This window comes from Stenella coeruleoalba, assembly GCF_951394435.1.
Source record: "Stenella coeruleoalba genome assembly, chromosome: 15".
Lineage (NCBI taxonomy): Eukaryota > Metazoa > Chordata > Mammalia > Artiodactyla > Delphinidae > Stenella > Stenella coeruleoalba.
This window is the reverse complement of record NC_137161.1, coordinates 66102784-66565384: the sequence shown is the minus strand read 5'-3', so window position 1 is coordinate 66565384 and position 462601 is coordinate 66102784. Positions and strand designations below refer to the sequence as shown.

General features: G+C 41.6%; 11 protein-coding genes across 33 annotated transcripts in view; 5 read left to right on the top strand and 6 right to left on the bottom strand.

Annotated features, from left to right (window-relative positions):
* The window catches only part of MOSMO (modulator of smoothened), a gene marked incomplete at its 5' end in the record, with an annotated part of 54354 nt that extends 18394 nt beyond the window's left edge, over nt 1-35960 (bottom strand). Inside the window, one exon of the mRNA XM_079945065.1 lies at nt 35855-35960. Within this exon, the coding sequence (XP_079801191.1) occupies nt 35855-35960 (106 nt within the window). The remainder of the gene's footprint in view (nt 1-35854) is intronic.
* A 5940-nt stretch (nt 35961-41900) lies between these two features.
* Nucleotides 41901-56164, top strand: PDZD9 (PDZ domain containing 9; the record flags this gene model as incomplete). Its single annotated transcript, XM_079945468.1, has 4 exons — nt 41901-41931; nt 43801-43980; nt 50306-50495; nt 55153-56164. 4 exons carry the CDS (start codon nt 41901-41903, stop codon nt 55547-55549), a joined length of 798 nt encoding a protein of 265 aa, XP_079801594.1. The 3' UTR covers nt 55550-56164.
* A 573-nt stretch (nt 56165-56737) lies between these two features.
* Nucleotides 56738-88237, bottom strand: UQCRC2 (ubiquinol-cytochrome c reductase core protein 2). The gene is made up of 14 exons (XM_079943849.1): nt 88129-88237; nt 85277-85360; nt 85030-85179; nt 84010-84074; nt 82595-82651; nt 82254-82378; nt 80193-80290; nt 70692-70749; nt 66154-66249; nt 65650-65849; nt 62808-62888; nt 60461-60537; nt 58235-58388; nt 56738-57061 (listed from the first exon to the last, which is right to left on the bottom strand). Exons 1-14 carry the CDS (start codon nt 88159-88161, stop codon nt 56978-56980), a joined length of 1362 nt encoding a protein of 453 aa, XP_079799975.1. The 5' UTR covers nt 88162-88237; the 3' UTR covers nt 56738-56977.
* A 12043-nt stretch (nt 88238-100280) lies between these two features.
* LOC307198501 (apoptosis-associated speck-like protein containing a CARD) lies at nt 100281-101550 on the bottom strand (the record flags this gene model as incomplete). Its single annotated transcript, XM_079945467.1, has 2 exons — nt 100281-100630; nt 101235-101550. 2 exons carry the CDS (start codon nt 101548-101550, stop codon nt 100281-100283), a joined length of 666 nt encoding a protein of 221 aa, XP_079801593.1.
* Nucleotides 101551-112746: 11196 nt separating this feature from the next.
* On the top strand, nt 112747-129951 carry CRYM (crystallin mu). Of its 2 annotated transcripts, XM_079946076.1 has the most exons (8): nt 112747-112986; nt 113489-113642; nt 115542-115604; nt 118811-118912; nt 123119-123302; nt 126666-126787; nt 127503-127587; nt 129648-129951. In XM_079946076.1, the coding sequence occupies exons 1-8, from the start codon at nt 112817-112819 to the stop codon at nt 129710-129712; spliced, it is 945 nt and encodes a 314-aa protein (XP_079802202.1). In that variant the 5' UTR covers nt 112747-112816; the 3' UTR covers nt 129713-129951. The 2 variants fall into 2 exon arrangements, with proteins under 2 accessions (XP_079802202.1, XP_079802203.1); XM_079946077.1 differs by lacking the exon at nt 118811-118912.
* ANKS4B (ankyrin repeat and sterile alpha motif domain containing 4B) lies at nt 129658-141399 on the bottom strand. Of its 2 annotated transcripts, XR_013831699.1 has the most exons (3): nt 141184-141399; nt 133530-135682; nt 129658-129701 (listed from the first exon to the last, which is right to left on the bottom strand). XR_013831699.1 is itself a non-coding variant. In XM_079946064.1 (2 exons), the coding sequence occupies exons 1-2, from the start codon at nt 141345-141347 to the stop codon at nt 134608-134610; spliced, it is 1239 nt and encodes a 412-aa protein (XP_079802190.1). In that variant the 5' UTR covers nt 141348-141399; the 3' UTR covers nt 133253-134607. The 2 variants fall into 2 exon arrangements, 1 of the variants encoding a protein (XP_079802190.1); XM_079946064.1 differs by lacking the exon at nt 129658-129701 and having other exon boundaries at nt 133253-135682.
* Nucleotides 141400-159286: 17887 nt separating this feature from the next.
* Nucleotides 159287-171010, top strand: ZP2 (zona pellucida glycoprotein 2). The gene is made up of 18 exons (XM_079946058.1): nt 159287-159368; nt 159463-159542; nt 160390-160473; nt 160879-160973; nt 162500-162652; nt 163410-163451; nt 163604-163768; nt 164536-164632; nt 164725-164906; nt 165625-165751; nt 166591-166778; nt 166859-166950; nt 167050-167174; nt 167361-167550; nt 168701-168836; nt 168913-169009; nt 169436-169519; nt 170383-171010. The coding sequence occupies exons 1-18, from the start codon at nt 159307-159309 to the stop codon at nt 170526-170528; spliced, it is 2145 nt and encodes a 714-aa protein (XP_079802184.1). The 5' UTR covers nt 159287-159306; the 3' UTR covers nt 170529-171010.
* On the bottom strand, nt 159318-195985 carry LDAF1 (lipid droplet assembly factor 1). Of its 7 annotated transcripts, XR_013831700.1 has the most exons (7): nt 195893-195985; nt 193253-193444; nt 186926-187094; nt 184518-184656; nt 178876-183235; nt 178303-178547; nt 159470-159605 (listed from the first exon to the last, which is right to left on the bottom strand). XR_013831700.1 is itself a non-coding variant. In XM_079946096.1 (6 exons), exons 2-5 carry the CDS (start codon nt 193346-193348, stop codon nt 159503-159505), a joined length of 507 nt encoding a protein of 168 aa, XP_079802222.1. In that variant the 5' UTR covers nt 193349-193444; nt 195893-195985; the 3' UTR covers nt 159318-159372; nt 159461-159502. The 7 variants fall into 7 exon arrangements, 4 of the variants coding, with proteins under 4 accessions (XP_079802222.1, XP_079802220.1, XP_079802221.1 ...); XM_079946096.1 differs by lacking the exons at nt 178303-178547; nt 178876-183235 and adding an exon at nt 159318-159372 and having other exon boundaries at nt 159461-159605; XM_079946094.1 differs by lacking the exons at nt 178303-178547; nt 178876-183235 and having other exon boundaries at nt 159423-159605.
* A 4820-nt stretch (nt 195986-200805) lies between these two features.
* DNAH3 (dynein axonemal heavy chain 3) lies at nt 200806-390082 on the top strand. The gene is made up of 61 exons (XM_079946098.1): nt 200806-200847; nt 204950-205054; nt 205597-205819; nt 208607-208679; nt 208947-209121; nt 210943-211132; nt 212606-212801; nt 216839-216964; nt 218149-218344; nt 220049-220228; nt 224441-224577; nt 227279-227384; nt 227576-227754; nt 246433-246617; nt 247821-247944; nt 254601-254754; nt 255543-255687; nt 266859-267070; nt 271072-271163; nt 275252-275366; nt 278576-278692; nt 279637-279816; nt 280495-280631; nt 281625-281826; nt 283458-283550; nt 285401-285511; nt 288890-289004; nt 290982-291180; nt 292428-292536; nt 292765-292878; nt 293643-293819; nt 295871-295962; nt 297738-297957; nt 298547-298681; nt 301528-301639; nt 303261-303502; nt 306551-306651; nt 308343-308448; nt 310685-310814; nt 315650-315895; nt 330277-330380; nt 332543-332837; nt 334395-334574; nt 342074-342197; nt 342279-342435; nt 342681-342824; nt 344014-344680; nt 345876-346041; nt 347952-348168; nt 350384-350566; nt 354474-354672; nt 365484-367625; nt 372648-372873; nt 375819-376063; nt 377636-377752; nt 381128-381282; nt 382146-382313; nt 384251-384393; nt 387222-387426; nt 388140-388277; nt 389701-390082. The coding sequence occupies exons 1-61, from the start codon at nt 200809-200811 to the stop codon at nt 390052-390054; spliced, it is 12219 nt and encodes a 4072-aa protein (XP_079802224.1). The 5' UTR covers nt 200806-200808; the 3' UTR covers nt 390055-390082.
* A 2987-nt stretch (nt 390083-393069) lies between these two features.
* LYRM1 (LYR motif containing 1) lies at nt 393070-420522 on the bottom strand. 10 transcript variants are annotated; one of them, XM_079946088.1, is made up of 6 exons: nt 420421-420476; nt 418546-418743; nt 417718-417820; nt 400525-400683; nt 395628-395720; nt 393070-394500 (listed from the first exon to the last, which is right to left on the bottom strand). In XM_079946088.1, the coding sequence occupies exons 4-6, from the start codon at nt 400681-400683 to the stop codon at nt 394384-394386; spliced, it is 369 nt and encodes a 122-aa protein (XP_079802214.1). In that variant the 5' UTR covers nt 417718-417820; nt 418546-418743; nt 420421-420476; the 3' UTR covers nt 393070-394383. The 10 variants fall into 10 exon arrangements, with proteins under 10 accessions (XP_079802214.1, XP_079802213.1, XP_079802216.1 ...); XM_079946087.1 differs by lacking the exon at nt 420421-420476 and adding an exon at nt 420097-420353; XM_079946090.1 differs by lacking the exons at nt 418546-418743; nt 420421-420476 and adding exons at nt 401710-401755; nt 420097-420353.
* On the top strand, nt 420098-456590 carry DCUN1D3 (defective in cullin neddylation 1 domain containing 3). 6 transcript variants are annotated; one of them, XM_079946078.1, is made up of 4 exons: nt 420098-420226; nt 425134-425225; nt 451254-451789; nt 453080-456590. In XM_079946078.1, the coding sequence occupies exons 3-4, from the start codon at nt 451359-451361 to the stop codon at nt 453561-453563; spliced, it is 915 nt and encodes a 304-aa protein (XP_079802204.1). In that variant the 5' UTR covers nt 420098-420226; nt 425134-425225; nt 451254-451358; the 3' UTR covers nt 453564-456590. The 6 variants fall into 6 exon arrangements, with proteins under 6 accessions (XP_079802204.1, XP_079802209.1, XP_079802208.1 ...); XM_079946079.1 differs by lacking the exon at nt 420098-420226 and adding an exon at nt 420732-420776; XM_079946081.1 differs by lacking the exon at nt 420098-420226 and adding an exon at nt 420931-421092.
* Nucleotides 456591-462601: the final 6011 nt, after the last annotated feature.

The following is a 462601-nucleotide window of genomic DNA, read 5'->3' as shown; positions in this document are numbered from 1 at the left end:
CTTCACTTACTGTAGCTTAAGAGGGGTTTTCCTTTAACTTCCAAAATTAAACTGTTTGAAAATACTTCCACAGAGTGCTTTCTTTCCAAGGTAAACTCTCTAGCCACAAAATAGATGCATCAATCAATAAAACAGAATCAAATACACCTCAACAGGCCAAATATATATATGATGGCATTAGAAATCAATGGAAATAATGGATTATTTAGTAAACTGTTTTGGATAATTGGTTTACCATTTAGAAAAGAATTAAGATAGATTCCGACTTAATACCATGCATCAAAATAAGATGGCAGAAATATAAAAAATGAGAATCATAAAATAAAAGGAAAATAGTCTAGTTGTGTGGTCTTAGGAATGGGGAAGACCTTTCACCTATATATACAGTCAGATTCTATAAAGAAAAAGACCATGACTGTAATTTAAAAGTAAACAATAACCATCGTGCAATACACATGAAGGGGTAATATTCTTTATATATAGTGAGTCCTTTCAAATCAATGTGAAATCAACACCAAAATTGAGAAAAATGGACAAAGGATATGAAGATGGCACACAGGATATCAAAAGGATATATATTTTTTAAAGTTCATCCTTTCCAGTAATCAAAGAAATGCAGACCAAAACAACAAAACTGTTAGTGCCTTTAAGATTCACCTAATTTTTCAAAATGGAGCCACTTTTTCCTCAGACAGCCTCCGGTCAATAACTGAGCATGAAGGAGTTCTAGAGCCTAGCCATTTCTTTCCAACACAGTACTACTCCTCTAAGAAGTAATCTTTACTTCAGAGTATCCTGCTGAGTTGGCTGAGACTCTGATAGATCTGTATCATGATCTGACCACTTTCCCTCTCCTTCAGCTTCTGCCCCTTGTCATTCACAGGCACTAACCCTTGAATACTATTTGCAGTTCTAACTCCATCTCAGTGTCAGCTTCCCAGAGGATCCAACTGATTCAACTGCCTTCCTAACAAAATTTTAAGTGCATATACCCTTCTATCCAGCAATTTCATTTTTACATATGTAATCCAGAGAAAACCCTGCACATATGGATAAAGAAACAGGTACAATGATATTCACTGCAGAACTGATGAGGATGATTATAATTTTTGTGACTTTCTGTTTGAATAAAAAATTTAAAAATTAAAAAAAAAGATGTTCACTGCAGTATTACTTATAATAATGAAAAAACTAAACATGGATCAATAGAGGAATGGTTAATTAAATTGTGGTACATACACACCACAGAATACTGAAAAGAATGAGATAATTCTGTGCATACTGATATGAAAAGATTTAAGACATCATGAGAAAAAAATAAACCATAGAACAGTATGTATCATGAGATCCACTTATTTAAAAATATTTATTTCTGTAAGTACACATATATGTAGATGCATAGGAAACTGAGTAACCACTGTTACTTCTGGAAAGGAAAGATGGAGCTGGGGGTAGGAAAGTTAGAGATGGGCAAGAAAACCCTATATTTTCCCTTTTTTTTTTTGGTTGCACCTCACGGTTTGTGGGATCTTAGTTCCTGGACCACGGATTGAACCTAGGCTCCGCAGTGAAAGTGCCGAGTCCCAACTACTGGACCATGAGGGAATTTCCCCATTTTTCATTTCAAAATTTAGAATGCATTCATATACAGTTGATAAATTTAGAATGCATTCATATACAGTTGATCCTCATTATTTACAGATTCCATACTTGCAAATACGTCCACTCATTAAAATTTATTTGTGGGCTTCCCTGGTGGCGCAGTGGTTGGGAGTCCGCCTGCCGATGCAGGGGACGCGGCTTCGTGCCCCGGTCCGGGAGGATCCCACGTTCCGCGGAGCACAGGCTGCGCATCCGGAGCCTGTGCTCCGCGACGGGAGAGGCCGCAGCAGTGAGAGGACCGCGTACCACAAAAAAAAAAAAAAAAAAATTTTATTTGTAACCCTGAAATCAATAGTTGTGGCACTTTAGTGGTCATCCAAAGACATAGCACATGTGCGGTATGGCAAAAAACTGAGTCAGCTGACACACACACTTTCATTTGAAGTCAAACCAGGTGATGCTCTGCCTTGTTTCAGCTCTCATACAGAAAACAAGGGTTCTTTCCATGGTCTCTTTATACTGTCTTTTTTACATTTTTGTGCTTTTTCTTGGTGATTTTGCTGTTTAAAATGGGCCCCAAGTGTAATGCTGAAGTGCTGCCTAGTGTTCCTAAGCGCAGGAAGGCTGTGACGTCCCTTTCAGAGAAAATATATGTATTAGATATGCTTCATTCAGACACGAGTTATGGTGCTGTTGGCACGATGTCATTATATATTATTAGTAGTATATATGATATTATATATTAATATATAGTTGATTCATCGAATCCTTAAGGTGTCTTTAAACAGAAACACTCAAAAAACTAGGTTACGTATTGACTAGTTGATGAAATGTGACCATAGGCTCGCAACAACCTAACCCCTGAGGACAATAATCCACTATTTACTAATCCAGTGTTCACAGTGATTTTACAGAACATAACTACCACATGAGAATCAAGTGTGTTATTAAAGTTAAAAAAGAAAAAAGCACAAGAGCTATGTTAACCAGAGTCCTTTAAAAATAGAGCAATAAAGTCATCAATAGGGGTCAAGTGTCCTTTTAGCTCTCCTGTGCACTCAAATTCCACACCCCTGAGCTGCCTGCTTTTTACACGGTGATGATACAGCTGTTTGGACTTTTATTAACTCAAATTTTTCTTCACAAGGCCCCACAAAAGATTAAAGAAATCAGAAAAAATTACTATTGACACCCTGGGTTCATCCAAAGAGACTTAAGATCTTACTACATAAATGACCCCTTGGTCAGCTTGGACCTAAACTAATATGATAGCCACTAGCCACATGTGGCTATTAAGAACTTGAAATATATGTATCATAAACTTTTTTTAAAAAAATTAATTAAAGTCCTTTTAAATTTAAGAAATGCAACGAGCAGACAAATTTTTATTTTCAGGATCCAATAACCACTAATTTTTATCAGTTTCCAATTATTTTACTACCCACCAATGCCCACAGCCAACATTAGAGAATGCAATACATTTTATTTACAAAGATCATGGAGATCTATTCCAAATACTACTCTCCTGGGAATTCCCTGGTGGTCCAGTGGTTAGGACTCAGCACTTTCACTGCCGTGGCCGGGGTTCAATCCCTGGTCGGGGAACTAAAATCCTGCAAGCTGCGCAGTGTGGCCGAAAAAAACAAAACAAAACGAACACTGCTCTTCTTATGCCTTTCCCACTCTGGCAAAGTGTCACGAGAAAACATGTTGCATTCTTCTCAAATACCCAAACTTCACACTATGAATTAAATACAGACGTTAGAATCTTGACTGTGCATAAGAGATTATAGCGAAGACCTGATTCTTTCTTTTCACTTAGTTATATTATTGCTATTAAACATAAGGTCATCAGATGATGCAGAATAACTTGCTAAGCTGTTTGAAAAGTTATCCTTATTTAACATGAGGGCCAGTGAAAGGCAGCACAGAATACTGGTTAAGAGCATAGTAAGCTGGAGAGCAAGTCTGTCTGGGGCTCTGTCACTTACTAGCTCTGTAGCTTTGGGCAAGTTATTTATCCTCTTACTTTCTTCATCTGTAAAATGAGGATGATAAATAGTACCTACCTTATAGGGTTACTGAAGATTAAATGAGTTTAATCTTGCAAAAAGCTTAGAACAATACCTGGCACACAGAAGGGCTTAATGAATTAGTTACTATTATTAATATTGAGAAGGTGTTTCAACAATACAAACAAAACACTTCTGGCTACCTAACTTGGGGAATAGGTAACTAAACAATCATGGGTTGCATTCTTTACAACTATTTTCTATACTATTTTCAGACAACTGATATTTCAGAATTTATCAAACCTACCTCAACTGATCATATATTTGAGGCAATCTAGGCACCTTAGCCTATTTCCTTATTTGTAAATAGAGATCTTCTATTATCTATTATACAGATTGTTGAAAGTATTTAGTAAGATAAGTATAGTATGAACAGTATAGTGCCTAGGTGTTCCTCCCCACTTAGTTCCAACTGATTCCTATTTATCCAAATCTACAGAAAGCAGGTTGGTTTCCTTTGCCCTGAGCCAGGGCCCTACATTCACTTGGTAACTTCTGGTGCTCAGGTGAAAACATACACCTTCCACAGAGCTGGCCTTAGAAACACCAATCTGTAATATGACAGCAAGCATCACATGAATTGTAATCAAAGTCCATAAAAACTTGAAGAGTATGGAGAAAATGAATGTAATTATGTTTTAGCAAATCACAGGAACTACCTTTTGAGTTGAAAGTCAGCTAAATTTTAAATACTTATAAAGTAAAATACCCTGTATATGTAGTTCATTATTCCATAAAGTGTGAGACAGGGTAAAATCGTCAAAAAAGGTGTAAGTAAATCTACAGATGACAGAGTCATGACGAATTACCGAGAAGAAACATGTTTTTAGGACTATTCCTTACTTTGAAAACTGTCAGGTAACTGCTGACTGGGTCTGCCAGTCATGCCACCTAACTTAACAGAAGCCTAATGCTGCTCAGCGGGGCTTAAGTTCCTCCTTGGTGCCTCTGTTGCATCTCCCACAACAGCTGTTTTGGACCTTTCCACTCTCCTCAAATTCTCTCTTGCCTGCCCAGAGTAGATAACCTTTCTTCCCACTTAAAGGAAAAATCAAGGTCATGCAAATGAAGCAAACTTATTTGCCCATCTCTCCACCTGAAAACATCTTTGAAGCTCAGTGTACAATCTCAGAATTTCTCTGTACCACCTCTTCCGATTTTTTGGTTTTTGAGAGCTTAATAGTAACTTTCACAGTGATTCTTTTTTTTTTTTTAATTGACGTATAGTTGATGTATTTCCTGTTTCTTTTAAAGGAGATGAACTCCTTCTCCTTCCCACAGCTTAACCCTTAACTAATTCCCTTCCTACCCTTTCTTTTGACTTCAATTACTCCCTGGACCAGTGTTGGTCAGAGTGTGGTCTTAGTATTTAAACATATCAGAATCTCTTAAATGGGTACGTGTGCCTGTGTGTCTTGGGGGTGGGGGTGGGCGTGGGAGTTACTTGTTTTAAAATGCTGATATCTGGTACCCAGACCTATTGAATCGGGTTCCCCTTATACGTGCCAACAACTTGCATTTTAAACAAAACCTTCTTTTTTTTTTTTTGGCCGCATGGCATGTGGGATCTTGGTTCCCCGACCAGGGATTGAATCCACACCCCCTGCAGTGGAAGCACAGTCTTAACCACTGGACTACCAGGGAAGTCCAGGCAAAAGCTTCTTGTTATTCTTGTGCACACTAGAATTTGACAACTGTCTTAGACTGTCGATCTTTCTTCTGTCTACAAGATGTTTATGTCTTTATATAAAAAACAAAACAAACTATACTTCCTTTAAATGATTATCTCAGATTGCCACATTGCCTCTTCCTTTAGCTCTGTGGGGGAAATTTATCTCATTATCCACTCATTCCTCACACCCTTTGTAATATGATTTTCACTTCATTGCTCTATGTAGGTTGCTCTTTCCAAGGTCATTCTTGTCTTCTCCAGTCCTCATTTTCTTCAGCTTTTCCGAAGCATGCAACATTGGTAGCTCCTTCTTCCTGGCTCTGTCTTTGTTATCTTGAAACCATACTCCTGTTGTTCTCCCATCTCTGGGGCTGCCTCTTCTGTTTGGTTGGTTCTTTCCCCTTAAATGTTGTAAATCCCAAGGCTCTTGATTCTTTACAGAATTTTAGCCTCATCTTCTACCTTATTGGGTGTCCTACTGTTACTTCAATCACACAATGCATATAAGATGGAACCTTCTGATTTCCCATTTTCCTTCCTTCATTCAAATATTTACTGCCCATCGCTATATGCTAGGCACTGTTCTAAGTATTGGACATAAAAAGTTGTAAAAGGAGATGGAGGCAGACACTTTCAATAATGAAACTGTCACTGCTCCAATCACCCAGTTTGGAAATCATGGAACCATCTTGTTGCTTGCCTCATTCTGTCCCTTCTAATACATTAAAAATCATTCTTTCTTTGTAATTTTTATTTGTTCCTTCCATTTCCACTGCTATCATCCCTATCTAGATCTTCATACCCTAATGTTGAAATTATTCTAATAATTTTTTTAATGTAACCTTTTTAAATATTTTTTATTTTTTATTTATTTTTGGCTACGTTGGGTCTTCGTTGCTGCACATGGGCTTTCTCTAGTTGAGGTGTGCCGACTCCTCATTGTGGTGGCTTCTCTTGTTGTGGAGCACGGGCTCCAGGTGTGCGGGCTTCAGTAGTTGTAGCACGCAGGCTCAGTAGTTGTGGCTCACGTGCTCTAGGGCGTAGGCTCAGTAGTTGTGGCACACAGGCTTAGTTGCTCCACGGCATGTGGGATCTTCCTAGACCAGGGCTCAAACCCATGTCCCCTGCATTGGCAGGCAGATTCTTAACCACTGAGCCACCAGAGAAGCCCTCTAATAATTTCTTAACTAGTCTTTCTCCTTCTAGTTCCTTCTTATATTTCATTCATTCAACACATATTTACTGAATGGCTTCTATGTGCTAGGCACTCTTCTGGGTAATGGGATACAGCAGTAAGGCAAACAGCATCCCTTTTCTCATGAAGCATATATCTCAGCAGAGGGAGACAGGAAAAAAATAAACAAATAAATAAGGTAATTGTAGATAGTTACAAATGTTACTATGACATTGGAAAATGATATAGGGTAAGGGGTTAAAGAGGAGGAGGAAGCAAATCTTAGATTCTCAGGGTGGTTATGGAAAGCATCTCTGAAAAGGTGGTATCTGGCTTAGATTATAAATCCTATCACACTACTAAGTTAATATTCTCAAAACACCACTTTCATGTTATCTCTCTGCTAATGAACTTTTAAAGGCTACCTATTGATTATAAAACAAAGGTCAAAATTCCCACCTAATTTCCAATTTAATTTTCTAAAAAATCTCCTACAGATTCTGCTTCAACTCAAAGTTACTAAGTAGTGAAAAAGATATGCCTGGCATAGTGTTCTTTTTTTTTAAAATTTATTTATTTTATTTATTTTTGGCTGTGTTGGGTCTTCGTTGCTACATGCAGGCTTTCTCCAGTTGCGGTGAGAGGGGGCTACTCTTCGTTGCGGTGCGCAGGCTTCTCATTGTGGTGGCTTCTCTTGTTGCAGAGCATGGGCTCTAGGGTGTGTGGGCTTCAGCAGTTGTGGCTCATGGGCTCTAGGGCACACAGGCTTAGGTGCTCCGAGGAATGTGGGATCTTCCCGGACCAGGGCTTGAACCCCTGTCCCCTGCATTGGCAGGCATATTCTTAACCATTGCACCACCAGGGAAGCCTTGGCATAGTGCTTTTCTCCCTTCAAGATATCCAAATGAATACATACTCCCAACAAGTATTATAATGTCCTTTTTACAAATAAAAAGAAAAGAAACTTGCCTAAAATCATTCAGCTAATAACGGACAGGCCTGGGCCACAAATAACAATAAAAGCTGCTATTTATTAACATTTATGTGCCAAACTATGTGTTAAGGGACTTACTTGTTTGTCTCATTTATTCCTCATCACTGACAGAGATAGGTATTATTATGACTAGGAAACTGATATGGTTAGGTGTGGTTTGATTATTAGGAAACTGAAGCTTAGAGAAGCTTAAGTAATCTTCCTAAATCACTAAGTGGTCAAAATAGGATTAAAACTGAGACCCGTCTGATTTAAAAGTCTATTAGACAACTATGCTTAATCAACTCAATGTTATGTGGAACAAACTCCAACCCTCAATCAACACAATGATCTTTTCCCATATCTCCACTTAGTCTGTTGAACTCTACTGGAAAAAAATATATTACCAGAAGACTGGGATCATTAAAAAAAATTTATGCCCCATAGGCCCAGCTAGGCCCTCATTATGACCTAGAAATCTTCCTACTTTTCTAGCCAGCTCTCTCTCTCCCATTCTCTATAGCAGCTGTCTCAACCTTTTCCACTCTCCTCAAACTTCCAACCTTATCATCCCCTTTTCACTCCTAACAAATGACCCCTTCTGTTATACCACAGAGAAAATATAAGCCATCAGAAGTAAACTCCCTCAACTTTCTACCATCAGATCTAGAAACTAACTTAATCTACTTGCCCCTTACTTCCTTTCCTCTTGTCTCCTGAAGTCTGTTTCTCTGCTATGCTCTGTCTACCACTCTGCTTTGTATCATTAGGATCCTTACTTAACCAAGAATTCCTTCTCTTTGGTGCATTATCAACCCCTCCCTTTCTACCGACTCCTTATTACCATCAAGATAAGCCCAACTCCTCTCAAGCTAAAACTGACACACCCTGGACCCCACATTCTTTTCTATTTAACCTCCCTCTCCCTTCCACTGGCAAAATTCCATCTCCATTGCTATCTTACTTCACCTAGTCACTTCTCAACCCACTGTGAATGAGGCTCCTACTCTACCACTTCACTGAAACTTCTTTCATCAAGGTTATTAAAAATCTTTTTAAAACCAATTTCATTTTACTTTGGTAACACTGCTGACCATTTCTTTCTTCTTGAAGGCACTTTCTCCCCATGGTTTCCACAATATCAAATTTTCTTTTGGTTTTCCTCTTAAGTCTAGCTCTTTCTCAGCCTCCTAAAAATGTTGGTAATCTTCAGAGGTTTGTCCCAGGTTCTGTTCTCTTTTTTTCTCCCCTCACTCCTTGTACTCTCCCTGGGAAATACCATCCCTACACAGAGCTTCTAAAATAAATCATATACTAATGACTATTCTTTATCTTCACTCCAAGTCTGATTTATCAGTTTCAGGTTCACCTATATACCTGCCCAGCAGGCATATTCTCCAGTTTGACAAGCTCTTCAAATTCAAAATATTAAAATTGGGATTAATATTAAAATGGCCCCCTAATGCCCTAACAATCAAGTCCAAGTTCTTCACATAGCTTAAAAGTTTCTTTAGAAAACATGTTGGCAGTTTCTAAACTAATCATGCAACTACTATATGACCCAGCAATTGCACTCCTGGGCATTTGTCTCAGAGAAATGAAAACTTAGGTTCATATAAAAACCTGTACGTGAATGTTCATAGCAGCTTTATTTGTAATAGCCCCAAACTGGAATTAGCCCAGATGCACTTCAGCAGGTAAATGATTAAACAAACTATAAAAAGAAATTAACTATTGACACACACAACTTGGGGTGTCTGATCCTGACTGTGGTGGTGGACACATGAAACTACCCAAGTGATAAAACTGGGTAGCACTTATTAATACATAAACACAAGTGAGTACAAGTAAAAGTAAGTAAATCTGGATAAGATCTGTGAAATACATCGATGTCAATAACCTAGTTGTGATATTATACTATAGGTTTGCAAAAATGTAGGTATAGAATAGGAATAGGCTAGGAATAGAAATGAACTTCCTCAACCTGATAAATATCATATATATATAACACATTATAACAGTGGGATGTATATATCCCACCGTAACATACTTAATGGAGAAAGACTGAATGCTTTCCCCCTAAGATCAGGAATAAAGCAAGGATATCTACTCTTGCCGCCTCTATTCAACACTGTTCTAAAGGTTCTAGCTAAGGCAACTGGGCAAGAAAAATAAATTCATGGAAACACTATTAGAATAAATGACTTTAAAAAGATTGCAGGATATAAGATCAATACATAAAAATTAATTGTGTTTCCATATACTAATAATGAGCAATCTGAAAATTAAGAGGTAATGAGGGACTTCTCTGGTGGTGCAGTGTATAAAACTCCATGCTCCTAATGCAGGGGGCCTGGGTTTGATCCCTGGTCAGGGAACTAGATCCCACATGCATGCCACAACTAAGAGTTCGCATGCCACAACTAAGGAGCTCTGGAGCTGCAACTAAGAAGCCCACGAGCCACAACTAAGGAGCCTGTCTGCCACAACTAAGACTCCATGCAACTAAATAAATTAATTAAAAATTTTTAAAAAAGAAGGTAATGACTATATTTACAATAACAGCAAAAAGAACAAAATACTCAGGAATAAATTTAACAAAATAAGTGGTGGGCTTCCCTAGTGGCGCAGTGGTTGAGAGTCCGCCTGCCGATGCAGGGGACGTGGGTTCGTGCCCCGGTCCGGGAAGATCCCACATGCTGTGGAGCGGCTGGGCCCGTGAGCCATGGCCATCTGGAGCCTGTGCTCTGCAACGGGAGAGGCCACAACAGTGAGAGGCCCGCGTACCGAAAAAAAAAATAATAAGTGGTAACTTCTGGTTTCTAGACCAGTATGTAAGGAGCTTTGAAGCTGTCATTCTTGCCCACAGAACAAGAAAAGTGACGAACAAACTGAATATCAACAACTCTTCTTAGATCCATCTGAGAACTGAGGACACAGGGCAAACCACCACCTCCAAAATTAGAGAAACAAACAGGCAGATATAGAGAATTACAACCTACTGGAGCAGAAACCTTGAAACTTCCATGGGAACTGATACCAGGGTAGGAAAATCTAAACTGTAACTTATGAATTCTTGGAGGCTCAGTGTGATCAAGTTTAAGAGTTAAAAATTCCAGGAGTGTCTAGTTTTAGAAGGTCTCCCACACTTTTGTGAGTTTTACCTCTGGGAGCTCTACAAGGTTCTCACAGTGGAGATAAGAGAAAAATTTCCTTTTGCATCCAGCATGTAAAAGGAGAAAACAGCTATTTTAAAATAAACCCAGAACATTCTATTCTTAACGAGGCTTGGCCTCAAAAGAAACCATTTCACCAGAGCCTAACAGACTGGGGTTTTTACCAGCGCCTAATGGAGCTGGAGAAAGAGAAAGAGCCAACTCCAGCCCTTTTTAGCCTTAATGTCTCACCTAAGGAGGGCAGGGGGACTGAGAAATACTTGCAAAGGTCACAGCCCAGGGGCACAGGCTCACTAGAAGACTCACTAAAAGACCTGACCACAGAACTGCAAAATGCTCTCCCTCCCTACATACCTTGACATCACCTAAATAGGGTTCCTGTATAATAGCAGAGGAATACAACTCAAATAACTGCATGTATCAGATCTTATTTAAGAAGTCTCTAGAGAACCTCCAGACAACACTGAAGACAAAAGACAAGAGACAAAAAAAAAAGAAGACAAGACACCAAAGGAAATTTTAGCCACTGACACTACAGCTACAGTAAATACAGCCAAGCCCCTAGCCAGATAAACATAAAACCTCACACTAAAAGGCCTATTTATCTTAGTTTCCTTTTACCCAATATATCATGTGCAGCTGTCAACAAAAAATTACAAGACATACTAAAAAGATAAACAGTTTGAAGAGAAAGAGTGAACAGGCATCAGAAGTAGACTCAGATAAGAAAGACACTGGAATTGTCAGACTCGAAATTTAAAATAACTATGATTAATATGCTAAAGGTATATCTAATGGAAAAAGTGGACATCATGCAGAAATAGATGGGCAATGTAAGCAGAGAGACAGAAACTCTAAGAAAGAAAATGCTAGAAATCAAAAACCCTGTAACAGAAATGAAGACTATCTTTGATGGGTTCATCAATACACTAGACACAGCTGAAAAAAGAATCAGCAAGCTTGAAGAAATGTCAATAGAAACTTCCGAAACTGAAATGCAAGGAGAAAAAAAGAAAGAAAAAGACAAAACAGAATATCCAAGAACTGTGGGACAATTACAAAAGGTATAACATAGTGTTGCGGGAATACCAGAAGGAGAAGAAAGAGAAAAAGGAACAAAAGAAATATTTGAAGCAATGACCAAGAATTTTCCAAAATTAGTGACAGGTACCAACCACAGATCCAGGAAACTCAGAACATCAAGCAGGATAAATACCAAAAAACATACAAGTATATATATTATATTCAAACTGAAGAAAATCAAAGAGAAAATCTTGAAAGAAGCCACAGCAAAAAACACCTTACCTATAGAGGAGCAAGGGTAAGAGTTATATCAGGCACCATGCAAGAAGACAGTGGGGTGAAATATTTAAAGTCTGAAAGAAAAAGCCCCATCAATCTAGAATTCTGCATCCAGTGAAATTATCCTTCAAAAGTAAAGGAGAGAGGGACTTCCCTGGTGGCGCAGTGGTTAAGAATCCACCTGCCAGTGCAGGGGACACAGGTTCGAGCGCTGGTCTGGAAGATCTCACAAGCCGCGGAGCAACTAAGCCCGTGCACCACAACTACTGAGCCTGTGCGCCACAACTACTGACGCCCATGCACTCTAGGGCCTGTGTGCCACAGCTACTGAGCCTGTGTGCTGCAACTACTGAAGTCCACTCGCCTAGAGCCCGTGCTCCACAACAAGAGAAGCCACCACAATGAGAAGCCCACGCGCTGCAACAAAGAGTAGCTCCACTTGCTGCAACCTGAGAAAGCCCGCGCGCAGCAACGAAGATCCAACGCAGCCAAAAAAAAAAAGTAAATAAAGGTAGTCTTAAAAAAAAAAAGTAAAGGAGAAATAAAGACTGTCTCATACAAACAAAATTGAAAGAATTTTCCACCAGTAGACCTGCTTGTAAGAAATATTAAGAAATTCTTCAGAAAGAAGGAAAATTACATAGATCAGAAATTTGAATCTACAAAAAGAAAGGAAGAGCATGAAGGAATAAATGAAGGTAAAATAAAATCTTTTATTTTTCTTATTCATGATTGATCTAACAGAAAACAGTTTGCTCAAAGTAATAATAGCAACGATGTATTCAGTGAAGTGAATGACAGCAATGTTACAAGGAGGAACTGGGAATTGAATAATACTTTATAATTAGGTAGCTGCACTACCTCTGAAGTGGTGTAGTGTTATGTGAAAGAGGACTTGGATTAGCTATAAATACATACTGCAAACTTAAGGTCAGTCACTAAAAAAAAATTTTTTTAAAGTATAACTCTTTTACACTGAACACTACAAAATGTTGCTGAAATTAATGAAGTTTTAAATAAATGGTAAGATATTCCATATCCATGGATTGGAAGACTTAGATAATACTCCCCAAATTGATTTATAGATTCAGTGTGATCCTTATCAAAATCCCTGCTGGGTTGTTTTGTTTTGTTACTGTTGCAGCAATCGACAAGATGACCCTAAAATTTATATGGAAATGCAAGGGACTTAGAATAGCCACAAAAATCTTGAAAAAGAACAAAGCTGGAAGACACACTTCTTGACTTCAAACCTACTATAAAACTACAAGTAATCAAAATGGTGTAGCAATGGCATAAGGACAGACATATAGATCAATGGAGTAGAATTGAGAGTCCCAAAACAAACCCTCATATTCATGGCCAATTGATTTTTAACAAGGGTGCCAAGACTATTCAATGAAGAAAGAATAGTCTTTTCAACAAGTGGTGATGGGACACATGTGAAAGAATAAATGTAGACCCCTGCTTCACACCATATACAAAAATTAACTCAAAACTGAAGAGAAATCTAAATGTAAGCGCTAAACCTTCTAGAAGAAAACTTAGGAAAAGACCTTCATGACAGTGGATTAGGCAATAGTTTCTTAGATATGACACCAAAAGCACAAGCAATACAAGAAACAATAGATAAAATGGACTTCAAAATTAAAAGCGTCTGTGCATCAAAGGATACCATAAAGAAAGAGAAAAGATAACCTACAGGACAGGAGAAAATATTTGCAAGTCATATGTCTAACAATGAGTTATCTTTTATAACTCAATAATAAAAAGATAATTCAACATAAAAATGGGCAGAGGATCAAACAGACATTTTTCCAAAAACAGAAGAGAAATGGCCAAAAGCATATGAAAAATGCTTACCATTATTAGTCATCAGGGAAATGCAAATCAAAACCACAATGAGAACTACTTCATATCCACTAGGATGGCTATAATCAAAAACACAAATAACAAGTATTGGTGAGATATGGAGAAACTGGAATCCTCATACATTGTTGGTGGGAATGTAAAATGGTGCAACCACTTTGGAAAACAGTCTGTCAGCTCCACATAAAGTTAAAGATACGATCCAGCAATTTCACTCCTAGGAAAGCAAGAGAAATGAAAAGGTATGTCCACATAAAAATGTGTACATGAATGTTCACAGTAGCATTACTCATAATAGCTACAAAAGGTAGAAACAACCCAAATGTTCACCAACTGATGAAATGCTGAATATTTAGCTTATCTATACAATGGAACATTATTTGGCCATAAAAAGAAGTGAAGTACTGATACATGCTATGACATGGATAAACCTTGAAAACATTATAGTGAAAGAAGCCAGTCACAAAAGACTACATATTATATGATTCCATTTATATAAAATCTGCAGAATAGGTAAATATATAGAGATAGAAGGTAGATTAGTAGTTGCTTAGGGCTGGGATAGTTGGTGGGGGGTTAATAGCTTCAGGGTATAGGGTTTCTTTCTGAGGTGATGAAATGTTCTAAAATTGACTGTGCTGATGGTTGTACAACCCTGTTAATATACTAAAAACTGTACACTTTAAAGGGATGCACTATGTGGCATGTAAATTATATACCTCAATACATCTGTTTTTTTAAAAAAAGGAGGAAGAGAGATGGAAAATATAAGCTCTTCATGATCTAGTCCCCATTTCCCCACCATCATCTGATACCACTCCTCCCTTCAAACTACTGTTATCAGGCACACTGAGCTTTCAGGTTCCCTAGATATAACTTTTTTTTTTAAACCTCTGAGGCTTTAAACTTGCTTTTCCTTCTACATGAAACATTCTTACATTCTTCCCTTCTTTGGCCAATTTATTCCTTAGATCTCAGGTTGGATGTCATTATTCCATGTAGCTAGCCATTTCTAACATTCCAAGCCTGAATTAGAGGCACCCCAATGCACTCCCACAGCAATATGCATTTACTACTATTTCAGCACTCTTCTTACTGAATTCCAATTAACTGTTTAATTGTTTGTAGTTCTCACTAAAACTGGGTCTTATTTATTGCATCGTGCTCTACAGTAGGTAAAAAATACTTTGCAAAGAATGGAATAAACTAACCATAAGCCAGAATCACTTTTGTGATCATTAGTCAGCTCAATAGAATACTTCAAAAAAAAAGACCTGAACTACTGGAAATATTTAATTGTAAAGAGAAAAGCACTGGCGCGGGCTTCCCTGGTGGTACAGTGTTTGAGAGTCCGCCTGCCGATGCAGGGGACACGGGTTCGTGCCCTGGTCCAGGAAGATCCCACTTGCCGCGGAGCGGCTGGGCCCGTGAGCCATGGTCGCTGGGCCTGCGTGTCCAGAGCCTGTGCTCCGCAAAGGGAGAGGCCACAACAATGAGACGCCCGCGTACCGCACAAAAAAAAAAAATCACTGGCGCACAATTTGCCTAGAAATATGCATGAAACACTTAATGTTCCAACACTCTAAGTTTTCAAATGGAGAAATACTGACCTGCCTTAGCTGGTTAAGCTTTATACAGATATACACGTTTAACATGACTGTTTGGAAAATACAGTTTTGATTTTCACATACTTTGACTGTATTTGAATCTTTTCCTGTGGTGATGCATGATAGGTTCTGAATCCCAATGAGTATCTATCCACAGGTAAGTCTGCAAAATAAAAGACCCAAGAGAATACTAAGGCTCAGAGCACTCATCAGTTCTGAGTCTGGGTCAAGTTTGAATAGACAGTATAGATTCCATATATATGGAAGATTATAACAGTTCCTAAAAGAAAGAGGTTCAGTAGAGTAAAAGGTAAGTAAAAAAGGAAAGAGTCACGGATATAGAAAAACTAGTGGTTACCAAAGGGGAGAGGGGCAAATGAAGGGTATGGGATTAAGAAATATAAGTCTAGGGCTTCCCTGGTGGCACAGTGGTTGAGAGTCCGCCTGCCAATGCAGGGGACGCGGGTTCGTGCCCCGGTCCGGGAGCATCCCACATGCCGCGGAGCGGCTGGGCCCGTGAGCCATGGTCGCTGGGCCCGCGTGTCCAGAGACTGTGCTCCGCAACGGGAGAGGCCACAACAGTGAGAGGCCCGTGTACTGCAAAAATTATATATATATATATATATATATATATATATATATATATATGTCTAAAACAATGTGGTGGTGTCCTTTGTATAGATTTCTTCTAACTTAAGAACGGACTTCAGAAAAAATTTTGCTAGGAAACGTTCTGAATCTGGGGGGTTGGGTAGAGAAACATGGGTTTATGGGGAAGGAATCTGAGAAAATGGTCTTTTTAGCCAAACATTGTTTTGTGTGAAGTTGTTTAGCAATCCTGTAATTTAGAAATTTCTATGAGAGGTCCAAATAACTGCTGAAAAGCCTTTAAGAACACAACAGCATTTTCTGTCCAGAAGATTTAATTGTCTGAAGTTCCAAGTCAACTGATTGCCAAACTACATTTTGGTGACACAATGAAAGGAGAGGTAAAAGCTTTAAAACTGGAAAGGAGATTGAAGAAAGGAGAATTTTCTCAAACCATAAGATCTATGATAATGACATTAAAGTATGTTAGATTTTTTTTTCCGTAGACAGATGATAAGGCTAGAAGACTATAAATGTCAACTCAATTAAGAAAGAAAAACAGGCAACCCTGTTTCATGTTATGAATCATACATGTATCTAACAGCCTTGAAAAAGAGTACTTTTGAACTTGTAAGTATTTAAAATGCTAGGAATGTACATTAAACAATCTGCCTTTTATAACTTTTAAAAACATGAACATTGCAGAAAGTGTAAAGGAAACAATGCTCTGATCATATACACTCATCCACATATACGATAGTGAGGGAGTGCTAAGCAGAATGTAAATGTAGAACACGAAATATATAATTTATCACCTTTGGGAAAATAAGGTTTTAGAAAAGGAAAAATTAAAGGAAATATGACTGAGAAGGTTATATATAATAATTCCTAAAAGAAAGAGGTTCAGTATAGTAAAAGGTAATTAAAAACGGAAAGAGTGGGCTTCCCTGGTGGTGCAGTGGTTGAGGGTCCACCTGCCGATGCAGGGGACGTGGGTTCGTGCCCCGGTCTGGGAGGATCCTGCATGCCGCGGAGCGGCTGGGCCCGTGAGCCACAGCCACTGAGCCTATGCGTCCGGAGCCTGTGCTCCGCAGCGGGAGAGGCCACAACGGTGAGAGGCCCGTGTACCATTAAAAAAAAAAGGAAAGAGTCACAGATATAGAAAAACTAGTGGTTACCAAAGGGGAGAGGGGCAAATGAAGGGTATGGGATTAAGAAATATAAGCTGCTATGTATAAAATAGATAAACAACAAGGATATATTATATAGCACAGGGAATTACAGCCATTATCTTATAATAAATTTTAATGGAATATAAGCTGTAAAATACTGAATCAATATGCTGCACACCTGAGACTAATATAATCAACTATACTTCAATTTAAAAACAAGTTGTTTTAGAAATAAGTTTAAGACACCCTTCTGATATTTACAAAGTATTAATTATTATGTGCTTCTGATGTTAGGATCCTCTCTTTTTTTGGGCCATGCTGTGCGGCACGTGGGATCTTAGTTCCCTGACCAGGGATCCAATCCGCACCCCCTGCATTGGAAGCATGGAGTCTTAACCACTGGAACTCCAGGGAAGTCCCGGAGCCCCTCTCTTTAAAGTCCAGGGACCAGCAGCTTATCCATGACATTGCTGAAATGATTATAATCAAACAAATATCATAACTTCTACTACTTAAAGCAATTGAGTAATCACAATAAAGGAAAATTACATTTGTATGTATGGGTATATATGCATATGCATGTATGTGTTTGGTGTAATGCTTATATTCTGAAACTGAGATAAGAAGGGAAAACTCCAGTAGTTTAATTGATAATAATTTTTATTGATAGTCAACTACATTCTTTGTATTTTCTGCATAAAAGATATACAGCTCTTAAAATGGATGGGCACAACCTAGGAAAAGAACTGAAATCAATAATTTAGAACTACAGAAATTTAATGACATAAAATATGATAGACTTTAAAAGCTGAAACTGCATCCAGATGTTCTTCCAGAAAGTTATGGTTAGCTAGCCATACTAAAACTCCTGGAGACTGTTCTTTGTTGTTTCAGTCAGACAAGAATCTCCAAACGAATACAGAAATTTTCATACTGAGACAAAGGAACTGAAGGCAAGGGCTTGAGGCAGGAAACAAATTAGAAATTCAATCTTCTTGTCACTGCACAAGTAGAGTAGATATTTGGCATCTGTCTTTCTCATTTCCCAAACAGAATCTCAAGTGTTTGGGTTCAGAAAAATCTGGTTTTGTCCTAAACTCTCCTTTAAAACCTTGACATTAGAATAAAGGGTGCTCAAAATAAATTTTGTTTCCCTATCACTCATAAGTCTGGAGGAGGAAAAAGGATAAATAATAATAGCTGTCACTATATTCTGGGCACTTATTTAGTGCCATTCATGGTATTATTAAGTGCTTTACCTATGCTCATTTAATTCTCAAAACAATACAAATGAAGGAACTGAATTAACAGGCTAAATGAATAGGTACCAGCATGAAAAAGGTCTGATTCGACACTGTGCTCAAAGTTTACTATTTAGTAATATTTTGGTAGAACAGTTTAATTTTTTTGTATGTTTGTCCAGAGAGTTAAAACCTTAGAAACATCAACAAAGAGGTCTCATAGACCCTGTTTCCACAGACAATGGCACAATCTCCACAAACAACTTTGCACAGGAGATACTAAATTAATTTTCTCCAGGTGTTTAGAAACTCAGTTAATCCAATAAAAGACTATAACACTATTTTACTTTCTTAATTCTAATAAAAAGCAATTTTTAAAAATTAATCTGATTGCCAACCTTACTTCCTTTTAAAATTATATTGAAATTCTGGGCCTAGATCTTCTGGACAATTTCTCTGGTATATTATTTAAAATTACATTTTAAAGCCATGCACTTTAAAGATAGTAATGCATGAGTGATTAAAAAATACACTGAATTCCATTTTGATTCTGCTAATTCAAGAAGTTCTTTAAATTCTGTAATTTATTTTAAAAGTAAGTTTGGAGATTTACAACACGAAGTACTTTAAGCAAGATCCAACTAAATTCTTGTACAGTTTAATTCTTCCTATCATTTTTACTCTGCAAAATCTCAAATAGCAGCTTGTGTACTCAAGTTATTTACATATTTTCTCCCTTAATCATTCGCTTTTCAAAGGACAGAGTTCATTTAACAACCAGTTATTATGTCTTTGTTTCGTTGCTATTTTTGTTTGCCTTCTTTAATGAATGAATCATTTCAAAATCACAGTTTATAAAGTGATACTTGTTTCTACTACCTCTCATGGAAAAAATGCACGTCCAACAATTGCATTCTTTATCACTCTCCCCGCTACATGTCTCACCACCAAATCCCCAAAAGATATGTTAAATTACAAATAGATATATGTCTTTAAGAAGGCACGTCTCTCATTTACAACTTTCAGGCTCAGTTATCAATAGACTATGCCCGTAAGTAATCATGACTTTGACACTAGCTATAATTCAGCAGGAGGAATGAGAATCAAGTAGGAGGAATGAGAATCAAGAGAAAGATGTGTCAGGCTACCTTAATTCGTAAAGAAAAGGGTGGGAAGTGTCACATACCCTTTAATTTAGGAAGGCAGATTTCAAAAAGGTAGGCATGATTGCACGGAATGAAATTCTTGAAGGAAAAGAGATGCGAGAGGTTAGGAAGCTCTTGAAAATGGGGTTCTGACTAATATTACAGATGATGCCAAGAAAAGGGAGGTACTAAAGAAACCAGGGACTCACCTGAACAGCACGCTATAAAAATAAAAAAAGTAGTACTGCATAAAGAACAGAGCATGGGCTTTTAAATCCAGTCTACCACCTAATTAAATGATGCCAAGCAAATCCTTCTCTAAATATGCTTCTTTTTCAGCAAAATGGGAATAACATTTCTTGTGAAGAGCTACTATAGGGGGTTTGCTAAGTTCAATATTTCTTTGCTGGTCTCTTTGCCCTTAGGCTATATACTATTAAGAAAGCACTATGTTCAAAAGTTACTTAATTCTTTTTTCCTTGATAGTTACATTATCAATCTGACATATAGTCAGGCTCACTGGTTTCAATTTGTATTCAATACTAGGATTTACTTTCTTGCTATCATTTTTAATTTATTTTTTTGAATATGTGACACACACATGTGGTTCAAGCAAAGCGTCCTCTTTGCCCTTCATTACAGTAGTGGTACTATTCTTTATATAGGGTAAAAATTTGACCATTTGTCCACGGGCTAGAATCTATATTCTAGTATGGTGACATTTATATCTATAACCTAAAACTACATAGCATTTATGATCAATTTTAAAATAACTGCCTATGGCTACTGAAAAGATTATAGCAAAGAATCTTCAAAAGTTAGTCCCATTAATTTTAGTTGACACACAGTGCTACGTGCCAAGCACTGTTTTAAATACATGAACGTTTTAACCTTCAAAGAGACCTCTGAAGTATGTCGGCCAAGATCATGCTGCTAGCAAGTGGTACAGGTAGAATTTGAATCCAGACTCCAGAGTCTGTGTTATTAGCCACTTAACTATAATGTCTCCTGCATCCTAACCAGTCACACAGATGTTCTTGCCATATGGGGACTACAGAATTTAAACCTTTTCTGGCTTACCTTAAAAAAAAAAGTGTGACTGGGCTTCCCTGGTGGCGCAGTGGTTGAGAGTTCGCCTGCCGATGCAGGGGACACGGGTTCGTGCCCGGGTCCGGGAAGATCCCACATACCGCGGAGCGGCTGGGCCCGTGAGCCATGGCCACTGGGCCTGTGCGTCCGGAGCCTGTGCTCCGCAACGGGAGAGGCCACAACAGTGAGAGGCCCGCATACCGCAAAAAAAAAAAAAAAAAAAGAAGTGTGACTTAGGAAAATTACTGTATCACAACTTTTCCCATTATTAATAAAAATTTAAAAGATAAGCAAATATGGACTAAATCTCTTTTGATTTCTCTCATTCAATTAACATTTATTAAACACCTCTGGGAGATAAAGTGAATCAATTTGCTCTCCTTCCTTCTCCAAATCCCACTGAAATGACCCAAGCAATATATATGTAGAAAAATTCTATAACAGCATGGGAAAATGTCAACAACAAAGCAGAATCACTAAAGAATTTCTGGAATGTAGAAAAGAATAAGTTCACAGAAAAGGAGTAAGTGTCTATGTTGCTTATAATAATACAGTTAAAAGACAGTCCTCTTCCTCAGAGAAGTGGATGGATTTTCCTTTTTAGTTTTTTAACTCAGAAAAACCCCAAGCTCAGAAGATTGGAGCCCTCAACCATAGTAGAGGGCTCTGGGTGATATCTAAGGGGATACAAGAAGTCAGTGGGAACTGCACCAGTGTCCTGACCATTTGGGATGGCTGATGACATTTGCCAGCTAGACTTTTTCACCTGGGTGTGAACTGCTTGAAGTCAAGGTGGAGATTTGCCACATCAAGTTCCTAAAGAGGGAGGGCAGAGGGCAGTAGGAGGTGATATATGAGGGATAAAGTATTTTTGTTAACTCTAGGCTAACAAAGAGAACAAAAGCACCGGCCAACAATTTATAGAGGTAAAAATTAAAAATAAAAAAAAAACAAAAGAAATAGCACAGTAGGGAAAACCCATAATGCACCCAACCCCCCTGATAACTCTGAAGACATTCACAATAACATTAATTAAAATCTTAAAGGGGGAGGGATAAATTGGGAAATTGGGATTGACATATATACACTACTATATATAAAATAGATAACTAATAAGGACCTACTGTATAGCACAGGGAACTCTACTCAATACTCTGTAATGACCTATATGGGAAAAGAATCTAAACAAAGAGTAGATATATGTGTATGTATAACAGATTCACTTTGCTGTACAGCAGAAACTAACACAACACTGTAAATCAACTATACTCCAATAAAAATTTTAAAATAAAATAAAACTTGAAAGTCAAAACAATAAAATAAAATGAAATCTTAAATACAGGGTGGTCCACTTAAAGCAGACATCTTACCGGCTACTGGTGTGATTGTAAATGGTTGATGGATGATAGCTACCTACTGGATGGCTAGTAGGCAGATACTAGAAATAGTCCTCCAAAGCTCTGGGGGTTAGTCCTATATCAGCCACACTTCAACATACATGAGTTTGTCTTCTGATCCTAACACATTAAATGTTACTGAGAGCGGGAGTCCTAAAGGTGATCTAACATGACTGTCTACATCTGTTTTAAATAAGATTCATTGCTATGGTTTTTTAAGTGATTCAATTAATGATTTTAAAACTTTAAACTCTCAAAGTAATTATTTTATCTACAGGATAAGAAAATATAAAGAGTTTCTCATTTTATGCTCATAATAAGCAAATGAATAGGACTGTAACAAATTATCTTACAGGCTACCTGTGATTATCAATCACCCTTTACTTTTAGAACTCTTTATACTTGGTTACTGACTTCAACTAATGAGGTCAGCGTCATGACTTATATACTTAGCTGGTTAGGGAGAAATCTACTTTAGGACGGCAGACTACATCCATAACCCACTTAGCAAATGTTAGCTAGAGTAAGAAGGTTGACAGAATATTAATGGTTTAGTATAATATGTCATCATTACTGGAAAATCCCCAAATACATGTTACCTTTGATATGCAGAACAGAACTTGTATAAAAACATTTAAATAGGCTTCCTGGTACTTTTTTCTCTTAGTGCACTAAGGTGGAAGGAAGAAGGCAGCAATCCAGGTTAAGCATCAGGGGCATCGTACAGCGTGTATGGTAAAAACGATAGGGTCAACCAGGTCTAACACAGTGATACACCCTAGTTTAAAAGAAAATCAGGACTTCCGTGGTGGCACAGTGGTTAAGAATCCACCTGCCAATGCAGGGGACACGGGTTCGAGCCCTGGTCCGGGAAGATCCCACGTGCCGCCAAGCAACTAAGCTCATGTGCCACAACTACTGAGCCTGTGCACTAGAGCCCGCGACCCACAACTACTGAGCCCACGTGCCACAACTACTGAAGCCTGCACACCCAGAGCCCGCACTCCACAACAAGAGAGGCCACCACGATGAGAAGCCTGTGCACTGCAACGAAGAGTAGCCCCCACCCGCCACAACTAGAGAAAGCCCGTGTGCAGCAACGAAGACCCAATGCAGCCAAAAATAAATAAATAAATATTTTTTAAAAAAATCAGATTGCTTTTGGTGACTATATGATGGGCAAATAGCCAATTGCAACATTATATTTTATGTATCACATGTGATTAACAGATTAATCCATTTAGTTGCTTAACAACAGCTATCTATCATAGGTGACTGTACTGTGGTAGGTGTTTCAGGTATATTAACTTTGACTCGTACAGCCACTTTGCAAGATAAGAGGTATTATCCCCATTTATAGATGAGGAAACTAAAGCTCAGAGGCCGAACAACAAGTCCAAAGCCACATAGTTGGGAAATGGCAGAGCCAGAATTTGAACTGATTTCTGGCTTCACCCCCATACTCCTTTCACTATAACTTTCTTAATAAAATAATTTTCTAAGAATTCAATGTATCATATATACCCACTTTTATTTTAAATCAAGAGATGGGATTCATGAGGGTGAAGGAGGAACACAGAACTATTTTTTGGTTGGGGAAAATAAAGAATAAACATTTAGGTAATTTTTCAAGCACAAACAAAACATCTACAGCAAATCCTAAACTAGAAGCCAAGTTTCAATGGAGGTACTCCTCAAGTTAAAAATACTTAATTTGTACCATTTTGTACCCCAATTGGCATAGAAAATACTGTTTTCCTCCTCCTTCCATCCATTCACAGGGCCCCTCAACAAACAGTGACCATACTAGCCAGGACTCACGGCCCCTCCCATGGAGGTTGAATGAGGAGCATTGGATCTAGCCTATTCTGTATCACTTTGCTTCCCCATGGAGAGATCATTTATCCATTACAAGTTCCTTATCTTCCCCATGTCCACTCACCACCACCATGCACCATACATATCACATGCACATTCATGCACTCATACCAATCTTCCTCATCTCCACTGAGTTAATTATATCTCAGGTTATTCCACTTCAGGAAATCTCTTAAACATACATTTTCTGCAAGTCCTTTTTCTTCCTTTGACAGGGCAATTTGTAAGTAAAAAAATGACCGAAAATATTGTTGACAAATGTAAGAAGAATCTCAGTGAAGCACCTATATCACACAGAAGAAATGTCATAAGTTTTAAAGTCAAATTGACAAATTAAAGGATCAGAGAAATAAGCCACCATTTCTTATTCCTTTTTAACTTTTTAAAAGCTATTTATTAGTAATACAACTGTATTGCTTTCTACTATTTTTTTTTTGATGCAGAAGTAAATGTTTCAGTTATAACATGGCCTTACAGACTTGCTTAGGAATCTAATTTCTGTATTGACCCAGAGAATCAACTAATCAACCTACAAATTAACTTTCATCTTATAATATCTTTTCAAAGTTGGGAATAACTAGATGGTTGCTGGACCTTACTTTCCAAAATAAAAACCAACTGATAATCTGTCAAAAAAATTAAGAATGAATTTTGTGGACATGCAGTTATTGAACAAAAATTTGGCATATGTAACAATGTAAGTATCGTGTTTGTGAAAATGAGATAAGACAACTAGGAATGCCAAATAGTCCTCTTTCCTGACTAGCTCCTTTCTGCTTTGATATTCGAATTCTACTCTCACTTCAAACATAACGTCTAAACCAAAATCATCACTTTTGCCCTTAAAGCAGCTCACTCTCCAAAGTTCCCAGTTCTATTCCCTACTCCAGGTTCAAAATCTTAGTGTCAACCATAACACTTCCTCTTTCCTACCATGTGCAAGCTTGGTGTGAGTGCTACCTAAGGTACGGAGACCAATAAATTTTATGCCCTGTTCTTAAGGAACTTTAAAAATCTACATTAGAGGGACTTCCCTGGTGGCACAGTGGTTAGGAATCTGTCTGCCAATGCAGGGAACACGGGTTTGAGCCCTGGTCAAGGAAGACCCCACATACCATGGAGCAACTAAGCCCGTGCGCCGCAACTACTGAAGCCCGCGCCTAAAGCCCGTACTCCACAACAAGAGAAGCCACCACAATAAGAAGCCTCCACTCGCTGCAACTAGAGAAAGCCTGTGCACAGCAACAAAGACCCAACGTGGCCGAAAATAAATAAATTTATTAAAAAAAAATCTACACTAGAAAACAGGGCAAGTAACACACATATAACCATGATATGGATACGCTACCATGAAAAACATGCAAGAGGGAAAAATCACTTTAGGTAGGGGATCAAAAAAGATTTTTATGAAGACAGCAGTTGACACACGCTTGGAAGATGGGTAGGATGCTGATACAACAGGAACTGCGAAGAGTGAGAGGGCATTTCAGACTGAGAATAAACAACATAAGCAAAGATTTAGAGATGAGACTATAGATCGTATTTAGGAAACATCAAGTAACACAGAGGGGCTGGAATGTAGATCCACATAGGGAAAATGTAGGATCTAAGGTTGGAAAGGTAAGCAAGAGCCATATTGTGAAGATCCTTGAGTGAGTGCCTTCTGTGCTATGGCAGATGAAGAGTCACTGAAGGTTTCTGTTTCAAGCATATGCAGTGGTTAAGAGCCAGGACTCTGGAGCTAGAGTTCCTGGATTCAAATCTCAGCTCTTCCACTTACCAGCTATGTGACCTTGGGCAAGTTACTTAATTTCTCTGTATCTCTGTGGGGCTAACAGCACTTAGGGATGCTGTGAGGATTAAATTAGTTCATACATGTAAAGTGCCTAGAAAAGTATCTGTCATAAAGTAAATGCTATATAAGTATTTGCAATTATTACTATCCTTATCCTTTAGAAAGATAAATTTAGCAGCGATGTATAGAAATGAACTGAAATGGAAATTTCCCTGTCTTCTATATATGTTTACTCATGCCATTCCACTTTCAAGCACTGCCCAAGTCTTCCTAATTATTTAAATACCATCATTGGTACTTCCCTGACGGTCCAGTGGTTAAGACTCCGTACTCCCAGTGCAGTGGGCATGTGTTCGATCCCTGCTCGGGGCACTAAGATCCCACATGCCGCAGGACGCGGCCAAAAAAAAAAAGAAAGAAAGAATTGAGTTTCATAAATACTCATCATTAAATGTATAATCTATTAAGCTCAAATTCTACCTCCTCCTCAACCACCTGGGCAGAAAGTAGTTTCATCACCTATGACACTTATTTCTTATGTATATAACTTTATCTTCCCAAACACAGTACAGGTTCCTCAAGGATAAAATACTTTTTCATTTGCTTAAAGGCAATCCCTCAGAATATTTAGTACAGTTCCTTACAGACCACACATACCTTAATAAACATCTGTTGTGAGACTGTCTGGAATAAAGTACAGTGGTATACGAAATATCTACGGGAAGATTTACAGAATACTCATAGTAAATTAAAGATTTATTTTATTAAAATGGATGGTACTTTATAAATGAAGTGGTCATATAAATGAAATGGCTTTGGAAATCTCTGCCTTAATTTGAACATGTCCTATCTATTTTTGAAAAAAATTTCTATTATTATAGCTGAAAGTAGACCCAATAATGTTCCATGTGAATAACTTACTGTGAATAGACCACAAGTGGGAAGACCTAGTGAAATTCTCCTCTCCCATTTTCTTACTTGACCCAACCAACTGCATTTTCTTTACTCTTTTTAAATCTCTAACGATAGCAGTATATGGTCTCTGGTTGAACAGATCTATATTAAAAGTCAGCAGCTGCCTTTTTGCTCAATATACACAACAGCAAGTGTCAAAATACCAAATGTGACCTTTTATTTATAGCAAAGCTAGTATAAAGAGACATAAAAAGTGCAGTCTTTTCCTCCCAATTAAAAAAAAAAATTCAGCAATTCAAAGAAATGTTTGCTTCAAAACTGAAGTCATATACTGAAACTTCATGTAAGCAAATTATACTTGCTGGTTTATATATACTCATAAATACATGTAAGTATCATTAATAGCAATACCCAAATCTTTATTTTGTCAACTCTAAGGTAATAAATCCCAAAGGACTACTGCATCCTACTTGCCCATGTCATATTCAGTAAGGATATGTAATTTAGCTATAATTTACAGCTAATGAGAGAATACATAGTAAAGTTTACAGAGGTATATTATTGAAAAGTGATTTTGATCCAGATATTTACTTTTAGGTACCTTGATTTTTAAGGATCCTTAGGTTCCCTCATGCTCTTATCTAACCTCTCTAGCATTTCAACAATAGCTTTGCTAAATATTACTTTTTCATCAGTCTACAGTCAATAAAGAATAAAATAATGTTACCACTACCCCCAACCTGTTGTTACCAGTGGACCAGGTTTTATAAGTATCAAACTTTTCAGCAGCTAGCTGCTAGTTGGGCAAAGAATTCTAAAAAGTACTTGGAAAAAATGTGTAATTTCAGTGCTTGAAAATAAAACATTCTGACAGCCAAAAAGATATGAATGTCATGTTTACATAAATCATCATAAACAAAGTTATAAATATGAAATTTATACCTATACATTGTCATTGCTGTCACTGTACAACCTAATTTCTTGGGTTACTTAGAAGATACAAAACAAAGTCACTATGTAAACAATTATCCATTCAGGTTGCACGATTAAGCTCTTATTTATAATTCAATAATAACAATTTCATAAACAGTAATACTTTACTACATGTCTAAATTTCCCCTATAAGATTATGTAATATGGCCCACTGCTTAAGTATGCATTGAAATGGGGTATGAAAAAATTCAAAGACTCACAGTTGCACTGAGGAAGCTAATGACAACTAGAAGAAATTTTATGCCATAAACAAAAACTACATTTTCAGTTGTACTATTTGCTATTGTACAGTTGTACTATTTGCTATTCAGTTGTACTATTCTATTAAGAAACAACTATCTCATATATTTCAAACTCATTTTCAGCCTTTGAGGTGAGACTAATTGACTCTCTATACTCCAACTGTAAAGCTTTACAGACCACTATATCCCTTTAAAAATAACTTCCGGGACTTCCCTGGTGGTCCAGTGGTTAAGAATCCGACTGTCAATGCAGGGGACACGGGTTCGATCCCTGGTCCGGGAAGATCCCACATGCCACGGGGCAACTAAGCCCATGTGCCACAACTACTGAGCCCATGCGCCTAGAGCCTGTACTCTGCAACAAGAGAAGCCACCGCAATGAGAAGCCCGTACACCGCAACGAAGAGTAGCCTGCCACTCACCACAACTAGAGAAAGCCCGCACGCAGCAACGAAGACCCAGCACAGCCAAAAAAAAAAAAAACTTACGAAATAAATGATTTTCACAGTGCGCTGCAGATATTACTCTTAATCTACAGAAGAACAGAAAGTTGGGGTCTGAACCTGCATAACAATTGGAAGTACTGCAAGAGGTATTAAGTACATCTGAATGATATAATTTTTATTAATAAAAAACCCTCAACGACAACTTGTCTAAGATCAATTACATGGCTAGCAAATAGTGGGACTGGGATTTGACTACATGTTGATTTAGCCCCCAAAGCTGTGAGCCCTTTCCACTATGCCAGGCTGCCTTTCATTTAGAAAACTTCTTTAGTCTGTTCCAGAAACATATAAACCCAATGCATTCCTTGGTTTTGGTACTTACGTGTATCCCATTAAGCTTATATCACCACTACAACTGACCTCAAAGTCTGTCTTCCCAGAGACCTCCCTCCCCCAAGTAGGACTTCAGAAATATTCAATACAGACACATCGTGTTGCCTTAAATCTTTTTTAGAACAAGGCAAGATATAAGTAAATAAATAACACAAATAATACAAAAGGGAAATATTTTTAAACTCAGATGTTTTGATCTTTCATATAATAATACTAACATTTGAGCATTTGCTATGTATTAGACCATGTGCCAATTCTTCATATGCCACATTTTATTTTCTCACAAGCATCCTCTGAGATAAATATATCATCCCCATTTTACAGCTGAGAAATCAAATTACATGCCCCAAATCATAAAACTCATAAAAAGGGAATCCAAGAATCAAATCTAGATATGTCTGACTCAAATCCCATAGGACCATTTTACTACACTGCAACTCCAATACAAACTCAATATTTATGAGGAAAGGGGTTAAACAACAACACTATTTTAGGACACACTAAGCTGAACAGTGGAGGACTGACGTATACGACTCCTACTATGCCAGCTTTGAAAGGGGCTCAGGCAGTCGAGTGAAGAAAAATTCAACAAGTCTGGTTGCGTCTAATAAATGCAACAGCAGTCATCACTCTGTAATATCTTTTTCGGAATTTCCTTCCTCTTAGATTTTTCCATTCTCTCATGGCTTCTGTCCATGTTCTTGGTCCCAAATTCCCCTTCTCCAAACTTTTAGGCCAACTAGCTTACACCCTTCATCCTGAAGTGGCTACATCTCTGTTGATAATGGTAAAAACAGAGGCTTTCTGGAACTAAGGTTGTAAAGGGAATAAATGCTTTGTTCAGGAAATATAATCTCATATTGGAAAATCTGGCCTATGCTGTGAAATTCACAGTATTATAAGTGATTTCAAGTTTCGAGTATGACCTGTGAGCAGTGTAAAAAGACTGGCCTTTGATTTTGGGGGTTCTTTTTGGCTGTACTGGGTTGTGGCACGTGGGACCTTCCTTGAGGCATGCAGGATCTTTCATTGTGGTGCGTGGTCTGTTCGTTGCAGTGCAAGGGCTTCTCTCTAGTTGTGGCGTGCGGGTTTTCTCTCTCTAGCTGTGAGGTCTTTGAATTTTTATTCAAAGTTCTTATTTGATATGTTGAAATAAATAATACTGATAATGTTACTTTTTAAAAAACCAAGGAGGACTTCCCTAGTGGCGCAGTGGTTAAGAATCCACCTGCCAATGCAGGGGACATGGGCCTGAGCCCTGGTCGGGGAAGATCCCACATGCCGCAGAGCAACTAAGCCCGTGCGCCACAACTACTGAGCCTATGAGCCATAACTACTGAGCCTGTGTGCCACAACTACTGAAGCCCATGCTCCTAGAGCCCGTGCTCTGCAACAAGAGAAGCCACCGCAATGAGAAGCCCGCACACCGCAATGAAGAGTAGCCCCGCACAGCAACAAAGACACAACGCAGCCAAAAAAAAAAAAAATCTTCCATTAAAAAAAAAAAAAAAACAAGGAAAAAATTTTATACCCCTTTACCATTATGAAGAAATGTTATTCTTGGAAGGCAAAGAAATTTACTGGCCCAAATTTCCATCAACTGATGAATGGATAAATAAACGGGGATATACCACACTAGTTGGCAATAAGAAGAAATGAACTGCTGATACTTGCTATAATATGGATAAACCTTGAAAATGTTATGCTAAGTGAAAGAAGCCAATCACAAAAGACCACAAATTGTATGACTCCATTTATATGAAATGTCTAGAATAGGCAAATCTACCAAGACAGAAAGTAGACTGACTAAGAACCAGGAAGGTGGAGGGTGATAGCTAAGGCATCTGGGGTTTCTTTTTGGAGTACTGAGAATATTCTAAAACTGACTGTGGTGATGGTGGCACAACTTTATGAATATACTAAAAGCCACTGCACTGTATACTTTAAATAGGTGAATTTTATGGTTATGTGAATTATATCTCAATAAAGCTGTTTTTAAAAAAGAAATTTACTGGAAAAAGACTCAAAAGGCCATTGAAAAAGTTTTGTTAATGCTTTTTAAATTAAAGAAAAGCACAATCTCAAGATTTTTGCCCTCTTAGGTAACCCAATTATGTCCTTCTCTGTAAGTCATGTCCAAGATGATTAACAAGACAAAGTTATAGATAGGTTTGTTTGTTTAACAACTGATGTTACAGAGCTCCTTCACACCAAACCAACTTTGTGATTACTGAAGTTGTCACAGTTCAGGAGAAAGGGCTTGTTATTTAACAATTTTCTAGTATTTAATAAACGGGTCTGCTTGGGAAGCTTGTAATTTTAATGCTTTAAACCAAAGACTCCCAACTTGTAGGCTAGGATCTACCTAAAGATCTTGAACTCTTATGTGATAGATGTCAAGCCCACAGTCCCCTATCTGAGGTTTACCAGCATTTCCTGTGGAGAGCATAGTGAGTAACAGAATGGGAAATGAAACCCTCCCCACAAAGTCTTTTATTTCCCCAAGCATCTGCCAGTCTTTGTACTTGAGGAAAAAGAAAATTCTTCCTTGCAAAATGCCAGCCATATCCTGGGTTTCAACCAGGTAATGCTTTTTTTCCCATTTCTGATGTTTCTATCCATGAGGGGCGGGGTAGAGGTGTGGCTGTTAGAATATTTTAGCTTATCTGCGTCCCCTCACTCAATCCTTCTCAGATCAGGAGGAATGACTTCATCTGACTGACAGTTCAGGAGAAAAAACTGGGCATAAGTGGTCCAACTTTTTGCCCTTGGGAGCAAGTTGCCTAAAGGGAGCATTCATCTCTTCTGTTCTTTCATGCTGGAAGTCTTATAGGGCAGGTCCCAAGTCCTGCCTGGGATTGGACAGTTAAGTCTGTTCAATTTTGAGGCCCAGTAAGAGGAAGCGACTTGTCCAAGGATATAAGCCACATTCTCCAATATCCTCTTTATCAATAATATTTTGGCTCCTAATTATCTTATTCTTTTTTTTCTCAATTAGTTCAGAATATAAGTAGGGAAGAGGGTGTTATTGAGACTCCTTAAACACCCTAACATCCAATCTAAACAATTTTAAAAAGAAAAAGAATGAGAGTAAAAAAATAAATAAATAAGGTGGCAGTCATTATATCTTTAAAAGTTTGTGCATAATCCGCAAGCTATTAGAACAAACTCAGGAAATGCTATCACACACAGATGAAAATTAAAGCAACACGCTTTCTCTGTATTGGGGCCAGTACTATAAAAACTGCTGGTATGAAGCACGGTCCATAATATTATGGTAATATAGTTTATTAGTTGGGATTTTAGGAAGTTCTTCTACTCAGCTTTTTGTTTTAGGATATTTCATTTCCTTTTGTGGTAGTTCAAGTAGAAGCTGAGGAGTAGAGACACTAGAATATGGAGATGAGAGACTGAAAGAGGAGAAACAGTGATGGAGAAGTCCAAAGCCAAGAGGGAAGACAAATTTATTTGACTTACACTAAGCCTGGCTATATTATTCTTGATGTTTCTTCATTTCCAAGAACATCTAATAAAGAAACTGTGCCAGTTCTCACAGTAATAAGTTCTGAGCTTTAGTTTCAAAATTGGGATTCCGACACCTGTTATAAACTAGAACAGCAATATAACAATATCTAACTTTTACTGAGCACTTCCTATGTGTCAGGCACTGTTCTAAATGTTTTACATGGATTAACTTAATCATCACAACAACCCATTGAGATGGATACTATTATTACCCTTATTTTACAGAAGGGGAACTATAAGGAGAGAGGCTAGGTAACTTTTCCAAAGTAACAGAGTTAGTAAGTGATAAAGTCTGGATCTGAATCCTAAACTTTCCCTTACTAGTTTACTGCAGTGGTTTTCAAACTACATTCTACAGAACCTTTCAGGCTCCAGGAGTTCTATTTTCAAAATATATTTTGTTCATTTAAAAAACTGCAGTAAAAACATCACAATCAAGACTTTTGTACAATGTATAATGCACCAAAGGGAATCAACACATTAACTTTTTGCTACCAGGTGAAGTCACTTTTATGCAGATCTTAGCATAAAGCTAGTCCTGTCACCTCTGAGATCTTAACTGAACTTCCTGTAAATGTTTCATTGATTTGGAAAGTATAACTCTGCACTGATTTTTTTTTTTTTAAACTCAAGACTGGATCTGTCCAGGTAAAAGTGTACAGTGAGCATACAAGCTCAAACACTAGGCAAAGTTCAGGTGCATCTTATCACAATGCAAAAGCACAAGAGTGAGCAAAGGAACATACCATACCATCTCATTCATTTTACATTTTGGGGGGCTTATTGTCTGACATATTTAGCCGCAAGAAATACGGGTTAGGGAATTCCCTGCCAGTACAGTGGTTAGGCCAAAAAAAACGGGTTAGATACGATTTTGAACAATTTCCCCCTGTTCTTACTATCTCCTCCTATTCCTCTTTCTAGCCACAGAATATTTAACTGAAGATATCTTGAGATGGCAAGGGAAACTGTTAGAAAAAAAAATCACCGCCTCCACGCCACTTCAGCCACACATCACCACTGTCACACTCTGGACCTTGTGCCCACAATGCCCTGCCCTTCCATTCTGCTGTATCAATCACTCCCAGTCAAGTCTTCAGCTCCACTGGGCCCAGGTCAACTATTCCACTGACCATATACCAACTGCTATTCAATGACCAATATACCAGCTTTTTCCCTTTTCCCTTTCACTCTTTATCCAGCTAAGATTTCATGAGCCATCATTACAATATTTTGACTAACACCCTAAACACCTTTGCTCCTCTGTCATTCTGTTGCATGTATCTGGCAAATCCCAACCCTGAATGAAGCCTTCTATTGGCTTTCACCACACACTGGTGACAAAGTAGTTGAGCACTACCAGAGACAGTCAACAAAGCAGATCCGTTATCACACTGTATGTTCACGACCACTGACTTCAATGAAGTGTCCACACTGCTAGATAACCCTACTGTCTCTGGTTGGCATGCTTTCTCTCACAACTATTTATTTCAAACATCTTCTACTTCTTTCAAACCTTGGACTTCTGTCCCTCCCATCTCCAAGGCAACTCACAGCAGATGACTTTGCCTAATTTGAAGGAGTTGTATTCATCCTATTCTTGCTTTCTTTCAAATATAATAGAACATAACATCTCAGGAATGTTATGCTATTACTTATCTCTCTCTTCCCTCTCTCAGCTCTATCTTTCCCATGGACATTTAGTCTATTTTATACATTGGGATTCCACTTGAAACTTCTTTACAAAAAAAGATCTGCTAGAACAGTGAACCTCTTTGCCCCTAAGTATGTTAAGTCTCAAAGAAAGTCTCATAAAAGGAGTCATTGCACACATAATCAGGATAAAAACAACAACAGGTCATGAACTGGACATCACACATATAACTATAAACTAGTACTAACAATGACATCACCAGCATTTTCAGAAACAAAGCCCATAGTTTCATCAAATTCTAAATCATTGATATTTTCTTTATATGCTTTACAGTTTAAAAAATTGAGATATAATTAACATATAACATTGTGTATGTTTAAGGTGCACAAAGTGTTTGATACATTTATATATTGCAATATTACCACTGTAGCATTAGCTAACACCTCTATAGGGTCACATAACAATCATATATGCTTTACAATTAAGAGCTCTGCTAAGACTATATAGGCAAGAAAAGGAGCAGAAATTTTTAGAGTGTTATTTTAATAACCAGTAAATCTGACGGCATGATTTTGTGTTACTAGGTCTAGATGGGGGAGAGAACGGAGGAGGAAGCAACAAATGTCCCAGCCACAGCTTTTTTTAAGGGCTAAAAATATTGCAGGATAAATACAGAACCATAAGTAATACTTAAGAAGTAAGTTTGACAGCATAGTGATACATTCTTACAACAAATTATTCACGGAGGGAGTCTGACATTCCCACCCCCCATTATTCCCTTCATCTGCACTGAACAAGCAGTTAGAAAATAAGCTCATTCCTTTATTCCCATCAGCTCTCCTGGCAGCTGTTACATTAATTAAAGGTTTGGTCTCACAGGTCTGGGTGAGTGTGAGTGAGTGAGTGTGTGTGGGAGGGTGGAGGGTGGCCCGAGCTGAGAAAAATCGTGCAAGGGCATTCACCTAGGATACCCTTCAGAAAGATGCCTGCCTCTTTCCCGAGGGCGCCACCTTGTCTCTGCTGCCCACAACTCCGTGGTGTTACAGCAGGCACTGCTACTGGGCTGCCTGCAACTCTAATGTGTTATTTAATTTTGAAACTACTATTAGGATCGCTAAAGCGTTTTGTGATGCTCCATAAAATGAAGTTTATTATTAAGGTTATTACAGCTCCGGGGCCTAAAATAAAGCAAAATTATAACCACACAGGCGTCAAAGGGAAACTCGGAAGCCACATGCATCTCAAACACTGCCAAGTGGGCAGGGGCTGGGCGGGGGCGCGGGCAGGGGGCTCTCATCCGGCGCCCTCCACCGGCACCACTGCTCCCGGCACCATGAACCCGGCCCCGCCCGGACCTCTCCCCCGGACGCCGCTTCCTAGGGAGGGGTGGGGGGACGTCAGCGGTCGGACCCGACTCCTCTTGGTCTCTCATCGACCATCAGCTCTCGGGTGTCTCTCACACTCCATAGGCTGCCTCGCTCCCGGCCCCCGCCTCCCCGGCGGGTTTCTAATTCCTCACAGTGCGCCTCAGTTTCCTCCCGTCTCCCACCTTGACTTTTGTTTGTTTAAGTCCAGGACTAAGCTCGTTCCTCCACGGTCCCTCAAGTCGCCGGCTGTCTCCCCTCACTCTCCCTCCCCGGTCCAGGACCGCCAGCCCTGCCCAGGTCTCCTCGCCCTTCCGCCACTTAGCACTCAGCCTGGGGCGCGCTCCCCTCCGCCCGGGGGTCCCGCTAGCGACCCGCGAGTCCCCTTCGCCATCCCCTCTGCCCCTCGGCCACCCGGCCCGGCAGCCCGGATCGCCTCTCCGCCCCCTTCTCCTCAGGCCGGCCTCCGCCTCGCACCCTCCAGCCCGGTCTTCTCCTCAGTCGGGTCTCCCTTCCCCTCCCTTCGCCCTCAGCCAGTCCTCCATCCGGCCCCGCGCGCCCGCCGCTCACCGGCGGACTCCCCGGTGTTGATCCAGTCCGGGTTGGCGATGCTGGCGATGGCGAAGATATCGGCGGCCAGAAAGAGACATCCTGAGATGATGGTCAGTTTATCCATCTCCCCGCCCCGCTCCCCCCACCCCCCGAGCCCCGGGCAGGCCGCGGCCTCACGCCTCCCGCCCCATGGGCCGCCGCCGGGGCCAGGAGACCCCGCGCCGCCGCCTCGCGCCCCCTCGGCCCCCGCGCGCCGCTCGCGCCCTCCGCGCGCCCGGGACCAGCAGCCGCGGCGCGGCCCGCACAGCCGGAACCGCCGCCCGCCCCGGAACTGCTCGGCCCGCCCGCCCCTCACCCGGAAGCGAAGCCGCGGCGCTGGCGAGGCCGGCTCCGGGTCCCGGCCGGCGACGAACCCGTTCCGACCTCTCGGTCTTGCCCTGGCACGCGACCCGGACCCTCCGGCCCTCCCGCCTGGGGCCCCGATCCGCCCGACTTCTCCTCGGCCGCCCGCCTCGCTGTCCTGGACAGGGCAGGAGCCGCCTGTCTTCAGCAGGAGGCGGCCCCGAGCCCGCGGAGGGAGTCGGTGACAACGCCTTGTCACCTTGTGTTACCATTGCCTTTGCCCTATCTGTCAGCCCCGGGACTGCGCCTTTTAGGAAATGGCTATGGACACCTGCTGTGCGTCAGGCACTGTAGGTGTAGGTGCTGGGGCTGCTGGAGTGGACCTGTGAGAGAAAGTTTTCGTTCTTAGGAAGCTTACCTCCTGGTGGGGAAGAAACGGAAACTGTTAAAAACTGATCTTTAAAATAAAAATAATGTTAGGTGTTGATCTATTAAGTTGGGGGTCGGTCTGATGGGGGGTTTAGGGGGCGGCGATGGTACATAGGATAGTCAGGGAAGGAAGGTTACATGGAGAACGCCAGGTTCATAAAAACCTGATCTATGAAGATCTGGGCAAGACTGTTCCAGACAGAGGGAAAAGGAAGTGCAAAGGACATTCGGGGAGCGGGCAAGGAAGACGTTGGCCTGTTCAAGGAACCGCAATATATCCTGTGTGGCTGGAGAGTGGTAAGAAAAGACAGAGGTGGGCAGAGACCAGATGCAGGACTTTAAGAGCCATGATAAAGAGTTTGGATTTTGTTCTAAATGCAACGGGAAGGCACCGGAGGGTTTAGAACATGAGAGTGACAAGGGCTTATTTAATCTGTAAAGAGAGTGTTGATTGTAGGTGGGGAGGGCCAAGAATGAAAGCAGGGATACCAGTTAAGAAGCACAGTAGTCCAGGAGAGAGAGAAATGTAGCTTTAGCTAGGACGAGAGTAGTGAAGATAGGGGATGATGGGCAGATTGGATGTTTTGTAGGCAGAGGGAAGGACTTGCTGATAAACGGGGGAGGGGTTGAAAGAAAGAGAGGACTCAGGGAATGACTCCTAAATTTTTGGCCTGAGTAATGGGGTGTTTGATGATACTGTTTATTGAGGTGGGATGTGGGGAGGGGCTTAGCTTGGATGGAGAATCAGAAAATAAACAAGACATTGGCATAATTTATTAGCAATACAGATGGCCTACCATATACAGTTTTGCTATCTAGTGGAGATTTCCTTATCTTCCATGGCTCATGGACTAAACCACCATTAACCCTGACTTTGAGTTCAGCTCTTTCCTTCCCAGTTAGTTCCCCATGAGACGCTCATTTTCTCCATAAACGCCACCTAGGTCATCTCTAGAAAGACCTAGAAGAGTGACATCTGTCTCTATTTTTGGAATGCCTACATGTCCACAGAACTCAGCAAGTTTCAAATTCCACCAATCCAACAGCCTTGCAGAAGTGCACAGAGTTATCAGTATCACCACATAGATTGGGCAAGGAAGTTTGATTGCTAGCCTGCAGACTTTCCTGTCCAAACATTGGTCTCTTGGGGGTGGGGGGGTAGTTTTTTATTATTATTATTAAACCATTCATTTTTCCTCTGCCACAGAAACTGATACAAGCTGATTTATATGTTCCAGGGATTTAGACATAATGCATATCACATTACTGCAGGAGGTTTCACTGTTTATTGTTGTTTAAACACTGGAGAAGTTTGGTGGAGTCATATTCTTGGCTTCTTTCTGGTGTTTCTGTTGCCAAGTAATAGAAGAAACTCCAACTATACAGTCCTGAATTCTCAAATAATGTCCACTGATGTTCACTACTGGGCAGTTGATGAGAATCCTAGGGTGAAATGTTGGAACATTTACCTATTCTAACTCCAGCTAAGTGGAACTATTACTTGATTCTTGTGTTTAAACAATACAAGTATAAATCCCTCCTTCTACCCAGGCATCCATTCCTGGTCCCTCCAGCCTTTGCCCCTCCACGAAATGTTCTGGATCTAAGATTAAAGCATAAAAACAACCAGTACACGGTTAAAAGGATTTAAAACATTTTTTTAACCAGGTTAATAGCTGCAAATCACTACAGACAATAGTCACCTATCCCATTCCTTACCAACCAGGATGTGGGGTGGGTGGCATGGGTAGGACCAAATACTCTGTTTACAGATTTCCCGTTAATCCCATTAATTTGGGGCTGTTTTTAGCCCCAAGTCTCATTCTTGCTTGCCAATGTACCTAGTGTTTCAAAGTCTCAAGTCTCTCAGGACAGGACAGATCAGTTCTGTTCTCCTCTATATCTCAATCTAGATTTTAATAGAGACAAACCCTAGGAGTTAGGGACAGGTGGCGTGATGGAGTAAAAAGAATACAGAACCATATTTTAGTCCCGCCTGTGCTACTGACTTGAACTTGGGAAAGTCATGTCACCTCTCTGGGCCTCTTTCCCCTATCTGACCAACAGACTCCTAGAGTCAGGCACTCTACTTCAGTGATAGAACTTCCCCATCCTCTCACCCCTAAGCAAACCAGCTAGGGCTTTTCTATTCAGAGAGAGGATGAGCCATGAGGCTACTTAAGGCAGAAAAGCCTTGAGGACCCGGAAGAACATAGAAGGCCCCCAGGAGGGAGCTATGCTGGCAGCCTGAAGTCATAAATAGTCATTCCGTGGTTGTTAAAGGGCCGTGAACACAGCGTGCTTTATGGTGATGGATGGTAGGCTTCAGCCCAGCAGAGGCTGAATCCAAATGGGACCTCAGGGAGAGCTGTGGAGGGGAGTGTGCAATCACTCTTCTCTTTAAGGAGGATCTTTGACCTGACAGGACAGAGAACACACTACCTCCCTGGAGGTTAAGTTTACCATCCAGGCCAAGAATGTGGTGGATGCACCACATGTGTTCACCTGGGGTTTCTGGGACTCGACAAAACAAAAGAGCTAAATCCAGAGGTTAATAGTTTGTGCCTTGAGCTCAAGTCTCATTTAGTCTCACGGATTGGGTTCTGCGGGAGCTGACTTGGAGACAAGAGATTATTGTCTACTGTGCAGGAAATTTATTAGGGTGTGCTCTTAGGATCGACTCCTGTGGGGGAAGGGAAGGAAGCAGGATTGGACAGAGGGAGCAGTTTGACTGTGGTGCAGTCACAGGAGGCTTTGGCAGAGCCCAGGGGGAGCTCTGAAGCTGGGATGGCTGTTCTGAGTTGTTCTGAGTTGGAGTAAAGGGGCCAACCAAGCCTTTGTATCTCTGCATGGACCAGTCATTGGATGTTAGTCATGGGGCATGACCTTGGGTAAGGCGGCTCTCCAGCCAAGGACAGTTCCTTGAGAGAGCTGACAGCTGGGAGCAGTCAACCTACAACCTCCCCAAGAGCTGGGGCCTAGGTTCTCCTGTCCTGAAAGGGGACTAGGCATGACAGTGCGGCACTTGCAACAGTGCACCCATTGTGCTGCACAGAGCCACTTGCTTCTTTTTCTATTCTGAAAGCAGCACCTTTAGGACCCTGGTGGACGTCTTTTCCTGTGGGAAACTTATAAGAGGAAAGTTAGTGGGACAAAGTATAGCTCTTGCTGCTGCTGCTGCTGCTGCTGTAGCTCACCTTAAGGTGTAACTGACATACTCATCATTTCCCTCCTCTCCTATCCATCCTAGGTTCCTCTCACCCTCTGCTAGCACCTCTATACTTCTCAGGCTGTGGCTACTGTTTTTGTCCATTTACTGTAAAATAGGCCAAAGGAGAACTAAGAGACACCAGGTGGATCATGTGGGTGCCACATCATTCCATTTTACTACTCGTGAAAAACTGAACAATCTTAGTGCCTCCCTGTGCTGAAGGCTACATATGCTTCTCCTCTACTGGGGATGGGGTCCTCATTATTACCTGGGCAGCAGGTCCAGCTCCAAAATCCCATCTTAGCATCTACTCTTTCCTGTTGTCCCTGGCACAAGCTGTTGCAGGTTGGGTTCTCTGGGAAATACTCTTGAGTTGCAGGACATTTATTGAGGAGTGCTCTTGGGACCCACATCTGTGGAAGGAGAGAAGGAAGCAGGATCTGGCAGAGGGAGAAGTCAGGTTGCAGTGCAGCCATAGGAGGACCTCAGCAGACCCTTTAGGGAGCTCTGAAGCTGGGATGTCCCTCTAGAGTTGTTCAAGTTGGGCTGAGGGAGCCAGGTTTTTTACCCTGCATTGATCAGTCACTGGATGCTAGCTGCCCCGGGTAGGTGTGATGTTGGGCAAGGGGTTCTCTTCAGCTAGTGGCAGGGTTGGGGTGGAGGGAAAGGAATAGGTTCTTCAGTCCTGAAGGGGGAATCTGGGCAGCACAGTATCCTTCAGCTCCACCAATCAGTGTGATCTTGGCATTCACAATAAAGAGCTTTCAGTCTGGGATGGAGGGAAGGTGGATGGACCCTGTGTGCCAGGCACTGATATGCTCCCCTCATAGGACCTTAAATGCTGATGTGCTTTATTCCTTCAAACTCTCACCATTCTCTACCGATAGGAAAATGGAGGAAAAGGATGCATTTCATAATAGAATTAATTTCGTGTCTGGACAGAAGCCTTGCCAGACTGGAGGAGGAAACAGGCGATCTATCACAAGGCGCTACCTGCAGGAGATGCCTTGATGTTGAGAGTAACAGGGAATGGGATGACTCTTTGCATTTCCTCTGTCGCAGCCACTACAACACAAGATTTATCCAACCGGAAATCTGCCCTGGTTTATTGTCTGGGTAGAGCCACAGAAACAGCTGAATAAGCTGGGACCTCCCAGTTTACCATGGAAATCTTTGCACACTAATAGGTGCTTGATTACTATTTGCTGAAGGCATGAACACAAGAGGCTTTGCCTTTCTGTTTCATCAGAGTGGGGATGACAATAGGACCTACTACATTACATTGTTTTCTATTTCTTCTAGAATTTATTTTTGATACTTCATACTTTCCTAAAATTGTCCACTCCATCTGCTTTTTAAATCTAAGTTCCAAGAGCATAGAGCCCTTGCTTGTTTTGTCTACTGTTGTGTCCCCAGCATCAGCAAAAACCACAGAGCGGGCTTCCAGTAAATATTTGCTGTATGAGTAAACGTGTCTGGGGGAGGAAGAATTATTTTGGAAAAAAAAAGAAAGAAGAATTAATTCCTCTCCTAATCGTGACTCATTTTCTTCAGGTCACCCTTGGCCTTTTCTTATTCAAAACATCCGCGAAAAAAGCGCAGTTCCAAAGCAGTTGGCGCGGTTGATATAACAGTATTTGAAAACACCATTATCGGGAGCGCAGCAGGGCATCTGTGCTCTTGTATGAACTAGCTATGATCTTCCTCCGTAGACCATTCACATCTTTGAGACACCCTCCTCTGGGCTTCCTCCACCGTCTCCATTTCCGTTTCCCAAGAATGGGTGAGGAACCCACTGAGCCAGGCACTGTGCTAGTCCGTAGAAGTTTTGTTTTTCTGCACCAAAATTTTCACATACTGCGTTTTCCAGGGTCCACTGGAGACCTTGTGGTGACCGCACTGCAGCGCAACGTCTGGGCGACGTTGTCGCAGCGTCCCCTGGGGGCCAGCCCGAGATCTCCTCGCCGCCCGCGGTCGGCCTTCAGTGCGCCGGCTCCCGGAGGGTTCCAAACAGTTGGGGGTTGGACTGACTCCAGCTTCGGTTCCGGGAGACCCTCCTGATCGGCCTGCCGTCCCGGGGCCATGAAGAAGGCCGTCCACAAAAGCGTTAACGGTAACTGGGTGATGTCCTAGGGACCAAGACTTCTTCACTTTTCCTCCTCTGTAAAATGGGAAAGTCACACTCTTGGGCCTCTCACGATCATTTGTTTACCAAATTATAATTTACATACAGGAAGAGCCCCCCCCCCTTTTTTAGTGTACAGCTTTGTGAGTTTTGATAATCATATATCCACGTTTAACCACCACCACAATCAAGGTGTGGAGGTCTCACCACCCCCAAAATTACCTTGTGATGAAGCCCCTTTGCTGCCAGTGCCTTTCGCCACCCCAGTTCCTGACACTCCTGATTGTTTTCTACAGTTTTGCCCTTTCCATGGAGAATGTCACAAAAATGGAATCATATGGTATGGAGTCTTCTGAATCTGGCTTCTTTCACTTAACACTGCTGTCTTTTGAGACTGGGCTTCATAGTAGATTATATCATGAGCACTTTAATTTGCAAGCTGAGGTTGGAACTCAGACCCTGTCTATGATGCCAGTTCTCTGTTTGCTCAGGAGCCAGAGGCTCGAGGAGGGGATGACCTGTAATCCTGGAAAGTCTTGAAGATGGTACCTTCTTTATACTAGGTTACTTATTTTCCAGACAGAGAGCATCTGTGGTTTGGGGGGAGGGGGAGGTTGGAGATAGGCAAGGACACTTGCTTGGAGTCGGAAGGGCCATGAAACCGCCCAGCTCCCTGCAGCTGGAGATGTGGGAGCATGGGAAGCCCCTCCCGCAGGAGTGGGGAGGACTCCTGGGCCCCCCAAACACCACAGTCACATGGATTTGGCAAGGTAGCAGTTTGTCACTTCTCCTTAAGGGAAAGTGTTGTGTGTGTGAAATGCTGGAAGAGTGTGCTGAAAACAAGTTTCCCCAGAAGCTTCCTGTAGACTGAAAATGAGTCTCCTCAGAAGCTTCCTCTTGGGGGAAAAGAACTTGTTGTTTTAAATCACTCCTCCATCTTTGAAACTTTTCTTGTGAGATTTAGTTTTGTAGAAAACATACTTCAACACCTCCCTACCCATTTTTCCTGGATTTTCCTCCCAAATGCTTTTTTTCTACTGTCCATTTCCACTGACATTGCTTGGGTGACATGCTCTGGGTGAACGCAGTAACTCATTTCTCACTTCCACTCTGGACTCCACAATCCATATAAGAGCCAGAGGTTTTTGTTTGTGTGTTTCTTTGAAGGCAGACCTTAGCTTGTCCTGCTGAAATTGCTTCTAAGCTTTTCTGTGAGGTAAACCTGCCAAGCAGCCTGTCTGCTCTGCCTTTGCCCCTCCTGCCTGCCCCCTACTGGTCTCCTTTATGTTCTTTCCTGTCTCAGAATCTTGATCTAATTTGCTCTCTCCCATCCTACTTTGCTTACAGCTTTCCTGTTGGTCTTTTCGACCTCAATTCGGATTTTACCTCCTCTGTGAAGCCTTGGCCCGCCTTCCTCACGGGAGATGTTAGCCTGTTGGTCACCCTCAGAGCTCTCTGAACTTTTCCTTCATAGCATGTGTCACAGTTTGTTGTTCTAAATATGTTTACATGATTCACTGATATTTGTCTCAGCCACTAGGCTAGAAGATCCATGAGGGCAAGAAACACTTACGTTTCCTAGCACACTGCCCGTATCAATAACTATTTGTTAAGTGAATGGATAATAATAACTAACATTAATTAAACATTCACAGTGTGCTAGGCACTGTGCAAAAGCCCTTTAACTATCTCCTTTAATTTTCATAACAACCCTCTGAGTGGACATTTTTATTATCATCACTTTACTGATGAGGAACCTAAGGAAGAGAGAGGTTGAGTAACTGCCCCAAGGGTCTGGCTTTCTACTGTCATGCTGATGTCTAGGTGAAGGACTAAAACACATCTCTCCTTTTTTAGAAAGACAAATCGGCCTCAAGGTCAAGCCATCTGTACACAACTTGAGCAAAACTCAGGAGACCAGACTCACTGTGGGCAGCCTGGGATTAGGCCTGATCATCATCCAGCATGGGCCCTACCTTCAGATCACCCACCTCATTAAGAAGGGGTCTGCAGCCAGGGATGGAAAACTCCAGCCAGGTGACTGTGCTTTCCCCATGCCTCCCAAACACTCCACCGCTTTCTCTCTCCCATCTGCCTTCAGGGAGACTCAGGTTTCACTGTAACAATGATAATGATGACATTGTTTGAGAGCTTTCAATGGGCAGGCCAGTTGGTATTACTTGTATAACCTTCGCTGTTGGGCATTTTTATTCATTGAATTCTTACAATAACCCTCTAGGTAGGAGCTATTATTGCCCTTTTACAGGTGAGGAAACTGAGGCTCAGTGAGACTGAGTTCCTTGTCGAGGTTCACCCCCATCTAGCAGGTGGGATTCATATACAGGCACAGCGTCACTCCAGCGTTTATGGCTCTCTGTGGATAAAGCTTTCTTCTTTTGTAGGCAGTATTAATCATCATTAACATTTAGAAGCATGATCTTATTTCACCTTTCTGGCAATCCCTGAGGTAGAGTCTACATTAAAAAAAATTTTTTTTAATTTTTTAATAGACCTTTATTAGAGTATAATTGCTTCACAATACTGTGTTAGTTTCTGTTGCACAGCAGAGTGAATCAGCCATATGCATACATATATCCCCATATCCACTCCCTCTTGAGCCTCCCTCCCATCCTCCCTTTCCCACCCCTCTAGGTCACTGCAAAGCACGGAGCCGGTCTCCCTGTGCTATGCTGCTGCTTCCCACCAGCCAACTATTTTACATTCGGTAGTGCCTATATGTCAATGCTACTCTCACTTCACCCCAGCTTCGCCCTCCCACCCCATGTCCTCAAGTCCATTTTCTATGTCTATCTCTTTATTCCTGCCCTGCACCTAGGTTCATCAGTACCTTTTTTTTTTTTTTTAGATTCCATATATATGCATTAGCATATGGTATTTGTTTTTCTCTTTCTGACTTACTTCACTCTGTATGACAGACTCTAGGTCCATCCACCTCACTGCAAATAACTCAGTTTTGTTTCTTTTTATGGCTGAGTGATACTCCACCGCATCTATGTGCCACATCTTCCTTATGCATTCATCTGTCGATGGACATTTAGGCTGTTCCATGTCCTGGCTATTGTAAACAGTGCTGCAATGAACATTGTGGTACATGTCTCTTTTTGAATTATGGTTTTCTCAGGGTATATGCCCCGTACTGGGATTGCTGTGTAATATGGTAGTTCTCTTTTTAGTTTTCCAAGGAATCTCCATACTATTTTCCATAGTGGTTGTATCAATTTACATTCCCACCAACAGTGCAAGAGGGTTCCCTTTTCACCACACCCTTTCCAGCATTTATTGTTTCTAGATTTTTTGATAATGGCCATTCTGACCGGCATGAGGTGATACCTCATCATAGTTTTGATTTGCATTTCTCTAGTAATTAGTGATGTTGACCATCTTTTCATGTGCCTCTTGGCCATCTGTATGTCTTCCTTGGTGAAATGTCTATTTAGGTCTTCTGCCCATTTTTTAACTGGATTGTTTGTTTTTTTGCTATTGAGCTCCATGAGCTGTTTGTATATTTTGGAGATTAATCCTTTGTCAGTTGTTTCAGTTGCAAATATTTTCTCCCATTCTGAGGGTTGTCTTTTTGCCTTGCTTTGGTTTCCTTTGCTGTGCAAAAGCTTTTAAGTTTAATTAAGTCCCATTTGTTTATTTTTGTTTTTATTTCCATTACTCTAGGAGGTGGGTCAAAAAAGATCTTGCTGTGGTTTATGTCAGAGAGTGTTTTTCCTATGTTTTCCTCTAAGAGTTTTATTGTGTCTGGTCTTACATTTAAGTCTTTAATCCATTTGGAGTTTATTTTTATGTATGGTGTTAGGTAGTGTTCTAATTTTATTCTTTTACATGTAGCTCTCTGGTTTTCCCAGCACCACTTATTTAAGAAGCTTTTCTCCATTGTATATTCTTGCCTCCTTTGTCATAAATTAGGTGCCCATATGTGCATGGGTTTATCTCTGGGCATTCTATCTTGTACCATTGATCTAGATTTCTGTTTTTGTGCCAGTACCATACTGTCTTGATTATTGTAGCTTTGTGGTATAGTTTGAAGTCAGGGAGCCCGAGTCCTCCAACTCCGTTTTTCTTTTTCAAGATTGCTTTGGCTGTTTGGGGTCGTTTGTGTTTCCATACGAATTGTAAAATTCCATATGAATTTTTTGTTCTAATTCTGTGAAGAATGCCATTGGTAGTTTGATAGGGATTGCATTGAATCTGTAGATTGCTTTGGGTAGTATAGTCATTTTCACAATATTGATTCGTCCAATCCAAGAACATGGTATATTCCTCCATCTGTTTATGTCATCTTTGATTTGTTTCATGATTGTCTTATAGTTTTCTGAGTACAGGTCTTTTGCCTCCTTAGGTAGGTTTATTCTTAGGTATTTTATTCTTTTTGTTGCAGTGGTAAATGGGAGTGTTTCCTTAATTTCTCTTTCTGATTTTTCATTGTTGGTGTACAGGAATGCCAGAGATTTCTGTGCATTAATTTTGTATCCTGCAACCTTACCAAATTCCTTGATTAGATTCTACATTAAACCACCTTACAGAGAAGGAATCAGATATTTAGTAACTTGTACCTTGTCACACCAAGGAGTGGGGATTTGAACCCTCTCTGTTACACTCTTTGTCAGTACTGCCCTGCTTCTCTTGGCTTTGGGTGAATGAATTTTCCATCCAATTCAAGACGTTTTCCCAGTGCCTACTCTGGGCCTGGTGCTGTGCTCAGGAGTCAGGGACGCACAACGGGATGGTAAGGTGGTGGGAAGGAAAGACCATTCAGTGGGAGCTGGCCTGAATTCAGGCCCAGGCTCTGCCACTTTCTAGTTCTGTGACCTTGGACAAAGTCCCTTAACTTTCCTGGCCTTAGTCACCTCATCTCTAAATTGGGATAATACCACCTTTGTCAGAAGTTGCTAGGATTTGATGAGATAATCTTTATGAAAGTGCTTTGAGGACTACAGTGCTATGGAAATACTGGCAGTAATTTCTCTTAGGCTGTTCTTACTTAGAGATTCTTTAGACTGGTATCTTTTTCGTTGTTAACCAAAAATGATTGTGGTACAGGAGCCCCCAGTGGATTAAACCACTGGTTTGCAACTCTGGTTACCTATTAGAATCGCCTGGAGGCCTTTTAAAGCAAAAATGCCTTGGCCCCATGTCCCCAGAGGTTCTGATTCAATTGGTTTGGCTTTGGGGATAGGGCAGTTCATGGTTTAAAAGCTCTTCAGGTGATTCTAATTGCAGCTAGGGTTAGAAGCAATGGATTAAAGAATTAAGTAGATCAATGATGCTATTACAAAAGTTTACCTCACCTTAAAATCCAAAGCATTTTCTCCACATAGAAAATGGTGCTGGGGAACAAACTGACAGAAAGAGAGTTCTGGATGCTCCAGACCAAAAGAACTCTAGGCCAGGTCCCATGGGCCTTTTCTGCTTGTTCTCCTTAGCTTCTCTGGGGTCAGGGGACAGATGCTGGTTGATAGCCGGAGTGCACACTCACTAGAGTGGGACAGGAGTATGCTTTCATGCACATGAAACAGGATCTCCTGGTGGGGCTACAGTTAGTGGGCTCCTGGAGGTCAGAGGCAGTCTTGAAATCACCTTTTAAATCCACAACTTACCTACAGCACTGGCACATTTATTATGTCTGTGTTTGATAAGTGAATAGCAAGTGAGTATTTGTCCTAGGCATTTTGCAAGGTGTTTCCACATCTATTATCTCATTTAATCTTTGCAACACTCCTGGAAGGTAGATAACAAAACATAGAGCCTTAGAGAGATGAAGTAATTTGTTCAATACAGAGGTAAGTGGGTGGTCAGAGCTGAGACTTGAAACCATATCTGCTTAGAAAGCCCATACCTTTGACTAGAAAAGAGATTTCAATAGAGAATAAGTCCAGGGCCCCAAATCTCTTCATGACAAGTCAGCCACTTCTCTTCAAGGTCTAGGTTTCAAAGACTCTGTAACTCAGTCCTTTTGACAATAATTATGAGATTCTGAGAGGTGATGAACCTGATGTTTTTTTGACCCCATTACCTCCCAGCCCCATTATTTCTCATTCATGTGCTTTGAATTTCTCTCTTTTTGGTGTTTAATAATAGGGCTTCATCTTGATTTCCTAATTAGTTTATTCTGGCTAAACTTTAAAATCCTTTTGGCTAGTATAGCTTTAGTATAGCTTTTCTCCCTTTTCGTGGAGAAATTAATATAGCTTTGAAGGTAAATACAAGTCATGCACTGGTCACCACCCTCACTAGGCCACATTCATTCAATAAGCCTTTCCTGAATGCCTGCTCTGTGTAGGCATCCTGCTAGGCGCTGTGGTATAATGATGAACCAGACATACATGGTCTCTAACCACACAGAGCTTATGGAATTTACAGCCTAGTTTGTAGAGATGGTAGTGGCTTGGCTGCTGCAAAGTTGATTAAATACAGGTAATCGAGACAGTTTATATAATGTGGTTCCTATAGCCCATTAAATCAGAAAGAAAATGTGTAATGTTGATATACATAAATACTAAATTGGTGTTTCTTTATGAAAGGCAATGTTAATGTCTATTGCCGGAGTACTCACATTCACACAAAGATATGTCTGGTTTACGGCCAGGAGGGTCAGGGAATTAAGCTGTTTATTTTCTGCCCTCATGATAAAAGTCACCCTTTAACAACATAATTAAGCAGAATGACAAGCCATAAACACTCCTTTTAAGATTAGGCAAGTAAGCTCATCCAGTGACGTTTTCTTCCTCCCCCCACCATTTTAATTAACCTCCATAGGGTGAACAGTTTTAGATCACACAATCTGCAGGTTGCCAGGAGAAGCCCTATTTCATTCTGAAGTTAGCCCCAGCTATTTTTAAAGACCAAAGCAGAAGGTTTTCTTCACCCTTCTAAGTATTCATTTTCTTTAATACTGTGAACTTTTGTTGCTGATAGGATCTAGCACTATGGAAATTTGTCCTTGGCATTCCTTGGAGGCTTCCTTTGGGATCAGCATAATTCCCAATTATAGCACAGTGGGGAGTAGTATCAGAACATGTACTTCATCTTGACTCTTTTCTCCTCTGACGTTAGGCTTCAGCTGTCTTTGAGGTTGATTGAGGGGTCTCTAGCTTCCCATGCACAGAGAGGTGAACATGTCCTTTGGGACTCATTGGGGTCACTTTATCCGATGTTAGCTATAAGGTATCCATGACCATTTGGCAGGATGTTGGCAAGAGCTGATGACTAAGATTTTACCCAATGTGAGTCTGTCTGTCCTTAAAAAGCAATTTCCCTGTATTCCTTCCTCTCTTGCTGAATGCCCTTGTAGTAGTCAGAGGTCTTCAATGCAAGCAATAGAAAAGTTCTGTTAAGGCATTGGATTTAGAACACTGAGTCTGACAGAATTGCCAGAAAGCCTGGAGAACCAGGTTTGGAAAATGGTGAGAGAACAAAGGGCCATGGAAACTGGGTGCTCCTGTCACCTCTCTGCATCTCCCGCTCCAGGTTCAGTGACCCAGGGAGACTGACAAATAACTGGACCTAGTTTACATGTTCATGCCCTAGCTGCTGCGTACAAGTGAATAACTGGGCTTTTTAACATCCAGTTTGGAGGTCCAGGAGCTTGCTGTCAAGATGTGGTTCTCTTCCTATCTGCTGGGGGCTCAGGAGCTCCATGGTTGGCCATCACCCTCCCCTGTCTGTTCAGCACTGTGCTATGGTAGGGGACCTAGCTGTCAAATCCCTTTGAGCTGACATACTCTCTGTATACATAGCTTAAACTTAATTAAAGCATGCTAATTGTCCAGTGTTTCATGTAGAATTACTTGCTCAACGAATACTATGTAAGGGCAAACATTAAACTGAAAGGCTTGATGTTTAATATGGTCTGCTTACTGTGAAGGGCATTGGAAATGGCCAGGCAGGTATAATAGAAAGGTCATTTATTCACTTAGTGTTAAGTGGTTTTTTCTTTAATAGTAATAGCCATTTATTTTACTTGAAACACATTTTTAGAATCCTGAAGGATGATTCAGATTATAAATGGTTTTTAGCCTCTGTCACACCAAGGACTTTAGAAATGTTGTAAAAACGTGCTACAATATCTACCACCACACTATTAAGAAACATCTTGCATGTATTCTTCATTATTCAGAGGATACTTATGTCACTAAGAGGGTCATTTTTATTAAATAAAGGCTGAAGCCTGGCTTTGGTTCAAAATGAACCAACAATATGAACCCATAAAATGAAATACCTCACCCAAAAAAAAAAAAAAAGAAAAAAGAAAAACATCGCACAATAAAGCCAGAAATGGTATGATCCTTTTAAACCATTATCTTAATTTTACCAATTTTTTTTCCTTTTTCAGGTGATGTTTTGATTACTGTTGGCTATGCCAATGTGTTAGGATATACTCTTCGAGAATTTTTAAAGCTTTTGCAACATATCACCATAGGAACAGTGCTACAAATCAAGGTTTACCGAGATTTTATTGACATACCCCAAGAATGGCAAGAAATATATGATTTAATCCCTGAGACCAAATTCCCAATTACACAGTAAGTAGTTAAGTTTAGGAAATCTTTGTTATACTACAGAATTCCCAGGGTCTATGAAGTAGAGTCTTAGTTTAATGTGAGAACTATCAGTTGGACCATGTAGGAGGGATTGATGACAGTGCCACAATTTAGTGGGTTTCTAAGTCCTTTTGCAAAGTACAATCTGTAGGACCTAATATGAGGCAGAATGATAAAGGCAAGAGCCTTGGACATGGAGTTTAAAAAAAGACCAAACTATCCAATGGCAACTCCACCTCCAAACTTACATGCGTGACTCCGCCTTTTCCAAAGTTAGCCCTTAAACATGTGCTGTGAATCCCATTTCCTCGTTTGTCTCCGGCATATTCAACTTCTCTCCCTGGATCCTTCCCAATAACATTTAAGCCCTTTTAAAACCTCTACCATCTTAGCAAACCCCACCTAATTCCACTCTCCTCTCCTTTCCCTTCCAGCCACTGCCCTGTCCCTTGACTCCAAACCCATTGAAAGAGCTGTACTAGACTTTGCCATTTCCTCAGGAGACACCATTTCCCCCCTCAGTGCAGGCCTTGGCTGAGTCCTTTTTCCCAGGGTCACCTACAACCTTCATGCTGCTGATTTCAGTAGACTCTTCTCAGTCTTTATTTTGCTTGGCTTCTGAGCAGCATTAGACACTGTATACTCAACTCTGGTTGATACATCATGTTCCCCAGACTTCTGGGATACCATACTCCCATGATTTTCCTATTTCCTCTAGTCACTTCCTCTTGATCTCCTTTTACCCAACCTCGGAGTTCCTCAAGGTTTAATCTTTGGCTTTCTTCTCTCAATCTCCTAAGCAAACTCCTTGATTTCTCTAAAAACAGAACTACCATATGACCCAGCAATCCCACTACTGGGCATATACCCTGAGAAAACCGTAATTCAAAACGAGACATGCACCACAATGTTCACTGCAGCATGGAAGCAACCTAAGTGTCCATCGACAGATGAATGGATAAAGAAGATGTGGCACATAGATACAATGGAATATTACTCAGCCATAAAAAGAAATGAAATTGAGTTATTTGTAGTGAGGTGGATGGACCTAGAGACTGTCATACAGAGTGAATAAGTCAGAAAGAGAAAAACAAATACTGTATGCTAACACATATATGGAATCTAAACAAAAAATGGTTCTAAAGAACCTAGGGGCAGGACAGGAATAAAGATGCAGATGTAGAGAATGGACTTGAGGACACGGGGAGGGGGAAGGGTAAGCTGGAATGAAGTGAGAGAGTGGCATGGACATATATACACTACCAAATGTAAAACAGATAGCTAGTGGGAAGCAGCCGCATGGCATAGGGAGATCAGCTCGGTGCTTTGTGACCACCTAGAAGGGTGGGATAGGGAGGGTGGGAGGGAGATGGAAGACAGAGGAGATCTGGGGATATATGTATATGTATAGCTGATTCACTTTGTTATAAAGCAGAAACTAACACAACATTGTAAAGCAATTATACTCCAATAAAGATGTTAAAAAAGAACTTGATTTCAGTGGTTTCTATTAGTATCCATAAATTAATAATTTTCAAATTGTATTATCTCCAAACTTGTATAAACATCCACTTGATATCTGCATTTGTATGTATCATAAACCCCTCAAACTCATTATGCCTAAAATCAAAAGCCAGCTTGCCACTGTCCTAGTGGAAGAACACTCACATAGTCAAACAAGTCAGAAATTTATGGGTTGTGCTTGATTTCTCCATCTCCCTTTTCTTTAAGTGACAAATTCAGTGCTCTGATGCAAGAGTGGTCCTTATTAATTCTGACCAGATTACTGACCACTAGTTGCTACAGCTGTGCACCTTTGCTTATTGGGATAGGCTCAAAGAAATATGGCTAGGGGCTTTACTAAGACTAAAAAATGGCCCATATTCCATAGACATTACTTTAGAGTCCAACTTGTGGCCCTAGGAACTGATATGGCCAGCACATGTGCTTTGCTTGTCTTCCTCAGTGTTTTAAACACTGTAGAGAGAAAGGAGGATACGTAGGGGGGGCTTTTCCAGGGGGCAGTAATAAGCTATTTCTTGACCTAGGCAGTAGCTACCAAGGTATTTATAATTTTCTTCATTCAACTTTTTTGCTTTTTTTTGTGTATTTCAAAATTTTTTTTTTTTTTTTGGTGGTACGTGGGCCTCTCACTGCCGTGGCCTCTCCCGTTGTGGAGCACAGGCTCCGGACGCGCAGGCTCAGCGGCCATGGCTCACGGGCCCAGCCGCTCCGCGGCATGTGGGATCTTCCCGGACTGGGGCATGAACCCGTGTCCCCTGCATCGGCAGGTGGACTCTCAACCACTGCACCACCAGGGAGGCCCTCAAAAAATTTTTTAATGAAAAAATATTTGAATCGCTAAATTTACAAATCTAAGATTTCATGCAAAGAGTCTTTATCTCTGGTTTCTCCTGAAAAAACTAGAAGATGGGCTTGCATTCCCACACGGTGACAGTGGACTAGAGCTGGGCAGTTGTCCCCTTCAGATGACAGATTGGGGAAAAAATTCCCAATAACTAAGCCAATCCTGATTTGATTAAAAATCATTAATGATAATAGTGATAACTGCTTACTATGTGGTGGGCACTGCTTTACAAGCATTATACCATTTAATCCTCATGCCAATTCTTTTTATTTATCCTCGTTTTACAGATAAGAAAACTGAAGGCAATAGAGTGTATAAATTTGCCAGAGGCCACAGGGCTAAGTGGTATATGTCTGTCTCCAGAGCAGCAATGTCCAATAAGAACTTTCTGTGATAGTGGAAATGTTCTGTATCTGCGTTATCCCATGTGGTAGCCACTAGCCACAGGTGTCTACTAACCTCTGAAATGTGAAGATTTGTAACTGAGGAATTTTAAATTTTATTCAAGTTTAACCAGTTTAAATTTAGCAGCCACACGTAGCTGGTGGACCTTGTATTGGGGAGTTCAGCTCCCGAACTTGAGCTCTTAACCATTTGCTTATAGAACAACTACATTCTAAGCTGAGTTTGAGATTCAGAATATTAAAAATCTAAGGACGGCAGTTTGACCATTCAAAAGCAAACACAGAACAGCACAACTTAAGTATGAGGCTAAAATCCACAAACTTAGGAACAATATCAATCATGTTCTGAATCCCTTTCTTAATAAAGCAAAGTGCTTGCAGCTAAGGCATTTTAGCATCTTACGTGGAAGAGGGCGGGGAAGGGGCAGAAGTGGAAGGAAAAGGCTTATTTGGTATGACTTCCTTCAGGAGCAAACAGCACTGTGTGCACAACGGAGAGAATACTCCATATGCTGCTCTGGGCAGGCCTAGTCGTATAAAAACTGTTTCCAGCTAACCATGACCTCTGCTGGCTTGTGGCGTCACTATCTAATGCAGTTCAATAAGAACCTGGCTCTGCCGCCTGTCCTTGATGGTTATCTAATACAGTTACAAAGGATGTCCTTTGCACTCTGAAGGCAAACTGTTCTAGTCCTGAGATCTGAATCTCCTTGCACAGCACTAAATCAAGGATTAAAAGAAAATAGTACAATTAAGACTAGTGGCCCTTTGTAAAATTGACTCCACACCAACTGTCATTTCCAGAAGAGATAAACTTTAGGAAAGGCTTCAAAAGCTTAGGAGCAAATAAAACAGGCAGGCCTCCAAGGATGTTAGTGAAAACACCAGTAAGTCTGATAGCTTGGAGGGACTGGGGTAGGGAAGAAATCTATTTCCTATTAGCAGCACAGAAAGTAACAGAGAAGGTAACCGAGGTTCATAATTACAAAGGTCTGGTTTTGGATCTGCTGGCAAATCCAGCACCAGAATGAGAGGTAGCAGGTAACAGACAGCATTTGTTCAGGAAAATAATAGCAGGTGCACGTGCTGCCATTAGAAAAGTTCATTAGAAAAGTTTGCTGTTGGCAAATTACAAAAAAAAAAGTCTTTACAAGTTTTTGGATGGCAACAGCGAGATGGAATAGTGAATGATGAGACACCTGGATAGAAGGGTATTCTACAGATCCACATATGTAAACCCAGATGAGAAGCAAAGAATGATGCTCAGGGGAGGAAAGAAAAAGACTCAGATTAGCATGTTGAAGGTCTTTGAGGGCCATTATTTCTGGACGTCCCCTTGGAAATCAGTAATATTCTGTTATTGCCGACCCCATGTGACCCATGAAAACTGAGTTCTGTGGAGGAGATGGCCACATTGACCTGTCATTCTGTGTGAAGTGAAATTAACCCACCGTTAAGGCCTGCTAATATTCTGGTCAATAGTCTGGCTTAAGTCTGTGCAAAGCTTTTTAAAGTAATGTGAAATAATTTAGGGCAGAATTTGATTTCCATTTAGGAATGGAAACAAATTTAAAGGTAATTTTTTTTTTGGCCGCATCTCGTGCCTTGTGGGATCTTAGTTCCCCTACCAGGGATTGAACCTGTGTCCTCGGCAGTGAAAGCTCAAGCCCTAAGCACTGGACTGCCAGGGAATTCCCTAAAAGTAATTTTAAAAAGAGAAAATTTTCAATAACACAGAAAGGTAGTGTTAAAGCTAAATTGTATTCTTTCTTTTACGAACCAAAGCAGGTTGTAAGACAATCTCTTAGGTGATAATGAATGTTCAGACATTAAGAATCCATTTCATTCACTATTCTTCTCATTTCAGCACAACAAAGAAAACTGAGGAGGCAAAAGATGACTCTTTCACAAGCAGTGATGACAATGAAGATGCAGTTTTAGATAAAAGACTTAAGTACTATAAATATCCACGGTCCACTGGGCATTACCCTGCAAGGAGACCGATGTCTATCTCCAGAGAATGGCATGGATATAAAAAGAAGAACTGTACTTTTAGTGTAGGAAAAGACAGTAACTGTGACGTGATGATTCACAGAGACCACAAGAAAGAAGTGAGGGCCCCTTCTCCATACTGGACAATGGTGAAGCAAGACGACGAAAGCTCCTCCTCCTCCTCGGCCTCCTCTACCTCAGATGCATTTTGGCTCGAAGACTATGCCCATGCTGAAAAGGGCAAGAGTGAACCTGTATCAAAAGTTGGTTAGGAGGCGACTTCCCTGGCCCCTTTCTCTCGGACCAATGAACCTCGCCCGGGAGCGTTCCCAAATAAAGCTTGCTTAAGTTCAAAAAAAAAAAAAAAAAAAAGTTGGTTAGGCAGCAGTTTGCAAATCTGTGACCACAGGAGCATTTGTCTTGAAAACACCCATTTTTTGTGCACTGCCATGTATACATTTGCTATACTTACAGGAATATGTACAGACTTAACATTTCTCTTTCACGAGTGTGTTGTAAAGCCTTTAGAGACCTTCTTTAGTGTGATATCCGAAGATTTCCTTGGGGTTTCACAGGCCTCACAATTATTCAGATCCTTAGGACGCTCCTTTCTGAGAAGAATGTCTCATCATTTAGAAAATGCAGCAGAGGAACCCAATATCAGAATGTGTAAACACAGTAGAGAATTTTACTCTTCAAGTATCACATTTTACTTTAGTTTCTCGTTTGTAAACTTCAAGTGCCCTACTTAAAAGAAATGAGATTTTTGCCTAGTTGTTCACACTAGTTTTTTTCCCCCTTTTCAGCCCCACTTTTACCTTTTTTTAAAAAATATTTATTTATTTGGCTGCACCGGGTCTTAGTTGTGGCATGTGGGATCTTTCATTGTGGCGTGCAGGCTCAGTAGTTGCGGCACAAGGGCTCTCTAGTTGTGGCACATGGGCCCTAGAGCGCTCGGGCTTAGTTGCCGCACAGCATGTGGGATCTTAGTTCCCCGACCAGGGATCCAACCCGTGTCCCCTGCACTGGAAGGTGGATTCTTAACCACTGGACCACCAGGGAAGTCCCCCTACTGTTACTTTGAATGTTGGGTTGATAGTTAATTACTTGAAAGAGATAGGATAGAAACAGATGAGGGAGAAGGCGAGGAAAAAAACCCACAAAATTCTGCCACAGTGAAGATAAAATGAAGCAGTGCGAATACAGGATATGACTGGCAGGGAATTTATATTTTTCACAAATAACTCTTTCGCAAAAAAGGCAAAAAAGGGGGTAAAACCCAGACCATTTAATTATTCTTACCCAAGAAGACAGACTTTTAACTGTGTTTATCTTAAAAAGCCACCAATAATAATCTGGAAATAGTTACTCTGATAGCCACTTAGCCTTAATTTTTAATAGTTTCTCATGCTTCTGTACTTATTATATTCCTGTTCTCCTTTAAAGCATCTAAAACAAAAACTCAGCATGTATCAAATACTTGTTGATTAACTGATTAGGAAAAACACAAGAAAAACATTTAAACAGAAGTTTTATTGACTTTAGGTCAGTTGGGAACAATTACCTGCATTTATGCTTTTTGATATTTCATCTCACTGGAAAAAAAGATAAATGTTACATTAAAGACTTTTCACTTTCACATACTTGCTGCTCTTAGTTGAGAAAATGTTCAGCTCTTTCCTGCAATATGTGTTTCAGTACTACAACTCATCAACGAAAGGTGTATGCCCCAAATTTCCACTTGCTGCCATTGACTTCTGGCCAGAAACAAACTTCTTTGCAGCCTTTAAGTAAACAAACAAAATAAGACAGAAAGTTAACAGAAATAAGCAAGTAGATAAACTTGTTCCTTTGAGTATTTCATCCTACGTGTGACTGAGCAAGTGTGGTGCTCTAAATAGGAGCGTAGCTGTTAAAGAGGGAAAAGGAAAACCCTTCTGACGTTGCAAAACAGGGCAGAGTCTCCTTGAGCAGAGCTGTACTTCCCTGCTTTGGTATTGCAATGGCAAATAGTCTGAGTCAATAAAAATAAACTGATTGTTAACTTAAAAGTTACACTTTATATCCTAGTATTCCTTATGCCGCTACTTTGAGTCCAAAGGCTGGTTGTTTAGGTTAAGTGCAATACCACGAGGAGCAGTCCCACATTATCTCAGGCCAGCTTTTTTAATAGACAGTGTTGCAGGCAGCTGGGTTGGACTCACATGATAGTATGGTATATAAGATGAGCACAGCCATTTGGAAGAGTATGTAATGATGAACTTATGGTTCAAGTGAAATCAAGTCAGGGCTGCTATCTTAAAATAGCCTGCTTCTTTTTTCTATCCCCAAGGGGAGACCCCTTGGTGAGAAGATGGTTAAGACCTCGACCATGGAAGGGGAGTTGGCATTTTTAATACAGAAAGGACTGATTTTGGGTTCATTCTGTAGTTCATGTACTTGTTAGGCATAGCAGGGAATACAAAGAGGTATAAGACATAGTCCTTGCCCTCAAAACAACTCAATTTTATAGGAAACAATATATGTGGGAAAAAAAAAATAGAGCAGGGGCAGGAGAAGGTCTTATGTTGAGAAGACTAAAGAAAATCTTGAGATGGTAGATTGCGAAAGATTGGCAGGATAGAGTTTATTTCTTAGGAGTGAGGAGGAAAATACCAAACTTGACAATTAGGTTGAATCGTATGAAACTGCCAATATTTGACTCTTCTTGACCTTTAAGAATTTAAAATGGTTTAACCTAATGGTAATTTAGTTGCATGAGGAAGATACATCACCCTGAGTTGACAAGGAAGCTATCTGCAGATATGGGGATGAGCCCTTCTGCCTCCACACCAGGTACATAAGCACCAAACACCACGAGAACAGCATATACAACCCAAGGAAGGTTACGCATTCCTTCTGAAACTGGATCATTAAGGACAAGTTATTTGATGTTAAATAAATTTTCATTTGCTTACATTTATGACATCAGCGTCAGCTACCGAGTCAATCTGCTGAAGGACTGTGGATGGCGGCACATATGAACCAGCAACTAGAGCCTGGGACCCAACTTCATCCAGGAAACCCTCAGAAGACTCCACTGACATTAGGTACCCAGCTTTCAGCTTGTTCCTGTCCAATAAAAGGTGTGCAACTAAGGCAGATGCCAGTTTTACAGAGCAAGGCAAAGTATGTTCCCACACCTTAAACATGTTTGGGTAAATATACAAACTAAATAACAGCTTTGAAATCTTACAGTGCTAAAGGTCTCCATTCTATTTCTTCAATTCACCAACTATTTTAGATACATTTTTGGTGATGGTTTTAGGTATCTCTATTAAAGAACATCCCTATGTGGGCTCTTCTCACTGTCCCTTTAGCAGAATGCTGTGTGCTGATAATATAACTTCCCTTAACCCCACCCCTAGTCCATTTGTGTGCTGGGATTTGTCTCACTGAGGGTAGGGAAAGTGGGGAAGGACAGTATAGGTCTTATAAGTCCCTGTAGCTTAAATATGGGCACAAAAACATCAATTTGAAATAAAACAAAATCCAATTCATTCTTATCCCAGGAAGAAATTATGTTCAATAAGGCACTTGAGTTATTTAACTCAAACTAATCTCCTTGGCACTCTGTAGCAAGACTTCCATTTAAACATAATTACAATTTAATGTAGCAATTTTACCACACTGTCCACTTAATTGAAAAAAGATTTTACCTGCAATAAACTTTACCAAGTGATTATTAGTTTGTCCCTTCAGCAATGACACCTCACCTTCTCTTTTTCACTATAGGAGGAGTAAGAACCTTACAAAAAAAGTATCAACTCCATCAAAATGGCAGAAAATAAATATATCTTGACATTAACAACCAAAATTCCATTTTCTAAATGTTGCTGTACCTGATAAGAACTGTGCCACACTTATTAAGAAAATACACTTTCTTAAATAAATTACATTTGAAACAGATTTCTCCTAAGCTTATCCATTGTTTCAATTTATTATAAGGTTTGTTTCTGATGCAATCATGCAGAGCTGCATCCTATCGATCCTTGGTTCCATGTATACAATATTTAATAAATTGTGTTGTACTTATTTGAGAGATGCACTTCTTAGTGTGTTCAGTATAACAAAAGTAATAATACTAATGAGAACAGAAATGGTAAAAGACTGTTCCCTCCTGGGTTGTAATTCACCCTGTCATATTTCCTTTGTGGGCAATACTAAATGATCATAGAGGCCTCCGGAGTTTTAGGATTCACATTCTGAATTGTCCTAAATGGATGGAGTCAAATTTAAATGTTTTAAACTCCTGTATGAAAATGCAAGCTGATTTCCAACTCTGTCCAAAGCCTGTCTCTTTTAGAGAAACTCCCAGAGCTACTGAGTTAAGAGGAGTTGTTAGCACTTTCAATGTGGGAATTTAAAAATCACCAAATAGGAGACAGATATTGCAATCTTTTAATCAGATACATTTTTTGGTCTATCAAATCAGTAAAGAGGAAAAAGTTGCCAATGGTTATGGTGGAACAGGCACTCTCATATATACTGACAATGTGCTTATCAACTGGTAAAACCTTTCAACATTGTGACTCCAAAATATAAAAATAAAAATATTACATAAACACAAACGTATATTTTAACACACAGCCTTTCATTATAATGTTTATAACTCTTGGCCCAGTTGCGAATCTATACCAAGAAAGTAATATGAAATACAAAAATGTTTTAAAACCCAAAGATATCCTTTATAGTTTATAATTTCAAACTGCCAACTTGTTGAAAATGTCCAATAAGTATATTTTGACACACCAATTAAAACTGTTTATGACAAATTTTTAGTAATAAAAATAAATGGAATAAATGCAAACAGCATTATAATGTTAAAAAAACAGAAGAATCATTGGTAGGGAATGAAAAATAATTTTTGTCTTTGTAATTTTCAATTTCTACAATAAACACTAATAAGTATTATTTATTAACAAGTATATATACAATATTAACAATTATGTTTAAAAATGGTCAAGAAAATAATCAAAATGTTAACAATTATATCTCTAGGGGGTAGGAGTATATTTCCCTTTCCTTTTAAATACTTTTCTGTGCCTTTCAATCCTTTTGTGTATTTATTACAATAGTGTTGTAACTAGAAAAAATACAACTTTCAAATAATTGAAACATGAAACATTAATATTGAAACTTACTTGGCAACTTGGACATCTGTATTAGAAAGGTTTCCTTGAGCAACTGTTTTTACTTGGTTATAGGCAGCCTTGATAACCTAGGATAGACAAGTAAAAGCTGGTCATCTTTGATCAGTGCCAAAGTCTGCTGCAGGGGCTTCTCTGGTGGCACAGTGGTTGAGAGTCCACCTGCCGATGCAGGGGACACGGGTTCGTGCCCCGGTCCGGGAAGATCCCACATGCCGCGGAGCGGCTGGGCCCGTGAGCCGTGGCCGCTGAGCCTGCGTGTCCGGAGCCTGTGCTCCGCAGCGGGAGGGGCCACAACAGTGAGAGGTCTGTGTACCGCAAAAAAACAAAACAAAACAAACAAAGAAACAAACAAAAAACAAAGTCTGCTGCTGCAGCATTCAAATGCTCCTCTACTGAGGCAAAAACAAAAGATGGAAGGTTAGTTCCAGAGAAACAGTACAGTGTCCATTTGGAATTCTTAATTCACTACGTGCTGCTTACTCTTCCAATGTTCCATAAAGCAGCTGTTTGTACAATATCCAAGTGGCCAAGTTTCTTAACAAACGTTAAGTGGCAGAGGGCAGAGGACGGCAGTAGGGTTTAGGAAAAGAAAACTCAGGGATTTATAATTGCCTACAAAGAATAAGCACCTCAAAATTTTCCCAAGACTCTCAAAGTATCATGTAATTAATCTGCTATCTCTTACTATTCACTAAGAAAAAAGTAGTAATCCATACATAGCCAATCTGAAAAGCCTGTCCATACCTGGAGTGCTAGAGTCATGAAGGAATCAACTTCTAGTGATGTGGGTGGGTACTGGGTAAATATATGTTGAATAAATAAATTAATAATAAACCTGGCCCATGATTTTCTCCCTCCCAACCCTGGCACCATTCTGGGTCTGCTACTTACTGTTCTTTCTAATCACCTAAACTCTAGGACCTTCATTTCCCCTCCAGGTGAGCTACCCATTTCCATGGCCATACCCCAGACATGCACATAACCTAGATCTGACCTACCTCTGAAATCCTCAATTCCAAGACCTCTGGCCTAAGTCTTTTATCACACTATCCTTATCTTCCATTTTATCAACATCTCTAGGTCCTTGATTTGCCCACTTTCAACCTATCAGGTCCCCCTGGCTTCACTTCTTTAGCCTAAATCCATGAATCATCTCTTCAATCACTCTTGCCAGTGCTTCCAACTTCCTGCCATCTTTTCATACTTCTGACCTGCCTACTTTGCAAGATTCCAGCCTGGGATCAACCCTACTGCCTGCCTCCTCTATTTCTGCATTAGGCTAGACGTCTGGCTGTACTATGCATTTGTGGTCACTTATCTCATGGAGACATCTGTACTGCTGTTATGCTCATTCTGTGTGCATCTAGCCACTCATCTGTCCCAAACCTCATTAGTTTCTTTAAACTCTCCTCCTCTCTCTTATTCTCAAAACATGACTTAGCCTCCTACCTTATCAGGGATGTACTTCCTCATCTTCCCGACATCCTCTTCTCCCATCAGCCTTTGTGTCCAAGGCTAAAATGTCCGATTGTACTTTGGATCCTGCTTGCTCTTGCTTTTTCAGACTTGATCCATCTATAATTTATCTCCTATATTCGCTCCAATTTTCTTTCCTTTCAGTGTGAATGTCTCTTCCTACTTAATCTCTCAGTGGAAACTCTCCTAAAACTACCACCCACCTCAAGTCTAAGCTCCACCTGCCTGCACCAACTTTGTATTTCTCTCTTCCCATTCATTCCTTAATATTATAAATTTTAGTTCACTTCCAATACTCTGATAAAAACTGATAGTATCACCAATATTATCCTAGTTTGCTAAAACTACCAGACCTGTCTGTGGTAACTAAACGGATGTTAATCCAGAGTATATCGAAACAGTGTTAACCATTCTCTCTTTCCTGGCCTCCAAACGTGCCAGTTTCTCTTCTTTTTCTTTCTGTTTCTTTTTGGCCATTTTCCTTAGCTTGACCTTCAGTTTTCTTCTCCTCCAACCTTTCACGTGTAACCCTGACTTCAACACACTCTTTATAATGATGACTCCCAGTATACATCTTGGCCTTGACCTCAACTGAGTTCTTCATTTAGATATCCCAGAGACAACTCAATGCCACATGCCCACACAGAACGAAAATACCAAGGAAACATTTCCTCCCTCTTTTCTGGAAGCATCAGTATATGCGTTTTTCATTTCTAACTTTCCTCCACAGCAGATAACACTTTAATGATAATACACTATACAGAACTCTGATAAATCATGGCATTCAAACATTCCATGTTCTTACTAAAAATATATTAATGGGGGAAAAAATCTTGTGAGAATTGATGAGTTTGCAACTTACATCTCCAGCAGCTGCAGCCTGTGAGATAGTGTAAATCCCAAAGAGTCCAGAATCTGAGTAACTGGCATTAAAAGCGGAAACCTGAAAATATAATGAAACTTTACTGTATGTCATTCTACCAGGTAAAACAGGGCACAATTTCCCTAAGGCTGTCTAGACAAAAACGTATACCTTCACAGTATAAGCAAAGACACAGATTAATATTTCACTTAAATGGTTCTATTAAGGACTGAAGTGTTCTATATACAGGTTACCTCTTTCACAACTGTAATGTTTTAGCTTTTCTCATTTAACTCTTTCTAAAATGACGGCTCACTTTCCTTGATATTTTCTAACCTTTTGATGATTAAAAGTTAAGGCAAACATTAACTTGTGAACATTACTACTGTAGATTCAGTACAGCTGAGTGGTATAAATCATGGGCTTTGGCATTAGATAAACCTGCTTTCTTCCCTCTGCTGTTGGTGGTGACTTCCTTTTCACCAATTCGCTTTCACTTCTCCTATAGACTAAAATTAAAGGGTTAGGAAAAAAATTTCTGCTTAGTATCTATTATTCAGATGTCCAAGGGAGCAAGAAGTTTAGCCTCTGGAAAACGGGTATTTCTGTCTGTAGTCTGAGTAGAGTGTTAAGTTCCTTAAGGTGGACATGACACCCTAGTAAAGTGCTTTTCAGTGTTTATGTGGACCGTTTACGTAAGGATCACTTGAGTTGTTATTAAAAATGTAGACTTTCAGGTTCCTACGACAGATCTACTCACTCAGATCACTAAAGATGCAGTCTGGGATTCCGAATTTTAAATTAGTGTTCCAGATGAAGTTTGAAAACCATTGGTTTGGCCCATACGAAGCATACAAAGATATGCACTTCAATCACCTGAAGTTTAATTACAATTCTGAGACTAACTAGTCATCCTCCAAATTTCTGGCCAAATTCTGAAGTAGGAATTTATATTAATTTTTTTTTGGTGGATTTATCTTTTAAATTTATTTATTTATTTATTTATGGCTGCAATGGGTCTTCATTGCTGCACGCGGGTTTCCTCTAGTTGTGGAGAGCGGGGGCTGCTCTTCGTTGCGGTGCCTGGGCTTCTAATCGTGGTGGCTTCTCTTGTTGTGGAGCACGGGCTCTAGGTGCACGGGCTTCAGTAGTTGTGGTGTGCAGGCTCAGTAGTTGTGGTGCATGGGCCTAGTTGCTCCGCAGCATGTGGGATTTTCCCGGACCAGGGCTTGAACCCATGTCCCCTGCATTGGCAGGCGGATTGTTAACCACTGCGCCACCAGGGAATTCCCAGGAATTTCTATTATATTATGTCACTGGATTAGATTAAACTCCAACTACCCAAAGCATCATTAACATTCAATGGTGAAGAGTAAAGCATGAAGAAAAGAAAACAGAGTAGACCATGAACCAGGAGAAAGAAAATCTGGAGGATATCTAATTAAGGACTAGGACTAATTTAAGATAATGGTTTTTGGGAATTCCCTGGTGGTCCAGTGGGTAAGACTCTGAGCTGCAGGGAGCCTGGGTTCGATCCCTGGTCGGGAAACTAGATCCCATGTGCATGCCGCAACTAAGAAGCCCACACGCTGCAACTAAGAAGCCCGCATGCTGCAACTAAACATGCCGCAATGAAGATCCCACGTGCCACAACTAAGACCCAGTGCAGCCAAAATAAATAAACTTAAAAAAAAAAATAAGATAATGGTTTTCAAACTGTGCTCCAGGGAACTCTAAGGTTCTGTACAGAAGATTCCAAGGGTTTCACTGTCAAGTAAGCCTTCTAAACTTCTTTAAAAGCAAGAACTTTTGTGTTGGGCATTGCAATTGGGGAATGGCACTGATGAAAAAGGCTCCTCTGCTAAAAAAAAAAAAAAGTCTGACACTACCACTAAAGTATTAAACAGAGGAATAAAAAGAGAAGATGACTGATTTTAATTTTCACCATTAAGTGTCAAATGGCCAAAGACTCAAGAGGCATAAACCTACCTGTGCCATGTACTATTGCTGAAATTATGAACGATACTTAATCCTACAATTTAGTACATTTGTTACTTTTTAAAGATATAATTGAAGGTCACATGGGGCATTACATTGGGCAAACTACCGTCACTCATTAAATATTTTGCCGGTTGACATTTTACATTCTCGATTTGAGTATCATTATTTTGAAAGCTTTAGCACTTTCCTCACTGTCATAAAAAGGTGTCTTCTAAGGCAACATAACTTTTGGTTATGGTTAAATGTCATTTTTTTCTTTTAACTTAATCACAAGCTGGAGGAGCAGGTCTGTAAGTAATTTCTTGCTGTTTATCTTGTACACTTGGTTGGAAAACATGAAGGGCAGTGAAATTCAGGAAGTAGCCACAAGAATAGAAGGGGACAGAAGAAATCAGAAAAAATGACTAATTAGAATCTAGGGGAATGTTTAATATCTAAAACTTTATTCTAAAGGGAACTGAAGTGTGAATTTCTGACTTTTTAAGCATTCGATTCTTCCTTTTATATTAGAATAACAGCAAGTTTTTGATAGACCCACTAAGGTACTAAAATTAAGCCTGGCTGTCTCTTCAATTTTACAAAGATTTTCTTTGTGTTCATCTTAATTTTGTTTTTTTTTTGGCCACACCGCGTGGCATGTGGGATCTTAGTTCCCTGGCCAGGGATAGAACCCGTGCCACCTGCAGTGGAAGCACGCTGAGTCTTAACCACTGGACCACCAGAGAAGTCCCTCATCTTAAATTTTAAAAGCAGATTAACATTAAGAGCAAGTTATCAGGACTACATCGTAAACACTGATCCTGTGAAAACAAAAGGAAAGATATCGACTGTTCAGACTCACATCAAATGGCTGGTGAATTCCCTTGGCAACAGCTTGGTATAGAGAGCTGGTGGCATTGCTGCCCCTCTTAACATGTGGTCCAGCACCGAGGACATGCTGGAGAACACTAAACGCATTTGCTTCTGCACTTCCTGCAGCAGCACTTTCTGCTACAAGAGCAGCATGGACGAGACTGTCTCCATTCTGTTCTCGAATTTCACCTGGGGCCAGGTAAGGCAAGAGCGAAGAAAGTGGCTTTTGGTTTTATTCTTCAGTATTCTTTACAACACAGTATTAACCCATTAAGATTAAGCTTTTCCCTAGCCTGGTGCTCTCCTTGCTATCCTGCCCTTCCCCCAACACATACACAAACATGTTTAATACATAACACTCAAGCAATCTAATTCTTTCTTTCCACATTGATACTATTTGGTAGTAAATAATCAGGCCTATTATACTCCAATATGCTACTGGGGGGAGAGGCGGCACCCTGGTAAATTAACCTTAATGGAACAAAACGCTTACCTCCACGGTACTTGGTCTTTGCACCAGATAAACCAAGCCCACCCCTCATGTTGAGAAACTGTTCAGCAACTTGCTTTAGAACAGGATGACTCACACCTATTTCAAAAGAAATAAAAACAAACTAGAACCAGAATTTCTAGAACACAATTGTAAAACGCTATTTTAAAAATACATCATTATACAATTCAAATATTACAGAAATAAACAGTAAAGAAAATAACAGCCTCCCATAATGCCACTCTTCCAGACATATGCATTTACAGCTTTACTATATATTCATCTAGAACTTTTTCTATGCAAATATTATCCTTTTTATTTTTAAAATGGTGTCATTCTATTGATATTGTTTCTAACTTGTCTTTTGTAATTTACATCTAAGTGAATGGACTACACCAAACATTTAATGGTTATAAAGAATTTTATTATACGGATATACCATCATTTATTTAATCAATCTCTTCTTGAGGGACATTAGTATGCTTCTAATAGTTGGCTATTAAAACAATATGGCAATGTGCATCAAAAGACATTTTCAAAAGAGTGAAAAGATAATCCACAAAATGGGAAAAAATCTGGTAAGGATTAGTATCCAGAATATATAATGAACTCTTATAACTCAACAATTAAAAAAAACAAACAACCCAATTAAAAAATGGGCAAGGGACTTGAATAAGCATTTCTCCAAATAAGATATATAGATGGCCAAAAAGCACAAAAAAATATGTTCAATGTTATCAATCACTACGGAAATGCATATCAAAACCACAATGAGACACTACTTCACATCCATTAGGATGGCCATAATCAAAGACAGATAATAAGTGTTGATAAGGATGTGGAGAAATTGGAACCCTTGTGCACTGCTGATGGAATGTAAAATGGTTCAACTGCTTTGGAAAACAGTCTGGCAGTTCTTCAAATGGATAAACGGAGAGATACCCTATCCTGGCAATTCTACTCCTAGGTATACACCCAAAACAATGAAAAAGATGTTTTGTTAAAAAACTTATATATGAATGTTTATATTCATAAAAGCCAAAACATTCAGGAATAACCCAAATGTCCAGCTAATGAATGAATAACAAAATGTGGTAATGAAATGTATTTTTCAGCCAGAAAAGGGAATGGAACATTGGTACATGTTACAATATGGATGGACTTTGAAAACATTATGCTAAGTGACTAAGTGAAAGAAGCCAGTTACAAAGACTATTATTGTATAATTCCCTTTATATGAGATGTCCAGAATAGTCAGCTCTATACAGACAGAAAGGAGATTAGTGGTTGCCAGAGGCAAGGAGGAGGTGGAACGAGGAGTGACTGCTAATGAGTATGGGGTTTCTTGTGGGGATGGTGAAAATGTTCTGGAATTAGATAGTGGCAATAGTTGCACAACTCTGTGAGTATACTAAAAACCACAAACTGTACACTTTAAAAGGGTAAATTTTATGGCATCTGAATTATACCTCAATTAAGCTGTTATTTATAAAACAAATGAATAAAAACCCAAATTGCAAATAATATTCTCACGCGACTATTTTGTAAACTTGACCAAATGTTTTGGCAGGGTAAATTCTTAAAAGTAAATGCTGGGCCTAAGAGTATAAACAATTACAATTTTAATATATTAAAATAGACCTCCAGGGACTTCCCTGGTAGCACAGTGGTTAAGAATCCACCTGCTGGGCTTCCCTGGTGGCGCAGCAGTTGAGAGTCCACCTGCCGATGCAGGGGATGTGGGTTCGTGTCCCGGTCCGGGAAGATCCCACATGCCACGGAGTGGCTGGGACCGTGAGCCATGGCCATTGAGCCTGCGTGTCCGGAGCCTGTGCTCGGCAATGGGAGAGGCCACAACAGTGAGAGGCCCGAGTACCGCAAAAACAAACAAACAAAAAGAATCCACCTGCTGATGCAGGAGACACGGGTTCAATCCCTGGTCCGGGAAGATCCCACATGACGCAGGGCAACAACTACTAAGCCCGTGCGCCACAAAAGAGCCTGTGCTGTAGAGGCCGTGAGCCACAACTACTGAGGCCACGTGCTTCAACTACTGAAGCCCGCACGCCTAGAGCCTGTGCTACGCAATGAGAGAAGCCACCGCAATGAGAAGCCCGCGCACCACAATGAAGAGTAGCTCCCGCTCGCCACAACTAGAGAAAGCCCGTGTGCAGCAACAAAGACCCAATGCAGCCAAAAAAAAAAAAAAAAAAAAAAAAGTCCTCCAAAAATGTACCATTTTGGGGCTTCCCTGGTGGCGCAGTGGTTGCAAGTCCGCCTGCCGATGCAGGGGACACGGGTTCGTGCCCCGGTCTGGGAGGATCCCACATGCCGCGGAGCAGCTGGGCCCGTGAGACATGGCCACTGAGCCTGCGCGTCCGGAGCCTGTGCTCCGCAACGGGAGAGGCCACAACAGTGAGAGGCCCGCATACCGCAAAAAAAAAAGTACCATTTTACACTCCCACCAATAATTTTTGAGAGTGCCTATTTCTCCATACCATGGTTAATACTGGGCAGTGTCAATCTTTTAATTTTTGTCAATTTCACAAATAAAAAAACTTTTAGTTATCTTTTACAATAATTGGCCACACACACACACACACACACACACACACTTTCCCCACGAATTGGTTCATGCCCTTTGTCTATTTTTCTACTAAATTGTACTTAAAACAAAGCAAAACAAAAACAAAAGCTCTTTGTAAAAGCTCTTTGCTTAGAGAAATCTGCCCTTTGTCATAGGTTTTGCAAATACTGTAATGAATTTGAAAGCCAGTGCTTTAAAAAGTTAAATGCTGGATTCTGCTTAAAAATAAAAAAGACTATTTTTGTTTTTTTAGAGTTGTGGAGGATTTATTTATATGCTATAAAACTGTGTTGGGGAAGTTGTATCTTTTTAAATTTTTATTGACATATAATTTATTTACAATGTTGTGTTAATTTCCGCTATAAAGTGACTCAGTTATACATATATATATTCTTTTTCATTATGGTTTATCACAGGATATTGAATATAGTTCTCTGTGCTATACAGTGGGACCTTGTTGTTTATCATTCTACATATAATAGTTTGCACCTACTAATCCCAAACTCCCAATCCTTCCCTCCCCCAGCCCCCTCCCCCTTGGCAACCACAAGTCTGTTCTCTGCGTGAGTCTGTTTCTATTTCATAGATAAGTTCATTTGTGTCATATTTTAGATTCTATGTGTAAGTGATATATGGTATTTGTCTTTCTCTTTCTGACTTACTTCGCTTAGTATGATAATCTCTATGTCCATCCATGTTGCTGCAAATGGCATTATTGCATTCTTTTTAATGGCTGAGTAATATTCTATTGTATATATGTACCACACCTTCTTTATCCATTCATCTGTCAATGGACATTTAGGTTGTTTCCATGAAAGACTAGCTATTAAAATCCTATCACATACTGACTTTCTTTTTTTTTTTTTCTTTTTCTTTTGCGGTACGCAGGCCTCTCACTGTTGTGGCCTCTCCCATTGCGGAGCACAGGCTCTGGACGCGCAGGTTCAGCGGCCATGGCTCACGGGCCCAGCTGCTCCGCGGCATGTGGGATCTTCCCGGACCGGGGCACGAACCTGCATCCCTTGTATCGGCAGGCGGACTCTCAACCACTGCGCCACCAGGGAAGCCCCACATACTGACTTTCTGACATAAACAGAGGATAAGTTCTGAAATTTTGTGTTCACATAATTATAGCTTAAAGAACTACTCTTTTTTTTAATGACTCACATTGAGACAGTGAAAAAATACTTTTATTCAGAACTATAAGTGCAACATTTAACAGTAGCACACCTTAGAGTTTCTCTTTTTTCAATTAACCACTTTCTAGAATGCGACAGAACAACATAATGGAGAATTGTATAATCAGAATTTAAGAAAATACCCAAGTGAGTATATTATAAATTGAGGCTGGTTACCTATATAGTGACAGAATTACAATGTACTGGAAAGGTGTCCCATCCCCTGCCACACCAAATTATAAAGGAAAAGTCAGCAGCCTCAGTGAATTTTCTGACTATCTACCACTTTCTCTGGGAGCCAAGAACCATGGAACTGTAAATTATCTAAATATCGCTCTATATATAACTATAAAAGATGTATATATACATAGTTACGTATGATAGTACCTGATTTTTCAGAGTTTCAAGGATAATTCTACCTCCTCATTGAATAGGTCAGTCACATGTTTCACTATCTGCCAAGTCATACTTCTTTTTTTTAACTGAAGATTTACAATGTTGTGTTAGTTTCTGGTATACAGCAAAGTGATTCAGTTATAAATATTCTTTTCCATTATGGTTTATTACAGGATATTGAATATAGTTTCCTGTACAATAGGATCTTGTTGTTTATCCATTCTATATATAACAGTTTATATCTGCTATTCCCAAACTTCCAATCCAACCCTCCCCTGTCGCCCTCCCCGTTGGCAACCAAAAGTCTGTTTTCTATGTCTGTGACTTAAAAAACTACTCTTAAAAGAAGCAAACTGACATGCAGGCAATTCCCAACTTACCAAGTCCAATCAAAGCCATTCTTGCACTTGTAAAATGATTCTGTACATAGTCATGTAACTGAGGAAGTAAAAACATTTATTAGGTTATATTGGTATAAATATAAAAAGCTATAAAAACGTGAAACCGCAGTTCAGCAGAAGATAAATACTCAGGCTTAAAAGCTGCTATAATGAACTATAAAGGACTACTTAGTACTGAATGAAACTGAGCTTTCAAAAACCATTGCTTAAAAAGAACTAGAACTTAATGTGGTGATGGTTATGTAACTCAGTGAATATAATAAAAACCACTGAATTGTGCATTTTAAATGCGTGAACTGTATGGTATGTGAATTACATCTCAATGAAGCTGTTAATGGAAAAAATCAGAATTAAAAATTAGAGCACACATTGGCTTGAACTTGAAGATATGGGACTAAGTATGATTTTTATTATAATGTGATTTAAGTAGTACATCAGGTTTCTTTTGTCTTTATACAGGTAGTAATAAAGCACTGTTATTAACATTCTATAGTAGGGCTAATAGAGTTATATCACTATACCCCTACTGTGCATCTTTGAAGGTTTTTTTGCTCTGAGGTTACTGTCTATACCAGGGTTTCCAACCTGGATGATTACAGAATTATATGGGGAGCTTAAAAAACAAAAAACAATGTCTCCCCACCCCATCCTATTCCTGTGCCCACTGTATAGACTGATATAGTAGATTCAATGTGAGATCTTGGAATCTTTATTTAAAACAAGCCACCCACCCATCTAATCAACCACCAGGTGATCTGAGGATCAGCGAGATTTGACAATCACTGGTTTATACTATCACTTTAGACCTAATATTCAAAAGCAGGGCTAAAACATGCATTCCAAACAGGCACACTATTGCTCCCACGGGAGTGAAATTTAGGTCTTTGGGGTAAGAAAAAAACCTTATTCCTTTATATATAAACTACAAATATACATACAGTACATAAACAGATATACAGTATATCCATGGCATTAAGTAAGAAGTCAGAAAAAGAAAAACAAATACCGTATGCTAACACATATATACGGAATCTAAGAAAAAAAAAAAAGGTCATGAAGAACCTAGGGGTAGGACGGGAATAAAGACACAGACCTACTAGAGAATGGACTTGAAGATATGGGGAGGGGGAAGGGTAAGCTGGGGTGAAGTGAGAGAGTGGCATGGACATATATACACTACCAAACGTAAAATAGATAGCTAGTGGGAAGCAGCCGTATAGCACAGGGAGATAAGCTCGGTGCTTTGTGACCACCTAGAGGGGTGGGATAGGGAGGGTGGGAGGGAGGGAGACGAAAGAGGGAAGAGATATGGAAACATATGTATATGTATAACTGGTTCACTTTGTTATGAAGCAGAAACTAACACACAATTGTAAAGCAATTATACTCCAATAAAGATGTTAAAAAAAAAATTCATGAGGGGTGGGTATTGGTTGAAAAGGCTCCTTGGCTAATGTTGAGAACTGTGAAGCTAAGGTAATAAAACTAAACTTTTATTCAATTTATCAGAATTTGTGCCCTAAAATGAATGGTGTCTCCATCTATGGAGCCACCTTGGAAAGTCATATTCTTTTTTTTTGATGTTGATGTTTTTCTATTGAATGCTGCCTTTGCTCAAATTATTCTAGCAACCATTTCTTTAGAATTTTCTTTAGCCTAGGGATACATTTAAAAAATGCTAATAACTTTGAGATAACCATGGTTAACATCTTGGTATTTGTCTATGATGCAAACACCTTATTTTTTTAAAAATGGGACCCCTTGGTACATCCTATTCATAAATTACCTTTCCTTTACTTGAAAATAAGCTATGAAAACTTCATTATCAATTAATATTTTTGAATGGTTGAATAGTATTCCATTCTACAGATATTTAATATATTATTTAACTAGTTCTCTAATGTTGGATATTTGATTTGTTTCTTCTAATTTTTCACAATTACAAACAATGCCACAATAGACATCCTTGTAGGTAAATGTTTTGTTATGTGCATCCTTTTAGCTACCTCAATAATATATCTTCAATAATATATCTTCACAAGAGTGCATTTGATTTCTGAAAAACTTCAAAAACTTACTAGAGGCCAGTCTTATGAAAAATGTTGGCTGTTCCAAGTTGGATGATATCAGTTATAATTTTGCTTAACAGTACCATATGAATGGTAGGCATTAAATTGATAACTGGATAGTTTTCTTAACCAGGAGATAAGTCAAAAGAGGAAAGGGATACAAAATTCAGTTTTCTGTAGTGGATAACCAGAAATGAGAATAAAAGCCTAATTTCTGAGTCATATATACTTTGAAAGTGTTGATAATTCCCAGTTTTTCTCTTAATGTCTCTTGGTAAAAAGTTTTTTTGGGGGTGGGTGAGGGGTAGGAGTGGAAATTAAGATTGTATACACATACCTACACTTGCAAATTTAATGTTCAATGTTTCACACTTCAGAAACAAAGTTCTATGATATATACATGGCTGTGACATACGACAAATGTGCACTGCCAGCAAAGTGAGGCAGGTGTGCTGGAGAAGGTAAATGAGCTGGTGAGCAGGCTGATGACAGAATGGGAGGCAAGAAAGTGGGGTTCATTTCTACCTATGTATTCAGAGTGGTTAAAGGAAGACTTTTAGTCACAAGATTATGGTATTTAAACACTTACATACTGTTTAAAAGATAGATATACATAGACAAGGGTCTAGAAGAAAAATACACCTAGGTGCTAACAATGAGTGACTTTAGGTGTGTGAGATATCTTTTGTCCCCCTTTATTTTCTGAAATTTCTGTAAGGAACATGTCCATTTTGTAATAAAAACTTTTTTAGTTGAAAGATACACAAAAATTGTTCAGATGGAATTTTAGTTAAAAAGCAAGCTGCTGGATAGGAAATTCCCTGGCTGTCCAATGGTTAGAACTCTGCTCTTCCACTGCAGGGGGCACCAGTTCAGTCACTGGTAGGGGAACTAGGACCCCACAAGCTGCATGGCGTGGACAAAAAAAAAAAAAAAAAAAAAAAAGCAAGCTGATGGAAAAAAAGCAAGCTAGAAAATTTCTTAAATTAGAAGATACGGGCTTCCCTGGTGGTGCAGTGGTTGAGAGTCCGCCTGCCAATGCAGGGGACATGGGTTCGTGCCCCGGTCCCACATGCTGCGGAGCAGCTGGGCCCGTGAGCCATGGCTGCTGGGCCTGCGCTCCGCAACGGGAGGGGCCACAGCAGTGAGAGGCCCGCGTACCGGGAAAAAAAAAAAAAAAATTAGATGATACAAAAAACTAGCAAACGAAACTGAAGTGGTAGATGAACATTCAATTTAATGTGAAAATAAGCACATTTTAAAATGTAATGTGTTGGAGCCTGAACCAAGATGGCAGAGTAGAAGGACGTGCTCTCACTCCCTCTTGTGAGAACACCAGAATCACAACTAGCTGCTGGACAAGCATCGACAGGAAGACACTGGAACTCACCAAAAAATATACCCCACATCCAAAGACAAAGGAGAAGCCACAATGAGATGGTAGGAGGGGTGCAATCACAGCAAAATCTAATCCCACAACTGCTGGGTGGGTTACTCACAGACTGGAGAACACTTATATCACAGAAGTCCACCCACTGGAGTAAAGGTTCTGAGCCCCACGTCAGGCTTCCCAAACTAGAGGTCTGGCAACGGGAGGAGGAATTCCTAGAGAATCAGACTTTGAAACCTAGTGGGATTTGATTGCAGGACTTCAACAAGACTGGGGGAAACAGAGACTCCACTATTGGAGAGCATACACAAAGTAGTGTGTGCATTGGGACCCAGGGGAAGGAGCAGTGACACCAGGGGAGACTGAACCAGACCTGCATGCTAGTGTTGGAGGGTCTCCTGCAGAGGTGGGGTGTAGCTGTGGCTCACAGTGAGGACAAGGACACTGGCAGCAGAAGTTCTGGGAAGTACACCTTGGCGTGAGCCCTCTCAGAGTCCGCCACTAGCCCCACCAAAGAGCCCAGGTAGGCTCCAGTGTTGGGTTCCCTCAGGCCAAGCAACCAACAGGGAGGGAACCCAGCCCCACGCATCAGCAGTCAAGTGGATTAAAGTTTTACTGAGCTCTGCCCACCAGAGCAACAGTCAGCTCTACCCACCACCAGTTCCTCCCATCAGGAAACCTGCACAAGCCTCTTAGATAGCCTCATCCACCAGAGGGCAGACAGCAGAAGCAAGAAGAACTACAATCCTGCAACCTGTGGAACAAAAACCACATTCACAGAAAGACAAAATGAAAAGGCAGAGGGCTATGTACCAGATGAAGGAACAAGATAAAACCCCAGAAAAACAACTAAATGAAGTGCAGATAGGCAATCTTCCAGAAAAAGAATTCAGAATATGATAGTGAAGATGATCCAGGACCTCGGAAAAAGAATGGAGGCAAAGATCGAGAAGATACGAGAAATGTTTAACAAAGACCTAGAAGACTTAAAGAACAAACAGAGATGAACAATACAATAACTGAAAAGAAAAATACACTAGAAGGAAACAATAGCAGAATAACTGAGGCAGAAGAACGGATAAGTGGCCTGGAAGACAGAATGGTGGAATTCACTGCTGCGGAACAGAATAAAGAAAAAAGAATGAAAAGAAATGAAGACAGCCTAAGAGACCTCTGGGACAACATTAAACGCAACAACATTCGCATTATAGGGGTCCCAGAAGGAGAAGAGAGAGAGAAAGGACCAGAGAAAATATTTGCAGAGATTATAGTCAAAAACTTCCCTAACATGGGATAGGAAATAGCCACCCAAGTCCAGGAAGTGCAGAGAGTACCATACAGGATAAACCCAAGCAGAAACACGCCGAGACACATAGTAATCAAGTTGGCAAAAATTAAAGACAAATTATTGAAAGCAGCAAGGGAAAAATGACAAATAACACACAAGGGAACTCCCATAAGGTTAACAGCTGATTTCTCAGCAGAAACTCTACAAGCCAGAAGGGAGTGCCATGATATACTTAAAGTGATGAAAGGGAAGAACCTACAACCAAGATTACTATACCCGGCAAGGATCTCATTCAGATTTGATGAAGGAATCAAAAGCTTTACAGACAAGCAAAAGCTAAGAGAATTCAGCACCACCAAACCAGCTCTACAACAAATGCTAAAGGAACTTCTCTAACTGGGAAACACAAGAGAAGAAAAGGACCTACAAAAACAAACCCAAAACATTTAAGAAAATGGTCATAGGAACATACATATTGATAATTACTTTAAATGTGAATGGATTAAATGCTCCAAGCAAAAGACACAGGCTTGCAGAATGGATACAAAAACAAGACCCATATATATGCTGTCTACAAGAGACCCACTTCAGACCTAGGGACACACACAGACTGAAAGTGAGGGGATAGAAAAAGATATTTCATGCAAATGGAAATCAAAAGAAAGCTGGAGTAGCAATACTCGTATCAGATAAAATAGACTTTAAAATAAAGAATGTTACAACACACAAGGAAGGACACTACATAATGATAAAGGGATCAATCCAAGAAGAAGATAAAACAATTATAAATATATATGCACCCAACATAGGAGCACCTCAATACATAAGGCAACTGCTAACAGCTGTAAAAGGAAATCGACAGTGACACAATAATAGTGTAGGACTTTAACAACTCACTTAAACCAATGGACAGATCATCCAAAATGAAAATAAATAAGGAAACAGAAGCTTTAAATGACACAGTAGACCAGATAGATTTAATTGATATTTATAGAACATTCCAACAAAAAACAGCAGATTACACTTTCTTCTCAAGTGCACCCGGAACACTCTCCAGGATAGATCACATCTTGGGTCACAAATCAAGCTTCAGTAAATTTAAGAAAATTGAAATCATATCAAGCATCTTTTCTGACCACAATGCTATGATTTTAGAAATGAATTACAGGGGAAAAAAATGTAAAAAACAGAAACACACGGAGGTTAAACACTACGTTACTAAATAACCAAGAGATCAATGAAGAAATCAAAGAGGAAATCAAAAAATACCTAGAGACAAATGACAATGAAAACATGACAATCCAAAACCTATGGGATGCAGCAAAAGCAGTTCTAAGAGGGAAGTTTATAGCTATACAAGCCTATCTCAAGAAACAAGAAAAATCTCAAATAAACAATCTAACCGTACACCTAAAAGAACTAGAGAAAGAAGAACAAACAAAATCCAAAGTTAGCAGAAGGAAAGAAATCATAAAGACCAGAGCAGAAATAAATGAAATAGAAACAAAGAAAACAATAGCAAAGATCAATAAGATTAAAAGCTGGTTCTTTGAGAAGATAAACAAAATTGATAAACCTTTAGCCACACTCATCGAGAAAAAGAGAGCGAGGACTCAATCAATAAAATTAGAAATGAAAAAGGAGAAGTTACAACAGACACCACAGAAACACAAAGCATCCTAACAGACTACTACAACCAACTCTATGCCATTAAAATGGAAAACCTGGAAGAAATGGGCAAATTCTTAGAAAGGTATAACCTTCCAACACTGAACTAGGAAGAAACAGAAAATATGAACAAACCAATCACAAGTAATGAAATTGAAACTGTGATTAAAAATCTTCCAACAAACAGAAGTCCAAGACCAGATGGCTTCACAGGTGAATTCTATCAAACATTTAGAGAAGAGCTAACACCCATCCTTCTCAAACTCTTCCAAAAAATTGCAGAGGAAGGAACACTCCCAAACTCATTCTATGAGGCCACCATCACCCTGATACCAAAACCAGGCAAAGACACTACAAAAAAAGAAAATTACAGACCAATATCACTGATGAATATAGATGCAAAAATCCTCAACAAAATACTAGCAAACAGAATCCAACAACACATTAAAAGGATCATACATCATGATCAAGTGGGATTTGTCCCAGGGATGCAAGGATTCTTCAATATACGCAAATCAATCAATGTGATACACCATGTTAACAAACTGAATAATAAAAACCACGTATCATCTCAATAGACGCAGTAAAAGCTTTTGACTAAATTCAACACCCAGTTATGATAAAAACTCTCCAGAAAGTGGGCATAGAGGGAACCTAACTCAACATAATAAAGGCCATATACGACAAACCCACAGCAAACATCATTCTCAATGGTGAGAAACTGAAAGCATTTCCTCTAAGATCGGGAACAAGGCAAGGATGTCCACTCTCGCCACTATTATTCAACAGTTTTGGAAGTCCTAGCCATGGCAATCAGAGAAGAAAAAGAAATAAAAGGAATACAAATTGGTAAAGAAGAAGTACAACTGTCACTTTTTGTAGATGATATGATACTATACATAGAGAATCCTGAAGATGTCACCAAAAAACTGCAAGAGCTAATGAATGAATTTAGTAAAGTCGCAGGATACAAAATTAATGCACAGAAATCTCTTGCAGTCCTATACACTGATGATGAAAAATCTGAAAGAGAAATTAAGGAAACACTCCCATTCACCATTGCAACAAAAAGAATAAAATACCTAGGAATAAACCTACCTAAGGAGGTGAAAGACCTATACTCAGAAAACTATAAAACACTGATGAAAGAAATCAAAGATAACACAAACAGATGGAGAGATATACTATGTTTTCGGATTGGAAGAATCAACACTGTGAAAATGACAATACTACCCAAAGCAATCTACAGATTCAATGCAATCCCTATCAAATTACCAATGGCATTTTTTTTTTTTTTTTTTTTTTTTGCGGTACGCGGGTCTCTCACTGCTGTGGCCTCTCCTGTTGCAGAGCACAGGCTCCGGACACACAGGCTCAGTGGCCATGGCTCACGGGCCCAGCCGCTCCGCGGTTGTGGGATCTTCCTGAACCAGGGCACGAACCCGTGTCCCCTGCATCGGCAGGCGGACTCTCAACCACTGCACCACCAGGGAAGCCCACCAATGGCATTTTTTACAGCACTAGAACAAAAAATCTTAAATTTGAATGGAGACACAAAAGACCCTGAATAGCAAAGGCAATCTTGAGGGAAAAAAACGGAGCTGGAGGAATCAGACTCCCTGACTTCAGACTATACTACAAAGCTACAGCAATCAAGACAATGTGGTCCTGACAAAAAACAGAAATATAGATCAATGGAACAGGATAGAAAGCCCAGAGATAAACCCACACACCTATGGTCAACTAATCTATGACAAAGGAGGCAAGGATATATAATGGAGAAAAGACAGTCTCTTCAATAAGTGGTCCTGGGAAAACTGGACAGCTACATGTAAAAGAATGAAATTAGAACACTCCCTAACACCATACACAAAAAGAAACTCAAAATGTATTAGAGACCTAATGTAAGACCGGACACTAAAAAACTCTTAGGGGAAAACATACGCAGAACACTCTTTGACATAAATCACAGCAAGATTTTTTTTGATCCACCTCCTAGAGTAATGGAAATAAAAACAAAAATAAACAAATGGGACCGAATGAAACTTAAAAGCTCTTGCACAGCAAAGGAAACCATAAACAAGACGATAAGACAACCGTCAGAATGGGAGAAAATATTTGCAAACGAATCAGTGGACAAAGGATTAATCTCCAAAATATACAAACAGCTCATGCAGCTCAATATTAAAAAAACAAACAACAACCCAATCCAAAAATGGGCAGAAGACCTAAATAGACATTTCTCCAAAGACATGTAGATGGCCAAGAAGCACATGAAAAGATGATCAACATCACTAATTATTAGAGAAATGCAAATCAAAACTACAATGAGGTTATCACCTCACACCAGTTAGAATGGTCATCATCAGAAAATCTACAAACAACAAATGCTGGAGAGGGTGTGGAGAAAACGGAACCCTCTTGCACTGTTGGTGGCAATGTAAACTGATACAGCCACTATGGAGAACAGTATGAAGGTTCCTTAAAAAACTAAAAACAGAATTACCATATGATCCAGCAATCCCACTACTGGGCATATACCCAGATAAAACCACAATTCTAAAAGAAACATGCACCCCAATGTTCACTGCAGCACTATTTACAATAGCCAGGTCATGGAAGCAACCTAAATGCCCATCGACAGAAGAATGGACAAAGAAGTTGTGGTACATATATACAATGGAATATTACTCAGCCATAAAAAGGAATGAAATTGGGTCATTTGTTGAGATGCGGATGGATCTAGAGACCGTCATACAGAGTGCAGTAAGTCAGAAAGAGAAAAACAAATATCACATATTAATGCATATATGTGTAACCTAGAAAAATGGTACAGATGAACCGGTTTGCAGGGCAGAAATTGAGACACAGATGTAGAGAACAAACGTATGGACACCAAGGGGGGAAGCCACGGTGGGGGTGGTGGTGGTGGTGAGCTGAATTGGGCGATTGTGATTGACATGTATACACTGATGTGTATAAAACTGATGACTAATAAGAACCTGCTGTATAAAAAAATAAATAAAATTAAATTTAAAAAAAAATGTAATGTGTTTTATCAGTACCTCATCTGGTGTCACTTTTCCAATCCTATAATCAGGACAATATAAGGAATTAGCCAAGGCATTTCGGTAAGCTGCAGCATGCAAATTTTCAATGACGTCTGTAAAATAAGTAAAGAAGCAGTTACAGAAGCGTGATTTAAATAAAGACAACACGACGTTTAGAGCCTAGAAAGCAACTAAACTACACAACTTTGGTCATCAAATTCAAGTATTAAGAGGACTGAAAATATAATTTCATTTAACCTCTAACAACTGTTAAAATTCTGCCACTCGAATGTGCTGAGAAAAATAAGAGTTTCTATGATAGCAGCTTCTAAATGTCAGAGTCCACCTAAACTCTTCTCTAACTTTAATCGACCTGGTATCATCTGGAAACCATATATGGATTTTAGATTCAGAAGTCTGAATCTAATTACAGTTCTGCCACTGATTTGCCATGTGACCTTGATTAAGTCATCTAATCTGAATTTTGCTTACTTCTAGGTTCCCTCTCGAGGTAACAAGGGAGTCGTCAGGGTAAGAGGAGATATGAAAGTATCAGTGTTAGGTCATATTACTAGCTTACAGGGGTCAAATGCTACTGACAAATTGTACACCTCCCTGGCACTGTTCCTACTTTCCTGGTTCAGTGCCTTTGCTTGAGGTATGTCTCTTTTATTTGCTTATTATTTGGGTGTTCCTCCACGCCAGGCACTGTGCTGGAAACACAGAGAGCAGTAAGACACATGTGTGCCCTCAAAATGTTGAGGGGGAAAAACTGTAAAATAAAGTATTACGGGTGTGATGTTAGTAGTATATCAAAAGTGCAGCGGGGGCACTAGGGAAGGGCAGTGGGAATTGGAAAGGAGTAATGAAAGTAAAATCTGGGATGAGTCTTACAGAATGAGTAGGTGTTTCCCAGGTGAATGATCTGGGAACAGCATTTGAGGCAGAGGACACAGACAAAAGCATAAAGTATGACAACAGTCTGATTCAAAGGGGAATTGCAGCTAGGAGAGCAAGAAACAAGGGAGGGAGGCAGGGGACAGATCATTAGAGTTACCATATATGCTAAGTTAAAGAGCTTGCCTTTAAAGGATTTTCACTGGATTTTCATGTCAGAAGGATCACTGTAATGGCGATGTAAAATGTACATTGCCATTGGTGGAAGATGTACACCTGGGGGCAGAGACACAAGCCAGGAGACTACAATAACTGTCCAGGCAGAAAGGATAAGGGCTGGAGCCTCACTGCTACCAGTGGGGAAGAAAGCTACTCTGGACACTGAAATCATCTTTTGTACAATTTTACCATTCTATCTATTTCTTTGGTAGAGGTGTGGAGTAACAAAGTTATCTCCGTGAAATAATATGAGCTAACAGGAACCAAGCACTCATTATATTCCAGACACTTGACAGGAGACCCTCTCTTGACAGGCCTGCATCTGAGAAGTCCATCCCATTCTAAGCCCCTGCAGCTGGTCACCTGCTTACACCTCAGTGGTCTACCTGCACACTTCCGCTCCTACCAGAAGCGCTATGACTTCTGAGAATCAGTGGTGCTTTTTTTTAAAGATTTGTTTTGCCAGATGTGCTTGTCAAGATTAGATAACTAAACGTTATATAAACACAAATATGAATATAAAAAAGTTTTTTTTTTTTAAAAATTAAGTTGATTACTTTGGAAAGACACAATAAAAGTGAGTTGGCTAAACAATAATAGCAGCAGCAACAATAAACTGCTGCCAGATTTAGTGTAAGCAAAACAACCACTGAAAAAACACCAGGGGTGGGGTGGGGTGGGCAGTAGGGTGGATGGGTGGGGAGATGGGGGGAGGGGGGCGACACAGGCAAAAGGCTAGGATTCTATAGTCAATTTACTTGCTATCAAAGATGAAAAATAACAATACAAATGTTTAGAAATGAACAATATGTTTTAAAAAGTGGACAAATTTTTGAAGAGGGTATTTTCAAACCCAAGGAGAAAAAGAATTTCGATAGCAATTTTATTCTTCTACAAATTGATCTTCTCAAAAACCCAGTATCTTAGAAACAACGGAATATAATCTAAAAGTGTACTTACGAGCCTGTGGATTCTGAAAAGCCACAGCTTTGTCAATCCTTAGCTGAGACTGAAGGGCAGCTACCTCCCAGCGATGAAATTCTGGTGCTGTGGTGACATTGAGCAGGAACTCCATTAGAATATCACTACAGAAGACATGAAGATAAGGGTTACCAGTCAAAAATTTAAAACCAACATCCATTCTACATAACTGTATTGCTCTCATTATTAAACTATAGGCAGTTTGTGAATAATAATCTGAAACCAACATCAGAGGTCATAATGCCACATTAAAAAAAAGACAACTGAGCAACTTAGTATTTCTTTAAAAGCAGATGTTCTAAACACACAAAGGTACTTACACATCATCCCGCAGGCATTCCACAGTATAAGCCATGTTTTCCCTTGTTGAAATCACACTGAGTCAAAAATAAATTACAGTGAATTATCTAAATCAGAAGAACAAGCTTTCCCTTATATCTTTGTTAAGTCAACCAATTCTTTTGGAAAAAATTATTTTGAAGTACATAAAGTATAAATAATAGTATAACAAAAATACACTCAACTAAATTTAAAAAATATTTTTAAAAATCTTAAGAAAACTGCAAATATTTCAACCTTAAAAAAAAAGAAGAAAATCCTGACATGTTACACATGGATAAACCTTGAAGACATTTTGCTAAGTGAAGTCAGTCAGTCATGAAAGGACAACAAACACTGTATGATTCCACTGATACGAGGTACCTAGAGTAGTCAAAATCATATAAAGAGAACACAGAATGGTGGTTGCCTGGGGCCAGGGGAAGAGGGGGATGGGGAGTTAGTGTTTAATAGCTACAGAGTTTCAGTTGGGGAAGATGAAAACATTCTGGACATGGGTGGTGGTGATGGTTGCTTAATGACACTTATTGCCATAGAACTTATACAACAGAAGATGGTAAATTTTACGTTAAGTATATTTTACCACTACTTAAAAAAAAAGGGCAACTTTAAAGTTGAAGGTCTCTTTGTACCATTCCCAGGCTAACCCTCACACTTTCTCCCACTCTAGAGACAAACATAATCATAGGCATTACATATTATTTTGTTAAAAACCTCATACCTTAAAAAAATCTTGAAACTTGTTTTTCCACAAAACATTTTGTTTTAAAGCCTGCTATGTTGAAACAGATTGAGTTCATTCTTAACTGCTGCATAGTAGTCCCAGCATATTACTATATCATACTTCACTTATGCATGTCTTTAAAGATAGGCATTTAGATTGTTTCCAGTCTCAATAACGATAAAGAATCCCTTTGTGCATGTGGATTAAAAACTGTTAGGTTGTAGAATATGCTCATTTTCAACATTAATAGATAGTCCTTGATTCTTTCCTATGTAGATGTATCAATTTATTCTCCCACCAGCAGTATAAAATGGTATCACACTGTTGATTATAAGTAAATATCATTGTTTCTGGCTTCCTCTTCTGGGAACAGCCTGTTCCTCTCCTATGTCTGTCCATTTACTCTTTGGTTGTTTTTTCCTAATTTGTAGTTCTTTATTTTTCCAAATAATCCTCTCCATGTTACATATGTTGCAAATATCTATTCCTAGTTACTTAAATTTTTACTTTAAGGCATAAAGATATTTTACATTTTATGCAGTCAAATTCATCAGTCTTTTTCTTCTTGTGCCTTAAGAAATTGTTAACCACCTTGATAACAGAGAAAAGTTCCTTTACAATTGATTACCTTCTGGTGTTTTCACTATTTCCGATTACTTATTTTTAACAAACCTTAATTCTCCACCAACTGCTTCAATTCCACGGGTTATCTTGAAAGATGAAGCTCCTTTTGTAGTCTTAGAAATGAAAAAACAATTGTTTTTAGTAGTTTTTTAATGCTAAGCTTGCCAAACATCACTTTATGTCAAAATCTAAAGTCTAATTGTCATTAAATTCAAAAGGAACGCTAACCAAATAGTGAATCCTTTTTAGTTTAAGAACTATAAAACAAAGTTGACCAAAAAGCACAAGTATAGATTTTTATACAAAGTACATTTAGGCAAAAATTCCATTATCAAATAAAGCTTACTGGATTCATCCATTTATTCTGAAAGAGATTTGCGTATGAGAAAGAGTAATTTTCTTTCCGTTTCTGGCACTTCTTTTTTAAAATTAAAAATTTTGTTTTTTACTGATTTCTTATGCTCTAGCACTAACATTAGGATGGACACTAATTTAATGCTTCTCTATGGTAAATATCCTGTGGTTTTTCATGATGTATTAGGGGACTGTACTGGGTTGGAAGTGTCCCCCAAATTCATGTCCACCCAGAACCCGCAAATGTGACCTTATTTGGAAATAGCCTTTGCAGATATAAATATTTAAAATGAGGTCATGCTGGATTAGAGTGGGCCCTAAATCTAATATGACTGGAAAAATTCAATAAGAGGGATATTTGGACACAGAGACACAGAGGGGGCCATGTGAGAACAGGGGCAGATATTGGAGTGATGCAGCTGCAAGTCAAGGAATGCCAAGGATTGCAAGCAACCACCAGAAGCTAGAAGAGACAAGGCAAGATTCTTCCTAGAGCCTTTAGAGGGAGCACGGCTCTACTGACACCTTGACTTTGACTTCTAGCCTCTAGAACTGTGAGAGGATAAATTCTTGTTGTTTAAGCCACCCTGTTTGCAGTCATTTGTTACGGCAGCTCCAGGAAACTAATATACGGATGTTGCTTTTAGTTTTTCTTTTCTGTAGGACCAAGGTGCCACAGATTTCTAAACACATTGAGGTAGTAAAGATGCTTACCAAACTGGATGCAAGACGAAGCAAATGAGAGGTTCCTAAATTGTTGGAGTCCTCATATCTGCTGCCTGCTTTAATGAACAAACCAATTCTTGATGCAGGAGCATAGTTTTCGAGAGAAGCAATCACTAAACCATTTGGTAATTTGGTAAACTGTATTTAAAATAAAATAGGGATGTGATTAATGTCTTTATATTACCAAGGACAGTAAGGCACGTATGTGTCCAGTGAGCAACTCAGTGGGACTAACCTCAAGGTCCTGAGGATGTGGAGGCACTCCTGCAGGGGCAGTTGTGGCTTTAGCTTTGGGAGCAACTTTGAGGGAATAAAATCTCTAAACACAAAAAAGACAGGTTACCACATTTCTCAAAAGAATAGTGCATTGTATCCAAGTGGGCCCAAGCAATAGAGGGTGTTCAGTGGTAAAAGAACTCCATGGGGGGATTTAGCTGATTAACTTTACTATGAAATTACTACCCACCAGTTTACCCATGCCACTCTTAAATCTCTAGTTATTTGTGACTTGTAGAGCCTGAAGGAATACTGAGTTGAACATGTTCATTTTGTACTATGTAAAGAATTACTGTATTTTCTTTTACCTTTTAACTACCTTATTAAAACTTCAAGTGGTCCTTTCTAGCTCTAATGCTTTGGAATTTTTTGAAAAAGTGTGGAATAGCCACATTCATACCCTTTTATAGATTTCAGCATTATTGTTTCCCTTATCTGCCCAAAGAGTCTCATCTTTTTAGTCTATTTTCCAATATGACTTCATTTCCTTAATCAGTTTAGTAATCTTTAAAAAAGACAAAGTATATCAAAGAAAACTTCCTCCAGCCCCCGATATTTCCCATAGTATCTTCACTCTCTTCTGTGCTACATTAAGACTACACAACCAAAGGTTTTATCTTCTTTGACTAATATACCCTGAGATTAACAATAGCTTCATCCATAGTAGATTCTCAGTATATATAATACGCAGCCACTGGAAAGGTAAAGGGGTCCTCTTAAATGTCAGATAATGGATCCAAAATGCATAACTTTATTCAGTTTTTTTTGGCAAATGATATATAATGCCACATAATTCATTCTGATTATGTCTAAGGATCTTAAGGTTACTAGTGGAGATGTTGAGAGTTAATCCTTGGTACTCCCAGGATCAAATGAACATGCTGCTAGAGTTTCCCAAGGACCCCCCTCAGAGGCTGCAATGGCTCTACTCCGTGTTGTCCAGGACGGTTTTTTGTTGTGCATTCAGCATCAGTGCTATACTATCGATAAGCTGGTTCCTAGTTTTCATTTGCTGTTAGTGCTTTCAAATTATAAATTCCAATTAGCTTTGCTTTATCATCATCAATTTCATTTCCTGGGTGTAGTATAGTTAACCCTACTATTGATTCTAGCTTTTGATTTTCCAGAAAGTAAAAAAACTGCTGTGGGCACAGCAGTTCAAATAATCCATAGTTCTATTGCTAAGGTACATTTAGGTGCTCTCCTCTCAAATGTGCCTGAACAGTGATACTTTGTTGGTTAGGTACTTCCTATAATTTGTCCCATTCAAATCTGTTGCAAAATATTATCCTAGTAATTGTCCATACAACTACTATTTTGTTTCAATAACAAAAGATGTATAAATTTATTCTTATGTAAAATAAGTGTTACAAGTAGAAACAATTGCTTTCAAGCTTATTCCAATTTGTTTACATTGGTCCTCTTCAACTCTGTTATCTTTGAGCTCTTTTTTCTACTGGAAGGTGGGGATGGATGCAATGGAGGAAGAGCTTTTGGGGCCTTTTGCCAGTCTAACCGGGCTTCTCTCTAAGGGTTATTAATCACTGGTTAGTCTAGGTGTGCTAAGAAGGGTAAGAGAATTACAGTCTAAATTACAGCTATTTGTAAATTCATATTTTATCTATTTAAACATTAAGCATAGGGAAACTCCATTCCCTGGTCTTCTGCACCTCCTTCTAGAAGGTTACTCAGTAACCCAGGTACTCTTGACACTTTGGGCTGGAAAATTCTTTATTGTGGGTGGCTTTGTGCACCGTAGGATGTTCAGCAGTAGCACTTCCCCCCAGGCTGTTACAACCAAAAATGTCTCTAGATACATTGCCAACTGTCCCCTGGGGGGCAAAATTGGCCTCGCTGAACTTTTTTTTTTTTTTTTTTTTTTTTTTTTTTGCGGTACGCGGGCCTCTCACTGTTGTGGCCTCTCCCGCTGCGGAGCACAGGCTCCGGACGCGCAGGGTCAGCGGCCATGGCTCAAGGGCCCAGCCTCTCCGCGGCATGTGGGATCCTCCCAGACCGGGGCACGAACCCGCGTTCCCTGCATCGGCAAGCGGACTCCCAACCACTGCGCCACCAGGTAAGCCCTTCGCTGAACTTTAAATCTCAGAGACTGAGACTGTCCCCCCTTGACAACCACCGGTTCACACTGATATAACACTGACCCTAGAGGAGTTTTCCCCAAGCGATAGCTGTGTTTCACTCGGGCTTGAAGGAGTCTTAAGAAGCTCTAGAGGGCACGCCAAGAAACCCTCCTGGATAAACTCTAACAAGAGATCAAGAAAAGCACACTTTATACAGCCAGGACACCACAGTAGCAATCAAGTTCCAGGCACAGTGAAAAAAGCTATAAAGGAATTAACTCATTTCTTCTTTATGATTTTACTCATAAGCCCACTTAACCGTTGGGGAAGCTGATGCTCCGTGATACGCCAAGAAGAGGCTGCAGTTGATAGGTTAGGGATGGGGGACTAGGTCTACGCCGGCCTCCTGCGGCCCAGATCTCGCGGTCTCCTTCTGCACACCAAGTGCAGCAGTGACCTTCAAAGGTGTCTCCACCCGAGTCGCTTCACCTCCGCTCTTAAGCCCTCCCCCTCTCTTCAGGTTTTCCAGCATTAAGTCTTCTCTGCTCAAAGCACGAGCTGGCCTTCCAACGCCCAATCCACCCAGCCTGCAGACCACTTGGCCGGCAGGATTCACCTGAAGGGCAGAACAAAACCCAAGGCCCCGGGAGCCCAAACCAGGCACCTGCAGTCCGTATGACCTTGCTGACAATCTGCTCCCCCACCCTGCCCCAAGCCCGCCAGCTGTACTCACCGAGAGGGACCCAGCTCTGGCTATTAGCCTCATGGCTCAAGATTGCTCTGAGCCGCGGTCACAGCCGCCTTAGAGTAAAGCAAGATGGCGGCGGACGGCGGGAGCGGCCCAGACTGCCCCGCGGCACTCTTTCCCACGCCTCCTACGTGAGGGGACTCTCTATACGACCGACCGCACTCTACTGCTCCTTGGAGGATGTTGGAACAGTCCAACTCCTCCAAGACGCAGGATAGGGAGACGCATAACTTCGTAACGCAGTTTTCAGAAGATAATTTAGATGATTTAAGTTACCGCTTTTTGAGTTCTCTTCCTGGCCAGGATATCCGCTTTTTAATCCTCTTCTGACTACGTCTGCGACAGCCCATCGCAACCCCCCCCCTCCACTTTGGATTCTTCCGATCCGGGCTGTCCAATGAAAGAGCCCCGGTTCGCCGGATCCCACCCGCGGCCTCTGGGCTCCAGTCTTCTGAACTTCAGGACTTCCTGCACTGTGGAAGCCGGCGGCTGTAGGAGACTATTCCATATCTGACCTTCTACAGAGACATAGGCCTTGAAGCCGGGTATGATCGCCTCTTGCTTGGTGAGGTCCTCACTAGCTCATTAGCTCCATAGGAACGGAGCCCTTGTCCAATGAATTCGCCGCTCTAACTCGCAGACCAGGCTTGGGACACACATAGGTGAGACCGAAACTTAGGAAATGCTTACGACTAAGGTCTCTGGTCTGATGGAGTTTATATTCTAGGCTGAGATTACGTAGAAAATAAAAACTGAAATATAGTTTTGTCTTAGAAAAATTAAAATGTTTTGTATAGTAGTGGTGTGTGTGTGAGAGACTTCTGATCTGAAGCCTGCATATGGAGAGTCACGTGACAGCTTTTGTGGGAAGAAAATTCCATGCTGTCTTCAACGAGTGTTAGCTAATAAGTTGCCTGTGCCAGACACTATACTAAAGATTAAGGCACGGTCCCTCCCCTTCAGGGAAGTATAATCTCGTACCTTGCAACGTTGCGTGGTTGGGAAACCAACATTAATGTCATTTAGGGGTTTGTTAGAAATGCAGAATCTTCAGATTACATAATGGATCAAAATCTGAGTTTTACAAGGTCCCGAGGTGATTCGTATGCACATTAAAATTTCATAAGGACTGGTTTTAGGCGTTACAGAGCATAGACAAAATTTATGCCCTCGGCCTGTGTCCGAATTTCTTCACACTTACAAGTGGTTCTCTAACAGGAGATTCCAGGTGACATCTAAGACCCGGTCATTAAGAATCCGGCAGGAGTTCCCTGGTGGCCTAGTGGTTAAGATTCTGCGCTGTCATGGGTTCAATCCTTGGTCAGGAACAGAGATCCCGCAAGCCACGGGTGGTGTGGCCAAAATATATTAAAACAAACAAACAGATCTTAAGACTCTGGCACAAAACTGTGGTAGATTTACATAGTGGTGCATGAGATGATTTAAAGTTGGTACATAAATGAACATTGTTCTACTTTAATAGTTATATATTTATTTTGAATATTTATTATGGCAAGCAATGGTGGTAATGAGTTTCCTCTTGACATATGTTTGTAAAAGAATAAAAGGTTAGTTTGAACAACATTAAGTAAATTAACTACAGGTGATATGAAGATAAGGCAAAAATCATGAAGGTGTTATAATGAGTGAAGTTTGAGAAACATTTTGCTGATCAAGTCACCCACCTGCTTAAACTTTTTCAATGATTTCCCATGTTTTTCAGGATAAAGTTCAAATTGATTAACATGGCATACAAATCTCTGTCTCCAGTACTTTTCTTTATTTTTTAATCCCACCACTCTCCCCCACTTTCCCCCCCTTGTTGTCCATTCGTTTGTTCTCTACATCTGTGTCTTTATTTCTGCCTTGCAAACCGGTTCATCTGTACCATTTTTCTAGATTCCACATATGTGTGTTTAATATATGATATTTGTTTTTCTCTTTCTGACTTACTTCACTCTGTATGACAGTCTCTAGGTCCATCCACATCTCTATAAATCACCCAATTTCGTTCCTTTTTATGGCTGAGTAATATTCCATTGTATATATGGACCACTTCTTCTTTATCCATTCGTCTGTCAATGGGAAATTAGGTTGCTTCCATACCCTGGTTATTGTAAATAGTGCTGCAATGAACATTGGGGTGCATGTGTCTTTTTGAATTATGGTTTTCTCTGGGTTATGCCCTGTAGTAGGATTGCTGGATCATATGGTAATTCTAGTTTTAGTTTTTTAAGGAACCTCCATACTGTTACCCATAGTGGCTATATCAATTTACATTCCCACAAACAGTTCAAGAGGGTTCCCTTTTCTCCACACCCTCTCCAGCATTTGTTGTTTATAGATTTTCTGATGATGCCCATTCTAACCTGTGTGAGGTGATACCCCATGTAGTCTTGATTTGCATTTCTCTAATAATGAGTGATGTTGAGCAGCTTTTCATGTGCCTCTTTGCCACCTGTATGTCTTCTTTGGAGAGATGTCTATTTAGATCTTCTGCCCATTTTTTGATTGGGTTGTTTGTGTTTTTAACATTGAGCTGCATGAGCTGTTTATATATTTTGGAGATTAATCCTTTGTCTGTTGATTCATTTGCAAATATTTTCTCCCATTGTGAGGTTTGTCTTTTCATCTTGTTTATAGTTTCCTTTGCTGTGCAAAAGCTTTTAAGTTTCATTCGATCCCATTTGTTTATTTTTGTTTTTATTTCCATTACTCTAGGAGGTGGGTCAAAAAAGATCTTGCTGTGATTTATGTCAAAGAGTGTTCTGCCTATGTTTTTCTCGAAGAGTTTTATAGTGTCCGGTCTTACATTTAGGTCTCTAATACATTTTGAGTTTCTTTTTGTGTATGGTGTTAGGGAGTGTTCTAATTTCATTCTTTTACATGTAGCTGTCCAGTTTTCCCAGGACCACTTATTGAAGAGACTGTCTTTTCTCCATTGTATATCCTGGCCTCCTTTGTTAAAGATTAGTTGACCATAGGTGTGTGGGTTTATCTCTGGGCTTTCTATCCTGTTCCTTTGATCTATATTTCTGTTTTTTGTCAGGACCACATTGTCTTGATTGCTGTAGCTTTGTAGTATAGTCTGAAGTCAGGGAGTCTGATTCCTCCAGCTCCGTTTTTTTCCCTCAAGATTGCCTTTTGCTATTCAGGGTCTTTTGTGTCTCCATACAAATTTTAAGATTTTTTGTTCTAGTTCTGTAAAAAATGCCATTGGTAGTTTGATAGGGATTGCATTCAATCTGTAGATTGCTTTGGGTAGTATAGTCATTTTCACAATATTGATTCTTCCAATCCAAGAACATGGTATATCTCTCCATCTGTTTGTGTCATCTTTGATTTCTTTCATCACTGTCTTATAGTTTTCTGAGTACAGGTCTTTTACGTCCTTAGGTAGGTTTATTCCTAGGTATTTTATTCTTTTTGTTGCAATGGTGAATGGGAGTGTTTCCTTAATTTCTCTTTCAGATTTTTCATCATTAGTGTATAGGACTGCAAGAGATTTCTGTACATTAATTTTATATCCTGCAACTTTACTAAATTCATTCATTAGCTCTAGCAGTTTTTTGGTGACATCTTTAGGATTCTCTATGTATAGTATCATGTCATCTACAAAAAGTGACAGTTGTACTTCTTCTTTACCAATTTGTATTCCTTTTGTTTCTTTTTCTTCTCTGATTGCCATGGCTAGGACTTCCAAAACTGCTGAATAATAGTGGCGAGAGTGGACATCCTTGTCTTCTTCCTAATCTTAGTGGAAATCCTTTCAGTTTTTCACCTTTGAGAATGATGTTTGCTGTGGGCTTGTCGTATATGGCCTTCATTATGTTGAGTTAGGTTCCCTCTATGCCCATTTTCTGGAGAGTTTTTATCATAACTGGGTGTTGAATTTTGTCAAAAGCTTTTTCTGCATCTATGAGATGATCATATGGTTTTTATTATGCAATTTGTTAATATGGTGTATCACACTGATTGATTCGCATATATTGAAGAATCCTTACATCCCTGGGATAAATCCCACTTGATCATGATATATGATCCTTTTAATGTGTTGTTGGATTCTGTTTGCTAGTATTTTGTTGAGGATTTTTGCATCCATATTAATCAGTGATATTGGTCTGTAATTTTCTTCTTTTGTAGTATGTCTGTCTGGTTTTGGTATCAGGGTGATGGTGGCCTTGTAGAATGAGTTTGGGAGTGTTCCTTCCTCTGCAGTTTTTTAGAAGAGTTTGAGAAGGATGGCTGTTAGCTCTTCTCTAAATGATATAATTCACCTGTGAAGCCATGTGGTCCTGGACTTTCGTTTATTGGAAGATTTTTAATTACAGTTTCAATTTTATTACTTGTGATTGGTCTGTTCATATTTTCTATTTCATCCTTGTTCAGTCTTGGAAGGTTATACCTTTCTAAGAATTTGTCCGTTTCTTCCATGTTGTCCATTTTATTGGCATATAGTTGCTTGTAGTAGTGTCTTAGGATGCTTTGTATTTCTGCAGTGTCTGTTGTAACTTCTCCTTTTTCATTTCTTATTTTGTTGATTTGAGTCCTCTCCCTCTTTCTTGATGAGTGTGGCTAAAGGTTTATCAATTTTGTTTATCTTCTCAAAGAACCAGCTTTTAGTTTTATTGATCTTTGCTGTTGTTTTCTTTGTTTCTATTTCATTTATTTCTGCTCTGATTTTTATGATTTCCTTCCTTCTACTAACCTTGGGTTTTTTTTGTTGTTGTTGTTCTTCTCTCTCTAATTGCTTTAGGTGTAAGGTTAGGTTGTTTATTTGAGATTTTTCTTGTTTCTTGAGGTAGGATTATATTGCTATAAACTTCCCTCTTAGAACTGCTTTTGCTGCATCCCATAGGTTTTGGGTCATCGTGCTTTCATTGTCATTTGTTTCTAGGTGTATTTTGATTTCATTTTTGATTTCTTCAGTGATTCCTTGGTTCCCTAGTAGCATATTGTCTAGCCTCCATGTGTTTGTATATTTTACAGTTTTTTTCCTGTAATTGATATCTAGTCTCATAGCATTGTGGTCAGAAAAGATGCTTGATATGATTTCAATTTTCTTAAATTTACTGAGGCTTGATTTGTGACCCAAGATGTGATCTATCCTGGAGAATGTTCTGTGTGCACTTGAGAAGAATTTCTATTCTGTTGTTTTTAGATGGAATGTCCTATAAATATTGATTAAGTCCATCTGGTCTAATGTGTCATTTAAAGCTTGTGTTTCTTGGGGTTTCCCTGGTGGCACAGTGGTTAAGAATCTGCCTGTCAGTGCAGGGGACACAGTTTCGAGCCTTAGTCCGGGAAGATCCCACATGCCATGGAGCAACTAAGCCCATGCGCCACAACTACTGAGCCTGCACTGTAGAACCCATGTGCCACACTACTGAAGCCATGTGCCTTAGAGCCCGTGCTCCGTAACAAGAGAAGCCACTGCAATGAGACACCTGCACACTGCACGGCAGAGTGACCCCACTCGCCCCAACTAGAGAAAGCATGCGGGCAGCAACGAAGACCCAATGTAGCCAAAAAATAAATAAATAAAGTTAAATTTAAAAAAAAAAGCTTGTGTTTCATTATTTATTTTCTGTTTGGATGATCAGTCCATTGATGAAAGTGGGGTGTTAAATTCCCCTAGTATTATTGTGTTACTGTGGATTTCCCCTTTTATGGCTGTTAGCATTTGCCTTACGTATTGAAGTGCTCCTATGTTGGGTGCGTAGATATTTACAATTGTCATATCTTCTTGGATTGATCCCTTGATCATTGTGTAGTGTCCTTCCTTGTGTCTTGTAATAGTCTTTATTTTAAAGTCTGTATTGTCCTATATGAGTATTGCTACTGCAGCTTTCTTTTGATTTCCATTTGCATGAGATATCTTTTTCCATTCCCTTACTTTCAGTCTGTATGTGTCCCTAGGTTTGAAGTGGGACTCTTGTAGACAGCGTACATATAGGTGTTGTTTTCGTATCCATTCATCCAGTCTGTGTCTTTGGTTGGATTGTTTAATCCATTTACATTTAAGGGAATTATTGATATGTATGTTCCTATTACCATTCTCTTAACTGTTTGGGGTTTCTTTTTGTAGGTCTTTTTCTTCTCTTGTGTTTCCTGCCTGGAGAAGTTTCTTTAGCATTTGTTGTACAGCTGGTTTGGTGGTGCTGAATTCTCTTAACTTTTGCTTGTTGGTAAAGCTTTTGATTTCTTCATCAAATCTGAATGAGATCCTTGCCAGGTTGAGTAATCTTGGTTGTAGATTTTTCCCTTTCAACACTTTAAATATATCCTGTCACTCCCTTCCGACCTGCAGAGTTTCTGCCGAAAAATCAGCTGATAACCTTATTGGGATTCCCTTGTATGTCATTTGTTGCTTTTCCCTTGCTGCTTTTAATATTTTTTCTTTGACTTTAATTTTGGTTAGTTTGATTAATATGTATCTTGGTGTGTTTCTCCTAGGGTTATCCTGTATGGGACTCTCTGTGCTTCTTAAACTTGGGTGGCTATTTCCTTTCCCATGTTAGGGCTGTTTTTGACTATAATCTTTTCAAATATTTTCTCAGACCCTTTCTCTTTCTATTCTTCTTCTGGGACCCCTATAGTTTGAAAGTTGGTGCATTAACTGTTTCCCAGAAGTCTCTGAGACAGTCATTTCTTTTCATTCTTTTTTTTTTATTCTGTTCCTCGGCAGTTATTTCCACCATTCTGTCCTCCAGCTCACTTATTCATTCTTCTGCCTCAGTTATTCTGCTATTGATTACTTCTAGTGTATTTTTCATTTCAGTTATTGTGTTGTTCCTCACCATTTGTTTGTTCTTTAGTTCTATGTCCTTGTTAAACATTTCTTATATTTTCTCAATCCATGCCTCCATTCTATTTCCGAGACTGTGGATCATCTTTACCATCATCACTCTGAATTCTTTTTCAGGTAGATTGCCTATTTCCTCTTCATTTATGTGGTCTAATAGGTTTTTACCTTGCTCCTTCATCTGTAACACGTTTCTCTGTCATCTCGTTTTTGTTGATGGGCGTGGCTGTGTTCCTGTCTTGCTGGTTGTTTGATCCGAGGCGTCCAGCACTGGAGCTTGCAGGCAGTTGGGTGGAGCTGGATCTTGGTGCCGAGATGAGGACCTCTGGGAGAGCTCACACCAATTAATATTTCCTCGGGCCTGAAGTTCTCTGGTAGTCCAGTGGCTCAGACTCAGTGCTCCCACCACAGGGGCTCAGGCCTGACCCCCGGCCTGGGAACCAAGACCCCACAAGCAACAAGGTATGGCAAAAACCAAACAAACAAACAGAAAAACCCTAAAATAGACAAAGCCCAAGGCAAATAATAAAAACAAAACCAACCAAACAAAAAAAAGAAAACACAAAACCTGAGACAAATAACAAAAACAAATCCAAGCAAACAAAAAGCAACCAACAACAACAAAACAACATGGTTAGGAAAAAACAAAACACCCAAGCAAACAAGAAGGCCCCCAAACCATAACCAGTAATAGAAATGAAACTAAACAGAAAACAAACAAAATAAAAAAACAAACTAAAAGAAAAGCTAAGAGAAAAGACAAACACTAAAATGACAAAAACAAACAAACAAAAGATAAAAAAGCAAAAAAATAACAAAATGAAAGAAAACAACACAAAAATATCAAAAGAACAAACCACCACCACCGAGAAAACAAAAAACAGACAACAAGTGGAAAAGAGCAGAACAATAACAGAATAAAAAATAAAATAAGAAAAATAAAAAATATATTAGAAAAAAATAAAAATGAAGCAATGACAAAACGAAAGAGGATAGCAACAAAAAATAAAATAAAATTGAAAAAATGAAAATTTCCCTGGTGCCTCTGCTATCAGTGTCCTTGCACCTACAGTGAGCTACATCCAATCCCCTCCTCCCCAGGAGGCCCTCCGAGACCTCTAGGTAGGTCTCTGGACCTGCTGTGTCAGCCCCACCTCTGCATGTGTTCCTTTTACCAGCATCTGCTCCTGAACCTGGCCTAAGCACACATGCTCGTGTAGGCCAGGTGGGCGCAGGCTTCCACAGGTGTGTCCACAGGGGCCGGGACAGCCAGAGGAGGCTTTGGAGGGTGGTGGCACTTGGCCCACCTGAACCCATGTGGCCGGAGGAGGCTTTGTCAGGGGCGGCCCATGGGCCACCACAGAGGCTTGGACGGGGGAGGGCTGGTGCTCGGGTCCGCTGGGACCGCGGGACCCTCAGAGGCTTTGGCGGACGCGGGGCTCAGGCCCGGGACCTGTGCAGCCATACTAAAATTCCTAATATGCTTGAGGCAGGAACAGACGGATGTCAGGAGTTTGGGTCTGGGAATAGTGCTCTGTGGATGGATTGTGCTCTCTCAGCTCCTTGGATTGTGGCCTTAGCCTTAAACCTTGGGGTTATAGTGCTAGCAAGAGGGGCTCCTTTAACAGGAAGGATGATTGAGAGCCACCAGTGTGGGGACTGGAGACAGGAAGGGAGCTTGGCCTACAGGGTCGATGATTGGGGGTTCCTTGCGTGTAGCGGGGAACCAAGCTTAGGCAGTTGCAGGTAGAGAATGTCAAGGAGGGTGGGGTGGGGTGGGTATGGGAAGAAGAAATGAAGGGAGCGGGAGCCAGGCTTTCTAGGTGGCGTCTTGCACATGCACCTCAGGGTGGCAGTGTTGCACAACTGCGCTGATTTTCTGTAGCTGTTTCTGCAGGATCCTTAGGGCCTCACTGCAGCCTGCTCACGGTAAGAACCTGTCTGTTAGATCTAGCCTGATGGCTGTTTTTTATTTGTTTGTTTGTTTTATTTTATTTTTTCCCAGAATTTGAGGGGAAGCAGGCCCATCCTGTGTACTCTTTCCCTGAGTGAAAAGCAAGGCAAATCCCCACGTAAGAAGGCTTCTGCAAACTTGTCGCAGTCTAACTGAGGTGGCAGAGCCAGATCCTCCCTGTAGCGTTGTGTGTCTAAGTTGAATACGTACCTGAATCACTTGGAAGTATGGTTAGCAGGTGGGTTCTAATTCCATGTGTAGGTCTTGGTGGGGTACAAGCTCTCTGGTGATGCTGCTGTTTCAGCAGCACACTTTTAGAGCCACGCTCTGAAGTTCTGCAGAGACTCCTTTTCTGCTCATTCCCCCACCTTCTCTGTGAAGGGGTAAGTGATTTGGTATAAAGCTTTCTGTGTAGACAATTTGAGCCAGGAGCTAAGAAAAAGGTCACTCACAGAAGGCTGGGTCTTGCATATGGGTTTTTGTTCTAATTAGCACAGGCCCAGTGAACATTGGGTATTGATCTGCTTGTTCTTTTTTCAGTCTTGTGATGCTTAGAGGTTTGGGCAGAAAATGGTGATTGTTTCAGATTGAGGGCCACTGAGGGGCCTAAGCCATTGAGCAGCTAGGAACAAAAACATCCTGGAGGGCTTCCCTGGTGGCGCAGTGGTTGAGAGTCCACCTGCCGATGCAGGGGACACGGGTTTGTGCCTCGGTCCGGGAAGATCCCAGATGCCGCGGAGCGGCTGGGCCCGTGAGCCATGGCCGCTGAGCCTGTGCATCCAGAGCCTGTGCTCCGCAACGGGAGAGGCCACAACAGTGAGAGGCCCGTATACTGCAAAAAACAAACAAACAAACAAAAACATCCTGGAGATCACTGTTGACACTAATGTGTGCTCACTGTGGGCATCTGCTGTTAGGTGATGAGCTGTGTCCTGTTGTCCGTACTTTATAGATGGGGATGCTTAGGTACAAACTGTCCTTAAGTCTCATAACTCGTGAGTGAAGTGGAGCAGGGATTTGAATCTATCCTTTGGCTGCAGAAGTTGTGTCCTTAACCAGTATGCTGTGGCTGGTAGAACTCTGAGCCTCGCCCTTCCTCCCCCTCCAATAAAAAGGAAAAATAAAGCCCCCAAGAAGTCTTTCAACTTAGTGGAGCTGTTTCTTGGAACCATACCTTCTGCCTCAGGCCTGCCCTGGTTTTTGTAGCTGCTCTGTTTGAGCATCTGCTGTGCAGGGAAGTGTTAGTTATGGCCCCATCTCATGAGAAGCACTGGGTTCCTGTGAAGTTTTTGAAGAAATCCTCTGTCAGACACTAGACATACACAGGAGCTGCTGTTTATTACTTTTCACATGCAAGGCACTGTACAGAGGTTGAAAATATGTCTTTTTATGGGGCTTACTCTAATGGGAGGGTCTTGTGTGAAAATAGACATGACAATATGGTTTGCTCTCCCACAGGGACAGTAGGTGAAAATGCCACTGGAGACCAGAGGAAGGCCACCTGTGGGCATGCTAGGACAGATGGGTTTCAAGGTGTCCAGAGTTAAGGGACCAATGTGTGCTAGGGCATGGGGTGTAAGTAGTGTTGGGATCCAGGGGTAGGTGAAAAGGAAGGTAGGAGAGGTTGGATGGATCATTGAGGATCAGGCTGGAAGAGGGGCTTAGGTGTCCTAGTGTTAGAAGGGAGTCCATTTCCATCATCAGTTTTGATCACTCAGGACCTTGAAGGTGGTTGACTAGAAGCAGGGAGATCAGGAAGCCTGTTGTGGGTAAGACATGAAGGCATAAGCCAGATGGGGGTAGTGAAGTTGAAAAGGAAGGTGTTTGGATATAAGCTGGAAGACTGACTAAATCTGGGCTTTATGGAACAGGCTAGGATTTCTTATTTTCTGGTTAGGCTGCTGCTGTTGCCATATGTCGAGATACAGGGGTAGTAAAAGGAAGACAACTTCAGTTTCGGAAATGGTAAGGTCCTTGCAGAACGTAAGTGAACAAACACATCTCAGGGATTGAATAAGGCTTGGTTTATAAGATTTAAGAAGACTTGGTAGAAAAGGGCTGAGGGTGAAATGGGGAACATCAGCATTTATTTTATGGAGTGCCTGACTAAAGAAGATAAGCCCAGGGGATCCTCAGTATTGGGGCTGGATCCCGATTTGGGGGAAGCTCAGCTTTCCTCTTGGAGTCCTAAATGGCATTAGGAGCAGTCCCATGTGACTGTGTAGCCTTGACAGTGGTCATTAGCTTATCTTCTTGGTAGCTTCCTCCTACAGCAAATTACTTGTTCTCTCCTGTTGCTCTGGTGATCTGGTCATCAGAATAGGGAAATGTTACACAGACTCTGTGTGTGTGTGTGTGTGTGTGTGTGTGTGTGTGTGTGGAGGGAGGCGGGGAATAAAAACTACATTTGCTAATTCTTGTGTTTAGGGAGGGTATTCCAAGTGAAGCCTTCATACAGCTTTGTTCATTCTGCACTGGTGTTATCATTGTGAATGGTACACCTTGTACCCTCATACCTGGATCCCTGAGTCTGATGATCTGACTCCTAAGGATAGGATAACTGGCCTCCTTGGGGCCTGCCTGTTGCTTTGCATCCGCCCCTTCTAAGCCAGAAAGAATTTGGGTGCAAAATGTACTCAGGAAGTGGTCCTAGGATCCTGGTTCCCTAACAGCCTCTGGAAAGGCCCCTTAAGTGCTGTTTTCTGGAAATAAATATCCGTATTTTCTTTTGTTGGTACAATTCCATCAAGAGAAGGAACAGCTACTAGCACTCATTTCCTAAAGTTCTGCTTTTGTGGTTGGCATGTTTTCTGGGCAAAGTGTGACCTAGAACCCCTCTTGCACTAGGTGGAAGGGAGCAGAGGGAGGAGTGACGCCTGCTGGTGTCCGTGCCAGAAGGAGCCCTAGGGACACTCGGTGGCTTGTGCTCTTCTGTCCTGTTTAGATGATACTCTTGTCACTTCCCCTGAAAATTGCTCTCATTTTGCAAATTTTTTTTCCTATGAAAAAGTGAGAGATTGAGAAGCTTGGTAGACGAGTCTGTTTCTAAGTGCATCTGTCAGATATGGCCCCCCACAGTTCCAGGCCCCTTGTACATACCTCTATTTTAATTTTTAGACCTTGGCCACAAGGCTAACTTGTATTCACAGGTCTCAAGGGCAGACCCTCTGGGGTGGCATTGAAGGAGCCACAAAATGGTGAGGGACTATTCCATGGTGACTGAGGCAGGAAGGATGAAGTGTCTGGGGAGCCTGCTGCCCCAGGAACAGGCGGAAACTAGAGCTTCACCTGAGCCTCTGTGGGGCTTGGATGTGTAGCTCAGCTCCGCATGTGCTTCCAGGCTGGAAGTAGGAAACACACCAAGTACAAGCTGGTTTTTCATATATCGTGTATAAAAAAAATCAGAGACTCCAGGTAAGATGGCTGGAACAGCCAGGGGTTGTCTGTGGGACCGCTGCTGGGGAAGATGCCTCGGCTCTGCTCCAGGTCGACCACCAGGTAGGGCTGGGTGTCCCTCAGGGCCTGGAGGAGCAGATCCTTGCAGGTCGGGTTCCAGGCTGGAGCAAAGCTGAAGAGCTTCCTCATCTTGGTAGGATTGGTGCGCTCCGCCCGCACTGCCTGGTACTGCTCCTCTGTCAGGACCTTCCCGTACAGGGCGTCCAGCACCCCATCCACGTCTGTGACCCGCGCAATGAGGGCCGCCCGATGCTGCTCCAGAAAGTGCAGTGCTGGGGCGGGAGGGAGAGAGGGGATGAGCTGGGACCAGGGTGGGTGCTGGAGCCTGTCCCTCTTGAACACTAGGCTTTCTTCAGAAATTGCCCTGAATGCAACCCTAAGCGGTCAGGCTCAAGGTGGGCATGCCACCAGGACCCTACCTATAGTGGGATGGGTTTAACTTTGTCTCCCTTTCTCCTCCCAACCAGGCTTGGGCCCTGGAGGTGTGTGAGTAGGTGGGTGGGGAGGGTTGGCCTAGCTTTGCACTCTCTGGGTGCTCTTGGCCTTGGGACAACAGATTTAGGCTGTGCAGGGGTGCAGTGGGGCGGGGCTGGTGAGGTGCCCAGGTAGGTGAGGTTGGGTGTTGAAGGCTTTACTTGGCTGCTGTCTGGCGAGGGGACTTCATCTCGGTTGGTACGGTTCCAGGGCCTGTAAGAAAATGTTAAGTGGTGTCTCCAAGTCTTTCTGGGGTCAGGGATCTCCTGGTCCGGAAGCCAAGGTCAGTACCAAGCCTCCCCAGCAGGAGAAGCTTTTATTAAAGGGTAGGAGGAACAGGAAGCGAAAGCGCGGGGAGAGGCAAATGTTGGGGTTGGGAGGAGGGTACAGATGAGGGCATACTGGTCTGGACCTCTGCGCGGAGGGTGGAGGAGGTGAGCTCCCCCTTGCCCCAGGTCTCCTGCAGCTGCTCCGCCACCTCCTGCATGCCCATGTCGCGAAGCACGAGCGCCGTGAGGTTGGCACCGTACGCCTCCAGGTAGTAGCTGACGAGCTTGTCGGTGAGGTCCACAGCATCCGTGGGTAGCAGCGTCCCCCGTGGGATGCGTGCATAGCCTTCATGCAGCGGCACTGAAAGCAGCTTCGTCTTGAACTTCTTGAACTCCTCTGCAGTCAGGGTCTCCAGCACATCCAGGATGGCATCACGCATGCACCCCATGGCTCCCGGGGTCCCCCACTGTAGCTCACTTGGGCTGTCTGCCAAGCAGGAGGTCTGCTCTGCGGCGGGACCTGGAACTCTCCGCCTTCTCTCAACTCCGGCCTCTGCCCCAGAACATTGCCCTCGGGTGTAAGGCTCCCGACTATCCCGTTCCTTCCCATCCTCTCCTGGCCATCAGGGGGCGCCCAGATCGCATCCTTTGGCTGGTCTGTGAGGTGGGACCCAGGAGACCGGGTGGAAAAGGGCTCATGGGTGGTGCCTGCCTCTCCAGGCTTGGACTAGCTAGCACACATCAGGAACCTGGTTTATTGGAGCGCTAAGGCTTAGAACTGTGGAATTTTAGAACCCTGAAATCTCCATGTTTCTCTAAACCTTAGCATCCTCTCTGACATGTCATAGAATCAGAGTCATAGAATCCTAACAGCCAGACCATGTAGCTTCCCAAATTCTGGGGAATACTAGGGAGAAATGAGGTGTCAAAAGAGTGTAGGGCTTCCCTGGTGGCGCAGTGGTTGAGAGTCCGCCTGCCGATGCAGGGGATGCGGGTTCGTGCCCTGGTCCGGGAGGATCCCACATGCCGCGAAGCGGCTGGGCCTGTGAGCTATGGCCGCTGAGCCTGTGTGTCCGGAGCCTGTGCTCTGCAATGGGAGAGGCCACAACAGTGAGAGGCCCGCATACGGCAAAAAAAAAAAAAAGAGTGTAGAGGGCTTCCCTGGTGGCGCAGTGGTTGAGTCCACCTGCCGATGCAGGGGACACGGGTTCGTGCCCCGGTCCGGGAAGATCCCACATGCCAGAGCGGCTGGGCCCATGAGCCATGGCCGCTGAGCCTGCACGTCCAGAGCCTGTGTTCCGCAATGGGAGAGGCCACAACAGTGAGAGGCCTGCGTACCGCAAAATATAAAAAATAATTTTAAAAAAAGAGTGTAGAGATAACTGTGTGTGCTTTATCTCTCCAAACCTCAGTTTCGTTAGCTATAAAATGGGGATAATAACACTCACTCTTCCACTTAGTAAATATTCCAACATAACGTGGGCTACCTGATGGTACCTGAGACCTTGACAAATGCTTCCTGGGAGAGCCAGAATTTGGTCCCCCAGAAATTGAATTTCTTGGGAAGTGATGACAAGAGACCCGTGCAATGGTTGAGAAAATTCTTGACTGGAGGGAAAGTCATGGGTAGAGAGCAATTCTGGGGTCAGAGGGCTTGACCCAGAAGAGCAGATGAAAGGTGGTGTGGGATGGCATTGGAGGCCAAGCTGTGCCCAGAATCATTAACTTGCCCTTAACATGGCTGGGAAGGCCCTGCTGGTCTGTCCCTGTGGACCTCACCAGCCTTGTCTTGCACCACACCCTGCCCCCCACTCCACCTCTGAGTTCCAACCACACTGGCCTCTCAGTTCCTCAAATCTGCCAGGCTCCTTTGCTTCTCCAAGCCTTTGCACATGCTGTTCCCTCAGCCTGGAGCTCTCTTCCCTCACTCTTTGCCTGACAAACTCTCAAGACTTTAGGTCTTAAGTTAAATGCTACTTCCTCTGGGAGGAAGTATATTAACGCGTATATGTGAAATCTAGAAAAATGGTACAGATGAACCGGTTTGCAAGGCAGAAATAGAGACACAGATGTAGAGAACGAACGTATGGACACCAAGGGGGGAAAGCAGGGGAGGGGTGGTGGTGGGATGAACTGGGAGATTGGGATTGACATATATACACTAATAAGTATAAAATAGATAGCTAATAAGAACCTGGTGTATAAAAAAAAACAAAATTCCAAAAAAATAATGATAAAGGGATCAATTAACTAAGAGGATACAACATTTATAAATATTTATGTACCCTACCTCAGAGCACCTATATAAAGCAAATATTTAAAGAACTGAAGGGAGAAGTAGACAGCAATACAATAATAGTAGATTCCCATCACCAGCCTCTAAGGCAGTGTGCATACCTGTAGCAATATCCTGCAGCCATGGAATTGCACACTGACAGCTGGGGCCCCCACAGCTGCCTGAGGGCTCAGCTCTGGCCTTATCTCCTGTCGCTGGCCTGCACCACTAGGCTCACCTGCAGCTGTCCCCATAAACTGTGCACCTGCACCCAGCCAGCTAGATCCCCATTAAGCCTCCATTGCTATGCGTGTCTGATGTGAGATCCTGCAGGCACAGAATGTACATACACCAACATCCAGGGCCTCTGAAGCTGCCTGTGTACCCTCACGTGGCCCTGGCCCTTGTTCCTGGCCCTGGCCCCTACCACTGTGTGTGTATCCACAACCAGCCTCTGCTATTACTTAGGCACCAGTTGGTGGTATGTACACACCACCACCAGCTCCATGCCACTGCTGCCTGCCCTTGTGTGTAGCCTCTGGACCTGGAGGCACCACAAGGACCCCAATAGCCCTTGTAGCCATTGCAGATACCCCACTATGCTCACCAAGGACCACATAGTTGTCAATGCTGTGGACCCCTGTGGCCTGACCGAGAGAGACATCATGCCCCTACCCCCCACCCTGGACCCAGAGCCGCCACATGCCCCTGCCCTTGGCAGCCTGCGCCACTAGATACAGAGTCACAACAGACTCCAGCATGCTCCCACCCACAGAAGGTCTTTCATTACCAGAGTCAGTCCATAAAGTCTAGAAGAGGTGACTATTTCTTCAGTTGTGCAGACACCTACACAAGACTACCAGGGTCACAAAGAATTGGGGAAACATGACACCTCCAAAGGAACATAGCAAACTTCCAGTAACTGACCCCAAACAAATGGAGATAGTTTAATTGCCTGGCAAAGGATTCAAAATAATTATTCAGAAGATGTTCAGAGAGCTCAAGAGAACACATAAACAATTTAATGAAATCAGGAAGACAATACAAGAACAAAACGACAGGTTCAACAAGGAGACAAAAAACAATCCCATTCACAAAAGCATCAAAAATAATAAAATACTTAAGGAGTAAATTTAAAGAAGTGAAAGATGTATTCACTGAAAACAAGATATTAATGAAAGAAATTGAATACACAAATAAATGGAAAGCTATCCCATGTTCATGGATCAGAAGAGTTATTGTTAAAATGTTCCTACTGCCCAAAGTCATCTATAGATTAAATGTAATCTCTAGGTTGCCATGGCTAAGGGGTGAGGGAGATGGAGAGAGGTTGGCAAAAAAGTACAAACTTTCAGTTATAAGATGAATAAGTTCTGAGGATCTAATGTAAAACATGGTGACTAGAGTTGATAATACTGTATTGTATAATTGCAATTTGCTAAGAGAGTAAATTGTAAGTGTTCTTACCAAAAAAAGGAGAGGGGGCAACTTTGTGAAGTGATTGATATGCTAATGAACTTGAATGTGGGAATTCTTTCACAAGGTATACATATATCAAATCATCATGTTGTACACTTTAAATATAGTACAATTTTATTTGTCAATTATACCTCAATAAAACTGGGGGAAGAGAAATTAAAGAAGACCTAAATAAATGAAGACAGCCCATGCTCATGAAAAATTCAATATTGTTAGCATTGCAGTACTCCCGAAATTGATCTACAGAGTCAGTCAATTCCCAGCTGCCTTTTTTGCAGAAATGCACACACTGATCCTAAAATTCATATAGAATTGCAGGGAACCCTGGATAGCCAAAAATTTCTTTAAAAAGAAGAACAAAGTTTGAGGTCTCACACTTCCTGATTTCAATACTTTCTACAAAAGCGACAGTAATCAAAGCAGTTTGGTACTGGCATAAGCATAGATATATCTTAATCTAATGAAATAGAATTGAGAATCCAAAAATAAGCCCGTACATCTATGGTCAATTGATTTTCAACGATAAATAACAGTCTTTTGAACAAACAGTGCTTAAACAACTAAATAGGCGTGAGACTGGAAGACAAGAGTACAGCCATTTTTGAAAAGGACCCAGGGAATGACCTTGCGCAAGCAGGCTTCACAGATCCCTTAAAACAAAGTGCCTAAAGCTTTCCAGTTCCCTGAAAGATATAGATAAAGGCCTGGCAGACATTCGCAAGTTGTTTTTGCAGGAGGCAGATCCCCACCAGATGAAAACTGCTGACCGCAAGTGCATAGACCCCCACACCAGTTGACGGTTGATGATTCTTGAAACTTCATCTTGATGCCAACCAATCTGAGAATCGAGCACAAGCTGATCGGGCACCTGCTGCCCCCTCCCTCACACTCGCTTTAAAACCTGTTCCCTGAAAGTCCTTGGGGAGTTGGCACTCTTTTCTGCCTTCTCCCCTGTGCACAAACTATCCTTTTAATAAAAAGCTTTGCTTACCTAAGAGCCTTGTGGGAGTGAAATTTCTATGGTATTGCTGTCCCAGAATCTGGAGAGGGTCTGGTAACAGGCACATGCAAAAGAATAAAGTTGGACTCTTACCTCACAATATATACAAAAATTAATTAAAAATGGATCAAACACCCAAAAGTAAGAGCTAAAACAATAAACTCTTAGAAGAAAACATAGGTAAATCTTCATAACCTGGATTCGGCAATGCATTCTTAGATATGACACCAGAAGAAAATATACATTAATTGGGCTTCATCAAAATCAAAACTTTTGAGCATCAAAGGACAAAAATGTGAAAAGACAAGTCATAGAATGGAAAACATTTTCAAATCATATGTCTGATAAGGATTTCACGTTATGAACGAACAAAGAACTCTTACAACTCAAGAACAAAATGACAAACCAATAAAATAAAGGGCAAAAGGATCTATAGACATTTCTCCAAAGAAATTATACAAATGGCCAACAAGCACATGAAAAGATGCTCAACATAGCTGTTAGGGAAATTTAAACCAAAACCACAATGAGAAACCATTTACCCACTAAGAGGGCTATAATTTTAAACACATTTTAATTTTTTAAACGGAAAGTAAGTGTTGGCAAGAATGTAGAAAACTGGAACCCTCACACACGGCTAGTGGGAATGTAACGTGGTATATAGCAGCTGTGGTAAAGTTTGGCCATTCCTCAAAAAGTTAATCATATAATTACCATATTGTAATAGCGGCCTCCCCAGCCCGAACCCAAACTGTGACGGGCCCTCTCCTCCTCCCTCTCTGGCGCCGGCGGCTGCGCGGTTGGGGCAGGGGCTGCTCCGCTGCTCCTCTCCGCGCTCCGGCTGGGCCTAGCCCACCGGCCTGGCCCCGCACCTGCCGGCCACCCACTGCGCAAGCGGGCAGGAGGGCGGGAGCTCCGCCCTGGGGACACCCGCTCCCAGGCCACGTCATCAGTCATGAACTGACCGGTGAGGCCAGCCGCGGGTTGAGCCCAGGGGGCCCGCCGCCTCAGACAGCGATCCCAGGAAAGGGTGTGTCAACAGCCTCCACGTGGCCACCGGGGTCTCAGCGGCTTCTGCGCCTCGCTTCACCTAGACCTGGAGGACGACGTTGCTGGAGCAACCTGGTACTTCTTCAGACCTGCCGGCTTTCTGGGGTCGCACCTCTCTACTCAGGGTGTGAGACCTGAGAGGCAGGCGCGAGCTGTAGCAGCCCCGCTCAGCCATTGGTCGGTGCCACAGTGGCCCCGCCCCCTCCCCCCTCTGGTATATAAAAGGAGCCCGAATTCGGACTGAGGTAAGGTGGATTTTTGAGACGCTAGTCTGCCGTATTCTCGGTCTGTTAGCTTTCCCATTAAAATCGTTATTCCTTGTTGCAACAACTCCTCTCCCGCTTTATTGGCCTGTTGTGCGATGAGCAGAAGGAGCTTGGGCTTGGTAACAATATGAAACAAGGTTTCTAGGAATGGAAAGCATATGTCAACACAAAAACTTGTACACAGTAGCATTATTCATAATACCCAAAAAGTGGAAACAACCCGAAAGTCCATGAGAATGGATGAACAAAATGTGGTGTTATCCAAAATGTAATACATGACACAACACTCATGAATCTTGAAAATATGCTAAGTGGAAGAAGCCAAACACAAAAGACCATATATTATAATGATTCTATATATAAATGTGATGGAAGAAATTTTCACATATTGAGTTATGAGGCAGTCATTCTAGCTTATACAGGATTTAACTTGAATTTTATGCTAGCTAAAACCGCCTGTTTGTAGCCTATCAAACATACATTGTACATCTGCTGTAATCATTAAAGAAAAGGGTACCTGAAGTAAAGAATGTCCTTTTAAAAAATAAAGATTAAATGCCTCCCTTCCTGGGATGTCAGTGCTACATACTTCTTCGATAAGACTCCCTTCCCAGGTGCCAAGGCCATACTGACTCACTGTATACATGCTGATCTGTTTTTTTTTTTTTTTTTTTTGTGAAATCTTGAAGGAATGTATTCCTGACTTGTTTGGTGTTCTTTGTTCTGATGAGATATAAAACTATGCAGAAAATCATGCTTCTCTGGAGTAGTTCCTCAGAGTTATCTGAGAGACCGTCTCCCGGACGATCATCCTCAATTTGGCTCTAATTGGCTTATTGATTATTTCCATCCACATAAGAAATGCCCAGAATTGGCAAATCCATACAGACAGAAAGCCGATTTGTGGTTGCCAGTGGGTGGAAATACGGGGAATGATGAATGACTGCTCATGAGTACAGGGTTTATCTTAGGGAAGATTAAAATGTTCTGGAATGAGTGGTGACAGTTTCACAGCATTGTGAATGTAATAAAAGCCACTGAATTCTAATACTTTAAAATGGTGAATTTTACCTCAATTTTTTTAAAAAAGAAAAATCCTATGGGATGGGTAAAATGATATTCCTACATAATAGCTGAGATTCAGAGGTCAACTCATTTGTCAAAAGTCAAATTAAAATTAAAGCTGACTGAACCTCCCAAAACCTTCCTTCTAATCACTGTTACAACCAAAATAAAAACAGTTAAAAATTAACTCTAAGTCCCTAGTGGGTTTTTGCGTGTTTGTAGGGAGTTGGGGCGGGGGGGAGGGGCGGGGGGAGGAGAGGAAGCACGCTCTTGGCCTGGAAGGAGGACGAGGGGCGGCGGTAGGCGGAGCATCCCGATTTGGAGGGCTTAGGGAGGAGGAGGAAGGGCGAGGAGGTCCGTACACTCACGGCCGAGGCCTTGGTAACTGCTTCCGCCCCGCCATTGAGGGGCGCCAGTCGAGCGAGCGCGGTACCTCCTTCCAACGCTTTACCCGAGCGCCCCGCCGGCGGCCCCGCGGACAGGTTTGCAGCCTCTTCCCCGCACGGACCCCTCAAAGGCGAGGCCCGACCCCGTACCAGGCGGGCGGGAGAACCCAGCAAGCGCTGCCTCGGCCCCTTTCCCGCCCACGGACCCTGGAGCCCCTACCTTCCGGGCAGCCTGCCGGCTCCTGGCTCGCCCAACCCACCTGTCTCAGGTTTCCCAAATATTTTACCACTTGCTCTTCCTGGCCCACCACACAGTCCCCCACTTCCCGAAGACAGACTAGGAGTGAGAGGAGTGAGACGCTTGCCTTGACATTATTAAAATAATGAAACTACTATTAGTAGTAATGACTTAATAGAAAGAATATTAATAAACTTATTAGTAATGTAACCAGGATGCCTTGCTTGCCTGTTTAAGAGGAAACCAACTCAATAAGCAAGATAAATACTTTAATATGACATTTAGAAATTTTTTCAAAATAAAAAACTTAAAAGTACCATGAGGTGCTATATGGGAGGCTAAAACAAAAGGAAAAATCAGTAATCCTGATCCTAGTTTTATTTAAAATGTTGGTAGTTTCGTTATCATGGAATTTTTTTAGTGTTTTTTTTTTCAATATTACATTAAAAAAAATTTTTTTAGGGGCTTCCTTGGTGGCACAGTGGTTGAGAGTCCGCCTGCCGATGCAGGGGACACGGGTTCGTGCCTTGGTCCGGGAAGATCCCACATGCCGCGGAGCGGCTGGGCCCATGAGCCATGGCCGCTGAGCCTGCGCGTCCGGAGCCTGTGCTCCGCAACGGGAGAGGCCACAGCAGTGAGAGGCCCGCGTATCGCAAAAAAAAAAAAAATCTTCAGTACTGAGTATCTTGAGTTCTGAGTATGTCCCCAAATTTTGCGCTGGAAGTGAGTACTTCAGTCACTGTGCTTGGCTTACCCTAGTGACAGCCCTGCCCTACTGTCAGCTTTAGTGTGGTAGTGGCAGTACGGAAGGGTAGGGAAGTGCAAGTGGCCACCTTCTCCCCAAAGTCTACGGAGGCTTAGCAAGGAACTTCCAGAGGTGCAGGCACAGGGGCCTGTAAACCCTCTAGGCGTGTCATTACTGCTAATAGTAGTTTCATTATTTTAATAATATAAACTAAAAAGCATCAATAATACTTATATAATATAATACTTATTAAACACCTACCAGCTAAACACTTCACAAAATGATTTCATTTATGCCTCACCACAACTCTGGGAGGTTGGTCCTAATATTACTAATACTATCTGATTTTACAGTGCAGGAAACAGGATCAGAGTGGTTAAATCTCTTGTTTAAGGTCATCCAGCATGTACAGTGGCAGAACTAGGATTCAAATCCAAACTGGCTGAGCAGAGAGCCTTTACTTGGGAATCACAAAGTACAAAGTTCCTAATCCTCTACCTGGAAATGACTTGGGGATTTCATCTCCAAAGCATTAGAACTCCAATAAAAACCTTAGAAACAAATTGAGATGTTAGGATATCTGCTCGTACAATGTATCACATCAATGAGTTAAAAAAAACAATATGATAATTTCCATGGAAGCTCCTTGTAAACTAAGCCTAGAAAGGTATTTATTTACATGTTATACAAAAGTATGCTAACTCCATAGCCCAGCCAAGTGGTGTAGCACCAGCAACCCCCTTCCCTCTGGACAATTTGGGCCAATGTTTGTTGTACACTGGTTAATCTGCTGTCAGTCCACAGTGCAAAACAGCTTCTAACCTATATTCTTGATCATTGATCTTCAGTTGGCCACCAGACCTGTGCTGCTCCCCTGGAATTCCTACCAGCCTCCCCAGAACCACTGCTGCTACCACCAGGCTGGGAAGGAGGAAGAAGGCTGCCCTCCCCTTTTATGATGACTTCTTTCCAGACCCTTGAGCTAAAACCAGACCACCATGTTTGGCAGCTAAAACTTTGCTGAGGACCTGGGTGATATCACCCAAAGCCATATGAGGAAGATGATTTGAGGTGACTCACAGACCTACTGTCTTTTGAATAATCATACATTTATTTTGATGCAAATTCAAAATGATTGAAATAGCATATTAAACTACAATAGCAGGCTCATTTTGCTCCTAGTGAAGCTAAAAAGAGTAGTAAAAATTTTAACACAATATATTTAAAGTAAATAATAAAAGATCTCAAGGAGGTATTAGGGCTTCAACAGAACATGGCAGTTGGACTCATAGCATATGTGATCACCTAAGAATTCCCTTCTACCTGCCCAGGTTGTACAACTTCTGACCCTAATCAGATATTGCATATTGCATAACTTTCATTTTGGAAAGGCTCTGGTTACTTGGGACCAGTTAGTTCCCTGGGCCTCCAGTCCCAACAGAATTAATTCAATCAAGACCAATTTTCCCAGCGCTACTTTAGTGAGGGCCTGGGTGATGGTACGCAAAGCTTTATAAAGAACACGATTTGAGGTGATTTACAGACTAGTCCTGTTCCTACAGGATTTGCTAGAAACAAATACAAAAGCTTTCTACTTGACCAGGGCTCAATTTTTAAATACACAATGGAAACAAACAAAAAACCATCTGGCTTTCCTATTTCATTTCTCTTTTAGTTGGTGAGTATTTGGTTTTGCTTTTTTTCCCTCAAGAATAATGAGACACACTGCTGTTTTCTTTATACCTCTGTCATTTTTTAAACCCAGTAATTGTTACATCATAATAATTATAACAACACAAATAATGAGCCGTAAACACTTCCGTAATCCCAGCAGCCCTGGGCCTGCATTTCTAAGGATGGTGAACTGAAGAAACAAATTTGTGTAATTGAAATAAGCTTTTCCAACCACCGCCACATCGTCTCTGTGTTTTGATGATACAAGAGGTTTTCATTTATTATGTGGCTACTCTGTGCCAAGCACTGTGCTAAGTACATTACATGTGATTTATTATTTCATTGGTACATATTTTGACACTTACTACACTGTCTTTCATTATGATGTGACCATTTCCTAAGAAGTGCCCTATGTAGCTCCCAGTGAAAATATCAGGGGAGCACAACTTACGCACTGGAGTCTCCTGACCTGTCTCCCAGGCTACGCTCTTGCTCCTTTGTTTCACCCTCTGCATTGGTACAAGACCCTTCTATCTAAATGTTTAATCTCTTTAACCATGTAATTCCCTTCCAAAGAATCACCCTCTTAGCTGCTTGACTTCAAGAAGCATCCCAGTTTTACGTCTTGGTGCTCCTAGATATCAGTCCCTGGTTCCAGTCCAACTCTGTCCTCAAGGAGGAGACAACATTCCTTCCACCCCTGGGTTTAACCTGGCCCGAAATGCCCTCTTACACCCTTTCTGCCAATGTAGCCTAATGGCTAGGAGTAGAGTTCTGGAGTCTCACTTCAAGGGCAGATCCCAACTCCTCTGCTGACATGACATCTTATGCATTTGGCGATTTGTGACTAAGGCCATTATATCTTGTCCTGGGAACTTCCTCCTTTTCTAAAGGTGAAGGTTAGTTCAATTAATTAGCCCAGGAGAATACTGTGCACTCGAAGCGGTCAACAGCCCGGGATCTGGGGGGGGGGGGGGGGGGGGGGGGGGGAAGGGGTTGGGGTGGGAGCGAGGTTGGGATAAGAGACTCCAGATGGGGACAGAATTGAAAGGAAAATGTTTTTTAATAACCTTCTATCTCCTTTCATCTAAGAGCTCCTAAAAAGCAGGCAATAATTTAAGAAATAAGGGAGCCCATCATTGTTTGCCCCCATCTCCCTCTGTCTCCTCTTTCCCAGGCAGCAGGACCTAGACAGCAAATAGAGGCGTTGGGGGGAGGGAAGAAGGTAGGGCGCCAAAGTAACATGTTTTGCAAGGAATGTGACTATAGCTAACTACAGGAATTGAGAAAGTGGAGCCAAGAATACTAACTCCCAGCCAGCCCGCCGCGTCAACTCCAATCTCGGGGAACCTGTGTCTGGAGCGGACCCAGCTCGCCCACCCCTGCGGATGGGGGTTGGAGGAAACCAGATTTGCTCCGCCCCCGGAGCTGGGCGGTGACCTGTAGGCGGCAGCGCGCCCTGGGCGCTCTCGCACAGGGCACAGCGCTGGAAGCGCGGATCCCCTTGAGCTCGCGGAGGTAGAAGGCCCGCGACGACATGAGCTCTGTGCCAGCGTTCCTGAGCGCGGCAGATGTGCAGGACCACCTCCGCAGCTCTAGCCTACTCATCCCGCCTCTGGAGGCGGCTCTGGCCAACTTCTCCAGCGGCCCCGAAGGAGGGGTCATGCAGCCGGTGCGCACCGTGGTGCCCGTGGCCAAACACAGTGGGTGAGTGAGGAAGGCCGGGCCAGGGTCTGGAGAAACTGGAAAGGAGGAAGAGGAGGGGTGAGAATGGAAGCAGCGGGAGGAAGGAAGGGAGGGCTTACCTAACCACTGCTAATAACAGCTCCCACCTGATTTTTGCAACCCACTGTGTCAAGTGGGCGCTTTACAGGAATTACCTTGTTTAATTCACTCCATATATAGGTAGGTATTGATGCAACATTTACTGATGGGAAAACCGAGACTCAGAGAGGTGAAGTGAAGTACCCAGGGTTACGCAGCTAGTAAGTGGCAGAACTGGGGTGACTTTTCTCATCCAGAGCCGGATTCTTGAACGTACTCAGCATACTGCCAAAGGGAATGGCAGACGGATGGGGGTGGGAGGTGGGCGAGGGAGAAGGCCAGTAGGGCATTGAGGGAGGAAAGAGAAAGGAAGGGACATGAGGACTTGATAGGATACCTCAGCATTGATCGGAAGGGGTTGAAGCTGCTCCCTCTCTTCTTGTAGTTTCCTGGGGGTCATGCCCGCCTACAGTGCAGCAGAGGACGCCCTGACCACCAAGTTGGTCACCTTCTATGAGGGCCACAGCACCACCTCCACTGTCCCCTCCCATCAGGCCACTGTGCTACTCTTCCAGCCGAGCGATGGCTCCCTTCTGGCGGTGAGCAACTCCCTGGCCAGGGGTGGGTCAGGGCCCCTGTGCACAGAGCTAGGCTCAGAAGTTAGTTCTCTGTCGACCAGGGGGAGTTTTGAGTGTGACCACCCATGACCCTCTCTGAGTGACTGGATGCCAGTGACAGTGAAGGTTATCTGTGACTGTGTATCTGATTCCAGAACTGCCTAAGGATGCATAACCCAGCACCAGAGCCCACTGCTGCTTTAAGTGTGTGACAGTGTGGAAGGAATAATCTCGTCATTCTTGTGATGTTCTTGTCCTCTACCGGTTACTCCAGATATACAGCTTGCACAAACCCAGTAGCCAAGGAAACGTTTATTTAGTGAATCTCTGCAATGTGGAGTTACGTGAGTTACAGACTAGGGGTGCTCTCTAATACCTGGGAGTTTTTTTCTAAGGGATACACAACGACCTGTTTTAACATTTAATGGTAATATCAAAAAATAGTAGTAGTCCAAATGTATTAAGCACCTTGTGTGCGTCAGGCACTGTTCTAAATACTTTGTATGTGTTAATTCTCTTAATACTTAGAACCACTCTGAGGTAAGTAAATTTATTACCTCCATTTTGCAGATGAGAAAACTGAGTCATAGAGCAGCTATGCCAAACTTACCAAAATTTCCATAGCTCATAGTGGCATGGATGGACTTCACACCTACTCTGTGTAAGTCCAAGGCCTATACTGTCTTAAGACTATGCTCTCTACTGCCTTTCTCACTGCTGTTGACTGAGCACTTATCATGTACCAGGCAGGAGAAATTGGTCTCATTCAATCCTGACAACACTCCTCTGTGGGAGTGTTTATTACACCCTCACCTCCCCACCTGCTTTCTTTGGAGGTTCCTGAGGCTCAGAGCATCAGAGTCACTTTGCTTGAGGTCACACAACTGGTTAGTGAAAGTGCTTTTTGCCCTCCAGCCTGGCGCTGAGGCCAGCCGGTTGAGTCCTCATCAGGGACGGACTCCTTAATCCAAACCGCCCCTGGATCCTTAGACTCTCCTTCTCAGAATTTCTGGTTCCCCAAGGAAGCTGCCCATTTATTCCTCCCCTGAAAAGAGTCTGTAGCTCTTCCCAGTCTCTGCTCATCCAATGGAAATGGCATCCATACTACCTACCAACAGTGCTTCCCCAGGAAACCGGGACCACCTCAGGCTTTGGAACTCAATGACAAGGCCTGAGATTCTTCCTGAATTCGATCAGTAGCCAAGCAACTCACTTCCTTGTCCATAAAATGAGAATACTCATACTACTTGGCGAGGACCAATTGAGATGATTAATATAAACAGAGAACAGTGCAAAGGATGGGAGTTATTACTGGCAAGGCGTAATTCAGAATCACCTGGGGAGCTTTTAAAAACAACAGTGTCTGGGTCCCATCCCTAGTGTTCAGATTCAGTCAACCTAAGGGTCATGTCTGGGCATCTGTATCTTCACAAACCTCCCCACATGTGCAGGAGGAGTTGAGAGCCACTGAGATAGAGTTTCAGGGCCCTTGCACGGATGTCAAGTGACTTACTCTTATTCCTGAAGTTTCTCCTTAATTTGATGTTTTGAGAATCCCAGGGCAAGTAAAGCAAATGGGCAATTCTTGAGGGCTCGCCATATGCTAGATGTTTTCACGTATGCCAGTGCATTTAATCTTCACAAAAACCCTCTGAGTGGTTGCCGTTATCTTTATTTTTACAGGTGGGAAACCGGTGCTTAAAGATTAAGATGTTTTTTCAAAGTTGTATTTCTTATAAGTGGAGGGATTGTATCCAGGCAAAGCATTCTCTTTATAGAATATTATGATGCTTCCTAGGGCTAACGCTTTTAGAGCGTCTTCTCTCTGCTTAAGTGGTGGATAGGGGTGCCCCTTGTTCACTGTCTCTCCTTTCCTCCAAGGTCATGGATGGAAATATCATAACTGCAAAGAGAACAGCTGCAGTGTCTGCCATCGCCACCAAGGTGAGATTAGTGCCTGGCTGTGCTGAGCTGGTGGGTGGGATTGAGTGTCTCAAGTTTGAATGTCTAAGGTAGAAGTGAGGAACTCATTTGGAACTTCTTTGGACATAGCTGGAACTTCATATGCCAAATATGGGATGTCAGCTGAGCACAGTGATTCACGAAATGATTGGCTACCATTTAATGAGCCCAAGATTCCAGGTACCTCACATGTGCTATTCCTGATCTTCACACCAACCTTGCAAAGTAGATATGATTATCTCCATTTGCCAGGTATAAGGAATGTGGCTCAGAGAGGTTGTGTGAGTTGATCAGGGTCACACAGCTAACAAGTGGCAGAGCAAGAATTTAAAACTTGACCTCTCTGACTCCCAGGACTGCTTTCTTTCCCCTCTACCACACTGCTCCTGGCACATCAGTGTGGTTGCCCCATAGGCTAGAGTCAGTACTGCATACGAAGCAGAGGAGGAGATAAACAGATCCAAGCCACACAGATGTATCCATTCAGCAAGTATTGACTGAGATCCTACTACATATCAGGCACTGTTCTAAATGTCAGAGATGTGGTAGTGCACGAAACAGAGTTACATGCAGAGGGGAGGTGAGACAATAAATAAAATAAAAAGTAAAATACATAGTATGATTTGCTAAAAAAAATAATTAACCAACAGCAAACCCCTTTTGAGTTTACTAATAGGCTAGGACTTGCTTTAAAAAAATAACACGCCCACCCCCACCACCAGCTAGAAGGATGAAAATAAAGCAGAATTGAGAGCACTGGGAAGGGGTGATATTTTAAATTATAGAGGAAAGACCTCACTGGGAAGGTGATATTTGAGTAAAGACTGAAAAAGAAGTGAGTGAGTGAAACAGGAAGAGGGGAGGAGCTCTCCAGGCAGAAGGAAAAGCAAGTGATAGAGGTGATGATATTTCTAAGCATCCTACAAGGGCATCCTACAAGAAGAACAGTATTTTTAGAGGCTAGGGCTAAGAAGACGAGGTATCTGTAGGAACAGTTAAAGGCTGGAACCTTTCACATTAAAGGTCTGGGAATGCTGGTTTATGAGGCCTAAGCATAAAGGAAATGTGGGGTCTATCGGAGGGTTGGAGGAGCAGAGACCAGGTGTTCAAATTGTGAGTGTGTTAAGGTCTTCTAAACACATGATGGGGAGGGAAGACTGTGGGGATAAATCTGGTAATTATATAGGAAGGGAGTAGACTACAGTGTGCAGCTTGATGAACTGGCTTTGAAAAATTATATGCAGACCCAGTTCAGATTGAAATGATCAAGGGACTCTGAAGTATGTTCCCTGGTAACTTAGGAACAGAGGGACTCTAACCATACTGCCCTACATTTGAAAAGGACTTTGATCTTTTCCAAAATAATTTCCAAACCATTGTTTGATTTATTTTTGGATTTCTGGGAGGAAGGCAGAGCAAGTATTACTGGCCTCATTTTGTGCAGAAGGAAATGGAGTCTAGGGTTTCCTGTAGTCAGACAACCCAGGTAGCTGTGGGTCTTCTCGTCCCAGATCAGTAGTTTCCAACCCAGGCTACGCAGCAGCAGCAGCATCTGGGGAATTTTTTTTTTTTAATTCAGATTCCCAAAACCACTGAATTGAAATCGCTGAGGGTAGGGCCTAAGAAACTAGGTGTTTTGGTTTTTTATGGTATCTGGTTGATTCTGATGATCAACCAGGTTAATTCTTCTATCAGAGGTTAAAGGTTACTTTACAGGATACTGCAACAATTTCTGAAGCCCACGTGTACTTCCAAGAATAGATTCTATTAACTGAGAACAGAAAAAAAAATTTAGTTAAGGAAAAATTACATAATTCTCCTTATTGGACAGGAGCATAAGATTACTAGTCTTGTGGATATTGTCATTTTGAAAACTTTTCAAATCAAGGTTCTTTGAACTATAGTTGACGGCACAAAATGCTATCTCTCCTTCTGCAGCTACAGGAGACATCATCTCTAATCACCTGCCAATATTTGAGGCTCCTTTCTGCAAGTGATTAATAATTAAGAATACTTTCATTTTTAAGGTTGCACTCCAGAATCTCAATAATTAGCACTGTAAGAAAGAGCAGCCCCAAGGAGCTCAATTTTTATTAAATGAAATAGAGGAAAGGCAGGAGATGGTCTTATTTAATATGGATGGTTTGAGGAGCAAGTGTTGTCATCCCTCAATGCCAGTTGTTCTTAACTGAAAACAATTTGGCCAGCTGCCCCAGAGACAATTAGCAATGTCTGGAGATAGTTTTGGTTGTCGCAACTGAGGACATAGGGGGTGCTAATGGACAGAACCAGGGATGCTTCTCAACATCCTATAATGCACAAGACAGCCCACCCACCTGCCAACAAAGAATTATCCAGCCCAAATATCAGTAGTGCTGAGGTCAAGAAACCCCGCTCTGTTTCTCATAGGTAATGGTAGATATGTGCCAATTCTGTGCAAATAAGACTGTCTCTGTTTTCCCGGGGCTTACATACCAGTACAGGAAAATAAATTTGTAAACAAACAAGTGCTATGAAGTGGTGAAATCTATCAGGGTGGTCAGAAAGACTTTACTGGAGAGTTGATCAGAGAACCTCACTCACAAATAAAGACACACATACACCCTTAGCAGGTGCCACAAATGCCAGCTCTACATCCCTCTTTAAAGGAAGACGGAGGCTGAGTCAGGATCAACAGAGAGTGGGCACAGCAAATATAGCTGAGAACCTAGGCTCGCAAGGATTCATAGATTCCAGAAGCAACTAACAGCTCTCAGAAGTAGGTGTGGCTTATCATGCCCCTGAGATAGGGTAGCACAGCAGAAAGCAAGTGGGCTTTGGAGAATGAAAGATGTGGTGTTAGAGCCTCACTGTGCCATTCAGTAGTCATAGGGCCCTGAGCAAGTTACTTAACCTCTCTGGACCTCAATTTCTTTATCTGTGAGAGGAGGATAACAATGGGAGTATCTAGCTCATAGGGTCAATTGTCTGGGCTAAATGAGATCATGAGGCTTAAGCACTGGCAAATGTTAGGTACCCAATGAAGGCTCCTTCCCTCCCTCCCCACTCTGTGGAAACGGAAATACACAATGACATCTCCTTGATTGCCTGAGAGGTCTTGAAGTTCACCTGATTCTCAAACTGTATTTGATCTTCTCCTGGCTACTAGAGTCTCCCTTGACCTTTTCTATCTCATTTCTCTCAAATAGTTTTTGAAACCCCCCAGCAGTGAAGTGTTGTGTATCCTTGGAGCTGGCGTCCAGGCTTATAGCCATTATGAGGTCTTCACAGAGCAGTTCTCCTTTAAGGAGGTAGGTCCAGGGAGGGTTGTGGAGGAAGTAGCAGTGACCTTTCTCTGTACTCCTTTGTTACAGTGTGGGTTATGCTGAAATTGTCAGGTTGAGAGTCCCACCATCTAGACCATTCTTTTTTTTAATATAAATTTATTTATTATTGGTTGCATTGGGTCTTTGTTGTGGTGCACGGGCTTCTCATTGTGGTGGAGTCTCTTGTTGCAGAGCAGAGGCTCTAGGTGCGCGGGCTTCAGCATTGTGGCGCACAGGCTTAGTTGCTCTGTGGTATGTGGGATCTTCCCAGACCAGGGATCGAACCCGTGTCCCCTGCATTGGCAGGTGGATTCTTAACCACTGCACCACCAGGGAAGTCCCTAGACCATTCTTTTTTTTTTTTTTTTTTGCTGTACGCGGGCCTCTCACTGCTGTGGCCTCTCCCGTTGCGGAGCACAGGCTCCAGACGCGCAGGCTCAGCAGCCATGGCTCATGGGCCCAGCCACTCCGCGGCATGAGGGATCCTCCCAGACCCGAGCAGGAACCCGCGTCCCCTGCATCGGCCGGCGGACCCTCAACCACTGCGCCACCAGGGAAGCCCCCTAGACCATTCTTTTAACAATTTGCCCAGAAGTCCCACTGGACGTGAAGAGTTGGGGGAAAGGCCTGAATCACCCCCTCCAGTTTCTCAGTTTGCAGGGTATGCCGAAGTACGCAGAGAGCCTACTCGGTTACTTAAAGGATTGTGTCATATCCATTACATACATTCAGGTGTTCTTTTGGCCCTTTCTATTTTCTCTTAGGAGAATCTGGGGTCCTTAAGTATTTCTCTTAGGAGAATCTGGGGTCCTTAAGTATTCAGGCTTAGGGATCCAGGAGCTGGGAATGAGGCCTAGAGAGCAGGAGGCCACAGCATGCCTTCTGCAGCCTAGATGTTAGTCTACTTTTCCCCATTCTGGCTGGCTCACACTTCCTATTATTTTTGATACATTTGATGCTACTTTTATTTTATTTTTTTCTATGTGTGTGAGAGGGGTGGGGTATATTTAAGGTATGATTTCTTGTGATAAAAATAATACTTCTGCTTTGAGAAATGAAGACTGTAATGAAGAAAACAAAAGAAAAATTCCCTTTTATCTGTTTTCAAAGACAAGTAGTTAACATTTCCAATCTCTCATCTGCTTCTTGTAACATAGTTGTATGGTTTTTCTCTGCTTTTTTAATTAAAGTATAATTGACATACGACATCTTATTAGTTTCAGGTGTACATTGTAGTGATTTGATATTTATATACATTTCGAAATGGTCACCATGATAAGTCTAGTTACCATCTGTCACCATACAAAGTTATTACAATATTATTGACTATATTCTCCATGCTGCACATTATATCCCCATGACTTAATTATTTTGAAACTGGAAGTTTGTACCTGTTAATCCCCTTCACCTGTTTTACCCATCCCCCAACCCTCCCCCCTCTGGAAATCACCACAAGTGGTTTATTTATTTATTTAACTTATTTATTTATTTAACATCTTTATTGAGGTATATTTTTTAACATCTTTATTGGAGGTTATTTATTTATTTTACAATGGTGTGTTAGTTCCTGCTGTATAACAAAGTGAATCAGCTATATGTATACATATATCCCCATATCCCCTCCCTCTTGCGTCTCCCTCCCTCCCTCCCTCCCCCTCCCCTCTAGGTGGACACAAAACACCGAGCTTATCTCTCTGTGCTATGCAGGTGCTTCCCTAGCTATCTCTTTTACATTTGGTACTGTATATATGTCAATGTTGCTCTTTCACTTTGTCCCAGCTTACCCTTCCCCCTCCCCGTGTCCTCAAGTCCATTCTCTACATCTGTGTCTTTATTCCTGTCCTGCCCCTAAGTTCTTCAGAACCTTTTTTTTTTTTTTAGATCCCATATATATGGTTTAGCATAAAGTATTTGTCTTTCTCTGTCTGACTTACTTCACTCTGTATGACAGACTCTAGGTCCATCCACCTCACTACAAATAACTCAATTTCGTTTCTTTTTATGGCTGAGTAATATTCCATTGTATATATGTGCCACATCTTCTGTATCTATTCATCTGTTGATGGACACTTAGGTTGCTTCCATGTCCTGGCTATTGTAAATTAATAGCCAGGACACAATGCTGCAGTGAACATTGTGGTACATGTCTCTTTTTGAATTATGGTTTTCTCAGGGTATGTGCCCAGTAGTGGATTGCTGGGTCATATGGTAGCTCTATTTTGAGTTTTTTACGGGAACCTCCATACTGTTTTCCATAGTGGCTTATCAATTTACATTCCCACCAACAGTGCAAGAGGGTTCCCTTTTCTCCACACCCTCTCTAGCATTTGTTGTTTGTGGACTTTTTGATGATGGCCATTCTGACTGGTGTGAGGTGATACTTCATTGTACTTTTGATTTGCATTTCTCTAATAATTAGCGATGTTGAGCATCTTTTCATGTGCTTTTTGGCCATCTGTATGTCTTCCTGGGGAAATGTCTATTTAGATCTTCTGCCCATTTTTTAATTGGGTTGTTTGTTTTTTTGATATTGAGCTGCATGAGCTGCTTGTATATTTTGGAGATTAATCCTATGCTGGTCACTTCGTTTGCAAATATTTTCTCCCATTCTGTGGGTTGTCTTTTCGTTTTGTTTATGGTTTACTTTCATGTGCAAAAGCTTTTAAGTTTAATTAGGTACCATTTGTTTATTTTTGTTTTTTTCATTACTCTAGGAAGTGGATTCAAAAAGTTATTGCTGTGATTTATATCAAAAAGTTTTCTGCCTATGTTTTCCTCTAAGAGTTTTATAGTATCTGGTCTTAAATTTAGGTCTTTATCCATTTTGAGTTTATTTTTGTGTATGGTGCTAGAGAATGTTCTAATTTCATTTTTTTACATGTAGCTGCCCAGTTTTCCCAGCACCGCTTATTGAAGAGACTGTCTTTTCTCCATTGTGTATTCTTGCCTCCTTTGTCAGAGATTAATTGACCATAGGTCTGTGCATAGTCGTCATGCCGAGGGAAATGGAGGTGATATCTTATTGTGGTTTTGATTTGCATTTCCCTATGTTCCAGTGGCGTTGAGCATCTTTTCATGTGTCTGTTGCCCATTGGTATGCCTTCTTTGGAAAAATATTTATTCAGGTCCTCTGCCCATTTTAAAATAAGGTTGCTTTATTTTTTAATATTAAATTTTATAATTTCTTTGTATATTTTGAATATTAACCTCTTAAAGATTTAATCATGTTAGATATACACAGTTGTATATACTGTATTTTCACTGAATGTTGTAATACCACTTTTCCACATTACTTAATTTTTGTATGGTATTTCATATTTTTCTATCAAGCAAGATGGTATAGTTAACCATTCTCTTATAAATGGACATATTGTATTGTTTTTCACCTTAGTTAATGAACTTACTCAGACATAACATTTATTTCCATATTTATTATATTTCCTTATGAGAGATTCTTTAGGCCTTATTTTCAGTTGAAGGCTGACAGCTGCCACCACAGACATCAAAATCTGTTAAGCAAGCTAGCAAGTCCCCACCTCCTGGTGATGCCAGTGACGCACCCTCTCCCACCAGCGCTTCCCAGGAATCTAACTGTAGCTATTACTCTTGGCCTTCTACTCTGCTGCACCATTCACTCCTGAAACCCTTCCAGATTTTAATTCCCTACATATCCTTCGGAGATCAACTATTCCAAGCACAGCCCTGCACATCCTGTTTGTGAATCTCATCCCTGTTATGACTCCTTTACAGACTCCCAAACATAAACTGTGAGTTTGATGCTGACTTTGCCTGTTATCATTTGCATTTTACAGACATGAAAACTTAGGCTGAATGAAGTTAAATATACTTCAGAAACAGTAAGTGACAGCAAGGATTGATTCTAAGCCTGTTTAGCTCCAGAACTTGCTCTGCTAATCATTAAGCTATATAGTAGCTATTAAGCTACTGAGGCTGTGTGTCCCAAGCTAGAAGTGAAAAACTTCCCCCCTTCTTGAAAGGGGAATGGGATAGAGAAAGGTCATTTTCAAATATCTGGCCCAGACAAATGTACATTCGCCATACGGAATGATTTAAATAACTACAGCCCTAACCCCAGAGTGGTTCAACTTTTCCTTGCACCCCTGGGCTTAATGAAACATAAACAGCCAGATAATCATGGCACCAATGTCCCTCTTGTTACCCCCAATGAAGGTGAGGATATGGAACCGCACCAAAGAAAATGCAGAGAAGTTTGCGAACACAGTGCAAGGAGAGGTACGGGTCTGTTCATCGGTACAGGAGGCTGTGACCGGGGCAGATGTGATCATCACAGTCACCATGGCAACGGAGCCCATTTTGTTTGGTGAATGGGTGAAGCCCGGGGCTCACATCAATGGTAAGCAGAGTGGCTCCATGAGCCTTGGGTGGCCAGACTCTCCCTTGGCTGGACCAAGGGGGCTGCATCTGCAGAGCTGTTTTACTCATGCAAAATGCTTGAGCGTTTTAATGGCCTCAGAAACATTTGAGTTCTGAAAAAAATGATACTCCAAAATATGAAACAAAAATCACAAACCTGAAACTAATAAATTTAATTAAAGTTTTATAAAGTGTATCATTATAGCAAATGATCAATTATAGCTCAGTTCTTAAATGTTATGAAATTTAAATTACAAAAGCCAAATGACTCGCTTGTTCTTTAACAACACTTGGAATTACAAAAACAAATCTTTTAAAATTACAACACCAAAGACATTTAATGTGACATGTGGGTGCTTTTTAATATGTGGGATAGGATGGTTGGGACTCTAAACATAGGAGTTCCTGGGGCCTTTGAAGATCCTCAAATGGCCCTGGGGGTTATAACAAGATCTGGTCTATATTGAATACTTACTATTGCAGGTGCTGTTCTAAATTCTTTGTATGTACTATATCACTGAATCCTCACAACAACCATATGAAGTAGGAGCTATTATTATCATGACCCCCATTTTACAGGTAGGTAAACCAAGGCATGGAAAGGTTAAGAAACTTGCCCAAAGTCAGAGGTTCTTAGAGGCAAAACTGGGATTTGAACTGAGGTAATACACCCTCAGAGCCCAAGATCTTAAATGATACCCTATGTTATCTTTCAATAAGAAGACTGGATTCTGATGAGCAAACAATTGAAGACTCAAGAATTTAAACCTGGTATCAGTGCCCCATGTTTTAGTGACAAGCACATAGTGTGAACTCAAAATCTAAAATGTCTGCACACACGTGCAAGGGCCAAGTTCATTCACAAATATGTATTGAATCCCTACCATGTGTCAGGCACTGTTCTAGATGCTGAGGATGCCACAGTAAACCAGCAATCAAGATCACTGCTTTCCCGCTGGTTACATTCCAGAGAAGGGAGGTAGACAACAAGTAAACAAATAGATGAGCTAGATAGTTCCAGCTGAAGATAAGTTCTATAAAGGAAACAAAACGTGGTATGATTGAGGAATGGGCCATAGCAAATTGAAGGTCTCAGCCTGTGTGGGACTGGTATTATGAATGTGGGTCCAGGGGGTAGGTCTTACTCTTCATAAAGCCAGACTCGAACAGTAAGACCATTTCTGGAACGACTTAGGGAATCAAGAGAAACCAGTTCTTGGTGAAATGGACAAGAGCTGAATCTTCAGCAAGACTGACTTGATATTTTTTCAGCTTTTTCTTTTTTTTTTTTCCAGCTTAAAACAGCACATACGTATTATCTCAGTTTCTGTGGTTAGGAGTCTGGGCATGGGTTAGCTAAGTCCTCTGCTCACACAAGGATGAAATCAAGGTGTTGTTCAGGCGGCAGTCTTATCCAGAGCCCGGAGTCTTCTTCCCAGCCCACATGGTCATGGCAGGTTCCTTGTGTTGTAGGACAAAGGTGCCCTTTTCCTTGGGGCTGCTCTCAGCTCCTAGAGGCTGTCCACATTCCTTTTCATGTGGACGCTCCACCTTCAAAGCCAACAACAGAGACTATCCCTCATGTTGGATCCCTGTCACACTTTGAGTCTCTCTCCAGGAAGGAGAGTCAAGCCATCTCATATCTTTCCCTAGCCTAAAGACGAAATTGGTTTATGTATTCACAGAGGCATTAAATATACTTAAGTATGTTGTAAGTGCAGTCAACAGGGAAACACCAACCACAGATTTTACTTACTTTACAGCTTGGCTAAAGATACGCCCAATTCCAACCTCCCCTGCACGTCCCTCATCCTATCCCTGCAGCCCAACAGCCAGCGTCTGACCCTCACCCATTCTCGCCCCACTGCAGGAAGGCCAAGGCCCAGCCCGAGTCAAGCCCCTCCCTTTGCTACCCGGACCATCTCCATCAGCCTGAGTGGCCTTATGCAGCCCTTCGAGAACTCACCCTGCCTCCAGATTGGGGGCAACAAGAGCAATCAGAAGAGGTGGCTTGAGAAGCTAGGGTTTTTCCCACCAGCTTATGATTTATTTATGAGCTTCATTAGTTGGTGCTTCTGTTCTATAGAACTTCTCACACAAACAGCCTTCAAGATGGACATTTTTACACCACTCTCTTTGAAAATTAGAGTGAGGGAGAACAGCAGGAGAGGGAACAAGTAGAGAAAACTGGATGGCAGTGAGAGAAGGCTTGTAAATGCTGCCTTATATTTGTATAAAGCTTTATAGCAGTTTCCAAAGACTGGCTGGCATGGGCCGGATCCAGCCAGCAGATGTGTTTTTTTCAGACCATAGAGTGTTCTGAAAATCAAGAACTAACACATGCAAAGAGATTTCCTGCTTCTCTTTTAAAAAAGGAGCAGGGATAGGGGAGGCTTTCTAACAGTGGCCCTGCATTCTCACATGGCAACAATTAGCTTGAGCTGAACAGTAACTGTCCGCTTTAGAAGGGTCTGCTTTCTTCTCTGTACCTCAGTCTCCACCATTTCCAATCCACTTCCTCTGACCAGTTCTGCTCATTTTCATTACCTTCCTGGCCCTGCAGGCATCTGGTTGCAGCCTCTGCGTATTCCTGTGTTCCAGCGCCAGGAGTCACGATTCCTTGGATTCATCATTATGGTTCTGGGCTCTGCAGAGGATGTGAAACCTTGGTGCCAGGGTGCAGCCAGTTTCCTCTTTATTGGGGCTTCTCTCTGACCCTAACACTGGGCTCTTTTCTCGTGAATTAAGAGAGAAGTGGTTGGGGGCGAGGGATGGGAATGATTGAAGAGCAAGCAGACGGACAGAAGATAGAGGAGTGCGGGGTCTGAATAAGCTCCAAGTAACGTCTCTGTTTTAGGGGTTTTGTAAGGAGGTCTCTGTTCCTGATAAGTGGAAGAAGCATGAAAGGCATGTACTGTCTCAGAGCCAGAGACGCACTTATTAGATACTTAACCTCGGCATGTACCACTTCTTTGAGCCTCAGTCTGTGTGCTTTTTAAATGGGAATCAGATGTGAAGTGTGCTTGTGAGGACTATAAATGGTATGTGTGAAACATCCCACAGATAGTAGGCACACAGCAAATTAATGCTAAGTTGCCTCGAAATCTTTTTTTAGTAATGAGAATGGATATGAAATGGAAAGGAAAAAATGCCCAGGTATCATTCTTATTAGTGAATTCAGTCTCGTCGATGGGGAGGGAGTTGGCCTGGGGAAATGGGGCATTCCACATCTGTTCCCATGTGTCCTCTGTCACCTCCTTTTCCCCACCCCTTTCCTTCTTTGGAGTGTTTGGTATCCCTTGTGGCCATTTCTAGGCTCAGGGTCTGTTTTGCTGTCTCTTAGCCATCGGCGCCAGCAGACCTGACTGGAGAGAGCTGGATGATGAGCTCATGACACAGGCTGTGCTGTATGTGGATTCCCAGGAGGCCGCCCTGAAAGAGTCTGGAGATGTCCTCTTGTCCGGGGTGAGCCTCCTTTCTGGTGGGCTGTTGCCTGGATGGCCTCACCTGGATCCCAGGGTTTCATTAACACCCCCTTCTGTCTGGCCTGCTTCAGACCTCGGTAACCCTTACCTCTTTGTGGGATGACAACTCCCAAACATCTCTCAACCTTTTCTAATCCCCTCCCAGAATAATGTGGCCATTATGTGGTGATGTGTTTTCCTGTCCCCTTTGCCTGAAGAGAGCGGCTTGATGGACTTTTCTGTTGGACTGGGCTGTCCTATAGAGCAGTAGGATTGGAAGATAGGAGCCTGTTACAGCCTGGAAACTTTCCCAGTGTGGCCAACAAATTAGGACTAGGGTTGGCCACTTTCTGGCCTTTTTTTTTGTAATCAGGGCATAGAGGCAAGAAAAGGGCTGCCAAAATGAGTGTTCAGATAAGAACAGGCCTATTTCCTCACTGACAGTATCCTGGCAGGACATTCCCCTGGCTACAAATTTGTATCTCTGCAATCACAGTATCACAGAGGCAGATGGCACCCGCGCCCGCCACCCCCCCCCCCCCCAAAAAAAAAGGTTTAAGGTGGAGGCTTCCTTCCTGACATCATCCAGTTTACAGAAGGTCCTTTTATCAAGTTTATCCCTTATCCAGTTCAGGGACACCCTGCCCTGGCTTCAGAAGCTGGCCCTGAGCAGACATTAGCCCCATGGCCTGGGTCAGTGTGTGTTCATTTCACAGGCCGAGATCTTCGCTGAGCTCGGAGAAGTGGTAAAGGGAGTGAAACCAGCCCACTGTGAGAAGACTACGGTGTTCAAGTCTTTGGGTAAGAGCCATTGCTCCCAAGGCACAAACTTAACCAGAGCACAAGGTAGGTTTACCCACGGGTGGGAAGAGGAATGGGTCAGCAGGCTCCACAGCTGAAGCATTGTGAAATCTATGACTCAGGTCAATTATTTACATCGGCATAGTGGTGAAGCCCATGAACTCTGGAACTGGTCAGTCCTGGGTTGGATTCCTTTCTCTGCCACTCCCTGGACACGCGTCCTTGGGCAAGTGACCTCACCTCTCTGAGCCACAGTTTTCTCACCACCTGTTCCCTGGAGTTTTTGTGAGAATTAAGTGAGATGTGTATATAAAACAATGTGAGGGCTTCCCTGGTGGCGCAGTGGTTGAGAGTCCGCCTGCCGATGCAGGGGACGTGGGTTCGTGCCCCGGTCCGGGAAGATCCCACATGCCGCGGAGCGGCTGGGCCCGTGAGCCATGGCTGCTGAGCCTGCGCGTCCGGAGCCTGTACTCCGCAACGGGAGAGGCCACAACAGTGAGAGACCCGTGTACTGCAAAAAAACAAACAAACAAAAAAAAAAACAAAAAACAATGTGCACACAGCAAGTGTCAGCATTAAGACAATGACACTCAGAAGAAGATATCCTTCAGAGATGGGAGGACAGGAGAAAAAGATGTTTAAAAACAGGGAGCTTAAGAGAAATAGCAGGGAGCCCCAACCTGACGGAGACCCAGACAGGAAGTACAGCCTGAGACCTTTTTTCCCCTCCTTCCCTACCTTTCTGCTTGCTGATTTAAGAAGGTCTTCAGTGGGGAGCCCCATTACTACCTGAGTTAGCACAGGCAGAAGCCCAACAAAGAAGGGGCTCCCAGCGGCTAGTTTGCCCCTCAGCCCAGCTCTCCCATCCCACCAGATTTAAGGAAATGGACACACGTGGTAACAGAGCAAATATTCAGCTCCTACACCTAAAATATTGAACTACTCTCAAAATGGCTGGTAAATATTTGCTGCCCTGAGCCCCTCAGCCTCACCAGACCTTACATATTTGTTAATGATTAAGCAACCAAAGCTTTAATGCCTGGCAGAGTATTAAGAGTACTCTGACCACCCAGCACCCATGCCTTGCCATCTGTTAAATATTTTTTTTAAATCTCATGCACAGAAAGACAGGCAAACACAGTATAAGCTTTATCTAGAGCCTGGTTCAAAGACATCACACTGGTCTAGTTGGGTCTGAAAGTCTCATTGTTCCTAGCAGATCAGAGGTCAGCTGGCTCCCTTCAGGAGACACAGCACCGCATAGCCCTGCCCTACACCTCTGAGCAATTTTTCCTTTCTCACTTCTGGGGACTGGTTTATCGGCACAGCCGTTCATCCAGCAGGTGCACATTAAATACCTGCTATGTGTCAAGCTGCATACTGGGTGCAGTGGTAGCTACAAAAATTAATAAAAACTGGCCCCTGGCCTTTAAGAACATATGTCCATTCAAGCTTAAGGTTTGTGCCCCAAACTATAAGACAAAGGGTCCGTTGCTGAAGGATTCAGGGTTTGGACTAGACCAGAGGGTCCAACAAACTGCAGACCACGGGCTAAACCCAACCTACCACCTGTTTTTGTACAGCCCACAAGTGAAATGGTTTTTACATTTTCGAATGATTGGGGAAAAAATTAAGAATGTTTTGTGACATGTGAAAATTTAAGAAATTCCAACTAGCGTGTCCATAAAGAGAGACTTTCCTTGGAGCACAGTCAGGCTCAGCTGTTTCCCTGTTGTCTGTGGCTGCCCTGGCACTCCAATGGCAGAGTTGAGTAACTGCAAGTAATTGGCCTGCAAAGCCTGAAATCTTTACCATCTGGCCCTTTACAGAAAGTGTTCTGACCCCCGAACTAACGTCTGAAGGATACGTAAAATTTCTTTGGTGGGCGTTTCTTGCCTTGTTCTGCCCTTTGCCAATACTTCAAGCCTGAACTCACCTCTGGGCATCAGTCCTTGTTACCCTGATGGACACTGTATCAGGGGACTGCCAGTTCTGGGATCTGGGCTGTTTGAGGAAAAGTTGTTCTGACAAAAGGTGAACCAAATTTCTGTCCATTCCAGGAATGGCGGTGGAAGACATGGTTGCAGCCAAACTTGTGTACGATTCCTGGTCATCTGGTAAATAAAACGAAGGAACTTTGTGTTGAATGGATGCTACAGCTCAAGGGGTATTAAACTAGTTGTCTCATAATCTCTAGATTAGATGAGGGAGCCCAGTGATCTATAGTTTCGTGCTTATCCTGTCTTACCTTAAATAATGAGATCCCCTTTTGTGTTTGTAGTTAGAAAGCAAAACTAAGTGGCCATTCTCTGTATGCCAGATTATATTAGCGCTCCCTTTCCCCTGTATTTCACTACCTTTTGTAATCCCTTGAAATAAAGCTTTTTCCCATTCTGCAGTTCTTGCTTTGGTAACTTCTGTCCCTCACAGCAAGGAAAGTGAGGGGATCAAATGCTCCCATTCACTCCCTGCAGGAGCTCCGATGGCTATAAATTTTTTTCTATTTTATTAATTGAGATACAATTTACATATCATAAAATCCACCAGTTTAAAGTATATAATTCAGTGTTTTCTAGTATAGTCACAGGGTTGTGCAACCATCACCACTGTCTAATTTCAGAACATCTTCATCACTCCAAAAAGAAACCCAGTAGCCATTAGCAGTCAGTCCCCATTCCCGCTTCTTCTCAGCCCCTGGCAACTACTAATCTACTTTCTGTTGTTATGGATTTGCCTTTTCTGGACATTCATATAAGTGGAATCATATATTACGTAGCCTTTTGTTTCTGGCTTCTTATAATTGAAATTTCAAGGAACAGCAGAGCTTCTCTATTGGTCAGAACTCCTTCAGTCACAATCGGTAGAGACCACAACTCAAACTACCTTAAGTTGAATGAATGAGTGAGTGAAGAATGGGATTCATTGGCTCATAATTAAGAAGTACACAGGTAACTGGTTTCAGCTATAGCTGGATCCAGGGGGTCCAAGTGTCATCAGGACCCAGTCCTGCTCTCTCTGTTCCTTGGCTCTGTTTTCTTTGGTGTTGGCTGCATTATCAAGTAAGCTCTCCCCTGAGAGTGGCAGGATGGGTGCCAGCAGCTCTTGAATCATAGTCTGTCCTCTTCAGCAACCTTGGCAGAAAGAGACATTCTCTTCCTTAACAGTTAAAAGTCTCAGAATGGAGACACACCGGACCATCTAGGGCCTGTGCCCATATGCATAACTAACATAGTGGCTAAAGGCAATGGAATATGCTGTTTGGCCAGGTCAGGCCCATATGCTTATTATCCCTGAACCACTGCATCATCCAGGGGGATCTAATTCCCCTATTATCCAAGCCTGGGTCACATGCCCCCCCTTGAAGCCAGTGGTGCAATCAGCCCATCTGACCACATTAGCTAACAAAAGGAAAGGGGTCTCTTACCAAAAAGGGGGAGGACTGTATGTTGGGTAGGCAAAATCTCAGGTGTGCCCTACAGTATCCGTGTTGAAGGGCCATTAGGAATCATCCAGTCCAACCTCTTCAACTTACAGGTGGGAAAACTGAGCTGCAGCAATGCTTTCCTCAGGTCCCCTGGGTTACTAGCAGAGCTGTGTTGTCCGTGTCCTGTCAAAGACCCATTCAAATACTCTCTCTCCAATCCCTAGGCTGGTTATAAGTCAGCAGCAAAGAGATGCATATTATTTTGCTTTGTTTTCTTACCCAAATTCCTCCTGGCAGGCCTCTTCATGCTGTAGGTAGCTTACCCAAAAGTTTATCATGTTTGCCAGACTGTCTAGCCTTTGTGCTAGAACAAAGTACCCACGTGATCTGCTCTGCACACCTCAAGTGACTATGGAGTCTTTCTGGGGATATTAATGGTCACAACTCTAAGGATGTGTAGAGAAGGGTGTGTGACGATGAGATTATCAAAAGCACCTTAATTTGTTCATAGATTTCTTCTTTCATTCATAAGAGTCCCTACAATAACTCACGCTAGGCTGCTAACAGAAAAGAAACAGTCCTCACACCAAAGAGCACAGATGACTCTCTCCACCTATATTAGAGTTAGGGCAGGAAATGGATCGAGAGTAGTGTTGCAATAAGAAGTTTTTTGCCTTTCAAAGTTAACTCTTTTCCATTTCACATCGCCCACCCACCTCAAATGCCGTGTGAACCCCTGAAGTCGGTCAGAATCACAGGAATCAACAGACCAGAGTAATCTGCATCCCGCCTTCAGCCTAGGCATCACATTCTGTTGTTCAGCAATATTTGTTGAATACCTGCTGTGTGATGGCTTGGCCCTTGGTACAAGGGATATATCAGTGAATACAGGACAGAGCAAATTCCCTGTCCTAAAGGAGCTTACGTTGTAGTAGGGCAGAACCTAGCTTCTCTGCTAGGGAAGTGGGCATAGGAGAATTCCCAGGAGCTGGAACTGTTTAATTTGCCTCCTTTCCTCCTTGATATGTAAGACCAAAGGTAATCCTGTTTGGTTCTTACACTTTAAGCCAGTCTTTGCAATAATCGTCAATATAGTATTTACCTTTAAATGGAACAGGAGTTATTCAGAGAATGGTAGATGAGCCTATGGAGTCTATAAGCTGGGATACCTTAATAAAAATAAAATGCAACTATTGGAGAAAAAAACCCCAACACCTTCTAACAACCCATTCTGGCCTCACTGTGTTTTATGTTATTCACTGTTATTATATAAAGGGATTATGTTTGCTCTCTCCTTTTTAATCCAGCAATGTTAAGGAAGTTTTATGTGAGGTTTTAAAACCCACAGAACACGTACTCGCTTGAGGTGTTCTTCAAATTCATATCCCTTTATCTCATCACAGAACTGACATAAAGTCCAATGGGATGGTCCTGGTGAGAACGTCCAGTCCTGCTGCGCAAACATCGCCTTCCCATATTTCTGAGCAAATTGCTACCCCTCCAGTAGGGCAACATGGACAAATTCCAACTAGAAATAATCAAATCCCATGAAGCAGGACTAAATCCTATAATGCTGAATTCCAGTAACGTTTTTGCTGGCCTGTCTTTTCTTATTTTCCCTAAGAGTACCTTTCCATTTACTATTCTATCATCTTCCAAGTAGCAATGCTGGTTGCCAGCTCAAAATGCTTTATGCTCTCATTTGCTAGAATACATATTATTTTTACCTCTGACAATGATGTACAAAGCACTGATGGAAAGCATCCTTTTTGTTAACAGTAGTACTTTCCTAGGGGCTTATACTTCTCCTATGTCCTAGCAATGAGTGTCTCATTAGGCAGATTCTGGGGGTTACTTGGAGAGAGGATCCTGGCATCTACAATAAGGACATACTAATAGAGAAAGACTGAGACACTACAAACTTTTTCTGAGTGCCTTCTGTGTGACTACAGCTTTCATGTACATTATTTCATGTACAACTGCAGTTTACTCCAGAACAATGAAATGCAGTATTTGTGAACATAATCATCCCCTAGTGTAGCATATTTATTCAATGACTGACAACCTTTTTGATCCATTCATTGAGGAAGAATGTGCCAGTTGTTCATCAGATTTAAGCATCTGTATCCTCCATGGTGCCTCTTAAAGTAACACAGACAGCTGTGAATCAGGAAGCATGCTGAAGCTTTTTCTATATTATACACATAATCAATGGTAAATTCCATTTATTGCAAGGCTGGCTATAAAAATCCAGTGAAGCTTAGCTATTCAAGTAGCGTTTCAACTTAAATTTGGGATTTCCATTTAAATAACATCAGCAGCAGTATTAGTGTTGACAGTTTATATTGTAGAACCTACATGTATTCAGACGTGCAGAAATGGTGATAGACAACAGTAAATAAAAGATATGTATATAATAAGCATAAAAGGTAAAGTTTACTTTTACAATTGAATTTTCCCTACAGAGAACCTAGATTTCTTTTTCCTTTTTTTTTTTTAAGTTTCAGGAGGCACTTACCCTTAGGAAACATCATCTAACAAGCCGGAGTTCTTTTCTGTATTCTTCTTTCTCTCCTCCCTGACTCTCTTGCTTAAGCACTGTATTAGTCTGCTAGGGCTGCCATAACAAAATACCACAGACTGTGTGGCTTAAACGACAGAAATTTATTTTCTTATAGCTCTGGAGGCTGGAAGTCCAAGATCAAGGTGATAGAAGGTTTGATTTCTCCTGAGGCTTTCCTCCTTGGCTTTCAGATGGCTGCCTTCTTGCTGTGTCTTCACATAGCCTATTCTGTGTGTGTGCACATCTCCAGTGTCTCTACCTCTTCAAAGGACAACAGTCATATGGAATTAGGGCCTCACCTTTATGACCTCATTTAACCTTAATCAGCTCTTTAATAAAGGTCATATCTTCAAATACAGTCACATTAGGGATTACGGTTTCAACATAAGAATTTTGGAGGGAGCAAATTCAGTCCATACAGGTACCCTACATTCTGTTTCTTTCTTCTCTCTCTCTACCTGCCATCCTCTCTCTGTTCCCAGGCAGGAGTACTATAGACCCATTTCTATTACTTGTAAACATGTAAACAGCTGTTGAAGGGTTAGACACATTTAAGTTGGGCATCACGCCACGGGCCAATGGAGGAACTTTAGTCTCCACCAACAGGTAAAGTCATAGAGCTAAGGACAGAACTGGAGTTCGAATCCCTAGCTATGAGGATCAGAAATTAAGCAACAGCTAATGTGATGAGAGATTATAATTTTAAATCCAGAGTTAGGAAAGTGAAGAAAGTTTTTTCCCTTCTCTGTCATCCATTTAATCCTTTCTGTATTCAAAAATATCAAAAAGATAATTGAAGAGAAATGTCATTTTCTTATTCCCAGGTCTCCTTGAGTTTCTCATTAGTGGTTTATGTGGACAGGTATAGAGTATTTCTCAGAGTAGAATTTGGGCCTCTTAGATGGACACCTCCAAAACCCTAGAAACCCAGTAGTCTGGTACTGGGTAGAGAGTGGGTAATGCCTGAAATGTTTCCAGTGGGCCACAGCATCACGCCACTGCTGCAGACTCACCCAGTTGACCCAACACTCCATCAGAGGCTGGTGTCGACCAACTGCCCAGGCTGTTGTAGCACCTGCTTCCTTCTGTTTATGGCACTAAGGACTTTCTTCCTGGGACCCAGCTGCATCTGTATGCTCTGAAGGTCCTCATCAGAGCAAAGCAGCAGAGCTTCCAGATCAATCTGCTCTCTCATGAAAATAGGAAGGAATTCTTCCAGGTAGTGGGACTGCAAGAACACTTCCAGGGGAGTAGCATCAACCACATCTTCCTCCCATTCCACTTCATCCTCATCCCAAGGCAGATCATCTTCATGGTGGTTTTCCGCTCCCTCTTCATCAGCCTCAGGTCCTCCTTGTCTCTGAAGCAATTCACTGGGCATTTTCAACCCCAACTCCCTCTTGCTGTCTGAGATGTCTTCAGGGCTCAATATTCTGTTCCTTCTAAAAACAACATTTCCTAGACCTGGACGGTTGAGAATGGATTCGTGTTGCACACAGCTGTCCGCCTTTACTGAGAACTGGAGCTTCTCTTTGAAGTCCCCTGAGAAGGGGTCTTCGTCCTCCTCTCTGAACACTTCCATCACATTCTTCGGCCCACTTGTTCTCTCCTTCCCTAACGGCTCTGCTGTATCTTTGTTCTTCTTGAACTTTAATTTAAAGGTGTCTTTAATGCCCTTAGACAGTGACCCAAATGTGTTGGAAGCAGAAACATTTGAAAGGGATGACCTGGAGAAAGTGCCCTTGGAAGAAGAAAGAGTCCCAGATTCCTCCTTGTTGTAGGTGCGGGCCATCTTATTTTGGTGCTTCTCCTGGAGCCTCTCACACTCTTTGATCTGCCTCCTGGCATTCTTCTGAGCCTGCTCCTTCAGCCTGGTGACCTTCTTGGGGTTCATGATGTTCTGGGCGGTGGCAGCATTATCCAAGAGACCAACACATTCACTCTGCTCTCTGCTGGCAGCAGCGTCCAGTGGAGACTGTAAATCGTTGTCCAGGGCAAAGATGTTGGCTCCAAAGTTGATCAGGAATGAGACACAGTGGGCATGACCATTGGAGGCTGCATAATGTAAAGGAGTATTTCCCCAGATGTCACATCTATCAGGATCCCCTCTAGAAGAGAAAATATAAAAAATACATGCTAATTTTTTTCTCTGAACATGAGGTCTAAAAAATAAAAACTAAAAGAACAAAATGCATGTTAATCCTGCCTTGACACTGTTACAAGATAACTTCTGAACGTCCACGTATGTCACATCCAGACATCACATGGCCAGAAACAGAAAGAGCCCATATCTACCAAGAAACTCCCAACATGAGCAACTTTCTTGTCTCATTGGCCAGAATTGGGCCACGTGCCTAAGGGAAAGGAAATAGAGCTACCTTGTTTATCTTAAATCAATTAGATTTTTCCCCTGTATAGGATTACCCCGTGGTGTGCTGGTAAATGTTAACAACCAGCTCACCCAGGATAGAAATCAAGCTCTGATTTATACAGCATGCGCCAATTTCTGTGATGTAAACACACCACCATAGCACATTTCAAGCTCCTAATGTGTCATTACTGGACACAGAATTTGGAAGAGGTACACAGTCAATTGAGTATAAATTATTCCCACCACACAGATATTTAATAGATGTGCGTAATCTTAAGAGCAAAGATAACAGTAAAATGTGGTAAAATAATTAGAAAGTAGTAAGTTTTGAGTATTACCTTTTTAATATAGTTTATTAAATTTTAAGTTTATATAATTTTATTTTTAATAATGGATTGTTTATCTGATTCAAACTTCCTAAAATTTAGCAGTCGTCTCTCCTGAGCTGGTAAGAGCTGGTTCTGAAACTATACCTTGTACCTTAAAGGATCTTGGTCCCTAAGGTAGAAACAGATAGAAACAAAAATCGTAACAGGGAGGACACCAAGCTTGTTTCGCAGAGTATCAGGGAAACCACAGATATGCAAACAACTTGCTGACAGCCCCTCCAATTGAGCATGAGCATCACACGGGCGCACTGAGGGACTAGAATGACTGAGAGCACACTCTGAATGCCACAGGCTGAAAATCCACTGCATGTTATGTACTGGACTCCTCCACCTCTGAAATTGTACATGCAACGCATGAAGAGGCATGAAGGATTGTCTGGCCTGTGCAGGGAACCCGTGAACTCTCGAAACTTACGTTGAAACTTGCACTTACTTTCCATCAATCATTTCTGAGCACCCTCCCCCTCTTGTTCCCTACTTTCAAGATAAATACTCCATTCAAATGCCAGTCAAGGAGCCAGATCTAAAGCAGTGCCTCTTGTCTCCTTGTTTTCAACCCCGCAATAAAGCCTTTTCTCTCTGCAAAAGACCATTGCCTTGGTCTTTCCATTGCACAGTGGGCAACGAGCCCACTTGCTCAGTTACAGTTCCAGTACACCACTGCTACCCTCCTCTGAGTCACAGGTAGGGAAGTGAAAACTGAACAAAACTGGTTCCCCATCAGCAAGAAAGAAGAGAAGAATGGGGCTTCCCTGGTGGCGCAGTGGTTAAGAATCTGCCTGCCAATGCAAGGGACATGGATTTGAGCCCTGGCCTGGGAAGATCCCACAGGCCGCGGAGCAACTAAGGCCGTGCGCCACAACTACTGAGCCTGAGCTCTAGAGCCTGCAAGCCACAACTACTGAGCCCGCGTGCTACAACTACTGAAGCCTGAATGCCTAGAGCCCGTGCTCCACAACAAGAGAAGCCACGACAATGAGAAGCCTGCGCACCGCAACGAAGAGTAGCCCCGCTCACCGCAACTAAAGAAAGGCCGCGACGAAGACCCAACACAGCCAAAAATAAATAAATTAATTAAAAAAAAATGTATTCCAAAAAAAAAAAAAAAAAGAGAAGAATGGATACTGGGCAGGAAGCAAACAGTGTCTAATACAACTAATATTTGTACAAAGAGTCTACTGATTCCTCAGTTTATTTCCACATAATTATGAGTAGTTCTGCAATGGTTTAAGGTAGAATTCGGGGCATTATTAGATAGCATTATGGCCAGGGACCCCATGCCTGACACAGAATCGGGTACATGGTAGATAAAAAAGATTTGAGGAATGAATATCTACTGGAATCCTGCCCCAGGCTCTAACCCCCACCCCTTGCCCTTCTCCTGTGAGGCCTTGAGTTACAAATAGGCACAAATGAAAAGTAAAGTAATAACTTATTAACTATGGCTCTGACCTCAAGCCACTGTTGAGAACTCTGATAATACAGGTACTAAAGGGCCTCTTCCTTTGCCCTAGTCTAGACTCCAAAATCAGGATCTCAGTAAACTTTGGCCAGGCTGGCCCCATGGGATGGCAGGAGAGAGAGCCTGAGAAGGCCTCTTAACATTCCTGGTAAGTATCAGGTGGAAACAGGAGAGAAGGTCCATGCCCTTGCGACTGGCATGTTAATGCACTGTGGCCCTTCCATTCCTTGCCCCTTAAATTTGGTCCCTGGACCAGCAGCAGCAGCAGCAGTAACATCACCTGCAAGTTGTTAGAACTGCAGAATCTTGGACCGCATCCCAGACCTCCTGAATCAGAAACTGAAGTTTAACAAGATCCCCAGGTTAGGCTCACTGCAGGTTGAGAGCTGTACTAGTTACGGTGACCCAACCAGTGTCCTATAATTTGGTGAATCAGATTTGTAATTCCTCCATGGGAATCCTTGGCTTCTTCATGCTTTTTGGTTACAAAGCACTTACACATTCTCTGCCCCCCACCCCACCACCACCAAGCACAATCTTTCTCTTAGAGAAGGAAGAAAAGAATAATTATCAGAGGGGTAAAATAAGACTCCAAGCATGTAATTGATTTTCCCACCAGTACACGGGCAATACACTTTGGATCAGGCCTGCCTCCAAGTCTACTGGTCTCCAACACAATATGGTCTTATGTTAACTCACCTCAGCTTTTCCCTTTTACCTGCTGTGAGGCCTCAAGTTCAACTTTTCTAGGACTCAGTGTCCTCATCTATAAATTTAGGATAATATCACCTACTCATACAACTATTACGTGAATCAGTCAACATACATACAGCATTAGAAACGTGCTTGGTACAGAATGAATACTCAATAAACTTTACCTGTTACCATTTCCCTTGTCTCTAAACTCAAAATCCTTAATTTCACATATTTATTTTTTTCTCACACCCATCTAGTAAATTCCTGCAGCACTGCGATGACTCTTGTGGCTTTTTAACACTTATAGTCGTAATTTGTCAAATATGCCCTGCCCCCCAACTAGATAATATGTCTCAGAGGGCAAAACCTGTGTCTTTTGTCCTTTGTGTCTTTTGTCCTTTATATCGTCCATATCTCATAGGAGATGTCTCAAACTCAACCTAAAGAAGCCAGGAATGTAATGTAAGTAACTTAATGGGGCCAGGTTTGTTCTTTCAACAAAGTCATAATTAAGTGCAAGTTCCATCTAAAAGAATAGACATTGATCAGCTGTGGCTGATTGCTACCTTGAATAAAAGCAGACACAATATTGCCAGAGTTTCCATTTTCCAAACAAAGCCAGAAATCCAGAATTTCATGTGAAGCTTTTTGATTTTTAAATGTTGGCTCAAATTTAAGAGAAAAATACAGTGAAGTCCAAATAAAACACATTTGTGGGCTAGATCCAGCCATAAGCTGGCAGTTGGCAACTTCCTTCTGAGCAGAGAGAACAGTGTAAGCAGATGCACATATAGGTGATGTTACATATTTGTGGCACCAGGAGTATACTTCAGTGTGACCAGAGATAAGGGAAGGGAAATAAGTTCAAAGAGGAAGGAAAGAAAATAAAATTGAATCTAAGGAAAGCAAATATATTAAATAACACAGTTCTGTTGCACAGCCTTTTTCCTGATTTAATTGTCTCGGATCAAAGGAAACCTCTTTCAACCTTAAAATAGCTGTATATCTTAGGGGAGCACAGTACCTCACCCCCAAAGATGGAGTTTCACTTCTTATTTATTTTAACCAAACACCACACTCAAAAGACATAAAAGAGGGATTGTAAAACATCTAAGACATTACTGTAAACATAAACATATGGATTAAGTTTGCCTGAAATTAGATTGGGTAAGTTAAAAGAGAAATTATTGAGAGGAGTGAACCGTGGTAAGGATGTTAGAGGTATTAAAAAGTTTGGGTTAAATCTACATGCTTCAGGTCATAAAACAGTGGAATTTTCTCATCCTGAGGGACCTTAAATGATCCTTCAAGATAGGAAGAACATGAAGAAAATCTGAGGTGACCCCAAAGACTGTTCTTCTCTTAAGAAACACAAAATTCCAAATTTAAAGATGAAACTGTCAGTAAGCTGATTCATGAGTTTCCCTGGTGCATTTAAGCTATTTCCACTTGAAATAAATTCTGTTTACAGACAACTTTCCAAATTAATGTACAACTTAAATCAAAATGTTTACTATTGACAAGTTGGGGGTCCTTCTAAAATCAGTCTTTGTCTTTCAATCCCTGATATCCTTCACATTTCTTGATAGAACCATTACACATACCTGTCCAGATAGTCACAAACTCATCTGATGATCTGAGTCCGATACTGATGTTATTCAATATATCGTTTCCTTCAGCTAAATTCATAAAATTTTGATTTGACATTTTTCCTATCCTTTTTTCCCAAAAGATAAATTCAATGAAAAGATTTTAAGTAATCATATTTTGCCCTTGCTTTTTTGTAGATTAGTACATTTGGGCAATAATTTTTAGAGCTGGATTGCTATTACTGTCACAAAATAGGCAATTTGCTTATATTAAATTACTCTGAGAATCTGTTCCATTTCAGTTTCTCCTTTTGAAGTTGATTTGATTTTTTTGGAGTTGTTCTCAGAAAATAAATCACTCTTTCAAGAAGTGTTTTTCTACATAGCAAGGAATATTTAGACTCACTAGTAATCAAATAAATGCAAGTGAAAACAACGCACCACCATCTATTTGCCTATCAGATAGGCAACAAATAAAAAGAATACTACTACTCAGTTTTGGCAGGAGTGTGAGGAAATGAACAATGCTGCAGGAAGCATAAAGTGGTTCAAATTTCCTGGCACAATATGTGCCAAAAGCCTGTAAAACATGGCACCCTTTTTTTTTTTCTTTGGCGGTACGCGGGCCTCTCACTGCTGTGGCCTCTCCCGTTGCGGAGCGCAGGCTCCGGACGCGCAGGCTCAGCGGCCATAGCTCACGGTCCCAGCCGCTCCGCGGCATGTGGGATCTTCGCGGACCGGGGCACGAACCCGCGTCCCCTGCATCGGCAGGCGGACTCTCAACCACTGCGCCACCAGGGAAGCCCGGAAAAGATTTTTAAAGACACAGAATTAAAATATCTTCCCCCAAGGCAAATAATAGTGCCTTAGAGTTCAGGATCTGTGTGTGTGTGGCTCATACAGGATCAGCCAACACATGGTGCCAGTTCTCAGAGTGAAAAGAGGGCATCTCTGGAGAATTTTCTCCTTTTCTCTAAAAAGACAATTTTTTACACAGACTAGAAAGAAAGCAAAGTATTTTCACTTTTTCCCTGCCTCTTGCTGCTGTCTGCAAAACCCTACCATAAACAGTTTCCAATCAAAACCACCAGGTTGATATTACCCTCTGCTGCAGATTATTTCTAGGGCTTCCAGGTTCCCATGGTAGGCTGCCAGGAGTGTGGGAGTCATGCCATCTTCATCAGAAAGATTCAGATCTCTCTTGGTGGCCTCTTTCAGAAGTTCCAGGTAGCTATCACTAGCAGCTTGGTGGTAGCGAGTGGACATCTTTTCTGCTCACCAAAGCTTTGTCAAATATCACTCTCCAGGCAGAGCAGGATGTCAGTGAAGCAGCCTTCCCACGAAGCTTGTTAATAAGTGACAAGGAAGAGTGTCAGCCCAGGGCAAAGCTCATTCCAACCTCCCTCCATGGAAGGCAGCCAGAAAGGTTCACAGCACTGAACTTAGACCTTTTCTTTCTGGAATAGCCATGACATTGAATACCAAGGACTGCTGTGTTCATCTTGAATGTTTTGAGGCACTGTTTTTTTTCTGTCCTTTAACAAGTCCTGAATGTAATATTGGTCATCTAGGCACAGAACGTAGAAAATAATTTCAAAACAACTCAGAACTAGTCTAGCTCCCTGGAGAGGTCTATTTTTTAAAGTGCTGTATTGAGGTATAGTTCACAAACTATGAAATTCACCCATTTTAAGTGTACAATTCAATGATCATTACTAAATTTAGAGTTCTGTAAGTATCACCATGAAACCAAGCAGGACCCTGTGGGGCCTTCCCAGGGACAGACCCCCTCCTCACCTAGTCCCCCATCTCTTGTTTATAGAAAAGCTGTAGGCTCCTAGGCCTTCCCCGAGTTCTAAAGAGCAAACTTAATCAGAGAAGGGAGAAAAGACAGAAACAAAGGAAAAACCATCAAGCAAAACAAAATAATAAGTTTAGCCATAAAACAAAGTCAAGGGCCTTTAGTTCCTTCTCAAGGACTATAGATAATATCCTGAACCATATCCTTGAGTTGTTTGGCAGATACTAAAACCCTCACCAGGTGAAAAAAGTTAACTGCATGCTGACCACCAGCACATAGACCCCAGACCAGTTAGAACCAGAAGGTTGATGATTGAGATTCCCAAAATATCACCCTGTTACCTCACCATCAACCAATAAGAGAATTGTGGATGAGCTGATCCCACACCCTGCAACCCTCTCCCTTACACTGTGTTTAAAAACCTTTCCCTGAAAGCCATTGGTGAGTTTGGGTCTTTTGAACAGAAGCTGCCCATTCTTCTTGCTTGGCACCCTGCAATAAATGCTGTATTTTCAGTAGATTGGCTTTGCTGCACTGAGGGTGAGCAGACCCAACTTCTGTTTGGTAACAACCATAATCCAATTTTATAACATATCCATAACCCCCCAAATAACCCTCATGCTAATTTGTAGTCAATCCTCATTCCTACTCCCAGCCCCAGGAAACTACTAATCTGCTTTCTGTCTCTACAGATTTGCTGTTTGTAGGCATTTCATATAAATAGAATCATACAATGTATAGTCTTTTGTGTCTAGCTTTTTTTCAGCTTAAAATAATTTTTTAAGGTTCATCCATTTTATAGCATGTAACAATATTTCCTTCCTTTTTGTTTCTGAATAGTGTCTACTATACTAATATACCACATTGGCTTTATTCATTCAACAGTTTATGGACATTTGAATTGTTTCCACATTTTGTTTTTATGAATAATGCTGCTATGAACATACAAGTCTTTGTGTGGACATATATTTTCATGTCTCTTGGGTATATACCGAGGAATGGAATTGCTGAATTACATGACGATTTGTATTTAACTTTTTAAGAAATTGCCAAACTGCTCTCCGAAGTGACTGTACGATTTTCATTTCCATCAGCAATGTATGAGGCTTCAAATTTCTCCATGTCCTTGCAGCATTTGTTATCTGTCTTTTCATTTTCAGCCATCCTAGTGGGTGTGATGTGGTATGATTGTGGTTTAAATTTTCATCTCCCTAATGAATAACAATGTTGAGCATGTTTTTTTATGTGCTTATTTAACCATTCTTACATCTTCTAAAAAAATTCTTTACTCATTTTTTCATTAGGTTGTCTTATTATTATTGAGTTATATAGGAGTTCTTTATATATTCTAGATACAAATTTTTATCAGATATATTTTGAACTTAATGAAAATGAAAGCAAACGTTGCAAAATTTACAGGATGCAGTTAAAACAAAACTTACGTGGGAAATTTGCAGTTTTTAATGCCTGTGTTAGAAAAGAAGATCTCAAATCCTTCACTTAAACTTCCACCCTACGGAAAGAAGGAAAAGCATAGAAAAATTAGTGTAAATAAAGAGCACAATATAAGACCAAAAACATGGTCCAAATTTATCTGCAATCAAAATAAATGTAAACAGATCAAATTCACCAGTTAGAAGACTGAGGTATGTCTTATTTACAACAGACATCTAAAATATAAAATTGCAAAAAAAATTGAAAGTAAAAAATGTAAAAGTTATATCAAGCAAATACCAACAACAAATTGGTACAGCTATATTTATATCAGACAAAAAAATAGTTTAAGCCAAAAATATTACCAGGGATAAAGAGAGATAATACATAATGATAAAAGGAACAATTCATCAAGAAAATATGATGCTCCTAAACTTGTATGTACCTAATAGCATAACCTCAAAATAGAGAAAACAAACAGTAGTAGAATTTAATGAGAAAGAACAAATCTGCAATCATAGTGGGAGATTTTAACGTAACTCCTTAATGTTATATATCAGTCAGACTAAAGATTAGGAAAGGTATAAAAAAATTGAACACAATTAAGAAGCTTTATCTAACAATCCTATATAGAACACTGCACTCAATAGAAAATGCATGTTCTTTTCAAGCACACGAGAATATTTATAAAAATTGCCCACTTAATAGAACCGGTGCAGGCCTCAACAAACATCAGATAATAGGCTTCATGTAGATCATGTTCTCTGAAGACACTGCAATAAAATTAGAAACCATCATCCTTATACAACTGATTAACTGTTCACATGTTCTCTTGTGATATAACTTTTACATGATTTTCATCATCAAATACTTACCATTTTGCATTGTAATTTTTCTTCTCTTTAATACGTCATAAATATTTCCCATATTGTTATAAAATATTTAATATGCTTGGATAATAGTCCATGTAATCGATGTGAGGAAGGTATATATTTGAAGTCTGTGACCATTTATTCCTCTTATCTCTTTTTGTCCAAGTCTTTAGTCCAAGATAAATTATCTGCCCACTCTGAAATAGTACAAAGCTTTCATCTGCAAATTCCTCACAATAATTAGCTCTAAAGGTCAATGTGTGTTCCTTTTTTTGGTTTCTATGAGAACAACAGTGGAAGCTGTAGAAGCAAAGCCTGGAAGGCAGCATTATTTGTTTGTTAAAAAAAAAAGGAATTTTTTTAGCCTAGAGAAAGTGAAATATCCAAACATGATTGTGGGCACTTTGAGAACAATGTAACACTGTTGCTCTATCATTTTTGCACGAGCCACTTTAATTTAGACACAATTGCATTCACTAATGTACTCTAAATAGAAAATCTTACGTAACCTGAGAAAGGGCTTCTCAAAGATGGATTAATAGAAGAGAACACTCTGTTCTATTATACAGTATTCTATTCTATTCTACAGTAATAGAATGCTAAGTGCCAATCAAACAAGGAGTCTGCTGCCAGACAGAGATGATGATGGTGATATTAATGATAATGATACCAATGATGAGAAGAGCAGAATGATAAGAATTAGGGTAGAAGCAAAGGAAAAGGAGGACAGAACAATTATAGAGGAGGGGAATAAGAATTGGAAATGCAAGACAAAGAGGAGAAGAAAGTTTCTCAACTCCAGTAGTACTTACGACTTGGACTTAAACTCTCCTATGAAATGTTAAAAAACTGAGCTTTTTTTTTTTTTTTATGGTGAAGATATTGGCACCCTCTGGCTTTTCCTTGAGAGAAGAATGGATGGGGAGGGAGAGGGAAAGCAGAAACAAATCTTTACGAATCTGAAGATCCTCCTTACTTCATCCCTTCAAGATGAGGTTGAGAAAGAGGGCTGAACTTGGAGCTAGAAGGCCTAGAGTCCATATGGTCTGGGACAAGTTATACTATCTATTTGAATCTCTATTTCTTTGTGGATAAAATTGGAGGAAATTGCTCATGATCCTATCATCATCACCTAAGCTTACAGGAATAAGGGTGAAATGAGATTTAAAAAATTCCTTACAGACTATAAAGCATGGTATTACAAACTGGAAGTAGTGTGATTGTGGCTTAGGGGACAGGGAGAGAGCGCTATAGCTCAATAATTGGTCTACTTCCTTATTCCCCAAAGCCCAAAGAAAGCAAAATTGGTAGAAGATGGTAAGGGCCAAGATTAATGAAAATAACTAACACAGATTTACGTATAATGTAGACACGAATTCCTTATGAGGCGTTGGATAATTGTGGGGCAATTGTGACTTTTGACTGTTTTTTTCTTATGGAAATAAGTATTTGAGTCTGTTCCAACAGTATGCTGCTGGACGCTTGGAAGGTCAGAGAAGACCTGCCATATACACAGAGATTTTGAGGATTAGATTTAAGTGGTGATGACCCTCCCTTGTATTGTTCTATTAGCTAGCAAGTTAAGGCCCTCATCAACCATCCTGTTGGAATCAACCCTGCTGCCCTCAACTCACTACACTCCTGCAATATTAGTATAACTTTAGAGAAACATCCTGCAAGTGTCTTCTGTGTTGTTCTGGTTGCTACTTAGGTTCAGAGGGGTAGACTCTATTTCCTCCTTTGTTTTTCTAAAACTCTAGAAACTCAGCCTATTACCAGGATCCCCAAGAATGTAACTCTGAGACCCCTTCTGCCTAGACACCACTTCTTTTTGCCAAAGACTCATAGGAAAACGGGGTTAACGAGCTTCCAGGGACAGCATTTGGAGAGATTCTCTCACCAGTGGGTCTCCTCTTTCCCATAGAGCAATGCCATTTTCAACTCTTCATTGTTGTGTTTATAATTCTGTGACCTCTCCTGCTTTAATAGCAGCTACCTGATAGCTGAGTGGTCTGAACAGGAGTCCCATATACCATGAATGCAATCCTGGCCAAGTAGTCCTTGGATGGACGATTTATCCAGGGCTTTGACCTATCTATAAAACAGAATCCTGTATGTTCCCTTGCTTCGGCAGAGGAAAAGAAGGGACAAAGACTAGTGGTGGTTGATAATTCCAGTCTACCCCACGAAAAACCGATGCCAGCAAAGTGAAAAACAAACTTCTCCCTTGTTCTGAAAAACCATTCACTGCTATTTGGGAAAGAAATTCAACAGCTTGTGCAACCTATATTTTTATTAATGGGATTGCCCCCTGCACCGCAAGAGGTCTGGCTTTCAAAAGCAGACATTATTTGTTCTTCAAAGCTACTCACATCTAATTACAGAGGAAATTCACTTGTATGGTAGGGAAGCACATTTTTATGTAATAAGGAAAAACAAAATATCCAAGCAGAACATTTGCTTTTAACAAGATTACTTCATCTAATGAGCATCTTATTATGAATTCTATTGAAAATAAAAACAATAGCAGAAAGTAAATGAAAATAAAGGGGATTACAAAAGCCCTGTTGTTACCCAGAAAACTTAGAGGAATCAGGCAAGAGCAGAACCGAGCATCGTTAACACACCACTGCATGTGCTGAATGGGTTTATGAGAAATATATCTGTTGAGGTAAAGACATTCTCATATGGATTATTAAGAAATGTCACTTACATGTGTATTTTTTCCTCTTTATCACTGTAATAAAACTGTTCAACCTATTTGATGTGGACTTTTTCTATTCCAAAGAGATTTCAACAATCCTGCTTGTCATTTACACTCATATATAACTCTTAAAATACAGAGACTTTCTTTCCCACACTGAAGATCATTGGTGGTGTTTTCCTTAGAAGCATTGTTTAAACACAAACATGAAGCTATCAAAAGAACCATTGTCTTCCCTTTTGTTTTTTCTTCTCCAAATGAAAACATTTATGAAAATATTTAGGTGGATAAGTTGAGTATTGAAATTGTAATGTCCCTGAGGTATTGATTGGGCTTAATTTATTCACATAAGTTTCAAGACACTCAAAGTCCTATTTTTTTCTGCCAGAAAAATAGAGCTGTTATTATACCATCTGGTTTGCATGAGGAATCTCTTGGCATCTCTTAACTGCACATTTTATAAATGCTAAACCCCAGATGGCAGTACATTTTAACAGTGGAGAGTTTTATAAAGGTTTCCAAAAACAAATTCTTTAAAATGTGAATATTAGATAGTCTAAGCAGGGGCTATGAATTTAAATTCCACGCTTGAATTAACTGACTTTGTTAGCTGGACAAATTTCCTTTTATCTTATGTCTTTTCCCCTTCCTAATTAATTATGGTTTTATGAATTGAAGACCTCAATCAACATAATCATATGACCTAAATCCTCACACAAAGTTTAAGTCCTATAAAAACTTCAGGAACGATGACCACTGGGAAACCTACATCAGTGGCCATTTTGTTTCAAGATGGCAGAATTTACCACAAGGGAGGTGTGGTATAGCACTGTTAAGCAGATACCATCAAATACCATCAAAACCATTCAACTTTCTCAAAGCTGATAGTTGGACTGAGAAGACAGGAAAATGTGAATGTCAAGCATTGCACTGAAATAAAGCCAGAGTACAGTATGGCTAAGAACATAGATTCTTAAGTTAGAAACTAGACCCTGCATTTTCTTAAACATTCTTCTCTTTCCTCTGCATTTTTCTTTTTGATAATAAGAACAACAACTTGGTCCTGGGGGTTTTATCATCCTATACCTTACAACACAGTAAAAAGAGTATATATTTTATAGTCACACAGAGCTGTATTTCAATCTGGGAGTTTATACTGGTTTTCTAAGGCTGCCATAAATAGTACCTCAAAGTGGGTGGCTTAAACATCAGATTTTTTTTTGCTTAGAGTTCTGCAAGCTAGAAGTCTGAGATCCAAGTTTCGGCAGAATTGGTTTCTTCTGAGGGTGATGAGGGAAAGATTTGTTCCCGGCCTCTGTCCTTGACTTGTAAAAGGTCATCTTCTCCCTGCGTCTTCACATTGTCTTCCCTCTGTATATGCCTATGCCCAAATTCCTTCTTCTTATAAGGACACCAGTCATATTGCATTAGGGCCTACCCTAATGACCTCATTTTAAGTTAATCACCTCTGTAAAGACCCTAGCTCCAAACACAATCACATTCTGAGGTACCTTGGTTTTTGCGGGGGACGCTTCAACATTAATTTTTTTTTCTTTTTTTTTTCAACATTAATTTTGAGGGGTATTGCAACTCCCACTTTCTTGTCATTTCCACTTGCATAAAATATCTTTTTCCACCTCCTTACTTTCAATTGATGCGTGTCCTTTGCCCTAAAGTGGGTGTCTTGTAACAGCATATTATAAGCTCTTGTTTTTTATCCAATATGCCACTCTGTCTTTTGATTGGAGCACTTAGTCCATTAATATTTAAGGTAATCATTGATAGATATATATTTATTGCCATTTTAAATGTTGTTTTCCTATTGATTTTATATTTCTTCTTTATCCCTTTCCTTTTCTTTTCCCTTTTTTGGTTGGATGATTTTCTTTTGTATTATGCTTATGTTCTCTTCTTTTTGGTTTTTGTGAATCTACTGTATGTTTTTGATTTGTGGTTACCCTGTTATTCAAGTATATTAACCCTCTATGCTTCCCGTACCTGGATATCTGTTTCCTTTGTTAGGTTTGGGAAGTTATCAGTCATAATTTCTTCAAATACATTTTCAATCCTTTTCTCTTTCTTCTCCTTCTGGGATCCCTATTATGTATAGATTGGCACGCTTTATGTTATTCCATAGGTCTCCTATATTGCTTTCATTTTTTTTTTCATTTGGCTTTCTATCTGCTGTTCTGATTGGGTGATTTCCATTATTCTATCTTTCAGATCATTTATCCATCCTTCTGCATTTTTCATTCTGCTATTCATTGCCTTTAGCTCAGCTTTCATATCGGCAAATGAGTTCTCTAATTTTTCTTGGTTTCTTTTTATAGTTTCTAGTTCCTTTTTATAGTAATCAGCATTTCTATCAATAGTCATTTGCAATTCCTTCAGTATTTTCATTATCTCTCTTTTCAAAGTCAGTGTCTATTAGACTGAAGAGGTCTATTACATTGTTCTTTCAGGGAAATTCTCTTGATCTTTTCATTAGGAGTGGTTCCTCTGCTTCTTCATTTTACTTATGTCTCTTGCTCCATAAGTTTAGGAGAAACAATTATACACCGTGGTCTTGGAGGGCTATTTTTATGTGGGAGTGTCCTTGTGTAGCCTGCGTGGATTTAATATTTTTTGGTGCGAGGGCTGTTTTTAGTGTGGCTGGCTGGCACCTCTTTCCTCGGTGTATGCTGGCCATTATCCCCTTGATAGGAGGTGTGACTAGTGTTGCGGTGACCAGAGCCTGCACTGGACATTGAGCGGGGCCTCCTCTTTGCTATGTGGTTGTCATGGGCCAGGTCTCTTCCCTAGCTATTGGAATAGAGGCCCCCAGATCCATTTCTGAGCTGTGGTTCCGAGCTGTCGTGTGAGGGAGGTGGGATTGGAGCTCTCCCATTGGGAGAGGAGCCACTGAGTATTCCTCCACCATAGATGTTCACCAGTGAATGTGCTCTGTTGTGTCACCTGTCACCCGCTGTGTAGGCTCACAAAGTACACTGTCGTTGGCACTGCCTTGGCCAGGTCTCAACCTTGGGAGTGCCAGCAATTGGCCCTGGTATCTATCAGGTATTGTTTTTACAAGGCAACCAGTGCAGATCCACTGAAATCAGGCCCGAGGACTGCAGTAGGCATGCCCCTGGACCCGCTATGAGTGCTACGGAGCCAGCTCACACCCTGGCCCAGCCCAGGCCCGTGTGCAGGTGCCCACAAAGCCCGCAGCTGCTAAGCCAGAACCAGCCCAGCCACAGGAGCACCCGTTGTCCACTCAGATGTCCTGCAGGCGCTGAATTTACAAAGCCGGCCGTGGAGGTGTAAATCCGTGGCTTGTGCAGCCAGCGGGGAGAGATTTCATCCAGCCTTGCTGCCTAAGCCGCCCAGCCCTGGGACTCAGCTGTGGTTCCAGCCCTGTCTCTGCGTGTGGGCAACCTGGTGGCATCTGCTCCCAGAGCCTACCGAGGCAGCGGCTGGGGCATGGGAGGCCACCGAGGGGGGAGGCCCCGAGGTGGCAGCTGGGGCACAGAAGCCTGCTGAGCTGGCGGCTGGGATGCGCTCTCCCTGAGCCCCTGTAGGCAGGGAGTGGCGCATGGAGAAAAAAGCTACCAAGGCAGCACCACCCCTCCCTTTGTGGCCACTTAACAACGGCGCTTCACTTCTGTGGTGGCCCGGGTTTCTTTCACAAACAACCCCCGTTGCGGCTGTAGCACGCTCCAGCTCCTTCAGGCTGTCTCCATGCAGCCAACAGCACTCCTCTCCCGGGGTCTGTCCTCTAAACGCCGAGTTTTGGCTCCCAGCCCCACCCATAACAGCGGACTCCTGTCTCAGGCCACGATGAGCAGGGTGGTGGCACAAATGTCTGTGTAAGTCTCTCTCTGTTCTGCCTGCCACCAACCAGTTGTGGTGCTCTCCTCTGAGCCTCTGAAGCTCACTTTCTGTCACCGCTGGTCTCCCTGCCAGTGAGGCAGCTTCCCACAGTGTGCAGGAACGTTTCCTCTTTTTCAGCTCCCTCCCAAGGCCGCGGGTCCCATCCCACTTCCTCTTTTTTTTTTTCCTCTCATCCTACCTGGTTACATGGAGATCTTTCTTGTCCTTTCAGGTTTTTGAGGTCTTCTGCTAGTGTTCAGCAGGTGTTCTGTGAGAACTGTTCCATTTGTAGATGTATTTGTGGGAGGAGGTGAGATCCAAATCCTTCTGCTCCGCCATCTTGATGTAAATGGATTAAATGCTCCAACCAAAAAATATAGACTGGCTGAATGGATACAAAAACAAGACCTGTATGTATGCTGTCTACAAGAGACCCACTTCAGACTTAGGGACACATACAGACTGAAAGTGAGGGGATGGAAAAAGATATTCCCAGCAAATGGAAATCAAAAGAAAGCTGGAGTAGCAATATTCATATCAGACAAAATAGACTTTAAAATAAAGACTGTTACAAGAGACAAGGAAGGACACTACATAATGATCAGGGGATAAACGCAGGAAGAAGATACAACAATTGTAAATATATATGCACCCAACATAGGAGCACCTCAATACATGAGGCAAATGCTAACAGCCATAAAAGGGGAAATCGACAGTAACATAATTATAGTGGAGCATTTTAACACCCCACTTACACCAATGGACAGATAATCTAGACAGAAAATAAATAAGGAAACACAAGCCTTAAATGACACCTTAAATCAGATAGACTTAATTGATATTTATAGGACATTCCATCCAAAAGCAGCAGAATACACTTTCTTCTCAAGTGCACACAGAACATTCTCCAGGATAGATCACATCTTGGGTTATAAATAAAACCTTGGTAAATTTAAGAACATTGAAATCGTACCAAGCATCTTTTCTGACCACAGCACTATGAGATTAGAAATCAATTACAGAAAAAAAAAACACCTGTAAAAAACACAAACACATGGAGGCTAAATAAATATGCTACTAAGTAACCAATGGACCACTGAAGAAATCAAAGTGGAAATCAAAAAATACCTAGAAACAATTGACAATGAAAACACGACAACCCAAAACCTGTGGGATGCAGCAAAAGCAGTTCTAAGAAGGAAGTATAGAGCAATACAATCCCACCTCAAGAAAAAAGAAAAATCTCAAATAAACAATCTAACCTTACACCTAAAGAAACTAACCTTACACCTAAAGAAACTAGAAAAAGAAGAACAAAGTTAGTAGAATTTTATAAATTTTTATAAATTTATAAAAAAACAAAACAAACCCAAAGTTAGTAGAAGGAAAGAAATCATAAAGATCAGAGCAGAAATAAATGAAATAGAAACAAAGAAAACAATAGCAAAGATCAACGAAACTAAAAGCTGGTTCTCTGAGAAGATAAACAAAATTGATAAACCTTTAGCCAGACTCATCAAGAAAAAAAGGGAGAGGGCTCAAATTAATAAAATTAAAAGTGAAAAAGGAGAAGTTACAATGGACACAGAAATACAAAGAATCATAAAAGACTACTACAAGCAACTATATGCCAATAAAATGGACAACCTGGAAGAAATGGACAAATTCTTAGAAAGGTACGATCTTCCAAGACTGAACCAGGAAGAAATAGAAAATATAAACAGACCAATCACAAGTACTAAAATTGAAATGGTGATTAAAAAACTTCCAACAAACAAAAGTCCAGGACCAGATGGCTTCACAGGCGAATTCTATCAAACATTTAGAGAAGAGTTAACACCTATTCTTTTGAAACTGTTTCAAAAAAATTTCAGCGGAAGGAACACTCCCAAACTCATTCTATGTGGCCATAATTATCCTGAAACCAAAACCAGACAAAGATACTGCAAAAAAAAGAAAACTATAGGCCAATATCACTGATGAACATATGATCCGGAAATCCCACTCCCGGGCATACATCCAGAGAAAACCGTAATTCGAAAAGATACATGCACCCCAATGTTCATTGCAGCACTATTTACAATAGCCAAGACATGGAAGCAACCTAAATGTCTATCAACGGAGGAATGGATAAAGAAGATGTAGTACAGCGACTTCCCTGGTGGCTCAGTGGTTAAGAATCCGCCTGCCAATGTAGGGGACATGGGTTCAAGCGCCGATCCAGGATGATCCCACATGCCACAGAGCAACTAAGCCTGTGCACCACAACTACTGAGCCTGCGCTCTAGAGCCTGCGAGCCACAACTACTGACACCTGCGGACCTAGAGCCCATGCTCCACAACAGGAGAAGCCACCGCAACGAGAAGCCCACGCACCACAACAAAGAGTAGTCCCTGCTCGCTGCAATTAGAGAAAGCCCTCATGCAGCAACGAAGACCAAATGCAGCCAAAAATAAACAAATAAATAAATTTACTTAAAAAAAAAGGTGTGGTACATATATACAATGGAATATTACTCAGCCATAAAAAAGAATGAAATAATGCCATTTGCAGCAACATGGATGGACTAGATTAGATTATCATACTAAATAAAGTAAGTCAAAAAGAGGAAGACAAATTCCATATGATATCACCTATATGTGGAATCTAAAAATGACACAAATAAACATATCTATGAAACAGAAGCAGAATCACAGACATAGAGAACAGACTTTCTCTATGTGGTTGTCAAGGGGGAAGGCGGTTTGGGGAGGGAAGGATTGGGAGTTCGGACTTAGCAGATGCAAACTAGTATTTATAGGATGGATAAACAACAAGGTCCTACTGTATAGCACAGGGAACTATATTCAATATCTTGTGATAAACAGTAATGGAAAAGAATATGAAAAAGAATATATATACTTATGTATAACTGAATCACTTTGATGTACAGCAGAAATTAACACAACATTTAAGTCAACTATACTTCAATAAAATATAAAAAAATTTTGAGGAGGACAAATTCATTCCATAACAGCTTTCTACTTAGTAGCTATCAACTGTGGGGGAAATTCACTGTGAGGGGCCTTAATTTCCTTTCCTTATTCCTACCTTGAAGGTTTATACATCAGTGTCCAGCACAGGACCTATACACAATGGACCTGAACAAAAATTCCCTTCCCTCTTTCCTGCAGAGACTCATCAAATCACAGCGTTTCTGAGGACCACCTACTCTTTCCCAGTACTCTGTGTGAAATGTGAATTATAAAGGCATGGATTTATAAAACCCGCAGGGAAACCCAAAGGGAAAGGGGTGGATTACAGAGATTTAGTGAAGGGAGATTTAACAGAATTAGGAGTTACTTGAATAAGAGACAACCCTTCAGGAAATGGGCTGAGTTTCAACCTGGGTTACCCTGATCAAGACTGAAATTCCATAGATCTTGTTTGATTAGCTTTAGTCATGTGCCTACCATTTGTCCAAAGGGTGATGGAGGCAGCTTGACTGAAAGTCTCACCAAGACTATATCTAATGGGAAAGAGAGTTCCTACCAAAAGAAGAGAAAAGGATACCAGACAGAAAAGAATATACCTGTGTGTATTTAAGTTTACTTATTTATGCTTAGGTTTTATTTGTTACATAAGTAGTCATTTGGTCTCTCCCATCAGAAAGCAAACCCCTTAAAGACAGTCTTTGTCTGCACTTGGACAAATGTGTGTGTTGCTTCTTTTGAGACTTCACAGTTTTATAGCTGGTCGGTAAATGCTCCCTCGGAGAATACCCACAGTTTCATAATGTAAAATTGGGCTCATTTTGAAACAGGAATTCTAAATAATAGTCACAGACAAGTACTGCCACAGTCATGCTGCTTAACAAACACCCAAAATTAAATGGCTTAAAAGAATAAGCATTGATTTAGCTCACAAGTCTACAGTCAACTCCTCTGTGCTCAGCTGACCTCGGCTTGGCTCACTCATTCATCAGCAGTCAACTGGCAGGTCAGCTGGGAACTAGTTGCTCTAGGATGGCCTCAGCCTAGATGACCTGTCTCTGCTCCTTGTGATTGTTTATCATCCCACAGGATACCCTGGGTTTGTTGTCACAGTGAATGCAGAATGCTAAGAGACAGTGCATATATGTACAGGCCTCAAGAGACCTAGTCTCAGAACTGGCATACCATCACTTCCACCACATTTGTTGGCCAAAGCAAGCTACAAAGCCAGTCAGATTCAGTGGGTAGGAGGACCAGGCTAACTGCAAACCATGCTGCCAAGGATGGGAGTCCAGGGAGGGGTGGAAGATTGGCACCTTTACAATTAACCTACCATATCACCTTAAGAACTTTAACATTTCATATTCTATCAACTAAAAGGACTACGCTGTATTGCATTTTCTTTATTTCTATGGTAATCATTACCCTAGCTACTACCTATAATCTGTGTTAATATTTGTATGTAAATGAGCTTTTATTTAGAACTTCTGAGCCTTCTCTGTCATTCATTTATCTAAGCTGCCCTATTTTTACATTAACACATCAATGAACCCTTTTTATGCCCTTGTCCTATTTCTTTCTGAATCCATCACCGTTACAAGGCTCATTCAATTTTGATCTGTCTAAAGATCCAAAGGCGGAAAATGACATTAACTTTGTATAGTTACATTGTATAGTTAGAGGAACTACTATATGATGCTCAAGAACATTCTTATTAACACAGTCTATCTTATTTTTCCAAGTTACATTCATATTTCATATTTGAAAGCTATTTTAAGCTATGTTAGCCTGATAGAAAATTCTGTATTTCTTATTTATCTAATACTGCTAAATTCTAATTAATGCCATCTTGTACTTTTAAAGCTAAGCGAACTGCAAGAGAAGCACTGAGTTTTAAAACACCCACTCATACACACACAAGCACACACACACAGAAAATCATAATGAATTAGAATGAGCCTGGGAGTAGATATCAGAAGATCTGGTTTCTCCCTGGAGCTCTGCTACTAACTTTCTGTAATGACCTTGGGCAGGTCACAGAACCTCTTAGGCTTAATTTCCTTATTTTATATTCGGGAGTTGGACTTTGAAAACCTCATGAACCAAATCTACTCACTCGGGCAATATACCTTTATACCATGAAGCTTGAATTCATCGGCCTTTCATTCTATAGCTTCTATAGATCACTTATATACAAATCAGGTTTACTGTTATCACTTTTAAATTACTTCAATTGGTTATTTATCACCAGGATAACTCAATCAATACAGAAGTGAATGAAGTTTAAAAAAAAAGTATGATGCCAAATGTAAAGTAGCTAGTGGGAAGCAGCCACATAGCACAGGGAGATCAGCTCAGTGCTTTGTGACCAACTAGAGGGGTGGGATAGGGAGGGTGGGAGGGAGACGCAAGAGGGAGAGGATATGGGGATATATGTAAATGTATAGCTGATTCATTCTGTTATACAGCAGAAACTAACACACCATTGTAAAGCAATTATACTCCAATAAAGATGCCAAAAAAAAAAAAAAGTATGAGTCTCTCATCTCCCTATTCCTATTCTGGGAATGATGCATCACATATATTTATAACCAGTACAGCAAGAGCACAAACAAATCAGAACAGACGACAGTTGTGAATGTCCAGCACAGATGGATGGGTGTGGACTGCCTGGATGCCTTCACTGTCTCCTCCCTCAGGTAACGTGTTGGCTCCCCGGCATATAAATGCAAACACACATTTCTTTACCCACACATAGACACATAAATGGATAGAAAATACACACGTTTCTCATTTTTCTTTTTCTAAGTAAAATATGACAACATACTAATCATACAGCTCGAATACTCCAATTCATTGTGGATGTCTTTAATATCAGCATTTATAGATCCAGTTGAATCCACAGATTTATTTTAGTATCTGAACAGTATTCCAGAGTTTATCTAACCATCTCCTGCTGGTAACAGTTAGGTCATCTTCAATTAATACTTTTACAGTTGTTGTGGAAAGTAAGGCAACGGGATTGGAAATTAAGAATTATGAACTATTGTTTGAAAGAACTGCATTTCAGAAAGTGAGGAGGGCACCTGCCCAAAGGAGGCAAAAATATGCATTGTTGTTATGCATTAAAACCTAAAACTCTCTTCAAGAAATGCCTGGTGATTAGCAACAGGTGAGAAGAGGCCTCATACGTCAAGCAGAGACCAGGGCATTCACAGAAGAGGAGAGGGAACACGTTGTAGTTATAAACACAGTTAAAAAGTCTCATTGAAAAGAATGTGGAAAACAGAAATACATCTGAAAGAGATCCTACGGTTTATTTAGTAAAATATTAAGGATCTATTATTTTTGTAAAGGTTTTAGTTTTCCTAACTAGTGATATGAGACACCTTCTTATTGTAGAGAGCCATGTCTTCCTCATTCTCAAAGTTGGCTACACTGAACACATTTGTATCCTTGTGCCCTTATGCAGAATTGATTCTTAGGGGCCTGGAGCTAGTTGTTCAGTGACTGTCCCAAGCACAGCATTGGTTGGGTCAGGCAAGGCAAGTGAAATTAATCTCTGGTGCACTCACCACCCTCACCGGCTCTCACAGTGGTCCTCCTTCTCTCCATGCCTCCTGCTCAGGGCCTTTGTGCTGCCCCTTAGTCTCCCAGAGCCCCCAGTTTAGGGCTCTGACCAGAGCTGCCTTTTCCAAGGCAAGACCCCACACTCTGGAAAAAAGGTACAGTACTGGGGGAAGCAAGCCTGTGGGTGGGGCCTGGGAAGCAGGAGCAACACATTAATCTATTACCTCTCTGACCACCTTCTTAACAGGTCTCTCTGAATCTTGCTCCTGCATTCCATCCTCTAATGGCTGGAATGGTCTTCTAATCTCTCCAATGGTCTTCTTATCATAGCCTTAACCATCGTGGTAGCAAATTACCTTCACAGTTGTAGAAAAGGTCCCACTTTTCGGAAAATATGCTTAGGAGTAACTATTGCTATCATGCTTCTGCTCAGAATCTAAATCCTTTCACCATCTCTATCCACAAAATCCTGCTTATCCTGGATTTTGCTCCCTCTCCCCCATTCCACTAGTATATAATCAACTGATTCCCATAAAGAAGTTAGTTAATCACTGGCAATCATTCAGTTTCTTGCCTGCCTCCCTCCAGATATTTCCCAAGTTTTCCTGATCATAAGACTCACCTGGCTTGTTAAACATACAGTACCCCAGGCCTCTCCCCTAGAGAGCCTGATTCAGCAGCTTTTGGGTGGGCCCCAGGAATCTGTGATGTTAACAAGAGCCCCATGTGATCGTTTTGATCAAGGAAGTTGGGGAAACCACTACTCTAACCAACCATATTTCAGACACCTATGACAGGGAATGAAGATTACTCCTCAAGTTATATCATAAAGACATAAAGACATAAAAAACAACACATAAATAAATATTTCAAGTGCCACCCCACTACTTGCACAGAATTTAAGCATTATCACCTGTTATGGAACATGGACTGCAGACATCTAGGTATCTCAGTCTGGCCCTGGCCCTGACACCCAGCTTGGGCAAATTGCTTTTCCTCAGTTTCTCCACCTGTAAACTCCCAATTGCTACACAGTGACATTCTTATTTAGATCACTATTCCCTTTGACTCAGAATTTCTACCTCCAGAAATTTATCCTGAGAGTTAACCAGGGAAATGTACAAGAATGTCCATCAGATTATTGTTTATAATGATGATAAACAGGAAGCCATATTAATGTCCATCATTAGGGAACAGTTAAACACTGATTTATCTAGACATTGAATACTATGCAACCCTAAAAATGGTAATGGAGATCTTTATGTTTGATATGGAAAATGTACATGACATATAAAGTAGTAAAAGCAGGTTACAAACATAATTTATACTTCAATCTCAGGTTGTTTTTAAGTGTGTGTGGTGTTCGTAGAAAAAGACCATAGAGTTACATACCTAAGTATTAGCAGTGGTAAAATGTGGATGACTTTTTCCTTTTCTCCATATCCTTCTGTAATTGTCGACATTTTTTGAAGTAAGCTTAAACTCTATACTTGGGGGAAAATAATGCTTCATCCATTTTTTTCAAAGGTACTTCTTCATGCACATTGCCAGGATGGTGTCCACAATAGCCAGGAGACCAGGAGTAACTTAAAGGAAAGGTTTACTTAAAGATAGCGTGAATAAGAGACGTTCTTTCCTCAAAAAAATCCCACCACATTCTTTCACTGTGCATTTGAGCTGTAAAGATTTTGTCCAAAAGATCCTAATTTTTCCCAGTGTTACAGAAAAAAAGCACCAATTCATTCACCTGGAGCCAGTTTCAGGGAACTCTGGTTTCATGGCTGGCCCGCAGAGCAGCTGGTGGAATAGCAAGGCAAGTGTCAGAAAGCGCAGAACTCCACTTATTTCAGGCCTTCCAGAAAGGCTCTCCCTTCCCAAGTCCCCTCCTCTCAGCTGGGAGGGCTGGAGAAGATTCAGGTGTCTCCAGTGGGGAGAGGGCGGGATCATGGCCTGCTTCCTGCTATAAAAGCACAGAGCAGCACACCCCTCTGCCTGGCTGATTTGGTGGTGTCTTCGGTCATGGCGTGCAGGCAGAGAGGAGACAGTGGGAGACCCTCAAGCTGGTTCAGTGCAGACTGGAGGTAACTGGGGGCAGAAGGGAGAGGACATAATGGCCTTGTCTGCTGAAGTTCGTCCCTCTTTAACTCTCTCCCCCATGCCCTCCAGCACTTACAGGTCATTTCCTCTATTCTTCGCCCTTTTGACTTCGGTGAACTCAATACGTGTTCATCAGTTGGTGGATTCTGCCTTCCCAGGTAGGCCTCTTGGGTGAGGGAAGTGCTCTTAAGCATCTTTTGAACAGATTGCACCTAGGGTGCCTAGATGGCGAGGAAACACAAACATAGGTTAGACAATCTCCACTCCTTCCCTTTATAAGCTTGATCAAGTCACTACAGTTTTTCCCTTGCTTACCTAGAGCTTGCTCTACCAGCTAAATGGAGGAGTGTGCAAAAACACCTGTACTACCTTCTATTCCCTCACTGCCTCAAGCTTTACGGCATCCAAAGAGTAGCACACCACACACTAAGCCCCCATCTTTGGGAGCAGTCGTCTTCAAACACATGCTCACGCTTAAGGAAAGCGTCAACATAACAGACAAAATCAGAGCCGTTCCACTTGTAATGAGTTTTTCAAAATTTTCATCTGAGCCAGAGGGTGCACAGTGTCAGGTTATAGGCAGATTGGTTTGTCTTTAAAAAGTGTGTCCTTGGGTTTACTTAGGGCATTTTTTAAACTTCAGATTGAAAAATCTTAGACAAAACTTTTCTCCAGTTCTTCACAGACCTACCATCCCCATCTCCATCAGGGTTCCAGCCTGGTTCCTGCATGCATGCGTGTTAACCCAAATCCAGGCTTATCCTGGAGTACTTCAGAAAGCCCTAGGCACCAAATTGATACCTTCCCTACAGTTCTTGGTATCTTGCATTGTAGTTATCTTTCCCACCAATCTGTAATTTCCTCAAGGGTGGTAGGCAAGCTTTGCCTCTCCCAACTGGCATCTTCCCTGTTGTCTGTTGGAGAGGAGAGTTCCCTCAATACACTTCTGTAGGAATCATGCCTCTTGTGTTCAAAGATGCCCCATGTGTTTCCTTTGCTCTTCAGGTACTGTCACTTGCTATGAAAATAGAATGATAGTGGCGTTTCCAAGCATTCTTGCCAACAAGATACAGCACGCATCTGTGGTGGGTAAGTAATGTGTATTATCTCATCTTAGTCTTACTTAATAGAAGCCCTTGGCTCAAGGCCATCTCCATTTCCTGGTGAGCAGAGCACACAAACCCTGGAGCAACTGGCACCCAAAACCCATGATGACACAGGGGCCCTGAATTGCATGATGCCTCCGAGAGTGGAAGACCCTGTCTTTCTTTGGAAATCTGTCTTATCTCAGAATCCCCTAGGAAACATCTATCTTCAAATCACAGCATTTCCCAGAGCTTGGGTTATATCACTCAGGTGGGAAAATAAAAGGTGAAGTGACTGAAGTACCTTAGAAATGGATTGGCAGTCTTGGCTATGTACCTCTGGTTGACTCAACGTCACTGAAATGTACTTCTTGGCCATCTCCTGTCTAAATTGCTCTTGCTTCTGTAGATCCCCTTGGTCTTGAAATGCTGAACTGCACTTATGTTCTGGACCCAGAAAAGCTCACCCTGAAGGCCCCATATGAAACCTGTACCAAAAGAGTAGTAAGTAATTGTTTGAGGAGTGATTTGGGAAGTAGTAACCCAGGAGTTAAGGCTTTGGAGTAGAGCAGTAGTTCTCAATCAGGGTGATTTCTTTTGTCATCCCGGAGAACATCCTGCAGTGTTTGGAGACAGTTCTGGTTATCACAGGTGGTTGAGGGGTGGGGTGGGAAAGGGCAGCTACTGGCCGTCTAGTGGGTACAAGCCAAGGATACTGCTCAATAGCCTCCACTGCCCAGAGGAGCCCTCGGTAACAGACATGTTAGAACCCAAATGCCAACGCTGAGGTTAAGAGACCCTGGAGTTGAGGATTTGGGCTTGATTTCTGGCTCTGCCACTATCTAGATGTGATTTGGGGTAAGTTAGCTACTCTTTCTAAGCCTCCACTTGCCCATTGGGAAATGGATTATGATATCTCTCCATAAGGTGTCTAAAGATTAACGACATAATACAGATGAAGGACTTGGCATAGCATCTAGATACAACAAATGATCAAACATGAGCTATTTTGATCTCTAACCCCCATGGAAAAGGGGAGGCTATTTGGGGGCTGGCAAATAGAGTGCTGGTACCTCTAGGCTGTAAAAACATGTGTTGGAAGGCCAGCAGAAGCTGAACAATAGGCTTTTCTACTGTTAAGCAATAGTACTGCCCAATCAGGGTTATTAGGAGCAGTAAAAGCGACCTAAGTCGTTTCCAAGTTTGAGTGTGCAAACAATCACTTAGGGAACTTGGAAAGTACAGAATTAGTTCATTTAGTTGATGACTTAATAGGTCTGGGGTGCATCCTAGAAGTCTGCGAGTTTAACCATCTACTTCATCTGATTCTATAGTGAAGACTTCCGGTAATTAACACTTTCCCTTCTGAAATGGCCTTTCCCAACTTTAGGGAGCTTAGGGTTGCATTCCTTTAGACCAGAGGCCTACAGAGTATCACCTGTGGGTGGCCACATCCAGCCCATGATCTGTGTGATGGTCCTCAAGCTAAGAATGTTTTCTGTTTTATCAAGAGTTTTTAAAACATGTTAGCACTCGTACGTGGCCTACAAAGTCTATATATTTACTAACACTTAACAGAAAATTGTTGGCTGACTCCTGCTTTAGACTGTGAGTTCCTTGGGCCAGGGGAAATGGCAAAGATGGCTCCGTCCAGCACCCAGCACAATGGCTGCTACATAGGTGCTCAATAAGTGTATTTGAATATCTTGGTACAGGCCCCAAACCAAACAGGACCTTGATATTCAGATATAGGGTGAATGTAAAAAGAAAATAAAAACTGGACTCTGAGCCCTGAAACTCAAGGAACTATTATTCTCTGCCGATGTATGAGTCTTTCCTGGGATATCTAAAGAGGCTATAGCATCTCCTGGTACAGGAATGAGGGACCTTCTAGAACCCGTGGTACTGATAATTTAAGGGTTTTGCCAACGTTAGGGGTTTTACCAATCAGCTGGGTCAGATGGTACTCTGGAATCCCCTTTCCCACCGAGGTACTAGCACGCTGTCCTTACTATGCCGTTTTCAAACAGCTTGGCCAGCATCAGATGACCATCAAACTGATGGACGACAACGCTGCCTTAAGACAAGAGGCTCTCATGTATGACATCAGCTGTCCAGTTATGCAAGCAGAAAGCCCCGAGCAGCATTTGGGATCCACAGTCTGCTTGAAGGATTTCATGTCTGTGAGTGAAGCAGGCTGACTGCTTCTCACCCAGCTACTGCGGGGGAGATGTGGTCTAGACAGAGCTGGGCTGCAGAACAAGAGCAGGACTGCAATCTGTATTTTACTACTGACTTGCTGTGTAGCTTTGGATTGATTTCTTAACCACACTGAGACTTTGTTTCTAAGTCTGAAGTGGGGGACAGCAATACCTCATAGGATGGCTTTAAGAATTGACTGAGAAGGCAGATACAGCACTCAGCACAACACATCTAGCCATAAAAAGGATTCAGTTGGTAGTCTGACAAACTGGATACTTATCATGGGCCAGGCCCTACGCTAGATACTAGGATATAGCAAATGAGCAAAAGAGACCAATCACATACTCGTGGACTTTATAGTCTAACAGCGAACATCAACAGTGGACAAAAATAATCACACTTCATTAACAGTGATGGAACTGCAGCTTGACAGAGTATTTGATTTCTATGCACAGAGTAAAAAGCTGTACATTTAAGGACTTAGCATCTCAGCTTACAACTGAAAGGGAGTTTAGATCTTCCAATTGCCTTTTGGTATCAAAAGCTCAAAGAGGAAGTGATGTCTAAGGGCACTGCTAGGATTCATGACTGCCTGTGCTTCTACCACATCCCACAACTAGGCGTTGTGGTGTCAGAATCGCACAGCAGTTGCTCTGGGTGTTTTCCACGTCCTCTCAGGTAACATGATTTCAGAAATCTCCAAATCAAAGCCTCACATCATCTTTTTTTTTCTTCCAGTTTACCTTTCACTTTTTTCCTGGCATGGCTGATGAAAGCGGGGTATGAAAGTTATTTTTTAAATTACAAGCCTAAGTAACCTTTAGTTCTATATTAAAGGTGACATAACTTCCATCCTGGTTAAAATATGAAATAGACAATAGTCTTGGGGTGAAGGTGAGCACCAGCCCTCTAAATGAAACTTCTGACTTTAGGATCCCAAACCTCAGATGGGATGGACCTTTGCAGTTGGTGACGGCGAAAGAGCCCAAACTCTGACCCTTCAGGAGGCTATGACCCAAGGGTATAATCTCCTGATTGACAACCAGAAGATAAGCGTCCAAGTGTCATTCCACGCCACTGGAGTGACTCGCTACTCGGTAGGTGTGAATCTTTTTGTACCGCCATCCAGGCACAAACCAGTATTTCTAAATCCAAGCATGATCTCAACCATGTCCTCAATGGAGAATACAACTCATTCAACAGGTATCTTAATGCTTACCATGTGCCAAGCACTGTACTAAGTACTAAAGATAAAATGGTGAGATACAATGGTGAACAAGAGAGATATGGTCCTGACTTCAATCTGTTCTCCCTCTTCCTCCATAGATCTAAATTAACTACATAATACGGAGCTAGGGTACTACTAAATCCTTTTACCAATTAAGGTGTTCTGTTTTATCATTGCCCTGTACTGTGTTTACAGTAGGTACCGGCACTTTGGGGACCAACAATCAAGACACTACATTAAATCAGTTAATGTGCCAAAATACTCAGAACAGGGCTTGGCACCTACGTGCTCAAATGTCAGCCACGTTAACAGTCCTGTTATACACTGAGCATATGCTGAATCTTAAACATTCTCTCTGAATGCTGATACCGTAAGACAGTCATAAAACAAGAGCTCATATCTGCTTAGAAATGATCAGCTACAGGTCATATCAGTAGACACTACTTTGCCAGATGTTACGAAGTACAAGATTTTAAAACTAGAGCACCTGCAGAACAATTGGGACAAAATGCCTGAACTCTGCTTGGGCCAAGACAGTGCCCAATAGTTGAGTATGTTTGCCCTGACTATTCCAGCATTGGTTAGAAATTCAAGTAATTCAGGTAAACCAATGTCTTTGAAAATGCCTCTCCTCAGCAAGGTAACAGCCACCTCTACATGGTGCCTCTGAAGCTTACGCATGTATCTCCTGGGCAGACGATCGTCTTATCATCACGACTCATTTGTGTGTCAGGTAAGTAAGTGCCTAGGAAGGGACAACTCCAGTTGTGGAAGACGTTGTTCTAGGGGCTTAATGAAAACTGATCGTTCTGTCATTCCTTCTAGATCCTGTGACTTGTAATGCCACACACATGACTCTCACCATACCAGAGTTTCCTGGGAAGTTAAAATCCATGAGCTTTGAAAATAGGAACATTGCTGTGAGCCAGCTGAACAACAGTGGGGTTGATGCGGAAACAACAAACGGCTTGAGGTTGCATTTCAGCAAAACCCTCCTCAAAACAAAAGTACGTTCCATTGTCAGTCACTGAGCTTTATGGAAGCCTGACTTGAAGCATAGCGTTTTAGGCTACCCTGCTACAGCTGCTGACTTGTCCATAAATTCTAATTGCCGGTGTAAAAAATTCAAAATTTGGAAGGCCTCATTTGAACACCTTGCATAAGTGAATTCTCAAGTAACTGAAATTTACTCTCAAACACCAAGCCTCTTTAACTGCAATGGAAGTTTTCCTAAGTTTCTTAGTTCACTGAATAGAACAAACTGCTATCAAGCTTCTAATGATGAGCCTCTCATGCCCTATTGAAACAGGACAGCTTGAGCCAAACAAGTGTCCCCAGCTGTCCTCACTGGGGCCAGTCTTGACTGAGGCAATTGCCAGGGACAACAAAGAATAATTTTATGTTGGTGTGTACTTTGCAATAACATTTTATAACTCCTGGATTGGCAGCCCTTTAGAGGTTGAATTAACAGATCAAATTCCAGTGTCTAGTACAAAGAGCATACAGTACTGGGTACTGGAGGGCATGAGCTTAAAGAAAGAAATTTCCTTCCTAGGGAAGGATCCTGATCTGGAGAAGTGATAGGGTCTCTTGCTCTGGCTTAAAGGGAAACCATAATAAGTCTGGAGTGTGCCTTGAAGGTTTCAGTGTACTTCCTTCCTCCCTCCTTTGACTGCTCTGGGTCCCAACAGGCTGTGGTTGCTAAATGACATTCTTTCATTTCAGTTCTCTGAAAAATGCCTACCCTATCAGTTCTACTTGTCGTCACTCAAGCTGACCTTTTACATCCAGCTGGAGATGGTATCCATGGTGATTTATCCGGAGTGTCTCTGTGAGTCAGCAGTTTCCATCGGTAAAGACCATTTTTCGTAAACGGTTTCCTACATTCTTTCTCTCTTAGCTCTTGCATGTGGGAAAGTGTATAGAAGTTCAGACTCTGCACTGCTTATACTTTGAGGAAACGAAAGGCTGGTCAGACCAGAAATGTCAGTCTAAGCTGCTGTGATAGGGATCTAAGAAAGATAACACTTCTAAGATACACATACAGGTAGGTTTCACAACTGTTACATGTTTTTAAGTAACCTGGATATACTTCATGTTAGGAGCCTAGGCCTACCATCTAAATAAGATTGCTTCAAACCTGAAACTACAGGGACTACAAGTATTTCCCCAAACTCCTGAAAAATCCCTCAAAGAATATGGAAGTAGGTCTTTCCTCTTGTGTAGTATTGCTTCTGCCCCTTTGCTCCTTTTATTCGCTGACCTGTATCAGGTCAAAGCCAAATGGGACAAATCAGTTGCTTCTTCAACTTCCCCTTAAACCACCAAGATTTGTGAGCCTTGAAAGAAGGGACATTATGACACAAGGGACGGCACTTTAAGCCTCATCAGGTTTTTCTCATGGGTCTCTTACCTCACCTGGTGCTTCTTCCCACGTCTCCTGTTGCCTCTTCCTTTGGATGAAAAATCCTTCTGCTCGTACAGAGCAGCCTCACTCGTCTTGGCACCTTAAGGGTCTCCCCTCGTAACTCAAGCTGCTTATCAAGGTATTTTCCCAAACAAAGACTTAAGACAAATTCTGTTGCCTCCTGATAAAAATTCAAACTTCCATCACACTTCAAATTGGTAGATGACAATAGTCACATGGCAGACAGATTTTTTTTTTTTTTTTTAACTCTCACCACTATCTAGTTTCAGGGGAGCTATGTACTCAGGATGGGTTTATGGACATTGAGGTCTACAGCCATCAAACAAAACCGGCTCTCGACTTGGATACCCTCAGGGTGGGAGACTCATCCTGCCAGCCAATCTTTAAAGCTCCATCTCGGGGGCTGGTGCAGTTTCACATACCCCTGAATGGATGTGGAACAAGACATAAGGTTAGTACTGGCCCATAGCAAGAGGTTAAGACTTACTTTTGAGATAACTAATTAACCACTTTCTCTAACCTTACTCTAAGTTCAAGAATGACAAAGTCATCTATGAAAATGAAATCCATGCTTTCTGGGCAGATCTTCCTCCAAGCACAGTTTCCAGAGACAGTGAGTTCAGGTGTGAACACAATTGCTACTTGACTTTTTAAGCCCCAGCTTAAACTCAAGCAGTTTTTTAATCTAAAATTCTAACAACTCCACCCACCCACTCTTACAGAATGACGGTGAGGTGCTATTACAGCAGCAGTAACATGCTAATAAATACCAGTGTTGAAAGCCTTCCTCCTCCAATGGCCTCAGTGAAGCCGGGTCCACTTGCTTTGACCCTGCAAACCTACCCAGGTGAGACATTATAACCTAAAGTATTTAAGCAGATTTTTATAACCTAAAAAATCTGCTTAAATACTTTCAGGGAACTCTTCCCTAAAATGAACTTTGATGCCACCAGACTAGAGTAGTAGCGATGCTTAAGCTTCTGTTGTGACCGTCAACTGCTTGAGTACCAGAGGGGCTTCTCCTCCATTTCAGATAACTCCTACCTGCAACCATATGGGGAGAAGGAGTACCCTGTGGTGAGATACCTCCGCCAACCAATTTACCTAGAAGTGAGAGTCATAAACAGGACTGACCCCAACATCAAGCTGGTCTTAGACGACTGCTGGGCAACATCCACCATGGACCCAGCCTCTCTCCCTCAGTGGAATATTGTCGTGGATGGGTATGTATTCTCCATATAAGGTATCCCAGCTAATCAAACTGCCAGTAAAAAGAATAAAATGATCTTGGGCTTGAGAGGAGCACTGTGTCAAAGGCCCTGATTTTTGTTCTTGTTTCTTAGCAACCAGTCCTTGGTCAAATAAGGTGACTCATGCTTTCCTATTACCCTTGAATCTAAAAGTATAAGATCCTTCCCAAGGGAATCTGGCTTTAATATGCCAATATCTGGAGAGAAGAGATTTCTAGTTCCTATCCATTTACTGAATACCTACCATAGGTGAAACATGGTGCTATGTGCTCCAGATGCATTACCTGAACCTCATCACTCTATGAGAGACACTAGCCACCTCACTTCATAAAGAAACCCAAACTTGCTACTTAAATAACTAGCCCAAAGTAATACTTAGTAAATGGTAGAACATGAATGCCCATCTGACTCTAGATCTGAATATCACAGTGCTCTGAAGTTGTGGCTACCCACTTATATGTTGGTGTTTATCCTCTTGGCTCTGCTGGCACCTAGGTAGAACTGCACCTTATCTTTCTCTGAATCTGTTGTAATCTGTTAAGCTTGTATCCTCCAGGTGCACTCCTGCTCCACGATCATGGTAGCCAGCACATTCATGCAGCTCATTCCTTCACCCCATTCAAGGCTTGCTCGAGTGTCCACTTCTCCTTGAAGCCTACCCTGACCCTCCTGCACCCTTACCCTGGTCTAACTCTTCTTTTGTTAGTACTTACATGCTACCTAACATACTAATTTATAGCTTCTATACTCTGCTAGCATCTAAGATATAAAATGGCAGGAGTTCTCCACCTTGTTTTTTCAGCAACATATACTAACTGCCTGGGACAAAAAAGATACCCAGACTAATAAGAATTAAGCCAGTGTCATCTGAAGAGTTACATAATTCTTGATGAATTTATCTGGCAAACAAATTGGTACTGAAATTGTATTAACACATAGTAGAAGAAAAACTAGCATGAACAACTTATAACTCCATGAATATTGTTGGATAGGCCAAATCAGAGGTATATTAAAAAAAAAAGGTACAGGTAGAAGGTGTTACGTGTGACTGAATTTGAGCAAATGCTGAGTTAGACTCTGGGGTGAATTCAGCTGATGTCCCTCCCTGAAATGTACCTTCCAGCTGTGAATACAACCTGGACAACCACAGAACCACCTTCCATCCGGTTGGCTCCTCTGTGACCTATCCTAATCACTATCAGAGGTTTGACGTGAAGACCTTTGCCTTCGTGTCAGAGGCCCAAGCGTTCTCTCACTTGGTAAGTGATTAACAAGTCACCTGGGACAGGTCGAATGTGAGACATCAGTTTTACTCAACTCTTGTTCCATCTCCAGGTCTACTTCCACTGCAGTGCCTCAATCTGCAATCAACTCTCTCCTGACTTCCCTCTGTGTTCTGTGACCTGCCTTGTGTCATCCAGAAGCAGGCGAGGTAAAAATTTCAAGTCCTCATTAATGTGAGTTTACAGCAAGCCTCAACCTTTCAGAATTTAAGAACGAGTGCCCTTGTTCTTCACCTAGTCCCAAGAGCACAAGAAACCTGAGTCTGAGATAGACAGGTTCTCCATCAGTCCTAGGGACACGTTTTTTTTTGCACATGAGCTGTAGCCTGATCCTCTGTAGACTTTAAAGTTACTCTCCCTGAGTCACTCTTCCTGAGTCTAGGTAGACTCTGAACTTTGTCTTCCGATGTTCTTTGATAGTTCATCCTGCTTTTACAGTAAGGTGAGTGCCCTCTCCTGTGAAGGCAGGCAAAACCACCTAGAGCAGGGGCTCCATGCGGAGCTGCTCTAGGTAATCCCTCAGCACACTTCTTACCACTACTCATTATCCCAGAGGTCAAACTATCTGTTTCCAGCCACAGGAGCCACTGAGGAAGAGAAAATGATAGTGAGTCTCCCGGGTCCCATCCTCCTGTTGTCAGACAGCTCTTCACTCAGAGGTATGGACTTAAAGCCTTGGGTACTTCTTGGACTCAAGTTCTTGGTTTTATGTCAAATTTAACTGTGCATAGATAACACATGCTCCGGATTAGACAAGAAGAGGAGGAGTCTCTTCCCAGCAATAGGTTCTGTTAAGTCTCTTGTGTCCCCTTCCAAAAATCCCCATTGAACACAAGTGGAATCATATACTCTACCCACTGTTCTGTAACGTTTTTTACTTGTTTAAGCCATCATATATCTGTACAGAGACCTCTCACTGTAACTAAAGGATTCCAGTTTTGTCACTAATGCCACATTAGAATCCTCAAACCTTGGTCCTCAAATCTTGGCCTACTATACAAGAACTTCAGACTATGTTTCTGGAGAAAAAAAAAAATAGGACTAATAGGTCAGAAGACATGTGCTTGCTACTATTAAACTTAAGTCTTTACTGGATTATGTTACTGTTAATATTTTATATCTTCAGCCCAGATAGTCTTCATTTTAGGCCTAGAACTTGAAATTAAGCTCTCAAATCCCTAGCTAATAAGCTGCAAGAAATCATGCACTTGGGACAACTAATCATATCTGTTAGTGCCAGAAAGTTAAACAATGAGCTGGGACTGTAAGGTCCTTTCCAGGTGTCAGCCCATCTGATCTGAGTGAAAGCAAGTAGGAAGTGGGAACAGCTGTGGGAGTGGAGAAGGGAGAGGAGGAGGTTGGCTTGAGAGATAAGACTATACCCTGTTGCAAGCTTCCAGAATGAGCTCTTTGAAGCTTCATTTCACTTCCTTCTCTGGGGAGCTTTAATGTGTAAAACTTCAGCTTCAACTGACACTTCGTTTCAATGATCTTAAGACTTGAATGTCTGCTTCCTTTCCAGACGCTGTGGACTCTAAAGGGCATGAGACTGCTGGATACGTTGCTTTTCCAACTATGGTTGCTGTGGTTGCCTTAGCAGGCATTGTGGCAATTCTAAGCCTTATCAGCTACCTGCACAAGAAAAGAACCATAATGCTAAGTCACTAACTGGATATTCCTACAAAGTGGTCAACATAAGCCTCTTGCTTCTTTCTTATTAAATTTTGATGGAATTCAAGGACTGTTTCTTGCAATCATTCTTCTTTAGAGAATATAGTACTTTTCCACAATCCTCTGGGCAGGCCTTGTTCTGTGTGGACATGAATACGGATATTTCTGACTTAAGTGCTTCCTGTCACTCAGCTTTTTCTGAACTCCATCCCCAAAACTGGCAGTGCCAGAGAATTCAATCACTAATGGGGCTTGGTGACAGCCCACCTCTAGGGGTGCATTTAGGTGACTTTAATGCCTTTTACCCCCTCCATTCATATATACAAGATGAGGAGGGCAAGAAGTCACCCCTAATCCTTGGCATAACTTCCCTTCTCTACAGAGGAAGGGAAGCCAGGTATTCCCAAGGAAGTAATCTAGTATCATACTTAAGTAATATTTCCTAATTCAAATTAGTCTTTCCAATGAGTAGAAAACTTTCCCTGAGAACTTAAGGGATTTATTCTCCCGTGTACTCCCATTCCAATTAAAGGCCAGCAATCTCCTCTGGGGGAGGGAAAGGAATAATAAAAGATTCTAGCTTCATTAAGTGCAATTACAACATTCCTGGTCTCATTAAGACTACACAGCTGGACACGAGCCTCTTAGCTGAGCCTGGAGAGCTGCTTTCCCACTACCTAGCACTCAATTATGACCTCCTCCTGAGGCTGCCCCATCTTAACTAGGCTGTAATTCTGTCAAAATGACTAGTCTGCCTCACACTGTAGCTCTAACAGACCACATTCAAGATACCTAATATAGACATTAACTTGTATACTTCAATAGAAAAAATCTGGATCTAAACAAGAACTTTTGCTATGAAAAAAGTTGTAAAGCTTCTAAGTCTCTGTACATGGTGGAGGTGAACAGAAATATGAACATCTTCAGTGTTTGGACTTCACCCCTCAATTGTGAGTTGTTACACTCCTGGGTTTTTCAAAACCTTGAAAGGATATTATATATACTTGGTCATCTCATGATACTGTAGGTCTTTAATAATGAATCCTTCTGCCTTTTCTTCAACACAACCTTTGATTCTAAATCCTTTTAAGAGTTATATGGTAAAACTCAACCCTGGTATGGGGAAGGAAACAGCTGCATTCATATTGTATAAAAGGTCTGGTCTTCCTATAGTAATAAGGGGCAAAATTTCAAGTTCTCATCAAGGCTATTCTTTAGACATTTCTTTATAAGAGAATAAGGCATTAATCTGTCACTGATAAAACAAATGGTCTTGGATTCAAACTTTTTCTGTGACTACGTCATATTAGCGTTACATATTAGAATCAGAAATATTGCATTGCTGCATGCACTTCTTAAAACAGCATTTAAAAAACTGTTGGCCACTTACATGGCTCCCTGATCTCATGTGGTAGGCTGAATAATGACCACCCCCAACGTGGCCACATCCTAATCACCAAAAACTGAATATTGTTACCTAGTCATGGCCCCAAATGGACTTTGCAGATGTGGTTAAAGGTCTTGACATGGGAAGATTATCCAAATGGGCCCAATTATAAGGCTCCCTATGAAATAGGAGAGTCAGAAAAGATGTCCCAGTGGAAGCAGAAGTCAGAGTGATATTGTCCACAAGCCAAGGAATGTGGGCAGCCTATAATAGCTGGTAATGGCAAAGAAATGGATTCTCCCCTAGAGCCTCCAGAAAAACAGCTCTGCTGCCCCATTTTGGACTTGTGAATTCCAGAGATATAAAATAACTTGTTTCAAACCATTTAGCTTGTATTAATTTGTTACGGTGGAAACAGAAAACTAATATACCCTCTAATGAGTCATTACCCACAAGTTGAAAAACACTTTGCTAGAAATGCACATGTTACAGATGAGCAGCTTGAGCCCTAGCAAGCTTGTCTAAGGTATCAGAGCATCTTGGTTACAGAGGTGGAGCCTCTCATCCCCAATCTGCTCTGTTTGTGTAGAGTCACAAGCCAGGATCAGAGTGACTTGGGCCCCAAGGCTGCCGCACGGCAGGTTGGTTCTGATGCGTTTGCAAATGTCGAGGCAGAAATTTGAGAGAGGAAAGCCAAGCTGGCTGTGGAGCAGCTGCTGGAATGAACACTAGTTGCCATGGTATCCTAGAACAAATATAATGAGCAGTTGTTTAAAGTCGTGTTCTCATCTTCTGAAGGTACCTATCCTACTGTATACATGGGGGGGAGGCAGCCTAATAAGCGGAGAGGAGCTGTGTGGGCAGAGAGGGAGCTCAAATCCCAAGAAGCTGCTCCTTCATCCAAACCTGTGTTTGCAATCTCCCTCACCAGGTAGGGATGGGCGGTAATTGTAACTCAGGTGGCAGGAGGTAGACGAAAGGCATTTGGGATTCTAATATTCTACTGGACAGTTCTGTTGGTGCAGTTTACAGGGGCTGGGAGCAGACTTGTGTGCCTTGGGAAGCCCCCTTTAATGCTGAACTTCTCTTCCCTGCCCTGTTCTGCTGCTTCAAGCTGTTTTATGGAACGTGTACAGCTTTAGAACAAGAGCTGGGCTTGGGTTCTGGATCTGTCTTCCTTACTGTGTGACCTGGGGCAGATGGAACAATTTCCAAGCCTATTTCCACATCTGGAAAATGTGAATAAAACCTATTTTGGAAGCATGCAAGGGTTCAATGAGATAGTCAACGTATTAGTGTACTTGCATTGGAGCCACCTAGATAAAACCTCATAATACTATAAACAATAACTGAAGGTTGAATAAAATTCTGTGACAGATGAGAGGTTCTTGATCACGCACATATTTTGTAAAATATAGATGCCCTGACGTCACCTACTGAACTAGAATCTTTTAAGGAGTGGGGTCTAAGCATGTTTAGGCTCTGTGGGAGGCTGAATAATGGCCCCCAAATATCTGTGTCCTCATCCCAGGAACCTGTGACTGTTACCTTTCATGGCAAAAGGGACTTTGCACACATGATTAATCTAAGGATCTTGGACCGAGAAATTATCTGGATTATCCAGGTGGGCCTGAATGTAATCACAAGCATCCTTATACAAGGGAGACAGAATGAGATTCACCTACAGAGAGGAGCAGGCGATATGATGATGGAGATAGAGACTGATGCACTTTGAAGATGGAGGAAAGGGCTCCAGCCAAGGAACACAGGCGGACACAAGAAGCTGAAAAAGTCAGGCAAACAATTCCCCCAGAGCCTCCAGAAGGAAGCAGCCCCACTGACACCTTGACGTCAGCCCAGTGAAACTGTAAGAGACCTCCAGATTTGTAGGACAGCAAATCTGTGTTATTTTTAAGCCACTAAGCTTGTGGTAATTTGTTACAGCAGGGAGAGGAAACTGAACACAAGCTCCTCGGATGATTCTGACATGTACCCTGGATAAGAATCACTGCGCTAGACAAACGCAAAGGCTGTGTGGACAAAGAATGTTGCCTGCCATCAAGCCCTCAGCCACTGCAGCTGCCCCCAAGGTGCGCCCTGAGGGGAATTCAGGATGGAAAAAAACAAGATACTGGCCCTGGATAGTTAAGACGCATATCAGAGGAATAATTTCAAAGAGCCCAGACTCTTGCATCTACACATACACAGAAAAGCACTAAAATCATTAACTCGAGATGTCTGTTTTTTGTGATTAGCAATATTTTGATGTTTGACCACCACGTTTGTTTGTTTTCAGCAAATCTCCTATACGTCCAGACTCCTCCCTTAGCTCTTTGCAACAGTTCCTCAGAGCTATCTGAAAGGCTGTTTCTGAGCTAAAGTCCTCAGTAATGTCCTTGAATAAAACATAATTCTCAACTTCTGGCTTGAGCATTTGTTTTCAGTCGACACTTGACTTTGTTCAGGAATGACATAGCATGCCCCTAGTATCCTGATTGGGCTAAATAATCAAGATAAAGCCGCAATTCCCCTTGCAGATATTTATGTAGTGGTAGGTACATGATACTGTTCTGTTCAACGAGATTTAAGCGAGAAACTGGGAGGGGGCTTCTGTCTTTTTCCTCATTTCAAAAAAAAGGTATATAAGGCTAGCCCCTTTTCTCCCTGTCTTTGGCTGTGGTTGTGTGAATTGTGATTCCTTGAGCTGTGCCAGCTTTCTTGTGACCGTGAGGAAACAGATCTAAAGTTGCTCTCTGAGAACGGTGGAGTAATGACACAGAAAGCCTAGATTCCTGATTACGTCACTGTGTTTCCTAAATCAACCCTAGAACCACTTGTATCTGGATTTCATGTTTAGTGAGATGCTAAGAGTTCTTATTTTTTTAAGGGAGGCACTTTGTTTCCTGTAGGTAAAAGCATTCCAAATCATTCAGGCTTAAAGAACCCTTATTTTTAGAATAAAGTTTATGACTATAATTTGCATCTATAAGAACACACCAAGTTATATGTAAGCTTTTCTTTGGGTTAACAGCCAAATTTGTATAAACCAGAAAAATAAGAAAACCTTTTGTTAACAGATTTATTTTGCTTTGGCTCCCTCAAGGCTCAAGAGGTCCAGAGTCTGGGCTTCCCTGGTGCCCCGGTCTGGGAAGATCCCACATGCCGTGGAGCAGCTGGGCCCGTGAGCCATGGCCGCTGAGCCTGTGCGTCTGGAGCCTGTGCTCCGCAACGGGAGAGGCCACAACAGTGAGAGGCCCATGTACCGCAAAAAAAAAAAAAAAAAAAAAAAGGTCCAGAGTCTGATTCTGTTCATCTTTGAACTCCCACTGATACTTCTGTGAGGGAAGTGATTTGACCAAAAATGCAATGCAAAGAAGCTTGATTCAAAGCAAACAGTATAGTCACTTACTTCTCACCCTTACTTAGAGATGAATCCTCCTGCCTTAATTCTGTTCCAGGGTCAAAGGAGCAGGGAAGATGTCATAAAGCAAGAATTGGATGCAGGAGACATGGGTTCTATCCCTGGCACTGCAGACTTACAGTGTGCACTTCCTCCCTGGGCCTCAGGTGTACCAGCTGTAGAAGGAGAAGACTGGAGAGAGCATCTATCACCTTGCCACTCAGGGTGTGATCAGTGGTGGGCTTTGAAACCAAGGGCAGTCATCAGTTAGATTCCCTTAGACTATAAGGTGCTTAATAAATAATATCCTTTAAACTGCCTTCACTGACCAAGCTTACTTTCTTTTGCGAATTGCATACCCTCCAAACTTCATGTAACTTGGACTGTATCAAGACTCCTTTAACAGCCCCTTATAGAAAACACCTCTGAGAGTAATATTTGCTTAAGTTGTTTTTAAGGAACATGGAGCTAGTCTTACCCAGTTCAAACCAGTTGAGACCACCAACCATTCAGCTGGGCCTGCACAAGTGTCTCATGGGTGACTTTTTGACGTCAGAGGGCCAAAAACTCCACCCTCAGATCATGCTACTGCCACCATTTTCTAAGCATGTGTCCCATGAAGAAGCATGTAACTCAGATATGCTTGTGCAGATCACTGATTACCTCACCTTTTTCCTGACTCCAATCACCTTCCCCTGGACCTTCGATCACCCTATACTCTCCACCCACAAATATCCCGAGCCTCTTGCCTTTGAGGAGGCAGAACCTGAGACCTATTCTCCTGTCCCCTCGCTTGGCTGCCTTGTGAATAAACCCTTTCTCTGCTGTAAACCTCAGCGTCTCAGCGCTGGTCGGGCAAACAAAACTAGTTCAGTAACAGCTTCGCCAGGAGCTGGTGAGCCATGTAGAAGCTCAGGTCCTGCTCCAGACCTACAGACTCAGAATCTGCCTTTTAAACCCTTGTACACATGCACATTAACGTTTAAGAAGCACAGTCTAAGGCTTCCCTGGTGACGCAGTGGTTGAGAGTCCGCCTGCCGACGCAGGGGATGCGGGTTCGTGCCCCGGTCCGGGAAGATCCCACATGCAGTGGAGCGTCCGGAGCCTGTGCTCCGCAATGGGAGAGGCCATGGCAGGGAGAGGCCCGCGTACCACAAAAATAAATAAATAAATAATAAGCACAGTCTAAAGCTTCTTCCAGCTCTCAGTTGAGTCACCTTCAGATCACCTGATGTGAGTGCCCTCTACTGGCTTTAGGAAACATTTTCTTTAGGAAACACTTCTGTTCCATTTCCCTCTGCTGGTTCTTTAAGGTTTCCAAATGGGACTTGAAGCTCCTAAATAGGGCCATAAGGACTACTAGAGCATATGTATGGGGCTTGAGTCTCCTCTGCAGTTTTGGGAAGCCGATCAATGTCTACTGCCTGAGCAGAGGGGCCCATGCCCTCTCTAGCTCAGATGGCTCTCTGATTCCCAATTACCGAGTAGTCTACCTTCCTAATGTCTCACCCTTGCCACTTCTGCTTTAGCAAAAAGCAGGGAGCAGAGGAAGAGCACCTGAGTGGGCCAGGTGATGGTGGGTCCCTGGCTTAATCACTAGCTAACTCTGAGACCTTCAGAAAATGACTTGCTTGTTCGCCCAGTTTCTTCTGAGGCCAGTTGACTAGTAAGGCATGGAAATGAGAAGAGGAGGACCTCTCAGGACTCTTATGAAAGGTCAGAGATGGTAACATATGTGAAAGCTCTTTGAAACCCTGAAACATTTCACAAACGTGAAGGTGTATGTGTCCCTGAAGCCGCTAGTGTAACCAGCTGCTCTGGTGCAGACCTGGCCAACCCCAGCCCCGCCTCAGTCTGACACCGACCAGGGTTCTTAGCCTTCCCCAACCGATAGAAGTTGACTAGCGGCAAGACAAGAAACTCAGGCAAGGCTTTACTGGGGACCCTGCTGCAGCAGAGGGGAGCGAGAACAAACAACAGTTTCCCTTGATTGCTCGCTCCCTGAGGGGGTCGAGCTTATTCCTTACATGGGGTGAGGGTAGGGGTGTGTCCAGGGATCAAGCTGGAGGCGTGGCTTAGGTGGTTTGCCCACCCCTTAGGTGGTGTTGGGTGCAGCGGGCATGCTCGGTACCCTGCTTTTGCTCCCCACACCCACTTTTTGCTCTGGGCTCTTCAAAATTGGCAGTTGGGTTTTTTTGGTCTCTTTGTATCTTTTGTCCAGAATTTGCCCCAAATTATCACGCAGTTATTTTTAGTTCCATACAGTTTCTTTGTATTTTGTTGCTTGAGGAGAGGTGTGTCCAGGTGCAAGCACTGCAGAACTGCAGCACAGCAGCAAAGGACCCCAGGTCCCAGCCTGTCTCAAGCCCAGCTCTGCTGTTGTGTGGTCTAATGCTCTAAATTCTCATTATTTGTCTAGATCAGGGATTCTCAACCTTGGCACTGGTGTTTGGGTCCCTTAGTTCTTTGTTGTAAAGGGCTGTCCTGTGCATCGAAGAATGTTGAGCAGCATCCATGACCTTGACCCACTAGATGCCAGCAGCATCTCCCCCAAACACAGTCATGACAGTCAAAAATGCCTCCAGACACTGCCAAATGTCCCAGGGTGGCGGTGGGAAACGTCACCCCCGATGGATAACTCCTCTAGGTTCAGTTTCCTCAGTCTTTCTACTCAATGCAAAATATTGTGCAGGGGTTTCTATATTTAAGTTTCTGGGCTACCCAAAAGGAAAGATACAGACACTGTTTCCATTCCCAGAGCACTAGAAGAGAGGACGCAGGCAGGGCAGGTGGGAGGAAGGACAAACATAAGGGAATAGTGGCAAACAAGAGACAATCTAGTCAAGCAAGGGTTTAATCGTCTAGTGTTTTGTAGCACTTTTATAATTTAGAGATCACTTGCCTCAGTTCCCACTGACAGGTTGGGCGGCATTCTCGTTACTGACTGAGGAAACCAATGCCCAGAGAAGTTGTCATTTGCTTACCATGCCTGGTCCATGAGGGCTGTAAGTGTAGAGACAGTGTACATTAAATGAGACATGACTTCACTGAGGGATGAGCCTTGAGCTGGATCGTGGAAGGTGGAAATGTTTGGAAACAGGAGGTGGGGAGTGGGATGCTCCAACGTCATTGATTTTCAACTTCCACACACGATGGATAATATTCACCAAAAAGACACATCCAAGAGGCATGCCAGATTTGGATGTAATCCCCACCTCCTATCTTTCCCCTAAGAAGGCAAAGAAAGCACTTCAATCATTTGTACTTATCAGAATTCTTACCAACCACTCAGGGTGTGTGTGTGTGTGTTTGCACACATGCTTAATTACTCAGGTAGATGTGTGTGCACGCACAGATTTAATCCCTCGGGGTATGTGTGTGCCTGTACACACACACGTGTTTTGGGGGATGCTGTGCAATAGGTAAGAAAAAGCAGGTTATTCTCAAATTCCGCCCCCCTCTACTTCCACCTGTTATCTCCTGCTCGAGGGAGCACAGCAGAATATGTGAAGTAGTTAGTCATCCTCAACCTTGTGACAACTCACACCTGATCATACCTTGCTGGGGTGTCACAACATCCAGGCTGAATCTCCTGTTCTATGAGGAGCAGATAGTAGAATCCATGCAGAGGCGGTGGCTGAAACAGTACTTCTATGTGCACAACTCTAGGGGGAGCCAACGGTTCACGTCCTATTTTAGGAAAACAGGGATCCCTGAAGTTATTCGACACAGCAGCAAAGGTTATAGGAACTGCTGCACACAATGTCTGTTAGGGCATGGGTCCACATCCCAGGCCTTAAAGGCAGTTGGAGGCACTAACATTTAATAGCACGCTGGTTACAAGGGTGGGCTCTTCAGCCAGGCGAACTGGGCTTGAGTCCCACTTCTGCTTCTATGTGCCCTTAAACAATTTAACATCTCAATCTTTCAGCTTCCTCATCTCTAAAATGAGTGGTAGTGAGAACTGACTGAAAACGTGTATTGAAGTGTAGAGGGCTTAATATAGCACCCGACTCATGGCAAAAACAAACACCTATAGTTATACTGATAAATTAACATTCCGACTGTATAGTCAGTTTCGTGCTTTTAATTACCTTTCCAAATAAGGAACACATTGAACTGTGCCTAAAAGGCCAACAATACCTTTTTTTTACTTAAGTATAATTGACACACAATGTTAGTTTCAGGTGTACATCAGTGAGTCCATGTCTTTGTACATCATGAAATGGTCATCACAATAAGTCTAGTTACCGTGTCACCATACAAAGCTAGTTCAACATTACTATCTTCCCCATGGTTAACCTCACAACTATTCCACTCAGTTTCAAACGATGGTGCATCTCGCACTTTGACAACTGTTGTTTATGGGCAAGCACTGTGCTGGGTTCTGTATTTTACTTCGTTTGATCGGCAAAGGCCTCAGGCTCCAGGCAGTGTGACAGACAGCCTGAATTGCAAAGCTCTGATTTAGATGCCCCGTTTCCTGGCAGAATTGGTGAATCATTTCTGCTCTGAACCTTCGTTTCATTCACCTCTGAAATCCAGAGGCTAAGGGAATATGAAAAATGAGAAGCTGGCAGGTGCAGCTTGTGATGGGAAGGAGTTAGTTAGCACTTTTAAGTGCAGTGGAAAGGCAACTTGCACTCTGCAGTTTGAAGCAAGGCTGTTTATGTGATCAGAAATATGTTTTAAAATGGTCTCTTGGCTTCTCTCAGGAGAGCATTCCGTAAGAAGGCTGTGTAAAGCTCTCAGTACTGAAAATACTCCTAAACCTTGTATCCCCAGCCCATACCTACTCTCTAAGCCACTGCTCATCTGTCACATCCTCTTGGTGTCAAAAAGGCATATCTGACTCAACGTGAGCAAAGCAGATTCTGACTACTCACACAGCCCCCGTATCAGAAACTAGTGCCACTGACTACCCACTGGCTCAAATGAAAAGTTTATGTGCCATCCTTGTGTCTCCCTTTCCTTCACTACCCACATACAATCCATCACCAACTGCTGCTAGCTCTCCAAATGAGGAGGGTCTCCATCACTTCCACTCTAGTGCAAGCCACACCATCCTCTGCTCTGGACCTCCACAGACCCGCTAACTGGACTTTTGACTCCCAATCCATTGGCCACAAGTGACCTTTAAAAATCCAAGTCTAATTATGTCCCTCTTAATGCAAAGTGTAAAATTCTTCATCATCTTCCCTTTGCTTTTTACTGTAAATTTCTTTCCCTACGAGGTCCTGCCTGATGGGCTCCTCTCTCTCCTCCATTTACCCTTTACTCACCAAGCCCAGTCACACTGATATTTCTTTTCCTAAAACACATTCAGCTCCTTCCAGTCTTGGGGCCTTTGTTTTGCTGCGCCCTCTGCTGGGAATACCTGCCCCCCGCAGCTCTTAGCACAGTGGCAACTTCTCATTATGTGGTTCAAAGAAAAGATTTCTGTGGCTGACATGGCCTGCCCCTTCTACTTTCTTCAATGCACTTATCATAATCTAGTATTTTGTTTACTTGATGTAGCAGGTAGAATCTAAGGTGGAGCCCATGATCCCCAAATGTGGTATGCATTCCCTTGTGTGATCGCTCCTCTTCGTGTGAGTGGGACCTGACTGCTTCTAACCCACAGAATGTGGTGAGAGTGATGGAATGTATGTGATTATGCATACATGATTACGCGTTATAAGAATGTGATGTCCATCCTGCTAAGAGACGTTCTCCCTGGGTGGTTTTGAAGAAGCAAGCTGTCAGGCTGTGAGCTGCCATATGACAGGGAATGAGGGCCTCAGCCCCAAAGCCTACAAAGAAATGGATGTTGGCAACGACCATGTGAACTCGGATGTGGATCCTTCCACAGGCGAGCCTCAAAGGAGAAGCAACGTGGCAGCGCTGCTGTTGTAGTCTTGCAAAGGACTCAGCTAAGCCAGGCCTGTACTCCCAACACACCGAAAATGTAGGATGACAAAAGTGCTCTTTGTAAACCGTTACGCAACAATAGATAACTAATACACTTGTTAGCTGACTCCTGCATTAAAAAGTAAACTTCAGGAGGCCAGGGCCCTCTTCATTCTTCTTTTCTGAAGCCTCAGAACCCAGCAGGGTATTTAGCTTAGACAGCTACTAGCAGACACTTGCAGGTCAGAAAGAAACATTCAGTAAATAGTAACTGTTAATATTAACACCCCCATGCATTGGCAGGAAAAGGCAGTTCTTGTTCTCTAATAGAGTTGACGGCCCCTTTAGTGACAGGTGTGGCTGACTGTCATGGGATACAGAAAAGTCTGAGTACCAAATGAAGGCCTTTATGCCCTCCTGAATCAAAGAGCAAGTATTTGCTTCTGTCTGCCTGGCATACATTCCCTTTCCTTGCGATACTCCTTTGGGATCGGATTGTCCTCCCATCTCTACATACGCTAGCACTCCCACCTATGCAGAACCAGTGGGGCTGGCCCACCCCCTCCCCTGGTTCCAGAATGCACACATGTCCCAGCCCTGACCTGTCAGCATATTCCATCCACCCTGGCCACGGTGTTTGGTTTGGGGTTGCTCACATGACCCAAGTCTGTCTGATCGGAGCCAAAAATCTAAACATACTACTGGAAAAGAACAGCTTCCTTGTCCAATAGGGAGTGCTAACTACAAGGCTGATGTAAAATTAGAGCTGCTGGGACCTCCACATGGGGAGGGCCTGCCTAAAACTCAGCTCACACTGAGAAAAGCAGCGCTGAGAGATGAAGGGAGAGAGATGCCTAATGACACCACTTGAGCCCCTGGATCCAGCAGCGCCTAAAGTCCTACCTTTCGGCTTTTTAGTTCAGTGAAACGAATCCGTCCCCCTCTGCCCCCACTTTTTAAATCCATTTTGAGTTGAGTGTCTATCACTAGCAACTAAAAAAGCTTTATTACCCAGGATCTGCCATGAAATTGACACAGAAGGAAAAAATGGGTTTGATGTCTAGAAAGGGGGTATTTTGAAATAGAGTGAAGAAAAAAAGCTCATCTAAATAAATATTTTTAAATAAAATACCACAGGGAATAAACCACTGAAGTAGATATCCCATAGGATTTAAAAAATTTTTGTAGTCCTTTATCATTTTCATGGGACTTTTTGAAGAAATGGTTTAACAAGACAAGTCCTTAAAACAATAAAAAAGTATCAAGTGCAAATATTTTAAAGAGTAACATGACTTAACAATACTCAACAGTGGAAACCATACCTTTAGACTTAGAAAAAAATGCTCTTGGCCGTAAGGTTAAGTTTGGACTCTATTTTCTAACTTTGTCTGAGAAGCTATTATTCCTAAATGTTGTTTGTCTTTCTGATAAAAGACTAATAAGGCAGAAGAGCTTGTTCTGTTTTAGATTCTTCCCCCCACCTCTTTTTTCAAATGAGTGAAGAAATAAGCAGCTCTCATTTTAAAAAAAAAAAAAGGAAGAAAGAAAAAGGAAAAACAATCTGTGGCTGTCCCAAATTGGGGCCTCGGATACAAGATCTGAGCCTTTGAGGTCAAGTCACCGGCCTGTAGAGGCTCAGAACCCTGCCAAGTTCAGGTGTGCATCTCTGGGGAGGAGGGGGTGAGAGGCGCGAGGAGCCGCCACGCCATCGAGATTCTCTGCTGATTCTCCATGTGAGGGCCGGTCAGCTGATGGAACTGACCAAGAGCAACAAGATCCCCAAAACTGTCCATTGCAGGACCCTACAAATAAGTGAAAAAGCTAGAGGACACCTCCAGGAAAAGCTTGACTACCCAGTCCCTTCTGAGTCATAATCCCAAGGGGCAAGGATGATCCAACAGCTTTCCAGAGGTGCTTGAAAAAAAGCTTTGGTTCCGTTCAGCTGGTCATTCCTGGTAGAGCCCCTCTAAGTGTGTAGACTTCATGGCCAGCTAACAGTCGCCACTGGAGTTGTGTTGTGTCCATAGTCTGTTTGGCAACAAGAGGAAATGATCAGCTCTAAGGCCTCTTTAAAGAGCAATGCTGAGAGTATACATGGCGGAATGAATGTCGTTTTTTGTTGGTTTAGTTTTGGTTGCTTCTTGCAACCACACCAGATTTTGGGCGACACTGACTTTACAGATGAGGAAACTGGGGGCCCGAGAGGTCAGAATACCTGAATTAGGGGCAGGGGTTATGATCCTTTTTCCCATTCTAATTTGGATACTGCGTTTTCTCCGAACGATTGTTTGTGTCCTCATGACAATCCAGTGAGAGAGGCAGAGCAAGGAGTAGCCCTATTTTACCAATGGAAGAAAACTGAGAACAGAGATGTTGAACAGCTTGTTCAAGATCACACAGGTAAAAAATGGCATAGCTGGGATTCAAATTCTAATTAATTCTAATCAACTGACCATTTCTTTACATCTTTAACAGAAGGGAGATGGGGCAGGGAGAGAAATAGGTTTGCCTTTTTTCAGCCCAGTGATGGTAGGTTTCAGAGGTAAGTGAGAGAGGAGGTAGCACTATTGATATTAACTCAACTGGCTCTATGGATTCTCTTTGAATGTCAAGTAGCCTTGCTAATAACACTTATACCCCAAGCGGGGGAGCTATGGCACACACCAGAGCTTGGCTGACCAACACACATTCCCAAGGCCCTTCTCCTTGTGGGTGTATACTCCATTTCCCAGCCTCCCTTCCAGCTTCCGGTGGCTATCTGCCGAAATTCCAGCCAATGAGGTTGGTTGGGATAAGAAAGGGGGTAGGTTCTGGGAAAGATTTCATTTACTTGACAAAAAAGGTCAGACTCAATTGGTGAGTGAGGACTCATTTTTTTTTCCTCTCTTCATCCTGCCTTGAACGAAGTTGGTGTAGCCAGCAGCAGCTTTCTTGTGGCCATGAGGTGACAAGCCAGTGGGGTAAGGATGGCAACACAGAAAGGCAGAAGGTGCCTGGTACCTTGATGACACTAGAGAGGCTGTGCCAGGACTGGGCTATCTCCAGCTTGTTGTTATGCAATAAAAATAAGTCCCTATTTGTTTAAGCTAGTATCTACTTAGGTTTTTCATCACTTGCCACCAAAGCATTCCTACCTGATAATTAAAAAAAAAAAGAGAAGGAAACCTTACCTCTTTTTAAGCAGAGATGTGAAGAGGCTAGGCACCTCCTATCTTGGGAGACTGAGTATGACGTGACCAGGGTTAGGGTGTTACTTGTGAAAATCTCCCCAAAGAGTAAAGATTAAATTATTGCACTGACATGTATTTACCTGGGAGAAAACCAGTAGTTGACGAGGCTGGAGACTACCATGTAGGACACTATGATTGTCCCTGACATGATGAGTGACACGAAGCCCAAGCCACAGAGGACACAAAGCAGTGAGAGGCTGCCCACAGAGATGACCAGTCCTAGAAGAAAGCATGTCAAAGAATCATTCATCTAAAACAGACTGAAAACACCAGACCCTGCACCACTGTGTTTAAAACAACAGTTAACTCAGATGTTTTAAGTGAGGAGGTTTTCCACAAAAATCCAGACTTCTGGTATCGCTTAAAAAGGAGGCAATCTCAACACCCAAGTGAGCATCACTGCATGGCAACAACTGCTGGCCTTCCAGTTTCTTCCAGGCCCCACTGTTCCCAACTGTATTATTCTTGGACCGCTTTGCTCACTTTTGTTACCTGTCTTGCCCATGGCAAGAATCTGAATTTGAAACTCCCTCATTCTCAAGGTCAGGGATGGGCTCCTAATGGAATCCTCTGGAAGGAGTTAGCCAAGACAGTAATGGGGGTGGTAAATCATGACCAGTGTTTCAAACTGCCTACCAAATACTATAACTTACACTTACCTACGACCTATTGAAATAAAGGCTATGCAGGCTAAATAAAGTCAAATCTAAACATAACTTTTGATTACATCCTTTACAACCCAGCCTGGCAACTATCACACAGTAACCATAGGTCTGAATGGTCATTTTACCCACCATTAAATAAGTTTTTAATGGGAATATTAATGAATTACCATCTAATAAGTGCAGAGAAAATACATTTTTATAACATGGGGTCTATGGGAGAAAAATAATAAAAGGTACCATGGAAAGAGGATGGATTTTCATACTTGACATGCCTGAGTTTGATCCTAGTTAAGTCACTTATGGTGAGACTTTGGGCCGCCTGGAGCTTTAGTTTAACTCATCTGTAAAAAGAATATAATAATAACTACCTCTAAGTGTTGACATGACAATTAAATGACTATCATATATGTGACTCACTGTGGCAGTTGTTGTCTGCCCAGCACACTTTCTCTTGCCTTCCTCATAACAAAATCCCTCTTTCCAAAGCGGAACTAATAACATGGCAAATGTTGCATGGCAGACATCCTTTCCCTTGCCTCACGAGTTGTCAAATAGCCCACCCAGTACTCCACAGTGATAGTTTCAGGGATGGACTCTGGAAAGGAAGGAAAGTAGAGAATGTAAACAGACGTGCTGCCTTTTCATAAAGATTTACAAGCTCTTAGATCAGTATTTTTCAAAGGATGGCTAACCACCACCTGTATCAGAATCAGATGCATTAGGGAATCTTGTTGAAAATTTGCATCTCTGGCCCCCACTCCAGACCTACTAAATGACAATCTCTGGATGATACATGAAAGTCCACATGTTCAAAAAGCAGGTAAGATTTATGCAGACTCAAGTTGCAGGACCACCGCTCTCAAGTGGAACAGCTTTGCACATGCTATGCCTCCTGCCTAGAAGGCCCTTCCTTGTCTACTCTGGGACAAAGTCGTTATGCATCTTTAAAGTGCTCTCTCCTGTAAAGCTTGGTATGATACCACAAAAGGGTAGTGGCTCTCTTATTTCTTTCTAAATTTACCTTTGTTTTGATATTGATTCATCTTTCGCCCATCTATCCATCAATATTTACTGAACAACCACTCTGCCATACTGTATTTGGCTCATCCACCTACCGTGCCTGTCTTCTTCTTCAAGTGTAAACTGCCTTGTCCACAATCCCTTTGGTAGGGAAGCAACCCTGGGTGCTCTTAGCTCTGGGAAGCCATAGAATGAGCCAGAGGTGATCACCTGAGCAGATGGCAACCACCTCTTTGTGGACTGTGATCTGAGTTGAAAAGGCAAACTGAGCCAATTAGATTTTACTTTCGTAGTAATTTTAACTTAGCAACTCAGGGAGAAGCTGACAATTGGCAGTGGGACTTCAGGAGGAAAGGTGGAGAAGGGGAAACCTCAGTACATAGCAAGCACCTGGCATGCAACAGGTGCTCCGTAACTATCTGTGGAGTGAATTTTAATGTTCTGTTTAATGACAATAGTTAGCATTCATGGAGAAGCTACTCTGTGCCAAGGACTGTGCTAAGTACTTTATGCAACTGTACGTTTCAATGCTCACAACCCTCTGAGATAGTATTATTATATCCCTATTTTACATATGAGGAATTTGAGGCTCAGAGAGGGTAAATAATGTGTCCAAAATCACACTGGGGGAGGTGGGATTCTAATAGACTCCAGAGCCCATGTTTTAACTACTCTGACAACCTGCCTTGGTCGATGTGGTTTTGACAAGAACAGGAACCTTTGACAAGAGTGGCAGATGCCCAATAAATACTGTCATCCCAAGTGAGTCATTTTCCAAGGCGGAGAGTAACTGAGTAGGATACCTTCTAGTAATATGACTCCCAAAAACGCAGCCAGGGAGGTAAGCACCACGAGGAGCAGGAAGCAGCCAACAGGAACGGCTGACACAGAAGCAAACACCAGCAAGGTGAGGGTCAGAAAAGGATGCCTGTCCAGGTACTGGCCCACTGGAGACTTCATGAAGGCAACCACCTGTGGGCAAAGGAGACGAGCAGGACTGAATGCCATGTCTGAACCCCAGATTGATGAATTCACCCGAACTATAGGAAGTATAAGCCAAGGTTATAAAGTTGGGAGGCCCATAGGTAAGAAGTCAACAATTATAATCCTCCCAAGACATGAGTTGCCCCAGCAACAACTTAAGGCAGCTGTGGACAGGGGGCAAGTTTGAGGGCCCCACCCAACCTCAAGTCTTGTGAAATGAGGAAAGACCCAGGCATGGCTCTACTGCTTCACACACACCCCCTCAGAAGGCATCCTCAGCATATGTGTGCTCTGATGTGATATATGTACCATTGGCTGCTTACTTCACAGTTGAGGCCACTGAGGCACAGAGAGGTTAAGTCCTAGCTACTTGGCATCACCTGGGAGCTTGTTAGAAATGCAATTATCTTGGGCCCTGACCCAGACCTGCCAAATCAGCTTCTGTTTTTTAATGAGATCACCAGGTGATTTGTACACACATTAAAGTTTGAGAAACAGTGGGACAAAATGACTCACCTAGAGTCACACGGCTTCCAAGTGGCAAAATCTAGGCATTCAAAGCTAAATCTTTCCACTTCAGATGTCTGCAGTGGCTGCCACTTCATTAGGAGAAAATGTTTTTATGTCATCAACCTGGATACCACAGTCAGGCCACAGCCTGATGACTACTGCAAGCTTATGCTGTGTTAATAAGTGGGTTATCTTCCTCCACCAGGCAAAAGGGTTCTGGAGTTGGCTCAGTGGGGGGTTGGGGGGGGCTGCTTTAATACAGAGCTGGCCCTAGGCATCCTCACAAGGATGGGCTTCCCCCTCTTCTTAGGGTCCACGCCATCTCTCTCCTCAGTGCTGGCATGCTAGTTCCCGTTCCCTTGAAAGCTTCTATCATTCCAGAACTTTTCCCCATCAAAACTGGTCCTTCCTGTGTCTCATTCCTTAGGGCTACGTAGGCCAGCAGGTGAACTGAAGACGTAATTTAAGCTTCAGTGATGGCGGGTGCCACTAACCAAAACACACGTTCTCCTAGAAAGAGTTCTTCACCCAAGTGATTCAAATGGAGGCAACTGTGGGCAAGCTGGAAGGCAGGAGGATTTTGGAGCTCAAGTTGATGGTGACAAAGCACAGGACTCACTGTGCTTAACTAGAAAAGGCTGCTCCACAAGGCCACCGTTCTCAGTCCTGGGGCTTCAGCATTGACAAACTTCACTTCCCGGCCCCAAATGGCATAACACCTACTGGCCACACTGCCTCCAGCTACTCCTTTCTGACAAAAGCTATCTAAGACTTGGCTGTTCAGCTTCTCTCGCCAGAGGTGACTGTGCCAGCAATCACCACTGAGCTGGAAATACCCAGCTTGGATACTCTAGGATCAGAACCCAGTGAGATCTTCCTGTTAGGGCGGCTGAAGGTGAGAGAGAGGCAGAGGGGCCCCGGGAGTGGGGCTGGATGGTCCTTCGAGCTGTCTCAGGTCTCGATTGCTTTCCAGCTCTAGTCCACGTGTATCCTTAGTAAACCTCCAGGGGTCACCTGACAGTCCGAACTGCTCTGTCTGATCCTTAAAATCAAGAGACCCAGTAACCACAGTGGCGGGGGGAGCAGATGAGGCTCGAACACCAGAATGCCAGGCTTATGACTTTGTACCCAGACTGTCCAGCCCAGAAGCCACATGTGGCCACTGAGCACTTGAAATGTGGCTAGCGTGACCGATGAGCTGGATTTTTAATCTAATTTAAATTTAAAAACTGATGTTTGATTCAGTCATTGAAAAAATTTTAATTACATTTCAAATAAGGTGGGTATGTTTCAAATAAGTTTTTCAATTATCAATTTTATGAAAACTAAATAGAGACCAAGTATTTCCAATGGAAAATCAGCATGTGAACTGAGATGTGCACTGAGTGTATTAAAAAAATGTAAAATATCTCATCAATGATTTTTCAATATTGATTACATGTTGAAATTATATTGTTTTGGATATATTGGGCTATATAAAATATATTATTAAAATTAATTTTACGTTTCTTTTTATGTTTTTTTTTTCTTTTGCGGTACGCGGGCCTCTCACTGTTGTGGCCTCTCCCGTTGCAGAGCACAGGCTCCGGACACGCAGGCTCAGCGGCCATGCATGGCTCACGGGCCCAGCGGCTCCGCGGCATGTGGGATCCTCCCGGACCGGAGCACAAACCCGCGTCCCCTGCATTGGCAGGCGGACTCTCAACCACTGTGCCACCAGGGTAACCCTTATGTTTTTTAATATGGCTACTAGAAAACTTAAAACTATATATGTGGTTCACATAATATTTCTGTTGAAAAGCGCTCACTCAAATTTTACCTAGAAAAAAAAACAAGAAGCGAACTATTGGCATTTGAGCAGGACTGTGATGCAATCAAAGGAATAATTTTAAAAAGATGAACCTGGTGGTCCTGTGCAAGAGGCAATGAGGAAGATTTGCAGGGAAGCCAGCAAGAGATAATGACGGCCAAAACTAGGCTGATGGCAGGGAGGGACAAGGAGGAGGAGGAGATGCAGTATGAAAGTGGAACGACAAAAGAAAATTCAACAGGACCAGGAGACAGTGTGGCATAGGGATCCAAGAGGGGAAAAGCAGGAAGGGACTACTTGTAGTCCTTAAGAAATCTAATTTTTTCTTAGCCTCTTCTAAATCTGGGCCCTACAAGGAAAAAATAGAAAGTTATTCAGATATGCAGAGAGACCAATTTAAGATGCAGACAATTAAGCCCAGCAATTGTCTTCCCCTAGGGAGGATGGCCCTGCTCGGACCAGTCTGTCTCAGAAGAGGAAGATATGATTCAGTTATGCCTAATGATAAGAGAGAACATTCATTAAACACTCAAGTGCCAAGCACTCTTTTAAGAGCTTTCAATAAACCTCCTTATTTTTTTCTCTCTACAATGCTATGAGGTAGATAACAAGGCAAAATTTAACATTATTTAAATCCGGGAATTAGACTATAGCAATTAACTTTTCATGCTCCCAGGCAACAGAGGGTGACACAATGGAAGGATGGAAAGTGGGAGAGCTTATTATGCAGCAACATCTTCCATCGCCCTCCTGGAAGCAGACACAGGTTATCCAACCTAGATTTTACAGGCATGGTGCGGTGCTAAATAACCCAGGAATGCCAGGCTGGGACAGACTGGCACCATTATGTTCCACACTCTGTGCTAAGGCCTTCTCAAACGACATCTGAGATCATCCTCACAGCAAAGCTATGAGCCTGGCATTGCTTATTTTAGAGAAGATGAGATGGAGAGTCAATGAGCCCAAGCAACTTGCCCAAGGTCAAACACAGGTGATTTATTTTAAAATGCACACATGAGTAAGGGAGGTTCCAAAATAGGGACAACATGGCCAGTGTTTAAGGACATGAAGGCTCCATCTGGAACTATTCAGAAGAGAGGCCAATTCCCCGGTGTTAGAATGCAAAAGAAAATCAGTATCCACTGTCTTTGCTACCAGAGGGGTGGAGGGCAGAGGGGTCAGCATTATTTAAAACCACTGGTAATGACAAGTCCAAGGTGCTGTGTGACAATTTCTCCCAGATTTTGGTCCTTGTGATTCAGGATTAGAATACAGGTGCCAAGGAGGTAATTCAAAAACATCCTTTGTCCCCAAAAAATAATAATAAATAAATAAATAAATAAATAAAACATCCTTTGTGGAAGGAAAGGGCCAGCATGAGAGCAAAACTATTTTGTCCTAGGTAATCCACACAAGGAGATACCATTGGGAGGGCATCTGCCCAGCCCATGCTCCACCTCTCTTCCCTCCTCTGTGAAAACTGCCCCCTCTCACAGCAGGGGTGGGCCCCTGAAGCCATGTTTATACCAGTGAAATGGAAAGCCCCAGCCCAACTGCCACCTCCCTGGCCATAGGTGACTTGGTCAAGCAGATTCTTGCTCCTAGGAATCAAGCACTCCCAAGACCAGGTCCAATAGAGGATTTCAGCTGGGAGCTGGAGGAGACATGAGGAGCTGAAGGTACCATCCTGGGCGATCATGTCTGCCCATGTGAATGGAAGAGCAAAGGAAGCCAGGCTGCAAAGAGAGGAGAATGAAGCTGATACACAAGGAAGAGTTACAATGAGGAATAGTATGTCTCAAGAGAGGGCACTGAGAGTTATCTCTGACCCCAGTGACCTGCCAGACTCTGGTTCTAACCCCTCCTGAGGCTCTGCCCTGTTTACTTCCTGCCTTTGTGCTTTGCATATGATAAGTGCTCAACCAAGGTTAATTAATGGACAGTCAATCCCTATTATTTGCAGATTCCATATCTGTGAATTTGCCTGCCCACTAAAATTGATCTGTAACCCCAGAATCAACACTTTGGGTTGCTTTCATGGACGTGCACACGGCAGTGGAAAACGTGAGCCACCTGACGCACATGTTCCCAGCTGAGGCCAAACTAGGCAACACTCTGCCTTCTTGTTTTAGCTCTTTATACAACTGTCCTTTTCATGGTTTATTTCGTGCCACCTTTTTCTGCATTTTTATGTTTTCTGTTGGTGATTTTGACATTTAAAATGTGTAGCAGTACTGTCTAGTGTTCCTAAGTATAAGAAGGCTGTGACGTGCCTTATAGAGAAAATACCGTACGTGTATTAGATAAACTTCGTTCAGGCAAGAGTTATAGCTGCCTGTATAGTACAGGCTGCTGGCCTGGAGTTCAGTGTTAATGAATCAATAATACCTACAGAATAAAGGTGCCTTTAAACAAAAAGACACACAAAACAGGTGATGGTTTGATTGGTTGATGAAAATGTTGCCACCAGAAGTTTGCCAGAACCTAATCCTGTACTTCCCATTTGAGCAATTGTTCAGTATGTGCTAATTCAGTGTTTGAGGTGACTCAACAGAACAGAACTAACACAAATTATATAACGAGAATCAACTGAACATGTAGATGAGTATGAGGACCTTTCTCATGGAGCTAACTTTTAATAACAAGAGTCTCAGCCTGCTGGCTAGAAAGCTGCTTGTCCAACCTAAAAATATCTTGCTAAATCCACAAAGAGTGCCAGAGGCATTTGGGGATGAGTTCAGAAAAGATCTCTATAGAGTATATTGCTCTAGACTGCAAAGGTCTGGCTCCTCAAATAGACACTAGTGGTGTGCAATACAAAAAAACAGATCACCAACCAGTTCACTTTCTTACATATACACATGTATTTTATGGGTATATTGCATAGAAAAAAAGTCTAGAAGAACATACAACAAAATGCTAATAATATTATCTCTGAGAGCTATTATTTTTCCCTGAAAAAATGCTGCAAGGCACATAGAAGAAAGCAATAAAGATAAAAGTTGAAGAAAGCAGAATATACTGTCTCAAGTCCCATTGCTATTGAATGGCTATTGAGCGCTTGTAAAATGGCTAGTTCAAATGGAAATGTGCTGTTAAGTGTAAAATACAGACTGGATTTCAAAGACTTAGTACAAAAAAGAATGTAAAACATCTCAATAACTCTTTTCATTAATATTTTTTATAATGATTACATGTTGAAATATATTTTAGATAGGTTCAATAAAATACCGTATTAAAATTAATTTCACCTGCTTCTTTTTACTTTTTAAATGCGGCTACTAGATAATTTTAAATTACGTATGTGGCTTATGTCGTATTTCTATTTAACACTGAATTTCTAGTGGAACACTGGGCTCAAAGTAGACGTTAGCCTCTCATTTTCAGGGTAACAGGTCAAAATTAACAGCAAAACAAAAAAAAGGATGGTATCTGTGGCACAGACTAAGAGTTGCCTCTATTTCCAGCTAAAGAATTGCATTTGCTACAAGGGGTGATCATAAGACTAAATTTTGGTCTATGAGACGCAACTGGAAGCTTTGTGTGTGTATGACTTCCAGGAAGTCTCCTTAAATTGGAGGTGGTATGCAAGTCTTTCTCTCCCCACATCTTATTGCCTAGAATATGGATACAATGGCTGATACTCTAGCAGTCATCTTGGACAGTGAGTTTGAAGGTCACAACTCAGACATGACAAGGTGGTGAGTTAGAAAGATTCCTTACCTACCTCCAAATTTCTTCTACTTGAGAGAGAAATAACTTTCTATGGTGTTTAAGCTAGTATTATTTTGGGATCTTCCATTATATGCTCTGATTGGAAACTGACCTTTGAGTTACTCTGGACAGACGCTATCAGCAAAGACACCCTCCTCTGCAGCTCCTGAAAGTCCTTTGAAGTACTTGGGGGCTCTTCTTTCACCATCCTGAAACCCACTTCAGGTCTCTTTAGGGATTAATTCTACCAGTAAGCTCTTCAGTGCAGGGCACAGTCAAATCTCTCATGTCACCTTGTCTCTTGCTGGAGGAAATGAAAAGTATCTTAAACCATTAGTGGTCTTCACCCAACTGACCCAACAAGAGATTCTACTATCCTCACACACTGATGGTGGGCATGCAGATGGAGGGTAACTTGGCAATATCTATCCAAATTTCAAATTGCACACACCTTGATCCAACAATTTACTTTCCAGGAACTTCAAGGAAATAATCAGTTATATCAAAACATGCCAAAAGGATGTGCAGTGTACCCCTGTTTCTAATACATAATAAATAGTAAAACAGTGGAAAGAAGCTGTCTACTAATAGGAAATAGGTTAAATAATGATAAATTCATAGAATGGAGTATTGTATAGCCATTAAAATGATGTTGATATTTATTTAGTGAAATAAAAATATATCTATGATGTGAAAAAATTATAGACTACTATATATTGTTACATATTTTATGCATATATCCATAATATAAAATACATATATGTATTTATGTATTTTATGTATATATCCATAGTAAAATAAAAGATCTAGATGGACATATAAGAAAATGTTAATGGTATTGTCTCTGAGAGCTTCTGTTTATTTTTTTAGCCTGACAAAATTGTGAAAAGAATGTGGAAGAAAGTAAGAAAGCTGAATACACTATTTCAAGTCCTATTGCCTTCTTTTTTTGGCCAGAAAAACTTTTTCAAACAAGTGACAGTGGCCAATACACTAAACAGGTTGGCTCCCAATTACATTGTGCCATAAATTATTCTCTATTTACTTGTAAGTCTCAGCTCCGTAACAAGAGAGGCACCTGAGGGACAGACTTTGCCACAATTATACCCTGTGACTCAACAGGCTGGAATTTCCAGGACTGTCCCAATCTCACATAATTATTTATTTTTAATAAAAGCTTTTTGTTAAGTTAGATATCTATCTTTTAAACCCATTTTCATATAAACTAATATATTGTTATTTTATATTTCCCAGAATAACACTGTAGGGCTGGACACAGATATCTTTTCCATTTCTCCCTTACAACTGATCTCCTGACCTATAGCACAAATGCCTAAAAGATTCTGTCACAGTGGACAAAATTAACTGAGAGATGCTCACATTTATTTACCACACTGAACGTCCCCCATGCTAATTATGTGAGATGGGAAGAGGTATCTCCTAATATCTATAGGGTCTAGCACCAAATTAAAGCACATTTTAATCTCCCCAGCTAGAGATTCTCTGCTACAATCCCTTTTGTGAAACAGGAATCCCCTGAACAGGGCAGGACTAAACTCCCATTCCCATACTGTCTCTGAAGCTACAGCTGGCACAGATTTGAATTTGCGATGTTCCCAGCACTCAATTCCCCTAAGCTCCAATCTGCAAGGGTCAGAAACAAGCCCAGCTCCCCTACTGGTCTCCCAGGGCCTTGGAAACCCAAGCGCCACCCGGACCGGTTTGGGGAGTCCAACAGGGGCCAGCGTGCGTAAAATGCCAGGGGCCACATCCGTGGAACGCAACCACCGGGCCACCAATCCCCAGACCCCCTAGTCACTCACTCCTCGGAGAGGCCTCCCCAGGCACTGAGAGGTCTCGGGAGGAGGGAAGACGGCAACCCCTTAACCCGACGCAGCGCACAGTTTCCCGCCTTCTGCCTTTTCCGCGCCTTCCGGGCTGAGCCAGGAGAACACGAGCCAACCCGCCCTTCCCCTTCCACGCCCCACCCCTCCAAAAGCCCCCGGCTCTTCCACTACCGCCCCTCCCGGGGCAAACGGAAACCCTGAGCATTCCAGCCGGGCGGGGCAGGGGTCGCATCTCCGGCTTGAGGCCGGGAACCGCCGGGCGCCTCAGGCCTATCAGACCTCCCCCTCCCCATCTGTTTCCAGTCTCTCAGCCTTCCTAAACGCGAGAGGGGACAGGCGGCCAGTTTCTTGGGATCCAAGGAGAGGGGAAAAGGGGGGTGATACAGGTACACAGGGGGGCTCTGCGCCCGAGGGGGCACCGAGGCTGAGAAATGGGAGCTTGGGGGCGGGGAGTCGAGTACACCGTCATTAATTTGGGGAGGAGAATCCCACCTGTGGTACTTGGAGTTCCCCTCTCTGCAGTGAGGGGGGAGGGGCCCTCCGTAGAGAAGAACCCGGGAGGGAGGAGGGCACCCATTTTCATTAATCCTAAAGAGGGAGTTCGGAGTCTTCTCAACCGGGTTTCCCAAGAAGGGGAAGGGTCCCGGGTGGGATGGGGATGGCAACCCTTTTACCAAATGTAGTAGTAGGTGTAGGGGGGTGTGTGTGTGTGTATGGGGGTATCGCAGGGGCTCGGAGGGATGAGACTCCCCTTATTACCAAACGTCGTGCTGAAGGCTTCGGGCGTGGGACACCGACTATCCTCTCAACCGACCCCCCCCCCGCCCTCCTCCAAAATTTGTCCCGCCCGGCGAGGGGGCTGTCTAGCCAGCCGGGTCCCCTGCGCCCACGCTGCCAGCTCTCACCTGGTCCCGGCGGCCGCGCTGCAGGCCGAGCTGCGTGTGCGGGCAGCTAGAGGAGACACGCCCAAGCGGCGGCTCTGAAGCGGGAGCCCGCCTTCTCACTCCACCCCCGCTGGCAGTCTTCCTCCGCCGCGCGGCCCCGCGCCGTCCCTCCTCTCCCTTCCCCTCCCCTCCGCTTGGCTCTCCCCGCCTGCAGCTCTTGCAAAGGACGCTGTCTCCCTCAGCTTTTTGGAGCCTCCCGGACAAGCCACGAGTGAGGAGCACGTGAGGAAACTGAGGCTCAGAGAGAGTTGCCCTTCCTACACTCTTGGCTTGGAGTGAGGGCGCCCAGGCCATCTCTGAGACAGGTGGACTGGCAGCTGAGAACGGGTTTTCCCAGGGTCTCAGGGCTTCCCCTGCCTAAATACCCTGAACCAGCTCTTCTGGAAGCATCTCTGGAGCTCAGGACAGACAAGTGAAGAGGTACGACCTTGACTGGAAGGTTTTAACCATTACTTCTCAAACGCAGATATCATGAGCCAGTGAGATCCCTAAAGATCGGTTCGATTAGTATCTCCATTTTATAAATGAAAAAGTCTAATCCCAAATCCTTCAGTTTCAAGTCAGAGCCAGAACACATGTTCCTTGGCCTGAAATCCAGCCCATACAGCAGGGTTTCTCAAGGGGCAGCGAGCGCTATTGACCTTTTGGTCAGGAAAATTCTGTGTTGAGTGGGCTGTCCTGTGTATTGTACGATGTTTAGCAGCAACCCTGGCTTCCAACCGCTAGATGCCAGTAGTACTTTCCTTCCCTGCAGACCCCCAAACCTTGGCGGATGTCCCCTGGGGGGCACAGTTGTCTAGGTTGAGAACAACTACCATAGAACAAACTCGTAAAGACCATGAACCGAGGTCCAACAGTCCTGGACTCTGACCCCAGGGCAGAGTCTTACTGTGTGGATGAGTTAACCTCGCTGAGCTTCAGCTTCATCTGTAAAATGGAGAGGGAAAGACTTGAGCATTGGCCTGCAGCTGCACAGTTCTCATGCCCTTTCCATCCAGGGACCTTTGCTGATCTGTCTCTCCTCTGTGACTTGTGTCCGTAGGCACCTGAAAAATAACTCTTTAGGAAAGATCAAAGCAATCACAGGGTTGTAGTGAGGACTGGTGCAGTAATGTCTGTAAAGACCTTAGCACCTATCGGGAACATAGGAGGAGCTCAAAAATATTTAACGTATTGTGCTTTTCTTTTTCTGATCATGGTTACTTGGTTTATTTTCCTTTTTTGTTTATTTTTAATTTTTTTTTGCGGTACACGGGCCTCTCACTGTTGTGGCCTCTCCTGTTGCTGAGCACAGGCTCTGGATGTGCAGGCTCAGCGGCCATGGCTCATGGGCCCAGCCACTCCACGGCATGTGGGGTCTTCCCGGACCGGGGCACGAACCCGTGTCCCCTGCATCGGCAGGCGGACTCTCAACCACTGTGCCACCAGGGAAGCCCTTTTTTGTTTATTTTTATATTGCGGTATAGTTAACATATAACATTATATTAGCTTCAGCTGTACAACGTAATGATTTGATGTTTGTGTATATTGCAAAATAATCACCACGATAAACCTAGTTAACATCTGTCACCATACACAGTGACAGAATTGTTTTTCTTGTGACGAGAACATTTAAGATTTGCTCTCTTAGCAACTTTCAAATATGCGATACAGTTTTATTTTGACTTCTTTCACTGATTTTGCCCACCCACCAATGATGTATTACTTCTACCAACTAATATTTCTAGAAATAATCAGGCTGGTGGATAGAGAAATAAGCTTGGGGATAATAATAATAAGCTAAGGGATCGTGCTCTAACTCCACAAGAGCCAAGAAGGGGGGAGCTGATGGTGAAGATAGGAGGACATGGACGGAGAAGTGTCCCTAAATTTTTACGTTTCAGGCAGTCCTGTCCGTTTTCATGCCTTTTGTTCAGCTGCAGTGTGATGGGTGCCCCATCCAGGAAAGGGTTGGTTATTGTTTGGGTTTGGAGGGTTTTTTTCTTTAGGACAAAACTGCAACCCTCCTTCCCTGGTGGGTGTTGCTTTGGGAAGCTGAATTGAGGCCTTCACTGGAAATTTTGTTCGAGGGTGCCATCTAGGGGAACCTCTGTGAATCTTCTAGTTCCTTTCACTTGCATTGTTGTAGGACCAGCCAGATTTTGGGTTTCCTTGTATGTTGGCTGCCTTCTCTATCTACCACACTATATATTACCCAACGGTGGGAATCTTAGCATCTCTCAGTAGCACAAGGACTTGGCTCTTGCTGACCATTGGATGGGTCAATAAAATAAGTCCCTGGATAAGCAACTGTTTCAAGCCTCAGAAAAGATCTGCCAGAAACACTGGGCTCTGAATTACAAACGTGTGAAAACTTCCAGCAACAGATTGAGACTCTAAGCTGTTAACACCACAAAGATGGGGATAACCTAGAGGCTAGCTGACCTCTTCTCCCCATATTGCCAGATTTAACAAATAAAAATACAGGACAGCCAGTTCAATTTGAATTTCAGGTGAGCAACAGATAACTTTTTAGGATGAGTATGTCTGGGCATCCTGTGTTTCATCTGGCAACCCTATGTACTTGAAGTTGATTAAGGGATTTGAGGACTGCATCCTCACTTGGAAATTGCTGAACAGAAGATTAAGTCAGCAAGCAATTCTGGTGCCGGTGAGGTGGCCCGGGGCAGAGGGGAGATGATGGACGTTTCATTCTCTTTGGCAGATATTTTTTTTATTTTCTATCTTTCTTCAGACTACATGTAGGCTTTTGGTTAAAGCCACGGAGCAGATTCCATAATCAGGTGAAGTTCTAACTTTGCCACTGACCTAGCTGAGTGACTATGGGCAAATTACTTAACCTCCCTGTTTCTCAGTTTCCTCAGTCATAAAACTTGGGATAGTTGTATTCATCTTCTCCATTGTTGAGAAGATTTGGGAAGATGATGCTCATTAAGTGCTTACCACAGTGCCAACAGCTAATATACATCAATAAATGAAAGCTGTAATTATTGCTTTGATGTTTTTGGACACAGGTAGACTTAAAGCACACAAAATTTTAAAGGGAGGTGTGTCTCCTACTCACCCACAAGGTCATGGGGCTCATGGGCACCCTACCAGGCCCCTTCCAGAGTTCTTTACTTTGTTGGGTTACATACAGTTGCTGGGTTTTTTGTGGGACATGGGGTTTCATATCCTATTATAGGAGACCTGGTAATAACCCCATTTCCGTCTAAAGTCTCAAACTCTGTCACTGGCTCATTTATTCCAAACACTATTTGAAACTGTATATATACCTTATGGTAGAGAGTGCAAATGTAAGGAATGAGGAGCCTCAAGGTTATTTGGAAGGTATGGAAAGCCAAACTTTGAGGGAAAAGTAAGAAAAAGGAGAAATGGAAGTACTTGGTACTATGTAATGCTCATCGTAAGATCTCAGAAATGTTTGTTTTATGGGCAGGTACTTTATGGAAAGAACACTGGACTCTGGAGTCATAAGGACAGGGTTCACATTGTATCAGCACTACTTAGAAGTCCTGGCAGTTTAGGAAAATTATGTGTCTTTCTCAGTTTTGGTTTTGTCAATCATAAAATGGCAACATCATGGAGTTTGGGGGAAAATTGAATGACAAAACATACATATATATATATATAGAAGGCTGTCTCCCAAAAAGAGCTCAATAAGTCTAACTTGATTTTGAGAAAATTTTGAAAGTGACCACTTAACGTGTGCTTTGAATGTCTGGGCAGCAGCTAATTGTATCTTGTGTGTGTGAGCATATGTGTGCATGTGTTCCTGTGTTTATCATGAGGATGATGTTAGCCACACTTACAGAGTGCCTACTGTGTTGAGTGACCAAGCTGTCTCAGTTTGCCCAGGACTGAGGGAGTTCTCAGGGGGCAGGACTTGCAGTATTAAAACCCAGAAAGTCCCAGGAAACTGGGACAAGTTGGTCATCCTTCTACTATGTGCAGGTTGCTTTACAGGTATTATCTCATTAACTCTCAAGCCCACCTATGAGGTAGGTTGACACACTGTTGGCATTTTACATTGTAAACGACACTTGGAGAGATTAAGCAATTTGCTCAAGCCACATAGCTAATTAAATGGGAAGGGCAGGATCTGAACCCAGACCTGTCTGACTCTAGGGCCCAAGAATTTAACCACCACTCTGTGTGCATTTAGGCCCCTCCAAAGGCATAACCTCTTGTTGCCATTCACCTCCTGGATCATTGCCATTCACCCTCCTGTCACCGAAACTTCCTGCTGGACAGCTGACCTACAGCAAAGGGACACAAAGGGACCTGGACACAAAGCTGAGTCAAGACCAGTCTTGTATCTGGGCACAACAGAGGCCCCTCCTTCCCTAGCAACAGACACTGAAGCCTTGTGACTGGCCCCAGGACCTGGGTACAAGCTCCTCCAGTGTTAAAAATAACCTGAGAGGAGGAGAGAGAAGAGTTCAGGCTGCCAGGGGGAATGCTTGGTGGGGTGCTTCCTCCCTCTTCTCTGTGTTAGCATGTAACTCTGCTTCAGTTTTTTCTCTACAGTGGAGTCGGTGTATTCCTGGAAAAGTTCCAAGGGAGGTGCTGCTCAGGGGATGGGAAGAGTGGCCATCACAGGGAAGCTGCAGCACAGAGCCCAGCAGAGCCCCAAGGCTGCTCCTTCATTCTCTAGCTTCCCTTTCTCTCCTCTTCTACCTGGAAACTCCTCAGGGGGCTGAAGTCCATGACCTCAGAGAGGCAGCCCTGTGAACAGAGCTTTCAGAACATCTGGAAAGTTCCGTAATCTGTGTCATCCCCATTATGCTATAAGGAATTTCAGAGCCACTGATAGGAGAGGAAGAAACTGAGAGCTCTTTGTTCCTTTTTTAAATATTTTTATAGGTCCAGTTAGAATGGAGAACATGAGTGATGTGGATTGCTCATCTCAGAAGGTAAGTATGAATTTTAAGGTGTATTTCTTTTTTCATACCTGTAGTATTTTCAACATGTAGGGAAATTGGAAGTGGGTGGGAAGGGGATGTTTCAGTCATAAACCAATTGCCGTGTTAGATCTCCTTGACCAGGCATATATGTTAATCAAATAATGTCCTTGAATTATGCTTTGTTCTGAATTAGGCTTTTGGACATCTTCAGGTTTTGCTGAGAAAATTTCAGGAATAGACACCTTTCTTTCCCTTCCTTTTCAAGGCCATTAGACCATATGTTCCATCCAGCAGTTCCCAGCACTGGAGGTACATATATAAGAATATACTGGGGAGTATCTTGAAAATGTAGAGACTTGGCCTCACTCCCAAAGATTCTGATCTCAAAGGTCTGGAGTGGAGCCCTGCAGTCTGTATTTTTAGCTAAGACTCTAGTGACTCTGCTGTTGCAGGTCCTTAAGTGAGCATTTGGAAACTGCTTCCGTGAAGGACTTGCAAACATCACGTGTAGTCAGAAATAAGCACCTGAAAGTAACAGTTCTACCCCATCTAGGTGCCAGAATCTTGGTGGAGAAGCCAAGATCCACTACGTTGCCATACATTGAAGTGTATGGCGCATTTTACACTGCAGAGGAGCATTTTAAACCAAAACTTTGTAAAATTAAAGTGGATTTGTTGATAATTACTGAGCCCACCCCCTGAAATGGAAATGCTCTGCAATTTACCAGAGAGAACACTTACGCATTAGTATTTTTAACAAACCGTTTTGGGGTAGCCAGGTAGTTCTTACAAAAATCTCCATCTCTTTCACCTTGAAGGTGCCACAGAGGATTCTTAACCAGGTATGTTCAAGAAAACTCTCTTTGTTTTATGAATTGATTTCTAGATCTGCTAATCTTGTATGTGTCCCATGTGTCCCTGTCCCATGAACTGAGCTGTTTTCTGCTATCATGGTTTAATGGCTCTGTGTGTATAAGTCTTAGTCTGTGCCTATGAACTAGCTTAAAGTTTAATTTGTTCTTCAGCGGTTCTGCTTCTCTCCATTGTGCTCTGCAAAATGCTCAATGTTAGTTTGCTTTCTTTTTTTAATATAAATTTATTTATTTTATTTTATTTATTTATTTTTGGCTGCATTGGGTCTCCGTTGCTGCGTGCGGGCTTTGTCTAATTGCAGTGAGCGGGGACTACTCTTCGTTTAGGTGCGTGTGGTTCTCATTGTGGTGGCTTCTCTTGTTGCGGAGCATGGGCTCTAGGCATACGGCCTTCAGTAGTTGTGGCTTGCAGGCTCTAGAGCGCAAGCTCAGTAGTTGCAGCACACGGGCTGAGTTGCTCTGCAGCATGTGGGATCTTCCCGGACCAGGGCTCGAACCCATGTCCCCTGCATTGGCAGGCGGGTTCTTAACCACTGTGCCACCAGGAAAGTGCCTAGTTTGCTTTCTTGCAAAATGTTGTTTTCTTTCTTTATTATCCCAAGAATGGCTTTTCTCTTTATATGATGACTCAGCTGCCTCTGTGTCTATCTCTTGGATGACCATCTCTCAGTATGGAGGGACTTACATATGATTCAGTCTGGCTCAAACCCAAAAAGGAATCTATGGGCTCAAGAAATTGAGAAGTCCAAGTTGGATCCTGGGGTCCAGTTGATGTCATTGGGAGTCTGTCTTTGTCCTTCTGGTGCTTTGCTTTCTTTTATGTTGGCTTTAATCTAAGGAAGACTTTTTTCACATAAGGCAAAGATGGCTGTTGAGAGTACCTCTTTCTCAATGGCACTACCAAAAGTGTCAGGAATGATTGTGATTAGCCCAGCTTGGGTTACACACCTATCCCTGAACCAATCACAGTGTCTAGGAGGAGAGAGTATTCTGACTGACCAGACCTATATCACATGCTCTACCCTGGACACAGGCTGGAAACTATACAGCATGGACAGAAATTGGAGTAGAGCTAGTTATGTCCACTAGGGCTCTATTCTGCCTGTTTTGCTGGGAAGAGTAACTTCCCAGTATATGTCAGGGCTGAAATCAGGTTTACCCCAACCATAAGCAGAAGCTGAATGCTAAGCCACCTCCAGAATAATGTTAATATTCTCCTCAACTGCAAAAGAGTCTCCTCAACTGTAACTTACTCAAGATGTCTGAAATTTGTGGTGTTTGCTTGTTGTTCTTTTAATGAATAGTTTTATTTGAAACAGATTTAAAAGCTAGGCCAAGGGAAAGATTTCCACTGACCACAAAACCTTCTTGCTTGCAAAGACAAAATGCAGACAGCCCTAACTTATCAATCAGTGTATGTCAGTATATGTCCCAGTCACATCTGGGATCCTGAAGGAAACCATGAATGACTTCATTTCCCTGAAAATACTGCTGCCAGAATCTGCCTTGAATGGTATAGTACCCATTTTGGATGGCCAGGTTCCTTTCAAGTTGATGCTGAGTTTTTCGTTTTGTTCACCTCATCAGTGCAGATCTGATATTAATTTCGCTAGTGAAAGAGAAAGCTCTTGGAGATGATTCATCGATTCTTAGATCCTTGAAATTGAGGTCAAGAGCAGAGAGACAGGCACAGTGCTAAGCTGAAAACAACAGGGTCATCTTGTTTAAGGTGGAGCCTGAGCATCCCCATGTTTAATAAAGTTCTGTTAGTGGGTCTGAAATTTTTGAAAACCACTGAATTAGGCCATTAGATCAGTGAACCTATTATGTTTTTAAAACTCCCAGGCTCAGTATGCGTTTTGTTTAAGAGTTTGCATGTTTTTGTTTAATTTTAACATCAACACATTCCCAAAGTAATTTGCCGTGTAAGTGATACTTGCCATTTCCAGTGTGTTGGGATGCTGAGTGATGTGTATTTAAAAGCACCTCTGGGGACTTCCCTGGCGGTCCAGTGGTTAAGACTTCGCCTTCCGATGCAGGGGGTGCGGGTTCAATCCCTGGTCGGGGAGCTAAGATCCCACGTGGCTCATGGCCAAAAAACCAAAACATAAAACGGAAGCAATATTGTAACAAATTCAATAAAGAGTTTAAAAATGGTCCACATCAAAAAAAAAAATCTTTAAAGAAATAAAAGCACCTCTGTGTGGCTAGTATGTGTTACCTATCCTCTGTGAGCCTTGGTTTCAGCTAGAACATGGGTATAAAAAATCTCCTAAGTGCCTGGTGCATAACGTTTAGAATGATGGCAGATGTCATTGTTGTTAATGTTATTATTTTATGAGGTTGAGTCATCAGTGAGGGATTGGTTGGGGCATGGGATGGCTAATATCTGATTCATATACCCCCTATGTCTCTACCTTCAGTTACCCTGCATGACTTAATTTGCTGACCCAGATAAATCAAATCTGTCCAATAATGTCTCATCTTACACAGTCATTGCCTCAGGTGAAAAATCACAAAGAGCCAAAATTATACTTGCAGATCCATTAAACCACCTTTAAAGTGCTGTGTAGCAACACCTCTCAGTAAGTCCAGCCCAGAAGTTTTCCTCCATCACAGCCCCAGATGAAGTAGTTGTCTTGCTTATAGTGGCTGGGTGTAGGACAGAAACACACACAGCATTGCTCAACACTGAAATCACCTTCAACTCTGAGGTGAAAAGGCACCGGGAACTGAGAGTGGCAGTGGGAGCCACGGGTTCACCTCTGTCTGAGGCTCACTCTCTGAATGGCATGGTGGACCTACATGCCCACACTCTTTAAATGATACTTTTTCTTTCCACAGGAAGCACAGAGTTACTTATGCCACTGCATAAGCAAATTTCTATTTGGAATTTTGCCAATGTGAAATGCAAGAGTCAGTTTTTTAAAGTCAACCCCTTTAATTACAACCCAGGGTAGGGCACCTGGAGGTGCCCTCAGATTTGGGCTCTTCCCAGGGGAAAAAAAAAAAATATCTGAATTTGCTCACTGAAGTGTAGCCAAGGAGGAGATGCTAGAGGAGAGACATTAACAATTAAGAAATGAAACCTACACAGTGGATGGGGGTGAGAAGGGTGCTGTATGGCAGAACTTTGTGCCTAAAACCTTTCCTGAGGACCTTTTTACTCCTTATCAACCTCAGAAGCTTGGAAATCTTTCCTAATTCCTGAAGAGTGGCTTTGTGTCTGTTTCCCACAGATCCACAAAAATGACTCGATACATCACATGAGCCACTCCCAGATGCGGCCAGAGTTGCCGCCTCTGCCTGCTTCTTCTAACGAGGAACCATCTGAACTCTATCAGGTATGTTCACCTGGCTGCTACTCTTCTGCTGGTACTAGTTTGGGGGCAAACAGTCAGACTTGACAAGTGGCATTAGAGGCCTTGGTCATTTTTGCCACTGGAAGAGGCTACAGCACCATGGGAGAAAGCTATGCAGTAACACAAAGGTGAGTTAGAATCTGGCCTTCTCACTTACCTGCTGCATTATTTAAACTCTCTGAACTTCTCCATATTCAGCTGTAAAATGAGAACAGTTATTTCTACCTTATAGCCACGTCCATAGCCATAAAGACAGTAGATGTAAATTATCTGATCACAAATTTACTGAATATTGAAAGCAAGCTGTCATCCTTGTCATCAGAAATCATGCTCACAATGGTCAGAGAAGTACAGTTGGTGTCCATTCCGAAAGTATTTGCACTCAGTGTGCAGAAGGTAGAGCCCCCGTGTAAGGCATGTGGGATGCCATGAGTCTCAGTGTGAGTGGAGCCTGGCCCTAAGGAGCCCAGGCCCCCCGAGTGATGTCCCTCATCATGTGTCACTGTGCATTTCTTCCCTTGTAGACAGTCATGTCGCACAGCCTTTACCCACCCTTGATGCAACGCACATCATGGACCCTGGCTGCACCCTTCAAAGAGCAGCACCACCACAATGGACCCAGCAACTCCATTGCCAACAACTACTCCTTGATGGCCCAGGACCTGAAGCTGAAGGACCTGCTGAAGGTCTACCAGCCCGTCACCATCAGCGTCCCCAGGGAGAAGATTGTTCAGGGGCTGCCATTAGGTATTTCTGGCTGTGTGCCATACCCACTCAGAATAGGGCTTTGGAGTGAGATTTCTAATCCTGGGTTTTAGTCCTGGCTCCACCTTTTGCTGCACCTAACTTTGGGTAACCTCATGGAGCCTCAGTCTCCTCATCTCTGAAATGGGAATGACTGTAATGGCTAGCATGAGATTTACCATACACCAAGCACTGCTCCATGTGCTTCTTGTTGATTGCTGCATAACAAGTTACCCCCAAACTTAATAGTTTAAAACAACTACCATTTGTTGTCTTACAGTTTCTGTCAGGAATCTGGGCATGGCTTAACTGGCTCAGAGTCTCTCACAAGTGTACAATCAAGGTGTCAGCCAGGGCCACAGTCATTGAAAGGCAACTAGGGAAGGGTCCTCTTCCAATCTCACTCACATCCCCCACTGCCTGTTGGCCGTAAACATCAGTTTCTTACCATATGGGCCTATCCATAGTATAGTTCACAATATGACTTCTGGCTTCCCTTAGAGGGAATGAGGGAGAGAGCAAGAGAGAGAAGAGTGCCAGCAAGATAGAAGCCACTGTCTTTTTAGAACTTAAATTTGGAAGTGACATCCTATCACTTTTGCCATCTTCTCTTTGTTAGAAGTGAGTTGGTAGGTCCCGCCCACACTTAAGAGGATTACACAAGGGCATGATTCCAAGAAGTGAGGATCCTTGGGGACCATCTTGGAAGCTGCTTACCACAGTATTTTATATGTATTAATTTGTTTAGTCCCGCTGGGTACACCTATATCTGCTTAAGGATATCCCTTAGTAGTTCTTGTTAGAGGTGTGTTGGAGACTTTCAATCTGCCTGCTGTCTCAAACTCATTATCATGTTTTTCTTTATCCTCTCTGCTGTGTCTCGGTGAATTCCTCAAATATATCTTCCAGCTCACTAATTTGCTCTTCAACTATGTTCAGTCTTGAGTTTAACGTGTCTAATGAATGGGTTTTGTTTTAATGACAGTATCTTTTTGTTTTCAGATTTCCTAATTGGTTCTATTTATGAGGACCACACTTGCCAATTTATTATTCTATTCTCATGGACATAGCCCTTCCAATATCAATCACTTGGAGGATCTTAAACATTTATTTTAGAGAATTATTAGTATTGCTGTATCATTTCCATTTTATAAATATGTCCCTCAATTTTTGAGTTTATTTGCTATCTTTCTTAGTATTGGTTTTTCTCATGTGTTATGGGATTTTAGTTTGCAGACTTATATTGAGAGTTTTTCCCTTTCTTGCTACATGCATTCCCCATTGGTTGAGGTATAATACACATACAATAAAATGCACAGATCTTAAGTGTTCAGTTCAATGAGTTTTGACAATTGTTTACACCATATAGCCACCACCCAAATAAGATATAGGGTATTTCCATCACTAGAGAAAGTTCCCTTGTGCTCCTTTCCCATCAGTTCCTTCCTCTACCCAACACCATCCCACCCCAGGGTAACCACTTTCTGATTTCTGTCACCATAGGTTAGTTTTGGTTGCTCTCACATATAAATGTACTCAAACAGTGTATTCTTTTGACATACCTTTTAAAATCTTGCCTTTTTCCCTTATGCCTTCATCTGGCATCTTGGACCCCAAATTAGTACCAGATCTTATATTGGTGGCTTAGGACTCCCGTCCTAAGGTGATGTTTGGGGATTGTAGATCTGGTCCCTGAGGCGATGTTAGGCTTGGCCTAGATATTACCAGCCTTTCTTTGCTTTCTGTGGCCACCATGTGAATTGAGGATAACAAGTGCTTTATCTGCATGACAGTGTTACTGTCTTTTCGGCGTGTCTTGGGTAGGGCAGCCCTGGCTTCATGCTGTGAGCCTACCTGCAGTCCCCACAATCATGGTATGTTTTGGGTTCTGTTATTCCCCCCAGGTATCAAACACCTAACTACTTCTGCCTGCTTCTGGAGCCAGAAGCCAAGTTTAAGACTTTTAGTTCACAATGTGTTTATTTTTAGTCCACACAGAAGAGCATCTTTTCGAACAATGCACTGTCTTTTTAATTTTAAAGAATATTTTTTCTATTATTGTTATATTTGGAGTAGGTTGAGGAAATTAAAGTATGAACTCAAAATACATCTTAACCAAGAGTCTTCACTCCTCTGATTCCCTCAAAATGTCAAATTCATATTAGTATGTCTTTAACATGTCTCTATGACATGTTAGTTTCCTTAGGCTAGAATCTTAAGCAAGTATCCAGTTAAAGTATAATAGTAGAGTTTTATATTACTTGTTGAATTTATTTATCACAAATGATATTTATTGCAATACCTTCTGTTTATTACAAATGACATCAGTTTTTCTATTTGCAATAATTATATTTATTGCAAATGATACTGGTTTTTCTACTTGTGATAATCATAATATTTCCTTTAAAATAAATATATTAGATTTAAAAGTCTGAATCTATTTAAAGAAAAATATTAAGCAGTAATACACCTGATGTTTAGAAAATAGAGCATATAGGATTGGGGAGTGAATTGAGCAATTATTAATACTTGTCCAATGTATGGGATAACAGAAGGTATGCTCATCCCCATTTCACAGTTGGGGAAGCTGAGGCTTGGAGTGATGGTCACTTCTTCAGGGTCACACAGGTAATTAGTGGTACAGGGCCCACATCACCTGCGTCATCCCACCACACCAAGTCCACCCCGCTTAGTGTTCTCCTGCACTACCCTGAGACTGGCATCCCTGTGGACAGAGGACCGCCCAAGGCCACTGCTCATCACTGATGTCTTTCTTCTTTACTGTTCTAGCAAATAAAAGCTCATCAGAGCCTAACAAGAAGAAAATGAAGTTCTCCCCCAAAGACAAAGAGGATCTCACTGGGTAAGGTGTCCCTATGGGCACAGGGGATTGCAGGACACTGGGCTGAACCGAAGAAGGCTGTGGTCTCTTGAAAGCCATGCTCTGCTTCTTGACTTTAAAGCGTTCCTGGATACCTAGTTACTCATGTTTTTTTTCCCCAACAGTCCTCTTAATCCAATTTTTTGAGGCTCTAAATAAAAATAAATTAGCCAACTAAGCAAAACCAACGCTAACAAACCTATGAGGTGTTCCATGGAACCAAGGACTGAGCTTGTGTCTACTTTTCAGGACGAGGTTGGCCCGCAGCACCTCAACCTCCTTACCTATGAGGACAGAGGTGGTGACATCTTTGACTCTCCCAGGAAGCAGACCAATGAGTCCAGAAGAACAGATTGATGTGATGTTACAGCAGGAGATGGAAATAGAAAGTCAAGAAACCAAACCAACTGAATCAGACTTGGAGGTACATTCTTATTGCCTCCTTTCTCTCAATTTGCTAAGTATTACTCTTGGCATCTCAGTGATTCTAAACTGGAGAAAAACAGCAGAGTCACCTAGGGAATGTTTTAAAAATACTGAAGTCCAGACCCCATGACAGACTACTGAATGAAGGTGTGCGTGCCTGAATTCTCTGCTCTAGTAAGTCTTAGGAATCAGTGCCTTTGGGTCCTCATAGAATGTAGGTTGCGGAATGGTGACCCATAGGCTGGGGTTGCCAGATTTTGAAAAACAAAAATAAAACAAAAACAAGACACCAGTTAAATTTGAATTTTAGATAAACAATGAATAATTTTTTAGTATAAGTATATCCTAGTGCATCCTGTATTTTATCCGGCAACCCTACCATAAGATGAATTTGGCCTATAGATGTGTTTTGAAAATAAAGGAAATCTCACATAAGCTAGATTTCTTACCTCTCTTGAAAAAATTAAAATATTTGAAGCAGAACAGTAGCCACTTCCTTTAGATGAGAAATACATTCTCTGGTTTGTCAGTCTCCACAATTCCTTATTATTTTCTTATGTACAGCCAACTTTCAGTTATTAACGTTACCTGCCTGGTCCCAGGTAGACTTTTGAGCTTCCAACCCCTGTCTTAAAAGAACAAATAGCTTGCGAATTTATAGTGTATAGTAAAATGATTAATAACAAAAACCCATAGCAACTGAGCATGTGCTATTAGCAAAATTCCATGCTAAACCCTCTAGGTGCTTGACCCCATTCAAGACCTAGGGACTATGGTTATTCCTATTGTCCAGTTGTGGAAATTGGGGTGGGAACTGATTAAGTAACTTGCTCAAGGTTATACAGTCAGTAAGAGGCAAAACTAGAACTTAGACCAGGTCTGGCTGATACTGACATCTCTGTGCTCTTAGGAGCTACACAGCATTTCTCAAACTTGCCTGAAAATAAGAATCACCTGGGGTGCTTGCTAACAAGTCCCAAATGCCCTAGCAGGGGGCCTATGAATCTGCATTTAACAGGAGCCTCTCTCCTCACCCCACGCAGTTCTTATAATGAGGGAGGTTTGGAATTTGTCCTGTATTAAGGTTGAAGAGATGTAAGCTCAGCCTCTTCTGACCACAGACAATTGGCACTGAAGGTCAAATCTGATTTCAAACCCTTTCCTATACTTTGTGCTTCTCATCCATCTGAAATTATTCATTTCCAGAGCCACTCAGCCATCTAGCAGCTTAGAGGCAAGCCCTAAATAAACCAAACTTCCTAACGTCACCAGGTCCCACTGGGCATTTTTGTTCAGTTCCTGTGTTTGTGTGGCTTTTCTAAACTCAAAAGTCCCATGGTTGGATTAGAAGAGCTAACTCCCAAGTCTCACTCAGGCTTGGGGGTTTTTCCCCATGGACAGCTACAAGCCACAGGATCAAGTGCTTTCTTTGTATAGGAGCATTGTTGTTGAGGAGGGTGAATTATTTGAGTCCACTTGAGGAGCTTGTCATTCCTCTTCTTAAAGCTCACCAGATAATGCCACCTCCATCCCTGGCCTCAGTCCTCCTTCCACTGTTCCTATCTGCGTGGCGTTGGACAAGTCCTTCCTTATACTACGCTGAGATCTCTCTGGCTTTGTTTGACTCCTCCAGAGTCATGGGGAATACTCGCCAATGATGTATTGCAATGAGTGTGAAGTCACAGGCCCAGGAGCGAGTGACGGATGGAGATAGGTGCTGTATGAACAGGGTCCCTTGGTGGCTGACAGGTGTGGGCAAGTGGGCGCAGTTAGCCAATTGATGTTGATCATTTTCTTGTTGGTGGTTTGTTTACGGAAGAGATACTATTACTATTTGACCAATGGAGTCCAGAAAGACATGATTGCCCCCCAGGAGGATGAAGTGATGGTTCGGATTTCAAAGCTGATTTCTAACACACTGCTGACAAGTCCCTTCCTGGAACCCCTGATGACTGTCCTTGTGGAGGAGAAGGAAAATGACTATTACAGTAGCCTCAAGAAAAGCATTGGTAAGGCTGGGCATAAATGGGACAGGGGTTCCTATGTGGAGGGCACCTTCTTTCCTCTCTCTGTCAGTCCTTCACCCTGGTTACTCTGAAAATGCCAAAAACACTGTTTAACTTTTCATCCAAATGCTCCCCGCCACCATCACTCATGTCCACACCAGTACTTACCACACTTTAATGTGCATCTATGTAACCTAAAGATCTTGTTAAAGTGCAGATTCTGATTCAGTAGAGTTTGGGAGAGGCCCAAGATTCTGCACTTCTAACAAGCTCCCAGGTGATGCAGGTGCTACTCAGGTGCTACTTACTCTAAGTAGCAACACTAAGAAGTAGGAGCCTACTCACATTTAAAATCTAGTTCAAGACCTGCCTCTTCCCTCAAGTATTTTGATCTCTGCAACCCTCAGTGATGACTCCATCCTCTGCATTCATAGCACTTCTTGTTTCTACTTTCAGCTCATCCCACTTTGGAACTTCTCCCGTGCCACTGTTTCTCTATGGCTATTTAACACTGGCATTGTCTTTCTTATGGGTCTCAGCTCTCTTATTAGACATCAGCTGATGTATCATCAATCCTCCCTCCCTTCATATTTAGCCCCATGTCTCGTGCACACAGTAGGTCGTTGGGAAATGTTTGATGATGATGGTGAATAATGTGAGAAACACATCAAAGGGGAGAGGTGATCATATTAGTTCCCCAGCTTCCCATTTTATCTGGAACACAGCTATACTTACCAAGTTGTTATTTTTAATTTCTTAATTAACCTTCTAATGGTGTCAGTGTAATGGCGCCTTGTCTGCTATAGGCTAGAACCAAACTTATAAGGATAACCATGTCAAGCCCTTCAAATTTCAGCCTCAACCTACTTCTCCAGTCTTACCACCTTGAACTCTACCACTTGTACCTGTTATTTCTGCCACAGAATGACTCGCAGCACCTTGAGTATATTATACAAAAGTCATGGAACCGCACTTCTTATCCTTCAGACAAAATCCTACTCATTCTTTATGACCCGGCTTAAATGGTGCTTCCTCTGTGACGCTTTTGCCAATCCTTAGCACGTGAAATATTTGGCCACTAAATTTCCATTCATAGGTATCTGATGTCATCCATTGTGTTTATTTTTTATGTAACTATTTTGGTGTGAGAAATCAGTTAATGAGTAATGAGGTATCAGCAAATACTAATTCACTGATATGCATAATGCTAGATATCCTAACAGGACTCGACTCCAGATTCGAAGTACTCCAGACTGTAAAGTTATATTCCGCTTTCCCTGAAATATCTCACATACCAACAGAGTGGAACCTCCCCAATTTAGTTATACCCAGGAGATTACCACTGACCTTGTAAATGAGGGAGCATTTCCAAGTGTAAATGGACAGAGGCACATTTACCTTTAAAGTGTTGACGCTAAGAGCACAGAGTGTTCAAGGTCCCTGCTTCATAACAAGTGTTTGCCCTGTTGGTTATAGTTGATTACATCCTCATGGATCCAATGGAGAGGAAAAGACTGTTCATCGAGAGCATCCCCCGAGCATTTCCTCAAAGAGTGATCCGGGCCCCTGTGCCCTGGCACAGTGTCTACAGGAATGCCAAGAAGTGGAACGAGGACCATCTGCACACAGTGAACCCCATGATGCTCAGCCTGAAACAGCTGTGGTTTACCGAGTAAGAAGTGCTTCCCGTCCCTTTTCTTCCCTTTCTTTATTGCTTCCACACATAAGAAATCATCTTATGTGGGAGTAGCCTTGCCCTTGAAGTAAAATGACAAACTTCCCAGACCCAGAGTGCAGTACGAACAGCAAGTGACAACTCTCCATGCAGGGCTAAGTGGCCCTCCTTCGTGCCTTCACAGCACCCAGTGCCTGTCTGTAGGCACTGGAGCATACTGGTTAAGAGCACTCACATGGAGCCGGCCTACTCAGGTCTGCCTCTAGCTGTGCTGCTTCGTAAGTAACATCCTTATCTCTAAATTTGGGATAATAAGACTTCCTACTTCATAGTGTTGGTAGGAGGGATAACTAATTTAATACCTGCAAAGTACTTAGAATAGTGCCTGATGTAAGTAGGTGTTAATTAGACCTCCATTATGAAATGTATCACACTGAATGATAATTATATGTTTACGACTTTGACTCTCTCTAGCCTATGAAATGTATGGGGGCTTGAGTCTTTTTGTTTTTTTCCTTTCCAAATTCTTTTTAAAAATTTATTTTATTGAAGTATAGTTGATCTACAATGTTGTGTTAATTTCTACTGTATGGCAAAGGAATTCGGTCACACATGTATATATTCTTTTTCATATTCTTTTCCATTATGGTTTATTACAGGTTTATCTAACATAGTTCCCCGTGCTATATAGTAGGACCCTGTTGTTCATCCATTCTATATATAATAATTTGCATCCACTAACCCCAAACTCCCACTCTGTCCCTCTCCCACTCTCCCTCCCCCTTGGCAACCACGTCTGTTCTCTATGTCTCTGAGTCTGTTTCTGTTTCATAGATAAGTTCATTTGTGTCATATTTTAGATTCCACATATAAGTGATATCATCTGATATTTGTCTTTCTCTGTCTGACTGACTTCACTTAGTATGATAATCTCTAGTTCCATCCATATTGCTGCAAAAGGCATTATTTCATTCCTTTTTATGGCTGAGTAATATTCCATTGTGTGTGTGTGTGTGTGTGTGTGTGTGTGTGTGTGTGTGTACCACATCTTCTTTATCCATTCATCTGTCAGTGGACATTTAGCTTGTTTCCATATCTTGGCTATTGCAAATAGTGCTGCTGTGAACATAGGGGTGCAGATACCTTTTCAAATTATAGTTTTGTCTGGATACATGCCCAGGAGTGGGATTGCTAGCTCATATGGCAACTCTATATGTATATTTTTAGTTTTTTGAGGTTATGCCTTTATGTAACTCAGGGCCAGCACAGGGTTGGCAAACAGTAGTCTCAGTTATATTCATCAGTGACTAAATTTACCACAGGTCTTGGTAGAAGTCCAGAGGAGGCAGGAGCCACTTTTTTTTCCTCTTTCATTTTCCTAAATTGTTATTCACATACTTTAAAATTCACCCTTTTGAAGTGTACAATACAGTAATTTTGAGTATACTCACAGATTTGGGCAACTTTCCTGAAAATATTGGGAATATTTTCATTATCCCTGAAAGAAACCCTGTAACCATTAGCAGTCACCCTCTCTTCTCCCTTCCACTCAGCCCCTGGCAATATTAATCTGCTTTCTGTCTCCATGGATTTGCCTACTTCGGATATTTCATATAAGTGGAATCATACCATACGTGGCCTTTCATGTCTGGCTGCTTTCGCTTAGCATCGTGTTTTCAAGATTCATCCATATTGAAGCATGTATCAGTACTTCATTCCTTTCTGTGGCTGAATAATATTCCATTTTATGGCTATACCACATTTTGTTTATCCATTCATCAATTGCACTGGGAAGAAAGACTGATTTTTTTTATGAACCCCTCAAGAAGGGGTGTGAATCCTGGTGGGAGAATGAGGCCACCAGAGTTCACCAAAGGCAGGCTAATGAAATGATGAGCTGCCACCATCTGGGTTTTTTATTAGAAAAATTAGAGGCCGGTATGTTTATGTAATTTTGATTGGGTGAACTTAATCAGTACCTCAGATATTTTGTTTGGGGAGGATCTATAGCTGTGAATGTGTTTAGTCTTTGGAGAGCCTCGTTACTTGGATAACTTACTTGTTTTTTCACATTCTTAGTTTTACCTATTTTTAAAAAGGAATTGCAGGTGGGGTCAACCTAGGACAGAGCCCACCAATGATAAGAAATAAACACATTCCCTCTTTGAACTGAATTCAGTTTTCTAAGGCATTGGAGGTACTAGTAAGGACATTGGGGGAAAAAAGTAATTTTTTGATGAGGCAGAAGTATATAATAATAATTTATAGAAGAGTAATAATTTATAGAGTGGGCTCTGAAACCAGACAGCCTAGGTTCTGGTTCTTGCTCTGTCTCTGATGAACTGTGTGATTTGGGGAAGTTAATCTTTCTGGACCCCTGTTTCTTTATATGCAAAATGAGAATTATAACAATACTCCCCTCATGGGATTGTTGGGTAAAGTGCTTAGAAGTGCTTGGCATACAGTAGTTGTTCAATAAATGAAGATACTGCTTTAACTACAAGCATGTTTAAGGCCTCAAAAAATAAGTTAACCTAGAAATTAACAAGAAAGTCAGTCACAGGACTGGTAAAATTGCCAGAAGTTCAGTACCAAGAGGATGTACACGTGAATCTAATTTGATCATATAGTGAAGATGACAAATTATTGAACATATAGCTTCTACTATAAGAAGGATTCTTATCACTTGCTTTTCATGGTTCCCTGAAGAAGATTATATAGGCAACAAAGGCACAAAAGTGAACCAAAATCATGTAGGTTTTTGTCAGCTGAACCAAAAAATCATCAAGGAGAAAGATTTGTTAAGGAAATGCTACAGAAAAATATTCTTATATGACCTGCAGCATTTAGCTTTAAACATTTAAAGAGGTCACCTAGTGATCAGTGAAGGGTGAGGGGTTTAGGGGCCAGAATGAGGGTCGTGATCTGAAGAAAGAGTAGATTTTTCTGGCCAGTGTGGGAAGTTTTTTAGGATTGAACTAAAGATGAGTAACATAGTTATCAGGTTGTGACCAGGGCCATGCTGGAGTTGGATATCAAAGTGTGTGGAGAGTGAGGTCCTCAAATTCTGCTCTCCCCTAGCAGTGCTTTGTGACTGGCCAGACAAGATGAAGACTAAGTTCACCACCTCCACCAAAAAGGAATAGAAATGTAGACTGCGGGATTTTAGAAGGATGAGGGAAAGTGCCTAATGGGTCATTACAGTGGATGATGAAAATGAGAAGCGAGAACTGAGGCAAGCTAAGAAAGTGAGCAAAGATCTAGTTTGGGAAGTTGTAGGCACTGATGATTTAAAAGACTGATTAATAAATGAATGAATAGGTGTCAGGAAGAGAAATGGTGGCCCTGTAAGCTAAAAAAGGCCTTGCGCAGTGTGGTAAAGGGCAGAACCTCCATTAATCTGAGAGAAATAGAAGGTAAGATTATCATCAGAGAGGGCAGGAAGAGATTCATGTCTTCATTTAACAAATATTTATTGAGTACCCGTACTATGTAAGGTGCTGTGCCAGGGATGCTGTGGGTGTCTCGGTGAGCCTGTCAGCTGTCGGGGGCAGGTCTATAGGGTTTTCTGGGCTCAGACCAAAGTGGACCTCCAAGTTGTTTTGAGTAGCTCACCCAGGGGCCACATTGAGGATTGAGTGGAACCCACTTGATCATGAAGGTGGTGCTTTGCTTGCCCTGTCCTCTGTGTCTTCACTGTTGGAAAGAGCTTTGATTTGTCCATTTGATATCCCAGTTCCCAGCCAGCCAAATTCCAGGTCAGTGTCAAAATCCCACTCCCCAGATGGATTACCCGGAGCAGGACACATAGGAAGGCTCAGTAATACCTGCTGAGTTTATCTACTCCTTGCAAGAGTTCTTGTGAACTATCCACTCCCTCCTCAGACTCCCAGATTTTTCAGATATAATTCGTTTTAATATGTTTATATCTCCTCTCACTGAAAAATGAAAATATATTTCCTTTGAACCCATCGTACAAAGTTTGTTATACAGCATCTACTTAGCTTAGGAAGTTTTTCCCTCTCCTTCTGCAGATTTAAAGACCTCAGGTTTGTTCGAACAGCAGAATTACTGGCGGGAAAATTACCTCTGCTGCCTCACGAATATCAGGATGTCATCCAGAAACACTGCATGGAAGCACGCCAAATTCTTCTCAACAAGTCAGTATCTGGCCGCAGAATGGGGCTGTATCACAGTATCATAAAGATCAAAAACTCTGTGAAGTGACAACGTATCCAACCTGGGGGGTGCACAGATTTTGCTGACTTCTCACTGACATCTTCCTCTGTTCTCTTCCTCCCATGTTCCCATCCCCGACAGCCTCTGTACCTCCTCATGTACACTGATCTTTGACCCTCACTCCTGGTCTTCCTCTGCCTTTTTGAAACTCTCTCATTACCATTCCTCGTTGAGAGTACCACTTCCGTTCCCTCCCTCTGAAATCCTGTAGGCCTTGCTGGGTTATAGGACAGTGCATTTAAATGACTTGTGTTCAGGTGGCCCAGATAAATACCTGCAGGGTTCCAAGGATGGGAGTTTTTAGTCACTTAATTCTTTTTTCCTTTGCAAATACATGCAGGACTGTGTCCAGAGCCAGAGAAATTCCCTTATGTGAGATGATGGTGATAATACCTACCAACGGGTTTTTATTATCAGAGAAAATGTTTATACAATAGCTGGCATGTAGTAGCTATTAAATATAATGATTACATCTACAACTATGACTATTACCAGTACTTCTCTGACTGTTAGAATAGTACTTTTCTAGCAGTCAGAAAAGAGAAGTGATAGGGTGCAAATGCCCGTGGTTCCCACTGGGAATTAGAAATTGGGGGAAGTAGGATGAAAGGAACAATGAGGCATCCATTTCTTCTTTCGGTTTTCTAATTTCTGCTCTCAACTTCTGAGCAGCCACTGCCACACTGGAGTTTCTCCTCCCAAGTTTCCTTCCTTTTCTCCTCTTTCTCTTTCCCCCTATAAAGTCTCAATCAGAAAACAGACATCCGCCAGGGAGAGAAGTTGGAGAGAACATTCCAGTTCCTTATACCCCTTTACCCCAATCTCTGAATATAATGAAGAAACTATAGACACTTTCGTCTTTCAGCAGGACTGTTCACTTGGGTACTGCTAATGGGAGAATAGCCTCTCAATCCAAATCTTATTACTGTCTTCCCCAGAAAGGGATGTTGGCAGGTGAAGTGGCCAGGGATATGAAAGTACCAATTTGCAAAGCTGCTTAATGGGAAAGGAGCCATCTGCCTTGTTGTGGGGAGTGGGGAGTGGCTGAGAGGACTTCTTGGAGCTTGGAAGAGATTCTTAGTTAGACGCCCTGCTTTCTTTACAGATGGATCCCCACCTGTGCCCAGCTTTTTGTCTCCCAGAAGGAGCAGTGGATCCTTTTTGCTCCCAAGAGTGACTATGGCTCCTCTCGTCGCATTGAGGAATATTTTGCTTCTGTTGCATCCTTCATGTCACTCCAGCTCAGGGAGTTGGTCATTAAGTCTCTGAAGGACCTCGTTTCCTTTTTCTTGGTACACAAGGTATGTAGGGGACCAGCAGTAGACCCTTTGGAGTGGAATCAACTGAGATAGACTCAGGATTCAGTCACGTAAGGTCCTCAGCTGTTAGCCAAGCCAAAAAGTAAGATCTTGATTTGAACACATATCAGGTGATTATTAGCTTATAAAAATGATTTATTTAAACACACAGCAACCTTTCCTGAGATAATTACCTCCTACTATATTGGTAAAAATCTACAGAACTAGAGAAATTAAGAAAATTTAAAGAAAGGTTGAATAAAATGGAACGCATACCTCCTACAGTAGAGGGAGTGGTCACTTTTTCATCCTCTCTATTAAAAGAAGGGGTTGAAAACGGTTTGTTATCAATTTTTGGCTTGATATTTAGGGACTGTTGGGTGTGTTCATTGCAGATATTGGCTTTTGTTCTTCAGTCTTTGAAAGGGTACCTCTAAAAACAAAAGGCTTTATTGACCTAATAACTTCTCTCATGAAACTACTTCAGTGAAGTCTAGATAAAAACTAAAACACTAAGTCCTGGTTTTCAAAGCATCCCTTAAATTTAGATAACCTGGGAGATCAAGGAATATTCTTTTGGATTTTATATTATGTGCCATTTTATCTTAAAAAGAGCTATAAAATTTAAAATTGCCTGTTAGAAAAGGTTAAGTTCTAAGCATTTTTACAAATAGAGTAAAAATGAACAATTGCCCTTTTGCTCAAAAGAATGTAGAACCAATGCTGTTGAATTTAGACTGCACTGTTAGCACTCTACAGTGGACTAATCTATACATGTCATTGTAATCACCTACTGGCTAAGCAGAAGAAACTCAGATGTGGGAACAAGTCTCACTCTAAAATTCCACACAAAGGGAAAATTAATGTCTTCCTATATCTTAAAGAAAGAAATTTATGGGTATTTGGTACATAGTAGGCATTCAACTAATGCTTATCAATAATCCTTAAACCGATCTAGATATCTCTAGAATCAATTACTTGGACAAGTACTTTACAGCTGCCCCATGCCAATTTCATTAGGCACTGTAGTTTATGAAAGGTATTTTGTGTTACTAACCTGTGTTGGGAATTAGAAATATCTCCACACCAATATTTCTACTGCAGGAAGGTTGACAATTTTAGTGTCTAAAATATACTATATGCTAATTAGCAACTTCATGTGAGGTATACAGATAAAGTATTTATACTTGTGGATTCAGTCAACAAATTTTTATTGAGCACCTACAATGTACTAAATGATATTTTTGATATTTTGGAGGACGTAGATGGATCAGAGACAGATCCTGCCCTTAAGTTTAGTGTAGAGAAGATGTGCATGTAAATCTCACGAGAGAAAGATAAAATACCGTAAGGAAGTGGAAATATGGAAGTTCAGAAGTGGAAGATTATTTCTTGCTGGGGAACAGGGAGGCTTCCCAGGGGAGGGGATTTTGAGCTGAATTTTAAAGGATGGGGAGGATTTGGAAATACTGACAAAGGAATTTCCAAGCAAAGTAAACATACTGAATCAAAGCTTCGAAGAAGGGGGAGAGGGTGAACTCAGGTGGGCTAAGCCATACTTTGCCCTTATTTTAAATATGAACAGTGCATGGTACCTTTCATTTCCTTTTCTGGTGCCCATGTAGTACTATAAATGGGTAAGATTCACTCCCTTGATTCTAGAAGGTTCCATTTTGTAATAATTTCCGTATCTTATGTCTCCTGAAGGATGGGAATGATTTTGAGGAGCCCTACCAAGAGATGGAGTTCTTTATACCTCAGCTGATCATGATCAAGCTTGAAGTCAATGAGCCCATTATTGCCTTTAATCCATCTTTTGATGACTGCTGGGAATTAATACACAACTCTTTCTTGGAAATTATTAAGAACTCTAGGGGGATTCCCAAGGTATAGTATTCACTTAATTATTCATTTGTATTTTTATTCACATATTGAATAAAATATAGTTAAAATGGCTGCTTGTACAAGGTAGGGTTTTATTGATACTTTGGGAGATACATCCTGAGTACACCCACTTGACTCCCAGAAAGAGGATTTGGGCCTTCAAGAAATGTCCACACATCCCATTAACAAGGACACTAAGAGTTACTTTGTGAGAAAGTAGAGCTCCCCACATGATGCCAACCTCAAAAGGGCAGATGTGTCCCAAGCCATATCCATCCTGGGTTAATAATTCATGATGGATCAACTGCCGTGTACTTTGCCAAGAATTTTCATAAGACTGTGTCTAATTTAGTTCTTGAATTTCCATGTGTTTGTTTGTTTAACTCACTGTAGGCTTCTAGGGGAGAGATTAAAGCTTCCCTTCCTGGCCCAAGCCCTTTTCCAAGTTTCCTTTCCAGGGTGACATCACTTATCAGATTACAGACAGTTATTAGCAGACTTTTAGAACTGGGCAGGATCACCCACAGGAGTGTGACTCTTTGGCATTCCATCTTCTGCCCCCTCTGGGTGGTTGGTGTGGCAAGAGGGCCGGTGTCCAGCCCCACATAGGGAAGGGACTTGCGGGGTGTTTCTCCCCTCCCCATCCCTCCCCCTCCCTCCCTCCCCATGCATTATGTATGATGCTTGGATGCTCTTAAGCACTCTTCTCTTTGCAGTCCTGTGCTTAGAGGGTTCTAAGAGCTCATGATTAGAGTCAGACTTTGTAGGGAAGCATGTGAAGCCACATGTTCCAGTTGATTTCACCAGAGAACTCTAAATTGGGGGTTTTGAACCAAACCAAGTCAGGCTAACAGGAAAACTGGATGTTCAGAGGGGGAAGAAACGTGGGCAGCTCTCCTACAAGCAGTATCCCTAGGAAGGAAGTGAAAGAGAAGACCCTGTAATTTGGAAGGATAAGTGTGGGGCTTGGAGACAGTTAAAGTACATACCACTCAAGTTCCCCTTCACTGCTGTTGATCAGCAAGGTTTGCAAGCAGCTGGGCTGGGAGAGCCCAGGGCTTATGTGGCTGCTGCTGCTAACAGCCTGGCAGGGGCTGGTAGTAGATTTAGTGGGTTGTAATGCCAAGAAGACATAGTCATAGGTCATAGTTTGTGCCAGGTTTGAAAGCTAGGCCCAAGTAAATGCTGATGATTCTACTAGACTATGAGAAAAAGCAGCCCCGGATCTGAATTCTCCATCTCGAGATGCCCATAGCACAGTCTGCCCCCCTGAACCCCTCACACTGTATTACCTCTGATCTGGGTAGTGACATTTTAAAAGAACAGTCCCTCAGGTTGAATATCTAAGAAGAACAGCAACAGATAGACAGTACTCCATCCCCTATCAGTCCTGTCTTATTTATGGTTAAAGATGAATTTTAAAAGTTGGAAAAAACGTCAGCATGAGATGTTTGAAAGTAGTACTCAAGTTGCAAAAGGAAAGCATATTTGTGAGAAAGTTACTAAAGGAAACCAAAGTAAATATTAGAAAATATTTGCCTTAGCAAAAAACTGAGAAAAACATGGATCTGTAATACTGACTGAAATGAAAAGAGGTGAATGAGAGACATAAATAAAAGGAAGCTGGATGAGATAAGGATTTTATAAAATTGAAAGTGCAATAAGCAGAATTTAAAACAGCATTAGCAGGGGATGCATTACTTTCATAATCATTATATAGATATATAAAACACAGTAAATATACATAAATACATATACGTGTGTAAAATTATATATATGTAATTATATATTCCCCCTATGGAATGGAGTTGTTTTGGTCAGTCTCTCTCCTGATGGGAGAATTTTCTAACTCAAAGTGCCAGGGAAATGCCAAAGTTGGAGAAGTATACAGGAGAAAGCACTGAAGGTAATGACAAAACCAAGAAGTCTGGGATCAGAGAGCCATGGAGATAAGCAGATAGTAACAATAATTACCTGGAAAGAGCACTATTGTTCTTGGCTCGGTTTTACAGACTGCTCTGTGGGGCATAGGAGAAGCAGCCACATTTTTTTAAAGGTGTATTTAAAAAAATTTTTAATTGAAGTATAGTTGATTTACAGTGTTTCAGGTGTACAGCAAAATGATTCAGTTATACATATATGTGTATGTATTCTTTTTCAGATTCTTTTCCATTATAGCATATTACAAGATATTGAATATAGTTCCCTGTGCTATACAGTGGGTCCTTGTTGTTTATCTCTTTTGTATATTGTAGTGTGTATCTGTTAATCCCAAATTCCAAATTTATCCCTCCTTCTCCATTGCCCTTTGGTAACCATAAGTTTGTTTTCTACATCTGTGAGTCTGTTTATATTTCGTAAATAAGTTCACTTGTGTTATATTTTAGGTTCCACATATAAGTGATATCGTATGGTATTTGTCTCTCTCTTTCTGATTTACTTTACTTAGAATAATATTCTCTAGATCCATTCATGTTCCTGCAGCTGGCATTATTTCATTCTTTTTTATGGCTGAGCAATATTCCATTGTGTGTGTGTGTGTGTGTGTGTGTGTGTGTGTGTCTGTGTGTGCCTGTGTGTGTCTGTGTGTGTAGGCCACATTCATCTGTCAGTGGACATTTAGGTTGCTTCCATGTCTTGGCTATTATAAATAGTGCTACTATGAACATTGGGGTGCATGTATCTTTTTGAATTAGACTTTTCTCTGGGTATATGCCCAGGAGTGAGATCGCTGGATCATATGGTAACTATATTTTTAGTTTTTAAGGAACCTCCATACTGTTCTCCATAGTGAGAACCAGCCACATTTAAAATGTTCTTTCGATTGAAGACTTTTCCCAAGAGATAATCCCTTATCCTGCCCACCTATGATCTGTTGCAAGGCCTGAATGCTCCAGTTGTGCTGCCCTAAGCCATTTCACTCATATCCTGCTTTCAAACACTGCCTACATGTGGCTACAGCAAAGAAGTTGCTTCTCCACTGGTTTAGAAACCTTTGGATTGTCCAAAGAGGGAAGACAAAGATCAGTTGCACTTGCTTTTCCCCCTTTCTAAATCAGTGCGTTTTCATCAGCGGCATATAACTCATAACTCAGTAAAGCCCTCTGAAGAGTCTTTTCTTAGACGGATCACTAAAATCTTTCTTAGTAGGGAGAGCAGTGGAAGGCAATGGGTCCCCAACAAGGACTTGCAGCTTGCATGAGTCATGCAACCGAGAACATTCTCAGAGATACACATGTGCCATTAAGAAGTTGGAGTGTTGAATTCTCAGGAAAAATACTTTTTGTGCCTCAGATCATAACGACATAGCTTTTTCTCCTGAACTGAGAGAAGAATCTAGTACATCTCTCCCTTTCTTCAGATGAGAAAACTAAAGTCCAGAGAAAGTAGCTTACCTAAGGTCACATAGTCAGCTAGCGGCAGAGTTTGAGTTGGAACCCATGCCTGTAGTAGCTTTTCATTAGAGAGGCAAGGGTTTGGTGGTGGGGAGGGGTACCACTGTAGTATTTATTCACTCACACGATGTTTATGTGCACTTACTATGTGCCAAGCTCTGGTTAGGCCCTTCACAATAGTGAAGAAGTCAGATACAATCCAGACCCTCATGGTATTTATATCCCAGGACAAACCTAGAATAGCTCATTACACATTCATTTAATTGCAATTATGTTGAGTGCCAAGTGGGATAAATTTAGAATGTGAACTTTAAGCAGGGAAACCTAACATCCACTGGGGGCCCAGGGGGGACTCTCTAAGGACATGAGAGTTGAAAGGAGCAAGAATTTGAAAGATGAGTAATCCAAGAAGAGGAAGAGGAGAGAGAATAGAGGTAAAGGGAACAGTGGGGTGATTCCAGCACCATCCGAGAAGAGATAGAGTTGAAATGCAGCTGATGTCTCTGGAAATGAGTGCATTGCAGGAGACTTTACATTTTGATGTCATCTTCTTTCTTGTGTCTTGTGGATGTCTTGTGACATTTAAACGTCGTTTCAGGACTTCCCTGGCAGTCCAGTGGTTAAGACTTTGCCTTCCAGTGCAGGGGGTGTGAGTTTGATCCCTGGTCAGGGAGCTAAGATTCCCACATGCCTCATGGCCAAAAAACCAAAAAACATAAACGGAAGCAATATTGTAACAAATTCAATAAAGACTTTGAAAATGGTCCACATCAAAAAATAAATCTTTAAAAAAAAAATAAAAGTGGTTTCTCCTCTTTAGGTAGAATCTATCCTGTTCCCAGAGTTGAAAGGATATAATCTGATTCTTGGAACTGTTAATGCTGATGAAAAACTGGTTTCTGACTTTGTGGATCAAACTTTCGAGGTATTTCAGAAAAATCAAGTTGGCCCCTACAAGTAAGTTGGTTTAGTTGTAACTTAGCCATTGGCATTGGTTTAGAGTTCCTAACTGTCATCAAATAAACAATCCCTGTTCCCACATACCTGAAAGAATAAGAGTAGCCAATGTTTACTTACATCAGTGTTACTATTTAGCCCTATTTGCAGATATGGAAACCATAACTTATCAGCAAATAGATAGGAGAGCCACAATTCAGATAACAGGTTCACCTCTATTATATGAAAGCCATGGCACCAGACAGGTTCTGGCATTTAGAAATTCATGGATTTTAACCAGTGGGCAGGCACCAGTTCCTCCCACCAGGAAGCCTGCACAAGCCCCTGGACCAACCTGACTCACCAGCGCGCAGACACCAGAAACAAGAGGAACTACAGTCCTGCAGCCTGCAGAACAGAGACCACAAACACAGAAAGTTAGACAAAATGAGATGGCAGAGGACTATATTCCAGACAAAGGAAGAAGATAAAACCCCAGAAGAACAACTAAGTGAAGTAGAAATAAGCAATCTACCTGGAAAAGAATTCAGAGTAATGATAGTGAAGATGATCCAAGGTCTCAGAAACAGAATGGAGGTACAGACTGAGAAGATACAAGAAATCTTTAACAAGGAGCTAGAAGATTTAAAGAACAAACAAACAGAGATGAACAATAGAATAACTGAAATGAAAAATACAGTAGAAGGAATCAATGGCAGAATAAATGAGGCAGAAGAATGAATAAGTGAGCTGGAAGACAGATCAATTGGTGGAAATCACTGCTGCAGAACAGAATAAAGAAAAAAGAATGAAAAGAAATGAGGACAGTCTCAGAGACCTCTGGGACACCATTAAATGCACCAATATTTGCATTGTAGGAGTCCCAGAAGGAGAAGAGAGAGAAAAAGGGCCTGGGAAAATATTTGAAGAGATAATAGCTGAAAACTTCCCTAACATGGGAAAGGAAACACTCACTCAATTCCAGGAAGTGCAGAGAGTCCCATACAGGACAAACCCAAGGAGAAACACATATTAATCAAATTGACAAAAATTTAAAACAAAGAGAAAATATTAAAAGCAACAACTAACATACAAGGGAACCCCCTACAGTTATCAGCTGATTTTTCAGCAGAAACTTTGCAGGCCAGAAGTGAGTGGCATGATATATTTAAAGTGTTGAAAAGGAAAAACCTACAACCAAGAATACTCTACCCAGCAAGGCTCTCGTTGAGACTCGACGGAGAAATCAAAAGCTTTACAGACAAGCAAAAGCTGAGAGAATTCAGCACCACCAAACCAGCTTTACAACGAATACTAAAGGAACTTCTCTAGGTGGAAAAGAAAAGCCCACAACCAGAAACAATAAAATTACGAAAGGGAAAGCTCACTGGTAGAGGCAAACATACAATAAAGGTAGGAAATCATCCACACACAAATATGATGTCACAAATATGATGTCAAAACCAGCAATCATGAGAAGAGGAGACTACAAGTGCAAGATATTGGAAATACATTTGAAATTAAGAGACCAGCAACTTAAAACAATCTTGTATGTATATATGTATATATGTGTGTGTGTATATCTATATATAGACTGCTATGTCAAAACCTCATGGTCACTGCAAACCAAAAATGTACAATAGATACAAAAAAGGAAAAGCAATCCAAACACAACCCTAAAGATAGTCATCAAATCACAAAAGAAGAGAACAAAAGAGGAAGGGAAGCAAGAAGACTAGACCAGAAAATTCTGCATTATGAGGGGCTGTCCTGTGTATGGTAGGATGTTTAGCAGCATCCCTGGCTTCTACCTGTTAGTAGGACGCTCCCTGGTTTTGACAACCCAAAATGTCTTCAGACATGGCCAAATGTCCCCTGGGGGCAAAATCACCCCCAGCTGAGAACTGCTGCTAATCTATTCTGAAAACCACGGCCTCAGATTTGAAAGCTCTGCCCTCGTGAATTTAATCTGGTGTCATCTGTTTGAAACCCCTGTTTACCCTGTTGTTGATTCTTATACATATAGTTTGTTTTTCTGTACTGACAGTTCCATGAGCTTCTCCTTGTATCTCAGTTTCAGAGTCTCTGAAGTGTTAGCCAGCTCTTGGAAGTATACTCCTGGGCCCCACAAAGTTAATTCTGTTTACTCCATGTCATCTTTATTTTAATTCAAACTTATTTTAAGTCAGAGCATCCCCCAAACATCCTCCAATTTGGGGGAAATCTGTCCAGCCATTTCTGCCTTATCTGACAACAGACGGAGGGAAACTTAATTCTATTCAATAGACTTTAGGTTCATTAGTTACAAATTTTCATCTTAAAATTTAGATGTAGAACTTTAGAACCGGAAGGAGGGGTAGGAAGTAATGTTTATTGCACATTTACTGTACGTTAGGCATAGTATTAATTGCTTTAAATATATATTATTACAGCTTTTTTACATATATAACCAGTGAGCTGTTATCATTTCCACTTAAAATTAAGGACACTGTTCTTTGAAAAAGAGAAATATCTTGTCTAAGTTCATGCAGCTAGGAAGTGGCAAAATTGGAATTTGAAGCTAAAGTTCTGAATTCCCAGTTCCCTCTACTTTGCCACGTTATATTCCTCTTTCGTGATTTGGGCTGGTTTTTATGATATTATCTCTTCATTTGCCACTCTGACTAATCTGATCTGGTGACCTGTGTTTGTATGTTTGATTTTATGCTCTTCAATATGGAAGGTACTTAAATGTATACAAGAAGTATCATGACTTATTGGATAACACTGCAGAGCAAAACATCACTGCGTTCCTGAAAGAAAATCATGAAATTGAGGATTTTGTGATGGTAGGAGATGCCACTTGACATTTCGTATGTTGGTTACATGTGCTGCAGACAATCCCTTGAGTAGTCAGTGTGTTTCATTAGTATATATACTATGCTCAACATTGTACTATATTGGCTGGGGGGTGAGGCTTGGGGGCAAATGCATAGAGGCTAGAGGCAAATTAATCTATTGAATCTATTCTCTTCTACAGAGGATCAATAGCATAAAAAAGCGGAGAAATGAAATTGCATCCATGCACATTACCGTGCCTTTGGCCATGTTCTGCCTTGACACCATGACCCTAAATTATGATCTCTGTGAGCGAGCCCAAAATCTTAAAGACCATCTGATTCAATTCCAAGTGGATGTAAACCGGGACACCAACACCAGGTATTATTGTTTCATGCAGAGAAATAGCAATGATAATTGGCATGAATGGGAGAATGGAAAAGTGGACAGAACTTGCACCTTCCAGCAATGACCAGATGGAACTTCCATTTCACGTTGTTTCTGCACAAAGTGACGGTTGCAGGGAATCAGGTTCAGGCTAGAAGGTGAACAGTTAGGAGAGAACTACCTGGGTCTTGGAGTAGGAAGGTGGAAAGCATCCTGAGGCAGTTCATCTCTGATCCTTCAGCCTTTGCTTTCTTGCAGGCAACTTCAGAGAGAAATTACTTGACTGTCTGAGGTCACAGGCTCTCTCACTGGCCATCTAGCAGTGAAGACACAGCGTGATTACAGGCAGCCCTTAGAATCTCTTCTATACAGACTTCTACTGTCTGGGTCTGGGGATTCTGTCATTCAATGTGAAACTCTATATTGTGCCTTCATTTTACTGATGAGTATTTATTAAAGACGTTTTTGGTTGTAAGGGATAGGAGGCCAGACTAATGTAAAACAAGGCTAATGTAAAACAAGGAATTTGGGGCTCACATGTTGGAAAGTTTAGGAGTTCCTAGCTTCAGGCCCTCAACACTACAATTAGAATGCTACAATTGACTGTCCTCTGTGTCAGCTCTGTTCTCTGAGAGATTCTCTCCAGTTTGTGGGCCCCAGCAGCTCCAGACGTACATCCTCCCAGGTTTCCATCCACGGGAAAAAATGGTTTCCCTTTTTTCCAACACTGTGGCACTGGCTGGTTTGGCACTGGCCTGACTTGGGTTGTTTGGGCAACAGCAAGGCAAACACCATAGCCAAGCGGATGGTTTAGATTTGGGTAGTGTTCTCATCTCTAAACCATGAGAACCAAGAAAGAGAAGGATGGGGTACCCCAAGAAGGCTTAGGCTGTGGTTAACAGAAAAGGGAATGATGCTAAGAGGCTGGGACAGCAACTATCTGCTACTCTGTTTCTATTTGAATGTTACAAAATGGTTAGCCCGTGTTATTTTAGCTCTCTTCCTCAGAGAGCTTTAAACTATAGACTAAAATGATTTAGTACTAATAACCACTATTAAATTGTTATATATTATATTATTCATATACATGTAGATAAATATAAGTTTAGCATTTTATAGCTCTTTTAAGGTTTACAAACTGCATATCAGAAACTCATTAGGAAATTAATTATGATAATAGCTACCATTTTTCCAGCACATGTTGTAGTCCAAGCACTGTGTAAGTGTTCTGAACATTCAGGATCTAATCAGGTCTTTACACCAACCGTAAGAAGTTGTTCATTATTCTCTCCATTATGTTGATGAAGAAACTGAGACTCCAAAAGGTCAGCGAGTGGCATATCCAGGGCTTAACCTAGTTCATTTTGACTCCAAATTAATGCTTTCCACCACTGCACTCAACTCTCACTGGGTAACGAAATGGTGGGGTTCCTGGTTTGGGAGCCAGAAGGCTTGGTTTTGAATCCAAGACCTTCTGTTTGCTAGCTTGTGTCCCCTGGCTTCACCTCTTGGATCTTCAGTTCCTTTGCCTATAGAATAAACATTTGGGACTAGGGCAGTAAAATGTTTTCAGCCTTCAGACTACTAGGACACCTTCCTTTGGAAAGTTTGAGCATCAAGCAATTTTTTTTTCTTAAACATTTGTTCCTGTCAAATCAAAGCAACATAGTGCCTTGGTTGGTCAGTGCTTTCTTTCTCATCAAAATAAATGTACAATTTCCTTTGGCCTTTTTAATATAAATGAAAGTTAGGGTCCCATTACAAACCTGGGGATTTCTAAGGACCCAGAAACTCCAGGTTAGTAATTGAGTTCTGAAGTTTCTTTCTACCTTAAAAATAGTGATTCTGACTCATTTGGTCTTCTCAGCCACCCCATGAGGTAGGTAAAACATATATAAGACACCCTACTGAATGGAGAGAGAAAAACTAACTTGTCTGATTAGGTGAGATTGAGTCTTCTGAACCCTTGCTACTTCATTGTCCTGTAATTGCTGAGTGCAGTACCTTCCTGTTTCCAGTGATTAGGTGTGCCCTAGAAAGGGGTGCTCTGGTCATATAGGCAGGGGGCACCTTGGAGTGCATTGGTAAGAAAGTGGGCATGCCATCCATTTCCACTACAGGTACAAGGTCTAAAGTTGCTAGAACAATGACCTGAAATATTGACCAGAAACACAAGGCCTTGAGTTAGAGATATAAGAAATTATCCCTCTGGTCTAGCTGTTTGTTTCCTTCAGGGTAGGAAATCTTGTCCAAACAGTGACAACAAGGTAGAGAGAGGCTGTAGATTGATGCAAAATGTATTGGTCTCCCTTATGGCATCCCCTACACCAGAAAGAGAGTGGTCCTGTGCTTACAGGACACCTGGACCTTTATATTTTAAATGATATTATAAGTACGTGTAGAAGACAGTATTTCTTTTTTTTTTTTTTAACATCTTTATTGGGGTATAATTGCTTTACAATGGTGTGTTAGTTTCTGCTTTATAACAAAGTGAATCAGTCATACATATATGTTCCCGTATGTCTTCCCTCTTGCGTCTCCCTCCCTCCCACCCTCCCTATCCCACCCCTCCAGGCTGAAGACAGTATTTCTTGTCCTTAGTTTATTCCTAGATATTGCTAAGGTGTTATGTTGGTCCAATTGTTAATGTCGTCAACCCATATTCAGGACTTTTTAGAGGGTCTAGTAGTTAATGGGTATAAAGGAAAAACTCAATTCCGTCTACCTCCTGAGTACGGAAAATCCAGTTCTTCTCTACTGTGTCTTTTCTGTGTGTCTCCTATATATTTTTTTATTGGAGTATAATTGCTTTACAATGTTGTCTTAGTTTCTGCTGTACAAAAAATTGAATCGGCTGTATGTACACATATATCCCCTCCCTCTTGGACCTGCCTTCCATCGCCCCCATCCCACCCATCGAGGTCATCACAGAGCACTGAGCTGAGCTCCCCATGCTATACCGCAGGTTCCCACTAGCTATCTGTTTTACACATGGTAGTGTATTTATGTCAAACCTAATCTCCCAATTCATCCCACCCTGCCCTGCCCCCCCGTGTCCACATGTCCATGCTCTACATCTGCATCTCTATTCCTGCCGTGGAAATAGGTTCATCTGTACTATTTTTCTAGATTTCACATACATGCATTAATACATGATATTTGTCTTTCTCTTTGTGACTTACTTCACTCTGTATGACAGACTCTAGGTCCATTCATATCTCTACAAATGACCCAATTTCATTGCTTTTTAGGCCTGAGAGATATTCCATTGTATATATGTACCACATCTTCATTATCTATTCATCTGTCAATGGACATCTAGGTTGCTTCCATGACCTGGCTATTGCAAATAGTACTGCAGTGAACATTGGGGTACATGTGTCTTTCTGAATTATGGTTTTCTCTGGGTATATGCCCAGTAGTGGGATTGCTGGGTCATATGGTAATTCTGTTTTTACTGTTTTAAGGAACCTGCATACTGTTCTCCATAGTGGCTGTATCAATTTACATTCCCACCAACAGTGCAAGAGGGTTCCTTTTTCTCCACACCATCTCCAGCATTTATTGTTTGTAGATTTTTTGATGATGGCCATTCTGACTGGTGTGAGGTGATACCTCATTGTAGTTTTGATTTGCATTTCTCTAATGATTAATGATGTTGAACATTCTTTCATGTGTTTATAGGCAGTCTGTATATCTTCTTTGGAGAAATGTCTATTTAGGGCTTCCACCCATTTTTTGATTGGGTTGTTTGTTTTTTTGATATTGAGCTAAGTGAACTGTTTGTATATTTTGGAGATTAATCCTTTGACCATTGCTTTGATTGCAGATATTTTCTCCCATTCTAAGGATTGTCTTTTCATCTTGATTATGGCTTCCTTTGCTGAGCAAAAGCTTTTAAGTTTCATTAGGTCCCATTTGTTTATTTTTGTTTATATTTTTATTACTTTAGGAGGTGGGTCAAAAAAGATCTTGCTGTGATTTATGTCAGAGTGTTCCTCTCATGTTTTCCTCTAAGAGTTTTATAGTGTCCGGTCTTACATTTAGGTCTTTAACCCATTTTGAATTTATTTTTGTGTATGGTGTTAGTGAGTGTTCTAATTTCATTCTTTTACAAGTAGCTGTCCAGTTTTCCCGGCACCACTTATTGAAGAGACTTTCTTTTCTTCATTGTATATCCTTGTCTCCTTTGTCATAGATCAGTTGACCATATGTGCGTGGGTTTATCTCTGGGCTTTCTATCCTGTTCCATTGATCTGTACTTCTGTTTTTGTACCAGTACCATACTGGCTTGATTACTGTAGCTTTGTAGTATAGTCCAAAGTCAGAGAACCTGATTCCTCCAGCTCTGTTTTTCTTTCTCAAAATTGCTTTGGCTATTCGGGGTCTTTTGTGTTTCCATACAAATTGTAAGATTTTTTGTACTAATTCTGTGAGAAATGCCATTGGTAATTTGATAGGGATTGCATTGAGTCTGTAGATTGCTTTGGGTAATATATTCATTTTCACAATATTAATTCTTCCTATCCAAGAACATGGTATATCTCTCCATCTGTTTGTGTCATCTTTGATTTCTTTCATCAGTGTTTTATAGTTTTCGGTGTACAGGTCTTTTGCCTCCTTAAGTAGGTTTATTCCTAGGTATTTTATTCTTTTATATTCTTTTTGATGTATTGGTAAATGGGATTGTTTCCTTAATCTCTCTTTCTGATCTTTTGTTGTTAGTGTATAGGAATGCAAGAGATTTCTGTCCATAAATTTTGTATCCTGCAACTTTACCAAATTCATTGATTAGCTCTAGTAGTTTTCTGGTGGCATCTTTAGGATTTTCTATGTATAGTATCATGTCATCTGCAAACAGTGACAGTTTTACTTCTTCTTTTCCAATCTGTATTCCTTTTATTTCTTTTTGTTCTCTGGATGCCATGGCTAAGACTTCCAAAGCTACGTTGAATAATAGTGGTGAGAGTGGACATCCTTGTCTTGTGCCAGATCTTAGAGGAAATGCTTTCAGTTTTTCACCATTGAGAATGACGTTTGCTGTGGGTTTGTCGTATATGGCCTTCATTATGTTGAGGTAGGTTCCCTCTGTGCCCACTTTCTGGAGAGTTTTTAATCATAAATGGGTGTTGAATTTTGTCAAAAGCTTTTTCTGCATCTTTTGAGATGATCATATGGTTTTTATTCTTCAATTTGTTAATATGGTGTATCACATTGATTGATTTGCGTATATTGAAGAATCCTTGCATTCCTGGGACAAATCCCACTTGATCATGGTGTATGATCCTTTTAATATGCTGTTGCATTTGGTTTGCTGGTATTTTGTTGAGGACTTTTGCATGTATATTCATCAGTGATATTTGTCTGTAATTATCTATTTTTGTGGTATTTTTGTCTGGTTTTGTTATCATGGTGATGGTGGCCTTGTAAAACAAGTTTGGGCGTGTTCCTTCCTCTGCAATTTTTTTGTAAGAGTTTGAGAAAGATGGATGTGAACTCTTCTCTAAATGTTTGATAGAATTCACCTGTGAAGCCTTCTGGTCCTGGACTTTTGTTTGTTGGAAGATTTTCAATCACAGTTTCTATTTAGTTACTTGTGATTGGTCTGTTCATATTTTCTATTTCTTCCTGGTTCAGTCTTGGAATGTTGTATCTTTCCAAGCATTTGTCCATTTCTTCCAGGTTGTCCATTTTATTGGCATAGATTTGCTTGTACTAGTCTCTTATGATCCTTTGTATTTCTGCAGTGTCAGTTGTAATTTCCCCTTTTTCATTTCTAATATTAATGATTTGAGTCCTCTCCCTTTTTTTATTGATAAGTCTGGGGAAAGATTTATCAATTTTGTTTATGTTCTCAAAGAACCAGCTTTTAGTTTCATTGATCTTTGCTATTGTTTTCTTCATTTCTTTTCATTTATTTCTGCTCTGATCTTTATGATTTCTTTCCTTCTACTAACTTTGGGTTTTCTTTGTTCTTTTTTGTCTGGTTGCTTTAGGTGTAAGTTTAGATTGTTTATTTGAGATGTTTCTTGTTTCTTGAGGTGAGATTGAATTGCTATAAGCTTCCCTCTTAGAACTGCTTTTGCTGCGTCCCATAGGTTTTGGGTCATTGTGTTTTCATTGTCATTTGTTCCTATGTATTATTTATTTTCTCTATGATTTCTTCAGTGACCTCTTGGTTATTTAGCAGCGCACTGTTTAGCCTCCATGTGTTCGTGTTTTTTACAGTTTTTTTCCTTTAGTTGATTTCAAATCTGATAGCATTGTGGTCAGAAAAGATGCTTGATACAATTTCAATTTTCTTAAATTTAGCAAGGCTTGATTTGTGTCCCAAGATATGATCTACCTTGGAGAATGTTCCGTTTACACTTGAGAAGAATGTGCATTCTTCCGCTTTTGGGTGGAATGTCCTATAAATATGAATTAAATCTATCTGGTCTATTGTGTCATTTAAAGCTTGTTTCCTTATTTATTTTCTGTCTGGATGATCTATCCCTTTGTGTAAGTGGGGTTTTAAAGTCCCCCACTATATTTGTGTTACTTTCGATTTCCCCTTTTATGGCTGTTAGCATTTGCCTTATGTATTGAGGTACTCCTATGTTAGGTGCATAAGTATTTATGATTGTTATATCTTTTTGGATTGATCCCTTGATCATTATATAGTGTCCTTCCTTATCTCTTGTAACAGTCTTCATTTTATCTGATATGACTATTGCTACTCCAGCTTTCTTTTGATTTCCATTTGCATGGAATATCTGTTTTCATCCCCTCACTTTCAGTCTGTATGTGTCCCTAGGTCTGAAGGGGATCTCTTGTGGACAGCATATATATGGGTCTTGTTTTTGTATACATTCAGCCAGTCTGTGTCTTTTGGTTGGAGCATTTAATCCATTTACATTCAACATAATTATCAATATGTATGTTCCTATTACCATTTTCTGAATTGTTTTGCATTTGTTTTTGTGGATCTTTTTCTTTTCTTGTGTTTCCTGCCTAGAGAAGTTCCTTTAGCATTTATTGTAAAGCTGGTTTGGTGGTGCTGAATTCTCTTAACCTTTTCTTGTCTGTAAAACTTCTGATTTCTCTGTCAAATCTAAATGAGATCCTTGTGGGTTAGCGTAATCTTTGTTGTAGGTTTTTCCCTTTCATATAAATATATCCTGCCACTCCCTTCTGACCTGCAGAGTTTCAGCTGAAAAATCAGCTGATAACCTTATGGGGATTCCCTTGTATGCTATATTTAGCTTTTTCCTTGCTGCTTTTAGTATTTTTTCCTTGAATTTATTTTTTGTTAGTTTGATTAATATGTGTCTTGCTATGTTTCTCCTAGGGTTTATCCTATATGGGACTCTCTGCGCTTCCTGGACTTGGGTGGCTATTTCCCTTCGCATGTTAGGGAACTTTTCAACTATAATCTCTTCAAATATTTTTTCAGACCGTTTCTCTTTCTCTTCTGCTTCTGGGACCCCTTTAATTTGAATGTTGGTGCATTGTTAAATGTTGTCCCAGAGGTCTCTGAGACTGTCCTCAATTCTTTTCATTCTTTTATCTTAATTCTGCTCCTTGGCAGTTATTTCCACCATTCTACCTTGAAGCTCACTTATCCATTCTTCTGCCTCAGTTATTCTGCTATTGATTCCCTCTAGAGTATTTTTAATTTCAGTTATTGTGTTGTTCATCACTGTTTGTTTGTTCTTTAGTTCTTTTAGGTCTTTGTTAAACATTTCTTGTATTTTCTTGATCCGTGCCTCCATTCTATTTCCAAAATTTTGGATTTTCTTTACTATCATTACTCTGAATTCTTTTTCAGGTAGGTTGCTTATTTCCTTTTCATTTATCTGGGATTGTGAGTTTTTACCTTGCTCCTTCATCTCTAACATATTTTTTTGTCATCTCATGTTTTTTCGATGGTTGGGTCTGTGTTCCTGTCTTACTAGTTGTTTGGCCTGAGACCTCCAGCACTGGAGTTTCCAGGTAGTTGGGTGGAGCCGGGTCTTGGTGCTGAGATGAGGACCTCTGGGAGACCTCACTCTGATGAATATTCCCTGGGGTCTGAGGTTCTCTATCAGTCGAGCAGTTTGGACTTGGCACTCCCACCACAGGAGCTCAGGCCCGACCCTTGGACTGGGAGCCAAGATCCTGCAAGCTCTGTGGCACAGGAGAAAAGAAAAAACAAGGAAGAACAATAACAAAGAATAAAAAAGAATATAAAATTAGAAAAATTTTAAAATCTATTAGAAAAAAATAAAACTGTAAATGAAACAACAACAATGTAAAACAGGGTTCAAGATGGTGGAGTAGAAGGACGTGCGCTCCCTCCCTCTTGTGAGAGCACCAGAATCACAGCTCACTGCTGAACAATCATCAACAGGAGGATACTGGGTCTCACCAAAAAATATAGCCCACATCCAAAGACAAAGCAGAAGCTGCCATGAGATGGCAGGAAGTGTGCACTCACAATAAAATCAAATCCCATAACCATTGGGTAGGTGGCTCACAAACTAGAGAACAATTATACCACAGAAGTCCACCCACTGGATTGAAGGTTCTGAGCCCAACGTCAGGCTACCCAACCTGAGGGTCCAGATATGGGAGGAGGAATTCCCAAGAATCAGACGTTGAAGGCTAGCAGGATTTGATTGCAGGACTTTGACAGGACTGGAGGAAACAGAGACTCCACTCTTGGAGGACACACACAAAGTAGTGTGCGCATCAATACCCAGGGGGAAGGTGCAGTGACCCCATAGGAGATTGAACCAGACCTACCTGTTAGTGTTGGAGGGTCTTCTGCAGAGGCGGGGGGTGGCTGTGGCTCACCACAGAGACAAGGACACTGGCAGCAGAAGTTCTGGGAAGTACTCCTTAGTGTGAGCCCTCCTGGAGTCAGCCATTAACCCCACCAAGAGCCTGTAGGCTCCAGTGCCGGTTGTCTCAGGCCAAACAACCAAGAGGGAGGAAACTCAGCCCCACCCATCAGCAGACAAGTGGATTAAAGTTTTACTGCTCTGCCCACCAGAGCCACACCCAGCTCTGCCCACCACCAGTCCCTCCCATCAGGAAGCTTGCACAAGCCTCTTAGATAGCCTCATCCACCAGAGGGCAGACAGCAGAAGCAAGAAGAACAACAATCCTGCAGCCTGTGGAACGAAAACCACATTCACAGAAAGATAGACAACATGAAAAGGCAGAGGGATATGTACCAGATGAAGGAACAAGATAAAACCCCAGAAAAACAACTAAATGAAGTAGAGATAGGCAACCTTCCAGAAAAAGAATTCAGAATAATGATAGTGAAGATGATCCAGGACCTCGGAAAAAGAATAGAGGCGAAGATTGAGTAGATGCAAGACCTGTTTAACAAAGACCTAGAAGAATTAAAGAACAAACACCTAGAAGAATTAAAGAACAAACAAACAGAGATGAACAATATAATAACTGAAATGAAAAATAAAGTAGAAGGAATCAATAGCAGAATAACTGAGGCAGAAGAATGGATACGTGACCTGGAAGACAGAATGGTGCAATTCACTGCTGTGGAACAAAATAAAGAAAAAAGAATGAAAAGAGCCTAAGAGACCTCTGGGACAACATTAAATGCACCCAAATTCACATTATAGGGGTCCCAGAAGGAGAAGAGAGAGAGAAAGGACCCGAGAAAATATTTGAAGAGATTATAGTCGAAAAGTTCCCTAACATGGGAAAGGAAATAGCCACCCACGTCCAGGAAGCACAGAGAGTCCCATACAGGATAAACCCAAGGAGAAACACGCCAAGACACATAGTAATCAAACTGGCAAAAATTAAAGACAAAGAAAAATTACCGAAAGCAGCAAGGGAAAAATGACAAATAACATACAAGGGAACTCCCATAAGGTTAACAGCTGATTTCTCAGCAGAAACTCTACAAGCCAGAAAGGATTGGCATGATATACTTAAAGTGATGAAAGGGAAGAACCTACAACCAAGATTACTCTACCCAGCAAGAATCTCATTCAGATTCGATGGAGAAATCAAAAGCTTTACAGACAAGCAAAAGCTAAGAGAATTCAGCACCACAAACCAGCTCTACAACAAATGCTAAAGGAACTTCTCTAAGTGGGAAACACAAGAGAAGAGAATGACCTACAAAGACAAACCCAAAAGAATTCAGAAAATGGTAATAGGAACATACATATTGATAATTACCTCAAATGTGAATGGATTAAATGCTCCAACCAAAAGGCAGAGGTTTGCTGAATGGATACAAAAACAAGACCCATATATATGCTGTGTACAGGAGACCCACTTCAGACCTAGGGACTCATACAGACTGAAAGTGAGGGGATGGAAAAAGATATTCCGTGCAAAGGGAAAGCAAAAGAAATCTGGAGTAGGAATACTCATATCAGATAAAATAGACTTTAAAATAATGTTACAAGAGACAAGGAAGGATACTAATGATCAAGGGATCAATCCAAGAAGAAGATATAAGAATCACATTTGCACCCAACATAGGAGCACCTCAATACATAAGGCAAATGCTAACAACTATAAAAGGAAGCTGACAGTAACACACTAATAGTGGGGGATTTTAACACCTCACTTACACCGAGGGACAGATCATCTGGACAGAAAATTAATAAGGAAACATAAGCTTTAAATGACACAATAGACCAGATAGATTTAATTGATATTTATAGGACATTCCATCTGAAAACAGCAGATTACACTTTCTTCTCAAGTGCACACAGAACATTCTCCAGGATAGATCACATCATGGGTCACAAATCAAGCCTCAGTAAATTTAAGAAAATTGAAATCATATCAAGCATCTTTTCTGACCACAATTCTGTGAGATTAGAAATGAATTACAGGGCAAAAAAACATAAAAAACACAAACACATAGAGGCTAAACAATATGTTACTAAATAACCAAGCGATCACTGAAGAAATCAAAGGGGAAATCAAAAAATACCTAGAAACAAATGACAAAACATGACGGCTCACAACTTATGGGATGCAGCAAAAGCAGTTCAGAGGGAAGTTTATAGCAATACAATCCTACCTCAACAAACAAGAAACATCTCAAATAAACAATCTTACCTTACACCTAAAGTGACTAGAGAAACAAGAACAAACAAAACCCAAAGTTAGTAGAAGGAAAGAAATCATAAAGATCAGAGCAGAAATAAATGAAAGAGAAACAAAGAAAACAATAGCAAAGATCAATAAAACTAAAAGCTGGTTCTTTGAGAAGATAAACAATATTGATAAACCTTTAGCCAGACTCATCAAGACAAAGAGGGAGAGGACTCAAATCAATAACATTAGAAATGAAAAAGGAGAAGTTACAGCAGACACCGCAGAAATACAAAGCATCTTGAGACTACTAGAAGCAAATCTATGCCAATAAAATGGACAACCTGGAAGAAACGGACAAATTCTTAGAAAGGTATAATCTTCCAAGACTGAACCAGGAAGAAATAGAAAATATGAACAGACCAATCACAAGTAATGAAATTGAAACTGTATTAAAATCTTCCAACAAACAGGGCTTCCCTGGTGGCACAGTGTTGAGAGTCTGCCTACCGATGCAGTGGACTCGGGTTCATGCCCCGGTCTGGGAAGATCCCACATGCCGCGGAGCAGCTGCCCCCGTGAGCCATGGCCGCTGAGCCTGCGCGTCTGGAGCCTGTGCTCCGCAACGGGAGAGGGCAGAACAGTGAGGGGCCGTGTACCACAAAAAAAAAAAAAAAATCTTCCAACAAACAAAAGTCCAGGACCAGATGGCTTCACAGGTGAATTCTGCCAAACATTTAGAGAGAGCTAACACCCATCCTTCTCAAACTCTTCCAAAAAATTTCAGAGGAAGGAACACTCCCAAACTCATTCTACAAGGCCACCCGTCACCTTGATACCAAAACCAGACAAAGATACTACAAAAAAATATAATTACAGACAAATATCACTGATGAATATAGATGCAAAAATCCTCAAGAGAAAACTAGTAAACAGAAGCCAACAGCACCTTAAAAGGATCATAAACCATGATCAAGTGGGATTTATCCCAGGGATGCAAGGATTCTTCCATATATGCAAATCAATCAATGTGATACACGATATTAACAAATTGAAGAATAAAAACCATATGATCATCTCAATAGATGCAGAAAAACTTTTGAGAAAATTCAACACCCATTTATGATCAAAAACTCCAGAAAGTGGGCATAAAGGGAACCTACCTCAACATAATAAAGGGCATATATGACAAACCCACAGCAATGGTGGGTTTCTCAATGGTGAAAGACTGAAAGCATTTCCTCTAAGATCAGGAACAAGATAAGGATGTCCACTATTATTCAACATAATTTTGGAAGTCCTAGCCACGGCAATGAGAGAAGAAAAAGAAATGAAAGGAATACAAATTGGAAAAGAAGAAGTAAGACTGCCACTATTTACAGATGACATGATACTATACATAGATATTCCTAAAATGCCACCAGAGAACTTCTAGAGCTAATCAGTGAATTTGGTAAGGTTGCAGAATACAAAATTAATGCACAGAAATCTCTTGCATTCCTATACACTAACAAGGAAAGATCAGAAAGAGAAGTTAAGGAAACAATCCCATTCACCATTGCAACAAAAAGAATAAAATACCTAGGAATAAACCTACCTAAGGAGGTAAAAGAACTGTACTCAGAAAACTAGTAAGACACTGATGAAAGAAATCAAAGATGACACAAACAGATGGAGAGATATACCATGTTCTTGGATTGGAAGACTCAGTATTGTCAAAATGACTGTACTACCCAAAGCAATCTACAGACTCAATGCAATCCCTGTGAAAGTACCAATGGCATTTCTCACAGAACTAGAACAAAAAAATTCACAATTTGTATGGAACCACAAAAGACCCCGAATAGCCAAAGCAATCTTGAGAAAGAAAAACAGAGCTGGGGGAATCAGGCACCCTGACTTCAGACTATACCACAAAACTGCAGTAATCAAGACAGTATGGTACTGGCACAAAAACAGAAATATAGATCAATGGAACAGGATAGAAAGCCCAGAGTTAAACCCACGCACCTATGGTCAGCTAATCTATGACAAAGGAGGCAAGGATATACAATGGCAAAAAGTCTTTTCAATAAGTGGTGCTGGGAAAACTGGACAGTTACATGTAAAAGAATGAAATTAGAACACCATGCACAAAAATAAACTCAAAATGGTTTAAAGATGTAAATGTAAGACTGGACACTTAGAAAGAGCACTCTTTGACATAAATCACAGCAAGATCTTTTTTGACCCACCTCCTAGAGTAATGAAAATAAAAAAAAAATAAACAAATGGGACCTAATGAAACTTAAAAGCTTTTGCACAGCAAAGGAAACTATAAACAAGACAAAAAGACAACCCTCGGGATGGGCGAAAATATTTAAAAACGAATCAACAAAGGATTAATCTCCAAAATATATAAACAGCTCATGCAGCTCAATATCAAAAAAACAAACAGCCCAATCAAAAAATGGGCAGAAGATCTAAATAGACATTTCTCCAAGAAGACATACAGATTGCCCAGAGGCATATGAAAAGCTGCTCAACATCACTAATTATTAGAGAAAAGCAAATCAAAGCTACAGTGAAGTATCACCTCACACTGGTTAGAATGGGCATCATCAGAAAATCTATAAACAACAGATGCTGGAGAGGGTGTGGAGAAAAGGGAACCCTCTTGCACTGTTGGTGGGAATGTAAATTGATACAGCCACCATGGAGAACAGTATGGAGGTTCCTTAAAAAACTAAAAATAGAATTATCATATGATCCAGCAATCCTACTACTGAGCATATAACCAGAGAAAACCATAATTCAAAAAGACACGCGCACCCCAATGTTCATTGCAGCACTCTTTACAATAACCAGGTCATGGAAGCAACCTAAATGCCCACTGACAGACAAATGGATAAAGTAGATGTGGTACCTATATACAGTGGAGTATTACTCAGCCATAAAAAGGAACGAAACTGGGTCATTTGTAGAGACATGGATGGACCTAGAGACTGTCATGCAGAGTGAAGTAAGTCAGAAAGAGAAAAACAAATATCATATGTTAATGCATATATGTGGAATCTAGAAAAATGGTACAGATGAACCAGTTTGCAAGGCAGAAATAGAGACACAGATGTAGAGAACAGACATATGGACACCAAAGGGGGAAAGTGGTGGGGGTGGTGGTGGTGGTGATGTGATGAATTGGGAGATTGGGATTGAGATATATACACTAATATGTATAAAATAGATAACTAATAAGAATTTGATGTATTAAAAAAATAAAATTCAACAACAACAAAAAAAGAATTTAGGTGGAATGGTAGAAAATGGAGTGGGCAGAATTAGAAATAACATTTCTTGTATATAGCCTTCTGTGTTTTTAATACAATGTAAGATTTTTACCCTAAGGATGGTATTGTTGACAGTGGCAGATTGAAAGCCACATTTTTTATTGGTTCCAATATTTAAATGGAAATCTGAATTGACTTTTATGTGAATTTATTCCTGAAAATCCATGCTGAAGGACATAGGAGTGTGGATCATCAAAAAGTTTTTAGCTTTTGTAAATAAAGTTGTAATCAACAACTGTAAAAAAAAAAAAAAAAAAGAAGAAGCAAGGTAAAACAACCACAACAGCAAAACAAAACAAAACAAAAAGCTGGAAAAGGCCTTAGCTGTGTAGAGGTGGGGGGGCTTAGGTCCGGCGGGGGCTTAGGCGGGGGCAGGGCTAGGCTCAGGACCAGAGCGGAGGTAAAAGGCAGGGGGTGGAGGGGTAGTGCCTAGGCTCAGTGCAGCCAGAGGGGGCCTTGGAGTGCTGAGGTTCAGGCCTCGGACCTCAGCAGGCCCCCTGGGGCCAGAGTGGGCAGGGGAAACACTGGCCCGTTTCCTTCTGATCCTCCTATTACCCCGAGTGTCTCTCTCCCTTCCTGCTGGCTGATCTCACCTTGGATGGGCCCCTCCCAAGCGAGTGTGGGAACCCCTCCCTTCCCCCAGCTTCCCATTAGGGGCACTGACCCTGTCTACGCTCTACTTTTCCTCCCCCTCCCTTCCTCCCACGCCCCCAGGGCACAGCAGCAGGAAGGGGCCTCCGAGGGCAGAGGATCAGACCCTGGACCTCAGCAGGCTCCCCAGGCCCAAGTGGGCGGGGGAAACGCTGGCTGTGTTCCCTTCTGATCCTCCGATCCCCAGAGGATCTCTCCCCATCCCCACTGATCCCCTCGCTGTGAGTGTGTCCCTCCAGGCATGGGAGCCCCTCCCCTCCTCCAGCCACCCCTCAGGGGCGCCTGTCCTGTCCAGCCTCCACTTCTCCTTCCCCCTTCCTCCCCCCACATCCCAGTCGCTTGGGGGTCCCTCCTGTCCCCTTAGGTGTCCAGGGCCCCCCATCAGCACCTGGTAGGTGCCCTAGTGGTGAGGACACATGAACTCTATGTCCTCCTACTCTGCCATCTTGACTCCCCCCCCCTTTACTTTTATATAGAACACTTCATTCTTGCCTCTGCTGATCACCAAATGTGTGGAGGATTTTCTCCACACCACACGATTCTGTAACACCAGCCAGGTGCCCTACAATTCAACTTAATTCTGACACTGTCTACCCAGAGATAGCATCAGCTTGCACAGGTTAAGGGCTCAGTCCTATAAAACTGCCCCCCATTACTTCAGACTCCAGTCACAAGTCCAGGTTGTCGCCTTGCTTCTGAGCAGCCAGCTATAGATTGAAGGTTCCAATGACCCCTTTCTTGGGTTTGATTAATTTGCTCCAAGCTTCTAATCATGGCTTGGTGTTTCCAGTGACCCACTCCTCATCCAGGAGCCATCTAGGAGCCCACCCTGAGTCACCTCACTAGAACAAAAGATACTCTTATTATCCATGAAATTACAGGGGTTTCATGGGCTCTGTGCTAGGAACCTGGGGCAGAGACCAACATATATTTTTTCTTTATTTCACAGTGGGTCTGCTACCACTCTTCTGGGCCCTTGCAGGAAGCGGATAGGTTAGCCACATGATATTTACTCTATGCTTTCTCATGCAAAAGGGAAGAAGAATGGATTCTTATCAGAGGGAGTCTATCACACTGAGAGGATCTACCTATATTAGGCTAGGCTACATGCTGTAACAAAGAGACCCAAGGTGTCATGATTGAAAATAATAGTTTATTCTTGCTCGGGATAGCTCCAGATTGGTGGGGAGACATATTGTGTGCATTCAGAGACTCAAGGAGATGATGACTTTACATCTTTAACATATAGCCTTCAAGGTCATTCTAAGTGTTGATATCCTAGACTGTTGGCAGGAAGAAAGAGCATGGAGGAATATGCAAGGACAGTTTCATGTGCTGTACCCGAAAGTGATACTTATCACTGCTTCCTACTTCCCACTGACTGGAACTCAATCACATGACCATACCTACTATGGACTGCATTGTGTCTCCCCCAGATTCATATGTTGAATCCTGTCTTAGTCCATTCAGGCTGCTAGAACAGAGTACCATTGGCTGAGTAGCTTATAAATACTAGAAATCTATTTCTAACAGTTCTGGTGGCTGGGAAGTCCAAAATCAAGGCTCTGGCAGATTTGTTTGTTGAGAGCCTGCTTCCTTGTTCACAGACCACCATCTTCTCATTGTATCCTCACATGGAAGAATGGGTGAGGGGTCTCTGGGGTCTCTTTTATAAAAACACTAATCCCATTCATGAGAGCATAGCCCTCATGACCTAATTATCTCCCAAAGGCCACCTCAAAATAACTGTTACAGGCTTGAGGACACAGCGGGGAAGGGGAAGCTGGGACAAAGTGAGAGAGTAGCACTGACATATATACACTACCAAATGTAAAATGGATGGCTAGTGGGAAGCTGTTGCATAAAACAGGGAGATCAGCTCGATGCTTTGTGACGACCTAAAGGGGTGAGAAAGAGAGGGTGAGAGAGAGGCTCAAGAGGGAGGGGATATGGGGATATATGTATACATACAGCTGATTCTCTTTGTTGTTTTACAGCAGAAACTACCACAACATTGTAAAGCAATTATACTCCAATAAAGATAAAAAATTTTTTAAAATACTGTTACATTAGGGATTAATTTCAACATACAAATTTTGGGAATACACAAACATTCAGTCTGTAGCAAAGCACTAATGCCCTATGTGACTGTATTTGGAGACAGGGCCTATAAGGAGATAATAGGACTAAAGGAGGTAAAAGGATGAGGCCCTAATCCAATAGGGTTGGTGCCCTTACAAGAAGAGAAACAGACAGAGCTTCTTTCCTCTCCACCATGTGAGGACACAGCGAAAAGGTGGCTATCTGCAAGCCAGGAAGAGAGACTTCACTAGGGACCAAATAGGTCAGTACCTTGACCTTGGACTTCCCAGCCTCTAGAACTATGTGAAAATACATTTTTGTTGTTTAAACCACCCAGTCGTAATATTTTGTTATGGTAGTCCAAACTGACTGGTAAAATACTCAACTAAAAATGCAGAGGAGGCTGGGAAATATAACCCAGCTCTGAGTCCAAAAGTGGAGAATACTGTGAATCCATGTAGCACAATAGATAAGTTTTCTGTATAGCAAGTTTCTGAATTGTATAAAAATTCATTTCTAAAATCCCAGCATCATCTGTAAAGATGTTTTAATCATTTTCTCATCAGTTTGATGCAATTACCTTCATTGTGGAGGGGTCTCCACACATTAAGAAGGAATATCAAGGACTGAAAACATTGAGAGGAGTGGTTTTTATCTATCTATAGTGTATGACCATCAACATGTAATGATCAATTAATAATAACAAAAACTATTATAGCTATTATTGGTAACATTTCTTGAGGGCTACTAGGCATGTGCTAGGCATGGATATATTGCAAATAACTTGTTCCTAATTGTAGTTAAAATGCTGAAGACTGTCATTCATTAGCTTTTGTATAAATTAGAGCATATTCAAATTATCCCTATAATAACATATTTTTTCACAGTCTTGTGTTCAAGGATAAGTGGGCAGTTAGATCTAGTGGTCCCAGTAGATGAATGTAAGTTTCTCTGTGCCACCAGAAATTACCTGCAGCACATGAGGATAAACTTGCTGGTGTACTGTTAAGAGGAGCGATTACAAATTAATTTAGTGTTCTACTTCAACATAAAATTGAGGAGTTGCTGCTGTTGGTAGTGGTGATATTGGTTATTGTTTTGGTCTAAATCTGTATTTTACCCATGGTGTATCTGTTAAGAGTACAAGCTTTGGAATCAATTAAACTAGTTCAAATCCTGGCTCTAACATCTACACATCATGTTGCTTTGGATAAAGTTACTCAGCCTCCCTTTCTTCCATTATAAAATGTTGATAATAATAGTTCCTAACTCTTGGAATTTTCGTGAAGATTAAATGAGTTAATATTCAGTGATTAGAATGGGGCATGTCATATAGTAAAGGGCCTAGTACATGTCATATATTATTATCATTTCTACTGTTATTATTTCTAAAATATGGTATGTATATGAATATTATCCATCAAGAATTTTCTGGTAGAGAAAAGTTGGAAAACATTGTTCTAGTCTCCAAATAGGAACCATGTTTGTTTAGTATAGTGGGTCTTATAAGAAAGCTATTTTTAGATAATGATGATGGCTGTTTCTTTCCCTGTAGCATCTGTAATCAGTACAGCATCGTTGCAGACAAAGTCAGTGAGATTCCTGTCAACACTGAGGAGCTGGTATTCCTCATTGAATTCTTAAAGAAATCCAGCGATGTCACCGTGTTCAAACTCAGGAGGCAACTTAAAGATGCAGCTGAACGGTTAGAGTTCCTGATGGACTATGCAGACTTGCCCCGTAAGTCCAATGTCATGTGTGTACATGCAACTGTATGTGTATATTTATATTTTTAAGGATAAGGAGCCAGGGGAAGGAGAGTTAGCAATTCTACCACTAAATATCAGTATCAGGAGAGCTACTTTGCAAGTGTGTCCATATAGTAGAGGCACTAATTCCACACCGGAATTTGAATCAAAGAGAATCTTATTTTTAGACAAAAAGAAGAAATATCTAGGAACTTGACTGGTTCTTAGATGCCTGTCTTTGCATATTATGCCTGGTGTTCCTGGGAAAGTCACTTTCAAATGCAGAGTCCTTTTATAAGTGGGTAGGTTGCATTCATCTATAATCTAAATACAATCCCACCTTTGAGGAGGCCAGGGCACTTTCCTTCATGCTCCTGCATATATTAAAAGGAAAGAAATGATCAGGGCCCCTTCAAGGCTTACTGAGCCAAGTTAGGACTCCGTAAGGACCTAACTTTGTAAGGACCGGGTTCTGAAGGAAAAACTAATATGCCCTCTACAAGCCAAGTTTCAGAGCCCTTTTCCACCTGGAAATACCTGTGAATTACCTGGTGTTCACAGTGTTTAGGGGAGATGGTTATGGAAGGTAGATATAGGGACTGGGAGTGGAAAGTGGTCCACCATAACCAGCCACCTGGACTCTCTCATTGTGGTCTCTGCCTCCTAAATTCCCAAGGGTACAGAGGGAACCCAGGGCATTTTAACTGACCAGAGCCATAAGATGGGTAGGGCATCTGGCATTGATATTATCACTGACCTTTAGCCAAAAGGGAGACTGAAACTCAGATGAGGTGAAATAGTTTAAAGAATAGTACAGAACTTCAACCTAGGTTTCTACTCAGACCTAGCCTGGGAAGATAATGAAGCACAATGGTTAGAACATAGGCTTTGGAGTTGGTTAGACTTAGACCTGGGTTTGAAATCTGCTCTGCTGTCTCCTACTGGTGTGACCTTGACCACTTGGCTTAACTTTGTTTCCCATCTGTTAAAACGGGGATGATAATACCGTCTACCTTCTAGCCTGGCCTGTGGGAAGTGTTCAATAAATGCTGGCTATCATTCATCAATAATGGGCCCATTCATTAATTGCCACCCCCATACTCACTTCTGTTGACCTCTTGTTCTGCCGAATTAATTCCCTGCGAGTTGACCTATGCTGAGCATTGTCCTAGAACAGACTGTGTGTGTTTTGCAGAAGAGGATATCAAACTGAACAGTACTCTGTTCCTCTGGCCAGACCAGATTGAAGATATCTTTGAAAACAGCCGAAACCTTCTCCTTAGCAAGAGGGATCAGGCAGAGACGGACCTCATTAAAAGGTACAGGGAAAGTCTGGGGTTGTTTTAGACATGATACCCAGCTTCATAACATGCCACATGCTCCTGGTTCTGTCTAGAGCCACCCCACCCAGCAGTGCGTGGGTGAAGTCGCAAGACAATTGGTGGAGAAGGAATTTCCTTTTGTTTCCCATTGAAGTATGTTCTCTTTAAGCCTGCTTCACTGTAGTGACGCCGGCCAATGCCTTCTCTCCCTGCCTTGAACAATTGGAATTTAGTGGTGCAGAGAGAAAAACACAAAAATAGTAACATGTAATAATAGCCTCACAATAATAATAGCAGAATTGTCAGCCTTACATTGGAGACTACAGATATGTGAGATATCAAGATAGGATAATAAAGGCATGGTTGGAGGCTGAGAAATTGCCTGTTTTGCAGCTGGTCTCGTTCAGTGCTAATGTGCCTGTAATCATTTATTCATTGAGTATTTATCATGGATTTTTACTGTGTGCTGTGCTCTATTCTAGACACATAAGTGTGTTTGACTGCTAAATAAATATTTTAATGCAGTGACAAAGAAAATATCGCACACTGAAAACATCAGACAATATCAAGTGAAGTGGGCCAAGTACCACATACATGGTAAAGACACACCTGTGTGCATGTGCGCGTGCGCACACACAAACACACACATCCCAGCTTGTAACACTTTGTTTAGGAACTGCAGATTCATACCAGTTACCATCCCCATCACACATGAAACTCCCACTACCCAACTTTAGGTTCCATAATCCCTGCAAATACTCAGGAGAAAGGAATAGGGTAGATAAAAGCAGGGATTTCTACACAGAACGGGAGTTTGGGCTGAAGGATAAACCCACTTAGTTGCTACCTTCAAAATATGACTTAGGTCTGTTGTCCAGAAGAAGAAGAAGAACAACAACAAAAGATGTGTGTGTGTGAGTATTTGTTTCTTCCTACAGCCTTCTTCCTCTACCTAAATGACTACTGTCCCCAGAACCCAGAATTTAGCCCAATGAGTAGAACTGATTTCTTTTAACTAATAGATTTTTATTTTTAGAACAGTTTTAGGTTCACAAAAAAATCGAGCACAAAGTATAGGATCCCCCTATACCCCCTCACCCCTTACACACAGCCTCCCCCATGGAACTGAGTTCTGATGCCTCACCAAGAAGCAGAACCATTTTGTAAGTTAGATGAACAGGAGCAAATTTCTTCATCTTTTTGAGCCTCAGTGTCCTCATCTGGAAAATGGGATAGTAGAACCAATCTCAGATCATCTCATTTTATGAGAGGTGTCATTGTATTGAAGGATGAAATGAAATGGTCTGAAGTGGCGCCTAGGTGGTGTCCAGCGCGTGACAGGCATTCAAGAGTGGTCAGCTTCTTTTGCACTTAAACGATGACTTCTTTGGGGAGAAAATGCTTCTTAACTTCCAAACCACTACCTTGTGAGCGTACTTCTAGAACATTACTGTAAGGCCATTTACAGTAACTGTTGAAGTTAAGAGGAGTGAGGGGTGTCTCCTGAAGAAATGGGAACAGGTGTCATTTATGATGAGAGGAGAGTGCCAAGCTTCTTCTTCTTGGAGGGCGACTCTAGCTTGACCCCATCAACTGGTCCCTGAGCTCTCAACCACAGAACTCAGCAGAGGAGCAGCTCTAGGGGCTACCTGCAGCCCTGGGCTCAGCCCTCTCTTTGGTGAAGTCTTAAACTTGCTGTCCATCATTTTTGCGTAGATCCTGAGAAAAACCTTTGAGGAGGGCTTAACAATATTCATTTATTCATTCATCTTCTGTGGAAACAATCCCATTCCCTCTCTAAGAGACTTGACCGTATTTTTCCAGCCCACGAGAATTTTTTGGCTTCAATGCTTATTTTTCCCCACTTGCTGTCCCCACTCCCTCTCCCAATTTCTTTTCCACCTTTCCTCTGTCCGCTCCCTGCCTGGTTGGCTGATACCTGCAGTCTGTAGCCTCTGGCTCCCGTGTCTGTTGGATCCAGACAGGGCCAGGCCAGTGGAGAGCACTCAGGAGGTTAGAGAGTGACTGCTGGGCTTCTTCCCCTCTCCCTCCCTGCTTGTTTCTGGGGCTCTGGCCAGTAGCTGCCTCCTTCCTGGATGACAATTCTTGCTCCTCCGTGGTTCCAGTTCTCATTATCCCCTCATCCCTAGGGATCATAATGGCTTCCCTCTGAGGCTAGTCTCTGGGTGCTTCACTCTCCCCTCTTTGTTCCTTTAACCCTACCCACATCTCACCTCTGTAAGTAGTCCCTTAATTAAAGTCTCTTTCTTTAAACATCAGAGTGAATTCTATTTCCCGCCAGAATTCTGACCAATCCACCATTTAAAAATTCTTGCATTATTCTCCCATAGACTCCAGGTGGTCCCACGAATAGAACTCAATTTACTTAACTGAATTTCCTGAGTATCTACTATTTACTAATGACATACATTTATATATGTATATATTATGGACATGAAAGCACTTTAGAAACTGTAATGTGCTAAGCAATTATAAAAAATTTAAAACAGTACAAACTGTCAGTTATAAAATATATATATATATATATAAAATATAAAATATGTTACAGGGATGTAATGCACAGCACAAGGAATAGAGTCAATATTTTATAATAACTTTGTATGGTGTGTAATCCATAAAAATATCAAATCACTGCGTTATACACCTGAGACCAATATATCAATAATATTGTTAGTCAACTATACATCAATAAAATTTAAAAAAAGAAATTTAAAACAATAATAATCATAATATTTTACAATAATCACTGAGTTTGTTTACCGTTTCCCTCTGGGAAGAATTCAAGAGTGCTTTTATCAGAGATTTATCTTTGTGTGTGTGTCTGTGTTTGGAGCCTCAAGAAGAATCTTAACGATGTGAAAAGGCACCCAGCAGCACCTAATTGTGTAGATAACAGGAGAATCCGCTTTCCCCTCATTTTGTTCCACTCAGTGGTAGGTTCCACGGGCCTGGAAGTGACCTGGAATATACATGACGGACATCTCAGGAATGTGAGCTGCTCTTTGCCATAAGAGTGCATCTTCTGGGAAGAAAGAAAGGTGCCTTAGGGGGAGTACCCAGATTGTGTTCTGGGATCCAGATAGAGCACAGTGCCTTGCAAATAGCAGGTGCTTACTCTTTAGATGAATGAATGAATGAGTGAATGAATGAGACTTTTTTCCAGTAAGGATATTCTCTAAAATTAATACCTACCAGACTCTAAAATCAGAGATTATTACAAAACAAAACAAAACAAAAATCTGAGAAGAAGCAGGCTGTCTCTCATAGCACTTATGTTCTCTATCTTTGAATCCTTAAGACTTTGGTGAAAAACCATCAGGGGAAGGAGAGGGTGGCAGTGGCCACCTTGCCCAGTTTCCTCTTGGGCTCCTGTCTCCATTCCTCTTCTCTGAGGATACAGAGAACAAAAGGGGCATGGGAGATGGAAGATAAAGCAGATAAATATGGAAGCTCTAGGAAGGAAAAGAACAAGGTGACAGAGCACAGTGATTGCATTCAATGGGCAAGTCAGGGAAAGGCTCATGTAAATAAGACTTGAAGGATGAGAAGGATCCCATCAAGGGAAGATGTGGGGAGGGAGAGAGTAGAAGGGGGTCCTGTCCAGGCATCGAGCATAGCGTGAGCAATGGCTCCACCATGGGAATACCTTTGCCTAAGAAGGAGAGTAGCTATAAAAGGAGGCTGAAGAGTTAGAGGAGCACGTCCTTGAAGTCGCGGTAATGAGTTTGGGTTCCTTATTAAATATGGTAGAAAGTCACTGATGGTTTTTAATCTGGGGACCAAAATGATATAATTAATTTTTTCTTTTTATGGTTTGTTTACTTGAATCAGAATTCAAAAATGTCTACAGCACTGCAGTTGGTTGACATGTCTCTTAGATTTCTTTTTATCTGTAGGTCCCCCCTCCATCTCCTTTGGTTTTTTCCTTGTAATTTATTTATTGAAGAAACCAAGTCTTTTGTCCCCAGATCTAGACTTTCCTGATTGTACCTCTGGGGTGTCATTTAATATGTTCCTCTGTGCTCTGTATTTCCTATAAAATTTTAATAACTGATTTAAATCCTGTTACTAATCTTTGTCCCTGATCTCCTGTGCTAATAGGTAGCAAAGAAAATTTAAGTTTGTCCGTGGGCAAGAGTACTGCATGCAAATATGAGGAAAAAGAAAACGGAGTCAGCCATATTAATATCAGATAGAGTCAAAGTCAAGGCAAAAACATTAGTGATTCAAACACGGTTACTTAGGTGGGTGGAATAACGTTAAAGCAGTCATCAACCCTTTTATATCAAATAATCACTCAATTAAAAATAAATGAAGTGAAACTTGAATAAGGAGATAATGGAAGTAAATAATTAAGAAACTTAATTTGTTGGATATGTATCAAACCTTCTACTCTACAATGGAAAAAACTGTTCTTAAATGTCCTTAGGGGACTTCCCTGGTGGCACAGTGGTTAAGAATCTGCCTGCCAATGCAGGAACACGGGTTCCACCCCTGATCCGGGGATATCCCACGTGCTGTGGAACAGCTAAGCCCGTGTACCACAGCTACTGAGCCTGCGCTCTAGAGCCCGCAAGCTGCAACTACTGAGCCCGCATGCCTAGAACCCGTGCTTTGCCACAAGAGAAGCCACTGCAATGAGAAGCCTGCACACTGCGACGAAGAGTAGCCCCTGCTCGCCGCAGCTAGAGAAAGCCCGCATGCGGCAACGAAGACCCAACACAGCCAAAAATAAACAAATAAATAAATATATTTTTTAAAATGTCCTTAGAACATTTACAAAAATTGACCATATTTTAGGAACTCCTCCCCAAGAAAAAATATTTAAAGAAGCAGAAACGATATTGGCCATACTCTGTTATAATAGTGTGTATTAGTTATCTATTTCTGCATGACAAATCATTCTGAAAAATAGCAACTTAAAACAACAAACATTCATTATCTCACAGTTTCTGTGGGTCAGAAATCTAGGTGCAGCTTAGAGTATACCTCTGGCTCAAGGTCTCTTACGAAGTTGCAGTCAGAATGTCAGCCAAGGCTGCAGTCTCATCTTAGGGCTCAACTGGGTGAGGATCTATATCCAGGCTCACTCACAGGATTGTTAGTAGGATTCAGCTCCTCATAAGCTGCTGGCCAGAAACTTCCCTCTATTCCTTGCTATATGGACCTCTCGTAGCATGGCAGCTGGCTTCCTTCAGAGAGAGAGAAAGAGAGAGAGAGAGGGAGAGAGACAGACAGAGAGAAAGTCACAGTCTTTTTGTAACCTAATCTTGAGAGTAACATCCCATAACTTTTGCCATATTCTTTGTTAGAAGTGAGTTACTAGGTCTAGCCCAGCTCAAAAGGAGACAGTTACAGAAGGATATGTAGTACCAGGAGGTGTGGCTCTTTGGGGACCTTACCAGAGGCTGCTTACCACACAGTGTAATTAGAAATAAAACCCAAATCAAACCATTGAAAATTAACTCTCTTAAATTACCTTGAAGAAAAAAAGAACATCAAAACTGCCATAACAGGATTAAGTGTTCTTAAGATAATAGCCAAATTTATGGTGTGTTACTATAGCTGTTCTGAATGGCAAATCCCCTTATTCATTCAATGAGTATTGATTGTTTTATGCCAGACACTCTTCTAAGTGCTGGAGATACAAAAAGGCATTAAGGAGATTAAAACTGCATTGATAAAGTTTAAATTCTAGTGAATGAGACTAAACATTTTTATAGTGATCATTATGTACCAGGCTTAATTCTGAGCATTTTGTATATGTTAGCTTATTAAATACTAAAGTAGGTACTTTATCCATCCCTGTTTTCTTTAGCTGAGGCATACAGAGGTTAAAGGACTTGACCAAGGTCATGTAGCTACTGTGTTGCAATGTAGGGACTTGAACCTAACCTGTCCAGCTCTAGAACCTGTCCACTTAACACTGTGTTAATCTACCTCGTTAGGAAAAGGGAGAAGTAAATTTGAGAACTGCTTTGTTGATAATATGGATGAAGTAGATAAATCTCTGGAAAAGTCTTCCCTGATCACTCTGGCTAAAGTAGCCCTTCACTTGCATCCACTAGGCACTCTGCCCTGTTCTGTTTTCTTCAGAACATTTATCACTATCAGAAGTATTTCATTTTTATCTATGTATGGATTTATCCATCCATCCATCTGTCCTTCCATTCATCCATTCATCCATCCATCCATATATGTTTACTGTCTGGGTTTCCCCAAACTAAAATACAAGCTCCATGAGGGTAGGGAGCTTCATAGTGTACTTCACAAATATATTCCTGATGCCTAGAGCAGTTCTTGATATTAGGCACTTAATAATAAATACCTAATGGATAAATGAATAATATGTATATACATAAATTTTATACATGTATATATTATATAGCATATGTATTATATATTTTTGATATATATTTACCTATATGAGAAACATCTGGAAATATTTAACCACCATAGGTTCAAAGCAGCTGTCTCTGGGAGGTGGGATTACAAATTATATATAATAACATATATTTATATAAGTTTTACATATATTGTATCAGAAGATCAAATTCTCCCCAGGCTTGAATTGGGTGAGCAATGCTGATAAATGGAAAGTCCAAGTGTGACTGGGCTGTCTTTACTTTCAGATGCTTAGAATTTGAGGCAAAACTTGAGGGCTACAACAAGGAACTGGAAGGTTTTAGGAAACGTGAAGTGATGACCACAGAAGAAATGAAGAGCAATGTTGAAAAGCTTAATGAGCTTTCAAAGAACCTAGATCAAGCACTGGTGGAATTTGAGGTTTGGGGTCTTGGGATGGGAACTTATGACTGTACTGCTCTGTTGGTTCTGGCCCTTGGTTTTGTGTTTTCCTAACATCACCTGTCAGGTGGATAGTATTAGTTGATTGACCAGTTCTTTCATTGGTGCTTTCGACTACCTTTTTCCACACCCCTACATTATACCAGCTTTTTTGTTAGTCACTGAGTACACAAAGAAGAATTATAATGGAATAATTGCTCACGTTTATTGAGCATGTATTATGTGCACAATGTGCAAAGGACTTCATGTGTGATATATCACTTAATAATATCCATAATAAACCTTTGTGGTAGGTACTGTATCTTCATTTATCCCTATTTAAAATGGGAGAACTAAGTCTTGGAGAAGCTAAGTAACTTGCCCTGAAGTTCACTAGTAAGTTCTTTAATCATTAAAGTTCTTACCTTTGAGGCAATTCAGCACAAGAAGGCAACATTGTGTTAACAGTTTCATATGTACTTTAACTAAAGTACATATGAAAATTGGGAAAATGGGGATATGGATATGATACAGTTGGAGCCAAAGTGATGGAGCAAGTGGAAAATTATCATAAAGTTTCCCCCAGCTAGATCTCAGCTGCCATGGCCCTCAGAGGTAGCACAGGGAATTCTTGCTTGAGTTCATGCCTTATTTCCCTGTCTTACTCTCCAGATGAACACGCATCTTCCTCAACTTGGTTTTCAAAGCACTGGGGAACTTGCCATGGTGGCTTCTAGGGTCCAGGAGAACCACCCACCCAATAAACAGCATCCCCTTTTGCCCTGCAGTTGATCAATAAGGAGGAGGAGCTGTTGGAAAAGGAGAAGAGTACCTTCCCTCTTCTACAAAGCGTGATGACCAACAAAGTGCCTTACGAGCAGCTGTGGACGACAGCCTACGAGTTTAGCATCAAGTCGGAGGAATGGATGAATGGTATACCGCATTCTCACTCTGCTGGGTCAGGATGGCGATGGGGTAGCAGATTCAACCCAGCCAGTTCTGAAATAAGATTGGGACCTCAGATTCTGGCTGGACTTTTTTCATATTCTCATTGTCTGGATTAAGGCAACAATAGTTAAATTTTTCTGATGTGATAATGATGGAAGGTGGGGATCAAAGCCCCAGATCTATTGCCAGGGTGAAATAGAATAGGCAGCCACCCACAGCCATGGGTTGGGTAGTGACTCAGAGAGGCAGGTGGTGGGAGAATAAGACGGCAGTTCCCCTATTACGCGGACGCAAGAAAGGCCAGAGTGCCATAGATGTCTGTAAACTACCTCTTTTACTATAGGTCCTGGACACTAGAGAGAGATTGAGGCGGTAGAGTCAACAGGACTGAATGATTGATCTGATATGGGGCAGGGAGCAGTGAGGGAGAGGAAAGCACCTGGGGTGAATTCCAGATTATTAGCTCAGGCAGTCTGGTGGATAAGGCCATCACTGAAAAAGAGAAATGACAGATTTGTTGGGAAAAAAACATCAGCTTCAATACACTGAGTTAGGTGTCTGCAAACATCCAAATGGGAAGATTAATCAGCGGTTCAGTATATCAGTCTGGATTGAAGTTATAGTGGGGGTGGGATTTATATTGGGGAATAATTGATATGTAAGAGTACAATTAAAAACCATCAATGACATCACCTGGGTAGAGTATTTAGGAGCAGAGGACAAAATCTGAGACCTCCAGAGTTGAGCCTTTAGCTTATTTCCAGTGCTTCAATATTTTTTAAAATTAATTAATTTATTTATTTTTGGCTGCATTGGGTCTTCGTTGTTCCGCATGGGCTTTTCTCTAGTTGCGGCGAGCAGGGGCTACTCTTTGTCACAGTGCATGGGCTTCTCATTGCGGTGGCTTCTCTTGTTGCGGAGCACAGGCTCTCGGTACGCGGGCTTCAGTAGTTGTGGCACACAGGCTCAGTAGTTGTGGCTCGCGGGCTCTAGAGTGCAGGCTCAGCAGTTGTGGTGCTCAGGCTTAGTTGTTCCACAGCATGTGGAATCTCCCCGGATCAGGGCTCGAACCCATGTCCCCTGCATTTGCAGGTGGATTCTTAACCACTGCGCCACCGGAAAATTCCAGTGCTTTGATATTATAAGAACAACTGTGATGAACATCTTTGTTGCCAATTTTCAGTATACAATAATGATCATTTTCTTAGGATAAATTACCAAAAGTGAAACGGCTAGATCAAAGGGATGTAATAAAAATTATTAGGATTTTAGAAAATGCTTTTGTTATTGGTATTGCCTTCCAGAAAAGTTACATGTTTTAATTTATTATTCTTCTAGCAGTATTTGAGGGCCCATTCCTCATACCCTCAACAAACTTGGGAAGTAATAGCTTTAAGAACTTTTTTTGCTCATTTGATGTTTAAAGTGGTATTTTCTTTTTCACAACTTTTAAGTATGCTTTTTCATTATTAAAAAGCATTCTTGGGACTTCCCTGGCGGCCCAGTGGTTAAGAGTCTGCACTTCCACTGCAGGGGTTCCATCCCTGGCTGGGAAACTAAGATCCTGCATGCCGTGCCGCCAAAAAAACCAAAAAAAAAATTGGTCAGTTGAATTCCTTACTTTATAAAAGGTTGTTCATTTGCCCTCCCACTTTTTCTCTATTACTAAGCCACCTTATTTAAATAATTTTCCGTTTTGAATAATTTTTATTTATTTATTTTTTATTATTATTTTATTTTATTTATTTATATTTTTTTGCGGTACGCGGGCCTCTCACTGTTGTGGCCTCTCCCATTGCGGAGCACAGGCTCTGGACGCGCAGGCTCAGCGGCCATGGCTCACGGGCCTAGCTGCTCCGCGGCATGTGGGATCTTCCCGGACCGGGGTACGAACCCGTGTCCCCTGCATCGGCAGGCGGACTCTCAACCACTGCGCCACCAGGGAAGCCCTTGAATAATATTTTTATTGATGCTTTTTAGTTTTTGAAGTACTCGATCATATCTATACATTTAAGATATTTTACCTTATCACTTTCACACCCCTTTTAAAATTCACTTTTCTGTGTTGACTAGCACCTCCAAATTAAACAGTAGTAATAATGGCACCTTTGTCTTATTCGTGATTTTAATGGGAATTCTTCCAGAGTGTCACCTTTATTTATTTTGGATTTTGTTGATGTGGACCATTTTTAAAGTCTCTATTGAATTTGTTACAATATTCCTTCTGTTTTATGTTTTGGTTTTTTGGCCCCGAGGGATGTGGGATCTTATCTCCCCTACCAGGGATCAAATCCTCACCCCCTGCATTGGAAGGCAAAGTCTTAACCACTGGACCGCCAGGGAAGTCCCCAGAGTGTCACCTTTAAGCGTGATGCTTTTTGTTGGTTCAGGCACAAAATAGTTCTGGTGTTAAGGAAGTATTTATAATGTAGCAAGTTTTTTTGTTGGAAAGAGACAATGTATTTTAAATTTTTTATATTTTATTTTTTAAATTCATATACAGTAAAAATGATATTTTTGACATACAGTTCTATGAATTTTAACATATATATTGATTCACCACAATCAGAAAATGGAACAGTTCCATGACTTCCATAAACTTCCTTGTAGTACCACTTCATAATCACACTCTCCCTACACCTGGCAACTATTGATCTCTTCATTGTTACTATAGTTTTGTCTTTTTGAGACTGTCATATAACTTCAATCTCTTTTTCAAGTTTTATTATGACTATTACAGTGCCTTTGTCTTTATATCTTTTTCATAAAATTTGTGAATCAGCTTATTTATATATACAAGAAACCTGCTGGAATTTTGATTGGAAATGTGTTAAATCAATTTGGAAAGAACTGACATCTTTAATTGAATCATCCAATCCATGGACGTTGTATATCTAATTATTTTGCTCTTCTTTGACTTCTTTTTGTCAATGTTTTGTAGGTTTTCGCGTACAGATCCTATATGTGTTTTGTTAAATTTATATGTATTTCTTTTTATAGAGCTATATGTTTTTAAATTTCAGTTTCTAATTGGTCATTGCTAGTGTATACTAAAACAGTTAGGGTTGGGGGAGGGGGTTTGCCCATTTTTAAATTAAGTTTGTTTTCTTACTGTTGAGTTTTAAGAGTTCTTTATATATTTTGGACAGCAATCCTTTATCAGATATGTCTTTTGCAATTTTTTCTACTAGTCTTTGGCCTGTCTTTTCAGTCTTTTGACAGTGTCTTTCACAAAGCAGAAGTTTTTAATTTTAATAAAGTCTAGTTTGTCATTTCTTTCCTAGATTTAGCATTGTATCTAAAAATTTATCACCAAACCCAAGGTCATCTAGATTTTTCTGCTATGTTATCTTCTAGAAGTTTTATAGTTTTGCATTTTACATTTAAGTCCATGATCCATTTTGATTAATTTTTGATTAACTTTTGTCAAGGATGTACAGTCTCCATCTACATTCTTTTTTTTTTTTTTTTGGCTGCATTGGGTCTTCGTTGCTGCATGCGGGCTTTCTCTAGTTGTGGCGAGTGGGGGCTACTCTTCATTGCAGTGTGCGGGCTTCTCATTGCGGTGGCTTCTCTTGTTGTGGAGCACAGGCTCTAGGCATGTGGGCTTCAGTAGTTGTGGTGTGCAGGCTCAGTAGGTGCAGCATGCGGGCCCTAGAGCACAGGCTCAGTAGTTGTGGCACACGGGCTTTGTTGCTCCATGGCATGTGGGATCCTCCCGGACCAGGGATCGAACCCGTGTCCCCTGCATTGGCAGGCAGATTCTCAACCACTGCGACACCAGGGAAGTCCCTCTACATTCATTTTTTTGCATGTGGATATCCAGTTGTTCTAAAACTATTTGTTGGAAAGTTTCATTTCTCCATTGTATTGCCTTTCCTCCTTTGTGAAAGATCAGTCGACTATTGTGGATCTTATTTCTGGGCTCTCTCTTCTGTTCCATTGACCTATATGTCTATTCTTTTGTCAATACCACATTTGATTATTGTAGCTATGTGGTAAGTCTTGAAGCTGGATAATGTCAGTCCCCCAACTTTATTTTTCTCCTTTAATATTATATTGGCTATTCTGGGTCTTTTATGTCTCCATATAAACTTTAGAATCACTTTGTCAGTATCTAAAAAAAAACTTGTTGGGATTTTGGTTGGGATTGTGTTGAATCTATAGATCAAGTTGGAAAGAACTGACATCTTGACAATATTGAATCTTCTTATCCATGAACATTAAATTTTTCTCCATTTATTTTCTTCTTTGATTTCTTTCATTAGAGTTTTATAGTTTTCCTTATATAGACATTGTACATATTTTGTCAGATTTACACCTAAGTATTTCAATTTTGGGGGTGCTAATGTAAATGGATATGTTTTTAATTTCAAATCCACTGTTCATTAATAATATATAGGAAAGCAATTAACTTTTGTGTATTAACCATGTATACTGCAACCTTGCTATAACTGTGAATTAGTTTCAGGAGGTTTCTTTTTGCTGTTGGTTCTTTCATATTTTCTATGTAAGTGATTCTGTCACCTGCAAACAAAGTTTTATGTCTTCTTCCCCAGTCTGTATACATTTTATTTTCTATTCTTGTCATATTGCATTATCTAGGACTACCACAGAATGCTGTTGAAAAAGGAGTGGTGAGAGGGGACATTCTTGCTGTGTTCCTCATCTTAGCAGGAAAGATTCTGGTTTCTTACCATTAAGTATGATATTAGCTGTAGGTTTTTGTAGATGTTCTTTATCAAGTTGAGGGATTTCTCCTCTGATGTTCTTTATCAAGTTGAGGGATTTCTCCTCTATCCTTTATTTGCTGAGAGTTTTTATTATGAATGGGTATTGGATTTTTTCAGATGCTTTTTCTGAATCTATTGATATGATCATGTGATTTTTCTTCAATTGCCTGTTGACGTGATGAATTATATTAATTGATTTTCAAACGTTGAAACAACTTTACATGCGAGGAATAAGTCCCAATTGACTGTGGTGTATAATTATATATATATATGTTAATATATAATATATATATAGGTGGATTCAATTTGCTAACATTTTGTTGAGGATTCTTGCATCTATGTTCATGAGAGATATTGATCTTTAGTTTTCTTTTCTTGTAATGTCTTTGTCTGGTTTTGGTATTAGGATAGTGCTGGCCTCATAGAATGAGTTAGGAAGTATTTCTGCTTCTGTCTCCTGGAAGAGATTGTACAAAAATTGGTATTTTTCCTTTCTTAAATGTTTGGCAGAATTCACCATCATCTGGGACTGATGCTTTCTGTTTTGGAAAGTTATTAATTATTGATTCAATTTCTTAAATAAATATAGGCCAATTCAGATTGTTTCTCCTTGTGTGAATTTTGCAAATTGTATCTTTCAAGGAATTGGTCTGTTTAATCTAGGTTATCAACTTTGTGATCATAGAGTATTTCATGGTCTTCTTTTATTATCCTTTTAATGTCCATGAGATGTACAATGATGTCTCCTCTTTCATTTCTGATGTCAGTAATTTGTGTCTTTTCTTTTTTCTTTGTTAGCCTAGCTAGCTATTTATCAATTTTATTGATATTTGAAAAGAACCAGGTTTTCGTTTTATTATTTCTTTTCTTCTGCTTACTTTGGATTTATTATTTTTTTATTATTTTTTTTTAAAATAAATTTTTTTATTTATTTATTTTTGGCTGCGTTGGGTCTTTGTTGCTGTGTGCGGGCTTTCTGTAGTTGCGGCAAGTGGGGGCTACTCTTTCGTTGTGGTACACAGGCTTCTTATTGTGGTGGCTTCTCTTGTTGTGGAGCACAGGCTCTAGGTGCGTGGGCTTTAGTAGTTGTGGCTCGTGGGCTCTAGAGCGCAGGCTCAGTAGTTGTGGCGTACGGGCTTAGTTGCTCTGCAACATGTGGGATCTTCCCAGACCAGGACTTGAACCCGTGTCCCCTGCACTGGCAGACAGATTCTTAACCACTGTGCCACCAGCGAAGCCCTTACTTTGGATTTAATATGCTCTTTTTTAATAGTTTCCTAAAATGGAAGCATAGATTATTGATTTTAGGTCTTTTCTAATATATATATTCAATGCTATAAATTTCCCTCTAAATACTTCTTTCCCTATATCCCACAACTTTTTAAAAATTTATTTTATTGGTGTATAGATGATTTACAATGTTACATTAATTTCTGCTGTACAGCAAAGTGATTCAGTTATATATAACATTCTTTTTCATATTCTTTTCCATTATGGTTTATTACAGGATATTGAATATAGTTCCCTGTGCTATACAGTAGGACCTTGTTGTTTATCTATCCTATGTATAATAGTTTGCATCTGTTAATCCCAAACTCCCAATCCATCCCTCCCTCACCACCCTCCCCCATAGCAACCACAAGTCTGTTCCCTATGTCTGTGAGTCTGTTTCTGTTTTGTAGATAAGTTCATTTGTGTCATATTTTAGATTCTACATAAAAGTGATATCATGTGGTATTTGTCTTTCTCTTTCTGACTTACTTCATTTACTATGATAATCTCTAGGTCCATCCATATTGCTGCAAATTGCATTATTTCATTCTTTTTTATGGCTGAATAATATTGCATTGTGTATATGTACCACATCTTCTTTATCCATTCATCTGTTGATGGACATTTAGGTTTTTTCCATGTCTTGGCTATTGTGAATACTGCTGCTATGAACATGGGGGTACCTGTATCTTTTTTAAAATTAATCAATCAATCAATCAATTAATTAATTATTTTGGCTGCTTTGGGTCTTCGTTGCTGTGCATGGGCTTTCTCTAGTTGCAGCAAGTGGGGATTACTCTTTGTCGCGGTGTGCAGCCTTCTCATTGCAGTGGTTTCTGTTGTTGCGGAGCATGGGCTCTAGGCACGCAGGCTTCAGTAGTTGTGGCACATGGGCTCAGTAGTTGTGGCTCATGGCCTCTAGAGCGCAGGCTCAGTAGTTGTGGTGCACAGGCTTTGTTGCTCTACAGCATGTGAAATCTTCCTGGACCAGGGTTAGAACCTGTGTCCCCTGCATCAGCAGGTGGATTCTTAACCACTGTGCCACCAGGGAAGCCATGCATGTATCTTTTTGAATTATAGTTTTGTCTGGATATATGCCCAGGAATGGGATTGCTGGATCATATGACAACTCTGTTTTTAGTTTTTTGAGGAGTCTCCATATTGTTTTCCACAGTGGCTGCCCCAGTTTACATTCCCACCAACAATGTAGGAGGGTTCCCTTTTCTCCAGCATTTATTATTTGTAGATTTTTTAATGATGGCCATTCTGACCGGTGAGGTGGTACCTTATCGTAGTTTTGATTTGCAGTCCTCTAATAATTAGCTATATTGAGCATCTTTTCATGTGCTTTTTGGCCATCTGTATGTCTTCTTTGGAGAAATATCTATTTAGTGCTTCTGCCCATTTTTTGATTGGGTTGTTTGGTTTTTTGTTTGTTTGTTTTTTGCGGTACGCGGGCCTCTCACTGTTGTGGCCTCTCCCGTTGCGGAGCACAGGCTCCGGACACGCAGGCTCAGCGGCCATGGCTCACAGGCCCAGCCGCTCCACAGCATGTGGGATCCTCCCAGACCGGGGCACGAACCCGCGTCCCCTGCATCGGCAGGAGGACTCTCAACCACTGAGCCACCAGGGAAGCCCTGGTTTTTTGTTTTTGAGTTGTATGAGCTGTTTGTATGTTTTGGAAATTAAGCCCTTGTCAGTCATTCATGTTGTTTATGGTTTCCCTTGCTATACAAAAACTTATAAGTTTGATTAGGTCCCATTTGTTTATTTTTGCTTTTATTTCTATTGCCTTTGGAGACTGACCTAAGAAAATATTGGTACGATTTCTGTCAGAGAATGTTTTGCCTATGTTCTCTTCTAGGAGTTTTATGGTGTCATGTCTTATATTAAGCCTTTAATCCATTTTGAGTTTATTTTTGTGTATGGTGTAAGGGTGTGTTCTAACTTCATTGATTTACATGTGGCTGTGCAACTTTCCCAACACCACTTGCTGAAGTGACTGTCTTTTTTTCCATTGTATATTCTTGCCTCCTTTGTTGAAGATTAATTAACTGTAGGTGTGCGGGTTTATTTTTGGGCCATCGATTCTGTTCCATTCCATATGTCTGTTTCTGTGCCAATAATCACGCTGTTTTCATTACTGCAGCTTTGTAGTATTGTCTGAAGTCTGGGAGGGTTATGCCGCTTGCTTTGTTCTTTTCCTCAGGATTGCTTTGGCAATTCTGGGTCTTTTATGGTTCTATATAAATTTTAGGATTATTTGTTCTAGTTCTGTGAAAAAAGTCATGGGTAATTTGATAGGGATCACATTAAATGTATAGATTGCTTTGGGTAGTATGGCCATTTTAACAGTATTAATTCTCCCAGTCTAAGAACATGGGATATCTTTCCATTTCTTTGAATCATCTTCAGTTTCCTTTATTAATGTTTTATAGTTCTCAGTCTCTCACCTCCTTGCTCAGGTTTATTCCTACATACAGTAAGTCCCCTACATATGAACGAGCTGTGTTCTGAGAGCTCGTTCGTAAATCCAATTTGTTCGTAAGTCCAACAAAGTTAGCCTAAGTACCCAACTAACACAATCGCCTACATAGTACTGTACTGTACTAGGTTTATAATACTTTTCACACAAATAATACATAACAAACAAACACAAAAAACAAAGAAAACATTTTAAATCTTACAGTACAGTCCCTTGAAAAGTACAGCAGTGCAGTACAACAGCTGCCACACAGGCGCTGGCACTGACTGAACAGGCAAGAAGAGTTACTGACTGGAGGAGGGAGAGGAGGTGGGAGACGGTAGAGCTGAAGGATCCTCAGCAATAGGAGGTGGAGGGCGAGCTGCAATGTCACTCACGCCTGACGCTGATGGCACAGGTTCTGGTTCCTTGCTGGATTCAATTCTATCTACCCACTTGAAAAAATGATCCAGTGATACTGTACTACTGTACTCTCTACAGTACTGTACAGTAAGGTACACAAAAGCACAACCACTTGTAGAAGATGCACGCACGTGACAATATATGCCAGACACATGAACTGACTTACGTGATTGGACATGCAAATGCACATTTGCATCTTTGAAAGTTCGCAACTTGAAGGTTCGTATGTAGGGGACTTACTGTATTTTATTTTTTTGGATGCGACTTTAAAAGGGATTTTTTTTTTTACATTCCCTTGCTGATATTTCATTGTTAGTGTAAAGAAATGCAACCAATTTCTGTATGTTATTCTTGTATCCTGCTACCTTGCTGAATTCGTTTATCAGTTCTAGTAGTTTTTGAGTGGAATCCTCAGGGTTTTCTATATAGAGTATCATGTCATCTGCATACAATGACAATTTTACCTCTTTGCTTCCAGTCTGGATACCTTTTATTTCTTTTTCTTGTCTGATTCCTGTGCCTAGGACTTCCAATACTATGTTGAATAGAAGTGATGAGAGTGGGCATCTTTGTCTTCTGGATTTTAGCAGGAATGCTTTCAGCTTTTCACCATTGAGTATTATATTGGCTGTGACATCCCACAGCTTTTGATGTTAATTTTTATTTTCATTTAGCTCAAAATATTTTTTAATTTCTCTTGATATTTCTTCTTTGACGCATGCGTTATTAAGAAGTATGTAGCTTAATTTCCAAGTATTTTGGAATTTTTCCAGCTGTCTTTCTCTTAATTGAGTTATGAGAATAAAAATCCTTGCCTTGTTTCTGATCTTAGGGAGAAAGTATTCCATCTTTCACCATTAAGTATAATGGGTTTTTTGCTTTTATTTTTTTAAACCACTTTTTTTGTATGATTAGCATATAAAAAGCTGTACATATTTAACACATACAAAAATGTAATGTCAGTGTAGGTTTTTATAGGGTGCCCTTTATCAGACTGAGGAAGTTCTCTTGTATTCCTAGTTTGTTTATAGATTTTTATCATGAATGGGTATTGGATTTCGTCAGATGCTTTTGCTGCATCAATTTACATTATGTGATTTTCCTTCTTTCGACTATATTACATTGCTTGATTTTCAAATATTAAATCAACCTTGCATTCCGCCAATAAACCCCACGTGGACATGGTGTATTATTCTTTTTATATATTGTATGGAAGTCATACATATTTCTTTTCTTCTTTTTTTTTTTTGCGGTATGCGGGCCCCTCACTGCTGTGGCCTCTCCCGTTGCGGAGCACAGGCTCCAGACGCGCAGGCTCAGCGGCCATGGCTCACGGGCCCAGCCGCTCCGTAGCATATGGGATCCTCCCGGACCGGGGCACGAACCCGTGTCCCCTGCACCGGCAGGTGGACTCTCAACCACTGCGCCACCAGGGAAGCCCTTCTTTTCTTTTTAAAAAATTTTAATATTTGATTACTTAACAAAAAATGTTAGGTTGGTAAAGCATGTTATTAATTAATGAAGCTATATGAGTGAATCTATTTTTAGTCTTGGCAGCCCTGAAAGAAAAGCGTTTTTGAGTTAATTAGCAACATCATAATGCAAGAGTTAATACTAATTTGAAATAACAAAGTGGAAGGAAGCAGCAGCGTGGAAAGACTGAATGTGAAAACCCAAATGCTAAAAGATACCTGTAAAAGAAAAGGAGAAGAGAATTAATGTTTTGGTGAAGTTTTTTTTTTTTTTTATAAATGAGGTGTCATTTTCTGTTTTAAAGATAATCTATTTTTAAATAATTTCAAACTTACATAAAAGCTGTCAGAACTGTACAGTTAACTCCTATGTCCCTATTCATCCACATTCCCCAGTTGTTAATATTTCACAGCATTTGTGAAGCACCTTTTGGTACTTCTATAATAGCATCTATAACTTATACTAACAATTGATTCCCTAACTACTCTTGCATTGTATGCCAGGCAATATGTTAGCCACTTTCCTTATCTCATGTAGTTTTTACAGTCACCCTCCAAGGTATCCAGTATTACCCCTGTGTCACAGGTGAGACTGCTGAGGCTTAGAAAAGTTCAGTCAGTATCCCCAAGGCTTCACTGGCTAAGTAGAGGTTTCAGACCCAACTCTAAAGCCTGTGCTTGTTCCAATATCCATACCGTAGACACAATTCTAAATTCAGGGAATTAAAGGTACATGTGACTAACACTACTTGGTGATCTGACCTTTCCCTCACCCCATCTTTTCTATTTCAGGACCCCTCTTGTTACTGAATGCTGAGGAAATCGCGGAGCAAATAGGGAATATGTGGAGGACGATATATAAATTGACCAAGACCTTAGTTGATGTGCCTGCACCCAGGCGCTTAGCAGAGAATTTGAAAATCAAGATTGATAAATTCAAGCAGCACATCCCTATCCTCAGCATTTCCTGCAACCCAGGAGTGAAAGACCGGCACTGGCAGCAGGTCCCTGTCACCGCCCACCCCCAGCCAGCCCAGCCCAGCCCAGCCCTGGTCCTGGTAGCCCTTTGGAAGGCAGAAACCATTAACCGGTCAAGCTTTTTCTTTCTAAAAGGAGAATCTACTTGAGGCCAAGGGAGTAGTAAAGGGGGTGATAGCCTTTTGAAGGAAGGGGATAACTTCCTGCCTCGCCACATAAACAGGCCGATCCTTTTCTTTGGGGACCCCATTGCTGGTGGTTGAGTATTGTTCCAGCCAGTGGCCACAAAGGCTCTCCTAATCTGCTTTCCTAAGCAAATGGCTGTTCAGTGTCCTAAAAGGTGATTAGGGTGTTACATTACAATGGGAGGGGCCTGTATTTGTTCCTTAACCTAGGCTACACAAAAGAGAAAGTCACATTTATCCCTGGGGGCTCCTAACAATGCCAGATGGTTCCTACTTCAGCTTCCTCAACCAGCAGGCTATATTCAGAAGTGATTTTGCCCTCTTTTTTCAGCCCTTTGGGTCTATAAATGAGGATAATAAATATTCTCCCTAAAAATGATGGGATTTTTATAAGCAACCAAATGTGAGGGTGATAAATGTAGTATGATACTAAACAGAAGAAAGAAAACTCACTGTGTTTCTAAAATAATTGTCACATTCAAGAGCTAGCAATGGCCTTGAAACATCTTCTGCCAGGGAATTGCTCTTTGTGGAGGTGAAGAAGAGACTGGCTCTCCGTAGGCAAATTGCTCTCTGACTGGGCCTGAAATTCTCTCCCTGGGAACCATGCACAAGACTGAGGACATTGTCTCTAGAAGGACTCAGTCTGAGAGCATAACCATTAGGAGTATTTTGATCTCCCTGGGACAGCAGAGATCTTGGTACATGAGAGAGTCAAGATTTTTCTGTAGAGAGGAGCTGCTTTCAATTTCCCAGAAAGCCTTGAAATTTGCTTAAAGACTTAAGCAAAGATGGAAAGAAGTCAGAGCAAAGGTCATCTGGTAGACTTTGGGTCTTGAGCTGCCCCAGCAGAGGGATCTGCACAGCGGCAGCTGCCCTCACTTGGTACTCATAGGGTGCCTCTCCCTGCGGAGCTAGCCTGACTAGAGCTTTGACCATTTAGAGAGTTAGGTAGACAGGTGCCCTCCAGCAGTGCTAGGTCTCTCCGTGAGATGACATTTTAGAAAGTGTCCTCATCAATGGCATTTAAGCAGTGCTCTAGGGGTGCTCAGAAAGCCATCCCCTCCATCTGGTGCTCCCCCTGTGATGACAGCATTCTCACACAGGGGCACTTTAAAAATCCCAACCATTCCTAGACATTAATAATTCTCATTTATAGGCCCCTTAGATGGACAGATTGGGGGAAAAAATTCCCTGGAATTAAAATAATAATAACAATAATAGCTAAAGTGTATGGAGTACCAACTTTGTACTGGGTACTGTTATATACTTTATGCAGATTCTCTCATTTCATCCTCCCAACAACCCTTTGAAGTAGGGACAATAAATTGTCACGTGGCCAGTGAGGGGTGGGGAAGAGAATTGGAATCTAGGTGTTTTTGACTCAGCCTTGATGTGTGAAAAGGGGGCAAGAAATATCAGGTCAGAGAGAGGGAGTGGACAGTAGGGGGCAGTGAGCTATAGATAAGAATGGAATGTGCTATATTCCACTTACTATAGGCAAGAGGTAAGGTGGCTCCTGAGTAAAGAGCACCTACAGTGGAATCTCAATGGGCTAAATAGTTGAAGATAAGCTCAGAAAGGACAAAGGCCACAAGGTACCCTCAGGGTTGCCCCGACTCAGAGCCCATTTCTGCCTGTACTGTAGGTCACACAACAAGCCCGCCCAGTGACAGCCCCAGACTTGGGGAAACATTCTCAGTTCTAATGCCTAACTCAGGAGATCCTTGTGCACAGATTTGGCTCCGGCAGGGGGGGCTCTGTAGGCTAAACCACCTGTAGCTCTCAAGACTACAAAATGGATCTTCTGGGGTCATGAGGCGGTTGTGTCGAGATTTCTGACCGTTTCCCAGAACTTAAGCAGGAAAGGCTAGTCTCCGTATTTGAGACATAGACTTTATTGCTACTGTGGTGTAAAACAAGATGGAACACGGTAACACTGTACTGATATGCACCAAAGCTGGCCTCTAGGACACTGCTGCCCAGTGGAAATATACTATGAACATATGTATAATTTTAAAGTTTCTAGTAGCCACATTTTTTAAAGTTTAAAAAAGGTGAAATAAACCGTATGACTAGATTTAACCAAACATATCAAAATCACTATCAGTTTCAATAAGTAATCAGTATAAAAATGTTAATGTGACCTTTTACATTACAGTTTTCATACTAAGTCTTTGAAACATGGTGTGCTTTTATACAGCACATTTTGATATGGACTAGTTGCATTTCAAGTTCTCAATAGCTACAAGGGGTTAGTGGCTACGTATTGGACAGCATGACTTCAGTTTCTTAGAATTAGATCAGATGCCTGTTAATCTCTATACTCGACAAAAGCAATTTAAAAAATAAAACTACAGATCTCTGGGTCCTTCCATAGGCCAAGTATTTACTGTGTCAAGTGCTTTACACAGCTATGTCATTTAATCCTAGAGATAGTGTGTTGTCCTAAGCCATACTTGCAGGTATTAGAGAATAAATGAGAGCCCTGGGCCACCAGGAATAATTGTGCAGTTTATGCTCTAGGGAATGCTATTTTTGTGCACGACAGTGGGAATTGTACTTTCTAGAGTTATGCAGTATATAATCTGCACAATTATACATAGAAGACCTGCAGGAAACACTAGCATATGATGGATGAGAGCTTTGGAGTCAGAATCAGATACAAGTCCCAATTCTGCAATGGCTGTTATGGTCCATTAGCTAGATGATCATAAACTTAATTTCTTTGTCTCAGTTTCCTTGCATGTAAAATGGGAGTAATAATATACCAGTACCTTCCTCACCATGTTGGGAGGATGAAATAAGTACATAAAGCTCTTAAAACCAACCTACCGCATAATAAGCCCTCAATAAATGTTAATTACTTTTATTATTTCCATTACCTCAGTGGTCCTCCAGGTGACCTCAGAACCCAGATTGGAATCTGTTTGAATTAGCTGGTTCACTCATGCTTTCACTCCACAAGTGCTTATTGATGCCTACTGCCTATCAGGCCCCAGGGACACAGGGCTGAATAAGACAGAACATGATGTGATTTTCATGTCTCTTCCTGCTCTGACATTCTTTAGTCCTGCTGGAGCTGGACAGAGACAAAACTGGGCAGTAGGTGAGGTTTTTTACAGAGCCTCATTCCTGTTAACCCCTGTGCTCTTCTTGAGCACACATAACCCTCGTACTGCCCAGATCTCTCAGTCCCTGAGAAAAATGTTCAAAACCATCAGAGACTTCATCAAAGAACTTTCACAGGGATATTTTCACTTGAAAGGTAAGGTTGGGGTAATATTTACACCAAAGGAATGGGCACAGGTGCTAACATTTCCAACAAGTTAGTACACTGGGTTGGAAAGGAAGATTTTGGTAGGGGAGTCATCTAGCTAATAGACTTCCTCCTTTTATTCAGCAAATGCTTACAGCAGCTTCTGTCATGGACCAGGTTTTGCAGTCAGCCCTGGGAGCACAAAAACAAACCAGACCTGGTTGTGAGCCTCTAAGGTGCCCACAAGTTTGCATTATGCCAATTCCTGGTGGGAGAACAACCCCCAGCAAACCAGACACAATGCAGGGTGGGCCCTAGGCCACCGCCCAAAACCTTAGACCTGCGCTGTCCAATTCAGCAGCCACTAGCTACACGTAGCTATTTAAATATAAATTAAGTAAAATTAAATAAAATTTGAAAATCAGTTCCTCAGTCACACTAGCCACCTTTCCAGTGCTCAACAGCTGAATGTGACTGGTGGCTCCTGCACGAGAGAGCACAGATATAGAACATTTCAGTCATCACAGAAAGTCTACTGGACAACACTGCCTTGGACAATACACCCTTGTTTTTCTCTTTGCAGATTAGTGAGATTGTCGGCTATGAAGTAAAGCCCACTGAAACGACTTGCCTCTCAAATATGCTGGAATTTGGATTTGGCAAATTCATTGAAAAGTAAGGCTTCTCCCTTCAGAAAGTTTTTTCGTCAAAGTGTCTATGAATTCTCACAGTTGTATGACTGAATGGCCGCATAGCAGGCTGCTTTTCTCATTCTGGTTTAGGGTAACCTCTACTTCAGCTGACTAGCTGCTGGTGAAGCTTTCATTTCCAGCTGCAGAGTTGATGTCAGATTATGACTAGAAAATTGAGTCAGAGATTTTATTTCAAAAAGAAATTTTTTTAAATAGTTCTCTGAACCTGAGCCTCAAGCCCAGCTCTCAGTGACTTTGGGCAAAACCATTTCACCTTCCTGGGCCTCAGTTTCTTCCTCTTTAAACAAACAACAGCAGCAAACAGGAGTGGCTCCCTGAGCTCTAAAATTTCATGAAATATGGTCAAATGAGAGATCTCTTCACTTGCTTTCTCTCCTTCTCCAAATGCCCCTGGAGTTCATATGTGAGAATTTGTACTATTTGATCTGCTGTTTTTAGGACCAGAGATTCTCAGGACCCTGTTTGTTTTTCCACACTTCCTTCAGGGTGATGCGTAGGGAGATGTATTGCTAAGACTAGAGACCCTGTTAGGCAACTGGGTTTGGTTCTCACTCAACACGTGAGATTCTCAGACTGTGACCCCAGACCAGAGGCATCAGCATCCCCTGAGAACTTGTTAGAAATGCACATTCTCAGGCCCTACCCCAATCTGCTGAATCAGAAATTCAGGGGATTGAAAGCTGAAATCTGGGTTTAAACAAATCCTCCATATCAGCGCTGTTCAGTGCGGGAGCCACTAGCCACGTGTGGCTACTCAGCCTTTGAAATGTAGCTATTCTGAATTTGATGTGCTGAATGTGTAAACTATAGGCTGGATTTCAAAGACTTATTAAGGAGGGAAAAAAAGCAAAATATCTAATTATTTTAAATATTCATTGTATGTTGAAATGATAATATTTTGGATTTATTGTGTTAAATAAAATAGTTTCTTTTTACTTATGTTAAATTGGCTACCAGAAACTTTGAAATGACATATGTGGCTCAGGTTATATTTTGAATAGACAGCGCTGCTGTAAGCGATAGTGATGCCTGCTAGAGTTTGAAAGCCCTTCCTTTATACTGGGGCAGGGCAAGCACCTAATCTAAGGTCCTTCCAGGCCCCCAAATCTGTCTGCCACCTGAATACTCTGATGACCCCCAATACCACCACTACTGTCCCTCTTTAAGGAGCAGGTCTACAGACACAGGCTTTTATTTTATTTTTTTAAATTTTTATTGGAGTATAGCTGATTTACAATGTTGTGTTTCTGCTGTACAGCAAAGTGAATCAGTTATACATATACATGTGTCCATACTTTTTTAGATTCTGTATAGGCCATTACAGAATATTGAGTAGAGTTTCCTGTGCTATACAGTAGGTCCTTATTAGTTATCTATTTTATATATAGTAGTGTGTATATGTCAATCCCAATATCCCAATTTATCCCTCCTCCCCTTCCCCCCCCGTAACCATAAGGTTGTTTTCTACATCTGTGACTCTATTTCTGTTTTCTTAATAAGTTCATTTGTACCATTTTTTAAAATTCCGCATGTAAGTGATATCATACAAGACACATGCATTTTTACCAGGTTTATGCTATTTTATTAAAGGGCCTCAATTTCCCCAATAAGATGTTCCCAAGAAATACCAGCTCTAGAACACTTATGCTGCACTGAGCATTTTATATGAATTAACCAACTTATCCATCACAACACCCTAATATTCTAGCTAATTTTATTCACATTTTACAGATGAGGAAATAAATTGATTAGAGAGATTAAGCAAATATCCAGAGGTCACAAGAACCAAGACCCGAGCCCAGGCTAGCTAACTTCAGAGGCTTAACCATAACCCTTTACTGCCTGAAAAGATAAACCCATCAAAGGAGACAGAGACTGAGCAGATACACAGCACACTGCCATGCTTCATGCCAATGTGCTCAGCTGTGACAAATCTAGAAGTGGTGTTTCCTTGGCCAAGTTGTTTACCTCTATGTGCCCAGTCTCCTTATCTGTAAAATGGAAATAATAATAGTAGCTAGGTGATTGGAGTTATTGTGAGGGTTATGAGAGAAGGCGTGTAACCTGAACTGATTTAGCATCTAAGTTCTCAGCTACTGCCTATTAGTGAAGTGTGATGTTCCTTGTATCCCACTATCCCATAGTTAACCTGAACTGATTTAGCATCTAAGTTCTCAGCTACTGCCTATTAGTGAAGTGTGGTGTTCCTTGTATCCCACTATCCCATAGCTAAGGCAGTTTTATCACAGCCCGCAGTTAGTGAGCATCTTGAGTACATTTGGATAAGGTCAACTCGATATACTTCATGGACTCCCAACCTCATTAATTCCTCCCCTGTGCAATTATTTGCATAATTATAAGGCACATTGCAAGCATTTTATCTTATTTAATTATACCAACAATGCTTGATATGAGCAGATGGGGACCGAAAGCCTGTCAAGTGATTGGGTCATGGCCACACCGCCAGCCTGTTTGTCTCATACTCATCTGGATTGGCACCTGCCTTTATTATTCTCTATATGCACGCTCATTTTGGTTGTCTCCCAAGAAGGTCACATTTAGAATGAAGACCATGCTGCTGAGGTGTTGATCAGTCATTGTCTGGCGTTATCCGGGCCTCTTCTACATCCCTACATGAGGCCAGATGAGGGTTTTCAGCTCTATTTAGTTGAGCTGTTTGGCTGACCACATGTGAGCAATTCTTTTGCTCCTCTGACAAAGAGAGAGGAGAAGGCACATAGTAGGGGAGGAAGAAACACCAGATTAGCAGTCAGAGGAACTGGTTCTGGCACTCCGCAGCTGTGTGTGTGGCTTTGGACATGTCACTTGCTTCCTCTGGGCTTCAGTTTCCTGACGTGAAAGTAAAGACCAGATGGTCAAGGATACAGTGAAAGGCAGTGCTGAGGCAGAAAGAATAATCCCTCCTTTTCCTTCCAAAACCTTTGCTTCCCAATTTTTTAGCCACGCCTGCATTTAGTACCCAGCTCTCCTGTGGAAACAAGAAGAAAGGAATTTATCTTCCCCTTCTCTCCCTCCCTCCCCCTTTCTATAGAACAGAGGGTCTGTAGGTGGATGGACCCAGTGCATCGGGAAGATAGCAAGTGTTTTTTTAAAAGGTAGGGACAGGGAGTGGGAAAAAAGCCATCATATAAATTAACAGAAAGTCTAAGACCTGAATAAGAAGTCAATAATAATTCTGAAGTAAATAGGAATAATAAGGAGTAAATGAAAATGGAAAAAGGAAGTCTTGTTTTAATGGCCTTAAAACAGTTGTTCTCAACTGGGGGTATCCACCCCCAGGGGACACTTGGCAACATCTGGAGACATTTTTGGTTGGCACAACTGGCAAGAGGTGGGGACTGGGGTTGTCAGCTACTGGCATCTAGTGGATTGAGGCCAAGGATGCTGCTAAGCTTCCTGCAGTGCACAGGACAGCTCTTCACACCAAAGAATTATCCAACCTGTATTAGTTTTCTAGGGCTGCTATAACAAATACCATAGGCTTAAGCAACAGAAATTTATTTTCTCACAATTCTGGAGGTTGGAAGTCCAAGGTCAAGGTTTTCAGGGGGTTGATTTCTTCTGAGGCCTCTCTCCTTGACTTGCAGATGGCTGCCTTCTCCCTGTGTGCTCACATGGTCCTCCCTCTGTGCGTATCTGTGTCTTAATCTCCTCTTCTTATAAGGACACCAGTTATGTTGGATTAGGACCCACCCTAATGACCTCATTTTAACTTAACTACCTCTTTAAAGAGCCTATGTCCAAACAGGGTACCTCACATTCTGAGGTACTGCTGGTTAGGACTTCAACATATGATTTTTGGAGGGATACAATTCAGCGCATAACACAGCCCAAAAAGTCACTAGCGCCAAGTGTAAAGAAACCCTGCAAAACACTGGAGCTAGCTGGTAAATATTAGAGTAGGATGGTAAACATTTTAGTAAAATTAAAGGCTTTTTAAATTTCTCTAATGGCTGAGCTGAAATTCCTCCTTTGATGTGTTTTGAGGCCTCCTCCATTGATGTTACTGTCGCTGTGTTCTCTCTTTAGACTGGAGCCCATTGGTGCAACTGCCAGTAAGGAATACTCTCTGGAGAAAAACTTGGAGAAAATGAAGTTAGACTGGGCTAACATGACGTTCAACTTCGTGAAGTACAGGGACACCGTGAGTCTCAGTCCAACTGTTCGGCCCCCTGAGAGCAGCCCATTTATTATGTAGTAAATTACAGAAGGGATTCGTTTCAGAACTGCAACAGAACTCAAAGAAGAAGGATCTCTAACTAATCTGTTTTAAAATTTTTTATTGAGATATAATTGACGTATAACATTGTGTAAGTTTACAGTGTACAGTGTGTTGATGTAATAGTTTTACGTATTGCGGTATGATTACCACCCTAGCTAACACCTCTATCACCTCACATAATTATCCTTCCTTTTTTGTGGTAGGATAATTAAGGTCTAGTCTCTTAGCAGCGTAGAAGTTTTTAATACAGTATTGTTGTCTATAATCACTATGCCCTTGCGTCAGATTGTTTCCTCCTGTCCGCCTTCCTGTGCCAGTCAGCCTTCTTCCCAGACACCATGGAGGGATGCATTTTCAAATGAGAAAGGCCTTTGGATTCAGAGCAACAAGATTTCTGTTGAAAAAGAGCTGAGCAAGCCTCCTGAATTAGCATCTCCCTGGGAGGGCACCCCAGGTCCCTCAGAAGTATACCTGAGGTAGACAATACTTAGCACTTCTCCAGTGTTATTAAGTGCAGAAATCACCTGAGAATCTTTCTAAAGTGCAGGTTCTGAGTCAGCAGGTTTCGGCTGGGGCCTGAGGTTCTGCAGTTCCAACAAGTTCCCAGATAATACTGAAGCTGTGGTCTCTGGACCGTATTTTGAAGAGCAAAGCTGTAGACTTTCTTATCACTGGCGCTTGTAGAAGACTTGTAAGTTCACAGAGTGCCTGTGGAGGTGCATAAACCTGAAGGGTTTGCTCAGCCATCTCTGGGGTCTGGCTTGCTCTTGGTATGGGCCATGGGTAGGAGGACTTGCTGCTTGGGTGAGCTGTACATCGTGGAGGCAACAGGCAGAAACTCACATACTGCAGGCCGTCAGCTCTTAAACCAGTGCATTTCAACCCTGGTACACTTCTGGTCACTCAGTTCCAAAGTGTGTGTGTTTGGGGTAGGTGGCTGGAGTTCCCACACTACCTACCACGCAATTCTCTGACACCAGCTGGGTGTCTTCCAACTCCACTCAACTCTGACACTATCTACCTGGAGACAGCATCAGATCCCACAGGGTAAGGGCTCAGTCCTACAAGACTGCGAACCCCCTCACCCCCCTTCAGATGCCAGTCTCAAGCCCAGGGTATCACCTGTGCTTCTGACCGACCAGCTATAGATTGGAGGTCCCAACGACACCCTCCTTGGGTTCAATTAAGTTGTTAGAACTCAGAGAAACAGTTTACTTACTAGATCACTGGATTGTTATAGAAGGATATAGGACCCAGGAACAGCCAGATGGAATGCCTACGGGGAAGTGGTGTGGAGCTTCCACGCTCTCTCTGAGCATGCCACTCTCCCCAAATCTCTACATGTTCACCAACTCAGAAGCTCTCTGGACCCTCTCCTTTTTTTTTAATTTAATTTTTTTAACATCTTTATTGGAGTATAATTGCCTTACAATGGTGTGTTAGTTTCTGCTGTATAACAAAGTGAATCAGTTATACATATACATATGTTCCCATATCTCTTCCTCCTTTTGTGTTTTTATAGAGGCTTCATTACTTTGGCATAGTTGATTAAAACATTGGCCACTGGTGATTGAACTCAATCTCTATCCCTGTTCCCCTCCCAGAAGGTCAGGATGGTAGAACTAAAAGTTCCAACCCTCTAATCACAGGGTTGGCTCTCCTGGCAACCAGCCCCCAACCTTCGGTGTGGTCTAAAAACCCACCTCAATAACAAAACAAAAGATGCCTTTATTGCTCTCATCCCTTAGGAAATTCCAAGGGTTTTAGGAGCTGTGCCGGCAACAAAGACCAAAGATACGTTTCTTATTATAAATCACAATATCACTCTGGCCTGAGCATCTGTATTTTTAAGGCACCCCTGGTTTTTCTGAAGTGCAGTGTGGATTGAGGACTAAAACCCTAAAGGCTCCCATACTCCTCCCTCCCCCAGGCTGCATGTTATCCTTTTGTGACTTCTTTTCCTTTTTGTCTTGATGCCTTGATTTCTCTTGACTAAGAACTGTAGACAAGCCAGTGGGAGGGAGGAGAACTGGGGGCCTCTCCCAGCAAGACCAGGCAACCGTGTGTCCCAGCAACTTGCTGTTACAGAATCTGATTGGATTAGATACTGCTAGAGGCTGTGGGGCTGAGATGAGCAGTTAAGTCGGGGAACCTGATAACAGCTCAGTTACATCTGGCCACTCTTCAGAGTTTTTGACTGAAGTAGCTATAGACAAGGGTCAACAGTAAAATGGGAATCGAGGTACCAGTTCATTAATAGCTGGACACCTGTCAGTGCAGACCTGCTGGTAAAAGGGGGATGAGAGAATATATCCTCGCTCCAAATTAACCACCCAGATGTAGGTTTGAAAGAAGTGAAAACAGGGCAAGAAAGACCAGACCTACCACAAAGGGACAGACCCTTATCAGCTTTCTTGCCACATGGCCCAGAAGGAAAAGTCCATCTACAGGGGCTAACCTTTAAGGCACAGTAACCCTAACTACCAGGAAAATATGGCCAAATAATTATTTAGTCAGAAGTTCCCAAACTTTCTTGGTTCACGGTGCTGTTGGTATCTGAGTACTTTTTAAATGGTTCCCTTCTCTAGTCCAAAAGAAATACGTAACAGCTTTATTTATGAAGTAATTGGGTTCAAACAACTTAAGTATTTGTGTCCCATCAACTGAACAAAGGTCTGGGAAAAAGTGCATATAAATTAAAAGGAAAACATTTGTATTTTGTTTTAAAATAACCACAGTTATTTGCTGTGAGTTTGCTGCAGTGCCCTGGGGCACACTGTTTGGGAGCCAAAGGTCTAGACCTAACCAGATTAGCAGTTGATTCTACCTGAGGGAGAGCCTGGAAAACAAGTGAACAGAAAAGCAGGAACACAGGGAAGGGGACAGAACTCCTCCTCTTCTCAACAGATGCTGGTTGCAGATCTAGGCTAGGACTGTATTTGATTTCTGCAAAGGAGGTAAAAAGGTCTTTAAGAATATTTTCCAGGAAGAAAATAGAAAATTCCACCTCCTACAAGACATAGTGTCCCACAAGCGTGGAGATCTGAGCTGTGAGGACTTTGAGGGTCAGCATAAAAATCTGTGGGGCAGAGGTCTTGCGATTTTGACGGGGTGCTCATTTTTATTCACAGGATACAAGCATCTTGTGTGCAGTTGATGACATTCAACTGCTACTTGATGATCACGTGATAAAGACCCAGACCATGTGTGGCTCTCCATTTGTCAAACCAATAGAAACAGAATGCCGGGTAAGAGGAAATGAGGTTGAATGTTTTGTGATGGCCTGTTAGCTCCAGGTTTCTTGGAGGAGCAAGAAGGTTTTTTTTTTTTTTTTTTTTTCTGGCTGTGTGGCATGAGGGATCTCAGTTCCCCGACCAGGGATCCAACTCGTGCCCCCTGCAGTGGAAGAGCGGAGGCTTAACCACTGGACCACCAGGGAAGTCTCGGAAGAAGGTTTTTAAGTCCAATTAACAAAGAAACTCACTTTCTCTTGATGAGGAAAAAAAAACAACGAAAGACTGAAAGCAATAACCATCCAAGTAAGCCTTTGTAACAGTCTGCCAGACTGAGCTTTTGCAACAGTCTGCTAAAAGAGAAGGTGAGATTATTTGAATGCACCAAACCAAAGTACATATGGAAAGTACCTTCTGGGCTATAGTAATCTAAAATGTAAATTACACGAGGTTTGGCCTCCTTTGTTCTTTGTCTGTGGAAGTGGGATAGGCTAAGGACACCAACTTGAGCCAGACTGCCTGGGTTCAAATTCTGACTCTGCCCCTTATCAGTTGTGTGACCTTGGACAAGTTACTTGAATTCGTTGTATGTCAGTTTCTGCACCTGTGAAGTGAGCTTTGTAATAATATCTCCCTTATAAATCTGTTGGATTAAATTGGTTTCACATACATAAAGCACTCAGACCATCACTTGTCACAGAGTAAGCCTTATAAATATTACTGTTGTTGTTGTTATTATTATGATGATTATTCCACTAGGAGAAGAACTCTATGAGGGCAAGGACTCTTGTTTTTTTCTCAGTGCTGTATCCACTTTGCCTAGAAGAGTGACCAGGACATAGTGGGCACTCAATAAGTCTTTGTGGAACAAGTGAATGAGTGAATGCATCCATTTGTCGGTGGGTCTGCGATGCAGAGTGGCATGTTAGTGACTCAGATATGAAATGCTCAATTTGCAGAACTGGGAAGAAAAGCTGGTTCGCGTGCAGGAAATTTTGGATGCCTGGTTAAAATGCCAAGCCACCTGGCTATACCTGGAACCAATCTTCAGTTCAGAGGACATCATAGCCCAGATGCCAGAAGAGGGCAGGAAATTTGCCATCGTTGATAGTTACTGGAAATCACTCATGTCCCAAGCCGTGAGTTTTTTACTACCTAGCACATCTCACCATCAGGAATGTGGGATGCTGTACAGATGTTCCTCATTGTGCAATGCAGCCGTGTCCCTTGAAACCTCTTAGTAAACTGGATTTTTGCAAATTCAGTATCTCTATAAATTTTTTCTAATTTCGAAAGTTATTTGTTATTAAAAATTCAAACATGGAAATAGGAAATATAAAAAGTAGAGGCCTTTTGAAATCCCACCTTCGTGGAGGTGACTATTAGCAGTTTGGATAATTTAGCTCTCATTCCTAACGAGGTATAAGATTTTATTTGTTACACGATAATGCAATAAAGCGTTTATAGATTGAGAATAATTTTAGAATTCAGGTAATTCTCTGTATTTAGTTACTCACTTGTTTAACAAATGTTCAAGGGACCAGCGCAGACTAGTATAGAATGTCGTGGTCTGAATTCCACAATCCCAGAAGTTAAAATATAATTGGCTTCGTCGGTTTCAGGTGCCCAACCCCAGCCCAGTCAACCATGGCCAGAGGAAGAGGGTCATGTTATATGAGCAGTCAACCTTGGGGGATTAGGAGGCGATTAGGGTAGGAGGGTCATTAGTTGACGGGCTGGTCGCACACTCATTACAATAACCAGTCTCAGGATCTGGGAACCCCGTGATGATTATCACCTTTTTTTATGGAACCTAGGTGAAAGATACCAGGGTTCTGGTGGCAGCAGACCAACCACGGATGGCTGAGAGGCTTCAAGAAGCCAACCTTCTGTTGGAGGACATCCAGAAGGGGCTGAATGACTACTTGGAGAAGAAGAGGCTATTTTTCCCCAGGTATTCAGCATCATTCTCTTGCTTGAAGTTGCGCTCTTGACCCATATATAGGTAGAGTTACATTTTTTCATACTGAGAGTTAGCTTCTACTCATCTATTCCATATTCTTTCTAGGTTTTCCATTCCCCAAAAGACAGCTCTCGGGGGTAAGGTGTGTCTTCACGGTCACTATTTAGAGTGAGGTTGAATAGACACCAATGGAACCAGCATGGTCAAATACCCAATTAGAGGGGTATAGTACTCAAGAGCCTGGACTTTGGAGTTAAACAGACCTCAGTTTGAGTCCTTAGCCACACGTAGCTATCCAGTGCTTGAAATGTGGCTAGTGTAACTTAGAAAGCAATTTTTTTTTTTTTTTTTTTTTTTTTTTTGCGCGGGTCTCTCACTGTTGTGGCCTCTCCCGTTGCGGAGCACAGGCTCCAGATGCACAGGCCCAGCGGCCATGGCTTACGGGCCCAGCTGCTCCACGGCATGTGGGATCTTCCCGGACCAGGGCACGAACCCACGTCCCCTGCATCGGCAGGTGGACTCTCAACCACTGCACCACCAGGGAAGCCCCCTCGCCTGGGAGTTTTAAAAATACAAATTCCCAGACCCAATCCCAGATCAGATTATATTACAATCTCTTCCCAAGGAAGTGGAACCTTGGCATTGGAATTTTTTTTTTATAACCTCTGCAGATGATTCTAAAGTGCAGCCAAGGTTAAGAACCACTGCTCTATCCAGGTTTCTTTCACCTGGTAGCAACCCCTCTCTCCCAGCCATATAAAATCCACATATACCAGCTTTCTTCCTTTCTTTTGCTGAGTCAAAACCATCTCCACCTTCTATGCCCTAGATGAAAAATGGTGAAGAGGAGTGGGCCTTAGATAAGACTCTAGAAGTAGCTGGCATTCACGCGAGTGTCATCTACCTGTTGGGGAGTATCACCTTGTTGGAAAAAGAAGCTCTTAGAAGAGATTCCAGTAGCCATCTTCCTTTGCTTTGCAATAGGTTCTTCTTCCTATCAAATGATGAGCTGTTGGAGATCTTGTCAGAGACAAAGGACCCCCTCCGAGTTCAACCACACTTGAAGAAGTGCTTTGAAGGAATTGCCAAGCTGGAGTTTACAGACAGCATGGAGATTGTGGGCATGATCAGCTCAGAAAAAGAAATCGTTCCATTCAAACAGAAAATCTCCCCAGCTGAAGCCAAAGTAACTCCACTTACCCATTTTTGGTTCTTATCGTCATAACAGAGTGAAACAGAGAGAGGCAGATTGTATGTTGGTTAAACATTTGAACTCTGGTTCCAGACTGCCTGGGTGTGGAACACTTAGATTACACAACTTAATGACGGGTGACTTTGGGGAACTAATCTTTCTGAGTCTACTTGCTCATCTCTAAGATGGAGATTATACTGCAATTCACATGGCATCCTAAAGTTGTGGAAGGATTTCAACCGAACTTGATGTGGAGGCAGCAGCAGGAATCAGATCCAACAACTAATGCTGTTTAAATCCCCGTGAGCAGAGCCCACTTTAAAGAGATCTGGTCAGATGGGGCAGGTGTTTTTAAAGGTGTTTAAAGGGCAGGTGTTTCAATAATATTTCATGGAATTAATGCCATTTAACTCAGATTTTTCATACATGTGCCCTTATCGAATGAGTAAAATGTAAGTTACTTCCACTCTTGCTGACTAGGACAGCACCCAGCGTAGAAATAGACAAGTACTCTTGCCTTGCCGTTTTTGCCACCCACACATTTAAGTTGCAGCAACCAGGGATCATACCTTAAAACCAGACACCAGCTAGCGCACGAGCACCTGAGGTCAGCAGGTACAGTTGCCTGAGATTCTAACACTGAATAATATGCTGCACATTCAAATTACCTGTAGAGCTTTAAAAAAAATCCAAATGCCCTGCTTGCATCCCATACCAATTAAATCAGAATGTCTGGGAGTGGGAGTCAGGCATCCATAATTTTTAAAGATCTCCAGATGATTCCAGTGCACAGCAAAGTTTGGGGACCACTGGAATAATGCAAGAATTAGAACTGTTCAATTAGAAATGAGCAACTTATTTTATGAACTTGTCAACTAAAAAAAAATGCACAACCTAAACGTTAAGAGGTGTGTTTTGTTCAGCGGACATTCTTAGGACTTCAAGCTGGAGAGGCAGCATCTCAAGTAACCCTGAGAAAACGGCTTGGAGGAGGCAAGGAGGGGAGATATATAGGAGTTTTGCAACAAAGGGCAGGTAGTCCGAACTTCAAAAGATTCTTGTTAATTAAAGAAAACCAGATATCTCAAGTTAAGGAATTTAGTGCTTTTCTATGGATGGGAAAATGCAGAAGTCTAGGCTCACTGAAATCATTCCTTTGATATGCGCGTCAGCTGTCTGGGGCCAGCATCCTGTGTTCTCTCATCCTGAGTTCCCTCAGGGCTCACCAGCTCACTTTGGGAGGTGGCGGCTGCAGTCACTGATGGCTGCAGCATCTTTTGATCACTGATATGGCAGAGGCAATATTTTATTTCTCAAACTGAAGTGTAAATGTGTCATTTGTCTCCTGAGAGAGACATAAATAACTTTATTTACAGTTGTCTTCCAGAAAATGATATGAAAGAAGTGCATGTTAAAAACTCCCTATTGCCCCTTTTTTGAGACATACACTTCTTAGAATACGGTAAATAAGTGTAAAACCAATAGTTAAAGAATACTGGCTTAAAGGTGTGCAAACCTTTGGCCTCCCTCCAGCTCTGTCCAGAGAGAAAGCTGGCTTCTGCCCATGGTCCCTCCCTCCAGGCTTGGCTAACTGTTACTGCCTCTCTGTCTGTCTCAACCCACAGGGCATGGTGGAAAGATGGCTCCAGCAGGTGGAACAGATGATGCTTGCCAGTATGAAGGAAGTTATTAGACTTGGGATTGAAGCATATGTCCAGGTAAATGAAAATTGGGGTACACATGCCAGGGTGTTGGTACACCAACAAGAACTTTGGGGACAAGGTTAAATGGAAGCCTGTCTTCTGCTAAAACCCACCCCTCTCCTGCTGAGTAACACCTGACCCCTCTGTGCCTCTTTCTCCTTTCCCTGTAAATCCTGGGGCAGTCTATGTATTTCTGAATATAAAATGTTCGCAGTTAGAAGCAGCAGACACTAGCATAGCCTGTGAGCCAGAACCCTTTGTTTGCTGTGGGGCAGTCCTTTCTGTGAAAATAATTGATGGCAAGCAGTTTATTTAGAGCCCCTCCCCAATTAAGCATCCCCTCCCCCAGGCTTTTTTAACATTACACATGCCCTGAAGGGCACAACTCATTAAGCTCCCAAAGCTTTAGGTGACCTGTGTAACAGAAGGCCTAAGGGAAAAGAACCTGTTGCAATTACTCTTTAGCCAGCTCCCAGCAAGGTTAATGTTGGCAGACTAGATATTTAGTCTCCTCTACTTTAGGTGCTCCTCACTTTGGGGCCCCCACCCCTATCCCCAGGACTTTTTCCATCAAAAAAAGGGGTATTCAATTAACACCTTCCCACTAAGTACCAAGGACTGACCCTGCTGCCCCTCTCAGTAGTATTTGCCTTGTAAATGAAAGACCAGTCCTTTGTCCCATGACATATTACAAATCAAAAATTAAGTTAAAGAAAAACGGCTACCTGTATGAAGTTATTTCATGCAGTTGCATCTGTAGCCAGACACAGCAAACTTTTTCTGTAAAGGACCAGATAGTAAATGTTTTCAGCTGTGCAGGCAATATACACCAGGCACAACTATTTATCCTTGCCTTTCTAATAGAAAAGCAGCCTTGGATGATGGATTCAGCAGGGGGCGTGGCTGTATTACAGTATAACTTTATTTACAAAAACAGATATGGCCATATTTGTCCCTCAGGCTATAATTTCCCTATCTATAGTTTAAAAAAAGTTAGGGCGGTCATGGCTAAGAAAATCGTGGGGCAGTACTGCAATGTTATGTAGCTATCAAAAGGAGTAGTTATATAAATACCTTCTGAACAACACCTTGATTATAACTATGTAAAATCCCTGGATGGGAGCATTAAAGGAAAAAAAAGAAAGGAGTTGTTGACTGAAAAAAAAATGCACGACATGAGAGTTGTGAGTTAAGTTTTATTTGGGGCAAAATGAGGACTATAGACTGGGAGACAGCATTTCAGATATCTCTCAGAAAATGCTCCAAAGATGTAGGGGGGAAGGTCAGTGTATATGGGATTTTGGTGAAGGGGGAGTACATGCAATCATCACATATTTTTTGCAAAAGGTTGCTGCTGGTCTCGTGAAGGTCGCTGCTAGTCACGAGGAGCAGATGTCACCATGAAGGGTTTTAGTGCTTTCCTAGATACGAGGAGATGCAAGAATTGGGCTCATAAAATGGTTTCCTGAAAATATCTAATTATCTGAAGACCTGTTCTGCCAGTTTTTCCCAGAGCACAGAGTGCCTCATTCCTGATCTCCGCCCTGAACTCCTTGCAGGGGGTGTTGAAGGTCAGCAGCTGCAGCAGGTCATAACTTAATCCTTGTAGAGGTAGCTGGCAAGTGACAACTTATAGGCGACAGAGTTAATGAAATTGTTGGTGATGATCCTTTTCTTTTTCATAAAATTCAGGGAGGAAGACATAAATCCGTAATCCCAGAAATGTCAAGCCTTGTAGCCTCGGAGGTTGGGGATGAATTTTGTTTTTGTTGAGGGGGTAAAATGGTGGTAGTTGTTTTTAGGAAGTCAGTTTAACTCACGTAAGATGAACTGACCCTACAATGTGCCCTACTGCACTTTCCCAGGTCCCTCGTAATCACTGGGTCTTGCAGTGGCCTGGCCAGGTGGTTATCTGTGTCTCCTCCATCTTTTGGACCCAGGAGGTTTCCCAAGCCCTGGTTGAAAAGACCCTACCGGTAAGTGAGCCTGTCATGAAGCTTGTAGAGGAGATTTGAGCTTGATTACGATTTGAATGACATATAATTAGAGTAGCCATTTTTCTAAACAAAAAAATAAACAGCCCCATGGTGTCACAGAAGGCAGGGTTCTCTTTGGGACAGAGATTTGGGAATTAGGGCTGTCCTGGAGTTCTGTAGTATAAGAACTCTCACATTTCTTCCCAGACGGAAATTCTAGGCTGCAGTATCCTGTTTCTTCAGCCTTTGCTTCCAATTGTCAACCTGGCAGAATTTCTACCAGCAGAGACTGCTCATCTTCTTCCTGGGCCAAGAAGCCACCTGGTCCTGTTTTCCTCTACTCTTCCTGCACCATATCCCTTCTTACCACCTCCAGTCCAACACTAACCCATCTCCAGCTTTTCCTTCAGCTTTCTCTTGAGACCAAGAATGCTCAGGTCCTGCTTGTCTTCAGATCCGGACACACGTATTTCCAGCTAACTCTGCCACCAATGCCTGTACTTGAGGGTTCAAGACCTGGATGGATTTGAGTTCAAATTCTGACACCTCCAACTGTTAGATATGTGACCATGGTCAAGCTACATAACCTGAACCTCAGTCTCCTTGTCTATAAAATGGAAGGAATTGTAGCACCACACCTTACTACTGTGAAGGGTTAAATGAGATGCTAGTAAATTATTCAGTACTTAGATCCTAGGCTATAAACCCCACAGGGCAGGGGGCATGTCTCCTTGCCTCACTATTATATCTCAGAGGGTTATTGCAGTGTCAAGCACATAGTAGTTGCTCAATAAATATTTTTTGACTGACTACATGGTAACTCCATTCCCAACATTTTTACCATGGTATAGTTTCCCATGATTATCTCATCAGAATTCCTGTTATTCCCCCTATATACAATATGATTGCCTGTGGCTAGAATATATTTTAATTTACTATATTTTGCTTTATACATTAAAATTAGAACATTAGTATTTGACCAAGTTTCACTTTTTACAGATATCTTGTTGATAATTCCTAAAAGATCTGTTGCACTTTACACGTGCAAACTGCTTTCATGTACATCATTTCAAACCTCAGAAACACTAAAAAATTCTGACTTTTGTGACTGTATCTCTGTGCCCCAGTTTTCCTACCTGTAAAAGAGGAGAGTGCTTCCCATCACACACTCAAGCCCTGGAGTACAATGAATGCTGAATGATGTGCCTTGGCATCCTAAAGGTGTTGGTACAGAATTGCTATCCATCCATCCATCTACCCGTTGTTCATTTAACAAATATTTGTTTGACGTTGCAACTGGGACTTTGCTGCTAGGCAAAGGGAATTAGAGGTGAATGAGACAGTCATGGTCCCTGTCCTCACGGATTTACAGTCTAGTGGGGGGAGATAAAAAGGCTCTTTTATAGAACTATGATACTGAAAGTACAGGGATCCAGAAAGCATGGGAAGGAAGGAGAAAAGAGAGGGGAAGATTTCCCAGAAAAACAGTGTCTAAGAGGAGACATAAAATATGAATAGGGACAAGAGAAAGCACTCCCGAGAGAAAGAGAGAGAGAGAGAGAGAGAGAGAGAGAGAGAGAGGAGAGAGAGGAGAGAGAGACCAGAATGTGCAAAAGTCTGACGATGAAAAGTACGGTGCATTCCAGCAACTGAAGGCAGTTTGGTCCAGAATTGCTGTGGAATGCATGTGGTTAAGAGAGATGCAGGGGGCAGTTCCATCACCAGTGGCTTTACAGACACGCCGAGGGTGATGGGGGCACATCAAAAAGGCTTTTTTTTTGCTATGTACTACGGATATTATAATTAATAACAACCACCACTATTTACTGGGTGCTTTATTCACACCAGACATTGTGCCAAGTGCTTTACATACACTATCTTACTTAATCCTCAAAACCACTTGAAGAATAGCTATAATTATTGGGATTTGACAGATCAGGAGACTGAGACTCAGAGGGTTAAAATCATTTGCCAAAGAAGACCATAACAGGAAAGTGGGGAAAATGAGGTGAGCCTAGGGTGGTCTCACTTATTTTTAATTCTTTTTTTTTTTTTTTCAGTTTTTATTTATTTATTTATTTATTTATTTTTGGCTGTGTTGGGTCTTTGTTGCTGCGTGTGGGCTTTCTCTAGTTGCGGTGAGCAGAGGCTACTCTTCGTTGGAGTGCGGGGACTTTTGTGGTGGCTTCTCTTATTGCAGAGCACGGGCTCTAGGCACATGGGCTCAGTAGTTGTGGCTCGTAGGCTCTAGAGCGCAGGCTCAGTAGCTGTGGCGCACAGGCTTAGTTGCTCTGTGGCATGTGGGATCTTCCCAGACCAGGGCTCAAACCTGTGTACCCTACGTTGGCAGGCGGATTCTTAACCACTGCACCACCAGGGAAGTCCCATTTTTAATTCATTTTTATTGTTTAACTCTTTATTTTGAAATAATGTCAGACCTGCAAATAACATTGCAAAAATAATACAAAGAATTCCCATACACTCTTCATCCAGATTCCCCACATATTAACATCTTACATAACCACAGTACAATTATCCAAATCAGGAAATCAACATTGATACAATATTATTATCTATTCTATAAACCTTTTATACTCATCCTGGTTCAGGATCCAATCCAGGATTACATGTTTACATGCATTTAGTTTTCATATCTCCTTTGTCTATTTTAATCTGAGTTTCAGGTATTTTGTTAATTCTGGTTTACTACCTAATTTATATATAGTAAAATTCACCCTTTTTAGTGTGCATTTCTTTCTTTTTTTGCGGTACGCGGGCCTCTCACTCTTGTGGCCTCTCCCGTTGCGGAGCACAGGCTCCGGACGCGCAGGCTCAGCGGCCATGGCTCACGGGCCCAGCCGCTCCGCGGCATGTGGGATCTTCCCAGACCGGGGCACAAACCCGTGTCCCCTGCATCGGCAGATGGACTCTCAACCACTGTGTCACCAGGGAAGCCGTTTAGTGTGCATCTCTGAATTTTGACAAGCACATACAGTCGTGTAACCACCATCACAGTCAAGACATAGTTCCAAACACCCTAAAATTTTCCTCATACCCTTTGTAGTCAACCCTTTCCCCTGTTCTCAGCCTCTGACAACTACCATTTTGTTTTCTGTCCCTATAGTTTTGTCTTTTCCACAATATTATAAAATGGAATCATATAGTATCTAGGCTTTCAAATCTGAATTCTTTCAGTTAGCGTAATGCATTTGAAATTTGTCTCAATGTTAATGACTAGGGGTGAGGGAAAGGGAGCTTGAGGGTTGACATCCAGGAGTCTGGTTTGGACCATGGGGTTGTGGATGGTGTCATTCCAGAAAAGAGATTACCAGAAGAGAATCCAGTTTAACCCATTATTCCATCTTACTCCCCTGCTAGGATTTTCTGAAAAAGAGCAATGATCAGATTGCACAGATTGTCCAGCTGGTGCGAGGAAAACTGAGCAGTGGGGCTCGACTCACCCTTGGGGCCCTCACAGTCATTGATGTCCACGGTAAGCAAGGAGGTTTCCCTCGCATTACTGACTGTCCAGTAAGAGCTGCCAGGCTTGCCTCTCTCCCTTCTGGATGGAATGACTCAGGTCCCTTTTCTCATTAGGAAGAAGCTTCTCCAACTGAAAGTAAGTGAGGGGGTAAGGAGAGGAGTCAGTGCTTCTGTGTATCTCCATCTTATGTTTTCCCCTCCCATCCCCAACGTTTCTGAGACTTACCAACTCGGATCGATTTCCCTGTACTGATCTTAATGAACATTTTTGAATACTTACTTGGTGCCAAGCTTTGTGCTAAGTGCTTGACATACATTGTCTTGTTTTCATACACATTTCACAGATTAAGAGCCTGAGGTTTATAGAGGCAAATAACTTGCTGAGAGGCACACAGCTAGTAAGTAGCAGAGATGCTTTTGTAATTTGAACTTATGTCTGATTCCAAACCCAGAGACTGGAAATGGGCAGTGATGCAGGGAGGGAATGGGTAAGAGAGGATGCCTTCCAGCTCTTCCTAGAAAAGAGAGAGAGAGAGAGAAGGAGAGAAGGAGGAAAGGAGGAAGAAGAACCAGGGTCTTTATGTAGAGCAAACAACCCCCACACCGTCACGCCCTCATCACCAAGGAAACTAGGGCTGGACCAAACTTGTTGCCTGGGAACAGTGTCTCTTTTGCTTACATACCCAACTTCCTACTGGCAGTTCATGCATCTCACTCTCTGTGAGGCTGATGCTCATTTCTTTTTTGGCCACACGGCTTGTGGGACCTCAGTTCCCTGACCAGGGATTGAACCTGGGCCACGGGAGTGAAAGCCTGGAATCCTAAGCACTAGGCCACCAGGGAACTCCCTGATGCTCATTTCAATCCCTGATGCTCATTTCAATCTGATTTCATTTGGATAGACTAGCATAAAATCCGGAGGAGACAAGGCAGAAGGTGATCTTCATCTGGCTACATATTTAACTGGTAGGAGTAACAAGTGCAAGCATGGTTACTGCCCAGGATACCTCAGAGTGGTTGGGTTTACACACACACACACACACACACACACACACACACACACACACACATTCATGCACAAACACATGAACATGCACTGCATAGGGAAGGTATCCACAACGAAGTGCCTTGAGATTCACCTTCCTGGATCTCTCACACATACCCTGCTCCTGCCACCACTCTCTGGGTTCTCCCAGGAATCTGGTGTGGAATTAGATTCCTTGGGGTGAATGGAAGAGCTGTTGGTGTAATCTTCTGCAAGGACTCTTCTCTGTAGGGTTTTGGATTTTACTGTAATAAAGATTTCTCTCACAGAGAGGCAGTAGACTTACAGAAGTGTCCCTTTGCAAAGTTATATTTCTGAAATCCTGATTTCAAGCTGCTCTACTAGTTCTAAGATCACAATAGCACTTGCCCTGTGAGTTACCTAAAAAATAATGAATGATTCTCATAAACTTACGCCCATTCATCAACTTCAGGGCTCCCATCACTGTGAGAAAAGTAAATTAGGCTCACAATCCCATGACAGAAAGGAGAAAACCTAGAAATGTATCTCCTAGTTAGTTTCTCAGACACCCCCCTTCATGGAAAGAATACATCTAACAAGGATTCATGGGACCCCTGCCCTTGCTAACTGTATCAGGCAAGGCAGATCGTGTTCTCAAGAGGCCTGGAACAGGGCCAAAAGGGTCACACTGGGGATAAGATAGCATTTGGGGCAACTACATATTGCAAACCCCTCTGGTTCAGCCTCCCAAGAGTTTGGGAATGATAACAGTAGCTAATACTATAAATTTATATAATACATAAATACAGATGTTGCTTGAAGTTTGGGGATGGGCGAGGAGGATAGTTGAGCCTAAAATTGTCGAGATAGTGAGGGGTGGCCTTGATGACATCCTCAGTTAGACCCTTCTGAGGAATCCATGAAGACGGGAGGATGCTGATGGCTCTGCAAGTGTGTGTTTCCACGTCTGTGTCCCCACAGCTCGTGATGTGGTCGCCAAGTTATCTGAAGACAGTGTCTGTGACCTGAATGATTTCCAGTGGATCTCCCAACTGCGCTACTACTGGGATGCCAAGGATGTACAGGTGAAGATGATCACTACAGAAGCCTTATACGGCTATGAGTACCTGGGAAACTCCTCCCGGCTGGTGATTACGCCCCTCACTGACCGCTGCTACAGGTAAACTCTGAAGGGTGAATAGAGAATTCCAAAAGGAAAACCTGGGGAAGAAGGTTAGAGCATCTTGAGTTTGTTACCTTCACCGTCTATATTTTAGTTTCTCAGATTTTAGAATTTTTCCCTTCATCACCATGGTCCCACAGATGGGCATGGAAACTGGGCCTTAGGCCAGAAATGAGAACCCAGTAGGAGTCCTAATCTAATGCAAATTAATGTGTTCAAACCAACAATTAGCACGTTGTTGTCTCTCCTTGAAAATGGCACAGTGCTTAAGTAGAAAGGTCTCCAGTGGCAGGGATCAAGATGGTGCCTGGAGATCCCATGGCCAGAGATAAAAAAGGGGCCAGGTAAAGGACCCAAGCAAGGAGTCTCGGAGCTCTGCCACCCAGTCTGATGAAGAGGTATGGCCATTCTGTGCTCAGCAGAGTGCTTTGCCACTTTGCTTGGAATTTATAACTTTAGAAATCTGGACTTTGTGAACTTGTCAATTTTGTGATGTTTAGATTTTTCTTTGATTTTATACATTCCTTAGAGTAGAATTTTTTTAATTATAAAAATAGTACTTGAGTATTTTTTAAATTTCAGAGTCCTCAGTCACGTGTTTTCTATGTTCTATGATTTCTGTTCTTCATTCATTTATCTATTCCACTCATTGTTCAACAACCATTTCTTGAACTTTCCTGTGCATGATATATGACCTCCAGGAACCCTCAACTTAATGGGATGGGGGAGAGACACACCCTCAGGTGATAACAAGAAAGTGTGTTAACTGAAATTATAGAGGCTCATACAAGGGGCTGTGGAACCACAGTTCACACATCATTCATTTCTAGCATTTATCTTGTGCCTGCCATATGGAACTGAATCAAATATGGGTCCTGAACTCAAGAGTTCATAACCTAGTGGGAGAAATATATTTATTTTCCATCATTCCATTGGCATTGGTGATCTTTGGAATGTGGAGTTTATGAGGATTTTTTACTTTTCTTTGATTCATTTAGTAAGTATATATTCATTTATCCATTCAATCCTTCATTCAAACAAATGCTTATAGGTGTCACCCATGTACCAGGCACCGAGGTTACAACACTGAGTAAAATAGAACTTTTTACAATGATGATGTATTGCTCATATAATCAGGGAAAAATATTTAATTACTTGTCTGAGTCAAAACAAAATAAACCAAAAGCAAATTTCTTTCCTGTGCCTTAGGACTTGGCACTGAGTTCGCATTCTCTTCTCCTTAGGACACTGATGGGGGCTTTGAAGCTGAACCTTGGAGGAGCCCCAGAGGGTCCAGCTGGGACAGGCAAGACAGAAACCACCAAAGATCTAGCCAGAGCTTTGGCCAAGCAGGTAGGGAAATGCTGTCCATCCGCACACTCTTTTTCCCAACCCTCTGTGGACCCCTGTCCAGGGGAATTGGCATGAAGTTCAAGATGGCTCAGAGTAACAGGCAGAGTGGGGCTCCACCTCCTTCAGTGAAACAGGAAGAGGGGAGCCCCACCTCTGTTTCATGGTGCAGGGTGGTTCAGATGGGAGGAAACCCATCCTGAACGGTGCCCACATCCTCCCTCTCTCTAGTGTGTGGTCTTCAACTGCTCAGATGGTCTAGATTACAAAGCCATGGGGAAGTTCTTCAAAGGGCTGGCCCAGGCTGGAGCATGGGCCTGCTTTGATGAGTTCAACAGGATTGAGGTAACTCTGCTACTGGGCTACTGAATGGAGGGTTTGGACATGCAGGGACTTTTTTCTGGGCTCTCAGTTCCTCAGTGACAGGGACTTATGTCTCCTCTAAGGCCCTTTGCACAGAGTAAGTACTCAATGAACCAAACAAAAACAGCCCCAAGGAGACAAAATGCATATTTTATACACATAAACATTCTCACCAAATTGATTCCCTCACTCGCTCATTCAAAAATTTATTGAGCAGCTGCTCTATGTCAGATACTCTGCATGTGTGCATGATACAAAGATGAGCAAAAAATGGTTTTGCCCTCTAGACTGTTACAGTCTAGCAAAGGGACATAAAAATTAAACGATACAAATAGAATATGAGAGAAGTCTATAGCAGTGGTACAGAGGAGTCATCACAAAAGAGGGGGTGGTTAATTCTATTTGGGTAGGGAATCGAGATTAGGAAATGTAAACATGCAACTTGAACCAATAAACATATACTGTGGGTGAAGCATTGTGCTAGGTGCTGGAACAAAGGTAAGACAAAGATAAGATACTCTGGAAACTACTCACACACACACACATGTGCACATGTATGCATGCCTATACACACCAATTTTCCTTTCCTTTACCAAAACCCTAAATCGTGCTCCTAATTTTGAATGTGAAGGTCTTATTCTCAGGTGATGGGGTTCTTTCTTTGCTAAGTGAAGGGTACTTTGGCACAGTGGGGTTGGTGGCTGTCAGAAGCAAGAGCTCAAATCAACCAGCCATTCTCACTCCAGGTAGAAGTGCTCTCTGTGGTAGCTCAGCAGATTCTCAGCATTCAACAAGCCATTATCCGGAAGCTAAAGACGTTCATCTTTGAAGGCACTGAGCTCTCTCTGAACCCAACCTGTGCTGTCTTCATCACCATGAACCCTGGGTATGCTGGCAGGGCTGAGCTGCCAGATAACCTCAAGGTAAATACTGAGTGTGTAACTACTGGGTGTACTTTATGGTATAGAAACCTTCGGAAGTACCCGAGGGTCTCACAGAGAAGCCAAATGACGGGACCTGTTGACATTTTTCAGCTGTGAGAAGTAAAGACGTTACTTGGCTTCAGAACTCCACCATCTCCCCAACTAGGTCTCATGAGATGGGAGGAAATATATACATAGTAACCAATGGCAAAGAGGCAACAATGATCACTGGAAGAAGTATCACTATTTCTGTTGTCTACAGGGGTCAGACAGTTAATATAAATGAGAAAAGCCCGCTGGGCCTGGTAGGGACTCTGACAAATGCCCCATCTAGAGGCAGCAGCCCCTACTTAGCCCCAGCCTACTGTTGCCAAGCAGGAATTGTCAGATCCTCTCATTTTTCAGGAAAAGCCAGAAATTTGGATTTTTACATGAAATCTTATTTTTAGATCCTGTCTCAATGCAAAAAAAAAAGTCACTGTAGGCCAAATAAAACAGATCTGCTTATAAGAGAGCATCAAAGTTCAACACAGAGAACGCTGGTAGACCAAGACTAGAGCACGTGGAGCTAAGCTGGTTAGACCTAAGTGGTGTCCACACCAAAGCAGGCTGTTCCAACCAGCTAGAGAGAGAGCAAGAGAGCTTGTATGTCCCTGGTACCTACTGCTGAGCTGGCCTGAGCTACAGCTGTGGCAATAAGCATTGGCCCTGCTGCTAGTGGGAGGAGGCAAGTGCCTCTGAAGGGGGAGAGAGAGAATTCCAACCAGGCCATCTTAAGGGAACAGGCACTAGATGACCTTAGCATGCTGCTCTCATGGAAGGAAAAACCACAAAGTGCAAGATGAATGGGTCTTCACCTGTGGGAAGAGCACCTAGCACCCCAACTGCATGAAAAGAGCAACCAGAGGGAAAATTCTAGGCCTGCTTCTTTATGGATTTCCTCTCAAGTTATTGCTCCATTCCCTTGCGTGAAAGACGTAAGAGAGACCTGGACAAAACCGACATTCGCTGACTTTAGTACATGATGCTCCAGCTGCTAGAAGCACATTCTGATTAGTTCCCTGGAATCTAATTCAGACAAGCCACTCCTCCTCCTCCTTGGGAATGGAAAAGAAGTCAGAGAGATCCCTAAGGGTGACTCTTCCTCTCTAGGTCAGCATAGGCCAGGGACACCAAAGTAGAATTTGGACCCACATTTCTCGTTTTAGAGTGCCCAGTTGACGTAACTCCCCCCTGCACCCCTCCCAGCCAACAACCACGTTAGATCTGCACAAACAACTTTCATGAGACAGTGTGGCATAGTAGAAGGTACCCTGGGTTGGTGTCAGGAAGCCTGGGTTCTAGCCCTGGCTCTACCTCTAACTGCATGACTTGGGCAAGTCACTTCTCCTCTAAGATCTAAGATATTAGATCCAAGATACTAGAAACAATAGCTGATGTTTATTGAGCCCTCACTATGTGCCACACACCTTTTTAAGCACTTCACTTACATAGGATCATTTGTTCTCATGAGAACTATGAAGAGGACACAGTTGTTAGTACAGTTTGAGATGAAGGACCTGAGGTCTAGAGGGGTTGCATAACTTATCCACAGTTAGTAGCTAGCAGAGCAAGGACCCAAATCAAGATTTGTCTGACTTCAGGATTCTCCTGATACATTATTATCCTGCATCCCTGAATGACTTCTACTGTCTACACTGAACACCGGAAAGCTCCAATAGTTGAATGATGCTCATTTGGCATAGGAGGATGAGGTGTTGCCAGGATACCAGCACCTAAGGCCTTCCACACAACCACTGAGGGACCCAATGTGACACATGTACCTGGACAAGGCTAGTGGGGAGGTTCATGGAGCAGTGGATCTGTCCAGTAAAGACAGTCCTTTTGCACTGATTTGTCCTCCAGCCCTCCTTTCCTTGATTGTCACTGGGTGGTCTGAATGATCATGTTACTTCTCTTTGCCTCTGTAGATGTACTTTCCCCCATTTTCACCTTATGTGTTTAGGTTCTTTACATGAAATCTTATTTTTAGAGGGCTGTTTCTTTTCCAGGCCTTGTTTCGGACAGTGGCCATGATGGTGCCAGATTATGCCCTCATTGGAGAAATCTCCCTCTACTCTATGGGGTTTCTAGACTCCAGAAGGTATGTTATATTGGCTTTCTAGTGGGTTCTAAAGAAAGAGTGACAGAGTGACTTTTTGTGGGGTGGATTCAAGGTAAATTGTCCATTGGAAAAAAAAAGAGAGAAACTTGAGAAACTGCTTTTACTCACAAGTTGATCTGAAAGCACATAGCCCTGGTCTTGGTTCTGACCCCATCCCTGACTAGGAAATGGCTCAGATTACCAAGAAAGGGCCTCCACTCTCTTTGTATATACCTGGAGTTCTTCTAAGGAAGAATCGCTCATCTATTCTCTACCCTTCACTCTAACACACACACACACACACACACTCCTAAATGACTTAAGGCGAGACTGAAAAACATGAAGTTATTCCAAGATTGAAGAGGAAAAATTAATATAATTTAGAATTAACATTGTTATCAATATAATATTTATTTACTCAAATCAACTTGGTTATCTCTCATTCAAGTATTACCCAGTTTTCTAAGACGGAGACATACACAAGCATCAGTGTCTTTATCACATGCACCCAGAGTTGTGAATATTTATTGTAAAATGCCTTTTATTGATCTATTTCAAATTTTACATTTGTCTTTTTACATTGTCTTGCCCATAATCAATTGATTTTTTGTTACTGCAGTTATCTCCACAGGCCCACAGTGTCTTGGTGGCCTGGAGGTCCTGCTGTTAATGCAAAAGGAGCTGCAGATATTCTCGACAGAATGTGCCGTCCCTCCTAGGCTAAGAGGCTGCCTCAGTCATAAGAGGCTTATTTTTTCTATAGGACACTTGGGTTACATTGATTTGCCTGTTCAATTCATTTATTTATTCAATTGGCAAACCACCTACCTTATGCCCAGCCCTGTGCCAGGTGCTGATGAGCAACACAGTCTTTGCTTTTAAAGTAAATCAGTCTTGTTAGAGAGGAGCCCTGCAAGGGGAATGTGCATAAGTACATTAGTTAGGGTAAACCTGACCTCCAAATTCCAATGGGCTAGCATAGCAAAAGTTTATTTTTCACTCCCTAGAAATCTAAAATGGGTGTTTGTGATCAGAGGAGTTCTTCCCCAGGGACCCAGGTTACTTATATCTCACAGCTACAACACACGAGCATAGAGGATCTTATGGAGGAGGTTTTTATGGACCAGCCCTCAAAGTGGCACACTTCCCTTTCATTCATATGCCACTGGCTAGGACTCAGTGATGCGGCCACCCGTAACTGTGTGGGAGGCTAGGAAATGTGGTTCCCCCCCGTGTGCCCAGGAAAAATAAGATATGGCAGTGCACATGAGCATACATGTATTGTGTGCTGAGTATATTAAATTTTGAATTGGTTTTCTTGAATTAAAAAAGTAAAACATGGATATTGAAAAAAATTGTAATGTTACAGAAATGCAAAAATGAGTGTCCCCTTTGTGACCCTTAGTCCTACTCTTTAGGCGTTAACATTGTTAATCGTTTGACGTAATCTTCCCAAGTGTGTGTGTGGGGGGGGGGGGGCGTACACATTCATATATACAGATAAAAGTATAGACACATGTAGCTTCTTGTACAGTATATGTTATACATATGTATGTGCTTGCTGTTTTTCATCCTGCCTTTGAAAGAAAGTCACAGTGCTTCCTTAGCTCATTATGGTAACTCTGTGAAGAGGCCTTCAAACGATAGGGTTTCTCCATCAAGTTCGTGGGCAGGCCTGGCTTCTGCAGGGACAGGGCACAAGCATGTTGGGAATGTCTGCTGAGCAGGACATGGTCCTCTCTAGAGGGTCTGCAGACATGTCTTTGCTCTCCCAGTCTTGCCCAGAAGATTGTTGCAACCTACCGCCTGTGTTCAGAGCAACTTTCCTCCCAGCATCACTATGACTATGGCATGCGTGCTGTCAAGTCTGTGCTCACTGCCGCTGGCAACCTGAAGCTGAAATATCCAGAGGAGAATGAGAGTGTCCTGCTGCTCCGGGCCTTGCTTGATGTCAACCTGGCCAAGTTCTTGGCTCAAGATGTCCCTCTATTTCAGGTATGTAGTGGTTTGGGACCTTGGCTAAGCACTGAGACTCGACATCCAAAGATGAAAAATGTTTTCGGCACCTCTTCCATCTCCTGACACCCCCTCCATTCTCTAGCCAGCATACCTATTGCCAGATACCCTCCCCCAAATGTTAAATAATAATGGTAATAGCAATATCCCTAATTCCTGATTTTAATAAAAACAGTTTCACTGTTAGGATATTTGCTGTTGAGTGTGAGTAATTGTTTATATCAAATGTAATTAGTTTTCTTTTGGAATTATTTTAATGCCTATCTTCCTAACTAGGCTGTAAGCTCTTTAAGACAGAAATCTTGACTGTCTTGTTCATTGCTAGTATAATGACTGAAAGACAGCACAGACTTATTAAATATTTGCTGACTTTTAAAGTTCTGGGGAAGGAAAATCATGTTTAACAGATATTGTTAGAATTTGTAATTGTAGATAAGTTTCAGTACAGGAAAAATGAGGTTTGGAATTTTCCAAGGATTCCTGCTACCTGTAGATCTCATTTTAGAAAAATGTTGAGGTTATGTATCTGATAATTCATCTTTTTCACATCTTGAATTTTTGTTAACAGGGAATTATATCAGATTTGTTTCCTGGAGTTGTTCTTCCAAAGCCAGACTACGAAGTTTTTATGGAAGTGCTGAATGAGAACATCAAAAAGATGAAACTCCAGCCAGTACCTTGGTTTATTGGAAAAATTATCCAGGTTGATTCCTTGTACCCATGTGGGAATGTACCTGTTTACTGTTTGCTGAGGTCAGGAATTAGAAAGAACTATGGTAGATTGGAACTGAGCTGACAGCAATTGGAGATGCCTGGTTAGAGATGAAGACACTCAACAATCTGTTGTGCCTTCAGTTTTCATTTCCAGGAGCTGACTTTTAAAATCCAATATTTTTCCTATGACCATCTTCCCTGGGGTTTCTTTTTCATCATTTGGGGATGAAACAGAACCTTTCAGGGCGTTGGGCTTTGAATTAGTCAAAAACCAACTTTTTTGGTTCCCAGTGACAGATATCCAATTCAAACTCTCTTAGTCAACCAAAGCGAATTTACTCACTTACCTAACTTGGAAAGTACAGAAATATGTTGGTTTCAGGCATAGTGGGATACATGTTTTTAGATAATGTCATTAGGAATCTGCCTGTCCTCATTTCTGGATTCTGCCTCTCTCTGCATGAAAAATTCATTTTCAGTTGGGCCCCCAGTAGCCTCACACTTAGATTGTCCCATGTTCAAGCCCAGAAGGAAAAAGAGCATCGTTCTTGGAGTGTCCTCAGCAAAAGTCTCAGGATTAGCTTTGAATGGTGCTCATAAAGTCACGTGACCATCCCTGAACCAATTACAGAGATAAGAAGTAGACTATAACCACCCCACCTCTGCCAGAAGTGGAGGTGGAGTCAGAGCCACCCAAGTCATGTGGACTGGACCATGAAGTGGTGGTTCCTCAGGGAAAATCAGGGTGCTGTTACCAATAGGTGAAAGAACTGTTTCCACAGTCTTGACCCTGGAGAACCTTAGTGAAACCCCACACTAATTTCAGGGATCCTTCCCTAGGATCACTTTCTATGTAAAACTGACTTAAAGTCATAAGTCGAATAAAATAAGCCCCAAATGCACTTTTTCTACAGAATCACAGGACAGAACTACAAGGGATCTTAAATTCCATCTGCTCCTGGCTCCTTAAGAACACTGGCATCCAGAGAGGGAACAGATTTGGACTCACATAAACCTAGTTTCAAATCTCACCCCCATCAGTTTTTTGCTGTGAGATTTTAGGCAAGTTCGTTCACCATTCTGAGCCCTGGTTTCTTCGACTGTAAAATGGAGGGAGTAAAACCTTCCCCACAGAGTAATTTTGAGACAAGAAGTACATAAAATGCTAGATATAGTGCCTGATTACCATATCAAAATCAACCTCACCATCTCCACAAACATCAGAAATATCATCATTTCCCAAAATCATATTGTTATTTAGAATTAAAGGTCAAAGTAGGACCCAGGTCTCCAGATTCTGAGATCAGAATAAAAATTTTTAGGAATAAAAATTTTTTCCCAACTATTCATCAAATGTGCTACTCTTGACACAATTCATTGAACTTAATATTGAATCCCAATCTATTCGTTGGGATTTCATAGATGGACTTTTTTAAACTAGGCATGAGCTTTTATTTCCAATATTTTATAATAAAAGATTTAAACATGCAGAAAAATTGAAAGAATTTTACTGAGAATACCCATGTACCCACCACCTAGATTTTATAATTAACATTTTATAATACTTGCTTTATCATTTACCTATCCATCCATCCATCCATCCGTCAACTTATCTTACTTTTTTATGTATTCCAAAGTAATTTACAGACCTACAGATGAACTTTTATATAGTTTAGTACCAGTTTTCCAAAGCAAAATATACGGCGCTAACTTCCCTTTTGTATATTGATACCTTGATAATCCATTTAAAGTTACGTGAGGGGGAAGGTGAGAGGCTATTGAATCATAAGTGCCTTTCTCTCTTTTTTTCTAATGCACAGTCAACTCCATTTATCTTTATTCAATCTGAAATGTCTTTGCAGTCTACTTGAATGTAAACCTTGCTTGATGGTTGGGGATTTTGTTGTTTTGTCCTCTCTGTCTGTAGAACTTAGAACAGTATCTGGCACATAATAGGTGTTTAACAAATATTTGCCGGCTCACTTTTGTCAGTACCTGTACCACCCCCATTGTCCTAATTTACACCCTCTGTATAACTCACTTCCAAGGTGAAAAATAATGCAAACAATCCTTAAAATAAAAAGCTTCACATATTCCCTCTTGCTGAGAGACTCACAGTTTAAAAGGAGAGAGAAAACATTTCACATAAATGACCAAAGCATTTGCATTTCAACTGTCATGGACTACTTGTCACAGACAAAACAATTAGAAAATTCAAAAAATGAGCTTCCACTTAGCTGTTGATTCTCAAGGGTAGGGCCTAAAATTACATGGAAGTTCATTTATGTTTTACAGCATCGCCCCTGGCTCAGAAAATACATTTTAATCTATTGAGAGTTCCAATCAAGTCAGAATAGCATTTAGGCCTTGAGAAAGGAAATTTCCAACAGAAATGCAGTTGACTAAAATGACCATTGTTTCCTTTTCCTCTTTAAAAGCAAGCAGAAATGGTGCAATGAAAAGATTAGTGGCATTGAAGTCAGAGAGCCCCGTGGTCAAATCCTGGTTCCACCACTGATGAGCTTGGGCAAGTTAGTTAGCCTCTCTTGAGCTCAGTGTTCCCACCATTTAAAAGTAGTTAATGATACCTGAGTGGATTAAATGAAATAACTTAGGTAAGTCAGTGCTGCTTAGCACATAGATAGGTGCAGAGCAAATAGTATTTCCCATCCCTTAAATAATCTGAGATGCACACATAGAGTTATTCATCCAAAAGATATTTAAACAATAGATGACAAATAAAGGACTGCAGTCCTTGTTCCTTGTAGACATCTGACTAATTGCAGTTCTGGGAGGTCTGCAATGATTAACTTCTTATATGATGTCTCCTCCCAGATCTACGAGATGATGCTGGTAAGACATGGCTATATGATTGTCGGAGACCCCATGGGTGGCAAGACCTGTGCTTATAAAGTGTTGGCTGCAGCTCTGGGTGATTTACACGAAGGTAAAACTCGTATCCCTGGCTCCCAGGGAGGACAGGAATCCCCACTCAGTTGACTGGCTCCATAGAGATGATGCCAGGCTGTTAACTTTACCATCCCTGATTTGTGACATTAGAGCCAGGAATAGAACATGGCACACAGCGGTCTGCAGGCAGAGAATAAAGAGGGGGAGAGCTTCTAACAGGGGATTTTATGTGCATCACTAAAGCTGGAGGAATTTTCTCAAATGCTGAACAGTGGCTTCTCCAAAGGTTTCCCAATGAGAGGGAAACTCCTGCCACTTGCCTAAACAAAACTGTTCTAAGAGGAGATCATTGCATGGTTTCTTTTCTTTTCCTTTTTTTCTTTCCATCCCTTCTTTCCCTCTCTTTCTTTCCCTCTCCTTTCCTTTTTTTCTCCCTCCCATTCTCCCGCCCTCCCATCCACCCTGCCTCCCTCCTTCCCTCCCTCCTTTCCTTCTTTCCTTCCTTCAACTTAATGTAAAAGATAAGACCTCAGACTCTTGAATGAAACCCAGACCTTGGGCAAATGACTAAACCTCTCTTTGCCTCTGTTTTCCCAGCTGTAAAATGGGATTGTTGTGATAATTAAATGAGATTATGCAGGTAAATAACCTAGCTCAACAAATAAAAGCCATGTTTATTGCCAGAGAAACAGTTTTGAGGTTTTTTTCTTTTATAAAGCACAAGGCTGTGGTTTTGAAAAGCAGTGCCTTGCTGTGCCTGTGTTTACAGGATCCCTTCCAGTATGCTTCATTTTAGTATTTTTTTCTAATAACATTGAGTTACTGCTGATTGAGTTACTGTGGAATTTTTGAGTTTTTTGTTTTGGGCACTACCTTGGCCTTAATAAATTGTTATTTAATAACTTGGGCATTTCAAACTTAAGTAATAATTTTGGCATTGAATATAATTTAGGAAACTAAATGAAGAGAAAGGAGGTTACCCCATTGTCTTTGCCTCAGAATTCTGCAGAAATTATTCTTTATTTAGTTCGTGGCTCAGGCACTCCAGTTTTCCCTTACTTTGAAGGATCATGTAAAAGTGTGGTTATTTTCTGTTATTAAATGCATACAATGTGCCACCCATCAGCCTGTGTATTCTGGTTGGGTCCTGGTGCTCCATTTCTCAGGGGACACTTATTGGGCAGCTGAAGAAGAGGTTTCAGGACTAAGCTAGCCCTTCAGATAGACAAAAGGAAAGTAACCATCATTTTCCAGAATCCTTTACCTGTCAGCTGTTTCCGTATCTCAAGTCAAAACCAAGGTTCTAGGGTAGCCAGATACATAAAGAGACCTGATTATATGGCATCTCTCTCCTTTACTGCCTGAGTTCTTTTAGGCCCAGGCAGACTTCTTTAGATCTGACTGGCACATGTGACTTGTTTGAAGTGAGCCTCAGAAAACAATATGGTGAGAAACTAATAGCTGTAATAACCTAACAACTTAAGGCTTTGCCTATCCAGTTATCCCAATTTTTATACAGACTGAGTACAAATTTTAAGGACTATCCTTGGATGGCATATTGATAAAAGTTGTTTGGTCTTTTAGATGGCATTATTTCTTGTCCTAATGTTCTGGTGTCACCAGAACTTTTGTAACTTGTGTTGGACCTTCTTGCCCAGCCAACCAGATGGAGGAATTTGCTGTGGAGTATAAGATCATTAACCCCAAGGCTATCACCTTGGGGCAGCTGTATGGGTGCTTTGACCAAGTGAGCCATGAGTGGACAGATGGTGTCCTTGCCAATGCTTTCCGGGAGCAAGCATCTACTTCGTCTGATGACCGCAAGTGGATTATATTTGATGGACCAGTGGATGCTGTTTGGATTGAAAATATGAACACTGTTCTGGATGACAATAAAAAGGTACCTGTCTGATATCACTTTTACATGGGTGTGCAATAAACTCTTTTACTGAAGTTAGTGATTGATCAAAACTATATAACAATGGAATATTACTCTGCCGTAAAAAAAAAACGAAATTGAGTTATTTGTAGTGAGGTGGATGGACCTAGAGTCTGTCATACAGAGTGAAGTAAGTCTGAAAGAGAAAAACAAATACCGTATGCTAACACATATATATGGAATCTAAAAAAAAAAAAATGGTCATGAAGAACCTAGGGGCAAGATGGGAATAAAGATGCAGACCTATTAGAGAATGGACTTGAGGACATGGGGAGGGGGAAGGGTAAACTGGGACAAAGTGAGAGAGTGGTAGTGTATATATGGACATATATACACTACCAAACGTAAAATAGATAGCTAGTGGGAAGCAGTCGCATAGCACAGGGAGATCAGCTCCGTGCTTTGTGACCACCTAGAAGGGTGGGATAGGGAGGGTGGGAAGGAGGGAGATGCAAGCGGGAAGAGATATGGGGATATATGTATATGTATAACTGATTCACTTTGTTATAAAGCAGAAACTAACACACCATTGTAAAGCAATAATACTCCAATAAAAACGTTAAAAAAAACTATATAATATATACATTTATTACACTAAGAATAAATGCCCCACAAGAAAGTAACAGTTATCAATTCATGAATTATGCTTTTGTTTGTACTTGTAGTGGGTAAGTTATGTGTGTTTAGAGACACTGTTGTATAGTGGTTAAAAGCCTTGGTGCTGGCATCAAATTGGCCTACTAGCTCTACAACTGAGCTGTTATATTGGGCAAGTCACATAACTTCTCTGCACCAGTTTCTTCATGTGTAAAGAGGTAGTAATAAATAAGAGTGTTGATAATTAAATAAGATAGTCCATACATAGTGCCTAATATATGACATGTGTTTTGGTTATCCGTTGCTGTATTGCAAACTACCTTAATGCTTAGTGGCCTAACTTTGCTCATGACACTGTGGATTATAAACTTTGGAAGGGCTCAGGTGGGTTCAGCTAATCCTCATGACGTCAGCTGGGGCAGCTAGGGCTAGAGGAGCCACATCCATGGTAGATTCTTCACTCAGCGTCTGGGGGCTCATTCTTCCTCGTCTTGTCTATCTCTCCGTAACTCTCTCTGTGTCTCTGTGTCTCTGTCTCTCTGCCTTTCTCTCAAAGAGCATCTTATCCTCCAGGCCTCTCTACATGGCTTGGGCTTATCATCTGGTGGCCTTGGAGTAGTGGCACTTCTTACGTGACGGTTCATCTCCAAGAGGCAGGAAGTGAAAGTTTTCAGGAAATTAAGAGTTGTGCTTGGAACTGGCACAGCATCGCTTTCTCTGAATTCTATTAATCAAAGAAGTCACAGAGCCTGCTCAGATTCAAGGGGGTGGAGAAATAGACTCTACCTCTTGATGGAGGTGGGCGAGGTCACGCTGCAAAAGTGTACGTGGAATAGGAGATATTGTTGCAGCAGTCTTTGGAAAATACATTCTGCCACAGTAAATGTAGTGGCTAAAGAGCTTAGGCTCTGGAGCCAGACAGCCTGGGTTCAGATCCTGTCCTGAACCACTTAGCAGTCATGTAACTTCAGGCAAGCTATTTAGTCTCTCTATGCCTCAATTACATCATCTGTAAAATGAGAATAACAGTATCTATGTCATAATGTTGTTAGGAAGGTTAGATAAATTAATATTTGCAAACTGATTATAATATTACCTGGCATGTAGCAAGTGCTATATTAAAATAAAATAAAATAATATTTATCACCATTTCAAGGAATAGGTCTTACACTGACTATACATCATTATCAAATCAAAATATATTTTCCTTCTGCATTTAAATTTTGCAAGACTAAGAGTGAGTCATGCTCAACAATGGAAGGCCTAATTATCCATATTATATACATACACTAATAATATCGTGTTCATAATTTTGATTATATAGCATATAAAAAAAGAATAAGTTTTATTACACGATATGGACTATGTTATATAAACTAATTGTACACATGTATTGGTTGGTCTTGAGATCAGAAGTAGAAAGAGTCATAATCAGTGAATTTCCTGATGGCTCTTCACAGCTCTGAATGAAATCAAACTACTGTCACAGGTATGGGTCTATTTCACTTTTCTTGATTTTCAGAGATGACACTGTTAATGGTATTAGTCCCATAACAGCCGTGACCTTTCTAGGGTTGCACGTAATGACCTGTTCCAGATGTGTTTGATGTGGGTCAGGTAATATATCAGAAACTTTGAAAACCACAATTTAGGATGAGAAGCAGGAAACAATGGCGTTTCCTCTTTTCCCCCGAGAGACCAAGGCCTCAGGCCATCTTATGACTTAAACATCTCACTTTAACCCATGTTGGCAAATGAGAAGCAGCACCATGGACTTGGTGTATATACTCAGAGGCTGTCCTGTGTATTTGCACTACTTTCTGCAGGGATATGCCTGCTAAACACTAGGACTTGTAATGGTCTTTCCTTCCATTCCAAAAAAGGATGTGGAGATATTCTTGTCATTCTAACCCTGGGCCAGTCCATGAGGGATTCCAAAAGGAGTCTTTGTGGGAAACTTGAGCAAATAAAACTGGATGGGGGTATGCTATTAAATTCCTTCCACTGAGGAAGGAACCATGAAACTTGCTGTAGTCTGATAATTTCTGGTTTCTTCATCTAAGGCTGCAAGTCAGTGGTTCTCTGACCTCCCTATTTAATATTACAGCTCACCACACACAGCATTCTCCAGCCCCTCTTCGACGTTATTCTTCTCCAAAGCACTTTCATCACTGTATATTCTATATATTTTGCTTATCATCTGTCTCCTCCGAGCAGAATGCAAACCTCAAGAGGACAGGAATTTTTGTCTGTTTCATTCTGCACAACTAGCATAGTGCCTGGCACAGAATAGGTGCTCAAGAAGTATTTGTTGAATGAATTCAAACCATCTCTGTCCCCACTGATGCCTTTCACTTGCAGATGGAATTTAATTCGTTTGCTGCCCTCCACCCCTCTGCTTTGTACTTTCAGCTTTGTTTAATGAGTGGAGAGATTATCCAGATGAGCTCCAAGATGAGTCTGATCTTCGAGCCAGCTGACCTGGAGCAGGCCTCCCCCGCCACTGTGAGCAGGTCAGTCAGCTTGCAGGGACCCCCTGAGGGAGTGTGAGGCCTCACTAACCCTACGCAGGAGGGAAAGCTCTAAAAATCCATAAATGTGATTAAACTCCAGCAGATCACCTGCACTACTTGTTGTCAGATTTGTCGTAAAGTTAGTCCTCAATCCACAGTGCTGGTAGGAATCTAAAGTCAGGCAATCACTTTGGAAAAGAGATTGATATCATCTCCTAAAGTTGATCTTTCTTATGCCTCATGACCCAGCAATTCTGCTTGTAAGTATTGATATATACCCAAAGGAAACTTTTGCCCACGTACAATAGGAGACATGTACCAGAATTTTCAGAGTAGCATAATTTACAATAACAAACACTTAGAAACGACCCAAATGCCCATTAACAGGAGCGAATTAAAAAGTATAATAAGATCACAAATCGTAGTATTTGTATGTCATTCAAAATAAATGAACTGTACTGACAAGCAACTATATAAGATAAATCTTAGTAAAATTAAAGATAAAATCTTAACAATATTATGTATAAAAGTAAGCCTGTAATATTACATACAGCATAGTGTCCCCTTTTAAATTATTAAAAACAAGTAAATATATATATATGTGTGTATATATATATATATATATATATATGCTATAAAACTCTATAAGAAGGAAAGAAATCAAAGCACAGGTGAGCATGAGATTCAAGATGCTGTATAACCTCAGGTGGGGAAAGCCACGGGCATAGGATAAGGGAGACTATATGGTTAGATGAAGGTTATTGTCAAGACCCTAGCTTCTGCCTGGGTATTGGGTTCATGGGCACTTAGTACATTATTGAAAACAATTAACTGAGAAAGGCCATGCATGGGCTAATGATGAGTGTGCCAAGGATAAGAATTAATCCAATAGTGTAACTTCAGTCCATAAAAAATAAAATAAAATAAAATCAGCCCACATTCCCAAAGGCAATGTAAGGGAAGAGAAAGAGCCTATGGCAAGTTAGACCAACTTGGGCTCCCACCCTGGCCACACCACTTGCTAGCTGTGTGACCTCTTCTGAGTCACGTAGCCTCTCTGAGCTACAGTCTCCTCATGTCTAAAATGTATACCATAAAGCGGAATATTTAGAGATGAAGGCCATTAAGACTTAGCATAATGGCTGACACGCAGTAGGTGTTCAATAAATGGTAGCCAGTGTTAGTAACAAAGGAGGGAGTGCCTAGATACAACAGAATGGGGGAAAAAGTGCTAAACAAAATGTTACATGTCAGTGCATGGTAATGTACTAACATTATGGTAATGATAATAGTAGCTTTCATTGATTAAGAGGTTTCTGTGTTCTAGACCTTTCATTTAACCATTACAACAACCTTATGAACTACATATTTTTTATATTCCTCAATTTACAAACAAGGACAGAGAAGTTCAGAGACGGTAAAGAAATTTGCCCAAGGTCACTCAATTAGTAAGGTCTGGGGCTGGGATTTGAATCTAGGTCTCTGATTCTCAAGACCCAACTCTTAGCACTGGTCTCCACCCTTTCCTGGCAAAATCTGTGCATCTTTCCTTTGGCTTGGAGCTGGTAAGGGTCTATGCCCCGACCCAAGCTCCAGCCTCTTACCTCACCATGACCTCCTACATTTACTTCACCCCTACGTGCTTGGGAGCCAGATGTGGACCAGGCTGGTCCTCTGTTTGTGCTTGCCAGGTGTGGGATGATCTACATGGAGCCCCATCAGCTAGGTTGGAAGCCCCTGAAGGATTCATACATGGACACCCTGCCTTCCAGTCTCACCGAGGAACACAAGGAATTGGTGAGATCCTCTGGTCCCTTTCCTTCCTGTCCCTCCCTGTCTCCCTACTCTTCATCCCAAAGGTCTTCTAGGATCATTTTCACATTCATAATTACAGAAGGCAAGAAGGAGCAGGAAATTCCCTGACTGTCCCTAATTATCTTGCTTCCTGGCTACCTGCCATTTTTCTGACTTTCACTCCACGTGGTGAGGATGGGGTGATGCAGTCAATTTCTCCTTTCTCTTCTACCTTCTCCATTACTTCTGGGCTCCCCAGTGGAGAATTCTGGTGCTTGAGAAATGTTCTATTTGATGACTGGAATGTCACCCCTTTCCCCATTGCCTACTAGGAGAAATGCCTCTGGAAGTTGCTCTAAAGATGGACCAGGTTAGGAAGACCTGTGTTCCTCTCTTCACTGCCACTTCCCGTCCCTGTAACCTAGACTCCATACCTTCTATATTTAGGGAGCCAGAACCAGTTAGAAATTCTCTTAGTGCAGCTACTAAGAGTGTCCATTTTCTTCTTCCCTTCCTAAAAGAGATGTAAATGTTCAGGTTACATTAGCAAACACTCAGACAAGGGAAGTAGGAAGGGAGAACCAGTTCTTATGGTGTTTCTGATTCCCTAGGAAAGTTTCCCACTGAAGAAGCCAAGAAGGATCTGAGGTGGATTCTCTTCCCACTGTGGAAACAGTCTGGGGAACTGTGTAGGACAGCCCCTCTCCTGTCACATTTACATACATGCACAATATATATGTAGCATGTTTATTTACATAGACACATATCCACATGCACAGTGAGAAACCAATCTACACATGCACAGGAAGCCTTCAGAAACTTCCCAGTATCCTTAGTACAGTCTAACTTCTTATCGGGCCTCTGAGACTGTGATCCCACCCAGCCTGCCTCTCCAACCTCACCTACCCTCTTCTCAGCCTCAGCTCATTATCTTCCAGCCCTTGGGTGTTGTTTCCATTCCTAGAAAACCCCAGGTTTTACTACCTCAAAGCTTTTGCATTTTTTGTTCCTCTTTCTGGAAATCTTGCCCCATTTATTCTCATAAGGGATGATTCACTTTTTTGTCATCCAGGTGTCAGCATAAAGGCCTCCTTCTCCAAGAAGTCTTCCCTGACCACCCTATTAAAAACTTCCTGTTATTTCCCATTGTAATACCTTTATTTGTTTCCTGCTAGTACATTCATGATTTGTAAATACTTTCATTTCCTTGCTTGTTTATTTATTTTTTGTTTGTCTTCCCTTCCCCTCAGACCACGAGGACAGGGACCTTTTCTATCTTGTTCATCATTTATCCTTAGCACCTACCACACTGCATTTAGTAGATGCACAATAAATTTTACTGACTGAAAACCACATATCTATGTACTCATATATAGTCATATATACATATAAAGACATCTAAACATTCATATATGCACACATATCTGTGTATAATCAGTATCTGTATATTTATTTAGTGATGACCTACCTACTTACAAAAAAATAACTTAAGGTAATTTACAGCGAAAGTCACAAAGTATAACAAAAGTGAAAAAAACACTAAGAGGAGAAAGTGAGGCAAGTAATTTTTTAATATATTTTTTATTAGAGTATAGTTGCTCTACACTGCTGTAGAGCAAAGTGAATCATCCATACATATACATATATCCCCTCTTTTTTGGATTTCCTTCCCATTTATGTCACCACAGAGTGCTGAGTAGAGCTCCCTGTGCTATGTAGTAGGTTCTCATTAGTTGTTTTAAATTGGGTGGGGAGCAGAGCCAAGAGACAACAATTAACATACCCACCAATAAGTATGTACATACATACATATGGGGAATCGCTGAAAATGAGCCTGAAATTCCCTGTGGCCACTTTCTACAGGAGACCTGCCTTATAAATGCCAGTCAGTCATTTGCAAATCAGTTGTTTAGAATTCCTAACATTTTTTTTTATAGAAACAAAGGCAGATACTGTGGCTGGGACCTAAAACTATTTCATGCATCCTGTAGCTGACCCATAGTGGCTCCAAGCTTCAGCTTAGTGGAATGGGAGGCGTGGGGAATAGCCAGTGGGCTGCACAGTCCATTAAATAGGAAGCTGGGCGCATCTGTCTTGGTGCCTGTGGACTTTCCTCAGTACACCTAGACTCAAAAGTAATCAGCAGTCTTACCAACATTTCCAGCCTCCTCGAGGTGTACCAAGCTCTTGGTCTTCAACACACTTTTTAATAATGTCAAATCTCACTTTCTACTCTTAGGTCAATGACATGTTCATGTGGCTTATCCAGCCCTGTCTGGAATTTATTCAGCTTCAGTGTAAATTTGTGGTCCAAACATCTCCCATCCACCTTGCCTTCTCAATGATGAGACTGTACTCCTCTCTGCTAGGTAAGTACTACCCTACAGTTCTTAAGCCAAATGAGCGTATGGTGTGCCTTGGCCATTTCTTCTGCTCCCACCCCTATTATTCCTCCATGAGTTACAATGAGACCAGCATTTTGGTCTAGAACCAGCAAGTCTTTTGAGTGTAGATAGTAGAGTTTGGTGGAAAGAGTCCATATAGTTTGGCTTGATCTTACATTGACTTCCTGGGTATTCTTGTGCAAATTAGCCCATTCTTCCTCAGTATTAGATTCCTCATCCACACAATGGGAATAATAATTCCTGTTCCTCTTTACCTAACAGGGAGGGATATCCTGGAGGAAAATGAATTTAGATGACATATGTAAATGTATATCAGGAAAAAAAAGATTCTGAAAAGAATAAGATAGGAAGTTTTTCCATTTTAAGAAAACTTATATTACAAAAATCTGAATTCATAAAACACATAGATACACTATAAAAAAACTGATCACATTAGTCTCCAGAACTAGGGAACTTCTCCAGGACATGGAGAACCATTGGTTTAAATGTCCTGGAGAAGTTCTCTATAACCATTTCACATAAATCAAATTTTACAGGATTCTATTGGAAATGACAAAAGATGTGTTAATTTGGAGAACTTTTATTGGATGCCATTTCTTTCTCAAGATAATACATAATTCAAACTGAAGGTGAATCTTCTTACAGCTTCTGCTACATGAACATATTTTCTCAGCCCATTTCTTCCAAAGGCATTATAGATGTAGATTAAAAAAAAAAGTAACATGGGAAACTTGAGTGGAGACTTTCTCTAGCTAAATATTATTTGATTTTCTAAAATTAAAATTACAGGCAATATTTTTAGAAGCACACTAATTCATACAATATCACATATTTGTATTTTTATTTGTAAATTTTACATACTTTCCCAAGCTCCTTTTACTATCCTTGTGTAGTATCTCCTCCAGGAAAGAAAGCACCAGCATGAGAAGTGAACTTATTGTCCACAGTCCTGAGTAACCTCATCTCTTGCCTTCCTGAATCTATAGCTATGAATCCTCTCAGGAGTGCTCAAATACACACAACTACTAAAAATGGGGGACTGGGTTTGAATGCACACATATTTGATTTTGGGGCTATAACTTTTTACTCTGTCAGTGTTAAAATGCAAGAACATGGTAGCTGTGATTAACAAGGACTTGCGATAAGGAACACCGAATACATTTTTAGCCTTTTATTTTGAAATAATTTTAGACTTAAAGAAAAATTGCTAAAAGAATGTAGAGTCACATGTACCCTTTGCCGAGATTTCTTTAATGTTAACATCTTATATAATGAAGGTACAATTATCATAATAAGGAAGTTAACATTGATACTATACTGTTAACTACACTTTATTTGAATTTCACATTTTTCCACAAATGTTCTTCTTCTGATCCAGGATCCAATTCAAGATGCCACATTGTACTTAATTGTTGTTATCTCTTTGGTCGCCTACAAGCTATGACAGTTCTTCAGTCTTTCCTTATATTTCATAACTTTTTCACAGATGAAGACTGTCCAGTTATGTTATAGGATGCTTCTCAATTTAAGTTTGCCTCATATGTTCGCATAATTAGATTGAGATTGTGCTTATTAAAAAATTTAGGTATATTTGATTTACAATATTATATGTTTCAGGTGTAAAACGCAGTGATTCACAATTTTTAAAGATTATATTCCATTAAAGTTATTATAAAATACTGGCTATATTCCCTGTGTCGTACAATATATCCTTGTAACTTATTTGTTACATACATAGTAGTTGGTACTTCTTAATCACCAAACATTGGCTTGCCCCTCCCCTGTCCCTCTTCCCGCTGGTAACTACTAGTTTGTTTTCTATATCTGTAAGTCCATTTCTTTTTTGTTATATCCACTAGTGTGTTGTAATTTTTAGATTCCACGTATAAGTGACAACATGCAATATTTGTCTTTTTCTGTCCGACTTATTTTACTAAGCATAATAACCTCCAAGCCCATCCATGTTCTTGCAAATGGCAAAATTTCATTCATTTTTATGGCTGAGTAGTCCATCTTCTTTAATGATTCATCTGTGGGTGGACACTTAAGTTGCTTCCATATCTTGGCTATTGTAAATAATGCTGCTATGAACATTGGGTGCATGTATCTTTTTGAATTAGTGTTTTTGTTTTTTCAGATATGTGCCCAGGAGTGGGATTGCTGGATCATATGACAACTCTATTTTTAGTTTTCTGAGGAACCTCCATACTGTTTTCCACAGTGGCTGCACCAATATACATACCTGCCAACAGTGTACGAGGGTTGCTTTTTCTCCACATCCTCACCAACATTAGATATTTGTGGTCTTTTTGATGATAACTGTTCTGACAGGTGTGAGGTGATACCTCATTATGGTTTTCATTTACATTTCTCTGATGATTAAAGATGTTGAACGGGGCTTCCCTGGTGGCGCAGTGGTTGAGAGTCCGCCTGCCGATGCAGGGGACACGGGTTCGTGCCCCGGTCCGGGAAGATCCCACATGCCATGGAGCAGCTGGGCCCGTGAGCCATGGCCGCTGAGCCTGCGCGTCTGGAGCCTGTGCGTCCAGAGCCTGTGCTCCGCAACGGGAGAGGCCACAACAGTGAGAGGCCCACGTACTGCAAAAAAAAAAAAAAAAAAAAAAAGATGTTGAACATCTTTTCATGTGCCTGTTGGCCATCTGTATCTCTTCTTTGGAAAAATGTCTATTCAGATCTTCTGCCCATTTTTAATCAGGTTGTTTGTTTTTTTGTTGTTGATTTATATGACCTGCTTTTGTATTTTAGATATTAACCCCTTATCAGTAATATCATTTGCAAATATTTTCTCTGATTCAGTAGGTTGTCTTATCATTTTGTCCATGGTTTCCTTTGATATGCAAAAGCTTTTAAGTTTAATCAGGTCCCACTTGTTTAGTTTTGATTTTGTTTCCTTTGCCTTAGGAGACAAATCAAAAAAATATTGCTACTATTTATGTCAGAGTGTTCTGCCTATGTTTTCTTCTAGGAGTTTTATGGTTTATGGTCTTACATTTAGGTCTTTAATCCATTTTGAGTTTATTTTTTGCGTATGGTGTGAGAAAATGTTCTGATTTTATTCTTTTACATATAGCCGTCCTATTGTCCCAGCACCACTTACTGAAGAGACTGTCCTTTCTCCATTATATATTCTTGCCTCCTTTGTCATAGATTAATTGACCATAAGTGTATGGGTTTATTTCTGGGCTCCCTATTCTGTTCCATTGATCTGTATTTCTGCTTTTATACCAGCACCATACTGTCTTGATTACTGTAGCTTTGTAGTATAGTCTGAAGTCTGGGAACATTATGCCTCCAGCTCTGTTCTTCTTTCTTAAGATTGCTTTGGCTATTAGGGGGTCTTATGTGTTTGCATACAACTTTTAGAATTATTTGTTCTAGTTCTATGAAAAATGCCTTTGATATTTTGATGAGGATTGCATTGAATCTGTAGATTACCTTGGGTAGCATGGTCATTTTAACAATATTAATTCTTCCAATCCATGAACACAATATATCTTTCCATCTGTTTGTGTCATTTTCAGTTCTTCATCAGTGTCTCGTAGTTTTCCGAATATAGGTCTCTTACTTCCTTATTTAGGTTTATTCCTAGATATTTTATTCTTTTTGATGCAATGTTAAATGGGATTCTTTCCTTAATTTCTCTTTATAGTAGTTTGTTTTCAGTGTATAGAAGTGCAACCAACTTCTGCATATTAATTTTATTAATTTTGAATCCTGCAACTTTACTGAATTTACTGGTGAACTGTAGTAGTTTTTTGGTGATGCCTTTAGGATTTTCTATATATAGTATCATGTCATCTGCAAGCACTGACAACAAGAACAACAGCATCAACAACCAAAAGAACAAGTGTTGATGAGGATGTAGAGAAATTGGAACCCTTGTGCACTGTTGATGGAAATGTAAAATGGTACAGTTACTATGGAAAATAGTTTGTCAGATCCTCAGAATTAAAAATAGAATTACCAGATGACTTAGCACTTCTGCTTCTGGTATATGTACAAAGGAATTGAAAGTAGGGACATAAACAGATATTTGTACACCCATGTTCATAGCAGCATTATTCACAGAAGCCAAAGGTGGAAGCAACCCAAGTGTCCATCAACCAATGAATGGATAAATAGATCAAGTATATACATATGGTGAAATATTATTCAGCCTTAAAAAAGGAAGGAAATTCTGGGGAGTTCCCTAGTGGTCTAGTGGTTAGTGTTTGGTGCTTTCACTGCTGTGGCCTGGGTTCAATCCCTGGTTCAGGAACAGAGATTCCACAAGCCGCATGGTGCGGCCAACATAAAAAAAAAGAAATTCTGATACATGCGCCAACATGGATGAACCTTGAGGACATTATGCTAAGAGAAATAAGCCAGTCAGAAAAGACTATATGATTTCACCTCTAAGACATATCTAGGTTAGTCAAATTTATAAAGACAGAAAGTAGAATGTTGTTTGCCAGGCCGTTGGGGAGAGGGTAATGAATTAGTTTCAGCTTTGCAAGATGAAAATAGTGCTGGATATGAATAGTGGTGATGGTTGCACAACAACATGAATGTATTTAATACCACTGAACTTTAAAATGGTTAAGATGGTAATTTTTATGTTACGCATATCTTACCACAATAAAAAAAATTTTTTTTTAATGTATGTGGATAAAGGATCTGGCAGGTGATGCCATTCAACCAGTATCAATCCTCTTCCCAGGCCCCTCACAGACAAAACTGCCCAATTCATATCTATTGCACTCTGCAGCTTTTCCTGAGATTCCTTTTCTTGCTTTTAGATGAAATCAGGGAAATAGAAGAGAAGGAAAGTGAATTAGTTGAAAGCCTGACAAGCCAACAGATCTTCCTCTGGCTGCAAGGTCTCTTCCTTTTTGCCTTGGTGTGGACCGTGGCCGGCACCATCAATGCAGACAGCAGAAAGAAATTTGATCTGTTTTTCCGCAACCTCATCATGGGTATGGATAATAACAACCCAAGACCCAAAAGTGTCAAACTCACCAAAAACAACATCTTTCCAGAAAGAGGTAACTTAGTACCTGTTTGTTTTGTCTTACTGTAGTGGTTTGGAGCATATGTTCCAAGCCCAACCAAAATGTGTGGCCCACGTGAGGCCTTTGCAAAAGTCAGGAAAGATTTTGTAGCTTGCCTGAGAGGGTTCACTTCTCCAGAGCTGGCCCATGTATGTAGAGATGGGTGACCCTGAAGTCAGGGTCTTATGGGTTATTTTAACTACTAATTTTTAATTTAGAAAAAGTCGATATAACTTTTTTTTTAATTACCCATAATCTCATCACTCTAACAGGCCCCAGGGAACAGCATGAGAAATATAGCCACTTTTTTTTCTTACGCCCTTCTAGTCCTGTTCTGTGTGTATACACGTCATATCATGGCGATTATGGTATTAACATTTCCTTTAATTTTTTCATTGTAATCTAATATTAAAATATTTATAAGTTTGCTACATACATTATCTTCAGAATGATTACTTTAACGATGTATTAATATTCTTATATGTGTGACATCATTCATAAAAAGATTGAAAGATGTTTGTTTTCTTTTAAGTAGCTTTTACTGCTTTTTTTCTTACCACCCAAGTAATACATTACATCAAATTTAGAAAATACAGAGAAAGGAATAGAAGAAAATAAGTATCAATGGTAATCCCACTATCCAGAAATAATCACTTTTTATATTTTTCCTTCCAGTGTTTTTCTGTATTTCTATAGCAAAAATGGGATCATATTATATACATTCCAAATAGTTTTACATTTTTTTAATTATGAAAAAGTATATGATGGGCCCATGAGGGAACTCCCTGGGGTGATGGTAATGTTGTATATGTTGAGAGAGATTTGGGTTACACAAATACATGCAATTCTCAAAACTCAGTGAATGAACACAAGACTTGTGCATTTCACTGTATACAAATTTTTTAGCAAATGAAAAAACATAACTATTGAACAGTTAATGATATACATGCCAAAGTATTTATGAGGAAGTGTATATATTTTCTTTGAAATGTGTCAAAAAATAAGATGCCTTAATTGATGGAGAGAGGGATGAACAGGTATGTGATAAAACAAGTGAAAAACTAATGGTAAAATCTAGGAGATGGGTATACAAATGTTCACTGTACAAGGTTTTCAGTGTTTCTTTATGTTTGAAACTTTACATAATAATAAAAAAAAATGAATGAGCAAGTAGTTGCCGTTGTCCCCCTAAACACACACTTTCCCCAGCACACCTGGCACACTTCAAATATGTGATACATGGTTATCTGTCAGATGAACTGCATGGAGGCCTTGTACCAATCCCCTTGTTAGATGGTAGTACATCCATTCTTTTTTTTTTTTTTTTTGCGGTACACGGGCCTCTCACTGTTGTGGCCTGTCCCGCCGTGGAGCACAGGCTCTGGACGGGCAGGCTCAGCGGCCATGGCTCACGAGCCCAGCCACTCTGCAGCATGTGGGATCTTCCTGGACCGGGGCACGAACCCGTGTCCCCTGCATCAGCAGGCGGACTTTCAACCACTGCGCCACCAGGGAAGCCCCATTCTTTTTTTTCCCTCTGTTTTTTTAATTCAGAAGATTTTCTTTTTCTATTTTTTTTATTTTCATTTTTATTTTTATTTATTTATTATTTTTTTGCAGTATGCAGGTCTCTCACTGTTGTGGCCTCTCCCGCCGTGGAGCACAGGCTCCGGACGCACAGGCTCAGCGGCCATGGCTCACAGGCCTAGCCGCTCCGCGGCATGTGGGATCTTCCCAGACCAGGGCACGAACCCGCGTCCCCTGCATCGGCAGGTGGACTCAACCACTGCACCACCAGGGAAAGCCTATGATACTTTTAATGTATTGTTCGATTTGGTTTGCTAATATTTTGTTGAGGATTTTTGCATCTATGTTCATCAGTGATGTTGGCCTGTAATTTTCTTTTTTTGTGATAACTTTGGTTTTGGTATCAGGGTGATGCAGGCCTCACAGAATCAGTTCAGAAGTGTTCCTGCCTCTGCAATTTTTTGGAATAGTTTGAGAAGGTACATGTTAACTCTCCTCTAAATGTTTGGTAGAATTCACCTGTGAAGCCCTCTGGTCCTGGACTTTTGTTTGTTGGGGGTTTTTAAATTACTGATTCAACTTTATTACTGGTAATTAGTCTGTTCATATTTTCTATTTCCTCAAGGTCCACTCTTGGGAGATTGTACCTTCCCAAGAATTTGACCATTTCTTCTGGGTTGTTCATTTCTTTGGCATATAGCTGTTCATAGTAGCTTCTTATGATCATTTGTATTTCTGTAGTGTTGGTTGTAATTTCCCCTCTTTCATTTCTGATTTTATTGATTTGGGCCTTCTCCCTTATTTTTCTTGATGAGTCTGGCTACAGGTTTATCAATTTTTTTTATCTTTTCAAAGAACCAGCTTTTCGTTTCATTGATCTTTTCTATTGTTTTTTAGTCTCTATTTCATTTATTTCTCCTCTGATCTTTATGATTTCTCTCCTTCTACTAACTTTGGGTTCACTTATTCTTCTTTCTCTAGTTCCTTTAGTTGTAAGGTTAGGTTGCTTATTTGAGATTTTTCTTGTTTCCTGAGGTAAGATTGTATTGCTATAAATTTCCCTCTTAGAACTGCTCTTGGGCTTCCCTGGTGGCGCAGTGGTTGAGAGTCCGCCTGCTGATGCAGGGGACACGGGTTCGTGCCCCAGTCTGGGAGGATCCCATATGCCGCGGAGCAGCTGGGCCCATGGGCCATGGCCGATGGGCCTGCGCGTCTGGAGCCTGTGCTCCGCAACGGGACAGGCCACAGGGGTGAGAGGCCCGTGTACCGCAAAAAAAAAAAGAACTGCTCTTGCTGTATCCCATAGGTTTCGGATCATTGTTTTTTCATTTTCATTTGTGTCTGGGTATTTTTTTATTTCCTCTTTGATTTCTTCAGTAATCCATTGGTTGTTTAGCCTCCACGTATTTGTGATTTTTGCAGTTTTTTTCTTATAGTTGATTTCTAGCCTCATAGTTCTATGGTTGGAAAAGATACTTGATATGATTTAAATTTTCTTAAATTTACTGAGGCTTTTTTGTGGCCTAGCGTGTGATCTGTCCTGGAGAATGTTTCATGTGCACTTGAAATTATGTATATTCTGCTGCTTTCAGATGGAATGCTCTATGTATATCAATTAAGTCCATGTGATCAAAGGTGTCATTTAAGACCAGTGTTTCCTTATTAATTTTCTGTCTAGATGATCTGTCTATTGATGTAAGTGAGGTGTTAAAGCCCCGCCCCCAACTATTATTGTGTTACTGTCAATTTCTTCTTTTATGTCTGTTAATATTTGCCTTATATATTGAGGTGCTCCTATGTTGGATGCATATATGCTTACAATTGTTATATCGCTTCTTGGATTGATCCCTTGATCATTATATAGTATCCTTCTTTGTCTCTTGTAACAGACTTTATTTTAAAGTCTATTTTGTCTCATATAAGTATTGCTACTTTTGATTTCCATTTGCACAGAATACCTTTTTGCATCCCTTCACTATCAGTCTGTGTGTGTCTCTATATCTGAAGTGAGTCTCTTGTAGGCAGCATATATACAGGTCTTGTTTTTGTATCCATTCAGCCACTCTATCTATGTCTTTTGGTTGGAGCATTTAATCCATTTACATTTAAGGTAATTATTGATATTTATGTTCATATTGCCATTTTATTATTTTTCTTTTTTTCTCTTCTCTTAAGATTTGATGACTATCTTTAGTGTTATGTTCAGATTTCTTTTTCTTTTTTTTGTGTATGTCTAGTTTAGATTTTTGGTTTGTGGTTGTTACTATGAGGATTTTATATGGCAGTCTGTGTATGTGTGTGTATTGGTATGTGTGTGTATATAAGTTGCTGATCTCTTCATTTCAAATGCATTTTTAAAACCCTGCATTTGTACTCTCCTCCGCTCCCAATTACTATTTTTGATATCATATATTTACATCTAATTGTTTTCTGTATCTCTTAACTGCTTATTGTGGGTATAGATGATTTTACTACTTTTGACTTTTAACCTCCCTACTAGCTTTGTGTGTGGATGATTTCCTACCTTTACTGTAGGTTTGCCTTTACTGGTGACCTTTTTCATTTTGTAATTTTCTTGTTTCTAGTTGTGGCCTTTCCTTTTTCCTAGAGAAGTTCCTTTAACATTTGTTATAAAGCTCATTTGGTGGTGCTGAACTTTTTTAGCTTTTGCTTGTCTGTAAAGCTTTTGATCGCTCCATCAAATCTGAATGAGAGCCTTGCCAAGTAGAGTATTTTTGATTGTAGGTTTTTACCTTTCATCACTTTAAACATACTGTGCCACTTCCTTCTGGCCTGCAGAGTTTCTGCTGAAAAATCAGCTGATAGACTTATGCGAGTTCCCTTGTATGTTACTTGTTGCTTTTCCCTCACTGCTTTTAATATTCTCTCTTTATCTTTAATTTTTGTCTTTTTGTTTGTTTGTTTATTTGTGGTACGCGGGCCTCTCACTGTTGTGGCCTCTCCTGTTGCGGAGCACAGGCTCCGGATGCGCAGGCTCAGCCGCCATGGCTCACGGGCCCAGCCGCTCCGCGGTATGTGGGATCTTCCCGGACCAGGGCACGAACCCGCGTCCCCTGCATCGGCAGGCAGACTCTCAACCACTGCACCACCAGGGAAGCCCAGGTTCTTTTTTTTTAATAGATTTAATTAACTTATTTATTTATTTATTTTTGGCTGTGTTGGGTCTTTGTTGCTGCGCATGGGCTTTCTCTAGTTGTGGCGAGCGGGAACTACTCTTCATTGAGGTGCACAGGCTTCTCATTACGATGGCTGCTCTTGTTGCGGAGCACGGGCTCTAGGCACGTAGGCTCCGGTAGTTGTGGCACGTGGGCTCCAGTAGTTTGGGCACGTGGGCTTCAGTAGTTGTGGCTTGCAGGCTCTAGAGCACAGGCTCAGTAGTTGTGGTGCATGGGCTTAGTTGCTCCACAGCATGTGGGATCTTCCTGGACCAGGGCTTGAACCCGTGTCCCCTGCATTGGCAGGTGGATTTTAACCACTGCGCCACCAGGGAAGCCCTTTTCACAGGTTCTTATTGGCCTGTTGATGTTCTTTTTTGTAATGTTCTATCATAGTTTTATTTTTAACAGACTATGTCTAGATGTAGGTATTCTTTTGTTTATTTTTCCTAGAACATGATGAGTCCTTTCAGTCATCAAGGGAAAGTTTTAGTCTCTGGCTTCCATATCTATCATCTCATCTTTCCTTATTTTTGTGTTTTTGCCTTTTTTTATACCAATTATTCATTTTAATATGATTCACCCACAACTTCAATTATGCTTTTACTGCCTTGAGTGATTTTAATTCTGCTGTGTGTCTTTTGTTTCCTCACTATCCTTTCTTAGTGTATGACTAAAAGCACAGGCCATAGGGGCTTCGCTGGTGGTGCAGTTGTTGAGAGTCCACCTGCCGATGCAGGGGATGCGGGTTTGTGCCCCGGTCTGGGAGGATCCCACATGCCGCGGAGTGGCTGGGCCCGTGAGCCATGGCCGCTGAGCCTGCGCGTCCGGAGCCTGTGCTCCGTAACGGGAGAGGCCACAACAGTGAGAGGCCCACGTACCACAAAATAAATAAATAAATAAAAATAAAATAAAATAAAAGCACAGGCCATGAAGTCAAATTGTCAGAGCTTGAATCCTGGCTCCAGTATTTACTAGTTGGATGACTTTGAGCAAGTTCCCTAATGCCACTCAGTTTCCTCAATTATGAAATGAGGGCAATGATAATACTATGTATTCATGGTGTTCTTGTAAGAATTAAACAGGTTAACACATGTAAAAGCATTTAGAATAAAGCGTGGTACACAGGAAGTGTTAAATAAATATTAGCAACTTTTATTGCTGTCCTCCTCCTCATCATCTCTGTTAGCTCATTCATCTCCCTTTTTTAATCTCATTTTGCCTTTTCATCTAAGCCTGTTTTCTCCTTATGGTTTTCTGTTCCTATTTCATGGAAAAATTATGTCTTTTTGCACCCTATTTAGGATATCAAACAGTTTTCTGAAATTTGGTTGTGAGTCCTGCATTAAACAAGGTTCAGAGGTATACTCTTCAAGTTTAATCTCCATGTTATATTTCTTTACATTGCAACATTTTTTCACAGGTTCCATGTGTGGTTGTCTGCTTCCCCATGCTTCAAGATCAATCTCTTCATGCTGTGTCAGCAAATTGGTACATGAAGTATCCTTGACCCCATTCTTGGTTCACTTTGTGACAACATCTTTCCTTTCCTTCTGTAGCTGAGCAGCTAATTATGTGCACAGCTTCCAAGTTCCCTACAGCATCTCCTGCCTACTGTAATGGGCTCGTCTCCTTCCTCCATGTCCTATTCAACTGATGCAGTATTAAAAAGGCCCCATAATTTCCAGCATGTACTGCAGACTAGTTTCTTCGTATACCTTCTTTGGCAACAACTACTCTACTTAAACGTAGGTTTGGTTCTGAAAAAGCTGTTTGTAAGAGCAAAATGACACCTTACAAGTGACCGATGTGAACATATCCATTGAAAGTTAAGCTTTACTTTTGTCTCCATGGTAATCATACATCTCTCTTTTTGCTGGTTTTCAAAACTCTCCACTACTTTTGGACATGATCAGGGTAAATGGTATTCATAAACCCCCTTAAAAAAAAAACCCAAATGCTGTAAACTCTAGAGTCAGGAACAATGGGATGGCCAAGATCCAAAGACCACATGTGATCAACTAATGCCATCTGTTGGAAGCAGGCTTTTTATTTGTTTCATCTGTGAACATTCTAAAAAAGGACATTTTTGAACCGAGGAGCGACTGTGGTTCTTTACCTTGGAAGACCATACCTCACTGAATTTAAAGTGCCACGACTATCTCCTTCCTCATTGTGGTCTGCGACCCTGCCACCCCTATCAGCTGTAGGAAGATGGCCTGGCAAGGCAAGGATGAGAAAAAAAGGAGACAGTTCTTCCAGTTCTCCCAGAGTAGTACCTGGCAGGGCAAAGCAACAGCTGCCTAATTTTCTATGTGCGATGTCACCTGCATCTCTGCATCTCTGCATCCAGGGGTGGGGGGAGGGGGGACTAGGCATATACCCAGTGGGCCTGTTGCTCTTTCTCATGCAGTCTCCTGAGGTAAAATTTCTCAGTCCAGCTCATCTACTATTTAGTTAGAGGAGATTCTGCCTAGCTTCTTTTAGTCTTTGTTTTCAGTGACATTATTCCACTCCTTTCTCTTGTGCCTTCCTAAGTATTTTACAATAGGAAATTACAAAGCTCCTAGACAGAACCCATTGAATCCAAAGATGTGTTTTAATTGCCAAGTGTGAATTCTTTCTAATATAACAGCTTTATTGAGGTACAATTTACATATCATAAAATTCACTCACTTAAGTGAGCAAATCAGTGGTTTTTAGCAAATTTGCCTAGTTGTGCAACTGTCTAATCCAATTTTAGAATATTGAACATTAGAACAAATTTAGAACATGGATCACCCCAGTAAGATCCTGCATGCCCATTTTCAGTGAATCCCTGTTCCCATCCTCAGCCCCAGGCAACCATTCATCTGCTGTCTATAGATTTGCCTTTTCTGGACATTTCAAATGCATGGAATCATGTAGTATGTGGCCTCTTGATCTGGCTTTGATTTTACTTTCTTATTACCATCTTAAAAAGCTTAAAATGTCTTTCTAGCCTTTCCACAGGGTTTAAAATTCTCATGGTGAGAGCTCCAGGGAGGCCTTCTCTGACCTCATGGGATGTTGTTTTCTGGGCTTTTCATGATCTAGGAGCCTGGGGGCACATGGATCTCTCAAATAAGTGCTGAAGGAACTGTGTTGGGGAATGCACACTAAGGAAAGCCAGCAGTCCTTTGGGGAATTCCCTCAAGGTTGGGTTAACATCATCTAACATTGATCTTTATTTGTCCAGAAGTGCTAAATTTCCCTTTATTCTTTTACTTTTTGTTTGTTTTTTCATTTTTTTAAAGTCTTTATTGAATTTGTTACAATATTTCTTCTGTTTTGTGTTTTGGTTTTTTGGCCATGAGGCATGTGGGATCTTAGCTCCCTGACCAGGGATCGAACCCGTACCCCCTGCGTTTGAAGGTGAAGTCTTAACCACTGGCCTGCCAGGGAAGTCCCCCATTGTGTGTCTTTGAAAACCCACTCACCTCTCTGTTGAAGTTTATCTTGTTCTCCCAAGTGAAGGCGAGGAAAACAGTTGGGACAGGGGGTGGTCCGAGGTGATAGAACTAATTTATCCTCCTGGATTTCTACTACTATTCTCCCCATTCTACCCCTGCACTTGCATCAGAGTTTGAGTAAAAATCACAGTGCAGAGCGAACAGGAGCACTACTCTGATGAGGACCAAACAGACCTAGAGCTAAATGTTCTCAAGTGCCTCTCTGTGTGCCCACAGCTATGCTAAATGTCTGACACATATATCTCATTCACCTTCCACAGGGATTCTCTAAGCTTTATATAAAATCAGGCCCATTTTACAGATATGCAAATGGTAACCTTGGCCAAGATCACACAGCAGTAAATCCACTTTTACTCAGTTGGACCTTTTCTCTTTGGCCGAAATGTTCCTGTATCAAGCCACAAATTAACTCTAGCTAATAACATCAGCAAGAGAAGGGGATAAATGCTTTTCTGAATCATGCTTTTTCTATCTCTTTTTTTATTATAAAAGCAATTTAATTCTATTAAATAAAAATGATCAAAAATATTTTTGTTCATACCACACTATCACAAGTATTTCAGTTTTCAAAATATCTTTCTCTATCTTGTCCATCTGCTTTCATCTCTTTATATAGTTGACATAATGGTATATATTCCCTTTTTTATTCTTCTGTTTTATCTGTCATTGTTTCTTGAATGCATTTTTCTTTATTAATACTTAGATTTTGTAGCTATCATTTTAAAGTATTTAATAGATAATTTATTTTAAAACTTCATTTTTTAGTTTTCTATTTTACTTAAGTATTAATTGGGTATATATCTCCTTATCTTCCTCTTAGTTCTAGATAATGTGAATTCTCTTCTTAAGGTCACTTCATCTCTCTAGAACGTGTATCTACATCATTGCCCCTAGTTCTCTCTCTTTTTTTTTTAATAAATTTATTTTATTTATTTATTTATTTATTTTGGATCCGTTGGGTCTTTGTTGCTGCGCGCGGGCTTTCCCCAGTTGCAGCAAGCGGGGGCTACTCTTCGCTGCAGTGTGCAGACCTCTCATTGCAGTAGTTTCTCTTGTGGCAGAGCACGGGCTCTAGGCACGTGGGCTTCAGTAGTTGCAGCACGCAGGCTCAGTAGTTGTGGCACACGGTCTCTAGAGCGCAGGCTCAGTAGCTGTGGCGCACGGGCCTAGTTGCTTCGCAGCATGTGGGATCTTCCCAGACCAGGGCTCGAACCCGTGTCCCCTGCATTGGCTGGCGGATTCTTAACCACTGTGCCACAAGGGAAGTCCCTCTCTTTTTTTAACTGAAGTATAGTTGATTTACAATGCTTCAGGTGTACAGCAAACTGATTCAGTTTTATATATATATAAATATATTTATATAAACACACATTATATGCCTATGGCTATTCTTTTTCAGATTCTTTTCCATTACAGGTTTTTACAAGATATTGAATATAGTTCCTTGTGCTATACAGTAGGTCCTTGTTGTTTACCTATCTTAGATATAGTGGTATCTGTTAATCCCAAATTCTTAATTTAACCCTCCCCCCTCCTTTCCCCTTTGGTAACCATAAGTTTGTTTTCTATGTCTGTGCAACTATTTCTGTTTTGTAAATAATGTAATTATCATTTTAATGACTGCAAAGTATTCCATTCATTTTATAAGACATAATTTTGACTGGTCTTCTAATGTGGGACATGTAAATTATTTTCAAATTTTTGTTATCACAGATGGTGCTGTGTACTCATGTAGAGAGATTATTTTCATTATGAATTATTTCCCTTATGATAAATTCCCAGAATGTGATTTCTGACTTGGACTAGAGACATTTTTGTAGCTCTGTAAGCATAGTGCCAGATTGCTTTCTAAAAGTGTTGTACCAGATTGACTTCTAGGTAGAGCTGCACAGTGACGTAGGATAATAGAAACTCTCTCCTATAATACATAATGATATGAACAATAACAACAGTTTAAGCCTAAAAAATTTCCCAGTTACAGCCTGATTCTTTAAACATTGAGAGGTAGAGGATAAGGAGAGAAACAAAAGATCCTGCATGTTGTATCTCTCAACGCAGAACCCACAACCCCACTGTCCTTCTAAAAGTGATGCTGAGAGGAAAGGGGGTGAGTTGACAAATTTCTGAGAGTTCTCATTGGTAATCACCAGTGTGGAAAAAGCAGATGGCAGTGGTGACTGGGCAGCTGCAAAAAAAATGTCTAAGAGAAACCTTTGAGCATGAAACCCCTCCATAATTTGGTAGGACCTTATTAGGAGTGGGAGAAACTACCAGGGTTTGCATCTTCCAGAGCTCCATGCTGAGTGGGGGAAGTGAGCTGAATTTTTCAGGAGTGAATCATGTCTCTAACTGGGGTGGGAGTGGGATGGACCCATGGTTCTGGAAAATTGGCCAAATTTTAGAAAGAGAGTTCAAAGCCCAGGTTTCCTGGCAAGGGCAACTGAGTATTTCCTTTTACCCAACCCCTGTACCCTCAGGCTACAGAAGAGAAATCCACACACCAGTCCTTGAATTGTGGCCAAGAAAGTGAGGGAAATAAACTCACCCTAGATAATGGTGGGGAAAATGTCAAGATTTTACCTGATTATATCAGAGTAAGAACATCAGAAAGAAAGAGAGACAGAGGATGAGGATCTAAAAGAAAAACATGACCTAAGAAACATAAATTATTTGTGTTGCAAGAACTTAGTAATAATATAAATTTAATTTTTAAAATTTATAGATGAACAATGTGCTACTGGCAAAGGGATAGATATATAGATCAATAGAATAGAATTGAGGGTCCAGAAATAAGCCCCTCATATTTATAGTGACTTGATTTTTGACAAGGGTACCAAGATAATTTTATGGAAAAAGAATAATCCTTTCAACACATGGTGCTGGAATAAATGAATATATACATGTAAAATAATGAATCTGGGCCTCTACTTTACACCATAGTCAAAAATTAGCTCAAATGGATCAAAGATCTAAATTCAAAAGTTAAAATTATGAAAGCTTAGAAGAAAACATAGGTGCAAATGATCATGACCTTGGACAGGCAACAATGTCTTAGGACAACAAAAGCACAAGCAACAAAAGAAAAAATAGTTAAAGTGAACTTCATCAAAATTAAAAACTTTTGTGCTTCATAGGACAACATCAAGAAAGTGAAAAGACAACTCACAGAACGGGTGAGATTTCTTTTGCAAATCATATATCTGATAAGGGACTTGTATATAGAATGTATAAAGAAGTATTATAATCCAATGATAAAAAGATAAATAACACAATTTTTAAATGGGCAGAGTAACTGAATAGACATTTCTCCAAAGAAGATATATAAAGGGCCAACAAGCACATGACAAGAACTCAACATTACTAGCATTATTAGCCATCAGGAAAATGCAAATCAAAAACACGAGATACGGGGCTTCCTGGTGGCACAGTGGTTGAGAGTCTGCCTGCCAATGCAGGGGACACGGGTTCGAGCCCTGGTCTGGGAGGATCCCACATGCTGCGGAGCAACTGGGCCCGTGAGCCACAACTACTGAGCCTGCGCGTCTGGAGCCTGTGCTCCGCAACAAGAGAGGCCGTGACAGTGAGAGGCCCGTGCACTGCAATGAAGAGTGGCCCCCGCTCGCCGCAACTAGAGAAAGCCCACACACAGAAACGAAGACCCAGCACAACCAAAAAAATAAATTAATTAATTAATTTTTAAAAAAAAAGAAACATGGGATACCAACTCACAACTGCAATGAGAATAATAAAAAAGATGGAAAACAACAAGTGTTGGTGAGAATGTGGGAAAATTGGAACCCTCACATGTTATAATGGAAATGTAAAATAGTACAGCAGCTTTGGAAAACAGCATTTGGCAGTTCCTCAAAAGTTAAACAAACAAAAGAAAGTTAAACATAGAGTTACCATATGACCAAGAAATTCCACTCCTAGATATATGCCCAAGAGAAATAAAAACAGATGTCCACACAAAGACTTGTACACAAATGTTCATAACAGCATAATTCATAATGACCAAAAAGTGGAAACAATCCAAATGCCCATCAACTGATGAATGAATAAATAAAATATAGTATATCCATACAATTAAACATTATTCAACAATAAAAAGAAATGAAGTAATAATACATGATACAATGTGGATAAACCTTAAAAACATTATGATGAGTAAAAGAAGCCAGTCACAAAAGAACATCTATTGGATGACTTCAATTATATGAAATGTCCAGAATAGTAAATCTATAAAGACAGAAAGTACATTAGTGGTTGCCTAGTGTTGTGGGCATGTGGGGAGATGAGGGACGGACGAGAAGAGGATTTGGGAGGTGACAGCTAAGAGGTATGAGGTTTCTTTTTGGTGCAATTAAATGTTCTAAAATTGATTATGGTAATGACTGTACAACTCTGTGAATATTAGTATATTCATACATACATGTTTTTTAGTAAACGATTGAATTGTACAATTGAAATGGGTGAATTTTATATCATGTGTGAATTATATCTTAATAAATCTGTCATTTTAAAGTTTGTAGATGAGGTGATAAAACCGCAGAATCAGAGAAAAAGAGGGGTTGAGAAACCAAAGAAACAAATTGAGATCTAAACAATGCTATTAATGATCTAATAAATGAGAACCAGCAAGGAATAAAGCATACAAGTCTAGACAGCTAACAAATGGCTTAGAGGAAAGGTTTCAGATAACTACACTTGCTACAGAAGATGAAGTCTAAGAGCAATTATAAAGAATATGACTGATATGGAGACCAAACAGTGCTAATTCCTTTAGTGGGTAACCCAATAAATAGTGTAGACAACATATACTAACATATAAATGCAGAAATTTTTCCTAAAATGAAGAACTGCTTCTGTAAATTTTAAGAGTATGCTGTATTCCAAGAAAAACTGATCCAGAATAATTGACCAAAAGAAATAATATGATTAAATTATTGGACTTCCAGGATAAAAGAGATTCCATCCGCATCTGTGTAGGAAAGAAAAATCAATAAAAGTGGAAATATCTGATGGGCCTCAGACTTACACACAGCAACCTAGAATGCAAGAAAACACACTGGAACAATGGTCTGCAACATTCTGAAGGAAAGAAAATGTGACATAAGAATACCACTCTTGGGCTTCCCTGGTGGTGCAGTGGTTGAGAGTCTGCCTGCCGATGCAGGGGACACGGGTTCATGCCCCGGTCCGGGAAGATCCCACATGCCGCAGAGCGGCTGGGCCCGTGAGCCATGGCCGCTGAGCCTGCGCGTCCGGAGCCTGCGCTCCGCAACGGGAGAGGCCACAACAGTGAGAGGCCCGCGTACCACAAAAAAAAAAAAAAAAAAGTTTTCCTCACAAGAAAAAAAATTCTATGTATAGTGACAGATTTTATAAGAATAGAATCATTTGACATTACATGCATTATATATTATATATACAATCTTTATTAATATAATTTTATAATGTGATCAGTTCACTGTATATATAAATATTGAATCACTATATTCTATACCTGAAACTAATATAATGTTATTTGTCAGTTATACCTCAATTGAATAAAAAAAAAAAGAAACCACTTTTAGGAACCAGTATCTCTTGTAGTGAATAATGATTATCTGAAGTTTAGCAGGTCCTTCAGTTTCATTTTAGTCTCCTTTTCTTCTAATTTAAGTAAAATTAGATTTAATGTTTTTATTTTTAATAGTGTAATATATAAAAATATAATTATATTTTATGTTGTATTAATATAAATCACATATATATACATAGTGTATGATATATAATATCAAATGATCCTATTCTAATAAAATCCTTTCTTTCATCTACCTATACTTCCATCTTTAATATGTTTGTGTGTCTTGAGAGAGGACTGGAAGGGTTCCCATCAAAAGTTATCTCTAGGTGTGAGATTTGGAGCGATTTGTTTTCTTCCTTTTTTGTTCTTTTCAATACTTCCTCTTTATATTATTAAGAATAATTATTTGTATAATTAGCACCTATTATTTTTATACATATAATAAAGTTATTACCCTTTAAAAGGTGTTGTTCCAGGTTATACCATTACACAACTATGCCAGTACCGGTAGTTATACATTTCAGATGCCTATGGCTGAGGTAGTTAAATACCTCAAATATGAAATGTAAACCCCTGATGTACTAATAACCTATTCTATTTCTTTGGGTACAGGAAGCATCTATGATTTTTATTTCCTCAAGCAAGGTGGTGGACATTGGTACACATGGACAGAGTATATCACCAAAGAGGAGGAAAATATCCCAGCAAATGCAAAGGTAAAAGAGAGTTATTGGCCATGGAACTTTGGTAATGACCTGATATTCAGCAAAGTGGAGAGGTTAACAGCAGGTCTGTGTTAGCATTTTCAAGAACTTACTTTAGGAAAAGGTTCAAACATGAGCTGGACTGAGCCTTCAAAACATGGACTTTAGAATCAGAGAGTCCCAGATTCCTTACTCAGCCTTCACTCTCTCTGCCTCAATTTACTCAACTACACAATAGCAGAAAAAAATACCTAAAGGATGGCTGCAAGGATTGAAGACATTATACATGAATTTGTGGCACACACTGTGTGCTAGATTATGCTGCTGCTATTCTGGTTATTATCACTGTCTATAATGCCAGACGGTCATCAGTCCACCTCTCAGATACCTCAGCCAAAAAGATCCTTGCCTTTTCTTTAAAATCCCCAGAGAAAGATTTCTTTAATCAGAATTCTCAGAAAAATGGGTATTGATTAATAGATTTTCTGGTTAGCAGACAGTTCACCTACAACTCCTGCTCATTTCCTCGTGGAAAATTTTTTCCAGATGTGCAATTTCGTGCCTCTATTTGCAGTTATCTAGTGGACATAATTTATCTTTCTGGGGGTGATTGTAGATTGTTCAGGCCCCAGATAGAGTAGTAGGAGGTGGATGGGAAAGTGGAAATACTGATGACAAAGTCAGACAGCAGACAGGAGCACAGCTGCTTGTGAAAAGGGTGCAGTAAGCAGGAGTGAATGTGTGTTGAGTTCAGGACACACCCTGGAGGCTGTCTTGTAAAGAACCCCACAGCACTGAGGCCCTAAACTTTCATTCTCCTTAAAGAGCTTCATCACCAGAGCTCCAGGGGTTTGCAATCTTGCTGGATTCATACAAATAAAAGTCCAATGCAGAAAATATTTCAGTTCTGCTGGGAATTTTTCCTTTGTCAAAAAATTGTTCTAGCCCCTGAAAATAAAAATCTAAGAAACAAAACCTGCTTTACATTCCTAGTCTTGGTACCTGGTTCTGCATTCAGTATCACTTACTGGCTATGTGGCTTTAGACAAGTTAGCCAGCCATCCTCCAGTCTCAATTTTTTCATCTGAAAAAGTGAGCTAATAATATACCTGCCTCAGAGGGTTATTAGGAAAGCTGCAGGGAATAACAGAGGCAAAACATCCATAGCTCAACACCTGTTAATTCTCTTCCTCACCCCTTCAATTCCTTTGTTCTATCTGCTCCTTTTACTTTGATCAAATTATTTATCAAAAGAAGCCAAGACTTTTGTCTACCAATATACACAAGGCCACCATGTTGCACAGTCCCTGTTGGTGCCACTTGCATCATGGTCTAGTTTTGCTTTAGAGGCACCATTTACATAAACCATAGTGTGAATGGTGCTCCCTAGAGTTGCACAACAGCACAACAGTGGCTCCATGTTCACTAGCCCCTTCTAGTCTAGACATTTAAGTAGTAGACAGATAAGTAATAGGGATTCCAGGAGCTCAAGACCAAGCCCTTAGAGCCCAATTGGAGCCTGAATACCAGGAATAGTATTGCAGTTTCCATATTGGAAAAAGAGTTAATAGGAACAACCAAGAATCTGAGCATTAGGAAAAGCAGATGAGGAACAAGCACAGGGAATGGGGGTCAAGGGTCACACCTAACCCTTCCTGAACAAGCAGTATAGGTGGCGTATGGGAGGTGGACCTTTCCTGGGGCAAGGCAGTCAGCTTGGTTCAGAGCAGTGGTCTCAGACGGCAGTAGCTATAGACCCATCCTTACTGTAATTGGTGTTTATAATATGACATTTCAGTGGTTAAGAATATAAACCTTGGAATCAGACAAGCTGGAATTAAAATCCTTGCATTTCCACTTACTTGGTGTGTAAGTGAGCTCTGGATCTCAGCTTCCTCATCTCTAAAACAGAGTTTCCTCATCTCTAAAATGCCCATATTTACGTGCAAGATTTAATTTAATCCTCAAAACAGCTCAGTGAACTAGGTGCCATTATTATCCCCATTTTACAGATGAAGAAACTAAGGCCCCTGGAGAGGTAAAATACTCAAGATCATAAAGATAAATAAGAGATGGAGCTGAACGGATGGTAAGGATAGAACCCAAGTCTCCTGAATTCCAAGACCCAATCTCCTGGGCTCAGTACCAAGACTCACCATGTCTTTGTGGCACAGGTCTCAGAACTCATCATCCCCACAATGGAAACAGCCCGGCAGTCCTTCTTCTTGAAAACCTACCTGGACCATGAGATTCCAATGCTGTTCGTAGGACCCACGGGCACTGGCAAATCAGTCATCACCAACAACTTCCTTTTCCGCCTTCCCAAAAATACTTATCTGCCCAACTTCATCAATTTCTCTGCCAGAACTTCAGCCAGTCAGACCCAGGATATCATCATGTCCAAGCTGGATCGACGGCGGAAGGGCCTTTTTGGGCCTCCCATAGGGAAGAAAGCAGTGGTATTTGTGGGTAAGGCATTGGCCTGCATCTGGACACACCAAATTCTTCTACTCTAAGCTGCAGCAAAACAGAATCTCCCCTTGTACAGCCACTGTATAGTCCTTTTACTCTCTCTGGGAGATAAACTATTTCTGGTTAATATAATTCAGCATTCCTTCCCTCCCCTCCTATTTTCCTTCCTTCCTTCCATCTTTCCATCCCTTCCTCTTTCCCTTCCCTCCCTCTCTTCCTTCTTTCATTTTTTGTTTCCTGTCCTTTCCTTCATTCATTACCAAGTATTTGTTAACCATGTACTATAAGCCAACTTTTCAGTAAGTGAGGCACAGTCCAGGCCTTTTTGCCTGAGGGAGGATCCCAGTTTCTCCTGGAATGAAGTTGAGCCTGTGGATCAGGCAAAGTTACTTTATAGTGAGAGGCAGTTAGGTCCAGAAGGGGACTGTGGTGTTTGCCCTCTTGCATCTCCAGAAGCAACTCACACTTTGTGATGAGCTTCTATTCCATTATGTGCCAGATAAATATGTTATCAGTATATGAAGAAATATAATAGTTGCTAAATAAATATTTGTGAAATAAGCACATTGAATTTTCCCAGGATTTTATGTTTACAAAGCACTTCCTCATTTATTTTGTTTGAGCCTCACAGCCCCATCAGTTTATTAGCCACCATTATCACTTTACTAGTCAGTTAATTGAGGCTCCAGAGGTTACATTCCGTGTTCAGGGTCAAACATCTAGAAAATTCTGGAACCACGAGCCAAAACCAGGTTTCGTGGTGCCAAATACATTATCTTTTCCACTCTCTTACTGCTGACTCATAAAATTCTCATTTAGTAATAGTAATGCCCTGCCCTTCTGGGTTATCTCATGTCCTGTCTTTAAAATTCATGTATTGATAGTAAATGTTGCATGTATTTATATCCTTGCCAATTAGTAACAGCTCCCTAAAGGCAGGGATCCTATTTTGTTTCCCTTTCTTTTCCCCCTTTCTCCTTTCCTCCAGTCTTTTCTCCCTTCCTATTTTTATGGTATATCCAAAAACAGATTAAGCTTTGCAGCCAAACAGACCTAGGTCCAAATCTCACTTTTTAACCCTAAGCATACTATTCCATGACCTTCAGTTCCTCACCTCTAACATAAAGGTAATACTCTCTTCCTTATAAAGTTATTATTTTGATTAGATGAGATAATATGTATAAAACTCCTAAAATCTTACGTGACACAAAACTGGGCATTTAATCAATGTTCATTGGAGTTTATTGAGTGCCTTCTATGTACCAGGACTGAGCAATATGCTATTTTAGAAAATCAATCCCTACCCTGGAGGAAATATGGGAAAAAATTAAATGTCTGTTTGTTAATGCCAATCTGTCAATAAAGCAGTAGAGCCCAGAACCCAGGAAAAGCTCTTCCATTATGGTAAGAATGTCCACTGGCTGAGCCCTGCCTAGAGTGAGGATGTAACAACTGGGCACAGACTCTCCCATGGAGGGATAATCATCTGCTACCTCCTGTGAGAGCAAAGGATCCCATAGACTTACAATCTGTGGCCATGGCTTCTTTCCCCAGATGACCTCAACATGCCAGCCAAAGAGGTGTATGGGGCCCAGCCCCCCATTGAGCTCCTGAGGCAGTGGATTGACCACGGTTACTGGTTTGACAAGAAGGACACAAACAAGCTGGACATCGTTGATGTGCTGCTTGTGACAGCCATGGGCCCCCCTGGTGGAGGAAGAAATGACATTACTGGTACGTGAAGGAGAGAGTTCATTACTCTTCACCCACCCCCTGCAGAGCCAGACCACCTTCATGGATGGAGGGTTGGTGCAGGGCACTCATCCTGATGGAAGGTGGAGAAAGGTGTGTTTAGGCTGTAGCCAGAGACACTTGAGTTAGCTTCCAGGAGTGTCATTTGAATATTTCATGTTGGTAGTTGTATGAAATAGGATGGGAAGATGAAAAGAGGATTTGCGGAGTCTTTGGCTAGAGGAACAGAGAGTCCCATGAAGAAGGGAGTTCAGTGTGGACAGCATGTGTTCCAGGAGGGAGGCTAGATCAGAGGTTCTCAACTAAGGGTGCACGACAGATTCACCTGTTGTGTTTCTCATAATTCTTTGGATTGTCAGAGACAGAACACCTAACCCAAAGTGGCCTAAGGAAAATCATAATGATAATAAACAAACAAATAAAGAAGATTTTTTCCCCTGTCATCTAACACTTCAGGAATATATTTTGCTTCAGGTGCAACTTGATCCATCTAGGTCTACAGATTTTCATACTTTTATTCTGAGATACATCCTTGGTTAAGAATCTTAATGCCATTTCCAGACTTAAGATTCTGTGGCCTTGCTCTCCCCTGTGGCATTTGTCTTTTTCATTTGTAAAATAAGGAAGATAAGCAGGGTGATTTTACTTGGGTATACAAACCCATCACCTTCCACTTCAAGTATAGAGTCCAGGGGTACCTTGCCTTGGGTTTGAGTATAACAGGATCTCAGGCACTTGGCATCTATAAATTCAACACTTCTCTCACTAGTGAGAGGGAGAGGAACTTGGTATATTACTTTTCTCTAAGACCTAGTCATTCTATAGGACAAAATATTTGCAAACCATCTGTCTGATAAGGAGTTAATATACAAAATATGTAAGGAATTCATACAACTCAATAGCTAAACAACAAACAATCTGATTTGAAAATGGATAGAGAATTCGAATAGACATTTTTCTAAAGAAGACATACAAATGGCTAACAGGCACATGAAAAGATGTTCAATATTGCTAATTATTAGAGAAATGAAAATCAGAATCACAGTGAGATATCACCTCACACCTGACAGAATGGCTATTAACAAAAAGTCAAGAGATAACAAGTGCCCTTGTACACTGTTGGTGGAAATGTAAATTGGTGCAGCCACTATGAAAAACAGTAGGAGGTTCCTCAAGAAATTAAAAATAGCACTACCATATGATCCAGCAATGCCACTTCTGGGTATATCTGAAGGAAATGAAATCACTTCCTCGAAGAAATATCTGCACTTCCATGTTCATTGCAACATTATTCACAATAGTCAACTCATGGAAACAACCAAAGGGTCCATCGATGGATGAATGGATAAAGATGTACACACACACACACACACACACACACACACACACACACACACACACAATGGGATATTATTCAGCCATAAAAAAGAATGAAATCCTACCCTTTGTGACAACATGGATGGACCTTGAGAACATTATGCTAAGTGAAATAAGTCAGAGAAAAACAAATACTATATGATATCACTTACATGTAGAATCTAAAAAAGCCAAACTCATGGAAACAGGAGTAGAATGGTGGTTGCCGGGGTTTAGGGGATGGGGGAAATGGGGAGATGTTGGTCAAAGGGTACAAATTTCCAGTTATAAGATGAATAAGTTTTGGGAATCTAATGTATAGCATGGTGACTCTAGTTAACAACAACAGCAACAATGGAATTGTTACTTGACCTTATTGTGGCAATCATTTTGCAATATCTATATGCATCAAATCATCATGTTGTAAACCTTCAGCTTATGTATGTTATATGTGAATTATATCTCAATAAAACTGGCAGGGGGTGGAGATCTATTCAAAAGGGAATATCTGTTTCCAGTACATATCATGGAAATAGTAATTACTAACATTTGTGCAGCAGTTGACAGTTTTCAGGCTATGTCACATATATGATATTTGAAAAGATCCTATAATAAAGACCAGTGCCCAAAGTCTGCCAGGAACACATCTGTAGTCAAGTGAAATTGGGTTTATTAATTTGCTGCAGAAAGGGTGTCTGCACAGCATGGAGAACCGTGAGAGTGGCTGGTGTAAGAGAGTTAAATGGACTTGTGCTGGGTGATGTGAGGAAAGGCTTAAGGAACCAGGGACTCTGGGATTGGGTAATCTCAGGAAGTGGGGACAATTTGATGAGTGGGTATCTTAATTTTTTTCTCTGCTTGGTAAAGAAGTAGAGTCATTCATATTAGCTAGGGGGGAAGTTTTCATGGTTTCAGAGCAAACTTGTTTCTGTCTTGTTCCATCATAGCTAGGGAGTGACCTCGTCTGATGTTGATATTTAATGGAATTGTGTTCAGTGGAGAACTAACAGCCTAGCTGATATTTGCCAGACCAGCTGCCAGCTTTCAGGGCTGAGATGGGAAACCTGAAGCTCAAGGCAGTTTAGTGTGGTGGCTGAGAGTATGGCTTGGCAGAAGACTGATCTGGGTTTAGGTAACATTAACAAACATTAAGTACTATTAGTATCCTTATCATCAAAAGAGTAAGTGGGGCTTCCCTGGTGGCGCAGTGGTTGAGAGTCCGCCTGCCGATGCAGGGGATGCGGGTTCGTGCCCTGGTCTGGGAAGATCCCACATGCCGCGGAGCGGCTGGGCGCGTGAGCCATGGCCGCTGAGCCTGCGCGTCCAGAGCCTGTGCTCCGCAACGGGAGAGGCCACAACAGTGCGAGGCCCGCGTACCGCAAAAAAAAAAAAAAAAAGAAAAGAAAAAAAAAGAAACAAAAGAGTAAGTGAATTTCTCAAGTTCACACAACTGTAAATGGTTCCAGATCAATGTGTAAAATATTATTCTGGCTTTTTTTTAAAAAAAAGAAAAACCTACATATGTCAATACATAAGTATAGTGGAGTATATATATATATACATATATATATATATGTATATATATATAATACTTATGTACTGACATATATATTTTCCTTTTTTTAAAAAAATGCCATATATATATATTGAAAAGAGTTTTGGGAAAAATGGCAGCAGCTGTGCCAGAATCATCATTTTTGGCTCTTCCCAAATTCCCATAAACAGAGCAACTAGATAGCAAAACCAAAAACCTATAAACAACATTTACAACAAAACTAGTTGGCAGAGTATTCCCCACATATTCTAAAGTATAATTGGTGGGAACAAACCACTGGCAGCTACAAGACCCACATGTTATCTGCCTCTGTGCGGGAGAAAGCAGAGGGAAGTATTGAGGCATCTAACAGACCTGAGAATGGTTGAACCCCAAAGTAGCAAACAGGTATTCACTGATAAGCATGGCAGCCAATCTGAGAACAGGAGCTGAAGTTGGCAGGACTTTTACCTTCTCAAATAACAAGTAAGCACAGTGAATGTGCAGTGAGCTCTGAGGGACTAGAGCATTATAGCCAGTTGTGATTTCTCTAAACTAACAACCCAGGTCTTCCATACAAGGTGAGACCCTACACTGAAGAGAAACTGGAGTTGAATCAGAATTTAGCAAGTTAAGATTACTAGAAACAAAGGAAAGAGAAGGTCAAAATGAGAGTGAGAGAGAGGAACAGAGGCAGGAAAGTTCAGAAAGCAAGTCACTATATTTTTGAACACTTAAGAAATCAACAGAAAAGGAAACTTTGTGGAGTTAGAAAAGGCATCTGAGTCAAGCCTTCTCTAATTGCATATATAAAAATGAGCAAAGAAAAGTATTGAGGTCATGTTTCATAAAAATTAATGCAGGAAGGAAGAGAGTAGAGAAAAACACCCCTACTTCAAAAGCACAACAGAAAGACATACTTTAAAAACTTTAATCTATTACTTCAAAATAATCTGAAAGACACTGATGAGATAATACAAGGCAGGAAAGAATGACATAAATCAGAATTAGAAAAACTTAGAAATTGAATGATGGAACTCAAGAATTAGGGAAAAAAAGTTACCTTAGAAATGAAGCCAAAACTAAAAGGAGCAAAAATAGAATAAATACAATCAGTAATGCCTTAAGAAATAAAAAATTAGAAGGAATTTTTTCATCAGAAAAAAAATAAAGACATACTACAGCATCGATGAACCTTAAAGACATTATGTTAGTGAAATAAGCCAGTTACAAAAGGACAAATATTATATGATTCCACTTATATGAGGTACTCAGGTTCACAGAGACAAAAAGTGAAATGGTTGTTACCAGAGGCTAGGGAGAGGGAAATGGGAAGTTAGGGCTTCATGAGTTTCAGTTGCAGAAGATGAAAAGATTCTGGAGATAGGTGGTGGTGATGTTCACACAACAATGTGAATGTGCTTGATGCCACTAAACTGTACACTTAAAAAATGGTAAATTTTATGTTATGTATATTTTATCACAATAAAATTTTTTTCTAGAAATGAAGAAAGGAACTAAAAGGTTTGAGAGAAAGTAACAAATATTAAAGTTAGGTAGAGGAAATCCAACATACAACTAACAGGAGTGTCTAAAGAAGAAAACTGAAGTTTCTTCAAAGAAGAAAACAGAACTAATAATAAAAGCTATAATCCAATAAAATGCGCCCCCCAAAAAAGTATTTTTGAAAATTACATATTGAAAAGGTACATTGTGTACCTAAGAATACAGACTCAAAAATGATCATTACCAAGACTAGTAAAATCACTGGACTTTAAAGAAAACTAGATCATCTTAAGAATTTTCAACTGCAATCTTTATGCTAGAGAAAACGGAATAACATATTTATGATACTTGAGGGAATACAATGAGAGTCAAGGCTTTTGTTGCCAGCAAAGCTGACCTTCAAGTATAAAATAAAAACTATTATCAACATGCAAGAACTCAGAGACTTATTTCCATAAGCCCTTTCTCAGGAATCTGTTAGAAAATGGGTTTCACATGATCAAAATAGCTATAAAGAGATCAATATAACAACTGGTAGTGAGCATTACTTAATGTGGTTATTTGTTGAACTAAGACTACATGGGATGGATTGTAACATATAAAGCCTATATGATTTGATGATGTAGATATTGAACAGTTGAAAATGGAGGGGGATGAGGATAGCACATACAAGAAGTTTTAAACTCTTCTGTTACTGTAATTGGTGGCGGTAGTATATTCTTATTCTGAGTGTGTTGTATGTAAAAAGTAGGATTATATGAATGAGTAACTATAGTATTTTCTGTTTCTACTGTCCCTTGTGTGCTTGAGAACCAGGACTCAGTGTGGAGAAAAGGAAATCAAGATGCAATATAGAAGAAGTTAAGAAAAAGCTCTGGAGTCCTAAATTTGAAATATCAGTACTAACTCATGTTCCAGGTCTAAAAAGTAATAACCAACTCATTAACAATAAGAATTCTTAGCACCCAGACTGTGGTCTTGAAATCCAGTTTCCTACTAAAATAAACAAGGCTTCTTGGAGAAATGGCTTATTGCATGTCTGGGACAGGAAATATACAAGATGTATCTGTAATGTCTTCATATATGCCTGTAACGTTTTCATATATCCAATCATGAGAAAGCTTTCAGAGACTACAGAGTCCTGTCAAAAGCATTCAGTTAACAACACAAGGAGGCTCTAACTGGCAAATACAGGGAAATTTGAGCTTCAACAATGATAGTAATTTAAATGGATTGAAATTTATCAAAAGATATTTAAGTCTATGAATCAGTAATAACAATCATAGCTGGTCATCTTCAGAGGATGATAAAACACCAGTTCATTATCTTGAAAACTGATAAATAAATGGAAAGAAGCAAGCATTTATTTTGACTTTCTTATATGAAGTATACCACTGTATAAGCAAATAGATGAAGGGAAAGTGTCCCTTCTGAAAATAGTCCTAATATTTTAATAAACTATATAGTAAATGAAAAAGAAATTATATAATCAGAATATCATCATTTGGCAAACTTCAGTGAATTAATGGATCTAGCCATTGAGAATCAGTAGCTACCAACATTGCAGAGGGAGAGACAACATCATGTGCCCTCTGATGAAGGACTACACCACCACCTATAGTGTGGCCAAAGAGGTGGAACCTGAATCTGATTAAGTCTCTAGGTACAGCTGCAAATTGGTGGGAAATACGAAGGGCAGAGGAACCAAGTAAATTACACCATGTAATCCTGACTGTGGAAACTTCTACAGATCAAACAGTCCAGCTATTCAATAGACAGAAGATAAAAGAAAGGGATGGAGGGGGGAACCTATAGATTAAAAGAGACTTAAAAGACATATCAATTTTTTTAAATTAGCGGGATTAAACTCTGGTATCTAGAAATGAACACATGGTCAATAAAGATGCAAGATAGCAATTACTTTAAAAGTCAGGATAGTGACAACTTTTGGAGGGAGAAATGGAGAGGTCTGTGATTGGGATGGGATATATGGAGGGCTGGCAAAGTTGTATTTCTTGACATGGATAGTAGATGTAAGGATGTTAACTTTATAATGATTCACTAAACTATACATTTGTTTTGTGTGGTTTTCTATATCTGTGCTTTACTTTATATAGAAAAATACTTTTAAAAGAAGATATGCAGGCAAATCTATAGAGACAAAAATTAGATTATTAGTTGCCAAGGGCTGCAAGGAAGTGGGGAGTGACTGCTAGTGGGTAAAGGATTTCTTTTTGGGGTGATTAAAATGTTCTGCTATTGATTGTGGTAATGGTTGCACAACTAAAATACTAAAAAATCATTGAATTGTGTACTTTAAATGGATGAATTGTATAGTATGTGAATTACATCTCAATAAAGCTGATACCTAGTATAACTATAAATATATAGGCATCTAACATTGGGTATATAGATACAAATACAGAGATGTAAGAATATCAGACTAACAGTGGGGAGGGGAGAGAGAATGGATTTCGTGTGTGGGAGGTAAGGGATACTTTCTATAAAAGTATTTCTGAATTGTTTGATTATTTTACAATGATCATATATTGCCTTTACCTTTTTTTTTTTTTTTTGCGATACGCGGGCCTCTCACTGCTGTGGCCTCTCCCGTTGCGGAGCACAGGCTCCGGACGCGCAGGCTCAGCGGCCATGGCTCACGGGCCCAGCCGCTCGGCGGCATGTGGGATCTTCCCAGACCGGGGCATGAACTCGCGTCCCCTGCATCGGCAGGCGGACTCTCAACCACTGCGCCACCAGGGAAGCCCTGCCTTTACCTTTTAACAACCTTGAGCACTGGACTAGCACTATTACCAGAACTTCTGCAATCATGGAGACGTTCTGTATCTGTACTGTGCAATACAACAGCCGCTAGTCACATGTTATCCTTGAGTAGTTGAAATGTGGCTAGTGAGACTGAGGAACTAAATTTTAATGTTATTTAATTTTCATAAGGCTGCCATATTGGACAGCACAGCTCTAGAACATTAAGGCAGAGGGAAAACTCTTCTATATCTCAGGATCTCTAGGCCCAGGAGGTAAGTGTGAGAATATATGCACACTCACACCTGTGCATGTTTTCCAGGACGATTCACTCGCCATCTGAATATCATTTCCATCAATGCCTTTGAGGATGACATTTTAACCAAGATTTTCAGTTCAATCGCTGACTGGCACTTTGGAAAAGGGTTTGATGTGATGTTCTTAAGGTAAGAGGTTCCTGTGTTATTGGCCTGGGGTCCTCAGTTCTGGCCCCTCTTTAACTGGTCTGCCTTCTCCTTCCTCCCAAGGTATGGAAAGTTGCTGGTACAAGCTACGATGACAATTTATAAAGCTGCAATGGAGAATTTCTTGCCAACTCCCTCCAAGTCACACTATGTCTTTAACCTGCGGGACTTCTCACGGGTGATCCAAGGGGTATTGCTCTGCCCTCACACCCACCTACAGGTCAGCCGCTATCATTTCTGTTATCAAGTTCATTCAGTGATATCCTTGGCTACATGGAATATACAATGATAAGAGTAATATCTAACTTCTATCAAGCATTTAATCTATGCTAAGCATTGTGCTAAGTATTTTGTAAGCATTGTCTCATTAAAGCCCCATATCGACCCCAGGATTTAGAAACTATTTGAGAACTACCACCTCAGTCACCACCTGCCATTTATTCAAATAATTAACTGGATTTTCAGGATGTAGAAAAGCTTATCCGGCTTTGGATCCATGAGGTTTACCGGGTCTTCTATGACCGTCTGATTGATCATGAGGACAGACAGGTCTTTTTCAACACGGTGAGGGAAACCACCTCCAATTGCTTCAAGCAGTCTGTGGAAAAGGTAAGCCAGACCCTGTGATCATTTGGCCTCAGAAATTGCCCCAAATATTTGACCATGCTAGTCTCAGATTTCAGATTGTCTTCCTACTAGAGACTTAGAGCTCCACTTTCTGAATCTCAAGAAACAGTGTATTGAGCCAACTAATCACTCAGTTTGCTGACATAATAGTTGGCCCAATTTCACTTCACTTCCCTGGTAACATATAAGTTTGGATACATTCAAACTTATGGTTTATGATATGATGTTATTGTTTATGATTAATGTAAAATGCATTTGCAAGGTCAGTTAATTTGTGAGTTGAGAAATAAATACACCATGAGTTTTCATGGTTTGATTGATGCCTTGGTAAAGCCCGAGTGAAAGATTGTCATGGTTTCCCATTTGTAAATATTTTCTCTTTTCTATTCTTTTTTTTTTTTTTTTTTTTTTGAGGTACGCAGGCCTCTCACTGTTGTGGCCTCTCCCGTTGCGGAGCACAGGCTCCGGACGCGCAGGCTCAGCGGCCATGGCTCACAGGCCCAGCCGCTCCACGGCACGTGGGATCTTCCTGGACCGGGGCACGAACCCGTGTCCCCTGCATTGGCAGGCAGACTCTCAACTGCTGCGCCACCAGGGAAGCCCTCTCTTTTCTATTTTGATATAAGTAAAGTTTTAAGCCTATGTATTTGCATCATCTAGTTCTACCTCTATTCTTAAGAAGCTACAATTTCTCCAAAGAAAAAATTACAAGTGTTTCATGTTGCATCCAGGGGCCAAGTGCAGAAGCACTGCCAGTTTTTAATATCAGGAAGAAGAGGCATCTAAAACATTTCTACTCTAGGTACAGAGTGGGGACCAGGGAAATGCCCGCACTTCTATTTGGTGAAGGAGCAAATACATTAAAAATGATGCCATCTTTCGACTACCTCCTCTTGGGATCTTACAATCTGACCACCAATGTTTTAATCACTTAGCAAACAGATTGACCCTTGCTTTCACACTCTTTTCTCAAATGTCCTTTCATCATAGTCTTTACAACCACGAGATCCACATATTTTGTTTAAAGAAAAAAAAATGTTGATGAACCATGACTTTGAAGAATGCTCAGAGGAAACAAATACATCCCCTGCTCCCTCCCTCTACATCTCTCAGTACCATGGTGGCTGGGGCTACTGGCTGAATGCCTAGTTGAGACTTACCTTTCCCACAGGTCCTCGTCCACCTGTCACCCACTGGAAAGATAGTTGATGATAATATCCGTAGCCTCTTCTTTGGAGATTTCTTCAAGCCAGAAAGTGACAAAAAAATCTATGATGAGATCACTGACTTAAAACAGCTCACAGTGGTCATGGAGTATTACCTGGAAGAGTTCAACAACATCAGCAAGGCCCCCATGTCCTTGGTCATGTTCAGGTTCACCATCGAGCACATCTCCAGGATATGCAGGGTCCTGAAGCAGAACAAAGGCCACTTGCTGCTGGTGGGCATTGGGGGCAGTGGGCGGCAAAGTGCCAGCAAACTGTCCACATTCATGAACTCATATGAGCTGTGCCAGATCGAGATCACTAAGAGCTACTCAGGCAATGACTGGCGAGAGGACCTGAAGAAGATCATGCTACAGGTCGGTGTGGCCTCCAAGAGTACTGTGTTCCTCCTCACCGATAACCAGATCAAGGACGAGTCATTCATTGAGGACATCAATGTGCTTCTGAACACGGGAGACGTGCCCAACATCTTCCCCGCTGACGAGAAGGCTGACCTTGTGGAGAAGATGCAAATGGCAGCAAGGACAGAAGGCGAGAAGATTGAAGCCACTCCTCTTTCTATGTATAACTTCTTTATTGAGAGAGTAAAAAACAACCTTCACATTGTCCTTGGTAAGAAGAAGCAAATTCAGTTTGCCCTTTTCCTCTGGGTATTTCAGGATCTCCTGTGCCTTAAGTCCATTCCTCTTACCGTGGTACCAGGAATGATCCAGCCAAGGCACTCACTCGCCCACGGGTCAGTGCCTAGAATTCCTTTGGAAACTTCCACTGTCCTGAACAACTGTTTTAAACCTGTTCCACTCTCCTCAGTTCTCGGAATTCTCCTCTGAACCCTCTCCTTCCTTTCAGTACAGTACCCGGCAACCTCACAGAACAGCACCTGGAGTTCTTCTCTCTATGAACGATATCTCCAGTCTATCCAGAAACTTAGGGGTCGTGTTTAATACTTCTCTCTTATTACCATGTCCTGTCAGTTTTCGCCTTCTCTCTTGCATATCTACCCACTTGTCTCTACCTCTGCCACCTTCATATTAGCTAAGCTGCTATCATCTCACCCAGACCTCACCTCTACAGCCTTCTAACTGTTCTATGTCTACTCTGTCCATTCCAGACCTTTATGTTCCACTGAGTCAGGATGGGGATTTTTTTTTCATGTATTGCAAATGTGATCGTTGCATATTTACACACATACACAAATAGATAAAGACCAAAATTCCTAACCTATAGTCTTATAAGGCAACCTGCCAGGCTGTCCTCTGCATCCTCTCCACTCTCATCTCCAACCAAGCTTCCCCTTCTCTCTTTTTTAGCCACGCTGACCTCCTCACACTTTCACCTGTGCATTATGCTTCCTCCCACCACACTGGGTCTAAATAAACAGTGAAGGGAATTTGGAGCATAGAATCCAACCTCTGTGGTTGGATGGGGATGGGGTCAGAAACAAGCTGATGGCCCCACAGCTCCCTTATGTCTGTGAGTCAGGACAAACAGAGCACGTGGGTCAAAGGGCTCAAACCACTCTGGCTATGTGACCCTAAGGATCTGGAAGGGACAATGTGGATACTGGAGATGAGCCAGAAGGTATTGTAATAAACGGAATTCCCATCACAAAGTGTCCTGAAAATATCCCATGATTCCCCCTGTGCTTCCCAGGCACTCATCCTGACTATTCCCAATCACAGCCTGGAGTGCCAATAGGAAACATGACTGCTCCCTTACCCCACCAGAATCCTTGGAAAGACCTGCCTGTCCCTTTCAGCCTCCTTGACTTGGAGAAAGAGAACTAACGAAGTCTACTTTTCATTAGCCATGAGTCCGATTGGGGACGCCTTCCGGAACCACCTGCGGATGTTCCCGTCCCTGATCAATTGCTGCACAATTGACTGGTTCCAGTCTTGGCCCACAGATGCCCTGGAATTGGTAGCCAACACATTTCTAGAAGATGTGGAGCTCGATGACAATATTCGGATAGAGTAAGTGTTAGCTGCATTTTAGTACGGCAACCAAATATTTCAAATGAAAATCTAGATATTGGCTCTATTCTTGTTGCTGTTTCAAAACTTATCATTTTATGTAAAAAAAAGTCTTATATTTTTAAATCACATTTAGATATTTAATAAAACACCTTTGCTGATAAAGAATAACATTTCATTGTTCAGAATTGTCCTAGGGATGCACTGTTGTCATAGCTATGAGAACCTGGATATAATACTATTGCTATTTCAATAGTCTTAGCGCATGCATTCTCAAGAGGGGTGATATTGCTGCCAAGGGGATGAAAACTGGTTCTTGTGAGGATTTTTTGTTATGAAAATAACTTTTTTTTTGTATAAAGCACAGATATACAAACGAAAAAAAAAAGCACTGAATTTTGGCTACAGTAAGAGAAGGGTTAAGACTGTTGACCACTCTAGGTGTCCCATGAAGGCAGGGGTCATATCACCTTCTTGTATACTTCTGTATCCTTAGTGCCTAGCAAGTGCCTGGTACATAGTAGGTTCAATTACTGCTTATTAAATGAATGAATAGAAAATGAAGGAATAGGTAGGTAGCAGTCAGAATATTCATGGCTTTTAAGAACTTTGAACTTTGTTCTCTAGGTCAGAAGACCCTTAACCTGGGTCCATAGGCTCATGAACAGAATTCAGAGGGACAGTGAATGTGAGTGGGGAAAAAGTACATCTTCGTTTTCACTGACATCTAACTGATACTTTGTATTTCTTTCAACGAATGTAGGCAATAAACCCCAGAAGGATTGTGTGACTTTGTTACCAGTAGGAATCAGTTATTTTCATAACTCACTCAGTCATTACAGATGCCCCAAATATATCATTTCCTTGAAAATGATGGTAGTTGTTAGATCTGCTGTCCAGTCTTACTATTTAATGCCACAGTCGGCAAATGATGATCCGTGGACCAAGTCTAGTTCACAGCCTGTTTTCGTAAATAATGTTTTATTGGGAAACAGCCATGCACACTACAGTGGCAGAGTTGAATAGTTGCTCTTGAGACCATGTGGCTCACAAGGCCTAAATTTTTTTTTTTTTTTAATTTTTGGCTACGTCACGTCTTAGTTGCGGCACGTGGGATCTTGGTTGGGGCGTGCGGGATCTTTCGTTGCAGCGCACGGGCTCTTTGTTGTGGCGCACAGGCTTTTCTCTAGTTGTGGCCTGCAGGTTTTCTCTCTCTAGTTGTGGTGCACAGGCTCCAGGGTGCATGGGCTCTGTAGTTTGCGGCACACAGGCTCTCTAGGTGAGGCACGTGAGCTCAGTAGCTGTGGTGCGGGCTTAGTTGCCCCGCGGCATGTGGGATCTTAGTTCCCTGACCGGGGATCAAACCCACATCCCCTGCATCAGAAGGTGGATTCTTTACCACTGGACCACCAGGGAAGTTGTCCCACAAAGCCTAAAATATTTACTATCTGGTCCTTACCAGGAAGAATCTGCTGATCCCTGATTTAATGCATAAATAAAATCACACATATTACTATATCATAAATTTGGTTTTTAAAATATTTTGAAAACTCTTTCAACATAATTGGTTTCCTTTGTAACCCTCTATATATTATATTATGCATTTTAAAACATTATTCTGCAAAGTCCAGAGTCTTCACCAGACTGACCAAGGTTAAGAACTCCAGCTTAAGCCCTGGTGAGTCACAAAAGTGATTAAAGATAGAAATTACCTAATCAAAGATCATTCTAGTAAGAATATATACTTCCCCAATCATTCTTGAGGCTCTGTTGACATGCTTCACAGAATTTGGGATTCTAGTAGGCCATAGTGAGCGGCTTTCTCACATCCTCACATCTGTGAACCGAGGCTGTACTGGATCTCTCTGGAGCACGTTGGGCCTGCCTGACCACCTTTGTGTCCTCGGCAGGGTCATCTCCATGTGCAAATATTTCCAGGAGAGTGTGAAAAAGCTGTCGCTTGATTATTACAACACACTTCGCAGACACAACTACGTTACCCCCACCTCCTACCTCGAATTGATCCTAACCTTCAAGACGCTCCTGAATAGGAAGAGGCAAGAGGTGGATATGATGAGGAACCGCTACCTGACAGGCCTGCAGAAACTTGAATTTGCCGCTTCACAGGTGAGCGCTGCCAAAATAGTACAGGGACAAAGGGGTCCAAGACCGATTGGATGCGGTAAAGCACTTGTTCAGGTGCAGAAGTCAAGAGAGCACCAAATAAAATGAAGACAGCCTCTGACCCTGTGCTCGCAGAACTCACCTCACTTGCTTGGCCTAAACCCAGCCCTGTCTGTCTTTAAGATTTTGATGTTTTGTTCATCATGGATCTTTTTGAACTAATTTTAACTTTTTACAACATTACAGTAAAATACTATTTATCTTGAATACTGAGTTCTTTGGAGCCCCCTTAAATTTTGTGCCCAAGGCAAGTACCTTACCCACCTCACCCTTGCCCCAGCCCTGGATACTCTCGTGGGGAGCTGGGCAGAATAAGACAGTGGTTAAGAGCAGGGCCTGGACTCAAATTCCAGCTTTATAACTTATCAGCTATAGAACCTTGACGATGTTATTTCACCTCTTAGGGCCTAGTTTCCTCTTCTATAAAAAGAAGTGATAATAACAGGCTTCACTTCATAGGGCTATTATGAAGATTAAATGAGCTGACACAAGTGTAACCCTTAGCAAAATGCCTGGCATATAAATTAGTAATTGATTTGTGCTTGAGCCACTTGACACAACCGTACTAAGGCATGGATTTTCAGCACCAATAAAGAACTAAGGAAGGGATATATGTATATGTCTAACTGATTCACTTCGTTATAAAGCAGAAAGTAACACACCATTGTAAAGCATTTATACTCCGATAAAAACGTTAAAAAAAAAAAAAAGAACTCAGGCAACTGAATGGTTTGCAGTAGGTTGACCTGTCAGTGAGTATAGCAGACCCACCAACATGCAGCACAGGGATGGGAAAGAACATCAGGGGTGCCTCTGTTGCTCTGCTCCTGCAGTTGCTGGGTCCAATTCAGGGTCCTTAGCTTTCAGAGAGATGTTGAAAATTGGAGTCTCTCCAGACAAGGGTGAGCAAACTGTGTTGAGCAGCAAAATGACCTGAGACAGTCTAGACCAGTAAAGAGAATGTGGTGCCAGTTAACATTACGTGAGCCCTACCACGTGCCTGGTGCTGTATAGGAGGAAGGTACTGTTATCACCACATTACGCACAAAGAGACCAAGGACCCAGAGAGGCCAGGCAACTTGCCCATGATCACACAGCTTCATGAGTAGCTGGTGCAAGTTGTGAGGCCAAAACTGAAACTTAGGTCTGCGTGACTGCAGAGTCTGTGTTCCTAATCAGGCCAGCATGCTATGCTTCTTCTCTCATGTGGGCTTTCTGTGGACAGTGGGTTCAAGGTCATGAAACCCTCTTCAGGTAAGCATCTGAGCTGCCTTCGAAGGCAGAATCAGGACCAGTGGGGAAAAACTGCCCGGGGGTAAATTCTAGCTCCTTATCTGGAAATCTAATGTGTTCAGCTGCCTGAAAAATGGCCCAGCTCCCCTGAGAGGTGGTGAGCTCCTCACCGTTAGGAGTGTTCAAACAGTGGCCAGAAAACTACTTGGCAGAAAACTACTTTTCTAGAGAGCATCAGACTGTTGGGAAAAAATGGCCTTGAAAGTTCCTTCTATCCCAGCTCTCTCAGTCATGTATGATTCCTTCACAGCCTTAAAAAATGTAGAGTTTTTTTCCTCCTAACTTTCTTTTGTTCTGTCTTTCGCTGCCCCCAACACTAGAGTGTAGGCTCAATGCAGAAGGAATATCTCTTTTTTTTTTTTTTTTTTTTTTTTGCTGTACGCGGGCCTCTCACTGCTGTGGCCTCTCCCGTTGCGGAGCACAGGCTCCGGACGCGCAGGCTCAGCGGCCATGGCTCACGGGCCCAGCCGCTCTGCGGCATGTGGGATCCTCCCGGACCAGGGCACGAACCTGTGTCCCCTGCATCAGCAGGCGGACTCTCAACCACTGCGCCACCAGGGAAGCCCCAAGGAATATCTTTTTTTAAGTGTTGTATCTTTAAAAAATTTTTTTGTTTACTGTTATATGTATAGTGCCTACCACAGAGCTTGGTAACTACAAGACATAGCATGAACTCAGTAACGAAATATTGAAAGATCGAAGAGAGAAACTCCAGCCAACAAATATGTACCCAGTACCATTAAAATCATTAGTATTTTCTGCGTGTGTCATAGGTTAGAGAATCGTTTCAACTTTTGCCAGCCATGCCACTTTCGGCATTGACATAGCTGACCCTGCACCCCTCCCACCTTCCTCTCCTTGTTAGGTGGCCGTCATGCAAGTAGAACTGACTGCCCTCCAACCCCAACTCATTCAGACCTCTGAGGAGACCGCTAAGATGATGGTGAAAATTGAAGGGGAGACGCGAGAAGCCGATGCCAAGAAACTTCTGGTGCAAGCCGATGAAGAAGAAGCCAATGCTGCTGCCGCCATTGCTCAAGGAATCAAGGTATAAACTGTGAGAGAGAAGAAAGGGAATCCGCATTTTCAGGGTTCATCTGTTATCTCACTAGAGCCTAACAAAATCTTGCAGGATATGCATGGTCATGCCCATCTTGCAGAGGAAAAATGTGAGGCTTGAAAGGATGCTTTCCCAGCATCACACAGCTAGTAAATGACACCTGGCTCTCTCCAGGAAGCATTACTGTTTTACAAATACTCTCCATCTCGCTCAGCGTCAGGTCCTATAAGCCCCAACAAGATCTAACCTTATCTCTTATTACTTTCCCCTCATTGACTCTTCTGGCCACACCAGCCTCCTAGCTATTCCCCCAAACAAACACAAGGCATGTTCCCATCCCAGGGCCCTTGCACTGGCTGTTCCCTCTGGCTATCTCCTTCACCTCAATCATGTTTTTGCTCAGATGTGGCTGGCATGTCATAGGTGTGGAGTAAATATTTGTCACATGACAGATTGTTGAATCTAGAGGACCCCATTTGAAGGTAATTCTTATACCAAAGAAGAACAGTCCTGGGAAGGGCTTCACCTATATTCAGATATTAGAAGAAAATCTGATTAATGTTCATGTTATATATTTCCCCAAGCACTTTCAAGTATACGGTTCCATTATCACAATGACTTTGGACTTACTAATGACAGCCATCAATGTCTAGAAGTCAACAACACTGAGGTTCAGTGGTGAATTGACTTTGCAGAGCCGCACAGCTAGTTGGTGGGATCAGACTCCAAGGCTCTTGGCACTTAGCTGAAGATGCTTGTCCCTGTGTCTCCACTTAGCAGTTAGAAATTTCTTCTGACCGTTCTTCAAACAAGAGCTTGCTTCCAAATAAAGTGGTTTGCTTACATTGGTCGATTCTTTTTAAGCTAATGGATCATTTCTTTCCCCCGTAACAAGGATAATAAATGATGTCAGGAGTACTGCAGAGTTGATTACATTTCATCCGCAAGCACTGTGCTTCACACGCCTCAAACAACCCTGCTGCTCTGTGCACTGCTAAGCCACAGAGGTCATTTTTATTTTATTTTTTGGGGTGTTTTTTTGGGGGGGCCTGTGTCAGGTCTTAGTTGTGGCCCACACGCGGGGTCTTCATTGTGCAGCGTGTGGGCTCCAGAGTGTACAGACTCACGCGCTTCTCTCTAGTTGTGCCTGGCGAGCTCAATAGCTGCGGCGTGCGGGCTTAGTTGCCCCACCCTGCGGCATGTGAGATCTTAGCTTCCCGACCAGGGATGGAACCTGCACCCCCTGCATTGTAAGGCGGATTCTCAGCAACTGGATCACCAGAGAAGTCCCCACAGAAGTCATTTTTAATTATAATTTTTTTAATCATAGAAACAAATGGTGTCATAACACATACAAAAGAATTTTTAAGAGCTCAACTTTAACACCTTTCCAATTTTCCAAGTTTTCCTCTACTTCCTGTTTATACACGTGGATAGTTCTGGTATTGCAATCATAGCATAATTGTGATTTGCTTTATGCTTTTTAATTTCCTTAACAGCTTATCACAAATGTTTTTCCAAAATGTCATATAATCATTTTAATGACCATTTTAAGTAGGTGCTTCACCTCTCAAGTGGCCATTCCCCTATTGGGCATTGAAGTCTGTTCCTTCCTGCCTTGTTTTCAGTGTTTCCAGAGTATCAACTGGAATCTCTCAACAGAGCTTTGGAGTTTTAAAAATGCACATGCCCAGACCCCACCCAGACTGAATGAATCAGAATCTCTGGGTGTGGAGCCTGACATGAGGATGCCCTAAATGCTCCTCAGTGACTCTGATGCAGAGTCAGCGTTGAGAATCACTGCTAGAGTTTGTAACTCTAAATGTTACAATTAGAGGCCTTTTGAGTCACTTAACAAACAAACTTGCTAGAATCCAGGCCTCAACCTTAGGAAAGAAGCAGAGCTACCGGGCCACTAGTTGTCTGGCACATTATAAGAAAGTGACACAGAACTATCAATAATAGGACACCAGGGGCACCTGGGATGGTTGAAATCTACTGAGGATCCAAAGATGTAGCTGAGCCAATACCTGTAGCCTCCTCGGCCACCAAACCCTTTCTGAAGCTGGTCATGAGAAGCAGCAGGGGGCAGCTCTGGTCCTTCCCCTCGTCTTGCACTCTGGCACATATCCTAGGGCTGAAGAAGGGGCAAACTAAATTGCCCCTGGGACTGAGCCATTCTTACCATCCAAAGCAGGACGTTCCATTTTGATACTGGGGACATCTAACGTGGCTCATCTGGGAGTGGGGGTTAATATAAGGAAGCCAAATAAAACCTTGCTATAAATGTATAGGAAAAGCAGAAAACCTAAAATAAAGAATCCATGATATACACACGCGTGTATATATACACATGTGCACACACCTGTATGTAAGAAGGTGGAACCTCCTTTATTTTGTTTGCTTATCACAATAAACGTGCAGGACATAGACTTCGACACATGCTACTTTTAACATTCTCTTTTGAAGTTTCACTTCAGTCATGGCTGTGTGATCAGTCCCTGCGCTGGGAGGCTAACAGAAAATTCACTGAGTGGGGAGCCAGGGGCCCAGGGTTGGAGCTTGGCTCGTTGACTAACCAGCTTTGTGACCTTGGCTAACTCATTTTCCCTCTCGAGTCCTCGTTTCATTGTTGTTGTTGGAGGAGGATTTGGTAATTGAACTGCTAAATGCAGTTGTATTTGCAGGGGATTGGGTCCAGCCCTCCCCACCCCACCCCACCCCCCGGCCCACCCCACAGATACCAAAATCCGCAGATGCTCAAGCCCCTGCCGTCTGCCCTCTGGACCTGTGGTTCCAAATCTACAGGTACAGAGGGCCAACTGTAATCTATGAAATTCTGAAATCTTATAATGTTAATCTTCCCTTTTTTAAAAAAAATTGAGATATAATTCACATACCATGAATATTCACCTTTTTAAATCATGCAATTCAGAGGTTTTAGTATATTCACAAAGTTGCACAACAATCACCACTATCTACTTCTAGAACATTTTCATTACCCAAAAAGAAACCTGTACCCATTAGCAGTCGCTAGCCATTTCTCCCTCTGCCTAGCCCCTGGCAACCACTAACCTACCTTCTGCCTCTGTGGATTTTCCTTTTACGCACATTTCATGTGAATGGAATCATAGAGGGGGTGGCATTTTGTGTCTGTCTGGCTGCTTTCACTTAGCATAATGTTCTCAATGTTCATCCGTGTTGTTGCATGAATTGTCACTTCATTTCTTTTTATGGCTGAATAATATTCCATTATGTTAGCTTTGCTTTCAAACAAAGAAATAATGGGCAAAACATATACGGTCTCCTTTTCCCAGAACTCACTACCCAGCTCTAATCTCTATCCCCATTCCTCCTCCTGAAAGTCTTGCCTTAAACTCCACCCTGTCCCCAGCTCCACCCCTACCCCATCTCTGAGCTACAGTGCATCCCAGACCCTCACCCCATCTCTGACATTCTCCCACCCCCCATGCCTTATTCTTCCCCAAACTTGCCCTAATCCCCTTCCCATCTGTCACTCACCCCTAGGCTTCATTCTTTACTTCATCTTCTCAACCCATCCTTGATCAATGGGTATGAGGTCACTGACTGCATATATCTCTTGGGAATTCGTTAAAAACCAAAAGCATGATTTTTTTAAGATCGCAAAACAGGTAAATTCTCAAATGTCCAAGGCATCCAAACCACAGCTCCCAAATGCGTGCATGCTTCCCTGCTGCCTGTGAGAGCCACCCTCGCCATGCAAACCTCCGGGAGGGAGCAGTGTCCTGGAAGGACACTGGGGCGGGAGGCACCTCTTCTCCCTTCTGCTGCTTCCCCCAGGAGCAGAGCTTGCTTCACGCCCGGTGTGCCGGGCGCCAGGCACTCACCCCTTCTGTCTCTGTACCGCCTGCAGAACGAATGTGAAGGGGATCTGGCAGAGGCAATGCCGGCTCTGGAGGCTGCACTCGCTGCACTGGACACCCTGAACCCGGCAGACATCTCACTGGTGAAGTCGATGCAGAACCCACCAGGTCCTGTCAAGCTGGTCATGGAGAGCATCTGTGTGATGAAGGGGCTGAGGCCAGAGAGGAAGCCGGACCCTAGTGGCAGCGGTAACCACCCCACAAACCCGCACCCCTCCCGACCCAGCGGCCTGCACGGGCTGTGCTCCCCTGGCAGGAAGGCTGCCAGCACCCCCGCTCATCCGGCCCCAGGCCTGCAGGCAGTATCGTGGTGTCTTGGGGGAAATAAGAAAGGCACCAGGATGCGTGTGCGCTCACTTGTGTTTCTTCACCATCCTCTCTCCTCTCAGTCAGTAAGGAAAATGCAGCCATCTTTGGGTGAAGCCAAGCTCAGTCAAGGCCCCTGCCTACAAAGCATTACAAAAATGAAGGTCATGGAGACAAGAGGACTGATAGAGAGCAAGCACACAGAGTAGTGTGTGGGTGAAAGGAAGAGAGAGAAACAGAAAGAGCTAGAGAGAGAAAGATAAAGGAGAAACAGAAAAAGAGACAGACACAGAAAGAGATACCCAGAAGAAAAACAGATAAGAGAATGAGACAGAGACAGAGACAGAGAGATGGAGAGAAAGAGATAGAGACTGAGAAATAAATGGGGAGAGACCCAGACACCTAGACGCCTTCATATGCAAGCACATAGACACGAAGAGATCCTGAACAGGGAGAGGGAGGTTGGGAGGGAAAGAAATCAGGAGGGAGAAAGACAAAAGGTGGGGAGGTGAATGAGGGAGGGAGAGACTCTTAACCATGTCAGATATAGAGAGACAGAGAGAGAAAGATATGGGCGGGAGAGAGAAACAAACAAAAACAGGCAGAGAGACAGAAAAGCTGAAAGTGAGAAATGGAGACAGAGACCCCCAGAGATACAGAGACATACGAAAATAGAGAGTGAGTGGGAAGAAAAGAGACCAGAAAGACGAGAGACAGAGACAGGGAGACAAAGACACACAGAGAGAACAGGAGAGGTCTGGGTTGGGGACGGGGTGAGGAGGAACAAGAGCTGCTGGTGAAGGATTAGAGGGAGAGAGACAGGGGCAAGGGAGGGAAAGACTGAAACTGATGGGCCTGAGGAAGACAAGGAAACAGAAACTTAGAAGAGGAGAGAAAGGAATAGGGGAGGGAAAGAGGAAAGCTTATATAATCAAGCCTTAGAAGCATGAATAGGTGAAAATTCGTTCTTAAAATCCAAATTAGATGCAGGATCTTGCAGTAAAACCAGTGTCTTAGAATTGAACAAGGACTTTATAAAACATCTCCAGTGATATTTCCTATCTTTTGAATCTTCGTATCCTTCAAACAGTCCTGCTGTTCCTCCATTCCTTCCGATGTGTTAGAAATTTCTGATCCCTCATTTGGGAGACTCTGGCTTCTGCTTCCCATTGTTTATCATTCCCTCTTCCTTGGCTGGTTTCAGGCCAAATAACACATGAAGAAATACAAAGGTGATGAGGATTGACAAGCAGGGAGCAGACATTACAGGAGACTCCTCTAGGGAAGCAGCTGAGGTATAATCTGGCTACACCCTGGAATCACCTGGCAGTTTAAAGAATGCTAAAGCCCCTGCCCCCACTCCTAGAGATTCTTATTCCTTTGGTCTAGGGTGTGGCCTGAGCATTAGTATTTTTCTTAAAGCTCCCAGGTGATTCTAAGGTGCAGCCAGGATTGAGAACTGCTGAGATACGCAAAGCATGGCCAGGTCACAAAAAATCAGTTCTCTTCCTGTATCATTGATGGTGGGCACAGGATGCATCATTCACCTTTCTTATTTTAAAATTGAAATGAATTTTGGGTACTATTCATGTAACGCACAGAATTTAGCCAGTACATTGGGACGGAGCAGAAGAGCAATTAAATTAGTTTTGGGTACCTTGAATTTAAACAAAGCAGATCATTTCCTAGAATGCAAACAAAAACTTTCATGGGAAATATTTCTTTGGTGTCTAAGCTTGCTTTAGGAATAGGACATATTTGACCTGTTGTACCTAATATGATATCTCAAGTACAATTTTTTTTGATGAGCCTGAACTTGGCAAGGGTTTATAATTACCTGAGTCAAAGAGTTTGACTTTTTTCTAACACATTAACAAAAGGAGCACTGCCCTGGGATGGGATCTGGGCTCACTCATTCATTAGTCAGCATGAAGGCTGCTAAGGTGAATAGGGCCCTGCTTTGTTTCTGGGCAGACCAAGGACAGCCTTCTGTTTTGTTGCAAGTCTGCAAGCTGCTTCCCCCACCCTCACTCTTTGTCTGGAGACAGCCTCACTCACTTACTCACTCACTAGAAGGACTGATTCATCACAAGGACAGCCTAATGCGCTCCATCTGACCCACTTCCCATATTTGAAAAAGAATATCAAAACACATAGCCATGGATCCGGTTGCCCTCTTCATCTGTGACTGGGATAAGGGGCAACATTCATTCAATACATACTGAAAACTGATAATTAGGCACTGTGCCAGATTGTAGTAAACACAGAAGGAGCATACAAACTTTTTTAAATGTGTACTTGATTTATTATATTATGTTAGTTTTTGAGTGTACAGCATAGTGACTCAAAATTACTTTCGATTATATGCCATTTAAAGATATTATAAGGGGACTTCCCTGGTGGCGCAGTGGTTAAGAATCTGCTTGCCAATGCAGGGTGCACAGGTTTGAGCCCTGGTCTGGGAAGATCCCCCATGCCACGGAGCAACTAAGCCTGCGCGCCACAACTACTGAGCCTGCGCTCTAGAGCCTGCGAGCCACAACTACTGAGCCCGTGTGCCACAATTAACGAAGCCCACATGCCTGAAGCCCATGCTCCACAACAAGAGGCCACCGCAATGAGACCATGCACCACAACGAAGAGTAGCACCCGCTCGCCACAACTAGAGAAAACCTGCGCGCAGCAACAAAGACTCAGTGCAGCCAAAAATAAATAAATAAAATATAAATTTTTAAAAAAAAATTAAAAAAAAGATAAAGTTATTATAGGAATAAACCTACCTAAGGAGACAAAAGACCTGTATGCAGAAAACTATAAGACACTGATGAAAGAAATTAAAGCTGATACAAACAGATGGAGAGATATACCATGTTCTTGGACTGGAAGAATCAACATTGTGAAAATGACTCTACTACCCAAAGCAATCTACAGATTCAATGCAATCCCTATCAAACTACCAACGGCATTTTTCACAGAACTAGAACAAAAAATTTCACAATTTGTATGGAAACACAGAAGACCCTGAATAGCCAAAGCAATCTTGAGAATGAAAAACAGAGCTGGAGGAATCAGGCTCCCTGACTTCAGACTATACTACAAAGCTACAATAATCAAGACAGTATGGTACTGGCACAAAAACAGAAATATAGATCAATAGAACAGGATAGAAAGCCCAGAGATGAACCCATGCACATACGGTCACTTTATGTTTGATAAAGGAGGCAAGAGTGTACAATGGAGAAAAGACAACCTCTTCAATAAGTGGTGCTGGGAAAACTGGAAGCTGCATGTTAAAGAATGAAATTAGAACACCTTCTAACACCATACACAAAAAGAAACTTGAAACGGCTTAAAGACTTAAATGTAAGGCCAGACACTATAAAACTCTTAGAGGAAAACATGGGCAGGACACTCTATGACATAAATCACTGCAAGATCCTTTTTGACCCACCTCCTAGAGAAATGGAAATAAAAACAAAAATAAACAAATGGGACCTAATGAAACTTAAAATCTTTTGCACAGCAAAGGAAACCATAAACAAGAGGAAAAGACAACCCTCAGAATGGGAGAAAATATTTGCAAGTGAAGCAACTGACAAAGGATTAATCTCCAAAATATACAGGCAACTCATGCAGCTCAATATCAAAAAAACAAACAACCCTATCCAAAAATGGGCAGAAGACCTAAATAGACATTTCTCCAAAGAAGATGTACAGATTGCCAACAAACACATGAAAGGATGCTCAACATCATTAGTCATTAGAGAAATGCAACTCAAAACTACAATGAGGTATCACCTCACACCGGTCAGAATGGCCATCATCAAAAAATCTACAAACAATAAATGCTGGAGAGGATGTGGAGAAAAGGGAACCCTCTTGCACTGTTGGTGGGAATGTAAATTGATACAGTCACTATGGAAAACAGTATGGAGGTTCCTTAAAAAACTAAAAATAGAATTACCATATGATCCAGCAATCCCACTACTGTGCATATACCCTGAGAAAATCATAATTCAAAAAGAGTCATGCACCACAATGTTCATTACAGCACTATTTACAATAGCCAGGACATGGAAGCAACCTAAGTGTCCATTGACAGATGAATGGATAAAGAAGATGTGGCAAATATATACAATGAAATATTACTTGGCAAGAAAAAGAAATGGAATTGAGTTATTTGTAGTGAAGTGGGTGGACCTAGAGTCTGCCATACAGAATGAAGTAAGTCAGAAAGAGAAAAACAAGTACCATATGCTAACACATATATATGGAATCTAAAAAAAAAAAAATTCTGAAGAACCTAGAGGCAGGACAGGAATAAAGATGCAGATGTAGAGAATGGACTTGAGGACACGGGGAGGGGGAAGGGTAAGCTGGGACGAAGTGAGAGGGTGGCATTGACATATATGCACTACCAAATGTAAAATAGCTAGTGGGAAGCAGCCACATAGCACAGGGAGATCAGCTCGGTGCTTTGTGACCACCTAGAGGGGTGGGATAGGGAGGGTGGGAGGGAGACTCAAGAGGGAGGGGATATGGGGATATATGTATACGTATAGCTGATTCACTGTGTTGTACAGGAGAAACTAACACAACATTGTAAAGCAACTATACTCCAATAAAGATGTTAAAAAAAATAAAATGATGCCAATCTAAAAAAATAAAGTTATAATAAAATAGTGACTATATTCCCTATGTTATACAATATATCCTTGTAGCTTATTTACTTTATTCGTAGTCGTTTGTACCTCATAATCCCCTTCCCCTATGTTGCTCCTCTCCCTCCCCTCTCCCCACTGGTAACCACTACTTTGTTCTCTATATCTGTGAGTCTGTTTGTTTTGTTATATTCATTAATTTGTTTTGTTTTTTAGATTCCACATACCAGTGATAACATACAGTACTTGTCTTTCTCTGTTGGACTTATTTCCCTAAGCATAATAGCCTCCAGATTCATCCACATTGCTGTGTGGCAGTATTTCATTCGTTTTTATGACTAAGTAATATTCTATTGTATATATATATACCATATCTTCTTAATCCCATCGTCTCTTGATGGGCACTTGGGTTGTTTCCATATCTTGGCTATTGTAAGTAATGCTGCCATGAACCTTGGGGGTGCATGTGTCTTTTTGAATTACTGTTTTTGTTTTCTCCAGATATATATCCAGGAGTGTAATTGCTGGATCAATTTTTAGTCTTTTGAGGAACCTCCATACTGTTTTCCATAGTGGCTGTACCAATTTACATTCCCACCAGTGTATTTGAGGGTTCCCTTTTCTGCACATCCTCTCCAACATTTGTTATTTGTGGTCTGTTTGATGATAACTGTTCTGACAGATGTGATGTGATACCTCACTGTGGTTTTGATTTGCTTTCTCTAATAATTAGCGATGTTGAGTATCTTTTCAGTGCCTGTTAGCCATCTGTATGTCTACTTGGGAAAAATGTCTTTTCAAGTCTTCTGCCCATTTTTTGGTTGGATTGTTTGTTTTTTAATATAGAGTTGTATGAACTGTTTATATATATTGGATATTAACCCCTTATCAGTCATATCATTTGCAAATATTTTCCCCCATTCAGTAGGTTGTCTTTTTGTTTTATCCATAGTTTCCTTTGCTGTGCAAAAGCTTTTAAGTTTCATAAGGTCCCATTTGTTTAGTTTTGCTTCTGTTTCCTTTGCTTTAGGAGATGAATCCAAAAAAAATATTGCTATGATTTATGTCAAAGAGTGTTCTGCCTATGTTTCCTTCTAGGACTTTTGCGGTTTCCAGTCTTATATTTAGTTTTTAATCCATTTTGAGCTTATTTTTATATATGGTGTGAGAAAATGTTCTAATGTCATTCTTTACATGTAGCTGTCCAGTTTTCCCAGCAGCACTTATTGAAGAGGTTGTCTTTTCCCCATTGTATATTCTTGTCGCCTATGTTGTAGATTAATGGACTGTGAGTGTGTTTATTTCTGGACTCTCTATTCTGTTCCATTGATCTTTGTATCTTTTTTTTTGTATCAACACCATACAAGGAGTCAAGGACTGTGATACCTTCAGCTTTGTTCTTTTTTCTCAAGATTGCTTTGGCTATTCAGGGTCTTTTGTGGTTCTATGTATGTTTTAGGATTATTTATTCTAGTTCTGTTTTTGGTATTTTGATAGGTTTTTGCATTAAATCTATAGATCCCTTTGGGTAATATGGACGTTTTAACAACATTAATTCTTCCAATCCAAGAACGTGGGATATCTTTCCATTTATTTGTGTCGTTTTCAGTTTCCTTCATCAGTGTTTTATAGTTTTCAGAGTACAGGTCTTTCACCTCCTTGGTTAAGTTTATTCCTAGGTATTTTATTCTTTTTGACATGATTTTAATGAGATTATTTACTTGCTTTCTCTTTCATTATTCATGTATAGAAAAACAACAGCTTTCTATATATTAATCTTGTATCCTGCAACATTATTGAATTCATTTATCAGTTATTTATTGGTTAAATTTAATTTATCAGTTAAAATTATTATTTTTCTTGGAGACTTTAGGGTTTTCTATATATAGTACCATGTCATCTGGAAATAGTGACAGTTTTCCTTCTTCCCTTCCCTTCCACTCCCTTCTGGGTGCCTTTTATTTCTTTTCCTTGTCCGATTGCTGTGGCTAGGACTTCCAATAATATGTTAAATAGAAGTGGCCAGAATGAGCATCCTTATCTTGTTCCTGATTTTAGAGGAAAAGCTTTCAGCTTTTCACCATTGAGTATGATGTTAGCTGTGGGTTTGTCATAAATGACCTTAGTTATGTTGAGATATGTTCCCTCTATACCAATTTAGATGAGCGTTTTTAATCATGAATAAATATTGAATTTTGACAGATGCCTTTTCTGCATCTATTGAGATGATCATGTGATTTTCATCTTTCCTTTGGTTAATGTGGTGTATCACATTGATTGATTTGTGGGTATTGAACCATTCTTGCATTCTTGGAATAAATCCCACTTGATCATAAAGTGATCTTTAGCTCTAAAGTGAGCCTCTTATAAGCAGCTCTAAAGTGAGCCTCTTATAAGCAGCAGTCTTGTTTTTTTATCCAATCAGCCATTCTGTGTCTTTTGATTGGAGCATTTAGTCCATTGACATTTAAAGTGATTATTGATAGGTATGTACTTAATTGCCATTTTGTTACTTCTTTTCTGGTTGTTTTTGTAGTTCTCAGTTCTTTTCTTCTTTTAGTCTCTTGTGGTTTGATCATTTTCTTTAGTCTTATGCTATGTTCCTTTCTATTTTTTGTGTATCTATTGTAGATTTTTGATTTGTGGTTACCATGGGGGTCATATATGTTGACCTAAATTGTATCTACTTGTCTTAAACTGATAGTCATTTAAGCTTGAACACATTCTAAATGAGCTATGTTTTTCTACTCCCCTCCCCCATGTTTTGTGTTTTTGATGTCATACTTTACATCTTCATGTTTATCCCTTAACTGTTTATTGTAGTTATAATTGATTAAACAATTTTTGTCTTTTAATCTTATTTAAGCTTTTAAGCTTATTTAAGTGGTTGATCCACAGCCTCTTCTATATATTTGCCTTCACTAGTGGGATTTTCCCTTTCCTATAAATTCTTACTTCTTGTTATAGCCTTTTCTTTTCCACTTAAAGAAGACATTTTAACACTTCTTTTAGGTTTGGCTAGTATTGCTGAACTCTTAGGTTTTGCTTGTCTGAGAAGTTCTTTATCTCTCCTTCAATTCTGAATGATAATCTTGCTGGTAGAGCATCCTAGGTTGTAGGGTTTTTCCTTTAAGCACTTTAAATATATAATTTCACTGCCTTCTGGCTTGCAAAGTTTCAGCAGGAAAATCAGCTGATAGCTTTATGGGGGTTCCCTTGTATGTGACTCTGTTTTTCTCTTGCTGCCTTTAGAATCCTCTCGTTAATTTTTGCTATTTTAATTATATGTCTTGGCATGGGTCTCTTTGGGTTCACCTTGTTTGGGACTCTCTGTGATTCCTGGACCTGGATATCTGTTTCCTTCTTCAGGTTCAAGAAGTTTTCATCCATGATTTCATCCAATACATTTCGCCCCTTTTCTCTCTCTTTCTTCTCCTTCTGGAACCCCTATAATTCAAATGTTGGCACATTTAATGTTATTCCAGAGATCTCATTCATTGCTTCCTATTTTTCTTCTTATTTGTCTTTCTTTCTGCTCTTCTGATTGGGTGATATCTGTTATTCTATCTTCCAGATCACTAATGTGTTCCTCTGTATCATCTAGTCTGGTGTTAATTCCTTCCATTGTGTTTTTCATTTCAGTTATTGTATTCTTAGCTCTGACAGTTTCTTTTTTTTTTTTTTTTTGCAGTACGCGAGCCTCTCACTGTTGTGGCCTCTCCCGTTGCGGAGCACAGGGGCCGGACGTGCAGGCTCAGCGGCCATGGCTCACGGGCCCAGCCGCTCCGCGGCAGGTGGGATCTTCCCAGACCGGGGCACGAGCCCACGTCCCCTGCATCGACAGGCAGACTCTCAACCACTGTGCCACCAGGGAAGCCCCCGACTGGTTCTTTTTTATATTTTCTAGTTCCTTGTCAAAATTTTCACTATGCTTATTTATTCTTTTCCCAAGTTCAGTTAGCATTCTTATTACTAATGCTTTGAACTCTTTATCTGGTAAATTATTTATTCCTGTTTCATTAGTTGTTTTTTAGGGTTTTTTCCTTGTTCTTTTGTTTCAAACATATTCCTCTGTCTTCTCATTTTGTTTAACTGTCTCTGTCTCTATGAAAGTACATGAAACAGTTACCTATCCCAGTCTCAAAGGAGTGTTCTTGTGTGGGAGTGTCCCTTTGCAGTCTATGTGTGCCCAGTGGCTTTGGTGGAAGAGCTGAATCTTGAAGTGAGCATGGGTCACATCTTTCCCCAGGGTCTGCTGGCAGCTATCACCTTGGTGGGAAGGGGGCTGGAGATGGAGGGGCTAGAGCCAGAGCTGGGTGTGAGATGAGCCTTCTCCTGTGCTGAGTGGTCATCACCACCCCGTCAGGGGCAGGGCAGGTCCCATGGTGCTGGAGCAGAAGCCGTGCGGGTTGGGTCCAAGCTGGTTCCATTCTCTGTAAATGTGTGTTCTCCCCCTCCCATCAATGGCACCTTTATCCCAGAGGGGAGCAGTTCTGGAGCGAGGGAGGCCAGAGCAGGCACCCTGTGTGGGCTAGGTGTGTGCTGGGATGGTCCCAGCACACCAGTCGGAGCTTCAGACAGCTCCTGATCCACTGCCTCCATGAGCTCCAGCAATGGATACCCTCATCCCATTAAGATGCAGTGCCAGGTCTGGACCAGCTCGGTCCACCCCCACCCCACCCCCACAAGTGCACACTCTCCGCAGCAATGGAAGCCTTCACCCTAGTGGGGAGCTACACCAGAGCTAGAGGAGCTGGGGCAGGCACTTGGTGCAGGCCGGGCACATACTGGGGCAGTGGTGGGAAGCTGGTCAGTGCCCCAGGCAGTTTCAATCTGCTTTCTTCATCGTGTTCCCAGGAGTAGGCAAGCTTGTGTGCACTCTTTATGAGTGGTGTCTCAGTTTGTCCTAAAAGTTCCACTAGTTTTCAAATCAGCTGAAGGAATTTATCTTCCTGGTGCCAGACCCCAAGCGTGCCCAATATGTGTTTGAACTCCTCACTCCCAGGGAGGATCTCCAAGCCTGTGATATCCCCTCCTCTTCTGTATCTCCTCCTAGGGGCACAGGTCCCAACCTCATTGCTTCTCCTCCCTTCCTACCCAACTCCATGCGGATCTCTGTTTATAGCCTTGGTTGTAGAAGAGTCTTTCTGCCAGTCTACAGTTGGTTTTCAGTGAGATCTGCTCCACGTGTAGATGTACTTTTGATATGTTCATGGAGGGAAGTGAGCTCAGTGTCATACTACTCCGCCATCTTGTTCTCCCCAGAAGCTTACAGCTTTGAGGGAGAGACAGACAATCAAAACTAAACCAAAAAAAATCACAGATTGCCGTCAATGCTATAAAGAGAATGGATGTTCTAGCCTCTGAGATGAAAGAAAATGCTCCACAGAGAGGTGGCTTTTAAAATGAGCCTGAAGTCTGGCCAGGAGCCATCTAGATGCCATTTACAGCCTAGGTTAAGAGCTCATGGTAGCGAAGCACTTGGGATCATCAAGGAATTGAAGCAAGATTCTTGTGACTGAAGACCAGGGAGCAAGGCAAAGATGAGGTGGGGAAGGTTGGTGGGCCACCCAGACCATGGTAAGAAGCTTGGGCTTTTTTTTTAAATTAAGATTGTATTTTTTCAGAACAGTTGTAAGTTCATAGCAAAATTGAGTTGAAGATACAGAGATTTCCCATATACCCCCTATTCCCATACATGCCTAGCCTCCCTCATTATCAACATCCCCCACCAGAGTGGTATATTTGTTACAACTGATGAACCTACATGGACACATCATTATATCCAAAGTCCATAGTTTACATTAGTATTCATTCTTGGTGTTATACATTTTACAAGTTTGCACAAATATGTAATGACATGTATCCATCATTATGGTATCATACAACATATCTTCTGCCTAAAAATCCTCTGTAAGACCTTGGATTTTTTTTTTTTTCTTTGCCAAATATGAGAAGTAGCCACTGCAGGGCTGTAAGTTTCAGGCAGAATGTCTTAATAATAGTCTTATCTCTGTTTTTTGTCCCAAACAGGTAAAATGACAGAAGATTACTGGGGGGTATCAAGAAAGATTCTCGGAGATCTGAAATTCTTGGAGAGTCTTAAGACATATGACAAAGACAACATCCCACCAATGATCATGAAGCGGATCCGGGAAAGGTTTATCGATCACCCGGATTTCCAGCCGGCTGTGATTAAAAATGTGTCATCTGCGTGTGAGGGTCTGTGCAAGTGGGTGAGGGCCATGGAGGTGTATGATCGTGTGGCCAAAGTGGTAGCTCCTAAACGGGAGCGGCTGAAGGAGGCTGAGGGGAAGCTGGACACACAGATGCAAAAACTGAACCAGAAGCGAGCAGAGCTGAAGATGGTGGAAGGCCGCCTCCAGTCCCTGAACGATGACTTTGAAGAGATGAATACCAAGAAAAAGGCGTTGGAGGAAAACATTGAAATCTGTTCCCAAAAGTTGATCAGAGCAGAAAAACTGATCAGTGGTCTTGGGGGAGAGAAGGACAGATGGACAGAAGCTGCCCGGCAGCTGGGTGTCCGCTATACTAACCTGACAGGGGATGTGTTGTTGTCCTCTGGGACCGTGGCTTACCTGGGGGCCTTTACCATGGATTATCGGGCTGAGTGCCAAAAGTGGTGGTTGGCCCAATGTAAGGACAAGGTCATCCCCGGCTCCAGTGACTTTAGTCTTAGCAACACATTAGGAGACCCCGTAAAAATTCGTGCCTGGCAGATTGCTGGGCTGCCCACTGACTCCTTCTCCATTGACAATGGCATCATTGTATCCAATTCCAGGCGCTGGGCCTTAATGATTGACCCTCAGGGGCAGGCCAATAAGTGGATCAAGAATATGGAGAAAGCAAATAGGCTGTCAGTCATCAAGTTCTCGGATACCAACTACGTGAGGATGCTGGAAAACGCTCTGCAGTTTGGTACCCCGGTCTTACTAGAAAATGTTGGGGAAGAGCTGGATGCCTTTATTGAACCCATCTTGCTCAAGTCCACATTCAGACAGCAAGGGGTTGAGTACATGAGGCTTGGTGAAAACATCATTGAATATTCCAGGGATTTTAAGTTATATATCACAACCCGTTTGAGGAACCCACATTATCTCCCTGAAGTCGCCGTGAAAGTCTGTCTCCTCAACTTTATGATCACCCCCTTGGGCCTCCAAGATCAACTCCTTGGCATCGTGGCTGCCAAGGAGAAGCCAGAACTGGAAGAGAAAAAGAACAAGTTGATTGTGGAAAGTGCCAAGAACAAGAAGCAGCTAAAGGAAATTGAAGATAAGATCTTGGAGGTCCTTTCCCTTTCTGAGGGCAACATCCTTGAGGACGAGACTGCCATCAAAATTTTGTCCTCCTCCAAACTGCTTTCCGAAGAAATCTCTGAGAAACAGAAAATTGCTTCAGTGACAGAAATGCAGATCGACGAGACTCGGATGGGCTACCAGCCAGTGGCTGTCCACTCTGCCACCATCTTCTTTTGTATCTCTGACCTGGTCCACATTGAAACCATGTACCAGTACTCCCTGACATGGTTCATAAACCTCTACGTGCACTCCCTGGCCCATAGCAGGAGGAGCGAGGAACTAGAGCTACGAATTGAGTACATCATTGAACATTTCACTCTAAGCATCTACAACAATGTCTGCCGCTCTCTGTTTGAGAAGGACAAGCTGCTTTTCTCCTTCCTCTTGACGATAGGCATCATGAAAGAGAAAAAGCAAATTAACGAGGAAATTTGGTACTTTCTTCTAACTGGAGGCGTTGCCCTGGACAACCCCTTCCCCAACCCAGTTTCCGAATGGCTGTCTGAGAAGGCGTGGGCAGAAGTGGTTCGTGCATCCGCGTTGCCAAAACTGAAAGGCCTCATGGAACATTTGGAACAAAATGCTAATGAGTGGAAGCTCATCTGTGACTCAGCCTGGCCCCATGAGGAGATGTTCCCTGGATCTTGGAAACTTCTTCCAGGTTTGGAGAGGATGGCGATTCTCCGATGTCTGCGGCCTGACAAAATGATTCCAGCCATTCGGAGGTTCGTTGCTGAACACATGGGAAACGTATACACTGAAGCCCCTACGTTTGATCTCCAGGGGTCCTACAATGATTCCAGCTGCTGCATACCACTGATATTCGTGTTGTCTCCGGGTGCAGACCCAATGGCAGGTAAGGGCAGAATGTTGTGTGAGGAATATTAAAAGCCCAGAATGCATGGATGGATGACAATAGCTTGTCCCTTACAGCAGGAATCTCAAATTCAAATGGCTTTGAGCGTCAAGCAGTTAACAGACTAAGGCAGGGCTGGGGCAACATAAGACTTCTTCTCCTGCCTAAAGCGGGCAGCTGCTACTCAGCTCTTGTGCATTGTGCCGTCTGATAATGTGATCTCAGGATGACCAGATCATCTGCTTTTTCAAGAGCAACCAGAAAGGTAGAAATCACCCATTTTTAAATCCTGATATCTCATTCAGATTTTTTCTTAAAAAAAGCCAGGGCTAGATTGAGCCAAGTGACTGCTAGTTTATCACCTTTGTCTTAGACCATTTTCTCAGACTGTTGCTTCTCTCAGCTACGCTTCTTTCTTTTCTTTCAATTTTTAAATATTTTGAGTAATTAATGCTGCATGTAGTAAAAAAATAAAATAAAATCAAACAACGCAAAAAGTGTAGGACTATGGCTCCATTTTGTCCCCTCAAGGGACATTTGGGGAAACATTTTTGTTGTCAAAACTAGGGGGTGCTACTGGCATCTAGCAGATAGAAGCAAAGGATGCTGCTAACTGTCCTACAATGCCCAGGACAGTCCCCCACAACAAAAGATTATCCAGCCCAAAATGTAAATAGTACTGGGGTTGAGAAACCCTGGTATAAAGTGAAAGGTACATCTTCCTCCTAACCCTCTTAGAGACAACCACTACTAACAGTTTGTGTATGTTTCCAGAAAGTGTTTGTGCATTATAAAAGGGTGTGAGTTGTTGACAGAAATAGATTCGTTTTCTATTCTGTTGGGGAATCTTAAAGCTTTAGTTTTCTCTGTTGCTGAATGAAGAAAGAATACCAGAAATGCAAATGACATAGTTGGCAGTTCTGTGAAAGCTGAGGAATTTGACATGTATCCTGACCCGGTTAGAAAGCCAGCACTTCTCCTCAAAGGCAATCAGAGGAAGGCGCTGAAATGAACTGGTACCCTTTCCAGGTTCCTACACTCAAATTATTGTTGTTGTCAAAGCTCAATTCATGACCCCTTTCTAGCATCTTTTCTCCTTCCCCTGTGTCCTTTCTGTGGCAGGCTTATACAAGAGAAATGAGGGGAAACCAGGAAAAGTAGAGAAGAGAAATGGGGACAAGGTCAGAATATGGTCTGTAAAATGATGATGCTGTGTTGGGAGAGGACAGGCCTGTAAAATCCAACGGTGTATGTAGCTTGTTCCTGTTCCTCTGTGCTAGAGGCTTGATTAGATTCAGCTGGGATAACTTCCCAGGAAACTGCAGGTACTGTGTCCCTCAGAGTGTGCCGTATTAGGAGGCACATACTGTCTGGTCATCTTTTTTCATTAAGATTGATCAGTGGGTTCAGGCATTGTCAGTGTGCTTCAGCTCGCGACTCCTCCACCGCCTCCTGTATAAAGTTTCCCATCAGCCTTTCACCTAATATGGTGGTTCTCAATCTTGGCTGCCCATTGAAAGCACCTAGGGAGCTTTAATAAAATCTCCATGGAAAGACAAATACCATATGATACCGCTTATATGTGGAATCTAAAATATGGCACAAGTGAACCTATCTATGAAACAGAAACAGACTCGCAGACATAGGGAACAGACTGGTGGTTGCCTAGGGGGTGGGGGGTGGGAGAGGGATGAGTTGGGAGTTCGGGGTTAGTAGATGCAAACTGTTATATGTAGAATGGATGAACAATAAGGTCCTATTGTATAGTGCAGGGGACTATATTCAGTATCCTGGGACAGAACATAATGGAAAAGAATGTAAAAATGAATGTATATATGTGTATAACTGAGTCACTTTGCTGTACAGCAGAAATTAACACAACATTGTAAATTAACTATATACTTCAGTAAAAAAATAAATCAAAAGCAGTCAGTGAGAAAAACAAGATTACCTCTAAAGAACAGCAGTTAGACTGACAGCAAATGTTTCAATAGCAACAGTGCAATTTGTGGAATAATACCATCATTGTGGTAAAAGAAAGTATGCAAACGTAAAATCTATCTTTCAAGAATGAGGGTGAAATAAAGAGGGCATCTCAATTAAAAATTGAAAGAAAGAAGAAAAAAAAAAAGAAAATCTCCATGTGCAGGCCTCACCCTCAACCAATTAAGTTAAAATCTTTGTAGGTGAGACCCAGGCACTGTGTTTTATAAAGCTTTTCAGGTAATTTCAGTGTGCAGCCAATGGGAACCGCTGACCTAATGGTTTTATCAGCCTTAGAAAATCATTCCCCAGATCCATTATTTCATTAGGGGCTGCAAAATGATGATATTTTAATTCTATCATTCCTCCCACATTTATTAGCTGGAACTCTTCTATAAAGAAGGATTTTTCTTTATCAACTCTTTAGTTTACTCTAAATATAGTTCAAAAAGGACAGACAGAAAAGATGCTTGGTTCATACTCTTTATTTACCAGCTTTCAGAATAGTGAATTGGTGCCCTAGTGACCTCCAAAGTTACTTAAGCAGTAAGATGGGGGTTTTTGGTACGATTATTAATGTATTAGTTTTAACATATTGGACGTTTCCAATATAGTGGTATTTTACTCCACTGCTGTCATTATTCTTTTTGATGCTCAGATTATTCAGTCATTGGCCTGTGGTAGCACCTTTGTATCAATATCCTTTTCACATACCCCAGTGGTTTTTGATAACTTCCTCGCTGTGTAGAACTACCATATATATTTCAGGCTTATCTTGAACAAATGTTTCTCCAAGGAACTCCAATTCCTTTAGCAGGTGATGGTATTTGGAGACCTGGGGTTCCCATCACTACGGAATGCATCATTGATTGCAGACCTTACTTTCCACTAATTCTCTTTTCGGCTGTATCTAACCTGCTTTTTTAATCAGTGCTTTGAGGTTTTATCTTCAATGACGGTGCTTTCCATTTCTAGAAGTTTTGTTTTGTTCCAAATCCATGTATCTTTGTTTTCCATAGAACTCAGAATTTTGTTTTCCATAGAACTCTGAATTTTAGGCTACTGACTCAAGAAGCAACGTGGAAAAAGTAAACAATTCTTCAGTGAGAAATTAAAACTCAGGGGTGTAGATTTACAGTACCCTATGGTATGGGATTCTCAAGCTGAGGAATTTCCCATAAAATTGATCCAGAAATTTCCCATAAAATTGATCCAGAATGGCAAGATGCTGGGGACACCAGTGTCTGCATATGCAAAATTGTTCTGTTAGGGCACTCCTAAAACCCAAGATGTATCAGACTCCCACAAAATAACACAAACTTGCTGATTGTGAACTCAACAATAAAAAATTATAAACTACATGAGGAAATATATAAGGCATAATCACTATAAAGGCATAATCAGCCCATAGAACAATCAAAAGAATTAACCCCCAGTATTCTGGGGGTATCATGGGCTGAACTGTGTCCCTCCCAAATCTGTATGTTAAAACCTAATTCCCAGTACCTCAGAATGTGACTGTATTTGGAGATAAGGTCCTTCAAGAGTTAGTTGTGAGGTCATTAGGGTAGGTCCTAATCCAATATGACAGGTGTCCTTATAAGAGAAGATTAGAACACAGACACACTGACAGGAAGAAGACCATGTGAGGACACAGTGAAAATATGACATGAGAAAATGGCCACAAACAAGCCAGGGAGAGAAGCCGCAGAGGAAACCAACCCTGCCAGCACCTTGATTTTGGATTTCTAGCCTCCAGAATTGAGAGAAAATAAATTTCTGTTGTTTAAGCCACCCAATCTTTGGTTGTTTATTATGGCAGCCCTAGCAGATTAATATTGTCTCTAAAAAAGATCATAAAAGAAACGCATCTAAAAATCATTAAAGAAAGAACACAAAGCAGATTTCTGGCCTTCTTACATGAGAGTGCAGTCGTTTGAAGATCCTAACTTTATAAAAAAGTCTCAGTTCTAGCGTCCCACCCCTTGTAAGTGCGAAGCTATATTCCCTGTGGACAAACTCCAACCACGAGACTGGTGAAATAAAGTATTGTATTTTCCAAAGGTGAAATACTATATAACCATGAAAAAGAATATGGCCTTTATATATGTACTGATGTGGAAAAGATCTAAGTGTAAAAAGCAAATATAGTGTTCTACAATTCATGTAAGTATAATAGTGTATACACATTTACTTAAATGCGTGAAATATCTCTGGAAGGACTCACAGAAAGGTGTAACATCGGCTGCCTCTGAGGAAAAGAGATGTGAAAGAGATCTATTTGAAATTTCACTGTCCAAATACCTGTTTTCCTAGTAAAATAAATTTACAAAAACCCAGTTCCTAAATGAACTTATTTGCAAAACAGAATTAGAGTCACAGATGTAGAAAACAGGCTTATGGTTACCAGAGGGTAAGCGGGGGAGGGATAAATTGAGAGATTGGGATTGACATATACACACTACTATATATAAAATAGATAACTAATAAGGACCTACTGTATAGCACAGGGAACTCTACTCAATACTCTGTAATGGCCTATATGGGAAATAACCTAAAAAAGAGTGGGTATATGTATATGTATAACTGATTCAGTTTGCTGTACACCTGAATCTAACACAACATTGTAAATCAACTATACTCCAATAAAAATTTTAAAAAGAAAACCCCAGTTCCTAGTTCTTTGGTTATGTGCTAACCTTTCTAGTTTGGAGTTCCCTCTTCATTTTTGGCACCTGGGAATTTCTCTTCCTTTCAAACTCTTATTTTTTTTTTTTCAGTTTGTGTCTTTTTTTTTTTTTTTTATGAAGAATGTCTATCTATTTAGAGCAAAAGAGGAATCAGTAGTATCTTCGTTCACCATCTTACCAGAAGTCTAAAGCTTCCTCAGAAAGATGCTAATTTCATAATTAACAAAAGCCAGTGGCTTTCTTTCTGAGTCCAGAATTTTAATGTAACCCCTTCTTCTGTGTTGTTATTATTAATACAGTCTTAAATAGCCTGTTCTCTTTCAAAAGCCTTTTTTCTTCCTGATCTCAGGCCTGCTGAAATTTGCTGATGATCTTGGCATGGGAGGTGCCAAAACACAGACCATCTCCCTTGGCCAAGGCCAAGGCCCTATTGCTGCCAAAATGATTAACACTGCCATCAAAGATGGGACCTGGGTGGTCTTACAGAACTGTCATCTGGCCACGAGCTGGATGCCTGCGCTGGAGAAGATCTGTGAGGAGGTGATTGTTCCTGAGAGCACCAATATGGGATTCAGGTGAGATGCTGCCCCACCTCTGAGTCCCTCAGCCCCAACCTCAAGTTCCAGACGTCATGCTAATGGCTGGGAATGCAAAGATGAGCAAGACACAAGGGTCTTGTGTAGACACAAGTTCTACCCTTAAAGAAGCTCTCAGTCTAGTAGAAGGCAGACCATAGATGAATAATATTGATACCATGCAATACCTGCTGTACTTGTTTGAATAAGAATGGAAAAGGGAAGGAAAATTTGGGGAAGACCTGGAGTACCGAAAGATGAATAGGAGTTTTCCAGGAAGGACATTCCAGGCAGAAAGGGCAGCATTTGTAAAAGCAAAGGAAAGACCAAGAAGTTATCCTATGATTCCTGGGTATACACTGTGAGCAATTGTTTTTGGGAGGTGATAGGAGATGTGCCTGGGAAGGTAGATTAAATGCCAGCAAATCGGAGTTTTAAAACTTATTTGCCTAAAAACAAAAAAAAATCCACCCGTAGTCTAGGCACTTGATCTATCCTATACTTGTTTAGATCCATGGAATTTTAATCAATACTGGAAACAGCTATTTATTTTCTGTGAACTTTAAAGCCCAGCAAGACTGGGCCTAAGTATTTGCATTTAGAGGATGATGAGATGAAACAGACTTCAAAGCCCCTTTTAACTCAAATGTTCAGTGATTCTTTCATTCTGGGCCAGGGGTCAGCAAACTATGGCCAAATCCAGTCTGCTGCCTGTGTTTGTACAGCTTGCAATCTGAGAATAGCTTTTACATTTTTTATGGTTGAAAAAAATTGAAAGAAGTATACTATTTCATGACATGTGAAAATTATATGAAATTCAAATTTCAGTGTCTATAAGTAAAGTTTTATTGAAATACAGCCATGCTCACTCATATACTGTCTACGACTGCTTTTATGCTTCAAGTAGTTGTGACAGAGACCATATGGCATGCAAAGTCTAAAACATTTACTCTTTGATCCTTCATAGGAAAAGTTTGCCAACTCCTGCTCTAGGCAACAAAGTTTGCCGGTTATTTTTATTTCAGTCATGTCTGCCTGAAAATAGAAAAGCGTTTGGTGTTTATTTACAAAGCCAGATTAGGCCGTAGTTGATTGTATTCACGTAAGACTCATATGAGATTCATGTAAGAGTTTAAGAGGAAATCCATTAATTTCAAGAATTCTATTTGGTTTTGGATCCTGAGTTGACTCATTGACCATCAGGGACATACTCAATGAAGAAAAATTATTCATGTTGACATTTAAGGTCTTCTGTAATATGATCTTAACCCAAGTCACAAACTCAAGTGCCTATACAACGAGGAATGTAACATAAATGAGTGAAGAGGAATGGGCACAAGAAATATTCCACTTTCCACAGTACAATAGCTATCACCATGGATGGGCAGCCTCAGTGTTGAATACCGGTAGAGAGTGGTGGGGACTGTGGTGAACTAGAGGCACATGCCCTGTAGAGAAGAGCAGTTACCGCCTACTACCAGCTGTTGCCAAGCAGGAATACAGGCCTCTTGTATCCAGATTTTATGACTATTTTAAAGGAAAGACGGGAATCTAGAACTTTTAAAAGAAAGCCCTAAATTTTTAAAAGTTGGCAACTACTTCAAAAATATGTTACAGCATTGTGTCGGTTTGCATGGTGAGAGTTCAACATCACCCATCTGCAGACTGAAGTCAGGCCACAGGCCCCCAGGTTATGGCCTCTTCCCTCCCCTCTGAGACCTGTGCCTGGACCACAGCAGGCTGCCCACTCTAGGCCTTACCACATCCCCAACTTTTCCTCCTCCGTGCAGTTGCTCAGCCTGTGTCCTGTGTCTTTAATGACCTTCCATCCCCAAATCCTCCTGTTGGAAACCTCTCTAATGTCTAGCAAAAAAGAAAAACAAACCCACAAAAATGAAACAAAACAGGATGCCACAGTGTGTATGTAACCTGAGCTTGAGTAAGAAAAACAAATGAATAAAAGCCTGGAAGACAATATGCCAAAATGTTAACCTGTAGATGGTAAAATCATGTATTTTTTTCCTTTCTAAATACTTTTACCTATGTTCCCATTTCTTATGGGCATAGATATACTTTTATTATTTAAGAAAAGAAATCTTCCATATTCTCAAGACCCATTTCTAATGCCATCGGCCTCTATGGCAGGGATCAGCAGACTTTTCCTGTAAGGGCCCAGATAGTAAATATTTTAGGTTTTACACGACATGTTGTCAGTTGCAACTGTTCAGCTCTGCTGTTGTGGCATGAAAGCATCCATAAATAATTTGTAAATGAAGAGGTGTGGCCATGTTCCAATAATACTTTATTTACAAAAACAGGCTAAGGCTAGATTTGGCTCCCTGGCAGTAGTTTGCAGACTTCTGCTCTCTCCACCCCGTGGAAATCTCTTCTTCCCATGGACCCCCATGGCCCATTATTTCCCTCCCTCCCTGTGGTCTTGATTTTATAACTCCTTGGCATTCTGTTTGCTTGTCTTTTCTCCCCTCCCCAGCTCCCATTTCCCCTCCTAGCAGCAAGGCTGTGAGTATCTAGAAGCAAGAAACAATTCTTTTCTCATTTCGGCCACTCCTGGAGTGCCGGGTGTAGTATTTGACCATAATAGACGCTCAGAAAGTCCAGCAGGGCAGGAACATGGTGTAGTGATTAGGACAGGGCCTTTGGAGTCAGGGAGCCCTGAGTTCATCTTGGTTCTGCTGCTTCTAAGTGGTGTGTCCTTGAAAACCCCACTTGACTTCTCCATGCCTCTGTTTCCTCACTGGTAAAGGGGATAATAAATCATAGGGTGGCTGTGAGGATTAAAGTAAATGAAGGGACATAAATTAAATTCTTAGCTTGGGGTTCAGCATCTAGTGATGCTTAATAAATGGTAGTTATTATTTTCTGTTACTGTTTTTCAATATAATGTATTGCGTTGCCGTAAATAGTCGGGTCTGTTGTTCTTCCAGACTCTGGTTAACCAGCTATCCATCAGAGAAGTTTCCAGTCAGCCTCCTCCAGAATGGGATTAAGATGACCAATGAGCCCCCCAAAGGGCTCCGGGCCAACCTTTTGCGCTCTTACCTCAGTGACCCCATCTCAGACCCCGTGTTCTTCCAAAGTTGTACAAAAGCAGTGATGTGGCAGAAGCTGTTGTTCGGCCTTTGCTTCTTCCACGCCGTCGTTCAAGAGAGGAGAAATTTCGGAGCCCTAGGTGAGAGGTGGCAGCATACCTGGATTGCCTGGGGGAAAGATCACAGGCAGATACAGGGCTGCGTTCGAGTTTGTACCCAGGGTTGCCAGTAAAATAGGGTCTAAGTATGTTCCACGCGATATTGGGGACATATTTATACTAAATATGATTCGTTGTTTATCTGAAATTAAATATCACCGAGCGTCTCTGTATTTTTATTTATCAAGTCTGGCAGTCCTATAACCAGGTCAATATCAATGTCAGGGAAAGAGGTGATGCTCCAGAATCAGAGGCCCCCTAATTACGGAAGTAATATGATAATGAGAAGAGGGGAGGCCCTTCCCTTTGGTGTATTTGCCTAGCTTGGCTATCATGGCCACTCTCCAGGGAATCGTCACCAGGTGATTTATAACATTTTAGGTTGCTCTCTTTACCTGTGCATAACAATGAAAGAAATACAGCTGGGACATCTGTTTGTGCTTCTCCTTGAAAAAATAAACATAAATTTCTTTATTAATGTAACTTATCCATGGCCTAACTTAAGTGACTCAATATTCTTGTTAGAGCAGATCATCTGCTAAATACAGATCCCATATCACCATGGTTTTAAGGCTGGATTATTTTTCTCTCACCCATGGGCTGAGTCTAATTCTTTTCTTGAAATGACCCACCTGAAGGTATTCTTAGCCATTCTTTCGGGTTACAAAAGGAGGCAAATTGTCCTTTTGGTGATTCTCTCAGAACATCCTCTTTCCTTCTACCTGCCCCAGTTAGCTCCACAGACCACCTGACCCTTCAACTGAGGGTTTCAGAGACGAGACAGCCAAAGGGGACACTCCCTCTACATCTGCATCTCACACACCACATTCTCCCACCACCATGCTCCCAGCCGTGCCAGACCTCCAAACATCCATACAGCAGTTAGGCTTATAGTCAACTGCCCAGTTGTGTTCTCTCTGCCAGAACCGAAGTTTTTGTTATTTTATTATATTTTTAATTTGAATGTGAATGTTTAGGAGGAAATTAAACGTCTCCATTGAGCACAGGTCCTACCATACCCTACTGTCTTACATCCAGCCTGGTTCATACATTTATGTCACTTGTGCAGCCCCACTGGGCATTTACCATTATAACACTTGAAAATACAAGCAGTAGTTTCTTCAAGGCCTGCCATCTAGTTCTCCCATGAGTGGGAGGAGGGGCATTCTCAAAGCTACCTTAGTTCTATCGCCCAATCACAGACAGTGCACTCTGGCTATGCTTGGGTGTTATTTTTGGCGTTCGGTGCATTACCACAGTATTCCAGCCAGGGTGAATAACTCTCATTCCACAAATCCCAGGATGTTAACATCTTCCTTATCAAATGGGGGAGATCCATAAGGAAACTGACTTTAGAATGGATGTTTTCTCAGGCAGGATGTCTCCCACGTTGGCAGTAAAGGTCAAAGCTAATAGTTGGCATGGTGCTTGATAGTCACAGGGCTGGAAGAGGCTCTTGATCCATAATGATGCTTAATTCCACCAGCTCAGTCTCTGAGTGGAAATTAAGAGCTCTCATCCCTGAAGCATCTAATTTATCTCTGCCTCACGCAGGTTGGAATATTCCTTATGAATTCAACGAATCCGACCTGAGGATTAGTATGCAGCAGATCCAGATGTTTCTGAATGACTACAAGGAGGTGCCGTTGGATGCTCTAACCTACCTGACAGGTATTTACGGAAGGAGGCTTTGGCAACCATAAACCTCCATGATTATGCTCCACCTTCCTGCTCCTCTGCTTCCATCTCCATTTGTTTACTTACTCACTCATGCTTTCAACAGACATGGAGCTCTTAATGATGCTGGTCACCATGCTGTATATTGTAAAACAAACAAACCAACAAAAACAAAAAACAGACACAGAAAAATCAAGATCAATCCCTCCCTTTAAGGGGTGCACAGTCTACAAAGGGAGGGAAATATAACAAAATAAATAACAGTACAGTGATAAGTTCAGTAAGAGAAACATTTATAAGATAGCACAATGATTAAATTTCAGACATGGGGTGGGGATGATTAGGGAAAACCTCCTGAAGGTGTGAAAGATGGTTTTGAAGGATCAGTAGGAGTTTTACAAGTGGAAGAAGAAAGCGGGGGCAGGCGGTGGGAAAAAGGAAGGAGAGCACTCCCAGCAGAGGTGCCCTGAGGTGAAAATGATACTTGCTGTTTTGTATTAAAGCAATTCATCAGCAATCTTTTATCAGTCGTCCAATATATACTAGTACATAATATGGAAGAATGTAAATATATAAGACTTGGTCACTGCCCTCAAGAAGCACACCATGTAATCCCAGAGATAGGAGATAAACTATAGATGAGCTAAATGAGTGGATTACCATGGCCAAAAGTCAAAATGCAGCTCAATAGAAAAACCTGGGCATCTTCCAGGTCACACACAAACTCCTCCCTCAACTCTGGATCCTTTCCCCAATCATACGGCAGGCACTTTACCTACATCATTCAGTCTTCACAGCAATCTTATGAGCTTCACTTTAGTGACCCTGTTTTACAACTGACAAGACCGAGGCCTTAGAGCAGTGGTTCTCAACCAAGGGTGATTTTGTCTCCTAGGGGACATCTGGCAAACTGAGGAGACATTTTTTGTTGTCACAGCTAAATGGATGTGCTACTGGGTAGAGGCCAAGGGTGCTGCTAAACGTCCTACAATGCACAGGACAGCCCCCTACAGCACAGGGCTACCCAGTCCAACATGTTAATCGTGCCAAGATTGAGAAATCCTGCTTTAGAGTGATTGAATTCATTTGTAAAAGGTGACCAAGACCTTAACTCAGCACAGTGTCTCCTAAACCAAAACCCCAGGGGACACACAACATAAGTTCAGTGGATTTTAGTTGGGTGAGAGAACTTTTCCAAAGAAATGACCCATATTCCCATTATTCCAGACCACACAGAAGCACATCCCAGGGCTCCCCTTCAGATCACGGAATGAGTGCATAATTGCCCTGGGATGAGGTCTTAGTATTGGACTGCCTGCAGCTCATAAACCAACCCGCTCCAACTGTGCCCGCTGGCTTGAGGATAGTCACTTTCCAACTGCACCAGTCAGGATAGACTAGTTAGTCTGAGATAACAAGCAGTCCCCAAATCTCAAGGGTGTGAGACATTTCTTGCCCATTCTGCATGTCCAGTGTGAATTGGCAAGGGTGTCTGCTCGTTGTAATTATCTATCAGGGGCGCAGTTGGCAAAGGCTCCACCAAATTTTGATGCCACCATCTCAACATACACTTGTGTGGTCACTGCCACAGGGTAGCACTGACGAGCTGATGCCAGGAGTTAAATGTGCAAGAACTTGTCACCTGGCCCCACCTCACTGCCAGAGGCCCCGGGAGTTATAACCTTCCTATGTACCTGGAAGGAAAGAAGATCAGATAGAGATGATTATTAGAGCTCTGTACTGACCGCAAGGGACAGACTAACCAAAGAGACAGGTCTTATTTGGAGAGTGGTTATCGAATTAGATGGGCCAAAGTCAAATACATTCTTAATCTGGTACCCCCAACCCTGTGGCAGAGCCAATGGAGAATCTAGAAGAGATATAAGGCACATCCTGGCCCCTTTAGGAACTTATGCTCTTGCTACAAAGAGGAGACATATAAGTAAAGAAATGTACCTTCCTTCATAAACATAAAACCCAGAGCCTATAAGGGTATCCCCTGAAGTAAAATTTGCTGATGAGAGAGTGGAGGTGGAACCCTGAATCATGACTCTGTGCCTAAGGTTTACCTTCACTGGTAGTCCCTCTTTGGTACTCTCTAGCACTGCCATGCTGACTTCAGGGGGGAACTACTCTCCCTTTAATATTGTAGCTCTAGTGTTATCATAAACCTCTTTACAGCTGGGACAAACTATAATGTTCCAACTAAACTTTGCTAAAGGCCTGAGAGGTCAACAGAGAGAGATCTAGATGGTCTGGCTTAAGGTCAAATAGTTTTTGCAGGGCTCAAATTACTCAGTGGGTATGAGCTTCCCCTTAGTCTCTTACTTCTTCCTTAATGAGCCACCAGGATGATCCTCCTAGACATTTAGACCCCTCCAATACCAAGAGAGGCTGAGGCCTCCTCAACTTGAGTCATACTTCCTGTTTCATGTCTGTAGACCTGCTCCTTCCTAGAATGATTAGAATTGGAAATGAGCCCACCCTTCAGGGGAGCCCTTGCATGCAAACACACACGCAAACACACACACACACACACAGATGTCTTTTCCTTGCACACTAGTGTGTTGTCCCCAGCTTCCAAATACCAGGTGGTACCCACATACTGTGGGACCTGATCCAGCTAGAAAGTGCATCCTGGGTTGGTGAGACGGATTTGATGGCCCCTCAAAAAATTGCCTAATTCTTTTTGTAGAAATCTGCGTGTAGAAACCTGAGTCTCAGAGAATGACGTTGATGATGGGGATGGGGGTAGGAGAGTCATATCCCAAAGAAGTATATATAGGATAATCTTAATTTTCTAAACTGTACGTATTTGTAAAAGCTGTAGTTGAATGCTTTCTATATGCTAAGCATTGTACTAAATGCTTTATAAGCGTTGTTAACCACAACGACGTAAGGTAGGTATGCAGTTATCTCTACTTCTAGACAGATGAGAAACTGCTAATAAGTGGCAAAAGTTGGAGCCCAGAAACTGGCTGTAATTGGAGCTCAGTACTGTCTCATGCCAGAGTTCTTGCCCTGAACCACATTTCTATAATGCCTTTCACATTTATGTACACATACACACAAATGTCCAGACAGATGTCTGGAAGATGCCTAAATGTTAACAGTTACCTTTGTTGGAATTATTGGTGATTGTTTTGCTTTTCTTTCAGTTTATCACTATTTTCTAATTTCTAATATGGTGAACATGTATTATTTTTGTGGCAACCATAATACCAAAAAGGCCTGGTCTCATCCCAAGCTGAGCATGGTTTTAGCAACCCTGTGTCTCAGCAGAGCTCCTTGGCTGGAAGAATCCTCTATTTTAGGTTATTGACCAAGTTCATTATGGGCTCAACTCCTTCTTCTGTTGGTTGTCCCCAGGGGAATGTAATTATGGAGGCAGAGTGACAGATGACAAAGACAGAAGGCTCCTGCTATCCCTTCTGTCCACGTTCTACTGTAAGGAAATTGAGCAGGACCATTACTGTCTTGCTCCTGGAGACACTTACTACATCCCTCCTCATGGCTCCTACCAGGTGAGGGGCAGGGGAGGGAGAGGTCCCTCTGTCCCCTCAGAGGGGCTTGGCGGTCTCCATGTGGCTAGGGTTACAGTGTATCCAAGGAGGGCCCAGGGATAGCTTGGGCTTCCTGACGCGGGTCCATAAGCTATTTCAAATCTTCCCAAAAGCCTACAAGATACACATTATTACTGTTTAATGAATGCTGGTCATTTGGTAGACAAGATCTTTCAAAATATGGGGTCCATCTGGGGAGAAGGGGCAGGGATGTTTAAGATGAAGCCTTGGTAGTGAACAGGATGGAAATTGCTACTTGAAATCAAAGGTTCAGAAGGTGGCAAAGGGAGGAACAGAAAAACTGGATGGGAGAATGATAAAAGGAAGAAGAAAACAAGAAATCTGAAGGAAGAATGAAAAGGGCTTACTTTCATCGAGTACCTGTTAATGTGCTGAAGCCTTATTCCTTCATAACCTCATTTATTTTCCCACTTACAGATAAGGAAACTGGGCTTTCAGGTGACTAGCTCAAGGTTACACAGTTGGTTTAAGATGGAGCTAGGATCCAAATCCTGTTCTGCCTGAATCCAAACCCAGTTTTTGTCTCCAAAGCTAAGACTGCTGGGGGAGCAGGAAGGAAGCCAGCAGAGGTGGGAGGGGAGATACTCAGTCCATCTACCTTCATACTCATACTCACTCCTCCGAAACCTGCATGAGGGAAAGCTTGGGATGTCTTGGCCCCGGTGGTGTGTGCGTGTGTGTGTCTATGGCCTGTGCTACCGAAAGAGTGTGATTCCTGCATGCGTCTGCTCTGGCAAAACCTTGGGTGATCTGTGGGACCCCAAGGAACCTGAACTTATGTCAACTGAAGATTTCCTTTCCAGTCCTATATTGAATATCTCAGGACCCTCCCTATCACCGCCCACCCAGAAGTGTTTGGCCTGCACGAGAATGCCGATATCACCAAAGACAACCAGGAAACCAGCCAGCTGTTTCAAGGGGTGCTGCTGACCCTCCCTAGGCAGTCAGGAGGGAGTGGCAAGTCCCCTCAGGTAACCAGGCTTGAATTCAATTTCCCAGGCAATTTTTCATCTAGTGGGCATGCAGGATTGTGGCTGATGACCAAGAAGGCAGAAAAGTGGAGGCCTGGCAGACCCTTGAGGGAGGATGTGGGTGCTCTGGTCTTACTGCTGAGGTCTTTAAATACTGAGCTGGAAGAGCACCGGTGTTTCTAAAATGTCAGCTGTTCCTATATAACCTTCATGATTCATTGCTATATCCACATATTATCTGTATTCCATTTACATAATCCTTAAAACTAAATCTCTTTTGCTTAAAAACATTTATTTAAAAAACTGCACATCAGGACCATAAGTGGAAACCCAGTACCATTTCCGTAATGTCGTGACAGCCACAAAAAGCAAACAAAGGCTAAACATTATTAGGTTCTTCCAGATGCTGCTGCTGATGTCTTTCTGGCTCCTTGGGAAAAGGGGAGGGTCAGCAAGTGTTCCAGAGCAGTGTCAGCCCTGACCTGAGACTTTCTCCTTGAAGGGAATGAAAAGAAAAAGGTGGCCAGAACTTGACAAGAGAGTGACTTTCTCATCATGTGATTCAACGTTATTTGCTCTATGTCCTGGAAACACCTGGAATCATTTTGGGTATCTCTTGTGATCATTCCACACATTGTGAAGGACTGATCCTGGCTACCCTCCTTGGTCCCCTCCTTGGTCTACAGATGAGGGCAAAACAAACCCTGCAAGAAGTGACCCACTTCAAGGCATTCAGAAACACAGAGGCAGTGCCAGGCCCAGAACCACATCTCCTGACTCCACCCTGATCTCTCCTTTCCTTCTCTTCCCTTCTCCAGCTTCTGAGCTACTCCATGTTCAACCCTGCTCAGCTGTGGACTTTGCATACAGTTGGCCTTGCATATCCACAGGTTCTGCATCCTTGAATTCGACCAAAGATTGAAATATTCAGAAAAAAAAATTCCAGAAATTTCCAAAAGGCAAAACTTGCATTCACCCCACTTCAGCAATTATTAAAAAGCATTTACATTGTACTTACAATTATTTACATAGCATTTACATTGTAGTAGGTATTATGAGTAATCTAGAAATGATTTAAAGTATGGGGGGGAGGGGTGATGTGTGTTGGTTCTATGCAAATACTACACCATTTTCTATTAGGGACTTGACCATCTGTGGAGTTTGGTCTTACAGCCAATCCCTAGTGGATACCAAGGGATGATTGTATTTGGTTTCTCAATTTGGTTCATAGTACCATAAGTGGTAATATGTGTGAAGATAAAGCAGCCTGGTTTGTGTGTCTCAGCTTAGGGATGGAAATTCCCCTCACAGTGGGAAGAGGGAAGGAAGTGTACATTCCAGCCTCCTCGAGCCAAAGGACGGCAGAGCTGTGTTTCTCTCCCACACCTCCTCTTCCTACTCTTCCTCTAGGCCTGTCCCCTCCCTACTTGGCTAAACTCACTGCCATGGGCTATTCTTAATGCTGAGGAATGGCCTACTGCCTTCCCAGGTGTCCATGTCACTGGGACAGAGCAAAGTCTCACCTGCACCTGGAGCTGGTCCTAAGGGGCTGGCTATGAGAGCCTTGGGAGATTGTCTCCCAGGGGTGACCTTGAAGATTTGAGCAGTTCTGCAGGGTTCAGCACTGCCCTGAGTCTACGTGGCTGGCTGAGCACGAATTCCCCACCTGGCCCTCAGGCCCTTGCTCAGGACTTTCATTGTTCAGCTTAGAGGTGATGTCCTCCCTAAGGCTGGGGGCAGGGGTGGGGGTTGGGAGTGGGTGGGATGGGTATCCTCCTTTCCCTCAGGGCAGAATTGGCTTCTGTAGGAGAGTTCCCAGAAAGGTCCTGTAGACTGTGTTTAAAAAGACAAAGGCTCACTGCTTCATGTTTAACTGGACAAAGCCACAGCCCGCTGGCCTTGTGTCTCCTTCACCTCTCTAATGCTTACACTTTAAGGAAGTGGTTGAGGAGCTGGCCCAGGACCTACTCTCCAAGCTTCCCAATGACTTTGACTTGGAGTTGGTCGTGAAGTCGTACCCTGTGGTCTATGGTGAATCTATGAACACTGTCCTAAGGCAAGAGCTCATCAGATTCAACAGGTGGGCTGTATGGTCTTACTTGGATCCTGGGAGTTGGTGTGAGGGGTAGAATCTAATGGGCAGTAACTAGAATGGACACTTGATAAGGGTTGCTGTGCAGAGTTGGTTTGCCCTACCTTGTAGGAAGGGCTGTAAATAGGGCCATCCCAGCATGTTTTGGCCCAGGGTTAAATCAGTTCCTTCTATTCATTCTCTCTCGTTCATTCATATGACATCTGTAAACTGGGGTGAAAACCAATACCGAGCACAGGCTAATAGTAAAAGTAATCATTAAAGCCACTTTTATTGAGCCTTTAGTGCTAGAAATGGCTCCAAGCACCACTCATGCCTTTGCATTCAAACCACACCATAGTCTTTAAAAATATGCTCAGTTAGTAATCCCTCTACCACTGTTTTACAAATGAGAAAACTGAGACAGAAGGGCTAAGTAACTTGCTCAAGGTCACACAGTCATTCAGTGGCAGAACTGAGTTTGAATCCAGGCTCTCTGATTCCAGAGCCCATGCACTTAGCCAGTATGTGAAATCAGGGTAAACTTAGAAAGGGGTGAGGAACAGTTCATCCCATTGCCGCTACCACAGGGGTAAGGAAGGGCTATTATAAGATGGCCATGGGGCTAAGGGTCTCTGGCCTTCTATTCTAGTCCCTCCTCACTTCTCCTCCAGGTACTAGAGCATAGAGCCCAGTGGGATCACCTTGATCTGATTTCTAGATAGTCAAAACTGAAAGAGTTCCCAAACACCATCTAGGCCAGATGAGGAAATTCATCACTTCTGCCTCCACGTCAAGGTTCTTGCTGCTCCAAATACTCTTCAGTGCTGCTCTCTCCATTTTGCTTCATTGGTCATTGCTCGGTTTTAGGGACAGCCCTGATGCCGAAAGACCGGTGACTTGAAGAATGTCAACTAAGAATTTGTTGACTCCCTTAGTCTTAGGGTTACTCCCTATAGTCAGTAGGCATTTGGCTGTGTGGATGACCAAGCCAAGTATGGCGTGTGAGTCAAGGATGCTGACTACTTGAGTCAGATACCTTGGGATGATGGGTTGTAGTCCTCGTTCATCCAGACACCAGGCCAATGGCTTTCCTCCTCTGCCACTCATTCTCTGCCAAGGTCACTGGAGCTCTTGGTGGTTACAGGGGCCTTCACTAGCCTTTACCACTGGCCATTGTGATAGAAGAGAAGAGGGTAACAGCAATCTTATATTCCAGTGATGCTCAGGGTTAACTACTTGGGGCAATATTTTTTTTTTTTTTTAACATCTTTATTGGAGTATAATTGCTTTACAATGGTATGTTAGTTTCAGCTTCACAACAAAATGATTCAGTTATATATATACATATGTTCCCATATCTCTTCCCGCTTGCGTCTCCCTCCCTCCCACCCTCCCTATCCCACCCCTCCAGGCGGTCCCAAAGCACCGAGCTGATCTCCCTGTGCTATGCGGCTACTTCCCACTAGCTATCTACCTTACGTTTGGTAGTGTATATATGTCCATGCCTCTTTATCGCTTTGTCACCGTTTACCCTTCCCCCTCCCCATAGCCTCAAGTCCATTCTCTAGTAAGTCTGTGTCTTTATTCCTGTTTCACCCCTAGGTTTTTCATGACATTTTTTTTTCTTAGATTCCATATATATGTGTTAGCATACGGTATTTGTCTCTCTCTTTCTGACTTACTTCACTCTGTTACTTGGGGCAATATTGTAAGGTACTTCCCCACTACCTTTTTTTTGCCTATTCACCCAGTGGTATGAGAAGCCCAAAATGACAGTTCAGCTTCCAATTCAGGGGAACCGTTATTGTGTCTTCTAGGGCAAATATTCCTTCCTTGAGTACTAAAAATCTTGAAACTAGCAGAGCTCATAGTTTCAAGAATAGAAAGAAACCTTTTCCCAGTAGGTTTCAGGTATGATAGAGGTCTGTGGTATAATCCCGCAGAGGGTAGCTTTGCTCTTGACTCCTCAGCCAAGCACATACACCAATAACACGCTTGAACCTTAAATTCCTCTTAATAGAAATGTTTAGTGGTTACACATCCAGGAATCCCTTTCTTGCGTTTGAGCCTTCTCATGTCCATTTGGCTGGGATTCCGTAAGTCTTTGGACATGACAAGCTCTCTCTGGTAGCAGAGTCTTTGGCACTCTCAGCTGAATTCCCTCTGGACTTGATGAGGCCTCATAACAGAGGCCAGAGAGAGAGACAGGTGATCTTGGCATCTCTCAGGCTGCCCTTCAGCTGCCTTTTCTCAGGTATGCATGCACCTCATAGTCTATAAAAAGAACAACTATAGATCAGAAGCCTTAAAACTGCATTACCCTTTGACCCAGAAATTCTACTTTTAGTAAGAATATCATTATAAATTTCCGCAGTGATTAATATAGATGGATGTTCCTAGTAATGTTGTTTACAGTGACAACAATCTGGAAATAATATGTTTCAGTGATAGAGGAACAGTTAAATTAAATGGAACACCTTGCAGTCATTAAAAAGGACGATTTTAATTTGGTCTCTATTGAATTGGAAAGATGTTCCTTATATGCTAAGAGAGAAAAACAAATTACAAAAAACACATATATAGTATGATCCCATTAAAAAATAATTTGTGTTTACATATAGAAAAATCTAGAAAGATATACATCAAAGTTATCTTTAGGTGGTGAGATAATGGGTGATTTAATTTTTTCTCATCTTTACAATTCTTCTATCATGAATGTATATTATCTGACTTTTTAAAGGGAGGAAAAGTAAAAGGAGACTTGGAGTCAGTGTACTTGGGGTAGAATGAGGTCACTGGAGAGCCAGGCTGAGTCTGCTCCTTTGTTCTTGCAGATTGACCAAAGTGGTTCGCATAAGCCTCATCGACCTTGGCCGAGCAATTAAAGGGCAGGTTTTGATGTCCTCAGAGCTGGAGGATGTATTCAGTAGCATGCTTGTGGGTAAAGTGCCGGCCATGTGGATGGCCAAGTCCTACCCATCACTGAAGCCCCTGGGAGGCTACGTGGCTGACCTGCTAGCCCGCTTGGCCTTCTTCCAGGTACCTTGGAGTCAGGGTAACTGGGCACCTGGCATTCTCATTCAGGTGGAGAGGACGTTCTGAAATGACGGATTAGAGGCAGAGGGAGTAGGGTAGTCTCACAGCATCCTGGACTGAGCACCTACTGGAAACAGTCTTACCAGGGTTGAGGGCAGGAGGGAGACTTTTCAAAGTCCTTGAAAAGATTATAGCCTCTAGAGGCAGGAGTGGGAACCAGAATAAATGTCACAAACTGGTGTCTCATGGGCCACAGCTCACGGGCTAGTAGATAGATTTGGTTTGGCTGCTTGGTTATTTAAAAATTTGAGCTAGCATATGAACACTGGATTGTTACGTATCAAAATACAGATGTTTGTCCTGCAAAAACAGGAAGACCTGAAACGATGGACCTGCATTCCTGCATGGCAACTATTGCTGGAGATGAGTGGCTGTGGCTCAGCTTAGACAAGGCACACACTCTCCACTGCTACAGTCCCTACCACGCTCTACCGTATCCCTGACACCCGCCTGCACCCGCGCTTTTCTTAAAGTAGAGATATATTTCATTGTACTTTTGTTTCAAAGGGGGAAAATATAAGCTAAACTGAGAGGGCTGCCTGTTTCAAGAAAGATGAGAAAAAGCCTATTTCTTTATGGGACCTGTTGTATCACCTGCCTTTGAACAATCTTTGTTGTGTTGTTGACTTTGCATTTTTATTTCTGTGGCTCTCCAGGAATGGATTGACAACGGGCCTCCTGTGGTCTTTTGGATCTCTGGATTCTACTTTACACAGTCTTTTTTGACAGGCGTCTCTCAGAATTACGCTCGGAAATACGCCATCCCCATTGACCACATCGGATTTGAGTTTGAGGTAAGAGGTGTCTTGGGTTAGATCAACTCAAAGGGCCAACCAGAGAAAGCAGTGCTGTCCCTTTCCTTGAGTCCAAACGTTTGGATCTGTTAAGGCTCAAATACTTCCGAGATGGTACAAATGAAGTATTTAGCATGACTTAAAGTAGCTCCAAAAGTTATTCCCAACAGAATCAGAGGATTCCTAAGGCTTTGTCTCTGCGTGTATAAAAAGGAATCTTTCCAGGGGAAAATTCTGCCACAGTTGTACAAGAAAAATGAAAGCACCTTCCACATTGTTTATTCAACACGATGGACTCTTCATTTGGAAGGATGTTAATGGTCTTGTGTAGTGCTTTGCTTAAAGTCAAAGGAATGGCCAATAGTCAAGTATCACCCAGTCCATATTTGGAGAGAAAGTAGTAAGATGGACTGTTATAGAGCACTGTAGAATTTTAAATGCTATAGAAAGATCCTTTGAAATCATCTAGTCCGGAGGTCACAAACTGATTGCCCTAGGTCTTTATTTAGTTTATAAATGAACTTACCTTGATTGGCCTTTGAAGACAATGTTAAGCCAAAATTAATGCAATAAGAAAGCAAAGTAACGGGAATAAACCCTGGAAAAAAGATAAAACTATCTTTTTTTGATGTTGAAATGATTGTATACCTAGAAATCCTAAAAACACACCTATCAGAATTAATAGAATTTGTAAGATGACTGGATACTGGTTAAATATACAAAAATCCTTTTCCTATTCTAGCAATAAATACTTAGAAATGGGAAAAAACATTCCATTAACAATAACAAAAAGATTAGAATTTGAATGATTTTAAATGGAGCTCGTGCTCTCTGCTTCACCATAATCCCCTCCACCCCGCTATTCTCCTACACCTAGACCATTTTCTGCATTTACCAGAAGAAATTTATCACCTCTGAATCTAAACAGTTGTATGCTGGAGCTCATACTAACTCACCAGAACCTGTTAAAGCTGGTGGTTAAACAATTGATAGGCTGAAATTGACCATGGTGGGAGTCTTTACACCACAGAAATTGACAGAAACTACAAATCAAGGTTTCATTTCTCCTGCTAGAGAACTGTTTTACCAACATGCATCTGAACCTAACCCCTCACTACAGATCGAGGTTCGGAAAGGGGAAAGATTGTGCAAGGCCACTAAGCTAGGTAACAGTTAATGTGGCCTCCTGGCTCTTACTTTAGTGCATTCTCTGTGCCTGCCATATATAAGGGCAGCATGCTAACTAGAAATCAGACCTGGCCCATGTAGCAGGCAGGAATATTATCAGAGAAGCCCCAGTGTCCTGGGAAATGCATCCTGGGAAAGGCAGACAGTAAAGCCAGTTTGTACTTTTTCAATCTCTTAATGCTGCCTCATTTAGGAAAATGGCAGATAATGGAACTCACAGCTTCCTGTCTTCTAGGTAACCACACAAGAAACAGTCATGGAGGATAACCCAGAAGATGGGGCCTACATAAAAGGACTCTTCTTAGAAGGCGCCCGTTGGGATAGGGAAACGATGCAGATCGGGGAGTCTCTCCCCAGAATCCTCTATGACCCATTGCCCATTATTTGGCTGAAACCTGGGGAAAATGCAATGTTTCTGCATCAGAACATTTATGTGTGTCCAGTCTACAAAACAAGTGCCCGAAGAGGTATCCTCTCCACCACAGGCCACTCCACCAACTATGTCCTATCCATTGAACTCCCAACCGACAGGCCCCAGAAGCACTGGGTAAACCGAGGAGTAGCCTCACTGTGCCAGCTAGATAACTGATGGCATCTGTCTCAACAGAGAAAATAAAAGGAACTTCATTCTTTTTTTTTTTTTTTTTAAAGAAGGTGTTGGGGGTAGAAGTTTAGTACTTTATTTATTTATTTTTGCTGTGTTGGGTCTTCGTTTCTGCGCGAGGGCTTTCTCTAGTTGTGGCAAGCGGGGGCCAGTCTTCATTGCGTTGCGCGGGCCTCTCACTATCGCGGCCTCTCTTGTTGCGGAGCACAGGCTCCAGACGCGCAGGCTCAGTAGTTGTGGCTCACGGGCCTAGTTGCTCCGCGGCATGTGGGATCCTCCCAGACCAGGGCTCGAACCCGTGTCCCCTGCGTTAGCAGGCAGATTCTCAACCACTGCGCCACCAGGGAAGCCCAGGAACTTCATTCTTGACTGAAATCTAGCTTTCCTTTCTTGATAGTCACATGGGATGATGACGATGATGATGATAACCGTTATATTAATGGAGCACTTGCTATGAGCCAGGTATTTTAGAGCATTCCTATAAAGTGGGTTATTATCCTTATTTTATGGCTGCAGAAACCATGATATAGAGAAAGCAATATTTTCCAAATCAGATAGCTACTAAAATAGTGGAGCCTAGATTTGAACACAGGCAGTGGGACTCTTCAACCTAGACCTTTAGTCATGTGGCTAAGCTGCCTGGTGGGTTTTTTGTTTTTTTTTTTTCCTATTATTTTGCCGTAACTGTCACTGATCTTTAAGTGCTTCTCTCCTAGTCTATTCACATGGGCTAACATTAGGGCTTCTCATAGGTTGAAAGATGCTTGGCCCACTTTTACTTTTTAAAGGCTCTTGATGTATTTAAAATGTACTTCTCACAACAATCTTATGCGGTATTATCGTTATCTCCATTTCAGTGATGCAGAGATGGAGGCTTAGAAAAGTAACTAGCTCAATTTTACTGCTAGCCAGTGGTAGAACTGGGACCCCAATTCTTCTCCACTAGCCTACACAGGTGGGCAGAAATTTCAGGAAGAAAGGAGACGCGAGAGAACCATTATTAGTTGCTTGCCATGGTTTGTCCCTGGGCCTTTAGATATCTTGCTTGTACCTATGTTGGATATGATTGTCTCCCCCTCTAGAGGTTCAAGGAGACTAACTTGCCTACAATCATCCAGCTCTTTCACATTGAAAAGCCAGGTTTTGAGCCAAGGTCTATCTGGCTCTAGAACCTGTGCAGTTTTCACTGCTTCACGCTGCCTCCTTGCTGAGGACTTCACTATATTGTGATGTAGAATCTTAGAAGAGATGCGTAGTTCCAACAACCATGTCCAAGAAATTTCTAGTTTATCACTGTTTCTCCCCAGGGCCAGCTGGAAGAGAATCCTGAGGGAGATAAAAATCAAATCCTTGATATATTCTCAACCAACTCTCTCTTGTGGCTCTTTGGCTCTAAATGGCTACTTCTAGGGCATTCCCTTGGTCAGTCCATAGATGAGCAAAGACATAAGGCTTTTTGGGAATCTTAATGTGTCTGGCCTGGCTTCCCTGCCTCTTCACTAGAAGAAATGTTCTGACTTGGGGTCTTTGATTTTTCTTAAATGAAGCTTCTGAGAACCACATAAACATATTCCAGAAAACTTGTTTCTTCATGGGAATGTGGAGCCAATCAAATTCTGATTGAGGACTCTGAATTCTGAGATCAGCAAATCATCTCATTGATCCTAAGTGCAAAAGGGGAGTTCTCCAAATCTTGCCTGGGGCTGATAAAGAGACAGTGAGGTGGAGCCACTCTCTTCCAGCTCCAAGTAGGTAGCTTAAAAGCTGTTTCTCGAAGAAACATAACTTTTTCCAATAGAGGAAAGACAATCAGAATTAATAGATAGCTCGAACTGCCTTACTCTCTATTATTCCAAATAGATTGCTAAGCCATGTGAGATGGAAAGACGGTCAGGATCCCAAATCCCTGAATCTTCGACTGGCTAGGTAAGTCAGATTGTAAGCTATGAGGCAGTGAGAAGGTTGCTAAGAGAACTGAATTTCTCTTACAGTTATCTAACTCCACCTTCAGCGGCAAAAGCTGAGGGAGGCAGGGACTGTTTCGTTCCTCAGGGGTCAAGGGACAGGATGTTCCTGTACGATGGATTAAATTTTTGTAACTTAAAAAAAAAATTTCCCTCAATTCAAAAGATTCCCCTAAATTTAAGGTCATTTTCTGTTGGGGTCCATGTGTTAATTAATGTCTCTCCCCCTCACCCCCAGGAGAGAGCAGTAGGTTCTTCAGGAGTCCTGGTGAATTAGAGGCTGGGGCCCTGGGGCAGAGATGGCCAGAGATCAGCTCCGAGAGAAGCTGTAGGCCCTGCCTAGAAATACCTCAGCAGATGACATCAGACAAACCTTGTCGCCAAGCTAGTCCTTGCTCTTTAAAAATCTAGCTGTTGAGTAAACAGTTTTCAGTCCTTGTCAGCATTGGAAGAAAACTTCATTGAAAGAGGGGATGTAGGGGATACCTTTAAAAGACCAAAGAAGGAGATTTTATAGGGTTGGAGAGAAAATGAAAAGAAAAAAATATAAACAAATAGGTTTCATGGAAAGTTTGGCAGGAAATTATGTTTCTGTGTAATAGAATATGCATCTTTGCAAAGGAGGCTAGGCATATAAAATGCACATTTAGGGAAGATTCCTGGCACACAGAAGGTACTTAGAGGTTAGCTAGCATTAGATGGACTTCCATTTTGGAAGAGTCTGGGTAGGAAGGATGGTTTCTAACCCCTACAGCGTAAAACAAAAATTGCATATTCAAAATCACCTTGAATTACTTAGAAAGGGACAATGATGGAGACAGCAAGTCATGTTTCACTCAGTTCAGCACAGCCAGTTTTTCCTCCAGTGTAAGAACAGGTCAGTGTTTCATTGACCACCAGATAAAGCAGTTGGCTTGAGTTCACAGGCCTTATATTGCTTTAGAAATACTTACCTTTAAACATCAGAACCACCTCTTGGTAGGGAAATGCTTCCACAATGAGATCAGATAGGAGAGTGACTGATGGAATAGCAGACTGATGTCTTCTAATTGAAGCGAGGCTGGGGTATGTGCTCACCGAATGGCCATGGAGGGGCCGACATGCCTGCCAGCACATGTACATTTCTCTCTCTCCATCAAAGGCCTATAGCTGCATTTGTGTTAAATATGTACATGCTATATCTCTACTGACACAGTATGATATTTGCTCTCCATGTCACTGCCAAACCCTGTAATACTTACTTATCCTGAGCATGAAAAGGTATGTTCCTGCTCACAGGAACGGGTTTTGAAATTGAAATATACATGTTTTAAATTAGAGAATCTGTGTGAATCCTAAATCTAGGTATGGGCAGGAAGTTATCAGCTGCTGCTTTTGAGGATCACAAGGCCATTCTGGGAAAACAGCAGAGAGAGACCAAAATCACTAGAGATTTTTCTTTATTGGTGATTACCCAGCCCCTTTGGAGGTAAGAGGGAAGGACGCTGACATACAAATGAACTGCCGTGGGAATCTCACCTGTATCCACACATGCAGGGGTGTAAGTCCTTTATGTTTTGATCTCTACTTGTCCCATTTCAGTCTGGATATAATTTGAAAGCCAGCTTAGCTCTTGTACTTCCTAATTATGTTAATGTAAAATTCTCATAATGAATGCAGTATGAGTTTCTAGTGAGCCTTTCAGATCCTAAGTGTATCCAAAGTAATTATAGGCTTTAAGACAAACTAAACATATGCATTTACCTAAGACATGAACTTTTGTGTATGTGTATGTCTGGGGCAGAGATGGGTCTCATATAAAATTTCAGTGAAAAACCACGATTGATCCAATGATGCGCTTTTTAAGGGGAGTTGTTTATGTGGAAATTGGAAGTGTCAGAAGACAACAAAGCACACACAAAAAACCCACTTTTAAGCAAATGTATAACTTGAAAAAAAAAAAGCCTAAAAATATTCTGAGGGGTGGTATATAGTTTAATAGTAGCCATGAGAACTTCCAGCAACTGGCTAATTTCTTCATATCAGCTGGCACGTGTGGTGACCGGCATTCCCTTGAAGAGCTTTGTCACCCTTCAGTCTTCTGCCCACAGGCCTTAGTCTTGTTTCCAGATGATGCCTCAGTGAGGATATAAGGTCCATGACCTCTAGGGTTAGTGCTGTCCACTCAGGCAGCAAGATCCTGACAAACTGTAGTGATGTGTGAGCACACGCCATGGGGTGAGTACCAGTAATTTGAAGGTTTTAAGAAGATATTTGGATTTTTGCTCCCAATCAAGAAGAGCTTTGTTGTCTGGTTTACATTTAAGACCTAGTTGGCTCATCATTCTCAGAAAAAAACTTTTTTTCTGGGTTAGGAAACTTCATCGTGAGACTTGAGATATACTGGTTTGGCAAATTTCCTCAATTTCTCCTGGCTTCGAAGTCCCCGGCCTCGTAGTGGGGCAAGGCCCATAGGAGGTAGATGAATCTGAATAATAATAATAATATTAAGAATTATATTCATTGCAGCAGCTTATATTCACTGAAGATTTACTAAGTACCATGCTCTCTGCTAAGTGCTAACTCTATACTGGCTCATGATTCCTTATAGTCCTTATACACATTAATCCTCAATATAATCTCATAGAGAATTATTATTCTAATATTCACAGATGAGAAAATGGAGGTTCAGGTTAAATAACTTGCTCAAGATTATACACTAAGTGATAGAACCAGGATTTGAACCCAGATCTGTATGATTCCAAAGCTTGTGCTCTTCTTTGCCATATTTCCTGCATGGAGGAAAAAACCACAGATCACACAGTGAGATGAGAGTCCAAAGAAGGTGAGGAAAAAAGTGTATACACAAAGATGTTCTTTGCATAGTGGAAAACTGGGACCAACATAAATGTCTAGTGAAAGGGTGGGTGCTGGTTAAATTATGGCATATTCTTACAATAGGATACAATGCATCCATTTTAAAAGATATCCAAAAGAGAGGAAATAAAATAAATAGGCGATAAACAGTATGCCTAGGGTCCCATATACTTTAAGAACATGTACGTACGTGAGTATAGAAAAAAAGACTAAAAGGATATACTACCAAACTGTTAGGCTGAGCAAATACAATATAAAATTGCTGTTTTTGTAGGTCAAGAGTAGAATACTGGCGATTTCATATGGTCCAACTCAACAGTTATAGCGGTCATTTCCACGGGGTGAGAATTTTTGACAATTTTCACTTTCTACCTTATGCATTCCTTCAATATTTGAATTTTATTCTTTCTTTAACAATAAACCTGTGTTTTATAATAAGGAAAATAAAAATATTTCCATAAAAAAGGTGAAAGTCAGAAGAGAAAGCTATGTAAATGTGAGCTGGCTTTCCCTTCCATATAAGGGAAAGTTGTTCAAGTAGGAGAAATCAGGCATTCATTGACATTTTAGTCTGTTGTGATGGGCTGGTGGCCACGCAAGGGTAGCTTATTTCCAACATGCCTGCTACAGTAGCTCTAGACTTCTCAGCAAACACTAGCCCTCTTGGTACACATTCTTGGAAATAACTGGGTTGACAAGGATAAGTACACACCACATGTTAACTGGAGTCACACTTACTGGCCTTGGATAAGGAATCTGGTAATGTAGTCCAATTTCAATCCTGGCTGTGCACTCATCTATACACTGTTTAATCAGGTCTGTGTCTGTAAGCTATTAAAAGGGAAAAAATAGGTGAGATTGTTAGTTCCAATGCTACATAAAGTATAGGTACACATTTTCTTAAACTTTTTTCAGTTCATTAGCCACTAAATTAAATATTGGTAATTTAAAAAATCAAAAGCAATTTAGCATAAAATTTCCCATGGATTTAACTTTTAAAAATTATTGAGGTAGATAATACAAGCACATGGTAAAAATAATTCAAATAATACAAAAGGATATAATGTAAAACAAAGTCTCCCTCTTCTTCCTGTCTCCACAGTTCCCCTTCTCAGAGACAACAATTATCAGAAGTTTCTTGTTTGTTCTTCCAGGGATATTCTATGCATATATAAGTATACCTCTGTAAACTTAGCATTTCTACTTATAAAAATGAAAGTTCTGAACCTTGCCTTTTCACTAACAACTTGAAGCTCCTTCTGTATTTACACATACAGAGCTGCCTCATTCTTTTTAACAGCTGCACAAAATTCCAACATAAGGCTGTATTATAATTTAACCAATCTTCTACTGATGGACATTTAGGTTATTTCCAGTCTTTTGCCATTATAAACAGTGGATCCCTCTAAAAATTTTTTTGGCTCACATGCAAATATATTTGAAAGATCATTTCCTAGAGAGAGAACTGCTAGGTTAAAGGGTTCATGCTTTTTTAATTCTCACAGATATTCCCTGTAGATTCAAATTACCCTCTAAGAGGCTGTACCGATTTACATTCCTAAGAGCAATCCATAAATTATATTCCCACCAACAATGAACAACAGTGCTTCTTCATATCCTCCCCTTGTTGATCAAGTTACTTCCAAGTAACCCAATTATCAGCAAGTGCTGTCTAGAAACCCCGAGTAAGACATTGGAGAATGATCCACCTTCTATTTTGAACTGTAAACTGTCTTGCTCATTAGTGAGGAAAAGAAATGACATTTGAAATTTCAAAACAGTTAAATTGTGGTAGTCCAATTTCAAGTAAAGGAATGAAAAGTTCATTCTGAAAAACAGAAAGCCAGGTAGGAGAAGGGGAGAAACCGTTTCATTCCGAGGATGGAAAATGAGTCAACACATGCCTCTGCTAAGAGTTTGTAAGTGGGCCTCAAAGCAGAGCTGGGATTGCATCAGCCCCAGATGACACCCACAGTGAAGTCTGGGCCATCGTGGCTTGGAAATTCCAAGGGCATTCTGTCCTATGGTACCTCTTGGAGTAAAGTTCCAGAAACTGCAACACATAGAAAGAACCACAGCTGAGTCCCTTGGGACAGAGGCTCAGCTTTCTGACCTCTGTATTTCTCAGAAGCTATTGCTCTGATGTCCACCTTGGGAGTAGATTTCCATGTTCTCATTTGCTCATTAGGATTTAGACCAATTAATGAGATACCTTTGGGTTATTATTAAGCACTTATAGCAAGTGAGGTTACAAGAGACTACTTATGTCTACGTGAGGGATTAGGAAGAAAGAAACCCCTAATAAAGATGTGGTTAAGGGGGCTGAGGGCTTCTGGGGCTCCAGCTGTCCATTTGAACAAGTTGGGGTAGAGTTCTCCAACTCAGTCATTCAGAGGCTGCCTGCATGATTCTGCCATATCCACAACTACCTATACTAATATTAAACTTTTTCTTTAAGTGGACTCTCTAAGCACAGTACTTGCAAAATTATCTGATACTGTTTTCTTTCTAATACATGGTAAAACAAGTATGTATTTTATTTTATTTATTTATTTATTTATTTGTGGTACGCGGGCCTCTCACCGTTGTGGCCTCTCCCGTTGCGGAGCACAGGCTCCGGACGCGCAGGCTCAGCGGCCATGGCTCACGGGCCCAGCCGCTGCGCGGCATGTGGGATCCTCCCGGACCGGGGCACGAACCCGCGTCCCCTGCATCGGCAGGCGGACTCTCAACCACTGCGCCACCAGGGAAGCCCCGGGAAACTTTATGGAGTTAAATTTTTTTAATCCTGTTGATGATGGGGAGGCTCAGTATGTTTGATGGTAGGGGGTGTTTGGGAAATCTCTGTACCTCCCGCTTGATTTGGTTGTAAACCTAAAACTGCTCTAAAAAAGTTTTATTTTTAATCCTTATGGTATTATGTTTGGAAAAAAAAGTGGTTATCTTCACCGATTATCTAAAGTAGTAGTAGTAACAATAATAATAACCACCACCAGCTTTTTTTTTTTTTTTTTTTTTTTGGTTACGCAGGCCTCTCACCGTTGTGGCCTCTCCCGTTGCGGAGCACAGGCTCCGGACGCGCAGGCTCAGCGGCCATGGCTCACGGGCCCAGCCGCTCCGCGGCATGTGGGATCCTCCCGGACCGGGGCACGAACCCGTGTCCCCTGCGTCAGCAGGTGGACTCTCAACCACTGCGCCACCAGGGAAGTCCCAGTATTTTATAAATTTATTTATTTTATTTATTTTTGGCTGTGTTGGGTCTCCGTTGCTGCACACGGGCTTTCTCTAGTTGCGGCAAGCAGCAGCCACTCTTTGTTCAGGCATGCAGGCTTCTCATTGTGGTGGCTTCTCTTGTTGCGGCGCACAGGCTCTAGGCACGCGGGCTTCACCACTGGCAAATACACCACCTCCCTCTGGCTCACACCACATTGGGCCAATTCAAGCAGAGGCAAATGAAGGATTATTATTGCCTTAACTGAAAACCCAAAGGGTCTTGGGCAGTAGTTAGGTGAGTGAACCTGCAAAGGTTTACTGGGCACATACTACTATGATATCCCCAGCACCAGACTAGACACTGTGAGGTCATGGTCCCTGCCTTCAACTATCAAGGATATTACCTTGGCAGAACAACTCTGACGCAATGGTATATAATCAACAAGGGCAATGACTGCTACAGACTGCTATCTAGATTCCTATATAGCGGAGTAGCTGGCCATCATGGGGTCGGGTGAGGGCAGAGAACTTGAGGAAGACTTCCTGGAGAAGATCAACTGAATCAAAGTATTTGTAAATGCTCAGTAATTTAGTGACAACCACAAGGCAGGGCCCATGACATATACTAGAAAAGGATAAGAAACTGTCTATGTGCTCAAGGAACTGACAATCTGGTTACGGAGACCATACCAACATAAATGAAACAAACAAGAAAAAAAAAAGAGAATATCACCAACTAATTACGAGTAGGTATAGCTCAGTGGTCTGCAAAATTTTTGATCATATACTTCTTTCAATAAAAAGTTTCTGAGCCCTGAGAATTCCCTGGTGGTCCAGTGGTTAGGACTTGGCACTTTCACTGCTGTGGCCTGGGTTCAATCCCTGGTCAGGGAACTAAGATCCCACGAGCCACACAGTGTGGCCAAAAAAAAAAAAAATTTCTGAGCCCCATATGTGTATTTATAAGTTTATTAAATATAGTAATAATTCCATTGTAAATATATATATAATAGACATTATTAAAAGAGCGATAAAAATAAATAGAAACAGCACTTACAATATTTTACTTCTATTCCTCAAAGGACTATTTCAGGACCTTAGGGGGTACATACACTCTGATGTGGTATGCATGGTCTATGGTAAGAGCAGAAAAAGCCCACAAGCAGGTTGGTATTAAAAGCAGGGAGACTTCAGGGATTATGAGAAGGGAAGGATATTGTAGATCGAGACGGTTTCTTGTATAGCACTACCCCAATTGTAATTTTACATTTCTATCTAACTCTGAAACATCTTTCAGGGACCCTGTCTCAGTTTTGCTCAGTTATATCCCTGATGTCTAGTCTGGTGTTTGGAACATGGTAGACACTCAGCTACTTGCTGAATGAAAGAATGAGAGCAATGGGTCACAAAATAGTGGCAGGAGCTATGACAGAAATGGGAAAGCTGGGAAGGGGAGGTGTTCTTGTGGAAAGATGAGTTCTGCTTTGGGCTACTATGCTTGTGGTGAGTTCCTGCAGGTGGCTGATGACAGGTCAAGATATGGGATCTGGAACCATGGTGCCTGGGCCTCTCAGGGCAGAGGGCTGACCTTCAGAGGACGCTTACAGCTGGTAGGAGTGTGTGTGAAGAAGACAGGGCAGAAAAGGAGACTGAGATGGGGTCAGAGAGGAAAAAGTAAAGAGAGTAAATTGTCAGGAAGTTTCACGAAGTGAACAGTGACAGTGCTGAATCCATGAGATCAATGAGAAAGAGGCAAGAAAAGTCAGGAGCTGAAAGCCTCCTTCCATGCTTAGGGCCAGGCAGTCTTCCTAAGGAGCTGACAGCTAGATGCTTTATGGTTTGTCGAGTCAAGCCTCCTGGAATGGTTTTTGGCTCCCTGGTGTCTGGGTTCAACTAGCAAATGGAGGCACTATTTTACCCAATTTTGAGGTCCCAAAGAGCAAAGTCTCTCTGCTAGCCAGAGGCTTGAGTTCAAAGCCAAGTTATGAAGGGAACCCCATCTTAAACCTGTTCTCTTCCCTCTGAATGGGTTTATACTTGGAGGCTCTGAATAGCTTATGAATTGAAAAAAAAAACCAAATTTAACTGCGCACCTCCTGTGGGAGTGGCTGACAATAGGCACAGCGTGTGAGGAACCTATCCTACCCTGAAAATTGTCACTGGCCTGACTCAGGTCACCTGGCTCATGGGCTCTTCTGAAGATGCTGAGCCACTTACCCGCTGGACTGAGACCTGCCAAGAGCGAAGAGAGAAGCCCGGGTTGGGCAAGCCCGCTAGGCTGTGCCTCTGCCCCTTCCTGCTCCACACTCCGTCACTCTGACTTGTGCTGCTCAGTCCTCTCAACTTTAGGACAGAGAAGAAATGAACAAGCACCACAAGAAATTGCTCTCCTCCTTGCAGTCTCCAGCTAGAACCTACTTACATTTTTGTTTTTCTGAAACAGTGTTCTGGCTTCATTTAATATGTACTGTTTCTCTTTAATGGTGTCTTCCATCTGCCCTGATGCAGCCTGCCATTTCCTCGCAAGCCTGAAAATTCTGCGGTAGAGGCCAAGAACTTCTTGTCGTGTTGCCGTTGTCATCTTCCGACCCACCAAAATAGAAGAGGAAAAATTTGCATAAAAATTCAATTTGACAGTAGGCAGGGAGGCAGCTGTACATTTTTAAAAATCAAGCTCTTTAATTAGTCTAGAAATAACTGCTCTTTCTGAACAGATCTGTTTGCTGGCATTGCCAGAACGGTGTTATTATGAATACCAGCGTCTCCGAGATGGCCTTGTACGTCATCCCATGGTTAAAGGTCGCTCAGCCTTGCTGTTTGCCATGATGGCCACTTTTATGACCATGACAAAACCAAAATGCACATTTAGTGTTCTTTAAACCAGTATATTCTTTGCCAGAATATCTTAGGAATGATGCTTTTAGTGTATATTCTGGTAAAATTACATCACTAACCTGAGTGCATAGGAGAAGCCACATTTTGAGTAACTGAATTTTCTAGTTAAGTGTGAACTTGAGTTTAATGCAGGGATTGCAAACTCAAGTGCCTCTGGAGCCTGGCAGGTAACAAAATGAGGAAAACCGGCTGGGTGGGGACAGTGGCCAACTAGAGAAGATGTACCCCCTTGAAAGGGGACAGTTGCTACTCTGCCCCAGCCAGCTGCTGTCATGTAGAATTGAGGGCCTAAGGGTGCCAGATTTCCTGATAGCTTAACAATAGGTGGCAGTCGAGATTTTTAAAATATGAAACTTCAAAAAAGACAGTAATTCCTTATTTTTGAAAATGTGAGTACCAAACATAAAATGAATCTGCAGGCTCAATTCCACCCAGAGTTTGTCAGGTTGCAAACTGTTTTTTAGTTCATCATAACCTTGTCGAAAATATTTCTCAAAATTGTTGGTCTACTTCCTTGTCCACATAAGAACTGTATAATAAGTACAACTGAAAATCTCTCTGATGACTGAAGATCCCCGGGATTTGACTGCAGGACTTCAACAGGACTGGGGGAAAAAGAGACTCCACTCTTGGAGGGCACACACAATGTAGTGTCAGCATCAGGACCTGGGGAAAGGAGCAGTGACCCAATAGGAGACTGAACCAGACCTACCTGCTTGTGTTGGAGGGTCTCCTGCAGAGGTGGGGGACAGCTGTGGCTCACCCCAAGGACAAGAACATTAGCAGCGGAAGTTCTGGGAAGTACTCCTTGGCGTGAGCCCTCCCAGAGTCCACCATTAGCCCCATCAAAGAGCCTGTAGGCTCCAGTGCTGGGTCTCCTCAGGCCAAACAACCAACAGGGAGGGAACTCAGCCCCACCCATCAGCAGACAAGCGGATTAAAGTTTTACTGAGCTCTGCCCACCAGAGCAACACCCAGCTGTACCCACCACTAGTCCCTCCCATCAGGAAGGTTGCACAAGCCTCTTAGATAGCCTCATCCACCAGAAGCAAGAAGATCTGCAATCCTGCAGCCTGGAGGATGTAAACCACATTCTCAGAAAGACAGACAAAATGAAAAGGCAGAGGACTATATACCAGATGAAGGAATAAGATAAAACCCCAGAAAAACAGCTAAATGAAGTGGAGATAGGCAACCTTCCAGAAAAAGAATTCAGAATAATGATAGTGAAGATGATCCAGGACCTCGGAAACAGAATAGAGGCAGAGATCCAGAAGATGCAGGAAATGTTTAACAAAGACCTAGAAGAATTAAAGAACAAACAAACAGAGATGAACATTACAATAATAAAAATTTAAAAAAATAGACTAGAAGGAATCAATAGCAGAACAACTGAGGCAGAAGAACGGATAAGTGACCTGGAAGACAGAATGGTGGAATTCACTGCCGCAGAACAGAATAAAGAAAAAAGAATTAAAAGAACTGAAGACAGCATAAGAGACCTCTGGGACAACATTAAACACACTAACATTAGCATTATAGAGGTCCCAGAAGGAAAAGAGAGAGGGAAAGGACCCGAGGAAATATTTGAAGAGATTATAGTTGAAAACTTCCCTAACATGGGAAAGGAAATAGCCACCCAAGTCCAGGAAGTGCAGAGAGTCCCAGGCAGGATAAACCCAAGGAGAAACATGCCGAGACATGTAGTAATCAAATAGACAAAAATTAAAGAAAAATTATTAAAACAAGGGAAAAATGACAACATACAAGGGAACTCCCATAAAGTTAACAGCTGATTACTCAGACGAAACTCTACAAGCCAGAAGGGAGTGGCACGATATATTTAAAGTGATGAAAGGGAAGAACATACAACCAAGATTACTCTACTGGCAAGGATCTCATTAGATTCAATGGAGAAATCAAAAGCTTTACAGACAAGCAAAAGCTAAGAGAATTCAGCACCACCAAACCAGCTCTACAACAAATGCTAAAGGAACTTCTCTAAGTGGGAAACACAAGGGAAGAAAAGGACCTACAAAAAAAAACCTAAAACAATTAAGAAAGTGGCAATAGGAACATACATATCGATATTTACCTTACATGTGAATGGATTAAATGCTCCAACAAAAAGACACAGGCTGGGGATTCCCTGGTGGCACTGTGGTTGAAAGTCCGCCTGCCAATGCAGGGGACACGGGTTCATGCCCCGGTCCGGGAAGATCCCACATGCCGCGGAGCGGCTGGGCCCGTGAGCCATGGCCGCTGAGCCTGTGTGTCCGGAGCCTCTGCTCCGCAACGGGAGAGGCCACAACGGTGAGAGGCCTGCGTACCGCAGAAAAAAAAAAAAAAAAGACACAGGCTCACTGATTGGGTACAAAAAGAAGATCCATATATATGCTGTCAACAAGAGACCCACTTCAGACCTAGGGACACATACAGACTGAAAGTGAGGGGATGGAAAAAGACATTCCATGCAAATGGAAATCAAAAGAAAGCTGGAGTAGCAATACTCATATCAGACAAAGTAGACTTTAAAATAAAGAGTCTTACAAGAGACAAGGAAGGACACTACATAATGATCAAGGGATCAATCCAAGAAGAAGATAAAACAATTATAGATACACACGCACCCAACATCGGAGCACCTCAATACGAGTGTTAACAGCCATAAAAGAGGAAATCGACAGTAACACAATAGTGGGGGGCTTTAACACCTCACTTACACCAATGGACAGATCATCCAGACAGAAAATTAATAAGGAAACAGAAGCTTTAAATGACCCAATAGACCAGATAGATTTAATTGATACTTATAGGACATTCCATCCAAAAACAGCAGATAACATTTTCTTCTCAAGTGCACATGGAACATTCTCCAGGATAGATCACATTTTGGGTCACAAATCAAGTCTTGGTAAATTTAAGAAAATTGAAATCATATCAAGCATCTTTTCCAACCACAATGCTATGAGATTAGAAATAAATTACAGGGAAATAAAACGTAAAAAACACAAACACGTGGACGCTAAACAATACATTATTAAATAACCAGGAGATCACTGAAGAAATCATAGAGGAAATCAAAACAATGCCTAGAAACAAATGACAACGAAACACAACGATCCAAAACTTACGGGATGCAACAAAAGCAGTTCTAAGAGGAAAGTTTATAGCAGTACAATCCTACCTCAAGAAACAAGAAAAATCTCAAATAAACAATCTAACCTTACACCTAAAGGAACCAGAGAAAGTAAAACAAACAAAACCCAAAGTTAGTGGAAGGAAAGAAATCATAAAGATCAGAGCAGAAATAAATGAAATAGAAGCAAAGAAAACAACAGCAAAGATCAATACAACTAAAAGCTGGTTCTCTGAGAAAAAACACAAAATTGATAAACCTTTAGCCAGACTCATCAAGAAAATGAGGGAGAGGACTCAAATCAATAACATTAGAAATGAAAAAGGAGAAGTTACAATGGACACTACAGAAATACAAAGCATCATAAGAGAGTACTACAAGCAACTCTATGCAAATAAAGTGGACAACCTGGAAGAAATGGACAAATTCTTAGAAAGGTATACCTTCCAAGACCGAACCAGGAAGAAATAGAAAAAATGAACAGACCAATCACAAGTAATGAAATTGAAACTGTGATTAAAAATCTCCCAACAAACAAAAGTCCAGGACCAGATGGCTTCACAGGTGAATTTTATCAAACATTTAGAGAAGACCTCACACCCATCCTTCTCAAACTCTTCCAAAAAACTGCAGAGGAAGGAACACTCCCAAACTCATTCTACAAGGCCACCATCACCCTGAGACCAAAACCAGTCAAAGATACTACAAAAAAAGAAAATTACAGACCAATATCACTGATGAATATAGATGCAAATATCCTCAACAAAATGCTAGCAAACTGAATGCAACAATGATTAAAAGGATCATAGGGGCTTCCCTGGTGGCACAGCGATTGAGAGTCCGCCTGCCGATGCAGGGGACACGGGTTCGTGCCCCGGTCTGGGAGGATCCCACATGCCCCGGAGAGGCTGGGCCCGTGAGCCATGGCCGCTGAGCCTGCGCGTCCGGAGCCTGTGCTCCGCAACGGAAGAGGCCACGATGGTGAGAGGCCCACGTACCGCAAAAAAAAAAAAAAAAAAAAAAGGATCATACACCATGATCAAGTGGGATTTATCCCAGGGATGCAAGGATTCTTCAATACATGCAAATCAATCAATGTGATACACCATATTAACAAATTGAAGAATAAAAACCATATGATCATCTCAATAGATGCAGAAAAAGCATTTGACAAAATTCAACACCGATTCATGATAAAAGTCTCCAGAAAGTGGGCACAGAGGGAACCTATCTCAACATAATAAAGGCCGTATATGACAAACCCACAGCAACCATCATTCTCAATGGTGATAAACTGAAAGCATTTCCTCTAAGATCGGAAACAAGTCAAGGATGTCCACTATTATTCAACATAGTTTTGGAAGTCCCAGCCATGGCAATAAGAGAAGAAAAAGAAATAAAAGGAATATGAATTGGTAAAGAAGTAAAACTGTCACTGTTTGCAGATGACATGATACTATACATATATAATCTTAAAGATGCCACCAGAAAACTTCTAGAGCTAATCAATGAATTTGGTAAAGTTGCAGCATACAAACTTAATGCACAGAAATCTCTTGCATTCCTATACACTAACAATGAAAAATCAGAAAGAGAAATTAAGAAAACAATCCCATTAACCATTGCAACAAAAAGAATAAAATACCTAGGAATAAACCTACCTAAGGAGGCAAAAGACCTGTATTCAGGAAACTATAAGACATTGATGAAAGAAATCAAAGATGACACAAACAGATGAAGAGATATACCATGTTCTTGGACTGGAAGAATCAATATTGAGAAAATGAATATGCTACCCAAAGCAATCTAGGATTTCAATGCAATCCCTATGAAATTACCAGTGGCATTTTTTACAGAACTAGAACAAAAAATCTTAAAATTTGTGTGGAGACACAAAAGACCCTGAATAGACAAAGGAATCTTAAGGGAAAAAAACAGAGTTGTAGGAATCAGACTCCCTGACTTCAGACTATACTACAAAGCTACAGTCATTGAGACAATATGGTACTGGCACAAAAACAGAAATATAGAACAGGAACAGGATAGAAAGCCCAGAGATAAACCCACGCACCTGTGGTAAACTAATCTATGATGAAGGAGGCAAGGATATACAATGGAGAGAAGACAGTCTCTTCAATAAGTGGTGTTGGGAAAACTGGATGGCTACATGTAAAAGAATGAAATTAGAACAGTCCCTAACACCACACACAAAAATAAACTCAAAATGGATTAAAGAGTTAAATATAAGACCAGACGCTAAAAACTCTTAGAGGAAAACAGTCAGAACACTCTGACATAAATCACGGCAAGATCTTTTTTGACCCACCTCCTACAGTAATGAGAACAAAACCAAAAATAAACAAATGGGACCTAATGAAACTTAAAAGCTTTTGCACAGCAAAGGAAACTATAAACAATACAAAAAGACAACCCTCAGGATGGGAGAAAATATTTGCAAAGGATTAATCTCCAAAATATATAAACAGCTCATGCAGCTCAATATTAAAAATGCAAATAACCCAATCAAAAAATGGGCAGAAGACCTAAACAGACATTTCTCCAAAGAAGACATACAGATAGTCAAGAGGCACATGAAAAGCTGCTGAACATCGCTAATTATTAGGGAAATGCAAATCAAAACTACAATGAGGTATCACCTCACACTGGTTAGAATGGGCATCATCAGAAAATCTACAAACAACAAATGCTGCAGAGGATGTGGAGAAAAGGGAACCCTCTTGAACTGTTGGTGGGAATGTAAATTGATACAGCCACTATGGAGAACAGTATGGAGGTTCCTTAGAAAACTAAAAATAGAATTACCATATGACCCAGCAATCCCACTACTGGGCATATACCTTTAGAAAACCATAATTCAAAAAGAGTCATGCACCACAATGTTCACTGCAGCACTATTTACAATAGCCAGGACATGGAAGAACCTAAGTGTCCATTGACAGATGAATGGATATGGCACATATACACAATGGAATATTACTCGGCTATAAAAAGAAACAAAATTGAATTATCTGTAGTGAGGTGGATGGACCTAGAGTCTGTCATACAGAGTGAAGTAAGTTAGAAAGAGAAAAACAAATACCGTATGCTAACATATATATATGGAATCTAAAAAAAAAAAAAAAGGTTCTGAAGAACATAGGGGCAGGACAGGAATAAAGATGCAGACGTAGAGAATGGACTTGAGGACACAGGGAGGGGGAAGGGTAAGCTGGGACGAAGTGAGAGGGTGGCACTGACATATATACACTACCAAATGTAAAATAGCTAGTGGGAAGCAGCCGCATAGTACAGGAAGATCAGCTTGGTGCTTTGTGACCACCTAGAGGGGTGGGATAGGGAGGGTGGGAGGGAGACACAAGAGGGAGGGGATATGGGGATACGTATAGCTGATTCACTGTGTTGTACAACAGAAACTAACACAACATTGTAAAGCAATTATACTCCAATAAAGATGTTAAAAAAATAAGGCAATAAATATAATATTTCACTTTCACATTTTTCAGTAAAAATAATTGTAGTTTCTTCAAAAAAAACCCCACTAAAAATAGAATTACCATATGACCCAACAATCCCACTACTGGGCATATACCCAGAGAAAACCATAATTCAAAAAGACACATGCACTCCAGTGTTCACTGCAGCCCTATTTACAACAGCCAGGTCATGGAAGCAACCCAAATGTCCATCGACAGACAAATGGATAAAGAAGATGTCATACATATATACAATGGAATATTACTCAGCCATAAAAAGGAACGAAATTGGGTCATTTGTAGAGATGTGGATGGACCTAGAGACTGTGATATTGAGTGAAGTAAGTCAGAAAAAGAAAAACAAATGTTGTATATTAACGCATATATGTGGAATCCAGAAAAATAGTACAGATGAACCAGTTTGCAAGGCAGAAATAGAAACACATATGTAGAGAACAAACGTGGACACCAAGGGGCGAAAGCGGCAGAGGAGGGTGGTGGTGGTGGGATGAATTGGGAGATTGGGATTGACATCTATACACTAATATGTATAAAATGGATAACTAATAAGAACCTGCTGTATAAAAAAGATAAATAAAATTCAAAAAAAGAAAAAGTATGAACAGGCCAATTACCAGTAATGAAATTGAATCAGTAATTTAAAAATTCCCAGTAAACAAAAATCCAGGGCCAGAGGGCTTCACAGGTGAAATCTACCAAACATTTACAGAAGAGTTAACACCTATCCTTCTCAAACTATTCCAAAAAATTCCACAGGAAGGAACACTTCTGAACTTATTCTATGAGGCCAGCATCACCCTGATATCAGAAACAGACAAAGATATCACAAAAAAAGATAATTACAGGCCAATGTCACTGATGAACGTAGATGCAAAAATCCTCAACAAATTATTAGCAAACCGAATCCAACAAGACACCAAAAGGATCATACACCATGACTAAGTGGGATTTCAATATCTGCAAATCAGTCAATGTGATACACCATGTCAACAAATTAAAAATTAAAAATCACAGGATCATCTCAATAGATGCAGAAAAAGCTTTTGACAAAATTCAACATGCATTTGGGACTTCCCTCGTGGTCCAGTGGTTAAGACTCCATGCTTCCACTGCAGGGGGCATGGGTTCGATCCCTGGTCAGGGAACTAACATCCTGCATGCTGCATGGCATGGCCAAAAAAAGTGAAAAAAATAAAATAAAATAAAATTCAACATCCATTTATGATAAAAACTCCCCAGAAAGTGAGCATAGAGGGGACATCCCTCAAAATAATAAGGGTCATATATGACAAACCCACAGGTAACATAGTGATGAAAAGCAGAAAGCAGCCCACTTTCACCAATTTTTTAATTCAACCTAGTTTTGGAAGTCCTAGCCACAGCAATCAGAGAAGCAAAAGAAATAAAAGGAATCCAAATTGGAAAGGAAGAAGTACAACTGTCACTGTGTGCAGGTGGCATGAAACCATACATAAAAAATTCTAAAGATGCCACCAGAAAACTACTGGAGCTCATCAATAAGTTCAGTAGTGTTGTGGGATACAAAATTAATATATAGAAATCTGTTGCACTTGTCTATACTAACAACAAACTATCAGAAAGAGAAATCAAGGAAACAATCCTATTTAGCATCATATCAAAAAGAATAAACTATCTCAGAATAAACCTACCAAGGAGGTAAAAGACCTGTACTCAGAAAACTATAAGGCACTGATGAAAGAAACTGAAGAGGATGCAAACAGATGAAAAGATATACCATGTTCTTGGATTGGAAGAATTAACATTGTTAAAATGACCATACCACCCAAGGCAATCTACAGATTCAGTGCAATCCCTGTCAAAATACCAATGGCATTTTTCACAGAACTAGAACAAATAATTTTAAAATTTGTATGGAAACACAAAAGACTCTGAATAACCAAAGCATCTTCAGAAAGAACAGAGCTGGAGGCTTCATGCTCCTTGACTTTAGACTATACTACCAAGCTACAGTTATCAAAATAGCATCATATATCATTTATAAAAATAAACTCAAAATGGATTAAAGACCTAAATATAGAACTGAAAACCATAACACTCTTAGGAGAAATCATAGGCAGAACAGTCTTTGACATAAATCGTAGCAAGTTTTTTTTGACTTGTCTTCTAAGACAAAGGAAACAAAAGCAAAACTAAACAAATGGGACCTAAGTAAACTAATAAGCTTTTTCACAGAAAAGGACACCATTGACAAAATGAAAAGACAACCTACTGAATCGGAGAAAATGTTTGCAAATGATATGACCAATAAGGGGGTAACATGCAAAATATATAAACAGCTCATATAACTAAACATCAAAAAAACAACCTGATTAAAAAATGGGCAGAAGACCTGAATAGACATTTTTCCAAAGAAGGCACAGAGATGGCCAACAGTCACATGAAAAGATGCTCAACATCGCTAATCATCAGAGAGATGCAAATCAAAACCATCATATCACCTCACACTTGTCAGATGGCTATCATCAAAAAGAACATAAATAACAAATGTTGGCGAGGTGTGGAGAAAAGGGAACTGTTGGTGGGAATGCAACTTGGTGCAGCTACTATGGAAAACAGTATGGAGGTTCCTCAAAAAACTAAAAATAGAATTACCATATGATCTAGCAATTCCACTCCTGGGGTACATATCTGAAAAAAAACACTAATTCAAAAAGATAAGTGCACCCAGTGTTCATAGCAGCATTATTTACAACAGACAAGATAGGGAAGCAACCTAAGCGTCCATCAACATATGAATGGATAAAGAAGATGTGATATATATCTATTATGTTGTACACCTGAAACTAATATAATGTTGTAAATCAAGTATACCTTGATTTAAAAAAAGGAAATTCAGAGAAGATATGAAAAAAAATCCCACTACTAGAGGATTGTGATTAGTCAAATTTAGGAGAGTGAATACTGTACTGCCCTTAACAAATTACCAGGCTGGGAAGACAAGGAAGACAGATTTAGCAAGTGAGTAGCAGGACCAGGCACTGGGACACCTCATTATGAGTCCTGGGCTTTCCTCAAACAGGTCATCTGTTGAGACGTAGGCTGCTCATTGCCCTTTGAGAACAGACCCATTTCCAACCCAAGGGGCAGGGGTAATACATGGAGACTGCATGCTTTAGAGTGGTCCTGAGCTTATGAGAATTTAGGCAGCTAAAGAAAGCAGATGGGAGCTGGAAGGAGCTGTGTTTATCTAGAAATTCTAAGTAATTGCAAGGAATTCACCTTAGAGAGAATGTCTCTTTTGAGTATGATTGCACCTCTTACTTATCCTGACCCTGGTGACCTTTCTTAAGCAATGAGGAATGAACCAAGGCTTAACCATTGGATGAAAAGCTTGAAATCACTACTTCACCCAATTCAAAAGTTAAAAGGACATACCTGATATCCATTCTGATATCCATTATACCTCACAGGAAAAAAATGCTTGAAAGGAATTCATACAAACCAGAAGAGATCATCATGCATTGTGGCTATAACTGTAATGAAAACTCGGATGAATTGATGATGTTCTTCCTGGTAAGGAAACAGGTTTCTGAGTTTCTGGCTCTCCCTAAAACTCCATGGTTTCATGTGAAAATACATGAGTCAGTTCCTGTGAGGAACAGAGTCTTCGACTAACCTCTATTAATGACTGCTTCACTTCCCTGTCATTAACAGATGCAACTTCCTTGACTGCATGACACTTAAGAAGGAAAGTGAAGGCAGTATGGCATATTAAAACAGCAGCAGCCTTCTCCAAAGTCTGACTTCCATTTCTTTGTTTTTACCACTGTCTGAACCACAGCTTCAAACTATAACTGATCACGTACCACAAGCTGATACACACGCCCTGCAAATATGGTATTTAAGGTAACAAGCAGCACTAACAATTGGTATTTAATAAGACCATTTTCAAAGCCCTTTAACGTTTAAGTGTTTTGAAAACTAATCCTGAAAGGGAAATAAGTGATGTCTTCCTCTCCAACATCAGGTGACCCGGACTGTGTTTCAGTCCAAAAGATTTCCACAGTCTAATGCTGTGTTCTCCATTATGTACTATTCGCAAGTGGTTGTTACAAAGCTTGTGATTCTAGAAACAAAATCAGCCATATAAATTTAAAAAATGTTAAAAAGCTCTCTTCTTTTTGGTTTATATCTTTATTCCCAGGAAGCAACTTGTTTAGGAAACGTGACTTTTCCCTGAGAGTCTTCCTCCCTATGGTATGATGGCTTGAAACCAACATTTATTCCTCTAAAACTATCAATGACCTCTCACTATTGATGAAAGGCCGAGTCAGCCCTTCTTCTTCTTCCCTAGTCTCAGGGGTTGACCTGATGCAGTGGGGTCTGCTGGGATTCTCCCATGGCCGACATCAGGAATATGAAATTGTTTAGAGGACCACAACTGAACTTCAGTCTCAACTGCCTGTGAAGTCAGTTCTTATAGAATTTTTACAGTTAAGGTTTTCTAACTTTTATTCTGAGACTGAGATTTCTTCAAATTCTGCTTTTCACTTCCTTAACCCTCAAATCCCAGAATGAGGAAAGATAAGAGATAGGAAGTGTGCCTGGGAGGAATTGTGACTGGAAACTGGGCTCTTTTCTTCAAATCGTATTTCATGCATAAACACAGTGCCAGGATAGAACTCATTACCAAGCGCCTACCATGTGCAGCCTACCATCAAAAAAGGGCTGACAAATATTGCTGCTCGTCCATTTTGGCTTCAGGTCATAGTCAGAAGTTTCCCTTAAAGCAAGTGTCCCAAAGACTGGTTGGGGAGGTAATTTTTGATGTACAAGAAAATATTTATTTTCTTAGTGTGATTCCCTTAATGTGTTTTAATAGCCCAACAAACACATGATTTAAAGTGATTTCTATTTTGTAGTGATATAGAGCTACCTTTAAACATATTACGGAAACTTTTAAGCTGGTTTAAAACATAGGTAGGACTTCCCTGGTGTCCAGTGCTTAAGGCTGCGCTCCCACTGCAGGGGCACGGGGTTCAATCCCTGGTCGGGGTAAGATCCGGCATGCTGCGCAGTGTGGCCAAAAAACAAAACAAAACAAAACAAAACAACATAGGTAAATAATAGCAGAAATTGTGATGTGGAGTCCCCAAAAACCTGAGTCTGGGAACTGTAGCTATAAGGCACCCTGCTGTGGTGTTTGTTCTGCTGAAACTTTCACTTAGAATGCCTGTCTTCTGCTGGCCACCTCAACTTGTAGACACCAGTTTATTCTCAGGCTTTTCTGGAGCACCTTTTTCTCTGCTTCTATCACATCCAGCTATTGTTCTTTTGCAGTTTCACTGTCTTTTTCTTCCCAGAGTCTCTGAATTCCTGGAGGGCAGGGACCGCATTTTGCTCATTAAAGGAATAATAATAAGGATAAGAATGATAATAATAACAGTAACAGCTACATTTATCTTCCACTTCCTCTGTGCTAGGCTTCCTAGGTACTTTACATACATATATTAACTCCCATAATCGGCACAGTTCTATAAGGTAAATACTACATTATCCTGTTTTACAAAGGAGGTACCTGATGCCAAAAGAGGTTAAGTAACTTGAGCAAGGTCACGTGGCGAGGAAGAGGTGGAGCCAGGATTCAAAACCAGATAGTGTGGAGTCAGAGCCCCAACTTTTAATCACTAAATAGGCTGCTCAATCTCAGTAAATGTGGTTGAATGTCTGCTGATTGCTTTAAAGAGCTTAGCCAGTTGTGACAATGGGAACGAAATTCTATTCCTTTCCTACAAAGAGCAAAAGACCAATCTTTCTGCACCCTGATTGAATTGCAATTACCCTTTTATAAGGTTTTCCATATACCATCTGCCCCTCCCCTGCAACTGTCCTTCCTCAGTAATGATGTTACACACCAGCACCTTTAGAGGAGGCTGTGCACTTAACTGGACTGCTGTGCTCTTCTGTTCCCTGCAGCAACCCTGTCCCTGACACTCCAAAGGAGCTGACATCACATAAGAGATACCAGCACTCATTACAGTGCTACTACCCTGCAGGTCTTACTCTTTCCTCCCAAGCATCTATCCATCCATCCAACATTTATTCAGTGCCCATGTGCCAGGCTAGGCATACAGTGATAAACATGCAGCCACGGTCCCTGTCCTCCTAGAGCTTATATCCTAGTGGCAGAGGCAGATGATATACAAGAAAAATTTTTGTATAATTTTGGTTATATGTGCTCTCAAGGAATGAAACAATAATATGATATGAATGAGCAGAGGTGGGGGTTATTTTATTTTGGGTGGTCAGTGATGTTTGAGCTGAGTCTTGAATGGTGTTCAGGAACCTATTAATGGGAAGAGTTCAGGGGAAGGTGATGCAGGAAGAAAGAACAGCAGGAACAAAGGCTATGAGGTGGGAACCAACCTCAGTGTTAATACAGTTGAGAGCCTATGGGGGAAGTGGGACCACAGGTGGACAGGATCCAGCACAGGCTGAGAGAGTAGGCCTTGGAAAGGAGTTTGATTTGTAGTCTAAGAGCAAAAGGAAGACATTGGTAGGTTTTAAGCAAGTAAGAGTATCATGGTCTGATTTACATTTTTAAAAACATGCTGGATTTCAAACTGTATCATAAGTACTTGTGATTCTACCAGTCTTGCAGATGGTGAAGAGTCTTGCCTAATGCTACTTAACTGACGGGAGAACTGGGATTAAGAGCCAAAAAAGCTGAATGATTATTTCCCTGACTGAAAGCTTTTCCCTGTTTTTATTTTGGAGTCAGTAATGGGGACTCCAAACAGGCAGTGATCAATTTCCTAGGGAGAAAAAAAAAAAAAAAGCACCACCCACTCACTCTTCCACTTGCTGTGGAGAAGGAAAATACAGTGAAAGGGTCTATATACTTGGCATGTCTAGATCTAGTTTTGCAGGAGACCTACAGGAAGATTTGCCAGGACTAGGGGCTTTAGCCACTTCACCCTTTTCCCCACCTTTGGAACAGTTTCTTTCACCTTTGGAAAGAGCATCACTGCATGAACACTTAGAAGTTTAAAAGCAGAGATGAAAATTCCCTTTCCTCAGATGAAATTTATAGAAGTATGACTCTGGTCTCAGGAATGTCAAAATTCCAAATGTTGCACTCCCATGAGGCTTTGCCTTCTACTGAAGAAAAAGTGTTGCAGTACAAACAAGGGACAGAAAAGGCAAGGGAAATTAACTGACTTTCAAACCCCAGGTGGAAGGCGACTCCATTCTTTCAAGATCTGTCCTTAGGTGTAAATTTATAAAATCATAACCAATGAATATAATGTAGTCAAATTTCTCTCCCAACTACTTTATGATTTTGGGGGAGGGTGATAATGAAACTCACCCAGTGAAATCCATCGTATGTGTTCACCATGTACCAGTGGTGACCTATCCCGTGTCCTGCTGCCCTATCTTCTTAGATCTGGGACTCCTTCTTTTTGCCAAATGGAAGGCCCCAACCTATACAACTGAAATATTCTTTTTTTGCTTAACTGCTGACTCTCATCCTTTGGCTTTCATCACTTTTCACGGGGTGCCTTCTTCACACTGGGTCAGTGTCCCTGCTCTGGTGTATACCCCTATCATAATGTTCATTCTACTCTACTGTAATTTTCTGTTGACTTATGGTTCTTCCTCCACTGTGTGTGTTTTGGGAGGGAGAGAGAGAAGCAGGTTGGGACCCTGTCTCATCCATTACACTCCTAGGCCTGGCCCAGAGTTGGAGCTTGAAATACATTTGTTAGAAGAAAAAATTTACCCACACAGAATAATCACCAGTAATTACCATTCTCATCCTGAGATATATGCAGTGGTATTTGCATCAGGTTTCGCAACAGAAGACCCTAGAGCATTAAAAATTACTAATTAACCCTCACAATGATGTTTTCAAGAGTGGCACTGTGGGTGTCAGGGTGAGAATTGAAGATTAAGTGTTATTTAGCGAGGCAGTCTTCTCACTTCCATCTAGGGCAGTATACACAGCTGTTACATAACCCTCGCTCTTAAGTTCTCTTAAGGCCACTTAGGGTTTGTCCACAGGACTGAAATGATATACTATATTTTCAGGAAGCTTAGAATCAAACATATAGAAAAATGAGTTTTTGATATTTTTTTTCTTAAAAACAATCCTTTGGGGGAATAAGGTCCATTGCAACCAAGTGATGAGGGTTCAAAACCAACCTAAAAAATGATTTAAAGCTTTTGTCATTTGGAAAACCTCCAGGGAACTGAAGCATTCTTATAATGTCAAAGCAAACAGATTTTCTTGCCCCAGATAGCAGAATAGAGAATGACTACCTTGATTTTAGGCGTTCAAAATTTTTCCACAGATGTAAAGGACAGGAGATATAATACAAACAATGAACTAATGGGCTCTGGAATGATCTGGGTTTGAATCCTGACTTCACCACATCAGGCAAGATATTAATCTTCCTGAGCCTCGGCTTCTTAAAATGGGGAAACAACAGAACCTTCTTCAAAGAGTTGTTTTACAGATTGTTCATAATAATCCATGTAAATCACTTAGCATTGGAAGTTAACAAAGGCAAATGTTACCTGAAAAGGAGGAAATAAAGGAGGAACAGTGAGGCCTCTTTTATCTCTGCTAAACTTTGCTGCCTGCTGGTGAAATTATCGCTTTGTGGCAGTAATGGATTTTCCTAAAGCTGTTTCCCTCTGATCATTAATAATCCCTGCACAGTAAAGAGCTATTGTTCTTCAGTATGAGTAAATAACCCTGCCCGAGGCATCGCTTATCTTCAGACCACAGAGCAGACTTCTTACTGGAAATACAATGCAGGTGCCAACACCAAGGGCATGAGCAAGCTTCCCTTCCTATTTTTCTTCCTTTATCTCTTACTCCTTGCTTATCCTTCGGTGCACTTTTCTCCTAGATCCGTTATCCTTCCTTACTTTCTGATGTATTCCCATATCCTATACAGTATCATCTTACCTAAATTGAAGCTAAACCAAGTGCCCCCATCTCCCCACCCCACACACGCCCCATGGACTTGTTTCCTGACCTGGATTCAGTTTTTGGTTACTAGAATCTAAAAGGGGAAGTGTAATGCCACACACTGTTTTGTATATCTCAGGATATGCTTGTGTGGTGTACTTAATCATACGGCGGCTATTCTCTGAAACAGCATCTTTTTACACAGAAATTGACAATATGGTATGTCAGAGATACGGGTCAGGGAGGAAAGGGTATATCATATTTTTATCTAAAGGAAAATAAATTAGGTTAGGCCCCGTAACATGGGAAATCTTCAGAAGACAGGGAAAAACCAAAAATATTTATGTCTGAAAGATTTCTAAACTATCCCAAATAAGATCATGTAAGGCACATATATTCATCCTCAATATATCAGCACAGGAGCACAGACAAGATCACACTTTTAAGGGGAACTCCAATCAGGCTCTTGTATCCAAGAGATGTACAGCAATTTGCCCCCTCAGGGATAGAAACTCCAAATGGAAACCAAGTTTCAGTCTCTCAGTTCAAAAGAAATGGAAGCAACTGTTTCCTTATCATCATATTTTAAGAGACAAAGACAAGGGAAGGGTCAATAAGAGGCAGTGAGAACAAGTTACCAGAAGTAGGAGGTGTGTGTTTGGAGTGTTGTGTGTATGTGCTGGCAATGGGTGAAAACTTGGTCAATGCTTGAAGATCAACCCCAGTCATTCGTTTGTAACTACTCAGGATGTGAACCCTTCATAGGAACTAGGGAAGTCAAGAGAACACAAAACATTTAAATTAAAACATTCAAACCCCTTCTTTGTGATAATTTCCTAAGAAACTGGATTAAGAAACAGACAAAAGGGCTCTGGTTATAACATTAGATACACCTAACCCTTGATCCAACCACCTGATATATAACCCTCACCCTGCACCGGGGGTCTCCGCCTTCACGACAGTTTCCAAGTACCCTCCACCTATTGAATAAGCAACTTTCCCCACCTGCAGAAGCACGGGAGCTCTTTACTAGACAAAGTTCCTTTAGAGTAGGAGCACTGACTGTCCATCTTTAGTGAGCAGAATGATTAGCAACCAGAGTACCTTCGAGTTTCTCCAGTCCAACAATGACCAACAGAATGTTCTTCAATGATGGAAATATTCTATATCTTCGCTGTCCAACAGGGTAGCCACTGGCACTGGGCACCTGAAATACGGTTAGTACATCTGAGGAACTGCATTTAAAATTTTATTTCATTTAAATTTAAATAGCTACATGTAGCTTGTGGCTACATATGGCCAGCAGAGCTCTAGACCAAAAAATTGCAAATCAAATGCCCACAGGGGTTAGGCTGGTAGAAGAAGGGAGAAGAATTTCATTGGCTCCAGCTGACTGTTGCTCTGTAGGAACCTCAAGTTGGTGTTGCCAGATTGTCTCATTTTTCAAATGAAGCCGAAAATCAGATTTTTAAATTTGGCAAGTAAATTTTAAAAAATAATTTCAATCAATCTGTGGGCCAAACTACATTTGTAGGCAATATCTGTCTTGCCAGTTTGTAATCTGTAATCTAGGCCGACCCCTAAACTCAAAGAAAAGGGTCTTATTCAAGGCCATTCTGTTGGTCAGTAGAGATGCAAGACTGAAACCCAGGCCTTCTGATTATTCTTCTGATACCCTTTCTAGAGTTTATGAAATCAACCATATCTCGTGGTGGAGGTGGCAGCCACAGCGGGGACAAATGCCCCTTTGTCAGAAGCTGTTGAAGTCCATGGTTGATACATTATGGACACAGTGTTCCTATATGTTGGGTTCATGGGCAAGGCTCTGAAATAGGAGTCAGCAGGGCACAAAGAAGAAATAGTTCACAGGGTAGTCAGACCTATAAACAATTAATAAGCAAAGTAAGGTTTGCTGTAATGAACACAAATCACCTAAGCAGGAGTCCAAAAGCACTGGCAGCTGGCAGAGGAAAGGAGGAAAGAGATCTGAGCCAGGCCTCTGAGGATGAGTCTTGATGATTATGAGGGTGGGTCCCATTATTCAAGGATATTACGGGGCCTCCTTCTAGCTTGGCGGCTTTGTGTGTGTGAAGAGTCTCCTCTGCTGGCTTTTCCTTCTCTGGATCATCTCTACATGTAAAGAGCCCCAAGGAGTTTAGAGGCCTTCCTCTTTATCTGCACCCTCTTCTTAGGTGATCCAGGAATAAACTGCTACATTTATTCTCTCTCAGTTTTCCCTTGACTTGTATATTTAACTTCTCAACATCTTTACTTGGACCATTAATAGACTTATCAAAACTAGTATGTTCAAAATAATAGTAGTGCCTTCCAAACTATTTTCTCTGCGGAGTCATCCTTGGTTCCTTCCTTTCCCATACACTTCACATCCAATTTGGCAGCAAGTCCTGCAAGCTCGACTTTCCGAGTACATTTCAAATTTAATTCTCTCCATTTCCACCGTGAATACAACACTACTGTCACCTCCCCCTTGGCCCTACTGCAACAGCCTCCTAGCAGGTCTGACTACGTCTACCCTTCTCTATCCAGTAGCCAAGAATGATTTTCTAAAAATGTAAATCAGATCTGGTCACTCCTTCTTAAAACCCTCCATTTAAAAAACAGCTAAACCCTCACCTTGAGCTAAAAGGCTATGCTTGATCAGGCCCTGCCACTTCTCCATCACAGACCACTCTGGCTCTGGCTCTTTCCTTTCTACTGCAAGCACATGGCCTTCTCGCCATTTCCTTCCTCAGATCCCTTCCCGTTGGTTCATTTCTCCACCTAGAAAGCTCATTCCCTAGCTTCCCTCTTTTCTCCGATTTCTGTAAACCCGGCCTCCTCTGAACAGACTTATCCGATTTAGAGTGGCCCTCCCCCCATCTTCTACCACTTCACCTGATACTACTACCTTTGGGGCATTTCTCACTTGCTGATATCTTACTGATTTACTTTTTAACTTTCTCCCGGACTCGAATAAAAAGTCACGGAGCAACGCCTTTGGCGGACCGAGGGATTTAAGAAACTGGTTCTCATTATCTTAGAAAATCTCACTATCGTGTAGGGGACTCGTCTGTGTCAACCTTCCTCAGCTGGACGCCTCTCGCCCCCGGATTTGCCCCTACTAATCTCCCATTTACATTCGGGAATCCAAAGGATTGAGAAGTCTCAGATGGGCCCCAAACCAGCATTTCAGCGTTCCTAAACCAGGGCTCCCCTTCCTGGTCCTCGAGCCGCTTCCCTTAGCAGGTTGCCGAGACCAGCGGCGGTGACACCGAGCCGCCCTCGCGAGGCTGGGGGGGCGGGGGGGGGTCACACAGGCTCGTCTCCTAGCAACGTCGCACCCCGCCCACCCCACCCCATCCCTGCCCCTGGGGAGCCAACCCCTTCCCCCAGTCTCCCGCGCCAGGAGTCAGCGTCTCCATTCTCTACACTCACGCTGCATCAGTCCAGCCTTCCCCCACCCACAGAAGCCCGGCAGCCTACCGCAGGCTGGGAGGAGGCGGCGCCGGGAGCCCAGCTGAGCTGCGGCCGACTGAGCTCTGGCAGGTCCGGTGGGCCAGGCCGTACCAAACCACCGGACGGACCTCTGTGGGAGCATCATCCCAGGTCGAGGGTAGGCTCGAGCCTTCCTTAAACTTCAAACTCTAGACCACGCTCCGCCGTACAGCCATAATATATCCAAGTTCATCCTTTCCTTATTTTCCTTTTCTCCCTTTAGTTCTCCTCTCTCCCCCCATCCCAGCCAAAAATTGGTCCAGTCCATCTCCTCCTAGCTCTCCCTCCGCGTCGCTAGGTCTTTGCCCTTACTTGGCGACGGCTTCGTACGTCTTTGCGTACGTCGTGACGCAAACTGCCACTCTTTCCCTACCCGCCCTCCTCCTATTCCGCGTCCTGGAGCGGGCGGCTTGCGGGGTTACCGGAAGTGATGATGCAGGAGGCGATGGAGAGGGCGGGGCTTCGGGGCGGCCCCCGCCGGTGGGCCGCAGATGAAGAGGAGGCGGCGGCAGTGGTGGAAGAAGAGGCGGCGGCGGCGGGGGCGGCGGCGGCGGCGGCGGCGGGGGTAGGGAGCCTGGAAACGCGAGCGGGGATGGTAGGTGTTTTGGACCCGCCGGGCCGCCGTCGTTTCCAGAAAGGGTTTGACTGGAGGAACCTCTGGAGCAGCTGTGAGTTTGAGGCGGGGGGGTTGAGGAAAAGGGGAGGCATTGGGAGATGAAGGGGCGGGGGTTGGGTACCTTCGAGAAAGGGGGGGGTGGAAGGGGAGGAGTGGAAATCGGCGCCTTGTCTGGACTGGTCCCGCTGGAAGAGAGGAGGCTGTGAGGGGAGCCTGTGGCGTGTCAGCCGCAGGGCTCAGAAAACTTACCTACTGTCCCTCCTCCCTACCGCCAGCACCCCTCAATCCAGGGCCTGGGGTTCTGGGGGCCGGAGCTGCCCTGAAGGGAGTGCAGACTCTGGTCCTCTGCCCCTTGTAAGCGCCGTGAGGTAGGAGCCCAAGCGAGAGGTGGTGGGTGAATCTCCAGCTCCCTCCGCCCTCATTTCCCTCCCCACCCCCATCTTTCTCTTTAATCATTAACAGCCCTGGAATTAAGGGGCTCAGACCTGGAGGCCTTCCTATGCACCTTTGCTATAAACGATAACCATCTGTGCCTGAGGTAATGGGGCTGGAAGCTTTGCCTGTATCCTGTATAGGAAGTGGGACAGGGTGACAAATGTTTTGTGTTTTTCCGTTACCCCCTCACCCCCCATCCTCTCCCTTGCATACCCCTCCTTTCCACTTTAGTTCTCCGTGGCTAGGTGGTAATCGTGGTGGGTTTTGCTGTTGTTTGTTTTTTTTTTCTTTATTGCACTTGGTATCTTGGTTACCTCTTTTGAATTTGGTGTTCCACCTCCATCCCAGATCTTAACTGCAAGCTTTGTAATACTTCAGTTACAAGCTGTGTGTCTTTGGGAGTACCTCTCAATGCCTGGTCGCTCCCGATTAAGATGAGCGTTTTCTTCTATGAATACTGGAATTCCAAAGCCCTTGCAAGGATTCCTAAATGGCATCATAGCCTAGGAATCAAGGTCTCTTGCTCTAAATACTTTGTGTGTGAGGAATTTAAATGTTGTCAACTCTTTCCAAAGTGATTTGATGTTAGGCTAATTCTGGATTTCTGTGTTTCTCTCCACCCACACTTCATGATGCACTTTGGAGAACAGAAAACCCCATATTACTTTTTTGTTTCTCCAATTGGACAATAGCTCTTTTATCTTCTCCATTTGCGTGTCTGGCACACAAGTCTTCAGTGAACACATTTGGCTTGTGCTGATTCCCATCTTATTTATTTAGTTTATTCTTTGTGTATAGGTGGTCTTAAACGAGACAATGTGATTTGCTTAGTTTTGTTTTAAGGAAGAATACAAACCAGTAACGGCTATGAAAAAATTATTTGAGAAAAAAATTATTTGAAGAAAGCAAAGAATGATCGGAAAAGAAGGTCTCTTTGTTGATGTTCTGTTGGTTTAAGGAAAAAAAAAAAAGTAGTGCTACTTTAGCCTGTTGTAGAGATTTCAGAGTGAAGTGTAATGATTCCTAGTTTGGTGTTGATATTTTCTTTGGAAATCCTCTGTTGAGTCTGGCACTGTGTTTTCTAAAGAACTTTAAGAGATGGTGCCCAAATTTTAGGGATCCTTTGAATAGAAAGTGTCCGTAAATCCTGTTCCTCTGTAACTGAGTTTATGTGCATATTGCTAGAAGAATTATCACAACGGGTTCCATCCTACTCATCAGGGCTTTCAAGCCTGATAAAACAGAATATTTAATGCTTTGATTGTACAAGTAACAGCATGTTTAGATGTTTCACAGAAACGCAACAAAAGAAAAAAATGACTGCTGTTCTCACCTTAGCTGATTGGGAATCATTGAATAAAAAGTCCAAAATTCATTCATTCATTCAACAAACATTTATTGACTGGCTACTAATTGCTAGCCAGTATTTCGGGCAGTGGGCATACAAAGGTGAACATAGCAGTAAGGTCCACGCTCTCATGGAGCTTACCTCGGACTGTGGGGTGAGGACAGATAAATAAGCAAATCGGACTTTGATAAGTGCTGAAGAAAATAAGAGTGTTGTGATAGAAAGTGTCTGGATGGGATTCGGTCTAGACCTTTCTGAGGAGGTGACACGTAAGCTGAGCTTTAAATAAAAAGGAGCCAGCCATGCAAAGGTATGGGAGGAGCCTTCCAGGTTTAGGGACTAGCTAGTGCAGAAACTGGGCTAGAGTGAGTTTGGCAAGTTCCAGGGAGTAGGGAAAAAGGGGAGCTGGAGGAGGCTGGGGTGTAGGGAGGCAGTAATAGCAGAGTCTAGTGAGCAAAGAGGAGAGTGAGAAGAGTCTAGGTCAGAGAGGTGGAGGCCAGGCTCAGAATAGGTAGGCAAAATAAGAGGAAGAAGGAGAAGGAAATAGAAAATCATGTTCCTTTTTAATTCTGTTGCCTTTCCTAGAGTCTCACCACACGCTACTTTGAGGGTACTCTTGGACTGTCATAGGAAAAAAAAAGTCACCCTGCTGAGAGTGGGAGAGGAGGAGGCAATGGTCATCTGGGTCTTTTCTGGCAGATGAATCTCAAGCCATGTGTTAAGAATTCAGCAGGATGTTCAACTGAGAGATTGCCTTTTTCCTTACAGGATTTTGCCTTATACACTTTTAAAAATTGCATAATGAGTACCCCAAATGTGTTCTAGTATATGAATCCTCCTTTGCTTCCAGCTGTGAATTTGGGGCTGAAGGTTGGGCAAGTGATAATAATATGCCCCTGTTGGTCTACAAAGATGACCATTAGGATCTAAGTTTGAAGTTATTTTTTGTAGGGAGGCGGGTTTTATGTTGCAATATTTCCACTCTTGTCTGATCCACCTGATGACTAATAGCACTCAGCTGAGGTGTAGGTTGGTGCTAAAAGTTTACATTTATCCAATGTAATCCACACTCAGTGGATTACATTAGATAAATGACCATTGTGGGCATAATCCCACTCTGTGGACATCTTTGGGCTGGCATGTAACCAAGTGATGTAACCTACTTTTGCCTTCTGTCGGGGCCATTCATCTCCAGCAGTCAGCTGCTTTTCAGCCTCACCTTGACCAGATTGTCCACTTGAGAGGACCAATCAGGACTCCTTTTTGATTTGGCCCTCTTGAGCCATGACACAGTGGGCCAACAGAAAGAATATGCTGTTTTCTTCTTTTGAACACCACAACAGTGACTAGTGTGTTCTTTGAGTGAATTGGCCCTTTGAGCCAGGCAGTTGAGAGACTTAAAATATTGCTGAGGCTATTTGTAGTAAAGTTAGTATCAGAAATGCTAAGTAAAACCTTTTAGTGTTTGGGAAAAATGAATCAGAAATTTTGGACTTGTCACCTATTTTAGGTTCTAGTAATTTACTAGCATGGGTAGATAGATTATCAAAAATAACTTGAATAGTTTCCTGGGCAGTCCTGGGGTAATGAAGGGGATGGAGTTGAGCCTGTACTGACTTACTGAATCCCAACTTGAGTGCAAATAGGAAGTCTTTTAGTTAGCAAGCAAGTGAACAGCTAGGACCAGGCAAACAATAGACTCCACCCTTTATACTGCAGAGTAACTCTAAGAAACTGAGAATTGAAAAAATATATATATAATATATATATGGTTTTGGCCTAGGTTGAAGAATTTTGACCTCTGTATCCTAATACTGAATTTTAAATGCTGTTATTAAGCTGTCCACTGTTCATCTTCATTTTAATAGTTATTATAACTCAAATATGAAAGTATCCTGTAGGCTGAAATTTCATCAGCCAGTTTGGAGGCTGGTGGCTCTTTTCTAATTTGTGAAAGGGGCGGATGGGCAGGAGGGGACTTGAATACAGGGAGAAGCCATCAACTCCTACGTTGGCCACTAATTGTGTTTGGGGAAAGAATCCACAAATCTAAATGAATTTAGATTCTCAGAGTTGAACTGGCCTTTTATTTATTTATTTATTTATTTAAAAAATATTCATCTATTTATTTGGTTGCGCCAGGTGGGCTCCTTTGTTATGGCACGCGGGCTCCTTCGTTGCAGCATGTGAGCTCTTAGTTGTCACACACATGTGAGATCTAGTTCCCTAATCAGGGAATTGAACCCGGGCCCCCTGCATTGGGAGCACGGCATCTTAACCACTGCGCCACCAGGGAAGTCCCCTGAACTGGCCTTTTAATCTAGGGTACTAGTGGATTTGTTTCTCAAACTCCCAGGGCTTTTGGACAAACTCTTCTTAAAGAAGAGTTGATTCCACTTACTTTTGGAGTTGTGGGTGTTATGCATTGCATTAGATGACTTAAAATTAATCTGATTTTGCTACTGTTTTGATATCTTTACAGTAAGGACAGTTAATTGTACACTGGCTGCCAGTTGTTTTAAGATGAAGATGTGGTAACTCAGATTGAAACAATGGTAATTATGTGGTGACTCCTATTTCCCCAGTTCTTGATAACTTACAGTTACCTCTTTGTGTCTATTTACAGATGTTGATACCAGTGAACCAGGATCAATTCTCCCTAAATGTTGGAACAGTGTTCTGAAGCTCTCTGCACAATGGACCAGGGTGTTTTATTGAGTTAGTGTCTTTCAATTAAAATCTAGTTTTACTAGTTCTTGTATCTGTTTTTCTAGGTGAATGATTAGTGAATGATTACAAATAAGAACTTAACATATTAATTTAGTGGAAGTGGCTCAAACTCTAATTCTTTGAAGTTGTGATATGTAGAAAGGAGAAAATGGGAGGAGGGAAATGCCAAATCCTCTTCTTTAAGATGTGTGCAAATGAAACTATTTAAATACCATACATCAGAGTAGGGAAGCTCAGTCCAGGAATCTTGAGGTGGTGATTAGCCCTTGTAGCAAAGTAAGCCATCTATGGCCAGTGCCCTGATACCAACCTGATTACACGAAAAAGTAGGCATCATGTTGACGACTCCTGACTTCCCGATGGCTTGTCCTTGCTCAGGAGTGTCCTTTGACCCGTGCTGTGTTGGTGGGTTTCAGGCTGAATTGCATCGTGGAAGCTTAGGTTGCATAGTGCTGGGAAGCATAATCCATGTTCCTGTTCTCCCTGCTCTGCTGGAGGGCTCAGCCTCAGGACCTGGGGACTGGAAATAATTCTGTCACTGAGGCCTGGAGATCCAGACCAGATATATGATGACTGATCAAGGATCTTGGATAGCATCACTGCATAGTGTAGGACTTCTCATTTTTGCCCTAATCTCTGCTGGTCAGTCTAGGACACAGTGTGTTGGAAAAACTTGCTTTCCTTATTTTAGTAGTAGATTGCTTCCACCATATCAAGACCGCAGGGTTTGGTTATAGCTTTTAGCTCTTGTTGGTTGATGAAGGGTTTGGATTCTGCAGTGTTTGCCTAAAGTGGGTTGGTGTGTGACCTGTAATTTTGATTCTGAATAAGACTCAAGTCATAGCATTTACTATATTGAATGCATTTAATTCTTTCTCCAGTTAAGGAAGAAGCAGGAAGAAGATCCTCAAAGAACCTTAGAATATCTGGCATGGTAGTCTTTCAAACGGGGCTATGCGGAGCCCTCTCAGGGATCATTTCTGGCATATGCCCCCTCATCTCACTGTCTTCCTTCTACTTCACTGCCCCCCCCCATGCTTCACTCTGCAGAAGGTACCTTGATATTCTGTTCTGTTGGGTTTCCCCGTAAGATTTCAGTCAAAATGTGTTGAGGCTGAAAACAGATCAAAAAGCAGTAGGTAAATGGAAATCTAGAAAGGTTAGTGAACTTGCTTAAAGTTACAGAGCAAGGTACTGGCAGCTACAGGACTAGAACAGGACTTTCTCTGCACTAACTTTGTTTTCTCATTTACTACATTGCCTCAAATATGACATTGTAGGCACTCAATGGAGTTTGAGTTTAATTGAATCCTTGGTGGTTGGTCTTTTATATTACTGGCTCTTTACTCAAACATTTTGTCACACACTACTGTTCTTTCAGAGAAAAATCCTTATAACCAGTTTTGAAACATATGTGAAGTTATTGATGGTAATAGTACTAGTAAGTAGCTGGCCTTTCCTCCTCAGAATATTTCTGAAAGTGATGATAGTACTTTCAAACAGAAGTGGAGGCTTTATCACTCTAAGTTCTTAAGATAAACTAGTGGCATGCTGTCCAGAATGCCTGTGCAAAATGCTGACCTCGGGCTTCCCTGGTGGCGCAGTGGTTGAGAGTCCACCTGCAGATGCAGGGGACATGGGTTCGTGCCCCGATCCGGGAGGATCCCACATGCCGCGGAGCAGCTGGGCCTGTGAGCCATGGCTGCTGAGCCTGTGCGTCTGGAGCCTGTGCTCCGCACCGGGAGAGGCCACAACAGTGAGAGGCCCACGTACCGCCAAAAAAAAAAAAAAAAAAAAGTGCTGACCTGAATATTCCCATTTCCAGTGACCTGCCCTGGAATCTGAAAAGGAAAATCCAGGTATACCCACTGACAGAAAAGCTTTAGAATGGCTCTGTGGAAATAACTACAATCACCATATTCTTTTTTCTAAAAAATCTGTGAAGCAAATTTGTTTTCAGTTAAGCATTTACTTTATATCTACTTGATGACTACCTAGTGGCTCCTCTTTAAATAGGAAGGGAAGGCGAGGAATACCACTGCAGTGAGGGTGCTGGGACCCTGCAGCATGGGTTCTAGGTGGCAGGATTGTGGACATGCTAGAAGTTCCAGGTCCTCAAAGGAGGCATTTTCCCCAGTTGTAGTGATATTTTCTTTATTCTAAGTGAGTGTAATTCAAAAGTGAGGAGTGATGTGTAGTGAATGTTCTGTGTTCATTTTAAAGAATGTTTCTGTGGTTCTTTTTCTCCTAGTAAATTAGTTTATCTTTGAAATAACTAGTCACTTGTCTAGTCATTTACTCAAAACAGTTGGTTATAGCTGATGTCTATGGTAGGAGAATTTTGCTTGGGGGTTTACTAACATTTTATGAAAGAGAAAAGTCTAAAGACCTTTCTAGAGACATATAGATAGGTGGGTTCCATTGTGGGGAGGAGAACATGTAAGGGAGCCGGCCTTTGCGGGGCAGGGTGGTGGTGGTGATATTGTGGGCTGTGTGTATGGGGTGAAGAGAAATGCCCATTGATGGTCCAGCTGGGGAAGGGTGGAAATTGCTGACAATGGCACTTGATGGGGGAAGAGTGGGTCAGGAAGGAGCAGGCCCACAAGATTGCCCAGTGCCAGGGAACACCATTCACAGGGGGGGGGGGGATGGGGACCTATGGAGTTGAGTAATTCATTGGCCCTGACTGGGACCCTGACCACAGTACTCTCTCCCCTGACTGGAAAGTGTATTCCTGATGGGGAGGGTTGAGTGCAGGGATGCAGTATCTGGTTTGACCAGATTGATCTTCAAGATTGACTAGTTGGTCATGATTGACTGCTTATGGAGTACTGGCCTAACTTTTTTGAGATCTCTCTTTTGACTTTTGCTTTTGACAAACAAGAAGTTGGTAAACAAGAGGGAATGTAATGTCCCTTGGTCTGTTAGAGTTTGAGTTAAAGTACATAATACTAGGTGGTGGTGATTGTCATTTAACAATGTCTGTTATCCAAAGGGAACAGTTACATATAAACTATTGAGGTAATTCATGATTCTTTTATAGGGACTATAATAAATGGGAAATAAATCACAACTAAAATGATTAAAGAAAATAGGTTTTGACTCCATATTTCTACAACATTCCCTGGTTTCTTTAGCAGGTCAAATTAATTCTTTAGACATTTATAAGAAATTTTATTCTACCAGGTACTTGTGGATCTGACAGAAGCCCAAATTTCCTTCTAGTGCTGAAAACAGCAAGCACTACTCTGAATTGGTGACAGCTATAGATTTAATGATTAGATCAAGTACGGAGGTGGCTTGTAAGCGTCAGTTAAGTTGGTTGTAATGTGGACCTCTTTTTCTCAGGTTAATTATGACATTCCTACAACAATTCTCTGACATCACTGAGTGTCCAACAATTCACTTCTGACACAAACTGCCTGGAGTTTGTGCAGACCCCATAGGCTAATGACTCAGTCTCACAAGATTGCCCCACTTCAGGTGCCAGCCCCAAGTATCAGGTCTCAAGTTACCTACCTGCACTTCTGCCTGGCAGAGTACAAATTTCCCACGACCACCCTCCCCCAGGTTCGATAATTTGCTAGAACATATGACTCATAGAGCTGATAAAACATGATATTTATGAATACAGTTACATTATAAAGGTTATAACTCAGGAACAGCCAAATGGAAGAGATGTATAGGGCAAGATTTGAATTGGGGGCACAGAGCTTCCGTGTCCCCTCTGAGCATGCCAGCCTCCCAGCACATCAATGTGTTCACCAACCCTGAAGCTCCCCTAGCCTTGTTTCAATTTCAGTTGAGGTTCCTTTGTGTAGGCAAAATTGATAAAAGCATTGGCCTTTGGTGATGAAACTTCAACTACCCTTCCCTTCCTTATGGGCTGGAGGTGGGCCTGAAAGTTCCAGTCATGTGCCTGGTCTTTCTAGTGTGGCCAGCATCTCTCTTAAAACTATCAAAAGGGCCCACCCTGAGTCACCTCTTAGCATAAACTCAGATGTGGTCCAAACCCTGCTCCTTATGAAAAACAAAGGAGCCTATCAGTAAGGAAATTTCAAGGGTTTTAGGAGCTCTGGTAGGAACTGGGGACAAAGACCAAATATATTTTGTATTACATCACATTAATACTCCAGTTTTGCATCCCATAAGTAGGAATAAGGTTACCTAAAGTTGATTTAGATGATAAGTAACTATGCATTTACTGTTAATTTGATGGAGGTTTTTTTGGGGGGTGTGTCAAGAGAGTGCAAATTGCATAGCTTCAGATTACAAGGAGCAAACTCTTCCCTCAATCAGTATGAAATGGCACTCCTAGAATGTGTTATATATTGAATTTAACAGGTGCACTACCTCTACAGCTCCCTAATGCAAGAAAGGAGCTCACTTATAGGAAATCAGATATACAGAAATCACGTTTCCTTTCAGTGTGACTTCAAAGATTCAGGTGTTCATAGTGCGCTGGTTAAGAGCTTCAGCCTGGAGTCTGGGTTTGCATTTGAACTTTACCATCGGCTTGCCACTTGACCTTGGATGAGCCACTTAACATCTCTAAGCCTTGTTTCTTTCATGTATTAAGAGAGGATAATAACAGTAAGTAGTTGTGAGGAGTCAGTAAGACAGTACATTTGCAGGACATGGCACATTGCCTGGCATATAGATAAACATTTAATAACATTAGTTATTATTAGCTACATGCATATATAGCTAAGCTGACAGGGATTGGCAGCTCCCAAAGGGCCAGGAACTATATCATTTTACCTTCTCTTATATGGGAAGTATGGGACAGTGTATAAAACATTGCTAGGCACACAGTAGACACAAGTTATCTATCACTCGAAAATAAAACCTGCTCTGGGTATCTGGGAAATACAGGAGTAACTCTGTAATGGAAACTTCCAGCCTGTTTCCAAAGCTGGCCTAAAACCCAGAGATGGAAAATCTTCCTCCTGAAACCATATAGAGCATGCATGAATCTAGCAACGGGGACAGGGGCTCAGTGGCTAGAATATTGTTGGATCAAAAAATGGGAAACTGGGCTTCCCTGGTGGCGCAGTGGTTGAGAGTCCGCCTGCCGATGCAGGGGACGCGGGTTCGTGCCCCGGTCCGGGAGGATCCCACGTGCTGTGGAGCAGAGCGGCTGGGCCCGTGAGCCATGGCCGCTGAGCCTGCGCGTCCGGAGCCCGTGCTCCGCAACGGGAGAGGCCACAACAGTGAGAGGCCCGTGTACCGCAAAAAAAAAAAGAAAATGGGAAACTGATCCAGGAGACATTTTTATCATTGGCAGTATGCCTTGAGGTTCAATGAGTTGGGCAAAACCGCATGAGACTTTGGGAAGGAAACAACAGATTTATTTCAGTCGGTCCAGACAATCTTTGAGAGTCAGCTGGCAAGTATCATGTTATAGTTGCTTCTCGGAGAAAATGAAAAACCCGGATCCACTGGCAAAGGGCTTACCAACTGCTTGAGGTTCACTTTTTGGGGAAGTCCCCGAAGGCCAGGTCTAATTCTCCTTGTAGCTTACCCATCTGGAGATTCTATTCTAGTGGACCACCATTGGACTAAGTACTAGATTCTAGTCTAGACTCTGCCACCAGTTCTGTGTGTCCTTGGGCAAGCTATAGCCCCTCTTTAAGTGTTTCCTTAGCTGCGACAAAGGATTTGGGACTAAATCACTTTCCCGAAGTGTGGCTTTGGTTACATTCTTAGTATATGTGCTGCTGAAATGAGCATGCAAGGGTGTGTTTTTTATACTATTGATGGTACGTGAGATGATTTTTGCTGGATGAATACTTTTCGCTTATTCTATATTTTAATGTGTATTAATGAAAACATAGCTAGCATATTAGACCTATGACTTCATGGATGATGTCGCTTAGGGTGATATTTAAAGTGGATGTGATTTTTTTTTAAGCTTTTAAGAAAAATCTTAGGGGAGCAGTAGTTGGGATGGTAAATGGATATGTAAGATCATAAAGGTTGTGTAGGAATGGCTGAAGTTTATAAGTTCTGAGACTCTAATTCTAGTGCAGTGATGTGGCACCTTCATGAAGACTTTGGGGTGATGGACACAATAGGACAGGTCCAAATTTGAGTGACTTTAAAAACTTGCCTAACTCAAGCAAATTGACAGATTTATATTTGTGCATTCATGGTGAAAATGCCTATAAGTTGGTTGTGTAGAGTTTAAATTATCGTAGACATTAGTGGGGGTGGCTTTTCTTAAATAATAAAAAATGAATAATGTTGCTTCCTCTTTCACTTTTAGGAATTTCCTTGAAATCTGGATTGATCTTTAGTTCCTTTCACTCTTTGCTGTTGGAACTCCCCATTGTAGGAGTTAGGGGTTCCATTTGTTCGTTGGGGAGGGAGAAAAGGCCATCCCTGTCTCTTGAGCACATGCCTGTGCATGTGTTCTAGGTTCTGGAAGGCCGAGACTCTGTCGCATTCTAATGATCTATACGTTACTTCTTGCTGTTAGCTACTTTAAAGGTGCAGTGTGATGTGTGCCCTAAAATGAAGATAAACTCTGAGGCAAGGTTTATTTAAAATTTCATTTCACTTTTTGTTGTTTTGGTCATAACTCATTGTACTGGGGGTCTTGAGAAGTAAAATGAGCAGTGGTAGAAATGAAATAAACTTGTGGGAGGTACTTTCTTTTTAAGCAAAAACCCAGAATAAGAATGAAATCTTGATTGCATAATAGGAGCCAAGGAAGCTGCTTTCAGATGTAGTCTATGGTTCCTTGAGTTTTTCTTTTCTTTTCTTTTTTTTTTTTAAGCCTTAATTACCTGTGTTCCCTTGACACTTTCTGTGTATATTAACGCTGTCATCTTTCATTATCTACATTTGGTTGTTAGCCTCTGTTCTGCAAGTGATTTTGTTCTGTAGTTACCTCAACGTAAAGGGCCATGCATCTGGTATAGCTCCTTGTCATAAACTGTTGAATGTTTCAAATTGTAGTTTTTAAAAATTGCTATAAAGATGGTTCCAAGTCTGTTATCTTTCTGTGTTATCTAGTCAAGATTAGGTTAAAAAAGAACAAAATGGGGACAGTGATGTAACCCAAGATTTTTTTTCTCCTTCATTTTTTTCCTTCATTTATTTAATACAAAGTTTCGACATGATTTCATGATGAGAAACTCTAAGATGTTTCCCGATTGAGGTGGAATCTAATGTTCCAAGCCAGAAACTCTCAGACTTTGGAAATTTTGGTTTTGTCATTCATACTATCTTCTCTCCTGAGAAGTAGTGACCTGTGTTATTTGGCACATTGGAAAAGGGAAAAAGCCTGTACTCAGGGCTATATTTTGCAGGATTAAAAATCTCTTTTCTTACTAAAATCTGTTTCATGACATGCATGACATTCATCCTTTGCGCAAATTCACAAGACCCACCTTACTAAAGGTAGACGTCAGGTTTCTGACAGAGTCCATTTCCCTTGGTGCAGAGGCTAGTCATTATTTATAGATAATTGCTGATGAGTGTGGAGATATTCTGAAAGGGGATATGCAGGGGTTGTGACATTTACCTTTGGTCTATAGACTAGGATTTGCAAACCTAGAGTGAGGTTGTTTAATACCTTCTCTTCTTGGGAAATTGCCATTGGATCAATGAGTCTTGGTTAAGATTTCTTGAGGGCAGCTGAATAGTTGGGCTTTTAAAGATGAAAGCCACATAAAGAACTATTCTTTCCCAATCATACAAATAATTATCTCTGTGGTAGTATAATCCCCATAGAAGTATAAGCATTCAAGACCATACATTTAAAAAGATAAATATAATTTTGAGTCAGAATGAAAGATGTGCAAACATAGTGGTAGAGTTCAGACCATTCTTACATGTTCCAGCACCACTTTGGTTTTCTTATGGCAGACTAACCTTTTAATTCATCTGGAGTCTTTTCACTTCTAAAGTAAAGCCCTTTTAGGATGCTGGAAACTTGAACTTTCATGGTTACCTTCAAGTCAAAAAAAAAGGTGTACTCGAACACTTTCTTTATTAACTCTTGACTTTAAACCTCCCTGTCAAAGAACCGGAATTGCTTAATTTATCAGAACATTTGCTTTTCTAAGTTTCCAGCTCACAACCATTCTGTGGCGTAGCAGAAAGAGATAATAAAAAGTTAAGCAACAGGTAAAAATCTTTTCCTGTAGCCTTTTCCCCATTTGGAAGCAGTTTTTCCTTCCCTCTGAAGCAGTTTGGCCTAAGCTCCTCCTTTTTCTGATTTGAAGCTTTACTATTTGCATACAATGCTTAAATTGACTCACTCAACACCAAGTTCTGAACATCTCCAAGTATTTAGTACTTTTGACTCAGGCTGCTTAAGCAAAAGATTTCAATAGAGGCTTAACAGGACAAAACCTTTAAAAACACACTTTAATGGTACTCAAGGTTTCCAAACAGATACAAACTATTTTCTAAGAAGAACCAGACTATGTAGTTTTCAAGTTAGACATATGAGCAAGGAAGCAGCTTTCCCAGATGGAATGTGGATCATTCACAGAGAACTTCTGAAACTCAAAACTTGTCTTCTAGATCTTGGCCTCCAAACTTGATTCTCTCATCACTGACTTCAAAGTGAAGTATGTGTAATCTGAATTTTTCTTAAGGGCGAACTCTAGGATTGGATGCATGTTGCTTCAGGAAAAATAAATATGTTTATATGTTGCCAGTTTTTCATTCCAGTAAATTTGAGTGCCTTTTGTGGACCTTGTTCTTAAGGACCTTATGGTATGAAAACAGATAGAACAACAAATAGAAAATGTTGTGAAACCTGTGCCCAAAATGTTAGTGCTATAAATGAAGGTGTGAAGGGACAAAGAGGGTCTAGGTCAACTTGAAGGAGTCAGGAGAGGAGTCCTGTGAGAAGTAAAATCTGACCTGGGCTCAAAAGACCAAGACTAGAGAGAGGAAGCATTCCAAGCGCAGGTAACAGTATGTGTAAAACTACAGAGGCATGAGAGGCCATGGCATCTTGGGGAATGGCACATGTTTCAGTATGCCCGAGGGATGTGGAATGAGAGCGGGAGAATGACAGTAATTGAGGCCAAATTCAGAAGAGCCTTGTATGCCTTATTAAATTTGGATTTTATTTTGTAGGTGAAGGGGAGCTATTAAATAATTTTGAGCAGGGACATGGCATATTCACACGGGCTATATGTGTGTTAAAAAGATCAATCCAGTGGCAGTGTGGAAGACACTGGAGGGAGCAATCCCAGAAGTAGGTAAACTGTGAGAATACTGCAGTAAAGGTGGCAGGGGGCTGAACTGTAAAATTAGGGAGTTAGAATTTACAAAGTTTGGCATAATCTGATGAAAGTTTACTGCTTGCATGTTCCACATGGGTTTTAGGCTCAAGGGTGCTCTGCTCCATACAGTCCCTCAGGGACCCAAGCTGATAGGGGTTCCACTCTCGTGTGCTGTATCGTGTGCTGAACTGTCTTGTCTTGGTCACCATGGCAAGGGAAGAGATGGCTGGGATGTCATATGCCAGCTCTGTGCTTGGGCTGGGAAATAAGTATCACATCTGTCTACAGCTCACTGTGTCATTTCTGCCTACAGCTGTTTGGCCAGAAATAGATACATTTCCCCATCTAACTGAAGAGGCTGGGAAACTGGGGGAGCTGATGGAATGTTGGCTGAGCTTCTCTGTCTGTGCTACAGTGTAGGGACTTGAGTAAGGTACTTTATTTCTGAGCTTATTTCCTCTTCTGTAAAATAGGAATATCAAGAGTACCGGCCTCAGTCCCAGAGACTCTTTTAGGAGGATCCCCAAGACACTTTCATAGGATCTGGAAGATCAGATTCTCTTCTTAATAATACTAACATCATTTGTCCTTTATACTGTCATTCTCCCATGAGTTTTATAGAGGCTACATGACATGTTATATCACAAAAGATTGAATGGAGAAGCATATATGGGAAATGAGCTGTCTTCTTTTAAGCCAGACCTTAGGGACACTTGCAAAAGTGTAAAACAGTGTCACTCTTCTCATTAAGTTTTTGGAAATACAGTTATTTTTCATAAAAATGTTGTTTATGTTAACATGCCATGGTTTATTATTGATATTTTATTTATTTATATTTTTTAGAGGCTATTTTTTTTTTCCTATACGGACTTCCCCTTTTCCTAAGTCTTCAATATTTTATTCTTTGTACTATACATACTTCGATAACCTTGCTTAAAATGCATACATATGTCATATGGTAACACATGGTGTGTATTTTTTAATATTTTAATTTAATTTTTTTAAGATTTTTTTTTTATGTGGACCATTTTTAAAGTCTTTATTGCATTTGTTACAATATTGCTTCTGTTTTGGTTTTTTGGCCAAGAGGCATGTGGGATCTTAGCTCCCTGACCAGGGATCAAACCCATACCCCCTGCATTGGAAGGTGAAGTCTTAACCACTGGACTGCCAGGGAAGTCCCCAGTTTTTATTTTATATTGGAGTATAGTTGATTAACAATGTTGTGTTAATTTCAGGTGTACAGCAAAGTGATTATACATATACATGTATCCTTTTTCTAATTCTTTTCCCATTTAGGTTATTACAGAGTTCCCTGTGCTATACAGTAGGTCCTTGTTGGTTATCTATTTTAAACATAGCAGTGTGTATATTATTGATATTTTAAATGAAGTAATACAATTTTTTTTTTTTTTTTTTGCGGTACTCGGGCCTCTCACTGTTGTGGCCTCTCGCATTGCGGAGCACAGGCTCCGGACGTGCAGGCTCAGCGGCCATGGCTCATGGGCCCAGCCGCTCCGCAGCATGTGGGATCTTCCCAGACTGGGGCACAAACCCGTGTCCCCTGCATCGGCAGGCGGACTCTCAACCACTGCACCACCAGGGAAGCCCAAGTAATACAATATTTTTAAATTTCTCAGTTTAAAAAAGTACCAACCTCCTAGGGTAGCTGTAGGGATTAACTTCTGTCACGACTATAAAATGCCTAGCATTGTGTCTGGCACAATAACTATATTGGAGGGAACCTTTAAGTTTCATCTTGAGCTTTTCTTACTATGGGTCGTATCTAATTAGTGGATTATAACCAACAATTAAAAACCAAATAAAAAAAAAGAAATAGCATAAATCAGAGTTCATCACTGAAGTGAGAGTAAATACTGCTTAATGAGTGGTATGTGTGTGTATATACATGTGCATTTGGTCAGCATGTAACGTGTTTCTTACTGAAGGTCGCAGTTCAAGTTGGAAAGACAGTGGTTTAGTTCAAGCTCTCATTTTGCAGTGTCTGAAAGACTTACGCATACTAAACAAAAAAATGACTCTACTGTAGTATGTTTTTTTGAAAGAGGCAGTTTAAACTCTGTATTTTTCAAAAGTGGGCTTGAGAAGCATTATCCCTAATTTTGAGAAAGAGTAGAACATGGTTTGAATTTAGAAAGTGTTTATTAGATGCCAGTTAGCCCTTTTCACGCTGCCATATACACTTCCTGCCTTCTTGGAACTTTAATCCAAGATGCGGTCACTAAAACAGTAACATCTTTTCTGTGCTTGTCATTTCTGACTATCTGCTTGAGAGCCATGAATGTTTATGTTCCATAGGAATAAATAATGTACAATGCATTCAAGTCTTGAATGCATAGTAGAAATAATTGTCTGTTATACTAGAATGTCATCATAGACAATAAAAAAAATTCAGTCAGAAGAACTTACTGAGGAAGGAGTTAATGAAATATTTTCCTTTCTTTTTTTTAAATTTTTTTCGGCCTGGAAGAAACAAGTATCAAAGTTGTATTTAAGATTAAGTGACTTCTCGTAATGAGTAGTGATGTCAGCAAACTGATGTACAGTGAGCAACACGCTGTGTCTTTTTTGGAGCAGTGGTGGATAATAGTTAACGCTTTCATTTTGATAAGCCCATTGGTGACACTGAGTAGTACCCTGGGTGAATAGGAGTCAATACTGGCTGCCTGGCAGAAGTAGATTTGTTATATAATTTATGGTACCCAGAAGCCCTTTGGGGAGGTCTTTATTACTATCCTGACAGCATCCATCTAGGCCTGGAGATTAATTTTTGTTGTTCTCATCTAGTTCTGCCAGGCTGATTCTCATAACTGAAAGGGTAGCAACTTGCTGTTAAATGCTGGCACTTGGCTTTTGCTTTTGACACAAAGGTATGTTAATCAAGAATGGGTGTTAGGAATCCGGAAATGTTTCAGTTAGTGATTTATTATAGTTTAGAGGCTTTTCTTCCCAGTTAAACTGATTTAACTTCTGAAAAATGAGTCAATTCAGGGTTTCAAACGTTTCCTCTTCAACTAGCCTCAAAAAACGTTTATTAGCGTTTCTGTCTTGTAAATTGCTGCTGCAATTCATTTGTGTCAGTCCTGCCACTGCTGAAACAAATGCAGAAGGAGTGTCAGTTTAGTTTTCCATCGTCTGATACATGGACTTCTTAACTCTATTACTGGTGGACATCCACTGTTAGTTAAACAAGCCTGTACTATTTTTTAATGACTCACTGAGAAGTCATGTGGTGGTGTGATCCCTGTCCCCAGCTACCAGCACTTAAACTTATAATTTTCACTGTATTGTGTTAAAACAAACTTCTAATTCTGGCTATTTTTCCTTTCAGTTTTAAGCCTAAGGTTGGAAGCTCTATTTTTATAAAATACTCTCCTAGAAAAGTTGCTGGTGTTGCTACCCCTGGGGGTGGGGAGAGAAAGAGCTGACTGTTTCACATGCCTAGGCAGAATGTGTGGGCTGGCCTGCCAGCCAGCAGAGGTGGAATCTGCCCTTTGCTTCTTGGCAAGTACGTCTGGCTTTGAAGGCCCTGATTAGGATTTTAGGTCTTGTCCTTTTCTTGCTGTTATATGAAACGTAGTGTATTGTCTCCAGTGGTTCTAAAGAGATGGAGGACCTCGATGGTCCACATCCCTTATCGTCTTTGACAAGGTACGTGCTTCATCCCTCAGACTTAAAAGCCAATCTGTCATCAAGCGAATTTTAAAAATTACTACAGTGGAACAAGATGGCTTAAGAAGTGTAAAACTGGCTGTGAGTTCTGTGTTCACTATGTAGGATGCGAAAAAGCTGCTGGCTTTTGCCCTTGCATCTCTAGACACCTTAAATGTGATTTCTGTGTTTATTGCGGTAGAGAAGAAGCAGTTCAGACCAGCAGCAGAAGGTTTTGCACTGACTTCACCTGCTTGGCAAATCCTTGGAACTTCCTAGAGTGCTGCATGGCTATGGCTTGAATAAACTGTCTGGACTTTCACCCTTGCTCAAGGGAGAGGCAGGAATGATTTCCATTATTATGTGAATTTTTTCCCAGGGACTAAGGTACAGGTCAAAAAGAGGCACTATAGGATGAACATCTCCCAATTTCAGCTTCAGATTTTGGCTTTTGCTGTGTTTGAGGTGAAAATTAGCTTGTGGAGTGAGGAGAGATGGAGCTGATACTGCTGAGAAGCTGTGTTTGTATCACATTATATGGTAACTGATGAGGTAGGGAGTAATCGGAACAATGAGACAATTTTCTACTTTCTCTTTGAAGGTAGTGGGGTGTTGAGAGGCAAGGCATTCAGGAGGAATTGGACCTTAGGAACCAGCTCTTGAGTGGTGAAATTAAGTTCTACTGTACATTCTTAGGGCTCAACTTCCTTTACTGTTGAGTATTTGATAACGTCATCATATAATTAGAATTGGTATGAATAGCTGTCAGATGATATTGAGAACTATGTGCTAGGGACAATGCTGAATATGCCATACTCATCATTTATTCAAGCATGAGTTAATACATTTAAAATGTGCATAGACTAGTGCCTTGGATAGAAGTGCCCAACAAATATCAGTGATTATTATTTATTCAGGAGATATTTACCAAAACATTTGCTTACATGACAAAGCTTAGGTGCACAGCCAAAGTGGTGAATGAAATAAAATCCCTGCTTTTGTGGAAGTTACCTTCTAGTAGGGGGAGCGGACAACAAATAAGTTAACAAACAAGAATTTCAGAGAGTGGTATGTGCTGAAGAAATAAAATAGTGTGCTGGATCAGAGGGAGAGGGCACTTTAGATTGGTTGGACAGGGAATGCATCTCAGCATTTGAAGGAGATGCATCTGATAAGAAGGAGCCATTTATTCTTCACAGTGACCCTTTGTCCCAATTTTCAGGTGAGAAAACAGAGGCGCAGGGTGACTAAGGATGTGCTGGGAAGTGAATAGAGCTGGGCTGTACAGACCCAGTCATTCTGCATCCAAAGCATGTCCTATCCTTCCCAGAAAGGTAGCTGTAGGAGCTGCAGTATCTGCAGTTGGTTTTGAGTGAAGGAAATGAATGTGGTTGCAGTGCAGGTAAAACCCTCATGCAGTTCAAAAAAGTTGCAATTTTATGGACCCTCAGTTATGGGGTGCAAAATTTGAGTATGAGTGTGTGTACATATGTACAGCTTATTTTGGGATCCAAAGCTGTCTTCCGATTTTAAAAGGTGGTGACAAAAAGAGCTTGTGGCATTGCTGCTTTATTTTAGGATTTTCTCACATTGTTTTTTTGGAAAATAGGGCCTACCTGCTAAGGCAGAGTTTATTGTTTTGTGTGTGTGTTATTTATTTATGGCTGCATTGGGTCTTTGTTGCTGAGCGTGGGCTTTCTCTAGCTGCGGCGAGTGGGGGCTACTCTTTGTTGCGGTGCGCGGGCTTCTCATTGCAGTAGCTTCTCTTGTTGCAGAGTACGGGCTCAGTAGTTGTGGCTCGCAGGCTCTAGAGCGCAGGCTCAGTAGTTATGGTGCACGGGCTTAGTTGCTCCGTGGCATGTGGGATCTTCCCGGACCAGGGCTCGAGCCCATGTCCCCTGCACTGGCAGGCGGATTCTTAACCACTGCGCCACCAGGGAAGTCCCAGGGCAGAGTTTTAATAGACAGCATTGCAATTGGCCATTAGGTGGTGGCAATTTTGTCAGATCAGTATGGGCGGGAAGTGGGTGGGAACTGGGCTGGAATCATAAGATGTCTTACTTTGCCAAGCCTGTAATACCATGATGCCAGCCACCAGGTATAAAGCTCTATTTTTTATATGATTATCTGCTTATCTTTACCCATGTTAATGTACCCTTTGGCCTCATGCCATATGAGTGCACATTTGTGAAATAAGTAACTTGAAGAAAAAGGCTCAAACCTTGGGGCCTCGAGTTTCAACCAACAGGGAATGTATTTCCAATAAAGACACACTAACATGGGCATTTCCTGTCACCGTCTTCAAAACCTGAATGCTTTCTAAATAGGCTCTTCAGTACTTGAAACCAAAGAGAAATTGTTTCAATAATAGTCATTGAAACCAAGAGGGTAGCAAAGTTCTGGTCAGGTCTGGTCTTTCAGTTTCATAGGATGTGGTTTAGATCAAATAACCTATTTTAGTCGGAAGATTGATCATGTTATTGCATAGGGAAAGACTTCCAAGAGCTTTTGCTTTACGGCCTTTCACGTGGTGTCTGAATGCTGGGAGGAGGTTCCTCCTTGGGAACATGAAGATGACAGAAGTATACACAATAGAAAAAAGCAGCTGTAAGTGCTCTGTGGCATATTTGCTTGAAGGAGGCTTAAGGTTGTAAGAATTGCAATTGGAAAGGTTCTTTTTCTCATTAGTCATACCATCTTTCAAATTCTTTTGAATAGCATTATCATGGTCCACCCAGTTGTAACGGAATTTTATAGTTTGCTCGAGTTTGGGATCATTGGTCTTAGGGTTCAGCTCAGGGGTCTCTTGATACATTGGGTTGAAATTGTGGCCTAGTAAGTTGGTCTTCGACCATGGTATCAGATCTTCTGTTTCTTTGCTCTGTGAGTAGAAGAGGTCTAAGTGACAGCTGTGTCTTGGTAGGGACTCTCTGTTGTGACAGAAAACCTGACTTCTGGCTTACGAAAAAGGAGAATTAATTGGCTCATACAACTGTAAAGTTCAGGCTTTGATCTGACTTAGGTACAATTAGATTCTGGGTGCAAATAATGCCTTTGAAACTGATTTTCTCTTTGTCTCTTGGTAGTGATTTTATTCTGGTGTCTTACATGCATTTGAGGTGAGACCCATCTGATAAGAAGAGACAGTTTAACTCTCACAGTGACCCTTGGATAGGCATTATTATTTTCCCTGGTGCTCTTTCTGGCAAGATGACCAAAGCAGCTCCAACCTCCTTTGCTTTCGGTGCTAAGATTCACTTTGTCTGACTTAGGTTACCTGCATATTCCTGGCCCAATCATTGAAGCCAAGGGCATAGGAGGCTTTGGTGGGCTTGAGTCACATGGTCCATTATGAGCCCCACCCAACTTACATGACCAAGAGTGAGGGAGAGGAATCTTCTAGTGAAAATTGGTGGCCACCTGATGAAGAACCTGGAGGCTGGGGGAGCAGACAAGTCTGTGCTGTAAGCGATAATATCCTTTGGTCCAGTCTGAAGCTAGAAAGCCATATAATAAGTCTGTGGTCTAAATCCAGCCTATTAACCGTCTCAAGGGTGCCACAGTTCCATTTTGAACGAGGCTCTTGCTCCCTGGGCATGTGATTCACTCAGTTTCAAGTCCATGGGTCAGACCCTTCTACCCCAACGCTAAACCTATGATAAGAGGACCTCATTAGACCTTAGGATGGGCGTTATCTTTTTTGTGTGTGTATGTGACATAGGGGAAGTTTCATTTTCTTTTCAAAGAATAAATTGGGGAAATGTAGGTATAATTGAAACATACCCTTATGATTAATCTCTTCCTGTCCCCCACACCGTACCCCACCCCCATCATTTAACAACACTGTCTTGAAATCCTTGGAGCCAAAATTGTTGGATTTGTCAGTCTTTTGATGTGATTTACAATGAAGCAAATGGTCTCTCTCTTGTTTTCCATCCTCCTTTGGCAGTTTGATATTTTTTCTTAAATATGTCTTAAAGTGCTTTTGGTAAGGTGTTTTTTTTTGGCTTTTTTTTTAAGAAATTGAATTAGTTGACACATATTACAAGATGGTGTAAATACTCCCAGTACACTCCCATTGTGTAAGTTGACACTACTTTTTTTGAATTCACATTGAATATTATATATATAATATTTTTTTGCACAGTCTTTGATCTGTTGTTCCACTTCTAGGAATTTATTCTCAGGAAATAATTACAAATGTGCTGAATTTTAGCTGCTATTCTGCTTATTATCCCAGTATTATTTATAATAGTGAGCTATTGGAAGCAAACTAAATGTCCAACAATGAGAGTTTATTTTAAATTGACAAATTATCAATGAAAGACCTATCTGGCTATTAAATCTGTTTTAACAGAGAGTCTCAACCTTTCTGTAACCCCTCTGCAGTGCAGCACCAAATTTTTGACAGATTGAGTAGTAGGCTATAAATAGTTTATGGGTTGTGTGAAATAGCTGGTGTGTCAGTGGTGATACCAGTACTGCCATTGAATGCTGCTCTTTTAAAAGCATTTGATGAGAGAAGATTTATATGAAAAAGTATAAAATGGAAACATTTGCAAAATAGAATGTACAATACAACCCAGTTTTGTTTAAAAGTTCAGTGTGTGTAGTATGAACATGCATGTATTTACTTAGCTGTGCCGTCCATATGTGCTTATGTAAAACACTGAAAGGATATACTCCAAAATATTAATTGTAGGTGGTGGGATACTACGGGACTTTTTTCTCTTTATGCTTCTCGTATTTTCTAAACTTTACAGAATAACTATGTAATGCTTTTGAATTTGGCAGTGGGTAAGAAAGTCTTAGTGGCCTTAGTTCTCTGACCAGCTTACTGATGTGGTTGAAAACGGATATTCTTTTATTATACAGATCTTTTTTCTGTCCCTCTTCCTCTTCCCATCTACTATGCATTAGCAATCAGCTTCCATCATGGGCCTCTAGGAAAAAACTGATAAATGTGGCCTTAATGAATTTGGATTTTTTTTTTAAAAGAATTAGCAAGCATCACACTAGTTACCATGTGATGAACCTGAGCTCTATTTAGAAGAAATGTGGCTCTAGAAACCACATCTGTACATTTGTGGTCATGCAGGTGCTGCTCTAAGACGTCTGCATGCACTCATTTATCATCTTTATATTGGGTTCCTTTCTCATCTTTTGACTCATTTCATAGTTTCCTTTCTTGCCTTTCTTTTACTTAGATGCAAAGACCAAATCTCAACTCCAGTTAACTATTTTTCAGTCAGTTATTGACTACTGAATTCCTCAGGTGACTGGAAGGTGAACAGTTGATGTGGTAATTGGGTGTTTGAGGACTAATTATCTACAATCTGGTAGACCTCCAGGGTGGCTGGTATCCATATGCTAATTGGAAGCAGGGAAGTGGTGCCTAACCAGTGGTTTTACCTTCAGTATGGCCTAATGAGGCTGTGTCCTGAAGATAAGCTCCAAGCTAAAACCAGAGATAAAGAGTATAGCATATAGCAGGCACGCCATTTTTATTATGGTACCACAGAGCACAAATCCAAGACAGCCCTCTGGTTTTAAACAGGGAAAGTTAGTTAATGAAAAACCTGGTGCAGAAACAAAAAGAGTGGCCAACCTAGAAATCTGGTGCCCGTTAATGATGCGTACTTTGCAAATAAGTGGACAGTCTGACTTGTCCAGATCAATCGTGACAGCAAAATTATTCCAAGTGTGGGTCAGTAGAATAATTCAGCTCTTTTTTGGTTGTTTTGAGTCATGTGGGATTAAACATGTAGCAGCTCTGGAACCCAGAGGCCAAAAATGCTTGATTCTTTGGTATTTGGAAACTTTATAGTATACGTGTGTGTTGGCTTGGTTGTATTTGGCAAGTAGTATTTGTTCTTGCGAGCCCACACTGACTTCAGTCCTCAGACCTCAGTTGTATATATATATCCTTAGTATATCTGAAGTATGCAAGGTAAGGAATGTAAGAACCCTTTAAAAAGAAAAGAAAAATTCTTTTGTACAAAGCTGACTGGTCTTAGTCCTGTGACCTAAGATTATTTTACAGAAATATAACCAATTGGTTTATTTTCTTTTTTAAAAATTTTACTTTTCCTCCATCCCTCTTTCTGCACTTTTGAGATTGGTTGATGTAGAAAGTCTTGTGTTCCTACCCCTCCCTAACTGGAACTGCTGTTTTAGCTTGCTGCTTGCAGTACATTTTAGGACAGAAAGTCTTTTAAAAGCATGAAAATAGCAGACGCGTCTCATTTGCTTTGGCAGGGGAAACAGCTTTTCCTCCCAAGTAGCTCTAGGTAAGACCTAGTCTCCAAAGGTGCTCTTGTAAGTCCCAAGTTCCAAATGACAGCAAGCAGAAGACTTTGCATTTTAAAGTACTCCCTCAGTCTTTCCTTCTGTTATTTTTGCAAGTTTACTTTCTAGGAAGTAGTTTATAAATGGACACCACCCATTTCCCAACTTTTTCTCAGGTCATTCAGCATCTGCAGCTGCCAGTTGGGATCAAGAGGCTCTTGTGGTCTTGCTTTGAGACTCCCCAGGGGGATGGCTTCTGCTAGTACAGCTGCTTCAGCCCCTGGCAGCTGGATGTCTGGCATATATAGTAAGAAGTAAAATCATGCGCCCAACTAGCTATACAGACTGTTTGGATGGAAGTTGGAAAGATGGGTTTCTTATTGCTATAATATGTAGAAGCACCAACATTCGTCAGTGGCTTCTTGCTTCTGAACAGACTCTAGATGGGAACAGAATAGGAGGGGTGGATTGGATCAGTTCCTTCTCTCAAGGAAGTCATCAGAGTAGATCTCAAGTGCCTTGCTGACACTGGATTTTGGTGCCAGCCTTTGCCCCCTGTTTTTTAGCTCCCAGCCAGCTATAACAGTGAGCCAGCTTGCTCTGTTTTCCATACATCAGGGCCTATTCCTGACCCTGCAGAGTTCAAACTAAGATGATTAGGACAGGGAAGCCTGCAAAAACAGTGTAATCTTTTACCTCTTGTTCAGATTGGAGTAGCTCTGCTTTCTGTGTCTTTTTGGACTTCTCATTTTCCCTTGGCTCTAACAGGCTTGGGCAAGAAGTATGAGAGCTGTTCACTGAGGAGGCAAAATGCCTGTCCTCAGAAGGCTTGCAAATCTAGAACTTCAGCCTTTCTGGATACCAAAACGTGAAGGTAGTCCTAGAGTATTAGACTTGGAAGGATTTTAATCATGGGAACACAAACTGAGAGAGGTTAAGGGAGTTGTTCAAGGACACACATTGCTTAGGGAGATCCCAGACCGGAACTGAAGGCTTCCTGGGAGTTTACTCTGTTGACTCAGTACCTCTGGAGTACAATCAGGTGTTGATAATGTATCTTTTCTTCTTGGGCCATCATCATCTCCTTAGGGGAAGGATATATCCTGGCATACGTCATAGCAAAGAACAGTATGTAGTGAGGCCAGTGATGTAGAATGGTGAGTTTAGAATTACACTGCCTGGGTTTGAATCCGTTTTCCTGTATCACCTCAGGCCAAATCCCTGGAACTCTGTTCAGTTTCCCCTTCTGTAAAGTGAAGGTTATATTATCTTCCTCATAGAGTTGTAGTGGGTTAAATGTGATAATTCATGTCAGTCTCCTCAATACATACATGTAACTTAAAAGGTATTGCTATTAATAAACATTTTTAAATCCTGTCTCAACTTGGACCAACCAGATTGGTCCTTTGCCTTCTTCCTTTCCACTTTATGCTTCCAGTCATTGAAGACCCAGAACAAGACTCATCTTCTCTGTGAAACTTTCCCATTGAGTTGATTTTGGAGTCTTGACAGACTGGTTTTATTTCCTAGTCCCACTGCTTAGTGGTTAAGAAACCTCAGTTTCCTAATCTGTAAGGGCCCTGACAGCCTAGGTTGTTGTGAGGTTTGAAGGTGATGTATGTGAAGCATATAGCCCCATGTCCCACAAACACCAATTTCTCTTCATCAGTCCCTCCACCTTTCTTTCCATAACACTGGTCCACACTCCACTCTCCTTTCCTGTCTCCATTTGTCTTTGTGTGGTTTAGCCCTTCTTGGTCCTTCTGTTCCATAAGAGGTGACTCTGTTTCAGAGGTAGATAGTAAGTCCTAGAAGACAGGGACTTGCCTGATTGTCACTTCATGGAACTGCCTAAGAGATGGAAACAGTTTCCTGGTCTCTTCTTCTCTGGCTCTCTGGAGCCAGAGCAGCCACTGGGACCACGACCTCTGGGATTGCCCTCAGCCCAGCAGTGCCAGCGCCAGGCCTGGGGCCAGGCAGGCAGCCAAGCCCATCCTCAGGAACAGCAGCTGGGACTGGCACAGGGAGGAGGGAGGCTGGAAGCTGATGGAGGGAAGCAGTGAGGGAGAGAGGCAAAGTTAGAGCTGAGACTGGAGGAGGAAAGCTGGAGGCTGGTCTTAGTCCAGCATAAGCTGAGCAGTTACTGTCTTTCAAGTAAACCCCCAAGGCTGTGCATAGAAGTAGGTTTCCTGGTTTGTGGCTTTTTTGCCCCTTTTATTCTTCTTCCTACCTTTCCTTTCTTCCCACCCCTCCTTGTCTCTCACTCCATTTCACTCATTTATGCCACTTTAGCTGAAATAGGAGAGCAGAATCACTTACTGCAAGAACAGGAAAGCTGCTGTGGGCATTTGGGGCGTCAGCATACCTGAACTGCCCCAGGAGACCTGGCCTGGCTGCTGACAAGAGCACTGTTCTAGAAGGGAGACTTGATTCTGTCACCAACTTTGTGATAATAACAACTGTAATAAAGGCTAACACTTACTGAATATTTTATTTTTTTTTTTTTGTGGTACGTGGGCCTCTCACTGTTGTGGCCTCTCCCGTTGTGGAGCACAGGCTCCAGACGCGCAGGCTCATCGGCCATGGCTCACGGGCCCAGCCGCTCCGCGGCACGTGGGATCCCCCCGGACCGGGGCATGAACCCGCGTCCCCTGCATCGGCAGGCAGACTCTCAACCGCTGCGCCACCAGGGAAGCCCCCTTACTGAATACTTTTTATGAGCCAGATATTGGGCAGAGGATTTTACATGGGTTATCTCATTTACTCTATCCACCAGACCATGAGGTACAACTGTCCCATTAAAGTTACATGCTGATGGTCACAAAGTTGGTCCATCACCATGATTCAGATCCAGGTTTGTCTGCTCCCAGAGCTCTTCCTCTTAATGACCCTGCTCCAGTTTCTCCCTTCCTAGATAGCTCGTTGACCTCCGTGTACCTCCATTTCTCTTCCTATGAAATGGGGGTAATTATTTCATAGAGCTACATTTATATGTAGCTGTTACAATGTACTAACAAGTACAAAGTGGTATTCATTAATAATGATACTCTGTTAGTGAAATTTGGCTCTGGGGTGCTCAGATTGTGCTGAGGCTGTCCACTTCAGAGAGGTGGCAGGACCACTGGCAAGTATAAATGCGTATAAATAAGTAGCAAGTTGGAAATCCTGTTTTGCAGATCTACAGAGCTGGAACCTAGTGGAAAGGGAATGGAGTCTGGAGCTGGCTGGAAGGCTGTCCCACGTTAGGGACAGGGAGTGACCAGCAATTCAGAGTATCCAGAGCGCACAGCAAATACCCAGCTTGATTTTATTCAGCGTCATTCACAAGTCTTATCCTGTGGAGGATCTGATTCCCCCAGGTATTTCTGACCAATGGTGCATTTGAGCAGGGTCAGTGCTGTAGTTCAAGAGACTGTTTTTGAGCAAGACCCAACTGCATGACTCAAGGCAAGGATAGGCGGCCTGTCTGGGCCTGGGGAAGCCAAAGCCTGGAGCCCATTGTTCAGATGGGACAAGCTGGGGCTTCCATCAGGCTAATCAGATACTACCCGGCTGTTAATAATGGCTGTCATATCAAGTGTTTTCTGTGTGGAGGACAGTGTGTGCCAGATACCCTTTATCTGCGTTTCCTGACTGAATCCTTACAACTGCTCTTTGAAGTAGATACCGTTTTGCAGGTTGAGGAAATTCAGGTTTTGATCAGGGTCGAACATCCGGTGGCAGAGTAGGACTTTAAGACCTGAAGCTTTTAACCATGCTGGTGGGCTGAAACATCACAGGTTTAAGAACTTTGGACTAATGCTAGTCCCCGCCTCTAGTGAGACTGAGCCTAACGGCATCTTGCCTGCCTGCGTCACGGTCTTAATGCTTGCCTGGGAGAGGGCAGTTGGCTAGGATGCCCTTCTTAGCACAGGGCACAGACCATGTTTTTTTTTTTTTTTTTCAGTGGCTAATTGTAAAACTTGCTGCTCTGTGATTGATGTGGTGACACTGCTGAGCTTGGGACCCATCCATTGGTGGGCTTTCCCGAGGTGATCTGATGTAGGTGGGCTCAGCAGTCCAGCCTAGTGGTGAAAGGTCATGGTTTCTCAAGCCAGACATACCAGGTTCTGCTTGTGATCTTGGGTAATTTTCTTTGTGCCTCAGCTTCCCTGTCTTTAAACGGGGTTGTGGTAAGGATGTATGAGTGTTATTGTCCATAAAGGGCTTAACATAGTGCCTGGCATGGTATCAAGCGCTCAGTAATTGATGACTACTATTATTAGCTATTAGCCAGCAGCTACTGGGTCCAGGGAAACTTTCAGCTTTAGAACACTTGAAGTGCTGCCACCCTGGGACACACGGCTGAGCACCATGATTGAGCCTGAAAATCTCTGGGTACAGAACTATTTTCCCAAAGAAAGGGGAGACACAAAAGAAGGGAGCCCATTGAGTAATCAGGGGACCACACTTACCACCAGATCTGGAAATACTTTTTTCTGGCTTGAGACCACAACTTGCTTCAAAGAAAAGGACCAGAGTAGAGGAAAGGGGTCCAGCCTCCTGGCACCTGCTCATTGACCATCTGTCTAAATTGATCTCCCCCTCCTTTTTTTCATCTGCTGGGCATGTAAAATGCCTTCAGGTTTCAGCTGGTACTGCTGTGCCAGGTAATCAAAGATGCTCTCACGTGGAGGGCTGGTTGGGTAAATGGATTAGGGCCTCTTGGGAGGCCCATCTGTTCTGTCCCTATGTGAAGGCCTTGGCGCCAGTATTTGGACGAAGCTGATATAATGCAGCATCTGTCCAATGGGGCAGGGGTGAGTAGCCTGGGGTAGGTGGGTCAGTAGGAAACCAGGAAATCCTCTTACCCTGCCAGGTACCTGGGCTTCCCTCAGCAGCGGGAGCTGAGCAGCAAAGCCTGGTGAGTCAGCGTGCCTGGGAATTAGAGTTGCCAGTCTGTGAGCATGTGGGATCTGTGTAAGTTTGGGCCTTTTGTTTCTTTCAGCATTTTAGTCTTTAGAAACACAAATCTGGAAACCAGACCCTCCACATGGTATAGTCCTGCTTGTTTTGAGATAATTCAGCTTCAACAGTTGCTTCCCTTGTATGCTGGTCTTCTAAGAATTAACCCCTTACCTTTTAAAATTGTAACAAGTTGTGCTCATGGCTTACTAGCTATATTCTAAAAGCATAAAAAGGCTTTAAAAAACTTACTTGGGTCTGTCATTTTCCACACCAAAACCCTCCTAAGGGTTTCAGCGTGTTTTTGAAACCTAAGTGAAACTGCGAGTCTTTTTTTCAGGGCATGTATAATCATGTCTGTCATGTATTCTCTTTGAAGGTGGACAATGGGACACACCCCGATACAATGTGATTCCGGTAACTACAGGAATGATTCTGGTCGTCATTTTAAACTTATACACTCAGAACATACCCTTAGAATTCCTTTTGAAGATAACTCTGAATTTATCCAAGCACTATTTGGAGGAAGCTAAAATTCTTTAGGTAAAGTTTAAAGCTCCAGCCTTCCATTAAAAGCACCCTTCTGCCCCACTGCCAGTCTCCTTAGAGCTTTGAATTTGGACTGTGGAGGTCCCTGACCCTAGAGCTGGAGAGCCATGGGACTGACATTGATTTGGTCTGCTTTCCCGACTGTACTTCTGGCTCCTGGTCTAAATTTCTATTAACATTATAATTTCAGAGGCTGCAGTTATTATAGCAGGTAGCAAACTTTTATAAGTACTAAATTTTAGATGGATCTTCTAGTGGGCTAGTTGAAGGTAAGAATAAGAGTCTGAATAGATAGAGTCTTCAGAGAAATCACCTCATCCCTGGCCCAGAAATTTCTAGCAATTCTCTAAAAGCCACTTTTTCGTTACTTAAGTAATAAATAAATCACTGTGATGTTTGTTATGTATCAGTGCAGGCTTTTCTTTTTCATCTAGCAGTTATTCTGTCATTTAGAGACTGTATTTGGGTAAATTAGCCCTTCTTTTAAAATGGAGACGCTATCTTGGAAGACTAAGCCTGCAGGCCCTACAGGACATTCACATTTAGTGTGAACTTGACTTTCCTCTACATACCACCTTGCTGGGGGTGGGGGTTAGAAAAGAAGCTCAGCGATTGGGACCCTTGGCGTGGAGAACAGTCTTGGTGGATGGCTCCCATAGGTGGATAGAGGAAGGGTGGAGAAAGGGCATTTCACCTACTGTGCGGGTGGGTCCCAGAAAGGAATTTGAAGAAATCAAGACAAATTTTACTTTGTTATTTGGCTAGGACTCTGCCGTTAGTCTTGACTCTGCAAATTCTTTATCTCATCTTTAGGCCATTATGAAACTATATAGTTGTTTTGGATGTGGCTACCCCTTCTTCCTACTCATCCTACTTAAAAAGAACATCCGAGAATTTTGACATTAGAGACTAGAAGATGAACCTTTTATTTGTACCTTCTGGGTTAATACAGGTCCAAATCACTTTCTTATGTGACGGCAAGTTGGCAAGACAAGTTTCCTTTGGAATATTTCTGGCAGAACCGTAGTCTTCCTTGATGCGTTCCGCACATGAATCAACTTCTTTGTGATCTATGTTACCTTTAAGAATTTTAGGAATTCTCCTTATTGGTTCTCCATATGTGCTCTAACCACTGCATTTCCAAGGTGAAGGTATGGGCTTGTGAGGGAGGTGATGATGAACTTGGGGTATTTCCCCTCGTTCATGGTTAGCTCATTGAAACAGAGTGGTGTTCCAGTGTGCAGTCCCTGGAGGGAAGCTTGCATACTCTGTCTCCCTGTCCAGCAGTGATTGCTTTCTAATTTCCTTCTAGGTTGGCTGGCTCCTCTGGCTGATGGCATGTTGAGGCACGTGGGCCAGTGGCAACAAGGGCATCCAATCCAGAGGGGGCCACTCTAGAGGCCAGGCCACCAGCATCATGGGCCAGTGTGTCACCAAGTGCAAGAATCCCTCATCAACTCTGGGTAGCAAGAATGGAGACCGTGACCCCAGCAGCAAGTCACATGGGAGGCGGGGTGCAGGCCACCGTGAGGAACAGCTGCCAGCCTGTGGCAAGCCAGGTGGGGATATCCTTGTCAATGGGACCAAGAAGGCAGAGGCTGCTACTGAGACCTGCCAGCTGCCAACATCCTCAGGAGATGCTGGGAGGGAGCCCAAGTCAAATGCCGAGGAGTCTTCCTTGCAGAGGTTGGAAGAACTGTTCAGGCGCTATAAGGATGAGCGGGAGGATGCAATTTTGGAGGAAGGCATGGAGCGCTTTTGCAATGACCTATGTGTGGACCCCACGGAATTTCGAGTGCTGCTCTTGGCTTGGAAGTTCCAGGCTGCTACCATGTGCAAATTCACCAGGTTAGTCACAAGTACTTCATGTCACCAGGTGATCAGAGGAGGGAAAGAGAGCACCATTGAGGAGTGGTGCCCAGCTAGGATAGAACTGGGTTGACTTCATAGGGTTTGGGGTAAATCTTATTTTCTTTTTCTGACCAATTTCTCTAAAGCTATTCAGCCTCTGAAGAACTGGGTACCAACCATCCTTGCCTGAAGTTAAATGAGGAATAATCCATGTTGCCACGCTGCTGCCCCGCCCCGCTGCTGTTTGACTTTTATCTTTTCTTTCACTCCTGTACTTGTCAATTCACTCACTTCCTCACTCGATGTTTATTGTACACCTATCACGTGTTAGGCATTGAGTGCCAGTATAGTGAGTGCCACTGGGGATGTGCTTCAGTAACTGCATGAAGCCAGTTGCCCCTTCTAGCTCTCTGCACATTACCCTTAGCCAGCCTATGCGCCAACAAGGACAGCTGGCCCTAGTTATCAACTAGTAGTTGTGTACATTGTCATGGTCGTTCATCCCTATAGAGGTTGTTTGTGGGAGACAACATGGCAGGGTCACTGCAAGGTGTGGTTTCCAGAGCACTGGGTTATAAGTAAGTAAGAATTGACTTTGAGAACCCCTCGATACGATTTTTAGTTCCTGGGTAGGTTACTCGACAGACCTCAGACATTCTATCTTCAGCAGTTGCAGAAATCTCTGAGATGGTGGTCAATGTGAGACCATGTTGTAAGCTAAAAGTGTTATTATATAGATGTTAAAAATACATACTCAATTTTTGTTTTTTAATAACGGAACTTTGATCTCTGGTGGCAGAGTTACCCAGATTCATCCAGAATCTTTGGCTCCAAAAACTTCTCTTGGCAGTCACCAAAAATATTCCAAAAACAAACAACCCCTAGAGAATCAAAAGGAAAACAGGAAGAGACTCCCCATCTTGGAGGAGAGTCTACAGCTTAATCACTGTTGCAGAATGGGAAGCAGAACATGGAGCAGGAGACTTTGAGTTTAGCTTTGGAAAGATGAATAGATGAGTGAATGAACCATTATCAGCTGTCTACCATATACCAGGCACTATTAGAAGCAGCTGACATATTAACTTGTTTAGTCCTCACCAGAACCCTATGAAGTAAGGTAGATTCTCACCATTTGGCAGATGAAGAAATAGGACTACAGTTAGCGGAGGAGTTGGCATTCAAATCCAGACAGCCTCACAGCTACCCTCTTAATTATGATACTATATTGCCTCTCAGTAAATTATACCATTTACAATTATTAATTGTGCCCCCTCCTTCCTGTTGCAGGAAGGAGTTTTTTGATGGCTGCAAAGCAATAAGTGCAGACAGCATTGATGGGATCTGTGCACGGTTCCCTAGCCTCTTAACAGAAGCCAAACAAGAGGATAAATTCAAGGATCTCTACCGGTTTACATTTCAGTTCGGCCTGGACTCTGAAGAAGGGCAGCGGTCACTGCATCGGGAAATAGCCATTGCCCTGTGGAAACTAGTCTTTACCCAGAACAATCCTCCAGTATTGGACCAGTGGCTAAACTTCCTAACAGAGAACCCCTCGGGGATCAAGGGCATCTCCAGGGACACTTGGAACATGTTCCTTAACTTCACTCAGGTGATTGGCCCTGACCTCAGTAACTACAGTGAAGATGAGGCCTGGCCAAGTCTCTTTGATACCTTTGTGGAGTGGGAAATGGAGCGAAGGAAAAGAGAAGGGGAAGGGAGAGGTGCACTCAGCTCAGGGCCCGAGGGCTTATGTCCCGAGGAGCAGACTTAGTGGCTCTGTCTCAGGAGCAGCAGCAAGGATCTGCCCGCTGCCCTGCAGCCAACCAAGGAATTGGACCTTTCTGGAAATTACTGAAGATCCGGATATTTTCTACTTTACACCTTTCTCTGCCTTGTATCTGAAAGGGCTCTAAAATGCTGTATCATGTTTTAGGCACTTTCTTCACTTTTTGGATATTTTGGTTATTTCTTTTTTGGGGGGAGGGTCCCCCAAAATATCTGAACCTGGCTACATGTTGTGTATCTTTTTTTTTTTTTTGAAGCCTTCAGATAGAATAAGCCTGCCACTTCTTGCACAAATTAGATTTTTTTGGGGGGGTGGGGGAGGGTGTAGAGCAGGGAGGGGGGAATGGGACAGTTAGGTTGAATTATCATTACAAAACGATACAGTGCCAGATCTCAGTTTTGCATATTCTTGTTTTTCAGGGCAGGTCTGTACTGTGTGTAGTGCTGTTTACATCGTTGAATTTAGGTTGTAATAATTATTTTTAAAGATTTACACAGAGTTGAATAACAGTGTTAACTGTTAACCACATTGCATTAATTCCCAGGCGATTTAAAGCTCTTGGAGAGCCAAGGCCAGCCAAGAGCATTTGTAGTCTGGTGACAACCCCCTTTTAAGCTAATTTATCTGGAACCCTTATTTTCCTCACTTCTTGCTCATTCCTTCTTTGACCTATTGCATTTCATGTTGAGTTTATCCATCAACATGCTGCACCTGTCAGTCAAGTGAGCGGGTTTTTTTAGAACACATTGTACTGAGAACCACTTAAGCATTGAATGCAGAGAAAGCAGTGCTACCTCAGTTTTGCTGGAAGTAGACTTTGATAGTTTTCTTTCTTTGATGAACTTTCTGTATTTTCACGTTGTAAGTGGAAATACTTTTTTTTTTTTTTCATTTGCCTTGGAGCCAAAGTTTCTGTTCCTGGGGGTCAGAAAACTGTGCCTGCCGGCCAACTGACTTGAAGGAAAACTGTGGTATGGAGCTCTGCTTGAATTTTTTTTTTTAATTGAGTATCATCAGCTTACTTGTCTGGCAAGTGCAGAAGCCTGGACTGGCTTGAACTCTGCCAAACAAATATAAAAATGTATTTAATAGTTAAAACGTGTGCCCTTTCCCTTCTTGCTGCACCCATGTTGTCACTTAACCCCCAGAAGTTATTTATTTTCTTCTTTGTTAATGTCAGGCTCATTTGGGGTAATGTGATGACTGTTTAGGTTTACATGACCCACCTCTCCTTTTCCTACCCCCCAATATGTATATATACATATATAAGATATGTATATATTTTACCTATATAAAATATATATATATACACATATATGTATCTATATTTCTTTGTTTCTTTGCCTGCTAAAACTGGCTATAAAAGGGAGCCTTCAATATATATAGTATAAGAAGAGTGCCAGGGAACATCATAATGGAGGCTTTTGAATCAGAATTTGGACCAGTTTCATTAAAGAGAAGATTAATTTTCTCAGCCTTTTCCTCACAAGAGGGAGTCCCAGTTCCCCAGACTCCTCTGCGTGCTCGCTCCGTTAAGGCCAGCTTTGGCCAAACTGCCACACAGGAGCTGACTCTGGTCCTACCTGGTTTCAGTAGAGGGTCCTCTTGTTATTTTTCCATTAAAAAAAAAAAATGTCCTCATAAAACTGTACTGGAAGGGTGGGTGGCAGGAACTCGTACTGTTCAGCTTCCAACACTTTGGAACAGATTGAAAAGGGAATCTTTTAAATAAAAAAATATTTACACTCTTGAGGTAATGAAGAGTTTGTCTATTAAACATTTGGAGTTTTCTCCCCCAACTTACCCCCATCTCCCTCCCCGGTATGTTTCTCAGCCTGGGCAGGAATCACTTATTTTGAGTTCCTTTATTAGTAGCCTATGGCTCTGGGCTCCCATATTTACAAATGATTTAAGGAGTTTCTGCAGTCGATGTTTTTCTAAAATTGGTATTGACAATAGGGAACATACTTGAAGTTAGATTTTCTTTTTTGAATCCTAACCCTGACAGTTGCCCCTTCTTAGAGGGATGGATGGGAAACTTTAAAGTCAGCCACAGTAGGTTGGCAGTACTGCTGGAAAGCTGACGGCGGTCCCAGTCCAGATGTCTGGCTTTGTTCTAGCCTAAGACACAAGATCCTTGATATGAAGAGTTTCTAGAGGTCCTAGCAGGTTCTGTGTCTCAACTGTAGTCAGGGCATCTAGAGTGAGGTGTTAACAAGACTGCCTTTTCATCCAGTCAGTGTGCAACCCCCAGTTTTTCCCAAATCTGGATTGGGTAGAGGTTGAATAAGGGTAAAGGCAGGCTGCTCCTAGCCAGGTAAGGCTTTTTCTGTCTCAGATCAGAAGGGTGTATGGAGAGAAGGACACAAAAGAGGTAGATGCTGAATATCCTGAGGACTCTGGAGGAACTGGATTCTTTCCCCAGCCTATAAGGAGGCACGATTCCATGCATTAGGTGTGCTATGATGGGTGGTTTTTTGTTTTAATTCAGCTCTTCAGCTTCCTCAACAAAAGAACCATTAAAAAAATTATTTTGGGTTATATATTTAATGGTCTATTTGTTGCAAAAATGCAAATTAGAAGCCTGAAAAGGGAATGGTCAGGGAGGGAGTTTCCTTCCAGGTTTGAGTCTTTAATGCAAGGAATTCAAGCTTCTGCAGTAGCCTGGGCCAATGCTCATTAACTTTCTCATGAAAAGCAGTTTTCTGCAAAGGGATCCAAGGTAGTGTGTGTGTGTAGGGTTTGCAGTTGCACTTGTGGGAAATGAAAGGTCCCTGTTCCTCTTCACCTAGAGATAGGTTTGCTGCTTAATGAGTGAGCTGTAATTGCTCACTCAATGAGTTGAAGAGGTCAATGCATGCCCCTCAAGTAAGCCAGTGCACCCTTCACTTTAACAATATGACACCAGAGTGGCGTGGTGGTGTGGAGAGGGGCAGGATGTGGATGCCATTTTGAAAATAGGCAAATATCAGAGTGGCTACAACAAACTGAATATGTTGGGAAATTGCTTGATTTTTGGCAATGGTTTTTTTTTTTTTTTTTTTTTTTTTTTGCGGTATGCGGGCCTCTCACTGTTGTGGCCTCTCCTGTTGCAGAGCAACAGGCTCCGGACGCGCAGGCTCAGCGGCCATGGCTCACGGGCCCAGCTGCTCCGCGGCATGTGGGATCTTCCAGGACCGGGGCACAAACCCGTGTCCCCTGCATCGGCAGGCGGACTCTCAACCACTGCGCCACCAGGGAAGCCCTTGGCAGTGGGCTTCTTTTGTGTGTGAGCTTCTGTGGTATTTCTTTAGCAATTGATTAGAAAGCTGTATGAGATGAAGTGTGCTTCATTGAATTGCTCTTCCCCTCTCCCTGCCAAATTTGAATGTATCATTCTTAGCCCTGCCTCCTGTAATGACACTTTGCTATGCTTCAGCTAGTTGCCTCAGCAGTTCTCCCTGCCAGATGTGCTCACATGTGTGAGTTGGGTCCAAGATCCCATTTCTACCCTTCTGATAAGAAATAAAATCTAGAGCTGGGTAAAGATCCAAATTTCAACCAAGCCCTCAGCCCCAAGGAAATCCAATAGAAAACGTACAAGACAGTGTTTTCCATATTAAACTCCCTAAGGAAGGCACAAACTAGCCTTTTTGGAAAGAAAGAAAGATTAAGCCACACATTATTTTCGGTCTTTTAAACAGTACGGATCTCCCAAGGACTGGTGGCAAAATTCAGTCCTCAGTGCTGGAGCCTGCAGGGTGTGGGACTCCACAGTTCACGTGATGGCCTCATATACTACACCATGCCAAATTTAAACAACGGTAGGAAATTACTGGGATAAGGACCTGGTATAGGTTTAAAAAAAACAGAAGATCTGTATTTAGGACTGTGTTTGGCTTGCCGCATTTAAAGTCAAGTCTTCAGTGCAGTGAAGCCCAAAGGTAGACCCAATTACACAATTATAAGGGCTGGGAGAAAGCTGCTGTGTTGCTGTAGTAGCCCGCTTTGCCATTTCTGTCTTATGTTTGGTTAGTGATGACCTGAACATCTTGGTAATTGACAAGGTCTTCCTTGGGGGACTCCAGCAGTATCTTGTTTAAAGAAGATGGACTTAAAAGGACTATTAAGTCATTAAAGTGTTAATTGGGACTCATTTGAGAATACGTGACATTGATCTTCCTCTGAATGCAGTCTGTTTTCTGATTCATATAGAGGGGTTCCCACCCACTTCCCCTTCAGAGTTTACTCCTTTGCTAAGCTGTAATTATAGCACATACCCAGGTTCACCTTGACTGGCACTGCCTTACAGTGAGGATCTGCAGGTGTTTTTCCTCATTGAAAGACAAAATTGAGTAACCATCAGATTCTGCTTCTGATTCAGGTACTAGGGCATCACATCCTCCTCCCTATTTCTCTTCTTGGAAACTGAGCCTGCTCTTCCAACCACCCACCTTCCCTAGTAGAAACTTTCAACACAAATCTTGGATATTGCCAAAGCCATTCAGCAGCTGCTGTGGTTTTATTCCCAACACACATTTATTCTGAGAGAAGTGTCTTCCCTCTGACCCTGGTCCCAGCCCCCTGAGTCTGTTATTAATTGCTCTTACCTGTTGCACTAATGAATAAGATTCTAGGTTTCAAAGGGGGAATTTGAAGCAATAGGCAAATGGGGCGTGGATAAATTGGTCCTACAAATAAGACACCCTGCCTTAACCCGCTGAGGTGATGAGTCCACTACTCATGTGACCCTCCACCTTTGTGGATTCCTCTTGGTTTGTGACCAATGTGTCTGTTTCTTGAAGTTGTACAAATTTGTTGACAAAAGTCAATACTTTGATTTTTATTCTCTGCACTGTTGCACTCTCCAAATGGCTCCTTGAATTTTTTAATTAACTTGTTACACACATTATTGTCACTTTTTTATTTGGAAGGTAACCTGCTGTTGGACTTAATAAATTTGTTTACTTGACTATTGATAATTCTGCAAAAAACAAAAACAAAAAACCAACCCCCAAACAAACAAAAAAAACCGGTGACTTCATTCTGGGGTGAGCTTTACCCACCAGGAGCCTCTTCCACCAACATACTGGATGGCAAATCCTGTGCTTTGTAAAGTAATCCAGATGGTACAGGATCCCTAGCTACAAACATGGATCGTTGACCTGCCACTCACCAAGCTTAATGGCTTTTGGAGTCCCAGGACTTGTAGGCAAGAAGCAAATGAGTCCTCACAGGGCCACTACCTAAACAGTCTTACCTTAGCAACTGACATCGATTCCCTCAAAGAACAAAAAGTGAACACTGTTCTAAATGGTTGGCTCCTACATCTATTAGGTTGGCAGTGATTAAGGCAAAGGAGGCAAACTGAAAACTGTCAAGTGCTACTGCTCTGTGACCTTCGGAAAGTTAAATTCTGCGTTTCCTTTTAGTCATCTGCAAAATCAAGAGACTTATTTCTATCAGTGTTAGGATTTAGAAGAACATCTGTGATTTATAAAGCACCTAAGACACACAAGTTTAAGGTTTCCAAAAGGCTGTTAGGTGAGTAATGCAGGGAATCCAGAGAAGAAGGTTGGCATGGTCACACACAACCCTTCACAAGTCACTGCCCCTCTTGGGGGCTCAACTTCCCCCTGTGCCAAATTGGGAGGATGGGGGGCTTAGACTAACACGATCCCTGATGGCTCCATCTGGCTCTTACATTCTGGAAGTCTAATTGTGGTACATCTTAGCTTCCTTTCATTGTATTTTCTGTCTAGTTATTGTTTATGCTCAGGAAAGCAAGGGGTTGAGTACATGAGGCTTGGTGAAAACATCACTGAATATTCCAGGGATTTTAAGTTATATATCACAACCCGTTTGAGGAACCCACATTATCTCCCTGAAGTCACCGTTAAAGTCTGTCTCCTCAACTTTATGATCACCCCCTTGGGCCTCCAAGATCAACTCCTTGGCATCGTGGCCACCAAGAAGAAGCCAGAACTGGAAGAGAAAAAGAACAAGTTGATTGTGGAAAGTGCCAAGAACAAGAAGCAGCTAAAGGAAACTGAAGATGAGATCTTGGAGGTCCTTTCCCTTTCTGAGGGCAACATCCTTGAGGACGAGACTGCCATCAAAATTTTGCAATAATTGACAAATGGACACTATACTTAATGTGTAAAGAGACCTTAAAAATTCAGAATGGAAAATTCATTACGGAAAAGACAACAGAAACATGAGCAAAGGATATGGACAACTCTCTAAGGAAAAACAGTTGGCCAAAACCTGGAAAAAATAGCAGATGACAATCTAAGAGGTGTGGGGAATAATAAAGTGAAGATTAATCTAAAGGGTATTCAAATAAACAAATTAAACCTATAATGAAAAACTTTTTTAATCTATCAAATTAACAAAGATTTGAAACAAATCGATGCTAGCAAACACAAGGTAAAAACTTTCCTGGAATTAAAAAATCCTTCAGTGTTCATACTTTTTAAAAAAGCCCAGTAATTTCACTTCTAGGAATTTTTCCTCAAGAAATAATTATCTGCCAAAGATGTATGTGCAAGGATATGATTGGCAGCATCATTTGGGAACAACTTAGTGCCAACCATAGGGGACTGTTTTAGACATTATGGCACACATCAACATGTTGGAATATTATGCAGCTATTAAAAACTGCTTTTGCATAATGGAAAAAGTATGATAGAAGATTGTAAAACAGGGGCAGTCATTGACTGAGTGGTGGGATTAGATATGGTTTTAACTTTTCTAGATTTTTCAAGTTTCCATTAATGGATTTCCTTTATAATAGGGAAGAGAATTTACAAAAAGGGAGACAAAAGGAAATGAAAATGACATGGCTGAGTGTACTACTAAACAACCCCACTATGGGTGAGGAGGCCAGAAAGTTGGGGAGTGATGTGTTCAAAGCCTAAACCAAGTGTTCTCTGAAAACCCTTCAAGTTGCCTTTCCCCCCACATGAGACGCTGCTCCTGCAGCTGCCTTGGCAGCTCTGCATTGGCTGCCTAGAAGGGTGTGGGAGGAAAAATGCACAAACGCACTTATGAATGGAATGTGTGTTTTGCAAGAGGCCAAGTTGGCAGCTTTGGCTTCCAAAAGGTGGGAGCATCAGCTGAAAGAACAGTGTGTGCAGACCGGGGCCCCAGAGACCTTATGGTCCAGGCCTATCTCTGTAGAGTTCTAGAGTTGGGGGCCCGTGGGGAAACTTCCACCCCCACCCATCCAGGAAAAGGAATGGCCTTGGCTTTTCCTAGGAGCAAAGGGAGTGCTCTTGGCACAGGGAACCTTCATCTGCTCTGTGAATATGCAGTTGGAAGATGATCCTCAATAAAATGTAGGCTTTCCCTAATTTAATTCTCACAACAACCTTATGAAGTAGGTACTAATGTTGCCATCTTTAAAATGAGGAAACTGAAGGGAGCTCCCTGGTGGTCTAGTGGTTAGGATTCCATGCTTTCACTGCTGTAGCCGGGGTTCAATCCCTGGTCGGGGAACTGGCAAGCTGAGTGGTATGGCCAAAATTAAATAAATAAAATGAGGAAACAGGCTGAGAGAGGGCAAATAATTCATACGTATCCCACTCTTTGGTCATTTTCCACAAACTGAATCTTTAAATATTCATAATAATCCTTAAAAGTAGATACATCCTCATTTTATACAGCTGTAGAAATGGACTCAAACAAGGTTAAGTGACTGGCCCAGGAGCACAGCTGAAGTGCCAACCTAGACAGACACTTATTTTGTGTCTCAGGACTGGAGTCTCAAGAAGTAAACAGCAGCTAAACTCCCACAGCTTTGGAGCTCAGCTGCAGGGGGAAAGAATCCAGCAACATTGTTTCAAGATGTTCTCAAGGCCTTGCAGCTGATGTCAGCAGTATACCTGGGGAACTTCGCTCTTTACAGGGGAACTTCATCCAAAATCAAGAGCTTCAGTTCTGGCTCCAGGTTACCAACTTCCAGATCACATAGAAGTTGCATTTAAAGGATTAAACACTGCCTCAAATGCCCAACCTTGAGAGTTATTTTAATTATTTTTTTCTAACTGTGAAAGCAATAATATGCTGACTTAAAAAAAAAAAATGGCCTATATACAGAAGAGCATTTGGTAAAATCGAATCTGCCAATCCCACTAGCCAGAGACAAATACTGTTCATATTTTGGTATACAGCCTTCCAGGTTTTGTTCCAAGGCTGTGCATATCTTTGTATAGTTTTTTCTACTCAAACTATACAGATTATCCTGTAACTCTCCATGCTTTATACAACCTATAATATACTATAAATGCACTATCTCATCTTCACAACAATCCTATAAGATGTATACCATTATTATGTACCAAGCACAGAGATGTTAAATAATTTACAGTAATTCACGCTCACCTAACTAAAAAGTAGGAAAGCTGGAATTCAGAGTCTAGCAGTTTGGATCCAGAGGTCTACTGCTGCTTCTTGTAGATCTCTTTCACTAGAGATTTTATTTACACACACGTAATTTTTAAAAATAGCTACCTAGAATTCCATTGAATAACCCCATGACATCTCCTCCATACATGTTTTTGAGGATATTGCTCTAGGAGTGGAATTGCAGGGTAGGGAGAAATTTAACAAGATTTTTTGTAATGATACATACTACATGGGCAGCTAATATCTCTATCAGTTTTGGAACTGTGTGTGCCTGTGCCCATGTCCTTTCCAACAAAGAATGTTGACAATTTGAGAGTTGATTAAAAACAAAGCAAAGGCTTTTACTGAAATTAGAGTTTCTAAGGGGGGCTCTGGTGTGATGGGGGCACCTGTTGGTAAAGGGTAGCACTGCAGTCTCACTCCGAAAGGAAGGAAGCATCCCTGAAGATTGAAAGAGGGCTTCCTGAATTGGTTAAAAGCTAAAAGAGTCAGTCTTCAACTTTGCTCTGGTGGACCTGCCAGATTCGCAGTCTGCCTATCTTTTTCCTTCAATATTATAAAAGCCATTAATAGAAAACAGTTTGCCTTACAGAAATTTGCTTCACAGATGTTACCACTTTGACAAACTACATAAT

What these genes read in the sequence shown, in the direction of transcription:
- UQCRC2 (XM_079943849.1), bottom strand. Translation starts at nt 88,161, where the DNA reads ATGAGGCTAATAGCCAGAGCTGGGTCCCTCTCG. An exon ending in CCAGAGCTGGGTCCCTCTCG is followed by an intron (nt 85,361 to 88,128) that starts GTGAGTACAGCT and finishes TTTTGTGTTTAG; the next exon opens with AGATTTTATTCCCTCAAAGT. An exon ending in GAAAAGTGACACCAGATGAG is followed by an intron (nt 70,750 to 80,192) that starts GTACTGATAAAA and finishes TTACTTCCTCAG; the next exon opens with TTACATGACTATGTACAGAA.
- CRYM (XM_079946076.1), top strand. Translation starts at nt 112,817, where the DNA reads ATGAGCTCTGTGCCAGCGTTCCTGAGCGCGGCAGATGTGCAGGACCAC. An exon ending in AGCAGTTCTCCTTTAAGGAG is followed by an intron (nt 118,913 to 123,118) that starts GTAGGTCCAGGG and finishes CCCCCAATGAAG; the next exon opens with GTGAGGATATGGAACCGCAC. An exon ending in TACGGTGTTCAAGTCTTTGG is followed by an intron (nt 127,588 to 129,647) that starts GTAAGAGCCATT and finishes TGTCCATTCCAG; the next exon opens with GAATGGCGGTGGAAGACATG.
- ANKS4B (XM_079946064.1), bottom strand. Translation starts at nt 141,347, where the DNA reads ATGTCCACTCGCTACCACCAAGCTGCTAGTGATAGCTACCTGGAACTT. An exon ending in GAAATAATCTGCAGCAGAGG is followed by an intron (nt 135,683 to 141,183) that starts GTAATATCAACC and finishes TTTCTCTTCTAG; the next exon opens with AGGGGATCCTGATAGATGTG.
- ZP2 (XM_079946058.1), top strand. Translation starts at nt 159,307, where the DNA reads ATGGCGTGCAGGCAGAGAGGAGACAGTGGGAGACCCTCAAGCTGGTTC. An exon ending in GACCCTGCAAACCTACCCAG is followed by an intron (nt 167,175 to 167,360) that starts GTGAGACATTAT and finishes CCTCCATTTCAG; the next exon opens with ATAACTCCTACCTGCAACCA. An exon ending in TGGAATATTGTCGTGGATGG is followed by an intron (nt 167,551 to 168,700) that starts GTATGTATTCTC and finishes TGTACCTTCCAG; the next exon opens with CTGTGAATACAACCTGGACA.
- LDAF1 (XM_079946096.1), bottom strand. Translation starts at nt 193,348, where the DNA reads ATGGTGAAAGAAGAGCCCCCAAGTACTTCAAAGGACTTTCAGGAGCTG. An exon ending in GGGAGTCATATTACTAGAAG is followed by an intron (nt 184,657 to 186,925) that starts GTATCCTACTCA and finishes GCTTTCTTCTAG; the next exon opens with GACTGGTCATCTCTGTGGGC. An exon ending in AACTACTGGTTTTCTCCCAG is followed by an intron (nt 159,606 to 184,517) that starts GTAAATACATGT and finishes CTCGCCATCTAG; the next exon opens with GCACCCTAGGTGCAATCTGT.
- DNAH3 (XM_079946098.1), top strand. Translation starts at nt 200,809, where the DNA reads ATGGAGAACATGAGTGATGTGGATTGCTCATCTCAGAAG. An exon ending in CCTTTTTCTTGGTACACAAG is followed by an intron (nt 218,345 to 220,048) that starts GTATGTAGGGGA and finishes TGTCTCCTGAAG; the next exon opens with GATGGGAATGATTTTGAGGA. An exon ending in AACCGGGACACCAACACCAG is followed by an intron (nt 227,755 to 246,432) that starts GTATTATTGTTT and finishes CTTTCCCTGTAG; the next exon opens with CATCTGTAATCAGTACAGCA.
- LYRM1 (XM_079946084.1), bottom strand. Translation starts at nt 403,470, where the DNA reads ATGGAATGTCTTTTTCCATCCCCTCACTTTCAGTCTGTATGTGTCCCT. An exon ending in TGTTTCAGAAAAACAAAAAT is followed by an intron (nt 395,721 to 400,524) that starts GTAAGTAGGTTC and finishes CCCTTTTAATAG; the next exon opens with CTTACAGACACAGACCTGAT. An exon ending in AGATTCCTTATCCAAGGCCA is followed by an intron (nt 394,501 to 395,627) that starts GTAAGTGTGACT and finishes ATTATTATTCAG; the next exon opens with ATTCATCTACCTCCTATGGG.
- DCUN1D3 (XM_079946078.1), top strand. Translation starts at nt 451,359, where the DNA reads ATGGGCCAGTGTGTCACCAAGTGCAAGAATCCCTCATCAACTCTGGGT. An exon ending in ACCATGTGCAAATTCACCAG is followed by an intron (nt 451,790 to 453,079) that starts GTTAGTCACAAG and finishes TTCCTGTTGCAG; the next exon opens with GAAGGAGTTTTTTGATGGCT.